Source organism: Eulemur rufifrons, chromosome 8 (genome assembly GCF_041146395.1).
Source record: "Eulemur rufifrons isolate Redbay chromosome 8, OSU_ERuf_1, whole genome shotgun sequence".
Classification (NCBI taxonomy): domain Eukaryota; kingdom Metazoa; phylum Chordata; class Mammalia; order Primates; family Lemuridae; genus Eulemur; species Eulemur rufifrons.
This window is the reverse complement of record NC_090990.1, coordinates 30,544,536-31,121,251: the sequence shown is the minus strand read 5'-3', so window position 1 is coordinate 31,121,251 and position 576,716 is coordinate 30,544,536. Positions and strand designations below refer to the sequence as shown.

The window sequence follows — 576,716 nt, the reverse complement described above, 5'->3', positions numbered from 1 at the left end:
ATTTCCCTTCCTCGTACTCTGTGTTTCTTCTTCTGGTATTCTTTTTGAGAAGTATGTTGGACTTTTATGTTCTATTCTACATACCTCTTAACCTTTCTCTTATAGTTTCCTTCTTTCATCTATTTGTGCTGTCTCTTGGCAATTCCCTTAGATGTTTTCTCTCTTTCCCTCCTCAATAGCTTCTAATGTCAGGTTTGTCCTGTTTGCTAAGGTATTATTATTATTTCAATGTTCATATTTTTCATTCTGATATTAGAAAGTTGTATCTAATTTAAAGTTTATCCTGTCCACTGAGTTTTTAATTTCAATTACCATATTTTTCATTTTAGAATTTTCTTTGCCATCTATTCATTGTGTTTTTTTTAGAATTTCAAGTCCTTATTTTACGCTTTTAATTACATAACCTTCTTAGTAGGGTATAAATCTGCTCTTTGTTGTATCTGCTGACAATTCCTCATGTAAACTGTTTGCTCAAGTGTTCTACAATTTTGTATTATGAGTTCATCTTCAGCGAGGCTTTCCTATGGGAAGTCCTGTGTTCTGGGGTATGGTAATGTTCCTCCAGAGTAATAAACTTTGTATTGTCCTAACGCTTCAGAGGTAACACTGACCTGGAACCAATGTTAATTCTTGGCTGTGTGTTTCCACACCATGTAGTCTGAATTTTGAACTCTTTTGAGTTAGGGTAAGAGATAGGGCCAAGGTTTCAGTTTCTTAGAAACTTTTTTTTTTTTTTAAAACCCAGATTCTAGTCAGAGTCCTTGCCATTTCTCTGTGATAATGGATAGATTTTTAGTTCCTTCTAGAGAGGCAGCAAAACTCATGCCCCTAGCAACTATCAAATTCAATAATTCACACCCACCTTCATCCTAGATTGCTGGAGTATCACCTCAAGTACTTAATTAATTTTTTTATTTGTGGATTTCCTTTTCTTATTCTATGATGTGTCTGCATCATAAATCTCTATTTATAAGTATTTAGATTGTTTCCAATTTTTTTTTTCTGAGACAAAGTCTCTCTCTCTCTTGCCCAGGCTAGAGTGCAGTGGCGTCATCATAGCTCACCGCAACTGCCAACCCCTGGGCTCAAGTGACCCTCCTGCCTCAGTCTCCTGAGTAGTTGGGACTACAGGCACATGCCATCACCCCTGGCTAATTTTTTTATTGTTTATTTTTGAAGAGACGGGTCTCACTATTGCCCAGGCTGGTCGCTCGCCTGTAGTCTCAGCTACTTGGAAGGCCGAGGCAGGAGGATCGCTTGAGCCCAGGAGTTTGAGGTTGCAGTGTGTTATGATGACACCACTGCACTCTAGCGTGGGCGACAGAGTGAGACTCTGCCTCAAAAAATAAATAAATAAATAAATAAATAAAATAAAAAATAAAACAAAATAAAATAAAAAGCAGTCTAAGGAATAGTGAAATTTGCTAATTTGTAGCTAGACCTGCACAGAGTATACTCAAAGTATTGCTAACTATGGGAGAAAACAAGTGTTGAGTCAAGGATAAAAAACTCAGAATATTATGGTTATAAGAGTATAGGGAAAAACAGGGGACCAAAGAGGCTTATAATTTAGATGGTTACAGAAAAACCAGGAATGTTAAGCAGAGAAGTTGCTACATCAGACAAAAGAAAGGGGGACAATGCAGTAGCCCCCTTAATCATTTCACATGGAATTAGTCATCTCAGGTAGTTAGCAAGAAAGCCCCAATCTAGTCATGAGGCCTTCAGGAGTGGGCAGTCACCCTGCCAGCCTTGGCCCTATGTTCTGCTCCCAGTGAAGAGCAAGGCATGAAAGCACGGGACCACAGGGACCAAGAAGTCAGCTCGCAAAAGGAAAGTCCCGCTCAGAAGCGTCGCCTACAAGACCCTGTCCAGAGGCCAGGCACGCTCAGAGTCGCATGGGGATAAAAACCCTGTCTAGAGGCATAGGGAGGTGAGGCCACTCTTCAGTGTGTTGTGGCCATATGTGGTCACTAAAGGAGGCCTTCCCCCTCCTTTAGTCCCAAGTTCCAGTCCCACCTGCTCTGTCACCTGCCTGCCTATGGTAGTGCCCTCTCTGGTCTCCAGGGTCCTCATTGGTGAAATGGACACAGCACCTCTTTGCTAATCACTCATATTCATGCAGTGATATAAAATGATGATATAAATGATGTGAAAGGGCCAGGAAAAATGTGGTAAGTTAACGAGACTGGGTCACTGTCTCCTCCCCATTTCCCAGTTCCTGCTCAGAACTGCTCTCCAAGGCCCCAAGCCCCTAACTCCATCCTAGCCCTTTCAACAATCCTGGCCTACTTTGGGGAAAAACGACATGGGATCCTAAGAACAGGGACTAATATTGCATCTCCATTTCTTCTCTTTGCTATTTCCACGATCACTCTTACATCTAGATACTGGGGCCATTTTCCTGGCTGCTGGGCCTACTCATGAGACCTGGGGGAGGGGCTCATGCATGTCATAAATGGCATTCAGTGATGGGGTATTCCGAGGGGTGGGCGTGACATAAATACCAGAGGAGGGCTGGGCACATTCCACTTACTCATTTTGATTCCTCTGGACTAGTGAGTACGTAGCAGTGTCTTTTGAAAATGACAAAAAAACTCCCTCCCGTTTCTCGCCCTCAGTTCCAGCCTCGACCTCCTCCTGTTCCTTCATGCTCTCGGCCCAAACCCGTCCTTCCTCCCCTTGTTCCTCAGCATCCCACCCCTCAACCTCCTCTTTCTGTTCATTGCCCCACCAAGTTCCCCTCTCTGACTAATCCCCCCAATTCCCACTACTCTACCCTGATGCGCTACACGCCCAGCTCCTCCTCTGTTCCTCCCCGACAACAGCCCCTCTGCAAACCCCCGGTCCGCCTGGCTCCCCTTGCCTGCTACTCCTATGTCCAGGCCCCCACCCCTCCTTCCAGCCCCTCTGCCTAGGCCCCTACACTCTCAGCCCTGCCTACTGTCCAGTCACCCCTGGCCAGACCTGCAGGTCCCAAATCTCCTCCTGGGGAGATGGTGTCCCTACGACTGGGACAGTTTGGATCAACCCAGAATTGCTGGGACAGCAGCCTGACATGGTGGCTGCCTGGCAGGCAAGAAAGACACTGGCAACCCGTGCTCAGCCTCGGTGAGTTACAGGACCCCTTGTGCATCACTGGCTCCTGGTCGTCTCACTCCTATCTGCGTTTGGCCTGCACCCCCATCTTGTTAATCCTCCTCACATGCCAGGGATGCCTTTAACAATTTCCTTTTCTAGACAGTCTGGTCCTTTCCTCTCCTGCCGCATCAGCCAGCCTGCATGCACCTCTGCTTGTGTGACTGGCCTCTCCATGGAACTTGGTCTGTAACCACACAGCAAACTGTGGGACCAGCGGCAGAGAGGGTAGAACAGAGTGAGGAGTGGAAAGCATCCCACCTGCTCTCAAGGAGACAGGTGCTGGGGTCTAGTGAGTGCAAGAAAGGGTGAGCCCTGAGCACGTGCTCACAGGGCACAAGGCCCTGCTATAGAGACATGGGGACTCAGGGCTGCTTTTGTTTGTATTTTTGGGTCTGCTTCCTCCCAGACTCCATTTTTCTTCACTCTAGGATTCTAGAACCCTGCCAGGGATTCTCTGCCTTTCAGAAATGTCTCCTACAAAAGAGGGCGTGGCCCTCCATTGTGTTCTTATCAAAGCTCTGAGAGCTGAGCCCCTGTCTCAGTCAGCTGCTCCTACCCCAGAATGGGACAGGAAGCAGAGTGTGGAAGACAAGAACATGTCCAGATCCTACCCACATGATAGGATCCGATGAACAGATGACATTTTCAAAAAGTGCTCTCCTCCAACTGATGTCTTGATTAAATAAAATCTCAATCAAAATCGCAGCAGATTATAAGAAACAATGGTGATATAGCACCTCTTGTATTTTCCTGGACAGAGCTGGAACCCATTCTACTAAGTGAAGTATCCCAAGAATGGAAAAATAAGCACCACATGTACTCACCATCAAATTGGTTTCACTGATCATAACCCAGGAGCACATTTAGGAATAACATTAATCGGGTGTTGGGCAGATGAGGGGATGGGTATATACATACATAATGAGTGCCATGCGCGCCATCTAGGGAATGGACAAACTTGAAGTTCTGACTCGGGGGCCAGGCAAAGGCAATATACGTAACCTAAACCTTTGTACCCCCACAATATGCTGAAATAAATTTAAAGTTATAAAAAATATCCCAGCAGATATTTTTAGGGAATTTGACAAGCTGATTATACTTTCTATGGAAATGCAAAGGGACAAGAGTAGCCAAGACTCTTCTAAGAGGAAATTCTCTCCTATCAGATATCAAATCTGCATACAAGAAATAGAGTAATTCAGAGAGTGCAGTACTCCTGCAAGCATAGAGAGAGAGACGAATCACACGGCAGAGTCCAGAAACAGTGTCACACGTGTGTGGACACTTTCTTTAAGACAAAAGTAGCAGAGCAGGACAGTGGGGACAGGACTGTCTTTTCAATAAATTGGTGCTGGGTCAATTGGATACCCATTTGGAAAATAAATTAGGCTGCAATCCTACTTCCCGCTACACCCAAAGACCAATTTCAGGTGAAACACAGATATAAATCTGAAAGGGTACAAACAAGAAATCTAGAACTGTACTGCCCATGTATAGCTAATGAGCACTTGAGATGTGCCATGAAGTGTTCTGTTCGCCCAAGATTAGAAATACTATGAAAAATCAATGTCTCAGTACTCCTTGTACTGAAACTTTGAAAGGATAATAATTGGGATATATTGAGTTCCATAAAACAAGCTTAAAGTTAGTTTTCCCTGATTCATTGTTCCCTTTTAATGTGCATCTGCTTTAAAGTGGGAGGGGTTTCTGAGTCCTTGCAAAATCCTTTTTTAGGAAATGATTGACCAAGGTGAGGTCCATCATATGTCCATGAGCTCCTGGGTCGGCCTCTTTCTTGCCAGCCCTTTCCTGGTCGTCTCCAGGGCCGGTTCTAGTAACCAGGCTGGACCCCGAGAAAGCCAGGCAGCTGAGTCGAGCACTGGAGTGAGGCGGGGAACGAAATACGGTCCCCAGAGGTGGGAGAAGGGTGGGATGGATCCAAGCCGAGGACTGGAGGCTCCCGGGTGATCTAACTCACAGGGTCCCATTGCAGGGGCTGTTGCCTGGAGACTTCGAAGCCGCCACCAGGCCAGCCAGCAGAGGGCGGGGGAAAGAATGGGACCACTCCGCCGGTACACGACACAGGACAGGCCGCCACCAGGCCAGCACAGGACACAGGAAAGGCTGCCACAAGACCAACCAGAAGACGGTGCGAGAAAGGACGGCACCAGTCCCCAAGCACAGACACAGGAGGGGTCGCCACCAGGCCAGCCAGCAGAGGGTGTGAGAAAGGATGGCACCAGTCTGCCAGCACAGGACACAGGAGAAGCCGCCACCAGGCTAGCCAGCAGAGGGCGTAAGAAAGGATGGCACCAGTCTGCAAGCACAAAATATAGGAGAAGCCGACCCCTGGCCAGCAGGGAGGGGGCGTGAGAAAGGACGGCACCAGTCCGCCACCACACGACACAGGACGGGCCGCCACCAGGCCAGCACAGGACACAGGAAAGGCCGCCACAAGACCAACCAGAACACGGTGAGAGAAAGGACGGCACCAGTCCGCCAGCACAGACACAGGACGGGCCGCCACCAGGCCAGCCAGCAGAGAGTGTGAGAAAGAACGGCACCAGTCCGCCAGCACAGGACACAGGAGAGGCTGCCACCAGGCCAGCCAGCAGAGGGCGTAAGAAAGGATGGCACCAGTCTGCAAGCACAAAATATAGGAGAAGCCGATGCCTGGCCACCAGGGAGAGGGCGTGAGAAAGGACAGCACCAGTCCACCACCACAGGACACAGGACGGGCCGCCACCAGGCCAGCCAGCAGAGGGCGTGAGAAAGGACGGCAATAGGCCACCAGCACAGGACACAGGAGAGGCCGCCACCAGGTCAGCACAGGACACAGGAAAGGCTGCCACAAGGCCAGCCAGCAGAGGGCATGAGAAAGAACGGCACCAGTCCCCAAGCACAGGACACAGGAGAGGCCGCCACCAGGGCAGGCAGCAGAGACCCTGAGAATGGACGGCACCAGTCCGCCAGCACAGGACACAGGAGAGGCCGCCGGCAGGCCAGCCGAAAGAGGGCGTGAGAAAGGACAGCACCAGTCCACCACCACAGGACACAGGAGGGGCCGCCACCAGGCCAGCCAGCAGGGGGCGTCAGAAAGGACGGCACCAGTCCACCAGCACAGGACACAGGAGACGCTGCCACCAGGCCAGCACAGGACACAGGAGAGGCTGCCACCAGGCCAGCCAGCAGGGGGCGTCAGAAAGGACGGCACCAGTCCACCAGCACAGGACACAGGAGAGGCCACCACCAGGCCAGCACAGGACACAGGATGGGCCGCCACCAGGCCAGCCAGCAAAGGGCGTTAGAAAGGGCGGCACAAGTCCACCAGCACAGGACACAGGAGAGGCCACCACCAGGCCAGCACAGGACACAGGATGGGCCGCCACCAGGCCAGCCAGAAGAGGGTGGGGCGGACACTAATACTGCACCAGGTGAGCCAGGAGAAGATGTGGGATAAAAATTATATTTTTCAGGGTTTTTATGTTTTGTTTTTTGTTGGTATTTTTGTTGCTTTTTAATGAGGTGAAGGTTTTTTTCATAATTCCCTCCACTCCAGCCGTGTTCCTTTAATAAGCATCTTGGTGCGGAGTCTGCATCAGCCACTGCTAATGATCGCACACACCCTCCTTCCTCCACTGCCTTTTCTAAATAAATGGATTTTTTAAATACATCGTGCCTTTTTGCAGCTTTACCTAAGGAAACATTGTTCCTTCTTCCTGAATTGAGTCTCCAACTCATGTGCCTAATTAACTGTACACTACAGTTCACTGCAGTCTGGCTATCTAGAGAATTTATACTGTCTTTAATTATAACTAACGTGGTTTCATCTGGAAATCTCAACCACTAATTTCAGTACAACAAATTTAAAATGTCCAATTCTCCTGAAATGTGTTCCATGGCAATGACATAAATAATCCCTTCAGGCAACAGTGAGGCTTTCTAGGAAAAGTGCTGCCTCTCAGCGCCAGTCTTTTGGGCACATGACTCATTGGGGTAAAGTGAGAAAATGTTAGAACTTGTATTGATGGTGACTTTTATCTATACAGAGAGAAATTATGCTTTGCTAATGTGCTGATAAGAGTACATGGAGACTATCTAAACATACATCTGTTAGGGGCGCATGCTCCAAAGCTACTTTACTGCTAGGAGTTTGAGATGATCAGTTTGGAGTCCACTGGTTTCTACTCACTCCTGCTCATTTCCTACCACTCTCCACCTAGCTCACTCCACTTGACCACTCAGGCCTTCCTGATGTTTCTCAAACCCTCCAAGCTCACGCTCATGTTCTCCCCACATGTACTCACACTGCCCATTCTCCCATGGCAGTCAGGGTTCTGCTCAAATGTGTCTCCCTGGACATGTATCACCCACACCCCCACCATCAATGCTCTATCCTCTCATCTTGCTCTACTGTCTCCTTCACACTTAAGTCACCTGATGCCATGTTTGTTTATCATCTGTCACCACAAATAGAATGAAAACTCAGGGAATGTGGGAAGCTTCTGTGTCGTGTTTACAGCTGCGTCTATGGTACAAGAGTAATTTTGAGCTGACTGTGGAATGTGGATTCTGCTCCTCTCTTATCACAGGCCCTCCTGGGTAGAGATCGGTACCTGGCTCCCCTCCCTTGGCTGCCTGGCACGTTTGCCTTCCCTGTAGACCAGCACTGTCCGAGAGAGCATTTGTCGATGATGCAAATGTTCTGTGTCTGTGCTGGACTCAGAACCGTAGCCAGTAGCCACATGTGGCTGTTGGGCACTTGAAATGTGCTGACTGGTGTGTCTGAGGAACTGAATTTTTCATTGCATTTAATTTTAGTTAATCAAACTCAAGTAGCCACATGTGATTGGTGCCCACCATACTGGATGGTGCCACTGTGGATTGTGAGGTTCTTGAGGCCTTTATTCAACTTTGTCCCCTGGCCCCAGCATAATACCTGGCATGTGCCAGACACTTGGTAGGTGCTAAATGGGTGTTCCCCTAAGGTAGGTCTTGGAGAGGGCAGGGAATTTGTGTCTTAGTGTGCACCTGCAATGCTGTTTTTCCCCAGTTCACTCTGCTCCTCACAGAGCTAATAAGGGAATGCCAAGTGGAAAAGGCCATACATAGAAGAATCCTTATGCCAGAAGATTTGGCAGATAAGGAAAGTAACTGAGGAACTGATCATGAAGATGTCATTGAGGCAGACACTGAGGCTTAGAAGAGAAGAAATGAAACCACACAGGTGTCTAAGAGACAGTGGAATAGGAAAATGAAAAGAAGTTTGCTGTCACTGAAACCCCAAATGATTAGTTCCAAAAAGTTAATGATTTGTTCCCAGTTCCCATCAAGCTAGATCCTTAGTTGGGCCCTGTATGTGCCAAGAAGCTGCAGTGTTTGTAAAACGGCCAACCTAGAAGGTATAGAAAAGAGACTAGTGACAGCATGTGACAGAACTAGGTTGTAGCAGAAAAATTATAAGGTGGATAAAATGATGAAGCATCTGAAATCAACTAAAGATACAGAAGGACACCAGCTGCCTGAATGTCTCAGTAAGAAGGAGCAGCTTTAGATGAAAGAGAAATAAACAGACAGACAAACATAGATCAGATGTGGGTCTGAAGGAAGGGTTCCAGAGCCTTCGGGAGACTCCATGGGAAGAAGTCTTAGTGCAGAATAAGAAGGAGCAAGGTATTGGCAAAGATCAACCCCTGAGAGGCTTGGAGTCCAGCGAAAAGGGAGGTTTCAACTCCTCAGGGTTTGTCCTCCTTGTTCCCACACAGACGTTTGCCAACTCTGGCCCAGACTGCAGGAGCCACAGGGGTCCAGTGGGTCCCAGGTGATCTGCATGACTCCATAGCCTGGACATGCTTGGCAGACTGCCACCCAGAGAGAGGGTTGGAGACAGAATGCTAGCATTTCTCCGGACAGACTCATTTCCTCCCCTTCTCCCCGCCCCCTACAGCTGCTGAGAGAGACAATTGAGTACTACAAGAGGCTTCCACAGAGAGTTGGGCTCAGGCCTTTCCTCTTGGGGTCTTGCAATGGACTGAGGGGTGCTCAGACTGTGAGCTCCCTGCTAACCAGCCCTCCCTGGTGCTGCTTCCCTAGTGGCTCCATCAGAGCAGCACACTCCCTGAGGCAGAAGGACATTGATCCTGCTCAGGCCCCCCGATGGTGACTCAGGACCAGTGCACATCTCCCTGGCATGGTCAGGGATTGATTTTCTTGGTCTCAGGAGGTGAGGGAGCCCATGTGGACAGATCTGCGGGGAGAGCACAGTGTGGGTCCTAGCTGTGGCATGTTCATGGGGCACCCCTTCTCCTGTGGGAGGCCCACGCTCTCAGTTCAGGATGGGATCCTGGATGGGGAACCTCCCAGCCCACAGCACAGTCATGTGGTATCTCGACTGGCTTGGGCTCCTGTTGCTGGCAGGTGCCAGAGCAAGATGGTGGAGCAGAGAAGAGGAGAGAGGAGCGAGGTCCACTGCACACTGCCACATTGTGATTCTCAGATGGACCTGCCTCCAGAAGCAGACTTTCTGATTGGGTGGGGTCACTTCAGCCCCTCCCTGGTGGCTCTGCCCAGAAGCTGGGAGCAGACCTTTGACCCTTGGCAAAATAGCTACCTTGCCAGCTTTTGTGGAACCTAAGGGCAAGCTCATACACCCCAGCTCCACCCAGCCACACTCCCCTACCTGCCTTTGCTGTGGCAGAGAACAAGGACTCATCTGGAAATTCCAGGGCCCCACCCACCACTTAGGGCATTTGAGTACTTCTCCTGAGGGACTAGAGCTGGTCACAGGACCCAAAAACAACATTGCAGCTTGTTCCTTGTGACAAGTGCCACCTATAGACAGTGAGGTCACTTTGTACACCCTTGACAGCATTTATTGATTTAATTTTACAGGGTGTGTGGGAGTCCAAGGAGTAGCCATTTGGGGGAGTGCCTAACTCTCCCCACAGAAAAACTGTGCTACTGGATAAGGGTGGAAAGATCCCAGCCCGGGGCCTTAGCATACAAGTGTTTATCCCCCTCGCCCAGGTACAGCTCTCCCAGCTGGGAGTGCTTGTCCTGACTCTCCTACCAGAAGCTCCACCTAGTGGCCAGAAAAGCAATGTCTGAGCCCCACTGAGACATTGAAAAGCCTTTCAAGCCCACACAACCTAACTATGTTCCTCGCCCCACCTCCATGGTAGTGAAGATCAAGAAACCCCCTGGGAGCTACAGGGTCCCTTCTGAAGCTTTGGTCACTCAAGTACTCCACCTAGGGGACCAGAGTTTACCACAGACACAAAAGGACATCTTGGTAGCTGTCTCTATCACACAAACATCCAATAATGACAGGGAGAACAAAGATATAGTTCATCATAGCATCTTCCAATTCAAGCAAACAGAGTGTGGCTGATTCACACTCACAAGTACCACCCACCATCACTGAGATTAAGCTCGGGGACCTAACTCACTACACACTATTGGGAAGAAGTGAAGATAGCAGGTCAGAGGTAACCCAAGAGGTAACCAAACCTGCTAGAACACCCCACAGGCAACTCAGGATCAGCACTCCTCTCCCTGGCTCAGTCAGAGATCAATCTTTAGGGACACAGAGACAGGCCATAAGCCAGGCCCAGCATTCCCAGCTCTCAAGCGAGAGGCCAGATGAGAAGGAATCAGAGAAAGAACTTTGGAAATATAAAATATCAGCTCAACATGAAAGGAAACCCACAAAAGAAAACAATAACTCCTTAACAATGGATACCAACAAAAATGAAAAGAATGAAATGACAGATGAAGAATTCCAAATATGGATTGTAAGGAAGTTCAATGAAATACAAGAGAAAATGAAACCCAACACAAAGAAACCACAAAAACAATGCAGGAAATGAATGAAAAATTTACTAAAGGAATTGAATTATTAAAAAAAATTAAACAGAACTCCTGGAAATGAAAAATTCATTCAGTCCCACCAGCAGTGTATGAGTGTTCCTGTCTCTCCACATCCACGCCAACATGTGTTGTTTTGGGTTTTTTTGATAAAGGCCATTCTCACTGGGGTTAAGTGATAACTAGTGCAACCCCTGTGGAAAGCATTATGGAGGTATCTTAAACAGATTCAAGTAGACCTGCCATTTGACCCAGCAATCCCATTATTGGGCACATACCCAAAGGAAAAAAGGTCATTCTGTAACAAAGACACATGTACCCAAATGTTTATAGCAGCACAATTCACAATAGCAAAGATGTGGAAACAACCCAAATGCCCATCAACACATGATTGGATTAGTAAGCTGTGGTATATGTATACCATGGATTATTACTCAGCTATAAGGAATAATGAAGATACGACATCTCTATGGTTCTCCTGGAGAGAGTTGGAACCCATTATATTAAGTGAAGTATCCCAAGAATGGAAAAACATGCATCACATGTACTCACCAGAAAATTGGTTTCCCTGATCATCACCTAAATACAAATCTGGGAACGACACCATTCGGATATCAGACTGAGGTGGGGAGTGGGGGAGGGGATGGGTGTATGCCTACACAATGAGTGCATTGCGCACCATTTGGGGAATGGTAATGCTTGAAGGTGCTGACTCGGGAAGGGGGGGTGGGGAAGGGAGGGATATATACCTACATGATGGGTGCACCGTGTACTATCTGGGGAACAGACATGCCTGGAGCTCTGACTTGGGGGGAAAGGCGGTACATGGGCAACGTATGTAACCTGCAAGTCTGTATCCCCCATAACAATAAGATGAAATAAAAAAAAAAAGAAAAATTCATTCAAGGAAATACAAAACACAGTAGAAAGCCTTAAGAGTAGGCTAGATCAGGCAGAAGAAAGAATCTCAGAGCTAGAAGACAACACCTTTGAAATAAACAAGTCAGTCAAAGAGAAAGAACAGAGAAGTAAGAGAAACAAACAAAGCCTACAAGAAATATGGGATTATGTGAAGAGGCCTAACATAAGAATCATAGGCATCCCTGAAGGCAAAGAAGAAAATATGCAAGGGTTGGAAAACCAATCTGAGGGAATAAATGAAGAAAATTTCCCTGGCCTTGCTAGAAATCTAGATATCCAGGTACCAGAAGCTAAAAGGACCCCTGGGAGATTCATCATAAAGAGGCAAACACCACGACACATAGTCATCAGACTGGCCAAAGTAAGCATGAAGGAGGCATTCCTACATGCCGTAAGGTGAAAGCAGCAGGTAACTTACAAAGGAAAACCCATCAGACTAACTGCAGACTTCTCAACTGAGACCTTACAAGCCAGAAAGGATTGGGGCCCCATTCTCAGTCTTCTCAAACAGAATAAAGGCCAGCCTAGAATTTTGTATGCTACAAAACTGAGTCTCTTATATGAGAAAGAAAGAAAGACTCTCTCAGACATGCAAACACCGAGGGAATTTTTCAAGACCAGACCTGCCCTGCACAAAGTATTCAGAACTGCATTATACACAGATGAGCACAATAGACACCCACCAGTGTAAAATCACCCAAAAGCTAAAGGTCAGAGCCTGGATACTGTAACCGGTTCTATAAGCAAGAAAATGTTTTCTCAATAACGTTTTTTGGTTCCCTCATATTTCAAATGAATCTTCAGTGTTCACATTATGGCTGGGGCTGGCAACTCTGAGTGGCCTTGAGCCTAGCTACAGTCTCAACCAAGGAGAAAATAGAGAACTCTTTAGCAAAATTTTTTGATCAGAACTTCATAACTTTCTGTGGTATCGATGCATTCTCTTCTGAGTTTTGTTCCCAGGAATGGCGGAACCTCCTACAAAGTCTCACACCACCTGTGTGTCCAGAGAAGACAAGATAAGTGATTCTTCACCATAGACTGTGTCCAAAGACCCAGTGAGCCTGCGAGCAAAGCTGAAAAAAATGACCAATATCAATCCCTAGTTCATTATAATACTAAAATCTCTGCCCTGGGAGGGACTTATCAGCCATATTTTGATCATGGGATGTATGTACTAGCATGATTTCTCACTGCACTTGCGTGCATTCCACTCCACCCCAAACACACAGTAATGCTCACACCCCTCATGCACTATTCATTTTGCCTGCAGAAAAATCCCCTGACCCTGTCGGTCAGGGAGGCAGATTTGAGGCAGTTCATAACATAGACTTCAAATCAACAAAAGTAAAAAACGACAAAGATGGTCATTATATAATGATGAAGGGGAAAATTCAACAAAAAGACATAACAATTTTATTTATGCACCTAACACAGGCGTGCCCAGATTTATAAAGCAAACCCTACTTGATCTAAACAAAATGATAAACAGAAGTATTGTAATAGCCAGGGGCTTCAACACTGCACTGACAGAATGGGACAGATCCCCCAAGCAGAAAATAAGCAAGGAAATGATGGACTGAAACAGAACTCTAGATCAAATAGAGGATATGTAAGGCCTCATGGAAATGGTTGAGACGGAGCAGCTCACCTTGTTGAGGGGAAAAAAGAAGAGAATTCAGAAAGCCTTCAGTGATCTCTTAGCTGGGAATTGAAGTTGCACTTAAAAGGCCAGGAGGGGAAATCCTGGGGACAAGTGCAGAGAAGGATTCCAAGACACAGAAATGTGAAAGAAAAAAATGTATCTGTAGGTGGTCATGTTGTCGAAAGTAGCTGGAGCCAAAGTGCGTGGGTTGAAGTATCAGAAGAAAAAAACAGGATAGATAAATTATAATATCATCAGATACAAAAAAACTGTAATACCAGGCTGTGGAGTATGGATTTTATCCTGCAAGTGACAGAAACCCACTATTGGAACCAAGACTTTACTCAGGTTTCCTAACTCTAATCACAAGTCTCTTTACTCTGTACCACATGATCTGTCTCCTTGGTTAGCAAAGCCCTGAATATAACTGGAAGCCTTCTACAGGCATGTCCCTACCCTCCCCTGCATACCACTTTTCTAATATACTGGGGTAATAATTCTCCCGTGAACATTCTGTTTTCTTCCATGCCTTAGTATGATCAGGGCTGGCTTGGTTGGGTGATTGCTAAAGCATTTAGGGTGGAGCTTCTTACCTTCAGCAACACAGATGCCAGGGACCTGGGAGGCAAATCAACTTTTACATCATAGGGAAAGGCCACAATGCCAGCACCAGAAAGGCTAAGCAGAAACATGAAGTCCAGAGAAGTAAACACAGATAGAAACCATATAGGCAAGTCCTGGAAGCTGGATGAAGATGGGATCTGAGCAATAGCAGGAGGGGAACGGGTTGGGAGGTGACTGGACACTATATGGGGCTGGTGGGCAAATGGTGTGTGATGAGGCTAGCAGGGTATACACCTCAGTTCTGCAGATGCTGCTTCAGCTAAATGAAATATGGTTTCTTCCTTTCTTCCTGTAGGCAAATCTTACTCTCCTTCAAGACCCAACTTAATACTTATTCTTCCAGAAAGCCCTTCCTGACCTTTCTCAGACACAATTCCTCCTTCTGGCTTCCTACACTACCTTGTGCCAGCCTCCATTAATGAATTATTATAATTATTTGCTTATGTGGCCACTTCCCCCTGTGAGCTCTCCAGGGCAGAAACTATGTCATTTATTTCTCTGTCCCTAGTACCTAGAGAAAGTGTGCATGTGGTAAGTAAGCAGGATTCCTGGGAGACCACAGAGTGCCAATGTTGGCTTTTTTGTTTTTTAAGTGCTTTCTTTTTTACTCTCAGTCTTTATTTATTTATGAGACAGAGTCTTGGTCTGTCACCCAGGCTAGAGTGCCGTGGTGTCAGCCTAGCTCACAGCAACCTTAAACTCCTGGGCTCAAGCAATACTCCTGCCTTAGCCTCCCAAGTAGCTGGGACTACAGGCGTGTGCCACCATGCCTGGCTAATTTTTCTATTTTTAGTAGAGACGAGGTCTCACTCTTGCTCAGGCTGGTCTCCAACTCCTGAGCTCAAGCCATCCTCCCTCTTCGGCCTCCCAGAGTGCTAGGATTACAGGCGTCAGCCACCATACCCAGCTCTGAAGTTGGTTTTCATCATGGGGTATCCACCAAATCTAGGATACCTTGAAATGCTTGTATAACTGCATGGAGTGCAGAGGACCGCAAATAACGTCAGAGCCTGGTAAAGATGGGGAATCCAATGGAAGACCCTGATGCAAAGCTCCTGTCCCAAATGACTACACTTAGAATTTAACAATGAACAAGAAACAAACTCTACTATACAGAAGGAGACAACAAAAAACTTTCCCATTTGAAACATGGCACTAGGACGACAAAAATTATCTCCTCTAAGATTTTTTTACCACAAGCTGAACCTTAAGAGGGTTGCAGCCCAAAGTTTTACTACCTGCATAGTTCAAAATAACCTCAATAAAATAATTTAATTTATAGTAGTAACACATTGGTAGAACCTACCTCCCTTCTATTCAAATAATTGGCCTATTTTAAAAATTGGGTTGTCTTGTTCTTGTTCCCCCCTCAGAGGGGTGGGGCAGGCAAGGGCAATATATGTAACCTAAACCTTTGTACCCCTACAAATTGCTGAAATAAATTTAAAGTTACAAAAAAAAAAAAAATCCCAGCAGATATTTTTAGGGAATTTGACAAGCTGATTATACTTTCTATGGAAATGCAAAGGGACAAGAGTAGCCAAGACTCTTCTAAGAGGAAATTCTCTCCTACCAGATATCAAATCTGCATACAAGAAATAGAGTAATTCAGATAGTGCAGTACTCCTGCAAGCATAGAGAGAGAGAGACGATGGCAGAGTCCAGAAACAGTGTCACATCACACGTGTGTGGACACTTTCTTTAAGACAAAAATAGCAGAGCAGAACAGTGGGGACAGGACTGTCTTTTCAATAAATTGGGGCTGGGTCAATTGGATATTCATTTGGAAAATAAATTAGGCTGCATTCCTACTTCCCGCTACACTCAAAGATCAATTTCAGGTGAAACGCAGATATAAATCTGAAAGGGTACAAACAAGAAATCTAGAACTGTACTGCCCGTGTATGGCTAATGAGCACTTGAGATGTGCCGTGAGGTGTTATGTTCGCCTAAGATTAGAAATACTATGAAAAATCAATGTCTCAGTACTTCTTGTACTGAAACTTTGAAATGATAATTGGGATATATTGAGTTCAATCAAACATGCTTAAAGTTAGTTTTCCCTGATTCATTGTTCCCTGTTAATGTGCGTCTGCTTTAAAGTGGGAGGGGTTTCTGAGTCCTTCCAAAATCCTTTTTAGGAAATGATTGACCAAGGTGAGGTCCATCAAATGTCCATGAGCTCCTGGGTCTGCCATTTGCTGGCCACCCCTTTTCTGGGGATCTCCAGGGCCGGTTCTAGTAACCAGGCTCGGTTCCGAGAAGGCCAGGCCGGTGAGTCGAGCACCGGAAGGAGGCGGGGAAGGAAATAAAGCCCCCAGAGGTGGGAGCAGGGCGGGATCAATCCAGGCCAGGGACTGGGGACACCTGGGTGATCTAACTCAAAGGGTCCCACCGCAGGAGCCGTTGCCTGGAGACCGCGTGGGACGCGGTTGCCTGGAGACCGCGAGGCCGGCACCAGGTCTACCATTAGAGGGCGCGGAGAGGCCGGCAGGACCTGCTAGCCAAGGCCATGGCCGCACGCCAGAGGGAGAAGTGGGTCAAGGATGAGGTCCATCAGAACCAGATTTTGCGAGAACTGTATCTTAAAGAGCTGCGCACCCAGAAACTCTACACGCAGTATCACGTGAATCCCCTGCGCAAGGGTGAGGGGTGGCGGGTTGGGGGAAGGGCGAGGTGGGGTGATGCGGGGTGGGGAGTCTCAGGAGGAGCCTTGGGGGGCTGCAGGATGGCGGTGCGGGTCCCAGGGAGGGAGAAGAGCTTCTCTCACTCCGCCCCTCCTAGACCTCAGACCCAGGATTTGGGAGGGCCTCGCACCGCTTCACATCAGATGTAATAGATATATTACAATGCAGCCACATGGCGATTATATATTTTCATTGCAGGATAAAACCAGCGTTTTATAATTTTGCTTTTGAAATAATTATATTTTTCAAGGTTTTTATGTTTTGCTTTTGTTTTTGTGTTGGTTGCTTTTTAATGAGGTGAAGGTTTTTTTCATACTTTCCTCCACTCCAGACATGTTCGTTTAATAAGCATCTTGGTGCGGAGTCTGCACAGCCACTGCTAGTGATCGCACACACGCTCCTTCCTCCACTGCCATTTCTAAATAAATGGATTTTCTAAATACATCATGCCATTTCTGCAGCTTTACCTACAGAAACATTGTTCTTTCTTCCTGAATTTAGTCCCCAACTCATGTGCCTAATTAACTGTACACTACGGTTCACTGCAGTCTGGCTATCTAGAGAATTTATACTGTCTTTAATTATAACTAACGTGGTTTCATCTGGAAATCTCAACCACTGATTTCAGGAAAACAGATTAATGTCCAATTCTCCTCAAACCTGTTCCATGGCAACAACATAAATAATCCCTTCAGGCAACAGTGAGGCTTTCTAGGAAAAAGTGCTGCCTCTCAGCTCAAGTCCTGTGGGCTCATGACCCATTGGGGTAAAGTGAGAAAATGTTAGAACTTGCACTGATGGTGACTTTTATCTATACTGATAGAAATCATGCTTTGCTAATGTGCTGATAATAGTACGTGGAGACTATCTAAACATACATCTGCTAGGGGTGCATGCTCCAAAGCTACTTTACTGCTAGGAGTTTGAGATGATCAGTTTGGAGTCCACTGGTTTCTACTCACCCCTGCTCATTTCCTACCACTCTCCACCTAGCTCACTCCACTTGACCACTCAGGCCTTCCTGATGTTTCTCAAACCCTCCAAGCTCACGCTCATGTTCTCCCCATATACTCACACTGCCCATCCCCCATGGCAGTCAGGGTTCTGCTCAAATGTGTCTCCCTGGACATGTATCACCCACACCCCCACCATCAATGCTCTATCCTGCTCTACTGTCTCCTTCACACTTAAGTCACCTGATGCCATGTTTGTTTATCATCTGTCACCACAAATAGAATGAAAACTCAGGGAATGTGGGAAGCTTCTGTGTCGTGTTTACAGCCGCGTCTACGGTACAAGAGTAATTTTGAGCTGACTGTGGAATGTGGATTCTGCTCTCTTATCACAGGCCCTCCTGGGTAGAGATCAGTACTTGGTTCCCCTCCCTTGGCTGCCTGGCACGTTTGCCTTCCCTGTAGACCAGCACTGTCCGAGAGAGCATTTGTTGATGATGCAAATGTTCTGTGTCTGTGCTGGACTCAGAACCATAGCCAGTAGCCACATGTGGCTGTTGGGCACTTGAAATGTGCTGACTGGTGTATCTGAGGAACTGAATTTTTCATTGCATTTAATTTTAGTTAATCAAACTCAAGTAGCCACATGTGATTGGTGCCCACCATACTGGATGGTGCCACTGTGGATTGTGAGGTTCTTGAGGCCTTTATTCAACTTTGTCCCCTGGCCCCAGCACAATACCTGGCATGTGCCAGACACTTGGTAGGTGCCAAATGGGTGTCCCGCCTAAGGTGGGTCTTGGAGAGGGCAGGGAATTTGTGTTTTAACGTGAACCTCTGATGCTGTTTTTCTCTAGTTCACACGATAACCAGAAAGCCCATGTCTTGGCATGATAACCTGGAGGAACCTGCAGATGGTAAGTCCCGGGGTTTGAGATGCCATAGAGTTAGAGCACAGAGAGGCTGACTGGCAGGAGAGAACTCAGTTTACTGTTACCTTGGGTCAAGCTTCAGTGTCCTCTGCTTTGATCCTGAAAATTTGATTCATACTGTTCAAACTCTCAAGTGACTGACATATTCAATTACAATTGTGAAACCAACAAAAATGTTCCTAGTGGCCTTAACATTGCACTCATTCATTCATGACACAAGCATAGGTCCTGGAGTCACACTAACTGATGTAACATCCTGGGACTGCCACTTATTCACTGCTTTACTTCTGGCATGTTGTTAACATTTCTGAGCATATTTCTTAGGGTCGGTGTAAGGATGAAACAGAATAATGCAAGTGCTTAGAACAGTATGTGGTACTTGGTACTCAGTAAACGTTAGTTATTATTATTATTCTTTTCATTGTTGAGTAGTCACTCTGCTGTGGCTGGGCTGGGGATCTCATAGCGCCATGACAGAGAAGACAAGTAGGGAGACGTGGAAATAAATAGACAAGTACAGAGGAGCCATGATTGGTGTGGCAACAGCATGGGACACAGGAGCCTCAGTGAGGCCAGGGACTTCTCAAAGTCCTCTTGGGGGAGCGACCACAGGGTGAAGCAGAGAAGAATGAGGATGGACATTCTGAGCTGTATGCAAAGGCACAGAAATGAGAAACACTCCTGCAGGTGGCTTGGCATGGCCACAAAATACAGGTGGAGAGGGGGCCACGTTTGGGAAGGAGGAAAGAGGCATTTGTGGAAAGTTGATCCCTCCGGTGAGCCCTGCTTCTTCCTCTTTGCTTTCGGTGCGGAATGTGCTGGAGGAAGGGTGTCTGAGGACAGCCTGGGAAGGGGGCAGTAGAGGATCTCAGGGCACTGTGACAGAGACTGACTAGTAGATAGGCTGATGGGGAGGGCAGGATCAGAGAGAGCAGGGCGCCATCTGTAATCACTCTCCCAACCAGAATAAAGGATGCCAGTGGGGGACTTGGAGCAGTAAGGAACATAACAGGTGATGAGTGTCTGGAAAGCCAGGCAGCAGGACTTGCTGTCTGCCTTATGTTAGGGATATGCCCAGCCCGGTTCCCGAACCCTGGGTCATCTTTCTTCTTTTCATTCTCAGTCATCCTGCTGAGGTAGACATTTTCCTCCCATTTTGCAGATGAGAACAATGAGGCCCAGAGAAGTGAGGCCACCAGACAGGCTAGTAGTGGCACCTACTCCAAAGCCCAGGTTCGTTCCATGGTGCATCTGCCTGTCTTGGGCAGAAGAGCTGTGCAGCTGCAGATACATTTGCTGTTGGCAGCCTCGCTCATTTCAGTCTAGGAGGATGGGACCTCCTTCCTTACCACCTTCCTTCTCACTCTCTCTGCTGGGCTCCGGTAGCCAAACTCTCACATGCCCCAGGGCCTTTGTTCTCACTGTGTGTGGTGTGCTTGTCCTCTGCCTCTACCCAGGGCTGGCCCTGCAGTAGCTGCCCTTCCTTCTCAGGCCCTTGCTCACCCCTTCCTTCATGGCATTTGTCCCTGCTTGCTATCATTGGGTCTATTTGTAACCCTGTATGTTGTGTCCTCTGCCCCCATCCAGACTTTGAGTTCTAGGAGAGAAGGGACCATGTCTGCCTCACTCAATGCTCTCCCCAACCCCAGGGCCCAGAACAGTGCCTGGCACAGCGTCAGTGCCCAACCCATAGTTGTTGAAAACAGAGCAGAGGGACCAGATGTCCCTGTCTCAAGGCCTTGGCAAGGCTCCGAGGCTGGATGCTTTGCTCTGAGGAATGATGTGGCCAGAGTAAAGAGCACTGGTCCCAGATCCTGACTCCTTCATAACTCTGACCTTGTCTCCCAGCCAGGTTTCTGAATCTCATTCACCATGCTGCCCAGGAACCAAAGATGAAGTACCCAGAGACACAGACCGAAAGCCAGGAGATTGGATGGGACCCTGAGCCCTTGGTAAGCATGGCTCCTGTCCTTAGTAACAGCAGAAGCACAGGGGCAGCATAAGTGGGGGCCAAGAGAACAGAGCAGAGAGCTGCAGGTGGCTCAGTATGAATTCTGCCTGCCACTTCCTAGCTGTGGGCCCTGGAAGTACTAAGTTCTTTGGTGCCTCAGCTTCCTGGTTGCCAATGGAGACCTTACCGTACTGTCTCATAAGGTTGTGATGAGGATTAATGGAGGGTGTATTTGTGTGGTTCTTAGAACAGTGCCTGGCACAGAGGAACACTATACGTGTTGATTAAAGATTGCTGATTGTGGATGCCTGAGTCTGCTCCACCAGTGACCACCCCCCTGGGTGGGCTTGGCATGTCGCCTAACATCTGTGAGTTTTGGTCCCTTGTCTGTACAATGGGAATGTTAGAAACAGCGATCTCCTCATTTGATTGAAGGACACAACTAGCTTCTAGGTGACCTGGGAAACATAGCTTTCTGTATATTATCACTCTAAGTAATACAGGGCTTCTGTTATAAGGAAAAAGCAGGATTTGGAGAAGACTGTAACCTAGCTAAGCCTCCATTCATCTGTCTTAAGATGAAGATACTCATATTATCTAAACACAAAGGTTTGTTGTGAGGATTAAATGAGACAATGAGAGAAACTACCCCCCAAATGTGGGCTACTATGATGCTGATGTTAAGAATAGGAAGGAGGACACCAAGCCCCACCTAGAACCAACCAGGGGCCTCTCCTGGCTCCTTCTCCGGGCTCCGTTACCTCCATCCACTGAGGAACTTTCCAGGGTGCTCCCTTCCCAAGGACGCTCCATGCCATGTTGCTTCTGATTCCTACTGCAGGAACCAGGCCCTCTCATCGGTTTAAGCAACTCCAGTGTAGGGCATGTGGCTCTCCTGCAGGGATGCTTCACACAGACGTGGACAAATGCCTCAGTATGTCCAGGTTTTACCAGTGAGGAGGAGAGTAAATCAGCTGTTCATTTGCAACAGCTCCTCTTCAGACACGGGGCATGGCGTGGAGAGAGGAGACTGGGGGAGACAGAAGATGCCAGCTGGAGCCCCTGCTACTTACACCAGGAAGGACGGAGTCCAGAGAGCAGGGATGTGGTTGGAGAGCTGGAGAAGAGGTCACCACTCAAAGGAAGGGAGGAGGCCTAACTAATCGTGAATGAGGTGAGAGTAGTACAGAAAAAAATGAAGGACAGTTATTAAATATGAAAATGAGTAATGAAAGGATTATTCAGTGATTTTTTCAAAAGGAAAAGGAAGACTCTCTCACATGGAGAAGCTATGGTTTCAGTGGGGTTCGTGGTGAGGGATTGTGCTCAACTCTGAACACAGCTGGGCAAGTGGGAATGTCCAGCCAGGAGCAAGTGGGGTCAGTGATGGAAAATGACCACGAGGAAACATCGGGGTGGAAGGAGGTGGCTTCTGTGTAAACCCCACCTGACAGGATTCTTGCTGAAGGGGGGCCAGGGTGATCAGACATCACCTGGGGGATGCTGGCAGATGAGGGACCCAACTAGGGTGGTCAGATATTGGGGGTGGAGGGTTCTGATGAAACTGACTTAGCAGGATTTCTGCTAAAATTGTACAATGCAGAGGTGAATGTGGACGTCCAAATGTCAGGCCTAGTTGAAAAAGACTTCAAGGAGCCTGAGTAGAATTTGCTCAAGGAGAGAACTTTCATCAGGGCAGAAGGAGGGTTGTGAGGGAAGGGAGGTTGGGGTGAACACAGAAATTACCCAAGCTAGATAATTAAGCAACTTACTAAAATACCATAAAGTACAACTAAATGAGGTCACCATTTTTCACTTTCTTAACCAGAGTGGGTGTGGAAATGCTGCATCTTTGACCCTGAAGGACATCTCATGGCAAGCTCACCATGACAGGAAGGGCAACTGTGGCTGGCCCAGCCAGGCGTGCCTTGCTCGGACCCTCCTAGGCTTTGCAGATAACAGACTGCATGTGCCCCCAGCTCAGTTACCACTCTAGAGTTGCAAAGGGTCTGCAAATACTCCATGCTTGTTTGTCACTATAAACCTGGGGCCAGTGCCACCAGATGGCGCTGTTGGCACAGTAAGAAAGTATACCCCCCCCACCTCCCCCACCCTCCACCCCCACGCCACAGATCCAGGTGTTGTGTAGCCTTAAGTGGTAATGAAGCTGGAGTTTTAGGGTGATGTGGTTGGCGGTAGAAGAGGCTTGATTAGTCCCACTTGGGGCTTGGAGCCACCTGGCAGGACCTCACCCTGGACAGGCAGAGTATCTGCAACCTCAACACTGGGATGGGGAAGCCACAGTCAGTGAGCACCTCTCAGCCTCATGTCTCGTGGTGACAATTGCAGTTAATTGCACAACATAGCTTCTATAAGATTTATGTGTCAGTGCTCACTTTTACTCAGTTCTCTGTGTGACTGTTTCAACACATTCATTCATTCCTTTAACAAGTGTGTGTTGAATGCCTAGTGTGCACAGGCAACTGTTCTAGGTGCTGGGGATTTACTGAGACAGATACAGCCCCTCCCCTCACAGAGCTCACATTCCACTTAGCAAGAGTCCACAGTGAGGCCTCCAGTGGAGGCAGTGGGATAGGCAGTGCAGCAAAGTGGCACAGGCTATTCTCCTTCAAACTCACAACCCTTTTCATATGAACGTTGTCAGCTCCGTTTCCCAATGCAGCCATACGTCAGCAGAGTGGGGACCTATTTAAGCCCAGGTCCATTTACTACAAATCCAGGTCTGCCTACTTCCCTACAGGGTTTTTTCTGATCCTGCATCTTCCTCTCTAGGTCAACCCAGAACGCCATGACCGCAGGCTGAACCACTTCAGGGTCTACAAGGACATCACTCTGTATAAGGCTAAAATGTGGAGCCTGGGAGAAGATGATCGCCACAAGTAGCATCCCAGCGGTGCTGTCAGTCTCTGTATTTGATGCCCAAAGTGTGCACTGCACAGAGAAATAAACATTACTTTCTAACTTTTCCTATCTGAAGTCTCACTGTTCTCATTTCTGCCCAAGTCTGCTGGTTGAAATCCTTATCTCATAAGCCAGTGTGAGGATTCCAGAGAATGGTGGCAGGCTGTGTACATGTAATTGTCTCCTTGGTCTTCCCAGACACTAATAAAGGATGATAAATTGATTAAAAATGGTGTGAACCCACAATAGAGAGAATGGGAGAGAAACATTTGTAATCAAGAAAACTGAGGACATATTTAGAAGATAGAAAACTAATATAGGAGGGCAGTGGAAACCATAAAATGCAAGCTTATGGGATAGCTGGGAAGAACGGGAAAAATAGCACATAGAGGGTTTAAAACAGGCTCTCACCCAGGTGCCTGCTTTAGGCCATCCCAACTACAGCCTTCCCTTTTGCCTTTTTGTACACAAAGTAATTGAAAATGCTCTAGGAATATTAACTCAAAAACACAGGGACAATCACAGGCCAATTTGTAATTTGAACCTGTAGTTAGACCCAGTAACAAGGGGACACCCCCATTGTATGAGGGCCATATCAGCTGCAGCCATTTTATGTAAGAAATGTCAAAGAATTTGTCCTGGGGTCCCTGCTGACCATTTGTGCCCCTCATTCTGTGGAATCTCTTGTAAACTCTCATCACACTCAACACTCTAATGTCAACTGCCTCACCTCTTATGAGGTGCTCTTGCTTTCTGTCCTGGATATCACTTGGAAGCGCTGTAATACCCTGCCACTCTCCTCCCTCTCCCAGGCGAACAACCAGAGGAAGACCACGACTGCAGTCTACTAACTAACATCTCACTCTCCCCTAGGGAAGATTTACAGGAAATTCCTATCAGGAATGCTGAATTAATTTGGTTCCCAGATGGTTCTTATTTAAGGGATGACCAGGGGCATTACTGGGCAGGATACACCATCATTTCTGTGGTGGGTATAATAGAAAGTGCCCTGCTCCAAGAAGTAAAATCAGACCAGGTGGCTGAATTAACAGCATTAACTAGGGCTTGCCAGTTGGCTGAAGGAAAGATAGGAAATATATACACTGATAGCTGATGTACTTTTGGAGTAGCCCATGATTTCCGCATGCTATGGAAACACAGCATGCGCAACCTATGACATGGCCACACTCATCTGGGCAACCTATACTACATGGGCACCAAGTCTCAGAGCCAGTAGAAGCAATCCACATGTCAAGGCAGGTCACAATCATAAAAGTTCCTGGGCATTCAAAGGATAACAACGGAGAAGCAAAAGGAAATAATCTAGCTGGTGCTGCAGCAAAGACTGCTGCCCTAAGAAAGATGGCCTGTCCTATACGAGAACGTGCGCTCCATCCTGCCAATATCCTCCCTAACGTTCTTTTACAACATCAACAGACATCAACCCCTGGAGAGAAACAAATCTGGCAGCAAGAAGCAGGTATAGAGAATTGTGACTAGGCCCTGACAGAAAACCCGCAGTTCCTGTAGGGGCACAATAACCTTTTCTTCAGTTTATTCATGAAATGACTCATTGGGCCCCCTAAAAAATGACGTCATGGGGAAAACAATATTTCTGGAAACCATCCCTCACAATAACCTAAAAGGTCTTTCTGGGTCTTTCCACGCTTTGGTCCTACTCCTGCCGTGCTGAGCCTGAGGGGGTGCCGGCAACGACCCCCTGCACAGGAAGGCCCGTGCTGGCTGGGGTGCCGTTGGCGGCGGTCCGAGGGCTGCCGTCCCCGCTACAGAACTGGGGAGGGACGGGGCGTTGGCGGGGAAGGCGGGAAAGGGGAGGGAGGAGCGAGCGCGGTGGGGGCCGGGCAGGCCTTACGGGGCGTGTGGGGCGTGCTGGTTCTGTGGCGTCGGCTTAAACTTAAACTCAGGGGGAGGGTACCCCGAGACCGGTCGCTGCGCAGGGTCTGACTGGAAAGAGCGTCTTTCTAAGTCCTGAGGTCGAAGGCCCCACCCATACCTGGCGGGGGCCGGGCTGCGGGCCCTGGGGGGCGGTTTCCCGCAGGTTGTGGTTGGCCGTTTCAGACAGGCGGACACGACAGCTAAGGTGTCTTGAGCGCCTAGTAAGTGCTGGGCACTGTCGGGACTGCTTTACAGCCACTGTGTCCTTGCCCGGCGCAGAAAGGGACGTAGTTTGGGCGGGACTTGCCCGAGGCAACGCGCGAAGTCGTGAGCGGTGGAGCGGGTTTGGACCGGGCCTCCTCCGTGGGCGTTCACCTCAACGCTGGGGTGTCTGTCAGCGGGAAAGCCAGCTCTGCCGCCTGTCGTGGTCTCCTCAGTGACTTCGGTAATCCGTCACACACCCCTCCTCTCCGTGGTCTACAGATACTGTCTTGCGAATCGAACTGGGCAGCAGCGAGGGAAGAAAACTGATGGGACAGCTTTCCGGAGGAAATAAAACCCCCAAAGCCCCAAACTCTCATTTTAAGTAACGGGAAAATATACTTGAGGTGGTGTCCTGTGGGTAACCAGCCCAGGGGTCCGACTCACGAAGGTGGAATCCCTGTTCCACCGCTGTGTTTGTCTGGGTATGGTACTTAGCTGGTTAAGCCTCAGTGTCCTCATTTGTAAAATAGAGTTTAAAACATCAGTTCAGGGTGGGTGTTAATACAAAGCCCGCCCTTAGTACAAAGCCTGCCGCCTGAAGTATTTCTTAAGTAAGTGTTAACAGAAAACTTTATTTCTTCTTTGCACTAAGCAGATAGTCCTGACCGAACCGTCTTCATTTTTCGGCTTCCCTCCAGCACTCGTCTGTGTGTCCACTTTTTGTGGCAGTTTTGCAAGCCCGTGCCATTAGCATTCCCCCCATTGCAATCCAGTGGTGGCCAGGATCTTACCAGATTCTCCTGTTGTTGGCTATTTAGGCTGTTTCTCACTTTAAATATTGTAGTATGGTGTAGTAAACAGATCTTTCTTGGTTTTGAGATATAATCAACATATTATAAAATTCAACCTTTAAAAAGTTAAAAAACAAAAAAACCCAAAAGATATACTCTTGATGTACTGTGTGTCCAAAACATAGCCCTGCCTAGCCCTTACGTGGCTCCCAAGGTCATTTTCCTTTGCCTACAGGACCATTTGAAGTAAGGCAATTGGATTTCATCCAGATGCTGCCATCTCAAAATTATAAATGTGTGTTGCTTTGGGTTTGTATGTTTTCTCATTGGGTAGAAGCATATCCTTGTCAGAGGGCTACTGCCTTAACAGTAGGCAAATTATTGTTAGAATCATTCCAACTTGGGGAATCCCTTCTGAGCTACACAGGCATCATGGGACTCATTTTAGTGGGCAAGTAATTCAATCCATTTGTGAAATGTGGCCCATAATACAATATTTCCATTGCGCTTATCATCCCCAATCTTCTGGGTTGGTGGAATGGAAAAATGGCACAACAAATACTCAATTAGCTAAGTTAATGGAGGTTTTTAAACTCCCTTGACTAAAAGCCCTCCCACTGGTCTTGCTTAACTGTAGGCCCACTCCTTTTGGAAAACACTTTATCACATTATGAAATAATAACAGGAAGATCTATGAGGGCTGGACGAAGCCTTATGTGAGCCCGCCTTTGTCAAGGGGGAAATACTGCATTAATGTCAAGGACTACTTAGCACTTTAACACATAACACAAGCTGGTAACAGAATCTTTCCACAGTGAGCTCCTGGGGACTAAAGACTCCAGGGATCATGGATTACATCCAGGTGACTGTTTATTGGAAAAAACACCAACTAAAGGACCCTCTACAATCCCATTGGAAAGGACCTTATCAGATACTTTTAACCAACTCTTGTCCTGCAAAATTAAAGGGGAGTCATTTCTTGGATTCACATCTCACATGTAAAATGAGCTCCTGGCTGTGTTCATGAGCACACCTGGGCCTCTGAATCAGTATCTGACACTTGCCTGTGATTTCAGAGACATCCTAGGCTCAGCCAGTCTCTAGAGCAACAACCAAAGTAGACATTCTTTCAGAGACATTGGATCAGACCAGTCCTCATGAACCCTGAGATAACTCTCATTCTTACTTTCTTGCTATAGAGCATATTGCTGGAAACCCTGAATACTTTAACCAAGCCCTCTAAGATATTGTTTGGGATCTGTGGGATCTCCCTTGGTATAATTTTCTAAATGGGTGGGGTTATGAATTTCCTTGTTAAAATCAGAAAAATGTCTTCCCTGCTCACCCTCCTTTCCACAATCTCCTCTATTTGTCTACCCCAAGCTCCTTCTCTCTTCAAACCTGAAAACCTTTTCTGGTTCCCTGCAAACCTCACCAATTTCCCTGCTGACAGAGCCCACATCATTTGTTATGACATAGATCAGAATGAAATGCAGGTCACTGAATGAAACTGATGGATACACTTATAACTTTGACTCAAACTCTACAAAAGTAATTCATATAACCAAAATGTTTGTACCCCCATAATATTCTGAAAGAAAAAAAGATATAAAAGGAAAATTTGGCAAGCAGAAAAATATGAGGTAATGATTAACTCAAGGAAAAACCAGAAGCTCTATCACAGAGGAACTGATTAAAGTTATTCCTAAATGTGCTCTTAGGTGATGATCAATGAAACCAATTTGATGGTGAGTACATGTGGTGCTTATTTTTCCATTCTTGGGGTGCTTCACTTAATAGAATGGGTTCCAGCTCTATCCAGGGAAATACAAGAGGTGTTATATCACCATTGTTTCTTATAGCTGAGTAGTAAGTACTCTATGGTGTACATATACCACATTTTATTAATCCACTCATGTATTGATGGGCACTTGGGTTGTTTCCACATCTTTGCAGTTGTGAATTGTGCTGCTATAAACATTCGAGTGCAGATGTCTTCTTTATGGAATGTCTTTTGTTCTTTTGGGTAGAAGCCCAATAATGGGATTGCTGGATCAAATGGTAGGTCTACTTATATATGTTTAAGGTATCTCCATATTGCTTTTCACAGAGGCTGCACTAGTTTACAGTCCCACCAGCAGTGTATGAGTGTTCCTGTCTCTCTGCATCCATGCCAACATTTATTGTTTTGGGACGTTTTGATAAAGGCCATTCTCAATGGAGATAAGTGATATCTCATTGTGGTTTTGATTTACATTTCCCTGATGATTAGAGATATTGAGCATTTTTTCATATGTTTTTGGCTATTCTGTCTTCTTTTGAAAAGTTTCTATTCATGTCCTTTGCCCACTTTTTGACAGGGTTGATTTTTCTTGCTGATTTTCCTGAGTTCTAAATAGATTCTAGTTATCAGCCCTTTATCAGATGTGTAGCATGTGAAAATTTTTTTCCCATTCTATAGGTTGTCTGTTTGCTCTCGTGACAGTTTCTTTGGCTGTGCAGAAGCTTTTTAATTTGATCAGGTCCCATTTATTTATTTTTGTTGTTGCTGTGATTGCCTTTGGGGTCTTATTCATAAATTCTTTGCCTAGGCCAATGTCTATAAGAGTCTTTCCCACATTTTCTTCTAGAATTCTAATAGTTTCACACCTTAGGTTTAAGTCTGTTATCCACTGTGATTTGATTTTTGTGAGAGGTCAAAGGTGTGGGTCCTATTTCAGTCTTCTACATGTGGCTATCCAGTTTTACCAGCACCATTTACTGAATAAGGATCTTTTCCCCAGAGTATGTGGTCCTATTTCAGTCTTCTACATGTGGCTATCCAGTTTTCCCAGCACCATTTATTGAATAAGGATTCTTTTCCCCAGAGTATGTTTTTTGTCTGCTTTGTCAAAGATTAGATGGCCATATAAGGATGGTTTTATGTCTGGATTCTCAGTTCTGTTCCACTGGTCTGTGTCCCTGTTCTTGTGCCAATACCAAGCTGTTTTAATAACCACAGCTGTGTAGTATAGTTTGAAGTCTGGTAAATTAATATCTCCCATTTTGTTCTTATTGCCTAAAATTGCTTTTGCTAAACAGGGTCTTCTCTGGTTCCACAAAGCGTAAAATTATTTTTTCTATATCTGTGAAAAATGATGTTGGTAATTTAATAGGGATTGCATTGAATCTGTAGATCACTTTGGGTAGTACAGACATTTTAACAATGTTGATTCTTCTGATCCACGAGCGTGGTATGGTTTTCCACCTGTTTACATGGTCTGTGTTTCCTTCCTCAGTGTTTCATAGTTCTCCTTGTAGAGGTCTTTTACCTCCTTAGTTAAATGTATTCCTAGGCACTTTATTTTCTTTGTTGCTATTGTGAAGGGTATTGAGTCTTTGATTTGGTTCTCAGTTTGACTGTTATTGGCATATATGAATGCCTCTGATTTGTGTGTATTGATTTTGTATCCTGAGACTCTACTGAATTCATTTATGAGTTCCAGGAGTCTCTTGGTTGAATCCTTGGAGTTTTCTAGATATAATATCATATTATCAGCAAAGATTGAGAGTTTGATCTCTTCTGTCCCCATTTGGACACTCTTGATTCTGCTCTCTTGCCTGATTGCTCTCGCAAGGACTTCCAGCACTATGTTGAATAGCAGTGGGGAAAGTGGGCAACTTTGTCTGGTTCCAGTTCTAAGTGGGAATGCTTTCAATTTTTCCCCATTCAGTATGATGTTGGCTGTGGTTTTGTCATATATTGGTTGTATGATTTTTAGGCAAGCCCTATCTATGCCTATTTTGTTAAGCATTCTTATCATAAAAGGGTGTTGAATTTTGTCAAATGCTTTTTTCTGCGTCTATTGAGAGGATCACGTGGTCTTTGTTTTTGGTTCTATTTATGTGGTGAATTACATTTATAGATTTGCGTATGTTGAACCATCCCTGCATCTCTGGGTTGAAGCCCACTTGGTCATGATGGATTATTTTCTTGATAAGCATCTGGATTCGGTTTGCTAGGATTTTGTTGAGAATTTTTGCATCTATATTCATAAGGGATATTGGTGTGTAGTTTTCTTTTTTTGTTGTGTCCTTTCCTGGTTTTGGTATCAGGGTTATGTTGGCTTCATAAAATGTGTTGGGGAGAATTACATCCTTCTCGATGTTGTAGAATAATTTTTGTAGGATGGGCACCAGTTCTTCTTTGTAGGTGTGGTAAAATTCGGGTGTAAACCATCTGGTCCGCAGCTTTTCTTTTTGGGAAGGTTTTTTATTGCTGTTTCGATTTCTGTTCTTGATTTTGGTCTGTTCAGGAATTCTATTTCTTCCTGGTTGAGCCTAGGGAGGCTGTGTGTTTCTAAAAATTTGTCCATTTCCTCCACATTTTCCAGTTTGTGTGCATAAAGGTTTTTGTAGAATTCATAGATGATATCTTGTATCTCCGTGACATCAATTGTAATTTCTCCTTTCATGTTCCTGATGGAGCTTATTAGAGATTTTTCTTTTCTGCTCTTAGTCTAGCCAAAGGCGTGTCAATTTTGTTTGTCTGTTCAAAGAACCAACTTTTTGTTTTATTAATCTTCCGTATAGTTTTCCTGTTGTCAATTTTATTTAGTTCTGATTTGATCTTATTAATTTCACTCCTTCTGTTGGGTTTGGGGTTGGTCTGTTCTTCTTTCTCCAGCTCTTTGAGTCTATTCATTAGGTTGTCTATTTGTGAATTTTCTGTCTTTTGGATTTAGGCATTTATGGAAATAAACTTTCCTCTCAGGACTGCTTTAGCTGTGTCCCACAGATTTTGATAACTTGTGTCTCTGTTGTCATTTAGTTCAAAGAATCTTTTGATTTCCATCTTGATTTCCTCATTTATAAAATAATCATTCCGGAGAAGGTTGTTTAGCTTCCATGATTTTGAGTAGAAATGAGAATTTCCATTAGGGTTGATTTCTACTTTTATTCTACTGTGATCTGAGAAGACGCATGGTGTAATTTCTATTTTTTTAAATTTTTTAAGACATGCTTTGTGTCCTAGGATATGGTCAATCTTAGAGAATGTCCCATGAGCTGGTGAGAAGAATGTATATTCAGTGGATTTTGGATAGAATGTCCTGTAAATGTCAGTCAGGCCCATTTGTTCTAGCGTTCTGTTTAAGTCCATTATTTCTTTGTTTATTTTCTGTTTAGAGGATCTGTCCTGTGCTGTCAGTGGGGTGTTGAAGTCTCTGGCTACTATGGTGTTGCTGTTTATCATTTGGTTTAGATCAAGTAGGGTTTGTTTTATGAATCTGGGTACGCCTAAGTTGGGTACATACATATTTAGTATAGTTATGTCTTCTTGTTGAACTGTACCCTTCACCATTATATAGTGACCATCTTTGTCTTTCATTACTTTTGTTGATTTGAAAACTAAGTTATCTGAAATCAAAACTGCCATGCCAGCCTTCTTTTGGCTTCCATTTGCTTGAAATATCAGTTTCTACCCCTTTATTTTCAGTCTAAATGCATCCTTGCAGGTTAGATGAGTTTCCTGGAGACAGCAGATACTTGGCTTATATTTTTTTTATCCATTGGGCCAGCCTATGTCTCCTGAGTGGGGAGTTCAAGCCATTCACATTTATTGAGAGAACTGATAGGTGGGGCATGTTTCTTTTCATCCTATTGGGTAGAACTTCATTGCTATGTTTTCTCTCTTAAGCCATTGTGGTATCTGGCCTTTGATCTTTAGCTTTGGAGTGGTTTTACATTCGTGAGTGTTTATTGTGCTGGTCCACGTGCAACTCTGTTTTTAGTACATCTTGGAGGGCTGGTCTTGTCTTGGTGAATTCCATCAGTCTTTGTTTATCTGAGAATGTCTTAATTTCTCCTTCATATACAAAACTTAGCTTTTCTGGGTACAAGATTCTAGGCTGGGCATTATTCTGTTTCAGAAGAGTGAGAAATCTGGTGTTATTGGGATGGGCTTTCCTTTGTATGTTACTTGTTTCTTTCGCCTTACAGCTTGAAGAAAGGCCTCTTTAGTGGATATTTTGGTCAATATGATGACTGCATGATGTGGTGTCTTCCTATTTGCAATGAATCTCCCATGGGTCCTTTGGGCTTCTTGTACCTGTATATCTAGATTTTTAGCAAGGCCTAGGAAATTTTCCTCAATTATATCTTTAAATAGCTTATCCAACCCTTGCGTATTATCTTCTTCACCCTCAGGAATGCCCATAACTCTCACGTTAGGCTTCTTCACATAATTCCACATTTCTTGCAGGCTTTGCTCTTTTCTCTTATTTCTTTGCTCTATCTCTGTGACTGACTTATTTAATTGGAAGGTGTTGTCTTCAATCTCTGAGATTCTTTCTTCTGTTTGATCTACCCTGCTCTTGAGGCTTTCCACTGTGTTTTATAGTTCCCTGAATAAATTCTTCATTTCCAGGAGTTTGGTTTGATTTTTCTTTAATATTTTGATTTCTTTAGTGAATTTTTCTTCAAAGTCCTGGATTTTCTTTGTGGTTTCTTTGTGTTGGTTATCCATTTTTTCTTGCATATTATTGAGTTTTCTTACGATCCATGTTCGAAATTCTTCTTCTGTAATTTTAGTGTTCTGAATTTGGTTAATGTCCATTGCTAGAGAGGTGGTGTTCCTCTTTGGGGGTGTGTTTTCCATTTGATTCTTCATACTTCCAGAGTTCTTTCACTGAGTCCTTCCCATCTGGATCAGTCGTTGCTTCCCACCTTTCAGTTTTCATTTGGAAAGTAACATGCCGTTTGTAGGCTCTGTTCCAGGGGATGCTGTAGGGGCAAGGCAGTTCATAGCTGCTGCCTAACAGCCTGGATGTGTACACTTCTATGCTTGCTTGCTCTGTCACTAGGGGGAGCCGCTTATGTGTTATTCAGGGTTCTTCTACCACAGCTGGGAGGCTGCTCCTGGTGGGAGAGGTTACTTGGGGAGCCTGTTTTGGCCTCTTGCCAGGGCTTTTGTTTCCTCCCCGAGGATCCCACTGTTGGCAGCTAACTGGAGGCAAGAGTCCAGCCCCAGGATTTTGATCCGACCGGATGACCAAATCCAGTCTGATGAGTAAAGTCACTGGGCTGTCAACTTTTAATCTGTGCCAGGGCCCCGTGGATTCACACTAGTGGCAGAGAGTGGCTTTTCTTGTCTCTCGCTACCTCCAGAGGTGGCACTTACCACTTTCACGTTAAAGATGCTGGCTAGGGGGAGGGGGTGGTGCCACAGTCCGCCCATCGCCCCAGCGCCTGAAAGTGCCACAGTCGATAGCTTCACCCGCCCCAGCTCCTGCAAGTCCTGGGGGCGCTAGTCTCTCATGACTGGGGAAGCACTCTGATTTCACACATCAGTATGGGTCCAGCTAGTTGACCGTAGGTTGTGTAAGGGTGGAGCTTGTTGCGAGGGTCCCCAGGCTGGGGGAAGGGAGCCGCCTGACACTGTATCACAGCACAGCGGCTGGGTTGTGGAACCCGAAAATGGTGACCGCCCGCCCACAGAGCGCTAGCACTGGGGGCGACTCTTCAGGGGTTGGCAGGTGCCAGGTAGGGGGCTGAGTCATCAGGGTGCCCCCTTTGTCTCTTTTATGTCGCCCTCCCACAATCTCATGCCTGTTCAGCAGGAGCTCTTGCTCTTTCTGATCCACCCTGAGCGCTGCGGTTTCCAGGTTAGAGTCCCGTATTCAGTGTTCACCTCCATCGATCTGGACCCCCTGAGTGGTAGAGGCAATTTACCTGTCTCCTAATCGTCTCCAGTGGTAGCCCAGACCAGCCCCTCCCCCGCCTGGCACAGTCCTGGCACAGAGCTCAGGAAGTTCAAGATGCTTCCCGCTAATGTCTCCTCTCCACGGAGCCCCACATCTCCCGTGGTGATTTTGCACCAACTTCAGGCAGATCCCTGTCTGGTGGGTGTGGAGGTCAGTGGGGAAGCAAGGCTTTCTCCTGTGGGACTGATCCCACCTCCCTTGCTGCCGAGGCAGGCACAGCCCTTCCAGGCTCTACTCTCTACTTGTCTTTCACTCTCCACAATTCGTGATCTTATCTCCCGTTCACCTTTTCTTTTTCCTGCTTTTTGTATCCCATGCTGATTCTCCATCAATCTACAACACTGTTCTTGCAGGGGACCGATCCACTCATGTGTAGCAGACCGAGATATATGCCTCCCTCTCTGTGAGCAGGAATCCAGGAGGTTACCTCCACTCTGCCATTTTTTTCCCTCTAATTCTGTCTTGTGTTATGGAAAGAAACTACTTTTAGGATTTCCAGGACAGCAGTGATTTGGGTAATTGTATTGTTTTATAAGGAATAAGATATTTCATTACATGCACACTAGAATGAATTTAATTTGTATACTTTTGTAAAGTATTCCTTTTTTCTTTTTCTTCCCCTCGCTCTGCCTTCTTTCAGAAAGGACTTGAAGCAGCTATTTTTCCATATAAATAAATTTGCTGATCAGAAATACAAATCCTTTGTCCAACCATTTCTGGTCTATCTGGCCTTTAGCTAGGAAATTATGTTTGCCACCTTTCTGGGATGGGAAGGGTGCAGCCCTTGGGGAGCAAGCTGCAAGGCTGGGAACGGGCTGAGGACATGAACCAGCCGCCAGCGCCCCCAGGGGCCAGTGCACAGCTCCAGGGAGCTTTCAGGGACAGAGATCTAGCTAGGAGTCCCCGACCCAGCCAAACCAAAAATTCGAAACCTGTTTTCTTTGAATCCTGCCCTCCTCCCAGGATACCACATGCCCCACAGATAACTTCTCTCAAGCCCTGTTCACACTGAACTTTGTTCTGTCCTCTAGAGGGCAGGGCCTGAGGCCCTCGGGGGAGTGGGGCCCACAGTGGGAGCCCAGGGCTTCCTCCCTGAGCTCATGTCTACAGGAACTGTCCTGGAGGGGCCCTGGGGCCATGTGCCCCTCAGGAGTGGCCCCCTGAGGCTGAGAGGGCTCTGCCCACACCCCCTGCCCTGCAGGTTATTAAGTTCAGGACAGCAGTGTCCCCAGGCATCCTGGGGAGAAGTGAGGCTGTTGTGCCTCTGTCCCCAACCTTGCTGGCTGAGCTGTGGGAAGGAGCCCTTCCTGGTCTGCTCTTTCCACTGGCCATGCTGGTCTCTCTGCCTGTCGCTTCCCGTGTCTATGTGAGTGTGCACCAGGCTCCCTGTGTTGCCTTCTCTTCCTTTCTCTCTGTCCACCTGTTCCTTCCTCTTTCTCTGGGCCTGGGAGACTCTCTCTGTATTGCTTTCCACCTCCCTCACTTGTCCTCTCTGCCTCTGTCTCTGTTGCTATCTCTGTCTCCAAAGCTTATGTTCCACCTCCCCCTCCGCTTTCTGTCCAGCTCTAATGGTCTCCGACTGGGCCTTCAGCTCACTCTTTTTGCCTTTCTTTCTCTTGCTCTCTGTCTCTCTGCCTCTGGATTTGCCCTCAGTGCAGCCCTCTCTAGCTGTCCTTGTCACCCCTCACCCTCTCTAACTCACGAGCCTTCCCCTTCTGGCACTGCCCCGGGCCTCTCACTGGAGCCTCCCCACTGCCTGGCCCAGTCTCCCATCGCCTGCTCCTGGGCTCTTCCAGCTGGCTCTGGGGGACCGGACTGGCCTGCCCCTCCCACCTCCCCCGTCAGACCACTTGGCTTTCTCTGACCCCAGCTGGGCTGTGCCTGCTCCTTGCTGGTCACCAGCCCTTTGCACGACCCCACCCCATGTCCTTCTCGTAGGCCTCACACCTGCTTCTCAGCATCTGTTGTGGACACGCTGCCCTGGCCCCTCTCCCTGCCCCTCTCCCTCTTGTTTCCTCGCTCTGCTGGGTCCCTCTGGCAGTCGCCCATGTGGTCTCAGGGTCTCACGCCTCTTTCCTTTAGCCTTTCCCTCCGCTAACGTGAAGGGAAGAATAAATATTCCTCCACCTGCCTCCCCTCCTGAGCTGCCCCTTCTCTCCCTGTAGCTGCAGACTGTGTTCCCAGCACCTTCCCCTGCTCCCGTCTGTGCCCTCAGGTTCTGCTTCTCTGCGCCTTTGTCTACCCCATTGTGTCCCTGTGTGTCTCTCCCTTCTGAGGCCTCGCCACCTCGTTTCCATCAGTGTCCACTTTCGTCCTTGCTTTCCAGTTGTACCTGTTTCTCTGGGCCATTCTTGGCCCTGCAGGATGGTGCTGAAGTGGGGAGGGTGCGTGGGCGTGTGGGGGGGGGGAGGGGAAGGGAGAGAAAACGTGTGTCTTCCGAACCTGACAGAACCAAGTGTTATTGCCGTCAGCCTCCCCTTTCTACAGGTAAGGAACAATCACCTGCTCAGTGTCATGGCCGGTAAATGGCAAAAGTGAAAATTCAGCACTACCTGTCTTGCGTCATTTATCTCCTGGTCTCTGCTGCAGGAGAAGAGATATGAGAGGGGGAGAGAAATATAAGAGTCTAAAGCAAAAAACCAAACTCTTTTTCTCTGATTTTCACTACAGCCTGACAAAGGACCAAGGCTGCCAACCCCAGCCCCAGTCAACCTGGGGAGCAGAGGCTCTACCAGGACCTTGTGATCACATGTCGATCTCTGTCTTCTCGTTAGCAACAGGTCTTCATCAAACCTGGCTGTGACCGGGTTAGAACCTGAGGTCAGAGAGGTCAAGCAACTGTCCCTGAGACACACAGCAAGCGCACCAAGGAAAGTGAAAGTAGAAACCAGTCCCCAGGCTCCACTCTGGACAAAGACACAAACTCATCAAAGGGCAAGGAGTCCTGGGGGACAGGGACCTGTCCCCCACATCTTCTCCGCTTCCTCTGCCCTCAGCCTGCAGGCATAAGCTGGAGGTAAGAAGTGGGCAGCCGCTCATCACCACTGCCCTTGCTCAAGGCCCCCTATCTCAGGAGCTGTTGTGGTCTGCAGCATCAGACTCTTCTGTCCCAGGTCCCATGCCCTGCCTCGTGGCTCATCTGGAAGCAGCACTTGGCACTCCAAGAGCCTGGACTGGAGGTCAACCCCCTTGGGTGCTCACCCTACTCAGACATTGTCAGGCTGTGTGACCTTAGGCCAGCTGCTTCCCCTCTCTGGCCTTTGGTAAAATGAGAGGATTGTACTAATGGTTACCAATTTTAGTTTTTCTCTCATAAGAAGAGCCGCAGGGAACCACGTGCATCTGGGTGAAGGTCAGTGAGGTCGGTTCTGAGCTCCTGCCAGAATCCACCTTTATGAAAAGAAATTCAAAGGCTTTAAAAAGGTTGAAAATGTATAACTCTGAAATAGTAAGACTCCAGGCCCCACTCCGGTACCCACTGTCCTCCACCCCTTCCAGTTCTGTTCTCAGCGAGTAGCCAGTCTCCAGGACAGGGTCCCCTCTGCTGTGCACACCTCCCCGCCTGTTTCAGCCTCCTGTGGCGTCCCCCCAGTGCAGCTGAAGCACCTAGGGAGGATGGGATTGTGGGGTGCCGGGCCCTCTGTTCCATCTCTACAGCCCCACATCTGAGCATTAATAGAAACATGTGGAATACCTGTCTTAGAGGAGCCGTTACTGATGATCCATCACCCTCATTTACAGATAAGTTCATGACAGCCAAGGACATTAGGTGACTTGCCCAAAGTCAAGTGATCCAACGGGAGGGAGAGCCCAGCTCGCACAGGACATATTGGGTGCAACAGCCAGGAACGCTGGTTGGGCTCAAATGTAAAGACCTGACGTGCAGATGCAGAATGCTGGTCTCTTTGACTATGTGTAATGATCAAGGACCTTCCCGCCCTAGCTGGATGGCAGGCAGGGCAGGGGAGAGGGCGGGATGCCAGCTGGGGGTAGAGTGCAGTCTCATTCTGGTCCTGCGTCCCCCTGATCTCAGACCTGCTACTGGGCTGGGGGCCTCTTATGAGGAGCCTGCAGGAACCTTCGAGAGCAGGCCTGGGCCTTTCTCGGCCTTTCTCTCCACTCACCCCAGTGCCCGTCTGCTTCCTCCTCTCCTCAGCCGGAGCCCTGTGTGCTCTCACCGCGGTTTAGGAGACAGAGAAGCATCTGTGCGTGTTATGTTTCCCCCTCCTGGGCTGGCTCAGCAGACACACCAACAGTCCCTCACGTGTCTCTGCCATTTCTTCACCACCCACTTTATTCATGGGCATGAACCCAGGACTCTTTATCATCCAACCCGAACCACACTTAGAGTCCCACATTACAGATGAGGCTGCTAAGGCTCAGAGAGGGGAAGTAATGTGCACAGGTTACACAGCAAAAATGGCAAAGCTGCTCTCAGAGCCCAAGCCGACTTGACACCAAGACCAGACTCTCTTCTACCCCACGACACTGCCTAGTGCCACAGCGGCCTGAGCTCGGGCCCAGTGTGTCCTTAGTTTTCTAGCCCTAGAGCTCTGCCAGCCTCAGGAATGCAGAATCTAAGTTTATCTCTGTCTTCTCTTTACCATCACTGTCTTCCCCTCCGTGGGCTTCTCTAGTTCCTCCTGGGTTGAGTCGCGCTAACCTGGGTTACCAGTCTGCCTCCCCACCTAACTTCTCTACATACACGCAGTCAGCATAGGCTTGCACCCTCGGTCTGTTCCCTCCCAGATAATCTCCGGACCCAAATACTTGTGCATGAATCAGTAAATGGAGGCACATTAAACTGCACAAGAAAAGCTGGGTGGGGGGAGACCAGGACAGCAGAGAAGCTCCCCATCCCAGGGGTCCACTGTGTGCTCCATCTCTGAGCTTCCTCTCTCACACCCACCCTTCTATCCGATTACTGTGAATAAAGAAACCAAGTTCCTATCTAACTGGAACTGTATTCCTTATTATAAAAGTAGCTCATGTTTATTGTGACAAATTCAGAAAGTTCAGAGAAATTTAATGCACAAATATCACCTATAAACCAGAAATGACTACTGTCAAAAATTTGACATATTCCTTTCTAATTTTTTATCGATGAATATAAATCTTTATTCTCTTAGGATTGAGCATATATAGTTTTTATATTCTAATTTTTTTAACTTAACAATCTATTGAAGCACTTCCCCCCAGCATGAGATAGTCTCCAAAGTATGACTTTACATGCTGCAGGTATTCAATCCTGTCAATATGCCATAATTTATTTAGCCAATCCCCTGTTGTAGGAGGACATGTATGTTGTTTCCCATTTTCCCTCTTATAAATAATTCTACAATAAATATCCTTGTTGAAATCTCTCCTCACATCTCAGAATGGTTTCCCCTATCCAAAGTTCTTAACAGTGCCAAATTTTCTGCAGAAAGATTATAGCAATTTTATTTCCCACAGCAATATATCAGAATTCCTGTTTTACTGTAAACCCCAGGCATTACTATTTCAAAAGAATTTTGCTAATTTTATCTGTTAAGAACTATTATTTCTTTGATGTTTTTACTTCAAATTTTTAATTATTAGTAATGTGAAACTTTTTTTGTGCGTTCATTGGCTATTTGAATCTCTTTCCTGGTAAATCCAATTATTCATATCTCATTCTCAATTACAAGTTTTTTCTTAACATTTTAGAGTCTTTATAATCTAATAACATTAATCATTTGTCTTCCACATATGCCACAAATATTAATTTTTTTACTTAGAGAAAATTTTCTTCTTTTCATTTATTGTATCTTACTTTGTTTTTATGCTTATGAAGAAGGAAGAAAATATTGGCTTTTAGGCAGGGGAAAAGAGGGTACCTTGAGCATAATATGGACACAGCGAAATTGAGAGGAAGAGAGTTAACTTTCTCTGCACAGTTAAGTAGATCAGTGATTCTCAAAGTGTGATTCCAGACCAGGACATCAACATCACTTGGGAACTTGTTAGAAATGCAGATTCTTGGGCTCCAACCCAGACTTACTGAATCAGAAACTGTGCAGTAGATATTTTAACAAGCCCTCCAGGTGATTCCCATGCAAGGTGAAATCTGAGAACACCGAGATAAAGGAATTGGGGTTTGTACCTGGCTGCTCAGGTGGCAGTGAGTAAGGAAGACCAGAGAAGATGGGAGGAGGAGGTCCCAGGAAGGAGATCAGACCCCAATAACCTGAGAGCTGACTGGGGATAAAAGAGGAAAATGCCAGAAAAAAAAATCCCACTCTGCTGCAGAGATAGCTTAGAGACTTTACAATATTAAGTATTGAAGTTTAAATGGTTTTCTACGCTGCTTCGTAAGTCATGTCCATTTTACCTATGTCTCGGGAAAAGTTATAGAAGTGACTGCCTGGTGTTAGTGAGGTTTGGGGCCATAAAGGAGAAAGAGAATAGGGAGGCACTATTGAAGAGGTCAGTAGCCACACAAAGGAAGGCAGCAAAGTGTGGATCAAGACTTCAATGACAGCAAGAATGTTTAGAGCAAAGTAACCTCAAGGAACCCTCAAAAATATTGGGGAAAGTATTAGATTCTTACAGCAGGTCAGAGGAGGACCTATGTTCCTTCATTTGCATAGGAAAGGGACAAAGGTTATCACCAGGAGGCAGAAGGACCTGGAAACATTTAGCTTATGCTTAACAGGTCTGTGTCCCACCATAAAATAAACATTCACCTATATTTTCTCCTAGGTTACTTGATCGTTTCATTTTTTGTATATAATCTTTTAAAGTGTTTAGAATTTATCTTGATACACAGCATGAAGTAACCCAAATTATAAATTAATTGAGCAACATTTGTTGAATAACTAACTCTTCCTTGTCCTTCATTATATGGGAAGGTCTATTTCTGGGTCTTCTGTCCCATCAGTCTGTCTGTCTAGCTCTGAGCTCACACTATATTTTTATTTTTTGGTATTACAGTATTAGTATGTTTAAACCTTTAGGAGGCTGTCTTACACTTAGGCTTACCAGATAAAACACAGATGCCCAATTAAATTGAATTCACACTTATTTTTATATGCTAAATCTGACAATTTTATTCTACTTCTTTATTTTCTTTTTCTTCAATATTTCCTTGGCTAAGCGCACCCCGTTATTCTTGCATGAGCTTTTGAACCCCATTATCAAGGTCCCACAGAAACATCCCATTGAGTTTTAATTGGGTTTGCATTCAATATATAATTAAGTTTAGAGATAAATGCTTTTTCTTTTCAATTTTTAGTCTTTCTACCCAGAAACATGGTATATCTATGAACTTGATCAAAGCTTCCTTTATCTTTCTTGGTGAAGTTCTATGGAATTCCTATTTGTTTTGTTCATTTTTCTCACATAGGTCCAGAATAGTTCTTGTTAGGTTTATTCCTAGTCATTTGTGTATTTTGGGGTATTTACTGCTTTTGTAAATCCTTTTTCCAACACACTTCTAACTTTTTGATTGGCGTATGCAGATTCATCTTCATATTTATTAGTTTTTTAATTACATAAAAAAATACATGCCCATGGTTGAAACATGTAAACAGGAAAGAAATGTAAAAAGAGAAAGAAAACTCATTTGTTCCTATCTACCCACCCACCTCCATTGCAAATCCCTCAACAGTAATAAGTGCTAACAGCTCTGCATGTATACTTCCACCCATTTGCTATGCATTTAAAGTGTGATTATAAAACACATTGCACAGATTTGTGCATACACAGTTCTATACACATGGAATCTTACTTTGCATATTGTTCCTAGAATCTTTTATATTAAGCCATCTTACCAAACTCTTTTATTTGTTTTAAAACCTTATTAGTTGATTCTCTTAGATTTCTAGATAAGGCCATTATGGCATTTGAAAATCATGATAATTGATCTTATACTTATATTTAATATTTTTTTGCTTTAAACAATGTCTTTGGCTAAAATTTTCTGAAGAATATTATATAACAGTGATTATAGTAGCATATAATACTGTAATAGTACACCAGTAGAGCAGGGATCATAACTTCAAACGCCCCAGGGGCCAAGCAGGCAATGTAAATGCATAAAACTAGTCTAGGAAAAATAAGAAGGAATAACAAAGAGTATTTTGAACGGAGGAGTTCTCACTCCATTCATAAGGGAATCACACATTCACCTCCTAGCTGTTGCCAGGAACAGGAACATAAGCCCATTATGGCCAAATCTAGTTTGTGGTTCTCAAGCTCGAGTTTTTTTTATGTGTAAGCTCGATTTCTTAAAATATTATCAGTTAATTCAACTTTTAAAAACTATACAATCCAAGCAAAATATATCAGTGGGTTCTACTTGCCTTGTAGGCTCCCATTAAGTGACCTCTGCTCTATGGTTTTAGCATTAAGCATGATGTTGGCTGTTTGTGACAGACATTTGTTAGGGTCAAGGAAGTTTCTGAAGATGTAATATTAAATATCTCTGTGAGAGCTCACAAAATAGAAAGTTGAGATAACTAGGAAGACAGGGTACCCAAGTGGGTACACATCAGAAATGGATAAAAAGGTAGCTAAGATACTCCACCCCAGAAGAGTACATGTGATTAGCTATGCATTGTAGGCCTTTCCCAACAAATTGCTTTTTCACAAAACTCTAGTTTGTGGATTTACTTTTGCATAGTTTCCTACAATCTCTTAAATTCTGAATATGTTAGAATATAAATTTCTCTGAGTCATAAAACCAGAAAAACAATGAATAGTGAAAGGTACATCCAACTATGAGGAAAATTTTAAAATCTCAGTATGTTCATTGTCTCCAACAAAGCAAAAATAATTTATTGGCACCATATCAACAGTGTGAAGGAGAGAGCCTTTGAAGCATTTCTAATTAAGAAGGTATGAGAGTGAAAATTAGTCCTACAATAGATGCATTATTAATTTAAGACTTTATCTTCTTTGTATGGTGCACTGGGATCATTTTTATTTTAGTAATTCTAAAAATTGCTTATAGGACTATACTCAGCTTATCCAAGATCTTTCTTTGACTATAAAATATCCTGCCCCAACATTGTAGAAAAATTATCTTCACAATTGAGGAGACAATACTATAGTGATCATTTTGATAAAAATTGTTGAATAAATGCCATTCCTTCATTCATGAACACTCTTGAAGTGTAAAATATAAATCTTGAACATTAACTCTAGGCTTTATTCTACATAGCACTGACCTTAATGCCCAATGTGATCCGTAGCCCTAATCCTAACAGTGACAGAAACCTTCACCTGAATAATGAATGTAATAATCCCAATCCTGATCCTAATCTTAATTCACACAAGGCTTAGCAACCTCTAAGTCCCAAGAGAAAGCAGAATATGGAGCAAATAGTAGAGAGAAAACAAGGCTGTGTCAGGAAGAGGAAAGAGAGACCTACAGGCCAGACTGGAGCACAGCCTCCGGTGCTGCCCTGACCTGGCTCTCCCCATTTTCACCAGCACGACCCTCAACCAAATCCTGAGCCAAATCCCAACATCACTCAAACTGCAATTGGGACGTGGCTCTTGGTGCCTCCATCTGCCAATCCAAAGCTTCCTGATACTGTTAGGAAATGCAAATGAAACAATGAGTGTGAAAATTCCTCCCACACCCTTGGCACAGACACTCAGTGAATTATGTATCATAAATAATCTTTAAACAGGCATATCACAATGCAGGAACTCAACCAGTCCACTGTGACAGAGTTCATCCTGCTGGGCTTTGCCCCCAGCGCCAGGACCAATCCTCTGCTCTTCACCTTTTTTCTGGCCTTTTACCTGCTGATCCTCATGAGCAACAGCCTCCTCATCACCCTCATCCACCAGGACTCACGCCTGCACACGCCCATGTACTTCTTCATCAGCGTCCTCTCCATGCTGGATATATGTTTCACCAGTACCACCGTGCCCCAGATGCTCATGCACATTCTCAGCAAGAAGAGGGCCATCTCTTTTGCTAGATGTGTGGCCCAGATGTACATCTTCCTCCTCTTTGGGATCACTGAGTCCTGGCTTTTCTCCATCATGTCCGTAGACAGGTATGTGGCCATCTGCCACCCTCTCAGGTACAAGGTCATCATGAGCCGCTGGGTGTGTCTCCTCATGGTGGGTATCTGCGCAGCCTATGGTGTGCTGGGAAGCCTGTGCGATACTTTCTTTGCTATGCACCTGCCCTACTGCGGTCCCAATGAAATTGACCACTACTTCTGTGAGGTCCCTGCGGTTCTGAAGCTGGCCTGTGCAGACACATCCCTCAATGACTTGGTGGACTTCATCATAGGCTTCAATGTCATCGTGGTCCCACTGTCCCTGGTTGTCCTTGTCTATGCCAACATCTTTGCCACCATCATACAGATCCCCTCAGCCCAGGGGCGGATAAAGGCCTTTTCCACCTGTGCCTCCCACATCACCGTGGTCACCATGTTTGCCATTCCGTGCATCATCATGTACATGGGCCCTGGCTCTGGCTCCTTATCAAACAGTGGCAAGAGAATGGCCCTTTTCTATAACATTGCCACAGCCTTCCTCAACCCTGTCATCTACAGTCTAAGGAACAAGGATGTGAAAAAGGCCTTTTTCAAATTGATGGGGTGGAGCAGGGCCCCAGAGTAAGGTTTTAAAGCTGAAGACCTGGGAAGCCGAACAAAGCAAGACTGGCAATCAACAACTCCTTGAGGACTCTTCCATGAGACCTAGAAGAGCTGGACTCTATAAAGATATAGTAACTCTTCACCTTTGCCCAGGTGGGAGAGGAAAAGGGTGCTCAGACATCTGAGTATCTATGGTGATGCTGTTTGAAACTGAGACATTTGTAAAGGTAGAGTGCTGTGCTTAAGAGCCTGGACTCTAGTGCCAGACAGACCAGGATGAGAGGCTCAATTTTGCCACTTAGTAAGTTCGTGAATTTTTGCAAGTTATTTAACTACTCTAGGTTTGTATTTCTTTCTTACAGGGAAGTCATGATGATTAAATGAGACAGTATATAAATATATGCTTAGTACAGAGTCTGGCATATAGTAACCTTTCAACAAATGTTAGTTTTAATTTTTTAAATTCATTACTCAGGGATGAACCACTAATTAGTCATCAGACATGATCCTCCTCAGCTGTGGAAGTGACTGGAGCTCTAGAGAGTAAAGGACAAAGAGGGGAAAGTGGAAGAAGTAGAAACTCAAGAACTGAAAAGTAGAGAACCTTAGGGTGAGAAAGAAACTTGAGAAGGAAGAAATGAGCCTATATCTACCCACCTACAAACTTTGCCAGTTAGAGCACCTGAGGTTGATTGAAATTATCTTGGGGGGAGGGCTGCTTTGTAACAGTGTTTTTTTTCTGTGCTTTAAAAAAATTTTTTTTATACCTCTTGATTTTCATTTTCCCCTTGTTTTTAGTAAAGTCCATTTTGGAACACTACAGCCTGTTTTGGGTGATTTCAAGGAAAAGGGACCTTGTCCGTCTAAGGATGAAAAAAATGAGGAAAATCAGAAGGGGAAGAGTGGGCATAGTGTTACCCCCCAGATGCAAAACTTAAGGAGTCTGGAGACAGGTAAAAACTCAATGGAAAGGTTGAGCTCTATTTTCTCTTGCTTATTAATAGAAGGACCTCCCCCACCAAACTCTGATTATTGCTGTTAGAATGTTTACAAACTCCATGAGAAGCCAAGGTCTATGCCAAGGGTATGAGTTCTGAAAGTTCTCGAAAGTACTACCCTACCCACACACCTGGGGGCCACAATGTTGCATAAATAATAAAGCAAAATTAAAAGATGGGTGGCAAAACAAGGCATATAATTCCAACATACTTACAGGCATATGGTTAACATCATTGTCACAGAAAAAGCTCTTTCCAATTGGTAAGAAAGATAAAAAGACTTCAGAAAATTGGCAACACATATGAACAGTTCATAAAAAAAAAAAATCCAAATCACTAATAAGTTTGTAGGAAAATCCTGCCACAGTAGGCATCAAGAAATGCAAATTAAAATATCAATGTCCTTTTTTCACCTTAGAAATTGCTAAAGAGTTTTTAAACATAAGTTTCAGAGGCAACCAGAATACACTGAAAATTGGACTTTTATAGATTGCTAGTGGGAAAATAAATTGATTTTTTGCAAAATGATTTGGCTTTATATATCAAGAACATTAAATATTTTCATGCCATTGAATCCAATAATTCCACTTTTAGGACAACTTTGGAAATAGGATATCAGAAGCTTGGGAAAAGAAACACAATGATTTTTATTGTGTTACTTATGATAAGGAAAAATTGGAACCAATTGAAAACACTTCTATAATAGTGAGTCATTTAAATATATCATGATATGGCCACATAATGGTATACTATGTAGCCCTTGAAAATGTATTTTTAGAATGTTTGATAATGTAAATGCTCACAACTTGATTTTAAGTGAATAAAGGCAGGAAATAGCTGGTGAGCAGCAGGGTGTGATCACACCATTAACAGTTGTAAATACCTTTTCACCCTTGAATTCAGACATCAAAGTTTATAGCAGGAGGAGGAAGTCACTAAGTCAACACTTCCCTGTCAAGACACATACACATATTCCCTCCAACTGTGAACCTTAGTTAATAATAATGAATCAATATTGCTTCATCAATTATAAGAAACTTACTATACTAGTGCAAGAGGTTAATAATAGGGGAAACTCTGTGTGAGAAGAGGGAAAAGAGATATATTAGAACTCTGTAACTTGTATGCAGTTTTTCTGCAAACCTAACACTTCTCTAAAAATAATTAATTTAAAGGAGATAAAATGAAAATGCTGGAAAGAAAAAGCATGATATCAGAAGTGAATAATTTATTTTATTGGCTTATCAGTGGAAGACTACAGCAGAGGAAAGAATCAATGCACTCCAAGACAGGTCAACAGAAATCTTCCACTGAAACACTAGGAGGAAAAAAGGGTGGACAAAGAGAACAGAACATTCAAGATATATGGGAAAATGCCAATGGTCTAACATGTGTAACTGGAATCAGAGAAGGAAAAGTGAGAAATAACAGGTCGGAAAAAAGTATTTGAAGAAGTGAGAACCAGGAATGTTCCAAAATTAATAAAATAATAAAACCACAGATCCAAGAAGCCCAGAGAACCCTAAGCAGAATAAACAGATGACAAGCACACTTAGGTTCATTATGGTCAAAATGGTGAAAACCTCAGATAAAAAGTATCTTGACGGTAGCCAAAGAAAAAAGAAACATTATCTACAGAGCAGTGAAGAATGACAGCAGACAGCTCATCAAAATTATGCAAGCCAGAAGACAATAGAGCTTCATATTTAAAGTCATGTAAAAGAGAAAAATGAAAACAAAACTCCAAACCTTGGTAATCCAGAATCCTATACACAACAAAAATATCTTTCCAAAATGAAGTTAAAATAACTTTTTCAGAAAAAAAACAGCTGAGCCCTTCTGTCAGCAGAATTGCACTATGAGAAATGTTACTCGAAGTTCTTCAGTAGAAGGCATATGTATGGCACAAGATGGAGGTTTGAATCTGCACAGGAAATGAAGATCCTTGGAAATATAAATATTTCTTATTTTTAATCTTTCAGATGAAACTACATGACTGCCTGAAGCAAAAATTGTAACAAATGTTGTATAATATGTAGAAGTAAAATCTATGACCCAATGCATGACAGAGGATAAGAAGGAAAAAATAAAAGTATACTGTGTAAGAATCTGACTCTGTACATGAAATGGTGTGACATTATTTGAGGGAGACAGTGATGAACTAAAAGTGTACATTGTAAACCTTAGCATAACCACTAAAAGAAAAAAGGTGTAGCTAATATAGGAGATAAAATGGAGTCATGAATATGCTCAATATAAAAGTATGCAGAATAGCTTCTCAGCTTTTTGGCTAAGATCAAGTGTAACAGGAAGCAGAAAAAGAGGCAATAAAGGAAAGAGAACCGTTGCAACAAATAGAAAATAATTAGCAAGATGGTGAATTTAAACCAAATTATATCAATAATAGCACTGTAGGAGAATGAAACAAGCACTCCAATTAAAGGCAGAAATTGTTAGATTGGATTTTTTTAAAAGCAAGGTATATAAAATAAACACACTTACAACATAATTGGCTAAAAGTAAAAGAATGGGCAATGAAACATCACATAAACACTAATCAAAAGAAAACTGGAGTTGCTTTATAAATATTAGATATAGCTGACTTCAGGGACCATTAGCAGGAATGAGAAAGGACATTGTGTCATGATGAAGAGGTCAGTTTATCAAGAAGACATAGCAGTCCTAAATTTTCATGTACCTGAAAAGAGAGCTTCGGAATGCATAAAGCAAAAAATTGATACAATTAAAAGGAGAAATAGAAAATTTCCACAATTATTGCAGAAGATGCTAACACTCCTCTCTTAGGAATCAGTAAAACAAGGAGGCAAAGATTCTGTAAGGACATAGAAGAACTGAACGAGAATCTAACTGGCATTTATAGAACACCCAACAATAGAACACACATTTATCCTCTGGTCGCTCACTAGTAAATGACAGAGCTGGGACCTCAACCTGGGATTCTGATTCCTGGCCCAATGCCCTTCAACTGTCCCTTGAATATTAGCAATGTGCAGAGTTTATGGTGGGAAATACCAGCTCAGAGGGCCTCTGACTCAAGCTACCTGTGATTAATGGCTGTAAAACAGAACGGAGTGCTGGGGAGAAGGGTAGGGTGGGGACCATAATGGAGAGGGATGCCACAGATTTGGAATTTCCTCCAGTCCCTTCAGTGACATCAGGTCCTGAATAGAACAATATTTAGATCCAGCTGCCCCATCCAGGATGTGGAAGGTTTTGTCCCCAAGCCATCCTGAGCTCCCCTTTGTCAGCCACCTTAGCAGTCAGTTGGAGCTTCTGGGAGGCAGCATTCTCAGGCCACCTGCTTGGTTCAAAAGATGAGTTGGAGAATAAAACTTTCACTTTGCCTGAGTTACTAACCCTGTGCCCTCGTCAGGCCCCATGACACTGTCCAATGAGGAAGAAAGGTTTACCAGAGAGAACATGTCAGCCAATCTCAGAAGCAAAAAAGAGTCTGTTACCATAGGGCCTTAGGAGACTTCAGCCCTTGAGGCAAGGAGGCAAGCCTTGGGCTTGGGATCCATTGTTCCCAGTGGCCTGGATATTTCTCCTTACACAATGTGAGGAGTTAGGGGCTAAGCCTAGAAGCATCTGTGCAAACTCCCTGAACCTGACTCAGAACATGGGAATGCTGGAAACATACCCCTCCCCCTCATATATCCAGAGTGGTTGTGTGAGATGGGACAATGGCCCACTATCAGAGCAGAGCAGGATTTGGGGCCACATTTCCAGCGGGCCACTTGCAAAAGGAAGCTGGATCTGAGGCCTGCTGCTGCTGGGCAGAAGATAGTAACAGGTAGTGCTGTATCTAGTGTTTTGTGTAGTGTTCTCACGTATAGAAACTCATTTCCTCCTCAAGTCAGTCCTATGAAGTGAACAGGAATGATGACTCTTGCCTCTCTTAGATTTAATTAATGACATTCAATTTTTCATGTGCCTGGAATTTATTCTGCTTTAGTGTTTTCCACTCTGACTTTTCAAGACTCAATTCAGTTGTCATCTCCTCTCAACTTGCTTAGAACCTCTTCCTCTGTGCCAACTGCCCTGAGCAATTTTTACATTTGTGTTCCCCAAGGTCTTTGGTGACCTCCAGTTTTCTAAACTTGTTGAACACATTCCAATAAATGTTTGTCGTATTTGACCTCTCGGCATTGTTCCTTTCTCATAAGTCCTTACTCCCTCGGCTTCAGTGGCTTTACTCTTTATTTGCTTTCTTCATACATTTAGACATTTCTCTTCATTTGTCCATCCTTTAAATGTTGGCGCATCCCAGAATTCCAACTTGGTTCATTCTTCCTAACAAACTCCAACCACACCAATGGTTTTAATTGCCACCAATGTGCTGCTGATTCACAAAGCCATGTCTACAAGTGAGACCTCTCTTCTGAGCTCCATGACAATACCATGGACTGTTCAGTACATGCCAAGGAGATCCAAAGGCATCTGAAACTTGATACATACAAGGTAAATTTACATCTCCTCACCACTGAAAATCTTGTCATACTCTACTATTTTCTATCTCAATGAGTAAAATTATCATCTGCCCAGTTATCCAAGTCAGAAAAATAAAAGTCAGGTACCTAAGTCTCCTCTTTTTCTCTTACCTTCCAAAACCAAATAATATATATATTATTTATATATATTAATACAGATATACATAGTCATGCATTGCTTAATAACAGGGATATGCATCGTTAAGAATGTGTCATTAGGGAATTTGTTATTGTGCAAACATTATAGAGTGTACTTACACAAATGGATCAAGACCTAATATAAGACCCAAAACTATAAAACTCTTTAAAGAAAACATAGTGTATATATTCATGACTTTTGATGACGGATAAACCCCAATCAACAAATTAAAAAACACATAAAGTATACGTCAAAATTAAACATTTTTGTGCTTCAAAAGGATGCTATCAAGAAAATGACAAGGCAATCCATAGAATGGAAGAAAATATTTGCAAATTATATGTCTGATAAGGACTTGCATCTAGAATATTTAAGAACAATTACAATGCAACAAGAAAAAGACAACCCAATTTTTAAAATAGGCCAATTATTTGAATAGAAGGGAGGTAGGTTCTACCAATGTGTTACTACTACAAATTAAATTATTTTATTGAGGTTTTTTTGAACTATGCAGGTAGTAAAAATTTGGGCTGCAACCCTCTTAAGGTTGAGCTTGTGGTAAAAAAAAATCTTAGAGGAGATATTTTTTGTATTCCTAGTGCCATGTTTCAAATGGGAAAGTTTTTTGTTGTCTCCTTCTGTATAGTAGAATTTGTTTCTTGTTCACTGTTAAATTCTAAGTGTAGTCATTTGGGACAGGAGCTTTGCATCAGGGTCTTCCATTGGATTCCCCATCTTTACCAGGCTCTGACATTATTTACGGTCCTCTGCACTCCAAGCAGTTATACAAGCAGCATTTCAAAGTCTCCTAGATTTGGTGGATACCCCATGATGAAAACCAACTTCGGAGCTGGGTACGGTGGCTGACGCCTGTAATCCTAGCACTCTGGGAGGCCGAAGAGGGAGGATGGCTTGAGCTCAGGAGTTGGAGACCACCCTGAGCAAGAGTGAGACCTCGTCTCTACTAAAAATAGAAAAATTAGCCAGGCGTGGTGGCACACGCCTGTAGTCCCAACTACTCGGGAGGCTAAGGCAGGAGTATTGCTTGAGCCCAGGAGTTTAAGGTTGCTGTGAGCTAGGCTGATGCCACAGCACTCTAGCCTGGGTGACAGACCAAGACTCTGTCTCATAAATAAATAAATAAAGGCTGAGAGTAAAAAAGAAAGCACTTAAAAAACAAAAAAGCCAACATTGGCACTCTGTGGTCTCCCAGGAATCCTGCTTACTTACCACATACACACTCTCTCTAGGCACTAGGGATAGAGAAATAAATGACATAGTTTCTGCCCTGGAGAGCTCACAGGGGAAAGTGGCCACATAAGCAAATAATTATAATAATTCATTAATGGAGGCTGGCACAAGGTAGTGTAGGAAGCCAGAAGGAGGAATTTTGTCTGAGAAAGGTCAGGAAGGGCTTTCTGGAAGAATAAGTATTAAGTTGGGTCTTGAAGGAGAGTAAGATTTGCCTACAGGAAGAAAGGAAGAGACCATATTTCATTTAGAAGAAGCAGCATCTGCAGAACTGAGGTGTATGCCCTGCTAGCCTCATCACACACCATTTGCCCACCAGCCCCATATAGTGTCCAGTCACCTCCCAACCCGTTCCCCTCCTGCTATTGCTCAGATCCCATCTTCATCCAGCTTCCAGGACTTGCCTGTATGGTTTCTATCTGTGTTTACTCCTCTGGACTTCATGTTTCTGCTTAGCCTTTCTGGTGCTGGAATTGTGGCCTTTTCCTATGATGTAAAAGTTGGTTTGCCTCCCAGGTCCCTGGCATCTGTGTTGCTGAAGGTAAGAAGCTCCACCCTAAATGCATTAGCAATCACCCAACCAAGCCGGCCCTGATTGTACTAAGGCATGGAAGAAAACAGAACGTTCAGGGGAGAATTATTACCCCAGTATATTAGAAAAGTGGTATGCAGGGGAGGGTAGGGACATGCCTGTAGAAGGCTTCCAGTTACATTCAGGGCTTTGCTAACCAAGGAGACAGATCATGTGGTACAGAGTAAAGACACCTGTGATTAGAGTTAGGAAACCTGAGTAAAGTCTTGGTTCCAATAGTGGGTTTCTGTCACTTGCAGGATAAAATCCATACTCCACAGCCTGGTATTACAGTTTTTTTGTATCTGATGATATTATAATTTGTCTATCCTGTTTTTTTCTTCTGATACTTCAACCCACGCACTTTGGCTCCAGCTACTTTCGACAACACGACCACCTACAGATACATTTTTTTCTTTCACATTTCTGTGTCTTGGAATCCTTCTCTGCACTTGTCCCCAGGATTTCCCCTCCTGGCCTTTTAAGTGCAACTTCAATTCCCAGCTAAGAGATCACTGAAGGCTTTCTGAATTCTCTTCTTTTTTCCCCTCAACAAGGTGAGCTGTCCGTCTCAACCATTTCCATGAGGCCTTACATATCCTCTATTTGATCTAGAGTTCTGTTTCAGTCCATCATTTCCTTGCTTATTTTCTGCTTGGGGGATCTGTCCCATTCTGTCAGTGCAGTGTTGAAGCCCCTGGCTATTACAATACTTCTGTTTATCATTTTGTTTAGATCAAGTAGGGTTTGCTTTATAAATCTGGGCACGCCTGTGTTAGGTGCATAAATACAATTGTTATGTCTTTTTGTTGAATTTTTCCCTTCCTCATTATATAATGACCATCTTTGTCGTTCTTTACTTTTGTTGATTTGAAGTCTATGTTATGAACTGTGTCAAATCTGCCTCCCTGACCAACAGGGTCAGGGGATTTTTCTGCAGGCAAAATGAATAGTGCATGAGGGGTGTGATCATTACTGTATGTTTGGGGTGGAGTGGAATGCACACAAGTGCAGTGAGAAATCATGCTAGTACATACATTCCAGGATCAAAATATGGCTGAGATTTTAGTATTATAATGAACTAGGGATTGATATTGGTCATTTTTTCAGCTTTGCTCGCAGGCTCACTGGGTCTTTGGACACAGTCTATGGTGAAGAATCACTTATCTTGTCTTCTCTGGACACACAGGTGGTGTGAGACTTTGTAGGAGGTTCTGCCATTCCTGGGAACAAAACTCAGAAGAGAATGCATCGATACCACAGAAAGTTACGAAGTTCTGGTCAGAAAATTTTGCTAAAGAGTTCTCTATTTTCTCCTTGATTGAGACTGTAGCTAGGCTCAAGGCCACTCAGAGTTGCCAGCCCCAGCCATAATGTGAACACTGAAGATTCATTTGAAATATGAGGGAACCAAAAACATTATTGAGAAAACATTTTCTTGCTTATAGAACCGGTTACAGTATCCAGGCTCTGACCTTTAGCTTTTGGGTGATTTTACACTGGTGGGTGTCTATTGTGCTCATCTGTGTATAATGCAGTTCTGAATACTGTGTGCAGGGCAGGTCTGGCCTTGAAAAATTCCCTCAGTTTTTGCATGTCTGAGAGAGTCTTTATTTCTTTCTCATATAAGAGACTCAGTTTTGTAGGATACAAAATTCTAGGCTGGCCTTTATTCTGTTTGAGAAGACTGAGAATGGGGCCCCAATCCTTTCTGGCTTGTAAGGTCTCAGTTGAGAAGTCTGCAGTTAGTCTGATGGGTTTTCCTTTGTAAGTTACCTGCTGCTTTCACCTTACGGCATGTAGGAATGCCTCCTTCGTGCTTACTTTGGCCAGTCTGATGACTACGTGTCGTGGTGTTTGCCTCTTTATGATGAATCTCCCAGGGGTCCTTTTAGCTTCTGGTACCTGGATATCTAGATTTCTAGCAAGGCCAGGGAAATTTTCTTCAATTATTCCCTCAGATTGGTTTTCCAACCCTTGCATATTTTCTTCTTTGCCTTCAGGGATGCCTATGATTCTTATGTTAGGCCTCTTCACATAATCCCATATTTCTTGTAGGCTTTGTTTGTTTCTCTTACTTCTCTGTTCTTTCTCTTTGACTGACATGTTTATTTCAAAGGTGTTGTCTTCTAGCTCTGAGATTCTTTCTTCTGCCTGATCTAGCCTACTCTTAAGGCTTTCTACTGTGTTTTGTATTTCCTTGAATGAATGTTTCATTTCCAGAAGTTCTGTTTAATTTTTTTTTTAATAATTCAATTCCTTTAGTAAATTTTTCATTCATTTCCTGCATTGTTTTTGTGGTTTCTTTGTATTGGGTTTAATTTTCTCTTGTATTTCATTGAGCTTCCTTATAATCCATATTTGGAATTCTTTATCTGTCATTTCAATCCTTTCGTTTTGTTTGGTATCCATTGTTAAGGAGTTATTGTTTTCTTTTGTGAGTTTCCTTTCACGTTGAGCTGATTTTTTATGTTTCCAGAGTTCTTTCTCTGATTCCTCTCGCTTGAGAGCTGGGAATGCTGGGCCTGGCTTATGGCCTGTCTCTGTGTCCCCAAAGATTGATCCCTGACTGAGCCAGGGAGAGGAGTGCTGATCCTGAGTTGCCTGTGGGGTGTTCTAGCAGGTTTGGTTACCTCTTGGGTTCCCTCTGACCTGCTATCTTCACTTCTTCCCAATAGTGTGTAGTGAGTTAGGTCCCCGAGCTTAATCTCAGTGATGGTGGGTGGTACTTGTGAGTGTGAATCAGCCACACTCTGTTTGCTTGAATTGGAAGATGCTATGATGAACTATATCTTTGTTCTCCCCGTCATTATTGGATGTTTGTGTGATAGAGACAGCTGCCAAGATGTCCTTTTGTGTCTGTGGTAGACTCTGGTCCCCTAGGTGGAGTACTTGAGTGACCAAAGCTTCAGAAGGGACCCTGTAACTCCCAGGGGTGTTCTTGATCTTCACTAGCATGGAGGTGGGGCGAGGAACATGGTTAGGTTGTGGGAGGTTGAAAGGCTTTTCTATGCCTCAGTGGGGCTCAGACATTGCTTTTCTGGCCACTAGGTGGAGCTTCTGGTAGGAGAGTCAGGACAAGCACTCCCAGCTGGGAGAGCTGTACCTGGGCGAGGGGGATAAACACTTGTATGCTAAGGCCCCGGGCTGGGATCTTTCCACCCTTATCCAAGTAGCACAGTTTTTCTGTGGAGAGAGTTAGGCACTCCCCCAAATGGCTACTCCTTGGACTCCCACAAACCCTGTAAAATTGAATCAATAAATGCTGTCAAGGGTGTGCAAAGTGATCTCACTATCTGTAGGTGGCACTTGTCACAAGGAACAAGCTGCAATGCTGTTTTTGGGTCCTGTGACCAGCTCTAGTCCTTCAGGAGAAGTACTCAAATGCCCTAAGTGGTGGGTGAGGCACTGGAATTTCCAGATGAGTCCTTGTTCTCTGCCACAGCAAAGGCAGGTAGGGGAGTGTGGCTGGGTAGGGCTCGGGTGTATGAGCTTGCCCTTAGGCTCTACAAAAGCTGGCAAGGTAGCTATTTTGCCAAGGGTCAAAGGTCTGCTCCCAGCTTCTGGGCAGAGCCACCAGGGAGGGGCTGAAGTGACCCCACCCAATCAGAAAGTCTGCTTCTGGAGGCAGGTCCATCTGAGAGTCACAATGTGGCAGTGTGCAGTGGACCTCGCTCCTCTCTCCTCTTCTCTGCTCCACAATCTTGCTCTGGCACCTGCCAGCAACAGGAGCCTAAGCCAGTGGAGATACCACATGACTGTGCTGTGGGCTGGGAGGTTCCCCATCCAGGATCCCATCCTGAACTGAGAGCGTGGGCCTCCCACGGGAGAAGGGGTGCCCCATGAACATGCCACAGCTAGGACCCACACTGTGCTCTCCCCGCAGATCTGTCCACATGGGCTCCCTCACCTCCTGAGACCAAGAAAATTAATCCCTGACCATGCCAGGGAGATGTGCACTGGTCCTGAGTCACCATCCGGGGGCCTGAGCAGGATCAATGTCCTTCTGCCTCAGGGAGTGTGCTGCTCTGATGGAGCCACTAGGGAAGCAGCACCAGGGAGGGCTGGTTAGCAGGGAGCTCACAGTCTGAGCACCCCTCAGTCCATTGCAAGACCCCAAGAGGAAAGGCCTGAGCCCAACTCTCTGTGGAAGCCTCTTGTGGTACTCAATTGTCTCTCTCAGCAGCTGTAGGGGGCGGGGAGAAGGGGAGGAAATGAGTCTGTCTGGAGGAGTGCTAGCACTCCGTCTCCAACCCTCTCTCTGGGTGGCAGTCTGCCAAGCATGTCCAGGCTATGGAGTCATGCAGATCACCTGGGACCCACTGGACCCCTGTGGCTCCTGCAGTCTGGGCCAGAGTTGGGAAACGTCTGTGTGGGAACAAGGAGGACAAACCCTGAGGAGTTGAAACCTCCCTTTTCGCTGGACTCCAAGCCTCTCAGGGGTTGATCTTTGCCAATACCTTGCTCCTTCTTGTTCTGCACTAAGACTTCTTCCCATGGAGTCTCCCGAAGGCTCTGGAACCCTTCCTTCAGACCCACATCTGATCTATGTTTGTCTGTCTGTTTATTTCTTTCTCTTTCATCTAAAGCTGCTCCTTCTTACTGAGACATTCGGGCAGCTGGTGTCCTTCTGTATCTTTAGTTGATTTCAGACGCTTCATCATTTTATCCACCTTATAATTTTTCTGCTACAACCTAGTTCTGTCACATGCTGTCACTAGTCTCTTTTCTATACCTTCTAGGTTGGCCGTTTTACAAACACTGCAGCTTCTTGGCACATACAGGGCCCAACTGAGGATCTAGCTTGATGGGAACTGGGAACAAATCATTAACTTTTTGGAACTCATCATTTGGGGTTTCAGTGACAGCAAACTTCTTTTCATTTTCCTGTTCCACTGTCTCTTAGACACCTGTATGGTTTCATTTCTTCTCTTCTAAGCCTCAGTGTCTGCCTCAATGACATCTTCATGATCAGTTCTTCAGTTACTTTCCTTATCTGCCAAATCTTCTGGCATAAGGATTCTTCTATGTATGGCCTTTTCCACTTGGCATTCCCTTATTAGCTCTGTGAGGAGCTAATAGAGTGAACTAGGGAAAAACAGCATTGCAGGTGCACACTAAGACACAAATTCCCTGCCCTCTCCAAGACCTACCTTAGGCGGAACACCCATTTGGCACCTACCAAGTGTCTGGCACATGCCAGGTATTATGCTGGGGCCAGGGGACAAAGTTGAATAAAGGCCTCAAGAACCTCACAATCCACGGTGGCACCATCCAGTATGGTGGGCACCAATCACATGTGGCTACTTGAGTTTGATTAACTAAAATTAAATGCAATGAAAAATTCAGTTCCTCAGATACACCAGTCAGCACATTTCAAGTGCCCAACAGCCACATGTGGCTACTGGCTATGGTTTTGAGTCCAGCACAGACACAGAACATTGGCATCATCGACAAATGCTCTCTCAGACAGTGCTGGTCTACAGGGAAAGCAAACGTGCCAGGCAGCCAAGGGAGGGGAGCCAGGTACCGATCTCTACCCAGGAGGGCCTGTGATAAGAGAGGAGCAGAATCCACATTCCACAGTCAGCTCAAAATTACTCTTGTACCATAGACGCAGCTGTAAACACGACACAGAAGCTTCCCACATTCCCTGAGTTTTCATTCTATTTGTGGTGACAGATGATAAACAAACATGGCATCAGGTGACTTAAGTGTGAAGGAGACAGTAGAGCAAGATGAGAGGATAGAGCATTGATGGTGGGGGTGTGGGTGATACATGTCCAGGGAGACACATTTGAGCAGAACCCTGACTGCCATAGGGGAATGGGCGGTGTGAGTACATGTGGGGAGAACATGAGCGTGAGCTTGGAGGGTTTGAGAAACATCAGGAAGGCCTGAGTGGTCAAGTGGAGTGAGCTAGGTGGAGAGTGGTAGGAAATGAGCAGGGTTGAGTAGAAACCAGTGGACTCCAAACTGATCATCTCAAACTCCTAGCAGTAAAGTAGCTTTGGAGCATGCGCCCCTAACAGATGTATGTTTAGATAGTCTCCATGTACTCTTATCAGCACATTAGCAAAGCATAATTTCTCTCTGTATAGATAAAAGTCACCATCAATACAATTTCTAACATTTTCTCACTTTACCCCAATGAGTGATGTGCCCAAAGGACTGTCGCTGAGAGGCAGCACTTTTCCTAGAAAGCCTCACTGTTGCCTGAGAGGATTATTTATGTCATTGCCATGGAACACATTTCAGAGAATTGGACATTTTAAATTTGTTGTACTGAAATTAGTGGTTGAGATTTCCAGATGAAACCACGTTAGTTATAATTAAAGACAGTATAAATTCTCTAGATAGCCAGACTGCAGTGAACTGTAGTGTACAGTTTATTAGGCACAGGAGTTGGAGACTGAATTCAGGAAGAAGGAACAACGTTTCCTTAGGTAAAGCTGCAGAAATGGCATGATGTATTTAGAAAATCCATTTATTTAGAAAAGGCAGTGGAGGAAGGAGGGCGTGTGCGATCATTAGCAGTGGCTGGTGCAGACTCCGCACCAAGATGCTTGTTAAAGGAACACGGCTGTAGTGGAGGAAAAGTATGAAAAAAAACCCTCTACCTCATTAAAAAGCAACAAAAATACCAACAAAGAACAAAACATAAAAACCCTGAAAAATATAATGTTTTTCCTACATCTTCTCCTGGCTCACCTGGTGCAGTATTAGTGTCCCCCACACCCTCTTCCGGCTGGCCTGGTGGCAGCCCCTCCTGTGTCCTGTGCTGGCCTGGTGGCGACCTCTCCTGTGTCCTGTGCTGGCGGACTGGTGCCGTCCTTTCTCACTCTGCCGGCTGGCTTGGTTGCGGCTTCTCCTATGTCCTGTGCTGGGGGACTGGTCCCAAACTTTATTAAGCCCTCTGCTGGCTGGCCTGGTGGCAGCCTGTCCTGTGTCCTGTGCTGGCCTGGTGGCAGCCTCTCCTGTGTCCTGTGCTGGCCTGGTGGCGACCTCTCCTGTGTCCTGTGCTGGCAGACTGGTGCCATCCTTTGTCACTCCGTCTGTCGGCTGGCCTGGTCGAGGGTTTTCCTATGTCTTGTGCTGGGGGACTGGTCCCATCCTTTATTAAGCCCTCTGCTGGTTCCCCTGGTGGCGGCTTCTCCTGTGTCCTGTGCTGGCGGACTGGTGCCATCCTTTGTCACTCCGTCTGTCGGCTGGCCTGGTCGAGGGTTTTCCTATGTCCTGTGCTGGGGGACTGGTCCCATCCTTTATTAAGCCCTCTGCTGGCTCCCCTGGTGGCGGCTTCTCCTGTGTCCTGTGCTGGTGGACTGGTGCCGTCCTTTCTCACGCCCTCTGCTGGCTGGCCTGGTGGCGGCCCGTCCTGTGTCCTGTGCTGGCGGACTGATGCCATCCTTTGTCACTCCGTCTGTCGGCTGGCCTGGTCGCGGCTTTTCCTATGTCCTGTGCTGGGGAACTGGTCCCATCATTTATTAAGCCCTCTGCCGGCTGGCTTGGTAGCGGCTTCTCCGGTGTCCTGTGCTGGCAGACTGGTGCCGTCCTTTCTCAAGCCCTGTGCAGACTGGCCTGGTGACAACCCCTCCTGTGTCCTGTGCTGGCAGACTGGTCCCATCCTTTCTCACGCCTTTTGCCAGCTGGCCTGGTGGCGGCCCGTCCTGTGTCGTGTGGTGGCGGACTGGTGCTGTCCTTTCTTGCACCGTCTTCTGGTTGGTCTTGTGGCGGCCTTTCCTGTGTCCTGTGCTGGCCTGGTGGCAGCCTGTCCTGTGTCGTGTACCGGCGGACTGGTCCCGTTCTTTCCCCCGCCCTCTGCTGGCTGGCCTGGTGGCGGCTTCGAAGTCTCCAGGCAACAGCCCCTGCAATGGGACCCTGTGAGTTAGATCACCTGGAAGCCCCCAGTCTTCCGCTTGGATCCGTCCCACCCTTCTCCCACCTCTGGGGACAGTATTTCCTTCCCCTCCTCACTCCGGTGCTCGACTCAGCTGCCTGGGCTTCTCGGCACCATCTTGGTTACTAGAACCGGCCCTGGAGATGCCCAGGAAAGGGCTGGCAAGAAAGAGGCCGACCCAGGAGCTCATGGACATATGATGGACCTCACCTTGGTCAATCATTTCCTAAAAAAAGATTTTGCAAGGACTCAGAAACCCCTCCCACTTTAAAGCAGATGCACATTAAAAGGGAACAATGAATCAGGGAAAACTAGCTTTAAGCCTGTTTTATGGAACTCAATATATCCCAGTTATTTTCATTTCAACGTTTCGATACAAGAAGTACTGAGACATTGATTTTTCATAGTATTTCTAATCTTGGGTGAACAGGACACTTCAAGGCACATCTCAAGTGCTCATTAGCCATACATGGGCAGTACAGTTCTAGATTTCTTGTTTGTACCCTTTCAGATTTATATCTGCGTTTAACCTGAATTGGTCTTCGAGTGTAGCGGGAAGTAGGAATGCAGCCTAATTTATTTTCCAAATGGGTATCCAATTGACCCAGCACCAATTTATTGAAAAGACAGTCCTGTCCCCACTGTTCTGCTCTGCTACTTTTGTCTTAAAGAAAGTGTCCACACACGTGTGACACTGTTTCTGGACTCCGCTGTGTCATTCGTCTCTCTCTCTCTCTATGCTTGCAGGAGTACTGCACTCTCTGACTTACTCTATTTCTTGTTTGCTGATTTGATATGTGGTAGGAGAGAATTTCCTCTATTCTTGTCCCTTTGCATTTCCATAGAAAGTATAATCAGCTTGTCAAATTCCCTGAAAATATATGCTGGTATTTTTTTTTACAACTTTAAATTTATTTCAGCATATTGTGGGGGCACAAAGGTTTAGGTTACGTATGTTGCCCTTGCCTGGCCCCCGAGTCAGAACTTCAAGTTTGTCCATCCCCGAGATGGTGCGCATGGCACTCATTATCTATGTATATACCCACCCCCCCATCTGCCCAACACCTGATTAATGTTATTCCTAAATGTGCTCTTGGGTGATGATCAGTGAACCCAATTTGATGGTGAGTACATGTGGTGCTTATTTTTCCATTCTTGGGAAACTTCACTTAGTAGAATGGGTTCCAGCTTTGTCCAGGAAAATACAAGAGGTGCTATATCACCATTGTTTCTTATAATCTGCTGCGATTTTGATTGAGATTTTATTTAATCAAGACATCAGTTGGCGGAGAGCACTTTTTAAAAATGTCATCTGTTCATCAGATCCTATCACGTGGGTAGGATCTGGACATGTTCTTGTCTTCCACACTCTGCTTTCTATCCCATTCTGGGGTAGGAGCAGCTGACTGAGACAGGGGCTCAGTCCTCAGAGCTTTGATGAGAACACAATGGAGGGCCACGCCCTCTTTTGTAGGAGACATTTCTGAAAGGCAGAGAGTCCCTGGCAGGGTTCTAGAATCCTAGGGTGAGGAAAAATGGAATCTGGGAGGAAGCAGACCCAAAAATACAAACAAAAGCAGCCCTGAGTCCCCATGTCTCTATAGCAGGGCCTTGTGCCCTGTGAGCACGTGCTCAGGGCTCACCCTTTCTTGCACTCACTAGACCCCGGCACCTGTCTCCTTGAGAGCAGGTGGGATGCTTTCCACTCCTCACTCTGTTCTACCCTCTCTGCCGCTGGTCCCACAGTTTGCTGTGTGGTTACAGACCAAGTTCCATGGAGAGGCCAGTCACACAAGCAGAGGCGCATGCAGGCTGGCTGATGCGGCAGGAGAGGAAAGGACCAGACTGTCTAGAAAAGGGAATTGTTAAAGGCATCCCTGGCATGTGAGGAGGATTAACAAGATGGGGGTGCAGGCCAAACGCAGATAGGAGTGAGACGACCAGGAGCCAGTGATGCACATGGGGTCCTGTAAACTCACCGAGGCTGAGCACGGGTTGCCGGTGTCTTGCCTGCCAGGTGGCCACCATGTTAGGCTGCTGTCCCAGCAATTCTGGGCTGCTCCAAACTGTCCCAGTCATAGGGACACCATCTCCCCAGGAGGAGATTTGGGACCTGCAGGTCTGGCCAGGGGTGACTGGACAGTCGGCAGGGCTGAGAGTGTAGGGGCCTAGGCAGAGGGGCTGGAAGGAGGGGTGGGGGGCTGGATGTAGGAGTAGCAGGCAAGGGGAGCCAGGCGGACCGGGGGTTTGCAGAGGGGCTGTTGTCGGGGAGGAACAGAGGAGGAGCTGGGCGTGTAGCACATGGGGGTAGAGTAGTGGGAATTCGGGGGATTATTCAGAGAGGGGAACTTGGTGGGGCAATGAACAGAAAGAGCTGGGTGGTTCTGGGGAGGAGGTTGAGGGGTGGGATGCTGAGGAACAAGGGGAGGAAGGACGGGTTTCGGCCGAGAGCATGAAGGAACAGGAGGAGGTCGAGGCTGGAACTGAGGGCGAGAAACGGGAGGGAGTTTTTTCGTCATTTTCAAAAGACACTGGTACGTACTCACTAGTCCAGAGGAATCAAAATGAGTAAGTGAAATGTGCCCAGCCCTCCTCTGGTATTTATGTCACGCCCACCCCTCGGAATACCCCATCAATGAATGCCATTTATGACATGCACAAGCCCCTCCCCCAGGTCTCATGAGTAGGCCCAGCAGCCAGGAAAATGGCCCCAGTATTTAGATGTAAGAGTGATCGTGGAAATAGCAAAGAGAAGAAATGGAGATGCAATATTCATCCCTGTTCTTAGGATCCCATGTCATTTTTCCCCAAAGTAGGCCAGGATTGTTGAAAGGGCTAGGATGGAGTTAGGGGCTTGGGGCCTTGGAGAGCAGTTCTGAGCAGGAACTGGGAAATGGGGAAGAGACAGTGACCCAGTCTCGTTAACCTACCACATTTTTCCTGGCCCTTTCACATCATTTATATCATCATTTTATATCACTGCATGAATATGAGTGATTAGCAAAGAGGTGCTGTGTCCATTTCACCAATGAGGACCCTGGAGACCAGAGAGGGCACTACCATAGGCAGGCAGGTGACAGAGCAGGTGGTGTCAGCAAACCCACAAGGGGTGTTCAATGTTGCCTGCTGCATGGAAAGCTAATTACTGAGACAGTGAGGATTGTTAAGGAGGAAAGGATATATTTCAGTGGAGGCGTCAACTGGGAGTGGGAGGTTATGAATTAACTGAAATCTGCCTCTCTGAGAGATTAGAGCAGGGGGGTTTTCTGTAGGAGAAATGAATGATGCATGAGGGCTGTGAGCATCATTGTGTGTTTGGGATGAAGTGCAGGGCATGCAAGAACGGTGAGAAACCATGTTAGTACATATGTCTCATGATCAAAAAATGGTGATGTCCCTCCCATGGTGGGGATTTTAGTATTATATTGAGCTAATGTTATTACTGATCATTCTTTTAGCCTGTTTTTCTTTTCTTTTCTTTTGAGACAGAGTCTCACTCTGTTACCCAGGCTAGACTGCCATGGTGTTGGCCTAGCTCACAGCAACCTCAAACTCCTCGGATCAAGTGATCCTCCTGCCTCAGCCTTCCAAGTAGCTGGGACTATAGGCACACTCCACCATGCCTGGCTAGTTTTTTCTATTTTGAGTGGAGACAGGATCTCAGGCTGGTCTTGAACTCCTGAGCTGAAGTGATCCTCCTGCATTGGCTTCCCAGAGTGCTAGTTCTTTCAGCTTTGTGTGCAGGCTCAGTGGTTCTTTGGGCACAGTCTGTGGTCGAGAATCGCTTCTCTTGTCTTCTCTGGACAAAGAGGTGATGTGAGGCTTTGTAGGAGGTTCTGCTGTTCCTGGGAAAGAAACTCAAAAGAGAATGCATCAGTGCAACAGATAGTTACAAAGTTCTGGTCAGCAAATCTTACTGAGAGTTCTGTCTGTTTTCTGTCCATTTTGGGACTGTAGCTGCTAAGCTACAAGGGCTGAGATAAATCTCACTGTCAAGGTCACTTAGAGCTGCCAGCCCCAGGTATAATTTGAACATTGAAAACTCATTTGAAATATGAGTTTAATAAAAATAATAATAAATATAATAAATAATAAAAAATATTATTTAGAAAACATTTTGATGCTTATGGAGCCAATTACAGTGGAACGGGAACCCGTAACACAAGAAGTGGGGTGAGCACAGATTGGCACACTTCTCCCTATGCCTCTGGACAGGGTCCTGTAGGTGGCACTTCTGAGCGGGACTTTCCTTTTGCTAGCTGACTTCTTGGTCCCTGTGCTCCCGTGCTTTCATGCCTTACTCTTCACTGGGAGCAGAACATAGGGCCAAGGCTGGCAGGATGACTGCCCACTTCTGAGGTCCTGATGACTAGATTTGGGCTTTCTTGCTCACTACCTAAGATGCCTAATTCCAAGTGAGATGATTAAGGAGGCTACTGCACTCTACCCCTTTCTTTTGTCTGATGTAGCAACCTCTCTGCTTAACATTCCTGATTTCTTTGATTACCATCTAAATAATAAGCCACATTGGTCCCCTGTTCTTCCCTGTACTCTTATCACCATAATCTTCTTTTTTCTCCTTAACTCAACACTTCTTTTCTCCCATAGTTAGCAACACTTTGAGTTGTACTCTCTGGAAGTCCAGCTACATGATTAGCAAACTTACTATTCCTTAGATGACTCCTTCTCCTTTTCCTTCTCCTTCCTTCTTCTTTATTTTCTTCTTCCTTCTTCTTCTTTCTTCTGGAAAAAGTTTATTAATTTGCCAGCAAATGAGGTGGTTGGCAGACTCCTATCTCAAAGTACCAACGTCCTGTTTCTGAGCAGAAATAGAGCTTTTCAAGGTTCTGATTCATCCCATCTTCAGCTAAGACAATCTTGTGACTTCCATCTGGACAATTCCCTTGCACCATCTCCTGTGGCACAAAGAACAAAGGACACTGCCCTGCCCCTCCCAACCCTTGGACTGAGGCAGGCATATAGGTTTTAGTTCTCAAAAAGGGTAAAGGGGTTTTGAAGAGACAGAAAACATTTCTACCCTTTTCCAGGCCATATGCTCTGTTCCCCACTATCAATTTTACCCTTCCATATCTATAGGAGGAGGGGTGATGTAGTCATCAAGCTACTTCCTGTTGTTCTGTTGCACAGTAGGGTGACTATAGGTAACAATAGTGGAAGGTACAGATTATCAGGTGAAAAAGGGCATAAGCAATAACTATAACTGTGAGGATTGACAAGGTGAAATGAACTTACACTGCATCTTTATTGACAGTTTATTGCACCTCCTGACTTAACTATTAATAATATTGCGTAGATTTTCCTTGAGGACATTGCTTCTCATGTGTCTCAAGTAGAGACTACTCATTCTCTCAAACTCTAAAGCTCTTCAGGACACAAACATGGTGCCTAGATTCTCTTTGGTCCTTCCAAGTCATTTCAAACCAATTCCTCTCCACCTAATAAAAATCGCTTGCTCCTTAGAAGTTTGTGCTACCCACCACCATTTCCCTGTACTGCCACATTGTGATCTCTTGGACATTGTCTTTATAACATGAAAACTTCAAGACTTGTCTCAAAGTCTTATTTTTGAGTCCATCACCTTGAGTCACTTTGGTGTCTGTTCACATGACCTGATTGAGTTCTTTGGTCTTTCCTTTCCTTGATTTTTTTTTTTTACTTTTAATAAGTCTTTTGTATTTTTAAAACATCTTATTTTATTTTTGACACTTAATTGTACATATTTGTGTGGTACAGTATGATTTTTCAATACATGTGTACATTGTGTAATTGTCCAATCAGAGTATTTAGCATATCCATCACCCCAAACACATACCATTTCCTAGGGGTGAGAACAATAAAAATACTCTCTTCTAGTTATTTTAAAATATCCAATACATATTGTTATCTATAGTCACCCTACTGTGCAACAGAACACCAGAACTTACTCCTTCTCTCTAACTATAATTTTGTGCTCATTAATGAATCTCTCCCCATCTCCCCTTCCCCACCCCTCACACTCCATTGTCTCCAGTAACTGCTGTTCTACTCTGCACTACTATGAGATCAACTTTTTAGATTCCACAAATGAGTGAGATCATGTGGTGTTTGCTTTTCTATGCCTGGATTAGTTCACTTAACATAATGTTAGGTTCATCCATGTTACTGCATATGACAGGATTTCATTCTTTTGTATGATAGACTAATATTCCATTGTGTATATAACACATTTTATTTATTCATTCATACATTGATGAACACTTGGGCTGATTCTATTTCTTGACTATCATGAATAATGCTGCAATAAGCATGGGACTGCTGATATCTCCTTGACATATTGATTTGATTTTCTTTGGTTAAGTACCCAGTAGTGGGATTGCTGGATCATATGGTGGTTCTATTTTAGTTTTTTGAGGAACCACCATGCTGTTTTCCATAATGTACTAGTTTACATTCCCACCAACACTATAAAGGTAAGGGGGCAACCAGCAACCAGCAGTTGCCATTTTTTTGTCTTTTTTTTTTTTTTTTTTTGACAGAATCTCGCTTTGTTGCCCAGGGTAGAGTGAGTGCCGTGGCGTCAGCCTAGCTCACAGCAACCTCAAACTCCTGGGCTCAAGCGATTCTTCTGCCTCAGCCTCCCGAGTAGCTGGGACTACAGGCATGCGCCACCATGCCCGGCTAATTTTTTTCTATATATATTTTAGTTGGCCAGATAATTTCTTTCTATTTTTAGTAGAGACGGGGTCTCGCTCTTGCTCAGGTGGGTTTTTGTCTTTTTGATGATAGCCATTCCAATTGGACTGAAGTGATATTTCATTGTGGTTTTGATCTGCATTTGCCTGAAGATTAGTGATGTTCAGCAATTTTTACATACCTGTTGGCCATGTGTATGTCTTCTTTTGGGAAATGTCTATTCAGGTCATTTGCCCATATTGAAATGGGATTATTCAGGTTTTTTTCTATTGAGTTGTTTGAATATTCTGGATATTAACCCCTTGTCAGATGGATAGTTTGCAATTTATCACCAAAGTCCATTACCTACATTATACTTCAGCTACCTATGGCCATATCCTGTCCTTTTCAACAAAATTTCCTACAGCTTAGATGATTGGTATTAGTGGTCTCATCTCAACTCTATATGCTATCCTAAACAATACCTAGTGTACTTAATACTTGAAAATGTTCATACAAATATTGTTTATATGAGTAAAAAAATTAAAAATGACCTAAATGCTTTAAATAAAAGTGTAGGTAAATTATGATGCACCTACACCATAGAATATAAAAAGAAAATCCGTAAATACAAAGAATAAATAGCAGTATGTATGTGAGGTGATACTGTGGAAATCTAGGATGGGGTAGGGGTGAATTATTGAATTTGATAATTTCTAGGGGCTTGGGTTTTGCTGTCTCTCTAGATGTACCTGAAAAATTGTCCATTATCACAGAGAAATGATAAGAACTCTGACTAGAATATGAGTTTTAAAAAAGTTTTTCTTCTGAAATTGAAATGCTGGGCCTACCTCTTGCCCTGGTTTTCAGTCCAAAATTTAAACCACAGGGTCTGGAAACAACCCACAGCCAATTGGTTGCAGATCAGTGTTACCCCTGAGATATAAGGAGGTTGCAAAATGTATCACACTGTAGGAATAGTACCATAACCTAGGTCACAGGACATCCCATTGGAAAGCCCCACTGAAAATGAGCTCGCAATCCAAAATTACAAAACACATAAGCAAACAGTTCATATGAAGAATTGTCAGCAGATACAACAGAAAGCAGATTTAACATACCTCACCCAGAATTTCATACAATTAAATACATAAAAAGCCTTGAAATTCTAAAAAAACAAGATGCTAGTGAATAGGTAGCAAAAATAATTCTGGAATGAAAAATATGGTAATTAAAAAAACTTTAGTGGTCAGGATAAACTTCAGACTAGGCTCAACTTTATAATACGAGAATTAAAAATATGATCATTGAAATGATACTAGAAATACCCTACTGAACAGTATAAACTTGACATTAGAGGTCACTGAAGTGAGAAAAAGATAATAGATCTGAAGGAATTACCAAGAGATAGAACAAAGAGATAAAAAGAAGGAAATTACAAAAGACAGGTTGAGAGGTGGTAGAATAGATTATAAAGGTCAAATATATTTCTAAAAAGAGTACCAGGAGGAGAAACTATAGACAATGAGGAAGAGACAAGATTTGAAGAGATAATGGTTGAGTTTGTTTGAGAAATAATAAAACTCATGTATCCTCATATTGAAGACACACAATGAAATCTTAGCAGAAAACAAGAAATCCACATCTAGACAAAACAGTGAAACTGTAGAGCATTAAAGACAGAGATCTCAGAAGCAGTAAAAGAGAATAGACAGAGTATCCATAAAGGAATAAAACTAGGAGCAAAATTCTTAAAAGAAACAATAAAGAAGAAAGTATAGTGATATTTTGTTAGTGCTAAGAAGAAATAACTGTTTATCTGGAATGTCATACCCATCTAAATGATCATTCAAAATTGAGTGCTGAATAAAGACATGTTGATCACTAGCGACTGAATGCTAAACAAGAATGAGAGAATTCACCACTAATAAAATCTAATTAAAACAGTAAAAAGGATGAGAAGAAGAAATTTGATTCCAAGAGAAAGGAAATGCAAGAAGCAAGGCAAAAGAGCAGGACACCATGAGCAGAGATTGGTTGAGTAGGAAGTTTCCCAGCAGAGTGCCAGCAAAACTTGTTGCAGGGTGTGTGGACACTGCTGGCAGTCCCCTTGCTGTAACAGTAAGAAAATAAGAATAAAAACACTGTGGAGCGCGCGCGCGGGAAAGAGAGAGAGATCCTTCTTCCAGCATTGAACCTCTGGTGACTTCTACTGATATAGATTAACATTACATTGTGCCAGCTGATAAAGGAGAAATAATTTTTCAAAGGATCCAGCTCCACTATCAGAAAACGAGCCAACAAAGGGAGGATTTGGAACTGAGAAGTGATAGATTAATAACTGGCATGGCAATGGGTGAATAAAGAAACTAATACACATAAGTAAATCGAAATAAGCACTTTTGTGACCTAAAATAATAATGATGACTAATTTTGGGGACAGAAAAACTGAGGTGAAAAAATGCTGGCCAATAGTAGCAGGCAGATAAATAGGTAATTGGAGTTAAATTATTCTAAGGTCCTCATAACATATAATTTTAAAATGAAAAATTTTAACATTTGCTGCCAGTGCATCAACTTTCAGGATGCCCTATTACATGGCACTTGGTGAGGATCTCAGTTCCTTGTTGGTTGTTTGAAAAGGGTTTCAATTATTTGTCATGTGGAGATTTTTTCTTTCTTTTTTTTTTTAAATTTATTTCTTTTCTTTTTTTTTTAATTTCAGAATATTATGGGGCTACAAACATTTTGTTTACATATATTGCCTTTGCATCACCCAAGCCAGAGCTACAAGCATGGCCATCATCCAGACTGTGCCATAGTAACCTTGATACCAAAATCTAAAAAGGATATTATAAAAAGGGTACATTTTAGGCCAACATTAATCATAAACACAGATACAAACATCTAAACAAGATATTAGCTAATCCAAGCCAGTAGTATCATAAAAAGATTAATATTATCAGGACAATGATGGCTTACTGCAAGACTTTAAGGTTGATCTAACATTGGAGAATCAATTAATGTAATTTATATTATGTCTTAGTCTGTTCTGGCTTCTATAGAAAAATGCCATAAACTAGGCTCCTAATATATATAAAATATAAATATAAATATATTCATAAAATATAAATATATTTATAAAATTATATTTGTTACATATAAGTATAAAATATGTATATATATACATATTTTTTTTTGAGACAGATCTCGCTCTGTCACCTGGGCTAGAGTGCCCTGGCGTCAGCCTAGCTCACAGCAACCTCAAACTCCTGGGCTCAAGCAAATCTCCTGCCTCAGCCTCCCAAGTATCTGGGACTACAGGCGCATGCCAGCACTCTGGGCTAATTTTTTCTATTTTTAGTACAGACGGGGGTCTCACTCTTGCTCAGGCTGGTCTTGAACTCCTGAGCTCAAGCAATCCTCCCGCCTCGGCCTCCCAGAGTGCTAGGATTACAGGCATGAGCCACTGCATCCAGCCTGGGCTCCGTCTAAACAACAGAAATTTATTTTTCACAGTTTCAGAGGTAGGGAGTCCAAGGTCCAGGTGCTGGCAGAACCCACTTTATGGTTCATAGAGGTGCCTTCTTGGTGTGTCCTCACACAGTGGAAGGGTCAAGGGATTTCTCTCATGAATCTTTTTTATGGGCACTACTTCCATTCATGAGGGCTCTGCCTCTGTGACCTAATCACCTCCTGAGGGGCATACCTCCTAATACCATTACACTGGGAGCTAGGATTTCAACACATGGATTTAGGGGGATACAATCAGACCATAGCACATTATTAACAGAAACAGGTGAAAAGTCATATTACCATCTCAATAGATGCAGAAAAATCATATGATAAAGTTCAAGTATTCATCCATTCATGATAAGAAACCCTAGAATATTAGGACTAGAAGAGAACTTCTTTAATCTGAACAGTATAAATTTTAAAAAATACTTTTTAAAAATTTCTATAGGCCGGGCACGGTGGCTCACGCCTGTAATCCTAGCACTCTGGGAGGCCGAGGTGGGCGGATTGTTTGAGCTCAGAAGTTCGAGACCAGCCTGAGCAAGAGCGAGACCCCATCTCTACTAAAAATAGAAAGAAATTATACGGACAGCTAAAAATATATATAGAAAAAATTAGCCGGGCATGGTGGCACATGCCTGTAGTCCCAGCTACTCGGGAGGCTGAGACAGGAGGATCGCTTGAGCTCAGGAGTTTGAGGTTGCTGTGAGCTAGGCTGACGCCACGGCACTCACTCTAGCCTGGGCAACAGACTGAGACTCTGTCTCAAAAAAAAAAAAATAAAAAATAAAAAATAAAAAATAAATTTCTATAGAAATCCTATGCATAGCCATATTAAAATGTTGAAAATTTTCCTTTTGACATTGGAAATTAGACAAAGAAGTCTATTATGTGCACTTCTTTTCCTCATAATACTGAATGTCCCAGGAGTGGAATAATGCAAGAAAAACAAATAAAAGGTATAAAGATTAGAAAAAAAGAAATAAAATTGATATGACTATATATGTAGAAAATTCAGAAGAATTTAGACATTAACTATTAGAAATAAGTAAATTTATTACTATCATTAGATGAAGGCCAAAATAAAAAATCAACTGTATTTCTTTCTTTTTCTTTTTTTGCTTTCAAGTCAGAGTCTCACTCTGTTGCCCAGGCTAGAGTGCCATGGCGTCATCATAGCTCACAGCTACCTCAAACTCCTGGGCTCAAGCAATTCTACTGCCTCAGCCTCCCGAGTGGCCGGGACTACAGGAATGTGCCACCAGGCCTGGCTAATTTTTCTGTATATTTTTAGTTGTCCATATAATTTCTTTTTATTTTTTAGTAGAGACAGGGTCTCGCTCTTGCTCAGGCTGGTCTCGAACTCCTGACCTCAAGCGATCCTCCCGCCTCGGCCTCCCAGAGTGCTAGGATTACAGGCGTGAGCCACCGCACCTGGCCTGAATTGTATTTCTTTCCATGAACAAAAACAAATTAGATTAACAATTGAATTGTTATTTATATTATTAAATTTTAATTATTAATTAAATTATTAATTGATAAATAATTAGAAAATAAAATTTTAAAGAAATCATGCTATTATGCTATTAACAATTGTATTAACTTATCAAGTGTTTCTGAAAAAATCAAGTGAAAAATGTGCAAAGCCTTTATACAGAAAATTGTTAAATATGAGAGAAATTAAAGAAACAAAAAATTGGAGAGATAAACCATGTTCATTGATTGGAAGACTCAATATTGTAAATATAACAATTCTCAATTTTCTCAAATTTAATAGATTTATTGCAATAAGAAACAAAATACTAGCAAATATGGTTTTATTTTTTTTAAATTGGGTGGTGGTTAGAAATGATATCTTGACTGTAGAATTTATATGAAAATGCAGAGAATTAAGAATAACAAAGAAAATTTTCAAGAAGAATATGTTTAGAGTCATTATTCTAGTAGATATCAAGACTTACCATAACACTATGATAATTAAGACAGCATGGTATTGGTGCAAGGATAGATAATGACAAACCAGTGAAAAAGAATGGAGTGTCCAGAAACAGAACTATGCATAAATGGACACTTGATTTATGATGGGGATGCCACTGCAGTAAATGGGGTACTGACGCAATTGGATATCCATATGGGAAAAAGGAAAATGGGACTCCTAACCTCACACTAGACATAAAAACTCATTCTGGGTGGATGGTAAATCTAAACATGAAAAGAAAAACAAAACAAAACAAAAATCTAAGAAATAATAGAGAAAATATTTTTAAGACCTGGGAATAGGGAAAGATTCACAAAAAGGATCCATATTCACTAAGCATAATGCAAAGGATTGATAAATTGGGCTATTTTAAAATCAGGAACTTCTGGTCATTAAGAGACACCTATGGGAGTTTACATTTCCAAAATGGAGGTGTAAAGGTAAATTGGCTTCTCTTCCCCCAACAACAAACCAGAAACAAATATACAGTGCCAAGATCTTCACCAGCAACAACCCAGAGCTCAAGTATGAAGACAAGACAGTTCCAGGGGCACAGAGAAACGGAAAAACTCCGAGCAGACAGTAGGAGAACCAGACTTCCACATCCATCATGCCCCTCCCCCCCATTCTGTGGGCACCCATCGTGCAGAAAATCTCCCTCAACTCATGGTTTCTATGTTGGAAAAAGGGAAATTAAAGTGATCAACCAGTTTCCCTACCTTCTTGGGTTCCCTGCCAGGAGATCGGTCATGATCTCCATGATACCCCTGGGTAGCTTTGTGACTATCTGAGGGGAGAAATATCCCTAAGGGTAGGCAGAGACAAATGAGGCGGGCAGGACTACCATCTCCAACCCAGAAACTCTGCTCTGTATCTTGGCCAAAGGAGATACCGTATAAGAATGGCTGTAGGAGGTATGTTCCCTGGGCCCCCTGGGCACTGACCCCTAACCAGCTTTCCCACACTGCCAGGATAATCCCTTTGGGACCTCTGCCATTTGGGACCATTGTTTACAAAACAAAGTGTTGTCAAACCAAGCCTGTTATTGTGCACTCATTTAAGATAATATATATATTCAATGTGGAGCAACTTGGAGCAATGCATACAATATAACACAAAGTGGAAAAAAGTATATAATGTGAAGTGGAAGAAAGCAGTCCACCAAATGACTAGTGTGCAAAGAGTGCAAGTTTACACAAAAATATGTACTTGATAAATTAGTGGAAGAAAATACACTGAAAAGAAAATGTCATTGATTTTAAAGAAGTGGCATATGGTTGATTCCCTTTTCATATTCCTTATCTTCCAGTCTTTCAGGAAAATACTCATAACAGAATGTTGACTGGGACTTTTCCTGTTATCTCCAAAGTTTGGCTAAAGTTTTACTTTTTAAAAGAGCCTTGATGAATTGCTAGACACAAACCCATCCTGTGACCATCACTCCATTATCTTACACCTGTAGACTACGTGAAAAGACTTGAAATGTGAAAGGGACAAGTAGGAGCATTTAGTGTAGTCTTTGTTCCAGAGGGAGAGCAGTGTGGCTCTTTCCCTCCCCTTTGAGTGTGGGAGGGAAATGGGAATGAGGTCAAGTGAGAGAGGCTCCAACAGAGTGGGTCAGAGAGGTTGTGGAGAGAGATTTGTGCTGAGCTGGTTTCCCCCAGAGTCTCTACGTCTCCTCCTTACCTTCACCCCATAATGCCATGGGACAGATGCACCAGAAAAGGCTGGGAGATTTTGATATGGGTCCCCTGGAGTTTGAGGGATGAATGAGACAGGTGCCTCCTTCGCACCTGGAGAATTCTGAAGGCAAGAGGCTGGCTGGAGAGGCCCTTAAAGGCAGGAAGAGGAGAAAGGGCAACAGTGGGGCAGCCTGCACTTCCCCACTTGGTGTTGCAAGATGGTTACCATGGGATGCGGCAGTGTCTACACTGCTTGGAAATGTGACTTGGCTCCTTTGTCCCTGCCCTCATGGAGGTTATACTCAGGGAGGGGGCAGTTACTAATCAAAGAATCATATAAATAAATATAAACTTACTTGGTGGAAGTGCTGAAGTAGAAAGATGTGTGGTGCTACATGAGCATATAATAGGGACATTGTAGCCTCGTTAGAGAGATCTGAAAAGCTTTCCTTGTGGAAGTGATGTATGAGATCCTAAAGTAGGAGTTAACCAGAGGAAACTGATGGGAGTGTTGAGAGCATTCCTGGGGAGTGGGCAGAGAACAACCTATGCCAACTTCCTGGTGCTGAAAGGAGCATGACCTGTGCAAGTAACAGAAAGAAGTCCAGCTAGGCAGAATGCAAGGGAGAAGCAGGTGCAGATGTGCAGGGCCAATCATGGACCTTGTGGGCCACATGGGAATTTTGTTCTTTATCTTAATAGTTCTTAAGAACTATTAAGTCCTTAATAATGCTTAAGTTATTAAAGTATTTAAACCTGGGGGTGATATTCTAAGACTCATAATTTGAATGGATCATTCTAGTCATAGTGTGGAGAAGAGATTGTCAAGTGAATATATGCAGATGTAGATCCCTTTATTAATTTTTCCTGGGATATAGTGGGACATTTCCATATTCAGAGTATTTCTTTTGAGATTCTGAAATTTTTCCTATATCATGCCTTTGGATATTGCCTCTGATATATTTACTGCTTTCTTCTTTAGAAATTCTTTAATATTTGATCTATGCAACTCAATATTCATTCTGTAATTTCAGAATTTTATTTCTTTTCTACTGCATTCTGGGAATATTTTCATTTTTATGCAAGATCAATTTTTCTGATTACTGTTTCCAGTTTGCAGTTATATTTTGACCAGTGTCAAATTTTATTTATTGTACTTAATGCATTCTTCTTATCTCAATTTATTACTTTCTTATCATCACCTGTTTTGTCCTCTTGCACCTGATTGAAATAACAAAACATCTATTTAAAAATTTTTTTGTCTGTCTTTTAAGTAAAGAGTTTTTCTCTGTGTCTTTAGTACATTTCTCTCTTCTCATGAACTGCTGAAATTTGTTATAGTGTTGGTCATGGGAGTGGTGGGACGATGAAGCTGAATGATGGTGTTTGCAATGATAATGGGGATGATGATAACACTGAGGATAATGATGATGGTTAGATGAATTGCATGATATTGAGAGTGATAATGCAACAGGGAAAGGATAACAGTTTTGGAGTGATGTTTGATGAAAGTGATGATGAAAATACTGATGGGGGCCGGGCGTGGTGGCTCGCGCCTGTAATCCTAGCACTCTGGGAGGCCGAGGCGGGTGGATCGCTGGAGGTCAGGAGTTCGAGACCAGCCTGAGCAAGAGCGAGACCCCGTCTCTACTAAAAATAGAAAGAAATTATATGGACAACTAAAATATATATATACAAAAAATTAGCCGGGCATGGTGGCGCATGCGTGTAGTCCCAGCTACTTGGGAGGCTGAGGCAGTAGGATCACTTAAGCCCAGGAGTTTGAGGTTGCTGTGAGCTAAGCTGATGCCACGGCACTCACTCTAGCCCGGGCAACAGAGTGAGACTCTGTTTCAAAAAAAAAAAAAAAAAAAAAAAGAAAATACTGATGGGATGATGAGGCTGTGATGATGTAATGCATGGTGACAATAACGAGGTGATGGCCGTGCAAGTGAAGGTGCCTTGAGTATGTGTTAAGTAGCTGGTGTACACACTTGGGATAGAGTTAGGTAAAAGTTAAAACAAGTTTCTTCAGATGCCTCTAAGGGACATTGAGTCACTTCTGCTTTTTCTGCTTAGCTGCAGGTGTTGGCCCAGCTGCCTAATAAGCTGAGGGTTCTTAATGATGTTCCTTCCATTTTCTTAAGCACTGAACTTAACAAGCCTCCCAGGAATTCTTACTTCAGAGCAACTCAATTGTGGTTTAATTGGGCCACAGCCAGGAAGGAAGACTCCTGGGGCAGAGGGACCCAGGAGTGGGCCCCCAATAACTGGAAATAAACTTGGAAACTCACAGCAGAAGGGTAAAAGAGGAAGAGTAGAGACTTTGAAGACATTAGCTTAATTGGGATTAGAAGAGTGTATAAATTGGCAGTTCTTATATTCTCCTGGGAAGTGTCAGCCTAATGCAGAGCTTGTGTGAGATTCTCAGTAGCTCCAAGGATGGGGCCTGTGATTGTGCCTGCAAAGCCACATACACAATCCTAAGGCAGGTCGCTGAACTTGGGGACTATATGTTCCTGTCTGAGAAGTTTTTTCCACCTTGAGCTAGCCTTGACATGCAAGCCAGTCACTGAAGATCAGTGCTGTTAGGAGTCTTAAAGTTTGGTTTTGCCAGTTCTTAAGTGACAGTTCAAGGACCACTGACACCCTGGCCACATCAGAAACTCCTGAAGTTTTTATTGCTATTATTTGTAATTTCTTTTCATTTTTCTTTAATTATACAAGTAAACATTAATATACACATTATAAACATTCAAACAATAGAGATAAGTAAAAGTTCTCTTTGATCCTCTCTTTAATACTAGTCCCCACAGCAGAGATTAAGTCTGCTTCCACACTTTTAAAAAATATGCTTTAACATTACTTATACGTGACAGGTAGAAATACAATTTTTTTTGTTTCTTTTTTCTAAGGTGGAGGGATATAATGACATCATAACATAACATACAGATAATACAAATGATATACTATTTTTACTGCTGGATCAAAGGTATATACACTAACTTTTAATAGGTACTTCCAAAAGGGCACTATTCAATGTAAAGCCCTATCAAGAATCTATGAAAGTATTCATTTCCTCCTATCACTGCCCAAATTGGAAAACTATTACTTTTTCATTTTGGCCAATCTAATGGGTAAATTAACAACTTCTTTAATTTGAATTTCACTGATTACTAATGAGGTTGGACATTTTTAAAAATGTTAGTTGGTCATAATTATTTTTATTTTTTGTGAGTTATATATTCATATAATTGGTCTAATTTTTCTATTTTGTCTTTTTAAATAGTTATTTATATGTTCTGAGTATATTCCTTTATATAGTATTTTTATTGTATATATTTTGTATATTGAGTGTATATATATCTCCTTTGTGTCTTATGTATGTTGCAGATATTTTCTCCCAGCTTATAATCTTTTCTTTGACATTTTTGTATTTCTCTGTTGTTAAATCAATCAGTCTTTTCCTTGTGGGTGTGTATGTAGTCTTAGGAATGCAATCCACATCCTAAAAGTCTAAAAACATTCTGCATATTTTTTCACATATATTTTTAGCTCTTTAACTCATCAAGAATTTATTTTTGTTGTGGTGTGAGAAAGGGATCTAACTATTCTTTTTCCCAAACGGAGAGCCGGATTGTCCCAATACCATTTGCTGAATAATCTATTCTTTACCCAACTGCTTTAAAATTCCATCATTACCATACACTAAAGATCCAGGTAATTATGAGCCTATTTTGGACTTTAGTGTTTTATTGATCTGTGCATCAGGATGTTTTACTATCTGGTGGGGCAATTTTTCTTTTGTCTTTTTTCTCTTTGGCCATTTTTATGTATTTTCTCTTCCAAATGAATTTTCAAATCAGCTTATCAAATTTCATAAATAAAAGTTTGAACTTAGATTGGGTTTGGAGTGAATACATTTGCAGAAGTTACATATTAATAAGCTTATTTCTATAAAATTTATAATTTTTGTAGCTATTGCAAATGGTAGTCTTTTTGCCCATTATATTGGTGATGATTGGAGAGTGTTTTTTCTTTATCTGTTCATCCTGTGTATGGTTTTATCCTTTAAACCTACTCTTTTTTTTTTTTTTTTTTTGAGACAGAGTCTCACTTTGTTGCCCAGGCTAGAGTGAGTGTCAGCCTAGCTCACAGCAACCTCAAACTCCTGGGCTTAAGCGATCCTACCGCCTCAGCCTCCTGAGTAGCTGGGACTACAGGCATGTGCCACCATGCCTGGCTAATTTTTTCTATATATATTTTAGTTGGCCAGATAATTTCTTTCTATTTTTAGTAGAGATGGGGTCTCGCTCTTGCTCAGGCTGGTCTTGAACTCCTGACCTTGAGCGATCCATCCACCTCGGCCTCCCAGAGTGCTAGGATTACAGGCGTGAGCCACCGCGCCTGGCCCCTTTAAACCTATTGATATAGTATATTAAATGAGTATATTTTCTAATTTGGAATAACTTTTGCATTCAGTGGATAAACCCTACTTGTTTATGATGTGTTATTATTTTAATATACTCCTACATTTCAGTTAATATTTTCAAAGGATATTTATATCTATTATTTGTAAAACAAAGTTGGCCCAAGGAATATATCAGAGCATTTCAAAAACCCTATAGACATTATTCCACAGATTTTTCTTTCAAGATTCTTGACTAGACTATTTGTCCCAATTGTTATTCACCACTTCAGGTTGCCATGAAGTTAATCGATTGCTTCTAATTTTTTTTCAACAAATGCCTCTGGAGAAAAGTTTTTCTATATTTCTTTCTTTCTCTCTCTCTTTTTTTTTTTTTAACCTTGCATGAGGTCCAAGTCTGATCAAATAACAGACAACTGTGCTAGTAGTAGGGTCTTCCAGGAAAACATCAAACAGGTAAAATAATGCAATTATCTTTAAAATATTTTTATATTAGTACTATAGATTAAATATATAGCCTCTATTAAATTAATTCTGTGCTTACAACCATAGTTCTTCTATTCATTATTCAATGAAAGACCATAAAACTATATTTCCTGAGTTCTTGCATATAAAAAATTTTGTTACTCATGTATGGGAATAAAGTTTGGCTAGATATAATATTCTTGGTTGATACTTTATTTTCCACTGAGAACTTTGGGTAAAGATTGTCCCACTGTCATCTGTCTTCTATCACTGAATGATGTTGTGGAAAAGTCTGACACCAACCTAGTATTTTTCCCTTATAAGAATTTTTTTCTTTGGACCTTCCAAAAGAGATTTTATTTATCAATGAAGCATACTGTACACTTCTTTGTTGATCTTCTGTATCAGTTTTTACTAGCACATTGCATTGTGTCACCTTTCAATCTATAGAGTCAAAGGTTATTTTTCTTTTTAAATGTTGTTTCATTAAACTTTGAATATTAATTTATTCACTTTAGTCTCCAAAGACACACATTATTTGCATATATTGGCCTTTATGTCTGTTACATATCTATCATTTCTTTATAATCCTTTCAAATTCTTTGTTCATTTCCATTTCACTTGCTTAAGTTTTCATTTTGACTTCTCCATCCCTTGATGTGGTTTTAGCAATGTCCAGCTGTGAACTAAAATCAAATCTTAAGCTCCGCCCCACCAGCTGACTGAATGGACCCCCTCTTGGCCAAGGGGATATCCTAAAACTAAATTGCCTTCCATGAGGAGGGAGGTCAGACATGCCTCATCATGCCCCCTCCCTTCTTGGAGACATCCTTTGTAACCCATTAACAGGCCCAAGGGTATGCCAGACAAACCTGCAGGTCCTCAATTTACATAACAAATGTATGTCCCCTGGCTTGTTTCTGATTAACAGACCTCCTTATCTTAAAACATTTCAAGCCTTTAGACAAAGCTTCATGTCTTTAACCAATTACAAGTCAAAGAATCTTTAACCCACCTATAACCTATAAGCCTCCGTTTGAGATGGCCCACCTTTTTGGACCAAACCAATGTATGACTTCCATGTATTGATTTATGACTTTACCTGTAATCCCTATCTCCCTGAAATGTATAAAACCAAACTGTAAGCCAACTACAACATGTCCACTTGCTCAAGGCTTCTTGGGTGTGGCTCTGGGTTATGGTCCTTAAATTTGACTCAGAATAAATTTCTTTAAAATTATTTTACAGAGTTTGGCTTCTTTTCTGTTAACAAGACTGGTGCCCAACTGGGGCTCAAAGACTCAGGATCACCAAAGGAGTAGTCCGAACTTGGCGCCAGGTACTGATATGGCCCTTTTGGGCCCCCTTGACTCCCTCCTTCTCCTTTGGTGGAACTGGTAAGTCCTCCTGAGCTCCAGACCTCCCATTTTTGGCTGATGGTCTTGGTTTACTCTGAGCTGGTTCTTTTCCTAGGAATTGTTGTTTGGGATCCTAATCTAGATTTGGGGTGCATTCTAAAGGGTCTTCTCCATTGTCTTTTTATCCAAAAATTAATCTTAATTGGCTTTTCTGTGCATTTTCAAAAGAGGAAACTGAACTGTCTTGTTTGTAGATAAATGAGAGACTGAGTTCCTCAGCTCCAAAGAGAAGGGGCATCTTAATCTCCTCCCAGCCTTGGCAGCCCTGGGTGACCGGGGTCCTGAGTGGGAGTTGCCTGGGCTGATTCCCTGAGGCAGGAATGGCCCCACAGGGAACTTCCCAACAAATTAATTAAAAGAAGGCTCATCCAGAAAACACATATAAGAGCTGATCACGTTCTGGGAGGTACTAGACCCCCCAAGAGAGAAACTGAGACACGTAAGAGGGTGGGACTGACTCAGTGGTGAAACATTGAGGAGCCCCACCCTTAATCAACACACTCTGATCCATAACACCAAACCCTAGACTATTTCTAGGGTTGCTTCTTTTAAGGAAAAATTGGAAACAAATCAGTTAAAAATGAGGAAAGACAATGAGAATGACCCCCTTTGGGCACCCCAGTTGGTTTGTGGTGCCTCTACTTCCAAGTATTTTGTAAATGAAAAGATTCAAAGGCATGCCAGGTTTTCTAGGGCTCCAGCTGGTTATAGCTAATTCTTGTGCACAGGTTTTTACAAAAGGGCAAATTACATCAAGGAAAATTCAGAGCTCAAATGGTCGACCTACCACTACAGAGTTAAAAATGTCTCAAGCTATTCCTCTCTTTTCTTTTCAGGCTACTCTAAAACCTGCTAACATTTTCTATTGATGTTAAGATAGCTCATTGTTTATGGTATTTACAATTGAAAGGGTACCTGGAGATCCTGCATCCAGTTCTAACTAAAATGCAAACATTGAAAACTCATTTTGAACTGAAGGGAAAAAAGAGTAAAGAGGTTTTTAAAAAATCAAACTGCCATGGAAATAGCTTTACCCAAAACTTTGAGCCACAGGCCTAATTAGGTTACCTATCAGGGCAACTAAAGTTTGCCATGTGAACAAGTTCCAGTTTCATCAGAGGAGATTTGGATCCAGCTGTGTTTTACGGACTGGTGAGTTTGTGTTACCATCTCATGGCTAGAGTTCTAGAGTAAAATCTATTAGAACTTTCTGTGCGTGTGTGTCTGCGTGTGTGTGTGTGTGCGTGTGTGTTTAGGTATGTTTTGTGTATGTCCATGTATTACATGTTTGTGCTTACATGGTTCAGGACTGGCTTAAAGATAAGGGAGTGCTCATAAATTAAAAAAAAAAAAACCCAGATGGTCCACGTGAGTTTAGTAATCTTTAGTAAATAAGCTGGGTTATTATTAGTATTTTTTTGAGACAGAGTCTTGCTCTGTTGCCCAGGCTAGAGTGCCATGGTGTTAGCCTTGCTCACAGCAACCTCAAACTCCTGGGCTTAAGCGATCCTTCTTCCTCAGCTTCCTGAGTAGCTGGGACTACAGGCATGTGCCACCATGCCGGGCTAATTTTTTTCTATACATATTTTTAGCTGTCCAGCTAATTTCTTTCTATTTTTAGTAGAGAAAGGGTCTTGCTCTTGCTCAGGCTGGTCTCAAACTCCTGACCTCGAGCTATCCTCCTGCCTCGGCCTCCCAGAGTGCTAGGATTACAGGTGTGAGCCACCGCTCCTGGCCTAAGCTGGGTTATTATTAAAAAATAAAAAAGTGTTATTAGTAAAGGAATAGTAAAATTTTTTTCAAATTGTCAGCATACATTTGCTTTTGCCTGGGTTTTACTGGACATTTTTATGTTCTTGAGATGTCAAGATTTGACATAAAGTTTACAAAACTATAAACTCAGCCAAACACAAAATGATCTGTGTTTGTATGATTTTTGATAAGCAAGGTAAATTTAATATTTGGTCTAATGATAATCACCAAATCTGAGTTACCAACAAAAAATACCTATGTGTTTAATTTTAAGGTAAAAATGCAAATGTGCCTAAGTGTCAGCAAATTAGAATAAATAAAACACCAAGTAGATAGAGCACAAAAACAAACTTATGGTCAAAGGTTTATGAAAATATTTTGGTTTTGGTCTTTTAATCCTAACTGCAGATATAGTTTACTTCCACTGATTTAATGTCTGTAGAAAGGTACACATAATGTGTTTCTAACTCACTGTCATCTGGTATTAACAGTACTGTTAGGGATTCAAAGTTGTCCTAAAAGTTGTAGTTACAAGAGCTTAAATTGAAAGCTTCAGTTTTCCCTTGGTCTTGTCCATTTTTGTCCTACTCTTTACAAGCTAGCCAGTTACCTGTATGTTATGTTGCTGTAAGAAAGTTTTTACCTAAAAAAAAATTTTCTAAACTGTTCATTTTTTTATAGTAATTTATTTAAGATAAAAAGTGAATGATTGGTAAAATCTGAAGAGAATCTCAAAACAGTCTTAACTTTTTAGAAATACTGCATGTACTCAAGTTTACACCCAAGGGAAAAAATGTTTTGAGACTATTCAGGTTGTTTTTTAAAACATCTTAATCTTGATCCTCATGTAAAAAGCATGTTACCACTTTGTTTCATTGTTTGAGGTGCCAAGGGTTGGTGCTGAAGGTTTTTTTTCAGTCTACAGTCAGGTGATTTTATGTTGATGGGATTCCGAAAACTAACCTAAAATGAAGGCTTCAGAAGCAAAGATTTTCTGAGCTTTCCTTGTCTGCCTGCCTCTTGTACCAATTCTTCCCCGAAGCTAGCTAGCCATGAAAACCAGAATCCCTCTTCCCCAAGGCAGGTCATAAAGGCCAGAACTCCTTTTTCTGAAAGCTAGTCATAAAACCTAAAATTATTCTATGTAAAATGGCCATAAAGTAATTATCTGACTTACTTTGTTTTACTGTAAAACTCCATTCCAGAAAGGGCCTTTGCCCTGCACCCAGAAGGAAGGGTGCATACTAAGAGGGACCAAACAGAATCTAAATATAAAAGCCTTGCTGAGTTCTGCCACACAGCCTGATTAGCTTATACCCTTTTTGTCCAATCATATTTCTACACGGCTGTCCATACTTTAAACATAAAAATGGACAATTTCCCCTGCATCTTTGAGTGTTCATTCTGAAGGCATCCATGTATAGCTTTTAATTCTTTCTCCTATTAATCTTCACGTCAGTAAATTTTCAGCAAGTCTTTATGGGAACAGTAGCCTTTGGGGGCCCAAACTTTGGGGGCCAGGGATGCCTTGATCCCTATGATGTCAATAGATTTTGTTTGGGATGTGGTGTTTTGGAAGGATCTAATTAACTAATACCTTTAAACAGGATATTCTAAAATGTCTACTATGTTTATAAAATTTAGAAGTGATGTTATATTTGTTTAAAATAACACATCTTATTGAAATACTTAGTTGTTTTTCTTGGTAAGATTTATGAGTTTAAAAGAAAAAAACTATAATTAAAACTATATTTTGATCCTTGTTCTATGTTATATATCTAATTTACAGGGTATAAAAATGGTTAACAGAAAAGTAACTTAAATGGATAGCTGGAATCTAAGTGAACTACTGAGATAAATAATATATATGGAATAAATACAAATGAAATTTTCATATAATTTAAAATCTTAAGGTCATCTTGTTAAGTTAAAAAAGATAATCATAAAATGTCTGAGTCATTTATAAGGTAAAATACTAGAACATTAATTCTTAAAAATAAGTTTAAGCTTATACCTTGATATCTTATTTTTATATTTGGGAATGCTAATAAAATTGGTGACTAACAGTTAAAAGTTACTTTAACTTCATAGGTTTTTCTAAGAGTTGACATTATGATTAATATATGTAATTGAAACTTCTAGATGGAAGGGAGACAATTATATATAAAAAATTTTTTTAATAAAAATGTTATAAGACATAGATATTAGTTTTGTTAAAAAGATAATTTTGTCTAATTTATTGGTTTTTGAAACTGCTTTGAAGTTCAGTACATAAATCATCATTAAAAATTAAGTGGATATACAAGTTAAAAGCTATAAAAGGTTTGTAAAAGTCTTAAGTTACAGTCAAATTGGTTAAAATTAAATAGATTTGTTTATAAGATTTTACTGAAATTAACTTTATCATTAATACACTAATACAATGAAAAATTTGACTTTCTCTTTTGACCTAGATTTTCATATGATATTAATAGTAATAATAAGGTTTTAGTAATAACAAAAGATTTTTTAAATTCACTTTTTAATAAACTGCAAAAAGGAAGGGAAGGAGAGAAAGATTCAGCCTGCCTCCTCATTAAATTGTACTTCAGTCTGTCTATTAGGTCTTATACTTGTTTGAGAAACATAGTCTCCTCTCTATCAAAGAATGGAATTTTTTTCATTTTAAAAATATTTGAATTATCAGTTTGGCTATAATTTTATAGTACCCTGCAATCTTGCTTCATGACAAGTGTCTTATGATGAAAAACTCATGACTTCCTGCTTTTTAAGCTTTCACTAAAATTTAAAGTTACTGAAAATAAGAATTCTAGTCAATGCATGTGATTCTATATATGAAGTATACCAAAGAATAATATATATATATATATATATTTTTTTTTTTTTTTTTTTTTTTTTTGAGACAGAGTCTCGCTTTTTTGCCTGGGCTAGAGTGAGTGCCATGGCATCAGCCTAGCTCACAGCAACCTCAAACTCCAGGGCTTAAGCGATCCTACTGCCTCAGTCTCCCAAGTAGCTGGGACTACAGGCATGCACCACCATGCCTGGCTAATTTTTTCTATATATATTTTTAGTTGGCCAGATAATTTCTTTCTATTTTTAGTAGAGATGGGGGTCTCGCTCTTGCTCAGGCTGGTCTCGAACTCCTGACCTCGAGCAATCCACCCACCTCGGCCTCCCAGAGTGCTAGGATTACAGGCGTGAGCCACTGCGCCTGGCCAAGATATGTTTTTAATAAGAAAAATTATAAAAAAAACAGAATGTGTTCTTATTGAAATATATATAACTTTGTCTAATTCAGAGGTTATTTAAGGTTGAATCAAATGGATTTACAGAGAAAATAAAAACAAAATAGAAAGTAACTTGTGAATAAGAGAAAGATGTAAAAAGGCAATGAATATAGAAATATATATATATATTTTTTGGTAAGAAAGGTTAAAAAGAAAATAATGTAAAGAAAGGATCTTATATTAAATTTTTGTCCTAAACTGACTGGTTATTTAGGAAAAGGGAATGTTAGGACAAAATAGAAAGTTTTTCGGCATGTTTTGTAGATAGTCTATGGTCCGTGTAGGTTGGGATAAAGTTTATAAAAGGGAATTTATTAAGAAATTTTATATGTGGTCCACTTGGCTATAATTAAAAAAGGAAATTTTGGGTAAAACAAACTTTTCTGTAGATATTAATTTGCTCTTTTTTTTTAACCAAAATGGACTTTTTATTTATTTATTTTTTTCAGCTCATTATGGGGGTACAAAAGTTCAAGTTATATATATTTCCCATTCCCCCCCATCCCCCCAAGTCTGAGCTTCAAGCGTGTCCATTCCCTAGACAGTGCACATCGCACTCATCATGTAGGTATGCACCCATCCCCTCCCCCCACCCCCATCCCCCCAGTCAGAACTTCAAGCGTGTCCATTCCCCAGTCAGTACGCATTGCACTCATCAAGTAGGTATACACCCATCCCTTGCCCCCAGCCCCCACCTCTGTCCGATACCCAACTGGTGTTATTCCCAAATGTGCATGAAATGACATTATGTACTCATTTTGATTCTATAACCTGTTTCCTTTTTAATATAAAAAAGTACCACAGTACAGAAGGTTTTTCTTTGCTTTCCAGTAACTGACCTAAAAGAAGCAACGATTTTATGCTTTATTAAGATAATCCCTGTGCTCTCTTTATTAGGTTTTGACTAACTAGAAAAACTCAACTTTAAAAGGGTTAAGGTTTACACCCATATAACCTACTTTATCACCCATAGACTCTTTTGATGACTATCTCTCTTGGTTAAATAAATGACCCTTATTTTATAGTGGTTTGTGATTGTATTTGAACAAATGTTTTAACCTTTGATATCTGACAAATTTTCCAAAACCCACATTCTAAATCCAGCCTTTTGGCCTTAAACTAACTTTTGATATATTCAGGCCACTGAAAGTCTAAGACAGACATTAGATTTATTTGGTGCATTAAAACCATACAGGGAACATTGTTAAGTATGAAGTGGCATTTAACTTTATTTGGGGTATATTTGTATAAGTATGTTATCAATATATGTTCCAGTATTATAAAATATTGACATGCCTTGGTGTATATTATCAGAAATAATTATGGTTATTATGGAAATTGCTGTATGCCACAAAAATAACCAGTTTTGTTTGTCAATTGTCTCTTTAACTATGGCTAGTCCAAGTTTTATCTCCCCTAGACAATTATTATTTTACTTTGATTCATCTCAGAAAGTGGTTCTTTCTGGCTAAGCCAAAGTTTGCTTCTTCAAGTCAAGTCACAGAAAGGACCTACAAGTTCACTTGAATACTGGTTTCTGATAACTTTGGAGATTATATGCCATTGGACTAAAACAAAACAAACTTCCAGGACTTTAATTAGAAAACTGATATGTCCATGAGTATAGCTAACTCAACCTCATGAGACTGAACTAAATTTTCATAAAAAGGCTCTTTATTTAAAACATTGCTGATTCTTTTGTTTTCCAGTTTTAAGTAAATAGCAAGCTTACCTCATACCTCCAGGACCTAGAACTATGAAATCTGCCAAAGCCCCGTTCAAATTTCCTCCCTCTAGGCGCAGGGGCTATCACGGAAGAGGAGGCGTGTAAGATTGTAAGGGCCGATTCTGAGGGATGAAATTAGTTTAGACCTGCCAGATCAAGGAGGGGCACACAGAAGCCTAAACCAATACTAACTGAAATACTTTGTCTTTTCAGGCCACATGCTGCAGATATCCATCCTAATCATAAAATTTTTTCCCCCTGCTTTCTATAGACTTAGAACTTCCTGAGTATGATTGTTCTCAGTTATGGGTTTATACAAAAGGAGATATAACAAGTAATTTATTAGCCACATTAGTATAAATTACTAAAGAGACTAAAACATTGTGATATAATAAAAGTCTCTAAATTCCCTTAGCTTAAATATTAACAATGCTTATGTTTGCCACAAGTCTACCACCAGACCCAAGAATATAGTAGCTCAACACTTATAGATAAATTACTTTTGTAGCCTTGCCTTTGACATTTTGGATTTTACTTTTATGTCGCCTAAAAGGTTTTTAAAGTGTTGATGAGTGCCTGTCTACCTCCAGTCCTGTTTGGCCTAAAATATTTAATTGGCTGTAAGCCCCCTTTTGGCTCTTCAGTCCTCTTGGTCACAAGGGTCCCACCAAGGGACTGGATGGACCAGGAGCAGGTAGCCACACCACCCTGACAACAGATGGGACAAAATAAGATTTTGGCCAGAGAGGCTGCCTCTGGCAGATCTTGGCCAAAATGGGGGAATTGTGAACTAAAATCAAATCTTAAGCTCCCCCCAATCCCCACTGACTGACTGAATGGACCCTCTCTTGGCCAAGGGGGTATCCTAAAACTAAATTACCTGCCATGAGGAGGGAGGTCAGACATGCCTCATCATGCCCCCTCCCTTCTTGAAGATATCATTTGTAACCATTAACAGGCATTACAATGCACATATCTAACTTTTAACCATGTTCTTAGAATTAATATTTTACTACTTTTAGTATAGGAAATTGATCACCATATAATTTATCCTGATCACCATATAAGCCCTTTACACAAATATTTATTGTGTTACAGTTGCTTACCGTATTCAGTACAGTAGCACACTGTACAGGTTTGTAGCCTAGGAGTACTGTCTAGCCTGGGTGTGTAGTGGGCTATACAACCTAGTTTGTGTAAGTACACTGTATGATGTTTGCACAATGACAAAATTGCCTAATGACACATTCTCGGTGATGCGTATTCCTGTCATTAAGCAATGCATGACTATGTGTATGTATGTATATATGTATTAAATATATACAAATTATATATATATTATTTGGTTTTGGAAGGTAAGAGAAAAAGAGGAGATTTGGATACCTGACTTATTTTTCTGACTTGGATAACTGGCTGGATGATAATTTTACTCATTGAGATAGAAAATAGTAGAGTATGACAAGATTTGCAATAGTGAGGAGATATAAATTTAGCTTGTATATATCAAGTTTCAGATGCCTATGGATATCCTTGAGGTGGTGCCTACTGAACAGTCCGTGGTATTGTCATGGAGCTCAGAAGAAAGGTCTCACTTGGAGACATGGCTTTGTGAATCAGCAGCACATGGTGGCATTTAAAACCATGGGTATGGTTGGAGTTTGTAAGGAAGAGTGAACCAAGTTGGAATTTTGAGGTGCAGCAACATTTATAGGATGGACAAATGAAGAGAAATGTCTAAATATATGAAGAAAGCAAAGAAAGAGTAGAGCCACTGAAGCTGAAGGAGTAAGGACTTAGAGAAAGGAACAATGCCGAGAGGTCAAATACCACAAACATTGGAATGTGTTCAACAAGTTTAGAAACCTGGAGGTCACCAAATACCTTGGGGAACAGTAATGTAAAATTGCTCGGGGAAATTGGCACAGAGGAAGAGGTTCTAAGCAAGTTGAGAGGAGATGACAACTGAATTGAGTCTTGAAAAGCCAAAGTGGAAAACACTAAAGCAGAATAAATTCCAGGCACATGAAAAATTGAATGTCACTAATTAAATCTAAGAGAGGCAAGAGTCATCATTCCTGTTCACTTCCTAGGACTGACTTGAAGAGGAAATGAGTTTCTATACATAAGAACAGTACACAAAACACTAGATACAGCACTACCTGTTACTATCTTCTTCTGCCCAGCAGCAGCAGGCCTCAGATCCAGCTTCCTTTTGCAAAAGTGGCCCGCTGGAAATGTGACCCCAAATCCTGCCCTGCTCTGATAGTGGGCCACTGGCCCATCTCACACAACCACTCTGGACAGACCAGGAGCAAGGCGTGTGTTTCCAGCATTCCCATGTTCTGAGTCAGGTCCAGGGAGTTTACACAGATGCTTCTAGGCTCAGCCCCTAACTCTTTACATTATGTAAGAAGAAATGTCCAGGGCACTGGGAACAATGGACATTGTTCAGTCTCCAACTCATCTTTTGAACTAAGCAGGTGGCCTGAGAATGCTGCCTCCCAGAAGCTCCAACTGACTGCTAGGGTGGCTGACAAAGGGGAACTCGGGATGGCTTGGGGACAAAGCCTTCCACATCCTGGATGGGGCAGCTGGACCTAAATATTGTTCTATTCAGGACCTGATGTCACTGAAGGGACTGGAGGAAATTCCAAATCTGTGGCATCCCTCCCCACTACAGTCCCCACCCTACCCTTCTCCCCAGCACTCCGTTCTGTTTTACAGCCATTAATCACAGGTAGCTTGAGTCAGAGGCCCTCTGAGCTGGTATTTCCCACCATAAACTCTGCACATTGCTAATATTCAAGGGACAGTAGAAGAGCATTGGGCCAGGAATCAGAATCCCCAGTGGAGGTCCCAGCTCTGCCATTTACCAGTGAGCGACCAGAGGATAAATGTGTGTTCTATTGTTGGGTGTTCTATAAATGCCAGTTAGATTCTCGTTCGGTTCTTCTATGTCCTTACAGAATCTTTGCCTCCTTGTTTTACTGATTCCTAAGAGAGGAGTGTTAGCATCTTCTGCAATAATTGTGGAAATTTTCTATTTCTCCTTTTAATTGTATCAATTTTTTGCTTTATGCATTCCGAAGCTCTCTTTTCAGGAACATGAAAATTTAGGACTGCTATGTCTTCTTGATAAACTGACCTCTTCATCATGACACAATGTCCTTTCTCATTCCTGCTAATGGTCCTTGTCCTGAAGTCGGCTATATCTAATATTTATAAAGCAACTCCAGTTTTCTTTTGATTAGTGTTTACGTGATGTTTCATTGCCCATTCTTTTACTTTGAGCCAATTATGTTGTAAGTGTGTTTATTTTAGATACCTTGCTTTTTAAGAAAAAACAATCTAACAATTTCTGCCTTTAATTGGAGTGTTTGGTTCATTCTCCTACAGTGCTATTATTGATATAATTTGTTTTAAATTCACCATCTTGCTAATTATTTTCTATTTGTCTCAACTGTTCTCTTTCCTTTATTGCCTCTTTTTCTGCTTCCTGTTACACTTGATCTTAGCCAAAAAGCTGAGAAGCTATTCTGCATACTTTCATGTTGAGCATTTTTATGACTCCATTTTATCTCCAATATTAGCTGCACCTTTTTTCGTTTAGTTGTTGTGCTAAGGTTTACAATGTACACCTTTATTTCATCACTGTCTCCCTCAAATAATGTCATACCACTTCATGTACAGAGTCAGATTCTTACACAGTATACTTTTATTTTTTGCTTCCTATCCTCTGTCATGCATTGGGTCATAGATTTTACTTCTACATATTATACAACACACTGTTACAATTTTTGCTTCAGTCAGTCACGTAGTTTCATCTGAAAGATTAAAAATAAGAAATATTTATATTTCCAGGGATCTTCATTTCTTGTGCAGATTCAAACCTCCATCTTGTGCCATACATATGCCTTCTACTGAAGAACTTCGAGTAACATTTCTCATAGTGCAAGTCTGCTGACAGAAGGGCTCAGCTGTTTTTTTTTTCTGAAAAAGTTTTATTTTACCTTCATCTTTGAAAGATATTTTTGTTGTGTATAGGATTCTGGATTATCAAGGTTTGGGGTTTTGTTTTCGTTTTTCTCTTTTACATCACTTTGAAGATGAAGCTCTGTTGTCTTCTGGCTTGCATAATTTTGATGAACTGTCTGCTGTCATTCTTCACTGTTCTGTAAGTAATGTTTCTTTTTTCTTTGGCTACCATCAAGATACCTTTTTAGCTGAGGTTTTCACCATTTTGACCATAATTCCCCTAAGCGTGTTTGTATCTGTTTATTCTGCTCAGGGTTCTCTGGGCTTCTTGGATCTGTGGTTCATATTATTTTATTAATTTTGGAACATTCCTGGTTTTCACTTCTTCAAATATTTTTTCTGACCTGTTTTTTTCCCCTTTTCCTTCTCTGACTCCAGTTATACATGTTAGACCATTGGCATTGTCCCACATGTCTTGAATGTTCTGTTCTCTTTGTCCACCCTTTTTTCCTCCTCGTGTTTCAGTGGAAGATTTTTGTTCACCTGTCTTGGAGTGCATTGATTCTTTCCTCTGCTGTAGTCTTCTGCTGATAAGCCAATAAAATAAATTATTCACTTCTGATATCATGCTTTTTCCTTCTAGCATTTTCATTTGATCTCCTTTCAATTAATTAATTATTATTTTTAGAGCAGTGTTAGGTTGGCAGAAAAACTGCATAGAAGTTACAGAGTTCTAATATATCTCTTTTCCCTCTTTTCACACATAGTTTCTCCTATTATTAACATTTTGCACTAGTATGGTAAGTTCCTTATATTTGATGTAGCAATATTGATTCATTATTATTAACTAGGGTTCACAGTTGGAGGGAATATGTGCATGTGTGTGACTCCCTCCTCCTGCTATAAACTTTGATGTCTGAATTCAAGGGTGCAAAGGTATTTACAACTGTCAATGGGGTGATCACACCCTGCTGCTCACCAGCTATTTCCTGCCTTTATTCACTTAAAATCAAGTTGTGAGCATTATATTATCAAATATTCTTATAAAATACATTTTTAATGGTTACATAGTATACCAATATGTGGCCATATCATAATATATTTAAATGACTCACTATTGTAGAAGTGTTTTCAATTGGTTCCAATTTTTCCTTATCATAAGTAATACAATAAAAATCATTGTGTTACTTTTCCCAAGCTTCTGATATCCTATTTCCAAAGTTGTCCTAAAAGTGGAATTATTGGATTCAATGGCATGAAAATATTTAATGTTCTTGATACATAAAGCCAAATCATTTTGCAAAAAATCAATTTATTTTCCCACTAGTAATCTATAAAAGCATCAGCAGCTAGATTGACATTACTATATTAGAGACAGAAATGATTTCAGGAATTTTGCAAGGCTTTGTCCTAAAGGAATATGTGAATGTGTTAGTTCACATATCAAAAGTTGCCTCACATCAAGAGGGCGTCCCAATGGTCAGTAGCAGCTGCTTTCCAGGGTGACTGCTGCAGTCTCAAGCCTGTGGTTCTCGCCTGCTTTGAAGGACAAAACAGGTTTGCATGGAACCACAGATGGGAGCTGATCAAAAAGACCTGCTGGAGAGACAGACACCTGTGGCTAGAGCAATTAGCCTAGGGGACAGCTCTTGCTTGACTTCTGAAGAATCTGTCTCATTCACAATAACTAGATAAAATATGGAGCCACTATGTCTCTATTTAACTTTTCTGCTAAAGTGATAGCTTTATGTTAAAACTTAGAAGTTTGTCCTAGAAAGATTTTGTAACCCTTTGTTCACATAGATAGAGTTAATTAAGGGCCCTATAGAAGTGTTTTGGGAGACTTTGAACCTAAAACGAACTACTTATTATTATGTAAATATGTTACCCCTGGCAATCTATCACTGTACCTATAAATACTGATGTAAAACTTCAGTCTTGACCTCAAAATTCACAGGAATATTTTGGGGACATTCGAGCACCCTCGCTTTTTCTATATTCATAAATCTATTCTTTATAAGCTATGTTTTTGCCTCTGTGTACTGTTTTATTTCTATTTTCTACTTTCTATTATTTTTTCATCCTTTGTGATGATCCCTGCCTGAGTGATCCAATTCTTTGCTGGAAGCGTAGCTAACTCCCAGCATAAAAGTCCATTTTCAGTGTATTCTGGTTGCCTCTGATACTTCTGTTTAAAAATTCTTTGACAATTTCTAAGGTGAAAAAGGGAAATTGATATTTTAATTTATATTTCTTGATGCTGACTGTAGCAGGATTTTCCTATATACTTATTAATGATTTGGATGTCTTTTTTTATGAACTGTTCATATCTGTTGCCAATTTTCTGAAGTATTTTTATCTTTCTTACCAATTGGAAAGGGCTTTTTCTGTGTTAATGACGTTAACCATATGCCTATTAAGTATGTTGCAATTATATGCCTTGTTTGGTCACCTACCTTTTAATTTTGTTTTGTTAGTTATGCAACACTGTGACTCCCAGGTGTGTGGGTAGGGTAGTATTTTCTAGAACTTTTAGAACTCATACCCTTGGCATGGACACTGGCTTCTCATGGAGTTTGTAAACATTCTAACAGCAATAATCAGAGTTTGGTGGGGGGATGCCCTTCTATTAATAAGCAAAAGAAAATAGAGCTAAACTTTCCCAATGAGTTTTTACCTGTCTCCAGACTCCTTAAGTTTTGCATCTGGGGGGTAACACTATGCCCACTCTTCCCCTTCTGATTTTCCTCATTTTTCTCATCCTTAGGTGGACAAGGTCCCTTTTCCTTGAAATCACCCAAAACAGGCTCTAGTGTTCCAAAATAGACTTTATTAAAAACAAGGGGAAAAGGAAAATCAAGAGGTATAAAAAAATTTTTTTAAAGCACAGAAACAAAACACTGTTACAAAAAGCACTCCCACCAAGATAATTTCAATCAACCTCAGGTGCTCTAACTGGCAAAGTTTGTAGGTGGGTAGATATAGGCTCATTTCTTCCTTCTCAAGTTTCTTTCTCACCCTAAGGTTCTCCATTTTTGAGTTCTTGAGTTTCTACTTCTTCCACTTTCCCCTCTTTGTCCTTTACTCTCTAGAGCTCCAGTCACTTCCACAGCTGAGGAGGATCATGTCTGATGACTAATTAGTGGTTCATCCCTGAGTAATGAATTTAAAAAATTAAAACTAACATTTGTTGAAAGGTTACTATATGCCAGACTCTGTACTAAGCATATATTTATATACTGTCTCATTTAATCATCATGACTTCCCTGTAAGAAAGAAATACAAACCTAGAGTAGTTAAATAACTTGCAAAAATTCACGAACTTACTAAGTAGCAAAATTGAGCCTCTCATCCTGGTCTGTCTGGCACTAGAGTCCAGGCTCTTAAGCACAGCACTCTACCTTTACAATTGTCTCAGTTTCAAACAGCATCACCATAGATACTCAGATGTCTGAGCACCCTTTTCCTCTCCCACCTGGGCAAAGGTGAAGAGTTACTATATCTTTATAGAGTCCAGCTCTTCTAGGTCTCATGGAAGAGTCCTCAAGGAGTTGTTGATTGCCAGTCTTGCTTTGTTCGGCTTCCCAGGTCTTCAGCTTTAAAACCTTACTCTGGGGCCCTGCTCCACCCCATCAATTTGAAAAAGGCCTTTTTCACATCCTTGTTCCTTAGACTGTAGATGACAGGGTTGAGGAAGGCTGTGGCAATGTTATAGAAAAGGGCCATTCTCTTGCCACTGTTTGATAAGGAGCCAGAGCCAGGGCCCATGTACATGATGATGCACGGAATGGCAAACATGGTGACCACGGTGATGTGGGAGGCACAGGTGGAAAAGGCCTTTATCCGCCCCTGGACCGAATGGATCTTCATGATGGTGGCAAAGATGTTGGCATAGACAAGGACAACCAGGGACAGTGGGACCACGATGACATTGAAGCCTATGATGAAGTCCACCAAGTCATTGAGGGATGTGTCTGCACAGGCCAGCTTCAGAACTGCAGGGACCTCACAGAAGTAGTGGTCAATTTCATTGGGACCGCAGTAGGGCAGGTGCATAGCAAAGAAAGTATAGCACAGGCTTCCCAGCACACCATAGGCTGCGCAGATACCCACCATGAGGAGACACACCCAGCGGCTCATGATGACCTTGTACCTGAGAGGGTGGCAGATGGCCACATACCTGTCTACGGACATGATGGAGAAAAGCCAGGACTCAGTGACCCCAAAGAGGAGGAAGATGTACATCTGGGCCACACATCTAGCAAAAGAGATGGCCCTCTTCTTGCTGAGAATGTGCACGAGCATCTGGGGCACAGTGGTGGTGGTGTAGCATATATCCAGCATGGAGAGGACGCTGATGAAGAAGTACATGGGCGTGTGCAGGCGCAAGTCCTGGTGGATGAGGGTGATGAGGAGGCTGTTGCTTGTGAGGATCAGCAGGTAAAAGACCAGAAAAAAGGTGAAGAGCAGAGGATTGGTCCTGGCGCTGGGGGCAAATCCCAGCAGGATGAACTCTGTCACAGTGGACTGGTTGAGTTCCTGCATTGTGATATGCCTGTTTAAAGATTATTTATGATACATAATTCACTGAGTGTCTGTGCCAAGGGTGTGGAAGGAATTTTCACACTCATTGTTTCATTTGCATTTCCTAACAGTATCAGGAAGCTTTGGATTGGCAGATGGAGGCACCAAGAGCCACGTCCCAATTGCAGTTTGAGTGATGTTGGAATTTGGCTCAGGATTTGGTTGAGGGTCGTGCTGGTGAAAATGGGGAGAGCCAGGTCAGGGCAGCTCCGGAGGCTGTGCTCCAGTCTGGCCTGTAGTTCTCTCTTTCCTCTTCCTGACACAGCCTTGTTTTCTCTCTACTATTTGCTCCATATTCTGCTTTCTCTTGGGACTTAGAGGTTGCTAAGCCTTGTGTGAATTAAGATTAGGATCAGGATTGGGACTATTACATTCATCATTCAGGTGAAGGTTTCTGTCACTGTTAGGATTAGGGCTAAGGATCACATTGGGCATTAAGGTCAGTGCTATGTAGAATAAAGCCTAGAGTTAATGTTCAAGATTTATATTTTACACTTCAAGAGTGTTCATGAATGAAGGAATGGCATTTATTCAACAATTTTTATCAAAATGATCACTATAGTATTGTCTCCTCAATTGTGAAGATAATTTTTCTACAATGTTGGGGCAGGATATTTTGTAGTCAAAGAAAGATCTTGGATAAGCTGAGTATAGTCCTATAAACAATTTTTAGAATTACTAAAATAAAAATGATCCCAGTGCACCATACAAAGAAGATAAAGTCTTAAATTAATAATACATCTATTGTATGATTAATTTTCATTTGCATACCTTCTTAATTAGAAATGCTTCAAAGGCTCTCTCCTTCACACTGTTGATATGGTGCCAATAAATTGTTTTTGCTTTGTTGGAGACAATGAACATACTGAGATTTTAAAATTTTCCTCATAGTTGGATGTACCTTTCACTATTCATTGTTTTTCTGGTTTTATGACTCAGAGAAATTTATATTCTGTGTTTAACATATTCAGAATTCCAGAGATTCTGGGAAACTATGCACAAGTAAATCCACAAACTAGAGTTTTGTGAAAAAGCAGTTTGTTGGGAAAGGCCTACAATGCATAGCTAATCACATGTACTCTGCTGGGGTGGAGTATCTTGGCTACCTTCTTACTCATTTCTGATGTGTACCCACTTGGGTACCCTGTCTTCCTAGTTATCTCAACTTTCTATTTTGTGAGCTCTCACAGAGATATTTAATATTACATCTTCAGAAACTTCCTTGACCCTAACAAATGTCTGTCACAAACAGCCAACATCATGCTTAATGCTAAAACCATAGAGCAGAGATCACTTAATGGGAAGCCTACAAGGCAAGTAGAACCCACTGACATATTTTGCTTGGATTGTATAGTTTTTAAAAGTTGAATTAACTGCTAATATTTTAAGAAATCAAGCTTACACATAAAAAAAAACTCGAGCTTGAGAACCACAAACTAGATTTGGCCATAATGGGCTTATGTTCCTGTTCCTGGCAACAGCTAGGAGGTGAATGTGTGATTCCCTTATGGATATAGTGGGAACTCCTCAGTTCAAAATATTCTTTATTATTCTTATTATTGTTCCTAGACTAGTTTTATGCATTTACATTGCCTGCTTGGCCCCTGGGGCATTTGAAGTTATGATCCCTGCTCTACTGGTGTACTATTATAATATTACATGCTACTATAACTACTATTATACAATATTATACAGAAAATTTTAGCCAAAGAAATTGTTTAAGTCAAAAAACTGTTAAATAAAATTATAAAGATCAATTATCATGATTTGCAAATGCCATAATGTCCTTATCTAGAAATCCAAGAGAATGAACTAATAAGGTTTTAGAAGTAATAAGAGTTTGGTAAGGTGGCTTACTATAAAAGATTCTAGGAACAATATGCAAAGTAAGATTCCATGTGTATAGAACTGTATATGCACAAATCTGTGCAATGTGTTTTATATCACACTTTAAATGCATAGCAAATGGGTGGAAGTATACATGCAGAGCTGTTAGCACTTACTACTGTTGAGGGATTTGCAATGGAGGTGGGTGGGTAGATAGGAACAAATGAGCTTCCTTTTTCTTTTTGCATTTCTTTCCTGTTTACATGTTTCAACCGTGGGCATGTATTTTTTTATGTAATTAAAAAACTAATAAATATGAAGATGAAACTGCATACACCAACCAAAAGTTAGAAGTGTGCTGGAAAAAGGATTTACAAAAGCAGCAAATACCCCAAAATACACAAATAACTAGGAATAAACCTAACAAGAACTATTCTGGACCTATGTGAGAAAAATGAACAAAACAAATAGGAATTCCAGAACTTCACCAAGAAAGATAAAGGAAGCTTTGAACAAGTTCAGAGATATACCATGTTTCTGGGTAGAAAGACTGAAAATTGAAAAAGAAAAGGCATTTATCTCCAAACTTAATTATATATTTAATGCAAATACAATTAAAACTCAATGGGATATTTTTGTGGGATCTTGATAATGTGGTTCAAAAGCTCGTGCAAGAATAACAGGGTGAGCTTAGCCAAGGAATTATTGAAGCAAAAGAAAGAATAAAGAAGTAGAATAAAATTGTCAGATTTAGCATATAAAAATAAGTGTGAATTCAATTTAATTGGGCATCTGTGTTTTATCTGGTAAGCCTAAGTGTAAGACAGCCTCCTAAAGGTTTAAACATATTAATACTGTAATACCAAAAAATAAAAATATAGTGCGATCTCAGAGCTAGACAGATTGATGGGACAGAATAGAAGACCCAGAAATAGACCTTCCCATATAATGAAGGACAAGGAAGAGTTAGTTATTCAACAAATGTTGCTCAATTAATTTATGATTTGGGTTACTTCATGCTGTGTATCAAGATAAATTCTAAACACTTTAAAAGATTATATACAAAAAATGAAACTATCAAGTAACCTAGGAGAAAATATAGGTGAATGTTTATTTTATGGTGGGACACAGACCTGTTAAACATAAGCTAAATGTTTCCAGGTCCTTCTGCCTCCTGGTGATAACCCTTGTCCCTTTCCTATGCAAATGAAGGAACATAGGTCCTCCTCTGACCTGCTGTAAGAATCTAATACTTTCCCCAATATTTTTGAGGGTTCCTTGTGGTTACTTTGCTCTAAACATTCTTGCTGTCATTGAAGTCTTGATCCACACTTTGCTGCCTTCCTTTGTGTGGCTACTGACCTCTTCAATAGTGCCTCCCTATTCTCTTTCTCCTTTATGGCCCCAAACCTCATTAACACCAGGCAGTCACTTCTATAACTTTTCCCAAGACGTAGATAAAATGGACATGACTTATGAAGCAGCATAGAAAACCATTTAAGCTTGAATATTTAATATTGTAAAGTCTCTAAACTATCTCTGCAGCAGAATGGGATTTTGGGGTTTTTTGTTTGTTTGTTTTTGGCATTTTCCTCTTTTATCCCCAGTCAGCTCTCAGGTTACTGGGGTCTGATCTCCTTCCTGGGACCTCCTCCCATCTTCCCTGGTCTTCCTTACTCCCTGACATCTGGGCAGCCAGCTGTAAACCCCCATCGCTTTATCTCGGTGTTCTCAGATTTCACCTTGCATGTGAATCACCTGGAGGGCTTGTTAAAATATCTACTGCAGAGTTTGTTAAAATATCTACTGCAGAGATTCTGATTCAGTAAGTCTAGGGTGGAGCCTAAGAATCTGCATTTCTAACAAGTTCCCGAGTGATGTTGATGCCCTGGTCTGAGATCACACTGTGAGAACCACTGATCTACTTAACTGTGCACAGAAATTATTTTAAAATAGTAACACCTGGGGTTTACAGTAAAACAGGAATTCTCATATATTGCTGTGGAAAATAAATTGCTATAATGTTTCTGTAGAAAATTTGACACTGTTAAGAACTTTGGAAAGGGGAAAGCAATTTGAAGTGTGAGGACAGATTTCAATAAGGATATTCATTGTAGAATTATTTATAAGAGGGAAAATGGGGAACAACCTAAATGTCCTCCTACAACAGGGGATTGGATAAATAAAATTATGGCATATTGACAGGATTGAATACCTGTAGCATGTAAAGTCATATTTTGGAGACTATCTCATGCTGTGGGGAAGTGCTTCAATAGATTGTTAAGTTAAAAAATTAGAATATAAAAACTATATATGGCTCAATCCTAAGAGAATAAAGATTTATATTCATTGACAAAAAATTAGAAATAAATATGTCAAATTTTGACAATAGTCATTTCTGGTTTATAGGTGATATTTGTTCATTAAATTTCTCTGAACTTTCTGAATTTGTCACAGTAAACATGAGCTACGTTTATAACAACGAATACAGTTCCAGTAGATAGGAACTTGGTTTCTTTATTCACAGTAATCAGATAGAAGGGTGGGTGTGAGAGAGGAAGCTCAGAGATGGAGCACACAGTGGACCCCTAGGATGGGGAGCTTCTCTGCTGTCCTGGTCTCCCCCTACCCAGCTTTTCTTGTGCAGTTTAATGTGCCTCCATTTACTGATTCATGTAAAAGTGTTTGGGTCCGGAGATTATCTGGGAGGAAAGAGATGGAGGGTGAAAGCCTATGCTGACTGCATGTATGTAGAGAAGTTAGGTGGGGAGGCAGACTGATAACCCAGGTTAGCGCGACTCAACCCAGGAGGAACTAGAGCAGCCCACGGAGGGGAAGAGAGTGATGGTAAAGAGAAGACAGAGATAAACTTAGATTCTGCATTCGTGAGGCTGGTAGAGCTCTAGGGCTAGAAAACTAAGGACACACTGGGCCCGAGCTCAGGCCGCTGTGGCACTAGGCAGTGTCGTGGGGTAGAAGAGAGCCTGGTCTTGGTGTCAAGTCGGCTTGGGCTCTGGGAGCGGCTTTGCCATTTTTGCTGTGTAACCTGTGCACATTACTTCCCCTCTCTGAGCCTTAGCAGCCTCATCTGTAATGTGGGACTCTACAGTGTGGTTGGGGTTGGATAATAAAGAGTCCTGGGTTCATGCCCATGAATAAAGTGGGTGGTGAAGAAATGGCAGAGACACGTGAGGGACTGTTGTTGTGTCTGCTGAGCCAGCCCAGGAGGTGGAAACATAACACGCACAGATGCTTCTCTGTCTCCTAAACCGCGGTGAGAGCACACAGGGCTCCGGCTGAGGAGAGGAGGAAGCAGACGGGCACTGGGGTGAGTGGAGAGAAAGGCCGAGAAAGGCCCAGGCCTGCTCTCGAAGGTTCCTGCAGGCTCCTCATAAGAGGCCCCCAGCCCAGTAGCAGGTCTGAGATCAGGGGGACGCAGGACCAGAATGAGACTGCACTCTACCCCCAGCTGGCATCCCGCCCTCTCCCCTGCCCTGCCTGCCATCCAGCTAGGGCGGGAAGGTCCTTGATCATTACACATATCAAAGAGACCAGCATTCTGCATCTGCATGTCAGATCTTTACATTTGAGCCCAACCAGCGTTCCTGGATGTTGTACCCAATATGTCCTGTGCGAGCTGGGCTCTCCCTCCCGTTGGATCACTCGACTTTGGGCAAGTCACCTAATGTCCTTGGCTGTCATGAACTTATCTGTAAATGAGGGTGATGGATCATCAGTAACGGCTCCTCTAAGACAGGTATTCCACGTGTTTCTATTAATGCTCAGATGTGGGGCTGTAGAGATAGAACAGAGAGCCCGGCACCCCACAATCTCATCCTCCCTAGGTGCTTCAGCTGCACTGGGGGAACATATCCTCTGGGGAAGCCACAGGAGGTTGAAACTGGTGGGGAGGTGTGCACAGCAGAGGGGACCCTGTCCTGGAGACTGGTACTCGCTGAGAACAGAACTGGAAGGGGTGGAGGACAGTGGGTACCGGAGTGGGGCCTGGAGTCTTACTATTTCAGAATTATACAGTTTCAACCTTTTCAAAGCCCTTGAATTTCTTTTGATAAAGGTGGATTCTGGCAGGAGCTCAGAACCGACCTCACTCACCTTCACCCAGATGCACGCGGTTCCCTGCGGCTCCTCTTATGAGAGAAAAACTAAAATTGGTAACCATTAGTACAATCCTCTCATTTTACCAAAGGCCATAGAGGGGAAGCAGCTGGCCTAAGGTCACACAGCCTGACAGTGTCTGAGTAGGGTGAGCACCCAAGGGGGTTGACCTCCAGTCCAGGCTCTTGGAGTGCCAAGTGCTGCTTCCAGATGAGCCACAAGGCATGGCATGGGACCTGGGACAGAGGAGTCTGATGCTGCAGACCACAACAGCTCCTGAGATAGGGGGCCTTGAGCAAGGGCAGTGGTGATGAGCGGCTGCCCACTTCTTACCTCCAGCTTATGCCTGCAGGCTGAGGGCAGAGGAAGCGGAGAAGATGTGGAGGACAGGTCCCTGTCCCCCAGGACTCCTTGCCCTTTGATGAGTTTGTGTCTTTGTCCAGAGTGGAGCCTGGGGACTGGTTTCTACTTTCACTTTCCTTGGTGCGCTTGCTGTGTGTCTCAGGGACAGTTGCTTGACCTCTCTGACCTCAGGTTCTAACCCTGTCACAGCCAGGTTTGATGATGACCTGTTGCCAACGAGAAGACAGAGATCGACATGTGATCACAAGGTCCTGGTAGAGCCTCTGCTCCCCACGTTGACTGGGGCTGGGGTTGGCAGCCTTGGTCCTTTGTCAGGCTGTAGTGAAAATCAGAGAAAAAGAGTTTCGTTTTTTGCTTTAGACTCTTATATTTCTCTCCTCCTCTCATATCTCTTCTCCTGCAGCAGAGACCAGGAGATAAATGACGCAAGACAGGTAGTGCTGAATTTTCACTTTTGCCATTTACCGGCCATGACACTGAGCAGGTGATTGTTCCTTACCTGTAGAAAGGGGAGGCTGACGGCAATAACACTTGGTTCTGTCAGGTTCGGAAGACACACGTTTTCTCTCCCTTCCCCTCCCCCCACACGCCCGCACACCCTCCCCACTGTCAGCACCATCCTGCAGGGCCAAGAATGGCCCAGAGAAACAGGTACAACTGGAAAGCAAGGACGAAAGTGGACACTGATGGAAACGAGGTGGCGAGGCCTCAGAAGGGAGAGACACACAGGGACACAATGGGGTAGACAAAGGCGCAGAGAAGCAGAACCTGAGGGCACAGACGGGAGCAGGGGAAGGTGCTGGGAACACAGTCCGCAGCTACAGGGAGAGAAGGGGCAGCTCAGGAGGGGAGGCAGGTGGAGGAATATTTATTCTTCCCTTCACGTTAGCGGAGGGAAAGGCTAAAGGAAAGAGGCGTGAGACCCTGAGACCACATGGGCGACTGCCAGAGGGACCCAGCAGAGCGAGGAAACAAGAGGGAGAGGGGTAGGGAGAGGGGCCAGGGCAGCGTGTCCACAACAGATGCTGAGAAGCAGGTGTGAGGCCTAGGAGAGGGACACAGGGTGGGGTCGTGCAAAGGGCTGGTGACCAGCAAGGAGCAGGCACAGCCCAGCCGGGGTCAGAGAAAGCCAAGTGGTCTGACAGGGGAGGTGGGAGGGGCAGGCCAGTCTGGTCCCCCAGAGCCAGCTGGAAGAGCCCAGGAGCAGGTGATGGGAGACTGGGCCAGGCAGTGGGGAGACTCCAGTGAGAGGCCCGGGGCAGTGCCAGAAGGGGAAGGCTCGTGAGTTAGAGAGGGTGAGGGGTGACAAGGACGGCTAGAGAGGGCTGCACTGAGGGCAAATCCAGAGGCAGAGAGACAGAGAGCAAGAGAAAGGAAGGCAAAAAGAGTGAGCTGAGGGCCCAGTCGGAGACCATTAGAGCTGGACAGAAAGCGGCGGGGGAGGTGGAACGTAAGCTTTGGAGACAGAGACAGCAACAGAGACAGAGGCAGAGAGGACAGGTGGAGGGAGGTGGAAAGCAATACAGAGAGAGTCTCCCAGGCCCAGAGAAAGAGGAAGGAACAGGTGGACAGAGAGAAAGGAAGAGAAGGCAACACAGGGAGCCTGGTGCACACTCACATAGACATGGGAAGCGACGGGCAGAGAGACCAGCATGGCCAGCGGGAAGAGCAGACCAGGCAGGGCTCCTTCCCACAGCTCAGCCAGCAAGGTTGGGGACAGGGGCACAGCAGCCTCACTTCTCCCCAAGATGCCTGGGGACACTGCTGTCCTGAACTTATAACCTGCAGGGCAGGGGGTGTGGGCAGAGCCCTCTTAGCCTCAGGGGGCCACTCCTGAGGGGCACGTGGCCCCAGGGCCTCTCCAGGACAGTTCCTGTAGACATGAGCTCAGGGAGGAAGCCCTGGGCTCCCACTGCGGGCCCCACTCCCCCGAGGGCCTCAGGCCCTGCCCTCTGCTGGAGCCAGGCTGGGCTGGGAGCTCGAGGCTCAGCTGCGGCGGGTGGGGATCTGTGCTGGGCTTACATGGGCCCAAGGGCAGGTCTTTCCTCAGCTGCTCCTCTGTCCCCAGGAAAGGGGAAAAAATGAGGCTCCTTGAGAGGTCTAGGGTGAGAAAGGCCAGGAGATTGTCCTTTCCCCCTGCCAGGTGGCGTCCCCAGGGCTGATTCACCCATGAGGCACTGCAGCCAGAGTGTCTGGGGTCCTCGAGCTTCATAGTCTACACACGTGTGGGGACCTGAGAGAAAAGATCATGGGCTCATACATGGGGATCCTCTGCTTGCCAGGAACAGATCATTAAGAAATAGGGATGCTCAAAATAAAAATTAGTGTTTAAATGACTATTAAATATACTATTTTATCATTTGGTCAACTACAACTCATTAAACTCTTACATAGTTATACAGTAATTGATATAGTAATTATATTTAGTGTGGAACATACGAACATTTTAATATGTATCTTATAAAGTCTGCTCTCCATGGAAGTCTTAAAGTTCCCAGCAGCCTCCTGGGTCTCGGCCCTTTTAGGGTGTGTTCTGGCATTTCAGATCACCTGGTGTTGGCCCCCCTTACCTGGAGAACAGAGCAGGGGAGATGGGGCCAGAGCTGCCGTGTGGAGGACGCCGAGTGAGGCCACAGGGAAGACCAAAGGGGAAGGAGGAGCCCAGTGTCGCAAAGGAATCTTTGGGCTCCGTCCTTTCTGGGCCTGAGGAGTCCACTGGCTCACAGATGGCCCAGGGACACCCCAGGGAGTCTGGAGGTATATTTGGAGCTTGGCCCAATGTGTCACCCCAGGAGCTAGGCTGGGCTTGGCAGGAAGTCTGGAGCCAAGGACAGGCACAGGGAGCTGCTGAGGGGAGCTGAGCCCACGAGCCTGGGCTCTGGGGCAGGAGGGTCCACAGGCTGGGCTGCCTGTCCCCTGGGTGGGTCGGGTGTCGGCAAGGCAGAGCTGGGAACCCTGAGCCTCACTGCTCCCTGCACTCTGGATGAAGTGCCCTCCTCCTCCTCCTCCTGCTTCCTTCGCCATTCCTGGGGCCACCCTGAGGGCCGGGCACGTCCTCCACGGTGACAGAGCCTTCCCTTGTTCCTTGCTTGCCTGGTCCTGACCCCAGCAGGGTCCACTGCAGCCCTGACTGGCCATGGAGGCCTCTTCCTCCAGCTGAGGGGACCTCACCATTCGGTGGTGTCCATGTCCAGTTCTGTCTGACTGAGGCTCTCTCAGGCCCTCAGGGCTGGAGGCCCCAACAGGGAAGCCCCCACTCCTGTTTCTTTTCCAGCATTCCCCTGGGACAGCCTGGAAGACTCTCCCTGGTGACCCAGCCCTGAGCACTCAGAGACTCTCGGTCTGTGACCCCTCTCCCTCCTCAGGTGGCAGGGCCTGAATTCAACAACCAAGCTCTGCGGCCAGAAGTGCCCACATGGCTGCCACAGTCGTCTTTCTGAACCACAGCTCTGACTTTGTTCCTCCCCTGCTCAAAAACCTTCACGTTTTCCACCTGCAAATGGGAATCTCAGGCTCTGTCTGGCAGCCCCAGCCCCTCCTGAGCTGACTCCTGCCCAGCTGTCCTGCCTCCCGCCTGCAGGTGCCTCATTGCATCCAGGCAGCCAGAACCGCCTGCAGGTGCCCCCCTCCCACGGCCTCCTCAGCCTCAGATGCCCTGTGCAGCGTGCTGCCTGGGAACCCCTGTGTGTCCTCAATCCTGGGCTCCAGTGCTCCCTCGTCTGCGAAGCCCTCCCTGCGGAACTTGGGCCTGTCTCCCTCTGCAGTCACCTGCTCTCATGCCCTGCCCAGCTCCTCCCTGACACTGTGCACCCACCCTCCGGCTCTTCCTCCTGACAGCCCCCCAGGATCGCTCGTCCTGTTCCTCTCTGTGCTGTGGTTTCTCTGACTGATGATTCTACAAACACTCGTAGGTGCTAATGGCATATCAGACATGACTGGTCACTGGACACAAAAGATGAACAAGACTGGGTCCCTGGCTCTGTCTGTGAGGAGCTTGAGGACTGCTTGTGGGGACTAACATGGGTCCAAGTGTCCCACAGGCCTGGGGAAGAACACACACAAGATTCTGTAGTGACACAGAGGATGGTCACTGACTCTTCTTCTCTGAGAGACGTGAGAGAGTTCACAGAAGAGGCAGTATTTGAGATGGGGCTTGAAAGAAGAAGAGGAGTTTGACAGATGAAGATGACAGGGAAGGGCAACCCAGGTACAGGGAACAGAATGTGCCAAGAAACAGAGAAGGGAAAGAAGATGGCCATGAATTTCCCCCTTCAGGCCATGCGAGGGGAGTGACGGCATCATTTACGTTGCTGTTTCTAGTTTCTATCACTAGGCTTGAGGAAGAGGAGGCATCAATAAGTATGGAGGGAATAAATGAATGAGTGGTGCATTTGGAGGACAGAACAAAGTTCAGTGTGAACAGGGCTTGAGAGAAGTTATCTGTGGGGCATGTGGTATCCTGGGAGGAGGGCAGGATTCAAAGAAAACAGGTTTCGAATTTTTGGTTTGGCTGGGTCGGGGACTCCTAGCCAGATCTCTGTCCCTGAAAGCTCCCTGGAGCTGTGCACTGGCCCCTGGGGACGCTGGCGGCTGGCTCACGTCCACAGCCCATTCCCAGCCTTGCAGCTTGCTCCCCAAGGGCTGCACCCTTCCCATCCCAGAAAGGTGGCAAACATAATTTCCTAGCTAAAGGCCAGATAGACCAGAAATGGTTGGACAAAGGATTTGTATTTCTGATCAGCAAATTTATTTATATGGAAAAATAGCTGCTTCAAGTCCTTTCTGGAAGAAGGCAGAGTGTGAAAAAAAAAGAAAAAAAGGAATACTTTACAAAAGTATACAAATTAAATTCATTCTAGTGTGCATGTAATAAAATATCTTATTCCTTATTTAAAAAAATACTTTTACCCAAATCACTGCTGTCCTGGAAATCCCAGGAGAAGTAGTTTCTGTCCATAACACAAGAGGGAACTAACAGCAGGTGACTGTCTACAATGTGCCTCAACATGTATTTTCTCATTAAACACAATCCTGAGCAGGCATTGTTATCCCTGTATACAGATGAGAACACTGAGAGCTGAGCCACAAACCTTGCCAGCCTTTCTGGCAGATATCAAACTTTGGAAGAGGAGAAGAAATGGGGTATCCAAGAAGAGCAATGACAAGCTATTGGTGAAGCACGTGGCACAGAAGAATGAGCACAAGCTTTGATGACAGACGCATTTGAATCTCTTTTTGCCACTTGCTGGCTGTGGGGCAAGTCGGTTCAGCTCTCTGTCCTGCCTCATTTACCAAGTGGAGATGCTGTAACTCCCAGACAGGGTTACCGTGCGAATGGGATAATGAACGCAGCGGTCGGGTAGCGTGTGCTTCCTTTAGGAAATCTCAGCACATACCATGGCTCATTTGTTTTTTTTTTTTTTTTTTTTTTTTAAGACAGAGTCTCACTCTGTTGCCCAGGCTAGAGTGAGTGCCGTGGCGTCAGCCTAGCTCACAGCAACCTCAAACTCCTGAGCTCAAGGGATCCTCCTGCCTCAGCCTCCCGAGTAGCTGGGACTACAGGCATGCACCACCATGCCCGGCTAATTTTTTCTATATATATATTTTAGCTGTCCATATAATTTCTTTCTATTTTTAGTAGAGATGGGGTCTCGCTCTTGCTCAGGCTGGTCTCGAACTCCTGAGCTCAAACGATCCGCCCACCTCGGCCTCCCAGAGTGCTAGGATTACAGGCGTGAGCCACCGCGCCCAGCCACCATGGCTCATTTGGAACAAAGATCTGGAAATTTGCACACTAGGGAGAAAACAGCAGCATGTTTAGTTCACACTGAAACAAGTGCACGCTGGGTATGAACCTATATGGGGTTCATAAATGGGTAAAGCCAATCTAAATAAAAGTCCGATTCGTGGTTAACGTTGGAGGGCTAGTAACTGGGAGGCAGCACAAGGCAGACTTATGCTCTTTGTGTTCTATGTCTCGATTTGGGTGGTGATTACATGGATGAGTTCACTCTGAACATTTAATCAAGCTGTACCCTTAAGATCTGTCCATGTTTGTTATGCACATTATACTTCAAAAAGAGGTGTTTCAAGGAAATTTTATGATTATGGATTAGCCCATTCTTGCAATTTGTCCTTTATCCATCTGGAGGCCAAGTAAATTTATAATATACACATGAATTGTATCTTACTGGTGAACTGAACTTTCTGTCGTGAAGTTATTGTCATTACCTCTAATAGTGCTTTTTTGCTTAAAATCTATTTTGTAAGTTATTCATATGGCCATACCAGCTTTCTTTTGGTTAGCATTTACATTATATCTTTTTTCTATCTTTTTACTTTCAATTCTGTGCATCCTTATGTTTTAGATGTTTTTTAAAAGTAGCATATAATTAGATTTTAGATCTTCAAACCAGTCTGATAATCTGGTGAATGTAATGACTTGTATATTTTATTTATTTATTTATTGAGGAGAAGGAAAGAGGAGTTTATTGATTTGCTGGCAAAGGAGGAGGTTGGCAGACTTATCCCCCATGCAGGTATGCTGATGGGTGCCGGCCCCCATTCCTGTCACATCTCCATTCTGAGCTTAATCCATGCACCTCCTGTGGCAGACAGTGCTCTAAGATGCTCACTTCTCTGCCCACTGGTATTCACACCTTAGTGTGATCCCCACCAAAGCTATGAGATACCACTTCTGAGGTTTGGTTATAAACGACTGTGACTTCCATCTTGCAAAAGTTCTCCCTGGCTCTCTCAGTGACTTGCTCTGATGAAGTCGGTTCCCATGTTGTAGCTACCCTGTGCGGAGGCCCATGTGAGGGCAACCTCTGGTCAACAGACAGGGAACTAAGACTGTTGGTCCAACAGCCAACAGCCTGTGAGAAACTGACGCCTGCCAACAATCATGTGAGTGAGCTTGGAAGCAGATCCTTCCCGAGTTGCATCTTGAGATGCCTGCGGCACCTTCTGATGCTCTGATTGCAGCCTTGGGAGAGACCTGGGGAAGAGAACCCAACCAAGTCCTGCCAGGGTTCCTGATTCAGAACTGTGAGATAATAAACATTTATTGTTTTAAGCCACTAAACTCTAGGGTAATTTTTAATGCAGCATCAGAATACTAATGCACCTCCTAATGTCTCTTTGCAGTTTCATTGGTATGTCATTTGTTGTTTACTCAGTCTCCAAATGTTCATTGAGAACCCACTGTGTAAGTTTTAGAGGAATCCAGTGTTGAACAAAGAAGACCCTGGAAATGTATGCCAGGGAGAAAACAGCATCACAGGTTCAGTTCACAATGAAACAAGTGTACACTGTATATTTGCCTGCATGAGGTTCATAAATGGACAAAATGAATCTAGGTGGAAGTCCGAATAGTGGTAAACTTTGGAGGAATAGTAACTGGGAGGCAGTATGAGGAAGGCTTACAGGGCACTGTTCGTGTTCTCTGTATGAGCATCCCTAATCTGAAAATCCAAAACCTGAAAGCTCCAAAATCTGAACTTTTTGAGCACTGATTTGACACTAAAAAGAAATGCTCATTGGATGTTCAGTAAGAATTTGCATTTTTCCAGTAAGAATAGTGCAGATTTTCCAAAATTCCAAAAAATTCAAATTCTGAAACACTTCTGGTCCCAAGCATATCAGATAAGAGATACTCAACCTATATTTGTATTGTCAAAATAAAAGTGAAATTTAAAATGTAAATTTTAAACTGACCAGGTAGGAGTCAGTTTCACAAGCTGAGCCCAGACTAGACCAATTGTTAGCCACATTGTTGTACAAATATGAGCTAAAATAGTTCTAGCTCTGATTTTATAGCACCCAGTGCAAAAAGCAATGCTTAATATTATTTGTAAGTGCTTGTCAGACAGTAACACAAGACTATCTCCCTCCATAATCTGCCTGCTGTTTATGTCATTTTTACCCCAAATTCCTCTACAGTGTAGAGAAACAATGTGCATGTTAAACATATATATTTCACAAAAGAAAAATATGTGTGTCTATCATGCACATCTATACCTACATATATCTATATGCACATACTGATTGATAGAGACAGAGATAAAAAGATAGAGATACAGCAACAGAGATTATATAAAATAATATAGTGTGCACATTAAACATTTGGCTGAGATCATGTTGAACTGACATAAACTTCCAGAGGTAAGGAGAGAACCCAGGAAAAACAATAAAGCAATAGCCATGAACCTCAAGGACATAGTCTTTGTAAAGAAATTCTTTGTCTTCACTACTCAACTGAGTCTTTGGGTTGTGGCAGCTGAAAATTTTCCAACAAATGGGTTGGGGGAAAACCTTCAGTTGGGGTGGCCAAACCCTCCTGGCTGCTCACAGCCCCAGGAAGACTCAGGTGGGTCAGAACTGTTGTACCTTTACGGTACCAAATGAGCCCCATCGATTCTGCCCATGACTGTGGACAACTCTGAAACATCCTGGGTCATTGAGCTGTCCCTCTGTCTCCAAGTACTTTCAGAAAGGCCACCTTTACATCTTTGTTCCTGAGGCTGTAGATAATGGGATTGAGGAAGGCCGAGACAACGTTGTAGAACAGCGCCAGCTTCTTGTCCTGCTCGGGGTCATACCAGGACCCAGGCCTCATGTACATGATCATGGCTGGTGCATAGAACATGGTGACCACAGTGATGTGGGAAGCACATGTGGAAAAGGACTTGAGCCTCCCCTGGGATGAGCGGATTCTGAAGATGGAGGCAAAGATGCGCAGGTAAGAGGCCAGGATGAGGGAGAGTGGGACCAAAAGCAGGATGAAACCCAAGATGAAGTCTAATCGGTCATTGAAGGATGTGTCTGCACAGGCTAACTTCAGAACAGCAGGGACCTCACAGAAGAAGTGGTTTATCTTGTGGGGGCCACAGTAAGGCAGACGCATGGTGAAGACAGTGTAGACCAGAGCCCCAGCTATGCTAATGGACCAACACACTGTGACCATCTTGATACAAATCGGACGGCTCATGAGTAGGGTGTAGTGAAGGGGGAAGCAAATGGCCACATACCTGTCATAGGCCATAATGGCATAGAGGACACACTCAGCAATGCCCAGGACCAAAAAGATGAACATCTGGGCAATGCAAGCTCCCCAGGAGATGGTCCACTTTGGATACACCATATTAACCAACATCTGAGGCACAGTGGTGGTGACATAGCTCATGTCCACCAAGGAGAGGATACTGAGAAAGAAGTACATGGGTGTGTGGAGGCGTAAGTCCAGGTAGATCAGGGTGGTGATGAGTCCGTTGCCCAGAAGAGTGATGAGGTAGAGGAGGAGAAAGAAGGTGAAGAGGGCCATTCTGACCTGTGACTCACTGGATAAGCCAAGGAGGATGAACTCGGACACAGAGCTGTGGTTTTCCTTGCCAAGGCTCTGCATGGTGATCTGCCTTTAAGTAGAGACAAGGACTTTCCTGTTCTGTCCTTGGCCCTGAGTAAGGGAGGATGGGATTGACAGAACCTGAACCACACACACAACAGCATTCACAGTAACTTGCAGATTAGATCCAACCTTTTTTGAGTTGGACAAAAAGGTCAAGGAAGCTAGGGCAGCCGTGGCACTGGGCAATAGGTCAGAACATCTGGATTCATGCCTATAATGCAGCATAGGATGCCTGAATGCTCACGGGGCCTTCTCTGGAGACCACCCTCACCATAGAAGATAAGGCATTAGGTAGCCACGTTTGTAGAAGGGAACCCAGCCAACCCCTCACCACTGCCAAATTTTATCAGGGCTGCACATTGTCCCAATCTGGAGTGAGCAGATGCCTCTGCTGAGAACTTAAAATGATGACACTGAAAGTCTGTGTCAGTGGGCTGTGGGCTCTGTCAACTCAGAGCTACTGTGGTGGCAACCCAAAGTCACAGGGAGCTGCAACTATAGAGGGGAGGAAGGAGGTCTTACAGAGATCATGAAAGACATGCTATGGACAGAGGGGACAGGCCTCACAGCCCTGAGCACCCAAGAGATGGGCCCCTGGCTCCTGGCTTGCTCCCCCCCCGTCCCCCTGAGGCCTGTCTGGGCCTTGTTTCCTGTACCAGGTGTAAGTGGAATTTTCTGTTGAATCCTTACAATTACCACCCCATGACCACATTGTTCCATTGTTCCCTGAGTGTTCCATGGTTGTCACTTACCCAACTGTGTGACCTTGGGCGAATCCCTTCACCTCCCTTGGCCTCAGTCTCCCCATCTGTTAAATATAGATAGAACATCTATGGCAAGGAGCATATGAGATGCTATATATCAAGACATCTTGCAAAATATAAAACACCAGGCAAATAAAAAGGGTTAGTATAAGTGGAATGAGTTGGGAAAAGAAGGGCTGGGAGCTAGTCTTGGCTTGATCTTGGGTAACTCCACATCCCTCTCTGAGCTTCATAGCCCCATTTGTGATATGAGGCTGTTGAACTCAATGGCCCCAAAGGGCTCTTCCAGCTCTGATGTTCTTTGGTACCAGGAGCACCAGGCTGCTGACCTGTGATTGCATCAGTGCCTGAGCGCGACAGGGCAGGCTGAGCAGAGCAGCCAGTTGAGCAGGATTGTGTTGGCAGGAGATTCATCCCAGGAGCTGCAGACACACACCCAGAGCCTTGGAGAATGTACAGAGCACAGACTCGGGTATGAACACACCTGAGCCTGGTAACCTCTTTACCTACTCCTGAGTCACTTAGCCTCTCAGAGTCCCAGGGTCATTTGTAAAATGGGGGTGATATCTCCATAGTGGAGATTGCATGAAATATGCCTGGTTTCTAGAAAGTGCAATAAATGGAAGCAATTTAGATCATGGGAGGCTAGGTAGAAGGAGGCATGGAGAGAGGAGAGAGCAGGTGCACTAGCATTCTTGAGCATCTGAGGTTCCAGAGGACAAGGCTGAAAACCTGATCATGAGGACCGAGTGTCAGGAGATGATGGTGGAGGAGAGGGAGATGGAAAAGCTGTCCAAGGCTGAATGGGCAAAAGAATATAGTGTTAGGTATGTGTTCTATGCTTTCAGAAACAACAATAATTGGATGAAGGAGAAAATGTCCCAGAGAAGGAAGGTTTGTGAAAGTAAGAGGAGGCTGGGGCAGCTCAATCTTGGACATTGAGAGAGGAAACCTTCAAGACAGAAGATCTGGTGAGCAGTGCACAGGTCAAACCCTGGCACCAAGACGACAGGGCTGAGAAAGAGGAGGTGCCCACATACTCCTGTCCCCAAATCCCACATCCTCCTTTGCCCCAATCCACACCCCAGACCTGCACTGCTGCACAGGACTCCTCTCAGTCTCCCCTGCCCATCTCCCACTAGCAGATACTGTCTCAGCAATCACGCCCCCTGTGACTGGAATTCAAGGTCTTTCTCAATCTGGTTCTAACCATTTTTTTCAAATTTCCAAAATTAAAATGGGTACAAATGTTTTAGGTTAAATGAATCTCTTTTGTAATGCTTGAGTCCCAGCTATAGGTGTGCCCATCACCCAAATAGTGTTCACCAGACCCATTGGGTAGGGTTTTGCCCCCACTCCAGCCTCTCCCCCAGCTTGATTTCTACTGAATTTTACCTGCCTCTAGGTAAAAATGTGTGCTCATCAGTTAGTTCCAATTTAAGAGTGAGTACATGTAGCGTTTGTTCTAGCCATAAAAAAAAAGATGAATTCATACCTTTTGCAACAATCTGGATGGAACTGGAGAACGTTCTCCTCAGTGGTTCTAACCAGTTTTCATGTCTGTGTGATTCTCTAGTTATCTCAGTGAGACTTCTGAGCCATGATACTAACACACAACCACCAAAGGGATCCTAGTCTGGGCCTCTGGGGTCTCCCGCCGCGGAGCCATAGATCTTCCAGGCTAACTGGCTTCCTCAGTGACTGCCACACGTGCCACTACCTTCTGCTCCAGCTGGGCCTCTGCTGAGAATGACTTCCCTAATCCATTCTGCCTCCTACGTTGCTCTCTTCCTCCTCCTCACCTGAACGGTCCAGCCTTGTTTATTTTATGTGTTTATTGTCTTCCCCACCAGGCTGAAGGCAGAAGTGTCTCTCTTTTACATCTCTCCATTGTATGTAGCACAAAGATGGCACATGTTCAGGGCTTGACAAAACCCTGGGCTCCTGATTGTGTCAGTGCTTGGGGAAAGACAGTGAGCGTCCACCCAGCCAGGAGAAAGCAGGGATGGGCAGGCTGCTTTTTCTAGTTTTCTATGCTTTAAGATCAGAGTCTGCTCTACCTTCCACCAAGCTAATAAGGGGCAGGACCAGGACTAAAACCTGGGGCTCTGGCTGCATAGCCTGCCAGGCTCTTGACCGTGGCGCCTCCTGCCTCTGGCAAAGGCATGGTAAGGACGCAATTACATCCAGCCCTCAGGCCGGCTAAGCTCCTATTCTTACCCATCCTCCTCTCTCCATCTGACAATGTTCCCCTGCCCCCTCCTGGCCTCTGGGCTTCTGGTAGAGAGGAAGGGAGAAGATGCCTCATCAGGGTTCCCACTAGGGAGCCCCAGGACACTGTTTGGTGCGGAGGTGGGAAGGTGCTCCTGAGAGGGACGAGTGCAAGTTTGGAAATGGCCGGGAGGGTGCCCTGGACATCGACGGACACCCACTCAGTAAGGGCAGTTCTCCCTCCTCTCCTCCCCGGTGAGTGGGGAGAGAAGACTAGAGTGGGGCTCCTTTGTCCATGGCTGGGGATGCCCAGGGAAGCAAACTTGCCCAGTCTCCCTCAGTGCCACCTACACATGCTTGTCCTTCTGCTTAAGTGGCCTCCTTCCCTCCTGTGGCAGCATCGGCCTGTTTTCTCTCACTTACATGCAGTGCAGGAGAAAGTAGTTCCTCCTCTTCTTAGCTCTGCAGGAGGGACACGGTACCTCTCTTATGTGTACTGGACCCGGAGCAGCCCTGGAAGGAGGGGCTTCCAGTTGGTGGATCCAAGGGTCCTGTTTGTGTCAGAACAGGGCTGGAGAGTTTCCAACCCCTGAAAAGCCCTGAGGATTCCCTGTCTGTGCTGGCAAATGCAGCACTATAAGCCTCTGGGCGGGATGAAAGATACAGCCAGAAAGTTTAATGCCTCCGAGATGTTTTGGGCTTGGATCTGGAGAGCTGGATATCCTTCTGAAGGTTCCATTGGGGACTGAAATTTCTTCCCACTGAGACATGGGGCAGGGGTGGGGGGGTCCTGTGGCTGAGCTGCCACATCCCTGTGTGACACAGTGATGACACTAATAAGATGTGCTGTGTTTCCTTCCCAAACACGTTTGTGTGTCTTTTGCATCCTCAGGCATCTTATCCAGGATGCACACCTAATGGGGGGAAAGTAGGGCTTGGATACAATACTCCCCCTTTACCCATGAGGGATCAGGGAGAAATACAGGTTCCCCACCACATAACAAACACTGTGCCAGCCTGCAGTGATCAGCAAAATTGTTACAAAGTAGCCTAAACAGGTACCAGGCTAACTGCTGGTGGGGGCGGAGTGCCCAGAACTTTCTTGGATGCCTCAGCACTTTCTTGCCCTGAAATGGCCGGCTCAAACTGGCCCTGACTGTTTTAGAGCTGCTTCAGTTGTCCTTAGTTAATTATAATACTAAAAGTCCCACCTAGTGGGAAATTGTAATATCATTAATGTCACATGGGTTGCATGACAGCCTATGATGATGGTACTGCGCCTGCTGATTTGTTTCACTGTGAACAAGCAAAATTACAATGTAAAAAGTTTGCATTACTCATTGGGAAGAGATTTAAAGCAACACCAGCGTGGGCAGATGCCGATTTTGCATGCACGAGGCTCCAGTGGACGACATTCCTGGGCCGCCCAGCAGCAAGCGCCCTAGTAAGTAAGCTCTAATAAACGCACCTAACTCTCAAGATGGTCTTGTCTGAGTCATTCTTTGGCCTCTTGGTTCCCTCTTAGTTTGGGGGGTGGTTTTTCTATCCTGTCCCGGGATTTTCCAGGGACAGGGATTTTCCAGGGATAGGGATATGTTCCAAGACCCCCAGTGGATGCCTGAAACCACAGATAGTACTGAACCCTGTATGCATTGTTTTTCCCTATACATACATGCTGATGAAAAAGTTTAATTTATAAATTAGGTGCGGTAAGAGCTTAAAAACAATAAGAATAAAATAGAACAATTAGAACAACGTAGTGTATTAAAAGTTATGTGAATGTGGTCTCTCTCTCAAAATATCTTGTACTATACTCGTCCTTCTTGTGACGATGTGAGATGATAAAATGCCTACAGGATGAGAGGCAGTCAGGTGAATGACGGAGATTTTGTGTTGTAGCCTTAGGCTACTATTGACCTTGAGCAAAAGCATCCGGATGCCACGACGGAATCTGATAACCAAGATGACTGCTCAGCTAACAAGTGGTGGCACATGCTTTGTGCCCCTGGTGGGACGGAGCGAGGTGGAGAGAGATTTCATCACACTGCTCAGAACAGCACACAATTCAAAACTTAGGAATTATTTATTTCTGACATTTTTCATTTAATGTTTTTGGACCCACAGTTGACTGCAGGTAACTGAAACCATGGATGAGGGTAACTGTCATATAAATGCTCCTAATATTTATCAGTGTCTCCATAGCTACCATATATTGAAGACCTACTGATTTCCTCAGGTACCTACTCAAGGCCACATACCTTACTGTGGTATAAATGCTACCAAATCTATTACCATAACGATGCCTACTAGTATTGAACACCTTCTCTGATCAGATGCTACCCTGGTCATTACACCTAATATAATTAGCACATTGACTGCCACACTAGAAAATAATTTTTTTTCCCCTGGGGCCATGGTGTTTTATTATGAAAATAGAATAAAAACTTAAAGAAAATGATCCTTTCTAATTTAATGAAAAATTTGATATTTTTTATTGTTTTCTGTGGTTCTGCCCAGAGGGCCACCCATCACATAACATGTATGCTACAGCACGGCAGCGTGAGTTGCCTTCGCACCACGTGGCTCCCAAGGTAAAGAGACATGTGAGTTACATATGCTTCTCGGGCTCAGAACTAGCGTAAGTTAACTACAACTCACATGGCAGTTAATGTGGTAATCATCACAACAAGGTCGATATGCCATCTGATAGACTAAGAGGTTCAGAATTTAAAAGAACTAAGTGGTTTGTTCCCACCACACAGCAGGTATAGCCCAAATCTAAACTTAGACCTGTCAGATTACAAATCATTGTGCCGCAGCATTTCTATGGCTGAGCAGCAGCGCTGGTTTACAGGGTGTGTATAGTCCGGCTGTGAAATGCTTCTAAGGCTGGGTGCAGGAGCCAGAGGGTCGAAGGGACAGATGTGCAGCTTTCCTCTGATCCACTTTGGGGACACTCTCCCCAACTAAGTTCTCTCTTGAGTCTTTCTAGAATTCCAAGAGAGAAAGGCAAGAGACTCGCTTGGCCTCATTAACAGCTGCAGGTCAGGGATTACTGGAAAGGAAGCTGCACCATGGTGAGAGCCATTGACCAACTGTGAGACATGGTCCAGTCTCGTAAGGTAGAATTCAGACTCTTTTTTTGTGTATATTTCTTTCTGGTCACTTACTCAGGTAAGTTACTTAACCTCCCCAAGGCTCAGTTTTTTAAACCGTAAAATTTGGATAACAACATGAACTTCTTATGATCTGAGGGTTAAGTGAGATGTGGTTTTTAAGCATTGGACACCATGAACATAGTATGTGCTAAAGAAATGGGAGAAATTATCATCATCGTCATGATCATCATGATTCATCTGAGGTAAGACAGCTAGGAAATGGTCCAGATGGGCTGAGCCCACACCTGTGCCCTTTTGAAGTCTGTCTCCATTGCAGCGTACATCTCTGTCTCTCTTCACCTCACACTTGGCCATGACATAATAGGATTCAATTTGTTAAAATTCTGTTAAGAATTTTTGCATCTGTGTTCGTGAGGGATATGGGCTTACAGTTTTCTTTTCTTATAATATCTTTTGTTGGTTTTGGTATCAGAGTGCTGCTGGCCTCACAGAATGAGTTGAGAACTGTTCCCACCTCTGAAAGTTTCTAGAAGAGTTTGTGCAGACTTTTAATTATTTCTTCCTTAAATGATTGAATTTCTTCCTTAAATGGTAGAATTCACAAGTTAATCCATTTGACTCTAGAGTTTTTACTGTGGAAGGATTTTAACTACACATTCAATTTTTTTTTTTAATTTCAGCTCATTATGGGGGTACAAAAGTTCAGGTTATATATATTGCCCATGCCCCCCCCATCCCCCCGAGTCTGAGCTTCAAGCGTGTCCATTCCCTAGACAGTGCACATCACACTCATCATGTAGGTGTGCACCCATCCCCTCCCGCCACCCCATCCCCCCCAGTACACATTCAATTTTTAAAACAGATATGTGTCTAGTCAGATTATATATTTCTTTACAAAGGAGATTTGTGAGTTATTGTCTTTCAATGAATTTGTCCATTTTATCTGTTATCTAATTTATTGAAATAAATTATTTATAATATTCCCCTATTATTCTTTTAATGTCTATATAATCAATAGTGATGTTACCCTTCTTATTTCTGAAATTGGAAATTTCTCTCTTACCTTTTTTCCTGATCAGTTGGGCTATAACATTGTCAATATTATTTGTCGTCTGAAAAAACAAAACAATACATTAGCTTTTGGTTTCATGGATTTTTCTCTATTGTTTACCTATGTTCCATTTCACTGATTTCCTAATCTTTATTGTTTCCTTTTTTATTTGTACTTTGAGTTTAATTTGCTCTTATTTATCTAGTTCTTAAGATGGAAGCAGAGGTCATTGATATGAGATCTTTTTTCTTTTTTAATATAGACACTTTAGTGCTATAAGTTTCTCACTAAGTACTGTTTATCTCTAGCCCAGGCAACAGAGCGAGAGACTCTGTCTCAAAAAAAAAAAGAAAAAAGAAAGAAAAAGTACTGTTTAGCTACATCTCACAAATTTTGATATATCATGTCTTCATTTTCATTGTTTCCAAATACATTCTAAATTTTTATTTTCCTCTTTGATTGATAGGGGTGTTTTTTTAGAAGTGTGTTTTTAGTTTCCAAATTTTGGACCTTTTCTAGATATATTTTTGTCATTGTCTTTCAGATTTTGATATCTGAAAAATTTTTTATTTCACCTTGATTTTTTAAAGATATTTTCTTTGACTAAAATGTTTTACTTTGACAGATTTTCCCCCTTCCTTTCAGAACCTTCAAGATATTGCTTCATGGTCTCTTGGCTTCCATTATCATTGATAAGAAGTCACCTGTCATTCTTATCTTTGGTGCTCTGTATGTTATGTGTCTTTGTTTGGCTTCTTTTAAGGCCAGCACTGGTTTTAAGGAATTTGATTATGGGGTCCTGTTATAATTTTCTTTTTTTTTTTTTTTTTTTTTTTGAGACAGAGTCTCACTCTGTTGCCCAGGCTAGAGTGAGTGCCGTGGTGTCAGCCTAGCTCACAGCAACCTCAAACTCCCGGGCTCAAGCGATCCTCCTGTCTCAGCCTCCCGAGTAGCTGGGACTACAGGCATGCACCACCATGCCCGGCTAATTTTTTTTTCTATATATATTTTTAGCTGTCCATATAATTTCTTTCTATTTTTAGTAGAGATGGGGTCTCGCTCTTGCTCAGGCTGGTCTCGAACTCCTGAGCTCAAACGATCCGCCCACCTCGGCCTCCCAGAGTGCTAGGATTACAGGCGTGAGCCACCGCGCCCGGCCAATATAGTTTTCTTCATATTTATTTTTAATTTAGCTTGCCTTAGGACTGTGGGCTTTTATTTTTAATCACATTTAGGAAATTTTATAATTAATATGTGATAATATTAATATATAATTAATAATTATCCATTATTTTTTCAAATATTTTTCTGTTTCCCCTATATTCTCTTTTGGGAACTTTTATTAAACGTGTATTAGGCCACATGAAATTGTACCACAGTTCACTGATACTCTGTTCACTTTTAAAGTCTTTTTTTCTGCATTTTGGTTAGTTTTTGTTATAATGTTTTTATGATGATTAATCTTTTCTCCTGTAATCTCTAATCTAATGTTAATCTCACCCAGTGCATTTTTCATCTAACACATTGTAGTTTTCATCTACATATGGTTTTACAATTACATGTAAATCTTAGATTTATATTCTTCATGTTTCTTCATAATAAGTTCAGTCTTTCTTGCAGCTTTTTAAACATAAGGAATATAGATATATTGACTCTTTAATGTCCTTATCAACTTATTCTATCATATCTGTAATTTCTCAGTCAGTTTTAACTGAATTATTTCCCCCCTCATTATGGGTGGTATCATTTTGTTTCATTATACTCCTGGTAATTTTTTATTGGGTGTCAGACATTTGAATCTTACCTTGTTGATTCAACATGTTGGATACTTTTTGGATTCTTAATAAATATTCTTGAGGGTTTTCCGGAATGAAGTTAGGTTACTTGTAAACATTTTGACTCTTTGGAATTTTGCTTTTAAGTTTTGTGAGGTGAGACCAGAGCAGCATTTAGTCTGGCTAGCAGGGATAGGAAATACCTCTGGTCCTGTCTGAGCTCTGAGAATTGTTCCCACTAATCCTTCCACTTGTTTTCCCCACCTCCTTTCCTCCCTTCCCCATCCTCCAGTAGTTTCCTCACACACATGCATTGATCAGTACTCAACTGAACACTTGAGTGGGATTCTCTGCAGATCTCTGGAGCTCTTTTTTTTTTTTTTTTTTTTTTGTTGAGACAGAGTCTCACTTTGTTGCCCAGGCTAGAGTGAGTGCCGTGGCGTCAGCTTAGCTCACAGCAACCTCAGACTCCTCGGCTTAAGCGATCCTACTGCCTCAGCCTCCCGAGTAGCTGGGACTACAGGCATGCGCCACTATGCCCGGCTAATTTTTTTTTTTTCTATATAGATTTTTAGTTGTCCATATAATGTCTTTCTATTTTTAGTAGAGACGGGGTCTCACTCTTGCTCAGGCTGGTCTCGAACTCCTGACCTCAGAGCGATCCACCCGCTTCGGCCTCCCAGAGTGCTAGGATTACAGGCGTGAGCCACCGTGCCTGGCCTGGAGCTCTTTTTTTCTAGAAGCTTTCATTTTCCCAGTACCCTGCTCCATGAACTCTAGACACCTTGACGTCTCTGAACTCCCAACTCTATCTCCTTAACCCAGGGAGACCACTAATCTCCTCTGTGTTCTCAATCCCCATGGCACAAATGGGTTACTCTTTCTAAGCAGCAACTTGGGGAAATTGTAGGGCTCACTGCATTGGTTTCCCTTATCTCATAGACCACCGTCTTTGTTGCTTGATGTTCAGTGTCTTGGAGAACATTATTTCGCGTATTTTGTTTGGATTTTTAGTTATTACAAATGGGAAGATAATTTTGATTCCTGTTACTTTGTCCTGGCTGGGAACAAAGTCTATAACTGGCATCTCTATATTTTATAATTCTCACTCAACTCAGTAATTATTTTGGGCCAGGATATTTTAGTACATTGCAGTGATATCCAGTTTGGTTTCATTTCTAATAGGAAAAAAATGGAATCAAAACTATATGTTTGACAATAGGTGAAGAATTCCTTGAAAATAATAAAGTATATGCAAGTGGATAGTAAGTTGCTTATCATATAATATTAAATCTTTTAAAAAGGCAGAATAATTGATCCATTAGGATTTGCCTGCAAAAAACAAAAAACCTAACTTATAGTGGCTCAGAGATATACAGGAATTTTTTTTCACATAACAAAATGTCTTGAGGTAAGCAGCTATGTACATTAGTGCACAGCTGAATAATGTTAGCAGGAGACCACTGTGATTCTCTGAGTCTTTTCCTTATGGTCTCAAGAGAGTTTGCCCAACTCCAAATATTACATTTGTATTCATGGTGAGGGAAAGAGGGTTTGAGGGATGGGCTTTTTTTTTTTTTTTTCTTTTTCGTAGTCACTATCTCTTTTGTTAAGAAAAAAAATATTTTCACAAAAATTCCCTAGTGGAATTTGCCTTAAGTCTCATTGGACGGGACCAGGTTCCGTATCTGCTCTTGCTGAAAGGGATTCTGGGAAAGGGAGAAACACGGTTATCATTTGTGCTCGGACTGCTCATGACATATTGATTACTCCAAACAAATGTCATAAGTAAAGATGGTTCCACTGTCAAAAAAGGGGGAAATTGATAGTCAACCAACTAGTGTCCGTCTCAGTAAAATTGAATCTAAAGTGTGATATCAACCAGGCGAGAGAGAGAAAAAAAACCACTATCATTTCAGCATAGAAGAAAATTAGAAACAAACATCAAGAAGTCACAACGGAAATTTTCTTTGCTATGTGGAACTAAAGGGTAATTTTTTCTTCTTTCTACCTTTCAGTGTTTATTAATTTTCTCAATGAGCATGGACTACTTTTGTAATTCAGGAACAGGGAAGAATCTAGTGGAGATTATCCTAGGTATAAGGAGTCCACAGTGGAATAATGTCTGGACCGAGAACGAGGACTCCCTATTTTCTCCTCAGCCTCTGTCACCTTGCAGCTCAGGTAGAGATCTCAGGAACAGCTCGGACTCTGGAAGGCTCTCAGCCTCTGGTCTGGCTTGTCCTGGGTCATGACGCTGGGTTGGGTATTGGTTAGGAGTACAGTCGGTGTGTTCAGACAAAACTGTGTTCATAATCCCAGCTTTGCGTAGGCTACTTAATGCTCCAGGCTTCCATTTCTGTCTCTGTAAAATGGGGTTAATAATGCTGCTAGGATTTATTAATAGTACATATCACATGCCTGGCCCATAATAATCACTCAAAAAAAAAAACCCAATTAAATGCTAGTGCAATTACGGTCTATGGAACATAGCTCCATTTTATAGAGGAAAGGCCAGCTCTGGGAAGCTACGTGACTTGCTGAGGTCACAGTGACCAAGTCTGTCTGACTACAAATCCCTTGGTCTTCTGCTGCACCAGTCTCTTCCCCAGAGATTGTTCTTTGGGGCTCTCGGCTGCTGAGCAGAAGGGCGGGGTGATCCGTGGCTGGCAGTGGGGAGTGTCTGCTGGGGCTACTGTCTGGTATTGGAGATCTTGAGAAAAGGCAGGAGGCCAGCTTGGGAATTATGGGCGGGATCAGACAAGAACGGAGTATTAGAGGAGAACAGGGACGCTAGCAGCCCCACATCCCCTCCTAAGGAGAGGTGAGGGTAGGTAAGGGCCCCTGCAGTGTAACATAGGCTGGGACTCTGGAGCAGAGGGGAGTGTGGTTAGAGGGGGCAGGAAGAGGAGCAGAGCATGGAGCACAAGGTGCTTTAGAAAACTCATCATCGACCTCAAAAGGGACCAGCACTTGCTTTTAGCTAGTACAGGAAAGGATTTTATGGAGGGCAAAGTCACAGCCACCTAAGCTGTCTCGAGAGCGTGAGCCTCCTGGGCTATGTGAGCAGCACTGGCGCATCCTTGCCAGGGAGGCTGCAGAGAAGCTGGGTGTCCTAGTCACCAACTTCAGGACAGCCTCCAGACCCAGGTTTGGTGAATCTCTGAAGTTGTCCAGAACAGACTGTGAGATCGTGCGTGTTGCTGAGGGCTCAGGGAGGGCCCTGCAGCCCAGAGCACATGAGAGCATGATTCGGAGCCTGCTGGTTCAGGACTCCTGCCCAGCCCCGTCCACCCTGGGTGCAGGCCCCGCCCAGGCACAGAGGCTCTGTAGAGGACTGGGCATGCTCTTCTCACCCTGGAGTGGAGCACCAGGTCTGGAGGGCCATGTGTTGGGGCAGCATTATTCCTTGAAGATGCTCCGGGAGGCTGCAGGGTGCATCAGCTGCCTTAGGAACAAGGCTGGCTTTGTCTCCTCCCTCCCATCTGCTGGGCTCTATCAGCTGCCTGCCCCAGCTTCACTCGTCCTTCATTTGGGCCATGACTCCTGCTCCTCCTGCGCCCTGTCACTCAGCTCTGTCCTGGAGGAGGCGGGGAGTGAGTGAGTACGTGCTGTGGGGTGGAGAGGACCTGTCTGCAAGCCGGTCAGCCCAACCACACCCTTGCCACAGATGCTCAGAGAATCTGTGCTGCCTGGTGGTGATGAGTACGGGCTCTGCGTCAGCCACAGCTGTGGCCCTTGGCTGGGTGTGTCACTTTCCTTATCTGTAAAGTGAATATAGTAACAATCTGAACTCACAGGGTGGCTACACGCAGGCTCCTAGTACAGCTTTACCTGTTTCCTGCGGCAGGTGTCTGATCTGATTGGACAGTGCCCGTATTTGCTGTTAAATCTTTCCCCATCACCCCAGTTTTTGGGATAAAATAAAATACTGAATGTAAGGCACACAGTACGATGCCTGGCACATAATAAGCTGTTATTGTGGAGATTATTATTATCAGCTGGGGCGGGGACATGATGGAAAGACTCTTCACATTCAGTGCCAATTCTTCCAACCCTCCCCCTACCTGACTTGTGCCCTGGTTTCTCCTGAGGGACCTGTGACCTGCAGACCCAGGCAATTCTTTCCTGACCTCTGTGAACGAGAGATAAAAGCATAGGGAGAAAGACAATGTAATCGTTCCTCTCTCTTTGCTTCTGGCTTGCAGGGTCTCCCAGTACGTGGACAGCTTGGTCAGCATTTGTGGGTCTTACCAGGTGCCAGGCTCTGTATCGAGTAAGGAGGTTACGATGGGAAACAGCAAGGTCGTGTGCAGTGGAACCCGGCTGCTCAGTGGGGACGTGTCCGACCTGCAGAATTTCCGAGTTATCTGGGGCTTGCCTTGGGCTGGGACAGAGCCCGAGGAGCTGACCAGCTGGGAGCCAGGCACTCTGAGCCCTGGTCTCAACCCTGCCACAGACTCCCATTGTGACCTGGAACAGATCTTCTCTCTCAAGCATTGAGCCCACTAACCTGCCTTGAAGCCTGGGGACCACAACCCGGTCTGGCTTTAAGGAGTAAAGCCAGGGTATCGGTCTAACTCCCTTAGACTTTTCCCTGTAGACAAGGGAGCCATGGAGGAGGGCCCGGTCAGGTTTTTGTCTTAGAAAGAGCACTCTGAAGGCCGGTGCAGAGACGGGCTGGGCAGGGGGTCCAGGGCCAGGACTGACATGGGACCAGGACATTGCAGTGGGAATGGAGAGGGCTGGACGGGAGGGAGAGGCATTTTGGATGTGGCAGCAATGGAACCCGGGGACAGATAGGATGTATGGGCATAAGACAGAGCTGAAGGGGTTTCCCCAGGTTTCTGACTGGATGGATACGACAGGTTACTGTGTGCATGTCTGTGTGCACACACGTGTGTGTGTGCACTTATCTATATGCATATATACATATAATTAAACTGAACCCAAAACAAGATCCGTTGCCCTAATGACTTGCCTTTTTCTCCTAAGAATCAAGGACAGAACATGTCAGTAACCTGATGGCTCGGACTGCTTGAGCTCTGGCTTTGCTGCACAGGAGAAGCCCTGTTTGTGCTGAAGAATGTGCGAGATTCGGTTTCTCCCGCACATTCCCTCGGCCTCGGCTTCCCCATCTGTGAGGTGGAGAAGATGGTCCCTACCCTGTCCTTCTCACAGAGTCACCATGAGGCTTAATGGGAAAGGGGTGTCAAGGCATTTTGTAAGGCACAGCCCAAAAGCTGACTTCTATGTTTTTGGCCCAAATGCAGGCACTGAGGCCTGGCTCGTCGTAGTAGATAGTGACATTTCTCCTGTCCCCTCACATGGGGTTTCCGCTTCCAGTGCCTGAGAGTCAGGCAGTGTTTCCCCAAGGACTTCGCAGGGGCTGCTGTGCACTCTCAGGAGAGTCAGGGCGGGGTGCAGGGGCCCAGGGGCTCTGGGAGCCTGAGTCCTGGCTGTGGAGCAGCATCTGAAGATGCACTGCACTGGCTGGCAAACCTCTTGTCCCTGACCACAGCCTGCCCTCGCAGTTCAGCCGGGCTGCACACTCTTAAACACCAGACCCTAAAGAAAAATCCCACTCGTTGGCTCTGTGTAAAAAATTAAAAGTGAGAAACAGCAGCACATTTTCTCACTCTAGGCCCCAATGTCGAATATTCTGATATGTTTGGGTTGCTTCTTCATAGGAAGAATGTGGGTGGCAAAGTAGGTAGTTGTATTCCTTTTTTACAGCTGAGGAAACAAAGGCACTGAGCTAACAGCCCAAGTCACACAGCAGGCAGAGGGAGAACCGGGTTCAAGCAGAACCAGCTGTCTCTGAACCCATCCCCTTCCCACCCTGCCATGCGGCTTCTCTGCCTTCAAGACCACTGACCGCAGCACCATTATCTGTTGTGCAGATGAGGAAACTGAGGCAAACCTAGAGAGATAACATGAGCTACAAAGGCTCTTTGGTGAAAGGCAGGAATTTAATAAAGATAACTGACAGCCACCTGACACCTGTCAGGCAACATCTGTGAAGGTCCTGGGAAGGTGCCCGGCACATAGGAAAGTCAAACCATGTGCTGTCGTTTTGGCCAAAGTCAGGAAACCATGTCAGGCACAGACTGTAGATGCAGGTTCTTGTGAAGACTCATTCATGGAGCTCCGAGGGAGAACAAGCAGACTGGGGGACACGTAGGCTGGGGTCAGACACATTGGTGCCAAGAGGGAGAGTAATGCTGAGAGCATCAGGACTGCTCCATTCCCTAAGTACTCATGATGCATGTGACATCTCTTCAGAGACAAGGTCCTTTCCCTGTTCCTGTGAAGAAACTGTGGTTCAGAGAGGTTGGGCTGAGATAGAGCTAAGGGCCAGTAAGAAGCTAAAAGAGTGGATGTGATGCTGGCTTTCGTGGGGACAAGGAACAGAGGGCGGGATCTGGGGCAGTGAAACTGCTGATGGGCATGACTTCTCAGGGTGTTTGCTCGCACAGCTGCGACCTGGACCCCAGTCTTGTGTCTGGAGGACCACGAAGAAATGTAGTTAATGTTTACTGAGCATCTACCATGTATTAGACCTTCTGTGGGATGATTATCATGCCAAAATGTCATTCACTCCTTGCAGCAGACCTGTAATGAAGAGACAATTGCTCTCATTTTGTACTTGTGGAAGCAATCTCCACAAGGCCGGGCAGAGGGAATGCCTTGCTCAAGGTCATTCGCCAGTAAATTACACAGCCTAGATGGGGTAGGTAGGTAGTCAGAGTGGCCTGTGGACAGACTGAGGGTAAAATTAATGTGGGAAAATAAATTGATGTTTTCAAAAGGACCAAGTGGGCTCTCTCTCTGTCCCAGGCCTCTGAAATCTGCCAACTTGCATAGAGTGTGCACACCAATGTTTACCTGTAAAAAACCTGGCCACAGGAAGGACACTGAGGTGTCTCACTAAGAGTAGGATGCCAAGGAGAATTGAGATCAGCCAGCCCAATGCTCCATTTCACAGCTGAGGACACCAAGGCTGTCATGGTGAATGGCTGGTGGTTTATAGGCACAGCCAGTACTAGATGTGACGCTCTCCTCTTCATAATGTCCTGGGAGTGATGGCATTGGACAAGAGCAGACAAGATGGACTGTCTTGTTGGGAGGTATCATGGTGTTTCATCATGACTGGACACTGACCACTACCCAACCCCACCAGTAGTCCCAGCTCCAGCGCATACCTTAGCCAGTCCCTTGTCTGAATCCATGCCTTTCTTTTTCTTTGAAAGGTAGAACATGATGCAAGAGCCCAACCAGTCCTTTATGACTGAATTCATCCTTCTGGGCTTCTCTGTGGGCCCCAGGACCACTCCTCTGCTCTTCTTGGCCTTCCTGATGCTCTACCTGTTGATTATTCTGGGCAATGGCTTGATCACCACCCTCATCTGCCTGGATTCACACCTCCACACTCCCATGTACTTCTTTATTGGCGTCCTTTCCATGTTGGACCTGGGCTACACCACTACCACTGTGCCCCAGATGTTGGCACATCTGGCCAGCCAGAGGAAGACAATCTCTTTTGCTAGCTGCGTGGCCCAAATGTACATTTTCTTGGTACTGGGCATCACCGAGTCCTGGCTCTTTGCCATGATGTCTATAGACAGGTATGCGGCCATCTGCCACCCACTAAGGTACAAGGTCATCATGAGCCCGTGGCTATGTGGGATAATGGTCATTTTCTGTGGACTCTGGGGTGTTGCCTCTGCCCTTGTCTACACCATTTTTGCCATGCGTCTGCCCTACTGTGGTCCCAACAAGATCAACCATTTCTTCTGTGAAGTCCCTGCGGTCTTAAAGCTGGCTTGTGCGGACACCTCAGTCAATGACCGAGTAGACTTCATTCTTGGTTTTAGTGTCATCCTGATCCCACTGTCCCTCATCCTTGTAATTTATGTTAACATTTTTGTTGTCATCTTGAAGATCCGTTCAGCACAGGGACAGCTGAAGGCCTTCTCCACCTGTGCCTCCCACATCACTGTGGTCACGATGTTCTGTGTGCCAGCCATGGTCATGTACATGAAGCCAGGCTCTAAGGCCTCCCCAGAAGAGGACAAGAAGCTGGCTCTGTTCTACAATATCATCTCTGCCTTCCTCAATCCCATGATCTACAGCCTCCGGAACAAGGACGTGAAAAGGGCTTTCCTCAAGGTGACGGGCTGGGGCAGGACCCCAGATTGAGTACCTGGAAGGATAGTGAGGGTCAGAGGAACAAGACTCATGGTGCACAGTCACTGCCCTAAAGACTCATTCACATGACCCAGCAGCACCAGCCCACGCCACCCCTCAGCCCCCATCTCAACTCTACGCAGGTGCTTGAGGGACAGCCCACTATCTGGCTAGCAGAACCAGAAGTTATGAAATGTCTTCCAGGCACATCCGTCATTCAGTTCCCTTTTGTACTAGGGTCTCAGGGTTTAACAAAAGAGGGCGTGTTTGAGCCATTAAAATCTTTTATGGAGACAAAGGGAATGTGCTTGGGGCCATGTCCTGTGGCTGCATCTTAAGAAAGGCTCATGACCCTCTAGAAACCACACAGACAGTATCAGGTGACGTAGAGAGAAGCGCAAGGGTGCTGACATTGGGGGATTCCTGGCCCAAGAGGAGCAAAAAGTTTCAGAGATGCAGATTGGAGACAAGTCAGGATGGCTGGAGCCCAAGTATGACCTGTCCCACTGACCTTCGCAGACTCATGCCATGTCAGTCTGCTCCTCATTCCCTCTCTCCACGTAAACTGGATGTCTGCCATTGCCTTGACTGTCTTTTGCACCTCAGGGCTTCCTTGTATGCCATTCCTTCTCTCCTCACCCCCCCCTTTTTTTTTTTTAGATAGAGTCTCACTCTGTTGCCCGGGCTAGAATGAGTGCTGTGGTGTCAGCCTAGCTCACAGCAACCTCAAACTCTTGGGCTTAAGCGATCCTACTGTCTCAGCCTCCCGAGTAGCTGGGACTACAGGCATGCGCCACCATGCCCGGCTAATTTTTTTCTATATATATTTTTAGTTGGCCAGATAATTTCTTTCTATTTTTTTAGTAGAGACGGGGTCTCACTCTTGCTCAGGCTGGTCTCGAACTCCTGAGCTCAAGCGATCCACCTGCCTCGGCCTCCCAGAGTGCTAGGATTACAGGCGTGAGCCACCACGCCCGGCCCTCTCCTCACTCTTAACCCCAACCCATCTCCAGCCACCCCTACAGGCTGTTAACTTCTGTTTGTCCACCAGGTCTTGGCTAAATTGCAGCTTCTTAAAGAGGACTTTGCTTGAGACCCAAAGAGTTAAGAGTGAGTGAGCCTTCCAAACCATCCTGCACTTCCCTCTCAGGAGAATGAAGGCACATAGCTCAACATTTTAGTTCTCTGCCAGATACCAAGTTCCACAAGGCAGGGACCGTGACTGTCTGGTTTACTGCTGTATCCTCAGGGTCTAGCACTGTGCCTCCCACAAACTGGCCTTTACCAAATATGTTATGGGTGAAGGAATGAGCAGCTCACGGGAAAAGCCAGAGAGGGAATATGGTGCCGGGGGAGTGGCAAGTTGATGAATGAGCAACGTAGCAAAATGCTACAAATGGTGGCACGTTTTAAAGAGGGGAGAAGATAAAAAAGGATTCAATGTTGTTACTTAACCTTAATCATATGGCAAAAATTGTTTGTTTTGTTATTGATAAACATGAATTCAATCAGTAGAATACCATTTTTCACTGATCAAACTAACAAAATTATTAATAGAAAATGGTGACACTCAATGCAGATAAGGATGCAGTGAAATTGACACCCCCATTCACTGCTGAAAAGAAGACAATTGTTTCTACCTTCCTAGAGCAGTGCCTTCCACATAGTAGGGACTCAGCATACTTGTTAAATAGCAATGATGTTAATTTTTATGGCTGTATTTATTGAATATTTATATACCAAATATAGTTTTAAGAATATTACATATATTAATTCGTTTAACAAAAATATCAACAAATGGAAAGCATATAAAAATATATATCATAAATGTTTACAATGTTCATATATTTGTGTCTAAAAATTTCAACTGTAGGACTCTGTCCTAAGGAAAAAATAAGAAATGTAGACCAAGTTTTATGCACAAGATTTTCCTTAAAGAATTACTGGAAATATCTATAAATATGATTTTTTAACCTCATGAAATACTATGCAACCAATATTATACATGTTTCAAGTAATATTAAATATCACTGAAAAGTGTAATGTTAAGTAGAAAAAAACAAGATAAAGATTGTATAAAAATTAATCTAAGTTTTTTAAAATATGCATATATTCATTTTAAAACCCTGAAAGGATATATATATACACACACATATGGAAATCACATAGTAGTAATACATGATTTTTGTTCTCAGTTGTACTTTCGTCTAGTCTCTAAAATTTTTTCAATCAGCACATACTGTTTTGACAGCAGAAAGCAATAAACATTGCTCCAAAAGTATGTGCTGTCCTGTCAGAGAAAAGACAGCCATGATATTGGCCCCATTCATTTATCTGTCAAACGTTCACTGATGCCCATTCTGTGACGAGTCCGGTGCTCAGTCCATGGATACAGACGTGAATAATTCAAGTCCCAGTCTGGTGGGGAAGAGACAAGTACTGAGACAAAGATGCCCTGAGGTGCTAAGTCTGGTGCAGGGGGCATGCTCAAAGCTCTGAGGGGGTGAGGAGGAGACAAGGGCAGGGGAGCAGGGGTGGGTGTTCCAAACAGAAGACATAGGATGTTAAAAGCATAGAGACATGGAGAATATGCAAAATAGGCAGGATAGCTCAGGCGAGAGAGATCAGATGTGACTGATAGAGCCTGGCATGCCCTGTTGGAGAACTTAGGGTTTCTTCCCTGCTAGACCAGCATTTTCCACGACCTGTTGCCTGGAACTCTGGTCCTCTGAAGTATTCTGTGATGAAGAGATTCTTGCCCGGACAGGATCAGAAACACTTATCTCTTCTTAATGCTTCACGATGCACAACAGTGTGTTAAAGACTCTGAGGGGTTTGATAATAAATAAATAATTAAAAACAGGAAAAATACTTATGCTAATTCTATTTAATCAGTTTTTACCAAATTTGTTGGATAACAATCCTTTTTTCTTGGAATACTTATTAGCCAAAGAAACTAGTATTTTCTAAAAATGTACTCTGAGGAATGCTAAGGTACACATGGAGAGAGTAGAAGGGGGAGGAGAAATCAAACCTTTTCCTCATTATAAACATAATATATACTCATTTTAGAAAATTTGGAAGATATAAAAAACATGAAATGATTAAAATATACCTCAAATGTCACCCCTCAGAATTAACCATTTTTAATATCTTTGTGTATTGCTTTTTATGTCTGCATGTCTTTTACATGGATGAGATCCTATGTAAATACTGTTCTACAGCCTTTCACCATGACCTGACCTGTATTGCTGTGATGCTTTTATGTCACTCTGCTTCAGTTTCTATAATTTCTTTTGACTTGGTTTCCAGTTTACTAGTTTTTCTATTCAGTTATGTCTACACTGCTGTTAAATCAGTAATTATTCTTTTTTTAAAAAAATGTTTAAACTATTTTAATTAATATAGTCTCTTGAGATCAATAACAAATTGGCAAATTTTCTGCCATAGAAGTGTATTCCTAAATAAGTAAAACCCAAGGCAACATTGACAAAAAGGTAAAAAAATATAATAAGTAGATTTATTTTAAAATACAGTTGTTCCTTGGCATCTGCAGCAGATTGGTTCTAGGAACCCCTGTGGATACAAAAATTCTTGAATGTTCAAGTCTCTTTCACCAAATGGTATAGTGTTTGCATATAACCTACTCACTTTCCACTGTATATTTTAAATCACCCCAAGATTACTTAAAATACCTATACATTGTAAGTGCTAAGCAAATAGTTTTTAGGCTGTATTGGCTTTTTTATTTGTATTTTTTTTTATTGCTGTATGGTTATTTTTTTATTGTTTTTTTCCTCTGAATATTTTCGAACCGTGGTTGGTTGACTCTATGGATGCAGAACCCAAGGATATGGAGGGCCAACTGTAAATGCCAAAAACTCAACTTTACAAAATAACTTTATCAATGTGATTTATTTTTAAATACAACTAGGGACTGGACACATATGCATCAAATTGTACTCTCATTCACTGACATAAACACAAATCCAAACATGTTAATCCACAAATAAAGACACACACTCAAGTAACAAGCCACAGAGCTCCCATCATTTTCCAAGACCAAAATTTTCACACAATTATACTGGCAAATAAAGCAAAATATCAGTGTACATTAACACATGTACATATACATATATACCAGAATCCAAAGTGACATGTAGACATATAACATAGGTACTTATATACATACGTATAAACACAGAACTCAACCAGAAACAGCCCAGACAGAAATCGTGATCTATGAAACACACAGTAATGTCATGACCTTTTTGCTAGCAATGAAAATTCAACAGTTAATGATGAAACTGAGATTATTAAAATGTTCATGCTTTAAATAACAGAAAAAAGGAAACCAGACTCTAAAGTCCCTCCTCATTGCCACTTAGTTTCTTGTAAGTTCATGATGTGAAGACAACTTCAAAGACTTAAAAACACAAAGAGGTTGATGACTCCTATCTAGAATAAAGATCATTTGCTAGATGAAATTACTGAAAGTGAACAGAGAAACATTCTGTAAAATTAGCTAAATTCTTTTTACTTTGAAGGCCCTGCTAGAGACTTGCTCCTGCTGTGTTTCATGACTTGGAGAGGCAAAACTAAAAAAGCTGTTGCTGGGTTCAGGTGCTGTGGGAGAACCCACAAAAAACAGTCTGAACTGAAAATCTCCATCTCCAATTTCGAATTGGTTTATCATCCAAAGAAAACTTTGAGTTGTTCCCACATGGAAGTCAAAAACACCAGACTGTGTGATCACGGATGGTCCTACTGTGCCTTCTTGGATAGCAATAGTTAGATTTCATAGCCGAAGACCATCACAGAGGCCTTGGAGCGGTTGATACTGGTGATTGCACTCCACAGGTTTCTCAGAGATGTCATTGAACTTTTTCTTGTATTCTTTTAGCTCTTTCTTCATGGAGGTGACCTCCCTTTGCACAAAGGTCAATTCTACATCCTTGCTCTGTATTTGCTGAACATATGTCTTCTCCATCTGTTTCAGATGGCCCTCAGCCTTGCTAAAATTATATTCTTGATAGAGACACTCCCAATGTACCCGATATGTCCAGAAGGCCAGTGCTCGAGAGCTAATGTCCAACACAGTCACTGGTCACAGTACTGCTAATACCATACCTTCATATTCCTCTGAGGGACTGAGTTCTGTGCAGACAATATCTAGCTTTCCAGAAAGGGCACTGTGCAGGCAGGGCAAATTGACTAAACTCACCACTACCATGCTGATCACAGAAGATGTGAGAGCAGGTGGTGACCCAAGCATAACCAGAAAGTTTGATGTGACACTTTCAGTAATTACAGAGCAACATGTCTTCACACAAAGACATTATGGGATAGTGAGATCTCCAGATGCTGCAAAGAGTCATTTTTGCAAGTTGATTGTATAAAACCATTTCTGGTAAGAAAAGTCAGCTTCCATCTTTAATTTGAAGAATCATCTGCCTTCACGTGTAAAAGAAAAATTCAGTCATCATCTTTGGTATATCCAGGATTTATAGCACTGAAGCGGTCCAGACTAGAAAAGTGAGATTCAGGTCTGGTTTTGGTCTCTTGAAATTTTACTTCTTTGTTATCAGATGAATCCAGCTTCTATCCAGGAATCAAGTAAAACTGCAGAATCTATCAACTACCTAAAAATCTCTGCCTTTATGCTCCCATCAGCCTCTAACCCTTTCTATTGAGAATGTCCAAATCCAAGCCCACTTGATTTTCAGGGGGTCGATAGATATTATAGAGGCTTTTCCAGAGCCACTTCTGGGCTGGCACAAGGGTGCTAAAGACTCAGGCCTTCCCTCCTCAGTAGATTTCATCTTCAACCTGAAGCACAGTATATTGTTCCTGGGTCACCAGGTCTTGGGGAAGGAAGTTAACCCCAGTACTGCAGAGGCCCCCATGGAAACAAGCCAGGCAGAGCATTTCACTGCCTTCCCCCGACCACCACTCAGCCAAAATTAATCACCTGCAACTCACACACATTCCAATGCTGGCTTGAAATGAAGGCCTACCACATGGGTACATGGCTCAAATGGAAGAGAAACTCAAGGCAGCTGGAAAGCAAAATTAAGTGCACACTCACCAGCCCACCAAAATGGAGAGGGAGAGTAAACCCCGTAATAATTCTTAATTTCATTTATTATACTTTTAGTTTCAAAATTTCAATTTTATTCCTTTTTAGTTTCTAAGTCTCTGCTGAAATTCTCCATCTTATTTAATCACAGTTACTTGAAATGTTGTCTGATAGCCCCAATATCTGGATTTTCTGTAGGTCTATTTCTATTTTTTTTTTTTTATTTATTTTATTTTATTTTATTTTATTTTTGACAGAGTCTCACTCTGTTGCCCAGGCTAGAGTGAGTGCCGTGGCGTCAGCCTAGCTCACAGCAACCTCAAACTCCTGAGCTCAAGCGATCCTCCTGTCTTAGCCTCCCGAGTAGCTGGGACTACAGGCATGCGCCACCATGCCCGGCTAATTTTTTCTATATATATTTTTAGCTGTCCATATAATTTCTTTCTATTTTTAGTAGAGATGGGGTCTCGCTCTTGCTCAGGCTGGTCTCGAACTCCTGAGCTCAAACGATCCGCCCACCTCGGCCTCCCAGAGTGCTAGGATTACAGGCGTGAGCCACCGCGCCCGGCCGCGTCTTTTCATTTTCTTAATGGTGTTTTTGGATGAGTGAAGGTTTTTAATTTTAATGAGATCAGTTTAATAGTTTCTTCTTTTATGGTTTGTGCTTTTCTTGTGCCAAGGTTATGAAGATATTCTCTTATATTTTCTTCTAGGAGATTTATAGTTTTACCTTTTAAGTTCATGTCTATGCCCTATTTTAAATTAGTTTTGTGTGTGTGTGGTGTGGGGTTGGAATCAAGGTCATTTGCACTGCAAACAACTATGTATTTGTCTAGCATTATAAGTTGAAAAACTTTCCTTTCCCCATTAAAGGGATTTGGCATATATATTGAAAATCAAATGACTGTATCAATCAAATATACATGTTTAGAGAGAGAGAGATCATGTCTATATCAATCAAATATATGTATCTATTTAGATTGGTCTATCTACCTATCTATGTATCTATCTGGAGAGAGAGAGAGAGGGAGAGAGATTTCACTAATTTATTCATCTAACCTATTGTGAAAAGAATTATTTTATTTTACAATTGATTGCTGCCAGTATATAAATATAGTATTTTATGTTACTTTTGTATCATATTACCTTGCTAATTACTATTACTAGTTTTTGTAATTTTTTGTATATTCTTTAAGAATTTTATACACAGCAATCATGTTGTCTGTGAATGGAGACAGTTTTACATCTTTTCCGATCTGCATGTGTCTTGTCCAATTTATTCTGCTATAACAGGATATGACAGACTAGACAATTTATAATGAACAGATACTTATTTGGCTCACAGTTCTGGAGGTTGAGAAGTTCTAGGGGCCACATCTTGTGAGGACCTTATTGCTGTGTCATAACATGGTGGAAGCAATCAAGAATCATGTGGACAAGAGAGAGCACACAAGAGAGCAAGATGTTGAACTCACAGCCTTGAACCCTTTTATAATCAGCATTAATCCATTCACTGCCCATTAGGCACCACCTCCCAGTACTGTTGAATTCCCATTGGGGATTAAGTTTCCAACACAGGCTTTTTGGAGGACACATTTGAACCATAGAAATATGTGTTTTATTTTATTTTATTGACTCGTTGCACTGGCTAGGACCTCCAGCATGATGTTAACAGAGGTTGTGAGAGCAGATATTTTGTCTTGTTCTTGAGGGGGAATACATTCCCAATTTTACCTCTAGTATTATTTTATCTATAGGATTTTCATGGTTGTCCTTTATCAGGTTGAAGAAGTTCACTTGTGTTCCTTGTTTGTTGGGAGATTTGTTTAAAATTATGAATATGTGTTTGATTTTGACAAATACTTGCTCTACACTTACTGGAGTAGTTATTCTATTTTTGCCCTTTATTCTATCAGTGTGAAAAATTACACTGATTGATTTTTCAATGTTTTTTCCTCACATTTTCTTCATGATGATTTTTAAATGTTAATTCAGTCTTTCCTTTTTGGGGAAAATACTAATTGGTTATGACATAAAATCTTTTTTATACATTGATGGATTCAAACTGCTAATATTTTGTTAAGGATTTTTGTGTCTATGCTCATGAGGCATATTGGTCTGTAATGTTCCTTTGTTTTAATGTGTTTGTCAGGTTTTGGAATCAAGGCTATACATTCCTCATACAATGAATTGGGAAGTCTCCACTCCCTCTGATTTTTGAAGGTTTTTTTTTTTAAGATCAGTATTATTTCATTCTTAAATTTTGATAAAATTTATCATCAAAATCATCTGGGCCTGGAGTTTTCTTTGTGGAAAGGTATTTTGTTATAAATTTAATTTCTTTAATACACCGTGATGATTAATTTTATGTGTCAACTTGACTGGGTTAAGGGATGCCCAGGTAGCTGGTAAAGCGTTATTCCTGGGTGTGTCTGCAAGACTGTTTCCAGAAGAGATTAGTATTTGAATCAGTAGACTGAGTAAAGAACAGCTACCATCACCAATGTGAGTGGGAATCATCCAATCCACCGAGGACCCCAGTAGAATAAAAAGTCAGAGGAAGGGTGAATTTCTTCTCTCTCTTCTTAAGTTAGGGCATCCTTCTTCTCTCGCCCCTGTACCTTAGAGTTCCTCGTTCTTGGGCCTTTTGACTCCAGACTTATATCAATGTCCCCTCACCCCTTCTGGTTCTCAGGCCTTCACCCTCAGAGTGAGAGTTAGGTACTATCCGTTTCCCTAGTTCTCAGGTCTTCATACTCCAGCTGAATTATACCACCAACTTTCCTGGATCTTCAGCTTTCAAATGACATATTGTAATACTTCTCAGCTTCCATAATTACATGAGCCAATTCCCACACTAAGTCCCCTCTTATATGTATATACCTATATCTATATAATATCCTGTCAGTTCCATTTGTCTGGAGAACTATTCAGATTTTCTGTTTCTTCTCATGTCCATTCTGAGTTGTGTTTTTCAAGGCATTTATCCATTTAATCTATTTTTTTCTTTTTCTTTTTTTGTTTTGCAGGGGGCAGGGGAGGAAGGGGTGAGGTCTCCCATTTTATCTAGTTGTTGACTTCGTCAGCATGAAGTTGGTCATGATATATTCTCATTATTTGTTAAGCATCTTTAAGGCCTGTGTGATGCCTCCTCTTTATTCCTGATATTGGTAATTTCTGTTTTTCTTTCTTCATCATCTGGCTAGCAAATTTCAATATTATTGAACCTTTCAAAAAAACTAGCTTTTGGTTTCATTGATTTCCTTTATTGTTCGTCCATTTCTATTTAATCAATTTTTTAAAAGTTATTTAGGTGGAAACATAGATTTTTTTAAAAAAGATCTTTCTTCTTTTCTAATATAAGTACTTAAAGCTATATATTTTCTTCTAAGCACCAATTTTGCTGCATCCACAGATTTTAATATATGTTGTCTTTTCATTATCGATCAGTTCAAAATATTTTCTAATTTCCTTTGTAATTTCTTCTTTAATACATGAGTTACTGAGAAATGTGTTATTGAACTTCCAATATTTGAAACTTTTCTATATATTTTCTTTTTTTGATTTCTAATTTAATTCCATTGCATTCAATAATATTTCAATCTTTTGAAATTTTATGGCCCAATATGTGGTATGTATTGGTAAGCATTCCATATGCACTTGAAATAAATGCTATTGTAGGCTATAATGATTAATAAATGTCAGTTGTATTGAAAGAGTTGACATTGTGCAGATCTTGTATATCCTGATTTTTATCGAATTGTTCTATAAATTGCCATGATGATTATAAATTTTCTCAATTTTCACTTTAATTCTGTCATTTTTTCCTTCATGTATTAGACATTTGGACATTTATAATCATATATTTCAGATTTGTGAATTTCACTGTATGAAAATTTTATCTCACTAATAATATTTAAAATAAGCTGAATGGGACTCAGGGCCAAAAAGAGTGGCATATAGAAAAGGATCTATGAAAAAACAGTTTTGGTTAAGATGGAAATATAAATAAAATTACCCATAAACTTGATCCATTTGGTTTTGACCATTAGAAAACTAAAATGAAGATCTTGCAAGAACAGTGTCTATTAGGGAGAAAACCCAGAAAACTAATATGAAGGTCTAAGAATGACTGCATTGATGTGAGTTGGTATGGAAGCAAATCTCTGACATCAAATATTTTCAATGGATGTGAAGCATTGCTTTCTGGTGTGGCATGATCTGCTTCAGCTCAAAAGTCTTTACTCTAAATTATCTTCTCTCTAGTATTCAGCTCTATTTAATGCCTGTTGCCTAAATTTTATCTTCTCCTTGACTCCCTGGGAAATGTTATGGAACTGGATCTCTTAGACTGTGGAAAGATTTTTCCCCAACTGTATCTGCCCCAGATATGAGTGCTTCCTTAATAGAGAACATCCTGCACTTGGGGAGATAAACTGAGGTTTCTTCTTGGAGAGGAGAATAGAAGGTATGAATAGCTCTGAATAATGAATTGTCTAAGAGAACAAAGCTGTTCACCTTTATGTCTAAGTATAAATAACAATTACTCCCTACTGAGCAATTGAAAAGGGATTTCCTGATTGATATGCATTCAATATCACAGAAACAAGAAATATGGATGATGGGGGAGATAAGATGGAGAGAAATTCTAAAGTCTGATATGCCATTAAGCAAAGTTAATTCCAATTCCATTTGAATATCAAGATTCAATATAGAAAACCTTAGTCCTCCATAATGTTAAAATTAATGAGCATACATCTGTGTCCATCTGCTTGACCGATATCTCAATTTAATGTCTCAGAGGCAGCTCAAACTCAACATGTCTCAAAGGAAGCTCATTGCCATTCACTTCCAATCTGCTCCCCTCATGGGCTTTTCTCTCCAATAAATGGCACCACAATCCACCCAATAGCCCAAAACAATGAATGCCCCACATCCAGGTAGTCACCATTCAACCTCTTTCATTCTTTCCAGTCTGTCCCCTTCTTTTCATCCACACTATACCTGGCCAATAAAGCCTAATAATCTCTCACTTTTTAAAAATAACCTATTTTAAAAGCTTCCAATTGGCCTTCCTCCTTCCAGTCTTATTAGCTATCTGTCTGCTAATCTTTTGAAAACATTCATCTGACCAACCAATGGTGTGCTGGTAAACATTTAACAATCATCTCTCTGGGGAAAATAAGAAGCCTTGATTTGTAGTTTTTGTACTCCATGATTGCTTTGGAATAAATATCCTCATCAAGGCCAATTCCAGGCTACCAATGTGATGCCACTGAACACAGAGTTGGGAAGACATGAGCACGGTTTGTCTCTCGTGAGCCACTGTGAGCAGCCCCAGCACACCAGTGCACCACGTCATTCTTGAATCATAAACTCTGATGGCTCCTCAATGCCCTTGATATGTAATATGAACTCTTCAGGCTGGCCTACAAGACCTGCCGTGACCTGGCCCTGATGATTTCTCCAGCGTCATCTCCCATCATTTGCTGACCCCACTCCTACCTAACACCCACCTTGCTCAAACACTCACTTGGTGCTTTAGTCAGTGGGGACAAAGATGGGAAGAAATTTTCCTGGGCTACATAAAAAAAGCTAAAAATGGACTTGGAAGGCATGGAAATGGGAAGAGACCAACACAGATTTGAAACCATCTCAACCCATAGTGGGATACACCAGTAACCAGGAGAGGTGAGAAAACATTACAGAGTGGGATCAGGATACCTTACTCCCAGTTCTAGTCCTGCCTGTGTGACTCTCCATAATTATTTCCAGACACTGGGCCTCAGTTTCCCCATCTCTAAAATGTGAGTTTGGGAAGGCAGTATCTAAGGGATTTACAGTTCTGACATTATTTTTCTATAGAGGACCTAGGTAAAGTTCAAATAAGTCCAGGAGAACAGCTAAAACTTGGATCCTGGTGTTGGGCTACTTTCTGCTCTCACCTAGAGTTGCCAAAATGGAGGCCTTAGTTAAAGGACCAATTTCTACATACCTCCTGGAGTTCTAGTTCCCAAAATCTTTAGGGCACACACAGCCCTTATCACTATCCTGATTGCTTGCTTGTTGCTGAAACTTCCTGAGTAATGAAATCCCTCAGCACTGAAAGGCTCCTGAGATTACACTGGGATCCTATCTGGCTACACCCTTAGGGACTGTTTGATCCTCCATACCCATGGGCCTTATTAATACACCAATCAGGGTATCTTCTGGGGAGCTGCTGAGATGCAGTTGAAATAGGTCCAGTATATGGATGTCAGAGCTGCCTAAGGCAGTTGAGGGATGTGGGTATGGAGGAAGGGTGTGCGTGAGACCTTGGATCAGAGTGGGAGGATAGGTAAGGGACATGAAGGACAAGACTAGGAGTCTGGGAACGCTAATCCCACCAGTTTACTGGCAGCCGTGACTCTGGCACAGTGTCACCTGTGGATGGTGCAGAAGCAGTAGAGTGCAGTGAAAAGAGGTCTTTGGATAAAGACAGATGTGGATTGAAAAAGATTTGATGTGTGGATAAAATAACACAGCAATAATAACTACTCTTTTTTTGAACACTACTCTACAGGGACAGTGTTAAGAACATTACATGTAATATTTCAATTAATCATCAGGGCAATCCTTTGACTTAAGTACTATTATTATCACTGGTTTCTAGAAGATGTAGACACACAAAGTTTGGATAACTTGCCCAGTGTCACTCTTCTAATTAGCAGTGGATTCAGGACTAGAATCCAGGTCTGATGCTAGTGCCCATGCTCTTAGCCATTATCCTGTCTTTGATGTAAAGTAACTGTGCATGGTAAGTGCTCAATGAAAATGAATTCTATCCCTGTCCCATGTCCCACCTTAATGTCATTTTAAGTGACACATACTAAGACTGGAAGAGAAGCACATTTCAGGAAGATAATATAAGGACTGTTCATATGTTCTTGATTTCATCAGTCCTGCTTTCCACTTAACTTGTTCAGTTCAGTTAAAAGAAATTGCCAAGGAGAGAATTTTAGTTGTGGGAGTAGATAACCTTGGTAGAAGTCCTCAAGGAGGAAGATCTCGAGAGTAGTTTTGAAAGAGAAAATGATGGAAAAACCATTGAGCTAAAAATTCATTCTTGCAACTGACTCACCTTGTATCATTGGTACAACTTCATAGAGTCATTAATCTAATATTTATTAGTCCCTACACATATCCTGTTCTAAGAACTGGCAATACAAAGGTAAGACATGGTTCTTCATCTTTAAGGAATTCCATAGATCAGTGTGTGTACCAGTCTAAGTATGGGCAGTAATAAAAGTACATTCAAGGTGCTATGAGAATCCAGAGGAGGGAGAAGTATGGTGAGAATAATAGAAGACTTCCATGATTTGGATTTTACCAAATGGAGAAAACAAGAGAAGGGCATTTCAATTAGAGGAGTAATTTAACAATAGTAGTAGTAACCACTGATAATTATTGCTATAGTGTTGCATATATCTAAGATCTCATTTAAACTTCCCAAAAGCTTCCAAAGTCTGTGTTATTCTCCTCCTTTTACAGATGATAAAATGGAGGTTTAGTGAGGTTAATGGCTTTCTCTAGTTTGTGCTGTTGGTAAGTGGCAGGGCTGGACTCAAACCTAATTCTCATTGACCCCAGAGCCTCTACTGCCTCCCTGACACATACTGCCTCATGGGCCACAGCTCTGTGAATGTATCTGGAGAATTTGGAGGGTGGAGAATGAGTTGGTTTGCCTTGAGCTGCAGTCAACAACTCTTTCTTATAAAAGGCCAGATAGGAAATATTTTAGGCTTTGTGGGACACATACAGAGACTCCTATGGTCTCTGTCACAACCTGTCAACTCTTTTTGGAGGACAAAAGCAGCCACAGACATAAATGAATAATTTTTTTCAGCCATATTATAATAAAATTCAAAAGCCATTCCTAGCTAGCAAGCTATATGAAAACATAAGCATTGAGCAAAAATACAGGAAGTAAAGTTGAAATGCCAAATAGATAAGTGCCATGAGTGCCATGTTAGGAAGTTTCGGTATTAGTAATAGATAATGAGAGTTCTGTAAGGAGTTTTTAACAGGGAAATGGCATGGTCTGCTCTGCTTTTTGAACAGTCACTCTGGCGGTGTGTAGGATGGGTTAGATGGAAGAGAGATTAGAGCAGGAAGATCAAGGAAGAAGCTTTCGTCCTCCTTTAGTAAAAATAAGCTTCTTGTCCCTACTCTGTCTTGGATCTTGTTATGTCCTCCTGTGGTTTAAGTACAGTTGCGACTTGACAAAATTTTTATAGTCCATATTTCCCTAATTCGGTTCTTAGAACATTCTCTCAAAAGGGACAAGAATAAAGAATTTTAAACAGGAAAACATACCAAAAATTTAAAGCAGGTTTATAACCGTGTTTTTCCTTTAGCCTCTAGCCTGTTCCTTTTCTTAATATCTCTCTTCTCCTTCCAGGGTCGATCCCACGTGGGGCCTGCTCAGGAGGCAGAAGAGTAACCCCTTCTAGGCACCAAGAATAGCCCTGAGGGAGCTCTATATCTGCAAAAACAAGACAGCAGAAAGTTTAAATTATCTTTTTAAAGTTCATGTAACAGTTGACCAATATTGTATTCCTACTTTCAGGCTTACTTTGTTCCCATTATTACACTATTACTTTGTTTTGGTTCTAGATGCTGCTATGGGATTGGGTGCCTACTGAGGAGTCACCCCTCAAATTATATATTCCCTGAATCTTTATGTCATTGAGCTTTAGAAATTTAGGATAGTTATGATAAAAGAGACTTTTAAAGTTGTCTAGCCTAACTTCACATCCAAAGCAGTGATAGTACTTCTGAATAATATGGCCTTATAGCTTATGCTTGAACACTTCTAAATGTGGAAAGCTTACTATTTCACTCTCCCCTCAATAGCAAAATATTCCATCATTTGGCAGTGTAAATCACCAGAGGTATTTTTTCTGTTTTGTAAATTGAGCTTAAGATTTGCCCTCCCTGTAACTTTCACAAATAATTTATAATTTTTCCCTCTGAACATACATTACACCTTTCTACCTTTTTCTGCATGACAACCTTGGAAAATTTCATGAGATCTCTCAAGTCCCTTATAAGTCTGCAAGCTCAACTTTCTCGTCTCTTCTACTCTTCTTTAAATAACATGGTTTCACAGGTTCTTTATGATAAAGTCTCTTCTTCAGGTAGATAAACTCAAAGAGATAACTCTTTGTTATTTTTTCCTTTTAAATGTCAGGTCCAAGAATTGAAAATGGTGCTCTGGGCAGTCACTGGGCTCTTTGCTTAACTCTGATAAATTTCAATTTCCACAGTTGTAAGATGCAGTTAATACTGAGTATTGACTTTGAAATATTGTGGGATGACTTTGGAAAATGTATGTAAATGGCCTGGACAAGTCCCTGTTTAGAAATCTGGTAAAAGTTGTGTAAATTCAAGGGAAAGACCCAAAATGAGGTCGGCACAACTGCTAGCTGCATATGAAGTAAGATTCCGCACCAAGGATAGATAGTTCCACCATGAGCAACCCTGGTTGCTTGTGCCTTGGAGGCCCAGCTCAGATTCAGTTGGGTCATTTACCCAACATTTATAAATACCTGCTATTAATATATTCAGGACACTGTTCTAGAATCTGGCAATACACAATGAATTAAGAAGACAGAAACTCCTCCATTCTTGTGAGGGAAACTGACAAAAAGTTATATTTCATTAGAATATGCTAAATGCTATCTTTAGGAAAGATAAAACAGGAAGTAGGGATAAGGATTGTGGGGTGTTTCCATTTTAAACAGGGTGGTCAGGAGAGACTCAAGTCTTCCCTGAGATGACATTTGAGCAAATACTTGAAGGAGGTGGGAATGTGAACCATAAACATATCTGGGAAAAGATAATTTCCAGCAGTGGAAATAGTTAAGTACAAAAGCTCTGAAACAGCAGATGCCTTGTGTGAGGGGCAACAAAAAACTGTATACCTGGAGCAGAGGGAATGAGAGGTGAGAGGTAGGAAGTGAGGACAGAGACGTTATGGGGGACCCTGGAACGGTTATCAGGACTTTGGCTTTTGCTCTGAGTGACACAAGGAGATACTGGAGGGTTTTGATGAGAGAATTTACCTGGTCTGGCCTACATTTTAACAGGATCACTCTAGTAACTGTGCTAAGAATAGGCTGTGGGGGAAGACAGTGGAAGCCATGGGACCAGTTAGGGGATACTGCAATATTCCTGGCAAGAGAAGATGATGATCTGGACTGGTAGCAATGGTGGAGATGATGAGAAGTGATCTTTTCTGTGATATATCTTTGGAAGGGAACCAAGAATATTTGAGGATGTATTGCATGGGGGGTGTGGGATAAGGAAAAGTGTGAAAGACTTTGAGGTTTTTTTTTGTTGTTGTTTGTTTGTTTTTTCATTTTAGCCACTTCAAAGGATGAAACTGCCATTATGTGAGTTGAGGAAGACTGTGTAAGGAGCAGGTTTACAGGGGAAGATTGGAAGTTTGATTTTAGAAGATGTTAAGCTTAACTTGCTGATTGGACTTCCCAATGAAGATAGATATCAAGTAGGCAGTTGGACAGATACATTCAAGGGAGGGATCCAGGTTGGAGATATATTTCAGATTTCTCAGCACGTAGTTAGCACTTACTAGGTTGTGTTCACAATTAAAGCAAGGAATCCCGCTAACTCCTATGTTATTGCATATTGCATCTAACATTTCCTCATCCATCTGAGCCTGAGTCCTGTCCATGGCTTTGTGGAGCGTTATTTTAACCCAAATTGTTAGCTACCAGCCTTTCACTTTCTGTGCAATTCAGATATTGAAATTTTGGCCAAGGATTGGGGGTTTTCTATGAGAAAAACTAGACAATTCACAATGCTGTGCAACATGTACTTTCTGCCCTCTAAATCTGTGAATAAGAAGTCAATTTTCTCTCACAATGTCAGCAATAGTTGGCCTATTTTGTGTTTGGTGCATGCTAAACTCTGCATAAAATTTGATGGTGTGAGAGACACGGTTCAGCTTAATGTGGTGGTAAGAACATAGGTCTTGGAGTTTGAGTCCTGGCTCCATCACTTACTATCTATCAGACCTTGGATGGCTGATTTTATGAAAACTAAAATGGTTATACTGCCTCCATGGGTCGTGTTGACAATCTAGTGGGATCACATTTACTGAAGCATTTTACAGTGCCATTTTATAAATGGCCCTTTCCTTCTTTGGGGTCTGAAAATAGTGGTATATCCAGGTGATAGCATTCTGTTGCAGTCATTTAAGGACTGGCAAAAGGGTAAAGAGTAAAGGACTAGTCGATAACATGTCCTGTTGCCCAGGCATCCCACCTGGGATCAAGGGTCGAGTCCAGACCAAACTGAACATTCATTCCCACCCACCACTCAGCTCTCGCCTGTGAACAGCGTGGCTGTGGGACATTCTTTGCTGGTTTTCAAGCAAAGCTTCCAGACACATAGGTTTCTCGTTCCTAGCTAACTGTGATTCATCTTTTTGAGAAATGCCAAGGGCACAGAAGTTTTATCTACATTTTCATTCTTGAGTCTCAGAGTCTCAGAGGCCACCTTTATGACTCAATTTGTCTTTACACTTGTAATCACTGCAGGTGGGGCTGGGAAAGCGGGGTGAGGGGAGAGAGGTTGTAGGGGAAAGATTCTCTTCTCATCCCAAAGAAGTGTATTTGAAATCTCCTTTTTCCTGAAAATGTATGGCATGTGGGTTTTCAAAGGTATAGCATCAGAGAGGAAGAAGGCAAAGAAAAGAAACTGGGTTTTTTCTTTGTTTGTTTTACATTTACACTGTTCTTCGCAGCACCTGTTGGTCTTGTTATTTGAAAGAATGACTTTAGGAACTACAGACAGGTTTAGAACTTTTTGGTTTACTGCAAAACATTTTGTATTTTCCTGGCCTCCCACTTTGACTGATATATGCTCTGTGTGTGTGTGTGTGTGTGTGTGTGCATTCTTCAAAATAAGACTTTTTGTCTGTACAATTCCCATAACAAGGCCCTTGGAATTTTATAAGGGCTAGTTAATTCGACAAAGGAGCAAGTATTTATAGAATTCCTATTAAATACCTAGAGCTATGCTAGGCCAATTTGGATGGAATGTTCTCTGGGTATTGTAGTTTCAGTCACTGCTTCTGTGGATCTCACACAATGTCCTCCCACTGAGACTGCAAAGGATTCAGGAATGTGTCCTCTTCTTTCCTCAGCAGGTAGGCCATGCACAGTCGAGGCTGGAAAAATCACAGCTCTGTAACTGAGTTTATCCTCTTGGGCTTCTCCAGAAATCCCAGAACCAACTGGATCCTTTTCTTCGTCTTCCTTTTCCTCTACTTATTTACAGTCCTGGGCAATGGGCTCATTGTCACCCTGATCAGAGTAGATGCACGCCTCCACACCCCCATGTACTTCTTCCTCAGCATCCTCTCTCTCCTGGACCTCAGTTATGCCACAACCACAGTGCCCCAGCTGTTGGTCCATCTTATAAGCAAGGAGAAGACCATCTCCTATGTTGGATGTGTGGTCCAGATGTACATTTTCCTGACTTTGGGCATCACTGAGACCTGGATTTTTGCAGCCATGGCCTATGACAGATGTGTTGCTATATGCCATCCACTCCACTATGGGATCCAGATGAGTCAAACCCTGTGTGTACTCCTGGCAGTCAGCTCTGCCCTCTGTGGTCTCACCTGTGCCCTTGTCTACACAGTCTTTGCAATGAATCTGCCTTACTGTGGCCCTAATGAGATCAACCACTTCTTTTGTGAAATTCCTGCTGTCTTGAAGTTGGCCTGTGCAGACACATCCCTCAATGACCAAGTGGACTTTATCTTGGGTTTCATTTTGCTCCTGATCCCATTATCTCTCATCTTGGCCTCATATATTCACATCTTCACAGCTATTCTAAGGATTCGCTCCACCCAAGGGCAGATCAAGGCCTTCTCCACCTGTGCCTCCCATATCACTGTGGTCACCATGTTCTGTATTCCATGCATGGTCATGTACATGAGGCCTGGCTCTGAAGCCTCCCCAGAGGATGACAAGAAATTGGCTCTGTTCTACAATGTCATTTCTGCCTTTCTTAACCCCATCATCTATAGCCTCCGGAACAAGGATGTGAAGAGGGCTTTCCTCAAGTTAATCCGAATGAGTGAGGACACTCAATAGGTCATGGATTAGGACTATCTGTGGTGCTTCCATCTCTTCTCTGCACCATCTACACCTTTGCCTAAGTCACCGGAGTAAATGAGGACTCCCAAGATGAGCAAGATACTTAGAAAAAAACACTTTCACGTTAATTTGCCCATAGAAACATTAGAAAAGAACTCAGAGAGAACTTTGTTCAAGGTCATTGACCTTCTGTGTCTCTGGAAAAATCATCTAATTTCTCTGGGATTTAATTTCCATATCTGTAAAATGTGTTTTATGGTAGTCATTGTGCCTAAATAAGAATAGTCAACTTTATGGCTCTATTTCTGTGTGACAGTCACTGTCTAAGTGCTTTATATGTACTTATTTTAATTCTTAAAATAACTCTAGAGGTAGGTATTTTATCTCCTTTATACAAATAAAGAAACTGAGGCACAAAAAGACTAAATAACTTGCCAAATGTCACCCAGCTAGAAAGTTATGCAGCTGAGATTTAAATCTCAGTAGCATAGATCCAAAGCCCAGGCTCTCATCTATTATATTATGACACATCTCAAGGAGCCAATCAAGATTTTTGAGGCTTAGCTGAGATAATGGATGGGATGCTATTGGGGAAAGTTGAAAAGACTTGAAAAGTTGAAAATAGAGGGTCAAGATTATTATTATAAGTCACAACTACAGGTTGAGATCCCTGATGTCTAGAGCTCTGTTGGGTATTTTAGATCTTCCTCTCCAGCTCTGTAGCCCAACATGATAGCATTGTACAATGGAATGTTAACTTCTCAATAAATGTTTTTTGAGTAATTTTTCCAAGCTCTACCCCCATTCATGGCCTGCAGTCTCCCCAAATCTTCTTTCAGATCTACTTCACTTTCATGGGCTTCCCTTTTATTTCCATTGTGTCTACCCCAACTGTGGTTTCCAATAACTCAGACTCTTATTTACAAGGAGAGTGTCTTGGTTTCCACAACTGACTTACCCTTAAACTTCTTCCGCCACCAGAGAGACCATATGAGGACAGTGGGAAGTGCCCCAGACCTTAGACCTGACTTAAATTTTTGAGAACCTGGAAAAAACACCTAATCTCTCTGGAGCTCTGTCCTCCCATACATAAAGTGGAGATAATGACCAAGTCTGACTTTGGCTATACCATAAAATTATTGTTAAATTCAAATGGGAACAGGATTTAAAACTTAAATAATTGTATATATTATCGTTAGAGAGTCATTACTTTCAAAATAAATACCCTACAAAATGTTCATTAAATTATTAGGAGTAGCTTGTATTTGTCAACTTCAAATGTTAAGATTAGGCTTATTGTGAGATCAGAAGGTGTGGGTGGTATACTACTGGTGGCAATTGACTACATATCCAGACAGACATGTTTTCAACACACACACACGCACACACACACCCCAAAATTAGACACAATCACAACATCAGATGCCACATTAACCAAGAACTAAACTACTTCTAGTGCTATTAAAGCAAATCAATTTTCCAACACTCTAGCTTTAGACAAATATTAAATTGCTTTGCAAAAGGTGACACAAAATGAACCTTTTAAGTTAGTTACTCTTTACATGTTTTCTGATAGGAGACAATTAACAAAATATTCCACTTTCTCTTAACTGCTCTGAAGGAAGTATTACCTGAAAATGAAGGATTATCTGAATAAGACAACCCAAAAGACTAATAAATGCTAAGAGTGTGTTTGTTCATTAGCCACTTTCTCCAGAAGATACATTTATGAGAATTGCCAGCCTAGAGAATTCTTAACATTCCCCAAGCATTAAATGAATACAAGTTCTAAGAGTGACATGGAACTTTGAGAAGGGCAGAGTCTCCAGTGCAAGGCTTTACAGCCTGAAGGCCACAGCCCCTAAGGAGACAAGCCCTAGAGAAAGAGCAGCCTTGATTTTCTGGAGACAGAAATAGAATTGTCGACAAGATATGCTGATTGTGTTTCTTGGGGGTTTGTTGAAAAAATTGCTCTGGGGTCATTACAGAGGGCATGTGAGGATCATTTATCTGCTGGAACTAATGAGCCTTCTTCATTTTCGTTTTCTGTCTGTCTGTCTTTCTTTCTTTCTTTCTTGAGACCAAGTCTTGCTCTGTAGCCCCAGCTACAGTGCAGTTGCATCATCCTAGCTCACAGCTACCTCAAACTCCTGAGCTCAAGTGATCCTCCTGAGCTCAAGTGATCCTCCTGCTTCAGCCTCCCCAGTAGCTGGGATTACAGGGACGTGCTGCCATGCCTGGCTAATTTTTCTATTTTTTGTAGAGATAGGGTCTTGCTCTTGCTCAGGCTGGTCTAGAACTCCTGAGCTCAAGTGATCCTCCCACCTCAGCCCTCTAGAGTGCTAGGATTACAGGCATGAGCCACCGTGCCTGGCCATGGGCCTTCTTTCTTGGAGCTCTCAAAGCAATAGAAACCCACAGCAGGCCCACCCAATTTCCCCATCTCTCAGTGTGATCCCTCTACTCTGGCCCATCCTGACTTCTCAGGTCTTTGCATAGGTTATTCCACCTGAAATGCCCTGTCTTCCTGCTCCCCAACTTTCTCCTTACTCATTAATAAAGGGCCCATACAGATCTCTTCAGGAAATTTCTTAACTACTTTTAAACCAGATGAAATTTTTTTTTTATTTCAGCTTATTATGGGGGTACAAAAGTTCAGGTTATATATATTGCCCATGTCCCGCCCATCCCCCCAAGTCAGAGCTTCAAGCGTGTCCATTCCCCAGACAGTGCGCATCGCACTCATCATGTAGGTATACACCCATCTCCTCCCCCCTCCCCCCACCTCAGTCTGAAACCCAATTGGTATTATTCCCAAATGTGCACTTAGGTGATGATCAGGGAAACCAATTTGCTGGTGAGTATATATGGTGCTTGGTGCCCATCCTACATAAACTATTCTCCAACATTGAGAAGGATGGAATTCTCCCCAACACATTTTACCAAGCCAATATAACATTGATACCAAAACCAGGAAAGGATGCAACGAAAAAAGAAAACTACAGACCAATATCTCTTATGAATATAGATGCAAAAATTCTCAATAAAATCCTAGCAAATCGAGTCCAAGTGCTTATCAAAAAAATAATCCATCACGACTAAGTGGGCTTCATCCCAGAGATGCAGGGATGGTTTAACATACACAAATCTATAAATGTAATTCACCACATAAATAGAAGCAAAAATAAAGACCATATGATCCTCTCAATAGATGCAGAAAAAGCATTTGACAGATGAAAATTTTTGCTTCTCCATGAACTCTCAGCACTGCCAACTAAGCACTTAACTCTGACCTCAGAAACAAATAGAAAATCAGGCTGGAAGACATCTTATATAGGATCCAGCCCACATCTTTGCCTTATATCTTTTTGATAAAAAGAGCTGCTAACATGTCATTCAAATATATTTGCATAAGACTATTTCAAATGTATGCATCTTGGACTGTCCTTTCTCTCATTCCTGATGCGCACGCACACACACACACACACACACACACACAAACACTCTCTTTCTCTCTCTCTCTCTCCCTCAGCAAACTGGGCAAAGAAGAAAACTTCCTCACTCTGATAAAGACCACCTACAAAAAACCTCAGTAACATCACACATAGTGATGAATGACTAAGTGCACTCTTCCTAAAATCAGTACTAAAATAAGAACGTTTGCTCTTACTACTCCTATTTAAGACAGTACTGGAAATCCTATCCAGTGCAATAAGGCAAGAAAAGAGACTGGAAAGGAAGAAGTAAAATTGTCCCTATTTGCAGGTAACCTAGTTGTCTATGTAAAACAAAACTAATAACAAAGCACAAAGATTCTACGTAAAAAATTCTGGAACTGGAGATTCAGCAATGGGACATACCAAAACTTATGGGATGCAGCAAAAGTGATGCTTAGAGGGAAATTTATATGTGTGAGTGCCTATATTTAAAAAAGAAGAAAGATCTCAAATCAATACCCTCACCTTTCACCTTAAGAAAGGTAGAAAAGCAAACTAATCTGAAAGCAAGCAGAAAGAAAGGAAATAACAAAGATTTAAGTGGAAATAAATAAAATAGAGAATAGAAAAATTTTTGAGAAAATGAGCAAAATCAAAAGTTGGTTACTTTAAAAGATCAACAATATTAACAAACCTTTAGCTAGACTGACTAAGAAAAGAAAAGAGAAGACTTAATGGCCCTTACAGAAATAAGAACTATAAGGGAATATTATAGAAAATTGCAAGGCAACAAATCAACCTAGAAGATATGGGCACATTTCTAGAAAGACATAAAGTACCAGAACTGACTCAAAAAGAAACAGAAGCTCTGAATATACCTATTCATGTAAAGATATTTAATTAGTAATTTATAAACTTCCTAAAAGAAAAGCCCAGGACCAGATGGCTTTACTGGTGAATTCTACAAACATTTAAAGAATCAACACCAATCCTTTCAAATTCTAAAAAAAAAAAAAAAAAAAAAAAAAAAAGGAGATAGTACTCAATTTATTGTTTGAGGCCAAAATTATTCTCATACCAAAACCACACCAAGACATTACAAGAAAAGACAACCACAGACTGATATCTCTTATAAACATAGACACAAATATCCTCAACAAAATGCTAGAAAATGAAATCTAGCAACACATAAAATTATTATACACCACAACCAATGGTGATTCATACAAGAAATAGAAGGCTGATTCAATATTTTAAAATTAATCAGTGTAAATACCTTGGTTTTTTGTTTTGTTTTGTTTTTCAGCTCATTAAGGGGGTACAAAAGATCAGGCTATATACATTGCCCATGCCTCCCCATCCCCCCGAGTCTGAGCTTTAGTTGTGTCCATTCCCTAGACAGTGCACACCACTCTCATCATGTAGGTGTGCACTCCTCCCCTCCCCCCACCCCATCCCCCCCAGTCAGAACTTCAATCGTGTCCATTCCCCAGGCAGTGCGCATCGCACTCATCAAGTAGGTATACACCCATCCCTTCCACCCAGCCCCGACCTCTGTCCGATACCCAATTGGTGTTAATCCCAAATGTGCACTCAGGGAAACCAGTGTGCTGGTGAGAACATGTGGTGCTTGTTTTTCCATTCTTAGGATACTTCACTTAATAGAATGGGTTCCAGCTCTCTCCAGGAGAACCAAAGAGATGCCATATCGCCATTATTTCTAATAGCTGAGTAATATTCCATGGTATACATATACCACATTTTGCTAATCCATTCATGAATCGATGGGCATTTGGGTTGTTTCCACATCTTTGCGATTGTGAATTGTGCTGCTATAAACATTCGGGTGCAGGTGTCTTTTTTATAGAATGACTTTTGTTCCTCTGGGTAGATACCCAGTAATGGGACCTTATGATTATGGAAAAGGATATAGAAAAACCATTTCACTGAATCAAACACTTTCACAATAAAAGCTTTCAACAATTTAGGAATAAAAATGAATTTCCTCAACCTAATGAAGGGTATAAATGAAAAACTTACAGCTAACATCATATTTATTGATGAAAGACTTTTCCCCTAAGTCCTGAAATCAGCAAGAATATCCACTCTCATGTCTGCTATTCAACATTGTACTAGAGGTTTTAATGAAGGCATAAAAATATCTCTGTTTGAACTGTATAAAAATCCTAAGGAATCCATACACACAAAAAAACTATTAGAGCTGATAAACAAGTTCATCAAGGTTTCAGAATAAAAGATCGATCCATATACAAATATCAACTGTATTTCTTCTATACACTACAATAAACAATTCAAAATTAAGAAAATAATTCCATTTACTCTAATAGCGTCAAAGAGAATAAAATACCTAGGAATAAATTCAACAAAAGTAGTGCAAGGCTTGAACATTGAAAACTATTAAACATCACTAAATGAAATTAAAGATAACATAAAAGAATACAAAGATATCCCATGTCTATTAATCAGCAGACTTAAAATTGTTAAGATGGCAACAGTCTCCAAAAATATCTATAGATTCAGCACATCCCTATCAAAATTCTGGTTACCTTTTTGGAAGAAGCTGACAAGCTGTTTTTAAAATTCACATCAGAATTCAAGAAATCCAGAATAGCCAACACAATCTTGAAAAAGAAAAAGTTAGAGGACTCACTCTTCCCAATTTCAAAACTTACTCCAAAGCTATGTTAATCAATACTGTGGTATTGACACAAGCATAGACATATAGATAAATGAAATAGAATTGTAAGTCCAGGAACAAACATCTATAGCTATGGCAGAGTTGCAAAACTAATACAGTGAGATCAATAGAATAGATTTGAAAGTCTAGAAATAAGCCCTTAAATATAACACCTAAATCAAAAACAACTACAGAAAAAAATAGATAAATTGAACTTCATTGAAATTAAAATAATTTTGTGCTCCAAAAGTTGCTCCAAAGAATGAGAGAGAATATTACAAATCATATGTCTGGCAAGGGTCTAGTATCCAGAATACATGAGCAACCCTTATAACTCAATAATAAAAAGATAATTCAATTTAAAAATGGGCAAAGGATTTGAATAGTCATTTCTCTAAAGAAGAAAAACAAATGGTCAATAAGCACATGAAAAGATGCTCAATATCATTATCCACCAAAGAAATGCAAATCAAAACTGTAATGAGATACCACATCACAAGCACTAGAATGACTACCATCAAAGAGATGGACAATACCAACCATTGGCAAGGATGTGGAGAAACTGGAACCCTCATTCATTACAGGGAATAGAAAATGGTGCAACCACTTGGAAAACAATTGGCATCGTCTCAAAAAGTTGAACATAGAGTTACCACGTGAGCCAGCAATTGCACTCTTAGGTATATACCCAAGAGAAATGAAAACATATGTTCGCACAGTTTCGGAGGGCACATGGCCCTGATGACACTTTCATATCAGTCTTCTACCCTCCAGAACTGTGAGAGAATACATTCCTGTTGTTTTAAGCCCGTTTGTAGTACTTTGTTATGACAGCCCTCAGAACCAATATGGCCAGATGCAGGCCATCTCTGAAAGCCCATGTGAGGAAGGCACCACAGGGAGAACTACATTCAAATATTTATTCCTTTCTCAGGTTTTTCAAAGAATTGCTGAACTTCAAAATACCAAAAGGTCTATTTTTAATGGAAGTCAAATTTTATCAAATGGAATGTATGCTAAGTTATCAAATGCTTTTTGAATATCCATAACATATCAAGGTGTGTAGGCTCTTTGATATGTTTAAAACAGCAGAAGGGAATCCCTGCTTGCCTCTTCCTAGCTCCTAGTGGTGGGTGGCGACCCTTGGTGGTCCTTCATCTGCAGCTGTATCTCTCCAGTCTCTGTCTTTGTCGTCACATGGTGTTCCCCTTGTGCACCTGTCTTCACATCATCTTCCCTCTCCTTATAAAGACATCAGTCGTTTTGGGTTAAGGGCCCACTCCACTCCACTATGACCTAATCTTAATCGATTACACCTGCAACAACCTTATTTCCAAATAAGGTCACTTCTGAAGTACCAGGGGTTAGGACTCCAACCAATCTTTTCGGGAGACACAATTCAACCCGTAATACTGGCTTTAGTCTGAATTTGCCATCCATCTCAACCCTGGTGGCCAATCTAGTCATTTGGCCTTTAGGGTCTTAGTGTTGATGCCCTTCCTTTAGAAGGTCTGCCTCAGTACCCCCATGAGAATTTTCTTCTTTGTGTTCCCACAGCACTCCCTGTGCCTTTGTACATTCTGTTCTGTTTGAAATACACTTCCATCCTTTTTTCTGCCTGGAAAATTCCTAGTCATTATCCAGAGTTAAAGGCAAGAGTCCCTCTGTGTGAAAACTTCATGTTCCCTAACCTCACGCAGAAATAATCACTGCTCCCACCTCTGTACCACGGACATGTCCCAGGACAGGCCTCATCACAATACACTGGTGTGTATTGACCATTTCTCCTCACTAGACCACAAGCTTCTGGAGGACACAGACTACGTAGCATTTATGCATAAAATGCAATACAGAGTGGATGTCAGTAGGTGATGGTTGAATTGATTCAACCATGCTAATAAGAGAGAGAATGATGAAACATTGATGCAGACTTTTGGAGCACCATACTGATATCTACATCATGTTCCATTAATTTCCCTCCAGTGATCATGGGCGACATTGCTGATCAATTCTGGCAGACTTTCTCAGGAAGCTCTGATATGGCTCAGAATCTATCACAGCCCAGTGCTCTAGGCAATTGCCACCAACCAGAGCTTGAAAACAAGATGTTTTCCATCTCTGAGTGGCACTAGTATTTGACTTCAGTGACAGGGATTTCAAATCAAAGAAGGCTAATTCAGATATCTCACATCATGTCATCCAAGAGGCATGTCCCCCAGTTATGCTTGGGATGGATTCTGACCACATTATGAAGTACCTGCTGTGTGTCCTGCCCCATCCAAGGAGCAGAGGGGCATGGCTGAGACGGAGAAGCTGTGGTCCTTGGTCACTCTGAGTCTAATTATGAAAACACATTTGAAAGACAAACAGAAGATCAACTATTTGACATACACTGGGGAGTCAGGCCGAGTATAAACTATAAAATATGCATATTTACCATATCTCTTTCATACCTGATCATATTTAACCCCCCAGCCACTCTATACTGTTATTGCCCCATTTTACTGATGAGGAAACTGAGGTACAGGGAGGTTATTATCTCGTCCAATATTCCACCATGAGTAAGTGGAGGAGCCAGGATGTGATCTCAGGTCTTTGGCTGTCTTGGGCTTTGCTCCCATGTGGAGTATTTATCAGCTGTTTCATCTTCAGCCAGATTCCGTGAAGGATCCCACCATTGTTTGGGGAATATCCCTTTCCCTGCAGGAAGTCACAGTCTTTTGTGGCCACAAGATGTCAGGACACAATGCCAGAACCCAGGAGGGCATGGCAGGGAGGGTGGAGTGTCCCTGGCGGCTGAAGCAGAGAGGAGCCCTACCCTGACTGCTGCCCCTGGGAAACCCCTACTCGTCCTTCACGGTGTGTGGACGGCTTCCCGACACGCCTGGCCAGCCCTGGCCCCTTGCACTTACTCCAACTGGTGCTCGCACGTCTGTCCCCCGTGAACTGCAAGGCAGAACAGAGAGGCTGTGGGGAGCAGGGGCCACTGGGTTGGGAGAGTCGGGGGCCTGGGCTTGGAGGCGTGAGTGCCAGGCTGAGGAGGCGAAACGTGTGCTCAGGGCCTGGGAGGGCCACTGTGGGGCTGGCGGGTCTCAAGGCACACGTGGCTCATTAGGAAGCTGCCTGCTTTGTCCTCCCAGAGGACCAGGAGCAGACTGTTAAAGGAGGGCCCCGCAGCCCCCTGGCTTATCCCTCACAGAGCCCGCGCCAGGTGAGGAGGGCAGGGGCAGGGGCCTGGGCCTGTGGCATGCAGTCCCCGCACCCGGGCGCCCCTCCTGCTGCTCCCCATCTGTCAGTCCCCGTCTGAAGGCGCTGCCTGCCTCCCCCTCCTTTCCACCACATCAAGCGCTTTGGACCTGGGCTCTTCTCCCTGACTTCTGTACTGCTCAGTTGTTGATTTCTCTCTGTGCAGCTGCCTGTCTTTTTGTCTCTCTTTCTCCCTTTTTATTTGTCTTGTGGGCGTGTTCCTCAGTTGGGGGAGAGAAGTGGAAGGCGGCGAAGGCTGTTGCTGTGCAGCTGAAGCAGCTGGCTCTCCTCTGCGCTTTGCACCTTTGGATGGAGGATACAGGGACTGGTAGGAGATATAAAAGCAGGGATGACTAGTTATGGGATTTGGGAAAAGGACTGTTGGAGGGTTCAGGGAAGCTGGGAAGAGATATTAGATCTGGGAAGAGCATGATGCTCTCATTGGAGAAGGAGAGAGAAGTAACCAACAGGATACCGACATCCTGGCATTCCTCCAAAGCACAGCCCTGGCCAGGTCTTAGCATGGCTGGAAAGGAGGTCACAGTGGGCTTGGAGCCCCTGGTCCATCTATTCCTAGCTCTTCTACCTCTCTCCTCCTCTACACTCTCCTCTCCTCATTCTCTCCATTCTGCACCACCTTCTGGTCACTTTGTAGCAGGATGGCAGTGGGATACCGATGGAGAGTCTACTGCAATAGTCCAGGCCTCAACTCCAGGTGACACTGGAAGATGAGAGGACAGAGGGATGGCAAAATCCTCCACTCTTCCAGCTGGAGTGGACCAGAAGCCCTTACAGAAAACAAACAGACAAAACAGACAAACAAAAAGAAACACTCTCTCCACCTATGCCCTGATATAGACATCTCCTCATCTCACGCTTTCTCTACACAGTTCACTCCTCAGAACACACGGCAGTCTGACTTTGGCCTCCATCACAGAAACTTCTCACATCCCAGCCACTTATTAGTTTCATTATGTATTTATTATTTTATGGTTTTGGACAATGTTTATTCCTTTTGCCCCTTGCCCTCTGTGCCCTCCTCCTACCATGTGCAGCACTGGTCGCAATGCATCCTTGTCATGTGGTTCCCAGTTTTTTCTTGATTTTCTCATAGGGTCAGGAAGCTCACTACCTTCTCAGACAGTTGATCCTATTTGTGAACTTCCCTCACTAGCGTAGGCTGGTTAGATTAGGCCAAAACCTGCCTTCTTGGTGTAACTCCCAACCGAACCTCTTGGGACCACCTGGAACAAGGCTCATCTGTCCTCCACTTGAAAGACTTTCAGAGAGTTGGTTCTCACCTTCCAGAATGTCCCTTTCCATTCAATTCTACAGGGGACACATCCCTATTTCCTTCAACCCTTACTCATATGATGTGGTGACCAGACCCTTCTTCATAGCCTGTTTCAAGTTTTTCACCTTCTCCTTAAAACATGGCTCCAGAAGTGAGACCGATGCCCCAAACATGCTCTGGCTACTGCAGACAGTTCCATCCCACCACCTGTGCCTTTCTCAAGGACGTAGCCTCACATTGACTTTTTAAAAGTTTCTTTACACTGACCCAGTTTAAGTTCTCAATTATTTCCCAACAGACTGCTGCCCCATCTGAGCTTGGTACAGCTGGCTTTTTGAGCCAAGAGATGAGACAGATTTTATGTTTGTCCTGTAACACTTTTTGTTGTGGGCATCAGCCTCTTGTTCTACCCAGCTGAGATCTGAAATCTGATCTTCAACCTCTGAATCAGATCTTCACTGTGTTCACAGCTGTTGTAGAGAGAGAACCCATGAGACTGTCTGGTCCGGGGGGATGAGATCTTGAATTTTCTGGTGGTCACAGGTAAACGGTCAATATCCACCCTGTTCTTACTGCTCCCCTGCCATCTTGCTCTTGCAGCAGTGCCTCTCATGGCTGGTACTTAGTCCTGTTGCAACATGGTTCCTTAGGGGGCTTGCTCCTTTCCCTCAGTGTATATACATTCTAGGAAAAACAAAACCAAAGCAAAAAACACTCTCCACCCATGTCCCGATCATGACATCTCCCCATCTCACTCCTCTGTACACTTCACTCCCCAGAACCCACTGTAATCTGACTTCTGCCTTCATTCAGAAACTTCTCACATCCAAGCCACTTATTATTTTTATTATTATTTATTTATTATTATATTTTTTGACAGTTTTTATTCCTCTTTCCCCTGGCCCTGTCTGCAGTGCTTGGCACCATGGGCAGCCCCCTCGGGGAGACTCCAGCACTCTGGGTTTGTGCGTCATGTGCTCCTGCCTCCCTGGATGCTCTTTCTCAAGCCCCACCTCTTCCTCTGGGGATCTCTGCAATGTTCATGTTCCTGAGCTGCATCGTTATACCTTCTGTTCTCTCCTAGAGAGTTCTCATCCATTCTCTGCCTTAATTACTCTCCAAATGCTTGTGCTGCCTAAGTTTTGATCTTCCACTTAGTTTCCTTCCTGAGCACCAAAGCTATCTGTCCAACTCTCTGACAGGCAGATCCTTAAGAGGATGCCCCCTGTTTCAAACTCTGTATGTCTGTAACAATTAATCTTTACCTCCCTACCATTTCCTGCCCTACCTGTCTCTCCCTCCTCTACCTCCACCTAGGCTCTATCTTGTTTGGTTTTGTTTTTGTTTTTGACTTTGTTTTTGAGACAGAGTCTTACTCTGTCACCCCAAGTAGAGTGGTGCAGTGGTGTCATCATAGCTCACTGCAACCTCAAACTCCTGAGATCAAGTGATCCTCCTGCCTCAGCCTCCTGAGTAGCTGGGACTACAGGTGCACGCTACCATGCCCAGCTAATTTTCCTATTTTTAGTAGAGATAGGGTCTTGCTCTTGCTCAGGCTGGTCTTGAACTCCTGAGCTCAAGCAATCCTCCTGCCTCAGCCTCCTAAAGTGCTAGGATTACAGGTGTGAGCCACTGCACCTGGCCCAGTTCTATCTTGTAGAATGGCGCTAATGCAACCTAGGCTCCCAAGCCTGAAACCTCAAGCTCATCCTTGTTTCCTCCCTTTCTCACCTACTATACCCCTGTTACCATGTATTATTGATTCAATTTCCCACACCTCTCTCTAATTTCTCTTCTCTTCTTCATGCAAAAGAACACTAGCTGCCTTATGCCTTTTCCCCACATCCCTTAACTGGTCTTCTAATACCTTCTCCTAACTTCCACCCAAATAGTATGTTTCTAAAACCTAAGCCTGACAAATTAAAACTCATCTGCTTGAAACTCATTGATGTCTTGCCACAGCCTAAAGGATCAAGTTCATGCTCCTTTGAAAGGTATACAATACTCTTTTTAAATAAATATATATTATTTTTATAAATTTACAGAGTACAAGTACATATTTGTCACATGGATATAATGCGTAACAGTGAAGTCTGGATTTTTATTGTACTCATCACCCAAATAGTGTATATTGTACGCAACAGATAACCCTTCATCCCTCACCCACCTCCCACCATTCCACCTTTTGGTGTTACCAGTGTCTATTATTCAACTCTATATATCCATGTGTGCCCATGGTTTAGCTTATAAGTGAGAACATGCAGTATTTCACTTTCTGTTTCTGAATTATGAGAATAATGGCTTCCAGTTCCATCCATGTTGCTGCATAAGACACGATTTCATTCTTTTTTATGGCTGCAGAGTATTCCATGGTGTGTGTGTGTGTGTATGTGTGTGTGTATCACATTTTCTTTATCCAATCATCTGTTGATGGATATGTAGTTTGATTCCATGACTTGGCTATTGTGAATAGTGTTGCAATAAACATACATGTGCAGGTGTCTTTTTGATATAATGATTTGTTTTCCTTTCAGTCGTGGGATTGCTGGATCAAATGGTAGATCTATTGTTAGCTCTTTGAGAAATCTCCATACTGTTTTCCATAGAGCTCATATTCATTTATATTCTCACCAGCAGTGAATAAGCATTCCCTTCTTTCCACATCCTCATCAACATCTGTTGTTTTTTTGATTTTTTAATAGCCATTCTGACTGATGTAAGATAGTTATTTCATTATGGTTTTAATTTGAATTTCCCTGATGATTAGTGATGTTGAGCATTTTTTCATATGTTTCTTGGCCACTTATATGTCTTCTTTTGAAAATGTCTGTTTATGTCCTTTGCCCACTTTTTGATGGGGTTATTTGTTGAGCTGTTTGAGTTTCTTGTAGGTTCTGGATATTACTCCTTTGTTGAATGCAGCTTATAAATATTTTTATCTCATTCTATAAGTTGTCTGTTTACTCTGTTGATTATTTCTTTTGCTGTGCAGAACTTTTTAGTTTGATTAATTCCCATTTATCTATTTTTGCTTTTGTTGTATTTGTTTTTGACCTCTTAGTCATAAATTCTTTGCCTAGGTCAATGTTCAGAAGAGTTATTCCTAGGTTTTCTACTAGTATTTTTATTGTTTCAAGTCTAAATGTAAGTCTTTAATCCATCTTGAGTTAATTTTTATATGTGGTAAGAGACATGAGTCAAGTTTCATTCTTCTACATGTGGCTATCCAATTTTCCTAGCACCATTTATTGAATAGGGTGTCTTTCCCCACTGTATATTTTTGTTGACTTTGTCAAAGATCAGTTGGTTATAGGTATGTGGCTTTATTTCTGGGTTCTCTATTCTGCTCCAAGGATCTGTTTATCTATTTTTATACCAGTACCATGCTATTTTGGTCACTATAGCCTTGTGGTATAGTTTAAAGTTGAGTAATATTATGCCTCTTTGCTTTATTCTTTTTGCTTAGGATTGCTTTGGCTACTTGGGCTCTTTTTTTGGTTCTTTTTTGGTGAATTTTAGGATTGTTTTTTCTAAATCTGGGAAAAATGACATTGGTAATTTGATAGAAATTGCATTGAATCTGTAGATTGTGGTGGGCAGTATGGTCATTTTAAGAATATTGATTCTTCTAATACATGAGCATGGGGTGTTTTTCCATTTGTTTGTGTCATCTGTGATTTCTTTAATCAGCATTTTGTAGTTTTCCTTGTAGATATCTCTCAGTTTCTTGATTAAATGTATTCCTTGGTGTTTGTTTTTTTAGAGCTATTGTAAATGGAATTGAGTTCTTGATTTGGTTCTCTGCTTGATTGTTATTGGTGTATAGAAATGCTACTGATTTATATATGTTGATTTTATATCCTGAAACTTTACTGAAGTCACTTATCAAATCTAGGAGTCTTTTGGAAGAGTCTTTAGGGTTTTTTAGGCATAAGATCATATCATCAGCAAACAGATAATTTGACTTCACTTTTTCCAATTTGGATGCCTTTTATGTCTTTCTATTGTCTGATTGCTCTAGCTAAGACTTTTTAGCTAGGACTTCTAGTTGAATAGGAGTGGTTAAAAAGGGCATCCTTGTCTTGTTCCAGTTCTTAGGTGGAATGCTTTCAACTTTTCCCCATTTAGTATGATGTTGGCTGTGAGTTTATCATATATGGCTTTTATTATTTTGAAGTATGTTTCTTCTATGCCTAGTTTTTTGAGGCTTTTTATCATGAAGCGATGCTGGACTTTGTCAAATGCTTCTTCTGCATCTATTAATATGATCAAATTGTTTTTGTTTTTAATTCTGTTTATGTGGTGAATCACATTTATTAATTTGGGTATATTGAACCATCCTTGCATTCCTAGAATAAAACCCACTTGATCACACTGTCTTATCTTTTTTAAGTGCTGTTGGATTTGCTTTGTTAGTATTTTATTGATGCTTTTGCTTCTATGTTCATCAGGGATACTGGCCTGTAGTTTTCTATTTTTTTGTGTGTGTCTTTGCCTGGCTTTGGTATCAGGGTGATACTGGCTTTGTAGAATGTGTTAGTGAGGATTCCGTCCTCCCTGATTTTTTTTAACAGTTTCAACAGGATTGGTACCAGTTCTTCTTTGTGTATCTGACATAATTTGGCTGTGAATCTGTCTGGCTCCCCATGTACACAGTAGAAGTACTGAGACTCCAACTCAGATGTTCTGATTCCAAATCCTATGCTTCTCCACTGGAAAACACTACTCCTATGGCACCATGAACAAGGGAATCAGCCTTCATCTTTGAAGGTATAAACTAAACCCAGGCACAATCTTTATCCTGGGCTCCCTGACAGTCATAAGTCTCAAAGAGAGAAAAAGACTCTAAAGGTATAGGGATATTACTGGAAGAGATAGCCCTACCAGGCTGGAGGGATTCAGAGATATCCCAGGTGTGTTTAAGTAAAGAAGACAGCTGGTATTCTGCCTTAAATAGTCAACTTTTAGAGTCAAGCAGGAAGACTCTTCCCTTTAGGCGTGAGTAAGACCAGGAAGAGGCAGAGTTGGCAAACAACTTCATCTAAAATGAAATCAGATATGAGAAAGCTTCCAATGGCTCAAGAGTCAAGAAATATAGACCTAGGTGAAATTTTCTAAGAGCTTTTCATGTTTATGGAGCCATATATCTTTTCCACATTTCTAACTTACCCTGTCTATTTCTCTGTAGTGATGAAATGTTTGAGGCACCAGAGGAGAGGGTTCCATATACTTATTTTCAGAGAAGAGAGAGGGAAGAGCTTCAAATCTTCATCATCCTACTCTGCAGCCAGGGCTGGGAAGAAGAGCCCCAAGCAATGCACTATATGATTGAGCTTCTGAAGGAGAGAGAAGCAGATGGCCTTGCTGAGGCTGATGGAAGAGAAGGAAATGAGACGTTGGGGGTTCTGAGAGATTTTGGCCTGAGAAACTGAATATTCCATGAATATTTTCCTCCCTCTCCCAAACTTAGCTTCACTCCAGGTAGAGCTCAGTCTCTGAACTGACATTAATCCCAAGTAGGACCTAAATAATCACTGGCTTTTCTAGCAATGGAATGGCCATGGTAACTGGATATGCATTCTAAGCTAGGCCACTAATAGGTCCTGTTCTTGCTTTGCAGCTGAAGAAGAATGCAGGACTTGCTGTGGGAGAACCACAGCTCTGTGTCTGAGTTCATCCTTTTGGGCTTCTCCAGAGATTCTCAAATTAATGCAATTCTCTTCACCATTTTCCTTTTCCTCTACCTCTTGACACTTGTGGGCAATGGGCTCATTGTCACCTTGATCCACCTGGACTCCAGCCTCCACACACCCATGTACTTCTTCCTCAGTGTCCTTTCCATGCTGGACATGAGCTATGTCACCACCACTGTGCCCCAGATGTTGGTGCATCTGGTCTGCCAAAAGAAAACTATCTCCTATGTTGGGTGTGTGGCCCAAATGTTCATCTTTCTGGTGTTGGGCATCACCGAGGGCTGGTTGTTCTCTGTCATGGCTTATGATAGATATGTGGCCATCTGCTACCCACTCAGATACAAGGTTATCATGAGCCCATGGCTGTGTGGGGCAATGGTAGTCTTTTGTGGACTGTGGGGTGTCAGCTGTTCCCTAGTCTACACTTTCTTCACAATGCGCCTGCCCTATTGTGGCCCCAATGAGATCAACCATTTCTTCTGTGAGGTCCCTGCTGTTCTGAAGCTGGCCTGTGCAGACACATCCCTCAATGACCAAGTAGACTTCATCCTTGGCTTCGTCCTTCTCCTGGTACCTCTTTCCTTCATTCTGGCCTCTTACGTTCTCATCTTTGCCACCATCTTGAGAATCCGCTCAGCCCACGGTCGACTCAAAGCCTTCTCTACCTGTGCATCCCACATCACTGTGGTCACCATGTTCTGTGGACCTGCCATGTTTATGTACATGAACCCTGGGGCCAATGCCTCCCCAGAGCGGGACAAGAAACTGGCTTTGTTCTACAATGTCATCTCTGCCTTTCTCAACCCCATAATCTACAGCCTCAGAAACAAAGATGTCAAAAGGGCTTTCTTCAAAGTAACAGGCTGGGACAGGGCCCCTGAGTAAGACCACAGAAGCAAAGAAAGCCACAGCCAGACTTGAAGCCATGGGGTATGTGGCTCTTTTACCCTATTCTTTTCCGTCACCCAATAAACAGGCACAAATCATTGGCTGATGGTTAAGGGAGATGATGTATGGATGTAGTTACCTGGTGTAGACTTGCTGATGGATCCAGCAGCTAGCCTATCCTCCAACATCAACAGACACAACTGTGGACAGAGTGCCAAGTAGGACATGTGTCTGATTAATTTTTGTTTCCCCAGGGCCTAGCCAAGGGTCTGCCACAAAGCATCATTAACATTTTCTAATTGAGTGACTGATTACATGAAGATTGGACACATTGAGTCAACTCAGGATGGCTGGGACAAGATGACTCACAGGACTCCAGATCAGTGACCTTATTTTAACTCAATCAAAAGCATGAGCATGTCTAAAGAAACGTAGTCTTAGGAGAATGGAAAGTGATCTTAGGAATAGGGCTCAAGATAGGTCATTGTCCATTCAGCACTGTCCAGGGGAGTGTGGGTCCCAGGGGACACAATCTATCTGGTCCTGGAGAGGTGAGCTCCTGCTCCGGTGAAGAGATGTTTTGAGGGGTCTCTCAATATGCAGATAAAACATTACCCACACCATACTGTAGAGGTTAAGAGATCATACTTTGTAGCCAGACTGTTTCCTTATCTGTAAAATTGGTATAATAATAATAAAAGTAAAACACTACTTTGTAGTATTGTTGTGAGAAATGAACTTTGGTAAAGTTCTTAAAGCAGAGCTTGACACAATGAATGCTCTGTATAAACACTGCTATTCTTCTTATATTTTACTTCTCTTCCCTACCACCACAGTTCCCAGGCAGACACAAGATATTATTTCAGCTTAGAGAAAGGGGTCATTCTGTTCTCTGGAAAAGGATAACTAATATTACAAATGAAAAGTTTGGCACGTGCTTACACTTCAGTCTGCTATGGATTTAGTTAGCTTGGGTCTGTCACCAAGAAGCTCATGAGCACAGAGTCAGCAAAACCTTAAAAAATTATGATAACCCCCTCAAGATGCTACATGAAGAGGCCCTGATTTCAATGAGCCAGTACCCTTCAAAGATACCTTCACTGATATTCCCACATGGTAGAGCTTTTAATAAACCTTTCTTCAAATCTGAATTGAGGAATAATGGTGCTAATAGAGTACTTGATTCAACAAGTTGCTGTCAGGAATGGAAGAATATGATGGGCATAATGGTACTGGCTTCTGTTACCAGTGCCAAAACACTTCACCCATGGCTTTGGCCTCTTATGGGCCCTGGCACCTTGGAGGAGGCATAGACAAGTTGCTCCACAGAATCTTAGGAAATTATACAACACAGTGTCTATCATACCAAGAAAGGCAGGCAACACTCCAGTGAGGGTTGATTCAGAGGGGAGCTTTCCTGGGGAGCCTTTACCCACATTTACAGAACCTCCTCCAAGTATTGCCCTCACCCTTGCCAGCACCAGGGGAACAAGAGAAAAAGAGGCAGCAGTTCCTATCATTTGCTTAATGCTTGTCAACATTCTGTCATCTCACAGTCCATAGAAACATCCCAGACTTTCTTGCTCTGAATTTGGCTTGACTTTTCAGAGTCCAAATTACCCAATGGATACAAGTGACCAGTTATTCAAGGAAATGCTGCCGTGATGAAATAGTATCGGATTCTTGCTTTAAAAATAAAGTAAATTTAAAACTATTTATAGTCTCTTTAAGATCAGCTTAATTGAACTTTCATTAACTAACAGTCCTCAATAAAACAGTGTTTGTTCTAAGGAAGGTGAGACAGATTCAATTGAACCTGATGTCCATGAGTGTACTTTGAGATCAATAGGAAAGTAGTGATGATTGTGGTATTGATAACAGTTATGATCATGATAACTGGTATAAAGAAGAATAATATTTGGCTTCACATTTCACAGCTGGTTACCGGGCATTTGCTGAGCATGTTTGGGAAAGTGTTAAGGAGGGGGGCTTGAAGAGAAGTGCTGAGGGCAATGGGAGAGAGAGCTGGCAGGAGCCATATAGAAGGATTGGCAGATACAGCAAGCCTCCAGACCACCAGGACAAAGTCAAAAATTGCAGAGACATTACAGGGGTTGAGCGTGGTATCCAGCCTACATCAAGATAACGTTGGCACATTGGGAAGAGATGGAAGGACGACAGGTCAGAGAACAGATGTGGTGGGAATAAGGATGGGAGAGAACTGGGAGAGTTGTTGACAGAGAGTAGGATACAGGAAACTAAGATTTCAGAGTGGAAAATGGTCCAGGTGATTAAAAGCCCACCCAAGAGGGCTGCCACTGGGGAAAATTCAGGTTTTGGTAAAGAAGTGAAGGGAACATTCCGTGAAGAAATTCTAGATGTGCTTCAATTTTAGAAGGGGAAGCTGCAAGAAGAGGAGGTGAAGCTCAGCGTGGGAAGAATATTTGGGATGGATGGATGCCCTGGGGTGAACATTTTGGGTAGTAATGGCCAGAGATGGAGCAGACAGAACAGGGTTGAAATCCCGCCTCCTTCAAACTAGCTGAAGGACTTTGGGTATGGTCCCCAACCACTGTGAGCATTAGTTTTCTGAGCTTCAGTTTTTTTTCTTCAGTAAAATAGAGATAATGATACTTACTTTGAAAAGTTAGAGAAACTGTAGCCCTCAGATCCAATCAGGAGATAGAAACTACCCAGTAGGATAAACAGTGGAAATTTAATATAAATCAGTATTAACTATGAATAGTGCCCTGGAGCTGAGGGATAGTGGCTAAAGAAGGACATACTCAGGCCCCTTTGGAGAAGGTATGATTCCGGTACTGAATTGCAGAGGAATTGCTGATTAGCCAGGCCAGAGCTGCTTTGAAGGTGATAGGCAAACTACAGGCCACCCTCCAAAGTGCAGGTAAGGGAGCAGGCGGTCAGCAACAGTGGCGTGGGCATGCAGTTGGGCACTGGGCGCCACTGGGAACAGCAGGCCTTTGCAGTGCATGGGGTTTGGAGAAAGAACTGCTTCTCTGCATGTGACCCTGGAGACTACAGGTGCCACGTAGAAGCCTGCTGAACGAACCCACCAGGTGGCTGCGTGCAGGCCATTGCAGGGCTTGCTGAAGGAGTCAGGCAGTTGACTGGCTGTGCGGGGGTCTGCTTTTCACGTTGAGAGGGTGGTCGGGCCCAAGGTTGCAAGGTCACGGTGCATTCTGAGCCCGTGGCCCTGGTAGGGGATTGCAGAAAACCTCATTCTCCCGCAGTGCTCCTCTGGTGCCCTCTACTGAGAAAGCTTAAAATCACACTCGCCTCAAAGGAGAAATGCTTAAAGGGATTCTGTTGTTTATTACAGAGTATATGTTAATGGCTGCATTGGACACTGAGAGCCAGAAATGGACAACTGACATAGTCCACGCCTTTGGCTGCATTGGACACTGAGAGCCAGAAATGGACAACTGACATAGTCCACGCCTTTGGCTGTCATACGTCCCTGTTTATGAACATTTAAACTCCCTTACAACAAACAAAACAACTTCATATTTACACATAACATGATACATCAGTCACTCTTCCTGTGAGAAGGTGCACATTCCCAACAGTCACTGCATCCATTGCAGGATGTATTAATTACCCCTCAAACTCAGTCATGGTCACACTGAATATTCTGTTACCTAACAACAAAATTGAAAGTTAACTTCCAATAACTTGTGTATAAAATAATTTTTAATGAGAATGAAAAAGATAAGCAGAATGATTATTATATACAAATGAACACATAGAAATTACAAAGAGAACATATGCAAAGCAACCACAGTCCTTGTTTGTGCAGTTGGTCATGACATAATCAATATCTATGGCTCCCTTCTCCCACTGCTCATTCCATATTTCCCTTGCCCTCAGCCAGAAACTCAGTGCTCCAGGTTATTTTTCTTGATGGAGTGACCCAAATTTTCAGTCCTGAAGGGTCTGAGTCCTCAATCATCTAATCATCCTGTGGGGTTTGTTTTTTTTTCCCTTGGATGCCTTTACTTTCCCATTAACTTTTACTGTTGGGCATGGAAGTATAGCCAAAGCAATCTTAAGCAAAAAGAACAAATTGGGAGGCATTAGTCTACCAGATTTCAAGCTTTATTATATGGCTATAGTAACCAAAACATCATGGTACTGGCACAAGTACAAAGATACAGACCTTTGGAACAGCACTGAGAACCCAGATATAAAACCATTCTTATATTTTCATCTAATCTTCAACAAAGCAGACAAAAATATACATTAGAGAAAAGAATCTTGATTCAATAAATGGTGCTGGGAAAACTGGATATCCACACGCAGAAAATTGAAACTCGATCCCCACCTCTCATCTCTCACAAAAATCAACTCACAATGGATAACAGACTTAAACCTAAGGAGTGAAACCTTAAGAATTCTGGAAGAAAATGTTGGGAAGACTCTTTTAGACATCAGCCTAGGCAAACAATTTATGAACAAGACCCCAAAGCAATCACAGAAGCAACAAAAATAAACAAATGGGACATGATCAAATTAAAAAGCTTCTTCACAGCCAAGGAAACTATCATTAGAGCAAATAGACAACCTACAGAATGGGAGAAAATATTTGCATTCTACACATTTGATAAAGGGCTAATAACAAGAATCTATATAGAACTTAAGAAAATCAATAAGAAAAAATCAAACAACCCCATGGGCAAAGGACATGAACACAAACTTTTCAAAAGAAGATAGAATAATGTCCAGAAAACATATAAAAGAGTGCTCAACATCTCTAATTATTAGGTAAATGCACATCAAAACCACAATGAGATATCACCTAACTCCAGTGAGAATGGCCTTTATCAAAAAGTCACAAAACAACAAATGCTGGGGGAAAAAATGCTGGGGTAGATGTGCAGAGATTGGAACACTCTTACATTGCTGGTGTGACTGCAAATTAGTACAACCCCTGTGAAAATTAATTTGGAGATACCTCAAAGAGCTAAAAATAAAAATACCATTTGATCCAGCAATCCCACTACTAGGCATCTACCCAAAAGAAAAAAAGACATTCTATAATAAAGACATGTGCACTCAAATGGTTATGGCAGTACAATTTGCAATTGCAAAGATGTGGAAACAACCCAAGTGCTCATCAATACATGAGTGGATTAATAAAATGTGGTATATGTATACCACGGAATACTACTCAACTATAAAAAACAACGGTGATCTAGCACCTATTATCTTAGAGCCCATCCTTCGAAGTGAAGTATCACAAGGATGGAAAAACAAGCACCAAGTGTACTCACCATCAAATTGGTACTAAGTGATGACCACTAAGGTGTTCACATGGTAGTAACACTCATTAGGTGCCGGTCAGGTGGTCGGGGGAGGGGGGCTGTAAACCCACAACTAATGGAAGTGGAGCACACTGTATGGGGGAAGGACACACTTGTAGCCCTGGCTTGGGCAAGGCAAACACATTACATGTAACCAAAATGTTTGTACCCCCATAATATCCTGAATTAATAAAAAAAAGAAAAGAAAAGAAAAGACATGAAAATATTCTGTGAGTTATCAGGTGTAATAGGGGGAGGGCCCACTCAAACTTTTACCTCTTGATTCTGGGACCCACGTATTCTGGCTATCTGAGAAACAACACTAACAATGGTCTCTGATTCAAAGCATAAGCTACATCCTATAAGATAAAGCTCTGTTCCCTGAGCCTTTCATAAGTCATTCCACCTTTTGATTAGGCCAGCTGCTTCTGGATGGTGGAATATGTGGTAAGACCAGTCGATTCCATGGGCATGAGACCATAGCTGCAGCTCTTTCCCTGTGAAATGAGTTCCTTGATCCAACGTAATGCTGTGTGGAGTGCTATGACAGTGGGTAATACACCATGTGAGTCTCCAGAACGTGATGCTAGTAAAAGCTTTTTAGGCAGGGAAAGAAAATCCATATCTAGAATATGTATCCATTCCAGTGAGGACAAATCTTTGTCCCCTCCATGAAGAAAAAGGTCCAACATAAACAGCCACAGGTGGCAGGCTGGTTTCCCTGGGGCATGTTGTCATATTGGAAACTCAATGTTGATCTCGGCTGTTTGCAGATTAGATACGCAACAGTAGCAGTAGCCGGCTCAGCCTTGGTAAGGGGAAGTCCAAGATGTGCACCTGTGTATCCTCCATCCCTGCCACCATGGCCATTTTGCTCACAAAATGTGCAAAATGCCATTTGCACAGCCCACTGAGCAACTTGAGTGGCTGGGATAGGGGCTGACTGACATGCACAGAGTGCATCATGTTATCCATCTGCTATGGTTTACACATAGTTTATTTGTCCCAGCCAAGTCTCATGTTGAAATTTGATCCCAATGTTGGGGGTGGGGCCTGGTGGGAGATATTTGGATTGTGGGGGCAGATCCCTCATGAATAGCTTGGTGCCAGTCATGGGAGTGCGTGAGTTCTCACTCTTAGTTCCCCAGAGAACTGGTTGTTGAAAAGAACCCAGCACACCCCACCTCACTTCCTCTCTCACCATATGATCTCTGCACATGCCAGCTCCCCTTCACCTTCTGTCATGAGTAGAAGCTTCCTGAAGCCCTCACCAGAAGTAGATGCTGGTGCCATGCTTCTTGTTCAGCCTGCAGAACCGTGAGTCAAATAACCCTCTTTTCTTTAGAAATTGCTCAGCCTCAGTTATTCCTTTATAATAACGCAAATGGACTAAGACACCACCGATCTGAATCTCCTCTGCAGTGGATGTCCTTTTGTGGACACTTACATGGGACACAGTCTGTGCCCCTTCTGAGAGGTCCATCCACGTACTTCCCTCACTCCCCAAACTTCCTTGTACCAACCTTCCAATCTTGTTGTGAGGTAGTTATTGTCTTAGTCTGTTCAGGCTGCTATAACAAAATACAGTAAACTGGGTGACTTATAAACAACATAAATGTACTTCTCACCGTTCTGTAGGCTGGAAAGATCAGGGTGCCAGTATGCTCGGTTCTGGTGAGGGCCTGCTTTCTTCACAGATGGATGTCTTCTCACTGTAACCTCGCACAGTGGTAAGGGACACCAAGCTCCCTTGGGCCTCTTTTATAAGGGCACCAATGACTCCCAAAGGGCCCCATCTTCTAACATCATCACCTTGGGGAATAGGATTTCAACACATAAATTTTGAGGGTGACACAAACATTCAAACCATAGCAGTTACTTAATAACTTTGTCTATTTCTCTTAGTCTCCTGTAAAAATTAATCTGTTTAAACTTTCCATCTTTTTATTATGAATATTGCTTTTGATTGGCAAATCATAATTAGGTACATTTATGAATTACAGTGTGATGTTTTGATATACGTTTACCATGTTACATGGTTAAATCCAACTAATTAACATAGCCATCACCTCACTTACTGACATTTGTATGCAAATTTCTCATCATTATGATGATGAGACATTTGAAATTTACTGCCTTAGTTATTTTGAAATATATAATAAATTTTTATTGACTACAGTTTTCTCCTGTCTATCTGAAACTTTGCACCTTTTGATCACCAACTCCCTAGTTCCTCCCTCCCCCCCTACCTTCTAGCCTCTGGGAACCATTGTGCTACTCTCTACTCCTATGAGTTCAACTTTATTAGATTCCACAGATAAGGGAGATCATGTGGTGTTTGCCTTTCTGTGTCTGGCTTATCTAACTTAGCAAAATGTCTTCCAGATTTTGGTAATCTGTATATACCAGGAAGTTATACATTTCATCTAAGATTTCAAATTTGTTTGCATAGAGCACTGCAGAGTAGTCAACTGTGAGTTTTTTAGATTTCTTATATTTCAATGGTGTCTTAGTCCATTCAGGCTGCTATAGCAGAATATTATCAACTGGGTGGTTTATCAATAACAGAAATTTATTTCTCAAAATTCTAGAGGCTGGGAAGTCCAAGAACAAGTTGCTGGCAGGTTTAGTGTCTGATGAGGGCCCACTTCTTGATTCACAGATGGCCATTGTCACATGTAATCTCATATGAAGTCAGATGAGGGAGCTCTCTGGGGTCTCTTTTATAAGGCCACTAAACCCATTCATAGGGGCTCTGCCCTCATGACCTAATCACTTCCCAAAGGCCTCATTTCAAATGCCATCACATTGGGGATTTGGTTTCCACATAAGAATTTTGGGAGGACACAAATATTCAGCCTATAGCAAATGGTTTACAACATAACCCATTCTTGAGAAAACTGAGGCTTGCAGAAGTTTCTTGCAAAAAGACAAACAGCTAAAAAATGGTAGGGTACTCTTACCAATCTGCTATTTATGAGACTTTGAGATCATTAGTGATTAAATGGGACCAAAAGGAACAGAATTTGAAGAGGCAGGCATTTTGGTTTAGTACCAGACTGCTTCCCTCTAGTGTCCCACCAGACTTAGGCAGCTGGAACCTATTCTGCACCCATTTTTTTTGTGCAAGGAAACACGGGGGGAGAAAGAAAAAAAAAAGTCACAGAGCCCCAATTAAACAAAGAATTTATTTAATAGCAATAATTTTTAAAACTCATGCCTAAGTACATATTTGCTTCCTGTGAGCTGGGCTGGTTTGGCCATTGCAAATTCTACAGAAACAGAGCTGTGTCTTCCTTCAGCAGTGCTGGGCATCACTGGGTGACAAGTGACAGTCATTGTGCCATCAGTGAACTGTAGGGAAGCAGAGGCAATGGCAGAGCTGGCTTAAAACCTTGATACCTCCCTCAATTCCTCCCTTCCCCCAGCACAGCCATGCCCTCCAGTGCTATTGCTTCTTTCCTCCTCGTGTATTTCTGTGTCTCCCCACTCAATGCCACCTTCCAAGTCTACCCCTTCACTTATTAGGCCAGGTATCCCCACTAAGTGCTTGTGTTCCATCCAACCCCCATCAGGTCCCAGAGCCATTCTTCTAAAAATATTGTATAACCATCTCTCTTCTACCTCACCTCTTACCCTTGGTGCTCAACAAAACAGGTCATTCTTGATCTTCAAGATAAAATTTCATATCCTCCTGAATTTCAAACTCTTCTACAGTCTGACCTAGGAGAGAGACAGATAAAACCCCATCACACTTCAGCCACAATATTCACCTCTCCTGCACCCTGTTCTGTGATTCTCTAGTTGTAAAAGGATGGCCAGGTAGACACTCCACCTTCCAGACAGAACTTCACAAGCCAGGAAGGCCCCTTCCCGATTATCCAAGCAGCCCTCTTGCCCACTAAGCCAGAAGTAGGAAACTCTCATCGGTTGGCAAGGCCCCTCCTCCACCCCCAAAGCCCAATACCTTCTCCCCAGGTGGAGGAGGGACCACCCCAACAGCCATGGGACCCCTCACCATATGATTGAAGCCCTCTGAAGGGTTCTGAGCTGCTGAGCAGGGAAGGTGGAGATAGTATTAGAGAGAGGTGAAGGCCGGGTCTTGAAGAGCCCAGAACCAAAGCTCTGGAAGGACTGAACTTTCACATAGCAGTGCCTGGAGCTCACTGGTGCAGCCGCACGCACCCACCCAAGTTGCTGGCCCAGCCCAGCCTTCTTATGTCTCTCCATAAATGTTTCAGGACCACACCACCAAGGACACATTTGCACACAATAGTAGAGATGAATGCAGAAGTCCCTAGTCATTCATCATCCTAGACCTCCATTTCTTACTGATCACTCTATTCGTGGCCTCGGCCTAGCCCCCACTGCTTCCTTTCCCCAGTCCTCCCTCTTTGTCATCTAAACTCCAGCAGCATGAACAGCAAACACCATCTCCCAGCACCCTAACCCAGAACTCTCCCTGGGGGCTCCACATCCCCTGCAGCTCCCTAAAAGGGAGGTTCTTATTCTCACTCCCCACCCTGACTCCCTGACACTCTCACTCCTTTCTCCTGCCCCTTCCCAGGCACTCCCTCCTGAAATCACCCACACTGGAGGTTATCATCCCTAAACTGCACCACTTTCCCAGTCAGGATCTAAGCATTTGCATCGTACTAGGCATAAAGTAAACACTTCTTATAAGGCTCTTAGGGACCTGGCCTTGGCCTAACTCTCTGACATTATCTCGCCCTCTGCTGCTCATGTTATTGTGACCACATGAACGTTCCTCCAGCTCTCAAACAAGGCACAGTCCTTTCATAACTTGAGGCCTTTGTACCTGGTGCACCCCTTGGACTGAAATTCAGTTCTCCTGGCTCTTTCCATGCCTGGATCCTTCCCATTCTCAGGTATAAGCTAAATCTGAAGTCCTTGATTCTAAGACTTTTCTCCTCCACTGTTGCTAGGTAAGTTTCCATCCTCCATTTTTTTTTTTTTTTTTTTTTCCTGTCACAGGACTCTGTTTGTTCCTTAGGAGTTCTGTGACTTCATTTTGCAGTAACTGAACTTGATTTCTATTTTAAGCTCTAATTCCACTTCTGGGAGAAATAATACTAATCTTCTTGGGGTTGCCATTGGTATTATCATCTCAGACTGCCATAACAAAATACCATAAGTAGACGGCTTCAACACCACAAATTTCTCATAGTCCTGGAGGCTTAAAGTCTGAGATCAGGGCGCCAGCAGGGTCGCTGTCTGGTGAGGGCTCTCCTTGGAGGTCACAGACTGCTGCCTTCTTGCTGTGAGAGAAAAAGTTCCCTGGTGCCTCTTTTTATGAGGACACGAATACTTTTGGATTAGGGTCCCACCCTTATGACCTCATTTAATGTGAATTACGTCCTTAGTCCAGATATAGCCAAGTTGGGGGTTAGGGTTTCAGCATATTAACTCTGGGGAGACACAATTAGGGGTCACACAGCCTACATCATATTCTCTCTCCCCCTGACTTCAAGCTCTGGAGGCTTACAAAGTTCAAGTTCACAGCAGTGGATGGAAATGGGGTCAGGTGTAACCTGGTCCTTCATGGCTGCTCCCCTCTCAGAGAACCTCACTCCCATGAAGTCACTGGTCCCCACAGGTCACTGTAGCACCGCTTTGAGTGGGGTATTATAATTTGACGACTGTAAATCTCTCTATATGTCTCTCTTGGATTCCAGAGGGCCTGATCCTAGTGGGACCACAGTGGATAATCAGGAAATAGTGGAGCTGAACTGACTCATCCCTAAGACCTCTGGGCCACCAACGACACCTGGAAGAAAACTCTGTGTCCATGCTGAGTCTGAGGCCCATGCTAGGATTGCTAGAAAGCCCCATATATCGTCTCAGTCCCTAGAAAGAATAAGAGTCACTGCTAGGTGTGCTCCCCACTATGGTTGACAGACAGCAGCAGCTCTCTTCTGCTCTGGCTTCCGTATCCTGCGATGGTCCACAGAGGACGGTCACAAATTCATTGCGTTGGAGTTTTGTACACACCCACTCCACCTACTGTGAAATAGAATTTTAGAGTCACAAGAGGCTTTGGAGACCATTAAATTCAAGGTGCTAATTTTATATATGAATAAAGTGAGATGCAGAGGGAGGAGACAAATTGCCCAAAATCACACACACAGCAGGTAATCACGGTTGGGACTAGAACCCAGGTCACTTGACATCAAGTCCTGTGTCCTTCCACAGCACACGCCGAGGACACCACCTGAGCCCCATGTGCCATGTTGATTCCAGGAACCAAGTAAGGTTCATAGGCCGTATGGGTTCCACAAACAATTGGCTTAATTTCCAATGCTGGCAACAGATATTATTTACATGTAGTGCTTTGTTTACATCACTTTGGACCTCTGCTATTCCCATATACCAGGTAACTTAGAATTACCATGCTTCATGTTGGTTACATGTATTCTAATGGGTTCTGTGACACTATGGTAGATTATATTTATTCTCATTGCTTGCTCCCTCCCCGTAGAGGAATTACACATGCCTGCCCATTGCCACGTGACTTGCATTACTTCTCTATGGGAGAAAATACTTCCTGTCTCTTGGCCCTTGGCTTGACCATGTAGCTTGCTTTGGCCAACAGGATGTGAGCAAAGAGATGTGTGTCACCTCTGAGAAGCTATTGGGAGTCATCTGTGTTTTAGCCATGGGTTATTTCTTCTGTCATAAGAACGGCATGTTCCAAGTAAGGACTCCTCCTTCAGAGTGTTTCTGAGACTGCACAAGGCCACAGCCAGCCTACCACTAATAGGGAATATGAGCAATAAATGAACTTTTGCTGTTGTGAGTTGCTGATATTATGGACTTGTCACTGTACCACAAGGTAGCAAGCTGATCAAGACAGCCATGTTGGTTTGGCATACATTTGTGTCACCAACGAAGTACTACCTTGGTCCAAATGCACAATGTAGGCTGCATACAGATGCTGTCTCCTTCTTCAACATTGAACACTGTATCCCAGGCTTATCCTGGCTCCCAGTTCACCGGGCAACCCTACCATGACCCATCACCTTCAGAAACGCCTCCTTAATGTCCTTGTTCCTCAGACTGTAGACCACAGGGTTGAGCAGGGCAGTGAAGACATTGTAAAACAGTGAGATCAGCTTGTCTCGCTCAGGGGAATAGCTGGAGCTCGGCCTCATGTAGATGTAAATGGCTGGAGCATAGAAGAATGTGACCACGGTCAGGTGGGAGGCACAGGTGGAGAAAGCCTTGCAGCGGCCCCGAATGGACTTGATCTTGAGAATGGCCAGGGCAATATGAACATAGGAGGCCAGAATGACACACAGTGGGGTGACAATCAAAAAGACACTGATGACCAGGTCGACCACCTCAATCAGGTGGGTGTCCATGCAAGCCAAGTTCCATAATGAGGGGCTTTCACAGAAGTAGTGGTTGACCACGTTTGGCCCACAATAGGGCAGCCTCATGGTGAGGAAGGTGTGGATCAGAGAGAAGAAGAAACCACAGGCCAATGTGCCAGCTGCCAGCCGTGTGCACAGGCTCCAACTGAGTATGACAGTATAACGCAGTGGGTGGCAAATGGCCACGTATCGGTCATAAGCCATGACTACAAAGAAGGTGCACTCGGTCAGGCCCAGGGCACTAAACACGTACATCTGCAGCCAGCAGCCAGCAAAGGTGATGGTCTGAGAGGGAGTAAGAAGATGTACCAGCATTTGGGGCACGGTCGTGGTGACGTAGGCCATGTCGATCAGGGACAGGATACACAGGAAGAAGTACATGGGGGTGTGGAGATGTGTGTCCAGGCGGATCAAGATGACAATGAGCCCATTTCCCAGGACTGAGCTCAGGTAGAGGAGAAGGAAGGCAATGAAGAGGGTCCTGTTGGTCGTGGGGTCCCTGGAGAAGCCAAGCAGTATAAATTCAGAAACCCAGCTTTGGTTCTGCCCTGGAGGCATCCACATGGCGGGGCCTGTGGGAAAAAATCACACTTGAGTAAAGTTCTTCTAACGTGTAGTAGCCTGGCACAATGCCAGCTGTGAAAGCAGACGGGCTAAGATTATCATTGTGGTCCCATTACTTATTTGCTGTGTTATCTTAAACAACTTACTTAAACTCTCTCAGCCTCAGTCTTCTGATCTGTAAAATGTGGCTAATAATACTCACCTCTCGGGATCCTTATGAGGAGCAGAAGCAATGTATGTGACGCATCTGATGCAATGCCTCAAAAACCAGTACGGGACACATAAAATGCTCGTGTGCAATCTCCCACTCTCACTCCCCACGCCTCGGTAGAAACCTGCTCACTCACAAGTCTAGCAACAATGGATTCAACCACATCAGCCCCAGCCCCCAAACCTCTCAGAGATGGAGTTTCCCTCCCCCTTAGAAAACATTTGTCTGGATGTGCTACCTGCCTCTCCTGGCACCCTGGAAGCAATGCTCCTTTGCCAGCCTGTGCACCAGGAGGCTTGGTTCACACAGAGCAGTGGAGGGCACTTCCTGTGAGAGCAGCAGGAGGGGACTGCTGTTGCTGCCTTCACTTCTTCTTCCTCATTCAGCCTGCGGGGAGCGGGCTGGTGTGTGGAAGGGCAGCAGCACTCACCGCAGCTGAGCCCAGTGCGCCCACACCAGCCACACACTCGGGCCACACTCTCCCCACCTGGCCGCTGCGTTCCTGGCAGCTCTAGTGGCTGCTTCCATGGCAGCTCTGGCCCTGCACTCAGGCACCTGCTCCCACCTGGCAGCCCGTTTCCAGAGACCACCCTGGCCAGGCTCTCAGGCAGCAGTGTCCCCGCACAGTGGCAGCTTCAGTGAGGACTCCGGCCTGTGCCCAGTGGTGGGCTGTGCTCGCTGTGAGTCACGGCCTCCTTGGAAATGTCTGAATCTCACACTAACTTCCACTAACTTCTCTTACTTTTATTTTTTTATTGTTTTTTTGTTTGTTTGTTTGTTTTACTCCCTACTTCTGCATCTCTTAAAGTTCTTTTTTAACCTTTTGGTATTCACCTTTTACTAATTAACAGTTTGTGTAGAACTCCTGGCCTCAAGCGATCCTCCCACCTCAGCCTGCCAAAGTGCTGAGATTATAGCTGTGAGCCACTGTGCCTGGCCAATTAACAATATGTTAGGCTGAATTTTTCCTATTCAAATTACTACTATGTTCTGTCTACTTACTGGATCCTGACTCATACAGATGCTGAATCTAAGGAGAGTGAGTTCCATAAGGAACAGAATATCTACATGTTTTAAGCTATCTATGCACAAAGTACTTATTAATTATAAAAATTAATAATGGTAAAATACAGTAGAGAAACTGGACAACATCTTAACTATCACAATTAACATCACCAATAAGGAGTAAATAGACAAAATGTATCTCCAGATATGAAATACTAAGAAGAATGCACCATTTATATATTATTTCAGCCAAAAACGTAAAACCTGAATCTAATGATAAAGAAATATAAAGAAATCCAAATTGAGGAATGGTGCATAAAATAACTAGTTTCTAATATTAAAAAATATCAGTCATGACAAACAAATAAATGCTGGGAAATTTACAGCCTTAAATGTATATATTGGCATAGAGAAAGGGCTGAAAATTCATTAGCTAAACTTCCATCTCAACAAGCTAAAAAAAAAAAAAACAACTACATCAAACTCAAATAGAGGTTAAAGGAAGGAAATAATAAATATAAGAGCAGAAAACAATGAAATGACAATTAAACTAACAACAGAGAAAACTCAACAAATCTAAAAACTGTTCTTTGAAACAACTATTAATAATAAATTGATTAGTTTTTAGCAAGAGTGATAACAGAAACAAATTGGCAACATCAAGAATGAAAAAGAGAACATTACTGAAGGTCCTACAGTCATATAAAAGATAATTTAAATAATCAGAAAAAACTTCATGCTGGTAAATTTGACAATTTAAATAAAATGAACAAATGTCTTAAAAAATATAAATTATCAAAACTGACATAAGAAGAAATAAAATTCAGAGGACTCCAATATCTTTTTTAAAAATGAATCTATCATTTAAAACTGTTATGGGAAGAAAACTCCCAGATCGCTTAACTGGTAAATTCTTCCAATATTTAAGAAAAGAAAAATATTAACTCTTCTAAAGAATGAAAAAAGAGTGAAAACATCTCAATGCATTTTATAAGACCTGCATAAACTTGATACCAGAAAATAACAAGGACATTACAAGAAGGAAAACTTACAGACCAATCACTCTCATAGGCATTGTTGCAAAACTACTAAACAAGATATTAGCAATTGAATTCAGCAACGTTTAAAAAAGAGAATACATCACAATCAGATAGGGTTTGTTATGGTGATTCAAGGTTGGTTTACCACTTGATAATCAATGTAATTCACCTTATAGTAGAAGTCAGAGAGAAAAATTATATGACTATCTCAGTAGATGCAGAAAGAGTATTTGATAAAATTCAACAGTTATTTATGATTAGAAATTAACCTCCTTCTTTGAAGATGGATACTTTGAAAAAGGAAAAAGCAATAAACTTCTCAGTAAACTAGGAATAGACAAGAACCTTCTTGGTGTAATAAAAATTATTTCCAGTAAAGGAAGAAAGAAACAACCTATAGCAAATGTCACACTAAATGGTGCAATATTGATAACTTACTCCCAAACAATGGGTATGAAACAAAATGTTTCCTATTACCATTTCTATTAACCATTGTATAGGTGGTCTAGCTAGTGAAATAAGGCAACAGAAAGAAATAAAAGTTTAAAAGAAATAAAACTTTCATTTTCTGCTGACTACATGATTGTGTAGGTAGACAATATAAAAGAAACCAAAAACAAACAAATTATTAAGCAAGTGGACACAAAAAAATGTATCATCACATTTTAAACAATAAAATATGTAGAAATAAATCTAACAAAATATGTGTAAAAATGATTATTTAGAGAAATCTAGGAAGACCTAAGTAAATAGAAGGATATGCCATGTTCATGGGCTGAACAAGTATACATTATAAAGATGTTGAGTTGATTTACAGATTCATTGTGATCCTAGTCAAAGCCCCAGAAGTTTTGTTTAATGTTTTTGAAGAAATTCACACCATAGTTATAAAATATATATGGAAATCTTGAAGAATCTTGAACAAAAAAACAATGTTGGAGGACTTAACAGATAGCAGACTTACTAGAAAACCAAAATAAGCGAGTGTGAGATTGGCACAAGAATAAACAAAGAGACCGATGGAATAGAATAAACCTCAGAGACACACCCATGCATATACAGTCACCTGATTTATAACACAGTTGATCCTACAATGCAATGGGGAAAAGGTGATCTTTTCAATAAATGTTGCAGGATCATGGGGATATTCAGACAGAAAAATAAATATTTTTCTTCCTACCTCAAACATTACACAAAAATAAATTTCAGATGTATTGTAGATTTAAATGGTAAATGTAAAGCAATCAAATATTTAGAATCAAACACAGAAAAATATCTTTATCCTCTCAAAGTAAACAAAAAATACCTTAAATACAACACCAAAATTCTGACCATAGAGAGAAACATGATAAACCAGAATGTATCACAAAGAAGAACCCAAAAGATTTATATCCAGAATAACTAGAGAACTCCTACAACATCAACAAGTAAACTGACTACCAAATAGAATGACAGGCAAAAGATTTAAAAACACACTTCTCAGAGAGGCTATCTAAATAACCATTCCTCAAGTGAAAAAGTCATCTCATAATTGCAAATGAAGACCACAGCCCAGCCCCACTACATGTCCACCAGAAGACTAAAACGAATAACACCTGGTGTTGGCCAGAACAACTAGAGCTTTCTTACACTGTGATGGGAGTGTAAATTTGAACAATCTCTTTAGAAAATGTTTAGCACTATCCTCTAAAGTTGAACATGCATAGACCACATTACCCAGCAATACTATTCCTACCTAGATTCACACATACTCACACATATGTACGTACATGTGTTCAAGAAAAGATGCATGAAAAATGTTCAAAACACTCGTCAGAATAGTCCATAACAGGGTACCTACCCCCCAAGTGTCACTCAACAGTACAATGGATAAAAACATGGAGGTGTATTCAGGCAGAGGTTCCTTCGGTGGGGATAGAGGACAGAGGACAGGTCCAGCCATTCTGGGGGTTCACTTGCCCTGCGTCACCCCTTCCCCTGCCCAGTCCACCACCTACCCCTCCACACTCCACACGGGCATAGTGTCCACACAGGTGCTCCCAGTCTCCTGTGTGTCGCTACCTCTCTCACACCCTCGGGCCCTGGGCTCGTCCTCAGCATGGTGGTGCCACCACCCAGACCCCTCCTGCCCCACACTCCGTTGCATGTCCAGTCCTAAGCCCACATTAGGGCTCAGCTCATCCCGGCAGCCTCCCCTGACCTGCCCCGCCCCCTGCCACCCCCAAACTTCTGTTTCTCGCAGACACCTGTGCTCACTGGCAAGTTACAATCCGGGAATCCGAGAGGGCTCTGATATTGATGTTCAGTTCTAAGAACCTGGAAAAACTTTCTCCCTCTCCTGTTAATTGAGTTACACTATCTGTAACAAAGTATGGACACACGGGGGAGTTTATAGCCTCCTTTTTAATGATATTAATAGCTAATATCTAATGAGCAGTGTGTGTTTGCCAGGCTCTGCTACACTAACTTTACCTCACCCACAAAACCCATTGAGTAAATCTTACGACTTCTATTCTAAAGAGGCAACACTAAGGGACAGCAAGGAGTTTGTTCTCGATATGGTGGGAGGGGGGACGTGGGATGGGAATGGAGGGAATCTGACTTAGAGACCACTCTTAACCATGACCTTCTCCTGCTTCCATCAATTAGGGTCTGAGGGGGAGGGGGCAGGAATGTGCGTTTCCCCACCTGCACATCAGTCTCAGCTGCCTGAGCTTTGCCAGGGAGACCACAGAGTCACACCTATGTGGAGTTCAGAGGCAGCGGTAAGGATCAGAGTCCTCTGAGGACAAGGGCTCTAGTGGCGCCACAAACTATTTCTCATCATACAGTTTCCTCCCTCTGTTCCCATGCTGGGATGTGGGAGGCCACGGGGGTGTGTTGGAAGACAGACGGGATTCATGCAGGAGAGGTAGGAAATTATCACCACGCTAGAGCTTAGTGAATCTTCATAAAAGCCGCTTTCTCGAAGTGGAACTTGATTTCCAGGGGATGGGGGATATCATTGGGTCACACCGAGTCTTCTAAATCCTGTCCCCTCCCCCTGCAGTCTCTGTGTTTATTTATGATGCCCCAGACCTGGAGAGCAGGGCGTGGGTCCCTGTGATTGCTGAACGCATCTCTGGCATGTGGAACACCCTTGTCCTTGAATGGATGTGACGCTCAGCGTCTGCTGGAGATCTGGGAGCTCAGGAAATTGTGTTATTCGTTTCTCTGTTTCTAGTGTCTAGAACACGGCCTAACACAGAGGAGCTGTCAGGAAACATGTATAAATGAAGGAAGCAGGGAGGGACCAGGAAGGAGGAAGCCATCAGGGGGGATTGAGAGGAGACGTGGTGAAGAAAGAACCTCAGGAAATGAGGGGAAGGGGCTCCAGGGATGTCGGGAAGCAGGCACAGAGAGGACCTGGGGACTAGGTGTCCCGGCTAACTTGGACCTCCAGCCCCCACAGGAGTCTGGGATCCCACCCGCAGCCTCAAGCCCAGCAGTTACCTTATCCTTCTCCGCATCTGCAGAAACAGGTCACTGAGAGGTTGTCACTTGCTCACAACAGAATGTACTAAACAGGAAGCCCCTCAGGCAACTGAGTCCTGAGAGCCAGGATTCCAGGCAGCCTGGACTCCAGAACAGCCATGGGTTTCTGAGAGGACAGGGGCTGAACCGCCTTCCTTGTCTCCCTGTGACTGTCTGCACCAGGCCAGGCCAGCCTGGGTCCTGAAGGCCTTGCCCGTCCACTCCTGGGAAACAGAACAAGGGAGACTCAAACACCCTAGGCTCCTCCCAGTGGGCCAAGATGCTCAGGTTTCTTGGTCCTGCCTCTACGCCACGCTTTCCTGCAAGACCTGGGGAAGGGGTATCCCTCTGCCTCCTGCCACCACCCTCCCTGTCCCCAGTGCGAATGCCAAGATGGAATTCCCCTGATGTTTTCAACAACAGCCCACAAGGAAGAGGCCTTTGGGGAAGAAGAGCAAAGGACCCCCTGAGGGAAGGGCAAGGCCCTATTTCTTGTTCCAGCCTTCTCAGGGGATACAAGCCTGGTGGGGAGGGGAGGACGACTCAGTCACCTTGCAGAAAGGTCAAGAACTGAGGGGGGAACCCATTTAGGTTCCCCTCTTACTTCCCAAACCCCTGTGTCCTGACTTGTCAGTTAGACCATGTTTGAGTCACACTTGAGCAAGTCATAATCCCCCTCCATTCTGCACCAGGACAGTACCTTGGGCAGGTTACTCAGCCTCTCTGATGATAACTGAGAGTTGACCATGGAGCACCCACGCTATACCAGGTCTTCAACTAGGTCCTGGCAAACAGCATCCAGAAGTGAGTAGTATCGTCCCCAGGCCACACACAAGGACGCTCAGGCCCAGTAGACTGAGGGCACTTCTCCAAGGGCTTAGGCTTCTAAGTGCAGAACCAGAATTTGGATCCAGACTTATCAAGCTCTAGTGCCTGTTCTCTTACTTTGCCTCAGTTTTTTCCTATCTAAAATGCTAATAATAACCCCTTCCCTTCGGGGGTTGCTGAGAGAATCAAATGACCTCATGTGTTGAGAACCCTGGTAGGAGTCCTGGCCATGACTTCCAGAACTCTGAGTCCCCGGTCCTGCCAACTCTATAGAACAAGAGTGTTGGACTCTGAGGTCCCTTCCAGTCAGCCAGATACCAGCAGAGCCACTGGAATGTTTTCAGACGTATTGTGAGCTGGCTGTTTAACACAGCCATTATTAAAAGTTAATTCATATCAGTGTAATTAAATAAATTGCATTAAAAATGAAGGTGCCGAATGCTCAAAACACATCACATCCTAACTATTTATTACATTTTACTGTTATCTATGTTCTAGGGCTCATTTCCATGCATGGTCTTTGTATGGTGGAAACACCATAGAATGTAACACTACTGCCCACCTCTTCCCAGCCCAAGCTCAGTGAGCTCACATGCATGTATTTAAAGCATGGAAATCAGCAAACTGTACAAATCAGAGGGCTGATGACAAAACACTGATGGCACTCGACTGCTCCTGTCCTGAGTCCCGAGACCCTGGTCCTCTCGGGACAATCGAACGTGGAGGCCATGGCTCTGCTGCTCGCAGGAATTGGCGCAGCCTCAGTGAGCAGCCCCCAGGCAGGACAGGCCCAGCCCATGGGCTCAGTCCCCAGCCCAGAGCTCCCTGCCAGGCCCCCACCACGTCCTCCCCTTTCCTCTGGGCCTTTGCAGCCTCCTCCCACACCGGCAGGGCAGGCCTGGCTGAGGGCTCCTGATGCGGACCACGGGGCAAACCAGCTCTGTCCCCCTGGCTGTTCAGACAGCAGGACAAGCTCCCAGGCCCACTGGCTCTGGCCCTTAGGGGCAAAGGCCAAGGGCACTCGTGGATACCCCTGCAGCCTTGGGAGATAAGGCTCTGACATGAGAAATAGCTTTACGAAGGGTGAGGGACTTGCCCATGATCACATGACTGATACATGGAACAGCCCAGACACACACTGAGTCCATAATTCCCCACATGGCTGTGTCTTCTCAGGCAGCTTCCATTTCCACGTCTCTAAAATGGGGAGGACTTTTATCCCTCCCACAGTGCTATGACACAGATCTAGACGTGACATTCTTGGGGGCTTGAGCAAGGCCCTAACACTTCTCACACATGTCACTGACCCTCACTACATCTCCGGAGAGCTAGTCCAGGCAGGATGTATCTCTCCACTGTACAAACAAGGAAACTGAGGCCAGGGAGGTGCAGTGACTTCCTAGGTCAGAAGCAACCTAGGATCATAGACAGAAACTTGGATCACCCTCATTTTTTTTTTTTTTTTGTTGAGACAGAGTCTCACTTTGTTGCCCAGGCTAGAGTGAGTGCCGTGGCGTCAGCTTAGCTCACAGCAACCTCAGACTCCTCGGCTTAAGCGATCCTACTGCCTCAGCCTCCCGAGTAGCTGGGACTACAGGCATGCGCCACTATGCCCGGCTAATTTTTTCTATATAGATTTTTAGTTGTCCATATAATGTCTTTCTATTTTTAGTAGAGACGGGGTCTCGCTCAGGCTGGTCTCGAACTCCTGACCTTGAGCAATCCACCCGCCTCGGCCTCCCAGAGTGCTAGGATTACAGGCGTGAGCCACCGCGCCCGGCCCACCCTCATTTTTTAAATTACAGAATTACATAACACTGCCAAGAATCGTCCTACCCACAGATTTCCCCAAGAAGTGAACTGTGACCAGGAAGATATGAGGGACTTGGCCAAGGTCATGCAGCTAGAGTATGGTAGAGCCACCCCCAGAACCTGGGAACTGGTCTCCTGGGCCAGGGCTGAATCTGCAGTGTCCCACAGCTAAGTGCCTGAGTCTAAACGAATGGCTGCACCTGAGCTCTGAAATCCCTCCTGCTGGCCCCAGAGCTGGTCATGGTCACCAGTGCAGCTGGGGCCACCGCAGGGGACAGCACAAGGGAGAAGACCAGGTACTGGATGCTTAATTCTGAACCGAGTGGGCCCTCAGGCCTCAAGGAGCAGGCGGCAGGCCAGAGAAGCAGATTGCTAGGGTTGGACGCAGGCCAGGCCACCTGGGACCCCCTAATTGGCCCCAGGCTGAGGATGCCTCTGGGGAGGAACTTTGTGGGAATCTGCTCCCAGTTGCGGAGATAGGTACCCCAGAAAGTTTTCTGGGTTTGTGGGTAGGGAGAAAACTGACGGAACATCAGGAGGTGGTGATGATATCTGTGACTAAGATCATTTTAATGGTCCTCTGGGACATTCTCATAGAACTTTGCAGTTTCCAAGACACTTTCACGTGTGCTTTCCCAGGAGGTCCTCCCAGCACTCCTGTGAGGGAGGTGTCATGGTCCGCACTTCACAACTGATGAGGGTGGTGACAACAGTAATAGTGATGACAGATGCTTACTGAGCACTTACCATGGGCCAAGCCCAAGGGAGTCACTGATATTGTTTTAGTCACTTCACTGCTCTCTCAGTCCAAAGAGGCCTTCACGGTCAACATGCCCAGGTTCCTAGTCTTACAGACATGCAAATTAGAGCACAGGGAAGGAAAGTGGCTCTGAACCAGGTGGGCTAGTGTGGGAGACTAGAGCCTAGGTGTCTTGCCTCCCGGCCCTGGGCTCTTTCCATGGTCCACAGGCTCCCTTTTCTGCTTTGTTCTCAGGGAGGGTGAAGAAAGAGCTGACCAGGCTGGACAAGGTGGCTCACAGCTACAGTCACAGCACTTGAGGAGGCCAAGGCTAGAGGATCACTGGAGCCCAGGAGTTCAAGGCTATGGTGAGATATGATCATGCCACTGCTATGCAACCTGGGTGACAGAGTGAGACCCCATCTCCCCATCTCCAAAAATAGAAGAAAAGAAAGAAAGAAAGAAAAAGAGAGAAATTTCACATTAATAAAATCAGTTTGTAACTGGGGACATTAGGACCAACCTTGCAGAAATATAATATATTTATTCAAAAACATTTTTAAAAGGATTGTAAAGGCCTATTAGAAACAATTATTAGCCAGCAAATTATATAACCTAGATGAAATGGACAAATTCCTAAAAACACACAAAACACCAACCTGACTCAAGAAGAAATACAAAATGTGAATAGACATGTAACAGGTAAAGAGAACGAATCAGTAATGAAAAATCTCCCAACACATAAAAGTCTAGGATTACATAGTTTCACAGATGAATTATACCAATCACTTTTAAAAAGGAATCAATACTAGTAATTTTCAAACTCTTGCAAGAAAATAGAAGAGGACTGAACAATTCCTAATTCATCCCAGGGATCAGCACAACCCTGAAACCACAGCCAGACATCTGCATCAAAAAAAAAAAAAAAAGAAAGAAAGAAAGAAAAAGAAAATAATAGGCCAATATTTTTTGTGAACATAGATGAAAAAATCCTCAAAAAAACACTAGCAAACCAAATCTGACATATGAAAAGGATTACATACGATGACCAAGTCGTATTTATCTCAGATATTCAAACATGGTTCATCAAACAAAAATCAATCCACGTAACAGACCACATTGATATAGTGAACTGAAAAATCATACGATCATCTCAACTGATGAAGAAAAAGCATCTGACAAACTCCAAACACTTCAATGATAAAGATATTAACAAACTAGGAATAGATGAGAACTTCCCCAAACCAATAAGACATTTATTTGGTCGGGCACGGTGGCTCACACCTGTAATCCCCAAACTTTGGGAGCCTAGGTGGGAGGATTGCTTGAGGCCAGGAGTTCGAGGCCAGCCTGGGCAACATAGAAAGACCCCATCTCTACAAAAATTAAGAAAAATTGGCCAGGCATAGTGGTGTGCACCTGTGCTCCCAGATACTCGGGAGGTGGAGGCAGGAAGATCACTTGAGCCCAGGTGTTCGAGGTTGCAGTGAGCTATGATCCCAGTACCATACTCCAGCCTGGGTCACGGAGCAAGACCTTGTATCTCAAAAAAAAAAAAAAAAAGTTTTTATGAAGCACTCACAGCTAATATCATACTCAACACCCGAAATTTCTCATATTCTGGAGGCTTAAATCTGAGATCAGGGAACCAGCAGGGTCATGTTCTGCCCAGGGCTCTCCTTGGAGGTCACAGACGGCTGCTTTCTTGCTGTTTGAGAAAAAGTTCTCTGGTGACTCCTTCTATAGGACATGAATGCTTTTGGATTAGGGCCTCACCCTTATGCCCTCATTTAACCTCAATTACTTCTTTAGTCCAGATATAGTCAAGTTGGGGGTTCGGGTTTTGCATATTAACTCTGGGGAGACACAATTAGGGGTCACACAGCCTATATCATATTCTCTCTCTCCCTGACTCCAAGCTCTGGAGGCTTACAAAGTTCAAGTTCACAGCGGTGGATGGAAATGGGGTCAGGCGTAACCTGGTCCTTCATGTCTGCTGCCCTCTCAGAGAACCTCACTCCCATGATGTCACTGGTCCCCACAGGTCACTGTAGCACCCCCTTGAGTTGGGATATTATAATTTGACGACTGTAAATCTCTCCATATGTCTCTCTTGGATTCCAGAGGGCCTGATCCTAGCGGGACCACAGTGGATACTCAGGAAACAGTGGAGCTGAACTGACTCATCCCTAAGACCTCTGGGCCACCAACGAGGCCTGGAAGAAAGCTGTGTGTCCATGCTGAGTCTGAGGCCCATGCTAGGATTGCTAGAAAGCCCCATATGTCGTCTCAGTCCCTAGAAAGAATAAGAGGTGTGCTCCCCGCTATGGTTGACAGACAGCAGCAGCTCTCTTTCTGCTCTGGCTTCCTTATCCTGCTATGGCCCACAGAGGATGGTCACAGATTCATTGCGTTGGAGTTTTGTACACACCTGCTCCACCTGCTGTGAAAGAGAATTTTAGAGTCACAAGAGGCTTTGGAGACCATTAAATTCAAGCTGTGAATTTTATAGATGAATAAAGTGAGAACAGAGAGAGGAGACAAATAGCCCAAAGTCGCACATGCACTGTAGATAATCACAGTTGGGACTAGAACTCTGGTGTCTTGACATCAAGTCCTGTGTCCTTCCACAGCACACGCAGAGGACATCACCTGAGCCCCATACGCCATGTTGATTCCAGGCACCAAGTCAGGTCCATGGGCTGTATGGGATCCACATATCATTGGCTTAATTTCCAATGTTGGCAACAGATATTATTTACATGCAGTGCTTTGTTTACATCACTTTGGACCTCTGCTGCTCCCATAAACCAAGTCACTGAGAATTACCATGCTTCATGTTGGTTACATATATTCTAGTGGGTTCTGTGACACTATGGTAGATTACATTTATTCTCCTTACTTGATCCCTCCGCGTAGAGGAATTACACATGCCTGTCCATTGCCACGTGACTTGCATTAGTTCTCTGTGGGAGAAAATACTCCCTGTCTCTTGGCCCTTGGCTTGACCATGTAGCTGGCTTTGGCCAACAGGATGTGAACAGAGAGATGTGTGTCACCTCTGAGAAACTATTAGGATCATCTTGTGTTTTACTCGTTGGTCCTTTCCTCTGTCATGAGAACGGCACGTTCCAGGCAAGGACTCCTCCTTCAGGGTGTTTCTGAGACTGCACAAGACAACAGCCAGCCTACAGCCAACGGGGAACATGAGCAATAAGTGAACTTTTGCTGTTGTGAGTTACTGATACTATGCACTTATTACTGCACCACAATGTAGCAAGCTGATCAAGACAGCCATGTTGGTTTCATGTACATTTGTGTCACCAATGAAGTACTACCTTGGTCCAAATGCACAATGTAGGCTGCATACAGATGCTGTCTCCTTCTTCAACATTGAACACTGTACCCCAGGCCTATCCTGGCTCCCAGTTCACCGGGCAACCCTACCATGACACATCACCTTCAGAAACGCCTCCTTAATGTCCTTGTTCCTCAGACTGTAGACCACAGGGTTGAGCAGGGCAGTGAAGACATTGTAAAACAGTGAGATCAGCTTGTCTCGCTCAGGGGAATAGCTGGAGCTCGGCCTCATGTAGATGTAAATGGCCGGAGCATAGAAGAATGTGACCACAGTCAAGTGGGAGGCACAGGTGGAGAAAGCCTTGCAGCGGCCCCGAATGGACTTGATCTTGAGGATGGCCAGGGCAATATGAACATAGGAGGCCAGAATGACACACAGTGGGGTGACAATCAAAAAGACACTGATGACCAGGTCGACCACCTCAATCAGGTGGGTGTCCATGCAAGCCAAGTTCCATAATGAGGGGCTTTCACAGAAGTAGTGGTTGACCACGTTTGGCCCACAATAGGGCAGCCTCATGGTGAGGAAGGTGTGGATCAGAGAGATGAAGAAACCACAGGCCAATGTGCCAGCTGCCAGCCGTGTGCACAGGCCCCAACTGAGGATGACAGTATAACGCAGTGGGTGGCAAATGGCCACATATCGGTCATAAGCCATGACTACAAAGAAGGTGCACTCGGTCAGGCCCAGGGCACCAAACACGTACATCTGCAGCCAGCAGCCAGCAAAGGTGATGGTCTGAGAGGGAGTGAGAAGGTGTACCAGCATCTGGGGCACGGTCGTGGTGACGTAGGCCATGTCGATGAGGGACAGGATACACAGGAAGAAGTACATAGGGGTGTGGAGATGTGTGTCCAGGTGGATCAAGATGACAATGAGCCCATTTCCCAGGACTGAGCTCAGGTAGAGGAGAAGGAAGGCAATGAAGAGGGTCCTGTTGGTCGTGGGGTCCCTGGAGAAGCCAAGCAGTATAAATTCAGAAACCCAGCTTTGGTTCTGCCCTGGAGGCATCCACATGGCGGGGCCTGTGGGAAAATCACACTTAAGTAAAGTTCTTCTAACGTGTAGTAGCCTGGCAAGAATGCCAGCTGTGAAAGCAGACGGGCTAAGATTCTCATTGTGGCCCCATTAATCATTTGCTGTGTTATCTTAAACAAGTTACTTGACCTCTCTCATCCTCAGTCTTCTCATCTGTAAAATGTGGCTAATAATACTCACCTCTCGGGATCCTTATGAGGAGCAGAAGCAATGTATGTGACGCATCTGATGCAATGCCTCAAAAACCAGTACAGGACACATAAAATGCTCCTGTGCAATCTCCCACTCTCACTCCCCACGCCTCGGTAGAAACCTGCTCACTCACAAGTCTAGCAACAATGGATTCAACCACATCAGCCCCAGCCCCCAAACCTCTCAGAGATGGAGTTTCCCTCCCCCTTAGAAAACATTTGTCTGGATGTGCTACCTGCCTCTCCTGGCACCCTGGAAGCAATGCTCCTTTGCCAGCCTGTGCACCAGGAGGCTTGGTTCACACAGAGCAGTGGAGGGCACCTCCTGTGAGAGCAGCAGGAGGGGACTGCTGTTGCTGCCTTCACTTCTTCTTCCTCATTCAGCCTGCGGGGAGCGGGCTGGTGTGTGGAAGGGCAGCAGCACTCACCGCAGCTGAGCCCAGTGCGCCCACACCAGCCGCACACTCGGGCCACACTCTCCCCACCTGGCGGCTGCGTTCCTGGCAGCTCTAGTGGCTGCTTCCATGGCAGCTCTGGCCCTGCACTCAGGCACTTGCTCCCACCTGGCAGCCCGTTTCCAGAGACCACCCTGGCCACACTCTCAGGCAGCAGTGTCCCCGCACAGTGGCAGCTTCAGTGAGGACTCCGGCCTGTGCCCAGTGGTGGGCTGTGCTCGCTGTGAGTCACTGCCTCCTTGAAAATGTCTGAGTCTCACACTAACTTCCACTAACTTCTTTTGCTTTTATTTTTTTATTTTTATTTTTTTGTTTGTTTGTTTGTTTGTTTTACTCCCTACTTCTGCATCTCTTAAAGTTCTTTTTTAACCTTTTGGTATTCACCTTTTACTAATTAACAATTTTTCTAGAAGTCCTGGCCTCAAGCGATCCTCCCACCTCAGCCTGCCAAAGTGCTGAGATTACAGCTGTGAGCCACTGTGCCTGGCCAATTAACAATATGTTAGGCTGAATTTTTCCTATTCAAATTACTACTATGTTCTGTCTACTTACTGGATCCTGACTCATACAGATGCTGAATCTGAGGAGAGTGAGTTCCATAAGGAACAGAATATCTACATGTTTTAAGCTATCTATGCACAAAGTACTTATTAATTATAAAAATTAATAATGGTAAAATACAGTAGAGAAACTGGACATCTTAACTATCACAATTAAAATCACCAATAAGGAGTAAATAGACAAAATGTATCTCCAGATATGAAATACTAAGAAGAATGCACCATTTATATATTATTTCAGCCAAAAACGTAAAACCTGAATCTAATGATAAAGAAATATAAAGAAATCCAAATTGAGGAATGGTGCATAAAATAACTAGTTTCTAATATTAAAAAATATCAGTCATGACAAATAAATAAATTCTGGGAAATTTATAGCCTTAAATGTATATATTGGCATAGAGAAAGGGCTGAAAATTCATTAGCTAAACTTCCATCTCAACAAGCTAAAAAAAAAAAAACAACTACATCAAACTCAAATAGAGGTTAAAGGAAGGAAATAATAAATATAAGAGCAGAAAACAATGAAATGACAATTAAACTAACAACAGAGAAAACTCAACAAATCTAAAAACTGTTCTTTGAAACAACTATTAATAATAAATTGATTAGTTTTTAGCAAGAGTGATAACAGAAACAAATTGGCAACATCAAGAATGAAAAAGAGAACATTACTGAAGGTCCTACAGTCATATAAAAGATAATTTAAATAATCAGAAAAAACTTCATGCTGGTAAATTTGACAATTTAAATAAAATGAACAAATGTCTTAAAAAATATAAATTATCAAAACTGACATAAGAAGAAATAAAATTCAGAGGACTCCAATATCTTTTTTAAAAATGAATCTATCATTTAAAACTGTTATGGGAAGAAAACTCCCAGATCGCTTAACTGGTAAATTCTTCCAATATTTAAGAAAAGAAAAACATTAACTCTTCCAAAGAATGAAAAGAGAGTGAAAACATCTCAATGCATTTTATAAGACCTGCATAAACTTGATACCAGAAAATAACAAAGACATTACAAGAAGGAAAACTTACAGACCAATCACTCTCATAAGCATTGTTGCAAAACTACTAAACAAGATATTAGCAATTGAATTCAGCAGCTTATAAAAGAGAGAATACATCACAATCAGATAGGGTTTGTTATGGCGATTCAAGGTTGGTTTACCACTTGATAATCAATGTAATTCACCTTATAGTAGAAGTCAGAGAGAAAAATTATATGACTATCTCAGTAGATGCAGAAAGAGTATTTGATAAAATTCAACAGTTATTTATGATTAGAAATTAACCTCCTTCTTTGAAGATGGATACTTTGAAAAAGGAAAAAGCAATAAACTTCTCAGTAAACTAGGAATAGACAAGAATCTTCCTGGTATAATAAAAATTATTTCCAGTAAAGGAAGAAAGAAACAACCTATAGCAAATGTCACACTAAATGGTGCAATATTGATAACTTACTCCCAAACAATGGGTATGAAACAAAATGTTTCCTATTACCATTTCTATTAACCATTGCATAGGTGGTCTAGCTAGTGAAATAAGGCAACAGAAAGAAATAAAAGTTTAAATGAAATGAAACTGTCATTTTCTGCTGACTACATGATTGTGTAGGTAAACAATATAAAAGAAACCAAAAACAAACAAATTATTAAGCAAGTGGACACAAAAAAAAGTGTCATCACATTTTAAACAATAAAATATGTAGAAATAAATCTAACAAAATATGTGTAAAAAACATTATTTAGAGAAATCTAGGAAGACCTAAGTAAATAGAGGGATATGCCATGATCATGGGCTGAACAAGTATACATTATAAAGATGTTGAGTTGATTTACAGATTCATTGTAATCCTAGTCAAAGCCCCAGAAGTTTTGTTTTATGTTTTTGCAGAAATTCACACCATAGTTATAAAATATATATGGAAATCTTGAAGAATCTTGAACAAAAAAACAATGTTGGAGGACTTAACAGATAGCAGACTTACTAGAAAACCAAAATAAGCGAGTGTGAGATTGGCACAAGAATAAACAAAGAGACCGATGGAATAGAATAAACCTCAGAGACACACCCATGCATATACAGTCACCTGATTTATAACACAATTGATCCTACAATGCAATGGAGAAAAGGTGATCTTTTCAATAAATGTTGCAGGATCATGGGGATATTCAGACAGAAAAATAAATATTTTTCTTCCTACCTCAAACATTACACAAAAATAAATTTCAGATGTACTGTAGATTTAAATGGTAAATGTAAAGCAATCAAATATTTAGAATCAAACACAGAAAAATATCTTTATCCTCTCAAAGTAAACAAAAAATACCTTAAATACAACACCAAAATTCTGACCATAGAGAGAAACATGATAAACCAGAATGTATTACAAAGAAGAACCCAGAAGATTTATATCCAGAATAACTAGAGAACTCCTACAACATCAACAAGTAAACTGACTACCAAATAGAATGACAGGCAAAAGATTTAAAAACACACTTCTCAGAGAGGCTATCTAAATAACCATTCCTCAAGTGAAAAAGTCATCTCATAATTGCAAATGAAGACCACAGCCCAGCCCCGCTACGTGTCCACCAGAAAGACTAAAACGAATAACACCTTGTGTTGGCCAGAACAACTAGAGCTTTCTTACACTGTGATGGGAGTGTAAATTTGAACAATCTCTTTAGAAAATGTTCAGCACTATCCTCTAAAGTTGAACATGCATAGACCACATTACCCAGCAATACTATTCCTACCTAGATTCACACATACTCACACATATGTACGTACATGTGTTCAAGAAAAGATGCATGAAAAATGTTCAAAACACTCGTCAAAATAGTCCATAACAGGGTACCCCCCAAGTGTTGCTGAACAGTAAAATGGATAAAAACATGGAGGTGTATTCAGGCAGAGGTTCCTTCGGTGGGGATAGAGGACAGAGGACAGGTCCAGCCATCCTGGGGGTTCACTTGCCCTGCGCCACCCCTTCCCCTGCCCAGTCCACCACCTATCCCTCCACACTCCACATGAGCATAATGTCCACACAGGTGCTCCCAGTCTCCTGTGTGTCGCTACCTCTCTCACACCCTCGGACCCTGGGCTCTTCCTCAGCATGGTGGTGCCACCACCCGGACCCCTGCTGCCCCCACACTCCGTTGCATGTCCAGTCCTAAGCCCACATTAGGGCTCAGCTCATCCCGGCAGCCTCCCCTGACCTGCCCCACCCCCTGCCACCCCCAAACTTCTGTTTCTCGCAGACACCTGTGCTCACTGGGAAGTTACAATCCGGGAATCCGAGAGGGCTCTGATATTGATGTTCAGTTCTAAGAACCTGGAAAAACTTTCTCCCTCTCCTGTTAATTGAGTTACACTATCTGTAACAAAGTATGGACACACGGGGGAGTTTATAGCCTCCTTTTTAATGATATTAATAGCTAATATCTAATGAGCACTGTGTGTTTGCCAGGCTCTGCTACACTAACATTACCTCATCCACAAAACCCATTGAGTAAATCTTACGACTTCTATTCTAGAGGGGCAACACTAAGGGACAGTAAGGAGTTTGTTCTCGATATGGTGGGAGGGGGGACGTGGGATGGGAATGGAGGGAATCTGACTTAGAGACCACTCTTAACCATGACCTTCTCCTGCTTCCATCAATTAGGGTCTGAGGGGGAGGGGGCAGGAATGTGTATTTCCCCACCTGCACATCAGTCTCAGCTGCCTGAGCTTTGGCAGGGAGACCACAGAGTCACACCTATGTGGAGTTCAGAGGCAGCGGTAAGGATCAGAGTCCTCTGAGGACAAGGGCTCTAGTGGCGCCACAAACTATTTCTCATCGTACAGTTTCCTCCGTCTGCTCCCACGCTGGGATGTGGGAGGCCACGGGGGTGCGTTGGAAGACAGACAGGATCCATGCAGGAGAGGTAGGAAATTATCACCACGCTAGAGCTTAGTGAATCTTTGTAAAAGCCGCTTTCTCCAAGTGGAACTTGATTTCCAGGGGATGGGGGATATCATTGGGTCACACCGAGTCTTCTAAATCCTGTCCCCTCCCCCTGCAGTCTCTGTGTTTATTTATGATGCCCCAGACCTGGAGAGCAGGGCGTGGGTCCCTGTGATTGCTGAACGCATCTCTGGGATGTGGAACAACCTTGTCCTTGCATGGATGTGACGCTCAGTGTCTGCTGGAGATCTGGGAGCTCAGGAAATTGTGTTATTCATTTCCCTGTTTCTAGCGTCTAGAACACGGCTTAACACAGAGGAGCTGTCAGTAAACATGTATAAATGAAGGAAGCAGGGAGGGACCAGGAAGGAGGAAGCCATCAGGGGGGACTGAGAGGAGACATGGTGAAAAAGAACCTTAGGAAGTGAGGGGAAGGGCCTCCAAGGATGTCGGGTGCAGGCACAGAGAGGACCTGGGGACTAGGTGTCCCAGCTAACTTGGACCTCCAGCCCCCACAGGTGTCTGGGATCCCACTCACAGCCTCAAGCCCAGCAGTTACCTTATCCTTCTCCGCATTTGCAGAAACACGTCACTGAGACATTGTCACTTGATCACAACAGAATGGACTAAACAGGAAGCCCCACAGGCAACTGAGTCCTGAGAGCCAGGATTCCAGGCAGCCCAGACTCCAGAAAAGCCCTGGGTTTCTGAGAGGACAGAGGCTGAACCGCCTGCCTTGTCTCCCTGTGACTCTTTGCACCTGGCCAGGCCAGCCTGGGTCCTGAAGGCCTTGCCCGTCTGCCCCTGGGACGCAAACAAGAGAGCCTCAGCCATCCCAGGCTCCTCCCAGTGGGCCAAGATGCGCAGGATTCTTGGTCCTGCCTCCACGCCACGCTTTCCTGCAAGACCTGGGGAAGGGGTATCCCTCTGCCTCCTGCAACCACCCTCCCTGTCCCCAGTGGGAATGCCAAGATGGAATTCCCCCAATGTTTTCAACAACCGCCCTACAAGGAAGAGGCCCTTGGGGAAGAAGAGCAAAGGACCCCCTGAGGGAAGGGCAAGGCCCTATTTCTTGTTCCAGCCTTCTCAGGGGATACAAGCCTGGCGGGGAAGGGAGGAGGACGCAGTCACCTTGCAGAAAGGTCAAGAACTGAGGTCCCCATTTAGGTTCCCCTCTTACTTCCCAAACCCCTGTGTCCTGACTTGTCAGTTAGACCATGTTTGAGTCACACTTGAGCAAGTCATAATCCTCCTCCATTCTGCACCAGGACAGTACCTTGGGCAGGTTGCTCAGCCTCTCTGATGCTAACTGAGAGTTGACCATGGAGCACCCACGCTATACCAGGTCTTCAACTAGGTCCTGGCAAACAGCATCCAGAAGTGAGTAGTATCATACCCAGGGAACACACAAGGACGCTCAGGCCCAGTGGACTGAGGGCACTTCTCCAAGGGCTTAGGCTTGTAAGGCAGAACCAGAATTTGGATCCAGACCTATCAAGCTCTAGCGCCTGTTCTCTTACTTTGCCTCAGTTTTCTCCTCTCTAAAATGCTAAAAATAACCTCTTCCCTTCGGGGGTTGCTGGGAGAATCAAATGAGCTCATGTGTTGAGAACCCTGGCAAGAGTCCTGGCCATGCCTTCCAGGACTCTGGGTCCCTGCTCCTGCCAACTGTATAGAATGAGAGTGTTGGACTGTGAGGGCCCTTCTAGTCAGCCACAGGCGAGGTGAGCCACTGCAAAGTTTTCAGACGTATAGTGAGCTGCCTGTTTAACACAGCCATTATTAAAAGTTAATTCATATCAGTGTAATTAAATAAATTGCATTAAAAATGAAGGTGCCGAATGCTCAAAACACATCACATCCTAACTATTTATTACATTTTACTGTTATCTATGTTCTAGGGCTCATTTCCATGCATGGTCTTTGTATGGTGGAAACACCATAGAATGTAACACTACTGCCCACCTCTTCCCAGCCCAAGCTCAGTGAGCTCACATGCATGTATTTAAAGCATGGAAATCAGCAAACTTTACAAATCAGAGGGCTGATGACAAAACACTGATGGCACTCGACTGCTCCTGTCCTGAGTCCTGAGAATCTGGGCCTCTTGGGACAATCCAATGTGGAGGCCATGGCTCTGCTGCTCGCAGGAATTGGCAGAGCCTCAGTGAGCAGCCCCCAGGCAGGACAGGCCCAGCCCATGGGCTCAGTCCCCAGCCCAGAGCTCCCTGCCAGGCCCCCACCACGTCCTCCCCTTTCCTCTAGGCCTTTGCAGCCTCCTCCCACACTCGGCAGGGCAGGCCTGGCTGAGGGCTCCTGATGCGGACCACGGGGCAAACCAGCTCTGTCCCCCTGGCTGTTCAGACAGCAGGACAAGCTCCCAGGCTCACTGTCTCTTGCCCTTAGAGGCAAAGGCCAAGGGGACTCATGGATACCCCTGCAGCCTTGGGAGACAAGGCTCTGACATGAAAAACAGCTTTGCAAAGGGTGAGGGACTTGCCCATGATCACATGACTGATACATGGAACAGCCCAGACACACACTGAGTCCATAATTGCCCACATGGCCGTGTCTTCTCAGGCAGCTTCCATTTCCACGTCTCTAAAATGGGGAGGACTTTTATCCCTCCCACTGTGCTATGACACAGATCTAGATGTGGCATTCTTGGGGGCTTGAGCAAGGCCCTAACACTTCTCACACATGTCACTGACCCTCACTACATCTCCGGAGAGCTAGTCCAGGCAGGATGTATCTCTCCACTGTACAAACAAGGAAACTGAGGCCAGGGAGGTGCAGTGACTTCCTAGATCAGAAGCAACCTAGGATCATAGACAGAAACTTGGACCAATCTCATTTTTTAAATTACAGAATTACTTAAAACTGTCAGGCATGGTCCTACCCACAGATTTCCCCAAGAAGTGAACTGTGACCAGGAAGATGTGAGGGACTTGGCCAAGGTCATGCAGCTAGAGCATGGTAGAGCCACCCCCAGAACCTGGGAACCAGTCTCCTGGGCCAGGGCTGAATCTGCAGTGTCCCACAGCTAAGTGCCTGAGTCTAAACGAATGGCTGCACCTGAGCTCTGAAATCCCTCCTGCTGGCCCCGGAGCTGGTCATGGTCACCAGTGCAGCTGGGGCCAGCGCAGGGGACGGCACAAGGGAGAAGACCAGGTACTGGATGCTTAATTCTGAACCGAGTGGGCCCTCAGGCCTCAAGGAGCAGGCGGCAGGCCAGAGAAGCGGATTGCTAGGGTTGGATGCAGGTCAGGCCAGCTGGGATCCGCTAATTAGCCCCATGCTGAGGATGCCTCTGGGGAGGAATCTTGTGGGAAGCAGCTCCCAGTTGCAGAGATGGGTACCCCAGAAAGTTTTCTGGGTTTGTGGGTAGGGAGAGAAACTGATGGAACATCAGGAGGTGGTGATGATACCTGTGACTAAGATCATTTTAATGGTCCTCTGGGACATTCTCATAGAACTTTGCAGTTTCCAAGACACTTTCACGTGTGCTTTCTCAGGAGGTCCTCCCAGCACTCCTGTGAGGGAGGTGTCATGGTCCGCACTTCACAAATGATGGGGGTGGTGACAAGGTTAACAGTGATGACAGATGCTTACTGAGCACCTGTCATCGGCCAAGCCCAAGGGAGTCATTGATATTGTTTTTAGTCACTTCACTGCTCTCTGACTCCAAAGAGGCCTTCATGGTCAACATGCCCAGGTTCCTAGTCTCACAGACATGCAAATTAGAGTACAGGGAAGGAAAGTGGCTCTGAACCAGGTGGGCTAGTGTGGGAGACTAGAGCCTAGGTGTCTTGCCTCCCGGCCCTGGGCTCTTTCCATGGTCCACAGGCTCCCTTTTCTGCTTTGTTCTCAGGGAGGGTGAAGAAAGAGCTGACCAGGCTGGACAAGGTGGCTCACAGCTACAGTCACAGCACTTGAGGAGGCCAAGGCTAGAGGATCACTGGAGCCCAGGAGTTCAAGGCTATGGTGAGATATGATCATGCCACTGCTATGCAACCTGGGTGACAGAGTGAGACCCCATCTCCCCATCTCCAAAAATAGAAGAAAAGAAAGAAAGAAAGAAAAAGAGAGAAATTTCACATTAATAAAATCAGTTTGTAACTGGGGACATTAGGACCAACCTTGCAGAAATATATTTATTCAAAAACATTTTTAAAAGGATTGTAAAGCACTACTAGAAACAATTATTAGCCAGCAAATTATATAACCTAGATGAAATGGACAAATTCCTAAAAACACACAAAACACCAACCTGACTCAAGAAGAAATACAAAATCTGAATAGACATGTAACAGGTAAAGAGAACGAATCAGTAATGAAAAATCTCCCAACACATAAAAGTCTAGGATTACATAGTTTCACAGATGAATTATACCAATCACTTTTAAAAAGGAATCAATACTAGTAATTTTCAAACTCTTGCAAGAAAATAGAAGAGGACGGAACAATTCCTAATTCATCCCAGGAGGTCAGCACAACCCTGAAACCACAGCCAGACATCTGCATCAAAAAAAAAAAAAAAAGAAAGAAAGAAAGAAAAAGAAAATAATAGGCCAATATTTTTTGTGAACATAGATGAAAAAATCCTCAACAAAACACTAGCAAACCAAATCTGACATATGAAAAGGATTACATACGATGACCAAGTTGTATTTATCTCAGATATTCAAACATAGTTCATCAAACAAAAATCAATCCACGTAACAGACCACATTAATATAGTGAACTGAAAAATCATACGATCATCTCAACTGATGAAGAAAAAGCATCTGACAAACTCCAACACACTTGAATGATAAAGATATTCACAAACTAGGAATAGATGAGAACTTCCCCAAACCAATAAGACATTTATTTGGTCGGGCACGGTGGCTCACACCTGTAATCCCCAAACTTTGGGAGCCCAGGTGGGAGGATTGCTAGAGGCCAGTAGTTCGAGGCCAGCCTGGGCAACATAGAAAGACCCAATCTCTACAAAAATTAAGAAAAATTGGCCAGGCATAGTGGTGTGCACCTGTGCTCCCAGATACTCGGGAGGTGGAGGCAGGAAGATCACTTAAGCCCAGGTGTTTGAGGTTGCAGTGAGCTATGATCCCAGTACCATACTCCAGCCTGGGTCACGGAGCAAGACCTTGTATTTAAAAAAAAAAAAATGTTTTTATGAAGCACTCACAGCTAATATCATACTCAACACCCGAAATTTCTCATATTCTGGAGGCTTCAATCAGAGATCAGGGCACCAGCCGGTTCGTGTTCTGGTGAAGGCTCTCCTTGGAGGTCACAGACGGCTGCCTTCTTGCTGTTTGAGAAAAAGTTCTCTGGTGACTCTTTCTATAAGGACATGAATGCTTTTGGATTAGGGCCTCACCCTTATGCCCTCATTTAACCTAAATTACTTCTTTAGTCCAGATATAGTCAAGTTGGGGGTTAGGGTTTCAGCATATTAACTCTGGGGAGACACAATTAGGGGTCACACAGCCTATATCATATTCTCTCCCTGACTCCAAGCTCTGGAGGCTTACAAAGTTCAAGTTCACAGCGGTGGATGGAAATGGGGTCAGGCGTAACCTGGTCCTTCATGTCTGCTGCCCTCTCAGAGACCTCACTCCCATGATGTCACTGGTCCCCACAGGTCACTGTAGCACCCCCTTGAGTTGGGGTATTATAATTTGACGACTGTAAATCTCTCCATATGTCTCTCTTGGATTCCAGAGGGCCTGATCCTAGTGGGACCACAGTGGATACTCAGGAAATAGTGGAACTGAACTGACTCATCCCTAAGACCTCTGGGCCACCAACGAGGCCTGGAAGAAAGCTGTGTGTCCATGCTGACTCTGAGGCCCATGCTAGGATTGCTAGAAAGTCCCATATGTTGTCTAAGTCCCTAGAAAGAATAAGAGTCACTGCTAGGTGTGCTGCCCGCTATGGTTGACAGACAGCAGCAGCTCTCTTTCTGCTCTGGCTTCCTTATCCTGCTATGGTCCACAGAGGATGGTCACAGATTCATTGCGTTGGAGTTTTGTACACACCCGCTCCACCTGCTGTGAAAGAGAATTTTAGAGTCACAAGATGCTTTGGAGACCATTAAATTCAAGCTGTGAATTTTATAGATGAATAAAGTGAGAACAGAGAGAGGAGACAAATAGCCCAAAGTCGCACATGCACTGTAGATAATCACAGTTGGGACTAGAACTCTGGTGTCTTGACATCAAGTCCTGTGTCCTTCCACAGCACACGCAGAGGACACCACCTGAGCCCCATACGCCATGTTGATTCCAGGCACCAAGTCAGGTCCATGGGCTGTATGGGATCCACATATCATTGGCTTAATTTCCAATGTTGGCAACAGATATTATTTACATGTAGTGCTTTGTTTACATCACTTTGGACCTCTGCTGTCCCCATAAACCAAGTCACTGAGAATTACCATGCTTCATGTTGGTTACATATATTCTAGTGGGTTCTGTGACACTATGGTAGATTATATTTATTCTCCTTGATCCCTCCCCGTAGAGGAATTACACATGCCTGCCCATTGCCATGTGACTTGCATTACTTCTCTATGGGTGAAAATACTTGCTGTCCCTTGGCCCTTGGCTTGACCATGTAGCTGGCTTTGGCCAACAGGATGTGAACAGAGAGATGTGTGTCACCTCTGAGAAACTATTAGGATCATCTTGTGTTTTACTCGTTGGTCCTTTCCTCTGTCATGAGAACGGCACGTTCCAGGCAAGGACTCCTCCTTCAGGGTGTTTCTGAGACTGCACAAGGCCACAGCCAGCCTACAACCAACAGGGAACATGAGCAATAAATGAACTTTTGCTGCTGTGAGTTACTGATACTATGCACTTATTACTGCAATGTAGCAAGCTGATCAAGACAGCCATGTTGGTTTCACGTACATTTGTGTCACCAACGAAGTACTACCTTGGTCCAAATGCACAACATAGGCTGCATACAGATGCTATCCCCTTCTTGAACATTGGACACTGTACCACAAGCCTCGCCTGGATCCCAGTTCACCGGGCCACCCTACCATGACCCATCACCTTCAGAAACGCCTCCTTAATGTCCTTGTTCCTCAGACTGTAGACCACAGGGTTGAGCAGGGCAGTGAAGACATTGTAAAACAGTGAGATCAGCTTGTCTCGCTCAGGGGAATAGCTGGAGCTCGGCCTCATGTAGATGTAAATGGCCGGAGCATAGAAGAATGTGACCACAGTCAAGTGGGAGGCACAGGTGGAGAAAGCCTTGAAGCGGCCCCGAATGGACTTGATCTTGAGAATGGCCAGGGCAATATGAACATAGGAGGCCAGAATGACACACAATGGGGTGACAATCAAAAAGACACTGATGACCAGGTCCACCGTCTCAATCACGTAAGTATCCTTGCAAGCCAAGCTCCGTACCGAGGGGCCTTCACAGAAGTAGTGGTTGACCACATTTGGCCCACAATAGGGCAGCCTCATGGTGAGGAAGGTGTGGATCAGAGAGATGAAGAAACCACAGGCCAATGTGCCAGCTGCCAGCCGTGTGCACAGGCCCCAACTGAGGATGACAGTATAACGCAGTGGGTGGCAAATGGCCACGTATCGGTCATAAGCCATGACTACAAAGAAGGTGCACTCGGTCACGCCAAAGGCACCAAACACGTACATCTGCAGCCAGCAGCCAGCAAAGGTGATGGTCTGAGAGGGAGTGAGAAGGTGTACCAGCATCTGGGGCACGGTCGTGGTGAGGTAGGCCATGTCGATCAGGGACAGGATACACAGGAAGAAATACATGGGGGTGTGGAGATGTGTGTCCAGGCGGATCAAGATGACAATGAGCACGTTGCCCAGGACTGAGCTGAGGTAGAGGAAAAGGAAGGCAACGAAGAGGGTCCTATTGGTAGTGGGGTCCCTGGAGAAGCCAAGCAGTATAAATTCAGAAACCCAGCTTTGGTTCTGCCCTGGAAGCATCCACATGGCGGGGCCTGTAGGAAAATCACACTTGAGTAAAGTTCTTCTAATGTGTAGTAGCCCAGCAAGAATGCCAGCTGTGCAAGCAGACGGGCTAAGATTCTCATTGTGGCCCCATTAATCATTTGCTGTGTTATCTTAAACAAGTTACTTGACCTCTCTCATCCTCAGTCTTCTCATCTGTAAAATGTGGCTAATAATACTCACCTCTCGGGATCCTTATGAGGAGCAGAAGCAATGTATGTGACGCATCTGATGCAATGCCTCAAAAACCAGTACAGGACACATAAAATGCTCCTGTGCAATCTCCCACTCTCACTCCCCACGCCTCGGTAGAAACCTGCTCACTCACAAGTCTAGCAACAATGGATTCAACCACATCAGCCCCAGCCCCCAAACCTCTCAGAGATGGAGTTTCCCTCCCCCTTAGAAAACATTTGTCTGGATGTGCTACCTGCCTCTCCTGGCACCCTGGAAGCAATGCTCCTTTGCCAGCCTGTGCACCAGGAGGCTTGGTTCACACAGAGCAGTGGAGGGCACTTCCTGTGAGAGCAGCAGGAGGGGACTGCTGTTGCTGCCTTCACTTCTCCTTCCTCATTCAGCCTGCAGGGAGCGGGCTGGTGTGTGGAAGGGCAGCAGCACTCACTGCAGCTGAGCCCAGTGCGCCCACACCAGCCACACACTCGGGCCACACTCTCCCCACCTGGCCGCTGCGTTCCTGGCAGCTCTAGTGGCTGCTTCCATGGCAGCTCTGGCCCTGCGCTCAGGCACCTGCTCCCACCTGGCAGCCCGTTTCCAGAGACCACCCTGGCCAGGCTCTCAGGCAGCAGTGTCCCCGCACAGTGGCAGCTTCAGTGAGGACTCCGGCCTGTGCCCAGGGGTGGGCTGTGCTCGCTGTGAGTCACGGCCTCCTTGGAAATGTCTGAGTCTCACATTAACTTCCACTAACTTCTTTTTCTTTTCTTTTCTTTCTTTCTTTCTTTTTTTTTTTTTTTTGTTTATTTGTTTTATTTCCTACTTCTGCATCTCTTAAAGTTCTTTTTCAACCTTTTGGTACTCACCTTTTACTAACTAACAATTTGTCTAGAAGTCCTGGCCTCAAGCGATCCTTCCACCTCCACCTGCCAAAGTGCTGAGATTACAGCTGTGAGCCACTGTGCCTGGCCAATTAACAATATGTTAGGCTGAATTTTTCCTATTCAAATTACTACTACCTTCTGTCTCCTGACTGGATCCTGACTGATACAGATGCTAAATTAATGGAGAGTGTGTTTCACACAGAACAGAATATCTACATAGTTTTAAGCTATCTATGCACAAAGTACTTATTATTTACACAAATAAATAATCGTAAATATACAGTAGAGAAACTGGACAACATCTTAACTCAGTGATCACAATTAATATCACCAATCAGGAATAAATAGACACAGTATATCTCCAGATATGAAATACTAAGAAGAATGCACCATCTGTATTTCAGCCAAAGATGTAAAACCTGAATCTAATGATGAAGAAATATTAAAGAAATGCAAATTGAGGAATGGTGCCTAAAATAACTAGTTCCTAATCTTAAAAAATATCCATCATGACAAAGAAATGCTGGGAAATTTATAGCCTTACATGTATATATTGGCATAGAAGAAGGGCTGAAAATTCATTAGCTAAACTTCTATCTCAAGAAGCTAAAAAAAAAAGCCCAATAAATCAAACCCAAAAAGAAGTTAAAAGAAGAAAACAAAAAAGATAAGAGCAGAAAAAAATGAAATGGCAATTAAGTTAGCAACAGAGAATACTGAACAAATCTAAAAATTCGTTCTTTGAAACAACTATTAATAATAAATTGATTAGTTTTTATCAAGAGTGATAAAAGAAACAACTTGACAACATCAAGAATGAAACAGGGAACATTACTGAATGTCCTACAATCATTGAAAAGGTAACTTAGATAATTAGAAACAACTTTATGCTGGTAAATTTGACAATTTAAATAAAATGAACAAATGTCTTAAAAAATACAAATTACCAAAACTGACACAAGAAGAAATAAAATTCAGAGGACTCCAATATCTTTTCAAAAAATGAATCTATCATTTAAAACTGTTATGGGAAGAAAACTCCCAGATCGCTTAATTGGTGAATCCTTCCAATATTTAAGAAAGGAAAAATACTAACTCTTCCAAAGAATGAAAAAAGAGTGAAAACATCTCAATGCATTTTATAAGACCTGCATAAACTTGATACCAGAAAATAACAAAGACATTACAAGAAGGAAAACTTACAGACCAATCACTCTCATAAGCATTGTTGCAAAACTACTAAACAAGATATTAGCAATTGAATTCAGCAACGTATAAAAGAGAGAATACATCAAAGTCAGATAGGGTTTCTTACGGTGATTCAAGGTTGGTTTAGCGCCTGATAATCAATGTAATTCACCATATAGTAGAAGTCAGAGAGAAAAATTATATGACTATCTCAGTAGATGCAGAAAGAGAATTTGATAAAATTCAATAATTATTTATGATTAGAAATTAACCTCCTTCTTTGAAGATGGATATTTTGAAAAAGGAAAAAGAAATAAACTTCTCAGTAAACTAGGAATAGACAAGAACCTTCTTGGTGTGATAAAAATTATTTCCAGTAAAGGAGGAAAGAAACAAGCTATAGCAAACATCATACCAAATGGTGAAATATTGATAACTTACTCCCTAACAATGGGACTGAAACAAAATGTTTCCTAATACCATTTCTATTAACCATTGTATAGTTGGTCCTAGCTAGAAATAAGGCAACAGAAAGAAATAAAAGTTAAAATGATTGGAAAGGAAGAAATAAAACTGTCATTTTCTGCTGACTACATGATTGTGTAGGTAAACAATATAAAAAACCAAGAACAAATTATTACGCAAGTAGACACAAAAAACGTATAATCACATTTTAAACAATAAAATATGTAGAAATAAATCTAACAAAATATGTGTAAAAACATTATTTAGAGAAATCTAGGAAGACCTAAGTAAATAGAGGGATATGCCATGTTCATGGGCTGAACAAGTATACATTATAAAGATGTTAAATTGATTTATAGATTCATTGTAATCCTAGTCAAAGCCTCAGAAGTTTTGTTTAATGTTTTTGCAGAAATTCACACCATAGTTATAAAATTTATATGGAAATCTTGAAGAGTCTTGAACAAGAAAACAATGTTGGAGGACTTAACAGATAGCAGACTTACTAGAAAACCAAAATAAGCGAGTGTGAGATTGGCACAAGAATAAACAAAGAGACCGATGGAATAGAATAAACCTCAGAGACACACCCATGCATATACAGTCACCTGATTTATAACACAGTTGATCCTACAATGCAATGGAGAAAAGGTGATCTTTTCAATAAATGTTGCAGGATCATGGGGATATTCAGACAGAAAAATAAATATTTTTCTTCCTACTTCAAACATTACACAAAAATATATTTCAGATGTACTGTAGATTTAAATGGTAAATGTAGAGCAATCAAATGTTAAGAATCAAACACAGAAAAATATCTTTATCCTCTCAAAGTAAACAAAAAATTCCTTAAATAGAACACCTAAATTCTGACCATAGGGAGAAACATGATAAACCAGAATGTATACAAAGAAGAACTCAGAAGATTTATATCCAGCATAACTAGAGAACTCCTACAACATCAACAAGTAAACTGACTACCCAATAGAATGACAGGCAAGAGATTTAAAAACACACTTCTCAGAGAGGCTATCTAAATAACCTTTCCTCAAGTGAAAAAGTCATCTCATAATTGCACATGAAGACCACAGCTCAGCCCCACTACATGTCCACCAGAAAGACTAAAACGAATAACACCTGGTGTTGGCCAGATCAACTAGAACTTTCTTACACTGTGATGGGAGTGTAAATTTGAACAATCTCTTTAGAAAATATTCAGCAGTATCTCCTAAAGTTAAACATGCATAGACCACATTACCCAGCAATTCTATTCCTACCTAGATTCCCATATACTCACACACAAGTACATACATATGTTCAAGAAAAGATGCATGAAAAATGTTCAAAACACTCGTCAGAATAGTCCATAACAGGGTACCCCCCAAGTGTCGCTCAACAGTACAATGGATAAAAACATGGAGGTGTATTCAGGCAGAGGTTCCTTTGGTGGGGATAGAGGACAGAGGACAGGTCCAGCCATTCTGGGGGTTCACTTGCCCTGCGCCACCCCTTCCCCTGGCCAGTCCACCACCTACCCCTCCACACTCCACACGGGCATAGTGTCCACACAGGTGCTCCCAGTCTCCTGTGTGTCGCTACCTCTCTCACACCCTCGGGCCCTGGGCTCGTCCTCAGCATGGTGGTGCCACCACCCGGACCCCTCCTGCCCCACACTCCGTTGCATGTCCAGTCCTAAACCCACGTTAGGGCTCAGCTCATCCCGGCAGCCTCCCCTGACCTGCCCCCCCCTCCCACCCCCAAACTTCTGTTTCTCGCAGACACCTGTGCTCACTGGCAAGTTATAATCCTGGGAATCCGAGAGGGCTCCTATATTCATTTTCAGATCTAAGAACCTGGAAAAACTTTCTCCCTCTCTTGTTAATAGAGTTAGAATGTCTGTTACAAAGTATGGACACATGGGGGAGTTTATAACCTCCTTTTTAGTGATGTTAATAGCTAATATCTAACGAGCAGTGTGTGTTTGCCAGGCTCTGCTACACTAACTTTACCTCATCCACAAAACCCATTGAGTAAATCTTACAACTTCTATTCTAGAGAGGCAACACTAAGGGACAGCAAGCAGTTCGTTCCAGACGACACAGGGTGGGAGGGGGGACGTGGGATGGGAATGGAGGGAATCTGACTCCAGCCACCACTCCTAACCATGACCTTCTCCTGCTTCCAGCAAGCAGGGTCTGAAGAGGAGGGGGAGGCAGAAATGTGCGTTTCCCCACCTGCACATCAGTCTCAGCTCCTGAGCTTTGGCAGGGAGACCACAGAGTCACACCTATGTGGAGTTTAGGGGCAGCGGTAAGGATCAGAGTCCTCTGAGGACAAGGGCTCTAGTGGCGCCACAAACTATTTCTCATCATACAGTTTCCTCCGTCTGCTCCCACGCTGGGATGTGGGAGGCCACAGGGGTGTGTTGGAAGACAGACGGGATCCATGCAGGAGAGGTAGGAAATTATCACCACGCTAGAGCTTAGTGAATCTTTGTAAAAGCTGCTCTCTCCACGTCGAAGTTGATTTCCAGGGGATGGGGGACATCATTTAGTCACACAGAGTCTTCTAAATTCTATTCCCTCCCCCTTGCAGTCTCTATCTTCATTTATGAAGCCCCAGATCTGGAGAGCAGGGGGTGGGTCCCTGTGATTGCTGAACGCATCTCTGGCATGTGGAACACCCTTGTCCTTGCATGGATGTGACGCTCAGTGTCTGCTGGAGATCTGGGAGCTCAGGAAATTGTGTTATTCGTTTCTCTGTTTCTAGTGTCTAGAACACGGCCTAACACAGAGGAGCTGTCAGGAAACATGTATAAATGAAGGAAGCAGGGAGGGACCAGGAAGGAGGAAGCCATGAGGGGGAATTGAGAGGAGACGTGGTGAGGAAAGAACATTAGGAAATGAGGGGAAGGGGCTATGTCAGGGTGCAGACACAGAGAGAACCGGGGGACTGGGTGTCCCGACAACTTTTGACCTCCAGAGCCCACAGGTGCCTGGGATCCCACCCACAGCCCAAGCCCAGCAGTTACCTTATCCTTCTCTGCATCTGCAGAAACACATCAAGGAAAGGATTAAACAGGAAGCCCCTCAGGCAACTGAGTCCTGAGAGCCAGGATTCCAGGCAGCCCAGACTCCAGAAAAGTCCTGGGTTTCTGAGAGGACAGAGGCTGAACCGCCTTCCTTGTCTCCCTGTGACTCTTTGCACCTGGCCGGGCCAGCCTGGGTCCTGAAGGCCTTGCCCGTCTGCCCCTGGGATGCAAACAAGAGAGCCTCAGCCATCCCAGGCTCCTCCCAGTGGGCCAAGATGCGCAGGTTTCTTGGTCCTGCCTCCACGCCACGCTTTCCTGCAAGACCTAGGGAAACGGTATCCCTCGGCCTACTGCCACCACCCTCCCTGTCCCCAGTGGGAATGCCAAGATGGAATTCCCCCAATGTTTTCAACAACCACCCTACAAGGAAGAGGCCCTTGGGGAAGAAGAGCAAAGGACCCCCTGAGGGAAGGGCAAGGCCCTATTTCTTGTTCCAGCCTTCTCAGGGGATACAAGCCTGGCAGGGAAGGGAGGACGATGCAGTCACCTTGCAGAAAGGTCAAGAACTGAGGTCCCCATTTGGGTTCCCCTCTTACTTCCCAAACCCCTGTGTCCTGACTTGTCAGTTAGACCATGTTTGAGTCACACTTGAGCAAGTCATATCCCCCTCCATTCTGCACCAGGATGGTACCTTGGGCAGGTTCCTCAGCCTCTCTGATGCTAACTGAGAGTTGACCATGGAGCACCCACGCTATACCAGGTCTTCAACTAGGTCCTGGCAAACAGCATCCAGAAGTGAGTAGTATCGTCCCCAGGCCACACACAAGGACGCTCAGGCCCAGTGGACTAAGGGGACTTCTCCAAGGGCTTAGACTTATAAGTGCAGAACTAGAATTTGGATCCAGACCTATCAAGCTCTAGCGCCTGTTCTCTTACATTACCTCAGTTTTCCCCTCTCTAAAATGCTAATAATAACCTCTTCCCTTCGGGGGTTGCTGGGAGAACTAAATGAGCTCATGTGTTGAGAACCCTGGCAGGAGTCCTGGCCATGCCTTCCAGGACTCTGAGTCCCTGTTCCTGCCAACTATATAGACCGGAACTGTTGGACTCTGAGGGCCCTTCTAGTCAGCCACAGGCCAGCAGAGCCATTGGAATGTTTTCAGATGTATTGTGAGCTGGCTGTTAAACACAGCCATTATTAAAAGTTAATTCATATCACTGCAATTAAATAAATTGCATTAAAAATCAGGTGCTGAATGCTCAAAACACGTCACATCCTAACTATTTATTACATTTTACGGTTATCTATGTTCTAGGCCTCATTTCCATGCATGGTGTTTGCATGGTGGAAACACCATAGACTGTTCCACTACTGCCCACCTCTTCCTAGCCCGAGCTCAGTGAGCTCATGGGTGTATTTACAGCACGGAAATCAGCAAAATGTACAAACCAGAGGGCTGATGGCTAAACACTGATGGCACACGACTGCTCCTGTTCTGAGTCCTGAGAATCTGGGCCTCTAAGGATAATCGAATGTGGAGGCCCCGGCTCCGCTGCTCGCAGGAATTTGCAGAGCCTCAGTGAGCAACTCCCAGGCAGGACAGGCCTAGCCCATGGGCTCAGACTTCAGCCCAGAGCTCCCTGCCAGGCCCCCACCACTTCCTCCCCTTTCCTCTGGAACTTTGCAGCCTCCTCCCACAGGGCCGGCCTGGCTGAGGGCTCCTGATGCGGACCACGCAGCAAACCAGCTCTGGCCCCTGGCTGTTCAGACAGCAGGACAAGCTCCCAGACGCACTGGCTCTCGACCTTCGGGGCAAAGGCTAAGGGCACTCATGGGCACCCCTGAAACCTTGGGAGACAAGGCTCTGACATGAGAAACAGCTTTGCACAGGGTGAGGGACTTGACCAAGATCACATGGCTGATACATGGATCCACCCAGACACACACTGAGTCCATAATTCCCCACATGGCTGTGTCTTCTCAGGCAGCTTCCATTTCCACGTCTCTAAAATGGGGAGGACTCTTATCCCACCCACAGTGCTATGACACAGATCTAGATGTGGCATTTTGGGGGACTTGAGCAAGGCCCTAACACTTCTCACACATGTCACTGACCCTCACGACATCTCCAGAGAGCTAGTCCAGGCAGGATGTATCTCCCCACTGTACGGACGAGGAAACTGAGGCCCAAGGAGATGCAGTGACTTCCTAGGTCAGAAGCAACCTAGGATCATAGACAGAAACTTGGACCAATCTCATTTTTTAAATTACAGAATTACTTAAAACTGTCAGGCATGGTCCTACCCACAGATTTCCCCAAGAAGTGAACTGTGACCAGGAAGATGTGAGGGACTTGGCCAAGGTCATGCAGCTAGAGTATGGTAGAGCCACCCCCAGAACCTGGGAACCAGTCTCCTGGGCCAGGGCTGAATCTGCAGTATCCCACATCTAAGTGTCTGAGTCTAAACAAATGGCTGCACCTGAGCTCTGAAATCCCTCCTGCTGGCCCCAGAGCTGGTCATGGTCACCAGAGGCTGGGGCCAGGACAGGGGACAGCACAAGGGAGAAGACCAGGGACTGGATGCTTAATTCTGAACCGGGTGGGCCCTCAGGCCTCAAGGAGCAGGCGGCAGGCCAGAGAAGCGGATTGCTAGGGGCGGATGCAGGCCAGGCCACCTGGGACCCCCTCATTGGTCCCAGGCTGAGGATGCCTCTAGGGGAGAACCTTGTGGAAATCAGCTCCCATTTGGGGAGATGAGTACCCCAGAAAACCGAGTTTGTGTCTATTGAGAGAAACTGACAGAACTTCAGGAGGTGGTGATGATACCTATGATTAAGATCATTATAATGGTCCTCTGAGACATTCTCATAGAACTTCGCAGTTTCCAAGGCACTTTCATGTGTGCTTTCTCGGGAGGTCTTCCCAGCACTCCTGTGAGGGAGGTGCTTTGATCCTCATTTCACAAATGATGATGGTGGTGACAAGGGTAACAATCATGACAGACGCTTACTGAGCACTTGTCATGGGCCAAGCCCGAGGGAGTCACTGATAATGTTTTTAGTCACTTCATTGCTCTCTGAGTCCAAAGAGGCCTTCACGGTCAACATGCCCAGCTGCCTAGTCTCACAGACATGCAAATTAGAGCACAGGGAAGGAAAGTGGCTCTGAACCAGGTGGGCTAGTGTGGGAGACTAGAACCTAGGTGTCCGCCCTCCTGGCCCTGGGCTCTTTCCATGGTCCACAGACTTCCTTTTCTGCTTTGTTCTCTGGGAAGGTGAAGAAAGAGCTGACCAGGCTGGACAAAGTGGCTCACATCTGGAGTCACAGCACTTTAGGAAGCCAAGGCTAGAGGATCACTGGAGCCCAGGAGTTAGAGGCTACGGTGAGCTATGATCATGCCACTGCTCTCCAGCCTGCATGACAGAGTGAGACCCCATCTCCCCATCTCCAAAAATAGAAGAAAAGAAAGAAAGAAAGAAAAAGAGAGAAATCTCACATTAATAAAATCAGTTTCAAACTGGGGACATTAAGACCAACCTTGCAGAAATATAATATATTTATTCAAAAACATTTTTAAAAGGATTGTAAAGGCCTATTAGAAACAATTATTAGCCAGCAAATTATATAACCTAGATGAAATGGACAAATTCCTAAAAACACACAAAACACCAACCTGACTCAAGAAGAAATACAAAATCTGAATAGACATGTAACAAGTAAAGTGAACGAATCAGTAATGAAAAATCTCCCAATAAATAAAAGTCTAGGATTACATAGTTTCACAAATGACTTGTACCAATCACTTTTAAAAAGGAATCAATACTAGTGTTTCTCAAACTCTTGCAAGAAAATAGAAGAGGACTGAACAATTCCTAATTCATCCCACGAGACCAGCATAACCCTGAAACCACAACCAGACATCTACAAAAAAAAAAAAAAAAGAAAGAAAGAAAGAAAAAGAAAACAATAGGCCAATATTTTTGGGGAACATAGATGAAAAAATCCTTAACAAAACACTAGCAAACCAAATCTGACATATGAAAAGGATTACATACGATGACCAAGTTGTATTTATCTCAGATATTCAAACATGGTTCATCAAACAAAACTCATTCCATGTAACAGACCACATTAATATAGTGAACTAAAAAAACATACAATCATCTCAACTGATGAAGAAAAAGCATCTGAAAAACTCCAACACACTTGAATGATAAAAATATTAACAAACTAGGAATAGATGAGAACTTGCCCAAACCAATAAGACATTTATTTGGTCGGGCACAATGGCTTACACCTGTAATCCCCAAACTTTGGGAGCCCAGGTGGGAGGATTGCTAGAGGCCAGTAGTTCGAGGCCAGCCTGGGCAACATAGAAAGACCCAATCTCTACAAAAATTAAGAAAAATTGGCCAGACATAGTGGTGTGCACCTGTGGTCCCAGATACTTGGGAGGCGGAGGCAGGAAGATCACTTGAGCCCAGGTGTTTGAGGTTGCAGTGAGCTATGATCCCAGTACCATACTCCAGCCTAGGTCACGGAGCAAGACCTTGTATCTCAAAAAAAAAAAAAAAAAGTTTTTATGAAGCACTCACAACTAATATCATACTCAACACCCGAAATTTCTCATATTCTGGAGGCTTAAATCTGAGATCAGGGAACCAGCAGGGTCATGTTCTGGTGAAGGCTCTCCTTGGAGGTCACAGACGGCTGCCTTCTTGCTGTTTGAGAAAAAGTTCTCTGGTGACTCTTTCTATAAGGACATGAATGCTTTTGGATTAGGGCCTCACCCTTATGCCCTCATTTAACCTGAATTACTTCTTTAGTCCAGATATAGTCAAGTTGGGGGTTAGGGTTTCAGCATATTAACTCTGGGAAGACACAATTAGGGGTCACAGAGCCTACATCACATTCTCTCTCTCCCTGACTCCAAGCTCTGCAGGCTTACAAAGATCAAGTTCACAGCGGTGGATGGAAATGGGGTCAGGCGTAACCTGGTCCTTCATGTCTGCTGCCCTCTCAGAGAACCTCACTCCCATGAAGTCATTGGTCCCCAGAGGTCACTGTAGCACCCCCTTGAGTTGGGGTATTATAATTTCACAACTAAATGTCTGCATATGGCTCCTTGGATTCCAGAGGGCCTGATCCTAGCGGGACCACAGTGGATACTCAGGAAACAGTGGAGCTGAACTGACTCATCCCTAAGACCTCTGGGCCACCAACAACACCTGGAAGAAAGCTGTGTGTCCATGCTGAGTCTGAGGCCCATGCTAGGATTGCTAGAAAGCCCAATATGTCGTCTCAGTCCCTAGAAAGAATAAGAGTCACTGCTAGGTGTGCTCCCCGCTATGGTTGACAGACAGCAGCAGCTCTCTTTCTGCTCTGGCTTCCTTATCCTGCGATGGGCCACAGAGGACAGTCACAGAATTATTGCGTTGGAGTTTTGTACACACCCGCTCCACCTGCTGTGAAAGAGAATTTTAGAGTCACAAGATGCTTTGGAGACCATTAAATTCAAGCTGTGAATTTTATAGATGAATAAAGTGAGAACAGAGAGAGGAGACAAATAGCCCAAAGTCGCATGCACTGTAGATAATCACAGTTGGGACTAGAACTCTGGTGTCTTGACATCAAGTCCTGTGTCCTTCCACAGCACACGCAGAGGACATCACCTGAGCCCCATACGCCATGTTGATTCCAGGCACCAAGTCAGGTCCATGGGCTGTATGGGATCCACATATCATTGCCTTAATTTCCAATGTTGGCAACAGATATTATTTACATGTAGTGCTTTGTTTACATCACTTTGGACCTCTGTGCTCCCATATACCAAGTCACTGAGAATTACCATGCTTCATGTTGGTTACATATATTCTAGTGGGTTCTGTGACACTATGGTAGATTACATTTATTCTCCTTACTTGATCCCTCCCAGTGGAGGAATTACACAGGCCTGCCTGTTGCCACGTGACTTGCATTACTTCTCTGTGGGAGAAAATACTTGCTGTCTCTTGGCCCTTGGCTTGACCATGTAGCTGGCTTTGGCCAACAGGATGTGAGCAGAGAGATCTGTGACACCTCTGAGAAGCTTTAGGAGTCATCTTGTGTTTTAGTTGTTGGTCCTTTCCTCTTTCATGAGAACCGCATGTTCCAGGCAACGACTCCTCCTTCAGGGAGTTTCTGAGACTGCACAAGGCCACAGCCAGCCTACAACTGACAGGGAACATGAGCAATAAATGAACTTTTTCTGTTGTGAGTTGCTGATATTATGGACTTGTCACTGTACCACAAGGTAGCAAGTTGATCAAGACAGCCATGTTGGTTTCACGTACATTTGTGTCACCAACAAAGTGGTGACACAAATGCACCTTGGTCCAAATGCACAACATAGGCTGCATACAGATGCTGTCCCCTTCTTCAACATTGGACATTGTACCCCAGGCCTCTTCTGGCTCCCATTCACCGGGCCACCCTACCATGACCCATCACCTTCAGAAACGCCTCCTTAATGTCCTTGTTCCTCAGACTGTAGACCACAGGGTTGAGCAGGGCAGTGAAGACATTGTAAAACAGTGAGATCAGCTTGTCTCGCTCAGGGGAATAGCTGGAGCTCGGCCTCATGTAGATATAAATGGCCGGACCATAGAAGAATGTGACCACAGTCAAGTGGGAGGCACAGGTGGAGAAAGCCTTGCAGCGGCCCCGAATGGACTTGATCTTGAGGATGGCCATGGCAATATGAACATAGGAGGCCAGAATGACACACAGTGGGGTGACAATCAAAAAGACACTGAAGACCAGGTCCACCGTCTCAATCAGGTGGGTGTCCTTGCAAGCCAAGCTCCGTACCGAGGGGCCTTCACAGAAGTAGTGGTTGACCACGTTTGGCCCACAATAGGGCAGCCTCATGGTGAGGAAGGTGTGGATCAAAGAGAAGAAGAAACCACAGGACAATGTCCCAGCTGCCAGCCGTGTGCACAGGCCCCAACTGAGGATGACAGTATAATGCAGTGGGTGGCAAATGGCCACGTATCGGTCATAAGCCATGACTACAAAGAAGGTGCACTCGGTCACGCCAAAGGCACCAAACACGTACATCTGCAGCCAGCAGCCAGCAAAGGTGATGGTCTGAGAGGGAGTGAGAAGGTGTACCAGCATCTGGGGCACGGTCGTGGTGACGTAGGCCATGTCGATGAGGGACAGGATACACAGGAAGAAGTACATGGGGGTGTGGAGATGTGTGTCCAGGCAGATCAAGATGACAATGAGCCCATTTCCCAGGACTGAGCTCAGGTAGAGGAGAAGGAAGGCAATGAAGAGAGTCCTGTTGGTCGTGGGGTCCCTGGAGAAGCCAAGCAGTATAAATTCAGAAACCCAGCTTTGGTTCTGCCCTGGAAGCATCCACATTGCGGGGCCTGTGGGAAAATCACACTTGAGTAAAGTTCTTCTAACGTGTAGTAGCCTGGCAAGAATGCCAGCTGTGCAAGCAGATGGGCTAGGATTTTCATTGTGCCCCCATTACTCATTTGCTGTGTTATCTTAAACAAGTTACTTGACCTCTCTCATCCTCAGTCTTCTCATCTTAAAATGTGGCTAAGAATACTCACCTGTCGGGATCCTTACGAGGAGCAGAAGCAATGTATGTGACGCATCTGATGCAATGCCTCAAAAACCAGTACGGGACACATAAAATGCTCCTGTGCAATCTCCCACTCTCACTCCCCACGCCTCGGTAGAAACCTGCTCACTCACAAGTCTAGCAACAATGGACTCACAAACATCAGCCCCAGCCCCCAAACCTCTCAGAGATGGAGTTTCCCTCCCCCTTAGAAAACATTTGTCTGGATGTGCTACCTGCCTCTCCTGGCACCCTGGAAGTAATGCTCCTTTGCCAGCCTGTGCACCGGGAGGCTTGGTTCCCACAGAGCAGTGGAGGGCACTTCCTGTGAGAGCAGCAGGAGGGGACTGCAGTTGCTGCCTTCACTTCTCCTTCCTCATTCAGCCTGCAGGGAGCGGGCTGGTGTGTGGAAGGGCAGCAGCACTCACTGCAGCTGAGCCCAGTGCGCCCACACCAGCCGCACACTCGGGCCACACTCTCCCCACCTGGCCGCTGCGTTCCTGGCAGCTCTAGTGGCTGCTTCCATGGCAGCTCTGGCCCTGCGCTCAGGCACCTGCTCCCACCTGGCAGCCCGTTTCCAGAGACCACCCTGGCCAGGCTCTCAGGCAGCAGTGTCCCCGCACAGTGGCAGCTTCAGTGAGGACTCCGGCCTGTGCCCAGTGGTGGGCTGTGCTCGCTGTGAGTCACGGCCTCCTTGGAAATGTCTGAGTCTCACACTAACTTCCACTAACTTCTTTTTCTTTTCTTTTTTTTTTCTCTTCTTTTTTTTTTTTGTTTTTTTTTTTGTTTGTTTATTTGTTTTACTTCCTACTTCTGCATCTCTTAAAATTCTTTTTCAACCTTTTGGTACTCACCTTTTACTAATTAACAATTTGTCCAGAAGTCCTGGCCTCAAGCGATTCTCCCACCTCCACCTGCCAAAGTGCTGAGATTACAGCTGTGAGCCTCTGTGCCTGGCCAATTAACAATATGTTAGGCTGAATTTTTCCTATGCAAATTTCTACTATGTTCTGTCTACTTACTGGATCCTGACTCATACAGATGCTAAATTTATGGAGAGTGAGTTCTATAAGTAACAGAATATCTACATAGTTTTAAGCTACCTGTCCACATAGTACTTATCAATTGACAAATAAATAATAGTAAATATACAGTAGAGAAACTGGACAACATCTTAACTTAGTGATCACAATTAATATCACCAATAAGGAATAAATAGACACAATATATCTCCAGATATGAAATACTAAGAAGAATGCACCATCTGTATTTCAGCCGAAAATCTAAAACCTGAATCTAATGATGAAGAAATATTAAAATAATACAAATTGAGGAATGGTGCATAAAATATCTAGTTCCTAATCTTAAAAAATATCAATCATAACAAACAAATAAACGGTGGGAAATTTCTAGCCTTAAATGTATATATTGTCATAGAGGAAGGGCTGAAAATTCATTAGCTAAACTTCCATCTCAGTAAGCCTAAAAAACAAAAAACACCTATAAATCAAACCCAAAAAGAGGTTAAAGGAAGTAAATAATAAAGACAACAACAGAAAACAATGAGATGGCAATTAAACTAGCAACAGAGAAAACTCACCAAATCTAAAAATTGATTCTTTGAAACAACTATTGACAATAAATTGATTACTTTTTGCAAGAGTGATAAAAGAAACAAATAGACAATATCAAGAATGAAAAAGAGAACATTACTGAAGGTCCTACAATCATTGAAAAGATAATTTAGATAATTAGAAACAACTTTATGCTGGTAAATTTGACAATTTAAATAAAATGAACAAATGTCTTAAAAAATACAAATTATGAAAACTGATACAAGAAGAAATAAAATTGAGAGGAGTCCAATATCTTTTCAAAAAAATAATCTATCATTTAAAACTGTTATGGGAAGAAAACTCCCAGATTGCTTAACTGGTAAATTCTTCCAATATTTAAGAAAGGAAAAATACCAACTCTTTCAAAGAATGAAAAAAGAGTGAAAACATTTCAATGCATTTTATAAGACCTGCATAAACTTGATACCAGAAAATAACAAGGACATTACAAGAAGGAAAACTTACAGACCAATCACTCTCATAGGCATTGTTGCAAAACTACTAAACAAGATATTAGCAATTGAATTCAGCAGCTTATAAAAGAGAGAGTATATCACAATCAGATAGGATTTGTTACGGCGATTTAAGGTTGGTTTAGCATCTGATAATCAATGTAATTCACCATATAGTAGAAGTCAGAGAGAAAAATTATATGACTATCTCAGTAGATGCAGAAAAAGTATTTGATAAAATTCAACTGTTATTCATGATTAGAAATTAACCTCCTTCTTTGAAGATGGATACTTTGAAAAAGGAAAAAGAAATAAACTTCTCAGTAAAGTAGGAATAGACAAGAAGTGTGTGATAAAAATTATTTCCAGTAAAAGAAGAAAGAAACAACCTATAGCAAAAGTCATACCAAATGGTGCAATATTGATAACTTACTCCCTAACAATGGGAATGAAACAAAAGGTTTCCTATTACCATTTCTATTAACCATTGTATTGGTGGTCCTAGCTAGTGAAATAAGGCAACAGAAAGAAATAAAAGTTCAAATGATTGGAAAGGAAGAAATAAAACTGTCATTATCTGCTAACTACATGATTGTGTAGGTAGACAGTACTAAAAAAAACAAAAGCAAACAAATTATTAAGCAAGTGGACACAAAAAAATGTATCATCACATTTAAATAATAAAATATGTAGAAATAAATCTAATAAAATGTGTAAAAAACATTATTTAGAGCAATTTAGGAATACCTAAGTAAATAGAAGGATATGCCATGTTCATGGGCTGAACAAGTATACATTATAAGGATGTTAAGTTGATTTATAGATTCATTGTAATCCTAGTCAAAGCCCCAGACGTTTTGTTTAATGTTTTTGCAGAAATTCACACCAGAGTTATAAAATTTATATAGAAATCTTGAAGAATCTTTTTTTTCTTTTTTTTTTTTTTTTTTGAGACAGAGCCTCGCTTTGTTGCCCGGGCTAGAGTGAGTGCCGTGGCGTCAGCCTAGCTCACAGCAACCTCAAACTCCTGGACTCAAGCAATCCTTCTGCCTCAGCCTCTCGAGTAGCTGGGACTACAGGCATGCGCCACCATGCCCGGCTAATTTTTTCTATATATATATTTTAGTTGGCCAGATAATTTCTTTCTTTTTTTTTAGTAGAGACAGGGTCTCGCTCTTGCTCAGGCTGGTCTCGAACTCCTGAGCTCAAACAATCCACCTGCCTCGGCCTCCCAGAGTGCTAGGATTACAGGCGTGAGTCACCGCGCCCGGCCTAAAGAATCTTGAAGAAAAAAACAATGTTGGAGGACTTAACAGATAGCAGACTTACTAGAAAACCAAAATAAGCGAGTGAGATTGGCACAAGAACAAACAAAGAGACCGATGGAATAGAATAAACCTCAGAGACACACCCATGCATATATAGTCACCTGATTTATAACACAGTTGATCCTACAATGCAATGGGGAAAAGGTGATCTTTTCAATAAATGTTGCAGGATCATGGGGATATTCAGACAGAAAAATAAATATTTTTCCTCCTACCTCAAATATTACACAAAAATAAATTTCAGATGTACTGTAGATTTAAATGGTAAATGTAAAACAATCAAATGTTTAGAATCAAACACAGAAAAATATCTTTATCCTCTCAAAGAAAGCAAAAAAAATTCCTTAAATAGAACACCAAAATTCTGACCATAGAGACAAACATGATAAACCAGAATGTCTTACAAAGAAGAACTCAGAAGATTTATGTCCAGAATAACTAGAGAACTCCTACAATATCAACAAGTAAACTGACTACCCAATAGAATGACAGGCAAGAGATTTAAAAGCACGGTTTTCAGAGAGGCTATCTAAATAACCATTCCTCAAGTGAAAAAGTCATCTCATAATTGCAAATGAAGACCACAGCCCAGCCCCACTACATGTCCACCAGAAAGACGAAAACAAATAACACCTGGTGTTAGCCAGAGCAACTAGAACTTTCTTACACTGTGGTGGGAATGTAAACTTGAACAATCTCTTTAGAAAATGTTTAGCAGCATCCTCTAAACATACATAGACCACATTACCCAGCAATTCTATTCCTACCTAGAGTCCTACATACAAACACATATGTATATATATATATGTTCAAGAAAACATGCATGAAAAATGTTCAAAACACTAGTCAAAATAGTCCATAACAGGGTACCCCCCAAGTGTCACTCAACAGTACAATGGATAAAAACATGGAGGTGTATTGAGGCAGAGGTTCCTTCGGTGGGGATAGAGGACAGAGGACAGGTCCAGCCATCCTGGGGGTTCACTTGCCCTCCGCCACCCCTTCCCCTGGCCAGTCCACCACCTATCCCTCCACACTCCACACGGGCATAGTGTCCACACAGGTGCTCCCAGTCTCCTGCGTGTCGCTACCTCTCTCACACCCTGGGGCCCTGGGCTCGTCCTCAGCATGGTGGTGCCACCACCCGGACCCCTCCTGCCCCCACACTCCATCGCATGTCCAGTCCTAAGCCCACATTAGGGCTCAGCTCATCCCGGCAGCCTCCCCTGACCTGCCCCGCCCCCTGCCACCCCCAAACTTCTGTTTCTCGCAGACACCTGTGCTCACTGGCAAGTTACAATCCTGGGAATCCGAGAGGGCTCTGGTATTGATTTTCAGATCCAAGAACTTGGAAAAACTTTCTCCCTCTCCTGTTAAATTGAGATAAAATATCTGTAACAATGTATGGACAGAAGGGGGGGTTTATAACTTTATTTTCAATGATATTAATAGCTAATATCTGATGAGCAGTGTCTGTTTGCCAGGCTCTGCTACACTAACTTTACCTCATCCACAAAACCATGAGTAAATCTTATGACTTCTACAGACGCAACACTAAGGCAGACAGCAAGCGGTTAGTTCCAGATGGGTGGGGGGACCCGGGACGGGAATGGAGGGAATCAGACTCCAGAGACCACTCTTAACCATGACCTAACAGGGTCTGAGGGAGAGGGGGTAGGAATGCGTGTTTTCCCACCTGCACATCCGTCTCAGCTGCCTGAGCTTTGGCAGGGAGACCACAGAGTCACACCCATGTTCAGTTCAGAGGTAGCGGTAAGGTCATCAGACCAGACAGGATGAGAGCCCTCTGAGGACAAAGGGCTCCAGTGGCGCCACAAACTATATCTCATCATACAGTTTCCTCCATCTGCTCCCACGCTGGGTTGTGGGAGGCCACGGGGGTGCGTTGGAAGACAGAGGGCTTCCATGCAGGACAGGTAGGAAATTATCACCATGCTAGAGCTCAGTAAATCTTTGTAAAGGCCGCTCTCTCCAAGTCGAACTTGATTTCCAGGGGATGGGGGACATCAGGTAGTCACACAAAGTCTTCTAAATCCTGCCCCCTCCCCCCACAGTCTCTGTCTTCATTTATGACGCCCCAGACCTGGAGAGCAGGGGGTGGGTCCCTGTGATTGCTGAACGCATCTCTGGGATGTGGAACACCCTTGTCCTTGCACGGACATGACACTCAGCGTCTGCTGGAGATCTGGGTGCTCAGGAAATTGTGTTATTCATTTCCCTGTTTCTAGTGTCTAGAACACGGCTTAACACAGAGGAGTTGTCAGTAAATATGTATAAATGAAGGAAGCAGGGAGGGACCAAGAAGGATGAAGGCATGAGAGGGGATTGAGAGGAGACGTGGTGAGGAAAGAACATTAGGAAATGAAGGGAAGGGGCTCCAGGGATGTCGGGGTGCAGGCACACAGGACTTAGGGACTGGGTGTCCCGGCTACTTTTGACCTCCAGCCCCCACAGGTGTCTGGGATCCCACCCACAGCCCCAAGACCAGCAGTTACCTTATCCTTCTCCGCATCTACAGAAACACGTCACTGAGAGGTTGTCACTTGCTCACAAGGGAAGGGACTAAACAGGAAGCCCCTCAGGAAACTGAGTCATATGAGCCAAGATTCCAGGCAGCCCAGACTCCAGAACAGCCCTGGGTTTCTGAGAGGACAGGGGCTGAATCCCCTGCCTTGTCTCCCTATGACTCTCTGCACCTGGCCGGGCCAGCCTGGGTCCTGAAGGCCTTGCCCGTCTGCCCCTGGGATGCAGAACAAGGGAGCCACAGCCATCCCAGACTCCTCCCAGTGGGCCAAGATGCGGAGGATTCTTGGTCCTGCCTCCACGCCACGCTTTCCTGCAAGACCTGGGGAAGGGGTATTCCTCTGCCTCCTGCCACCACCCTCCCTGTCCCCAGGGGGAATGCCAAGATGGAATTCCCCTGATGTTTTCAACAACAGCCCTACAAGCAAGAGGCCCTTGGGGAAAAGCAAAGGACCCCCTGAGGGAAGGGCAAGGCCCTATTTCTTGTTCCAGCCTTCTCAAGGGATACAAGCCTGGCGGGGAGGGGATGAGGATGCAGTCACCTTGCAGAAAGGTCAAGAACTGAGGTCCCCATTTGGGTTTCTCTCTTTCTTCCCAAACCCCTGTGCTCTGACGCGTCAGTTAGACCATGTTTGAGTCACACTTGAGCAAGTCATAATCCCCCTCCATTCTGCACCAGGACGGTACCTTGGGCAGGTTGCTCAGCCTCTCTGATGCTAACTGAGAGTTGACCATGGAGCACCCACGCTATACCAGGTCTTCAACTAGGTCCTGGCAAACAGCATCCAGAAGTGAGTAGTATCGTCCCCAGGCCACACACAAGGACGCTCAGGCCCAATGGACTGAGGGGACTTCTCCAAGGGCTTAGGCTTGTAAGTGCAGAACCAGAATTTGGATCCAGACCTATCAAGCTCTAGCGCCTGTTCTCTTACTTTGCCTCAGTTTTCTCCTCTCTAAAATGCTAATAATAACCTCTTCCCTTCGGGGGTTGCTGGGAGAACTAAATGAGCTCATGTGTTGAGAACCCTGGCAGGAGTCCTGGCCATGCCTTCCAGGACTCTGAGTCCCTGTTCCTGCCAACTATATAGAACGGGAGTGTTGGACTCTGAGGTACCTTCCAGTCAGCCAGAGGCCAACAGATCCGCTGGAATGTTTTCAGACGTATTGTGAGCTAGCTGTTAAACACAGCCATTATTAAAAGTTAATTCATATCAGTGTAATTAAATGAATTGCATTAAAAATGAAGGTGCTGAATACTGAAAACACGTCACATCCTATTTATTACATTTTACGGTTATCTATGTTCTAGGGCTCATTTCCATGCACGCTCTTTGCATGGTGGAAACACCATAGAATGTTCCACTACTGCCCACCTCTTCCCAGCCCGAGCTCAGTGAGCTCACATGGGTGTATTTACACCACAGAAATCAGCAAAATGTACAAATCAGAGGGCTGATGGCTAAACACTGATGGCACACGACTGCTCCTGTCCTGAGTCCTGAGAATCTGGGCCTCTAAGGACAATCGAATGGGGAGGCCCCGGCTCCGCTGCTCCCAGGAATTGGCGCAGCCTCAGTGAGCAACTCCCAGGCAGGACAGGCCCAGCCCATGGGCTCAGTCCTCAGCCCAGAGCCCCCTGCCTGGCCCCCACCATGTCCTCCCCTTTCCTCTGGGCCTTTGCAGCCTCCTCCCACACTCGGCAGGGCAGGCCTGGCTGAGGGCTCCTGATGCGGAACACGCAGCTGACCAGCTCTGGCCCCTGGCTGTTCAGACAGCAGGACAAGCTCCCAGACCCACTGGCTCTCGACCTTCGGGGCAAAGGCTAAGGGCGCTCAGGGGCACCCCTGAAACCTTGGGAGGCTTGGCTCTAACATGAGAAACAGCATTGCAAAGGGTGAAGGACTTGCCCAAGGTCACATGGCTGATACATGGATCCACCCAGACACACACTGAGTCCATAATTCCCCACATGGCTGTGTCTTCTCAGGCAGCTTCCATTTCCACGTCTCTAAAATGGGGAGGACTCTTATCCCTCCCACAGTGCTATGACACAGATCTAGATGTGGCATTTTGGGGGACTTGAGCAAGGCCCTAACACTTCTCACACACGTCACTGACCCTCACGACATCTCCAGAGAGCTAGTCCAGGCAGGATGTATCTCTCCACTGTATGGATGGGAAAACTGAGGCCCAAGAAGATGCAGTGACTTCCTAGGTCAGAAGCAACCTAGGATCATAGACAGAAACTTGGACCAACCTCATTTTTTAAATTACAGAATTACTTAAAACTGTCAGGCATGGTCCTACCCACAGATTTCCCCAAGAAGTGAACTGTGACCAGGAAGATGTGAGGGACTTGGCCAAGGTCATGTAGCTAGAGTATGGTAGAGCCGCCCCCAGAACCTGGGAACCGGTCTCCTGGGCCAGGGCTGAATCTGCAGTGTCCCACACCTAAGTGCCTGAGTCTAAACGAATGGCTGCACCTGAGCTCTGAAATCCCTCCTGCTGGCCCCGGAGCTGGTCATGGTCACCAGTGCAGCTGGGGCCACTGCAGGGGACGGCACAAGGGAGAAGACCAGGGACTGGATGCTTAATTCTGAACCGAGTGGGCCCTCAGGCCTCAAGGAGCAGGCGGCAGGCCAGAGAAGCAGATTGCTAGGGTTGGATGCAGGCCAGGCCACCTGGGACCCCCTAATTGGCCCCAGGCTGAGGATGCCTCTGGGGAGGAATCTTGTGGGAATCAGCTCCCAGTTGGGGAGATGGGTACCCCAGAAAGTTTTCTGGGTTTGTGCATAGGGAGAGAAACTGATGGAACATCCGGACATGATGATGATACCTGTGATTAAGATCATTTTAATGGTCTTCTGGGACATCCTTATACAACTTTAAGTTTCCAAGACACTTTCACATGTGCTTTCTCAGGAGGTCCTCCCAGCACTCCTGTGAGGGAGGTGTCATGGTCCCCACTTCACAAATGATGGGGGTGGTAACAACGGTAACAGTGATGACAGATGCTTACTGAGCACTTGTCATGGGCCAAGCCCTAGGGAGTCACTGATACAGTTTTTAGTGACTTCACTGCTCTCTGAGTCCAAAGAGGCCTTCACGGTCAACATGCCCAGGTTCCTAGTCTCACAGACATGCAAATTAAAGCACAGGGAAGGAAAGTGGCTCTGAACCAGGTGGGCTAGTGTGGGAGACTAGAACCTAGGTGTCTTGCCTCCCGGCCCTGGGCTCTTTCCATGGTCCACAAGCTCCCTTTTCTGCTTTGTTCTCAGGGAGGGTGAAGAAAGAGCTGACCAGGCTGGACAAGGTGGCTCACAGCTACAGTCACAGCACTTGAGGAGGCCAAGGCTAGAGGATCACTGGAGCCCAGGAGTTCATGGCTATGGTGAGATATGATCATGCCACTGCTCTCCAACCTGCGTGACAGAGTGAGACCCCATCTCCCCATCTCCAAAAATAAAAGGAAAGAAAGAAAGAAAGAAAAAGAGAGAAATCTCAAATTAATAAAATCAGTTTGAAACTGGGGACATTAGGACCAACCTTGCAGAAATATATTTATTCAAAAATATTTTTAAAAAGATTGTAAAGGACTACTAGAAACAATTATATGGCGCCAAATTATATAACCTAGATGAAATGGACAAATTCCTAAGAACACACAAAACACCAACCTGACTCAAGAAGAAATACAAAATCTGAATAGACATGTAACAAGTAAAGTGATTCAATCAGTAATGAAAAATCTCCCAACACGTAAAAATCTAGGATTACATAGTTTCACAGAGGAATTGTACCAATCATTGTAATAAAGGAATCAATACTACAGTTTCTCAAACTCTTGCAAGGAACTAGAAGAGGATGGAACAATTCCTAATTCATCCCAGGAGACCAGCACAACCCTGAAACCACAGCCAGACATCTTCATCGGAAAAAAAAAAGAAAGAAAAAGAAAACAATAAGCCAATATTTTTTTGTGAACGTAGATGAAAAAATCATCAACAAAATACTAGCAAACCAAATCTGGCATATAAAAAGGGTTACATACCATGACCAAGTCATATTTATCTCAGATATTCAAAGATGGTTCATCAAACAAAAAGCAATCTATGTAATACACCACATTAATAGAGTGAAGGAAAAAACATATGATCATCGCAACTGATACAGAAAAAGAATCTGAAAAACTCCAACACACTGGAATAATAAAAACATTAACAAACTAGGAATAGATGAGAACTTCCTCAACCCAATTAGACATTTATGTGGTTGGGCACGGTGGCTCACACCTGTATTCCCAAATTCAGAGGCCAAGGTGGGAGGATTTCTTGAGGCCAGGAGTATGAGGACAGCCTGGGCCACATAGAAAGACCCCATATGTACAAAAAATAAGAAAAAATAGCCAGGCATAGTGGTGTTCACCTGTAGTCCCAGCTACTTAAGAGGCAGAGGCTGAGCCCAGGTGTTTGAGGTGCAGTGAGCTATGATCCCACTAATATACTGCAGTCTGGTTGATGGAGCAAGACATTGTATCTCAAAAAAAAAAAAAGGTTTTATGAAAAAGTCACAGCTAATATCATACTCAACACCAGAAATTTCTCACACACGGCTGCCTTCTTGCTGTTTGAGAAAAAGTTCTCTGGTGTCTCTTTTTATAAGGACACGAATTCTTTTGGATTAGGGTCCCACCCTTATGACCTCATTTAATGTGAATTACTTTTTTTAGTCAAGATATAGTCAAGTTGGGCGTTAGGGTTTCAGCATATTAAATCTGGGGAGACACAATTAGGGGTCACACAGCCTACATGACATTCTCTCTCCCCCTGACTTCAAGCTCTGGAGGCTTACAAAGTTCAGGTTCACTGCGGTGGATGGAAATGGGGTCAGGCGTAACCTGGTCGTTCATGTCTGCTGCCCTCTCAGAGACCTCACTCCAATGAAGTCATTGGTCCCCACAGGTCACTGTAGCACCCCCTTGAGTTGGGATATTATAATTTGACGACTGTAAATCTCTCCATATGTCTCTCTTGGATTCCAGAGGGCCTGATCCTAGCGGGACCACAGCGGATACTCAGGAAATAGTGGAGCTGAATTGACTCATCCCTAAGACCTCTGGGCCACCAACGAGGCCTGGAAGAAAGCTGTGTGTCCATGCTGAGTCTGAGGCCCATGCTAGGATTGCTAGAAAGCCCCATATGTCGTCTCAGTCCCTAGAAAGAATAAGAGTCACTGCTAGGTGTGCTCTCCGCTATGGTTGACAGACAGCAGCAGCTCTCATTCTGCTCTGGATTCCTTATCCTGCGATGGGCCTCAGAGGACAGTCACAGATTCATTGCGTTGGAGTTTTGTACACACCCGCTCCACCTGCTGTGAAAGAGAATTTTAGAGTCACAAGAGGCTTTGGAGACCATTAAATTCAAGGTGTGAATTTTATAGATGAATAAAGTGAGATCCAGAGAGAGGAGACTAATTGCCCAAAATCATACACACACAGCAGGTAATCACGGTTGGGACTACAGCCCAGGTCACTTGACATCAAGTCCTGTGTCCTTCCACAGCACACGCAGAGGACAGCACCTGAACGCCATGTGCCATGTTGATTCCAGGCACCAAGTCAGGTCCATGGGCTGTATGGGTTCCACAAACCTTTGGCTTAAATTCCAATGTTGGCAACAGGCAGTATTTACATGTAGTGCCTTTTTATGTCACCTTGGACCTCTGCTGTGCCCGTATACCAGGTCACTTAGAATTACCATTCTTCATATTGGTTACATGTATTCTACTGGGTTCTGTGACACTATGGTAGATTACATTTATTCTCCTTACTTGATCCCTCCCCGTAGAGGAATTACACAGGCCTGCCTGTTGCCACATGACTTGCATTACTTCTCCGTCGGAGAAAATACGTCCTGTCTCTTGGCCCTTGGCTTGACCATGTAGCTTGCTTTGGCCAACAGGATGTGAGCAGAGAGATCTGTGTCACCTCTGAGAAGCTTTAGGAGTCATCTTGTGTTTTAGTTGTTGGTCCTTTCCTCTGTCATGAGAACCGCATGTTCCAGGCAACGACTCCTCCCTCAGGGTGTTTCGGAGACTGCACAAGGCCACAGCCAGCCTACAACTGACAGGGAACATGAGCAATAAGTGAACTTTTGCTGTTGTGACTTGCTGATATTATGGACTTGTCACTGTACCACAAGGTAGCAAGTTGATCAAGACAGCCATGTTGGTTTGGCATACATTTGTGTCACCGACCAAGTACCACCTTGGTCCAAATGCACAATGTAGGCTGCATACAAATGCTGTCCCCTTCTTCAACATTGGACATTGTACCCCACGCCTCTTCTGGCTCCCAGTTCACCAGGCCACCCTACTATGACCCATCACCTTCAGAAATGCCTCCTTAATGTCCTTGTTCCTCAGACTGTAGACCACAGGGTTGAGCAGGGCAGTGAAGACATTGTAAAACAGTGAGATCAGCTTGTCTCACTCAGGGGAATAGCTGGAGCTCGGCCTCATGTAGATGTAAATGGCTGGAGCATAGAAGAATGTGACCACGGTCAGGTGGGAGGCACAGGTGGAGAAAGCCTTGCAGCGGCCCCGAATGGACTTGATCTTGAGGATGGCCAGGGCAATATGAACATAGGAGGCCAGAATGACACACAGTGGGGTGACAATCAAAAAGACACTGAAGACCAGGACCACTATCTCAATCAGGTGGGTGTCCATGCAAGCTAAGCTCCGTACCGAGGGGCTTTCACAGAAGTAGTGGTTGACCACGTTTGGCCCACAATAGGGCAGCCTCATGGTGAGGAAGGTGTGGATCAGAGAGAAGAAGAAACCACAGGCCAATGTCCCAGCTGCCAGCCGTGTGCACAGGCCCCAACTGAGGATGACAGTATAACGCAGTGGGTGGCAAATGGCCACGTATCGGTCATAAGCCATGACTACAAAGAAGGTGCACTCGGTAATGCCCAGGGCACAAAACATGTACATCTGCAGCCAGCAGCCAGCAAAGGTGATGGTCTGAGAGGGAGTGAGAAGGTGTACCAGCATCTGGGGCACGGTCGTGGTGACATAGGCCATGTCGATCAGGGACAGGATACACAGGAAGAAGTACATGGGGGTGTGGAGATGTGTGTCCAGGCGGATCAAGATGACAATGAGCACGTTGCCGAGTACTGAGCTCATGTAGAGGAGAAGGAAGGCAATGAAGAGAGTCCTGTTGGTCGTGGGGTCCCTGGAGAAGCCAAGCAGTATAAATTCAGAAACCCAGCTTTGGTTCTGCCCTGGAGGCATCCACATGGTGGGGCCTGTGGGAAAATCACACTTGAGTAAAGTTCTTCTAAACTGTAGTAGCCCGGCAAGAATGCCAGCTGTGCAAGCAGACAGGCAGGGATTTTCACTGTGGCCCCATTACTCATTTGCTGTGTTATCTTAAACAAGTTACTTGACTTCTCTCATCCTCAGTCTTGTCATCTGTAAAATGTGGCTAAGAATACTCACCTCTCGGGATCCTTACGAGGAGCAGAAGCAATGTATGTGACGCATCTGATGCAATGCCTCAAAAACCAGTACAGGACACATCAAATGCTCCTGTGCAATCTCCCACTCTCACTCCCCACGCCTCGGTAGAAACCTGCTCACTCACAAGTCTAGCAACAATGGATTCACAAACATCAACCCCAGCCCCCAAACCTCTCAGAGATGGAGTTTCCCTCCCCCTTAGAAAACATTTCTCTGGATGTGCTACCTGCCTCTCCTGGCACCCTGGAAGTAATGCTCCTTTGCCAGCCTGTTCACTGGGAGGCTTGGTTCCCACAGAGCAGTGGAGGGCACTTCCTGTGAGAGCAGCAGGAGGGGACTGCTGTTGCTGCCTTCACTTCTCCTTCCTCATTCAGCCTGCAGGGAGTGGGCTGGTGTGTGGAAGGGCAGCAGCACTCACTGCAGCTGAGCCCAGTGCGCCCACACCAGCCGCACACTCGGGCCACACTCTCCCCACCTGGCCGCTGCGTTCCTGGCAGCTCTAGTGGCTGCTTCCATGGCAGCTCTGGCCCTGCGCTCAGGCACCTGCTCCCACCTGGCAGCCCGTTTCCAGAGACCACCCTGGCCAGGCTCTTAGGCAACACTGTCCTGGCTTGGTGGCCGCTTCATTGAGGGTTCCGGCCTGTGCCCAGTGGTGGGCTGTGCTCACTATAAGTCACAGCCTCCTTGAAAATGTCTGAATCTCACAGTAACTTCCACTAACTTCTTTTTCTTTAGTTTTATTGTTTGTTTGTTTGTTGTTTGTTTGTTTTAGTTCCTACTTCTGCATCTCTTAAAGTTCTTCTTCAACCTTTTGGTACTCACCTTTTACTAATTAACAATTTGTCTAGAAGTCCTGGCCTCAAAGGATCCTCCCACCTCCACCTGCCAAAGTGCTGAGATTACAGCTGTGAGCCACTCTGCCTGGCCAATTAACAATATGTTATGCTGAATTTTTCCTATTCAAATTACTACTACGTTCTGTCTGCTGACTGGATCCTGACTCATACAGATGCTAAATTTATGGACAGTGAGTTCCATAAGGAACAGAATACTTACATACTTTTAAGGTACCTATCCACAAAGTACTTATTAATTACACAAAAAAATAATGGTAAATATACAGTAGAGAAAATGGACAACATCTTAACTCAGTGATCACAATTAATATCACCAATAAGGAGTAAATAGACACAATATATCTCCAGATATGAAATACTAAGAAGAATGCACCATCTGTATTTCAACCAAAACTGTAAAACCTGAATCTAATGATGAAGATATATTAAAGAAATACAAATTGAGGAATGGTGCATAAAATAACTTGTTCCTAATCTTAAAAAATATCAGTCATGACAAACAAAGAAATGCTGGGAAATTTATAGCCCTAAATGTATATATTGGCATAGAAGAAGGGCTGAAAATTCATTAGCTAAACTTCCATCTCAAGAACCAAAAACAAACAAACACAAAAAAACACCTATAAATCAAACCCAAAAAGAAGTTAAAGGAAGGAAACAAAAAAGATAAGAGCAGAAAAAAATGAAATGGCATTTAAGCTAGCAACAGAGAAAACTCAACAAATCTAAAAATTCGTTTTTTGAAAGAACTATTAATAAATTGATTAGTTTTTTGCAAGAGTGATAAAAGAAACAAATTGCCAACATCAAGAATGAAAAAGGGAACATTACTGAAGGTCCTACAATCATTGAAAAGATAATTTAGATAATTAGAAACAACTTTATGCTGGTAAATTTGACAATTTAAATAAAATGAACAAATGTCTTAAAAAATACAAATTACCAAAACTGACACAAGAAGAAATAAAATTCAGAGGACTCCAATATCTTTTCAAAAAATGAATCTACCAGCCTGAGCAAGAGCGAGACCCCACCTCTACTAAAAATAGAAAGAAATTATATGGACAGCTAAAAATATATATAGAAAAAATTAGCCGGGCATGGTGGCACATGCCTGTAGTCCCAGCTACTCGGGAGGCTGAGACAGGAGGATCACTTGAGCTCAGGAGCCTGAGGTTGCTGTGAGCTAGGCTGACGCCATGGCACTCACTCTAGCCTGGGCAACAGAGTGAGACTCTGTCTCAAAAAAAAAATAAATAAATAAATAAAAACAAAAAATGAATCTATCATTTAAAACTGTTATGGGAAGGAAACTCCCAGATCGCTTAACTGGTGAATTCTTCCAATATTTAAGAAAGGAAAAACACTAACTCTTCCAAAAAATGAAAAAAGAGTGAAAACATCTCAATGCATTTTATAAGACCTGAATAACCCTGATACCAGAAAATAACAAGGATATTACAAGAAGGAAAACTTACAGACCAATCACTCTCATAAGCCTTGTTGCAAAGCTACTAAAGAAGATATTAGCAATTGAATTCCTCAACCTTTAAAAGGGAGAATACATCACAATCACATAGGGTTTGTTAAGGTGATTCAAGGTTGGTTTAGCACCTGATAATCAATGTAATTCACCATATAGTAGAAGTCAGAGAGAAAAATTTTATGACTATCTCAGTAGATGCAGAAAGAATATTTGATAAAATTCAACAATTATTTATGAATAGAAATCAACCTCCTTCTTTGAAGATGGATACTTTGAAAAAGGAAAAAGAAATAAACTTCTCAGTAAACTAGCAATAGACAAGAACCTTCTTGGTGTGATAAATTTATTTCCAGTAAAGGAAGAAAGAAACAAGCCATAGCAAACGTCATACCAAATGGTGCAATATTGATAACTTACTCCCTAACAATGGGAATGAAACAAAAGGTTTCCTATTACCATTTCTATTAACCATTGTATTGGTGGTCCTAGCTAGTGAAATAAGGCAAGAGAAAAAATAAAAGTTCAAATGATTGGAAAGGAAGAAATAAAACTGTCATTTTCTGCTGACTACATGATTGTGTAGGTAAACAATATAAAAAAACAAGAACAAACAAATTATTAAGCAAGCAGACACACAAAAATGTATCATCACATTTTAAACAATAAAATATGTAGAAATAAATCTAACAAAATATGTGTAAAAAACATTATTTAGAGAAATCTAGGAAGACCTAAGTAAATAGAGGGATATGCCATGTTCATGGGCTGAACAAGTATACATTATAAAGATGTTAAGTTGATTTATAGATTCATTGTAATCCTAGTTAAGCCCCAGAAGTTTTTTTTAATGTTTTTGCAGAAATTCACAACATAGTTATAAAATTTATATGGAAATCTTGAAGAATCATGAAGAAAAAACAATGTTGGAGGACTTAACAGATAGCAGACTTACTAGAAAACCAAAATAAGCGAGTGTGAGATTGGCACAAGAACAAACAAAAAGACCGATGGAATAGAATAAACCTCAGAGACACATCCAGCATATACAGCAACCTGATTTATAACACAGTTGATCCTACAATGCAATGGGGAAAAGGTGATCTTTTCAATAAATGTTGAAGGATCATGGGGATATTCAGACAGAAAAATAAATATTTTTCTTCCTACCTCAAACATTACACAAAAATAAATTTCAGGTGTACTGTAGATTTAAATGGTAAATGTAAAGCAATCAAATGTTTAGAATCAAACACAGAAAAATACCTTTATCCTCTCAAAGTAAGCAAAAAATTCCTTAAATAGAACACCAAAATTCTGACCATAGAGAGAAACATGATATACCAGAATGTATTACAAAGAACTCAGAAGATTTATATTCAGAATAAAGAACTCCTACAACATCAACAAGTAAACTGACTACCCAATAGAATGACAGGCAAAAAATTTAAAAACACACTTCTCAGAGAGGCTATCTAAATAACCATCCTCAAGTGAAAAAATCATCTCATAATTGCAAATGAAGACCACAGCCCAGCCCCACTACGTGTCCACCAGAAAGACTAAAATGAATAACACCTGGTGTTGGCCAGAACAACTAGAACTTTCTTACACTGTGATGGGAGTGTGAATTTAAACAATCTCTTTAGAAAATGTTCAGCAGTATCTCCTAAAGTTGAACATGCATAGACCACATTACCCAGCAATATTATTCCTACCTAGATTCCCACATACTCACACATATGTACGTACATATGTTCAAGAAAAGATGCATGAGAAATGTTCAAAACACTCGTCAGAATAGTCCATAACAGGGTACCCCCCAAGTGTCGCTCAACAGTACAATGGATAAAAACATGGAGGTGTATTCAGGCAGAGGTTCCTTTGGTGGGGATAGAGGACAGAGGACAGGTCCAGCCATCCTGGGGGTTCACTTGCCCTGCGCTACCCCTTCCCCTGGCCAGTCCACCACCTATCCCTCCACACTCCACACGGGCATAGTGTCCACACAGGTGCTCCCAGTCTCCTGTGTGTCGCTACCTCTCTCACACCCTCGGGCCCTGGGCTTGTCCTCAGCATGGCAGTGCCACCACCCGGACCCCTCCTGCCCCACACTCCGTCGCATGTCCAGTCCTAAACCCACATTAGGGCTCAGCTCATCCCGGCAGCCTCCCCTGACCTGCCCCCCCCACCCCCAAACTTCTGTTTCTCGCAGACACCTGTGCTCACTGGCAAGTTACAATTCTGGGAATCCGAGAGGGCTCTGGTATTGATTTTCAAATCTAAGAACCTGGAAAAACTTTCCCTCTCCTGTTAATTGAGTTAGACTATCTGTAACAAAGTATGGACACATGAGGGAGTTTATAACCTCCTTTTCAATGATATTAATAGCTAATATCTAATGAGCACTGTGTGTTTGCCAGGCTCTGCTACACTAACTTTACCTCATCCACAAAACCCATTGAGTAAATCTTACGACTTCTATTCTAGAGGGGCAGCACTAAGGGACAGCAAGGAGTTTGTTCTGGATGATATCGTGGGAGGGGGGACGTGGGATGGGAATGGAGGGAATCTGACTTAGAGACCACTCTTAACCATGACCTTCTCCTGCTTCCAGCAAACAGGGACTGAGGGGGAAGGGGCAAGAATTTGCATTTTCCCCACCTGCACATCAGTCTCAGCTGCCTGAGCTTTGGCAGGGAGACCACAGAGTCACACCTATGTGGAGTTCAGAGGCAGCGATAAGGATCAGAATCCTCTGAGGACAAGGGCTCTAGTGGCGCCACAAACTATATCTTATCTCATGATAAAGTTTCCTCCATCTGCTCCCACGCTGGGCTGTGGGACGCCACGGGGGTGCGTTGGAAGACAGAGGGCTTCCATGCAGAACAGCTAGGAAATTATCACCACGCTAGAGCTTAGTAAATCTTTGTAAAGGCCGCTCTCTCCAAGTCGAACTTGATTTCCAGGGGATGGGGGATATCATTTGGTCACACAGAGTCTTCTAAATCCTGCCCCCTCCCCGTTCGTCTGTGCCTTTGGTTATGACGCCTCAGACCTGGAGAGCAGCGGGTGGGTCCCCGTGATTGCTGAACGCATCTCTGGGATGTGGAACACCCTTGTCCTTACATGGATATGACGCTCAGCATATGCTGGAGACCTGGGTGCTCAGGAAATTGTGTTATTCATTTCCCTGTTTCTAGTGTCTAGAACACAGCTTAACACACAGGAGCTGTCAGTAAACATGTATAAATGAAGGAAGCAGGGAGGGACCAGGAAGGAGGAAGCCACCAGGGGCGCTTGAGAGGAGACGTGGTGAGGAAAGAACATTAGGAAATGAGGGGAAGGGGCTCCAGGGATGTCAGGCACAGAGAGGACATGGGTGTCCCGGCTACTTTTGACCTCCAGCCCCCACAGGTGTCTGGGATCCCACCCACAGCCCCAAGACCAGCAGTTACCTTATCCTTCTCTGTATCTGCAGAAACACGTCACTGAGAGGTTGTCACTTGCTCTTAAGGGAAGGGACTAAACAGGAAGCCCCTCAGGAAACTAAGTCCTGAGAACCAGGATTCCAGGCAGCCCAGACTCCAGAAAAGCCCTGGGTTTCTGAGAGGACAGGGGCTGAATCCCCTGCCTTGTCTCCCTGTGGCTCTCTGCACCTGGACGGGCCAGCCTGGGTCCTGAAAGCCTTGCCCGTCTGCTCCTGCCACGCAGAACAAGGGAGCCTCAGCCATCCCAGACTCCACCCAGTGGGCCAAGATGCGCAGGTTTCTTGGTCCTGCCTCCATGCCACACTTTCCTGCAAGACTTGGGGAAGGGGCATCCCTCTGCCTCCTGCCATCACCCTCCCTGTCCCCAGGGGGAATGCCAAGATGGAATTCCCCTGATGTTTTCAGCAACAGCCCTACAAGGAAGAGGCCCTCGGGGAAGAGCAAAGGACCCCCTGAGGGAAGGGCAAGGCCCTATTTCTTGTTCCAGCCTTCTCAGGGGATACAAGCCTGGCGGGGAGGGGAGGAGGATGCAGTCACCTTGCAGAAAGGTCAAGAACTGAGGTCCCCATTTGGGTTCCCCTCTTACTTCCCAAACCCCTGTGCTCTGACGTGTCAGTTAGACCATGTTTGAGTCACACTTGAGCAAGTCATATCCCCCTCCATTCTGCACCAGGACGGTACCTTGGGCAGGTTGCTCAGCCTCTCTGATGCTAACTGAGAGTTGACCATGGAGCACCCACGCTATACCAGGTCTTCAACTAGGTCCTGACAAACAGCATCCAGAAGTGAGTAGTATCGTCCCCAGACCACACACAAGGACGCTCAGGCCCAGTGGACTGAGGGCACTTCTCCAAGGGCTTAGGCTTGTAAGTGCAGAACCAGAATTTGGATCCAGACCTATCAAGCTCTAGCTCCTGTTCTCTTACTTTGCCTCAGTTTTCTCCTCTCTAAAATGCTAATAATAACCTCTTCCCTTCGGGGGTTGCTGAGAGAATCAAATGAGTTCATGTGTTGAGAACCCTGGCAGGAGTCCTGGCCATGCCTTCCAGGACTCTGAGTCCCTGTTCCTGCCAACTATATAGAACGGGAGTGTTGGACTCTGAGGTACCTTCCAGTCAGCCAGAGACCAGCAGAGCCATGGGAATGTTTTCAGATGTATTGTGAGCTAGGCTGAGGCTCCCTTGTTCTGCGTGGCAGGAGCAGACGGGCAAGGCTTTCAGGACCCAGGCTGGCCCGTCCAGGTGCAGAGAGCCACAGGGAGACAAGGCAGGGGATTCAGCCCCTGTCCTCTCAGAAACCCAGGGCTTTTCTGGAGTCTGGGCTGCCTGGAATCCTGGTTCTCAGGACTTAGTTGTCTGAGGGGCTTCCTGTTTAGTCCCTTCCCTTAAGAGCAAGTGACAAGCCATCACTAAAACTTATTTCATATCAGTGTAATTACATAAATTGCATTAAAAATGAAGGTGTTGAATACTGAAAACACCACTAATCATAACTATTTTACTGTTATCTATGTTCTAGGGCTCATTTCCTTGCATGGTCTTCGTATGGTGGAAACACCATGGAATGTTCCACTACTGCCCACCTCTTCCTAGCCCGAGTTCAGTGAGCTCACATGGGTGTATTTACAGCATGGAAATCAGAAAAATGTACAAATCAGAGGGCTGATGGCTAAACACTGATGGCACACGACTGCTCCAGTCCCGAGTCCTGAGAACCTGGGCCTCTCAGGACAATCCAATGTGGATTCTCGGCTCTGCTGCTCACAGGAATTGGCGCAGCCTCAGTGAGCACCCCCCAGGCAGGACAGGCCCAGCCCATGGGCTCAGTCCCCAGCCCAGAGCTCCCTGCCAGGCCCCCACCACGTCCTCTCCTTTCCTCTGGGCCTTTGCAGCCTCCTCACACACTCGGCAGGGCAGGCCTGGCCCAGGTCTCCTGATGGAGGCCATGCAGCTGACCAGCTCTGGCCCCGGTGTTCAAACAGCAGGACAAGCTCCCAGAACCACTGGCTCTCACCCTTCGGGGCAAAGGCTAAGGGCGCTCAGGGACACCCCTGCAGCCTTGGGAGACAAGGCTCTGACATGAGAAACAGCATTGCACAGGGTGAGGGACTTGCCCAAGGTCACATGGCTGATACGTGGAACCACCCAGACACACACTGAGTCCATAATTGCCCACATGGCTGTGTTTTCTCAGGCAGCTTCCATTTCCATGTCTCTAAAATGGGGAGGACGCCTATCCCTCCCACAGTGCTATGACACAGATCTAGATGTGGCATTATTTGGGGCTTGAGCAAGGCTCCAACACTTCTCACTTGTCACTGACCCTCACTACATCTCCAGAGAGCTAGTCCAGGCAGGATGTATCTCTCCACTGTATGAACCAAGAAACTGAGGCCAGGGAGGTGCAGTGACTTCCTAGGTCAGAAGCAACCTAGGATCATAGACAGAAACTTGGACCAACCTCATTTTTTAAATTACAGAATTACTTAAAACTGTCAGACAGGGTCCTACCCACAGATTTCCCCAAGAAGTGAACTGTGACCAGGAAGATGTGAGGGACTTGGCCAAGGTCATGCAGCTAGAGTATGGTAGAGCCGCCCCCAGAACCTGGGAACTGGTCTCCTGGGCCAGGGTGAATCTGCAGTGTCCCACACCTAAGTGCCTGAGTCTAAACAAATGGCTGCACCTGAGCTCTGAAGTCCCTCTGCTGGCCTGGGAGCTGGTCCTGGTCACCAGAGGCTGGGGCCAGCGCAGGGGACAGCACAAGTGAGAAGACCAGGGACTGGATGCTTAATTCTGAACCAAGTGGGCCCTCAGGCCTCAAGGAGCAGACCGCAGGCCAGAGAAGCAGATTGCTAGGGTTGGACGCAGGCCAGGCCACCTGGGACCCCCTAATTGGTCCCAGGCTGAGGATGCCTCTGGGGAGGAATCTTGTGGGAATCAGCTCCCAGTTGGGGAGATGGGTACCCCAGAAAGTTTTCTGGGTTTGTGCATAGGGAGAGAAACTGATGGAACATCCGGACATGATGATGATACCTGTGATTAAGATCATTTTAATGGTCTTCTGGGACATCCTTATACAACTTTACAGTTTCCAAGACACTTTCACATGTGCTTTCTCGGGAGGTCCTCCCAGCACTCCTGTGAGGAGATGTCATGGTCCCCACTTCACAAATGATGGGGGTGGTGATGACGGTAACAGTGATGACAGATGCTTACTGAGCACTTGTCATGGGCCAACCAGGAGGGAGTCACTGATACTGTTTTAGTCACTTCATTGCTCTCTGAGTCCAAAGAGGCCTTCACGGTCAACATGCCCAGGTTCCTAGTCTCACAGACATGCAAATTAGAGCACAGAGAGGGAAAATGGCTCTGAACCAGGTGGGCTAGTGTGGGAGACTAGAACCTAGGTGTCTTGCCTCCCGGCCCTGGGCTCTTTCCATGGTCCACAAGCTCCCTTTTCTGCTTTGTTCTCAGGGAGGGTGAAGAAAGAGCTGACCAGGCTGGACAAGGTGGCTCACAGCTACAGTCACAGCACTTGAGGAGGCCAAGGCTAGAGGATCACTGGAGCCCAGGAGTTCGTGGCTATGGTGAGATATGATCATGCCACTGCTATGCAACCTGGGTGACAGAGTGAGACCCCATCTCCCCATCTCCAAAAATAAAAGGAAAGAAAGAAAGAAAGAAAAAGAGAGAAATCTCACATTAATAAAATCAGTTTGAAACTGGGGACATTAGGACCAACCTTGCAGAAATATATTTATTCAAAAATATTTTTAAAAAGATTGTAAAAAGGCCGGGCGTGGTGGCTCACGCCTGTAATCCTAGCACTCTGGGAGGCCGAGGTGGGCGGATCATTTGAGCTCAGGAGTTCGAGACCAGCCTGAGCAAGAGTGAGACCCCATCTCTACTAAAAATAGAAAGAAATTATATGGACAACTAAAATATATATATACAAAAAATTAGCCGGGCATGGTGGCGCATGCCTGTAGTCCCAGCCACTCGGGAGGCTGAGGCAGTAGGATCGCTTAAGCCCAGGAGTTTGAGGTTGCTGTGAGCTAGACTGACGCCACGGCACTCACTCTAGCCCGGGCAACAGAGTGAGACTCTGTCTCAAAAAAAAAAAGAAAAGAAAAGAAAAAAAAAAAAGATTGTAAAGGACTACTAGAAACAATTATATGGCACCAAATTATATAACCCAGATGAAATGGACAAATTCCTAAGAACACACAAAACACCAACCTGACTCAAGAAGAAATACAAAATCTGAATAGACATGTAACAAGTAAAGTGATTCAATCAGTAATGAAAAATCTCCCAACACGTAAAAATCTAGGATTACATAGTTTCACAGAGGAATTGTGCCAATCATTGTAATAAAGGAATCAATACTACAGTTTCTCAAACTCTTGCAAGGAACTAGAAGAGGATGGAACAATTCCTAATTCACCCAAGGAGACCAGCACAACCCTGAAACCACAGCCAGACATCTTCATCGGAAAAAAAAAAGAAAGAAAACGAAAACAATAGGCCAATGCTTTTTTGTGAACGTAGATGAAAAAATCATCAACAAAATACTAGCAAACCAAATCTGGCATATGAAAAGGGTTACATACCATGACCAAGTCATATTTATCTCAGATATTCAAAGATGGTTCATCAAACAAAAAGCAATCCATGTAATACACCACATTAATAGAGTGAAGGAAAAAAACATATGATCATCGCAATTGATACAGAAAAAGAATCTGAAAAACTCCAACACACTGGAATAATAAAAACATTAACAAACTAGGAATAGATGAGAACTTCCTCAACCCAATAAGACATTTATGTGGTTGGGCACGGTGGCTCACACCTGTATCCCCAAATTCAGAGGCCGAGGTGGGAGGATTGCTTTAGGCCGGGAGTACGAGGACAGCCTAGGCCACATAGAAAGACCCCATCTGTACAAAAAATAAGAAAAAATAGCCAGGCATAGTGGTGTTCACCTGTAGTCCCAGCTACTTAGGAGGCAGAGGCTGAGCCCAGGTGTTTGGGGTGCAGTGAGCTATGATCCCACTAATATACTGCAGTCTGGTTGATGGAGCAAGACATTGTATCTCAAAAAAAAAAAAAGGTTTTATGAAAAAGTCACAGCTAATATCATACTCAACACCAGAAATTTCTCACACACGGCTGCCTTCTTGCTGTTTGAGAAAAAGTTCTCTGGTGTCTCTTTTTATAAGGACACGAATTCTTTTGGATTAGGGTCCCACCCTTATGACCTCATTTAATGTGAATTACTTTTTTTAGTCAAGATATAGTCAAGTTGGGCGTTAGGGTTTCAGCATATTAAATCTGGGGAGACACAATTAGGGGTCACACAGCCTACATCACATTCTCTCTCCCCCTGATTTCAAGCTCTGGAGGCTTACAAAGTTAAAGATCACTGCGGTGGATGGAAATGGGGTCAGGCGTAACCTGGTCCTTCATGGCTGCTGCCCTCTCAGAGAACCTCACTCCAATGAAGTCATTGGTCCCCACAGGTCACTGTAGCACCCCCCTGAGTTGGGGTATTATAATTTGACGACTGTAAATCTCTCCATATGTCTCTCTTGGATTCCAGAGGGCCTGATCCTAGTGGGACCACAGTGGATACTCAGGAAATAGTGGAGCTGAACTGACTCATCCCTAAGACCTCTGGGCCACCAACGAGGCCTGGAAGAAAGCTGTGTGTCCATGGTGAGTCTGAGGCCCATGCTAGGATTGCTAGAAAGCCCCATATGTCGTCTCAGTCCCTAGAAAGAATAAGAGTCACTGCTAGGTGTGCTCCCTGCTATGGTTGACAGACAGCAGCAGCTCTCATTCTGCTCTGGCTTCCTTATCCTGCGATGGTCCACAGAGGACGGTCACAGATTCATTGCGTTGGAGTTTTGTACACGCCCGCTCCACCTGCTGTGAAAGAGAATTTTAGAGTCACAAGATGCTTTGGAGACCATTAAATTCAAGCTGTGAATTTTATAGATGAATAAAGTGAGAACAGAGAGAGGAGACAAATAGCCCAAAGTCGCACATGCACTGTAGATAATCACAGTTGGGACTAGAACTCTGGTGTCTTGACATCAAGTCCTGTGTCCTTCCACAGCACACGCAGAGGACACCACCTGAGCCACATGTGCCATGTTGATTCCAGGCACCAAGTGAGGTCCATGGGCTGTATGGGATCCACAAACCATTGGCTTAATTTCCAGTGTTGGCAACAGAAAGCATTTACATGTAGTGCCTTTTTATATCACCTTGGACCTCTGCTGTGCCCATATACCAGGTCACTTAAAATTACCATGCTTCATATTGGTTACATATATTCTACTGGGTTCTGTGACACTATGATAGATTATATTTATTCTCGTTGTTTGATCCCTCCCCGTAGAGGAATTACACATGCCTGCCGGTTGCCACGTGACTTGCATTACTTCTCTGTGGGAGAAAATACTTCCTGTCTCTTGGCCTTTGGCTTGACCATGTAGCTTACTTTGGCCAACAGGATGTCAGCAAAGAGATGTGTGTCACTACTGAGACGCTATTAGGATCATCTTGTGTTTTACTCATTGGTCCTTTCCTCTGTCATGAAAATGGCATGTTCCAGGCAAAGACTCCTCCTTCAGGGAGTTTCTGAGACTGCACAAGGCCACAGCCAGCCTACAACTGACAGGGAACATGAGCAATAAGTGAACTTTGCTGTTGTGAGTTACTGATATTATGGACTTGTCACTGTACCACAAGGTAGCAAGCTGATCAAGACAGTCATGTTGGTTTGGCATACATTTGTGTCACCAACCAAGTACCACCTTGGTCCAAATGCACAATGTAGGCTGCATACAAATGCTGTCCCCTTCTTCAACATTGGACACTGTACCACAAGCCTCGCCAGGATCCCAGTTCACCGGGCAACTCTACCATGACCCATCACCTTCAGAAACGCCTCCTTAATGTCCTTGTTCCTCAGACTGTAGACCACAGGGTTGAGCAGGGCAGTGAAGACATTGTAAAACAGTGAGATCAGCTTGTCTCGCTCAGGGGAATAGCTGGAGCTCGGCCTCATGTAGATGTAAATGGCCGGAGCATAGAAGAATGTGACCACGGTCAGGTGAGAGGCACAGGTGGAGAAAGCCTTGCAGCGGCCCCGAATGGACTTGATCTTGAGGATGGCCATGGCAATATGAACATAGGAGGCCAGAATGACACACAGTGGGGTGACAATCAAAAAGACACTGAAGACCAGGTCTACCGTCTCAATCAGGTGGGTGTCCATGCAAGCTAAGCTCCGTACCGAGGGGCCTTCACAGAAGTAGTGGTTGACCACGTTTGGCCCACAATAGGGCAGCCTCATGGTGAGGAAGGTGTGGATCAGAGAGAAGAAGAAACCACAGGCCAATGGGCCAGCTGCCAGCCGTGTGCACAGGCCCCAACTGAGGATGACAGTATAACGCAGTGGGTGGCAAATGGCCACATATCGGTCATAAGCCATGACTACAAAGAAGGTGCACTCGGTAATGCCCAGGGCACAAAACACGTACATCTGCAGCCAGCAGCCAGCAAAGGTGATGGTCTGAGAGGGAGTGAGAAGGTGTACCAGCATCTGGGGAACGGTCGTGGTGACGTAGGCCATGTCGATCAGGGACAGGATACACAGGAAGAAGTACATGGGGGTGTGGAGATGTGTGTCCAGGTGGATCAAGATGACAATGAGCACGTTGCCCAGGACTGAGCTCAGGTAGAGGAGAAGGAAGGCAATGAAGAGAGTCCTGTTGGTCGTGGGGTCCCTGGAGAAGCCAAGCAGTATAAATTCAGAAACCCAGCTTTGGTTCTGCCCTGGAGGCATCCACATGGCGGCGCCTGTGGGAAAATCACACTTGAGTAAAGTTCTTCTAACGTGTAGTAGCCCGGCAAGAATGCCAGCTGTACAAACAGATGGGCTAAAATTTTCATTGTGGCCCCATTACTCATTTGCTGTGTTATCTTAAACAAGTTACTTGACCTCTCTCATCCTCAGTCCTGTCATCTGTAAAATGTGTCTAATAATACTCACCTCTCAGGATCCTTATGAGGAGCAGAAGCAATGTATGTGACGCATCTGATGCAATGCCTCAAAAACCAGTACAGGACACATAAAATGCTCCTGTGCAATCTCCCACTCTCACTCCCCACGCCTCGGTAGAAACCTGCTCACTCACAAGTCTAGCAACAATGGATTCACAAACATCAGCCCCAGCCCCCAAACCTCTCAGAGATGGAGTTTCCCTCCCCCTTAGAAAACATTTGTCTGGATGTGCTACCTGCCTCTCCTGGCACCCTGGAAGCAATGCTCCTTTGCCAGCCTGTTCACCAGGAGGCTTGGTTCACACAGAGCAGTGGAGGGCACTTCCTGTGAGAGCAGCAGGAGGGGACTGCTGTTGCTGCCTTCACTTCTCCTTCCTCATTCAGCCTGCAGGGAGCGGGCTGGTGTGTGGAAGGGCAGCAGCACTCACTTCAGCTGAGCCCAGTGCGCCCACACCGGCCGCACACTCGGGCCACACTCTCCCCACCTGGCCGCTGCGTTCCTGGCAGCTCTAGTGGCTGCTTCCATGGCAGCTCTGGCCCTGCGCTCAGGCACCTGCTCCCACCTGGCAGCCCGTTTCCAGAGACCACCCTGGCCACACTCTCAGGCAGCAGTGTCCCCGCACAGTGGCAGCTTCAGTGAGGACTCCGGCCTGTGCCCCGTGGTGGGCTGTGCTCGCTGTGAGTCACGGCCTCCTTGGAAATGTCTGAGTCTCACACTAACTTCTTTTTCTTTACCTTTTTTTGGTTTGTTTGTTTGTTTTACTCCCTACTTCTGCATCTCTTAAAGTTCTTTTTCAACCTTTTGGTACTCACCTTTTACTAATTAACAATTTGCCTGGAAGTCCTGGCCTCAAGGGATCCTCCGGCCTCCACCTGCCAGAGTGCTGAGATTATAGCTGTGAGCCACTGTGCCTGGCCAATTAACAATATGTTATGCTGAATTTTTTCCATTCAAATTACTACTATGTTCTGTCTACTGACTGGATCCTGACTGATATAGATGCTAAATTTATGGAGAGTGAGTTCCATAAGGAACAGAATATTTACATAGTTTTAAGCTACCTATCCACAAAGTACTTATTAATTACACAAATAAATAATGGTAAATATACAGTAGAGAAAATGGACAATATCTTAACTCAGTGATCACAATTAATATCACCAATAAGGAGTAAATAGACACAATATATCTCCAGATATGAAATACTAAGAAGAATGCACCATCTGTATTTCAGCCAAAACTGTAAAACCTGAATCTAATGATGAAGATATATTAAAGAAATACAAATTGAGGAATGGTGCATAAAATAACTTGTTCCTAATCTTAAAAAATATCAGTCATGACAAACAAAGAAATGCTGGGAAATTTATAGCCCTAAATGTATATATTGGCATAGAGGAAGGGCTGAAAATTCATTAGCTAAACTTCCATCTCAAGAACCAAAAACAAACAAACACACACAAAAAAAAAACCTATAAATCAAACCCAAAAAGAAGTTAAAGGAAGGAAACAAAAAAGATAAGAGCAGAAAAAAATGAAATGGCATTTAAGCTAGCAACAGAGAAAACTCAACAAATCTAAAAATTCGTTTTTTGAAAGAACTATTAATAATAAATTGATTAGTTTTTTGCAAGAGTGATAAAAGAAACAAATTGCCAACATCAAGAATGAAAAAGGGAACATTACTGAAGGTCCTACAATCATTGAAAAGAAAATTTAGATAATTAGAAACAACTTTATGCTGGTAAATTTGACAATTTAAATAAAATGAACAAATGTCTTAAAAAATACAAATTACCAAAACTGACACAAGAAGAAATAAAATTCAAGGGACTCCAATATCTTTTCAAAAAATGAATCTATCATTTAAAACTGTCATGGGAAGGAAACTCCCAGATCGCTTAACTGGTGAATTCTTCCAATATTTAAGAAAGGAAAAATACTAACTCTTCCAAAAAATGAAAAAAGAGTGAAAGCATCTCAATGCATTTTATAAGACCTGAATAACCCTGATACCAGAAAATAACAAGGACATTACAAGTAGGAAAACTTACAGACCAATCACTCTCATAAGCCTTGTTGCAAAGCTACTAAACAAGATATTAGCAATTGAATTCAGCAATATAAAAGAGAGAATACATCACAATCACATAGGGTTTGTTAAGGTGATTCAAGTTTGGTTTACCACTTGATAATCAATGTGATTCACCATATAGTAGAAGTCAGAGAGAAAAATTTTATGACTATCTCAGTAGATGCAGAAAGAATATTTGATAAAATTCAACAATTATTTATGAATAGAAATTAACCTCCTTCTTTGAAGATGGATACTTTGAAAAAGGAAAAAGAAATAAACTTCTCAGTAAACTAGCAATAGACAAGAACATTCTTGGTGTGATAAATTTATTTCCAGTAAAGGAAGAAAAAAACAAACTATAGCAAACATCATACCAAATGGTGCAATATTGATAACTTACTCCCTAACAATGGGAATGAAACAAAAGGTTTCCTATTACCATTTCTATTAACCATTGTATTGGTGGTCCTAGCTAGTGAAATAAGGCAAGAGAAAGAATAAAAGTTCAAATGATTGGAAAGGAAGAAATAAAACTGTCATTTTCTGCTGATTACAGGATTGTGTAGGTAAACAATATAAAAAACAAGAACAAACAAACTATTAAGCAAGCAGACACACAAAAATGTATCATCACATTTTAAACAATAAAATATGTAGAAATAAATCTAACAAAATATGTGTAAAAAACATTATTTAGAGAAATCTAGGAAGACCTAAGTAAATAGAGGGATTTGCCATGTTCATGGGCTGAACAAGTATACATTATAAAGATGTTGAGTTGATTTACAGATTCTTTGTAATGCTAGTTATGCCCCCAGAAGTTTTTTTTAATGTTTTTGCAGAAATTCACAACATAGTTATAAAATTTATATGGAAATCTTGAAGAATCTTGAATAAAAAAACAATGTTGGAGGACTTAACAGATAGCAGACTTACTAGAAAACCAAAATAAGCGAGTGTGAGATTGGCACAAGAACAAACAAAGAGACCGATGGAATAGAATAAACCTCAGAGACACACCCATGCATATAAAGTCACCTGATTTATAACACAGTTGATCCTACAATGCAATGGGGAAAAGGTGATCTTTTCAATAAATGTTGCAGGATCATGGGGATATTCAGACAGAAAAATAAATATTTTTCCTCCTACTCAAATATTACACAAAAATAAATTTCAGATGTACTGTAGATTTAAATAGTAAATGTAAAGCAATCAAATGTTTAGAATCAAACACAGAAAAATACCTTTATCCTCTCAAAGTAAGCAAAAAATTCCTTAAATAGAACACCAAAATTCTGACCATAGAGAGAAACATGATAAACCAGAATGTATTACAAAGAAGAACTCAGAAGATTTATATCCAGAATAAATAGAGAACTCCTACAACATCAACAAGTAAACTGACTACCCAATAGAATGACAGGCAAAAGATTTAAAAACACACTTCTCAGAGAGGCTATCTAAATAACCTTTCCTCAAGTGAAAAAGTCATCTCATAATTGCAAATGAAGACCACAGCTCAGCCCCACTACATGTCCACCAGAAAGACTAAAATGAATAACACCTGGTGTTGGCCAGAACAACTAGAACTTTCTTACACTGTGATGGGAGTGTGAATTTAAACAATCTCTTTAGAAAATGTTCAGCAGTATCTCCTAAAGTTAAACATGCATAGACCACATTACCCAGCAATATTATTCCTACCTAGATTCCCACATACTCACACACAAGTACATACATATGTTCAAGAAAAGATGCATGAGAAATGTTCAAAACACTCGTCAGAATAGTCCATAACAGGGTACCCCCCAAGTGTCGCTCAACAGTACAATGGATAAAAACATGGAGGTATATTCAGGCAGAGGTTCCTTTGGTGGGGATAGAGGACAGAGGACAGGTCCAGCCATTCTGGGGGTTCACTTGCCCTGCGCCACCCCTTCCCCTGGCCAGTCCACCACCTACCCCTCCACACTCCACACGGGCATAGTGTCCACACAGGTGCTCCCAGTCTCCTGCGTGTCGCTACCTCTCTCACACCCTGGGGCCCTGGGCTTGTCCTCAGCATGTCAGTGCCACCACCCGGACCCCTGCTGCCCCCACACTCCGTCGCATGTCCAGTCCTAAACCCACGTTAGGGCTCAGCTCATCCCGGCAGCCTCCCCTGACCTGCCCCACCCCCTTCCACCCCCAAACTTCTGTTGCTCGCAGACACCTGTGCTCACTGGAAAGTTACAATCCTGGGATTCCGAGAGGGCTCTGGTATTGATTTTCAGACCTAAGAACCTGGAAAATCTTTCCCTCTCCTGTTAATAGAGTTACACTATCTGTTACAAAGTAGGGACACACAGGGGAGTTTATAGCCTCCTTTTTAATGATATTAATAGCTAATATCTAATGAGCAGTGTGTGTTTGCCAGGCTCTGCTACACTAACTTTACCTCATCCACAAAAGCCATTGAGTAAATCTTACGACTTCTACTCTAGAGAGGCAACACTAAGGGACAGCAAGGAGTTTGTTCTCGATATGGTGGGAGGGGGGACGTGGGATGGGAATGGAGGGAATCTGACTTAGAGACCACTCTTAACCATGACCTTCCCCTGCTTCCATCAATCAGTGTCTGAGGGGGAGGGGGCAGGAATGTGTATTTCCCCACCTGCACATCAGTCTCAGCTGCCTGAGCTTTGGCAGGGAGACCACAGAGTCACACCTATGTGGAGTTCAGAGGCAGCGATAAGGATCAGAGTCCTCAGGACAAGGGCTCTAGTGGCGCCACAAACTATATCTCATGATAGAGTTTCCTCCATCTGCTCCCACGCTGGGCTGTGGGACGCCACGGGGGTGCGTTGGGAGACAGAGGGCTTCCATGCAGGACAGGTAGGAAATTATCACCACGCTAGAGCTCAGTATATTTTGTAAAAGCCTCTCTCTCCAAGTCGAACTTGATTTCCAGGGGATGGGGGACATCATTGGGTCACACAGAGTCTTCTAAATCCTGTCCTCTCCCCCTGCAGTCTCTGTGTTTATTTATGATGCCCAGACCTGGAGAGCAGGGGGTGGGTCCCCGTGATTGCTGAACGCACCTCTGGGATGTGGAACACCCTTGTCCTTGTATGGATGTGACGCTCAGCGTCTGCTGGAGATCTGGGAGCTCAGGAAATTGTGTTATTCATTTCCCTGTTTCTAGTGTCTAGAACACAGCTTAACACAGAGGAGCTGTCAGTAAACATGTATAAATGAAGGAAGCAGGGAGGGACCAGGAAGGAGGAAGCCATCAGGGGCGCTTGAGAGGAGACGTGGTGAGGAAAGAATATTAGGAAATGAGGGGAAGGGGCTCCAGGGATGTCAGGGTGCAGGCACAGAGAGGACATGGGTGTCCCAGCTACTTTTGACCTCCAGCCCCCACAGGTGTCTGGGATCCCACCCACAGCCCCAAGACCAGCAGTTACCTTATCCTTCTCCGTATCTGCAGAAACACGTCACTGAGAGGTTGTCACTTGCTCACAAGGGAAGGGACTAAACAGGAAGCCCCTCAGGAAACTAAGTCCTGAGAACCAGGATTCCAGGCAGCCCAGACTCCAGAACAGCCCTGGGTTTCTGAGAGGACAGGGGCTGAATCCCCTGCCTTGTCTCCCTGTGACTCTCTGCACCTGGCCAGGCCAGCCTGGGTCCTGAAGGCCTTGCCCACCTGCTCCTGCGACGCAGAACAAGGGAGCCTCAGCCATCCCAGGCTCCTCCCAGTGGGCCAAGATGCGCAGGTTTCTTGGTCCTGCCTCCACGCCACGCTTTCCTGCAAGACCTGGGGAAGGGGCATCCTTCTGCCTCCTGCCACCACCCTCCCTGTCCCCAGGGGGAATGCCAAGATGGAATTCCCCTGATGTTTTCAACAACAGCCCTACAAGGAAGAGGCCCTTGGGGAAGAGCAAAGGACCCCCTGAGGGAAGGGCAAGGCCCTATTTCTTGTTCCAGCCTTCTCAGGGGATACAAGCCTGGCGGGGAGGGGAGGACGACGCAGTCACCTTGCAGAAAGGTCAAGAACTGAGGTCCCCATTTGGGTTCCCCTCTTACTTCCCAAACCGCTGTGCCCTGACTTGTCAGTTAGACCATGTTTGAGTCACACTTGAGCAAGTCATAATCCCCCTCCATTCTGCACCAGGACGGTACCGTGGGCAGGTTGCTCAGCCTCTCTGATGCTAACTGAGAGTTGACCATGGAGCACCCACGCTATACCAGGTCTTCAACTAGGTCCTGGCAAACAGCATCCAGAAGTGAGTAGTATCGTCCCCAGGCCACACACAAGGACGCTCAGGCCCAATGGACTGAGGGGACTTCCCCAAGGGCTTAGGCTTGTAAGTGCAGAACCAGAATTTGGATCCAGACCTATCAAGCTCTAGCTCCTGTTCTCTTACTTTGCCTCAGTTTTCTCCTCTCTAAAATGCTAATAATAACCTCTTCCCTTCGGGGGTTGCTGAGAGAATCAAATGAGTTCATGTGTTGAGAACCCTGGCAGGAGTCCTGGCCATGCCTTCCAGAATTCTCAGTCCCCAGTCCTGCCAACTATATAGAACAAGAGTGTTGGACTCTGAGGTCCCTTGTAGTCAGCCAGAGGCCAACAGATCCGCTGGAATGTTTTCAGACGGATTGTGAGCTAGCAGTTAAACACAGCCATCACTAAAACTTAATTCATATCACTGCAATTAAATAAATTTCATTAAAAATGAAGATGTCGAATACTAAAAACACATCTCATCCTAACTATTTTACTGTTATCTATGTTCTAGGGCTCATTTCCATGCATGGTCTTTGTATGGTGGAAACACCATAGAATGTTCCACTACTGCCCACCTCTTCCCAGCCCAAGCTCAGTGAGCTCATGGGTGTATTTACAGCATGGAAATCAGCAAAATGTACAAATCAGAGGGCTGATGACAAAACACTGATGGCACACGACTGCTCCTGTCCCGAGTCCTGGGAACCTGGACCTCTCGGGACAATCAAATGTGGAGGCCACGGCTCTGCTGCTCGCAGGAATTGGTGCAGCCTCAGTGAGCAGCCCCCAGGCAGGACAGGCCCAGCCCATGGGCTCAGTCCTCAGCCCAGAGCTCCCTGCCAGGCCCCCACCACTTCCTCCCCTTTCCTCTGGGGCTTTGTAGCCTCCTCACACACTCAGCAGGGCAGGCCTGGCCCAGGTCTCCTGATGGAGGCCACGCAGCTGACCAGCTCTGGCCCCGGTGTTCAGACAGCAGGACAAGCTCCCAGACCCACTGGCTCTCACCCTTCGGGGCAAAGGCTAAGGGCGCTCAGGGGCACCCCTGCAGCCTTGGGAGACAAGGCTCTGACATGAGAAACAGCATTGCACAGGGTGAGGGACTTGCCCAAGGTCACATGGCTGATACGTGGAACCACCCAGACACACACTGAGTCCATAATTGCCCACATGGCTGTGTCTTCTCAGGCAGCTTCCATTTCCATGTCTCTAAAATGAGGAGGACTCTTATTCCTCCCACAGTGCTATGACACAGATCTAGATGTGGCATTCTTGGGGGCTTGAGCAAGGCCCTAACACTTCTCACACACGTCACTGACCCTCACTACGTCTCCGGAGAGCTAGTCCAGGCAGGATGTATCTCTCCACTGTATGAACCAGGAAACTGAGGCCAGGGAGGTGCAGTGACTTCCTAGGTCAGAAGCAAGCTAGGATCATAGACAGAAACTTGGACCACCCTCATTTTTTAAATTACAGAATTACTTAAAACTGTCAGACATGGTCCTACCGACAGATTTCCCCAAGAAGTGAACTGTGACCAGGAAGATGTGAGGGACTTGGCCAAGGTCATGTAGCTAGAGTATGGTAGAGCTGCCCCCAGAACCTGGGAACCGGTCTCCTGGGCCAGGGTGAATCTGCAGTGTCCCACACCTAAGTGTCTGAGTTTAAACGAATGGCTGTACCTGAGCTCTGAAGTCCCTCCTGCTGGCCTGGGAGCTGGTCCTGGTCACCAGTGCATCTGGGGCCAGCGCAGGTGTCGTCACGAGGGAGAAGACCAGGGAATGGATGCTTAATTCTGAACCGGGTGGGCCCACAGGCCTCAAGGAGCAGACGGCAGGCCAGAGAAGCAGATTGCTAGGGTTGGACGCAGGCCAGGCCACCTGGGACCCCCTAATTGGCCCCAGGCTGAGGATGCCTCTAGCGGGGAACCTTGTGGGAATCAGCTCCCATTTGGGGAGATGGGTATCCCAGAAAACTGGGTTTGTGTCTAGGGAGAGAAATTGACGGAACTTCAGGAGGTGGTGATGATACCTATGATTAAGATCATTTTAATGGTCCTCTAGGTCATTGTCATAGAACTTTGCAGTTTCCAAGGCACTTTCCTGTGTGCTTTCTCAGGAGGTCTTCCCAGAACTCCTGTGAGGGAGGTGCTTTGATCCTCATTTCACAAATGATGATGGTGGTGAAGATGGTAACAATGATGACAGAGGCTTACTGAGCACTTGTCATGGGCCAAGCCCGAGGGAGTCACTGATACTGTTTTTAGTCACTTCACTGCTCTCTGAGTCAGAAGAGGACTTCACGGTCAACATGCCCAGCTTCCTAGTCTTACAGCCATGAAAATTAAAGACCAGAGAAGGAAAGTGGCTCTGAACTAGGTGGGCCAGTATAGGATACTTGAACCTAGGTGTCCGCCCTCCTAGCCCTGGGTTCTTTCTATGGCCTGCAGGCTCCTTTTTCAGCTTTGTTCTCTGGGCAGGTGAAGAAAGAGCTGACCAGGCCGGATAAGGTGGCTCACACCTGTAGTCACTGCCATTTAGGAGGCCAAGGTGGGAGGATCAATAGAGTCCAGCAGTTCCAGGCTACGATGAGCTATGATCATGCCACTGCTCTCCAGCCTGTGTGACAGAGTGAGACCCCATCTCCCCATCTCTAAAAAAAAAAGGAAAGAAGTAACAAAAGAAAAAGAGAGAAAAAATCTCAAGTTAATAAAATCAGTTTGAAACTGGGAACATTAGTACCAACCTTGAAGAATGTAATATATTTATTCAGAAATATTTAAAAAGAATTGTAGAGGACTACTGTAAATAATTGCATGCCAGCAAATTATATAAGCTAGAGGAAATGGACAAATTCCTAAAAACACACAAACCAACAAACTGACTGAGGAAGAAATACAAAATCTGAATAGACATATAACAAGTAAAGTGATTGAATCAGTAACAAAAAACCTCCCAACAAATTAAAGTCTACGATCACATAGTTTCACAGGTGAACGCTACCAATCACTTTTAAAAAGGAAACAGTACTACTCTTTCTCAAACCCTTCCAAGAAAATATAAGAGGAAGGAACAATTCCCAATTCATTCCACGAGACCAGTGTAACCCTGATACCAAAGCTGAACACCTTCATCAAAACAATAAAAGAAAAAGAAAACAATAGGCCAATATTCCTTGTGAATATAGATTTAAAAAAATCCTCAACAAAAGCAAACCGAATCTGGTATATGAAAGGATTATATACCATGACCAAGTTGTATTTATCTCAGAAATAAAAAGATAATTCATTCAAAAATCAATCAATGGAATATACCACATTAATAGAGTGAAGGAAAAAAATATACAATCATCTCAACTGATGCAGAAAAAGCAACTGACAAACTCCAACACACTTTAATAATAAAAATATTAACGAACTAGGAAGAGATGAGAACTTCCCCAATCCAATAAGAGCATTTATATAGTCGGGCATGGTGGTTTACGTCTGTAATCCCCAAATTTTGGGAGGCCAAAGTGAGAGGATTGCTTGAGCCCAGGAGTTTGAGGCCAGCCTGGGCAACATAGAAGGACCCCATCTCTACAAAAAACAAGAAAAATTAGTTGGGCATGGTGGCATGCACATGCCAACTACTCAGGAGGCTGAGGCAGGAGGATCACTTGAGCCCAGGTGTTTGAGGTTGCTGTGAGCTATGATGATGCCACTGTGCTCAAGCCTGGGTGACAGGACAAGACCTTGTCTCTTAAAAAAATAAAAAAGTTTTTATGAAAAAGTCACAGCTAATATCATACTCCATGGTGAGAGACTGAAGCCCTTCTTCATAAGAGTGGAAAAAGACAAGACTGCCCATTTTTACCATTTCTATTCAGCACTGTAGAAAAGGTACTAGTCAGAGCAGTTAGGCATAAAAAAAATAAATAAATAAAAGCCATCCAAACTGAAAAGGAAAAATAGAGATAAAGCTATTTCTATTTTCAGATGACATGTTCTTACAGATAGAAAGCCCTGGAGAATCCCCCAAAAACAAACAAAAAAAACTATTGGAACTAACAGATGAATTCAGCAAAGTTGTAGGATGCAAAACTAACACACACAAAAAAATCAGTTGTATTTCCATACAGTACAATAAAAAATCCAAAAGGGAAATTAAGAAGTCAATACCATTGATTACAGTACCCAAGAAGATAAAATACCTAGAAGTAAATTTGACCAAGGAGATGAAAGACTTGTACACTGAAATCTATAAAACATTGCTGAAAGAAATTAAAGAAGAGCTAAATAAATAGAAAGACATTTCATGTTCATGACTGGAGGACTTAATGCTGTTAAGATGACAATACAACCCAAAGTGATCTACGGATTCAATGCAACCCCTATCAAAATTGCTGCCTTTTTTGCAGAAATGCAAAAAATAAAAAATAAAAAGAATCTGAGCTGATCATCAGATTCATATGAAATTTTAAGGGGCTCTGTATAGCTGAGACCATCTTGAAAAAGAACAAAGTAGGAGACCTCACACTTCCTAATTTCAAATTTTACTACAAAACTACAATAATTAAAACAGAGTGTTGTGGGCATAAGGATAGACATACAGACCAGTGGAATAGAACTGAGAGTTCAGAATTAAATGCATACATCTACAGCCAATTGACTTTTCGATATAGGTGCCAAGACTATTCAATGGAAAAACAAATGTCTCTTCAACAAATGGTGCTGGGACAACTGGATAGCCACACACAAAAGAATAAGTTAGATCCATACCTCACACTATATACAAAAATTAACTCAAAATGGACCGATGACCGAAATATATGAATTAAGACGATAAAACTCCAAGAAGAGAACATAGGGGTAAGTTTTCATCACATTGAATTTGGCAATATATTCTTAAATATAACACCAAAAGCACAAGCAACAAAAGAAAAAAAAAAGATAAACTGAAGAAGCAACCGTTAAGCCAAAAGGAACCAGTACTTGATGATTTTCCTGATTGCAAAGAATGCTAAAATCAGAAAATTAATTTGGGGGAAAATCATGCTCTGGAGAGAAGTTTGTGACTGGACAATCTTTTGCTAAAGTGATTAAGTGTGTGACTCATAGATAAAAATCAACCATCTCGGCAGACACCAAGAATAGATATAGAATTATCTAGGAGAGATTTGTGGAGTACCCTCTCGCCTAAGGGCATGGGCTCCCCTGCCCCATGACGTACACAGAAGAACCACAAGATTTTTGAGAATGTTGTATCAGCAGAAACGCTGCCAGCATGACCGAAAGAAACAGACAGGACAAAAGAAGGGAAGGCTGTTGGACATCTGCAATCAGAAAATGGGCTGCTAGAGATGCTCGGCTGCAAACGTGTGCTACCCTTAAAGATAATGAAAGGATGACTCTGAGGACAGCGCCAGAGGCAGAGACAGAAGGCGGAGCTTCAGACCTAGAGGGCAGAGCCATGGCTCCAGGGGGATGGAGCTGTGGGTCAAGTTGGCATAGAAACTACAGAAGTTTATTCCCAGGCCTTGAAACCTAATGGAATCTGCCGTGTTTCATTTCAACCTCACTTGGCACCTGTGACCCCTTTATTTCTTCCAATTTCTCCCTTTTTGAATGAGAATGTCTACCTTATGCGTATTCCACCATTTTAGTGATGATTTCACAACTCTGTGAATATATGAAAAACCATTGAATTGTTTACTTTAAATGGATTGTTTGATATGTGAATTGTATCTTAATAAATATGTCACCATAAAACCCAACTAAATGTATTGCATATAAAATATATCTAAAACACAAGAACACAGAAAGGTTGAATATCAAAGAATGGGAAAGAATCACCATGCAAACCTGACCAAAGAAAGCTGGATTGTCTTTGATGATATAAAATAGAATATACTTTAAGGAAAAAAGCATTACTAGAGGTGAAGAGGGACGTTTCATAGTGACAAAAGTTTCAATTTACCAAGAAGATACAGTAGTTCTATTGTAATACATCAAAACATGGCTGCAAAAATATATAAAGCAGAAACTGTCATAACTACAGGGAGAAATAGATAAATCCACAACCATAACGGGAGATCTCAACAAATTTCTCTTAGTAACTGATACAAAAAGCAGACCAAAAAATTCAATGAATATACAAAATGTTTAAAAAGAACAATTGACAACCCTGTCTAATGGAACATAGATAGACATTGCCTTCCTAAAACTGCAGAATACACATTCTTTCTCAGAATTCTTGTAAAACTGATCAAATACAGAGCCAGAAAGCAAGTCCCAAATGTCTAAGGGCTGAAAACATTTGGAGTATTTTCTTTTACCATAACACAATTAGTCCAGAAATTGATTTTATTTATTTTTTTGATAAATAGTAATTTTAATTACTCAAATGTACTTGTTATATACAAAGTTCGTTCATTTATTTTATAAGGAGAACTTTCTTCTCCTTATATTACTTCATTTTTTTTTCTTTTTTTTAAATTTAATTTAATTTTTTTTTCAGCTTATTATGGGGGTACAAAAGTTCAGGTTATATATATTGTCCATGCCTCCCCATCCCCCCAAGTCTGAGCTTCAAGTATGTCCATTCCCTAGACAGTGCACATCGCACTCATCATGTAGGTATGCATCCATCCCCCCCCACCCCCATGCCCCCCAGTCAGAACTTCAAGCGTGTCCATTCCCCAGGCAGTGCGCATCACACTCATCAAGTAGGTATACACCCATCCCTTCCCCCCAGCCCCCACCTCTGTCCGATACCCAATTGGTGTTAATCCCAAATGTGCACTCAGGGAAACCAAAAAAGACACCTGCACCCGAATGTTTATAGCAGCACAATTCACAATCGCAAAGATGTGGAAACAACCCAAATGCCCATCAATTCATGAATGGATTAGCAAAATGTGATATATGTATACCAAGGAATATTACTCAGCTATTAGAAATAATGGTGATATGGCATCTCTTTGGTTCTCCTGGAGAGAGTTGGAACCCATTCTATTAAGCGAAGTATCCCAAGAACAGAAATTGATTTTTTAAAAAGAAAACTAGCAAATCCTTATGTGTTTGAAAATTAAGAAATACATAATAGAAAAAGAAGACATTTGTAAATTACCCATTGGTCAAAGAAGAAAAACCACAGACAAAAATGAATGTATGGTGAATTCTATGATAATGAAAATTCTATAACCCAAAAGTTGTGAGATACAAAGCTAAAGTGGTGCTTAAAGGAAAATTCATGGTTTTAAATATAGCTATTTAAAAATAATGATTGAAAATTTCATGAAATATTCATCTCAAGAAATCAGAAAAGGAATAAAATATAAATTCATGGAAAGTAAAGAATAAAAATTAGAAATTCATTTTTTAAATTTTTTTTATTTCAACATATTATGGGGGTACAAATGTTTAGCTTACGTATATTGCCCTTGCCCCACCCCAGTCAGAGCTTCAAGCGTGTCCATTCCCCAGACGGTGCACACTGCACCCATAACATGTGTATACACCCATCCCCTCACCCCCTCCCATCTGTCCGCCACCCAATGAATGTTATTACTATATGTGCACTTAAGTGTTGATCAGTTAAAACCAATTTGATGGTGAGTACATGTGGTGCTTGTTTTTCCATTCTTGGGACACTTCACTTAGTAGAATGGGTTCCAGCTCTATCCAGAAAAATACAAGAGGTGCTATATCACCATTGTTTTCTGTGGCTGAGTAGAACTCCATGGTATACATATACCACACTTTATTAATCCACTCATGTATTGATGGGCACTTGGGTTATTTCCACATCTTTGCAATTGTGAATTGTGCTGCTATAAACATTCTAGTGCAGATGTCTTTATTATAGAATGTCTTTTGTTCTTTTGGGTAGATGCCCAGTAATGGCATTGCTGGATTGAATGGTAGGTTTACTTGTATCTCTTGGAGGTCTCTCCATATTGCTTTCCACAGAAGTTGTACTAGTTTGCAGTCCCACCAGCAGTGTATGAGTGTTCCTATCTCTCCACAACCATGCCAACATTGTTTTGGGACTTTTTGATAAAGGCCATTCTCACTGGAGATAAGTGATATGTCATTGTGGTTTTGATTTGCATTTCCCTGATGATTAGAGATGTTGAGCATTTTTTCATTTGTTTGTTAGCCATTAGTCTATCTTCTTTCTGAAAAGTTTCTGTTCATGTCCTTTGCCCACTTTTTGATAGGGTTGTTTGATTTTTTTCTTGATGATTTTTCTGAGTTCTATATAGATTCTAGTTATCAGCCCTTTATCAGATGTGTAACATGCAAATATTTTCTCCCATTCTGTAGGTTGTCTGTTTGCTCTCATGATAGTTTCCTTGGCTGTGCAGAAGCTTTTTAATTTAATCTGTTCCCATTTATTTATTTTTCTTGTTGCTGTGATTGCCTTTGGAGTCTTTTCATAAATTCTTTGCCTAGCCCAATGTCTATAAGAGTTTTTCCAATATTTTCTTCTAAAATTCTTACAGTTTCATGCCTTAGGTTTAAGTCTGTTATGCAGCGTGGATTGATTTTTGTGAGAGTTGAAAGGTGTGGATCCTGTTTCAGTCTTCTACATGTGGCTATCCAGTTTTCCCAGCACCATTTATTGAATAAGGATTCTTTTCCCCAGTGTATGTTTTTGTCTGCTTTGTCAAAGATTAGATGGCTATATGGGGATGGTTTTATATCTGGGTTCTCAGTTCTGTTTCATTGGTCTATGTCTCTGTTCTTGTGCCAGTACCATGCTATTTTAATTACTGTAGCCTTATAGTATAGCTTGAAGTCTGATAAATTGATCCCTCTCAATTTGTTCTTTTTGCTTAAGATTGCTTTTGCTATATGAGGTCTTCTCTGTTTCCATACGAAGTGTAGAATTATTTTTTTCTGTATCTGTGAAAAGTGATGTCGGTATTTTAATCGAGATTGCATTGAATCTGTAGATCACTTTGGGTAGTATAGACATTTTAACAACGTTGATTCTGCCAACCCATGAACATGGTATGGTTTTCCATCTGTTTGCGTCCTCTGCTATTTCCTTCCTCAGTGTTTTGTAGTTCACCTTGTAGAGGTCTTTTACCTCCTTAGTTAAATATATTCCTAGGTACTTTATTTTCTTTGTTGCTATTGTGAAAGGTATTGAGTCTTTGATTTGGTTTTCAGTTTGACTGTTGTTGGCGTATATGAATGCTACTGATTTCTGTACATTGATTTTATAACCTAAGACTTTGCTGAATTTCATAAACTAAAAAACAAACATACAATAAAAAGGATGAACAAAGCCAAAAGACTAATTGGTGAACTTCTTGGGAGAGTAATGAAGGAAAAATAGGGAAGGCAAAAAACAAAGTGATTTTAAAAGGACCTCTATTAAAAAGGAGAAGAAGACATCGCTATATAAATTAAAAAGGTATAAATTTGAAAATTTTGGTGAAATGGACAAATTCCTTAAAAATATACAAAAACTGACACAAAAGGAAATTTCAAATGTGAATGACCCTATAATTATAAAATAAATCAAATCTATAATTTAATAATTTTTGCACAAAGAAAACTCCAAGTATAAATGTCTTCATTAGTGAATTCTACCCAATATTTAAGGAAGATATATATTAATCTTATATAAACTCTTCCAGAAAAGGATAAAAGATGAAACACTTCCCAATTAATTTTATATGGTTTGAATGTTACTAATACTAAAACTTAAGGATATAATGAGAAAGATAAATTATAGATTAACATCGATGCAACAACCCCCTAAACAGGATATTAATAAACCAAATACAGCAATATTTATTAAAAAATATAACCAAGTTGTGTTTATTCAGGAATGCATTAATAAATATAGTTTAACACTAGAAAATCAATGTATTTTACCACATTAACAGAATAAAGGAAAAAAAATCAAAGCATCTTAAAAGTGTAGAAAATGTATTTAAAACTCAACATCATTTACAATGTTATAAATCTTAGCAAAGTAGAATCAGAAAGGAATTTTCTTTTTTTAATTTTATTTATTTATTTATTTATTTTTTATTTCAACTTATTATGAGGGGTACAAAAGTTCAGGTTACATACGTTGCCCATGTACCGCCTGGCCCCCCAAGTCAAAGCTCCAGGCGTGTCCATTCCCCAGACAGTGCTCATTGCACTCATCATGTAGGTATATACCCATCCCCTCCTCACATCCCCCCCTCCCCAAGTCAGCACCTTCAAGCGTGACCATTCCCCAGACGGTGCGCAACGCACTCTTCATGTAGGCATACACCCATCCCCTCCCCCCACCCCCCACCTCAATCTGATATTCGATTGGTATCATTCCCAGATGTGAATTTAGGTGATGATCAGGGAAACTAATTTTCTGGTGAGTACATGTGATGCTTGTTTTTCCATTCTTGGGATACTTCACTTAATATAATGGGTTCCAACTCTCTCCAGGAGAACCAAAGATGTCGTATCACTGTTATTTCTTATAGCTGAGTAATACTCCATGGTATACATATACCATAATTTACTAATCCAATCATGAATTGATGGTCATTTGGGTTGTTTCCACATCTTTGCGATTGTGAATTGTGCTGCTATAAACATTCGGGTACAGGTGTCTTTGTCATAGAATGACTTATGTTCTTTTGGGTAGATGCCCAATAATGGGATTGCTGGATTGAATGATAGGTCTATTTGAATCTGTTTAAGGTATCTCCATAAAGCTTTCCACAGGGGTTGCACTAGTTTGCAGTCCCACCAGCAGTGTATGAGTGTTCCAGTCTCTCCACATCCATGCCAACATGCGTTGTTTTGGGACTTTTTGATAAAGGCCATTCTCACTGGGGTTAAGTGATATCTCATTGTGGTTTTGATTTGCATTTCTCTGATGATTAGGGATGTTGAGCATTTTTTCATATGTTTCTTAGCCATTCTTATATCTTCTTTTGAAAAAATTTCTATTCATGTCGTTTGCCCACTTCTTGATAGGGTTGTTTGATTTTTTCTTGCTGATTTTCCTGAGTTCTAAATAGATTCTTGTTATCAGTCCTTTATCTGATGTGTAGTATGCGAAAATTTTTTCCCATTCTGTAGGTGGTCTGTTTATTCTTGTGACTGTTTCTTTGGCTGTGCAGAAGCTTTTTAATTTAATCAGGTCCCATTCATTTATTTTTGTTGTTGCTGTGGTTGCCTTAGGGGTCTTCTTCATAAATTCTTTGCCTAGGCCAATGTCCATAAGAGTCTTTCCTACATTTTCTTCTAGAATTCTAATCGTTTCACACCTAAGGTTTAAGTCTGTTATCTACCGTGATTTGATTTTTGTGAGAGGTGAAAGCTGTGGGTCCTGTTTCAGTCTTCTACATGTGGCTATCCAATTTTCCCAGCACCATTTATTGAATAGGGATTCTTGTCCCCAGAGTATGTTTTTGTCTGCTTTGTCAAAGATTAGGTGTCTATATAAGGATGGTTTTATATTTGGATTTTCTGTTCTGTTCCACTGGTCTGTGTCCCTGCACTTGTGCCAATACCAGGCAGTTTTAAGAACCACAACCTTATAGTATTGTTATATCTGGAAAACCCCAAGGATTCAACCAAGAGACTCCTGGAATTGATTAACGAATACAGCAAAGTCTCAGGTTACAAAATCAATACACACAAATCAGAGGCATTCATATATGCCAATAACAGTCAATCGGAGAACCAAATTAAAGACTCAATACCCTTCAAAATAGCAACAAAAAAAATAAAATATCTAGGAATATATTTAACTAAAGAGGTAAAGGACCTCTATAGGGAAAACTATGAAACACTGAGGAAGGAAATAGCAGAACTTGTAAATAGGTGGAAAACCATACCATGCTCTTGGATCGGAAGAATCAACATTGTTAAAATGTCTATACTACCCAAAGTGATCTACAGATTCAATGCAATCCCTATTAAATTACCAACATCAGTTTTCACAGATATAGAGAAAATAATTATACACTTTGTATGGAATCAGAGAAGACCCCGTATAGCAAAAGCAATTTTAAGCAATAAAAACAAAATGGGAGGTATTAATTTGCCAGACTTCAAACTATACTACAAGGCTGTGGTTCTATTTTTTTTTTTTATTTCAGCTTCTTATGGGGGTACAAAAGTTCAGGTTATGTATATTACCCATGCTCCCCATCCCCATTTTCTTAATATGATAATGAATATCTACAACATAGCTACAGTAAACATCACACCTAGTGAGGAAATGTTGAGATTGACCCCTTTGAGATAAAGAACAAGTACCTCATGTTCTGCAGCATTATTCACAATAGCCAAGGTATGAAGCAACCTAAGCATCTGCTGACAGATAAATAGATAAAGAAAATGTCACACACACACATACACACACACACAAACATTATCCAATCATAAAAAAGAAGGAAATCCTGCAATTTGCAACAACATGGATGAACGTATAGGACATTATGTTTAGCGAAATAAGCCAGAAAGACAAATACTATATGATCTCACTGATATGTGGAATCTAAAAATGTAAAACTCTTAGAAGCAGAAACTAGAACAGTGGTTTCCAGGGGCTGGGGTATGGGTGAGGTAATGGGGAAATGCTGGTCAAAGGGGACAAACTTTCAGTCATCAGAGGAATAAGTTTTGGGGATCTAATATACGGCATGGTGACTATAGTTCATAATACTGTATTGTTTACATGAAATTTGATGACAGAGCTGATTTTAAGGTCCCCTCTCAAAGTACAGGTTGTGATAGATGTGTTAATTAATTTGATTATGGTAATCATTGCCCAGTATGTATAAACATTAATGTCAAATCATCACATTTCAAACCTTGAATAAATATGTGTGTGTGTGTGTGTGTGTGTGTGTGTGTATCTGTCAGCCGTATCTCAACAGAGCTGGTACAAAAACTGAACAAAGAACAAGGCAAATACCCACTACTATCACTGCTCCTATCCACATCATACTGGAGATCCCAGCCAGTGCAAAAAGGCAACAAGAAGAAATAAAAACAAAGATTGGAAAGAAAAAAATAACATTATCAATATTCATGCATATGATTGTGTACATAAAAATGGGCATGGTTTGAGTATGAACAGAGATAGCAAAACAGTTGCCATATGAGAATTATATATAACTCAACTATTTCTAAGGCTCCAAAGACCATTATTTGGTTATATTCTATGAAGAAATAGAAAATACAGAACTATACTCAAGGATTATCTAGACAGTTCACTTCCAAATATTCAGCCGTGTGTCAGACTATGCATATCAATATTTGGTTTATAAAATAAGTAGCCTGAGGACTAAAGAAATACATTTTCCTCTAGCAAAGAGAGATGCAGTAGACTGACTGAATGGATGGGGGAAAAAAAAAACCCAAGAATCTGCTGTCTCTAGGAAACACATCTAACCCACAAGGACTCACACAGACTCAAGATGAAAGGATAGGAAAAAATTTTCCACACAAAAGGAAATCAAAAGAGAGCAGGTGTAGCAATTCTCATATAAGATAAAATTGACTTTAAATCAACAATAGTAAAAAAAAAAGTCAAATATGGTCATTATATGATGGTAAAGGGAGTAATTCAACAAGAAGACATAATAATCCTAAATATATATTCACCTAACACAGGAGCTCCCAGATTCATAAAGCAAATCCTATTAGATCAAACCAAAGAGATAAAAAGTAGCATCATAATTTCCAGGGACTTCAACACCTCAGTGACAGAGCTATACAGATGTTCAAAGCAGAAAATCAATAAAGAAACACAGACTTAAATGGGACTCTAGAACAAATGAACGTAACAGACATTCACAGAACATTCTACCCCAGAAGTACTGAATATACATTCTCCTCATCAGCACACGGGACATTCTCCAAGAGTGATCATATCTTAGGCCAAAAAACATGTCTCAACAAATTCAAAAAAATTGAAATCATACCATGTATCTTCTTAGACCATAGTAGAACAAAACTAGAAATCAATTATAAGAGAAAAACTCAAATCTACACAAAGTCATGGAAACTAAATAACCTACTGCTGAATGATCCTTGGGTCAATATTGAAATTAAGATGGAAATCAAAAGATTCCTCAAACTGAACAACAAAGGGGACACAAGCTATTGAAATCTATGGAATACAGAAAACACAGTGCTAAGGGGAAAATTCATAGCCTTAAATGCCTACATCAAAGAGACAGAAAGGTCACAAATTAACAACCTAATGTCACATCTCAAGGAACTAGAAAAGGAAGAGCAAGCCAAACCCAAAGCCAGCAGAAGAAAAAAAATAACAAAGCTCAGAGCAGAACTAAACAAAATGGAAAATAAAAAGTGATACAAAGGATCAACGAAACAAAAAGTTGGTTCTTTGAAAGATAAACAAAATTGATAGACCTCTAGCTAGATTAACCAGAATAGAACAGAAAGGACTCAAATAAGCTCAATCACAAATGAAAAAGTAGATATTACAAATGATATCACCGAAATACAAAATATCATCCATAAATACTATAAAAATTTCTACATGCATAAACTAAAAAATGTAGAGGAAATGGATATATTCCTGGAAACACATGACCTCTCAAGACTCAATCAGGAAGAAATAGAAATCCTGAACAGACCAAGAATGAGCAGTAAAACTGAAGAAGTAATAAAAAAAACCTCCCAAAAAAAAAGCTCCAGACCAGAGGGGATTCACAGCTGAATTTCACCAGACCTACAAAGAAGAACTGGTACCTATCCTACAGAAATTATTCCATGACTTTGAGAAGGAAGGAATCCTCCCTAACTCATTCTTTGGAGCCAGTATCATCGTGATCCCAAAGCCATGAAAGTACACAACAAAAATAAAAGGAAACTATAGACCAATATCCCTTATGAATATAGATGTAAAAATCCTCAATAAAATACAAGCAAACAAAATTCAACAACACATCAAAAAAATAATTCACCATGATCAAGTGGGTTTCATCCCAGGGATGCAAGGATGGTTCAACATACACAAATCATGTGACTCACCACATAACCAGAAGCAAAACCAAATACCATATGATCAACTCAGTAGATGCAGAAAAAGCATTTGATAAAATCTAGCACCCTTTCATGATAAAAACCCTCAACAACTGGGCATAGAAGGAACATACCTCAAAATTATAAAAATCATATATGACAAAGCCACAGTCAACATCATACTGAAAGCATTCTGCCTAAGAACTAGAACAAGACAAGGGGACCCACTGTCACCACTTCTACTCAACATAGTACTGGAAGTCCTAGCCAGAACAGTCAGGCAAGAAAAAGAAATAAAGGGTATCCAAATCGAGAAAGAGGAGGTCAAACTATCACTTTTTGCTGACAATATAATCTTGTATCTAGAAAATCCCAAAGACTCCACCAAAAGATCCCTAGAATTGATAAATAGTCTCAGGTTACAAAATCAATGTACATAAATCAGTAGCATTTCTATATAATAAGAGTCAAGCTGAGAGTCAAATAAAAGACTCACTACCATTCACAATAGCTACAAAGAAAATAAAATACTTAGGAACATACTTAAGCAAGGAGTTGAATGATCTCTACAAGGAGAACTATGAAACACTGATTAAAGAAACTGCAGATGACAAAAACAAATAGAAAAACATCTCATGCTCATGGATTGGTAGAATCAACATTGTTAAAATGTCCACACTGCCCAAAGTGATTTACAAATTCAACTCAATCCCCATCAAAATACCAATGTCATATTTCAAAGATCTAGAAAAATTAATTCTATGCTTCATTTGGAACCCAAAAAGGAGCCCTAATAGCCAAATCAATCTTAAGCAAAAAGAACAAATCTGGAGGCATCACATTACCAGACTTCAAATTATACTATAAGGCTATAGTAACCAAAATAGCATGGTACTGGTATAAAATTAGAGACATAGACCAATGCAACAAATAGATAACCCAGATATAAAACTATCCACCTATAATCAACTGATCTTCAACAAAGCAGAAAACAACATATACTAGGGAAAGGAAGCCCTATTCAATAAATGATGCTGGGAAAACTGGATAGCCACTCACAGAAGAATGAAAACAGGACCCATATCTCTCGCCATATATAAAAATTAATTCAAGATGGATAAAAGACTTAAATGTAAGACATAAAACCATAAAAATTCTAGAATAAAATGTAGGAAAAACTCTTTGAGACATCAGCCTAGGCAAAGAATTTATGACTAAGACCCCAAAGGCAAATACAATAACAACAAAAACAAATAAATGGGACTTAATTAAATTTAAAAAGCTCTGAACAGCGAAGGAAATAATCAAGACTGAACAGACAACCTACAGAATGAGAGAAAACATTCACAAACTGTACATCCGATAAAGGGCTAATATCCAGAATCTACAAAGAACTCAAACAAATGGGCTACAAAAAAACAAACAACCCCATTAAAAAGTGAGCAAAAGACATGAACAGAAATTTTTCAAAAGAAAACAGACAAATGACCAACAAACATATGAATAAATGCTCAACATCACTAATCATCAGGGAAATGCAAATGAAAACCACAATGTGATATCACCTTACCCCTGTCAGAATGGCTATTACTAAGAAGTCAAAAAACAAAAGATGCGGGCATGGATGAAAAGAGAAAGGAGCACTTACACACTGTTGGTGGGACTGTAAATTAGTACAACTTCTATGGAAAAAAATATAGAGATTCCTCAAAGAAATAAATGTAGACCTATCATTCAATCCAGCAATCCCACTACTGGGCATCTACCCAAAGGAAAAGAAGTCATTTTATCAAAAAGACAGTTGCACCCAAATGTTTATTGAGCACAATTCACAATCACAAAGATATAGAATCAACCTAAGTGCCCATCAATTCATGAGTGGATTAAGAAAATGTGGTGTATATATACACACATACACACATACCATGGAATACTACACAGCCATAAAAAGGAATGAGAGAATGTCTTGTAACTTGAATGGAACTGTTCACTTAGACCAGTTTCCTAAGTGAAGTATCTCAAGAATGGAAAAACAAATACCACATGTACTTTCTAATAATTGGGAGTTAATCGTTGGACACACATGGGCACAGAGAAATGTAAAGGTCATTGGAAATCAAGAAAAGGCAGAGGAAGAGAGCGGTAAAAACATACCCTATCAGGTACAATGAACACTATTAGGGTGATGGGCACACTAAAAGCCCTGACTTAAGCTTTATACAAGGTATCCATGTAACAAAAACATTTGTAGTCCTTTAATATTTTGAAATTTAAAATAATTTTTAAAATGACAAATAAATAAAATAGGTAACATATTTAATCCTTACAACAACCCTATGACATAGGTGCTATTCATCACTATCTTCATGTTATAAATGAACTAAAGCACTGAGAAGGTAAGTAACTTGCCCAGGATCCCAGAGTTAACCAGTGATGGACTGGTTCAAGACCAGGAGTCTTGCCAGCCACCCTGTCTCCACCCCCACTGCACACAGAGAATAAGGATCTAGTCTTGGCACCACAGCCAGCTGGCCCCATTCCTCTGGGCAAGGAATCCCTGGGCCAGAGAAGCTTGCTTGTGCCTCAGGAAGCCCCAGGGGCCCAGAAAAAGAAGGGAGAAACATTCTCAATAATTAAGAGAGAAACAGGCTGGGCCAGAGACCACTGCCCTACCTGCCAGGGAGCCCCCTGAGAGGGGCAGTGAGGGCACAGTTCTCCCACAGGAGCTCCTGGCCAGAATCCCCACCCTGGACAGACTTCCAGCAGAGCGGAAGACTCCCCAATAGGACAGCAGTGGGAACAATGACATAGTCTGGGACAGCTGTCAGGGGCTTTGGCCTGTGCTGGCAGCCCGGACACTGCATATCTAAACCAGCCCAGATGTTCAGCCCCAACCTGCACTCCTTCCTGGGAGGCGATCCTAGCAGGTTTGGGATGGCCCACCTGGCTCCCACAACCCTTCTCCCCATTGGCACCAGGTGTTAGGGTCTGATCTAGGAGAAGGGGTGTTCCCTGGGAGGGGAGACGGTCAGGACGAAGGGAGGGATTCAGAAGATGAGGCTGAGGATGGGATCAGTCACTGTGATCACCTCACCCGCTGAGCCAGGCCTTGAGGGCAGGGCTTCCTTGCTTGGCCCAGCCAATAGGGCTGGGCACAGACTGGTGGGACGAAAGCCAGTTGCTGCTGGGGTGGAGCTGGCTCCTCATAAAGGGAGGGGTCTGCCTAGGGTTCAGCGTGAGCTGCAGGGCCAAGGCCAAGATGAGCGGTAAGCAGCGTGCCTCTTAGGGACTGAGAGATCTGAGGAAGCCTGAGGAAGGAGGTGGGGACATTGAGATAGAAGAGGAACATGACCGGGCAGTGGGAATGGCCAAGGGGCCTGAGATGGGTCTGAGGGGGAGGTTGCAAAGGGGCCATGCAAGGGGAAGGAGGATGGGGCCTGAGACAGGGACAGGAGCCCCATGGAGGGCTCTGGAGGGGTCGAGGTGTTGAAAGCTGGTCAGTAGAATAGAGATAGGTCTGGAGAATGAGTCTGGGGGTTGAGTCCATTCAAGGGGGAAGGACATGGGGAGAGAAGCAGGCCCCTGTGTCTGAGGCTTCCAAAGGAGAAAAGATCTCCAGCCTGGTATCTCATGTGCCTCCACATATGAATTCTTTTTTGCCTTAAAAGTAAAGTAAACCCAAGATTTCCCTCCATACACCACCCAAAACAAAAACCAACTAAACTAGCCCAAACTAAGAATCTTTAGATATGCCTTCAAACTTACTCAGAAATGGAAAACGAAATTTCAAATGCTGTCTAAAACAAAAGATTTCTACCTCTTGGAGTTCTATAAGGTGGTTTTTCCTAAAGAGCCTTAATTCGGTGATGGGTGAACTCCCCACTCCCATAGGCCCAGGGTGTAAGAGAAGGAAAAGAACTAATGCCCGAAGCAAGTGGGAAACAGGATTAGAGTTGAGGCAGCAGTTAGTCTGAAGCTTCCTGGGCACAGGAAAAAACTGGTTTTCCTGGAAACGGTTTCTACTGTGAGGCCAGCAGGAACAAGGAGCCACTGGGATGGGGGCCATATTGCACCTGTCTCTGCTCCAGGCTGGTCCACACCTGTGTCAGGAAGCTTGTCCTGAAGCTGAACAAGTTCATCCAGTACAATGGCAACACCTGGTGTCCCATCAAAGGACAGCACTATCGTACCTGGGAGGTCAAGGCCAACCCAGAGCTCCTGGGCTATTCCATGAACCTCACAGAGAAGGGCAAGAGTGCTGTGAATCTCTTCCATCAGTCCATTGACAAGGTACCTCCTGCCCCACCCCAGCCAGGGTCAGGAAGGAAGAGGGTCTGGCCCAAGGTCACCTGGCAAATTAGTGGACTCACCCAGGTCACCTGATTCCTATCCAGTGCTCTTGTGATTGAGCTGCCTTCCTTATGATACCCCCTAAGAATGTTGCCACCGATGCCAGTGCCCAGGCCCTCTTCTCCTGCCCCTCGGTGGTCATATAGCTTGTTGCATGAGCAGTGGCATCAGGAGGAAAGGGAACCACTAGATGTTACCGAAAGCTCAGCCACTTGTCCACGAGGCCCAATCAGAAGGAGGATAAGAGGTGTGGGGCGGAGGAAAGAGAAGTTTTATTACTTTGCCGGCAAAGGAGGAAAAATGGTAGACCTCCTCTCAAAATCCAAATTTCCTGAACATTCGCAGAAATGCAGAACTTTTAAAGGATGGGTTCTTAGCTTCAGGCAATTACTGCTCAATTACAATTGATGATTCTGATCATCCCGTCTCAGCTGAAAACAATCTAGTGACCACTGCCCAGAACTTCCCTTAACCAGGCCTGGGCTGGGCCATCTCCTGTTGCACAAATAAACAAAAGACTTACCCCTGCCCCTCCTAACCACTGGCCTGAGGCAGGGATACAGGCTTTACTTCTCAAAAAGGAGTGGAGGATGTTTTAAAGATACGAAATATTTTTGCCGTTTTTTCCAGGCCATTCCCTGTTACACTAGATAACCCAATTCTCGGTAATGAATTAATCCTTCTGGGTCATCATGAATGTCTTTGCCCTGAATTTTAGTCTCTGGAAGGTCTTTAACTGAAGGTGAGCCCCTTAGGGCAAGTGGAGCACTTAGGAGCTCCTGGAGCCACCTTCCGCTGCTTCTTCCATCCCCTCCCCTCCTCGTGCCCACCCAGGAGCCTTGCCTCTAATCTAAAGCTCCTTCTCCTGCCCTCCCGCAGCTCAAACAAAGTCTGAAAATGTTCAACTGCAGCCACCTGATGCCTTTTTGGATTCTTACTCCACCAGGGTGAGGGAGGCAAAGTCCCAGATAGGGTTGGGGTGTTGGGGGTCTGGGCTCAGCCTACCCCCCAGGGTTATCCCCTGCCTACCCAGATGCTGTCTTCCTACTGCCAAAGCCGTCACCTCCCTGGGAGCCGAGGCCCCTGCTGAAGCCCCTTCCTACATAATGGGCGCTCCACCCCACGTTTCCACCTCTGGTGACCCCTCCCCACAGGCTTACCTGCTGAAGGAAGGGAAGTTGAACCAAGCAGCAGTATGTATGATCCGGGACGTGATGAAGGAAGGTGCTGGATACCGTAAGTCCCTCAGGGAGTCCCTGTGGGCTGCTCTCATCTTCTCCGGAGGTGAAGAGTAAGGCTGATCTGGGGCAGGACAGTTGGGCCCTCCTCCTCCGACACTCAAAGCAGAGAAAGGGAACTGGGATTGACTGAGTGTTTAGTATGTGCCAGGCACTGTGCTAACTAAGCACTTTCCAAGAATTGTCACATTTAATCCTCGTGGCCCCTTTAAGATAGGTGCTCTTATTCAAAGCCACTTCTCAGGTGAAGATGCTGAGCGGCTCAGAAGCTTACCCAGGTTCACACAGCTTGGGCAAGGGCTGGAGCCAGACTCCAAACCGTGGCCTGCAGTGCTCCTCCTGGGAAGCAGAATTGCAGGGCGGCTGAATCCACAAGAGCTAGGCTGCCTGTGTCATCCTGGGAAAGTCACTTCTCTCCGGGTATCAGTCCTCCAGACTATCAAATTAAACACCCAAGAATCCGTCCTTGACCGAGGGCTGTATATTAATGAAGGTGATGTATATTAGGCGTCCGGCACACGGTGCAGGGAGCTAGTCCGTGCCTTGTCAGGCCAGGAGCACTTCTGGTAGCTGGCCACGCGGGCCACGGTGCTCCCCACCCTCACATGCCCCCCTTCACCCCTGCAGCTTTTCCGAGATCACCGGTGGCTTTGACCAACTCCTCAACTCCCTCAGCGCCAGCCTGAAGCCTGGCATCATCCGTCTGAGGTCCAAGGTGGAGGTGGTGGCGAGGGACAGGCCCGAGGTGCGGGTGTCGTACCGCGCTGGCAGCCTCGGTGCTGCGCACCCACAGCCGACTCCGTCGTGGTCTCCGCCTCCGCCAAGGCCACGCGCCTCATCGTCTTCCAGCCGCCCCTGTCCCCAGACAAGACGGACGCCCTGCGCTTGGTGCACTACACCAGCGCTACCAAGGTGGTTTTGGCTTGTGGTGAGCGCTTCTGGGAACAGGATGGCATCTGGGGCGGAGAGCCCATCACCGACCGGCCCTCGCGCTACATCCTCTACCCCAGCCATAGCTTCCCCAGCGGCAAGGGCGTCCTGCTGGCCTCTGACACCAGGGACGACGACTCCCTCTTCTGCACGGGCTTGGAGCACGACCAGGTGGTAGATATCGTCCTGGGTGACCTGGCGGCTGTGCACCAGATACCCAAGGAGGAGCTGCAGCGCATGTGCCCCTCCTCTGTGGTCAAGCAATGGTCTCGGGACCCCCTCACCATCGGCGCCTTTGCTGAGTTCACACCCTACCAACCTGTGGACCACACGCAACAGCTTTCCCAGCCAGAGGGTCGCATCCACTTTGCTGGCGAGCATACCTGCCTGCCCCTTAGCTGGATGGACACCGCCATCAAGTCTGGCCCCCGGGCAGCCAGGAACATCCAGGCTGCCATGCACAGGAGGTCACGGTGGGACAGAAATAGAAGACCCTCACCAACATCCAGAAGGGTTTCTCCCCAGAGAGCAATCCCTGAGGGAGTCTGGCAGGGGCAGGCTGGGAGGTGGGAGGAGGAGGCAGAGGCCCAGGAGAGAGGTCACCGTTAGTCCCCCTGGCCCACAAGCAGGAACCCAAAAATGACAGACAAAGAACCCAGCTGGCAAGTGCACAAGAAACATCACCCCCTTTCCTGATTCTCCACTGGCCAGCCCTTGCAGGAAGGAAGCAGCAGAGTCAGGGTATATGGCGGGGTAAGGAAAATCATCAAGGATGAAGAATGCTACAGTCAGCCGTAGCTTGGAGGAAATTGTCTCCTGCTGCACAATAATATGAAGCAAAAAAGAAATGGTTCAACAACACCTAATTTCTGTCACCTACAACTAGAAGTCCCTAAAGGAACAGAAAACCCCAAACCACAGTAACATTAACCACAGACGATGCCACACACACCCACAGCAGACACAAGCCCCATCATTGCGTGTCTGAGCCCAGGGCCTCGCATCTTGGCCCAACATGGAGTCTAGGTGAATATGGGAGACATAAGGATTCCTTTTTGCTCTTTTTTAGTGTGCAAGAGCAGGGTCTTGGCTTCCTAGAGATGCCTCTTGCCTACAGACTTTTCCTCTCCACCCTCACCCCTGCATCACCAACCAGAACCTGCCACCTTTGCCTGCCCAGTCCACCCATCCCTTGGGGGGACAGCAAGTTCATTCTACACGCTCCTTCCCCAATCTTCTCCTCTCCAAAAACCAGCCTGTCCTTCTAGGCCCAACTGAAGTTATCCCCTTCCCCAAATCCTCCCTGAACATTCCCATCCAAACCCCAGGGATCTCTCTCCTTTGAACCACAGCCCTTCCCCTCTAGCACTCAAACATCTGGACTGTAGATCTCATTATGCTGCTATGTACTTTACTTCATGAGGTTATATTATCTCCCCAGCTAGGCCGAGAGCCCACAAGGACTGGGATCATACCTTGTGTGCCTTTTTGTGTTTTCTTCAGCAGCCACAAAACACATGTTATTTCCCTCAGCCTATCGGTGAATATTTATTATACACCTACTATGTGTCAGACACTGAGCACCAGAAACACAAAGAATGAGCTGCATTATTAAATTGAATCAAACCTCCACTCCCACCTGTCTCCCCATATCTCCAAGGATCGATCGGCTCCCAAATCTGGCTCACTTTCGATCCCAAATCCTTGGAGACCAAAGGCCATGCCTAGGTATTTGGGTCTGATATAGTTTGGATACTTGTCTCCTCCAAATCTCATGTTGAAATTCTATCCCCAGTGCTGGAGGTGGGGCCTGGTGGGAGGTATTTGGGTGTGGGGGGGGGTGAATATCCTTCGTGAATGGCTTAGTGCCCGGCGAGTTCTCATTAAAGGAGCCTGGCACCCCCTCCTCCCTCTCTCGCTTCCTCTGTCACCTTGTGACACACCTGCTCCCCCTTCCCCTTCCGCCTTGGTTGGAAGCTCCCTGAAGCCCTCACCAGAAGCAGATGCTGGTGCCACACTTCTTGTACAGCCTGCAGGACTGTGAGCCAAATAAACCTCTTTTCTTGATAAATTACCCAGCCTCAGGGTAGCAACGCAAAATGGACTAACACAGGGTCCAACTAGGCAAAAAGAAGTAAATAAAGTCATACACGCTCTTCCTGGAGAACATCCGCAGATGTTCTCTGCAGAGCCCCTGGCAGACTGTGGAGAATGACACAGTGTAGTACTGGGGGGGAGTGCTGTGAATTAAGACTGGTGTATTGTGTGGGAGGAGGGGAACAGAATTGAAGACTGTCCCTCAAAATCCATGTCCACCCAGAAACTGTTAATGGAAAAAATCTTTCAATTCATGCTTCAGTGCTATATAAACTGTATCACAGTGGAGAAAAAAACAATAAATAAATGGGACTAAAAAAGAAATAATACCAACACAATAGGGTTTTGAAGTTATAAGAGAATACTACAGATAACTTTTTGCTAACAAATTTGACATTGGGTAATTTTCAAACTGATGAAAAGGAAAATTTTATAAAAATTATAACTTAGATGAAATGGGCAGTCACATATAAGAATATGATTTACCAAGACTGTTTTAAAAACTGCATTGATTTATAACCTTTAAATAGAATTTATAGTCTATTATAAACTGTCCCCCCATCCCCCTCAAAAAAAGATCCCTGGAAGTTTTACAAACAAACAAACAAGCAAAGAGAAATCTAACAGAAATTCTACCCTTAAACTCTATCCCATCCTCCACTTTTTAACTTTTTATTGTTTCCGTCCATATCTTTTTACACTGTCTCTCAAAAAGTTGTTATTTTTGATAGGTTTGTCTTTTAGTCTTCCTACTCAAGATATAAGTAGTTTATACACTGCAATTACAGCAATAGAATATTCTGTATTTGTGTCCTTACTGTTACCAGTGAGTTGTATACCTTCAGAAGATTTCTTATTATTCATTAATATCCTTGTCTTTCAGATTAAAGAACTCCTTTTAGCATTTCTTGTAGGACATGTCTGGTGTTGATGAAATCCCTCATCTTTTATTTGTCGGGGAGAGTCTTTATTTCTCCTTCATGTTTGAAGGATATTTTTGCAGGCTATAACATTCTAGGGTTAAGGGCTTTTTCCTTCAGCACTTTGAATATGGCATGCCACTCTTTCTTGGCTTGTAAGGTTTCCACTGAGAAGTCTGCTGCCAGACGTATCAGAGCTCCTTTGTATGTTATTATTTCTTCTTTCTTGCTTCCCTGAGGATTTTTTCTGTATCTGTGACCTTTGGAAACTTGATCATTAAATCCTTTGAGGTAGCCTTGTTTGGGTTAAATCTGCTTGGTGTTCTATGACCTTCTTGTACCTGAATATTGATACCTTTCTCTAGATTTCGAAAGTTCTCTCATTATTTTTTTAAATGAACTTGCTACTCCAGTCTCTCTACCTCCTCTTTAAGGCCAATAACTCTTAGATTTACTCTTTTGAGGCTATTGTTAGATCTTGTAGATGTACTTCATTATTATTTTTTCTTTTTTCTCTTCTGACTGTGTGTTTACAAATAGTCTGTCTTCAAGCTCACTAATTCTTTCTTCTGCTTGGTCAATTTTTTTTTTAACCATAGGTAAATTAGTTTATTGATTTTGTTTTATTTCAGGATATTATGGAGGTACAAACATTTTGGTTACAAGTTATGACTTTGCCTCACCTAAGCCGGGATTAGAGGCGTGCCCTTGGTCAATTCTGCTATTGAGAGACTCTGATGCATTTCTCAGTTTGTCAATTGAATTGTTAAGCTCTAGAATTTCTGCTTGATTTTTTTTATTATTTCAATCTCTTTGCTAAATTTCTCTAATAAATTCTGACTTCCTTCTCTGTGTTGTCTTGAACTTCATTGAGTTTCTTCAGGACAGCTATTTTGAATTCTTTGTCTGAAAGGTCACATATCACCATCATTCCAGGGTTGATCGCCAGTACATTATATAGTTGGTTTGGTGAGGTCATGTCTTCCTGGGTGTTCCTGACACTTACAGATATTTGTCAATGTCTGGGCGTTGAAGAGTTAGGTATTTATTTTAATCTTCAAAGTCTGAGAGCTCTAGAAGTTTTAAAGACAAGTTCTGCCAAATGTTCAAGTGATACATGATCCTAATTTTATATGAAGTGTTCCAAATAATCAAAAAAATGGAATGCCATCAAGTTCATTTAAGATTGCTAGTATTATTTGATAATAATGCCAGGGAGAGAAGGTTGAAGAAAGAAAAGATATAGACTGATTTCACTTATGAAGAGAGATATAAAGAGCCTTGGTACATTGGCAAAGCATATCCCATGTGTACCAAAAAACAAACAAACAAACAAAAACTCTTAGCAAATAAGGTTTTAAAAATACTTCCTTGGCCGGGTGCGGTGGCTCACGCCTGTAATCCTAGCACTCTGGGAGGCCGAGGCGGGTGGATCACTCGAGGTCAGGAGTTCAAGACCAGCCTGAGCAAGAGCGAGACCCCGTCTCTACTAAAAATAGAAAGAAATTATCTGACCAACTAAAATATATATAGAAAAAATTAGCCGGGCATGGTGGCGCATGCCTGTCGTCCCAGCTACTTGGGAGGCTGAAGCAGTAGGATCACTTAAGCCCAGGAGTTTGAGGTTGCTGTGAGCTAGGCTGACGCCATGGCACTCATTGTAGCCTGGGCAACAAAGCAAGACTCTGTCTCAAAACAAACAAACAAAAAAAACTTCCTTAATTCAATAAAGGATATCTTCTAAAAATCTATAGCAAACATCAAACTTCATGGTGAAACAGTAGATGTAATCTCCCTAAAATGAAAAATAAGGTAACGATGCCCACAATTACCACTTCTCTTCACATGGTACTAGGTGTCCTAGCTAGTATTATACAATAAGATAAGAAAAACGAATATAAAGTTTAAAAATTGGTAAGGACTAAACAAAGCTGCTAGCATTCATAGATAATATAATATTACTGTCTACATAGAAACTCCAAAAGAAAGTACAAAGTATGATGTAAATTCATATAAGAGTTTATCAATTTTGTGAAATAGCAAAAAGGTCAAAAAGAACTAAAGCAATTTTTAAAGATATTAAGACTTATTTTTAAATTATGGGGAGGAAAACAGTGTAGTATTAGACCAATGAAGCAAATAAAGAGCACAGAAACAGACTTCCACATAGGGAATATTAATGTGACAACAGTCAGCACTGCAAGTCAAAGTAGGAAAGGACAGTCTGTTCAATATTTGATCTTGGGACGATTGTTACCCGTATGAGAAAATGGAGTCCTATTTATCCCGCCATAACAACAGACCAATTCAGGTGGACTAACAGTTTGATGTGAAAGCAAAACTTTAAACTTTTAAAAGAAATTATACTATCTTCATGAGCTTGGGGTAGGAAAGTATTACCTATACAGAACACATAAAATACAGATTATGCAGGATGACAGATCTGACTACAAATAAAATATATCTGTAAGGTTTCTTTGAAGTGGCCAGTGCCAGAGAAAGAAAGACGAGCAGAGTTGAAAGTGATAAGTAAAGAGGCTTTATTGGGGCGCTCCTGGGTGGGGGTAAAAAGTCCCCGAGAGAGGGACCCGGGCGAGCCTCATGGGAACCACGGGACCCAGAGAAGCCGTGCCGCCCAGAAGTCTGAGTGGGTTTATATAGGTTTTTAGGGCTGGGGGATGGGAGTTTCTTCGGCCAGGAGATGTCGGTGTGAGGAGTGAGGAATTTCTTTGTTTCAGCTTTGGGGTGGGTATTGAGGGATAGAAGGGGCTTCTTCTTTTTTCATTAGGGAAGGGAGGGGCACCTGCCACCAGCCTTACAATATCTATGCATCGAAAGTTACTACAAACAAATTGAAAAGTTATGGCACAGCCTGGGAGAAAATATTTGCGGTACCCTCATCTAACAACTGAAACAGCGTTTCACTTAATCCTCACAGCAACCCCGCGAGGTAGGTGTTTTATGTCTATCTTATAAATGTGGAAACTGAGGCTCAGTGAAGGTGATAAATTTGCTCAGAATTGTGATAGACTGAGATTCAACCTAGGTCTTTCGTCTTCTGAAGCTCCTTTTAATCCCTCCCTTACAGCTCCTTGCATGAACACGGAGCATGGCTGGGTGGGCACAGAGGCGAGGGACAAGGACAGAGCATCTGGAACTATAGAGGAGCAAAGAGAGAACCCTCACTGTGAAAGAGAAGTGAGATTTCAGGATGATGACAGTGTAACCAGATCAGGTGAAAACAGCTCAGACGGCTCCAGGAACAATGTCTTCAACAAGATGAAATTTTAAAGTCTGCTGTGTTTGAATTTGAGAGGAAATTCAGACAATAGTGTAGAAAGGATGAAGATGAATTAGTAATAATCACATAAAAAACTAAGGGACTAAGGTAGGTGGAAATTATATTCCGTCTCTACACTGTGTGTCCATCAGTAAGGGATTGAATAAATAAACTGTGGTGTATCTAGGGAATGAAATTCTATATAACAGTTAAAAATGAAAGAGCTACAATGATTCGTGTATCATCATAGATAAATCTTTTTTTTTTTTTTTTTTTGGTGACAGAGTCTCACTCTGTTGCCCAGGCTAGAGTGCCACGGCGTCAGCCTAGCTCACAGCAACCTCAAACTCCTGTGCTCAAGCAATCCTTCTGCCTTAGCCTCCCGAGTAGCTGGGACTACAGGCATGTGCCACTATGCCTGGCTAATTTTTTCTATATATTTTTAGTTGTCCAGATAATTTCTTTCTATTTTTTAGTAGAGATGGGGTCTCACTCTTGCTCAGGCTGGTCTCAAACTCCTGACCTTGAGCGATCCTCCTGCCTCAGCCTCCCAGAGTGCTAGGATTACAGGCGTGAGCCACCTCGCCCAGCCCCATCATAGATAAATCTTTAAAAGTAATGTTGAGTGAAAAAAACCAAATTGAAAAAATTGAAACATACATTAATATATATTATATATAAGAACAACATAATACTATATATTATTTTCCAATAGACACATATTTGATAAAAGAACATAAACATGGACAGAAGAATACACACTAACTTCAAAAGAGTGTCTACTGGGGAAGAATGGGTTGACACAAATATAGCAAAAACTTAAAATTTGTTAAATCTGGCTGATGGCTATAAGGATGATTGTTATATTCTTGTTGCATTAATTTCTATTTTTTTATTTTAAAATATTCCAGAAATTTTTAAAAATTACACACACACACACACACAAAAGAAGAACTGCCTGATTAAAGTATATCAACTCTCCTTCAAACTACTTTCAGCCTCTACCCTTCCCAAATTTAATCCCAAAGCCTGGTTCGTGTTTTGATCAAAATTCTTGGGGCAACTAAGTACAGAGGATCATTTAGGTTCTAGGAAATATTAAACAAGACAATGAGCCTTGCCCCCAGGAAACACATAAACAAGGAAGACTCTGAAAGTTTATGTATATATATTGAGCTGATGATTAGATCGATAAAAATACTGCCATGAACACTGTGTACTCACACTGATATACTGGGACAAATAAGGAAATGGAAGAGAGAGAAAACTCACATTTATTTAGCACAATAGAGTCCACTGTGCAAGGACAATAGAGTCCTGCTCTTCCCAGTACTCCCACCAGGACATCAGGACATTCAAATTATGCTGAGTGATAAAGCCACACCTTTTCTCAGACTTAATTAGTCCAGTCCCCTCTGCGCTTCCAGGGCACAAGTAAATGAAAAGGACATAAAAGTATTTATGGCAAGTAATATTTATTGAGCATCCCAGAGTAGTCCTTCCTTATTTGTGGTTTTGCTTTTTGCAGTTTCAGTTACCCGAGGTCAACCGCAGTGTGAAAATAGGCGAGTACCATACAGCAAGATATTCTGAGACCCTAGCACTCTGGGAGGCCAAGGTGGGAGGATCGCTTGAGCTCAGGAGTTTGAGACCAGCCTCAGCAAGAATGAGACCCTGCCTCTCTGAAAAAAAAAAAAAAAAAAAGAAAGAAATTAGCCAGGCAACTACAAATATAGAAAAAAATTAGCTGGGTGCCGTGGCACATGCCCGTAGTCCCAGCTATTTGGGAAGCTGAGGCAGGAGGATTGCTAGAGCCCAGGAGTTTCAGGTTGCTGTGAGCTAGGCTGACACCACAGCCCTCTAGCCCAGGCAACAGAGCGAGACTCTGTCTCAAAATATATATATTATATACATATATATATAGAGAGAGAGAGAGAGAGACCACATTCACATAACTTTTATTACAGTGTATTCTTACAATTTTTCTATTTTATTTCTAGCCATTATTGTTAATATCTTACTGTGCCTAATTTATAAATTAAACTTTATCATAGGTATATATGCACATGAAAAAACATAATATATAGAGAGTTTGGTAGCATCTCCCCCACACGTGTCCTCTGGTGGGTGGTGAGGTTGAAGCTCAGGGTGACGCTCTTGCCACATTCCCCACAGGGGTCTGGCTTTTCACCAATGCATGTCTCTTATGAGTGACGAGGGCTGAGCTCTGGCTGCAGCGCCACTCACAGTCAGGGCATTAACAGGGCTTCTCTCCAGCGCGAGTTCACTGGTGACTAAGAAAGTCTGGGCTGTTACTGAAACTTTTCCCACAGTCTGGGCAATGATAGTGTTTCTCTCCTGTGTGGACCAGCTGACGTTTAATAAGGCCTGAGCTCAGAGTAAAACTCCTTCCGCATTTAGAACTCACATGCACCTCTGCACCGGACCCCTCGTGACTTGCAGATAATCTTAAACTGTCCCCTTCAGGGGTGGACTCTCCCTGTTGATGTTCCAAGGGTATTATTTTACATTCAATAGCAAAATCTTTTCTTCCTTAATACTGTGTGGAAGCTAAAAATGCATGGTCCGGCGACGGTTCTTCAAAAACGTTCTCGTCATGTTTTTGTCATCCTTCTCACCTCTATCTCAAAACCTGAAAGAATGAAGAGAAAAATGCAATTATCTTACTTTTCATTATCTGGGGAAGATCAGGATTAGAATTAAGGGGGCCCAACAGTTTTGTTTTGTTTTTAAGGATTATTTACCCTTGGGTCTGCCCACATGAGACTTTAAGATTTAGACATTTGTTTTCAAAAATGAAATAGTGGAGTTTTTTTCTGTTGATAATTAAAAGATGCAGACAGTACTAATATAGACTCATTCTGTATATGCTATTTGATAATCTGCTTTGCCCACAACGTGTAATAGGCATCTTTCCATATAAAATTTAAGTGTGTATCATTATTTTTATTTGCTTCCTGGTATGCTAGTGCATGGATTAAAATGAAATGGCTGTGAGCATCTCCTCTGGTATCAAACAGTCATGAGTTAGATCCTGACTCCCTCATATACTAGCAGTGGAACCTTGAGCAAATTATTTAATCTCTCTCAGCCTTAGTTCCATTAATTGAGAAGGGGAGTTGATAATATCTACCATAAATGTTGTGAAAATTAAATAATGCTTAAAAAGAATTTTCAGAATGCCCAATACATAATAATACCTTAATAGATGATATGTGCTATCTTTGGAAAGATATTTTACTTTAAATAATCACCTACCAATGGGCACATAGATCACTTCTAATTTTTCCTTTAAAAACAATGGCACTCTGATCCAGCAATCCCATTATTGGGCATATACCCAAAGGAAAAAAGGTCATTCTATAACAAAGACACATGTACCCGAATGTTTATAGCAGCACAATTCACAATAGCAAAGATGTGGAAACAACCCAAATGCCCATCAATTCATGATTGGATTAGTAAGCTGTGGTATATGTATATCATGGAATATTACTCAGCTATAAGAAATAATGAAGATACGACATCTCTATGGTTCTCCTGGAGAGAGTTGGAGCCCATTATATTAAGTGAAATATCCCAAGAATGGAAAAACAAGCATCACATGTACTCACCAGAAAATTGGTTTCCCTGATCATCACCTAAATACACATCTGGGAATGATACCAATTGGATATCAGACTGAGGTGGGGGGTGGGGGGAGGGGATGGGTGTATGCCTACATAATGAGTGCATTGCGCACCGTTTGGGGAATGGTCACGCTTGAAGGTGCTGACTCGGGAAGGGGGGGGTGGGGAAGGGAGGGATATATACCTACATGATGGGTGCAACACGCACTGTCTGGGGAATGGACATGCCTGGAGCTTTGACTTGGGGGGACAGGCGGTACATGGGCAACGTAAGTAACCTGAAATTCTGTATCCCCCATAATAATAAGATGAAATAAAAAAATGGCACAATACATCCCCTTTTATATACAAAAATTTCTTATTTGTGAAACTTGTATTTTTAGGTTTAATCCATAAATGAAATTCCTGGGTCAAACAAAGGATATGGACATGTGTTTCTAATTCCACCAAACATTTTATAAAATTAAAACTAAGGGAACAGAGGCAATGTAAAGAGAAGAGCTGGAGCAGAGTGGTCAGGAAATGGAGAAAACAGGAAAAAGGGCAACTGCCTTGTGGAACCTTTATTGTACAAGGGAGGTAGAGGGAAGACAGTTTAGTAGAGAAGTTAAGAGGATTTACAAGCTCTGAAGTGAGATAGCTTAGGATTCACACCCTTAGCTATCCACATTAGCTATGTAAACTTGGATAAATGACTTAACCTTGTTTTGTAAAAAGATCTAATAAATAAGAAATATGTATGTATATATTTATTAATTGTGAGAAATAACCTAATGTATATGAAGGGTTTTATATAGTGCCTAACCCAGTAAGTACTTAGCAAATGGGTGTTATTAATAAATATAATACTAGCTAAATTAGAAAATGAAGTGAGAAATGAGAGAGCAGAGAAACAGAAAGAACCCTTTCAAACCAATGCTTCAAAGAAACACATAACCCCTTTATTAAAACCGGATGCTAGCTCATAAAAACAGAAAACCGTAGACCAATTTCACTTACGAATATAATTGTAAATTTTCTGAATAAAATAACAGCAGGAAAATTCAAACCAGCAGAGTTCTAGAGTAATAATGATATCATGCCCAAGAAGTGGCTAGGCAACTTAGAAACAAGTTTTTTCACTTTTCAGTGTCTCATTTTCCTCCTCCATAAAACAGTATACTACAGTAGTAGCTATCTTATGGGGTTATGATGGTGAGTTGAACATAGAGAACAAAGAACACTAAATGGTATATAATAAAAGCTTAATAAATATCAAGTATCAATATTATCATCACCACTGCTATCACCACTGTAATACAAGAATGGTTTGAATTTAGGAAAAGAGAAAAACCATGACCACCTTAATTGCTGCTGAAAAGACTTTCCATAAAATTCAACACTCGTTTCTTTTAAAAACACTTAGTCATCTAGAAATATAAGTAAACCTTAGATGTACCAAAAACAAAAACCAGGAAATATCATTCTTGAAGGATGTCTACCATCACTGTTTTTATTCAGTATTTTTCTGGATGTCCTACCCAATACAATAAGTCAAAAGCAAGAAACAAGACATATGCCTTGTTTTATACCTCCATATTTCTATATATAAAATATATTCTATATTTTAGAATATAAGAGACAATACTGTCTGTTATTTATAGATTGCTTACAGATAATCTGAATAGCAGAAAATCTGAGGCAGGGTAATTGATTGGAAAAACTATTAGAATTAACATCCAAAATTCACGATAAGCATTGAAACTGAGGGTTTATTCAGGTGGCTTGATACAAAAATAACATATGGAAGTGAATAGTTCTGCTATATTTACCAGCCATAATTGTATCAGGGGTCTGGGTTACAAGGACCCAATTCTAGTTTGTTTAAGCAAAAAGGGAAATTACTGGGGTTCACAGAAATAATTAAAGGCTGGAAAATGAAGGTTGGAAAAGAATTAGTGGTGCTGGCAGCAGGAATCATAAATAATGACATAGCAAGACAAACCAATCAATAAATAATAAATAAAAGCATAACTATAAGAAGACAAAATAGAATAGCCTAACCTACGCAATGACGTTGTTTGCTGCAATGAATTCACTTCCAATCACCTCCAAATCTTTACTTAGTATCAAAGGTCCTCAGAACATCTGATTAGCCAAAGCTAAGGCAAGTGCTAATCCCCTGGTGAGCCACACTCAGGCGGGCGAGGAGGGACCCTTTGGACAGTCCTGGAGAGAGGCAGACACTATTTCCACATTTAAGGGAGGAATTTCCCAAAAGTAAACTCAGAATGCTCTTGGGAAGGAAGTAAAAGCTGATGTTGGGCAACTAAAGCAAAAATGACAAATTTGAACACAGACTTCTTATTAGATATATTGTTGTCATCAGTGTGAAAGTTGTTAGATGTGATAAGAGCAATATCAGTACATAGGAGAATATTCTTGTTCTTAGGAAATACATGACAAAATATTTAGGGCTAAATGTCATCATTTCTGCAACTTACTTTCGATTGGTCTAACAAAATAGACAAGGCAACATATTAACAGTTGTTAAATCCAATTCACCATGCCCAGGTCAAAGGCATGGGGCACGCAGGTGTCCATTGTATTATTCATTCAACTTTCTCATTGGTTTGAAAATTTTCAAAGTCAAAAGTTCTGAAAAACCTTAACATACAACAAATTAGTCGGACCTATAAAAACAAAAAGGAGATGTAAATTCTGATATATTAGCTTCCTAAAGAAACGGTGCATCAAGATTGGCAGGTGTCAGTCATTAAGTCAGACATGAGGTTGCAAAAACTGGCAGGGCCTGAGTGGCTTCCAGCAACCCGCTCAGCATTGTTTTAAAAAATTGTTTAATCAATTGCCAACATTTATAAATCAGGAGACTTTATGAAGAAAAATACTGTGATTTCTACCCTCTCTTCAAAACTTAGAAGATCTGGCAGCACCAGGCCTGCTTCCCTGGGTCCACGCCTGGCCAGCGTCATCTTTCACATGAGACCGTTGTGCTCAGCTTCTGTGGGTACTGAGATTATGATCTGTGGTTTCAAATCATAAATATTTGCTAAAAACACAACCTGGTACCCATGAAATCAACTACTGTATGTACAAGCAAATGATCTTCCTGGTGAGAAAAACCAGAAATGTTTCCCCCCCCCCCCAAAAAAATAAGTAGTCATAAATAAACTTCCAAATTCTAGTGAACCTAGTCCTCAGCGGTTTTTTTCTTACTCTGTAACAATTTTAACTCTCTTTGCCTGCTTCTACCACAAGGAAGATACAAAAGTCTTACAGGAACAGAAACATCTCCTTTTGCATAAGGTTAGAAGGCTCTGGAGTCTACGGAGAATTACTCTCAGGGGCCTAATATCAGGTGAAGTCCCCAAATCAGGAGTTATGATCAAGATAAACTTTGGAAATTTTATAAGATAAATAAGCAAAAAAAGGCAATGTTTTACCCATCCTGAAGTCACAACTCTTACATTAGGAAATTCAGTTGCCAATTAAAGATAAAAATTGGAGAGGGAGAGCAGGGGAAAAAAAAAAAAAAAAGATAAAAATTGGAGAGCCAAACATACCAAACAACAAGAGAAAACACTTAAAGGAAAAATCACCTATCTTTGCTCCTGCTAAGCTACCATTTCCAAAACCTTAGCCTGATGAAGACTCGCTACGAGTTCATCCAGGAAAAGGCAGGATTATTCTTGGGGACAAAATGGGAGAAAAGGACGTGAGGGGTCGGGAGAATGTGGATGAAGCAGGCTTTGTGATGTATAAAAAGTGTGGGCTCTGGAGCTGGAACACCTGGATTTGATTCCTAGCATCATCGTTACTCACCATCCACGCGACTGACCCAAAGCAGGTTTCTGATCCTCAGTCTATTTTCTTACCTGTAAAATGTGAATAGCGCCTATTTGGCAAGGTTACTAGGGGACAATGTGATGTTCCGGATGTTCTGCTCTAAAGCATGTGCCTGTAACTCCAATTAGCCCCATGTGACTAGCATATAGAGGAACGAAGCCATTATCACATGGAAGTTACACTGGGTCATATGTAATTTTTTAATGCTTTGTGCCACCAACTAACAGCATCTGAATTTAAGCACACTAATGTGACCAAATGCAGCAAGCTAAGGAGCAATTGTATGTGACGCATCGGGTCCGTCATACTCACTCACTCCACGTTCTTCCTTTTGGCCACAGCTGTGTCATGGAAGTAGCTGACGTGACTTTTCCCCCGCTATGTGAGCATCTTGCCCGTATCTCCGTAAGTCAACACCCACATCCCTTCTTTACCTCCTTTGCATCAAGCTACCTTCACCTTTTTGAGCTAAAGTCCTAAATTCACAGTTATCTCTTTATTCGTTAGGAAGTTTAGCATTTTTTTTTAGTGTGTGAGTTTTTTCATTAGGATCGTTTTGCATTTGTTATTGCTGTGCTTACAGAGCTGCAATGGTTTTCAGAGGTCTTCCCCAACCCCATTTTCCCCATACATTGCTATTTTCAGTGCCTGATTTTATACAATGCAAGGTTTCCCAGGATGTGGCGTTACAGCAGAAGCACCTGCACTTTGCTGACACAAAATGTGGGAGTTCTCTTCCCTCCTCCTCCAGAAACAGAACTAAAATGATGCAATAATAATAATAGCTAATTTTTTTGTGTATACTAGGTAGAGGATATCATTTTAAGTGCTGTATTTTTTAAATATAAGACATCATCAGTTTTTAAGAGCATCATTATTATATGAACCACTAAGAAAGAAAAAATTCTACCAATTGAATTATAACATAATGTTTTCTTATCACATTGAATTTTTATTAAATAGATATTGAAAAAGCTTTCTCAGATTTTTGTTATTTATCACTTCTGCATTTACATTAAAAGGAAGTAAATTTGTGAAGTAAATTAGTAGGTGAAATAGACGTGTAAAAGTAACCCTAAAACATCTCCACATACAGAGTCTGACTCTTCTAAACTACATTTTGACTCAGAGTTGCCAATTTAACAATCTTGCCCTCTCTGCCATCATGAACACTGGGATATAGCATTTCTTAAAAGAAACTGTAAAAATTGCCGGTACCAAAACGAAGTCACCTATGTCAAACTCTAACAAAATGGAATTGGGGGAGGCCATTAAAAAGAAGCCCTCGTGCACACATGCCCGTACCAAGACTTATCACAAGACATTCCTGCACACAGAGCAGCAATGGGACTGATCACAAGAACTTCCTCAAGATTGCAGTATTCCTGGTAAGACACCTGCACAAGAACACTTACCTGAGCAATAAGTGTCGCCACCAATGAACTGATGCTAGCTCCTACAGCAAGCCCCTGTAACCAATGGTCTTTGTCTTAAAAACAGATTACATGAACTTCTTTTTTTGTCTTTAAGATTTCCTTTGCCTCACCCTCCCCAGATATGCATATGGTTACCATAGCATGCATATCCCAGATTGCAACCCTTTTGCTATTCCCAAATAAACTCTTTGTTTTGAAGAGTTGGTCTTTCTGTCACTCATTTTAGGTTGACATAATCTGGTGTCAGAAGTGAGATTGAAGCGAGCTCACCATGAACAGATTGGTGGCCCCCTGGAACAGCGTGTCGTACCCACCCAAGCCCCCGTGCCCTTCACTTTCATGAGTCTCTTCTCAGATTTTGTGCTGCCTCCTTTTGGCTGAGCTCTGACTTTATTCAGGATCTGGTTTTATAAAGGTCTGGAGGACATCATCCTTCTGGTGAGTACTCTTTTGGTTTCTGTGCACCTAATTTAAAATTTTGATGAGTTAGATTTTTCTTGTTTCCAAATACCTTCCAAGAGCAAAATAACATTCTAACAGGCACTGGTCAACACTGTTTTGACTTTTGGTCTGTCGGGGGCACACAGGTTATCAGGCCTACGTGTGCAGGCACACAACCAAAAGGTTGGGAGCACTCAAAAACGTGGCCAGATAGAAACGTGGGTTGCACCCCATTTGCAGCTAGTAAATTTATAGGATTTTTCCTTTTGCTCTCAAGAGATTCATAAGAAATGGAATTGGATCCCCAAATTCAAAGGCATACAAAGATTGCACCCCTTCAGGAACTCCAGCCAACTATATGTTCAAACATTATAGCCCATTATTGTGCACATTTTTAAACTTATGGGCAAATTGCACCAAAGATAATTTAAAATTACAATGGCCGTTATGTGGACCATTCCATATGAACAACATTGCACTTTAAGAAGGGTATTTTAAAATGAAGCCTCCCAAATTAGGCTCACCCAGGGATACCTATTGATGTGCAGAAGCTTCTAAAAAGATTTAAAATTTTTTTATTGCCTCTTTTAAAAGACTCTTCACAGAAGGCAAACAAAAAGCTTCATCAACTGACTGATAAAAAAAGAAAAAGAAAAGGACACAAGGAGTCTAACAGCCTTACAGACTCCTTAACATGATCAAAAAGCAAAAATCAGAACAAAGTTCAAATCCTTTAAACTCACCATAAATTCTTTTTTCAGTAAATTCATTTAGCTCAGGAAAGAAATATTGGCAAGAATTAGTTTGAATTATTCACATATTCAGAGCATGATAGGAACTTCCTTTTTGTTCATTCATTCGGCCTTCTCGCCTAAGCTCAGATGGAACCACCTGTGTGTTCAGTACTGCGGGAATATCTGCTGTTTATCTTGGCTGAAACCTGATCATAAGATATTTAAAAAGGATTTTTTTAAAAAAACTCTGTGGTCAGAAGTCAGTATAACTGGGAGCTGATATTCAGGCTATGGTGTTTTGGCCGCTCTGTTCTCTCTGTTGGATCCTGCTTCTCTCCGTGGGAACTTCTCAGTCCACTGAACCCCTCTTCTCAAATCCCTGCTAATTATATGCTGTGCCCCCTTCTGGGCATGATTTTTGGCTATTTAAAAATCGAGCAAATGAAAAATCTTTAAGTCTTTTCTACTAATATTAGGAAAAGGTTGTATTCAAATTGGCTTAGAGATAAATGAGCATCCCTAAAATTGCTAGAAATATCATAACTAACCCAAAATGTTTGCCAAGTTCATATGACTAGGGTAAATCTTTGGTAAATAAGACTAGCTTAGTATTATTGGTTTAATGAAAACAGCTGCGTCTTCTGGGTTATTAGCAAAATGCCCATGTGTTTAGCTTTAGGATTCTTGCTTGGCAATGACTGCCTGATACGCGCATGCTCTAATAATAGTTAATGGGGAAATAATTTAGGATGATGGCTAACTTTATCTAATGTCTCACTTAATTTTCATAAGTATTCTAGGCACAATTGTTAAGAACAAATGAATTAAATAGGTGTAACTGGGATAAAGTTTATAACTGAACATTTTAAGAATAATTATGTTTTGGGGCAAAGGCAATATATGTAACCTAAACATTTATACTCTCACAATATGCTGAAATAAAAAAATTAAAAATTAAAAAAAGAATAATTGTGTTTTATAATATGTCTACTTAAAAATGTTTCCCAAATCTCTTTAGTTCCTATACCCTTAGAGTTTTGCTAAGTTAGATTAAATGATGGATATTCATGGAATATCTGGATCATTTCCAATTAAGATAAAATACTAAAACATAAATTTTTTTTTTTTTTTTTTTTTGAGACAGAGTCTCACTTTGTTGCCCAGGCTAGAGTGAGTGCCGTGGCGTCAGCTTAGCTCACAGCAACCTCAGACTCCTCGGCTTAAGCGATCCTACTGCCTCAGCCTCCCGAGTAGCTGGGACTACAGGCATGCGCCACTATGCCCGGCTAATTTTTTCTATATAGATTTTTAGTTGTCCATATAATGTCTTTCCATTTTTAGTAGAGACGAGGTCTCGCTCAGGCTGGTCTCGAACTCCTGACCTTGAGCAATCCACCCGCCTCGGCCTCCCAGAGTGCTAGGATTACAGGCGTGAGCCACCGCGCCCGGCCTAAAACATAAATTTTTAAACATAAGTTTAATTTTATTTTTGGCTTTTAAAATTTTATAAAAAGACTAAATATATTTGTGTCTGTTAGTAAACATCAAAAAAGTATTCTATGATGAAGCCCATGTTTCTAGGAATTATAAAATGATGAATGCTAATATAAGACAGTTCACAATGCTTGCTAGTTTTTATTGGAAATTAAGGTTACTAAGAGTTAAAAAAAAAAATTCTATCTGGGAGGCCGAGGCGGGTGGATTGCTCAAGGTCAGGAGTTCGAGACCAGCCTGAGCGAGACCCCGTCTCTACTAAAAATAGAAAGACATTATATGGACAACTAAAAATCTATATAGAAAAAAAAAAAAATTAGCCGGGCATAGTGGCGCATGCCTGTAGTCCCAGCTACTCGGGAGGCTGAGGCAGTAGGATCGCTTAAGCCGAGGAGTCTGAGGTTGCTGTGAGCTAAGCTGATGCCACGGCACTCACTCTAGCCTGGGCAACAAAGTGAGACTCTGTCTCAACAAAAAAAAAAAAAAAAAAAAAAATTCTATCAAGCTGGCCACGGTGGCTCAAGCCTGTAATCATAGCACTTTGGGAAGCGGGAGGGTCACTTGAGCCCAGGAGTTCAAGACCAGCTTGCTCAACGTAGCAAGATCCTGTCTATACAAAAAATTTAAAAAATTAGCCAGGCATGGTGGTGCACACCTGTAGTCCCAGCTATCAGGAGGCTGAGGCAGGAGGATCTCTTGAGCCCAGGAGTTTGAGGTTGCAGTGAGCTACAATGATACCACTGCACTGTAGCTAGGGTGACAGAATGAGACTGTCTCTCAAAAAAAAAAAAAAAAAAAAAAAAAAAACTCTATTGGAACAATTGGCAAAATCTAAATAAGGTCTGTATATTAGAAAACAGTATTGTATCAGTGTTAATTTACTGGTTTTGATCATTATATTGAGGTTATTAAGACAACCTCAAGATTTGGGGGATGTATATATATATATATATATACACACACACTGAAATATTTAGGAGTAAAGGAGCATCATTTCTGCAACTTAGTCTTGAAAATTCAAAAAATATATATGTATGTACATAGAGAAGAAATGTGTAAAGAGTTTATCGGTTCTTTGTGTTATTGTTGCAACTTTGTTGCAACTTTTCTGTGAGTCTGAAATCATGGCAAAATAAAGTTAAAAGTAAAACTTTTAGTTCCAGTTGTAACAAAACAATCAGAAAACCCCAGAATATTCAGATTTACAGACGCCTTGATTTTAGGTACATTTCTAATGACTGGAGGAATGCCCTCTTTTGGTGGGAGAATTCCAAAGTTTTATTGCATACATAAGCCTTTTATGATAAATACTGACACTGGTGATCCAAGCTCAGTTAACATTTAGGGGTCAAGTTGTTCATACAAACATTTCCAGATATCAGTGGTATATTTGACTTTCTTTTTTTGAAGGGATGCGGGGTTGTGAGGAGGGGTGCTCAGTTTCCTTGTTTGTTTTTGTTGAGACAGAGTCTCTCTCACTCTGCCACCCTGGGTAGAGTGCAGTGGCATTATTGTAGCTCACTGCAACCTCCAACTCCTGGACTCTAAGCGATCCTTCTGCCTCAGCCTCCAGAGTAGCTGGGACTACAGGTGCGAGCCACAATGCCCAGCTAATTTTTCTATTTTTTCTAGAGAGGGGATCTCGCTCTTCCTCAGACTGGTCTCGAACTCCTGACCTCAAGCAATCCTCCTGCATCAGTCTCACAAAGTGCTAGAATTACAGGCATGAGCCATCATGCCCAGCCAAGCAAAAAGTTTTATAAACAAAACTAAAACTAACAATACACACTGAGGAAATATTTGTAGTATATGTCAGAAAATGAATAGATGCCATAAGCACAAACATAATTCATATAAATCAGTAAGAATAACCCTAAGTCTCACTTTTTAGATGAGTTTCCCTTAATTCACAAAACAGGAAGTGCAAATGGCCAATAAAAACGTGGAAACATGTCCAACTTCATGAGTAAAGAAATGCGGACATAAGCAACCGTGAGATATTATTTTCAACCCATTAAACTGGCTTTTTCTGTCTTTTTCAGGACAACAGCAATGTTGGCAAAGGTATAGTGAGAAGGATGCTGTCATATGCTGTTAGCAGGAGCACAGATTGGTACGACATTTTTGGAAAGCAATTAGGCTTTATATATTAAAAGCCTTACAGGTATGTACACCCTTGGTAGTGGGCATTGTTTCTGCCTGCCTTGCAGCCATTGTCCCTTAATCTGGCAAGAGCGTCTTAATTTCCTCTGAGGAAATAGAAATTTGGTAGGGTTTCCAATTAGAGTGCCCAGTTCTCCCTTACCCGAGAGGAGGGAACATGGCCCAAGATAAGTTAATCATATTCTCTTTCCTTGGCATTTGAATCTTGAGATTACAGAGTGAGAATTCAATAGATATTAATAGTAGTACTAGTGTGCCACTACGACCATCACTAAGATCTACTGAATTCTCTCTGTTCTAGGCACTATTTTGAGCATTGTATATCCTTATAAACAGCTCTGTGAGTGAGGTACTACAGTGCCCTATTTTGCAGATGGGGCTAATAATACTGACACAAAGATCAATAATCATTGAGGATACTTTAAAGACACTGCATTAGTCATCTGCTGCTTCAAAACAAATTACACCAAAACTTAGTGGCTTAAAATGACAAACATTTATTAGCTCATAATTTCTGTGGGTCTCCAATTCTGGAGCTTCTGAGCTGGTGGCTCTGGCTCCAGGTCTCTCATGAGGTTGTAGTGAAGATGTCGGCCAAGCCGTGGTCATCTCAGCCCCAGCTTGACGAGGACTCGAGGACTGTCTCTGAGATGGTCCACTCCTGTGGCTGGTGGCGGGAGGACTCGGTTCCCCACCACCTAGGCCTCTCCATGGGTCCGCTTGACTGTCACACACCATCATTTCTGGTACATTTTATTCATTGGAAGTAAGTCACTACCTAGCACTCTGGGAGGCTGAGGCAGGAGGATCGCTCAAGGTCAGGAGTTCGAGACCAGCCTGAGCAAGACCGAGACCCTGTCTCTACTAATTGGACAGCTAAAAATATATAGAAAAAAATTAGCCAGGCATGGTGGCACATGCCACAAGCCCAGGAGTTTGAGGTTGCTGTGAGCTAGGCTGACGCCACGGCACTCTAGCCCGGGCAACAGAGTGAGACTGTCTCAAAAAAAAAAAGGAAGTCAGTCACTAAATACAGCCCAGACTCAACCAGAGGGGAATTAGGCTCCAACTCTTAAAAGAAGGAGCATAAAAAAAATTGTGGGGTATCCCTTATCTGAAATGCCTGAGACCAGAAGTGTTTCAGATTTCAGATTTTTTTAGATTTTAGAATATTTGCATATACATAATGAGATATCTTGGGGATAGAACCCAAGTCTAAATATGAATTTCATTTATGTTTTATATATACCTTAAATACACAGCCTGAAGGTAATTTTACATAATATTTTTAATAATTTTATGACCCATCACATGAGGTCAGGTGTGAAATTTTCCACTTATTGCGTCATGTCAGCGCTCAAAAAGTTTGGGATTTTGGAGTATTTTGGATTTCAGATTTTCAGATTAGAGACGCCCAACCTGTACCACAGATACCATCCAGCAGTTCTATTACGCAGACCAGCAGATTGCCCCTGGTTCCTATCTGTTCTATGGGCTTGCTCTGTGTTTTCATGGATTCTTTGAATTATATTCCTCTAAAAAATCTTCTCTCTCCTTTTTATCTTAAACCATTCCTGTGGCTTTCAACAACAATAACCAAAAACAAAAACAAAAAATCACCTTTGGCCCAGTCGCTGCATTTCTGGAATTCTCCTGTCCTGGCCCAGGTCCCCCGTAGCACAGAACCTGAGGCGAAGTTTCCATGTTAAATCTTTCTGGGAAGGTTCAATCCCAGGGCAGCAAGACTGAGGGCAAAAGAGAAGTGGAGAAGGGGAGAAAGAAAGCAAATACAGGATGGTGCGTCACCAAATGGGCCGCGATTTCACAAGACAGCAGGGGCAGCCACCTGGTTATGCAGAGCAATGGCGCCAACAGTGTGTCCAGAACACCAGACCCTGAAACGTGGCCTGGTAGTGCCGGGAGGTGAGGTGAGGCGTGGCAGTGGGGGACAGGGCTGTCCATCGGACAAGAGCGTGGGGCCTGGAGCAGGGAACATGAGCAAATCTAGGGAGGCACATCAGCTGGGTTGGATGCAATCCAGACTTTGCGTCACTCAGATCTGTTCATACCGTCGCATGATAAGTGGCACTTATATCCATGTTGGAAAAGGGGACTCGCTAGCCCATGCATGCAGTGGCAACGCAGTTACTTAAATTATTACCTACAGTTGGCTATAATCACAGGCCTATAGCAGGCAAGGCTTTGGAAGACCAAGTAGCTACAGTAGAAATTAAAACTGCAGGCACTGTGGGACGGGCTGGCTGCTTCCGAGTGTGCTGGAGAACTTGGGGAAAGAATACGGCACGGTCAGAGCTTTAATTTCTCAGCTGACGACGTGGGTAGAAAGCCAGGAAGCATGACTGCCTTGTGGGAACCCCTTATTTCTTATAGTACAAAGTTTGAATTTCTGAAAACCAGAATCTCTTTCTGTGGTTGACCAAATTACATATAAGTTAAATTCATAGCCTTGCATTTTGAATATAATTCAAGTTATAATGCTGATTTTTAAAACAAATACTTGGACTCTGAAGATTGGGGCATTTGGGTAGATTACAATCCCCAAATTATACCAGCACTATATTGTACCCGCTTCTCTTGGGCAGGCAGATGGCTCACTGGCCTGCCTTCCAGGACATGTCACACATAGAACACCAGAGGGCGGCAACTCCCCACAGATGACAATATGTGGGCCAATAACAACTGAGCCAAGAGTGAAAGGGTCCCCTCCTGATCCTCCCCTGTCCCTTTCCCTCTCCTCTCCAGGCATGACACATCAGTGCAAAGATTCACGGCTTTGGTAGCAGGGAGACCTGGGCTTGAATCCCAGCTCTACCACTTACTACTTATGACCTTGAACAAGTGACTTCATCTCTGCAAGCCATGGCTTCTTTATCTGCAAAATAGGGAACAGGAATAGTACATACCCCATAGAACGAATAATGAAGTGAGATAGTAAGAATAAGCACAACAGTGTCCAAATATTAGTTGTCCTTAGGCATCATAATAATTAATCTACTTTGATTCTCACCCGTCCTGGCAGGCGGGCAGGCATTTCTCGGAGGAATCGTGGTGGCAATGCAGTTTCATTTTCTGAGACTCTTCCTGAACCATCTTACAGTGATGGCAGCTGGCCTTAAGAGACTCATGCATAACCCTTTTGCGATTCAGGGGTTCTGAGACTCACAGAGGGCAAATGTCTTGCCCAAGGCCACGCAGCAAATCAGTGGCCATTTCGGGAGCCACAGAGCCAGCGCACTGTGCCCCCAGTCCAGGCATCCAGCCACTGTCCCCGCCGCCTCATTATCCTACTCTTGACTGCGTGCCGCAGGGTCCCGTCTGTGCACCTTGCCTCCCTGCCTAGGCTGTGAGCTAAAAGAGAAAGAAAATTCTCAAGAAATATGTATTACCATGGAAAAGTATTCGTGATATGTTGCTAAATGAAACAAGGGATTTACAAAACAATAGGTACCGCATGATGCCAGTATGTACTTACATATATCGGCAGAGGGAAAAAGTGGAAGGTCATGACACGCAGTGGGAAAAATTCTCCTCTCTGTGTAGTGGAATTCCGGGTGACTTTTGTATATTCCCCTTACACTTTTGTGCGTGTTTCTAGATTTCTCCAATGAACATGTTTTACTTCTATGATCAGAACAAATATCTGTGTGTGCATGTGTGTGTAGTACACTATTTCAATTGTTTGTTTAGAAAATCACATTAAGAGTCAGGGACCTTGGGCTATGCTCCCCCAATAATTTACTGTGATTTTGCACAAGCTACTTAACCCCCCTGAGCTCACCGCAAAGCTCAGAATCACCCCTGTCTGGCTGCCTCAAGTCGTTGACCCTCCTCCCCAGCCAAGTTTCTGGGCAATCGTGGAATGCCTGCCTCTAGCTCCACTTCCCTGGCCCTGTTAATTAATCCCTCACCTAGCCACAGCCTGGGTTTTGTCCCCTCTTCTGCAAACTGGATTCCACAGAGGTGGCCTCCTCGTTGCCATAGCCAGTGGCCTCTGTGCTGTCTTTCCCGTCTTCCTTCCTCCCCTCTCTCTAAGTCCCTGCTGTTTCTCCAGCGTGCACTCTCTGGATTGTTCCCTCCTTCTGGAAGCACACTCTTCCCTCACCCCTCTGACCGTAGCTCACCCGGGCTCTCTCAGCCCCTGTGGCCTTCTCAGGAGGGGCTCCCAGGTTGCGGGCCCCTCTGCCCCATCTTTAGTCTTGCTTGGATGACCTCACCCAAACTGCCCACCTCCAGCACCACGAGCAGGAGTGGCCCACACTCCTCAGTCCAACCCAGACCTCTCCCCTGAGCCCCAACCTGATGATACACCCCGCTCGTCAGGAGCTGAGCCCCTTCTCTATGTCTCCTCGCCCAGCCCACCAATACTCCTTCTTGGTCCCCTCCGGAAATGGCTTCCCAGGAGTCGGGCATCCAGGGCCCAAACCCACAGCCACTCAGTGGGAGGTGTCTGCCCCCTTCCTGCAGAGCCCAGGCCCTTCTGAGGACTCCATTCAGATCCCTGTTCATGCAGGGGACGTCCTCAGGGACCTCCACCCCTGTCACCCGCATGATTCTCATGATTCCCACTGGTCTCCCCACCAGCGTGCTTCCCCTCCAGGTTAGCCTAAAATGTGGGTTGAGGATCATCCCAACTATCACTGGGCACTGACCGTGTGTCAGGCATCGAGGGCTTTACCTGAATTCTCATCTATTCATTTATTCCCCACAACAACCCTGTGAGGGAATTTCTATTATTACCTCCATTTCAAAGAGCAGAAAAGTGAGGTAGAGAGAGTTTGAGTAACCTGCTCAGGGTTACATGGTTAATGATACAGTTAGCAAAGTCTTGGAGCCAGGATTTGAATACAGACAGTCTCATCTGCCTGCAAAGCACCTGCCCTTAACCACTCTGCTACATCACAGTTCTGCGTCTTTACCACAGTCACCAACAGGATAAAGCCCAAACCCTTCCACCTGGCTTCTCAGGACCCTGCTGTATGCATAGTGCGGGCATACCTTTTCGTTCTTATCACCCAAGATGCCTAACTGGTCCCCTCCCCCCCTCCACGCTGACTGCACACCTCACCTGCCCACTTCCAGACCTTAACCCAGGTCTTCTTGCCACTTGGAGCACCTGTCGGCTCAACCCCACCTCCACGTGTCCAAATGCTCCCATCTTTCAAGGCATCACAAATGCCTCTTGCTCCACGCAGAGCAGGGCACTCAGCCATGATGGGGGACAGGCCTGTGGCCACTGGGAGATGGCAGAGCTGAGAACACAGTCCTTGCTCTTCCAGAAGGTCACTGGGGGATGTGAACCCCTCAACTCTGGGCCTCAGGTTTCCCATCTGTAAGATGGACAGATCATCTTTAGGAACACTTCTTGCTCTAACAGCCCAAGACCCTATAATTTCATAATGCCCCAAATGGAGGTGAAATTGCCTATTTTTGGAATCCCTTTAAACATTCACAGAATGGAAAAAATGTCAGGGCTGGGAAGGACTTCAGAGAAAACATAATCCCACCCCCTCACTTTTCCCCCAGAGGACTGGCAAACCATCTGGGGAGTGGTGGCAGGGAGGCTGTGCTCTGTTTAATGGAGAACCCATCTCAGCAGGTCCCCGGCCCCGCAGAGAGGGGTGGGAGGAGCTTGCAGCACAAAAGCTGCAGAGCCTGCCCGGCCCCAGGAGGCCTCAGTAGTTTTCCATCACCGGCAGGCAGCAGCCCAGGACACGTGCTCCCCTCTCCCCTGGCCCCTTACATTCCTGTGCACAGTCAGGCAGCAAAATGGCATTCAGGGCCCTTTGAGGGTGGGAGGGGTTGAGGGAATAGGGGCAGAGGCCCAAACACACACAAAGACTCACAGATGCAGGTTCAGCCGCAATGCGCAGACCCAGAGAGAGAACACAGATCCGGATAAGGCCAAGGTGCTCGGACACAAACAGCACCCACAGATACAACACACTCACTCCACACCGCCAGAGACATCACAGACCCACACTCAGAGGCACACGCAAATCACAGACATAGTCATCCTGTGCACAGACACACACAGGCACATTCACACCTGGAGGTCACATGCACACTCAGCAGACCACCACCTCCCCAAGCCCCCGCCATCTCCCTCCTCCCGCACACCCTGTGTAGGTCAAACATTATCAAGTAATGGGAAAAGAGTCCTGAGCTGCCCCAATCCTGGGAGGCCCGACAGAAGCTAGAGAAAACCCAGGAGCCACTCAAGCTCCCTCTGCACTGAGAAGATGCCATTTTTTAATTCCAAAGAATTCACCGGACAATTCCCACCCAGTTCCCTGGGAAGCCAGGGTGAGGCTGAGCCCCAGATCACCCCACCTCCCACCCCCATGGCCCTTTCTCCAGCCTCTGGGGTTCCGGCTTCGACCCCAGCTGCAGGAGCAGAGCAGAGGGGCTTCTAGAAACTCATTTCCCTGACTCAGTACTCTTCCAGTCCCCTTTCCACACCACCTGACAGCTCCAACCTCATTTCATCTCCTCCATCCTCCAAGAGATGAACTGAACACATTCACTGAATCCACCACATTGAACAAACCAGACACAAGAGCAGAGGGACCCTGTGACTTATGTCTGCCGCAGAGCCTCCCGCTAGATGTTCAGTGGGTCACTAGGTCTGGCTAGGTGACTGTGAGTGCGTGACCCCCCATGTTTGGAGTGGGCAGCTGTGGGCTCCAGTCCCAGCCTCATTCCCTACTTGTCTTCGGACCTGGGGCAGGTGGCTTCAACTCTTTGAGCCCCAGATCCCTCATTTACAAGTTGGGAATATTAATGCCACCCACCTCTCAACAATTCATAGGACTAGTGTATTATGGACAGTATTTAGAATCCTGTCTTTCACCAAGAAAGGGGTTGTACAACTTGGGCTAATGATTCAACCTCTCCTAGCCTCAGTTTCCTGTCTGGGAAATGGTAACCCTTGCTACCTTGCGGTGTTGAAATGCCCCGCACAGAGCAGATGGCCTCTAGCGGGGAGAAGGACAGCCACCAGCCTGGGCTCCTCTCTTCCAGGCCCCCTGGCCCCCAGCCCCTCTGCAGGTTCCCAGCCGCCTAGCCCCAGCCATCACTGTCAGCCGGAAGGGATTTGCGCCCCACAGGAATCAGCTGGGTCGGCACAGAGGCCGCCTTGTCCCGGTGGGGACCCAGGCAGCGCGGTCACGTTGCACGGCAGGCAGCGCAGTGCCAGGGCCCAACCCTCCCCGCTGCCCCCGCCCGACCTGGGTCCGCTTCAAGGGCCAGCGCCGGATTTCCTGGCCCCGCGCCCAGTGCTCCGCGGGCTGTTTGGGGGTGAGTGACTGGGGACTGCAGGGCCTCTGAGGCTCACAGCTTCCCCCCCAGCTGCCCCGCCTGCCCGCGCCCACCCCGGCCCCAAGCTGGACCTCTTCCTCTTTCCTGTCCCCTTCCCCAATGCCAGGCATCAAAGATTTCTCCAGAAAAGCCCTGTAACTTGGGAGACCCCTCAGGGTGAGCGCAACTGAGGATGGGTGGGGATGAGTCCATCCCCAGCGGTGGCACCTGCAGCTCTGGGTGCTCTGGGTCTGGGTTGGAAGCCAATCCAGGTGTATCTGGTCCAGGTGTTAGGATCCTCTCTCAGTGTTCAGGATTTGGGCGTTGGGACCCTCCCTGGCTGTTCTCACCTGGACATTGGGCGCTACCCTGAGTTTCTGGGTGGAGCTGTAGGGGTCGCCCGCTAGTTTGCAATGGAAGCCTGTCTGGGTGTATCTGGTCCACGTGTTGGGGTCTTTTCTGTGTTGAGTCCAGGCGTTGTGTTCCTCTCTAGGTCAGGTTGTGGGTGGTTTCTCTAGTCTGGGTGTCGGAGCCCATCTGGCACTTAAGTCCACTGTTGGGTTCTTCTCTGGGCGTCCAGAGTCTGGGTTTGGGGCCTGCCCTGGTGGGTCAGGTCCAGGCGAGAGCAGCCTCTCCAGGCTTGTTTGGGACCCCTGGAGAGGGACAGAGTGTCCCGCCCCAGGCAGACATCACTGCTAAGCCCCTACCCTGGCTCATCAAGACCCCTATGGGGACAGCAAAGGGGAGGACCATGGCAGCTCAGCTTGACACTCCTCTCTAGGACCCAGGAATTGGAGACAGACCCTAGGCTTGAGCTGGGAATCAGTCATGACCTTGCTCTGGTTGGAGGCATGTCCCTTCCCTTCTCTAGCCCCAGTTTCCTCATCAGTAAAACACAAGAATTGGGTTTGATATTCTCCAAGGCCCCCATACCACCCTCTCCCTAGAACACACACATGCACGCCATTCATTTCAGCCTTTCCAATTTGCCCACATTGACCTTCCTACCTAGAAAGTCCTTGCCTCTTTTCCCTCCCCAGTCTCTACCAGTCCCTGGAGTCCCTCCCCTTCTAGAAAATCTTCCTTTCCCCTCCCTTTATCCAGGGCCAGAGTTTGAGCCATTCCTGCCCTGAGGCCGCAGGCAGCACAGATCCAGCCTTACTGTCTGGTTCTCCCCATCCCCTGGGCACTGCCTGAGGTCGGGGCCCTGTCTGCTCCCGGCTCCCACTCTGAATCCCCATCCTAGGTGGGCACGGGGCCCCCTGCTTGGCTCAGCCACCATCCCAGGCTCACAGTTGACCCTCTAAGAAGGAGAATCTCTTTAGTCTCTAATACCCCGGATGGCGGGTGGGCACTAATCGGATTTGAAAGCCTGTCTCCTGCCCACTCCAATCCTCCTTTCCAGGCTGCTGCACCCATGTGACGGCCAGTCTGGGGCAGCAGGGAGTCTTCAGGACCACCTGGGTCCAGGCAGGTAGCTGGGAAACTGTCTGCCCAATTCCACCTCTCCTGGGTGGCCGTGTCCCCAGCACAGACAGAAATCAGAAACCCCAGAGGACAGAAGTTATCCAGAGTAGTTATACTGTTCTCTAGACCAACCAGCAGTCAGACATGTGCACGAGTGCCCATGTATGTGCACATGGGTTCACGTGCACGCATGCGCACACACACCCCAAGCAGCAAGGGACGTGCCAGATTCTGGGACAGGCACTTGCAAACAATATTTCTTAGCCCTTAAAGCAGCCTTGTAGGAATCATTGGCCCCATCTGGCAGGGGAGGAAACTGAGGCTAGGAGAGGGAAGGGGCAAATCTGAGAGCACAGAGACGCTAGGTGTGCAATGGGAGTGCAGAGCCATGCGCTTTCCACAGCTCCACCCTGCTGCTCACACACAGGCGTGTGCACAGCTTTCACCCTTGTGCTCAGCCCCTAGAAAGGGACTTAAGAGATCGCCTCGTCCTGTCTATTCTATTTTACAGAAAAAGGGAGGGGAAGGGATTTGTTTGTATTTTCAACAGTTATGGAGTGGGTAAACCAGGACTAGAATTCACACCTTTGTTTCCACATAGAGTCATATGTATACACATGCACATGTCACAGTTTACCCACAGACTCTTACATACAAGCCTGTGAGCACACACATACACCTGCACCCACAGACATCCTCCCTTCATACACATACCCACTTGTGTTTGTGTGTCTGCACACATGTCATTGCACACATGCACTCATCACACACAGGCACAGACGCGGGCATCACATACACACACCATGCACATTTGTGTACACTCATTCACACACAATCCTTACGCTCACATAGCTACTCTCTCTCTCTCACAGACACACACACACACAGACACACACACCACCCATGTTCCCTCGCTCCTGCACTCACATGTACCCACCCTCCTAGTGCAGAGAGATAAGTTGACCCTAATTGGGGACCCTGCACAGCTAAGTCTGGACCCTGGGTGGGAACTACACACGGAGCCTTTAAGAGGGGGTGCCCTGGAACCAGCGTGGCATTGCGTGGGTGCACCCTGGCATTGCTGTCTGCAGCCCTGGGGAGCATGCTCTGCCAGCAGCTTCCCACAGGCCCAGGCAACTCGCCCCACATCGCCTTGGCCAAGCCCAGCAGGTAGCCCCGGAAAGTGCCAAGTCATGGGCCAAGGGTGTCTGGCCCAGGCTGGCAGCAGCGCTGGTCCCAGCTTGTTCCTAATATTTGTCTTCTGCCTGGAGACCTGTCGGGGACTCTCCTCCCTCAGTGGGCCAGACCCTGAGTCATGGGGCCTCTTCCTACACCCACTGAAAATGAGGATCAAGGTGCCAGATTTGGGGGCAGAGCACCTCGAGCTGCTAATGGGATTTACCAAAGTTGTGCGCCCACTAACTCAGGGTGGATGACACTTTGAGCCATGTCAATTGAGTCTTTCTCAGTGACCGAAACACTATGTACATACCAAATGCAAACTAACCTCAAAACCTAGTCCATGAACAGTGAAAGCTGTCAGTGTCTTCCAACAGATGAGCACCGGGCAGGGAGCGGCAAGTTGGACCAGAGGTGGAGCCGCTTGAGCTGGGTCCTGGGTGGAGCGGTGCGTAGGAGTTCACCCAAAGGCCCTCCAGGCAGAGGGAACATTGTTTCAGGGAACAGAGAACAGCTTAAGTGTGGACTGAAGTGCAGGGTAGGCTGAAGGCACAGGAGACGAGGCCAGTTAGAGCCAGCCACTGAACAAACATTTATCACTCACCTACCATGTGCTAGATTATGGTATGTAAGATAAGTGAGCCTGGTCTCTCCAGGAGCTCAGGCTCAGGGGTCCCAAATTCAAGTGCTTTCAGGTGCCAGTAGATGATGTAGATGAGAGAAAAGGTCTAGTGGGAGGCAATAGGGAGTAGTGGGGCTTGTGTCTAACAGGAGAGTTCATGCTCTGTCTAATGCTTTTACGTTCAAAAATATTCGCCAATCCTGTGGCAGCCAAAAACACTGAATTATGGACTGTGTTCAGCAGTAGACCCTGAATTTGCAACTGCAGGTTCTGGACTCCAAACCCTAGACCTTGGACTCCAGAGGAAGCCTCACTTCCTAAGGAGCTTGAACCTGACTCTGTAGGTGAGCCCAAGAGCATGGAAGGTTCTTGACACAAATGGGCATTTGTCATGGGAGACTCCCAGGACAAAGCTTTCACACTGTCACTTTTGGACATGACAGGACTGTGTGTGTGCTGCCCAAGACACTGAGGACCAGGACAACATTTTGTTGTGCCCCCTCAGAACTGCTTCCTGTCACTCTGTCCTCACACGACTCTTCACCCTCACCCCCTTCTCCCACCTGTGATCAAAAATCCTCCTTTTTCTACCCACGTCTTAGAAACACAGACTAGATCAGTCCCCCCACATTTCTCTCTCTGACCTGAGGCCCCCACACAAGGACACACACTCTCTCCCTCTCTCTCTCTCTCTCTCTCTCTCTCTCTGTCTAGGGGGAGAATGAGGGACACTCTGTCAGTCCTGTCCCTGGCTGGCCTCACAAAGCCGCTCTGGCCATGGGCTCTAAGGGAGCAGCCTCCATTCTGCAGGGCTGGGTGACCTGGGAGGAGGGGAGTGGCCAGGTCATAGAGGCGGAGCTGCCAAATCCACAGCCTTGCACCTTGCTAGTTTATGTGTGGGTTGGTCCTGGGGTAAAGGTGTGGAAAAGTCACTGGACTTGGACTCAGAAGTTCCTGATTCTAAGGCTGGTCCAGCCTCAATTTTGCTGGGTGACCTTAGGGAATTCCCTGCTCCACTCTGGTCTCAGTCTCTCCTCTGTAAGGCGAGGGGTTGGACTAGTTGATCTAGGAATGATTGTCTGTGTGCTCCATCTCATGGAAATGCCAGGATGGCTTTAGGGATGAAAGTGCCTGGCTTTCTGTCTTGATTCCTTTGAAGTTCCCTGGGACACCTGGGGACTAGATTGGTGTCCAGGCAGGGGTGGGGCATCCCTGGGTCCAGATGCAACTCTCCCATTGCGTGGAGCAGGAAGGAGTCATGGCCAGGCACCCAACACAGGTTTCCCCCCTCCCCAACACACATGCGGATCCCAGATGCTGGCTGGGGAGCCTGGGAGCTGCCCTGGGCAGGAACGGGCACACTTCTTGCCCCGACCAGCAGCAGCCTCCCTCTGGAGCCTCATTAAATTATTCTGCCCCACTGGCCCCAGCTCAGCTGCCTTTGATGTGTGTCCATCTAGCTTCTGAAGCCAAGACCAGGCCTCTCACACCAGGCCGGGCTGATGGGCTCTGACAGCTTCCCTGGAACCCCGTGGTGGCAGGAACACCAAGGCCCACACTCACCCCCACAGGGACATACGCTCGGGCCTGTGCACAGCCAAAGAGTCTCTCATTCACACACACACTCACCCAGTCTCACAAAGACACATGGGTCCTACCCAGTGACACAGACACGTGCACCCTGCACACTCACATGCACTCAAGCACGCCCACGCACGCACCCACACACGACACTTGCAGCACATGCATGCTCGTGGTCTTGCACTCTGTCACTCAGTGGCACCCAGGCTCTTATTCAGGGCCTCCTGTTGCTTTCTTCCTTGCCACTCAGCTGGCATTTAAGGTCTTCTGCAATCTCACCTCTAACCTCACCTTCCTCCTCTTTTGGAGGTCTTGTTATCATGATGAGGAACTCAAGCAGCCTGATGCAGTTCTGGGCACCTCATTTCTGCGCTGTGTGACTGTGAAGAAGTTTCTAACCTCTGTGGGCCTCTGTTTCCTTTCCTGTGGAATGGGAATAATGACAGCGCCCTGCTAGGGTTGTCAGGTGGCTTAAAAGAGGTTCAGTACTTAATCACTTAGAACAGCGCCTGGCACATGATAAGAACTCAACCAATGCTGGCTGTCGTCTCTTGCCCCTTTGCTTTCATACCTTTTGCTTCAGCCATAACAAAATCATTACATTTCCTAAGCATGCTAAGCTGCTATATGCTACTTTTTTTTTTCTTTTTTTCTTTTTTTTTAATAGAGATGGGATCTCACTATGTTGCCCAGGCTGATCTCGAACTCCTGGACTCAAGGGATCCTCCCACCTCAGCTTCCCAAAGTCCTGGGATTGCAGGCGTGAGCCACTGCGCCCAGCCCACTATGTGCTTCTGACGCTTTGCATATGGTGCTCCCTCTATGTGGAGCATCTCCACCCCACTCCTTCCTCCCTGCTGTCCACCCGGTGAGCTCCTGTTCATCTGTTAAAGTCCTGCTCAGGTGGCTCTGCCCTTGGAAAGCCCCTGCTGCCCCCCATCAGGAAGAGTCAGTTGAGTCACTGACTCCTTTGTGACCCAACCCTGTCCTGAACTAGTTCCCTAGACTGTGGGTTCCTCCAGGACGTGGGGCCTTGTAATACCCGTCTCTTGAATCCTGTACCCAACTTTTGACATGGGTCACAATGAACATTGGTGGTGTGTGGGGAGGAAATTGTGCTACGTCACAATGAGGTACAAACAAGAAGCACTTGTGCAACCAATTACCAACTGTTCCGGAAACGATGTAGCTTACAGTACTAATATATAGAATACTAACGTGCTGGTCACCACAGCTGACTTCACTGAGTCGGGACTTTGGGCAGGGTCAGAGTGGAGGGCTGTGGTGGGGATGTGGCTGTTACCCGGGGAGGAAGGGATGACGCACACTGGATGCTCACGATCCAGCACCATGCAGCAGCAAGGGGAACAGCTCAGTCCTCTTACAGTCACACAGAAGGGTCTGAAAATCATGAGCAAGAAAAGAGGGACAAGAAAGATTTACAGCACAATGCCATTTTTGTAAATTAAACCCCTCCAAATGCATATTTTATGAAGACAAACACATTTTGCAGACATTTTAAAACATGTTGGCGTGGATTCCTAGAGTGAGCAAAGGAGTAAGGAATGGGAATGAGAATCTGGGAAGAAGGGGAAAAATTACACTAGCAAAGGGGCATGTGAGCAACTCAACTCTGCACCTCAAGTCCAAACAGAAACGAAACCATCAAGCCTGTGAAAGGGTACAGTTTTGATCTCTTTTACAGTTGAGGGGATCAACTAGTTATACAGTCATGCTTTCATTTAAATGCTGATTTTATGGTATGAAATAGCATCATCGTTGATAGTTTTCCTTAAAACAAAGAAAAGTAGAATTTTCATTTGATGTGCCACTGTCCCCACCTGTCGCATGCAGGCACAGAATGTCTCCGTGAAACCCCGATTGGGGGCTGAACCATATTCTGGAGCTTCTCCGAGGCAGACCCCATGACTTCCGTGTCCTGTAAATGAATGAATAAATGAATGTGAAAACAGGAGAGGGAAAGTCTATGCCATACCACCCTGAGCACACCTGACCTCATCTGATATTGGAAGCTAAGCAGTGTCAGGCCTGGTTAGTATTTGGATGGGAGACCATCTGGGAATACTGGGTGCTGTATAGGCTTTTTTAAAAAAGAAAAAAAAATTATAAAAAGGAAAGGGAAAGAGGAGAGAAAAAGTGGAAGCTAGAGATGAAGGAATGGAAAAAAGGATTCCACGGAAGTCTCGGTATGGGAGGTTTCTCCCAGAACATTCTCGGCCTTTCTCTACCCCTATCCAGGCCATCAGTCCTGGGGTGGGACAGGGGAAGCGAGCAAGGGGCTAAACACTGGACTGCTGTTCTCCTTTGATCTTTCACTCATGAGGAGTTGCTTCCATTGTCAAGAGGCAGCTGGGGGCCTGTCACAAGACCTTGGAATCATACGGTGACAGCACTCTAAGAATCCACACCCCTAAATGGCCCTCAAGCTCCTGCTCCAGGAAGGATACTGAGGGTGGCCCCTCTGCTGACAGCAACAAGGACAGTAACAACTGATGCATTACTCTGTACAGGGGGCTTTTATCCATTTAATCCCTTTCAATTCTCGTACCAAGTATGCACATTAAGAATTATCCCCATTTTACTGGTGAGAAAACTGAGGCTCAGAGAGTTTTAGAGTCTTGCTTAAAGTTATTCAACACTCCATAGTAACAATAATAGCAAACACCTGTGAACGCCAGGCCCTCGTCAAGCACTTGGTGTGCCTGAACTCGTCTACTCTCGCAATGGCCTATGAACAGCAGTCACTGTCCCCATCTCACAAATGAGGGACCAAGATGCAGATCCGCACGGTGGGAGACCTGGAAATTGCTGTGAGACAGACTGACTCGCGTTTACTCCCTTCTCCCCCGGGCTGTGCTGCCTTCTGTGAAGCAGAGCTGGCCAGGGTAAACCAGCCAGGTGGAACGGCTCGGCTCGGTGGGGGTAGGGCAGCTGGATCCCCTGATACTTGGGGAGCCTGGTTCCCTGCCAGCAAAATGGGGACCCACTGAGAATGAGATCGAGGATACATGGGGTCAGCCACTGGCCCTGCTGGGGCCCCGTGGTCTGCTTGATCCTTCCCCACCGTGGGCCCCTAAGCCTGGGGAGGTGGGAGCGGCCGCCTCCCTCCCCCTTTCCCAGCCAGAGCTGTGTGAGCTAATCCCGGGGAGAAGACACATTAGTACAAGAGAATCAGTTCCCGCCTGCTCTGCTGAGTCAGCAGGAAGTACAGCCCTTGCTCTGCCAGCTACGTGAGCCCCTGCACGCCGGCCACCACTGCCTCCCTGCCAACCCAGCCCAGCGCGCCCCCCCATCGGCATGCCCTCACGTGCCTCATTCCCGCTGACCTGCCCCCAGAGCACCCTCCAGCTCAGCAGTCCGGAGCCTCGCTCAGTCCACTCTCCCGGCAACAGACCTGTTTCTCAGCACCAGCCCCACTGGCCCCCAGATAACAGGCATCTCCTCCTGCCCCGAGAACTGACCCTCACCAGGAATGCAGCAAGTAGGAAGGAGGGCTTTGCGGGGATGTGGTGAGCCGTTTTCCCCACGTCCAGCACACTGTCAGCTCGAGAGGAGAGCCTGTGCTCAGCTCATGTAATCTAGGGGTCACTGCCAGAACTGAGAGTGGGGGTCCCACTCTCAGTGTCACCCTCACCATCCTGGTCATCATCTCTGTCTCCACCACTGCCACCACCATGGACTTCCCACCGTCCCTGTTACTGCCATTATCGCTGTGACCACCGCCATGGTGCCACTACTGTCAGCCATGATAGCAAGGCAACTTCCATCAATGCCACCAACTAAGACAGGCAGGTGTCACCAATACCATGAGAAACATTACTGTCACTAGTACTGGCATCAATACTGCCATCATCACTGCCAAGACAAAGCATCATTAAGATCATTTTGACCAAAAACACCTACATCGTCCTTATACCAACCCCACCATCATTGTCACCATCTCGAGAAACAGCTGTCATTTTACCACCCAAACTATGACCATCATTTGCAACACCAACACCACCATCACTCCTGCCAATTGCATCATGTCCCCACCATCACTACCACCATGTCCACTACCATAGTCAATATACCACCACCATTGTCACTGTCCATCACCACCAGCATGGCTTCCATCCTTACCATGGCTACCGCCAACACACTAAGCATCGCCATCAGCGTCACTACCACCATAGCTGCAACCAAGACCAACATCACCATAACTACAAGCAACACCACCATCACTCTAACCACCACGTAGTTGCTACCAATACCTCCACCACCCTCAACACTGTCACCACTACCATTCCTCTTCATTACAGTGAGAAACTTTCTACTGCTTCCCTGTGCCTGTTTCTGTGCCAGGCAGAATGTGAAAACAACACTTCTAACTCACTGTTCTGACGGTATGATGATATGCCCTCTCGAGTTCTATTAAGTCCCCTTTTGAACAGACACGATAGTTTCACTATATTGATCCATTTATCGATTCACAGAGGAACAGCCGTGCATGCCTGAAAAACACGGGAGTGGTTACGGGAGTCACCCCCTGCTGCCTGTGACACCAACGAGCCCAGCTCCCAACACCATACTCCCTTCTCCTTCCCACCTCCTTCCAGACACCGTGGGCCCTTGTGGATTTGCCTGCTTCTCCAACCTTCTTCTCGTAGCTCCCCAAACTTTAACCTCCTCTAGAGCAAAAGAGCATGTGGAAAAAACATATGCTCCTTTAGAGATGCACTGTGTGTTGCTTTATTACAGCGCACTGAGCTGTTTCCAAACAGAGAACTCTGCAAGCACGTGCTTAGAACATGCTTTTGAAGGATGTTTCTTACCATTGTGTTTGTGGCCTCATTGTAAGTGGTTTACACCTACATGTTTAAAAGCTGGGAGTCAGAGCCCTGGATCCTGGCCATGGTTCCACAACGAACTCTATGTGTGGCCTTGAGAAGCTCACTTTTTCTTTCTCCACCTTAATTTTCCCACCCAGAAAAGTCTGACCTTCTGACTCCGGTGCATTACAGATTTTTTTGAACTGAGACACTCCCAGGATAGATCTGAGCCGTTTTTCCAGAAGATCCTTTCAAATGGAAAAACAGAATGTCAGGTCTGATTGGTTCCCCCGTCCCATCAGCCTTGACTGCCCTGGCCAGCACGTCCTGGGGTCTCCAGGGAACTCTTCATGTGCCACTTCTGCTTGGGCAGGGTGGGGCCCAAAGGGTTAAGCCAGTCAGGGCTGTGCGTGAGCAAGTATCTCAGATGAAAGGTTGGCCCAAGAGAGAACGCCATGTGGCTGTTGTGGTTGGCAGGTCTGGGGCAGTGGGACCAGGCTAGGTCCCGAAGGAAACCCCCTCCTGGTCTCACCAGAACAAAGTGGTGTTTTGCAAAAACGCCATTGTTCTTGGGCAAGTCTTTCCCATCTCAACATAAACCAGGAAGCAGGGCTTCCTTTCTTTGGGCGAGACCCCAAGGTCCCCTCACCGGTGAGAGTGGGGGGAGAAGAACAGAGTTTTTCCTGGCTTGAATGATCTGCCACAAAGCTTGAGCTGAAGAACAGCAGCCCCTACCTGGCTATATCCAAGGCTCCCAACGAGAGTGTGTGTGTGTGTGTTTGTGTGTGTGTGTGTGCATGCATGTGTGTGTGTCTTCTCTACACAAGGAGGAAGAAACAGAGGGTCACCTAGTCCGGTCTCTTGCCTCCAAACAGGACCCTGCGCCTAAGCCAGACTGTGAACCCGGTATCACTGCTCATCCTGCTCCTCTCCCTGTTGGGCCACACAGGCTTCCTCTGTCCCTCAAACACAGCAGTCTTGCTCCTACCAATGGCCTTTGTGCTGTTCCCTCTGCCTGGAACTCTCTTCTGCCCTTCCCATGGGGCTCCTTCTCATCATCTCGGTCTGCTCTAACCTCAGTGAAGAATTAACTGTGCAATCAATCACTTGTTCGGTGTCTGCCCTTCCTGACACCATGTCAGCTCCAGGAGAGCAAGGACTAAGACCCATGTCTGTGCCACTCATGGCTGTATCTCCAGCCCCCAGCACGGGATGGCCCCCCGATGCGTGTGCTTGTACACATGTCCTCCCCACTCCACACCCCATAAAGAAAACAGGTCGCAGCCTCTAAGGCAACGAAGCCATTTCCCTTCTCGACCTCAGAAGGTCAGAGCACCTTGAGAGCACCCTGTCCAACCACACCATTCTCCTGATGGGTAAACTGAGGCTTAGAGCCTGGAAGGTTCTGGTCAGAAGCCCATAGTTGGAAGAGCGGAGCCAGGCTCCGGGACTCCTGACGCCAATGTTACTACCCAAGACTTCTCACCCGGTCTCCAGCCCTCGGCACAGCCTCCTCTAAATCTCTCACCTCTTCACATACAAGACCCGGCACATTCAGTCTCTTGCCACTGACGAAATCCCGGGACTCACCCAACCCCTTGTACCCACCTTGCAGAGAACTGATTCACTGAAGACCTGAGGAAAGACATTCCTCCAGCGGCTCCACCCAGCCAAGTCAGGAGCTGTCTCCCCACCACCAGCTCCCCACACAGCCCGGGGACATCCCACGGGCCCAGGAAGCCAGAATTTCAGCTCTCTATCCCTTCAGACTTCACTTTTCCTTTCTCACAATCAGCATGCCCACTTTTGTTTCTGTAGTTTTTGCTTAACCCAGGAAGGCTCATTTGCTTAAATATTTGTGGATGAATAAATAGAAAAAGGGTAGTTGTGCCTCCTCCTAGGGGGCGTTGGGAGGATTGAATGAGATGCTGCCCCTGGCATAATAGATGCTTAATGAATGCTAGATCCCTTTGAAAAGTATAAAGTGTTTTGCAAATATAAGATACTGTTACTTTCTAAGCAAGGAGGATTTACAAATGTGATTTTAGGTATTCTGGGGAGGAAGGTGAAGTTCCTTTTAAGAATGGTTTTCTGAGGTTGGCTGTACCTACCAGGAGGGCTAGCCTGGGAATGGTTACCTTTCGTGTATTCTTTACAAAATTGCATGCCCGGGTAGAACGTTAAGCAAGCAAAGACATTACAGATGAAGAGGTAAACAAGCAGGGTTGACTCTACTCCACTCAGTAAAAGAGAAAGCCCAGCAGAGAGGAGAGCTCCCTGTGTTCTCATAACTCCTTGGTTTATTTCTTATCCTAGGCTAGGGTGGGGGTCAAGATGGGGGTACAGAAAGGTGGATTTTGTGTACCCAGGCAAAGATAAGATAAGGAACAGATAAAATTCCTGGCAAAGAAATTGAGATAAGCAGCTAGTCCAGGGATTTAAGCCACTGCCCCTCCTCCCCGGCCAGGGGTGGGAAGCAGGGACTGGAGATGAGGCCGCTAAGTCCCCCAGCGCCCCCCCATCCCTCCTGCTTTGCTTCTCACAAAATCCCAAACAATGGACACAAAGCCCAGAGCATTTCTCACCCTGGGCAGGAGAGCAGATGGATTCCACCTAGTAAATCCAACCCTGGAGCAAGAGGGGGTTAATAACCCTCAAATTCCCGTAAAGATGCCACTTAACCTGGGCAGCAGCTATGTGGTAATAATGACAAACTCAAATGTGCATGTTCTTTCAAATAAAATTAAAACTGATGGTGCTTTCCTTTATGCTGTGCTGATGGGAAATTTCAGTTCTGCTATTATTGGAAGGACCCTCCCTGCTCTATGAATGCCAGAGTCTGGAAGGTTTGTGTTGTGTTGTGCCCAAAAAGTGTGGAACTGACCCTTCTAGCTCCTTGCTACTCAGAGTGTGGTCTAAGGACCAGAAATATCAGAGTCCCTGGGAGTTTGTTAGAAATGCAGAATCTCGGGACCCCACCCCAGGCCTGTTGAATCAGACTCAGTATTTTATCGAGATTCCCGGGTGACTCGTGTGCACATTAATGTTTGAGAAACACTGTAGACGTCGGTCCATAATGGTCCTCTCTAAAGCCCAAATACACCAGGAGGCTGACAGCTGTGGCTTCCTGATCAAATGCACCTGGGTGCCAGGGGTCTGGCCCCCCCTAAGTGGAACTATTCAGCCACGACCCTCTGGGATCCTTCCCAGAACGCACCCACCCACCCATCTCATTCCTCCTTTCCTTTGTCCCAGCACAATCCCCTCAATAAACTCAGCCTTTCAATCATCAAAAGCCTGAAAGACCAGTTGTCTACAGGGGCCCTGTGATTTCAGCCAGCTTCAGCAATACCCCGGAGGCGGAGGCAAGGGAGCACAAAGGTACTGCCCCTGGCTTGGAATGGAGGACAAAAACCACCAACACTAAATAATAGCTCAAACACTTTCCTGCCACACGTGTAATTCTGTGACTCTTGCTCTCAATTATATCTGGATTTGAGAGTGCAAAACAAAGGCTTATGCAGTCATATTAATGCACTTGTTTTTATAGGAAAAAAATGAGTCCCAGAATCCTGGAAATGATTGCTTCTGAGACTCACAGGGATTTAATGAGCTCCTAGTTTAAGGATTAAAAAAATTTTTCAGCAGCAGTGGAATGTTTTTTGGGTTTTTTTTTTTTCACCCTCCAAAATAAACTATGTGGAGAATCCCATTGTATGAAACAGAAATGGAGCTGCTTTGGTTGTAAGGTGGGCGCTCGGAACCCCACTGCCTGGTCTGCTCTCCACCGCCGTAGCAAGGTGGAGCTTGGGGTGAAGGACCAGCCTTAGCCGTTGCTCCAACCAACACTGAAAACCTCTCCACCGCCTCCCTCTCCCACCCCTCATCACATGCTCCAGCCTCCCTCTCCCACCCCTCATCACATGCTCCAGGGGCCAGCGCAGGAAAGCCCCAGCGTGCTCCGCTGGAAAGCACCTCCTCTGTGGTGACCCCGCTGCCCCTGCCTGGCACTTTTACCCACAGATCCGGTGTCTCTGCTCAGAGGACTGCAGGGTCAGATCTGTTTCTTCTTTCCCATGATTTACAGAGCAGATCCTTCCCTGGAATCTCTTTTCCAAGTGAAAGAGGAACTTAAATCTATGATAAATGGATAAATAATGAATAAGTGCGTAAAGAAACAATCATTGAACGAGTGGATAGGTGGGGGGAAGGGAAAGAAAAGAAAAAAACAACTGAATGAAATATGGTGGCCATTCTCTTCCGGACACCTTCTACCTCGAAACTGGTTCTTTTTCCAGCCTCGGCAACAAAGCAACACCCTGTCTCTACCAAAAATAAAATAAAGAAAAAATTAGCCGAGCTTGGTGGTGAGTGCCTGTGGTCCCAGCTACTCAGGAGGCTGAGGCAGGAGGATCACTTGAGCCCAGGAGTTTGGGGCTGCAGTGAGCTGTGATCACGCACTTCAGCCTGAGTGACAGAGTGAGACCCTGTCTCGAAAAGAAAAGAAAACAAAACAAAACAAAACAAAAGGGTTCTCTTTAAATGTGATGTGTAAGAAAATGATAGCATTTGGAACTGAGCGTGTTACTCCAGCTAGGCCTTCACCCATTTGGAGATGACCCATGTGTGTAGCAAAATCAATAATGGCCCTCAGCCAGCAATTTGCTTAATTAAAGAAAAAAAGAAAAGAATACAACAGAGCAGAACAAAATAGATCATAGTTCGTCAACCAGCGCTAAGGTTAGGGATTATTTGGAAAACTGTTTTCAGTTCTACATACACATGTATGTTTATACATGTAGGAATGCGTGCACCAGGTCTTGATGTAAAATGTATTTCTTACTGAGGGTCACAGGTCAAAAAACAAAAGCCAATGTTCTAATCTTATGAATTAGGCACCACTATTAACCCCATTTTCAGATGAAGAAAATAAGGCAGAGTTAAACTAACTTGTCCCAAGGTCACCCGACTAGTAAATGGTACAGCTGAGCCCGGAGCAGGGAGCAGTGTGACTCCAGAGCCTGCACCTTGAACCCCTCTACTCCTCGGCCTCCAATAGAAGTGCCCGTGCCCTGCAGGCGGGTCAGGGGTCATGCAAGACCAATCCTGGGACTGGGGAACATCCAAGCAAAATTTCCCCTTCACACGTTAGACACACATTCCCTTCCTCTGCACCCAGCCACCCACATAGGCGCCCCCAGAGCAGACACCGGCCAGGGGAAGGGCCACACTGCCTGAAGCTCTGGGGCATAAAGAAGGCAAAGCTCCATCCAACAGAACCCATCAATTCCTTGAGGGGCGCAAACAGGCACGCACAGGCTGAGCCTCCCTGAGATTTGGTCCATATTCCTTCATTTACCCTCAAAGAGATGTGTGAGAGGCATTTCCAACGCCTCAACAGCAAAATTGACTGCGATGCTGGTGGCATCTGCAAGGAAACCAGCCCCTCCTTAACCCGCACAGCTTCGTGTCATGTATTCTCTTCCCACGGGCAAATTCTGCAACCCCTTTCTAGCTCCTAAATGCTTTGCGGGTGGTCCCCAAACTTTTTGGCACCAGGGACCAGTTTCACGGAAGACAATTTTTCCACGGACTGGGGTTGGAGTGTGGGGTGCTGTGGGGGTGTGGTGCGCTGATGCGAGGCCCACTTCCTAACAGGCTACTGACCAGTAATGGGCCTCAGCCCGGGGGTTGGGGACCGCAGCTTTATTGGACAAATGCCGCCACCCCTCTCAAATGTACGTTATTAGTATCCATCACCTCTGGACTCCTCATCTTCCTCTTTGGAGTGTCCTGAGGCCCCTCCTCCACTGCTGAAACCGTGAGACAAATTCTGGCCACGCACGCGAGTCTACCCTGCTATGAAGTGAAGCCTGCAGCGTTGATGTATCCAGAGCCGGGGTGGAGTGGATCTCAGACCCTGCCTGGTGGGCTCTGTCTCTTCTCCCTCCATGCAGCCCTTAAACCAGCACAGTCCTATTTTTAAATCCCGAGTCTATGGGTGCTTTTCCCAGACACATTCTGATTACCCTTCCTACAAGAGTAATCTGGGGAGTTAGTCATGCCTTGACCTAAGTGAACCCATCTTGGCTCCCAATAATCCCTGCTTAGAAAAGGAACTTCTGGAATTTTGCCTGGGATTGTCATAAGCTCCCTGCACCATATTTTTCCCATGCTTAAATTGAGACAGTATTTTTCTGGCTTTGTCTCCTGGCACCTCTCACCTCCCCAGAAGGGCCCCTGGAAAGGCCCCATCTCTGCCCGGAGGGGCCTCACATGGAGCAAAGGCAGCTGGGGCAGCCAGGTTCCAGCCCAGTCTGGCCTTGGCGTCCTGTGAGCCAGCCTTGTCCTACTTCTCTGGTTTGAGGCACTTTCTCCTTGAGAGAGGGCCAGGGGCTCCTGGGTTATGTTCTGTTGTCTGTATAAACGTTCAGCCTCTACCCCTCGTTTTTTTCTCTCTTGATCTGAGTAGGTTCAGAAAGCCTCTTCCATCCTCTGTAGGTCTCACTGTTTCAGGGAGGAGGGACTCAGCCACACTCGGGAAGGGCTTATCCTTTCCACGCTCAACCCACAACCCAGGGCTTGGGGGCAGAGTCCTGAGGAGCTAGAACAAGAGAGGGCTGGTGGGCAGGCCCGGGAAGAGAGGCCCAACGCAGAGCCCTCCGGGACATGCAGGTGAGCTTTGGAGTCACACAGACGTGAGCGGGGGACTCTGACAACAATTCCTCCCACTCAGGGTTGCTGGGAGGATTAACTGAGGTCTGGCACGTAGTAAGGATTTAAGAAATCACAGCTGATGTTGTTATCATGACTTTGCTGCTATCCAAAGAGCTCCGGTAATCCCAGACTCTCCAAGGAGCCTCTAGGGCCTGCCCAAGACTTCCCCGACTCCACGAGCTCCTCCAGATGCCTAACCCAGCACACAGCACAGGCCAGAGCAGGCTGGGTTCACTGTGGCCCCGGCCTCCCAGCCTCCCAGTTATGGGTCGTTCTCTGATCACCGTCCCCACAGATCTGGCAGTGACCACACCCAGCTGTGCCTGCGTGGAGGAGACCCGGGCCCAATCCCAGCTGCACCTCCTGACTTCTGCTGAGCCTCAGTTTGCTCACTTGTCAACTGGGTATAATAACAAGACCTGCCTCATGGGGTTGTCGTGGAGGTTACTGTGGGAAAGTGCCTAGCTGGGGAGCAGGTGCAAAGTAGGGACTCCAGAAGGTTTGCTGAATTTTACATCAAGTGCCCAAATGCCTGGCCTCCTTCTGAGAACAGAAGGGGGCAGACGTCCTGGAGAGGCAGTGAGCGGCCAGGGGGAGGGTGGGTGGTCTTGGAAATGGAGACTTTTCCTTAATAGCTCATTGGCAACTCCTGGCAGAGAATCTGCCCCTGCAGGATTCTGGCTGGGCCTGTGGTATGGATGGGAAGGGGAAGAGGAAGAGAAAGAGAGAAAAATCAGAGAAATGATAAAGATGAGGCCTTTTCAGGAAGTGCAGAGACCAAAGCTCCGTGACCAGGCAGTGAAGAAGCTGAGATTTGAACCCAGGTGTGTCTGACCCTAAAGCCTGTGCCCTTTCAACTTCCAGAGGCTGTCCATGGGGCAGGAGTGGCCTTTCCAGTGGGGCCTGTGAATGACCCTCTCCCTTCCCAGATCCATCAAACAGGACACTGAAAGCCCAGGGTTACCTGGGGTGACCCCAGACCCTAAAAGCTGCTATGCTGCTGTCGGGATATCCACCAGTCGTCTGCTCTGTGTGTCCATGTATCGAAGAAACAGGAAGCCACCGAGCAGCGAGAATTTAGGAATACCCCGCATCTTCCCCTACCACGTACGGAGGCCTAATAGCTCCAGAAAGCTGCCTGGTACAGAGTAAGGGTTCAGAGGCGATTGGGTCTGGGTTCAAGTCCCAGCTCCACTACTTGAGAATTGCTCTGTGACCTTGGACAAATCACTTCACCTCTCTGAGCCTCAAGTTCTTCGTTTGTGAAGTATGGATCATTATGTCTACTTCCCAGCTTCGTGAGTGAGCTGTATTTTTCTCTTTGTGATCCAAGTTCACAGCAGAGGGCCAGACGGGAGCAGCTGCTCAGGAAATGTACTGGGTGAGCAAATGAAAGACTCTAGCTGCCATTTACCGTGTGCTTCCTAGGTGCCAGGCACTGCGGCAAGCACTTTGCACGCGTCATTTCATTCAGTTATCACAGTAACCCTTAGCAGTGGCAGACCTAGTAATGACTCACTGTACACATAAAGAAACTGAGGCACAGACAGGTGAAGTCACTTACTCAAGGCGCTACAGACAGAAAGCGGTAGAATGAGGATTCAAGTCCAAGTCCCTGTAACTTCAGAGCTGGAGCTGTGAGTGGAACCCAGAGGACAAGAAGCCCCGTCTTTCTCCAGGGCCCCCTGCCTGGGCAGACGGAGCCCCAGTGGGTGTGGGAGTCCGATCGGCAGCCCAGCGGACCTGGCTACCGCGGGCAGGCCTGCCAAGGTTGTCACCTCCGTTGGTGGAGTGGCCACAAGTGCCAGCCACTTTGCAGGCAGCATCTCACTTAACCCTCTCATAACGCTGTGAGGAGGCATCAGCGCTTCTGTTTTCCAGCGAGGCGACAGAGGCTCAAAGAAGTGAAGACACTCGTCCAGGTTCACACAACTAGGAAGCAGCAGCGCTGGAATTTACACCCTTTCTCCCTGAAGCAAGCACCGAGACATGATCGGGAATGTGAAAGATTGACTGCGAGTAACACATGCAAGACAAAGGGGAGGAGACGGGATCTGGCAGGCAGAAGCCTTCAGACCGTGATGAAAGACAGAAAAAGTCCTACCAATCAATGGGGAACTCCCCAGCACAGACTGCACACTGGCAGAGTCCCACACCGGGCAGAAATGGCCAGGTCCTAGTGCCCTGGTCCTGCTCATTGGCTGGGAGCTGCCCAGAGAGACGACCTTGGCCTGCAGGCCCCGCAGCTGGAGGCCGTCACCTTGCTGCACCCTCACAGCTGAATGGCGAGTTCTTCATTGAAGGAGGTCCAAGGAATGCCCCTCTGTGCCCCCACAGATCACCTACGCACCGCAAGGATGCATCTCTCCAGGCCTCCAGTGGACCTCACTTCCCGCGGTGGGGAGAGACTTAGCAGGGAAAGGTCAGTGGGACAAACCACAGTCCCCATCATCTCCCTCCTCCATCCGTTCTGCATTCCTCTCACCCTCCCCTGTCATCTTGGCAGGTCAGACAGTGTGACCCAAATCCTCGTTCCTGATAATCACATCCTTGGGGTTGGCTGCACGTCTCCATTCACAGCCACAGTTGGACAAGGGAGAACTAAGAGGTCCCAAATGGATCATCTTGGTTCCCTACATATTCCCTCATTTTATTTTTGTAAATTTTATTGTGTATCCCCCCATTTTGCAAAAGCAGCTACCTCCTCCTGAAGCTCAGGGCCAATTACGTCTGTGGAGGTGGCAGCTCCTCTTTTCCCCTGATGATTTCTGGACACAAGAAGTCTAAAGTGCCCTGGCAGTAGCCGTAGCTCATAGTTCAGTGAGACCCTTGCCATTCTCTCGCAAGAATGCACCAGTACTGGGACCAGGACCTCTAACCTTGCGGAGCACAGACTGCAGGGATGGGAAGTACAAAGTCCCCCCGGGGGGTCACTGGAAACGAGAATGGATGGGACCATCCTTGCTTCCTTCCTTTGGTTCCCAGATCCATGTATTTTTCTGATTCAATGAAACCATGCAGAGGTTTCTGATTCATGTGTGTACTGTATCTGGAGGATGGTCCCATCTTTGCAGAGTCTTGCCACAAACCAGGCTCAGGTTTTTTCCTCCTCTTTCAAGTGGTCCAAGAGCCCCCAGAGAGCCACAGGTGTGAGCTGAGGGAGGGGCGCTGGTGCAGCTGCGGCATGGGGTGGCATGGGGTCTGGGCTACTTGTTCATGCAGCAAGTGTGCCCTAAGGTCCCACTAGGGATAGATCCCAACTGCACTGTTTCTATCTTACAGAGCATTGCAGCTGGACCTGCTGGACTGTAGGGCTTGGTGAGTTCAACAGAACCCAGCACACTGGGCAATTCCAGGCACGTGGTCATTTGGCGTTCCTCAGTCAACAGTTTTGTCTCTAGCATGTCTAACATATAGGAGCTGTTTTTCAAAAGGTGTATAATTCGTTCTTGTGGATGGCATGGCCTGGCCCGGGACCCCAGGGCCTACATTGCAATTCTCCCTCCGGGCTTACCAGGAACTCCACATCACGTCTGTTTCCACACTGGCATCTCTAACACCAAGGGCTGCTGGGTCGCACGGCCTGCCCTGCACCTGGACCTACTCCAGAGCCCTTTCCTGCTGCAGGCCCCACTCAGAGCTGGGGCTGGGTCCAGAGCTCAAAGAGGCCTACCTGGCACTGCGCTTCTTTCTTTATGGCGGCAGAAGCAAAAGGCAGCCATTTGTCTTTTGCTTTGGATTGGATGTCCCAACATGCCCTGACTCCTAGATCTCTAAAACCTTTACTGATGTGGCGGGCTTGTGAGTCTTCATAAGGCTTCTCTCCCACCCTGGAGCACATGTCTTTGTAAGGCCCCAGGGTGCCGGTTGCCTCTGGCTCATCAGCATGATGACGCCGATGCAGTGGATCCGTGTGATGTTCCGTGGGTGTCCAGGTGATAAACAGCTCCTTGCCTATATTGTGACAATTCACAAGAGAATTAACAAGCCCTGGGATAAAACTATGAATGTAGATGTTGTTCATTCTGTATGAATATGAATTGGTTTTTTATCTTCTTTCCTGGCTGGGATAGAAACTAACACACCGGCCGGGCATGGTGGCTCACGCCTGTAATCCTAGCACTCGGGGAGGCCGAGGTGGGCAGATTGTTTGAGCTCAGGAGTTCCAGACCAGCCTGAGCAAGAGCGAGACCCTGTCTCTACTAAAAATAGAAAGAAATTATATGAACAGCTAAATATATATATAGAAAAATTAGCTGGGCGTGGTGGCACATGCCTATAGTCCCAGCTACTCGGGAGGCTGAGGCAGTAGGATTGCTTGAGCCCAGGAGTTTGAGGTTGCTGTGAGCTAGGTTGACGCCACAGCACTCTAGCCCGGGCAACAGAGTGAGACTCTGTCTCCAAAAAAAAAAAAAAGAAAGAAAGAAAATAACACATTTACTAAATCAATAGTTGCATACTATGTACCTAAAACCATAGTAATCTGTTCTAGCAGAGAGTGGAGACCAGCACAGCAGATGTCTCTGGAGCTGCTATTTGGTGGAGCTTTCAATTGCCTACAGTCACACTCTAGGGTCCACCTGGTTAAATTTATCAGTCTGTCCCCTGCAGAAACCAGATGGACCACCACTCCTGCATCTTGGGTCTTTAAGGATAGCATTACAATAGTCCCTCCTTAACTGCAGAGGATATGTTCCAAGACCTCCAGGGAATGCCTGAAACTGCAGTTAGTACCAAACCCTGTACACACTGTGTTTTCTCCTGTATGGTAACAGACAGATGGCATGGACAGGATCGATGCCCTGGGCAAAGGGATGATTCACATCCTGGGCTGGACAGAGCAAGACAACACAAGATTTCATCATGCTCCTCAGATTGGTGCACAATTTAAAACTTATGAATTGTTTCTTTCTGGAATTTTCCATTTAATATCTTCAGACTGCTATTGACTGTGGGTAATTGAAACTGCTGAAAGTGAAACTGCAGATAAGGGGGACTGCTGTCATATCTGTCTGTCTCCCCTTCCCCAGGTTGTAGTGTTGTTTTGACTTAATATCTTGGTGGAGGGTGGGAGGCGGAGAGCAGAGGGTGGGGAGGGAAGGCATGGAGGACAGTTTCAGAAGCTTCCACTTGGCCTTCCCCACTGTGACAGCTCTTACCTCATGGGTTAAGGACCCAACGTGGGGAATACTTCATCTGCCAAGTATGTCGACCCAATTATACATCCAGAGCCCAGAGAAATGACTGCTGAGTGGTCTCACATGCCCGATGTGTCCACTGTAAGCTGGACTCTGGACAAGACCACACTTATCATTACCTGGACCTCACATATCTCCATGTTAACAGGAGGGCCATAAGGACACCTCGGGTCTCTAGGTATCAGCGCCAACTCAGACCCTGGGTCCAGCAGTCATGGACATGTCTCACTCTTGCCATTTCTGCAGACACTGAGCAAATGGCCATCAGTCTCCTTTAGCGAAGGACTGAGAAGATCCGCACAGCATGTACTGGCCCTCACGGTTCTTTCTCCTAGACACCCAGCCTCCTCTTCAGTCAACAGGTTCTCCCTTCTACTTACACAAAGATCAAAAAACTGGATCAGGCCCAGGAACCAGGCGAGGGATTATGACATTTTATTGGGGCAACCACCCTAAACCTCCTGCTGAAACATTCTTGCTTCCTTTGATGATACCCTCACTGGTTGCCCATCTATTTTGCTTGTAGTGATGCTTTTTCCTATTAACCATCTCCACAACTCTCTGTAGGTCAAGCTCCCTTAACTGGGCCTCCAACTCTGATGGTTGTTACAATAATCATGACCTCCTGACTTTTATAGGCAGTCCCATCACCCCCAAGCTTTGGGGCCATCTCTTTTACCATCATCTCTGGCTTGCAAGGAGAGAGTCACCATTGAACTTCTTTTTTGTTTGTTTGTTGGTTGGTTTGTATTTTTTGGAGACAGAGTCTCACTCTGCATCATCATAGCTCACTGCAACCTAAAACTCCTGGGCTCAAGCGATCCTCCTGCCTCAGCCTCCAGAGTAGCTGAGACTACAGGCACGCACCTTCATGCCTGGCTAATTTTTCTATTTTTAGTAGAGACGGGGTCTCACTCTTGCTCAGGCTGATCTCGAACTCCCAACCTCAAGCCATCCTCCCACCCCGGCCTCTCAGAGTACCACCAAACTTCTTTTTTTTTTTTTTTTTTTTTTTTGAGACAGAGTCTCACTCTGTTGCCCAGGCTAGAGTGAGTGCCGTGGCGTCAGCCTAGCTCACAGCAACCTCAAACTCCTGAGCTCAAGCGATCCTCCTGTCTCAGCCTCCCGAGTAGCTGGGACTACAGGCATGCGCCACCATGCCCGGCTAATTTTTTTCTATATATATTTTTAGCTGTCCATATAATTCCTTTCTATTTTTTTTTTTTAGTAGAGGTGGGGTCTCGCTCTTGCTCAGGCTGGTCTCGAACTCCTGAGCTCAAACGATCCGCCCACCTCGGCCTCCCAGAGTGCTAGGATTACAGGCGTGAGCCACCACGCCCGGCCACCAAACTTCTTAATGACACTGATGCCCTTCTCACAAACTCACTCCTGATGAATTGGTGAATGATGTCTCTTTTGGGTTTTCCCAAGGACTATAATATTCTAATGGGTCTTCTGGCCTTACATAATATATCCACTCTAGCATGTCCACTTCCCCAAAACTTTTAATCCCTTTCTCCACTATTTACCACGGCAATTCAGGCATTGCAGCATGCTGGGCATGGGTCATCACTTTCTCCAGGCTTCTAGGAGCCTCCTGAGTGGCAAGTTTGCACCACGCCCCGGATCTCCAATGGAGAGTTAAATCCAGTCTTAGGTTCTTGGCCTCTTGATCTAGCAACCTTAAAATACAGTCTGCTGCATATACATGCTGCTTAATTCTTACATTTCCTTTGGGGTTTAGTCTCTTTCCTCCCAGGTAAGACTCTGATGGGGTCATGATGCAACTTTTGTAATCGGTCTGGTAGCCAGGAAGGGACATGGGGGTGGGCTCTTGAAGGGGGCTCTTGTCTGGTCAGGGAGAAGGATCTACAGTGTCTCCTGCTCGGGGCTGGTGGGGTGGGGCTGCAATCTGATGTTAGGGCAGGGTGGGCCACCCCTGCATGCTCTAATAGTGCAGAGGAGTCTGAGGAGCCAAAATATATGGGTGTCTCCATGCCATGTGTCCCCATCTTATGTGTCAGGTCTCAGGTTGTCCCAACCTGGCCCTAACTTTGACATAACAGACCTGCCTCAGCCAAGCATTCTATCATCTTTGAGGCTCCATACTCTTAAGCTTTTTGATCTTAAGCTTTTTCTGCTCACCCTCTGCAGGAGATAAGGGCTTATTTTAAACCACCTAGGAGCCCCTTCTCACTGAGTTTTTGTTTTTTAAATGCCCTCAGCTTTTCATTATCTCTATGTAGAATCAATGTCACTTAACACAGCCAGCTAATTCCATTGTCCTGTGTACATCATCCCCGTACTGACTGTCCCGACACCTGGATCATTGAATGGCCAGGGCGTTCCCTCTATTGAAGCCCTCTTCCAAGTCGTTACCAATGTAAGTTTAGTAACTGAGCTGCCACCTTATGTGGGGCTCTATCCGTGCCCCCCACACCCCTGGGGATGGAGTCTTCATTGATAGCTGGGTGGCAAGTGATCCAGTAAATAAATCCATCTTACTTCCTGTGTCAGTTTTGGTGCTTTAGAAAGCAGACACAGTGATGGAGTTAGGAGTACAAAATACTCATTGGGAGACAATGCTGTGAAAGATGGAGGAGGAATGGGATGAGGCAGACTCTAATGTAGATCTGATAAAGCTTTGGGGGACCCCACAGGGGTGCTCCAGGACAAGGACTGCCTATTGGAGGAGTCCACAATGGACAGAAATGACTGGGCCCCAATACCCCTGTTGTGCTCAGCCACTGGTTGAGAGCTGCCTGGGGAGAGTGTGGCCACTCGAAGGTGCTGCAGCTGGAGAGGGTCTGCTACCTGCACTCCTGGTAGCTTGCTATGGGTTGAATTACGTCCCCTGCAAAAAGATATGTTGAGGCCCTAACCCTCAGTACCTCTGAATGTGACTTTATTTGGAAATGGAGTCATTGCAGATGTAATTAGTTATGATGAAGTCATACTGGAGTAGGGTGGGCCCCTAATCCAATATGCCTGGTGTCCTTACGTGAAGACAGCCACGTGAAGACAAAGACGCAGGAAGAATACCATGTGAAGGTGGAGGGTTGGAGTGATGCACCAGAAGCTAGGAAAGAGGCATGGAATGAAGCCTACCCTGGCACCTTCAGAGGGAGCATGGCCTTGCTCTCACCTTGATTTCAGGCTTCCAGCCTCCACAACTATAAGACAATAAATTTCTGTTATTTTAAGCTGCCCAGTTTGTACTACTTTTTTATGGCAGCCCTAGCACACAAATACACAGCTGAATAACAAGTTCTTTTGTGAAGGGAAAGCTGAATAGTACAGTTCCACGGCTGACACAAATCCCAAACTGGCTCCAAAGTGCACATTCTTTACCTTCTCCAAGAGTCCCTGTGAGCTGGACAGAAAGAGTGTCAAAGCCCCGTGCCTTTCCTTTGGAAGTCCTACCACCACCACCTGCCCCATACTGGCCCTCTGATGTATGGAACTCAAAGACTGGGGAGATGGAGATTTAGGGTCACCCCACCACCACCAAGCAAGACAGGCAAGGTTCTAAGGGGCCTGCGTCCCATCTAAGCCATAGCAGCACACCTGGCCCCATCCCTTAAGCTAAGAAGACCCTTTCCCTTTGTCTACCACCTCTCATTTCCCCTATGATGCTGGCCCCAATTCCTATGAAGCTAGAGACACTCACTGAAGGGAAGAGGCTGCGGAGGGTACCCCATATCAAGCCCAGCACCTCTAGAAAAAGCTCAGGTACAGCCACTACTGGCCTATACCCATATAATTTTCTGGGGAGTAGGTGTAGTGTTTTCATCAGATTTACAAAGATGACCATCCCTCCGACAGTAGGAACTCCTGGCTTATTCCAAATCTTCCTCTCAACCAAATCTCTTCTCAGCTCTGCACTGGGCCCATTGACTTCCTCCCCTTGCTCAATCCCAAAGACCTGCACTTGGTGACACTGTGGGGCCAGGCTCCATTTTCCTCCAAAGAAGACTTTGGCCACTTTTCCCACTTGGCTTGTTCTGTGTCTCTGAAGCTCTACACAAATAAAACTCCATCCACCTGAGTTCAGGTCTCAGTGGGACAGAAGCACCAGTAGCTGAAATGGGCAGCCTTTGCTACTGGAGAGGGCTGACATGCCTGAGGAAGGCTTGGGAATAGTTTCAAGAAGAGAGGAAGAAAACTGCTGTATCCTGAGTTCCCATTCTGTGCCAGACCTGGTGTGAGGTGATTCCCCCATAATGTCATTGCTATTGGCCCCAATTTGTAAGTCAGAGTCATGGGCTCAGAGAGAAGTGACTGGCCCAAGGCCCCCAACTACAGAGCAGTGAGGTTGAACCCAAACCCAGTCTCCTAGCTGAAGAGCACACTGCCCTCTTTTGAATCCTCCATACGGAAAAAGAAGATGGAAATCTGCAATGATTCAGCTCCCATTTTGACTCAAATAGAATCAAGTTTTTCATAAAGAACTTTGAGTGTATTAAGCAAACTTATATTTCTAGTGTCAGAAAAAATTGTGAGAAAGACTTTGTGAGAGCATAAAAAATTACTAGGTATCCTGTCTAGAGTTCTCTTCCAGTTTATCTTCACATTTTATTATCCTTGAGATATTTTACAACTCTCTAGGTTGTGGAAAGTTGATTATAATGCAAATTATTCTTTTCCATAGAAATGCAAGTAAATTGTGTCCAGTGGAATGCAACTGCTCCACAGATAGACCAGTTTTGTTTTTTAATATTTTTAATATTAAATTCATAACATTTTAAAATTCATCAGCATTCTTATAGCCTATACATCTGTGGTTCTTTTAATTCTCCTTTGAACCCGTTGTAACATCTTACAGGTTCCCTCATAAATTAATGAGTTTAACGACACACGTGTTCGGTATGTATTTGTACATGACTAAGAAATTCATATTATCGGTGACTGTGGCTCTGACGGAAATCCCCTACGCATGACAAGGTTTGAGAGGCAGGACTTTGCATTACCCAGAACTAGCATTTTTAGGACCTCTTTCAGAGTTCGTAAACATTCTTTTCCTTTTTGTTCTTTTCTTTATTTTTATTACTATTTCCTGTGATGGAAATGTAATGTACAAATGTAATGTTTATTCTTGTGTGTGTCATAGGAAGGGCCACGACCACAAGTTACCTGTGTCTCCCAGTGGAAAGGCATATGTGCTAGCCAAGGCTGCACGGGAGACATTTATTGACTCTGTCACCTCCTCTGTTTACTCTCTCTCCAAGGACAGACTGTAACCCAGCAGGATGGGAAGGGGCAGGAGGTTCAGGCTCCTTCTCAGACACTTGGGCTCTGATAACAGGAAGGCTGTTGGAGGCTCCAAGACTGATAACCTCCTAGGCCAGCGTGAGCCAGACGATCTGGGAGCTGGGGAAGGTGACCTCTGACAAGGCTGAGGACCCACAAATGCTGAAAGATGATGCTGTTGGTCCCTGCTGGCCCCCTGCAGGGACCCAGCCTGAGCTGAGCCCCAGAGAAGGAAGGAAGTCATCCTGAAAGCTGAAGTTCAGGATGGTCCCCTAGAGCTGTGGTCTCTAAATCTCTTTGATCTCATACCATCGTTGGTTAAAAATAATCTGCGCATACAGCTTCTACATAGGTACATTTTCTTTCTAAATTTTAGATTTTTTATCTCTGTATTAAATAGTAATAAAACTAATTACTTATTGTTATAAAAATAAATCTAAGGAGACACTTTTCCTGCAGCCTAGAGGACCGTCTTGTACACCCACTTTGGAGACCACACTGTCCCGCAGCGAGCCCGTCTTCACAGCACAGGGGACAGTGCGACGTGTAGGGAGGGTACAGCCTGGCCCTACCACCGATGACAACTTCAGACAAGCCGTGCCTCCTCCCTAGGCCTGAGTCTCCATCCATTTAAAATCAGGATTAGAGAACCTGTCACTGGCACACCTCCCTTAGGGTTTTAGCATAAACACCAGTTTATGTGAAAAATGCAAAGTATTATAATTATCTGCTGTGGGATGTCATTTCCAGGAGCCTGAATGGTGGCATGTTTTGGTTTTGTGTTTTTTTTAACTGGCCCTTTGGGCCAGAATTACAGCTCAGATCTAAACAAGGAACATCCCCCAGAGGGTAACACCTGGATGGTATGAATTCCACACAGGGAAGCCACACTAAATGACTGCAATCAAATCCTCTTTCAGGGGTCCTGTTAAGGGTGAGAGAATCCTGGAGGGGACAAAGGAATGTAATAAAGGACCCAAAATAAATGTTGCTGCCTTCTCTTCTTTGCCTGCAGGAATACCCAGAACTTGGTAGTGACATTATTTGCTGAAAGTAATAATCCTAACTGCTACCATGTATTGAGCACTCAGGATTCAAAGTACTTTACATGGATTATCTCATTTAGTTTCATAAATAATCCAGGGTAAAGCATTGTTGTCCCTTTGCATCCTGAGAGTCAGAGGCATTAAATAAGTTGACGAAGTCACCTGGCCACTAAGTGGCAGAGCCAAGATTGACACCCAGGTCTGCTGGCCGCAAGACCATCCTTGCCACCACACCCCAGCGCACCTTGCTCCTTCCTGCCTGCCTTCCGGCAGTCTCTCTTAGAGATGGGGGCCAGGTGTGTCACCAGCCATCTGTGCAGAAACCCTGAGTCCAAGAAAGTCACCAGCAGCCCTGAGACATGCCTTAGATGAAGGGAGCCCAGGCTGGCACAGCCATTTTCCTGCCAGCCTCAGAGCTTACGGCTGGGAAGCATTTAGACTTGTCCACATTTCCAGCTATTATGTCGTTGACTTCTCAAACTGAGGCCCACAAAGGTGACATGCTATGCTTAGGGACCCCAGGGTTGGTTAATTAAAGAAGGCAGATGCCCATCTGTATTTTAGAAGTCAGCCTGAAGTTTGAATACCAGCTCTACCCCTAATTCGCTGCGCTTTTTTTGGCAAGTCGCTTCTCTGAGCCTTGGTTTCCTTATCGGTAAGATGACATCTACCTCGTGATTGCTTTGCAGTTCATTCGTTTATTCATTCTACAAATATTAGGTTGCACCATATGAAATTGCCAATATTCAACCACTTTTTACTCACAGAAAAAGCAATTTCATATGGTTCAACTCTGGTATTCTTTGAATGCTTTATTAACCAAGGTTCTCTGGAGAAATAGAATCAATAAGAGAGATGTGTGTGTGTGTGTGTGTGTGTTTATGAAATTGGCTCCTATGATTGTCAGGGCCAGCAAATGTGAAGTGTGAAGGGCGGGCCTGCAGGCTGGACGTTAGTCTTGAGTCTAAAATCTACAGGGCAGGCCAGCAGCTGGGAAACTCAGACAGGGTTTCTACAATACGTTGCAGTCTTAAGCCAGAATTACTGCTTTCAGGAAACCTCCGTCTTTGTTCTTAAGACCTTCAACTGATTGGATGAGGCCCACCTGCTTCTGGAGGGCAATTTGCTTTATTTAAACTTAATTGATTTTAAATGTTAATCATACCCACAAATACCTTCACAGAAAAATCTAGACTAGTGTTTGACCAAACAGCTGAGCATCGTCACCTAACCACGATAACATAGAATCAATATTGCAAGTGCTAGGCACTGTTCTAGATGCTTGGGGGATGTGAGTGAATAAAATTAGCGAAGCTGCCTGACCTAGTGGACCTTCCATTCTAGCCGAGAGAGAGGGCAGTGAGCAGCATCATGGATAAGTACATGTATACTGCGCTAGGAGGTGACAGGCACTGCCGGCCAAGGGGGAGTGAAGTCCAGGGGCTCAGGGTACCCTGAAGCAGGAGAGGAGTGAGCCGCGCCAGAGCCTCTGGGCAGAGGGAACAGCCAGCGTGGAGACGTCAAGGCCTGATGTGTTCTGGACCTGCAGGGGGGCCAGGGCGACTGAGCGCCGTGAGCAAAGGGGAGAGAGAGAAGAGATGAGTTCAGAGAGGTCCTGCAGGGCCTTGCAGACCATTGTTAAGTGGAAAAGGAGGGTTAAATTAGAGCCACATGTGTGTTAAGTGACCAGCATGGTATTTGGCAGAAAGGAGGAGCCATCATTCCGCTTAGTGACCTCAGCCCCAGAGCACAGGCCAGTGGACTCTGGGTTCAGGCCTCTTTCCTCCTGCGCCTTAAATTCCAAGTCCTGGACTCCAGTTTCACTCGCTTCATTTCCAAACAGGGATTTTTGGAGCCTGCAGACTGTCATGATGGCCCAGAAGCCCAACAGTACCTACTGTATACGTGCGAGAGGCAGGACCCACTGTGAGATGAGCCCAGGACCGCCCTGGGGGGGGCCAGACCGAGGAGGGGGTAGCCCGAGACACACAGACCCTGCCCCCACTGGCATCTCAGCCCTGCCCCGCCTGCCCACGCCGGCCTACAGCCCTGTCCAGCTCTGTCCCACGCTTTGTTCTGAGTCTCCAAGGCCCCCCTTCCTGCCAAACAAAGCCCCCAGCCCCCGCCTGCCGCCCAACAGGCACCTGGGGCCTCTGGGCCTGGGAATCAAAGCCTGTTTTGCAAAGGAGGCCCTGTGTTTGGAGAAACACCCATCCCCTGCTGCCCAGCCCTTCAAAGAGTCGGCATTGTTCTGCGCTGAGAAGGCGCCTCCTGACGCGGGCAGGGCCCGGGCTGACGCGGGTGGACCTCTGATCTCAGGCCAGGCCCCCACGCCACTTGTTGGTGGGGGGAGGACCTAGGGGCCAAGGCAGGAGCAGTCTGTCCTTGTGGCACTGTGCCCCTTTCCCATCCTCTGCCCACCTGGGCCTCCATCCCTTGGGTCTCCATGAAGGCCTGGACCTGGCAACCCAGACAGCAAGGCGGGCCCAGGGGCACCAGGACAAGAACCGAGGTAGAGACAGGGTTTTAGTGGCCGTAAGGGGCATGCCAGGGCTAGTGCGTCAGGAAGACTATGTGAAAAATACCCTCATTTTACAGATTACAAGACTGAGGCCAGCGAAGAAATGGAACTGGGCCCGGAGCCCAGCTCAAGCTGGGGCAGACTGAGCCTTGGCGACCGCAGGCCCAGACCAAAACCCAGACCTTCTCACCTGAAGTTGACGCTCTTTTTCTTTCTTAAAGAAATATTTCATATATACTTTCCCCCCTCAGTGTTGTTTCCATTGCAACTTAACTTTGTTGGAGACAAACTTCACTTTAGATAAGTCTTCTTAACAGAGAGTTGAGGCCACAGAACCCTTGGCACTGGGGCCCACTGGGGTCCTTAGAGCTCACTCGGTGCTCAGAGGTCCTCCCCTGGTGCCTGTTTTCCTTCTCCTGCCACCCTCACACGGCCCGGAGTTGGCTGTGGGCCCTCTTAGCCTCACTCCTGTTGTACAAACCAAGCCTCTCAAGGCACAGAGAGGTTAAGTGACCTGTCCAAAGTCAGACAGGAGGCCGGGGACAAGGCAAGGGTCAGAATCACATCTCAGATGCTACTTCGACACTCTTTGTCCTCTAGCCACCCTCCGCCCACACTTGTGTCGTTCCAGGTCCCTCCTTTCACGGTGTCCCCGGTACCAACATTGACGTTGCTGTCTCTAATCCGACAGAATGGGGTCCACCCCAGGGCCCCGTCACTGCAGGACTTTAAGCAAACTACTCATCCATTCTGACCCTCAGTTTCTTCCTCTGTCAAACAAGAGCCATGACAGCCACTGACCTCAGAGGCTGTCACGAAGATTAACTTGAGGGGCAACATATGAAAAGTGCTTAGCACGTATTAGTAAACACTCAATAAGTATTATCATGATCATTATTATTACTCCTACTTTCACTACTTGGAGGGGAGCGGAGAGGAGGGGCTGAGGTGAGGTGTGGAGCTGTCTCTTTGTGTGAGCTGCTTCCTGAAGCAAACAGCAACAAGTCCTTCCTGTGGGCTGAAGAGAGAAGGAAGGGCAGGGAGGGAAGTGGGGGCGGGGTGAGCACAGAGGCACTTCTGAGCCCCAGCCTGGGATTCTTGCATTTTACCTACTTGGCTTGTGGGCACCTAGTTGATCTTTTGGCAATCAGGATGTTGCTGTCCTGGTCATCTTCGTCGAACATCTAATGACCATAGAGGTCACTTCCAGCCCCAGAATCCTGGAAAATTCCACAAGACTATTTAGGGAAGTAGCTTAGCAGGGTAGAAACTGTAGTGACCCTTCGAACAGCCACTTAACTTCTCTGTGAAGTTAATCAAGAAGGATTTTTATTTTTTTTAATTTTTTTTTTTTTTCAAACAGTCTCACTCTGTCACCTGGGCTAGAGTGCAGTGGCATCATCATAGCTCACAGCAACCTCAAACTCCCGGGCTCAAGCAATCTTCTTGCCTCAGTCTCCCGAGTAGCTGGGACTACAGACACACACCACCACACCCGGCTAATTTTTCTGTTTTTAGTAGAGACAGGGTCTCACTCCTGCTCAGGCTGGTTTCAAACTCCTGGGCTCACGGGATCCTCCCACCTCGGCCTCTCAGAGTGCTAGGATTACAGGCGTGAGCCACCATGCCTGGCCAAGAAAGTTTTTTAAATGTTTACTTTTCCTAAGTATAAAAATAATAATAAAGTTATAGGAAAAGTGGGAAGGGGAAAGAATCACTCCTATTTCCTCTCCCTAAGTTGACAGTGAGCACTCTGGGGTAAGAGGGTCAGAAATATCTGGCTACAAATTGGGCACGGCCATGAGGGAGAAGACAGGCAGCCGCCAGAAGTCCTGTTGCAAAAGAGCGCGTAACTGTCCAGGCCAACGTGCCTGCCGTCTTGCGTGACAAAGCAGGCTGAGTGAGATTTGCAGTAGGACAGCGTTTTTAAAAGCTGGGGAAGATGTCCCTCAAAATGTTTCTATGGTTATTAAGGAGTGCTTGAATTGTGTGTGTTTTATTTCCTTTGGGCTTTTTTTATATTTTCCAATTTTTTTATAAGAAAGATGGTGGAACCTAGGTGCTAGAGGAGGAATAAAAGTAGTGCTCCTAAATAGACTCACTCATTCAGTAAATGCCTATTTGTGCACGCTACCAAATGATATTTTTGAGCGCCCATTGTGGGCCAGGTGCTATGTGGGATGTTAGGGATAAAACAGTGGCCTGGATATGTCTATAACTGTTCCAATGTCAGATGTTTTGTACCAGTTGTCCTCACATGTGCACTCCACTTACGGCCCCGTTGGTGTATGCAACAGAGATGGGGGGACACCGCCGCCATGCCACGCCAGGTCCCACACTAGGTGCTGAGTATACAGATGCCTTGGTCACAGGCCCCGCCTCCAGGAGCTCACAGAACCAGACACACACAGTCCAGCATGGTCAGGGTCATAGCAGGGGACATGAGCACCAACGAGAGAGGTCAGGAATGCTTCCTGGAGGAGAGGACAGACAGGCAGGCCAGGGTGCAGGAGGAGCTCTTGGAGACTTTTTGCACATACCCAGATTCTTGGACCAGGACATTGAAGATAGGAGACAGTGGTAGATGAGAGAGTCGGAGAGTTCAAAATCCAGAAACACAGTTTGGAACAGTTTGCATTAAAAACTTTAAAATATGCATGTCCTTTGACCCAGTTATTCCACATCTAGGCACCTATAGCAATGAAATGACTAAGGAAGTACACGAAGATTTAGCTGGTTTGTGTACTAAGCAGGAGAGACAGAAGAGTGTAGGGCTTAAGCCCATAGCCCTGGGGTCCCTGTCTGCCTGGATTGTAATCAGGCCCCACCACTTAACTCAGTAGCTATGTGACTTTAGACAAGTCGCTTACTCCTTCTGTGCTTAAATTTCCCAATTTATAAAATGGGGACAGCAATAGTACCTAATTCATAAGGTTGTAGTAGAGATTAAATGAGTTGACATATGTTAAAGCACTTAGCACAGTATAATGGTACACACCATACAAACACTTGAAAAATACTAGAAACAACCAAAACATCCAACATTAGGGATTTGCTCATGGAACAGTCATATCACAGAATACCACGCAAATATTACACATCTAAAAACATTTTAGAAGACTATTCAGTGACACAGAGAGCCATCCAGAATATGATTGAGTGAAAAGAAAAATAAAGGCAGTTACCAAACAATATGCCTTGATTGATATTTGAGTGTATTTGCTTCGGAGAATGCCTGGAAGGGTCAATATAGCAAATCATTAACAGTAGCAGTTTTGGCTAGATGGTAGCATTGCATGGAATTGTTGTTATTTTTTTCTTTTTGATCAACTGTATTTTCTAATTATTTTTCTAGAATCCACATGTATTTATTTTGTAATTTTAAAAATATTCACTTCACAAGTTTAAAAAGAAACCCTGAGTTTTATTCTGTAACATTCATTTATCTACTTGGTAAATACTCCGGTATCTGTTATGCCAGGCACTAGGCACCCGTGTAAGAGCCTTTCAGCAGCAAGTGCTGTAGGGGCAGAACAGCGTCACCACGAAGGAGGAAAAGGAGGGGTGGAGAAGGAGGCATTTTGAACAGAGGGGTCAGATCACACCTGGGGACTGGCCTCAGGCTTTAAAGCACGTGGGCCTTCTTTCCACACGTCGTCCTCCTCGGTGATGGAGCCATGAGTCTATGCAAAGTAATCAGCCTGTCCTTCCCGAGGACGCACGGAGAGGGAGACACGGGCGCACATGCCACATGTGAAGGGACAGACAACAAACATCTGCTGGGGGAATCGGTTACCATGCTGAGGACTTTTGTGCCACCGGCTCAGTGAATTGTGAGGAGCATGTCATCACCTCCATCTCTGCAGCTCAGAGAAGTGAACTTACTCGTCCATGGTGACCCAGCCAGTCAGCGGGCGAGCTAGGATTTGAACCCAGCTCCTCCTGGGTGAAGATGCCTTCACTCTTCTACAGGAGGACCCACTGCCTCCCTCCGTCTCCTTCACTGTCATCGCTCCCCAGAGCACTCTGTGCCCGGCCCACTGCGAGGGGCAGTGTCTCAGGGATTCTCTCGTTCACTCTTCACCCATGAAGTGGAGGTGTGAGGTCGGTGTTGACTGGTGAGCAGGGCAACAGACTAGCTCACCTGAGAGAGCCCTTCTGTACCTGCCCCTGCGCTTCTGTGGAGTCGGGGACCATGCGGACCCTGCTGCGGAGGGTCGGGGTGACTCAGGCAGCTGAACTTGAGCAGGGTGAGGAGTTGGGAACAGACAGAACGACTGGGAGGTTCCTCTGTGCTCTGGGATTAGGGATGCCAAGACGCGCAGAACTTGGTTATGTGACTCAGGGCAAGTCATTTACCTTCTTGTAGTCTTAACTTCTTCATCTGCAAAAGGGGACTTGACGGTCCCAGCCATCCTCCCCAGTGAGAATGACATGGGGACATGTATGTGACGGCACAGACACATGCTGAGCGCTCGGTGGACGAGGGCTGCCACTGGCGATTTCTAATAATAATTTCACCAAGTGCCTGCGTGGGCTCCAACCGGGGCGGGGAGCGCGCAGGAACCCTGACGGGGAGAAGGCGGAGCGCGGGCGCAGCAGTGGCCGCTGCTGGTGCAGGGATTGCTGCCCCAGAGGAGGCTGGATTCTCACAAGGAGCCCTCCTGGCATGGCGTTCAGGAAAAGCTTCTTAGAAAAAGGGACATTTTGAGCTGAAACGTGAAACAAGACTGAGAAAAGCCAAGAGATCGGGGGCAAGGTTGTTGTGAATCAAAGGATGACAAGAAGACAGGCTGCTGGGCTAATTGGTGAAAGAAAACGGCGCGGGTGACCCTGTAAACAGATTCACTCATTCCCCCGTTCACTCACTGACCACCTCCCACAGCAGCACCGCGGGCCGTGTTGGCAACCAGAACTCCAGCTCCAAAACCACCCTCTGCTCTCAGCCAGCTCATCACCCCTCTTCTTCCTCGTGTCCTTCCTATTACAGCTCAGAGTGGGGGGCCGGTGTCTTGATAGCAGTCTTGTCACTGCCATGAGTTCTCTCGCCCTGTGTCTTTTCATCTCACTGGTCAATCAAACCTCTCCCTGTCCTCTTCCTCCATGTCTGTGCCCAGCAAGCCCATCACTGCTGAGACCGCCGTGTCACGGGCAGAGAGCTTCCCAGTGACTCTGGGACCCTCGCCTCGAGTGGGCCCTGGACGTGGCTCAGTAATCAGCCACTCTCCCGTGGCCACTTTAAACCCTCACCCCCCTCCTCAAACCTGTGCTCCTCTGCCCGTATGCTCAGCAGCGACTCCCCCTTCCACTGGACAGAGAAAGAAGATGCCATCCCTCACCTTCTCCCATTGGCACAGGCATGCACACACCCACACACACACGCACACACATACGCACCCCTACGTCCACCCGCCTCTCTTTCCCTCTGTTTCAACATTGGAGCTGTCATTCTCATCCAAGGCCAACCCTCCACCTGGATTTTGGCATTCTCTCTTCCCCCTTTATTGGGAACCTTGTATTTCTCATTATCCCTTCTTCCCCTCGGATTTTCCATCTCTACTTCTCAATCACATCCTTCCCGCTAGCCTTTATACATGGTGCAATCACTTTCTTAATCCAAAACAAATGGCAGCTCTGTCAAGCTCACATCCCCCCAGCAACCACTCTCTGTTCCTCACCTGCACTGCCCACCTCCTCCCAGAGGCTGTCTCGGTGTCCTCAGCTCCCACTCACCTTCTCTGACAGCTTCAGGGAGGCATAACTGATGGGCAATAACCTGCACACATTTAAAGTGTACCATTGGTGGGCCGGGCGCTGTGGCTCACACCTGTAATCCTAGCACTCTGGGAGGCCGAGGCGGGGCGGATCGCTCAAGGTCAGGAGTTCGAGACCAGCCTGAGCAAGAGTGACACCCTGTCTCTACTAAAAATAGGAAGAAATTATCTGGCCAACTAAAAATATATATAGAAAAAATTAGCTGGGCATGGTGGCGCATGCCTGTAGTCCCAGCTACTCAGGAAGCTGAGGCAGTAGGATCGCTTAAGCCCAGGAGTTTGAGGTTGCTGTGAGCTAGGCTGATGCCACGGCACTCACTCCATCCCAGGCAACAGAGTGAGACTCTGTCTCAAAAAATAAATAAAATAAAATAAAGTATACCATTTTTGCTGTATGTATACGACTGGGAAACCTCAGCACAATGAAGGTGATGAACGTCCCCATCACCCCCACAAGTGTCCTTGTGCCCACAAGCTTCATGCTCCATTGCTCACTGAAAACGCTCTTGTTAAACTCACCATTGAGCTGCATCTCACTAAATCTGGTGGGAAATGGTAATTGCCTCCTCGATGTCTCAGAAACATCTCAAATCCAATCTGTCCAAAACCAGACTCCTGGGCTTGTCCCCAATTCTGCTCCTTTTGCAGTGGTATCACTACCCAAGAGCCAGTGTAAGCCAGAGGCCCAGGAATTGTTGCCAACATGCTCAGGCAATGCTGCACACAGCACTATCCATGTCACCCCTTCAGCTGTCTCCATCCCCTCCCCTCCATCTCCAGCATCACCGCCTCAGCCCCAGGATCCCTCATTACTCACTGCACCATAGCAGCGGTCTCCCAACAGCCAACCACACCAGGCTGGCCCACACACTTCCCTCCAAGCTGCAGCCAGAGGGGTCTTTTTGGAAAGCAAGTATGATCATGTTATCCCAACCTCATGTAAAATACAAACACTAAAAGCCATAGCACGGCCTACCGGGTCTGCAAGGTCTGGCCTCTCCTCTCCTCTCCTCTCCAGCCCCCTAACCCCTTGCCCCCTTGCTCTCTGGGCTCTCACCACACTGGCCTTTTTTCAGTCCCTTTAACTAACTGGGATCCCCCCATCACAGGGCTTTGCACATGTTGTTCCTTATCCAGAATGCTCTTCCCACTCTTGCTTCAGATCTTGGCTCAATCATCACTTCCTCCGGGAAGCCCTCCCTGACTTCTCTAAGTTGATGGAATTATCTTGTCCCATCTTTACTTAGTACTTTGTACCTCTCCTTTGTAGTAAGTGCCACAGTTGTGATTTGATTATCTGTATGCCTGCCTGTTTCCCTCACGATCCATTTCCCTTACTAAATTACTAAGGAAGGGACGGGTCCATTTTTGCTCACCATGGTATCCTCAATGCCTGACCCAGTCAACATAGCCCCTAGCACTAGTATTAATAATAAATATGTGTTAAATTAATGAGCATGTGGTGAGTATCTGCTATATGTCATGCTCTTCTGCATATTTGGTTGCATTTACTCCTCACAACCAACCTTGGGTAATTTGCTCTTTGTAGGCACTCACTGAGGCTCAGAGAAGCTAAGACACCTACCCATGGTCACACAGCTGGAAGTGGCTGAGTGAGCCTGAGCAAGAACCGAGCCAGAGTTCTTGTCAGCCTCCCCAGCTTCCTGCAATGGGGATTCACCCTCAGGATCCACCTGCGAGGTGGGTGCTCTATCCTTTTCCAGATGCAGTAATTGAAACACAGAAAGGTCATGTGAACAGCCCAAAGTTACTCAGCAAGGTAGCAGAACTGGGCTCCTAACCCAGAGCATCAGGGATCCTTCTACTGCACCAGGCAGTGAATCGTTAACACCCCAACAAAGGACTGAACTGGCTGCTGGGCCTCTTCTCTGGGTCACTTGCCTCCTGAGTCATCTGGGCTTTGCGAAATGCTCATGCCTGGAACTGCTCTGTTGGCCCACGACCCTGGCATCAGGGAGTGTCCAACTAAAGAGGAAGCAAGGCAGGAGCCATGCCATGTCCCTGGTGCCCAACTCCAAGAGGCCCAGCCTCAAGATGGAGGTGGCAGCATGTTCCTGGAGCTGACTGTCCACCTCAGCTTAAAAGTAAACTGTCTGGGCCGGGCATGTCGGCTCACACAGAAAATCCTAGCACTCTGGGAGGCTGAGACACGAGGATTGCTTGAGGTCAGGAGTTGGAGACCAGCCTGAGCAAGAGCGAAACCCCGTCTCTACTAAAAATAGAAAATTAGCTGGGTGCCGTGGCACATGCCTATAGTCCCAGCAACTTGGGAACCTGAGGCAGGAGGATCACTTGAGCCCAGGAGATTGAGGCTACAGTGAGCTACAATGATGCCACTGCACTCTACCCAGGGTGACAGAGTGAGACCCTGTCTCAAAAAAAAAAAAAAAAAAACCAGAAAAAGGAAATTTAACCCCCCTCCTAACTCCCCCACTTCATAAAATAAATAGATAAAAATAAACGGTCTGGTTTTGGGTTGGTTTTTCGAGGACGGCCTGTGTCAGCCATCATCTTCCCTCTAGGGCACAGTGTGCAAGCACGGGGTGGGTGGGGCCCTGGCTGTCGACACCAGGTGCCCATAGGCTCTGGGAAGAACCAGCCCAAATCCAGCTGGAGCAGCACCAAGAGCCCTTGGGCGCTCGCTGGAGCTGCTTGGGCCTGAGCCTCCCTGCCTGCCTTCCTTGTAGGTGGGAGAGGCACATCAGCTGCAGAGGCTCATGCTGAGGGTGGGGCTCTAGGAAGGCTTCTCTTGGCTGGCCAAGCAACAGAGCCACCGTCTGACTGGTCAGATGGACACTTTGCCCACCTGGGCCTTCCTGTGGAGGACCCACTAGAGCTACCACGGTTCCCTTTGCAGGAAACCACAGCTCATGCCTTCCTTCCAGATAAAACCAAATAGAACAGTGTTTCTCAAATTACTTACAATCCATCTCAGACGTGTCTTAGCACTTGGATGTCATGGCAATGCCAAATTAGTATAAAATGTTTCTACGTGCTTACTCAGAATTTTGGTACTTAACTCACTGTGGACCAGCAACAAAGAGTTTGCAGGTCAGCATGGCCCACGGACCACACTTTGAGTAGCACTGGAATAGAGAACCCTTTATGTGCTAAGATTTGAGGGGTGAGGGGGGAGACCTAGGAATAGGGAAGACCCCCTCTGCCGCCCTGGAGAAACACAGGCTGCACAGAAAGGCACCTGGATCCCAATCCTGCCGTACCCCTACTAGCCTGTAACATTTGGCCGGGCACTTCTGCTCACCGAGCCTCAGCTACTGTATCTGGAAAACAGGATACCTATTACAGAAGGAATCTATCGTTTCTTCTGCCCAGTGTCTGGACAAAGATAGCATCTGATTTCCTTTAAGTCTGGGTGGGCTGACCCCTCCCCTTGGCTTCAGAGATGGATATTTAACCTGAGCATGGCTAGTTAGCAAGTTTGATCGTCCTGGCCACATAATTGGTGCAGAGATGGGCACATGCCCCAGCTGACCCACTGAAAGTCTGTCTTGGGTCCCTTGCAGGATATGTTAGGGAAGAGGTTGCTAAGCACAAGGTGAACCTTTCTGAAAACAAAGACAATGCAGAAGAAAGCCGAGCCAAAAGTGAGAGAGAACAGCTCGTGGTAACAGAGTTTGAGTGCCTGGATCCAGATGAGCCTGAAGCCGGACTGACCCGTGGAGCTTTCAGGTAGGCACCTACTATACATCCCTTTTTCTTAAGTCAGTTCCAGTTTAATTGTGTTACCTGCAACCAAAAAAGTTTTAATATACCTATGATGAGATGAGGTAACATATGAAAAGGGCTCACTAGTATCTGACACAGACTAAACACCCAATGAATGGAAGCTATCATCACTATCATCATCGCGTATTTATGGAGTATGTATTACACACACTGGGGATGTGGAAATAAATCAGATATAATCTCTACCCTCAAGAAGTTCCCAGTCTCAGCCGGTCGTGGTGGCTCATGCCTGTAATCCTAGCACTCTGGGAGGCCGAAGCAGGTGGATCGTTTGAGCTCAGGAGTTCGAGACCAGCCTGAGCAAGAGCGAGACCCCATCTCTACTAAAAATAGAAAGAAATTATATGGACAACTAAAAATATATACAGAAAACATTAGCCAGGCATGGTGGCGCATGCCTGTAGTCCCAGCTACTCGGGAAGCTGAGACAGGAGGATCGCTTGAGCTCAGGAGTTTGAGGTTGCTGTGAGCTAGGCTGACGCCATGGCAGCAGTCTAGCCTGGGCAGCAGAGCGAGACTCTGTCTCAAAAAAAATAAGTTCCTAGTCTATGGGGGATATGCATCAAAGAGACTCAAGTCCTGGAGTAACGAAGGAAAAGCCATCAAGGTCAGCAGAACAGGACTAACCAAGGGTCATGTAACTGCAAGAAGAGAGGCCATGCCAGTTGTGACCACAGTCAGAGCTTCCACCATCGCCTCCTTTCCCCTCCAGTCACTGTCCTTGGCCACACCCCTTTAGCTCCCCTCCTCCTCTCGGACCTCCCTGCTGACATAGACATCCATGATGGGTAAGATCAGAGAATGCTATTTGAGGTCAAGAGGCAGGGACCAGCTTTGGGACTTCGAACAAGCCATTTCATGACTTTGGACCTCAGTCTTCTCATCTGTCAAATGGGGGTGCTGACTGTCTCTGACTCTCCAAGTTCTCTCAAAGACTCAGCACAGTCATGAGCAAACATGATTTTAGAAGCTTCCAGTGCTGGGCATTTATCCAGGCTTTTTGCTGGCACTTTACTGAGGCCACATGATGTGGGCAGGTAGATAAAGTAAAGAGAAAGGGCTTTGTCCAAAAGATCTGCACTCCACTTACCAGCTGCGTGACATTGCCCCTGGCTCAGCCTGGCTCAGTCCTTATGCCCGAATGTATGAAATGGGGACAATAATAATACCTACCAGCTGTGTGGCTGTGAGAGAGTAGTGATAATATAGATAAAGCACATGGCACATAGTAGGTGCTTTAAAAATGGACTTTATTGTTACTTTTAAGGAGGCCAAAGGTAGGGGAAACGCAGCTGAGTGATGCTCAGGAAAGGTTTCTGGTCTGTTCAGCATGTGGGGTTCCACGCTAGCTTCACCCTTTTGATGCCACCTGTCCTGAAGATGTTAATATCTCCCACAGAAGATCCAGGGTCCTCATGGTATTCTCCACTCTTTCCCCTCTTCATTCCCCCGACCCCTCCAGATCCAGTCAGTTGCCAAATCTTGTCCACTGGAACTCTGCAATGCCCTTTCGCCAGGCCGTCCCCAGCCATCTGTTCTCCCACTCCCTCTGCCCTGCTGCACGGCCTCCACCCTGAGTCCGCTGTGTCCCATCTCACCGCCTCTCCCCAGAGGACATTCTGGAGCTGGTGGGAGCTTTCCTTTGCCTGAAAAATATTAACAAATAGCAGATCTCTTCTAGGGACTGCAGGGCTCCCACGAACCCTTCTCAGCTTTCCTTTCTATAACAGGTGCTATTCATACCCCACCTGTAACCCCTTAGCCCATCGTGAAAGTCACCTACAGAGTTGGTAGAGAGTTCCTGTACACACTGGTGGTTTCCCACCTCAAGTGCCCCACACCTCTCTGCCCAAGGGCTTCCTCTGGCGGCAGGAGCCCACTCACCCACCTGGGCAACGTTGAACAGTCAGGGAGTCAACGTCCCTGGGAGCAACCCTCAACCACGTGGGACCGACCGGAGTCAGCAGACAAAAACTCCAACTTCCCTTCTGCGGAACAATTCTACAGTGTGTTCTACACAGTCCCTCAGCGCGTCCCCAGCAGGGCTGGGCCCCGGTCACCAAAAGGGTAACTTGCTCATCTTTCATTGGCTTTCTTCCCTTCTTTCTCTCTCTTCCCACTCCTTCGCTGTGCTTCCTTGAACATCCTCTCAAATAAAGTACTTGCACCCGAATCCTTGATTCAGCATGGGCTTTGCGAGGCACCCGTACACCCTATCCCGCTCCCTTACCTGCAGCCAACTGAAAACCACATGCCCCGCCTTCCACCCTGCCATGTCTTCGTCCTTGCTGTGCCCTTCACCTTCACATCCATCCTCTCCTATCTATTTTTCAAGAATCAGCTCAGGTTTCATGCTTTTTGTGATAAGCCCAAGGACTGATCACTCAACCCTTTGAACTCCCAGGGCAGTCTACAGTGTCCTTCAGCATGACCTTGTCCACTAGGTTTCTTGGCCTGGTGGAGTCTAGACGAACCCCGTCCACTTTTGTTCAAGTGTTTACTCCCATGGCCACAGCTAGACCTATCGTTACCCAGAACTGCTCCAGCTCTGGGATCTTAGACTCCAGTGTCCCCCGGGTGAGCACAGACACCTTTGGCTCTCTTGCTCCAGGGACATCTGCTCTACGAGGTCATCAAGGTCCCCAATCTCCTCCTCCCTATCTCTCAGCCCCTTCAGGCCTGACCCACCCTACCAATCCCATACTGGTGAATCTTTCCCTCAAACTGACCAGTCCCTTGGCCTCTTTCATCCTTCCAATTGCATAAAACGCAGGTCTTGGTCAGTTCACCATGGGCCTCATTGGTTCCCTCTCCACCAGTTGCGCTAGAAGAAGTGCGAAGTGGTTAAGAACAGGCACAGGCATCGCTGGGGTTGGAATCCTGGCTCCACCATGTACTGTATTCACTGTATGACCTTGGGCATGTTTTTGGTCTGCAGGCTCCTCATCTGTAAAAGAGAAAAATAATAAAACATTATTATGTTACACTCGGGTAAAATTCAATATTATCATTGAACCTGATAGCGGAAGGTTCAATTTTCAAATGCCAAAGACACAGCAAACCCTCAGTGACTGGCAGCTGGTTATGTTGATACTGCTTTTATTGCTGCGTGTCTACTTCGCTGGGTTGGTGGGTGGGTTATATAAAATACCGCACGTAAGGCACTTAGAATCACGCCTGGCACTCCGTAAATGTTAGCTGCTTTTATTATTACTACATTAGCCTCCTAGGGCTGCCATAACAAATTACTACAAACTGAGTGGCTTAAAACAATAGAAATGGATTGTCTCACAGTTCTGGAGGTCAGAAGTCTGAAATCAAGGTGTCAGCGGGGTTGGCTCCTCTGAGGCTCTGAGGGAGTGTAGACGCGCACCTCTCTCCTAGCTTCTGGTGGCCACCGCCAACCCCTGGTGTTCCTTGGTGTGTAGCTGCATAACTCCACTCTCTGCCTCTGTATCATATGACCTTCCCGCTCCATATCTCTGTCTCTGATATCCCCTGACTTGCTCTTATAAGCTCACCTGTCATTGTATTTAGGGCCCACCCTAAATCCCGGATGATCTCATCTTGAGATTCTTAACTTAATGACATCTACAGAGACCTTTGTTCCATAGAAGGTCAGATTCACAGGTTCCAGGGGTCAGGACTTGGACATGTCATTTTGGGGGCCACTATCCAACCCACTACAATTTTCATTCCAGTGGAGAGGTGGGAGTAGAAGCCAGATCTCAGAGGACGAAGAAATAAAGGGAGATAAAGAAATGTAGACAGTTATTTGAGACGCTTGCTTAAGAAGGAATGAGGTGGACAGGGTGCTGGAGGAGGACCAGGAGCAGATAAGGGATTTTTGTTCCTGTTTTAAAATACAGTAAACCCTTGAATCTCTTTGACCAAAAAAGAAAAGATGGTAGAGATGGAAGAAGACCTTAAACATCAGGAAAGTGAAGAGGAAAAATGAAGGGAGGAGCTGGCCCAGCACAGAGTCACCCTCAATAAAGCAGGGTGACTCAGTGAACGCCAGGATGGGCCAGCCACAGAACGACAGCAGGCCACCGCTGAGCAAGCCAGAGCAGGGATATGGCCCGGGGAGAGAAGCGTGAGCCAAGGAGCCACCAGAGACAAGAGGAAACATAACCCACCAAGCGTCTGGTGGGAGAGCCTGAGAATTAAAAGGGCTGAGTCAGAGACCGTTCACTGGGCAGTTTGGAAACCACTTTCGTCAGTCGGTTTCTCTTTTGAAGACCCAACTAGTGCCGCAGGGCAGGCAAAATTATGATGCTCCCAGGACGGAGGAAGAAACTGAGACCCAGGAAGGCCTTGGGGTTACCAAAAGACAACAGGCAGCTGGGGTGTTCCTCAGAGCCCCAGCTGAGGATGTCCTGGGGGTCCCCTGTCTGGCAGCAAGAAGAGACAGTCATTGAGTCCCCTACCCAGAGATGGGTGCTGTCTATACACTGTTGGTCTCGTCCCCCTTTGTCACTCTTCTCTCTGGACTTCTGCGACATGGCTTCTCCCTGGTTTTCTGCCCTTGGCTCTTCCTCAAGACCCTTTCCAGAGTGCCTGCCCTTTCCCGCGGGTGCTGCCCAGGTCCTGCTCCCAGGGTGGGCTCCAGCAGTCCCGGCCTCCAATTCAGCTTCCTGCAGCTTCCTAACCTCACCTTCCGCCCAGGGCTCTCTGCTGAGCTCCAGACTCCCATGCCAGCTGCCTGTGGCACTGTCCATCTGCCTGTCCCACGGTCACTTTGAACCCACCAGACCCAAAACTGGATTCATCTTGTTCCCCCCAAACTGGCTCCTCCAGCCATGCTTCCCACTCCGTGTTTGGCACCACCAGCCACCAACCTGCGTCTGCTCCTCCCTCCACATTCAGGCAGTCACCGGGAGCTGTCTGTCCCTTCTGCTTCCGAAAAGCCTCTGTCTCTCCATCCCCAGGCCTTGTCACTATGTCTCACCTGGACCCTGCAACAGGCTCCCACCAGGTGTTCCTGCCTGCTGGCCTCCCAGGCCACCCTCCAAACGGGGACACCGGGATATTCCTGAGTCACAAAGATGATCCTCTTGCTCACCTCTTTAAGGATCTTTGTTGGCTTCCCCAGCTCTGCCAGATAAAGCACAAACTGGCATTCAAGGCCCTTTCTGATCTGGCCTCTGCCCTTGTTCTCTGTCCTTATCCATCCCGCACAGACTCCATCCTCCAGCCACACCTCGGGTTTGCCGTTCCCCGAAAGCTCCCCACTTGGGTCTAGGTTGTTCCTTCTTCTTCCCAACACCGTCTGCCTAAAGCCAGCTCAGCATCTACTCCTACCAGAAGCTCTCCTGACCCTCCTTCCCAAGGAGTCAACCCCTCCACATGGGCTGTCTCCACTCCTCTTGTCACCTTGTCACACTGCTCACACTATGGTGACTACTCACCCGCCTGTCCACCTACTAGACGGTGTAGAGTCCTGTCTGGGTTCCCAGGATGGAGTCCAGGAGCCCACACATGTTCTCTACTCAGTTAGTGTTTCCTGGACTGTGTCAAATTGTCACAGTGTGTACCGATCTGCAGTAGTTTGCACTTTACTTATTCATCGCTCTGTTGCTATTTTTACTCTTCTTCGTGACACACAGCTCAAAATATCTTTATACAAATAAGCCTTTGCATTATTTACATGGAATATATTCCTCAAACAGGTTTCATCTGGTCAAAGGTTATACTTAAGCGTGTGGCTTCTGTTAGGCATTGCTAAACAGTTCTCTAGAAAGACTGTTGATTCGCATCACTACCATGTGTGCACGTGATTCCCTGCGTAGCAGCAGAAAAGCTGGGATCCCTTTCCTCACCCATCATAAAGGTGACTGGTCCTCCTATAACAAAAGACAGCTTAACGAGAGAAAAGCATAACAAATTTATTTAATCAAAGTTTTACATGATTCGGGAGCCTTCAGAAACAAAGACCCAAAGACCCAGGGAACATGGTTTTTTACGCTCAGGTTCGATAAAGAATGGACAGCCATGCAGAAATGAAAGTAGACAAACGCCTGTGACCTAATGGTAATGGATTGAGGAGGAAACCTGGCAAGGCCTGTCTGATCAGATTCTTCTGATTTCTGTGCAGCATTCCTTCCTCCCGGCTATGGGGCAGGGCCCTTCTGGAATGAGGGTCTTCAAGGGAGAGGAGAGAGAATAACCTTTCTAGATTTTATGGCTTGCTTTGGGTTTTAGCTTCTATGACCTGCCTTGAGAAAGCAGGAATTTTGCATTCTCTGACTTCTAGTTTTGGGGGAGAAAGAGGAATAGGAGACAGGAGAGCAGGAGAAGATCAGAGACTTTGCTTCTGAAGCCTTCCGAACTCTGAACTCCTTTAGTTCAAAGTGTTCAGCACACCAAAGCACCACGCAGTGGGCTGTCATGTCCTGGGCCCCGACTCCTGCGACACTGCCAGTGCTGGGTGGTACTACTTTTGTTCATATTTGCTACTTTAACAGGCACGCAAAGGTCACAGTCTCTTCCTTCAGGGAGCCTTCTGTACCCCGAGAGAGGCAGCTATGGGAGGGTGTTGTAAGTGCTATAACAGAACATAGCAGAGGGGACTGTGAGAGCCCAGGTTGGGGTGGGGAGGATGAGGTCTAATCGAGGCTGTGGGGTTCAGGGAAAACTCCCTACAGGAGAGGACAGCCAACTCACACTCATCAAGTTGATGTTTTCAGTGGCCTCATGTCTTCTGGAACATCCCTACCTGCACTGGCTTTCCTAGTCTGATCTCCACCTTCTAGCTAGTCTCGTCCATCTCCTGCTGTGACGCTCCCAAGTCCCAGGGGCAGCAGACCGCAACAGCGCACTGGGATAGATATTTTCCCATCTCACAAACAAGGAAATTGAGGCCCATGGGACCACACAGCTAGGAACAGGGTTCGAACTTCTTACACCCAGCTGCATGTGATTGTTCCTGGGCCATGCTGTCCCCGCTGTCCCTGTTGAGAAGGGACAAGAGAGGAATAAGACACTTCCTGAGAAGGCCATGTGCCAGGCCCCATGGAAGGCACTGGTCACCTATCATCTTCTTCATTATGGCTCTGGAAAGTCGGTACTACCAGCCCCAGTGTACAAAGGAGGAAAGTATAACCTAAAGGGTCTAAACAACCTGCTGGGTCACACAGTGGAGCATGTCCAGGGGGACCCAGAATGTCCAGCAATATAGACTCTCATCCCCATGGAGGACCTCCCTGCCACGGTCATCTCAGAGGGATCACAGCAGTTTAATAATGTTAGGGGTTCAACTATGCCCCCTCCCCAGTGGATATATTATAGAAGTCCTAACCCCTTGTACCCCAGATTGTGACTTTACTTGGAGACAGGGTCTTTGCAGAGGTAATCAAGTTAAAATGAGGTCATTAGGGTGGATTCGAAACCAGTACAACAAATTTCCCTTTATAAAAAGGGGAAATTTGGACACAGAGACAAAAAAGCATGGAGGAAGTATGTGAAAAGACAGGAGAAGAAATAAGACAAAGAACACAGGAGGCCACCCAGAGCTAGGAGACAGGCCAGGAGCAGACCCTTCCCTCACAGCCCTCAGAAGGAGCCCACCCTGCCAACACCTTGATCTCAGACTTCCAGCCTCCAGGGCTAGCAGACAACAAATTGTGTTGTTTAAGCTACCCGGTTTGTGGTACTTTGTCACAGCAGCCCCAGAAAATTAATACGAAGAGAGAACTGCCACCCACCCCAAAAACAGAGGCTCCTGAAGATATTTTTGAGCAAATGATTTTTGTGATCTCAAAAATTTTTAATGTTTTTATTATATTTTTAATTGAAGAAAAATGGGAAAAGATTAGAAGGTATAAAGAAGAAAAGTACTATGAAACACATGCCTTCTCACTTTGCTGTTAACAATTTGGTGAGTTTCTTGCAGTGTGTGTGTATGTGTGTGTGTGTTTCCCATGCAGTTACTAGAATCTTCCTCACAGGGCTGCTGTGATGCTTGCATGGGAGGTGGGGAAGAGTTCCCAGCTCCCGGTCCAACACCCAGTTCAGCACTCTACGTGGTAGGTATTATGCATATTTATACAGACACTGTATAAAACTGGAGTCACACCGTTTTATCACTTCCTCTTTTCCCCTACTAGCTTATCTTCAGTGTTTCCCTGTATCTTTAATATTCTTAGAGAGCAGGACATATTTCTGCACAGTCTTCCATCTGTGAATGTGGCATCATGTATCTACCCAATTCCCTGTCTTTAAACATTTGGAGAATCTCCAATTTTTCCCAGTTATAAATAAGGCTGGGATAAATAATCTTTGATTTTAGGATATACCCCAGACATAGAACTGCCAATTCCAAGTATAACTCTTTTCAATGCTTTTGTACAGACTGTGAAATGGTCTTGCAGAAAAGTTGTACAATTTGCCTCCTCAGCAGTGAAAAAGGCGCTCACTTTCCCACACCTTAACAACATCTGGTGTTTTCACTTTTATTATCTCGACCAATTCTATAGCAAGGAAAAACCAAACTCTCCTTTTCATGCGTACTCCGGGATTTCGCGCGTTTTCACAGGTTTTTGTGTTTCTTCAGTGAACTAAATTAATCGTCCTTTGCGTTGTGTCCACTGGTCAGTTCCTCTCATTGTTAAGGGTTTAGCAGGACTTGAAAGGGCCGCTGCAGATGGGAGCCCAGGGGCAGCTTCCTCCCCACCCTTCTGACCCTCCTCCTCCCACATTCCCACCCTCTGGAGCTTTCCTTTGCTCTCCAGGGAACCTTTGTCATTCAAACTGGCCCCTGCGGCCCAGGGCCCTGGGAAAGCCATCTCTCGAGGCCTGCTCCACCTTCAACAGCTTTCCCTCCCGCAGCCCCACATTCCTCCTCACCTCTCCCCACCCCTGCGCATCCTCCCTAGAAATTCTTCTAAGAGGCCCAAAGCCACAGGGGACCCAGACTGACCTAGCCCCAGCGCTGGAATCCCAGCCCCACCCTGCTCCAGCCAGAAGGGGGGAAGGAGCAGGGAGATGGGGGTAGGTTCAGAGGAACAGTTGTCCTTAGGGGAAGGTGTGGGAGAGAAAGGCAACACTGTGGGGTGGAAAAAAGAATCTGTCGTTGATGTTCTGAACATCCTAGAACAGAGCTGAAACCCGGGTCTGCCGCTTAAAGGCCCAACCACCTCACTACCTTGCAGGGTTGCAGTGGGAGGTGGGAGGGGGTAACGCAACTCTGTGTGTAAAGCATCTGGCACAAAAAGTTGCACAGGTCACCACAAAGCCCCAGGGTTCAGGAATGGCTTCTCCAGGAGAGATGGGCCTTGGAAAGGTCAGGTTTGTACTTGTGGCTGGAGAGTGTATTGGGCAGAAGGAATGGCTTGAGCGAAGGCGGGGAGGCCAGAGGTCCCGGGTGTGCAGCGAGGCTGAGCACAGCCATGTAAGGGAAGGGTAGCCGCGGGGCACGCGGGAGTGAAGGCCTCAGCAGGGCAGTGGACAGGACTCCACAGCTGGGCTCTGGAGACATGGTCTCCAACTTCGCTAATTCACATTAGTCTGGCGGCCTGGCAATGTGCTGGCCCCGCCCTGGACCTGGAGGGGAGATTAGCCTAAAAAAGTGATCGGGGCAAACAGGGCGCCCTGAGGAGAGTGACTAAGGCTGGGAGTCAGAGGAGGCTTCCCAGAGCAGCTTTTGACCTGGGCCTTGGGGTGCGAGTTTATCAGGCGACAGAGAGTCGGCAGACCGGGCATAGCATGCCGAGGGGTCGCCTGAACTCGGGCGGCAAAGGGAAGTCTGGAGTCTTTGAGGGTGGCCGAGCAGGGGGAGGGGCCAGGGGCTCAACCCCAAAAGCCCCCGCGGGCAAGGCGCACGGGGGACAGGTGTCACAAAACCCAGGCTGCAGACGCAGCGGCCCCAGGCCCGGAATGTGGGGCGGGGGCGAGGCGGGGCGGGGGAGGGGCCAGCTCCCCCAGCCCGCCGGCCGCCCGCACGTAGCGCTCGTAGGCGGCGCGCCAGGCAGGTAACAAAGCGGCCACTGTGCGCCGCGGAGGGGCGGGGCCCGCCCGCTACCTGCTGGGTGGGGGCTGGGGCGGGGGGCCCAGGGCCTGCCGGGGACTCGGGGTGGGGGCGGGGGCTGAAGGGCCTCGGGACGGGCCTGCCCCCGCCTCGGCCTCCCCCGCTGCCCCACTGCCCCAGCAAGGCGGCGCGGTGCGTTTCACCGGCGGGATGGCGGAAGCCCAGACACAGAAAGGGACTGGTCCGGGGTCGCGCAGGGAGTCGTGAAATGCACCGCCCGGTGCTGGGGGGGTGGGGGCGAAGGGAGGGCTCCGCTCTGTACTGTCACTTGCCCCAGCCGCACCCCTGCCGCAGGGGGAAGCCAGGGACTCTGCCCCTGGCCTCTGAGCGAAATTGGAATTCGATGTACATGAACATTCACGTGCACAAGTCTGTGCTCTGGAATATCTTCTCTAGGAGGTGAGAGGAGGCAACCTAGACGGACTCGTCTCCAGGCGGCTCTTTACACAAGACTAAAAAGCAGTCTTGTCCGTGCCAAAGAAACGGGCAAGGGTGGCGCCGATAGAGGTTAGGGGGCCACCAAAGCCTCTGCAAGGCACCACCATTGTGTGTTCCCATGCCCACAGGATGCCTTCATAGGTGCTCACAGCACCCCCCAAACACGGGCATGCACCCATGCGCGTGCACGTATGTGTAGTCCCAAGTCCGTGTCCACACGGACCGCACACGCGTGCACAGGTCGACTTGTGCTTCCCACACCCGAGAGATCCTGCCTGTCCTGGAGTGCTGGAGAATGAGCATCATCTGGCTCTTCCCCCACCCCTTTCATCCGGGCCCTTTGTCCTCTGTGCAGGGCAATCCAGGGGCAGATGGGAGAGAGAATTGGGCCAGATTCCTGGAGAACAAAGGCACTTTTGGAGGGAAAAGTCCATTCTACTGGGAGCGGCTGCCCTCCCTCTAGGCCCTCACGGCCCAGCCCATTGCTGGGACCTCCCATCCCCCACCAAAGCTGCCAAATGCGAGCCAGAGGACCACCCGGGATAGGTTTGCAGGCCCAGGGGGAACAGGAAGCTAAGAGTCCAGGCTCCAGCCCCAGCTGTGGGGGGAAGGGCATAGTGGCTGTCTCATTAGTGCAGTGGGCACAGGGCTGGCTGATGGCTGTGCTCTGTGCTCTTCCACTTCTGCTCTCCTAGACTGCTTGGTTGCTATGAGCAGATCTGGGGAGAGGGGCCCAAATGCCCACACCTTCTCCCCTACCCTTGCAGCCTAGAGCCCCCATTCCTGGAAGGGGAGCCCTGAGAGCAGCAGAGAGAAGCTCTGAGGCCCGAGTGGTCTGCAGTCTCCTCTAAGTCAGCTGGAGAGGAGTGAGACCAGGCTCCTGCCCTGGGGGTATCCAGGCTGCTGAGAAACAGGCATGTACACAGATGCAGACAGGGACTGCAGCCCCAGGTGCTTCAGATTCAGCACTGGTTTTCAGAGAGACAGAAAGCTCCCTGCACAGACACAGGGCTGAGGAAGAACACATAAGTACATGAGTAAGTGGATGAGTGAATGGTTGCCCAAGGCCATGGATTCATTTGGACAGAAAACCCTCTGCATGTCCAGGCTGGGGCTTCTTGCAGACTGTCACTGCTCAGACCCTAGTGTGGTCAGGCTGCAGCTCCCCAGGACCCAGGAAGCCTTCTGATTCAGCCCCCAGTCCAAGGCCTGACACCCAGGGGGTGGCCAAGCTGTGCTTGCTGAAAATCCAGAGTAGAGCGTTGATGTGGCCACCTCCCCACCAAACAGAACTCTCCACACGTGTCTTCAGTGTCTGGCTCAGGTTCTTTCCCAGGTCCTCCATCCCAGTGTCCCCTATAGTGTAGGCAAACTGTGCTAAAAGACCAAACATGAAGGAGGCCTGGCCGCTCCTGGCTGGGTGCCCTTGGGCAGTCATTTTTCTCTCTGAGCCTTAGTTTCCTTGTCCGTAAAATGGAGACAAAGATGCCTTTTTCGCTTTACAGGATCGGGGTCACATGCAGCACTACCCCTCCCTGTACAACCCTCTGCATTCATGCTGCGTATCTGCATTCACACCTGCACTAGCAGTTCCCCAAGGGCAGGAACTGGTCTCCATCTCTCTGTGCCACTATGGCCCAGCGTTGCCCAACACATGGCCAACACATGGCCAACACCTGGCAGTGGAAGTCAATGTCGGTGGAATGGTAAGTGATGACTGAAAACATCTTGTTAACCAGAGAGGGCTGTGCAAATATAAGATCTTGTGTCATTATGACGATATTTTAAATCACAGAGGCTCAGGACTTGAACATTACCTTTCAGATTAACTGAATCCCTCCCATTTGACAGATGAGGAAACTGAGACTCAGAATGTGAAACAGACTACCAGAGATCACTCATAGAGACTGTCCTGCTTGGGCCTCAACCGAAGTCTCCAAACTGCCAGGGCAGAAAGGCCTCCCCACACCCGCTCCTCAGGCCATTCTTGTCAGACCATCCCCTCCCGGCATGGCTCCAGCCAGTGCAGACAGGATTCTGCAAACTCAGCACTTGGGGCCCCATCTTCCGCCCTCCAGCAACTGCTTCCCAAGAGACCCAAGAGCCATGAGTGCATCTCGGGTTCTTGAGGGCCAAAGACAGGGTGCTGCTGCAAAGAGGCCGTGAACCCTGAGTGTGCACTCACGGTGCAAGGTGGAGGCAGTGATAGCGCCTGCAGCCACCAGAAGCTGGAAGGAGCAAGGAACAGATTCTCCCTGGGTGTTGGGAGGGAGTGGAGCCCTGCTGACACCTTGCTTTCAGACTTCTGGCTCCAGAACTATGACACAATACATTTCTGTTGTTTTATGTCACCCAGTTTGTGATAACTTGTTACAGCAGCCCTAGGAAACGAATACAGGTGTATTGGTTCTGGCTCCAGATCAACCAGCCAGCCCCAGCCTCCGTACATCTCATCTCCTAGCCACACCTGGGCCAAGGCCCCCAGACATTCACCCACTAAACCCTGAAGCCTGACCCTGGGTAGGCTGGGACCCCTGCTACCCACAACCTAGTGTGGGTCATAGGCACACCTGCCCCTCAGCCCTGGCTGCCTCCATCCGACTGCAAGACAGCTTCTCTGCCCCGTCAGGCCCCAGTGGGAGAGGGAGGGGCAGTGCCTACTGGGGCCAAGTACTGGTTCGTCGGGAAAAACACTAACAGGAAAATCAGGAGGCTGATATTTAAACTCTGCCTCTGCATGCATTAACTCACTGTATTAATGTGAGTCACTTGGACAAGTCAATTCACCTCCCTGGATCACAGTTTCCTCCTTTGTCAAGTGCCCAGATTGGAGTGCAAGATTTTTCTGGCCCTTTCTGGGCCTTTCAGTTCTGATTGTCAATGAGCAGAGGAAAAAGTGGGAGGGTTTTTGAGAGAGGAGGAAGATAGATTATCAATGCCTGGGGTAAAAACGTGCAAGCTACAAATGGGGTCTAGATTTCTCCCACAGATTGGATGAGGAGCAGTGTTAGTAACAGAGTGAACTTCAAGGCTTGGGAGCAGTGAGGGCTTAGGGGCAGAGGTCTGCATGAGAGGTGTCCATCACAGGACCTGCCCCATCTCGCTCCTTCCTAGGGAGATGGCTCTGTCCACAACCCTCACAGCCCAAATGGGTACATTTGGACCATGGAAACTTTTCCTCTGCTATGGTTTGAATGTTCATGTCCTCCCAAGATTCATGTGTTGAAATCCTACCCCACAGATGATGGTGATAATGTTAGGAGTTGCAGCTTTTGGAAGTAATTAGGTCATGGGGTCAGAGCCCTCATGCATGGGATTAGTGCCCTTATAAAAGGGGGTCCAAGCCAGGCACAGTGGTATGTGCCTATAGGCCCAGCTACTTGGGAGGCTGAGGCAGGAGGATTGCTTGAAGCCAGAGTTAAAGACCAGCCTGATTCTGGAAAATGTAAATATAGTTAAAAAAAAAAAGAAAAGGAAAGGAAAAGACTAGCCTGGGCAATATAGTGAGAGCCCATCTAAAAAAATTAAAATTTCAAAATTAAAAAAAAAATTAAACTAAAAAATAAAGATGGTCTGGGTGTTGTGGCTCAAGACTATAATCCCAGCACTTTGGGAGGCCAAGGTGGGAGGATCTCTTGAGGCCAGGAGTTCGAGACCAGCCTGGACAATGTGGCGAAATACCATCTCTACAAAAAATAAAAAAATTATCCAGGTGGGGTGGCACATGCCTGTAGTCTGAGTTACCTCCAGTGGCTGAGATAGGAGGATTGCTTGAGCCCAGGAGTTTGAAGCTGTAGTGAGCTATGATCACACCACTGCACTCCAGTTTGGGCAACAGAGCTAGACCCTGTCTCTAAATAAATAAATAAATAAATGGGGCCCAGAGAGCTGCCTTGCCCCTTCCACCATGTGAGGACACAGTGAGAAGCTGTCATCTATGAGCCAGGAAGAGGGCCCTCACCAGACACCATATCTTCCAGTGCATTGATCTTGATCTTCCCAGCTTCCAGAGCTATGAGAAATAAATTTCTGTTGTTTATAAGCCACGTAGTCTATGGCATTCTGTTATAGCATCCTGGATGGACTAAGGCATCCTCTGTGGACAGAACCAACTGGAAGAAGGGGGAACCTAATCCAAGGGCTGCCTGACAACCAATGACATAGAAGGAAAAGATGAGATGGGCCAAACCAGATTATCACCCTTGGGGGCTTAAGTTGGGAAAACATGGTAGAAAATGGAGGCAAAGAAGTCATGACATGGAGAGGTCCAGAGATCTGAGCCTGGTGTAGCCAACGACTGAGCAGGGAAATTAAAGTGAGTTAGTAGCCAATAAAACGAGGTGAAACAAACGTGAGTGGTAGTCGAGTTGGGCTAACATTGAAAGTAAAAGTCCATGCACTCCTGCTGCTGGTGGTTCCTAGTGTTGGAGAGGAAAGACCACAGACTTAGAATTTGTAAGAACTTTGTTTCTAAAAGTACATTGCAGGGAAGAAGGAGGAGAATACTCAGCAGCCAGGGGTTGGGACCATCATGCTAGTTTCTTAATTTCTCAGAATTACAGATTTCTTAACTACTAGAACTAATAATGAGTGAGAACTAATAAGTGAGTTTAGCCAGGTCACAGAACACAAAGTCAACTATATATTATACTAGCAATAAAAAATTGGAAACTGGAATCTTAAAAACGCTTTTTAAAATCACATAAAAAAACAAATACTTAGTGATACAGTTAACAAAATATGTGTGAGATATATGTATTAGTTATCTATTGCTGTGTAACAAATCATCCCAAACTTAGTGGCAATAAACAATTGGAAACTGGAATCTTAAAAACACTTTTTAAAATCACATAAAAAACAAATACTTATTGATATATTTAACAAACTATGTGTGATATATGTATGTTAGTTACCTATTACTGTGTAACAAATTATCCCAAACTTAGTGGTTTTATTTTTATTTTAGTGGCTTTATTTTTATTTTTATTTTATTTTTTGAGACAGAGTCTCAGCGCCTGGCTAAATTTTTTTGTTTCTATTTTTAGTTGCCTAGATAATTTTTTCTATTTTTAGTAGAGACAGGGGTCTCGTTCTTGCCCAGGCTGGTCTCCAACGCCTGACCTCAAGTGATCCTCCTGCCTCAGCCTCCCAAAGTGCCAGGGTTACAGGTGTGAGCCACTGCACCCAGCCAAATTATCCCACGCTTAGTGGTTTAAAACGAGCACTTAATATCTCAGTGTCACGAGCAGCTCAGCTGGGTGGCTCTGGCTCAGGGTCTCTCATGAGGTGGCGATCCAGATGTTGGCCAGAGCTGCAGTCATCTGAGGGTTTGACAAGGTTGGTACAGAGTCCTCAGTTAGTTCCCCATCCCGTGGAACTCTCCACAGGCTGCTTACAACATAGCAGCGGGTTTCTCCCCGCTGGGATACCGCTACACATTCTACAATACACAGAACCTATAATTCTCTCGCAACAAAGAATTATCCAGGCCAACATCCCGATAGTGTTGAGGGTGACAAACCCCAGGCTGAGCAAAGACTTAGTCTTAGAGAGGACACAAAAGACAGAAATCAGAAAAGAAAAGAATTGATAAATTAGACTTAATCAAAATGAAAAACTTCTGCTTTTATAAGACACCATTAAAAAAGAAAGGCAAGCCACAGAAGGGTAAAACATTTGCAAAATATTTATCAGATAAAGGCCTTTTATCGAGAATAGATAAAGAACTCTTACAACTCAAGAATTAGAAAACAACCCATTTTTTAACTGGGCAAAGGATTTGAACAAATTACTTCTCCAGAGAAGATATATGGATGGCCAATGAGTACACAAAAAGGTTCATCATTGTCATTTGAGAAATGCAAATGTCAACCACAATGAAATACCACATCCACTAGAATGACTAAAAAAATAAAATGAACAACCTTGAGAAGTTCAGTCAGGAAATGGAAAATATACTTAGCATTTTAAATTAGCAAATTTAAATTTTTTTAAACGCGTTCTAATACTATACATTTGAAAGAGTTTATTGTATTTGTCCAGTCAGATATTTAGGATTACATACAGGTTATAACATTCGTCCAGTGGAGATTACCTAGTAAAGATGTATAAAGGTGGTCACAGAGTTTGTTCAGGGAATAAATCATTTAAAGATCTCTTTGTTAGTTGGGATTTTTGACATTTAGAACCTGTGAGGTCACAGACTCATTAGACATCTGCTGATTAGGGAGGGACTGAATTCCTCACCATTAGGTCCCCACCTCTATCTAGACCTCACAAGGCCCATTTCCGGTAGGATCTTTGTGATGCTCCAGGGATTTCACTCAGCGCTCCCTGCGTACTCTTATACCCACACCCCTTTGAGCCAGCGTGAGCGGCCCAGCCCTTTGTTTCTTACCACTAAAAGCTCTTCACTAGAAAAGGGTTAGAGTTCTAGTTTATGACCAACGGTTAGTCATAAAGATTAAACTTAATCTAAATTAAAGATTAAATTAGAATTAAAAATTAAATTTAGAATTATGCTTCCTATTTGTCTGTAAGCTCCTGGAAGACACAGGCTTTCTCCTCTTTCACCCTTGTACACCCAGGGACTATCATTGTGCCTGCCATCCGTCCATCCCTCCCTCCCTGCATTCATCCATTCCTTCAAAAACTTTGCTAGACAACTTCCAGGGCCTGGTGGATCCACGGTGAACAAAGGATCCTGCTTTCCTAGAGCTTTTATGTTGTGGGAGACAAAACATAAAAGTTACAACATCCTGGGAGTTGTGCTCGGTATGGGGTGTCATGGGACTTTGAAGAAATGTCACTAATTCAGACAGGTAGTCTGGAAAGGTTTCCAAAAGCTGAGCCCTAAGGGAGGTAGATGAATTGGCTCAGGGAAGCAAGTAGGGTTCAAATTAGAATTAAAGATTAAATTTAGGCCAAGCAGGGTGGCTCATGCCTGTAATCCTAACACTCTGGGAGGCCGAGGTGGGAGGATCGCTCGAGGTCAAGAGTTGGAGACCAGCAAGAGTGAGACCCTGTCTCTACTAAAAAAAAAAAAAAAGAAAGAAAGAAAGAAATTAGCTGGACAACTAAAAATATATAGAAAAAATTAGCCAGTCATGGTGGCGCATGCCTGTAGTCCCAGTTACTTGGGAGGCTGAGACAGAAGAATTGCTTGAGCCCAGGAGTTTGAGGTTGCTGTGAGCTAGGCTGACGCCACGGCACTCACTCTAGCCCGGGCAACAGAGTGACGAGACTTTGCCTCAAAAAAAAAAAAAAAAAAAGAACAGCAAGAGTGTGTGTCCCTCAGCCTGCTCTGACCTCTGCAGTGTTATGCTCAGACTTCCCGCCACCCACCAGCATTCTGCTAAAGGACTCCTTGTCCCTCCTTGTACCGCCCCCAAAAGGGAGTCTCCCTGGTAGCACCAATGGATAAAAGAGGCCACTTCTCTTTCTCAGGAATGCGAGGAAAAGTCTCCTGCTTTTCCTTGGCTCTGATTTGGTTCAGGGCCAAGCCTGGACAAATGGCTATAGACAGACGGTGAGACGTGTGGATTGGCTAAGACCAATCAGAACCTATCCTTGGTGCTGGGGCATGAGCTGCTTCCTATAGGCACAGGTACAATGGGTGCTTGGTGGCCAAAAATGACAAATGTCACAAGAATCTCAGGGTCTGGATTAGCGTGCGAGGAACCCCCCAGCCTAGACTAAGCAGTAAAAAGGTCGAGTTGTGGTTTTTTGGTTTGGAAAAAAAATGCATAACATTTTGAGGCCTGCATCGCACTCCTGGGGCTTTTCCTAAAAACAAAAAAGTCACCTTCTTAAAAGCTTTTCTTCATGTAAAAGTGTATAAGGCCACATGTAAGGATATAAAGTTGGGGCAGGGAGGGGGAAAATAAAGTTTTATGTACATTATTGAATTATGGTGGTAAAAACACTGCCTATAAAAATTGTTAGATTGTATTAGGACATTCAGTGATGTATAGGGGTTGATTGGAGACAATAGAAACATTTTTTATTTTGTTTTCACAGCTATTACAATAATCATAAAAACAGACTGGAACAAATACAGCTTGGAGTAAGTCAGGGGTAATGCCGGGCTGGGATTCAGTCACATGGTATTTCCTTGGAGAAGTGATTTAACCTTTCTGAGCCTCAGTTTTCTCCTATGTAAAACAGAGACAATGACACTAATAGTGCCATATCAAAAGTCTATTGTGGCTGGTGTGGTGGCTCACATCTGTAATCCTAGCACTCTGGGAGGCTGAGGTGGGAGGATGGCTGAGCTCAGGAGTTCGAGACCAGCCTGAGCAAGAGTGAGACCCCTGCCTCTACTAAAATAGAAAAAAATTAGCTGGGCAACTAAAAATACAAAGAAAAATTAGCTGGGTGTGGTGGTGCACACCTGTAGTCCCAGCCTCCCGGAAGGCTGAGGCAGGAGGATCGCTAGAGCCCAGGAGTTTAAGGTTGCTGTGTGCTAGGCTGACACCACAGCACTCTAGCCCGGGCAACATAGCAAGACTTTGTCTCAAAAAAATAAATACATAAAATAAGGCTGTTGTGAGCATTAAGCGAAAAATTCTCTACGAAGTGTTCCGTACACAGGACCTCATGCGCAGGAATCACTCAGCCCTTTCTAGGGGTTGTCACTGGCTGTGGATGCACAGAACTGACGTCAGATTTTTATAACAGCTTTATTGAGGTATAATTGACATACAATAAACAGCACACATTTAAATTACACAATTTGATAAGTTTTGACATCCCTGGAACTTTCACCCCGAACAAGATACTGAACATATCCATCACCCCCAAATCTTCCTTATCTCGCTCTGTAATCCCTCCCTCTAATCCACCACCACCATCCTGGGTAACCACCGATCTGCTTTCTGTCACTGTAGATTAATTTGCATTTCCTAGAATTTCATACATTAAATGAAGTTCAGCTGGTTTTGAGATTCACCCATGCTGTTGCACCCATCAAGAGTTCATGCCTTTTCATTGCTGAGTAGTCTTCCATTTATTTTCCCATTCACCTGTTGCTAAACACTTGGATTGTTTCTAATTTTTGGCTATTACATTATAGTGTTGCTATGAGCATTCACTTATAAGTCTTTGGGTGGACACATGCTTTCATATGTCTTAGGTAAATACCGACTTGTGAGATTGCTGGGTTGTAATGTAAGTATAGATCTTTATAAGAAACTGCCTGGCATTAAATGTGGCCATCAGAGTGTGGACTTCTCCTGGAGAGGAGTGGAAGGGTGGCAGTCAGAGTCAGGGGACTTCTACACCCACTCCTCCCCTTCTCAAGCTCTCTGCTGAATTCTTGGAGGTCTGGGGTTGGCATCTCAATGGACTCTATTCCTGCTTAAAGACATCCCCACCCCGGTCCCATGGCAGAGTTTCCCATTCCTGGGTGGACGTCAGAATTTCCTGAGAAGCTTTAAACAATGAAGATTCCTGGGTCCCACCTGAGACCTACTGACTCAGAATATTGCTGGGTAGGACCACAGAATCTGTGTTTTTTTTAATGCCCTGGGTGATTCTGCCATATTCCAGGAAGGAACTACCTTCAAGATACCCACCTACAAGATCAAGTTTAAAGCCCCAGGCAAGGAATTCCCAGCCCTTTGGGATCTGGCCCCGATGCCCCATGCAGTCTCACGCCTTGCCCCGCACCCTAAACACGCAGCCTCGTGAAACCGCCCCGTGTTTCTCTGACATGATCAGGCTCTCTCACAGCCAAGTCTCCACACACTTCATCTTTCTATTTCCCCCCCAACCCAGAGACCTTCTACACATCCTGCGAGGTCCAGCTAAAATGCCACTTCCTCTGGGAAGCCTTCCACACCCTTCCTCCATCAGCCAGACGGAACTCTTTTCCCTTTCTCGTGTGTCTCCCAGCACCTCCCACCTCCTTCTGTCACAGCACTCGTCACTGTACTGCATAACTATTTAATAACACCAGTGCCTGACAATTTGCACAACCTGCCTCGTTTATGCCTCCCCAGAATCCTTTGAGGTAGATGGTGATTATGATGATGATAGCAAAGACTTAGCAAGTAAAAAGCCTGCTCTAAGCCTCTACATATGCTGCTAGACCCTTTCCTCCTCACCACAGCCCTGTGAGGTAGGTTCTATTATTATCAGACCCTTTTACAGATGGGGACACCGAGGCTCATGGAAATCACTTGCTCAAACTCACCATTTTCATAAGTAGTAGAGTCACAATTTGCGCCCAAGAGTCTCTGACCACATGTGGCCGCTGTTCAAATCTTCTGCTAAGTAATCCCTGGGCCAAGCCATTATTCTTTTTCCTTAGCCCTGGGATCTGAACTGTTTCCAGTTTTTAGCTGTTACAAATAAAGTTGCTATGAATATTCATGTACAAGTATTTATAGTGCTTTCATTGCCCTTGGGTAAATAATTAGGAATAGAATAGCTGGGTCATATAGTAGGTGTATGTTTAACTTTTTAGGAAACTACCAAACTATTTTTCTCAAGTGGTTCTACCATTTCACTCCCATCAGCATGTGTGAGAATTCCAGTTGCTCCACATCTTCCCCAATAAGTGGTATGATCAGTCTGTTTAATCTTAGACATCCTAATAGATGTGTAGTGATAGCACATTGTGGTTTTAATTTGCTTTCCCTAATGACTATGATATTAAGCTTCTTTTAATGTCCTTACTAGCATCTATCTATTTTCTTTGGCGAAATACCTGTTCAAATCTTTGCCTATATTTTAAGTGGTTTTCTTTTTAATACTGAGTTATAAGAGTTCTTTATATAATCTGGAAACAAGTACCTTGCCAGATAAAGATTTTTTTTTCTCCCAGTCTGTGGCTTATCTTTTCATTTTCTTGACAATGTCTTCTCTAAGAACAGTAAGTTTTAATTTTGATGAAGTCAAATTTATCAATTTTTTCTTTTATGAACAGTGCTAATTCATCTCCAGCAATATTTTATCATATCATTTTAGTGTATAGGTCTTGCCTATATTTTATCAGATATATCCTTAAATATTTCATATTTTGTGCCATTGAAATTTTTTAAATTTCAATTTCAGATTGTTTGTTGCTAGTGTGTAGAAACATAATTGAGTTTTATATATTGATCTTGTAGTCTATATCCCTGCTAAACTCATTCATTAGTTCTAGTAGATATTTTTTTGTAGATTCCATAGGATTTTCTACATAAATAATCATGTTGTCTGTGAATAAGAGTTTTACTTCTTCTTTCCAATCTTAGCTGCCTTTTATTTCTTTTTTTTTCTTTATTGCAGTATCGATTTGACTGTTTGAAGTCATCCTGCAATTCACTAAAATATTGGGGTTTATTTGAAGTCTTTTTTCTCTGGGTGTTTCATTTTGCACAGTTTCTATAACTATGCCTTCAAGTTCACTAATATTCTCTTCTGAAATATCTAATCTTCCATTATTTCTATCCATTGTATTTTTCATCTCAGACATTATTGCTTCTATCCCTAAAAGTTTTCTTTGGATCTTTTAAAAATTTTTTCATGTCTCTACATAGAAGTCAATCTTTCTTATATTACAGCTTAACATATGCAATACATTCATAATAACCATTTTAATGTTATTGTCTCCTAATTTTACCATCAGTGTCATTTCTAGGTCAGTGTTTATTCTTATTTCTTTGCATGCCTGGTAACCATTGATTGGAATTTGTGAATTTTACCTTGTTGTGTGCGATGTATATTTTATTTCTATGAATAACCTTAATGTGTGTGTGTGTGTGTGTGTGTGTAAATAATCTTGAGTTTCATTCTGAGAAGTAATTTTTACCTGGAAACAATTTGATTTTGGTTAGGTGGGACCAGAGATATATTTAGTTTAGGGTTACTTTTCCCCCAATGTTTAGCCCTTTAATGTCCCTTGAATTATGAGGCTTTCTACTCTGGCTATTGGGAACAGGCTCTACTTCCCAGCCTTGTGTGAGCTCCGAGCACTAGTCCCTCTTATCCTTTAGAGGGGTTCTTACCCCAGTTCAGCACTTGCTGGTTGATTAATACTCAGCTGAAATGTTGAGGGGGACCCTCTACATGTCTCCAGTGTTCTTTCTCTGCAGTTCTCCCCTCTCCAGGATGCTGCCCCACAAACTCCAGCTTCTTTGGCTTCCCCCAAACCCTCAGCTGTGTTTTGTTAACTCAGGGAGACAGCTCTGTCTGAGTCCCCCTATCCCTGTGCCACGCACGGCCTGGGAACTTTCCTCAAGTGGTAAGTCTGTCATAGAACTCACCTTGTTTGCCCTTCTCTCACCCATCACTGTTCATCATTGCCTAGTGTGCGCCGTCTTGAGTGTCACTTTTTTGTCTGTTTTGTTTCGTTTGTTATGATGTTTCAGAAGGGAGGGTAGATCTAGTTCCTGTTACTCCATGCTGGCCAGAAGCAGAAGTTCTTAGCATCAGAGTTGGCATTGGTCAGGAAGTGTGAGGGCTGGCTCTGTGCTGGAGCTGGAGTTTCCTTCTTTATCCTAGCTGGCACACCTGGCCCCAGGGAGGACCGATCCTACTGTGCTCTCGAGCTCTCAGGCACTTGGTACCATCCAGGTCAGTAGCCAGGGAGAGAAGGTAACCAGTGTGCAACGTGGGAAGCCAGAGCTGGTGTATCTCATTATAACTTTGGCAACAGAATGATTCCTCCCTGTCCCCACCTCCTCAGCCATCCCAGCTGGGGCCAAGATGCCTTCCTCTGACAGCTCTGACCTTGTCTCCAGTTACTGACCTCACCTGGCCAGAGCTGGAAGGGGATTAGCACCTACCGCTTCCCAGAGGGCAACATTAACCACTACCTAGCAACAGCAATTTAAAAATTCCATTTTTTGAGCAGTCACCATTTGCCAGGCCCTGGGCTACCTACTGAGAATCTGAGGCTAGGGGAGGTAAAGCGGCTTACCCAAGGTGACACAGCTGGAAAGGGGAAGAATGGGTGGCCTGCCAAAAATAAGTCCTGGGAACTTGGCCTGGGTTCCCGTCTCTATTTCTGGCTTCTGTCTGCCTCTGGGCCTGAAGCCCTACCCTGAATCTGCTTGGTTCTGGCAGGTGGCATGGTGGGTGGGACACACACAGACAGACCCAAGTTCAAATCATACGTTCTAACTGTATGACCGTCAGGGAGTCTCTTAATTCTTGTGGAGCCACAAGAATCGCTTCTACCAAATGGGGCAACCGTATTTACTTCACAGGGTTGATATAAGGATTAAATAATATCTAAAAAGTGTTTACTTCCACATGTGTGTTCAATACATGGTTCCGAGACTAACAGTTGCTGGTCAGGCATATACCAAAGTTGTTGCTCTGTCCTAACAAGTCAAAAGTTGAACAAACTGAAAAATCAACAACTCTTCTTAGATCCATGAGAGAAGTGAGATCACAGGGCAAACTGCTGCCCTAAAACTTGGAGAGAGAGTTGGCGGACACAGAGAATTACAACTTAGCGCAGCTTCTGCAGAAACCCACCAGCAGAAACCTCCGCAAGAACCCGCACCAGGCTGGGAGAGCCTAAGCTGCAATTGAACAACTGCTGGAGGCGCAGCCTGGGAATGGAAATCTGGAAGATAAAAATTCCAAGAAGATCCAGTCATAGGGGCGCCTCCACATGTTTGTGAGTTTTGTCTCCAGGATCTCTCCCAGGTCCTCCCAACGAAGATCGAAGATCGAAGATCGGAGAAAAAGCCCTTCATTCTTCCAGCAGGGGGATGGGCAAGGGAACCATTTTTAAACAAGCCAGGGCACTCTGTCCTTCTTAACAAGACCTGCTCTCGAGAAAAACTGTTTTGCCAGAGCCCAATCTTCTGGGGTTTTCTCAAAGCCTGATTGACCTGGGGAAAGGAAATACCCAACTCCACTTCCCTCGAGCCATCCTGTCCCCCGCAAAGGGGAGGAAAAAACTGAGCAGCACTGGTGAATTTCGCAGCCCAGGAGCATGAGTTCTTTAAAAGACCGAGACCTAATCATACATAGGACTATAGCTCCCTCCTCCCCACACCTTAACACCACATTGCTAAAGGCCTATTTTACTGGAATGCCTTTTACCCAGTGTAGGGACCACGGGAAAACTTCCCCTTCACCCTCTGAAGCTTTGCTGAAAAATCAACCCACAAAAGGCATATTAACAGGAGAAATGGCACACGAATTTGTTAGCGTGCCTGGAGGAGAATCACAGAGTGATTGCCCAGTATCCCAATGGGGTACAGATGGTTCTAAATCTTCTTAAGGGAAAGGGAGATGGGCAAGTGTGGATAATTTTAGGGGGGTAGTAAATGATTTGTAGGGGAATTCAGTGGGCTTGAAGAACATACAATGGCCTGGGACAAAGTCTGTTGGGCCCATGGAAAAGACAATGGTTTGTGACAAAAGTATGTCCAGGTTTGTTGACAGACTTCAGTCTTTCTTCCTGTGATAGGAGTTCAGTTAATGAAAACTCAGGGAAGGGACCAGAGGTCATTGTTTTCTTCTTTGGCGGATCCAGACTTGAAGTAGATAAGGGAACTTCAGAGAACAACTTCATCCTGTGCACTGGGAGGGACAGAGGAGGAGAGACAGGAAGGGGGGGAGGTCAGAGAGACCTTGAGGCTTCTTCTCCAACTCAGCTTCATCAAGGCGCTGAGAGGGTGAAGGGGAAGTTTTCCTTTGGCCCCTACAATAGGATGGGGCCAGTATCAAACCGATTCCCAATGCCGTAGCTAATCACATTATAGTGAAATTGTGATGCAATGGAAAATTGAAATGCATCTTCCACATGTCCCATCTTGGAAGACTTTGAAGATGTTTTTCGATATTTTATCAGAGAATGTGAGAAATAGCTTGCCAGACCCAGAACCCCGAAGCTTTCTCCATTAGCACTTTAAATCCAGTCAAATGGAATGTACACACTGGTGCTGGAAGGTCTGGGCATCTGAGAAAGATGAGCCTAGTAATACACTAACAGAGGACAAATATCTAGCCAGCTATAAAGCTTAAGGCTTTAGAAGGAAGCAGTCTTTTCCAGGTTTTGTTGTCATCATTTTGCATTTAGATTTATCAATAAAACATGCTATTTTTAATGCTTTAGTTTAGACGTTATTTCCCTTCTTGGAGACAAGACTCTAATAAAGAGATTATTCAAGTCTATGCATAGTTCATATAATAAATAAGCCATCCTCCAATTCTTCTCAAAAGTATTCTTTTCTTTTTTGCATAATGTTCTCCCCAAGTAAAGACATGTTATTTCAAAATGTCCCATATCACAACCAGAAAAAAAAAAAAAAGCCTGTTAAGTTTCCTAGTATGGAAGCTCCACATAGTGAACTGAATTCGGAACGCTTCATTTATTTATTTCTCTTGATCCTCTCAATTTTCCTCGTGACAGTGATTCCTAAGTAACATAGAAGAGCATGGTTGTCCTTGTCATAACTTTCAGAAGTTAAGGTGTCCTAGTTTTTATTTGGAGCCAGTTGTGAATGTCATACATGAATTTATCTTAACCTTTTTCTTTTTATTAAGCTGTTTGTTTATATTTTTAGCTTGTGATACCTCTTGAGATAATGAGTTCCATGTCCCATATGAGAGAAAAATCATTTGTCTTTTATAGATAGAGTAAATAGGCAGGGAAAGAAGAGATCCAGCACATAGTTTTCTGTCCTGGGAATCCAGACATGGACCTGGCCATTGAAACTAAGGACTCTGGCAGCTGAGGAATGTTCTGCAATTTTTGGTTCACTTACCTTCCCCCTCCAGGACAGAATCTCTGTATTTGAACTTACAGCACCAAAACAGTACCTGGCATATACGAGGCCCACCAAAAAGAAGAAAAGAAAAAAAAGCAAGGCGTGGTGGTGTGCACCTGTAGTCCCAGCTGCTAGGGAGGCTGAGCTGGGAGGATCACTTGAGAGTCACATGACTGTACCTATGAATAGCCACTGCACTCCAGGCTGGGCAACATAGCAAGACCCCATCTCTAATATAAAAGAAAAAGATAGCAATAACAGAAAGATAGCTGGAAAAATCCCAAAATACTTGGAGATTCTTCTAAATAACAGCTGGGTCAAAGAAGAAATCTCAAGAGAAATTTAAAAATATTTGGAACTAAAGGAAATGAAAATACAGCTTATTATCACATGGTAGCCACCACCATCATTTTTGTTATTATTATACCTTCCCTCTGGCCACAGCCCTGCCCCAGTCATGGCTGGACTCAGCATGATTCTCATGTACTGGACCACCCAGGCCCTGGCCCTCGGCTCTAGCTACTTTACTGTATCTTGGTCTTCCCAACTGTCATTGCTCTAAAATCTTTCCCACACCTTGGGCCAGAGTCTTTCCGAGTTGTCACAGGTACAGAAGACAGTTAAGGGCCTCCTTATCTCAAGCACTTCTGCAGGCAGCTGCTGCGGCAATCCCAGGGTGGAACAGATGGCCTGGTGAGAGGGTGAGAGCCACGCTCAAGCAGAGGCAAGAGGAGCAGCTGCCAGCGATGCTGTGGAGCAGATGCTGGTGTGGAATAAGGTGTGGACTCAGTGACCCCTTAAGGCCTCTTCCAATTGTTAAGATTTTTGAGATTCTAAAATTCTCCACGATGCCTAGAACTTGTGATCCTTAATAGGCTAGATTATTCCAAAGATTTTTTTTTTTCTAAGATTATTTGATTTTAATGTTCTGTGAGTCTCAGGTTTTATAGGTACTGAATGTGACTAGGTAGACAAAAATTACTACCTAAACATATGTTCCAGAATTTCTCTTAGGAAGAGAAGGAACTACCTTTGTTGGGGAAAATGCTTTGAGGAGAGACCCCACCAAAAGCCTGGGAGAGCTAAAGCCTGGGCTCCTGAGGAGCAAACTGGGAGGGAGGGAGCGAGCTGAGAAGAGAGCAAGGTGGGAGGGAGAGCACACGTCCCAGGGCACCATCTGATGGCAGTGAGCTATGCCCCACGAGAAGCGATCCTCCTTGGGAACATTCTGAAACCGCCGTCCAGTCTACTCTCAGGAATGCTTGGAGGAAGTGCTTTTATTTTTATATGAAATCCAAGTAAAAGTCAGTTTCATCACATCCAGGCCAGTGTGGCTCAGGACAAAGCCAGCGTGTTTTGCTGGAGGCAGAGATTTATGGCAGTAAGCATGAACCCCCGAGATTTGAGCAGTCTTCTCTGGGTGAAAGTGGGGCTTCCTCATGTGGGGGTGTAGGTCATCCTGCAGCTAGGGAACTCCATTCACATCAAAGTCTGTGTGAATGGCCTTCTCTGCAGGACTACAGTGTACAGCCTGAGCAACTGAACGTGGCAGCCCTGGATCTGAGGTTAGAGGAAATTTCATCTCCACTTGGAGGGACAGGGAGATCTCCCTTCCCGACTCCCCTAGCTAATATTCGGGCTCTATTTAGATTCTGTGTTAAGGTTCTAAGATCCTGGAGTTCTATGATCCTACAGTTCTCTGACTCCAAGAATCTAAGAGTATAAATGCTTTATAATTCTAAGGCAATGGCAACCCCACGGCTAAGGCTATTGTGCTTGCCACAGTCTAGGCACGGTGCCAGCTGTGTTACATGTATTATCTCAATCAACCCTTGTGCCTATGACATGCCCACTGTTATTCTCTTCATTTTGCAGATGTGGAAACTGAGGCACAGAGAATTAAGTCATCCATCCAAGATTACAGTGGCAGGATCGAAGCCAGTTAGTCTGACATAGAGCCTCTTCACCTCTGCCCCCTACTGCTGACATGCCAATGAGCATCTCTCCCCCACCACTTCACGCCTTCGCCTGGGAGCTGCCCTTTTTCCAACTGAGACCTCAGAAGCTAGAAAACAGACCCAAGATCTGGTATCTCATGTTGGGGTGTGCTGTGTTACGTTGTCATGTTGAGTTGTGCTGCACTAGGTTGTGTTGAATGCGTTTGTCCCCATTGCACTGTGAACTCTTCCGGCACAGGGACTGAATCGGATTCAACCTTGTAAATCCAGCTCTCAGTCCAGCGACTGGCACACTTTGGGAGCTTAAAGAAATGTTGTGTGAGTGACTGATTGGCCAGATGGGCTCTGGGGAGCGAGCTCTGGTGTCTGTGCACTCCCAGATCATCACCGTAGGGGAGGAAGACTTCACCCTCGAGGGTTCAACGACTGGGTCTATGAAACAAACTGACAGCAGGCAGATTATCAAAAGACAAGGTATACAAACGTGTTGTGTTTATGGGAGCCTCGCATGAAAGAAAAGTGAATGCCCCAAAACTCAGTGAGAGCTTATACACCCTCTTTATAGGGGAGAGGGGAGGGGACACGTAGGCAACTTAGGGGAGAGGCAATGGTTTGCGGGAAGGACAAATGGGCCCTGAGGAGAAGAGGAGACATGTGACAAAGTCTGTCTGGGCACAGGGTGGACCCCCAGTTCTGTCCTGTGATCCCAGTTTCATCTTCCCTGGTTGATGAGATTCTCGGCTTCTCCTGCCTGGACTCTGTCCCCTCCTTTTTACTGAACACTCGCCCTGACCTCTCCCTCCCCAGCCCATTCCCCAAAACCCACTTCCATGGGTTTGTTCTAAGATGCAAATTTGAGCATGTCCCTGCCTTCCCTACAATCCTCCAGTGGCTGCCCATTGCCTACAGCAGAAAGTTCCATTTCCTGAGCTCTGGGTTCAAGGCCACTGGTGGACTGCCCTACTAACCTCCCCAGCCTCCACTCCCTCTGCTCCGTGTTCCACACCTTTGCACTTGCAGTTCTGACTGCGTGGCGTGCCATCCTTAATTTCCTACTCATTCTTCGAGAATCAGCCTTCCCGCAGTTACTCCCTGGTTTTATAACACCCTGTGCCCAACTGCACGGTGGCAATAATCACATTGTTTCAGAGCTGTCTGATTGTGCTGATGTCCCCACCCACCTGGGAACTCTTAGAGCATATCTCGCCTTCACACAGGACCTGTGTGTTGAAGGAAGGAAGGAAGAAATGAAGGAAGGGCAAGAGTGAGTGAGACGGTGACATCTGGTGATGGAAGGGGTGGGGCTGGAGGGGGCCAGGGGTCCGGAAGAGCAGAACAAAGTGTGAAGACACAAAGGACGGCGCCAAGAGGGAGGTGAGGAAGCTGCCCCAAGAGGTTCCCCCCATCTCTCTGTGGGGGTCCATCCTGGACCTGAGCTGTGTGCTCTGAAATCCCAGGCATCCCTGTCATTTCCTCATGTTTGTTGTTTCTGCTACCCCTGTGAGGAAATGCTCCCTCCCCCGCCTTTGGGAAGAGTGGCCCAGGCTCTCCCCAAGGCTGTTGTCCCCTACACAGTCTGCAGGCAGGAAGGCGGCTGCCCAGCGCATTCCTACCCAGGCCCCAGGACCCTCGGGCAGGCAAGGCCTGAGCCAGCACAGGGGAGGAGATTGGGCCTGCGAGACGAGACGGGGACCAGGAGGCCACAGGGCCTGGAGGCTGCACTGCTGCTGCTGCTCCAGCCCCCGGTGGACTTCCTGTCCCCGCCCTCTCCCTTAGCCACATTCCTGATGGCCTTAGCAACGCTCCTCATGGCAAAGCGCTTGGTGCTCAGCGGAGCCCAGGGAGCCGGGACGCCCTGAAAGCTGTGTGGGCAGGCGAGGCACCGTCTACTTTATTCAGCACAGTCCCTCCAGGACCCTACATGCCTGGCACGTGGGGGAGGAGCTCAAACACTACTGGAAGGAAGGAAGGAGTAAGGAAGGGAGGGAGGAAGGAAGGGAGGGAGGAAGGGAGGGAGGCTGTACTTCCTGCAGCCAGAGGACAACACGGAAGAGGCATCTGGGGGGGGGGGGGGGGGCCTGGTGGTAAATGTGGCCACCAGAGTATGGGACTCCTTCGCAGAGGAGTGGGAGGCTGGGGGTCAGAGTCTTCCACCCCCACGCAACACCTTCTCAAGCTCTCTGTCCAATTCTTGGAGGCCTGGGGTTGGTATCTCAATAGACCCTATTCCTGCTTAAAGACATCCCCACCCCCGTCCATGGCGGGGTTCCCATTCCTGGGTGGCCACCAAAATTTCCTGAGAAGCTTCAACCAGTGAAGATTCCTGGGTCCCCCGTGAGACCTACTGACTCAGAATATTGTTCAGTGGGACCATCAAATGGTATTTTTTTTTTTTTTTCTGTGCCTGGGTGACTCTGCCATATTAACATGTAGGAAGTCCCCACCTACCAGGTCAAGTTTAAACCCTCAGGCAGGCATTCCCAGCCCTCTGGGATCTGGCCCCGCTGCCCCATGCAGCCTCACGCCTTGCCCCTCACCCTAAACACGCAGCCTCGTGAAACCGCCCCGTGTTTCTCTCACGCGCTCAGGCTCTCTCCGACCACGTCTCCACACGCTTCATCTTTCTATCCCCCTCCCCCCCACCCGGAGACCTTCTACACATCCTGTGAGGCCCAGCTAAAATGCCACTTCCTCTGGGAAGCCTTTGAAGAAAATCAAAATATTCCACCCCAAATATACTTCTCTTTGACATACTCTGAGATGGCTGCTCAGAGGGCCGCAGAAGTAGCCCTGCCAAGCTGTCTTCCGTGGAGGAGATTCGCATCTGCAGGAAAACTTGCATGGACGCGGTCTGGCTGTCTCCGAGGACCTTCCCTTATCCAGTCTAGGCAAGATTAACTGAGAGTCTGACGCCTTAAAGGTCTGAAGGAAACATTCAGGCCTACAACAAAAAAAAAAAAAAAAAAAAAGAAAGAAAGAGAGAGAGAGAGAGAGAAAGAAAAGAAAAGAAACATCCACCACCTATCCTCTCCGAGGGCTGCTGCCTGTGAGGTTCACCTGGGCAATGAGACCACCTTTGCTGCCCAGGCCTCCTCTCTCCCCCTCGCATAACTCGTTTTGCACCATAACCTGCTTTGCCACAGTCCCAGCTCCCGTTCTTTCCGTAACCTCACAATGGCACATACGCTTCTGAGCCCCTTGGGGGTTTGGGCATAATCACTCTGTGGTTCCCCCGACATGCATGTTTGTCAGTTTGTATGTCATTTCTCCTACTAATCTGCCTTTTGTCAGTTGATGTTTCAGTGAACCTTCAGAGGGCAGAGGAGTTTTCCCCTGGCCCCTGTGCCTGCCAGGCCCGTCTTCCACCCCGCCCGACAGAGCTCCTTTCTCCCGCCTGGGAGTGTCCCAGCAGCTCCCACCTCCCTGTATCGCAGCACCTGTCACTCTGCCTTGTGATTATTTAATGATGCCAATGTCAGGCAATTGGCACAACCTGCCTCCCCAGAATCTTTGAGGTAGATGGTGATGATGATGATGATGACAACAGATTTAGCGGCGAAAAGCCTGCTCTAAGTCTCTACATATGCTGCTAGACCCTTCCATCCTCACCACAGCCTGGTGAGATAGGTTCAATTATTATCAGGCCCATCATACAGATGAGGACGTTGAGGCCCAGAGAGGTGAATTCACTTGTCCTAGGTCACACTGGTAAGTGGTGGAGCCAGGATCTAAACCAGGCAGTGCTCTGGGTACCCACGGGGCTTCAGCCCTTTTGCAGGTGGGGACACTGAGGCTCAGGGAAATCATTTGCCCAAACTCACCATTCTCCTAAGTGTCAAAATCACAATTTGCATCCAGGAACCTCTGACCCCGAAGCTCCACACTCCCACATGGCCCCTGTTTAAACTTTCTGCTAAGGAATCCCCTGGCCAAGCCCCCATTCCTGGCCTGTTTGATGTTCCCTTCCTCTCTCCCGAAGGCCCCCAGGGTTTATTTGCCTTCCCGTCTTCCCTCGCCTCTGCTCTGATCTCACTCCCTACCCATCCTGCCCCACCTCCAGTTCCCTGGAAGAACACCCAGGCCTTGCTGAGGTCACAGCTTCCCTGGTAGGCAGAGATCCAGCAACACTTACTAGCTTTTCCCATCCCTTCTCTATCCAGCAATCCAGACGGGGCAGGCCGAGGCGATGGAAGGAGCAAGCCCCCTCCTCTCCCTGGTTCCTCCATCAGGAAGGTGGAGAACAGCCCTGCCCTGCTGTCTGCCAGGGCTGGGGGCGGCTGTGATGGGAGAACGGGGCACAGGCTCTGTTAACGCTGGTGGTCCAGCCCTCATGGCCGCACTCCTGGGCCAGGATTAGGAGGAGGGTAGGCTCCCAAGTCAGCCGGGAACCCAGCCCCACCACCCTGGCAGGTTACCTAAATGTCCTGTGCCCCAGCAGCCCCACCCAAGGAACAGAGTCACAGCAGACAACAGCTCCTTCTGCAGAGAACAGCTGTGAGGACCGACCACAGTGGGGACCATAGGCATGGAAGGGTGCCCGGCACAGAGCTCCAGAAAGCCAGGGTAGCCAGCAGGTGAAGGGCCCTGCCTCCCCCTGCAGAACCGCAGCTGTGAAATCAGGCACCTTTTCAGAGGACTCCAGTGGGAAGCCAGGCTCCCCCAGGTGGGTTCCTGGTCCAGCCACCCCACCCACTGAGAGTGACTCTAATCAACCATCCAGCTGGGTAACAGCAGGTTTCCCAAATTACCTTGTAATCATAGATATTCTTTAAGGCATGTAACTTGCAGAGCTCATCTCCTTTTCTCATCCAGCCTTTACAAAGCCTTTGGTTCCACGCCAACCAGAGCTCATTTCCAGCTCTGCTACTTAGTTGCTGGGAGATCTTGGGCAAGTTATGTCCCTTCTCTGGGCCTCACTTTGCCTCATCTGTAGAGTGGGCAGGGTACTCCCAACCTTTGTGGGTTCCTGTGAGGACCACAAGTAACAGGCATAGAGGAAGTACTGAACAATCCTAGTTCCCTCATTATCTAGATTCAGAACAGCGTTTTGCTTGTTCTACAGCTAGGAAGAAGCAGGGCCAGCTCTGAGTCCAGAAGCTCTGCCTGCTTCCATGCAGGCAGACGTCTCCCAGTTTGTGAATTTTTGAGGCCATGAGGAATGGCTCCGGCTGCTCAAGGACAAAGACCAATCTCAGGGGCCCACTTTATATGCCTCTTGTTACAACTCCCCTTGGTCATGGCCGGCCCAGGTCCTCCAGATGGGTCAGAGGGAACAGGGTGAGAGCCGAGATGGGGGTGGCGGGCGTGGGGTGTGAGGCCGTAAGCCCCGTGCCCCCCGGAAGGCCCACAGACACAGGACAGGAAAGCAGTGGCTGGCCCCATCGACTGCACAGCAAGGACACAGTGACCTCATCCCCACAGCCAGGAGCACGGCTGTCAGCACCACACTCGGCTTTTACAGCCTGAGTCAGCGGGCAGAGACATTGTGCATTTTACAGCCTGACACTGTGCAGAAAGACACTTCACATTGCACCGCCCTCGGCCCTGCTGATTTATTAGGGCTACCTCTGAGTAAAAGACAAAAACTCTTCTCGAGCATCTGGCTCTGGGCAGCTTACTTTTAATCTTCTCGCTTTTAAAGACAATAAGATATCATTTTTCACTGATCCAATTGACAAAAGACCGAAAAGACAAACCACACTCAGTATTGACCAGAGGATTTCAAAAAGGGCAGGTCCCTTCATAGCTGGCAGAACTGCAAAATGTACCTTTTTTATTTTTTTGAAGAATAATTGGGCAAAGCCTTTAAAATGCACCTGTTCGCCGGGCGTGGTGGCTCATGCCTATAATCCTAGCACTCTGGGAGTCCGAGGCAGGAGGATCGCTTGAGCCCAGGAGTTGGAGGTTGCAGTGAGGTATGATTGCACCACTGCTCTCTAGCCCAGTCAACAGAGCAAGACTGTCTCAAAAAAATAAATAAAATAAAATAAAAAATAAAATGCACCTTTTCTTTGACCCTGTAATCCCTCTCCTACAAGGATTTGTACTGAGTTCTTGGCACAAAATTGTCCCTCACAGAGTTGTTTATAACTGCCCCCCAGTGAAAACCACCTATAGGGGATTGGTTCAGTCAACAATGGGCTAGCAGTCAGCCATTAAAAATCATTTGGGAAGACTATTCACTCACAGAGCAATGTTCTTTATAGGTTAAAAGACAAAGCAATTTACATCCAGAATGATTTGCATTGATACAACCAGGCGTGATAAGCTTTGCCACACTGGGGCTTGTCCTCTTAGAACTCCCTCTTGGAGCCCAGCCCCCAGGCCATAAGGAAGTCCAGGTTATCCTGCAGGAGACAGAGGAGGATGTGACACCACAGGGAGAGGACGGCTCCAGCCATATGTCCGGCTGAATGCAGCTGCAGGAGTGACCCCAGCTGATGTCATGTGCAGCAGAACTGCCCAGTCAATCCACAAAACCACAAGAAATAAGAAACTGTTGCTGTTTAAAGGCACTAAGTTTGGGGGCGGTTATTCTACAGCAATAGATAGCTGAGACACCCGGTTGTTTTCATTCCTAGATTCTCAGAATGCACGTAGACCGTAAGAGCAGAAGCACCTGTTAGGGCACCCGGCCTCACCGTGTGCTCCTGGAAACAGAGCCCGGAGTGATCCCAACTTACTGAGCCTCTACCACTGGCCAGTCATCATGCAATTTGCGCAAATACCATCACGCATGGGGTGCTTAATGAATAAGGGAATAAATGTCTCAGTGAACACACACTGTAGCCCTGTGAGGTAGGAGTTATTGTTTTATTATTACTTAATGGACACCCTCTCATTACAGAAAAATCAAAGAAATGCAGATATTACAAAAGAAGAAAATAATAATCAGCCATAATTCTGCTACCCACAGATAATTTCAGTTAATATTTAGCATATATCTAGACAAATCTAAGTATATTACATATGCATATTTACTTTTAAAACTATGATAAACATGCTGTTTTGTAACGTGTTTTTTCCACTCCAAAAATACCTTTTGACTTTCTTTCCTTGTCAACGAATGAATATCTCCATTCAACAACATTTTTAATGGACGCACGTCTGCCTGTGTGACAGCACCGGGAGGCACACGCCTTCCTCCGCCCGTCCCCACACAGAGGGGCTCTGCCAGCCTCATTTGCACGCTACGATCCTATCACCCGACCACAGCCAACTAGACCCAGGACAAACACCTCACCCGAACTGTACCTCTCAGCTTCTCTCTTCCGGAACATTTGGAATCAGGACCAGCAGACACAGTTGAGTCAGCTTCCGAGGGTTGTAGAAATGGTCCCATGTCAACTCTGGTATTGTGTGGTGGTCATTTTCTGCCATGTGGAGCAGAACAGGTCTGCCTGTGGACAAAGAGAAGAATGCAACAGAGACGAGAAGTGTGCCAAGCTGGTGGCAGTCTACTCCCTGAGGCCAGATCTCCATCAGCACCTGACTGCATCCCTGACCCTGGGCTATGAGACAGCTCTGCATCCTTTAATAACATCTCCCTTTCTGGCTGAAGTTGGCTTAAATGTGTTGATACTTGCAACAACAACAACAACAAAAAAATCCTAATAATCATTGCTTTAAGGAAATAGGGAAGATAGGACTCTCAGCCAAGGCCAGGCCTCTGGGAACCAGTAAAGAATTTCCTAGGAGAGAAGACTATCACCTGAGCACCTTTAGTAAGTAGAGACTGTACCAGCCGCTTTGCAAAACCAGGTGCACAGGCTGGAATGGAGGCTCCTTCGGGGGAGGGCTCCACAGCCAAGCAGTCAGGGCCCCTCCCTCCTTGATGTGGCCTCTGCCTCCCAGCCTCAGCAGCGAACGTCTGTTGGGCACCTGCCACGTGCAGGCACTGTGTCCAGGGCAGAGATGTACAAAGATGCATAAAGTTCCATGTGTGACTTGGGACAAGTCACTTCTACTTCTCTAGGCCTCCATCTGTAAATGGGTCGAAATGCGCAATCCTAAAGCCTTTCCAGCTCTCAGACCTATAAATCTAAGCCAGGGTCCCAGCCCTCCAGGAAGACGGTATGACAAGTTCTAGAAGTGGCACTGGGCTTCCCAAGCATCTTCATCCCCCTTGTCTCCTGGGATCCTCCCAACAGCCCTGCCAGGCAGGGTTCATTAGCCCCATTTTAGGGATGTGGAAGTGAGAGAGGCAGAGAGGTTAAGCAACCTTCCCGAGGGCACACAGCTGGTGAATGGAAGAACTAGAGCTTAAGTCCAAGTCTGAGCCAACTGTACCACTGGGAGAAGAATAAATAACACTTGCCCTTTATTATCATAGTTTTAAAGATAAGGAAACTTTCCATGAGATACCTAGAATGGTCAAATTCATAGAGACAAAGTAGAATGGTGGTTGTCAGGGATTGGAGGGAGAGGGGAATGGGGATTTGTGTTTAAAGGGTATAGAGTTTCATTTTAGGAAGATGAAAAAGTTCTGGAAATGGATGGTGGTGATGGTTGTACAAAAATGCAAATGTTCCTGCCACGAAACTGTATACTTAAATGGTTAAAATGGTAAATTTTATGTTATGTAGGTTTTACCACAATTTTTTAAAATGAGCAAACAGGTCTAGCAGGATAAAGGTGTAGATCAGAGTTTATATAGTCTGGGCACAGACGGGGTTTAATTCTCTGCCACTTGCTTATCTACTTGACCTTGCACAAATTACTCTGAAACTGTGCCTCAGTTTCCTCCTTTGTGAAATGGGATAACAATAGTACCTCTAGAATTTATTATGAGAATTAAAAGAGGTAACTCCATACCAATCACTTAGCTCCATACAAGGCACGTTGTAAACTATCAATACGTACAACATTATTATGATGAGGTTTCTCAACCCAGAGCTAGAGCAGCCTTGGAGATACTGGCAGAATCTCGGAGGTTACCTGATGCAACCTCTGCTTTACAAAGCTAAAGAGGAGGGACAACGACTTGCCTGAAATCACCCAGCCAACCAGTTCAACAGAGCCCAGGGTTGAGCCAAACCTCCGTTTTCTGAGTACAGAGATCCCAGCCCCAGCCAGCCACAGTGCTTTCCCTTTCTTAAGAGCTAAACTGCCGTGGATTTGGGGCATTAATTGCGAGTTTCAATATGGAAAGGAAGGGCTCCTCGGGGCTCTCTACTGGTTCTCACTCTCCCTCTTATAAAGCGTGAGTCAGCTGTGGTTGGTATAACCTGTGAGTCAGCCAGCTCCTCTGTTGATGAATGTGCATGTGACTGCCAGGTGGCATCCAGGTGGGGGCTGGGTGGGGAATTGGGCAGGGCCAGATGCCGGCTGGGGGGTAAGCTATGTGCTTTCTTTCAGATCCAAATTGCTTAGAGGTGGTATCTAGAAGTCAAGAGGTCCAGGTTTCATACTTTCAATTTGCTAACAAATTCCTCCTCCCCTGTGGTCTCAAGCAAGTGACTTCTCTGTGCCTCTGTATCCTAGCTGCGGATATGTGACTCATTCTGGTCTTGCCTTCAGCGTAAGGTGTGAAGAGGATCCAAGGAATGACTTGTGAGAAGGAATTTTGCACAGTTAAAAGTTACATCAAAGCCAGGAGCAGTGGCACACACCTGCCGTCCCAGCTACTCTGGAGACCGAGGCAGGTCCTTGGAGCCTAGGAGTTCAAGGCAACCTGGGTGAAATAGTGAGACGAAAGAAGAAAGAAAGGAAAGAAGGAAAGATAGAAAGAAAGAAAGAGAGGGAGGGAGGGGAGAGAGGGAGGGAAGGAAGGAAACAAGGAAGGAAGGGGAGAGAGAAAGAAAGAAAAAGTTGCCTCAGCACCAAGGGCATTGTCATTTCACTTCTCCAGAGAAATGCAGTTCTAAGAACAAAGCAGTTTGCTTTTCCAGACAGCCTTTGGATTTCCTAGGGTCTCTTTGCTGGACCCCTACCCTGAGGGTGCCAGGTTAATTCCTCACACTCAAACTTTGTGAATGGCCTACTGTGCACTAGGCCAGGGCCAAGCCATTGAATCCTCCCCAGAGCTCCCCAAGGTCAAGATTCTTCTGGGCCCCATTTTACAGAGAGAAAACTGAGGCTCACAGGGAATAAGCAACTTGCCGAAGATGGCACCACGGGCAGGTGGAGCTGGGCCATAAAGCCAGACTCTTGGGCTGTTCCAGCATCCTGCCCTCCCCGTGGGCTTAGAGAAGACAGTTCCTCAGGGCTGCATCGGGTCCTCTCCTGCCAACCTCACAGACTTCTAGAAAACAATACGTGGAAATTGAGAGAGGCAGATCCCTGCAACCCGAAAGTAAATCAGGCTTTGATTTTTTTCTAGTTTTTGTTAAAAACTAGAAATAATAATTAGCATTTTAAAGTATTTACTATTGTATTTTTGTTTGTTTTTGTTTTTAGAGACAAGTTTTCAATCTGTCGCCCAGGCTGGAGAGCAGTGGAGTCATCATCGTTCACTGCAACCTCAAACGCCTGGGCTCAAGCGATCCTCCTGCCTCAGCCTCCCGAGTAGCTGGGACCACAGGTGTATGCCACCATGCCCGGCTATTTTTTGTTTGTTTGTTTGTAGAGATGGGGTCTTGCTATGTTGCCCAGGCTGGTCTCAAACTCCTGGCCTCAAGCGATCCTCCCACCTTCGCCTCCCAAAGTGTTAAGACTACAGGTGTGAGCCACTGCATCCGGCCTTTCAAGTATTTACTCTATGCCAGTCTCTGACAGTCATTTTCTCACTTCATATTCATGATCAATCTTGGAGGTGTGTACTGATGGTATTCCCATCTTACAGTTGGGGAAACTGAGACTCAGGTACCATGCCCAAAGACACATAGCTAGCAGGTCTGTCTCCAAAACCTCTGGTCCACCCACTACAGTCACAGTCGGCCTCCTTCTTCATTCGTTCTTTGATTCACTCATTTATTAAACATTTATAGCTTCTTTCTTGTGCCAAATAACTTGCTGGACAGAGGGAAGACAGGAATGCCTGAACCCCTGTCCTGGAGGAGATTGTCGGCAATGGGAAGAACAAGCTCAAATAAACGCTCAAGTAAACTACTCGTGCGGGTGCCAGGTCAGAACAAGCAATGCTGGTTGGAGTTTGTGTTTGTTTGGGTTTTTTTTTCTTTAAAGGCAAAAGATCTGGCAGCATTTGACTTGAGAAGTTTCCCTGGAGTCAAGTCATTTCATTTAATTAATTAACTTATTTATTTACTTACTTACCTATTGAGATAGGGTCTTGCTATGTTGCACAGGCTGGCCTTGAACTCCTGGGCTCAAGTGATCCTCCTACCTCAGCCTCCCAAGTAGCTGGGACTACAGGCCGGTGCCACCAGGCCCAGCTCTGTTTATTTTTTTAATTGAGGTGCTAGAACTCACTACCTGTGTGATTTTGGACAAATTACTTCCCTGAGCCTCAATTTTCTCCTTTAGAAAATGGAGAGAAAAATATTCATCTCATAGAGTTCCTGTGGGAATTAAATTACTGAAATGTTGGATTCATTCATTCAACAAGTATGTACTGAGACCCAGTGTGTGCTGCTTTTGCTGCCGGGACACTGGATGTAGCAGACTGGAGACATTCCCTTGGAATCGTGGAAAGATTTTAAGTAAAAAAAAAAAAGAGTTTGTAATTGAAGTATGCATATGGAAAAGTGCAAAAATTGGAAAATTGGATATGTACACAGCTCGATGAATCTTCACAAACTGAACACACCTGTGTAACCAGCACCCTGATTAAGAAACATTACCAGCAGGGTCAGATATAGGGTGTGGCAAGAAAGGCTCACACACCTCCCCTGTAAAATTTAAGGGGGCGGGGAGATGCCAAAAAAACTCAGTCATCAAGCAAATAAATAATACTTTTATTGCAATATTTTCCAGAAAAATCAGATTTAATGCAAAAAATCCACGATGACAAAATATCAAAGTTTTAAATTAAAGACAGGATTAGTAACAGTGCTGTGCTGAGTCATATTAAAGCTTGGGGCAAAAAGAAAAAAATCAGTATTGCTGATCTGGTTTCCATCTGCCTCACCCTGATTACCAGCCTGCCCTCGTAGTCCCAGCCCTCCCTTCCAAGGGTAATTATTCTCCACTGCTAATCCTGTCGATAAGATTTGCCTGTTTTTGAACTTTATGTACATGAAGTCACACTTTTGCATATCGCTGCTGTCATTCAACATGATGTCTGTGAGAGTTAGTCATGTTGCTGCATGCCGGGGGAAGATGTTTAGAGAAGGGAGCGATGTGGTCAGCTGCGCATTTTAGAGAGACCAGTGTAGGGGCAGGAAGGAGGATGAATGAAGAGTGGTCTTAGCCTGCCCTGGAGGAGGGGCTGTGCGGATGGAGAGGACTGGCAGAGTCCATAGGATTGACTGGATATTGGGGAGGAGGGAGAGAGAGGAGTCAAGGAATATGCCAGATCTCCCAGGAATGTGCCAAGGAATACGGCAATTGGAAGGAGCCATCTCTGGGGTGGGGACTAAGAGAGATGGCGGATGGTGATGAGTTTAGATTTAAGCACGGTGAGTGTGAGCTACCTGTGGGATATCCAGAGGGCAGCTCTGGAGGCAGCTGGACAGACAAGCCTTGGTGCTCAGAAGAAAACAGAGGAGGGGTAGGTACATCCCTTCCCCCGACCATGGGATGGGGATTTGACTGAATTTCTGACATCAAGAATTAGTACAGTTTGGCCGGGCGCGGTGGCTCACGCCTGTAATCCTAGCACTCTGGGAGGCCGAGGCGGGTGGATCGCTCAAGGTCAGGAGTTCGAGACCAGCCTGAGCAAGAGTGAGACCCCGTCTCTACTAAAAATAGAAAGAAATTATCTGGCCAACTAAAATATATATAGAAAAAATTAGCCGGGCATAGTGGCGCATGCCTGTAGTCCCAGCTACTCAGGAGGCTGAGGCAGTAGGATCACTTGAGCCCAGGAGTTTGAGGTTGCTGTGAGCTAGGCTGACGCCATGGCACTCACTCTAGCCCGGGCAACAAAGCGAGACTCTGTCTCAAAAAAAAAAAAAAAAAAAAAAAAAAGAATTAGTACAGTTTATGTGGATAAATTTCTATAAACATCCCTTTTTCCAGAGTCAGCGAGCAGGTGGTGGTACCAATGAGAACATTTGCGAGGGCTGACAAGGGGCACACAAAAGGATAAAGAAGGGACAACGAAAAGCTCTCTGGGAGCAGGTGGTTCAAGCAGGTGTGCAAATCAGAATGAAAACATTAAACACACAAAACTGTCCCGTCTGGCCCATCAGGCCTTCCTGGAGTACAGCACCGTGTTTACCTGCAGTTCAGGAGGATGAGTTGCAAAACATCCTTTGGGATGGGGGCTCTCCCTTCCCAGCCCCTGCCAGCCCCCCTTGCATCAGCTGCAGCTGATTCAGCAAAGCCTTCTTTCCTGGTGCCAGGGACACTTGCCTTTAAAGGCAAAAGAGCCTTTTCCCAGCCGCCTTACTCACTCTTAGCTCTGGAGCGCTAGGACCCGCCTTGCACAGCACCGACACCACCGCCCTCCCCCCCCCCCCCGCCCCCAGCCACATGCGTGCTCCCAGGCACGCACCAGGCGCCAGCATCCGCCCCGTCCACCTGGCACCTCTCCGCCAGTCCCAGAGAGCTCTTTTCCTCACGACTGGCTGAGGCTGGAACTGCCTGGAATCAGACCCAGAAAAGCCCAAGTTCTGCCCAGGCCTAAAGGCAGCTTCCAGGGAACAAAGCTGCCAGGGTGGACACAGACTGCCAAGGGGGACTCTAGGTCGCTCCATGCCGAATGCTGGGACTCCACAGCCTCCTCACGTCCCCTGTAGAGCCCCAAGTAGGGTAGTCTTGTGGGGAGGCTGAGGTTTCCTCAGGTCCTTCCTCTGCTCAAAAACTCTCCATGGCCCCCGACTGCCCACTGAATAAAGCCCTAACTCATACCTGGCATTTGGGGGGTTTTGTGATCCCACCTCTTCAGCCTCTTCACCGACTCTCTCCAGCCACAAGGGGGCTACTCAGCTGCCCCTTCATGCCTCCCCTCCAGGCGTTTGCCCCTGTTCCCTCGCTTCCTGCACCCAAACCTTCCCAGCTCAGACGCTACTTCCTCAGGCCATCTCCGGCCCTCCCTCCCTACTTGGAGTTAAATTCAGTCTCCAGGGACTCAGCCACCCAAATAATAAACCAGTCCACCCGAGACTCTAATCTCTAATCTCTGATCCCGTCAATAGCTCTTCTGATGAATTTGCCCCAGACCAGTGGCCTCTAAGAGTCATAAAACATTTACAAAGAGAGAACACCAAGTGGAATTTCAAGCAGGGAAAGGGGGTCTGTGTTTGAGCAGGTGTGTGTGTGGGGGGGGTAAAGATAAAGCGGTTTTTCTGGCCACGCTGCTTTGTCCTCAAGCACCTCCCCACTCCAACCATAGGAGGGGGATTTGACTGAACTTTTGACATCAAGAATTAGTACAGTTTATATGGATAAAGTTTTAGAAACAACCGTTTTTCCTCAGGCCTACCCAGGAGGGGATTGTTATACCCATTTTACAGATGTGGGTCTTGAGGCTCAGAGAAGAGAAGGGATTTGCTCAGGGATGTTTGGTAAGTAAACAGCAGAGCTGACATCAGGAGTCTGAATCTGGGGCTCTACCATCAGTCTCTAAGAGTGGCCCAGAGATTCTTTTGTCCCTTCAGCAATCACTGTCTGCTGCCTTTGCACATGCTCCTCCCTCTACCAACTATGGCCTTCCCTACGATCCACCTGGTGAACTCATACTCAGCCTTCTAAACCCTGGTTGGCATACCCTCCCGCTTCCCTGAAGCTCTCTCTGCTCCCTCCCCTTCCACTGTGGTACAAGTTCTGCTCCTGCACATGTTCTTATCCCACCACACCCGACTTGGTACCGTTGCTGCTCATCTCCCCTCTTGCTTCCCCTCTAGTCTGGGGGCTCCGTGAGGCTAGCAATGGGCTTACATGTCTCTGTCCCTGGGAAAGTGGAAAGTGCCTGCTTGGTGATTGTGCCCCATGGGCGGAGCGAGGCATACCCACAGCTGGGAAGGGGCATACACAGTAGACTGGATGTGCTGGGAAACAGGGAGTTTTGGAGAAACTTTGAGCAAGGAGGTGGCAAAACCCAAAAGGTTCTTAAGGAAAGACTGGAAGTGTTGGCAGATGGACTGGAGTGGAAGGAAAACTAGAGACAGGTAGAGTAGCTGCTCACACATTCATTGATGTGCCTCGGCTGCAGAAGCTGTCCCCAAGGTGCTACCAGGCTGGTGGCAGACAGACAAAGGACAAGCAGAAAACTAAGAAACACCAAATGGTAAAGAGAGAAAGATTTCCACTTGGGGGAATCGGGGACACATCCCCAAGGAAGACCCATGGGTGCTTTCTGGCATGTTGACATAGAGCATTCTGGCATGCTGAGGTGGAGGGGGACTTCCTAGGCAGAGGACACAGCCTGAGCAAAGGTATGGCTCTGAGGTGCTGGTGTGAGGGGCAGGGGGAGCTTGTAAACTGGCGCCCTGAAGAAGGGCATTGGCCTTGCTCTCTCCATGACAATGTCAGACATATGAGCAGGAGGGTGACAAGGTCTAGGATTGGAAGAGGCAAAACCAGAGGAGACAGAGGCCCTGCAGACAGCAGGGGAGGGAAGGCGGATGAGGTGGTGGAGAAGGTGGAGTCAGCAGGACTTTGCAGCCTCTGGTCCCTGGGTGAGGTGAAAGGAGAGAGGTGGCCCCAAGCTTCCAGGCTGAGCATGGAGAGATCATAGAAATTGGAGCCATGGGCAAGGTGTGCCCAGCATGGGCCTGCCTTCCCTTCCAGGGCTTTCTGCCTAACCAGGGTGACCCCTCAGCAAGCACTGAACACATTGCCCAGAGAACTCCAGGGGTCATCTGGTCAGCTCGGCCTCCCAGTTTCCAACAGACAATAAGCCCATCATGACCCTCCATCATGGGGAAAGGGGTCCTCAGCCTAACTTTAGGACTTTCGCCAGAACTTTGGGCTGGGGGTCTTTCCCTTCACTGCATCTGAAGGAAGGCACTGGTCTAAAAGAAGAAATAAGGTGGAGTCAGATTTTAACAACACCATTACTAGTAAATGAGGACTTACGTACTAAGCACTTCATGAGCTTATCTGGAAATTGTAACTCTCATGATAGCATGTGAGACTGGTGTTATGAATTCCATTTTACCCATAAGAAAACTGTGGCTCATTGACCAGGAACTCGCCAGGATCACACTAGGGATAGAATACAGTTGAGCTGGGTCCAATCCCATGTCGCTTGTGTCCTTAACCATTCAGTTAAACTGCCTCCCATATTTTTCACACTTCCATATCACCACAGATTGACTTGAACTGTCAGAAGTAGAGGAAGGCGTCACAGAGGAGGAGATTTCAAAGCCCAGGGGAGAGGTGGGTACGATTTCCAGACAGGGGGCCCAGCCAGTGCAAAAGCCAAGGCTCCCGCTTGCAAACAGGCTTGCAAACGAATGCGAGGGGTGGAGAGGGGAAAGGGAGAACTCAATCACGGAGCAAGACCTCCCGTAGGCTAACAAATACTTAAATACCACTTTCTCCGTAACAGACGCTGTTCTAAACACTTTACAAAGGTTAACTCACTTAATCCTCATAACAACCCTATCAGGTAGTAGTACTATTATTACTCCTAGTTTACCAAAGTTATCCAGCGGCAGAGGACTCCAGAGTCCTAGCTCTTAAGCGATTCTCAGTGGTGCTCCCAGCTCTCCTAACAGCCGGGTACCAGCTCCACCATTTTGCTAGAGGAGGCCACCGAGGCTCAGAGAGGTGTGCACACTTGCCCAGGTCACACAGCAGGCGCCCTCCCCGGTCCCGGCACACCGAGAGCTGAGAGACTGGCAACAGGAGCAAGGCCGTGGCCACCAGCCATCCCGCCCCCTCCTCCGCCTCTCGCCCCCTCCCCGGGAGCCCCGCCCCGGACGTTCGCCGCCCCAGGCCCCGCCCCGAATCGAAGCTCTACCCACACACCCCCGGCACACCGGCGGCGCCAGCTAAAGGCTGGGGTCTTATAAACGCTACCGTCCGCGCGCTCTCGAGCAGAAGGTAGCACGGGCGAGCTTGCAGATCGCTGGCCGCGGGTCCCGGAGTGAGCGCGCCGGGGAGTGGGAGGCCAAGCGACCGAGCGACAGGAGTCAGAATCAGAGTCAGAGTCATAGTCGGAGTCTCGGGACCGGAGCAGGAGCCTGAGCCGTAGAGCGCCGCCCGCCCGCCCGCGCACCCGGCGCTGCCAGAGCCACCAGCGTAGCGCGGCCATGGAGCCCAGCAGCAAGGTGAGTCGCGCGCCCGCGGGCCCTCCCCGCCCGGAACAAAGGCGCGGGCCCCTGCGGTCCCCTCCGCCGGCCTGGGCCTCCCCAGCCGCCCGGCCGCGCTGTGCGCCCAGGGCAGGCTTCGCGCCTCTCTGAGCCTGGCTCGGCGCGGGTCCCGAGGGGGCTCGATGGGTGTGGGTGAGGATCTAGCGGACGGGAGGGTCCTGCGTGCGTAGTTGGCGCCCGCACTGAGTACCCGGCTTCCTTCCGGGGGCGCCGCGCCGTCCACGCGGCCCTGCGGGGGCTGGGGACACAGGCCCCGAGCGCTGCACGTCGCACACGACCTCGCTGGCGGCAGCCCTGCGCCGGCTCCTCCCGACGCGGAGGAGGGGGACCGAGCGCGGCGCCCATTGGCTGAGCAGGCCGAGCCCCCAGCCGGGCCCCAGCCCGGGAGAGCCGAGCAGGCAGGACCTACTCGCCCCCGCTGCCCGCCTGCTGGGACCCGCTGCTCCCCTCGCCCCGGCGACCCTCTAGGTGCGCGGCCTGGCGCGAGGAGTCCTGCTGGCTTCGGCACCAGCATCCCTAGATGCCGGGGCCCGAGCGCGGGCGTGAGACGAACAGCCGGCCTCCGAGGCCTTCCCTTCCGACCCTTGCAGGCCCCAAAGCTTTTGCCAAGCCCGAGGGAGCTGTGTTCCCAGGAGGCGCGTTTCCCCGCTCGAAAGCAGCTGGGGAGAGCACCCTGGAGGGCCGCCGCCGCGAGCCCGGGGAGCCCGGGGAGCCAAGAGCTAAGAGGGGGAGCCCAGGCTGGAGTTGAGCGGGAAGAGCGCACCTCAGGGGGCTGGGGGCCGGGGACGGGGACTCCGGTCTCTGAGTAGATGAAGACTCTATCTGCGGGCAAATAACTGTTATTTGCCTAGATGCGCGCGCTCTCTCTCCCTTTTAAAATCGGTAAACGGGCTTGTCCTGCGGGGAACAAGCCCCAAAGCGGTTCCTTTACAAATATGTATTGAGCCCCTCCTGTGTGTAGGGCATTATTTCTCTCTTCGCTTCCTTCCTTCTTCCTCCTAGTCTAGAATATTTTCAAGCCACTTTGTTCTTTTGAAACGCTCCCTATTATCTACTTGGATTTTCTCATCTCTTTAGCTGGGAAGACACAAAGATGACTTTTTTTTTTTTTTTTTTTTACCTGGGACTCGGGGGTAGGACTGAATTCTGAACTGCCTTTCTATGGGCTGTGGAGGTGCCCAGTGGGACTGAGCGGGGTGACGCCAGGCTGTACCCTCGGCGGGAAAAGGCCCCTCCACACCTGTTGAATCCAGATGACTTGGTTCACCCTGCCTTGTCCCTGGCTTGAGGTGAGGCCCCGGGAGTAGTTTCCCCGGAAGACTCCTGGTCAATCATGGAAGACTCCTGGTCAATCATAGCTGAGCCCTAACGGCGGGATCTAACTAAATAAAAATAGGGCAGGAAGCTATTTTAGTTAGTGGCAAGGGCTGAGACCCTGAAAGTCCAAATACTGTGTTATCTCAGGGCTCCTGCAGGCCACTTCACTTCTCTGGGCCTCAGTTCCTCTACCTGCAAGATAGAGATCACTTTTTTCACTTCCTCAAGGGAAAGAACTCTCTATTCAACATGTGATGCCAGATATGAGTGTTTATTTGTTGAGCGGTAAGTGAATATTCTGAGTGGAGACAGAAAAGTGGAGGAAAAAATCAGCAGGCTCTTGGCTAAAATGCCTTTCAGTGTCATCAACCATGCAGTCCTGCTGGTTGCTCACCAGCCTGGCGCTCAGGGAAGGAAGTAACTTTACTGAAGCCACACAACTAGTCAGTGGCTTTTAAAGCCAGGCCAGCCAGAAAAGACTTTCGTTTCTGTCTCCACCATCTCTTTTTCACTATAGCATTTCTTGAATTTTGGGCAGAGGGGAGAGAGGGTGCGGTGCCTATCTTCAAGGGTGGCGCTTGTACTAGCTGGTTCTAAATGCAGTAGTAGGTGGGTGCTTTTCATGCAGTGTTTTCCAAATTTTCCACTGTTCACCTTGTCAATAATTTTGGAGCACCTCCTTCCCAGTGGTTTATCTGTATTTATAAATTCATGTACATGTACTGTGATACTAGTAGATTCCATGCCTACATAAAATAGAAATTTTGAAAGACAAATATGTACAAGAAAAGTTATAGTAAATATTTTTTTTCCTAAATCCCCTACAGATCATCTCATATACATTCTGGAATAAAGCCCTCTCCTTTGGAGCCTGCTGATTTAATCAGCAAGCACAGCCAGTTGTGCAGGATATTAAACTGAGGTCTGGAGAGGTGGTTTCATTTGCCTAAGTTCTTAAAACCAGGTGTGTCTGGCCCTGAAGCCTTGGTTCTGCTGTGTTCTTCCTCTCCTAGGAACTGGGAATTGACTCAACTGACTTCCCTGTGTTCCGCTGTGCTGCTCTGTAGCTTGTAGTAATGAGCTTAACTGAATGGGAAGTAGCAAGCAGACAGGTGAACTCGCCTCACCTCCTGTCCCAGCCAGGGCTTCACCCACGATCCCTCCTGGGCAGCAGGCGAGGGTGAACCCTGCCCCAGATATCTCACCCCACCCTTTGTGAAGAACTTGTGACTAGTCTTGGCTGTGCCCTCCAGGGAAGGAAACATCAGAAGTCTGCAGGGTTCCTAAGCCCCTTGGTGGTATAAAGAGCACAGGCTTTTGAAATCCTGCAGATGTAGTTTTAAATCCCAACGTAGCTCAGTTGCCTCATCTGGAAATGATACCATTTTTCATCATTAGGATGTCTGTAGAAATTCAGGAAAAAAAGTAGGTATCTGTCCCCATAGACGCTCCCTAAATGTTCCTTGCTTCCTTGGACTCCTATGATGCATTGCACTCACCTGGGCCCAGGTGACCTGTACCTGGGCCTCGGCCTCCATCCAGAAGTCTGGCATTCTGGCAGTGTAAGCTTTGGGGGAGTCAGGATCCTGGCCTGTGAGTATTACTTAGGTAAATCATTAAAGCTTCCATTGAGCTGTTCTTCCCCAGCAAAGGCTAGTCAGGAAGTGAGTAGGGACGGTGCATGGGAGAGTGCCTGGCCCAGGGAGGGTCAGCTAATGTGGCTGCCCTGCCCTGCCCCAGGCTTCTTTGCTTTGCTCTTTTGCCTTAGGCTTCCCACCTACCTGCCTGCGACTTTTTTATTTTATTTATTTATTTTTTTTGAGACAGAGTCTCACTCTGTTGCCCGGGCTAGAGTGCTGTGGCGTCAGCCTCGCTCACAGCAACCTCAAACTCCTGGGCTCAAGCAATCCTCCTGCCTCAGCCTCCCGAGTAGCTGGGACTACAGGTATGCGCCACCATGCCCGGCTGCTTTTTTCTATATATTTTTAGTTGTCCAGCTAATTTCCTTCTATTTTTTAGTAGAGACGGGGTCTCGCTCTTGCTCAGGCTGGTCTTGAACTCCTGAGCTCAAAGGATCTGCCCGCCTCGGCCTCCCACAGTGCGAGGATTACAGGGGTGAGCCACGGCGCCCAGCCAGCCTGCGACTTTCATGTCCATTATCTCCTGCCATCCTCACGGCTGCCCTGTGAGGAAGACATGAGTCATGATGACTTCACAGTCCAGTGAAAAATGACTTTGCCAACGTTGAGCCTCTCACCCCAAAACACGCTGCCAGTCTTTCCAAGATGACATGAGGGGATAAAGGAAACCCAGACCAGGAAGGGACCGTCCAGTCCATGGCCAGCCCTTCACTTAACAGATGGGGAAACTGAGGCCAGAGAAGGGAAGAGACTTGTCCAAGATAAGTCTATCACAAAAGATTTGAGGTGTTCTATAGTGTTGTTGTTGTTTTTTTTTTTAAAAGATGCTTCCTCTCCACACCGCTGTCCTGTGTGTCATTCTCCACCCACACCAAGGGAGCAGGAACCCCCAGACTTAAGGACCTTCCAAGCTCTTTTTGGCTGCAGGAGTCTAGAAGCTGGACTGGGTATAACTTGACAACTGAAACTCTTCTGGGAATGGAAACAAAACAGTAGATGTTCCCACGAAGCTATGACCTTGGAGAAGTGGCTTTCCTCAGAGTTTCCTTCTCTGTAAAATGGAGTCCCTACCCTTGGTGGTGAGACTGGCACAGTGCCCTAAATCAGGGTGGTGGCTATTTTAAGTGGAAAGACCCTTTACGTGGCCAGTTTGGGTGTACAAACCATGTAAACAGACCCAAGACGATCCTTGTCCAGTGCTGAGCCACCCAGGGACTCGGCCTCACTTGCCTCAGAGCTGGGTCAGCCCCAAATCCCCATAATCAGCTTGTGACTTCAAGGAGCTCAGCTTTGCCGAGTGCCTCCTGGTCACGGGGTGTCAGGGCCCAGAGCTCTACTCCAGTACCGAGGGTGTAGGCATCCAGCTCTCCCCTCCCCCCAGACTGGCAGAGCTGGGAGGCCTGGAACGAAGAGGAAAGTGTGCAGCATTGGCTTGGGGCCTGTAACCTCACCCCTTCCCCCCCCTTACTCCTGGGCATAGAGGTGACAAAGCCACTCAGTCTGGTAACCAGTGTCCCCAGGATGGCGGAGGCTGGGAAGTCTCCTGACCGAATCATGGGCTCAGAGAAGCTGTGTCCAAGCCGGCAGGCCCAGCCCTGGCCACCCAAACAAGCCTCCAATTGTTAACTTCTCTCCAAGGGAGGGGTAGAGTGGAGCCTGAGGCTCTGTTGTCCAGCCACAAGGCCTGGCAGTAGCTGATGTACAAACATTGGGGTTTTGCAGTGACGGGCAGGGCTTCCAGCCCTCGAACCCAGGCAGAAAGAAGGCAGCGTCCACCCTTCATGACCTCGCTGGCTTTTGCCTCCCCGGGGCCTCTGCACCCTGGAAGGGGAGAGAGTTCTTGCCAGATCCCAGCTGATGGAGCCTTTGGCTACCAAGGACACAACTGGACAGAACATCTGCCCAAATTGCCTAGCCCAGAGCTCGGCTTCCCCTGCTCTGGCAATTGGGTGCAGGGAGGAAAGGGCTCCATCAGAAACAGCTCTGCCATTTGACCTCCTCTTGTTGGAGCTTGTGTCCTCAGCTATCTTGGGGATAACACCTACCTCTGTGGGTCACCTGCACTAAGGCTCCCCAGCAGGATAGGATTTCGCAGCATGGCAGGAGCCCCAGGTGGGCCGGACGTCCATAAGGGCCTCTGCTGGATGAAGAGTAGACTGTCTTGGGATGGGGGCGCCCAGCTAGAGGAAAGAAAGAAACAGCTATCCTAGACTCCTTGAGTGCCAGCTGTGGCCATTGTCCCTGAGGCCCTCCTGCCCCTGGCTAGGTGACTTCTTTGGCTTCCTGTTGTGTGTGATAACTTGGGGTGGCCCTCACAGCTGTGCCAAAGCTACCCCTACAGGGTCCTGGCCCCAGGTGTCCAGTGTGCTGCTCTGGGCTCATCTTGCCTCCGCCCCACAGCCCTGGGTGCTGCCCATGGCACAGCCAAGAGCGCCACTGCATCAAGACCATGTCCGTCAATTGGTCGGAGCTGACCATGAAGTCCAGCGTCCCAGCAGTCATGGCTGGCATCATGGCCATCTATGACCTGGTGGTGGAAGTCCTCATCACCAACTCCCTGAATGGTGATATCAGCTTCTCCAGGAGTTTTTTCCAGCTGGGCAGTGGCCTGAATGTGGGACTAAGTGGCCAGCAGCCGGCTTTGCCGTCAGCATTGTGGGGAACTCTGGAGTGCAGGGCACTGCCTGGAAGCCTGGCTGTTTGTGGGCACGTTCCTGATCCTCACCGTCGTGGCAGGGTCTCATTGTTGCCCTCACTCTCCCCACAAAGTAGCCCCTTTTTGAGCCCACCAGCCACAGAATCTGATATAAAGATCACGCCCCCTCGTCATTCCAGAATGAGCAGCCTGACGCACACGCACGGGCAGCTGCCCCTCCGTAGTTGGTCTTGTGAATGCACAGTGTCCTAGTCCGTCATCTGTTGGCCCTGTCCTTGCCTCTGCCTGCCCCGTGCTGTGGACATCTGGGCCCACTCATCACCCACCCTGCCCCTGAGCAGTGAAAATGCTCACACCCATGTGGAGTGCTCTGTGTACAAGGATGAGCTAGACTGTCATTTTCCTCTTCACTGTATGTTCATTTGTAAAAGATTTGACCTATTCATATGTCTGCGGGGCAGCCCTCCATCTCCCAGCTATATACAATCTTTAACTAGAGCGTTGCCTTGTGGGGTTACCATTTGCTCCAAAACTTCCTTCGATGGAACCACCTCCCTCCAGCCCTGGGCTGCCCGGGCACTGGAAGGCAGTGTACTTACTGGGCCTGCCAGGCCCTGGTGCCCAAGCTGTGTCCAATAAAGTTCTTAGATGTGACTGGAAAAAAAATGTGGGATTTTTTTTTTTTTTTTTTAATTTCAGAAGTTATAGAGCCAACTATAGAGAAGCATAAAAAAATGAAAGAATAAATGTCTTCCAGTTGTGAAGCTTTGGTATTTACCCTCACTGACCTCTTTTGTGCATGTGTAGATGCATGCCTATAAATGTAATGTTTGTGTAATTGGATCACACTTTCTACATAGTTCTGTGTGGCCCTTCCTGTTCACCAACCCAACCCTTAGAGGTAAATACTTGCAGTGTTTCTGCGCATACAAGTTCATTAACTTCCCCTTCCTTACAGAAAATGTACATCCTATACCTTGTACTTCGCTTTTTTCCCCTTAACAATCTACCCTGGGGTTCTTCATAACAAGTGCATACAGATGTGTTGCATTCTTTCCAGCAGCTGCATGATATTCCATTACAGGCACGTCCCACCATGATTAAGAAGTAGTACCCCATCACCTTCTTTCCTCATACCACTCACCACCTGATAACACAACACGTATTTATTTTCTGTCCCAGCCCACAGCTAAAATATCAAGGATTTGGTTTGGTTGATCACTGAATCCTCATTGACTAGGGTCTTGTCGGGAACATGCATTCAGGCATCGTCTTTGCTTAGGAATACGATTTATTCTTAGAAAATCTTCCCTTATGGAGAACTGAAGCTTTAGGGGAAGGGACTTTTTTAAGGTCATACAAGTAGTGGAGCCAGGACTTAAATGTGTCTGCTTAGAGTGACAGTGACTGATGCATATGCCCAGTCTTACCAATTAATTTTATGTTCGTTTCAGTCGTGCCCATCTCGTGTCCAAATGCCCGCACCTTCTTAGGGGTGTCAGTTTCTCCAGGGTCCAGATCCTGATTCAAGGCCCTAACACAGCCCGCGGAGCCACTCTTTTACATCGAGTATCCCCTTTGGTTTTGCCTGGAAGGCTTTGGAAATCCAGCGCAGCTCATGCATTGGGTCTGCACATGGCAGCTCAGGGCACCTGGGGCTCAAAGCAGAGATTGACCAACTTTTTCTGTCAAGGGCCAGATAGTAAATATGGTCAGCTTTGTGGGCCATATGGTGTCTGTCTGCCCCAGCCACTCAGCTTTGCCGTTGCAACACAAAAGCATCTATAAACAATAAATAAACAAACGAATGTGACCGTGTTCCAATAAAATTGTATTAATGGTCACTGAAATTTGAATTTAATATAATTTTTATTTCTCTCAAAATATTAGATGACGTCTTTTTTTTTTTCCCCCCCCAAAACACTTAAAAATTTAAAACTCATCCTGGCAGGTTGATTTTGGCCCATGGGGCATAGCTGGCCAGCCTTGGCTTGGGGCAAAATGCAGCAAAGTGGCCCAGAGGACGCTGAGCTCGAGCTTGGGCTGTCCCGGTTCAGAGTGGGCAAGGCTCCAACAGTTGCTGGAACAGAGTTTGACCTACACGGAAACCACCAGGTAGAAACCTTGTTTCCTTCAGGGACCAGAACCTGGAAGCATGGGGGAGGACATGAGCAGGAAGGGCACAGAATTTGGCTTCAGAGACCCTCAGCTCAAAGCCGAGAGCCCTCTGGTTATGCGCTTTTTCCTGTCTGAGCTTCCCATGTTCTCATCTGTGAAGTGGGAGCGATCTCTCTCCCAGAGCGTGTTCATGGCGGTTAAATCAGGATGCGTGAGCAGCCCTGGCAGGGTGCCTAGCGCCTAGCGGTGCTGCTGATAAATGCCTCAGGGCCGCCGTGGGGTACCAGGAGGCTCGTCAAGCAAGAGTCTTGACATCATTGGAAGGCTCGAAGGAAATGGCTTCCAGGGTCGTCAGTGCCTGAGGTCACCCGAAGGTCAGGCTTCCGACCGTCAGCCCATCATTCTTCTTTTTGAAAAGACTTGGCAGGATGGAAGGGGTCAGAGGGTAAAACGCCAGGCTAGGAAAGCAAGGAACTCAAGTCCTAGCCCTGGCTTTGGTTTGCTGAGTGTCCAGGGCACCTGCCGTCTGCCCTCAGGCGGCCCATCTGTCAGAGGAGCGTGTGTGAGCAATCTGCAGTTCCTGAGCTTCTTTCTTTGTTCAAATGAAATCTTAGAAAAGAAGCATACACAAAATAAATAAAAAAGGGAGCTGTCTTGGATCAGGCAAACCCCTGCCCTGCCCTCCTGAAGCCCTCGTCCCATGCTCCAGGGCACCTCAGGAAACGGGTGAGCAGTGGGGGGGAGGACAAGATGGAGTGACATCAGGACTCTGCCGGCTGGGTCCCTCCTCTTACCAGGAACACTCTGAGTGGCAGTGGCCATGTGCCCTCCCTCTGCCAATATTGACCAGAGTGCTAAAGTGCCATGCTGTGCACACGGTCAAAAGGCCATGGTGTGTGGCAAATTATGCGATGTGGCCAGGGCCATCTGGCATCCCAGTGTGTGGGAGTAGAGGTCCCTGAAGCCAACACCTTGTTGATAGCTTCCTGGAAGGGAGAGCTCTTGGTGGGCCTCAGGAGCCCCAGAATTGGGATAGGAAGGGGAGAAGTAGGGGTGTGAGATAGCATCCTCTCTGCTGGACCCTGAACCCAGGCGTTTGCTGAACCGAGAGGCCCGTGGCACTCCTGGGAGAGTCCGAATTTGAGCTCAGGCTGCCTGACTTCAGAGATCTTTCCTCGACAAACAGCCCTGTGGGCTTGGAGTGGAGGGTTTTGGGGAGTACTGTTACCCTGTTTCCACCTCCCAGAGCTCTGATGTTCCAGCTCTCATCAGGGGTTGGATAAATGGCTGAGTCAGGGTGAACACCAGTCTGGCAAAACTGATACACACACACACACACACACACACACACACACACACACACGGGACCAGTTTCGCCCAGAAGCTAAGTTGAGAAATGATGGGTTTTGTTTTGCAATGAGTCTGCGCTGTCCCCTCCCTGGGCACTCTGGCTGCAGGAATGGTAAGACCCAGGTCCCATTCTTGAGGAGTTCCCAGTCAGAGTGGCAGATGGGTTTTAAGCTGGAGACTGACGAGGACATAGCACAGGAAGGCCTGGAAGAGCATGGAATGTTCTAGAAGATAGCCCCATCCTCAGGGGAGGGAAGATTGGGGAGATTCCCAAATTCTGGGCCCTACATTGCTCCCCACCCCTAAAAAAAGGCTTCCACAAGAAAGGCACAAGCTGTGGGGTTTGTACTTCTCTAAATTGTTACCAACTAGTCCATCAGCTTCACACCTAAATAAATAACCTGTCGAATGAATGGACCTCGTTCCTGTGGGTCAGTTCCAGCCACGGGCTGGAGAGGGCAGATGGCACTGTGGTGGCCTGATCCAGGGTGGCCTGCTATCCTTCCCGGATTCAGCGAACACTTGTCACAGGAACTCTGTCAGGCTCCACGATGGGCACTGATACAGACCTTGACAGCAGCCCCTTCAGGAAGGAACTTTCATCCCCATTTTCTAGGTGAGGAAACCAAGGCCCAGAGGTTGCCACGTGTCCCAGCTCCAAGGTGAAAGGAAGTAGCTCGCTGCGTTTAAACCTGGGTCTCCTGATTGCAAGTCCAGCAACGGTCAAGCTGGCTGTGGTGGGTGCAGGGGTGGGAGGCGGGGGCAGGGCTATGTGACTGGCCTTGCACCGTGAGCCTGCAGAGAAGCTGGGGCTGTCCCCCTCCCCCCGCACCTCGCGCTGAGCCACACTGAGCACCCTGTTTCTTAACCTGGCCGATCAGCCCTGTTTCTTCCCCCTGCACATACTGTTCTGTCTACCTGGAATGTAGCCTCACCGCTGCTTTCCCACTTGGCAGTCTCTCTGCATGTCCTTCAAGGCCCAACTCCAATGTCACCTCCTAGGAACCCATCTTTGATTGTCCCCAGGCAGTCAGAAGTCTCTCCCTCCAGGGCACCCACCATGCCTCATCCACCCCCCTTTTGAAGTCCAGACCACACTAGCCTTCCCACTGGCCCCCGACAAGCCCCTTCCTTAATGTCAGGACTGGGGCCTGTTTCCACCAGGGCCCCAGCTCAAGCTTGGGGCCTGGGGCGTGGGTCACTGAGTACGTTAGTGAGTCCTACTGCAGCAGCCTGCCCGGGTGGCTGTGCATGTAACTCAGGGCATGGGAGGGCAGGTTCTCTACAGTGCAGTTTGACCTTGACCTGACAGTGGCAAAGTCCAGCCGAGGGGTTTGTCCTTGGCTCCTGGCAGCCTGCACTGCCAGAGGCTACCCTTGAACAGCTGCTCAGCGAGGCCCCCGGAGTGACTTCAGAAGCCCAAGACCCTGGAACATCAGAGCTGGACTCAGATAACACGGGGCTGTAATAATAGTACTCGCCTCACGAGGCCACTGCCTTGGTGTCATCCGCTCATGCGCTGCCAGAGTCATTTTTGCCAGATCCATGGGGCATCTGTATTATTTTTCGCTTAACATTTTATTTAAATTGTTTTGTTCTGAGTAATATGAAACCATAGGGCTTATAAAAAATTTACTTTGAATAGATCTAGTCACATGGTTCAGTATTCAAAAACAGTGCAAAAGGGCATAAAATGAAGTCTCCTTTTCCCCCTGCCGCTAGCCACCCAAGTCCCCCGAGACACAATGTTATCTTTCCTGTGCATTCTTCTAAGTAGATGTATATGTTCTCCCCCATCCCCCAGTCAGCTTTTTTTCTTACATAAAAGGTAGCATATCTTTACTTAACGCTATAATTTGGAGAGTGTCTCAAATCAATACATACATACAGAGCTTTATTCTGATGTATTCCATTATATAACTGTGCTACATTTTGTAAAATCATGGGTTTGCGTTGCTCATTTTTTGTCTGTTCTAATGTGTACTAGAGAAATACAGTATATGTTTTGCATAATGTAACTGTCAAGCTCTGGACAACCCCAGGCTAATGGTGCAACTCCCCAGACAGAAAGCCTAGCACATGTTGGGGTCCCACAGTCACTGTCTCTTGAGCCCTCTTGGTAATGCCCAGTGCCTTACCAGCCTCTTATTTCATCCCAGTGTTCACCCTGTGCGTTAGGCTTGGCGCAGTGCATGGCCGGCGCCCACCAGAGGTTTGTCGCGTGCTCACAGCCCTGGGCCCGAGGGCTCCCCAGAGAGTTGAGAGCAGGGAGACTTTCAGGGCAGCACCAGGGCATGGCGGAGGGGGGGATGTCTTTTGAGTTGGGCAGTAAAGGGCAGCATTTAGAAGGAACGCAGCCCCTTGTGGCACAAGGAAAGCCCCAGTGTACAACTGGGCAGAAGCTGGCCAAGGAGGGGCCCAGTAGACAGAGCAGTGGGAAGGAAGGACCCAGCACTGACGTGTGGCTTTCAGAGAACAAAAAGGCCATACCAGGAATATGTCTGACAAACAGCTACGCCCAGTGCTATCTGTGGTGATCTTGAAGTCAGGGCTGCTTCCTGGTTCCACTTTCTGGGTAGGGAAACCAAGGCTCAGGGACCCGGGGCCAGGACGCGGGCAAGCTGAGACTTCCCTCCCCACCTGCAGTGCCCAGCCTGGTGCGGTGCACTTGGGAATGCCAGTCGTTTCCTTGGTGTGCCTACCCCAGCTCCACTCTGCCACAGCCAGTTAAGGGCCTGTCTAATGTCACATTTCTTGGCTTCCTTGTGTTAAAAGCTGGAAAGAGTCCAACAAGGCAGACACCTGGCTGGCCTGTCACTCACCTGTGGGTAAGCAGGGCCCTCGGCCTACTGGCCCCTTCCCTTCCGCTGCCTCACGCCCTCAGCCTCCAGGTGACAGAAGCAAACCATCCTTTTTCTCCCCAGCCCTTTGCCTGTTGGAAGCACCTTGGCCCGACACTCTTCCTCACCTTGTGTCATGTACTTTTCCAAAGCACATTCCTACCTGGTATGTCATCTGTGTCCAAATAACCTTGGGAAGCTCATGGCTTGGGGATTGCTGCCATGAGGGGTGCTGGGTTGGGAGTCCCGAGCCCTGAGTTCTAGCCATGGCCCTGCTGCAAACCCCTGAGGGAACTGGAACCTGGCTCTCCCTCTCAGGGCTCAGTCCCCTGCCCTGTGAACAGCGGGAAGGGAAGGGCAAAGTGGGACCACATCTCCAATGCTGACAAGTGTGGCTGTTCCCGTTTTGCAGACGAGCAAATAGAGGATGGGGGGAGGAGGGTGCAAGGGTGACCATAGCCTGCTGGGATTCACAGAGCAAACGGGCAAACGGGCTGGAATCAGAAGCCAGCACCTTCTGCTCCAAATCCTGGGCACTTCCCCACCCCCATCCCACCCCCCACTCCCCACCGGCTGCGCTGCTCCTGCCATGTAATTTGGCTCCCTGTGCATAGGAAGGTTTGTTCCTGGGCCTCCCAGTTACAATGTCTGGAGTCACATGGAGCCCAGGCATGGCTCCAGCAGTGTAATGAGACCCCAGGGAATCCAAGACATTTCCCTCTCTAGCCAGGACCTGGCTACAGAGAGAGAAGACCCTACTTCCCTTCTCTCCCCAGGAAAAGGTCTGGCCAGCCCAGTGTCAAGAAGTCAGCTGGGCTGGTTTGGGCACCTAAGGTCAGGACGTAGCCAAGTTTCCTGGGAGGACTGGTGCAGTGCATTAGCCAGACAAGATATCTGAACATCAGAAGCTGCCAGCCCAGCCCTGCCCTGTAGCCACCTGGGCCCAGACACGCCTGTAACACTGTGGTGTGTTTCTTTGCAGAAGCTGACGGGTCGCCTCATGCTGGCCGTGGGAGGGGCAGTGCTTGGCTCCCTGCAGTTTGGCTACAACACTGGAGTCATCAATGCCCCCCAGAAGGTGAGTACCGTGCCATCCTTGGCTTATGCACACCAGCTTGGTCTGCTGCACACCACACACGCCCACACGCTCATGCTGCCACCTGGGTGTCAGAGTCACTTACATCAGCTCACCGTCTGCCCCCGCAGCCAGTTTTCTGGCCCAAACCATATCAGAGACTCTGGGCTTTGGCCTTGGAATCTTGGAGCTGCAGAATTCTAGAATCTCAGGGCCCACAGAATTTTGGAGTCTTTATAGGTCCTCTTGACCAACTTCTCACCCAACACAGACATTTATACTAATCAAAGCAATGCTTAGTATGATGAGGCTGCATCTCTAGGGCATTCTGGGGCTACAGCGGGCTCTCGTGGTGCTCATCTCACTTGACGCTCCCCGCAGCACTGCCCAGCAGGTGGGCAGGAGGGCAGGTGGGTGACAGTCACCACTCCCAGCCTGCAGGTCAGGAAAATGGCCAGAGAGAAGAAAGCTGCCCAGCATCACCCAGCTAGTCAGAGACAGAGCTGGAAACCAACACCTGCCCCCAGGTGGTCCTTGAGCCTGTGCTCCCCACCCCCAGTACAGTACACTCCCTTGTAAGGCATCCAATTCTAGTTGAAACTGCGTCCTCTCCCCAAGGCCCTGTGCCAGTCACAGTGAAAATGGCGTCTTGCCCCAGGGAACCTCAGGGGGTGGAGGTCTGTGCTGACTTCCTTCTCCCCACAGTGCATCCCTGGTCTGTCCTCACGTGTTTACTTGAACTCTGGGACTGGAAGGGACCCAGGCAGTGCCCTCCAGCCCGGCCTACTTGCTTTAGGGAGGAGAGAAGAGGAATAGGGGATGGGGGCAGCAGAAAAGGAAACTGTGACAGAGTCCCTCCTCTGTACCAGGCATTTTGCATGTGCTTATGAGGTTAGGCAGTGATTTCCATTTTATAGACCAGGAAACTGAGACCCAAGCAGATGAAATGACCAAAAGGCCCAAGGTCATATAGCTACTGAATAGTGGAGTCAGAAGCCAAGCTCTGTTGTTTCCACAGCCTCAGGCAGTCTTCCTAGCCAACTGCCTCATCTGTGTAAAAGTCTGTACCCTCCCAGGGAGGCCAAAATGAGGGGGCAGCCCTCCTGGCAGGACCACATTCACTGTCCAGACAGGCGAGGCTAGAAAGGGAGTGTGCCTGGCTCCTGGGGGTCAGGGGCCTGTTGCGGGGAGCCAGGCAGTGTCTGCGGTCAGATCTGGGCTTCTTCCAAACAGGCAGAGGGTGGCTGTGGGGGCCACGCCCAACAATGAGGAGCAGGTCACCAGGAAGGCTTGGCCTGCTGAGTCATGGTCAGCTGCAGCGGAGGTGATGGGACTTTTCCAAGTTTGCCTGGCATGGCGACCGTGGGCCCATGCTTGGAACAACCCCAAGCCCTGCTTTGCTAAGGGCTCTGGACAGCTCTTGCCAAAGTGTGTGCTTCGGAGCTGGTCCCCTTTGGGAATCCATACAGGTGGAAAGTCTGCAAGACAGACTGGGAGGAAACAGGGCGGTTGAGCTCTCCGCCTTGGTTGCACATTGGGGTCCCATGGACACCCTCGGATTCTGATTTAATTGGTCTGGGATGCTGTTTGGGTATTGAATTTAAAAGCTTCCCCACTAAGTCTAATGTGCAGCCGAAGCTGAGAGCTACTGAGTTCAGTGATATCCCGACTGTGATCGCATAGTGAGTTCATGACAGAACTAGGACTCCAAGGTCAGGATAGAGGAGGTGTTTTCAGAAACAGAGCAGGGTTCGGGTGAGCAGGGGGCCTGCAAAGGTGGGAGGGAAATGCCCCGAGGAAAGAAAGCCTGGCACGCAGTGAAGGGTGAAGAGTTTGTCACTAGGGTGGACAGGAGGGGAGTCCAGCAAGGTCAGCCAGAGCCGGACCACAAAGGGCCTTGTGGGTGTGGCGTGGTGCAGTCAGCAGGGGCATATGGGCACCAGCACGCGGGCGGAGCTAGGGAGTGTGGACTTCAGCGTGAGGACACTGGGGCCCCACTGGAGAAGACAGGCATGATGAGACCTGCATTTTAGGAAAGTGATTCATGCGTCTGGTACGGTGGGATGGACCGGAGAGTGTGAGACTAGAGACAGGGAAACCAGTGAGAAAGCTGCTGTTGCACTAGTGACATAAAACAAACGCTCAGTGGGAGGAATGGCCAGGGTTTGGTCATCAGTTCAGTGTGAGGACGAAAAAGAGGGGTTCAAAAATGGCTCCTAGGTTTCTGGCATTGGTGATGTGTGGCATCAAGGAGGAGCAGATAGGTGGCCGTGGGATGTGCAGGAACTGAGGTTTGGGCAGCACAGCTGGGGATGTGCGTGTGGGTCTGTTTCTCAGACGCAGGCCGGAGAAAAGTCGAGAGCTGGTCACTGGTGTCCAAACAGGAATGGAGGGAGAGTCCTCAGGAGACTATGAGGAATAAAAAGAGAAATAAAGATCAAGCCCCAGAAAACATCCCCACTGGTACAAGAGGACTCCAGGTAGAAGAAGAAGATCTGGTATCTCCAAAACCAGGAGATGAGACCCTCGCAAGACAAAGGGAGAATGGAAGCTCTTGGAGGGCCTGGGTATTTGATTCCTGTACTGCTGTGTCCTTCGTGCCTGGAACGGTGCGTGTCACAGTAACAGGCGTGCAGGACGGTGAGTGGATGAATGAAGGGAAGGAAGCTGCCAGGTGCCCCAGAGCTGCACTGGACCGGTGCCCTCCGCATTGCCGAGTGCAGAGAGGGGTTGGTGGGCTTGCAGCCGCTCAGACCAACCGCATGGCGCCATGTGGGCAGAAGCCTCGCTGCGGTGGGTTGAAGAGTGAGCGGTGGACGGGAAGCTTAGAGACAGCCCTTCCTCAGAGGTGGATAGAGAAGGGAGAAGAGGTAGGGGGAGCTGGGAGGGTTGTATAGGATTTTTTTTTTTTTAAATGAAGACTTTGTTTTTAAACATGTTGGGAGGAACTAGCAGAGAAGGACAAGGTGAGGATAAGGAAGTAGGGGTGGGTCCTCGAGGCAGGTGGAACTGGGGAGACGCTGCCTTTGGCCTGGTGGAACTAAGATTCCTGAAGATGTGGGAAAATCTGAGATGATGTTCTCGGGACCCTGGGGCCTCCCATCTAATCAGAAATAGGCAAGAGGTTAGACCTGCAGGGAAGATGGGCGGAACTGCTGACCAGGACGTCACAGAAGCCCAGCTGAGGCTGCCACCTGCATTTATAGGAGCATTGGTGGCACCTGTCCAAAGGTCACTTCAGAAACCAGTCTCTGCAGACCGAAGCTAGCGACGTGAGCAGCCAGAAGCGAGAGCACAAGCTGAAATCTAGCGGCGTTTCCGGGGCGAGGACTCGGGCACTCAGTCTGTTTACTTTTGCACTTTACAAACACTTCTCACGAGCCTGGCTATAGTTTTTCCAACCAGGAGCAGATTAGAAATGATAAATTTAACATGTAAAGAGAGGACAGAAGGGCTTAAGAGTAAGAAACGCAAGTGCAGCTCAGCCAGCATGTAGGAACAGGGCATAGCGACCGCGGTGCCAGACAGGTGCTGAAGGCATGTCCCAGGACGCACAGGGAATTGACTCAGCCAACACTGTCATTCGACCAGCACTCACTGGGGCGTCCACTCTGTGCCAGACACTGGCCTAGACAGTCGGGAGCAGTATCGCTGGCTCCCAGGGAGCCGTCTCAGACTTAGTCTAAGCCAGGCCCTGGCCCTGCCCTCAAGGACTCACCATCCAGATGTGGGGGAGAGACCCCTGGGATCTCTTGGGAAAAGCCAGAGTGTAATTAATGGGGGCTTCAAGGTGCTGTGAGAGCAAATGGGGAACAACCGTTGGTGGGATGGGGGTGATGGGAGAGACAGGAAGGGCTTCGTCAAGGACTTGGCAGCTGAACTAGACCTTGAGGGCTGAGTTGGCCTCACGGGAAAGGAGGGGCAGATGTCCAGGCAGTGGGAACGGCTTGTGCAAAGATGCAGTGGCCTGAAGTGTTCCGCCGATGCAGAATTGCCAACTGCCTGCCCTGGGCACGCCAACTTCCCTGTCTTTTGGGGAGAACTTCTCTTAGAAAACAGCATTGTGTTGCCTACTCTGGAGAAGAGACTTTGCCCCACGAATGGTAAGGATGCCAGTTCTGCTGTTAATTACCAGAAGTGCGTTCTCTTCCATAAAACAGACCCCAAAGGGCTTCCTCCTGGAAGTGGTTAATTAATCATAATATTATCTTAGATGTTTACAGAGCACCTCCCCATAAATTACCTCCTCACAGTAGCCCTACCAGATGGGTGGAGCTGAGATTACCTTCCCCCGCTCATAAATGAGAGAACTGAGGCCAGATGAGGTCACCTGGAGAGTGAGGCTGAGCTAGAGGCAGGCTCCGGGTCTCACGCCTTCCCTACCTCACCTCGAATGCCGAATGCCGCCCCTGCCCCTGCCCCTGCCCCACACTGTGAGCAATGAAGACCTCCCTCTCCCCAGCGGAGGGGGAAGGAGGCGGGAGAGGCGAGCCCAGCCACAGAGGGTGCGAATTCACCAACAAGGGCGTCCTGACTGCCATACTTGGCTGGTCCGAACCCTGCCACTCCCCTCCCCAAATGGCTGAGCTGCCAACAGAGATGACTAACGGCCATTGAGAAACAGTGAAGTCGTGGCCAAGGGACAGTGTCAGGCGTGTCTGAGAATAAGGAATCCTCAGAACCCAGAGAATGTGGGCTTGAAAGGGCCTGATGGCCCATTGGCTCAACCCTCCTTGTTTGCTGAAGAAGGAACCTTGTCCGCAGAGGAGGTGCGGTCTGGTCTACCCAAGACGACCCAGCCTGGTGAGCCAAAGAACTGAAAGGGCTGGAGGCGAGGCCCGTCTCCCAACCCAAGCCCTCTGCCCCCTCGGGCTGAGCTGGGTTCCGGGCTCCAGGCAGCCTTTCCTTATCTCTCCTACATCCAGAGAGTTCTGGGTCCCCTCTCCCCTTCACCCACCACCACTCCCACAAACCCTTACAGCTTACTGCGTGGCCCGCATCGTTATACCTGCTTTAGAAATCGTAATTCAGTTGTTCCTCTTAATAGCCCCATTAGGTAGACACCATAATCTCTGTTATATAAAACACTGGGGCACAGAGATGTTAAGCAATTAAGCCGAGGGCACACAGCTAGTAAGTGACAAAACTAGAATTTGAATCCAAGGAGTGTGGCTCCAGTCTGTGCCCTCAACCCCTTTGGAAGATGGGCACAGTCAGAGAGGGGGACCTAAACACCCTTTCACACACCTACAGCTGCCACCCAGGTGGCCCCTTGTGCTCCAACTTCAGCGCTGAGTCAAGCTCAGTCATGTACAGACATCTCAAGAGTTTCCCACACACAGTTGCACAACTCTTGCACCATCACACCCTGTCACAGTCATGTCATCCCTGAGCCCCTCGTGGCTTGTTAGTTAATGTCGACTGTACCTCCAGCCTGGTGCTGGACACCGGGGACACAGGTGAGTCAGAGCGTCTCCACGCTGAAGTTTAGTCGAGAGGGAGCACGTGGTGCCTCCTCGTCAGCTTTTGCAGGGCAGTGCTGGAAATGTGGACAGGAACAGTGGGGCAGAGAAGGAGGAGGGAGAAGGTAGTTGGCCCACAGAACAGGGTTTCTCAACCTTGGCACCATTGACATTTTTGCCAGATAATTCTTTGGTGTCGTAGGGGGCTGTCCTGGGCATTGGATGGTGTTTAGCAACACCCTTGGCGTCTACCCACGAGATGCCAGTAGCCAATATGACAACCAAAAATGTCTCTGTATGTTGGCAAATGTCCTCTGGGGGCCCAGATCGCCTCCGTTTGGAACCACTGTGCTGGAGAACGAGGGGTGGTTATGGGGAGGAAGGCTTTTGAGGAGTCTCTGCATTCTCTGAGAGGTGAATAAGCATAAGCGAAGCTGTGGGATGTGCAGGTTGTATGGGGGAGTCGCTGTGTCTGCCAGAGGAAGGGCACGTGAGTCACAGTGTGGGAAGAGGAGACACTTCCTCTTGAGGGCCTAGAAAGGCTTTGGACATGGCTGCCGCAGCAAGATGAACATCCCTCTGTCTGCAGGGGACCCTCAAGGCCAGGGGCCAGAGAGGAGGCCTGGCCTGGCCTTGGTTTGGAGGCCAGCCATGTCAGGACTCTTCTGGAGAGGCAGCCTGGGTGGTCCGGTCCTCTGCTGTGGGGCCCCAGGGTCCTGGCTTCTAGCTCCAACCTGGGCCTCTTCCCCCAGGCCCCAGAGAGAGGCCCCAGGGGACCCAGTGGGCAGGGCTATCTGTCCTGCTCCACCTGGAGCATCTGGCTCTGAACTCCCGGCTGACCCTGGGGTGTGGCTGAGAGTTGCTGTGGAGACACAAGCCGGGGCTGAGAGCTGGGGGAAGTTGGGGAACAGGGGTCAAGGGCAGACTAAGGCACTAAGCTGGACATTCCCTCCTTCTAACTGGAGCTGAAAGCTTGGTGGCTGTTTAACCGCTTCATCCCCACAGTAACATCTAGGAGAGGAGAGGGGAGGGAGGTTTGAGAAGGAGCTTTAATTCCCTGACCTGGCCCAGGGATGCTCTAGAAGACCCAGGCCTCCTGGGGCAGAGGAATGTCTACAGGGAAGGAGGATGAGACCAGACTGAGGTTCCAAACACATACCCCTTTTCCCAGACGGGCCACTTGGCAATAGCCTGTTTTTCCGTGGCCCACGAGCTAAGAATGGCTTTTACATTTTAAAATGGTTGGAAAAAAAGAAAGAATAAAATTAAGCAACAAAGGCCATATGTGGCCCACAGACCCTTCCTAATACGTTCTATCTAGCCTTTTATGTAAAATGTGTGCCAGTCCCTGCTCTAGATCACTTTGACTTGCATGCTCCCCACTGACAGAGAACTCACCACCTGTAAGGTGGGCAAGCTCATCCTCTGAAGCCTAGAAAGTTCTTCCTTCCCCTCAGCTGAAGTCTGGCCCTGGGGCCTCTCCTCTCTGAGGCTACAGACCCCCTCTGCGGGGGCAGGGTGGAGGGACAGACAGAGCCTTACCCCCGAGGCAGGCCTCTACTTCCCTCAGGTTCTTCCCCACCCCATATATTCCATCGGGTAATGACCCTTTTCTCCTGGCAATTTAAAAATGGAAAACTCTGTCCCTAATGCTCCTCTGAAGGTGGTGGCTTCTCTCCTTGAGAGGACAACAGCGACGGTACGAACGGCTTTTCCATGTGCCGGGCGGCATGCTCCGCCTCATGGCTCTACACGGAGAGGAAGTGAGAACTTCCCCTGTAGACGGCAGACATGTGGTCTTCACCCACAGTCGCCCGGGCCGGCAGAGAGGGGCATGGGGATCCCCCAGGTGTCCTGAGGCACATGTGGCCCCTCACCCCGGGAGAGCTGCTTGGGAAGGAACAGCTGTGAAATGGAAGCCGTCCAGTCTAAGGGACCTTGGCTGCCCAGAGTCACCCTCCTTCTCCAGGCCGGCCCGCACTGTGCACTAGCTTCAGTAGGGGCCTAGACAGAGATCTCCAATGGGCCCTCAGCTCCAGGCAGGCTGATGCCACTGCAATGCCCCCTGGAACTGACCGGGACCCTCCCTCCCTCCCCAGCATGCATACCCTGGCCCAGACCCCCAGCAGGGTAAAAAGGCTGTGAATGGGTAGGGGGTGGGTGGGGCAGAGAGGCAGGTGGTTGGCTGAGTTGACGCGTTTAACCTCGTTCCGAGGGGTAGTTCACTGTGGAAGATGGGGTTGGCTTTGGCGGATGGGAAGAGTCAGGAGCAGGACCGAGTTGTGACCTAGGGCAGGTGCTGCGTGGGGAGAGAAGTAGGGTAGATTACGGGGTGGGGGGCGATGGCAGGATCAAGGGTAACTCTCAAGCTGGGGAAGGGCAGCGAGGGGGGAGCGTTCAGGACAGGCACGTGGCAGGCCTCACCTGAAACATGAGCCAGGGCCGAGGAGGCTGCCAGTAGCCTGTGGAGACTGGGTCTGTGCCACCCTGTTAGGGGAGTGACAAGTAGGCTCTTATTCCCCGAGGGGCACCCAGGCACTTCTAGGGTGGATGCTGGGGGCAGTGACTGGGTGGAAAATGTGACCCCAGAACTTTTCCCCATCTAGGGGTCTTCTGATTCTCCAGGGACCCCCTGTCTTTTCTGGTCCAAGGGCCAGCTTGGAGCCCCCCATGGACCCCCAGGGAGGAGAGGACACAGAGCCCTCAAACCAGCAGCAGAAATGGAAAGCTAGGCATAGCTTCTTTCCAGAAATGTCAAGCACCTGCTTAAGAGGTAGAAACCCACTACCCTGCCTCGGCTTGGCCAGGAAATGCTGCTGGGGGGTGGAGAGGATGGGCCTGGGGCCAAGGTTAAAGCAGAAGAGGCTGGCTGCTCACCCCCACCCCCACCCAATAAAGAGGTCTGAGCAGCAGAGGGGCTGGGGGGCCATAGAGGAGCCAGCCCTGGACGCGGCTTGGGCCCTGACTGTGTTACCAACTGAGGAGGGAGCTCCGGTAACACCTCATTTACACAAGGTCCCCTTATCAGCTGAGCGGCCAAAACAGAAACCTCCATGTCCCATCCTTAAGCTCATTTAGTTTAAGCTCTTATTCAGCACCTATTTACTCTTTCTTTGTACACAATTCTAGCAAGTTCCATTAGCTAGCTTCCTGGCAAATTTTAAGAGGGGTATGGAGAGTTATAGGAAACAAGCCTCTGAACCACAGAGGGGAGGGAAGACCCTGAGAACTATGGGATGCAGAAATCGTAAGCCATCAGGAGCCAGTCGGCACAGGGATAAACACCTCTCCTGGCCCCTATGGAGAGCCCCAAAGACACCGTTGCCCCAGAGCCTTGCTTGTAAGTCTAGTTGCTCAGGGCAGCAAAGTGAAATCTTTCCAGATTTCTACCCCGATTATGATGGGTCAGGAAAGTTTGGACCCTCGGAGGGGTGAGCGTCATTTATGTGGGCAGTTCCCTTATCCAGAACAGCTTGTTCTCTGCAGAGCCTGATAAATGGGGCATTACTGTTCCCAGCCTGTCCTCCTCTGGGGTTGGTTTTGTCCCTGGAAGAGCACAAGTACTTGGTGTTTTGTTTTGTTTTGTTTTGTTCAAATCTGCCTTCTCTCTGCAAAATCAAGGGGTTCTAGGAGGAGAGCCCAAGACTCTTCCCTCACTGATTCTCCACCACTCACCAGGTATTCCTGGCACTGGCCCTGGGAGGGGCCCTGGTGTAAATCAACTGAGGTCCCTGTCCTCAGGGAAGACAAAGTCCCATGAGTCAGGGAAGTGTTTTAGCTGGATCTCAGGAGGTCCCAGCAGTAAGACGAGGTGCCCCCTCCAGGCAGGAGTCACAGCATCTCAAAGGCATGGGGGGTGGGGAGATGGCTGTAGAGCGAAGGTATGGTCGACGCATGTGGTAGGCAGGGAGGTAGCAAAGGCCTCGATTTCGAATTGTGGGAGGAAGGCTTGGTTAGACTTTGTCAGTGGTCCGCACGGCCTTCGGGCCAGTCCCAGTGTGTGATGGGCTGGTTTTAGGGGTGACGGTGCCAGGCACTGTAGAAGCACAGTATGTCCCTAAATCCCTGTGGCACTGTGGAGTAGGCATTGCTAATGTCTGTTTCAGAGATGAAACCACTGAAACTCAGAGATGAAATAACTTGCCATGGTCACTCTAGAAATATGGAGTAGAGCTGGGGTCTGAATTTGGCTGTGTCCAGATTCAGAGCCCAGGTTCCTAATCACTACACCGCCTGGCTTCCCCAGGACAGAAAAGTGGATCTTTACGACTGACTCTCTTCTGTCAACCTGTCCTAAGCCCCTGGAGCCTGGTTTCTGTCAGGTGACTCCAGACTTGGGAGAGGTCATGGCAGGGCAGGGGAAAAGATGGCTAGAGGCCAAGGACTCACCTGGAAGGAAAGCACCAGGGGGCAGGCCCATCATACTCAGTGGACATTTCTGGGACTGTGGGCCTTGATTTCCCCTTTGGCAAGTGTGGCTGTCCATAGCTTCCTCTTCTGCTAGAACTCTGTGGCTTGGGAGGGCTAGGGAGGCCCAAGAGCCGTGATGACGGAGGTTGAAGAGGCTGCCCACTGCTGCGTGTGCGTGAATTTGCAGCATGCAGCTGGGGGCGGCATTGGGGTGGGGTGGGTTCACGTGGAATTGAGTTTGAGCTGCAAGTGGTGAAGGCTGGAGGGGCATGCGGATTGGTGACTGGCTGAAGCCAGTAATATTCAGGTTATACGAGCACGGTCTGTGTGCGATGGTATGTGTGCACAGGAAGCTGTTTCTGGGTAGTTGGACCTGCGCCCAGCCCGGCTACATGTGCGGGTGGGTGGGTCTAGCTAGTCCTGTGGCATTGGGTGTGTGTCTGCATTGCCTGAGAGTGTGCTGAGTGTCCTCAGGCAGAACCGGTGCTACCCACCTGCCACATCCCTGGGAGCCGGCCAGGCCCTCCCCCCAGTGGGGGCAGGGCTAGTGGGCAGGCCTGTCCTAGGACAGGTGTCCCTAGTTCCTGGAACTGCTTCCTTGTCCAGAGCCTTTCCCCACACCTCCCAGCTGCACCCTGGGAGAGGGGAGGAGGCTACAGGTCCCTCAAGGTGGTGCTCCCAGGCCACTGTGAGACAGCTGGGCCTGGGGACAGAGTAGCAGCGTGAGTCTCAAGAGCACTTCTGAAAGGTGGTGTTGTGTGAGTTTGTCACCCCAGACCCTGAGTGCAAAGTCAGGGAGTCTGCACTTCCTGGAGGGCAGAACCCGTCCATCCAGCCGTGCTTCCTCTACAGCAGGAGTGTGGGGGAAGGGCCTGGTGGCTTGGCAGAGCTGGGCCCCACCTGGGGCCGTGGGACACAGTGAGGAAAAGAGAAAAGGAGCAGGTGGAAAGAAGCCTTTTCTCGGCCAGGTGCAGTGGCTCACACCTGTAATCCTACCACTCTGGGAGGCTGAGGCGGGAGGATCGCTTGAGGTCAGGAGTTCGAGACCAGCCTGAACAAGAGCAAGACCCCATCTCTACTAAAAATGGAAAGAAATGATTTGGACAGCTAAAAATATATATATATATATATATATATATATATAAAAAATTAGCCGGGCATGGTGGCACATGCCTGTAGTCCCAGCTACTCAGGAGGATGAGGCAGAAGGATTGCTTGAGCCCAGGAGTTTGAGGTTGCTGTGAGCTAGGCTGATGCCACGGCACTCTAGCCCAGGCGACAGAGCGAGACTGTCAAATAAATAAATAAATATAAAGGAAGCCTTTTCTCTCTGTACCCCTCTCCGTTCTGTGCATGAACTTCCACTGTTGGTCACTTGCCACCATCCCCAGCAAGTCATGTGTAGCCTATGAAATCACACCCTGGGGAGTGGGAAAGCTGGTGGGCTCTCGGAGGCGCAGCCCAACCCCTCGTTTCTCACCTTGGGAAACTGGGGCTTGCAAAAAGGGAGGGGCTTGGCTCAAGAACATGGCCAGGCATGGTGGTGCCTTGGGGAGCTGAGGCAGGAGGATTGTTTGATGGCAGGAGTTCAATACCAGCCTGAGCAACATAGCAAGACCCTGACTCTACTAAAAATAGAAAAATAACCAGGCATGGTGGCACACACCTGTAGTCCCAGCCACTTGGGAGGCTAAGGCAGGAAGATTGCTTGAGCCCGGGAGTTCAAGGTTGCAGTGAGCTCTCAACGATCATCATGCCACTGCACTCTAGCCTGGGTGACAGAGTGAGACTCCATCTCTTAAAAAAAAAAGGAAAAAGAAGAACATGCGGTGAGATGCCGTGAGTCTGTGGCAGAGCCAGGCCTGGGTCCTCTCCAGCATCTTGTGGTGAAACGGCCCCCTGAGGGAGGGGTGAAGGGGAAGAGGAAGACGGCCCCAGGGGCTTGCTCACCCAGACTGCTTCTCCCCTGCAGGTGATCGAGGAGTTCTACAACCAGACGTGGATCCAACGATATGGGGAGCGCATCCTGCCCACCACGCTCACCACACTCTGGTCCCTCTCGGTGGCCATCTTCTCCGTCGGGGGCATGATTGGCTCCTTCTCTGTGGGCCTGTTTGTTAATCGCTTTGGCCGGTGAGCAGGAAGGGCGCTGGCCCTGCCCAGGGCATCCCAGATGCGGGTGGGAGGTGGGGGAGACTCCCCTGCCTGCTCCAGGGTTTCACCTGTGACCCAGCCCCTGGGGAGTCTGAGGGGCACCCGCCTGACCTGCGACCCCTCCCCAGGCGGAACTCGATGCTGATGATGAACCTGCTGGCCTTCCTGTCTGCTGTGCTCATGGGCTTCTCCAAGCTGGGCAAGTCCTTTGAGATGCTGATCCTGGGCCGCTTCATTATCGGGGTGTACTGCGGCCTGACCACAGGCTTTGTGCCCATGTACGTGGGGGAGGTGTCCCCCACGGCCCTTCGTGGGGCCCTGGGCACCCTGCACCAGCTGGGCATCGTCATCGGCATCCTCATCGCCCAGGTGAGCTGCGGCTGCTTGCCTGGCACCGCCACACCCCCGGCTTCCACAGCTGTCAGGCCTGTCCTGCAGGGCAGAGCTTCTCTGACTAGACTTGCAGCCGGCTTCCACAGCCCTGTGAGCCCCAGGTACACAGGTCCAGGAACACACCACCACCCCCAGATCTCCCAGGCCTCCCCAGCAGAAGAGCAAGATTCCCCCACCCTCCTTATCCCCTCTCTTCTCACTCTGGGCATCCGACCACAGGGACCCCACCGTTCCCTACACGTGCCAGCTTTCCCTTGCCTCGTGCTGCTGTGCCTGGATGCACACTGTGCCCTTTTTGCAAAAGGCTTCCTCGTCCCCATCCTTGTGGCAGCGTAGCAGCCCCACTCTCTGTGCTAGACACATTCACAGCCTTGCCACTTGCCCTCCTAGTAGTGCTGTGAGGCAGGTCCTGCTTTCCCCAAACAATGGACGAGGAAACTGGGACTCAGAGAGGTTAGTGGAGGAGCCTCCAGAAGCAGCAGCCGACACAAAGCAGGACAGCCCCTCTGGCGGGACGCTCACAGCCCCTGCCTCCCCCAGGTGTTCGGCCTGGACTCCATCATGGGCAACGAGGACCTGTGGCCCCTGCTGCTGAGCATCATTTTCATCCCAGCCCTGCTGCAGTGCATCGTGCTGCCCTTCTGCCCCGAGAGCCCCCGCTTCCTGCTCATCAACCGCAACGAAGAGAACCGGGCCAAGAGTGGTACGGGCAGAGCCCTGCCCTCCTCCCTGCTGCCCGAGCCCCGGCCTGCTTCCCACTCTGAGCACCCCCCTCCTTCCCTCCGGTCCCCCCAGTGCTGAAGAAGCTGCGCGGGACAGCCGACGTGACCCATGACCTGCAGGAGATGAAGGAGGAGAGCCGGCAGATGATGCGGGAGAAGAAGGTCACCATCCTGGAGCTGTTCCGCTCGCCCGCCTACCGCCAGCCCATCCTCATCGCCGTGGTGCTGCAGCTGTCCCAGCAGCTGTCGGGCATCAACGCTGTGAGTCCCAGCCAAGCCCTGTGGTCAAGTGTGGGCTACGAACAAATCCCAAACTTAAAACAACATATATGTGTCCGCCAAAGGAGAAGCTTCCCTTTAGAACCAGAACTGCAGGTCACTGCAGGGCAGCGTCCCTCGGCCTGAGAAGTGCTTGTCCCCTGTACTCCTTACTCACCCTGGGCCCCAGGCCCACTGGGGCAGAGGCAGGGAAGGGCCACAGTGCCCAGCTGAGCCCCAACAGTCTCTCTACCTGGCAGGTCTTCTATTACTCCACCAGCATCTTCGAGAAGGCAGGGGTGCAACAGCCTGTGTACGCCACCATCGGCTCTGGCATCTTCAACACGGCCTTCACCGTCGTGTCGGTGAGTCTTTGCTTGCTGTCAGGCAGCGGCCAGGGTCGGGCTCAGGGCCTCAGGGCAGAATGGCAGCATTTGCTGGGAGCCAGGCATTTGTCACGTCTCCATACATGCCTTCTCCTTTCATTCTCAACGACCTGTGAGGTTCACTTCTCACGTCACACAGCTGGCATGAATGCTCAGAGAAGTGAAATGGAAAAGGCTTGCCCAAGCTCACAGCCAGCATGCTCAGCTCTCTGGCTCTCTAGGGCCACCTCTTGCCCCCGTACTGCTGTCAGGCTCTGGGGCCAACTCTGTGCCCCTTGCCCTCTATCTGGCCCCCAAGCCGAGCCCCAGGGAGAAGGTGATACTACTGTCTTCTCCACTGGTCTCTGCAGTGCAAGTGGCTTTCCCGGCCACTGGGGCGGGCCTCTGCGTGGGTGGGTTCAGAGGGGCACCAGGCAGGGGTGGTGGTACTGACTCTTTCTCTGCCCACAGCTGTTTGTGGTGGAGCGAGCTGGCCGGCGGACCCTGCACCTCATAGGCCTGGCTGGCATGGCGGGCTGTGCCGTGCTCATGACCATCGCGCTGGCACTGCTGGTGAGTTGCCACGCTCTAGGGGGCAAGGTGGGGGTGCGGTGGGGGGCAGCGGCCGCTCACCTGGGCTTCAGATCCCAAAGCAGGCCAGGTGGGGGTTGCACTCACCCTGGTTCTGCTTTGACCTGACTTTCTGGCTCCCAAGGTTGTCTCCTTCCATCCCACTCACATCCTGTCTTGAACTTGCTCTGCCCTGCTTGGTGGTTTCTCAACAGGGAACCTTTGGCCCTAGACCCCAAACTCTCATCTCCCCAGGGAATTGCCTTGCCCAATATTAAACCTTCCAAAGTCTTTATCTGTAGCCTCAATTCACCATGGCAACAGTCCTGGAAAGCATTACCATCCTCACCACAGAGGTGCAGAAACATGCCTTGTGTCACTCAATTCTCACGACCGGAGGTGGAGTTATTATTCTCATTTTATGAGTGAGGAAACCTAAGTCCCAGGGAGGTTAGTGACATGTCAGATAAGGGATGAAGCCAGGAATCAACTTCAGGTCTGCTGGCTCCAAGCCTGTGACCGTCACCACTGTGTTAACCCTGTGCCAGGCGCTCACAAGCACAAACACTCATTTGTCCTTTCTTTTTCTTATACGTCAGATGGGTAACATGCTGACATTGTAACATGCTGATGTTGTGACAAGGTTTGAGGGAGGCAAATCTCGCACATGCACGTGAAAACTCGGTCACCACGCTTATGAACTAAATTTCTTTCTTGGCAAGGAAAGCACCATTAATCATTTTATAGATGAACCTAGGCTTGGAAAGTCTGGCGGTTGCCGAGAGGTCCGGCATGTAGCAAGTGATGAGCAGCAGATCTGAGATCTGAGCCAGAGTCCATAACTTTTCTCCTGTGGCCTCCTCAAGGAGAACGATTATATACAGAACCATAAATCATAAATCTAGTGCCTACTCCGTGCCACACCTTACAAGCCTTGAAATATGAATCTACCCCTCACTAAGGAACGTTCTTCTACATCCTCCTACCACAAGCAGACTGCTCTGTAGCCAGACCCAGGGGACTATGGGGGCCTCTTAGCACCTCCTGCATGCACAACACATTACTTCTCTCAAGCTTGCAACCACCCTGCTGGACTTAAATCATTCTGTTCAGAGGAGGACAGTGAGACCCAACACAGGGTAACCAGGGAACACAGCAAGTCCAGGATCTGCCCCAGGCCTACTGCTTTCCAGCCTAGAGCGTGTACATAGCCTTGCTCCATGCTGCCTGTGCACTTGGTTCCTCTGAGGATCCATCACAACCCCATCTGACTTTCCCCCCTCTCCATCCTTAACAGGAGCAGCTTCCCTGGATGTCCTATCTGAGCATCGTGGCCATCTTCGGCTTTGTGGCCTTCTTTGAAGTGGGCCCTGGCCCCATCCCATGGTTCATTGTGGCTGAACTCTTCAGCCAGGGTCCTCGTCCAGCTGCCATTGCTGTCGCTGGCTTCTCCAACTGGACCTCAAATTTCATTGTGGGCATGTGCTTCCAGTATTTGGAGGTGAGAACCCCCCTTGTCTCTGAACTCACCATTTCTCACCTGCATCCATGCCCCCGAGTGCTGTGAAAAGTGCTCTCCCAGCATTCTCATTAGGAATCATCCTAAGGGGGGAATTGAGGCTCAGAAGCCCAGGTTACAGGCTAAGAACACTGAGCTCAACTCCGGGGTTCTCTCCTTAGCTTTGAATGGTGCTCCTGAAACCTGTTCCATGCCAGGTGCAAGCACAGCCTCATTTAATGATCATAGCATCCCTGGGGATTATGTGGGTATTCCCTATTTCAGATCAAAGGCCCAGACATAAGGTAACCTATCCTGAGTCCAACAGCCAGGATGTAGGGTCGTGATTCCAACCGAATGTGTCCGTGTGTCTTTCAGCAACTGTGTGGTCCCTACGTCTTCATCATCTTCACTGTCCTCTTGGTTCTGTTCTTCATCTTCACCTACTTCAAAGTTCCTGAGACTAAAGGCCGGACCTTCGACGAGATTGCTTCTGGCTTCCGGCAGGGGGGAGCCAGCCACAGTGACAAGACACCCGAGGAGCTGTTCCACCCCCTGGGAGCTGATTCCCAAGTGTGAGGCGCCCCCCACCACCAGCCCGGCCTGTTCTCAGCAGCCCCAAGGAGCTCTTGGGAGCACAGGCAGCTGGATGAGACTTTCAAACTGACAGATCTCAGCCGAGCCGGGCCTGGGGCTCTTTTCTTCAGCCAGCAATGATGTCCCGAAGAATATTCAGGACTTTAATGGCTCCAGGATTTTAACAAAAGCAAGACTGTTGCTCAGATCTATTCAGACAAGCAACAGATTTTATAATTTTTTTATTACTGATTTTGTTACTATTTTTTTATCAGCCTGAGTCTCCTGTACCCACACCCCAGGCTTCACCCTGAATGGCTCAGAACCGGAGGGTGGGGACCAAGCCCTGTCCAGACACTTGCCTTCTTCACCAAGCTAATATGTAGGGCTGGACCTATGACCCAAGGACACACTAATAGAACTACGAACTACAAGGCTTCTACCCCAGGAAGTGGCTGTGGCCACCGCTTCTGCAGGCCTGGATCTCCCTGCCCTGGGGGTTAGGCTCCATTAGGATTCGCCCATTCCCATCTCTTCCTACCCAGCCACTCAAATTAATCTTTCCTTGCCTGAGACCAGTTGGGAGCACTGGAGTGCGAGGAGGAGAGGGGAAGGGCCAGACTGGGCCGCCAGGTTCTAGTCTCCTTTGCACTGAGGGCCAGACTATCGCCATGAGAGGAGGGCCTATAGGAGGCTGAGAACTCACTACTCAAGAAGACATGGACACTCCTGCCCTGCTGTGTATAGATGGAAGATATTTATATATTTTTTTGGTTGTCAATATTAAATACAGACACTAAGTTATAGTATATCTGGACAAACTTGTAAATACACCACCTCACTCCTGTAACTTACCTAAACAGATATAAATGGCTGGTTTTTAGAAATATGGTTTTGAAATGCTTGTGGATTGAGGGCAGGGAGGTTTGGATGGGACTGAGGGAAGAAGGGGTTGCAACCACTGCAGAGGCTTTAGACTTTGGCAGGATCCAGTCCCTTCCAAGCACCTCTGATCCGTGCCTTCTATTGCTTAAAAATGTTTGATTCCTATTGCCCAGAGAATATCTCAATTCTTTATCTTGGCATCGCAAGTATTTCTATCACATAATATTTGATAGTGTTCAAAAAATGGTAGCTGTGTGCCAACCTTGATCCTCAGGCTTGATATGTACTATTTTGAATGTGAAGTAGGTACTGTATTTGACAGGCTCAAAGAGGTTATGTGCCTGAAGTCTCACAGCAAATACGCTAAAACTCCTGCTTTTAACAATTATACTATACCACCCCTTACCCATTAACTGCCCCCCGACACACACACACACACACAAACAAAATGAACCATGTTCCTTGTATATGCCCACTGAGCTGTCAAGCTGCTTTGTATCCATTTCATTTGGAATTGCCCTCTCTGGTTCCAGCTTATATACTACTGCCTCCTCTCTAAAGACATCAGCTGCTCCTCCTTGAATTTCAAGAACACTTCATCTGTTCCTTTCCTGTGGCACTTTACCCTTCCACTGTTTATTGCAAGCCAAATTTTCCCACTAGTCTGAATTTCAAGGAAAGACAGTTTAGTTCATAAGGTTCCTTAGCACTATTCAATACAGTGTTTGGTATACAGCAGGCACTCAGAAAATACTTGATGAAATAAAACACCAAGGATATTTGTCTCTAGAGGCTCAGCTGACAAAATCCGGGGGAAATCTGCCTTCATAATTGGACCAACAAAACTAGAAAATCTTGGCGTGAAGAGGGGTTGTAAGGAGAGGGTGATAAGGGAAAATAAGTAGTTAGTAAATGGAAACGCCTATGCATACTAACTTCAGGAACAAAGACACTATGAGGACATCCATCTTCATCTCAGATAAAGAAGGTTGTCTGAGCCTGGGGACAAGGCGGTTAACCTATGGAGGACTGGGGCCAGGTGAGAGGAAGCCTTATCTTGTGTTCCCAAAAGGCTTCTGTTGAAAGGAGTTATCTCCTTAAGCTTCACAGACTGAGTCAGAGGCCCAGGCTGCCAAGGGTGCAGTCTGGGCCCTTAATCCTATGGCGCTACTTAGCGGCTGTTCCCACTGGGTCGGAGAGGAAACCGACGCCCGAGGGGTGCGGGGATGGGTGGGGGCAGCGCGCGGGAGGCCGCAACCTAAGGACCACAAAGCAGATGGTGCGCGGAGCTCCCTTCGCGCTCGAGGACCCAAAGGCCGGCAGAGCCGGGCGGAACCCAGGCCCCGCCCCCGGCGCCCCGCCCGTGCCCAGGGGGCCAGACCCAGTCCGACAAGGCCCGAGAACCCACTCGCGGCTCCCTGCCGCCCTGAGCCGTACCCACATCCCCGAGCGCCGCCATTTCCCAAACTGTGAAGTGATGCGTAGGCGCAGGCCCCAGCCCGCCCCAGCCGTGTTCCAGGGCGCTTTGGCGGCACAGCGCCCAGTCCCCGAACTCCTTTTCTCTAGGAGCCGCAGTCCACCCCGGGGTGGAGGATCTGGGGTACAGTTAGACCCGAAATCCTTTCCAGGGCCCGCAGCGGCGCCTCCAGCAGGGCCGGCTGTGGCGCGCGGCTACGCCAGCAGAGAGGCGGGGCTAGGCCGGGTCTGCACCAATCAGGGATGCGCTGTTGGGGGCGAGGGGCGGGCCCACGCCTCCAGCGCCCAAGCCTGGCGGCCCCTGGCGAGCCCTTAGGGACCACCAACCACCGCTCCTGGGAGGTGCAGTTTACTCCGGGAAGCGGGGGCGGCGACTCGCCTAGTGCCAGACATCCTGGGGGCTGTAGCTCGCCCGGATCCCTATCCCCCCATAGGGTGATGTCTACGGTTTCTGACGAAAAGGGGTAAATAGGTATCGGGGCTGCTCTCCAGGCCGCCTTCTTTCCCCACCAGTGCTTAGGTCGCTCACTGACAGTTTTGTGAGATCTTTTATCTGAAGTCTTAGGCTCAAAAGTCTCCTCTCCCTGCAAGCCTTCTGGATCAGGTTCCCCGCTGGGCTCCACAGCGTCTTGTATTTCCTCCATCAAAGGGCTCTGCAAACCGTACTGGAACTGACTGTCCTTCCACCCGACTGGGGAGGCAACTGCTGGAGGAACAGGGCTAAGCCATTCCCTGGTCTCCAGCTCCAACCACAGGCTCCGGTCAGGATTATGGAATGAATGACCTAGAATTGAGGCTCAAAGAAGTTCTGAAAACTGAGTTCTTCCAGTGCGGATTCAGCAGAAAAATCCAACAGTTTGGAAGACAAATTTAATAATTGGGAAAGAATATTCATTCTCTTCTGTCCCAACTGGATTTTTAATGACCTCTTACTCATTCTATGATTTTTATTTCTTAAGCTTCCTAAAAACCTGACCCCTCTGTCCATTGCAATTGTTGGCCCTGGTTCTGGTCACTCATAGTCTTTTCTGGAATCACTGCAACAGCCGTGTCACTGTTCTCTCTGCTTCCTGTGTCCTTCCCCTCGTTCTCCACAGTGCAATCTTGGTGATATTTCTAAAACGCAAATCTATTCAGGTCTCTTTCCTACTCAAAAACCTTCCCTGGGTCCTCGTGTCCCTCGGAATAACGTCCATGTTTCTTAGCCTGAAAATGCAAGGTCATTCATAATCAGTCTCTATCTCTCACCACTGCCCCCAGCCGACCCGCTCCAACCATATCCTGCCATCGATCCACGCTGTCCTCTGATCTCCGCACTCTCCTTCCCGCCTGGGTCTTTGGCGTTCCCTCCACACAAATGCCCTCCCAGCTACTCCAGTTTTCCACCAGGTGATCATACCCCATCACAGCCCAAGGAATGAGAGACGGGGGAAGCTGCGAGAAGGGGGCCTGCTTCATCCATTCCTTGGCACACTGCTGCCAACTAGCGGCGGTTGTGTGAACATTTGGGTGAGGACAAGTTTTAACGGCAACCTCTTAGGGGTTCAGAGAGAATAGATTACTTTGGAGGGAACCCTTGACTGAGACTACTACAACAAATCCATCTGGTAATCCTGTCCCTGGCACCCCGAATGACCTTCCTAAAGCAGTATTCTGACCATACTGCTCTGTGACTTGATGCTCCCCACTGTCTCTCGATAAAGCCCAAATTCCTTAACCACATTCTGGCCCTTGCAGACCTTATCTCCCAATATGCTCTTCCAACACCCTTAGCTCCAGCCAAGCTGGTGCACTCAGTGGTCCCTGGACAGCTCCTCATCCTAACTGTCTTACACTAAAACTTTTTCTTCAAGCTCCTTTCTCCTTGTCTGCCTTTGGTCTCTCCATGAGATTGATCTCAAAAGACCAAATTAACTATCATTTCTCTATGAAGCATTTGTTCGCTCTTTGAACTGTTCCCTAACTGAGCACATCCTTTTTGCCAAGCTGTCTCCTAAGCTATGCAGTGTCTTGGAAAGAATATGGTTTCTAGAGTAAGAAAGGGCTGATGTTAGATTCCTGTTCTGCTACCTAGCTGGAAAATGTTGGGCGAGTCACTTTGCCTTTCTCATCTGCGGCTTCTTCATCTCTTGTGATATTAAAATGAAATAATATATGTATAATGCAGATGTCCGCTGGAGCTACATGGTCTTCTCCCTTCCACATGTTTCAGAAAGCCTGGTATTCACTCCCAAGGTTTCTGTGAATTGCCACGGATCTCTTCCATTCTTAAGGTCATCTCTGGCTCTGATGGTTGGTGTCCCCTAAACCCCCAGGCGCAGAGTTCCCAGCACAAGCTGTTTCCTGTCATGGAACTCACATCTTTTCTTTAGTTTTACTTCATTCGTTTACTGAGCACCTCCTGGATGCTGGGGATATAGCAGTAAGAAAACAAAGATTTTCCTTCGTGGAGCTTCCAATCTACTGGGGAAAAAACAATAAGCAATCAACAAATATGTAGTAAATCAGATGGTGATTTGTGGTACAAGGAAAAAAGGCAATCTAAGAGGAGAGAGGATGATGGATTGTGAAGGTGGCTGTGGGGCAGTTTTAGATGAGCGCATTTGGAGGCCTCCCTGAGAAAGTGATGTTTGAACACAGATCTGAATGAGGTAAGGGGGTCTTCTAGGCAAGTTCAAAAGTACTAAGTTCACAAGGACCATGTTTGGTGTGTTGGAGGACCAGCAGGGAGACCAAGGCACCTGGACCAGGGTGACAGGTAGATGAAATCAGAGAGGTGGCAAGATCTTGTAGGGTCTCATATGTCACATGAAAACTTTGGGTTTTATTTCAATGGTGATGGGAAGCCACTGGAGGATATTGGCCAGAGAGGTGACACGATCTGATTAACATTTTTAAAGGATCAACTGGCTGCTGTAAACTGTAGGGGAGCAAGAGTGGAAGTGAGAAGACCAATCAAGAGGCAGTTGTGGTTGTCCAGGTGAGAGGTGACAGGGGCTTACCTCAGGTGTAGTAGCAGCAAGTAGATGTGGTCAGAGTGGGGATGTATTTTGATGTTTCAGCCTACAGGATTTGCCGATGGGGTTGCCTGTCAGGTTCAAGAAACAGAGAAATAAAGGATAGCTGAATTAACCAGATAACTGCTAGTGCCATTAACTGAAAAGGAGAGCATTGAGGAAGTTAGAATGAAGAGTTCAGTTTTGGATGTGTTGAGTTAGGTCCTGTTAGACATTTGAGTAAAGACATTGAGTAGGCAGTTGGATATACTAGTCTGAGGTTCACATAAACCTTTATAGAAAGTTTGGAGGAGGGATTTAAATCATAGCAACATAAACTAGACTTAAATTTGAGACACCTAAGTCCCTTGGCCTCTTCCCATCCCCACACCCTGCTTATCAAAGGCCCTGGCTGATGTTTTGAAATGACAGCTGGTAAGGACCTGTCCATTTAAATTCTTGGGCTATCCTTTACCCAGTTTTTATCAGGAAGCAGGGGAGTCACAGTTTTCCCCTTGATAAATTTTGCAATCTCTTGCAAAAGTTATCCCCCATGTTTTTGCATTAAGTAATGGGTGAAGAAAAGATTTAAGAGTATTTCAGTAGCAGTGGATTTCTTTCCTTCTTGGACTCACTGGTTTTGTTCCATTCTTCTCCTAAAGGATTGGCCTCCAGTGTCTCACGAGCTTCATGGACAAAGAGCCTGATTTTGAATTAAGGCTCAAGAGGAGAGTGGTGTTGGCCGCAGCCTCGTATATCAGTTGTTCTATCTTCCTCCACTGTCTCAGACAGATTCATCATCTTTCTCCTACAGTAGTTGTCTTCAAACTTTTTTGCTCACATACTCCCTAAACGAATTTTGAAAAATTGTGTCTCTTTGTACACTTTTAGGTTGACATTAAAATTTTTTCATCCTAAATTCAAATATTTGTAGGGGATTTAATTTCTGGTATGTGGTATTGTCATTTTAAAATAAAACTGTTACATTACTCTTCTAAATATATTCAACAAAATACCACAGTGGTATGATATCCATAGCCACAATATATGAGATATTGTACATATTTTGTTAGATTTATACCTAAGTATTTCAGTTCTGGTGGTGCTAACATAAATGGTAGTGTGTTTTAATTTTAGCTTCTACTTGTTTATTGCTGGCATATATTTGTATATTAATCTTATATCCTGTAACCTTGCTGTGATCACTTATTAGTTCTAGGAGTTATTTTGTAGAGTCTTTTAGATTTTCTGCATAGACAATCATGTCATCTGCAAACAAAGACAGTTTAATTTCATCCTTCCTAATCAGTCCACTTTTTATTTCATTTTCTTATCTTACTACATAAGGTAGGACTTCCAATACGATGTTGAAAAGCAGTGTGTTAAGGGGACATCCTTGCCTTGTTCCTGATCTTAGCGATAAAGCTTCACATTTCTCACCATTAAGTATGATATTAGCTGTAGGTTTTTTGTAAATGTTCTTTATCAAGTTGAGGAAGTTCCTCTCTATTTCTACTTTATTGAGAGTTTTTATCATGAATAAATATTGGATTTTGTGAAATACTTTTCTGCATTCATTGATATGATTATGTGATTTTTCTTTTTTAGCCTATTGATGTGACAGATTACATTAATTAATTTTTTGAATACTGAAACAGTCTTGTATACCTGGGATAAATCCCACTTGATCATGGTATATAATTCTTTTTATACATCATTGGGTTTGGTTTGCTGATACTTTTGTTGAGGATTTTTGCATCTGTGTTCATGAGAGATATTAGTCTGTAGTTTTCTTTTTAATTTTATTTATTATTTATTTATTTTTAATTGACAAATTGGAGAGACAGACAGGTGAATATAGAGAATCACAAGTTACCAGAAATGAAATCCTTGAGCAGAAACCTCTGCAGGAACCAATGCCAGAATAGGAAAACCTAAATTGTAATTGACCAATTTCTGGAGAAGCTGTATGGACAATTCTGAGAGTTAAAAACTCCAGGGGACTGAGTTATATGGGTCTCCCACATTTTTGTGACCTTTACCTCCCAGAGCTCTACCAGGTCCTCACAGTGAATATCAGAGAAAAATCCCTTCATGCTTCCAGCAGAGGGAGGGGAAAGAAACCATTTGGTAATATGCGAGCATTCTTTTATTCTTATAAAGACCTACCCTCAGGAGAAACAATTTTTCCAGAGCTCTGAATCAGCATCCAATATTTGGTACTATTTCTCGCATAACCTATAGGATTCATGGGTCCAGTAATCAAGCAATGGGAGTGGGAGTGGCATCACTCACCATTACCCTGGTGACCTGCTAACAAAATTTTTGCTTCCTGATCCTGCAAATTTATGCTCTGCTGGCCTAGAGATTTTAGTTCCACAGGGAGGAATGCTTCATCCAGGAGACACAACAATGATTACACTGAACTAGAAGTTAAGACTGCCACCCAGCCACTTTGGGATCCTCATGCCTCTGAGTCAACAGGCCAAGAAGGAAAATATGATGTTGGCTAGGGTGATCTGGACTACCAAGGGAAATTGGACTACTTCTCCACAATGGAGATAAGGAAGAGTATGTCTGGAATACAGATTCCTTAAGGTATCTCTTAGTGTTATCATGCCTTGTGATTAAGATCCATGGAAAACTACCACAACCTTGTCCAGGCAGGACTCTGAATGGCCCAAACCCTTCCAGAATGAAGATTTGGGTAAACGACCTCCCCTCCACCCCAGGTTAAGAACCATGACCAGCTAAGGTTCTTGCTGAAGGCAAAGGGAATACAGAATGGGTAGTTGAAGAAAGTAAATAACAGCTACAACCATGTGATCAGTTACAGAAAAGAAGACTAATTGCCATGAGTATTTTCTCCCTATTTTGTTAAGAATGTTTGTGTGGATGTACACACATATTAAGCAAATATCTTTGTTATCTTTCCTTTCTTGTTCCCTTATCATGTAACATAGGATGTATTAGCTTTATATCAGTATTTAAGTATTGGTAATTTTACATTTTAGTATTTAAAGTACAGGATGTCAGAAGAGTACACATCACTCAAGGACTTTACTTCCTCTTCTGGAGAAGGGATTAGTGTGTTTTTGGTTGTATGCAAGATAGTTGTGTCATGTTAGGTGGAATTACGACCTTGTTATTGTCTTTATTTGGAGATTAAGTGTGGTTAAAGGAGATGTGTATGGGTGCCAAGTTGACAAGGGGTAGACCTGTGATGGTTAATTTTATTTGACAATTTGACTGAGTTAAGGGATACCCAGATAGCTGGTGAGACATTATTTCTGGGTGTGTGTGTGCAGGTGTTCCCAGAGAAGTTACCATTTGGATCAGCAGACTGAGTAAAGAAGATCCACCCACACTAGTGTGGGAAAGACATCATCCAATCCGTTGAGGGCCCAGCTGAATGAAACAAAAAGGCAGAGGAAGACAGAATTCTCTCTCTCCTTTCTTGAGTTAGGACATCCATCTTCTCTTCCCTCAGACATTGGAGCTCCTGGTTCTTAGGCCTTCAGACTCCAGGATTTACACCAGCATTCCCCCATCCCCACCCACTCCCTGCTCTAAGCCCTTCAGCCTTGGACAGGAGTTTTACCATCGCCTCCTCTGGTTCTCAGGCTTTGAACTTCGACTGAATTACACCACTGGCTTTTCTGGCTCACCAGCTTGCAGATAGCATATTGTAGGACTTCTGGGCCTTTACAAACACACAAGCCAATTTCCATAATAAACCTCCTTTTATCTATCTATCTATCTATCCTATTTGTTCTGTTTCTCTGGAGAAGCCTGACTAATACAAGTGGTCAGGGATGGGCAGCTACCCTGAGCCCAGATATAGCAGCATCACAGTTTGTGTTTGGCCAAGAGGGTAAGGTCTTCCCTCTTCACCCTTCGAAGATGACCCCTGCCTTTATCTCAGACCCACATACACTGAGAAAGGAGTGTCATGGTGGCTGTCTTCCCTCACCAGCCCCTCCCTGAAAGGAGGTAGGAGGGAAACGGAACGTGAGCTGTTCTCTCCTGGGTCTGCATGGCTCCTCTTCTAGCTCTGCTCTTGTTTTCCTGCACTTCCTAAGCAAGCCCTGGCTTCTAAATGCCCACAGTCAGATTCTCAGAGTGAGTGCAGTTTGTTAAAGATGCCTTTCCTCTGCACAGCCAAAGTGAAAAGTGCAAGCAACTCTATTAAACAGTCTCAAGCCCAGGCACCCTACACACCCCCACTCTGGACCTGAGCAGTAACCTTTCCATGTCTGGGAGACAATGTTCTGTTTCACTGAGTGCCTGCCAGGATGCATCTCTGCCTTGTCCCAGTCTGTCCCCCTATGCCTGTGGCTTGGTGCCTATCTCAATGTGTATTTGTGGCAAGCTTTCTTACACTATTAACAGAGTAATGGGTGTAACCCTAAGCCAGGACCTGGGCCTATCCTGGGAGTCTTCTTACCTTCCTATCCTCATGTCCCCGACCTCAGGTGCCAGAAACTTGATAGAGATGCTCAAGAAATGAAAAATAAAAACACAACCAACATCATAGATGGTAACTCCATAGGACTCAATCTATCACCAAGCACTCTATGGTGATCCATAATAACCTGGATCTGGGCCAAAACCAAATCATAGTAACCAATACCTTCCACCCAGTGTCTTCCTCTAGATGGTTGCTCTTTGAAGGCCACTGGAACACTGTCCCCAGCAGGGATCGGCCTAACACAAAGAAGTCATCAGTAAGTGTTTTGTGCATTTGACTTGCCCTCCTTACCCTACATAGCGACCACCTATTAAAAACACTTTCCCATTTCATTTTCCATGGTTTCTTCTCTGATGTAAAAATACCAGGCTCCTGTAATCTAGGTTTTATTCATGTAAACAAGTACCCTAAAAAACTTTTATGTAGGTCACTGAAGAAAAGCAAGACCGATATTCCTGCCTTCAAAATACAGTCATGGGAGGAATAAAGGACACAGGATTAAGTTATAGTATGGTATTATGATTCTTGGCCAAAAGAAAGAGTCTATGTCAGCAGTAAATGTGAATGATATGATGAGGTATGCCCAAGAACTTTGGAGTAAGAGAGGTAAGGCTGCCCACATAATAGACATCTGTGTTTGCTGCCTGTCATCCAATCACCCTTTTCAATGAGGACCACTCCTTCCCTACTCTCAGTACATATGTTTGTTGTATAGTTGCCTCCACCCTGAACTCCAGGGCTCAACCTTCGGCCCCAGGCATGGCTATGAAAGCACCACTTTACCCTGGCCACAGTGATTAGTTCCAGAATGAACCCGTGACCTAATCAGATCAATGATTCTTTTGTGGGAACAACTGGGAGAGAGGCAGTCACACTTTTTAGCTGTCCTTTGGCCTGGCGGGTGAAGGGGAGCTCCAGCCATCTTGTACCCCAAGGGGAAAGAAAACCTGTCTCTGAATGGAGCCAACACAGGCAGAGGGACAGAAGGCAGGCTTGCGTCTGTAGCTCTCATGCCTGAAGCCAGATTTTTCAGTTATATGAGCCAGTAAATTCTCTTTCCTTAAGCTGAAATTGATTGCTTAGCTATAGAATTAACCTATAATGCATACAATCAGACCTTGATATTTTTTAAAGTTACTTAAAAAAATTTTATTTAATTGTCCCCACGTCACCTGACTTTTCGGGGGGTTGGTCAGTCACGGAAGCCACATGCACAGTGGTTAAGGGCACAAGCTTTAGAGCCAGACATGCATGGCGTTGACTCAGCTTTCTTAACCTTTCTGAGCTTCCGTTTCTTCATCTGTTAAATGCAGATAACAATAGTGTCAATGTGATTTTTTTTTTTTCATGTTTGAGGGCAGATTCTGTGAGCACAAAAGATTATTTACAGCATCTTGGGTTTTAAAGTTATTAATTTAAAACCCAAAACCTTAGTTTTATTTAAGCCTTAAAAGTTCAATTTACAAGTATATTATTCTTTTCATAAATTGATTATAGTTATATAAAAATAATAATTAAGTTTGAGGGGATCTTTTATTATTGTTCAAGTAACTCAGGTAGAACTCCATTAGCATTTTAACTGAATTTGTTTCACATATTCTCTTTTTATTTTATACCCTTTGTTTACCTGACCAATCAAGTTTCCGTCCCTGATATGCAAATCCTTCCCAAGTACTCAACAAAAAGTTGTTAGTTGTTATATATATTAAACATATAAATCTATTAGGTCTAGTTGTCAAATATTCCAATACCATTTATAAACTTAATTAAATTTTCATACACCTCACAGGTCCAATTTATTCTTCAATATGCCAAATTATTTTAAAATTACACTTTAAGTATCAAACATACACACAAGCACACACAAACTTATTTTGAACATAGAATTATTTACACAATAGGTTTGATTTTTTATCATCTCTACACTTAATTCTAAGCCTTTCTAAGTTTGAAAAGCCATTTACTCACTGAGAAAGAAGTCTGCGTCTCCAGGGAGTTCATATTACTAGGTCAACAATTCACAACCACGATAGAATAACCCTCCCAGGGGGACCATGGTAAGGTGACTGGCTCAACAATTCATGGCTGTGATATAGTTACCTTCTCAGGAAGGCTGAGGTTGACATCTAAAACAAGCTGAGGCTGTTGAGTAGACAATTTATTAATATAATAAAATCATCAGTCAGAAATTTGACATTAGGGAGCAGGACCTAACCCTTGCAGGCTTCCAGGATGATTCTGCCTGAGCCACATGTGGATATAGTGAGCTCTTTTTGTAGTGACCATGACAACAAAGGACTTCTAGTCCACATCCTTCTCCTGGATTCAAATTACACTCTTCTGTAATTCATCTGATTGAAGTTTGCAACCTCACCCAGGGTGCAAGAACAGAAACTTCTATCAATATTGAGTGGATTCTTGAGCCTCTTAAGATATTTAAATGTAGTTGTTGTTTAAAAACTACTGAGGCCTTTCCACCCATCTTCTAAAATTCTGGTGTAATTGCTCTGGGTGCAGCCTGGGCATCAGGATTTTTCAAAGCTCCTCAGATGATTCTAATATGCAGCCTAGGCTGAGAACCACTGTTATGCCTTCTCTCCTGGCTCTACAGACATTAGTTTTATTCCATCAGATCTTGAATATTTCTCATACCTTTCTTTGTCTGCTGCTAAATTGTGTTGATGATAGTAAGTTATCATATAGAATAGTGGTTAAAACTTCAGGCCCTAGAATCAGACTTCTCAGGTTTGATTTTGAGTGAATTTCTTACTTTCTCTGTGCCTTAATGTCACTGTCGGTAAGATGGGGATAATAACTGTTCCTATCTTCTAAAGTTTTTTAAAAAATAGGATTAAATGGCATTATATATGTACTGTTTACTAAATAGCATCTGCACATATTAAGTGCTCAATAGATTTTAGCTATTCTTATCATTATTTTCTATATAAATTATCATATAATCTGTGAATAAATATCTTCTTTTCCAACCCTTGTACTTCTTCTTTCTTTTTTTCTGGTCTTACTGTATTGTTCAGGACAGAGCAATACACAAATGGTGACAAAAGTACCCCATCTTTTTGGCCTGCTTAGTTTTGAGTCTTGAAGGAAATGCTTCTAACGTTCAGAAGCACACCTCATACAATAAAGTATGAGGTTTGAAGGAAGGTTTGCTACAGACATCTTTTTTCATATTAAGGAATTTCTCATTTTTTATTTTATTTATTTATTTTTGTTTTGAGACAGAGTCTCACTCTGTTGCCCAGGCTAGAGTGCCATGGCGTCAGCCTAGCTCACAGCAACCTCAGACTCCTGAGTTCAAGCAATCCTCCTGCCTCAGCCTCCCGAGTAGCTGGGACTACAGGCATGCACCACCATGCCTGGCTAATTTTTTCTATATAGGAAGTTCTTATTTTTTAAGAGGCACTGAATTTTATTGCTAGCTTTTCTCACATCAAGGGAGATGGTCACAGTTTTTCTCCTATGATCTATTAAAGTGAATTCCATTTGTTGAAAAGTCATCATGGATCAAAGGGTGAGACTGAGAAGGGGAATTTATCATATAAGAAGAGGGAAAGGTATCAAGATTAACTAAAAGAAATAAAATTAGTTAAGTCAGCAAATTCAGGAGAAACTATACAGACCAGTCAGGCCTTTATAAAGTGAAAGGAGAGAAACAAGCAAAAGTTATGGAACATTTCCATTTCTGTGACCATCAATGTGAGAGTTTCAAGAACACAGGGGGTGATTAACCAAATAGGATTAAAGGCTCAGAAATGACTGCACTGCACATGATCTACTGCTTGCTGCTCTTGCTCTTTCCAATTACAATAAGATGTATTTTTTAGTTTTTAGTTTTTAGTTTATGTTTTTTCCTAAATTTTTATGTTGAAAAATAATCTCCAAAAAAGTGAAGTTATAGTATAATAAATTAATAGTTTGTCACCTAGATTCACCAATTGTTAACATTTTCCCATTTTTTATCTGTCTGTATAATTTTTCCTTTGTTGGTGAGCCATTTGAAAGTTGCAGACATCATAATATTTTATGCATAAATACTTCATCATGAATCTCTTTAAGAACAAGAGCGTTCTCTGACATACCCATAATACCATTCTCGGGAGCAGGTGAGAGGCGGAGGCAGGCCTAGCAGCGGCCATGGACCACTTCATGTGAACCAGCGGCCTCCTGGACATCAACAAGACTCTGGGGATCCAGCAGCATGGGGTGTGCATCTACAACGGCAAGGAGAAGATAAAATTTGATGCTGGGACACTCCTTAGTACACATTGACTGATTTGGAGAGATCATAAAAATCATGAGTGCTGCATGGTCATTCCTCTTTCCCAAATCATGTTCATTGAAGAGCAGGCAGCTGGCATTGGGAAGAATGCCAAAATAGTGGTTCATCTTGCACAGCTCCCCCTAACAAAGAACCTGGCCCATTCCAGAGGAGCAAGAACTCCTGCATCAAACTCTCCTTCAAATAACATGGCCAGATTGAGTTTTACAGGTGTTTAGCAGAGGGAACAACACAGAGAAGATGGGAGAATGTGCCAGTTTCCCAGTCATTACAAACAAATAGAGAACCTCAGCCAGGAAGAATAAGGGCTGAAGGAATTGTAGGTATTGAAAGGAAACTGGAAGAAAAAAGAAAAGAAACTGACAAAAACATTGCTGAGGGCTTTGAAGACGTCAGCAAGCTAATGATCAAGGATAAGGAAATGGTGGAGTTATCAAAATCAATTGCTAATAAAATTAAAGGCAAACAAGGTGACATCACAGAAGATGAGACCATCAGGTTTAAATCCTACTTGCTGAGCATGGGAATAGCTACCCCAGTTACCAGGGAAACCTATGGCTCAGGCACACGACACCCCATGCGGCTGGCCAAACAGCTGGCTGGAATATCGTAGATGCCTTTAGAGAAACAAGGGGGAATAATGTCAGTGATGGAAGTGTACTGTTTAGTAAACCGAGCTTGAAGGATGAAATTGCTCTGACCAGAAGATTTAGTGAATGCATGCAAGATGCTGGAAGCACTGAAATTACCTCTTAGGCTCTGAGTTTTTGACAGTGGCATCATGGTAAGCAAGCTTCAATCCCACAAGAAGAGGAAATGGTTTCAGAAAAGGGATCCTGGACGTCAGAAACTTTTGCTAAGCTTGTGGGAACGTCTGTCCTCTTGGCCAAAGAAAGGTTGCAGCTTGCAGAGAAGATGGGCCATCTTTGTCAAGATGACTCACTGGAAGGCTTGTGTTTTTACCCAAATTTATTTATGACACAGAGCTAAGGGTTTTGTATTTGAAATCCTTTTTGTCCATGTGCTTGTGTCATGTAAAGGTTGTATGACATTGAACTAAGAGACAAACCCTGATCACCTGAGAATTTATTGGAACTACATAGTAGAATATAAAACTTTCTTAATTTCCTCCCTAAATATTATGATTCAAGAAGCTTATGTAGGGTACATACAGGAAAATACAGAAAAATGAATGCCAATATGAATTTAAAATCATGCTATCATTATGCAGAACCCTCAGAGTTTAACTTGAAATATGGTGGATTTTAACTTGATCCTTAAATCTAACCATTCTATAAAGAGGGGACTTTGGTTTTGCAGGGAAGAAAAAGAGAAGTGGCATGTTGGGACAGGTTAGCTTATTATTTTGGTGGGACTAAAATTCACTGGATTATAAATGAGATTTTTCTCTGGGCCTGTAATGCCCATTTCTGGGGGTTTTCATAAGGGAAGTCATACCCTGCGGGGTAGTTTAAGAACCTGACAACACTGGAACAAAATGTCGAGCTGCAGTATGCCATATGAGGCTCCTCCTGAGGGCTTTCAGAAACCGTCATGGGCATGTCTTCAACAGACCAAATAAAACACATTTGTGAAAGGAGCGAATTGTATTTGACTTATTATGTACTCCAACTCGCTTCTTTTCATTTTTTTAAGTGATGATTTCATGGCTAGCATTTAAAGAATGCAACTGCGTCATTTTGTTTAAAAAATGCTGTGGATTTTGGAACTGAATTAGAAAGCTGGCTAGACATGCCCAGAGTTACGATTACGGATGCGGGAGGTGAGCAGCTCGGGAATTCCCTGGGATTGCTGTGCGGGTGGAAGGTCAGAGGGAACCTTTGAATAGCTTCACAGGAACCTCGGTGCTATTTTACCTCAAAGCCACAGACGGGAAATAGAAAGTGGCAAAGTAATTATGTCTCCTTTTCTTTCCTTTAAGAAGTTTCAACACTGAACTTTAAAACTCTTTCTATCACATTCCAGCAATGTTTTTTTCTTTGCCTCATACGTTATAAGTTGTGTGGAGAAAGTATTTCAGTATAAAGTGTTACTGAGATAACAAAAACTGGCTCGTATTGCACGTAGATGGCTTGAGTTTTAAAGTGGCCCGCCTGGCTTCACACGTCAACTGCTCCACTGCCTGCGGTAGGTTGGCCTTACCTCAAACTCAGGGACCCCACGGGACAGAAGGAGACTCCCTTCGTCAGACTGAGTTGGAAGCTGTCGAAGATCAGTTGGATATATTTATGTGGGTGTATTCTGGGGCTCTCTCTTCTGTTCCATTGAACTATTTGTCCATTCCTTGACTAAAGACACTGCCTTGATTACTGTAGCTTTACAGTAATTGGGTAGTGTCAGTCCTCCAACTGTATTCTTCTCCTTCAATATTATGATGACTATATCGAGTCTTTCACCTCCCCAAATAAACTTTAGAATCAATTTGTCAATATCTACAAAATAACCTGCTGGGATTTGAATTGGGATTGCGTTCTGCTTTGAGTTCTCTCAACAGAGTTTTGTAGCTTTCTTCATGTAGATCTTGCGCGTAGATCTTTGTTAGATTTATACATAAATATTTCAATTTGAGGGGATGTTGATGGAAATGGTATTTTGTTTTTAAATTCGAATTCTCCTCATTCATTGCTGGTATCTAGCAAAGTGATTAAGTTTTGCATGTTGACCTTGTATTCTGCAACCTTACTATAATTGCTTATTAGTTCTAGGAGTGTTTTTTGTCAATTCTTTCAGATTTTTTATATAGACAATGATGCCATCTGCAATTAAAGACAGTTTAATTTCTTCCTTCTCAATCAATATAAGTTGTATTTCATTTTCTTCTCTTGTTGCACTAGCTAGGACTTCCAGTATGATTTTGAAGAGTGGTGAGAGGGGAAATCCTTGCATGGTTCCTGATCTCAGTAGGGAATTTTCTAATAATTGTTTCTCACTATTAAGTCTGAATGGCATGACTTGGATATTTCCCTTTTCTCATGTGGAAGAATAGAGCTAGGTGGAGTTGGATTTTTCCCTTCCCCTGAGTTGGGCTCAGATAAAACCCCAGCAATTTGGGCTCTGGTTATATAGTTTCTCCTGAGGATGGACATTGTTAAGAAGAAAAGAGAGTTCTGGCATATTTTAAAATGGTTCTGTTTCACCTCCCTCCACTTGGAGAAAAGGGGATTTTTCTCCAATATTTACTGTAAGAACCAGTCAAGGCCCTGGAGGTTAAACACACACATATGTGGGGCCACCCATATTATCTGGAGTTTTTCCTTTTATTTGTAGTTGACAGATAATAATTGTACATATTTATGAAATGGCAGAGAGATATTTCAACACACATACACAATGTGTAATGTTCAAATCAGGGTAATTAGCATATCCCTTACCTCAAACATTTATCATTTCTTTGTATAGTAAACATTCAAAATCCTCTCTTCTAGCTTTTGGAAATATACAATAAATTATCATTAACCATATTTACCCTACAATGCTATAGAACATTAGCACCTATTCCTCCTATGTAGCTATAATTTTGTATCTGTTAGCCAGCCTCTCCCCTGTCTTCCCCTCTGTCCTACCCTTCCCAGCCTCTAATATTAATAATCACAATTCTACTCTCTACTTCCATGAGGTTAATTTTTCTTAGCTCTCACATGAGTGAGAATATATGGTATTTATCGTTCTATGTCTGACTTACTTCATTGAACATAATATACTGAAGTTCATCCATGTTGCCACAAATGACAGGATTTCGTTCCTTTATATAACTGAATAGTATTCCATTCTGTATATATACTTCATTTTCTTTATTCATACATCTGTTGATGGACATTTAGGTTGATTCCGTATCTTGGCTATTGTTAATAGTGCTGCAATAAACATGAGGGTGCAGTATCTCTTCAATATAATGATTTTCTTTCCTTTGGATAAATGCCCAGTGCTGGGATTGCAGGATCATATGGTAGTTCTGTTTTTCATTTTTTGAGAATCTTCCATACTGATTTCCATGATGGCTGAGCTCATTTACATTCCTACCAACATTACATTGAGTTCCCTTTTCTCCACATCCTCACCAGCATTTGTTATTTTTTGTCTTTTTGATAAGTCATTCTATTTTTTTCTTTTCTTTTCTTTTCCTTTCCTTTTCTTTCTTTCTTTCTTTCTTTCTTTCTTTTTTTTTTTTTTTTTTTTTTGAGTTAGAGTCTCACTCTGTTGCCTGGGCTAGAGTGCCAAGTCTTCTGCCTAGCTCACAGCAACCTCAAACTCCTGGGCTCAAGCGATCCTCCTGCCTCAGCCTCCTGAGTACCTGGGACTACAGGCACATGCCACCACACCCAGCTAATTTTTTCTATTTTTAATAGAGATGGGTCTCGCTCTGGCTGAGGCTAGTATCAAACTCCTGACCTCAAGCTATCCGCCCACCTCGGCCTCTCAGAGTTCTAGGATTACAGGTATGAGCCACCATGCCCAGCAGATAGTAGCCATTCTAAATGGGGTGAGATGATATCTCATTGTGATTTTGATTTGCATTTCTGTAATGATTAGAGATTTTGAACATTTTTTATATACATGTTGGCCGTGTGTATGCCTTCTTTTGAGAGATGTCTAGTCAGATCTTTTGCTGATTTTTTAATTGGATTATTTGTTTTTTGCTGTTGTTTGAGTTCTTTATATATTCTGGATTTTAGTCTCTTGTCAGATGAATAGTTTACAAATTTTCTCCCATTCTGAAAGTTGTCTCTTCATTCTGTTGATTGTTTGCTTTACTATACTGAAGTTTTTCAGTTTGATAGTCCCATTTGTCTCTTTTTCTTGTTGCCTGTGCTTTTGAAGTCTCACTCATAAAATATTTGCCTAGACCAATGTCTCTATTTCTTCTTCTAGTAATATTATAGTTTCAGGTCTTACATATATGTCTTTAATCCATTTTTAGTTGATTTTTGTACATGGTGAGATGGGATCTAGTTTCCTCTTCTGTATATGGATATCCAGTTTTCCCAGCAAAATTTATTGAAGAAGTGTCCTTTCCCCAATGTGTGTTCTTGGCGCTTCTGTCAAAAATCAGTTGGGGCTGGGTGCAGTGGCTCACGCCTGTAATCCCAGCACTTTGAGAAGCCGAGGCTGGAGGATCCCTTGAGCCCAGGAGTTCAAGACCAGCCTGGACAACATATTGAGACTTCACCTCTACAAAAATTTAACAAATTAGCCAGGAATAGTGGCATGTACCTGTAATCTCAGCTACTCAGGAGGCTAAGGCAAGAGGACTGCTTGAGCCCAGGAGTTCAAGACTGCACTGAGCTATGATCGTGCCACTGTACTCCACTCCAGCCTGGGCCACTCCAGCAAGACGCTCTTTCAAAAAAAAAAAAAAAAAAAAAAATTGGCTGTAACTACATGGATTTATTTCTGTGTTCCCTATTTTGTTCCATTGGTCTATGTGTCTGTTTTCATATCAATGCCATGCTTTTTTGGTTACTAGAGCTTTGTAGTATTTTGAAGTCAGAAGGCGTGATGCCTCCAGCTTTGTTCTTTTTGCTCAAGATTGCTTTAGCTAATCAAGGTCTTTTGCAGTTCCATATGAATTTTAGAATTGTTTTTTCTACTTCTGTGGAGAATGCCATTGATATTTTGATAGGGATTGCATTGCATCTGTGGTTTGCTTTGGGTAGTATGGTCATTGAAACAATGTTAATTCTTACAATCCATGGGATGTCGTTCCACTTTTCTGTTACCTCTTTGATTTCATCAGTGTTTTTATAGTTTTCACTGGAGAGATTAATGCTTGGTTAAATTTATTCTTGGGTATTTTTTGTAGCTATTGTCAATGGGATTGCTTTCTTGACTTCTTTTTCAGTTAGCTCATTATTGGTGTATAGAAATACTATTTATATTCGTATGTTGATTTTGTATCCTGCAACTTTACTGAATTTATCAGTTCTAAGAGTTGTTTTGTGGAGTCATTAGGTTTTTCTACATCTAAGATCATGTTGGCCGGGCGCAGTGGCTCACGCCTGTAATCCTAGCACTCTGGGAGGCCGAGGCGGGTGGATCGCTCAAGGTCAGGAGTTCAAGACCAGCCTGAGCAAGAGCGAGACCCCGTCTCTACTAAAAATAGAAAGAAATTATCTATATATTAAAAAAAAAAAAAGATCATGTCACCTGCAAACAGAGAAGATTTGACTTTTTTTTTCCAATCTGGATGTCCTTTATTTCTTTTTATTGCCTAATTGCTCTGGCTAGGACCTCCAGTACTGTGTTGAATAAGAGGGGTGAAAGTGGGTATCCTTGTCTTCTTCCAGTTCTTAGAGGAAAGGCTTTCAGCATGATGTTAGCTATGGGTTTTGTCATATATGGCCTTTATTGTGTTGAGGTATGTGCCTTCTATACCTAATTTGTTGAGTTTCTATCATGAAGCGATGTTGAATTTTATGAAGTGCTTTTTGTGCATCTATTGAGATGACCATATGGCTTTTGTCCTTCATTCTGTTGATGTAATGTATCATGTTTATTGATTTGTATATATTGTATCATCCATCCATGCATCACTGGAATAAATTCCTCTTGATCACGGTGTATTAATTTTTTCATGTGTTGTTGGATTTGATTTGCTAGTATTTTGTTGAGAATTTTTGCATCTATGCTCATCAGGGATAGTGACATGTAGTTTTCTTTTTTTGTTGTGTCTTTGTCTGATTTGAGTATCAGGGCAATAATGATGGCCTCATAGAATGAGTCAGGAAGAACTCTCTCTTTTTCAATTTTTTGGGATAGTTTCTGAAGAACTGGTGTATACTCCTTAAAAGTTTGGATTTTTCTTCATTGAGAGACTTATTACTGATTCAATCTTGTTACTTGTTATTGGTCTGTTCATGTTTTCTATTTGTTCCTGGTTCAATCTTAGTAGGTTATACATGTCCAGGAATTTATCCATTTCCTCTGTTTTCCAATTTGTTGCCATATAGTTATTCATAATGGTCCCTAATGATTCTTTGTATTTATGTGGTATTAGTTGTAATGTCTCCTTTTTCGTTTCTGATTTTATTTGGGTCTGTTCTCTGTTTTTCTTGGTCTACATAATGGCTTGGCAATTTTGTTTATCTTGGCAAAGAACCAACTCTTCATTTAATTAATCTCTTGTATTTTTTGGCTTTACTTTGTTTAGTTCTGTTCTAATCTTTATTATTTCTTTCCTTCTATTAATACTAATTTTGGGGGAGAGCGGTTTGTTCTTGTTTTTCTAGTTCCTTGAGGTACATAATTAGGCTGTTTATTTGAAATCCTTCTTTTTTGATATAGGCATTTATTGCTGTAAACTTCTCTCCTAGTACTGCTTTTCTGTATCCCATAAGTTTTGGTACATTGTATATCCATTTTTATTTGTTTCAAGTAATTTTTTTATTTTCTTCGTAATTTCTTCCTTGACCCAATGGTCATTCAGGAGCATATTGTTTACTCTCCATGTATTTGTGCACTTTCCAAAGCTCCTGTTTTTATTGATTTCTAGTTTTATTCCATTGTGTTCTAAGAAGATACTTGATATGATTTGATTTTTTAAAAAATTTTGAGACTTGTTTTGTGGCCCAACATATGGTCTATCCTGGAAAATGGTCCATGTGTTGAGAAGAATGTGTATTCTTTTTTTTTTTTTTTTTTTTTTTTTTTTGAGACAGAGTCTTGCTTTGTTGCTCGGGCTAGAGTGAGTGCCATGGTGGCAGCCTAGCTCACAGCAACCTCAAACTCCTGGGCTTAAGCAATCCTACCACCTCAGCCTCCCAAGTAGCTGGGACTACAGGCATGTGCCGCCATGCCCGGCTAATTTTTTCTATATATATTTTAGTTGGCCTGATAATTTCTTTCTATTTTTAGTAGAGACGAGGTCTCACTCTTGCTCAGGCTGGTCTGGAACTCCTGACCTTGAGCGATCCACCCGCCTCGGCCTCCCAGAGTGCTAGGATTACAGGTGTGAGCCACCGCGCCTGGCCAGAGAAGAATGTGTATTCTGCAGCTGTTGGATGAAATGTTTTTTAAACCTATTAGGTCTATTTGGCCTCTAATGTAGTTGAAGTCTGAGACTTCTTTTTGGCTTTCTGTCTAGATGGTCTGTCCAATGCTGAAAGTAGGGTGTTAAAGTCTCCAACTATTATATTATTGTATTGAGGTCTCTCTCTTTAGCTCCCGTAATATTTACTTTATATATCTGGGTGCTCCAGTGTTGGGTGCATATATATTCATAATTGTTTTATCCTTGTTCTGAATTGATCCCTTTATCATTATATAATGATCTTTTTGTCTCTTTTTATGTTTTTTGACTTAAAGCCTATTTTGTCTGATATCAGTATAGCTACTCTTGCACGCTTTGGGTTTCCATTTTGCATGGAATATCTTTTTCCATCCCTTCACTTTCAGTCTATTTTATGTTTAAAGGTGAAATGAGTTTCTTGTAGGCAGCATACAGTTAGGTTTTCTTCTTTTTTAAAAGATCCATTCAGCTGTTCTCTGTCTTTTAACTGGAGAATACAGTTTATATTCAAAGTTGTTTTGATAGGTGAGGACTGACTCCTGTCATTTTGCTGTTTTCTGATTATTTTGTATATCCTTTGTTACTTTCTTCCTTTCTTATTGTTTATCTTTGTGATTTGGTGGTTTTCTGTAGAAATAACCTTTTATTCCTTTCTTTCTCATTTGTGTATGTGCTCTACCAGTGAGTTTTATATCTTTGTGTGTTTTTATAATGGTAGATATTGTGCTTTCACTTGTAGATGTAAGACTTCCTTACTTTCTTATAGAGCCAGTCTAGGGGTGAAGAATTCCCTCAGTTTTTGCTTATCTTTGAAAGACTTTATTTCTCTTTCATTTCTGAAGGATAGCTTTCCTGGGTACACTATTCTTGGCTGGCAATTTTTTCTTTCAGCACTTTGAATATATTATCCCATTCTCTCTTGGTCTGTAAAGGTTTATGCTGAGAAATCTGTTGTTAGTCTAGTGGGCATTCCCTTATATATGACTTGATGCTTTCCTCTTGCTCTTTTTAAAATTCTCTCTTTATCTGTGACCACTGGCAGTTTGATTATAATGTGCCTCAGAGACCTTTTTGTGTTGAAGCTATTTGGAGATCTAAGAGATTCCCATATCTGGGTGTCCATTTCTCTTCCAAGACTTGGAAAGTTTCCAGCTGTTATTTTATTAAATAGGTTTTCTATGCCTTTTCCCATCTCTTCTCTTTCTGGAATTCCCAAAATGTGAATATTTATTCACTTGATGGTGTTCTATAGGTCACACAGGCTTTTTTATTCTTCTTTTCTTCTCTCTTTTGGTCTAACTGGGTTATTTCAAAAGACCTGTTTTCAAGTTCAGAAATTCTTTTTTCTGATTGATCTAGTCTATTGTTGAAGCTCCCAATTGTATTTTTCATTTCATTCATTGACTTCTTCACTTGCAAGATTTGTTTGGTTCTTTTTTTGTGATATCTATCTCTTTGCTGAATTTCTCATTTCAATCATGAATTGTTTTACTGATTTCTTTGTATTGTATATCTGTGTGCTCTCATGTCTCATTGAGTTTTCATAAGATCATTATTTTGAATTCCTTTCCAGGCACTTCATAGACTTCCTTTTTTGGGGGGTCTGTTACTGGAAAATTATTGTCCTCCTTGGAGATGTCACGTTTCCTTGCTTTTTCATGTTTCTCATGTCCCTACATTGATAACTATGCATCTGGTGTAACAGTCACTTCTTCCAATTTTATGGAGTAGTTTTCACAGGGATAGACTTTTCCTGTAGATGTATCTATAGTGTCAGTTGGATAGGGTGTTTTGGCTTTGGTTCTGGGTGGGCACAGAGGTGTAGTCGCTATATGATTTCCTCAGCTGTCACCAATGTCAGTGATGTCTGCAAGTTCCTCAGTGGCTTAAGCTGCAGTACTTTTGTGGAGGCTGTAGTGAGACTTTGCCAGAGACAGGGATGCTGAGTGGGTCAGTCCCTGGGTCCCTAGGGCACACAAACACTTGGTACAGTACAGACAGTGGCCCTGGGTGGGCCAGTCCTTGGGCCTCCAGACAACATGCACTGGTACTAATAGTGGCAGTGGTGGCGGTAGCCCTGGGCAATCTGGTCCTTGGGCCTCTGGCCAGTGTGCAGCCTCCTTGCTGGGCCATGGAGTTGCTAGTGGTGGCAGTGGCCCCAGGTAGGCAGCTCTCAAGCTTTGGGGAACACACACTTTGGCTCCCTGTGTCCTGGGAACAGACTCCCTGATATGCTGGATTCCCTGGTGCTGAGTGGGCTTGGGTGCCAGGGACATGACCACACCACTGGTTCTAGCTGGTGTCAGAACACTGCAGCCCTCTGGATGGATGTGGGGAGATGCCATCAGGGTCCCCTGAAGTTTTTAACTCTCAGACTTATCCACACCCAGCTTCGAGAAATTTAACAATTACAGTTTAGGTTTTCCTACTCTGGCACTGGTTCCCACAGGGGTTTCTGTTCTGGAATATTGTGATTCTCTGTAATCTGCCTGTCTCTCCAGTATGGGGGACAATGATCTTCCCTGAGACCTTACTTCTTTTATGGATCTTGAAGAGTTTATTTTTTTCAGTTTGTTCAAGCTTCTATTTGCTGTTAGAACAGAGTGGTGACTTCCAAGCTTCTTACATGTGGAACCAGAAACCATAATTCTTATTTTTTATCCATTTGGCCACACTATGTCTTTTGATCACAGAGATTAATCCATTTATATTTAAAGTAATTATGGATAGGGAATGACTTACTATTGTCATTTTGTTAATTATTTATGTGTTTCACAGTTATTTTGTCCCTCTTATTTTCTCTTGCTGCCTTCCTTTGTGTTTCATTAATTTTTTTAAACCATAAACTCAAGTAAGTGGTATCATTGATTTTTTTTGTGTGTTAACATGCTTTGATTCTTTTTTCATTTTTTTCTGTGTATCTGTTATAGGTATTTTCTTTGTGGTTACCATGAAGTTTACATAAAACATCTTATAGTTATAACAATCTATTTTAAGCTGGCAACAACTTCAACCACATTCAAAAACTCTACTTCTTTATCTCTCCCCCTTTATGTAATCAATATCACAAATTACATCTTTTTATATTTTGTATGTATTAATATAGTTTTATAAGTAGTTTTTATGCTTTCTTCTTTTAAATTCTACAAAATGATTAACATATCACCATTCTGTTTCAGTATTCTGTATTTATGTATATATTTACCTTTACTAGTCAGTTGTATATTTTTGTATGCTTCTGGTGTCTAGTGTCTAGCATCCTTTTGTTTCAACCTGAGAACTTCCTTTAGCATTTCTTTCTTTTTTTTATTTCAGAATATTATGGGGGTACAAATATTTTGATTACATGTAATGCCTTTGCCTCACCCACTCCAGGGCTAGAAGCATGACCTTCCCCCATACAGTGCACTCCGTCTCCATTAGTTGTGTTTAGCCCCATCCACCACCCTCCCCCACCTGACCAGCACCCGATGAATATAACTACCATGTGAGCTCCTTAGTGGTAATCAGAACCAATTTGATGGCAAGCACCTGTGGTACTTGTTTTTCCATTCTTGTGATACCTTACTTTGAAGGATTGGCTCAAGCTCTATTCAGGAAAATATAAGATATGCTAGATCACCACTGTTTTTGTGGTTGAGTAGTATTCCATGGTATACATATATATTTTCTTAATCCACTAATGTATTGATGGGACTTGGGTTGTTTCCACATCTTTGCGATTGTGAATTGTGCTGCCATAACATTCGAGTGCAGATGTCTTGATTATAGAATGTCTTTTTTCCCTTTGGGCAGGTGCCTTGTAGTGGGATTGCTGGATCAAATGGCATTTCTATTTTTAGTTCTTTGCGGTATCTCCAAACTACTTTCCACAGGGCTTATACTAATTTGCAGTCCCACCAGCAGTGTATGAGTGTTCCTATCTCTCCACATCCACACCAGCACTTGTTGTTTTGGGACTTTTTGATAAAGGCAATTCTCACTGGAGTTAGGTGATATCTCATTGTGGTTTTGATTTGCATTTCCTTAATGATTAGAGATGTTGAGCACTTTTTTATGTGTTTGCTGGCCATTATTCTGTCTTCTTTTGAAAAGTTTCTGTTCATGTCCTTTGCCCATTTAATGATGGGGTTGTTTGTTTTTTTATTGTTGATTTTCTTAAGTTTCTATATAGATTCTTGTTATCAGCCCTTTTATCAGATGTGTAGAAAGCAAATATTTTCTCCCATTCTGTAGGTTATTCGCTCTAATGATAGTTTCTTTGGCTGTGCAAAAGCTTTTTAATTTGATCAGGTTTTTTTTTGTTTGTTTTTTGTTTTTTGAGACAGTCTTGCTCTGTCATCCTGGCTAGAGTACAGTGGTGTCATTATAGCTCACTGCAACCTCAAACTCCAGGACTCAAGTGATTCTCCTGCCTCAGCCTCCTGAGTGGCTAGGACTGCAAGTGTGCAATTCTATGCTCGGTTAATTTTTTCTATTTTTTCTGTAGAGACAGGGTCTTACTCTTGCTAAGGGTGGTCTCCAACTCCTGACCTCAAGCAATCCTCCCACCTCAGCCTCCCAGCGTGCTCCCTTTAGCATTTCTTATAAAGCAAGTGTACTGGTGATGAATTCCCTAAGCTTTCACTTATCTTGAAAAGTATTTCTCCTTTATTTTATAAGGACAGTTTTGCTAGAAACAGTATTCTTGTTTGCCAGGTTTTTTTTTCCTTTCAGTACTTTGAATATATCATCACATTCCCCTCTGGTATGTAAGGTTTTTGCTGAGAAATTCCCTGATAATTTTATCATGCTCCCTTGTATGTGATGATTGTCTTTTTTCTTGCTGGTTTCAAGATTTTTGCTTTGTCTTAGCCGACAGTTTGATTGTAATGTGTTTCTCAGTGTGGGCTTCTTTGTTTCATCTTATTTGGATTTGGATATTCATTTCCTTCCTCTGATTTTGGAAGTTTTGGGCCATTATTTCTTCAAATAAGCTCTCAGTCCATTTCTCTCTCTGTTATCCTTCTGGAACTCCACCTGATGGTGTTCCATAAGTCCTTTAGGACTTTCTTCATTTTTCTTCATTCTTTTTTCTTTTTGTTCCTCTGACTCAGTAATTTCAAATGACCTGACTTCCAGTTGTCTGATTCTTTTTTCTACTTGATTATGCCTGATGTTGAACTCCTCTAGTGAATTTTTAAGTTCAGTTACTGTATTATTCTTCAGTTTCAGAATTTGTTTGGTTTTGTGTTTGTTTCCATCTCTGTTGACATTTTCATTTTGTTCATATGTCATTTTTCTGATTTTGAACAGACTGGCTGCATACAGGGGAAGACCTTCAATAAGCAGCCCAGCTGGATTCTGGAGGCCTCTGAATCTTTTTGGTTGAGGGGTGGTGGGGGTTGGATGTTACTTCTCTGGGTTTGTGTTCGTAGTTTCCCAATTAGAGAGGTTTGCTAGTTTCTTCTTTAGGAGCTCATAATCTCTTATTCCCTCTAGTGTCCATCTGAGGTACTGCAGGTTCTCTGGTACTACTGCAGCAAGTCTCCCTGTTCTCCTTTGTGTTCAGTGGCCCCCAGGCATTCAAATTATGTTGGCTCCCTATTAGCACCCAGAATTAGGCAACAATTACCAGTCCCTTGGACAGCTCTCCAAAAAGTCCAAATACTAAATACATGCTCTGTGCGCGCGCGCTCTCTCTCTCTCTCTCCCCCCCAAAGGAGGACCTACAAGTTGGGAGACTTCTCCCAATTGTGCTGAGTGTGCTGGCCTCTGTCTATGGCACTGCAGGCCCTCTCGTGCCTCAGCGAACTGCAATTCCCACCCCCAGACCTCCCACTCTTCCTTGCTTTCAGTGGCCCCCAGGCATCCAAAGTATTCTAGTTCCATTAGCATTCCAAGTTAGGCAAGAGAGGAACCAGACCTTTAGTAGCCCTCTGAAAACGCAAAACACTGGATGCATGTTCCACTCTTCTCATTTTCCCACACAAGGGGGAATCTGACCTGAGCTGAGCTTTGCTGGTTTGCGGAAGGGGCGATCGTGGATAAAGTAAAATGGCTCCTTATCCATTTCAATGTGGCTCTTTTTGGCTTCACACTTGCCTGGGGTACTATACTAAAACTTCTTAGTTGGTTTCTAGAGTTCTCAGAATGGTATTTTGGTCTGTATATTGTTTTGGTTTTTTTTTTTTTTTTTTTTTTGCTTGTTTGGTTGTTTTTTTTTTTAACCCCAGTGCTACTGCCAGAAATGTATATTGTTGTTAAGTGTCTCTGTGGGGAAACAGAGGCTGAGACTTTGTATTCCACCATCTTGCTGACATCACCACCTCCTCTCTCTTTCTTATAATGTGGTATTTCACTTAATGTAAAACATCATCAATTTTAAGACACATTTTAACGTTGGAGATGTTAAAATGTGTAGAAGAAGATGATCCATAGTGATAGTAGTAAGACACCATCTATAGGAAGATGCACCACAGTCTTGTTATGGCACTCCAGAAGGGAGGGGAGAAGGGCAGAGATGGGAGGAGAGAGGACAGGAAGCTAGCAACACGCCTTGATGTAACTCCTTCCTGAATCACGCAATCTCTAGAAGGAATTCTAAACTTACGAAATGCTTTATGTGACAGAATTTCTTGGGGAAGCTGATGAAGGAGCTGAGTTCTGTCACAGGGATAACGGAGACAAAACAGAGACGGGGTGTACAGATCATAGGAACCTTCGGCAGGAGGAGACCAGGAGGTCGTAAATCCCAGGAATCTGCAGAAATTGTGGAGAGTTTGGACTTTCCCATTCTGTGGAACTGGCAGGGCTCTGAGGCAATCATACAGAGCTCTCCACGGATCAGGAGGTTTCCAACTGACACTTGACGCTTACACATACAACTATTCCCAAATCACTTGTCCCCCTTTAGTTCATTCTCCACACTAGCCTAAGTGTTTTTCCTAAAGGGTGAATGTGATCATGTCAGTCCTCTGCTCTAAAATGCCCTATTATCCACAGTCCAAAATTTCTTATCCTGGCACCCAGCACCCTTCACAATCTGGCCCCCGTGTACCTTTACCACCCTCTTCTCCTCACACAGGGCACTCTGTATCAAACATTTCACTATTTGCTAACACACTAAGCTTCCCGTCCATCTGAAATAACCTTCCCCTTTTGTCTAGTAATCACCTACTCATTCAGACCAAATTCAACCATCCTTCAGCCTCCCCTCTCCCCTGAAGAGTTAGCCATTCCCACCTGTGTTCCCCCAGCAATTTGTCCAGAGGAGTTTCTCTTCCTCTGCATTCCTTGCAGGAAGGACTACTTCTCATTCTCTTCTGGGCTCCAGTGCCTAGTACAGGCCAGGTTAAGCGCCCCCACCCCCACCACGCTTCTACAGCACCCTGGGTACAACTGTAAAGACATCTATCATCCTGCATTGTAACTGGGTTTATGTGCCAAGCTCCTACACTGGAGAACACAGGGGCCACTTTGTCTTCAAAATCAGTATTCCTAGTTACTAGGCAAGGAAGAAAGGGAAGAAGAGGGAGAGGACGGGAAGAAAGGTCTGAAGAAGCGGGGAGAAAGGAAGGGAAAGAAAAAAGTGAATGAAGGAGCAAATAAAGGAATTTTAAACAGGAAGTCAGAGAGTAAATAAATGAACTAGTCAGGACTCAAAAGCATGAACCAAAATGGAAATCCTAGCCTAGGAATCAGGGTCAAAAAAGGGCAAATTAGATTAGCTGGGGATCATGTCCCAAGATCAAAGCAGGTGCCTGGTACATTGGTCCTGCACCTGTTTGGCAGCAGAGACTTCTATAGTCACAGCAGTCATCACTAAGGCTCCAGGTCTGGAAGGACAGTCATACCAAGCTTCTCAGACTGACAGGGGACCAGCAGGCCTACCTTGGTAGTGGGCATAATGAAGAGCTTGGCCTTGGGATCAGATATACCAAATCGAAATCCCAGCTCTGCCAATAGTTCAGGTCATTTAACCTCACAGAATTTTCTTACTTGGAAAATGGGAACACTACTACCTTACAAGATAGTATGGAGATTGGAGGTAATAGTGTACCATAACTGGCATTCAGTAGGTATTTAAAAGATGGGAACTTTTATTATTAGGGTATGTACCAATTCACACATGCAAGTTTGGGTGACTATATTTAAAATATTCTGTGGGGTGATTTTCAAGGAACAGGAAAATGTGTATGAAATAAAAGTGCTTTGTAAAGTGCCCTACAAATGTATTGTAAAAAATACAGGCTTTGATTTGGGCAGAAGTAGCTTCGTTTCCTGGCCCTACCATTTACTTGCTCTGTAATCTTAGGCCAAGTCACTTTCTCCCCGCCAGGCTGTTTCTACATATGGCAAATGCAAATAATTCTTACTTCACAGGGTTGTTGTGAGAATTCAGTAAGATGATGAGTGTAAAGTTCCTGGCACATCCCTTCCTGGACAGCAGCAGGAAGTTCTGTTAGGTAAGGTCATGGGTGATGTCAGTTCCAAGCCTGGCCCCAGAATCACATTGTGCCAACTGGCTACAAATGAAAAGGGCCCCTTAGAGAGCAGGGACCCAGATGGACAATAGAGGTAGAAAGGGGTCTTATGTATTTGTTAGAGGAAAGCTGGGTAAACGCTAAACTTCCATGCAGAAAACATTGAAATCTGCCATGTGGAGCCAGGCCTAAACCAGGACAGGAAGCCAGGCATTATCTGGCCAAGCTGTCCCAGGCTTGGGGACTAAACTATTGCTACTAAAGGTGAAGACTCTCATTACAGGTCTTAAGATTTCTCTCATTTTATCCTACCCTTCACCCCCTACTCCTTGCCATCGCCACTTTCCCAGGCACAGAATAAATGTTCAATTAATAAAGTTGGAAAGGTCCTTATGCTTGGTACTGACTTCCCACCTCCAGGCCAGCCTTCTAAGTGGCTTCTCCTTCAGAAGCCAACAAGGTGAATGTAGTGAAAAAGAGCACTGGCTGGGAGTCGGGAAGGCCCAAGTATGAGCTCTGGCTCTACCCTATACCTGCTGTGTGATTCAGGGCAAGTGACTTCACCTTTCCTCACTTCTGTTTCCTCATCTTATTCTCCTGAGGGTTGCTGTGACAACTAAATGAAATAAAGAATGTAAATGTGACTTGTGGAATCAATAGCATGGAGTGGATGCTCAATTAATGTTAGTTCCTTTCTTTTCCCCCTTTTCCTCAAAGGCCCCAGACACTCAGCCTGCTTTCCTTTGCTTGTCAGAGTGGCCACTCACCCATATGTCTTTCTTGGAATTCAACTCCCTTTCAGAGTGGCTGCAGGGGACCATCTCCACAGCTCCCTTCTTCCCCAAATAAGTACACAGGTCCGTTTCATAGAAGGGTTTTACTGCTAATCACTCTGGGGGAAACAGAGGCATGTCGGGGGAGGGAAAATAAGTAACAAATATGGGGGAGTGTGAAGGTCCCTGGATCATGGCTCCCTGAAAGCTTCCCTTTCATTCCTAAGGCAGGACCTCAGATTTCTTCTCCAGACCAAGGAGGCCCCTTCCATTGGGAAGGCAACTTCCTCCCAGCCCAGAGATCTAGTAGCAAAGCTGGGGCACAGCAGATGGGAACTAACTGGCCACTGCAGTGTGCCCTAAGCAGTTCATAGACAATTTGGAGGACTTTAGACAGTGACACTCATCTCACGGGTACTTCTTCAAAGGCCAGGGCACAGCTGCCCTAACAACATGAACATGTTCTAAGCCTACCCTATTTTTCTTTCACCCCAAGGAGGTGAAGCCAAAACTGGGTCCTCTGATTTTCCAAGGCAAGAAATTGGCCTGGAAAGAGGCAAGGATTTTTACTCAGAGTCCCTTCTTAGGAATTCCTGGAGATCCTGGCTTCAGAGGCAACAGGAAACCATTCTCCAAAGTGGGATGGAAGAGGTTGAGATCAAGGTGGCAGCAGCAGATCCAAAGATCTTCTTCCTCTACTAGATTGGGGTCTCTTGCTCTCTCCCCCTCACTCTCTACATGGGGCTCTCCTTCAGCTGGAATCTTTTCCAGTCTGCTCACCCAAGTGTGTTTTCTGGTGGCGAATGAGATTCGAGCTCCGGGAGAAGTGTTTCCCACACAGAGTGCACCGGTAGGGCTTCTCCCCTCTGTGGGTCCTTTGGTGTGCTCCAAAGTTGGAGATGTCACTGAAGGTCCGCCCACACTCGGCACACTCGTAAGGCCTCTCACCTGTGTGAGTGCGGTGGTGCACACCAAAGCTGGAGCTGTTGCTAAAGCTCTTTCCACACTCACAGCAAATGTAGGGTGCCGGCTCCAGGTGGGTCCGGTAATGTACAGCCAACGTGGCACTCTGGGTGAAGCTCTTGCCACAGATGTCGCAGCGGTACGGCCGCTTGCCCAGGTGATCTTGCTGGTGCGTGGTGAGGTCTGAGCGCCGCCGAAAGCTCTCCTGACACTTGGGACACTTGTAGTGCTTCTCTTCCAGGTGGATCCGCTCATGCCGGATGCGGTTGGAGCTTCTTGAGAAGCTCTTGCCACATTCAGAACACTTGTATGGCTTCTCGCCAGTATGGATCCTCTGGTGTGTTCTCAGGTTGGAGGTGTTATTGAAGGTTTTGCCACACTGGGCACATACAAAGGGCTTCTCCTCTGCCTCAGGCCTTGGATGAACAATGAGGTCCCCTGGCTTTCGAGCTGGGGCAGTAACTTTCTGCCATGGCTTTTTGGGATAGGTTTCTTGTGGCCTCTCCAACAGGCTCTCCTGTCCATGCTCCTTCTCCCCAGGTGGGGTACGAGAACCCTCTGAGTCATCCACTCTCCAAGGCTTACCCCCTTCCCCTTCCTCAGGCAGGTGTGGTTCTGGACTCTGCTCCTTCTCACTGCCCATCTCTGAACCCTGGGAATGAACACAAATGGCCAACACCTTTATTCCTCGGGTCAGTCCAGACCACAGGGAATCTTTTGTTCTGTTTAAAGGGGTGTACACCTTCTCCACGGAACCATCCGTCAGAAATAACCTCAATCAACTGGAATACCTGGATAGAATGCCTTTACTTACTAACTTTGAAGTGACAAACTTTCACAGATATTTAAAGCTACCCACCAGTGCAAAAAGAAGGCACCAGCTTTGTCTATCAGCATTAGATGATACTTGTGCAATTTGAATAATATCACTCCTTTTTTTTTTTGAGACAGAGTCTCACTCTGTTGCCCGGGCTAGAGTGCCATGGCATCAGCCTAGCTCACAGCAACCTCAAACTCCTGGGCTCGAGCAATCCTCCTGCCTCAGCCTCCTGAGTAGCTGGGACTAGAGGCACGTGCCACCATGCCCGGCTTTTTCTATATGTATATATTTAACTATCCATATAATTTCTTTCTATTTTTAGTAGAGAGGGGGTCTCACTCTTGCTCAGGCTGGTCTCGAACTCCTGAGCTCAAACAATCCGCCTGCCTCGGCCTCCCAGAGTGCTAGGATTATAGGCGTGAGCCATTGCGCCCAGCCTTCACTCTTCTTAATACCACTAAAAAAATCACAATCTAGACCTTAATTCATGTGCAAGTAATTTTGGGATGAGTTCAATTTTTCTGCCTAAATAAAAGTTAACTAAAACTCCTTTTATGTTTAATCTTTTTTGAAAAGATTAAACATAAAAACCTTCCTTAAAAGTATACATCTGAGGGGGAGGAAAAAAAAAAGTATACATCTATTTGCCTGCTTTCAAAATGAACTTAACAAAACCTCTAATTATTGAGGCTCCCCTAGTTGTTTACAAGATCTGCCTTTGACTCTTAAGATTTCTGTCACCTACACCTCTCTAGACCTCACCATGCTCTAACAACAAAACGGTTAACATCTAGGACCTCCAAGAGTGACTGGGGGGCCTGGGCTGTGTCTGTTCTGATTAGACTATGCTAACTTCTACCACACTAAGCCACACACACACACACACACACACACATGCACTCATACATGCAGGCTCACACATACACACACACAGCCATACACACCACCAAACACACTCAACCATACTCTCATACCACACACACACCAGTCACACATATACAGCCACACAAATACACACCACATACACAGCCACACATTCTCACACCACAGTCATACACACCACATACACCCCTAACCACATACACACAACCACATACAGATAGTCATATACATGGCTAGACATTCACATGCCACACACATATACAGCCATACTCTCAAACCCCATAGCCACACACTCACATACCAAATACACACAAAGATACATACAGACACAGATGTACAAACCACACTAACCATCCCCCACAAAAAACCAAACACATACAGTGCCCAGCACAGAGGTTGCTTTACAAAAACATCAGTAAATATTTGCTAAGCTGCATAGGCTCCTTCAGGTTCCTAGAGCCAAAGACAGGGAAGGAGGGGAAGAAAAAAGTACTTCTGATAAGACAAGAATGGTGGCATTTCCTCTGGGCCTTGAAGAAATAATAACATTTCAAAAGGCAGAGCGGACTGGTGGAGATGCTGTCCACACTGATATGAACAAAGGGATGAGGGAGAGAAGCACAAACTATGATAGGACACTGAGGACAGAAAATGAAAGACTGACAATTCCTTCAAGACAACAAGTCTTTCTGGAAAAAAGCAACACAGAATGAAGGAAGCAGTACTGACTACATTTAGGGTTGGATTACAATGGTGACACGTTATAACTCTCTGCAAATTATTCAGCCACTAGGAGCCTCAACTCCCTCATCACTAATTGTGATTCCTGCCCACACTGTGAGATGCTGTATGAGAGGAAAGGCCTGTAATCCTCAGCAGAGTGTGTGACACACACTGGCCATTCAGCAAATATTCAGCAAATGGCAGGTGCTATCACAACTGTGAAGTCACTATGTCCTGGCCCTGTGAAGAATACAAGAATGAAAAAGATCCTTTGAGTGATCTTGATAGGAAAGAAAAAAGTGTTTTAATTAAAAAATAGTACAAGACTGTATATAACTTTCTAAAACGTGAAATACGGACAGAACCTCAACTCTTTAAGGAGTGGAGGTCAGCGACTTTTTCCTGTAAAAGGCCAGATAATGAATATTTGGCAAATATTTAGGGCACAAAATCTCTGTTGTAACTATTCAAGCCTGCCATTGTCCCATGAAAGCAGCCATAAACAAGACATAAGGGAATGAATATGGCTGTGTTCCAATAAAACTTTATTTAAAACAAAAGGAGGTGAGCTGTAGATTGCTAGCCCTTGTTAGTGTTTCCTGAAGAATTCAAATAAGCAATATGAAAAATAGGCTTGCTTCACTTTCAAAAATGCAAGTAAACATCAGAAATTATTTATTCCTTCATACTTAAATTCACTCTTCCCAGACCATACTTTTAAAAATTACAAGCCCTTAACACACTCCCAGTCCCCCTGTCCCATAGCACATCTCACCTTCTGACAGTCTATTTATTTATGTCTACCTCCCCTGCTAAAACGTTAAGTTCTATGAAGGCTCAGATCTTTGTTGTTTTATTCACTAATGTAACCCAAACTCTCTAAAGTAGTGGCAGGCAGATACAGTAGATCCTTAGAAGTATTTGTTGAATGAGTTGAATAGGGGAAGGCCAGACCTATCTCCAGAACCCATTTCATGCTTATTTGTGTCTATTCTCACCCACTGTTCCTCAGCAATCTCCTGATTGCTGCCCACTTTCTTCTTTATGCACCCACAGAATTGTGTTTGCTTTTACAATGATTTGCAATTACCTGTTTGCATGTCTGTTTCCACTGGTAGTTTATATGCAACTTGAGAAAAGGGACTGGGTTATTTTAGTAATCTCCTTCTGCAGCACAACGCTGGGTGTTCAAATATCTTTTGAATGAATGAGTTAATGAATGTGATCTTAATTCACTCCCCACCACCACCTACCCCATGTAGGGCTGCAGTATCTCTCTCTATACAATGAGCTACACGGCCTCCACTCACTTTCAAAACTGCTATTCTGAGAACCTATAATTTATCAAGCTCTAGCTCTACCCAGGGCTGAATGCTGGGTCAATATAAGAGCAAAATGACTTAGGATTATGATTACCACCCTCAAACAGTTTATGAATGTAGTGAAATAGACTGTCATACAGTGCAGAAGGTTAAGTTCCAGGGGACCAGTGCCCCAGTCACCTTTGTACCCTCTCCTCAGTGCCTAGTACAGTATCTGGCACATTATACAGAAAGCAATAATAGTTAACATTTTTTGAAGCTCATATCAAGTGCTAGGCCATGGACTAAGAGCCACATAAGCATCTCATTTCATTTCATAGCATTCTTATTTTAGAGATGAGAAAACTGAGGCTCAGAGAATTTAAGTAACTTACCCAAGGGCACACAGCAAATAAGTGGCAGAGCTGACGCCTATGCCCATCACTCCAAAGCTTTTAACCATTACACTAGTATTGGAGCAAGAAAAGGAGGGAAGGAAGGAAAGAAAGAAATAAAAACAGTGCCATGGGAGTTCAGGTGACACAGGCATTATTTCCCTGACAAAATCAGGAATGAGCAGCTTCGTGGAAGAGATGGGTTTGAGCTAGGACTTGCAGGATGGGTGAGCAAGACTGGGACTTGCAGAGATAGGGAGCCCACAACCTCCTGAGAAGACAGTGCAGCTGAAGTACACCTTCAGGCCACATTTCAGAGATTTAAGGGTGAAAAGGGCCTATGGGGTTTGTCTTCCTAGGGGCTCAGCAGCACGGGTGGAAGCAATGGTGGAAGGGGTTGTTGAGACAGTGGAGAAGGGGCCAGGTCTAAGAAGTAAGAGCCAAGAAGATGGAGCTGGTGATTACAGATGATGAAGGCGAAGAGTCTGGGTTAGGAAAAGGCCAAACTGAAATGTCGTCTGAAGGGCCAAAGTTCAGGGTCAAGAATTCGGGAGAGAAAGGGAAGAGAGGAGCTTAGAAAGATCAAGGACAAGGTGCCCAAGAACAGGGACTCAGAGCGGAGCTAAGTAACGGGTCAGAGATAGAGAAGGACCAAAAGGAGTCAGAGGGTCCGAGGAGATGGTAGGGGAGAAGGGGCAAAGGCTGCCATCAGAGGTGTCAGAGAATCAGGGCCCCAGAGGCTGGGCTGTATGTTGTGGGGCGACAAGAAGCTAATGGCGGAGTCCAATGGTAGAGCGCTCTGGAGGGCAGGAGCTGGGTTCAGGGAGGCCAGTGGGCTTGGGGCCAAAGGGGTGGGAGAGGAGGAGGGGTGGGAGAGGAGGAGGGGCTGCTGACTCCAAACGTACGGTCAGTACCGGGGGGGGGGGGGGGCGGCGGGGCGAGGGGGTGGAGTACTCAAAGGCCAACAGGAGACTAGCCGGGACACGGGGTGGGGCGGGGGAGGAGGCTGGGGACAGCAGCCTGGCCGCGCGGGCCGGGGGACAGGGGTCAGAGCGGAGGGACCACAGGGCCCCTTTGCCTACCACTGGGTCTGGGGAGCAAAGCAGCAGCCTCCAACTCCTCGGTGAGAGGAAAGGGGCCGTGCTCGGAGTTCCCCGCGAAATCGAGTCCGCCTCCCCCAGCAACCTCAGGCCCAAAAAGGACCCACCTCGCTCCCGCCGCTCGGTCAGGTACAGCGCCGCCTCTGTCGGCGGGGGCAGGAGCCGGAGCCGGAACCCAAGAAAGATCCACCCTACTTCCCCAGGATTGGTTTCTGGGGATTATCCTTCCTTCCCATTGGCTATAGTGGCTGCCACAGCGCAAGAAACCCAGGTGGGACCTCCAATAAGCTTAGGCCCTGGGCGTAGCACGCTGGGAGTTGTAGTCCTGGGAGTTGTAGTCCTGGTAGACTCCGAGAAAACATTTGCGAAGTTTAGAACCCAGCTGTAGAGACTGGGTTCCCTCCTAAGGTTGTCGGATTTCCTTCCGCTCTCGGGTGTTCAAGCCCATGGTGCAGGGTCACCTGTCTGGGAAGTTGTAAAATTGGTATAGCTAACCTACATGACCTTCAGGGGTCACGAACTCAAAGGAAGTTTAGTGACCCTTGACACGTTCTGTAGACATTCAGCGAAGCCCAGTGTCTGGCACCTCACTCTAGTTTACAGTTTCAAATCAAAGGAGTGTAGAACTGGAAGGGAAATTTTATATCTATATCTATATCTTCTGCCCCCAGAAATGTAGTTCTCTTTCCAGTTGGTAAGGTTAAGTTTTCTCATTGCGTAGGGCCAGTGTGGACAATGTGAGTTAGTTTTAAGACTGGGATATTCAGAAAAGTGTGTTTGGAACTGAATATGGGTGAGTGAAATATAAACATCTGATGAACATTATTAGTTTATAAATTGATTTAAAATTAAGAAAAAAATACTACAGGGCAAACAGGAATAAAACTATGGCTTTTATGAGTTGTGGTTAAAGCTTGCTTGAATGGACTCAAAGCTATGTGGAAACCAATCCCATAATGTGTTTTTTCTCTTAGCAGCTCAAAGCCTTTCCCTGCAACTTCTCATTCACAATGAAAATAACAGCATACCAAACAATGAATATCAAACTTTTATTTTATTTTATTTTATTTGGTTTTGTTTTTGTTTTTGTTTTTCAAACTTTTATTTTAAAACTGTACAAAAGCAAACAAAAAATTCTACTCAGCCACTGTGATGGTTAATTTTATGTATCCACTTGACTGGACCACAAGAGCCCAGATATTTGGTCAAACATTATTCTCAGTGTGTCTGTGATGGGGTTTGTGGATGAGATTAACATTTCAATCAGTAAACTGAATGAATAAAGCGCAGTGCCCTCTCTAATGTGGAGGCCCTCATCCAATCAGTTGAAGGTCTGAATAGAACACAAACGCTGCCACTCCCCCAACTAAGAGAGAATTCTTCCTCCCGGCTAGACTTTGGATTGGTACATCAGCTATTTTCATGCCTTCAGGCTCAAACTGAAACATCAGCTCTTCCTAGGTCTCAAGCTTGCTGCCTTCTGACTAGAACTACACCATCAGCTCTCTTGGGATGTTGGCTTGCTGACTTACCCTGCAGATCTTGGGACCTGCCAACTCCATAATCATGTGAGCCAATTCCTTATAATAAATTAATATCTCTCTCTCTCTCTCTCTCTCTCTATATATATATATATAAATACACACACACACACACACACACACATCTCCTATTGGTTCTGTTTCTTTAGAGAACCCTAATACAGGTAATAACAGAGAGAACTTCTAACAACAGAAAGGTCCAGTTTCTGTTGGGTAGAACTGTATACCCATCTGCACACAGATAGCCAATATCTCCACAAATAGGCCAGATCACATATGTGGTGTAACTTGAAAGTGACTAGGCTTCTTTCTGCAATCCACACCCAAAAATCAGGTTCATTATTTTATCCTCACATGTGGTCTACCAACTTCTTATTTAAAATCAATACTCTCTAACCTAAGAGTCTGTCTGTTACACAAATCATCAAGTCTTGATACAATGGTCTTGTGGGGGAAAAAGCTTCTACACTAGTGGTGAAAAATGCCACTGTTTCTAGCTGGGCCTCTCCAAATCTCAGGAAGGTATTCAAACAGCACAACAGACTAACTCATCTGCGCTCTTTTCAAGGCCACACACAGCTGAGCTCTTTGCAGCTGCGCTTCTCAGCTCCCTGGGTGTGCTCCTGAGGCCTTTTAGAATTACAGCTACTGTGTTTTAAGTTCCTGTATCTGGTTATCATCAATAGGTAGATTAGCTTTTGAAAACATGTACAATTAGCTCTGGATGTCACCAAATTATGTTGTAAACAGCATCAAGAAAATAGAAAAGGGCCTTGGCACAGCAACTCATGCCTGTAATCCTAGCACACTGGGAGGCCAAAATGGGAGGATCACTTGAGGTCAGGAGTTCAAGACCAGCCTGAGCAAAAGTGAGACCCCCGATCTCTACTCAAAATAGAAAACTTAGCCGGGTGTGGTGGTGCATGCCTGTAGTCCCAGCTACTTGGGAGGCTGAGGCAGGAGGATCACTTGAGCCCAGGAATTTGAGGTTGCAGTGAGCTATGATCCCACCACTGCACTCCAGGCAGGGTGACAGCAAGACTCTGTTTCAAAAAAAAGGAAAGAAAATAGGAAAGGATGGCATATTTTACTCCTCTGCCTCTCCATCCCCATTCCTGAAGAATGAAGGGCATGTGATCCAGAAAGTGTTTACTTTTAGAAAGCTGATTTTGGGGGCCAGACGCCTGAACTGAGAGAGAGAAGAGAGAAAAGCAGTCTTTGAGGGGTTAAGTAAGAAGTCAGGGACTAGGGGCCATAACTCCCGGACAAAAAGGCTTGAGGGCAGGATGAGGCAGAGAGTTCTTCTAAATATCCCCTGGAGTGGAGAACCCTTTCCCCTGAAGCTGTGCTGTATCTCAGGGACACACATTTAGCATGTCCACCTGAGCCTAAACTGCTTGTATGGTTCTTAGGAATTCTCCCTCCAGATCGATGGGAACCTCAAGTCCCTTGAAGAAAGGCAGGGTTCAGAACTGAGCCCTGGGAGAAAAGTGGTACAAAGAGAAACCACAAAAGGGTCAGGATTTGGGTTAAAGAGAGGAGACATTCCAGAATCAGGCGTTGGGCCAGGATACTGAAATCCAGGGCACTGGGCTGGATGGTCATGGGAGCAGGTAACAAGGCACATCCCTAAAAAGAAGGAACCTTGAGCCCCTGAAGGGCTGGGCCAAGATCAGAGGGCAAGGACAGGGTCATGTCCCTGAGAGAGAAAAGCTCCGTGTCCGGAGCGTGTAGTAAGGAAGGGTTCACCTTCAGGGACACATCACCATTAGCGTGGCGTTTTTCTTCTGGCTTGGGGACAACCAATTCCTCGGATTTCTGTAGTTCTGAACAAATGACTAGAGGTGCTGTGTTTTTCCCTCCATCATGAAGACAAGGTTCAAAGAAAGGGCGAAGGGGGCCAGAGAAACTGTCGGTGAAAGTAAAGATGTGGGATTTGTCAGTCACGTTGTAGAAAGAGACGACTCCTGCTTCATAGTCCAGGAAAACCCCAACACACCGAGGAGGCTCTTTAAGGCTAAAGGAGACCTGCGGGGACGTGAGAGCTTCGTACTTATTCCCACCACTCTGTCGCACGAGCCAGTGTCCGTTGGCGGGCGAGGCAGTGACCTTCCCCTTCCTGCTCACTGACTCACTGCACACCCCAAGGATCCATTTGGTCTTGTCTCCCACGTACACCTCCCAGTAGTGACAGCCAGCCGTGAAGTACTCTGCGCCCAGGACACTGACGACGAAATCAAATCTCTCAGGGTTGTCAGGCACAGGCTGCCTTCTGTCTCCAAGCCTCACACATTTCCGGTCCTCAGACAGGATGAGTTTGGGATGTGCTGTGTCCGGGTCCAGGGTCACCACCACTGCAGAGAGCCACAGAGAGGTGAGTTTGGGGAAGGCTAGGTCTTACAGGATCTCTGAGTAGCTTTGGAGGGAAAAATGATCTTTAGGTCTGCAATCACTGTTATTGGCCCATTTTAGTTAATGGGTCTCCCCCCACATATCAACTGGAACCAAATAATACTGATTTTCAAAGAATAGGTCTCCTGGTAGGGTACTAAGTAAAAGAACAACTTCTTCATCTGTCTGTGAATCTGCCTTAATCTTTAGGCAATCCTACCTGCTATGGTTTGAGTGTGTCCCCCAAAAGGTCATGTGTTGGAAACGTAATTCCTCAGTGAGGTAGTGTTGGGAGGTAGGGCCTAGTGGGAGGTGTTTGGGTCACAGGGGCTCCGTCTTCACGAAGGGATTAATGCAATTCTCTCAGGACTGGGTTGTTCTGGGGGGAGTGACCGTACTAAAGCAGGTTCCCCTGCTCTGTCCTCTCTCTCTTCGCATGCACTCGCTTGCCCTTCCGCTTTTCATGAAGCAGCACGAGGCCCTCACCAGATATAGCCACCTGATCTTGGACCTCCTAGCCTCCAGAACTGTGAGCTAAATAAACCTCTTTCCTTTATAAATTGCACGGTCTTAGGTATTCTGTTATAGCAACAGAAAACGGACTAAGACATTACCTCTGTTTGCGTTGTTCCAAAGGAATCTGATATATGATAATAAATATGGGCTTTGATGTTAGACGCTGCAGCTATGTAGGATGTTCGAGTCCCAGCTCTGCCACATGCTAGTTACATAGCCATGGCCTTGTTATTCATCTCTAAGCCTTAGTTTCCTCATCTGTAAAATGGGGGTAATAACAACATACGTTGTAGAGCTATCGTGCAGACTTGATGAACTAATGCATGAAATAGTGCCTCGTTGCTACAGTGAGTGCATGATGCTCATTTTGTTACCTAAAATTATTGCTTAGAATTATCATTTTTAAATGTTGTCATAGAGAGGATTCTTCCTTAACACTGAGTGGACTATGGGTGTCACAGTGAGTCTCCCTCCTCCCCCAAATATGGGAAACAGGCTCTTCTTGGAGCATTAAGTGCATGAAACCATGCTTGGTTGAAGTGGTGGCAGTAAGCGAGGCTGCGAATGTGAGACGGGTTTGTGAGTTCTCAGAATGCCACCCAAGGTGACCTGGCGCTTTCTCAAGTGGCCACGTCATCGATTCTGTTGTGCTCTACCTGAAGGACAATAGTAAGAACGGTAGGAGGATAAAGAGCCTAGAAAATTGATAAGGTCTCAAAGCAGTGAAAACTATGGATCCCATTGGAACAGCAGCAAAAAATGCAAACTATTTAGGAATAAATGAAAAAGAGACATGTGCAAATCTTTTTACAATAAAATTATGAAACCTTTGTAGTCTATATTACTGGGGCACCTGCCCAACCCATGCCCTTCTCTGAGAATTTCAGTCACCATCCCCCAAGAAAATTCGTCTGTAGAGAAAGAAAAAAGTGGCATGTGTGTGGAAAGAGGCAGAAGCAGTGGCTATTTATCTGATTGTGGGACAGGAAGGACTTCCCAAACCTGAGAGCATGGAAGAGACTACACAGGAAAAGATTAATGAATTTGACTACATAAAAATGAAACACTCATGCATCAGAAAAATACTATAAAGAAATTAAAATGCAAATGAAAAATGAGTGGTGACAAAGATGATAAAGAGTTAATATACTTTATCCAGAAAGAATCCTCAAAAGTCAAAAAGTAGCCCAAATAGGACAGGAACAGAGCAGTCACAAAGAAATACAAATAACTGATAAACTTAAGAAAAATCTTAAAAATCATAGAAAAACCCATAAGAGAAAACCTAATATTTATCCGTGCTCTAAAAGAGAAAAGACTTGCTAAATCTGTGCCCAAAAGAAAGATCACGAAGATTTTTAAAAATTTGATCAACAGATAAACAGATTTGATAATAACAAAAGTAATTACAGTTTGCATTTCAAAGGAATGGAGCACAGTCCAAGGTTACAAAGGCTTAGGAGGATGGGCTCTGAGATGCGGATCTATTGGATTGGTGTAACTTACCAAAATGCAGCTGGGCTCTTCTCCAGCCTGAAAGACACAGAAGGGACTGATTGTTAAAGCACTGGAGAAATCAAGACCTCCCTGAGGGTGGGGGTCAAACACGGAGAAAGTGCATCTCACCTGAGTTTGCTGCAGCTCTTTTCAACTCTACGAAAGAAGAAAGAACGGGGATGAACTATCATTGGAAATATCAGGACAACAGGAGATAAGTTGGTATGGAAGTTATAAGAACATGGGAAACTTACTCAGTTCACTCTTGAGTTTCTCTAAAGAATAAGAAAGTTTGGCAGATCAGAACAAGGGCTTCTACATTCCCACAGTACTACAGTCTCATCCCAAATACGTTCCTAGAGCAGATCTTTAATTGCCATACCCCAGAACCTCCCCACAAGAGTGTCTGCAATGGCAATAGCTCCCAGCTGTGGGCCATGGTCCTCAGCGCTACTGCAGGGAATCAGCCAGCTCCTGTGTAAGCCCAGCCTTATGCAGACTGAATAAATGAGACATCTCACACCTGTGGGTAATGAATGTAAATGTATCTATGTGAGAGAAGAATAAAATATAAGTTCATTTAAAACTGAGTCTCCGGCTGGGCGCGGTGGCTCATGCCTCTCATCCTAGCACTCTGGGAGACTAAGGCAGGAGGATCACTTGAGATCAGAAGTTCGAGACTCAGCCTGAGCAAGAGCGAGACCATGTCTCTACTTAAAAAATAAAAATCAGTAAAAAAATTAAAACTGAATCTCTATTAGATTTTGTTACCATATGTATTTTCTCAATGTAAAATAAAATAGATATGTCAAATGTCTGCAGGGTTATTTTTTAACGTTTTCATGCAAGAAATGGTGGAGAAGCACGGCTACAGCATATTCAGTTTAATGAGGATCCATCCATCGTGGACCCCACCTAAGGAAATGTCATGCCTGGGTAATAAAAGGGACTTCCAGATGGCTTCACCTAAGGGAGGTACATCTCTGTTTGGTAAAACATCTCCCATTCAGAGACTAGACCACAGTCGTGCAGGAAAGAGGAGGAGGACTAACTTGAGAAAAGAGGCCATGGAGAGCCAAGAAATCCCCTTGAATTACCCTTGCCCCCTCCCTTGTGCCCTAGGAAGTGGAACTCAGACACTCATCCTAAAGCAAAGGTGTCAGCAGAAGGAAGTTTGTGCCACAGAGGAGGAGCAGAACTTACTGAGGGCTTTATGGAGTCTTCCTAAAAACCAGAGAGAGAAAGAGAGAGAAGTGAGTGATCAGACCCTGCCCCTTTATCCTGGGGCCCTAGAGGGCTCATCACTCCACCCCCCCACCCCCCAGGAGGAAAAGGATGGTGACATTTCTCTCAGCCCCTAATCCAGCACCATGTCCCAGGGGAATCTGATGGTCCTGGTAACACTTTCCCAATGACCCAGCTTGCCCAAGAGTGTGGTTCCTCCTTCCCCTTCCTTGTTGTCTGGTTTCATTTCCGCTGTCTGTGTTTCAGCGTGTTTGTAACTGCAGTGCATGAGTGTACGTCTTGCTGTCCTTTTATAGCCTACCGATGTGATAATCTAAGGTGTAAAACTAGCTAAAGGCCTCACATGAACTTGTTGATATCACTTCATTATTCTCTACAGTCGCTGCCCTGAAGTTACAAATTTCACAAAATTGGGGACATATGTGTATACTCCGTATGCTTTGGGGAAGGACTGTGGCTTCTCTGGAGGGCCATGTGGCCCACATTTTCCCCTACCTGGCACTGACCCTGCCAGAGAACTGAGGTTTTATGTCTGAGTGCACTGCCAGGCCCTGTCTAAGCCAGGCAAGTGTTAGGCATTCGACATTGGAGCAACGAAGCTGAATGTGACACGGCTCCAAGGGAGCGTACGGTTTAGTGTTATGATTTCCACTACTATGGCTCCAGCGACTATGTCCTGTTCTTAGACTGAGGCAGGCACTGAATCCTCTCAACAATGTGAGGTGCATGGAGTTGTTATTCCCGTTTTACAGAGGTATGGTCTGAGGCTCAGAGGGACATGAAATTTGCCCAAGGGCATCCAGTTAGTAAGTGGCCAGGAAGGCAGGATTCTAACCCAAGTTGGTCTGACCCCTGAGTGGGAAGTCCTTACCATCATTCCACTACACTGTTCCCCTCCGCTCGCGGGCAGAACAGCTGGAGTGCCTGCTGTGTGCACCCCATACTGGCCCCAGCTTGGAGGAGATGAAAGGGGGAAGGGAAATAATGTGTTATTTGTTTCCTACCCATTACTCTTTACACATAATTACCTTTCTCTCTTGCATGGTCCGAGAGGAGATTTTCTAGAGGAAGGAAAGGAAAACATCATGAGAGTCTTTGCCATCACCAGGAGGGTCCCTGATTCCTATTGGTCTACCTGCTGCTCTTGGTCCTGTCCACCTCTGTCTATCTGCACCGCCACTTCCCTGATCCAGTCCCTGATCATCTCTCTCTCCTCTGGACGGCAGAACTGGCAGCCCAAATTGTCCGCCACCTCCTGCTTACTGCCTCAGGTCTGTTCTCAACACTGCGGCCAGAGAAAACTTTTCAAAGCACAATTCTGATGGGATACCCCCGTGCATTGCTTTACCACCGCTCTCAGAAGGACTAAAATCCTCACGTGATCAACAAGGCCTCAGGTGACCTACCCCCTGCCTAACTCCCCAGCCTCGTCCCTGCCACCTCTGCCTTCGCTCCTGCACCTTTTCAGCTTCCCCAGTGAGTGCTGCTCTCCCCGACCGTGCCTCTTTCACGAGCTGTTCTTTTTGCGGTAGATGGTTTTCCATTCGTTCTTCACTCATGACTTCGTTCATGACTTCGCGTCAAACATCACGTCCCCAACCTCAAGCTTGGTTGGGTCCTCCTGGTCATAGCCTTCACAGAACTGGGAGCTTTCTTTTGTGGCATTTCTTTAGTACACATTTATTTGTGTAATTATTTAATTCACGTAATCTCCCTGACTAGACTGAAACTTCCTGGAGGGCACAGGCTGTGTCCACTCTTAGTCACCATTGCAGCCCCAGAATCTAGTGTAGTCCAGGGCATTTAGGAGATAATTATCAATTATTTATTGAGTGAATAAAAGCTTCCCCTACATTCAGTCTACGTGAATAAGGGGACACAGGGTGAGATCACACAATGAGCTCAAAGACAAAAATCACTGAACATACTGGAAGGCACACTATTACAAGTAAGAGTCAGTAAATGCTGGAAGCAACAGATTTAGACACCATCACCACCACCACCATCACCAAGGACAGCAGATGATGGAATTTTCAGGTATAGAATTTAGATTAGTGGGCACTGGGGGTATAGAAATTAACAAAACAAAGAAACATCTCCCCAACCCCATCCCAGGACACTTACCTACCTCCATCACCTGTTCATAGAGAAGCTTCTCTAAAAGGGAGAAAGAGATGTCAGCTCAGCTTAGGAAGGGCTTTTTCTAACAGGTACATTTGTCCAAAGATGGCCCAAGCTGCCTCAGTGGGACTGACTCCTTGTCACTAGGGGTGTGTGACCATTTGAAAGGATTAGAGGATCTTCAAACCGTCAGATAGGGGGAGGAGTGTTGTATTATGTGATTTTCAAAGTCTTTTATAACCCTTGGTCATTTTTCTGAGGATTTTATCCAATGAATATAATTGGATTTCCTGATTAGAAGGCTCTAATTAATGTCTTAATTAGAAGGCTCAAGTGGTTGGTTATTTTCTAATGTCTCAAAGAGTAAGAATTCACAGCTCTGCCCAGGGGCCTTTCTGAAGTTTATTGAATTCTCTCTGCAGTGTGCATCCCCAGGGCACAGCTCTACCAGTTTTCTCCCAGCCAACGTGTGGGCCCTCCACCCTATGGACAAGTGTCATGTCTACAACTGCGTCCATCTAGCATTTTCCCAGAGCAGCCGTAGCCCCATCTCCTGCCAGCCTGTGCTCCCTGACCACATAGTTACCTTTTGATCTTCTTTGCTTCCAGATAAGCCAAAGGCACACCATGATGAGGAGCCCCAGGACAGAAAGGGTCACAGCGAGAGCCACTTCTAAGGAAGAGACCCTCTTTGGAGACGGGGCTGAAACAGAAACCACCAATGACCACCTGAGGAGATGTCTGAGAGCTTCTGCCATGCCTCAGGTGGCAGACAGCTCAGGCACATCCCAATTGTCCCCATCACCTCTAGGGAGAGACCTCCAGCCAAGACTGGTGAGACTCTTTGCTTCTCTTGGTAACTCAAACCCTGGGTGCCATTAAAGATAACTGAGATGGTCATCTCTCAGGAATGGTTTAGATGGTCCTGCCTGAAGACAACAGTTTAAACAAGCTTTTTGACCACAATCTCATACTGCCCTATAATTCATGGAAAAATACTCCTGGGACTGCAGAGAACTGAAGGTGCTCTCCTCCCTAAACACCTATGGTCTCGGGAGCATCTGCTCACCGCCCCCTTCACATCCTCACTGTGCTCTGGAACGGCAGTCAGTGTGACCTCTCTGCCCTGCACTATCAGTAGGGCAAAAAAATTCCTATGATGCTGCAGCAGCAGGCCTAAAGCCTAGGCAGGAAAGAAAGGAGAAAGGAAAGAAGAAATAGAGAAGAAAAAAATGAGCGGAAGTGGTTAAGAGCCGAAGCTGGGTATGTCCTCACTCAACACTGCGTGACCCTAGGCAGGAGACTGAGCCTCTCCCAGGCTGGCTTGCCTCATCGGTAAAATGGGGGTGATGAGTCCCTGTCTTCTTGAGTTTTAGAGAGATTTAAAGAGACCAGTCATGTAAGGCACATGGCACTTAGTGAGGGGCAGTGGCAGTAGTAAGAGAAGAAAGGAGGGGCAGAGAGAGAAAAAAAAGGATGGGATTAGCAGAGGTCCATGACTCCTCTGGACCCCAGGCCCCAGGCCCCGGTCTATCTTTCTTGGCTCCACAACCACCCTTCTCTGCCATATGACTCCATGTTTCAAGGGTCTTTAAATGGTTCATACCCTTTGACCTATTAATTCTACTTCCAGAAACACCTTCTAAGAAAATAATCAGAATCACTTTGCAAAACATGTGCAAAGATGTTCGCTACACCATAAGTTATAATATAAAGAAATATCAGGAAACATCTGATGCCCAGGCATAGGGCTTTGATTAATTTTATTATTTTATAGCTACACAGTGAAATACTACACAGCCCTTAAAATCATGTTACTTGTGGACATGAGCAAAAAAAAAAAAAATGCTCATGACATTAATAAGTGGGAAAAAACCCAGAGTACATATATGTAAACATATACACACTCAGAGATACATACACACAAGAAGGTCTTCTTTTTTTTTTTTTTTTTGAGACAGAGTCTCACTCTGTTGCCTGGGCTAGAGTGCCGTGGCGTCAGCCTAGCTCACAGCAACCTCCAACTCCTGGGCTCAAGCAATCCTCCTGCCTCAGCCTCCCGAGTAGCTGGGCCTACAGGCATGCGCCACCATGCCTGGCTAATTTTTTTATATATATTTTTAGTTGTCCACCTAATTTCTTTCTATTTTTTTTGTTTGTTTGTTTGTTTTTTAGTAGAGACAGGGTCTCACTCTTGTTCAGGCTGGTCTCGAACTCCTGAGCTCAAGCCATCTGCCCACCTCGGCCTCCCAGAGTGCTAGGATTACAGGCGTGAGCCACCATGCGGCGCCACACAAGAAAGTCTTGAAGGAAATATACCAAAATGTTAGCAGTGGTTCTCTGGAATTTATGAGATTACAGGCCATTTTACAGTTTCTATAAAATATTCTGTATTTTTTCAAGTTTTCTATAATTGACATGCCTTATTCTTAGAATTTAAAAACTTTAAAAATTCTTTGTAAAATTTCCACTAGAGTAGGAGTTTCCTCTGGAACCACCAGGAGCTTCAATCTTGTTTTCTGCCCCACCTTTTTACCTGCTATGACCATGGCTGCGGTCTTCTCTTGGCCAAGGGCAATGTTGCGGAAGGTGCAGGACACATTCCCCAGCGTGCTGTCCCTGACTCTGCTGGACACTGCTGATTGGAAGAGCCCAACTTTGTCCAGAGAGTGTTCCTGGGACAGGGATGGAAGTACCCTGCCTTGAGGGTCTCGCCACTCGGCCCAAGGCTCTGGGAACCATCCCACCGACCTGCACACCAGCTGGATCCATCCAGCACCGTAGCCGTTCACGTGGATGTAAGGATCGGAGCCTAGAACTGGAGAGGAGAGACTGCCTGGCTGAATCAGCCCAGAAACAGATGGGCAGGGCCTCTGCAAAGGCGTGGTCCCCACCGGAGCCCTCTTCCTCCCACAGTCTCCTCTGATGAACAGGGGCAGCTGTTCATGGAACTGGAATGTCTGCCCTCCCCCACGCTCCTCCCAGTGGGATAAGCCAGTCTCTAGCTGTATCCTCAGACATTACAAAACCCACCCATAGCAGTAACTGCATCACGTGATTCAGATTCTTTTGGGCACCTCAGTTCCCTTTGAAAAAAATACGCGTTACCTCAAATGACTCCATGTTTGGAAAGGCTGTCTACCAACTACTATGGTGTTTTAAAGTAATTGATTCATTGCCTCTTTTTGGTGTGTGACTCATATATGACCATCAGCTTGTGACCACGTGGAGCTGGTATCAAGCAAATGCAAAGACAAGGGTTGGGTTGAGCTGGGTTGGGGTTATGATAGACTGTTTTTTCAAATATTGAAGCTAGTTGGAGAAACACTATCTCTACCTTCCTGGGCCTTTAAGTACTCGGAACCCCAGGAGAGGACCCAGTAAGTAAATCCTTGTCACCACTGGGAGGCTGGACCTTGAGGACATTTTCTTAGAGCCATGGTTATGAGTCCCTTGATAATAGAGCAAAGAAAGATGACCCAAACAGGAAAAGCTATTATCTGAGCCACCAAGCCCTACAGGCCACGGATTGTATTTAACCAGGACCTGCATTGTACAGAGTTTTCCAAAGCCGGGGTTCCTTCCTCATCAAAAATGCCAGGGCCAGCGTCACAGCCTGGACTGAGGTCAACGGCCCCAGCTGGGTATATCTGAGCCAGCCCCGCAAGTCAAATCTGCATTGCGGATGAAAGAAAAGTCTAGATATGGAGGGACAAAGTGGGTCCTAAGCTCTTCCAGTTGCCTCAGATGACCCTGGGCACCTCCAACCCATCCTAACCTGCAACCTGCAGGGTCACAGTGTCCTCCCTGCTCAGGTTTCCGATCTGGATCAGACATCGGTAGGGCCCTCGGTCCTCAAGGCGCACGTCGCGGATCTGCAGAGCGACACTTCCCTCTTGAGGGTCTCTCACCAGCGCCGTCCTCCCCTTATATTCCGGCATCAGATCTTCATCCCAGTCCTTCTTATCCCGGAACACGTGAACGACCTGGGAGCGCTGCGGGTGTGGGGACCGCAGCCACCTCACCTCCGTGGGCTCGGTCACCGGCCAGAGCGAGACGGGGCAGAGCAGCTCGGCTGTGCCCCCCAGCGGGGCCAGGTGGAACTTGCCGGCATCCCCTGTGCGGGGGACAGAGACACGGCGGCCTGGGTGGGAGGGTTGCCGGAGAAAGAGCGGGAAGGGACGAGGAAGGGCACGTCTTGGGGAAGGACAGAGAAAGGAGTGGCGGGGGGAGCGGGGGCGTTGGGACCCCACAAAAAATAAACAAACAAATAGAGAGGGGGTGGGGAGTGGGGGAAGAACGGAACCCAAAAAGAAATAAGGCCTCTGGCCGAGCCTCCTTACCCTGGGGATGCCATTGTCAGATGTCCCAGGCAGGGAAAGAGGTTCAGAAACTCCTACCTGACACGGGCACAGGCAGCTGGAGGAAGACGAGAGTGACGAGGCAGCTAGAGAGCCGGGAGCCACAGGAACTTGCCATCTCCATCCCAGCTAGGAGGACGACACAGGGAGACACCAGAAGGGGGCTGACGAGCTTGGCCCGAGGGAGGGCGAGACCCAGGAGCCAGGGCTGAGATGGAGGCTGCACGGCTCCTGCTCTGGAATCACACAGACCCGGGTTCCTCTCCAAGCTCTGCTACTTACCTCCTGTGACACCGTGACTGAACTTCTCTGAGACTCTGTTTCTTTATCTTTAAAATAGGTATAATAACCGTGCCTCCTTGCAGGGTTATGGTGAGGGTTGAAGGAGGTAAGTGCTCACACAGAGGCTGGCATCCTGGTTAAGTCCATAAATGCCGTGAGTGAGGATGGTGGTGAGGATGAGATGAATGAGGATCCCAGGGTGAGACACTAAGTGTGCTTTAGATGGCATAATGAAAAGTCTAGAAGAACGAGAACTTAAACCCAGAACTGAGTAAATACCAGAGTACTAGCCCTTTTTTGCATTTGGTGTCCAAGAACAGGCTTGGGAAGTGCCTGTTTCAAGCCAGTCTTCACCCATGATGTAGCCTGGAGCTCTTCCCTGACAGCCTTTCAAGTTTGGCTGGACAAATAACAAACCAAAGAACCAAAGCAATCAGATCCCTCCCTTTCATCCTGAAGGCACTAATCCTGCAAACTCAGGGTCTGGAGTTAGAAAGACGTGGTTCAAGTCTTAGCTCTGCCCATTTACTAGCTCTGTGTCCCTAGGAAAGTTGCATATCATCTCTGGGCCTCACCTTCTTAATCTATAAAGGGGAACTCTTCTTCACAGGTGAGTGTGAGGGTTCAAGGAAATAATGCATGTATAAGCGCTGGCCACAAATGCCTGGCAGAACAAGTGCTCAATAAATGTGTAGTTGTTGTTGACAGTTATCCCTGGGAAGTGGAGCCCAGTGTGTGCATTAACTACAGGGAGACCCTAAAGGATGTCCTATTGTAAAACTTTCCACACCTACTTGCTACTGCCTGAAATTCCTTTAGCAGGAAACAATCTTTAATGTCACAAATGAGGATAAAGTTTAAAATAGAAACATTCTAGGAAGAGATAACTGTCTCTTAAATTTTCTCCAAGGTTTCACATCCTTTTCAAATAGGAAACTTTTGTAGAAGTCAGCAGGTCCAGTCCCTGAAGGTCATGGAATAGGACAAAGATGGGACATGGAGGAGGTGTCAAAGGGAGGTTAGGAAACTGAAGATGAACTTAAGCATTGAACATCATTTTTCTTTTCTTTTCTTTCTTTCTTTTCTTTTTTAAAATAGAGATACGGTTTTGCTCTGTCACCCAGGCTGGAACTCCTGGGCTCAAGAGATCTGTCCACCTGCCTCCACCCAGCCTCCGGAGTAGCTGGGATTACAGGCGCACACTGCCAATTATCATTATTATTATTATTATTTGTAAAACAGGGTCTCACTGTCTGCCAGGCTGGTCTTGAACTCTTGGCCTCAAGTGATCCTTTCATCCCAGCCTCCCAAAATGCTGGAATTACAGGCTTGAGCCACCACACCCAGCCATTGAACACATTCTTGTTTTGAATACCTAATTCTGTTTTTCTCGTGACAAAAAGCACACTGGTTTAGGGTTGTTTCTGGTTTTGTTTTTTAATCATAATGAATACAACACACCACTCTAATCCCGCAGTGCTGCAAATGACAATGTAACACTGGGTCATTGTGAGGTTAGGATTACATTAGGACATTTTGCCTCTATCCCACCCACTTGCCCACAGGTTACCCGCTACTCAGAAACTGGATAAGAGAAGTTAATAAATGACAACAGCTATCTACTTTATCAATTATGGTTGAAGGTGGAAGTAGGCTGGGCCCAGGATCCCTTGGAGTTATCCCCAATCCCCAACCCCCTGAACTTTTTAGTGATTTTTATAACACACCCTGGGTAGACATGCCCAGAGTGACAGAGAGCTCCAAGCTGAACCAGGGCTGCCCAAAATCAAATAAAAGGAGAGCTCTATGGTCCCACATTCCTAGATTTGGGCAATTTGTGAAGTGTTGAGAGGGCAAGCTTTAGAGTCAGCCTGGGTTCAAGGCCTGGCTCTGCCATTTTCTAGTTGATGGGCTGAGGTTAGTTTACTTTTCCAAACTTCCTCTCTCTCACACATGAAATGAAGTTAATAATAATATCTACCTTGTAGATAAGGTTATAGTGAAGATCAAAGAAATTACATGTAAAATGATTTGCACCAGACACTGGAAATAAAAAGCAAATGAAGTCCTGCTATCATATTGCTACCCTGTGCAATGAGGGCAATTGAGGTGGCTTGAGGCGGGAGTTTCCCTGAAGCACATCAGCAAGCTACTGATTAATGGAAAGTGGCCACAGGAGCAGACTAACCCAGGAGAGGATGGCATCAGAACCCGAGCGTTCACAGAAATAAAGCCACATAGCTACGACCAACTGATCTTCGACAAAGCAGATAAAAACATACACTGGGGAAAGGAATCCCTATTCAATAAATGGTGCTGGGAATATTAGACAACCACATTGAGAAAAATGAAACAGGACCCATATCTCTCACCATATACAGAAATTAATTCAAGATGGATTAAAGATTTAAATGTAAGGCATGAAACTATAAAAATTCTAGAAGAAAATGTAGGAAAAACTCTTCTAGACATTGGCCCAGGCAAAGAATTTATGACTAAAACCCCAACAGCAAATACAGCAGCAACAAAAATAAATAAATGAGACTTTATTAAATTAAAAATCTTCTGCACAGCAAAGGAAATAATCAACAGAGTAAATAGACAACTACAGAATGGGAGAAAATATTTGGAAACTATACATCTGACAAAGGACTAATTTCCAGAATCTACAAAGAACTCAAACAAAACAGCAAGAAAAAAAAAAAAAAAACAAGCAACCCCATCAAAAAGTGGGCAAAAGACATGAACAGAGTTTTTTCAAAAGAAGATAGACAAATGGTTAAAAAACATGAAAAAATGTTCAATTTCACTGCTCATCAGAGAAATGCAAATTAAAACCACAATGAGATACCACCTTATCCCTGTCAGAATCGCCATTATTTATTTATTTATTTAGAGACAGAGTCTCACTCTGTCACCTAGGCTAGAGTACAGTGGCATCATCATAGCTCACTACAACCTCAAACTCCAGGGCTCCTGCCTTAGCCTCCTTAGTAGCTGGGACTATAAGCTTGTGCCACTACACCTGGCTAATTTTTCTCTTTTTTGTACAGACAGGGTCTCACTCTTGCTCAAGCTGGTCTCGAACTCCTGGCCTCAAGCCATCTTCCTGCCTCCGCCATGCAAAGTGCTATAGGTGTGAGCCACCATGCCCGACAGATTGGCCATTATTAAAAAGTCAAAAAACAACATGCTGCCGTGGATGCAGAGAAAAAGGTATGCTATACACTCTCGGTGCTACTGCAAACTAGTACAACCTCTATGGAAAACAATAGGGAGATTCTTCAAACAGCTAAAAATAAACCTACCATTTGACCCAGCAATCCTACTGCTGGGTATCTACCCAAAGGAAATGAAGTCACTTTATCAAAAAGACACTTGCACTCAAATGTTTATCATGCACAATTCACAATTGCAAAGATATGAAATCAACCTGAGTGCCCACCAGTTCATGAGTGGATAAACAAAATCTGACATATGTATATACCATGAATACTATTCAGGCATGAAAAGGAATGAAATAATGTCATTCACAGCAACTTAGATGGAACTGGAGACCATTATCCTAAATGAAGCACCTCAGGAATGGAAAAACAAACATCACATATTCTCACAAAATAAGTGGGAGCTAAACAGTGGGTATACACATGCACAAAAACACATAAAGGACATTGGAAACTAAGAACAAGGGAGAGTGAGAGGAGGGTGAGTGATTAAAAACTTAGCTATTGGGTACAATGAACACTGACCTGATAGGAATGGTTAACTATTTATGGCACATTCTCACAGTGGAATATTATGAGCATTTCATAATCACATAGTATTCGATAGAACAATCTTTAATAACACTAGGAAATTTTCACTATATCCAAAACAATAAGCTTTTAAAACCTATGTATAGGCCGGGCGCGGTGGCTCACACCTGTAATCCTAGCACTCTGGGAGGCCGAGGCGGGAGGATTGTTCCAGCTCAGGGGTTTGATACCAGCCTGAGCAAGAGTGAGACCCTGTCTCTACTAAAAATAGAAAGAAATTATCTGGCCAACTAAAAATATATATAGAAGAAAAAAAAAATAGCCTGGCATGGTGGCACATGCCTGTAGTCCCAGCTATTTGGGAGGCTGAGGCAAGAGGATAGCTTGAGCCCAGGAGTTTGAGGTTGCTGTGAGCTAGGCTGATGCCACAGCACTCTAGCCCAGGCAGCAGAGCGAGACTCTGTCTCAAAAAAAAAAACAAAAACAACTTTGTATAGTATGATACAATTTGGAGGGAAATGCTTAGAAAAAAATACAAGAATGCACATATCAAACAGTAACTACTTCTGAGAGTGGGAGTGGGGATTATGGGTGATCTTGACAGCTTTCCTTGTGTATTTTCCTTTATATTTTCCAAATTTCCTACCTCAAGCAGGTCACTTTGGTTGTCAGAAAAAGCAAATATATTTTTAAAAAGGAGAAGGATGACCAGGAAGAGAAGAAAAAGAAGAAACAGAGTTCACTTTGGGCAAAGACACCACAGCCAAAGAAGCAGAGCTGGAAATCCCCACGGGGTCTACTAAACAGAAGCTGCAGCCACAGCCTACCCAGCAGGGGCCTGGCTCCCTCTGAGCTTTGAGTGGAAGATCAACTGCTACCGGGTCTCTTTCTTTTGTATTTTCTTATGTGAATATAAGAACCACCTGGTCAATGATCTCCGGGATTTATTCTTCTGATCTAGGTGGCCAGGATGGCCCCTTCCTCCATCATCTTCTCGTTTAGCACATAACAATATTATAGTAGTCAACATTATATTGGCTGGGCGTGGTGGCTCACGCCTGTAATCCTAGCACTCTAGGAGGCCAAGACAGGAGGATCACTTGAGTTCAGGAGTTCGAGACCAGCCTGAGCAAGACTGAGACCCCATCTCTACTAAAAATAGAATAATTAGTCAGGCGTGGTGGCATGTGCTTGTAGACCCAGCTACTCGGGAGGCTGAGGCAGGAGGATCGCTTGAGCCCAGGAGTTTGAGGTTTCTGTGAGCTAGGCTGACGCCATGGCACTCTAGCCGGGGCAACACAGCAAGACTCTGTCTCAAAAAAAATCATATTAATGTATGATTAACACTAAGTCATAAATATATTTTAAGTTGTAATATTGTTCTATGTTAATAATAGGTCCCATTTATTGCCTTTGTAGATACGCTACATATATTGTCTTTAGTATTGACAACAACCCTGAAAAGTAGATATTCTTGTTATCTCTTACACTTAGAACAGGAAAGGCAATCATACACACATCAGGGTACAATTCGAGTGAATTACCAGGACCCTTTCTGGAAGCAGATAGGAGGTAAACCATGACTAAATAGATGAATGAATCAGTGAATGAATGCATAGCTCTGTATCATGCAAAATGGGCAAGTGGCGTCCTCACTTTACAGAGTGATTATCATAGAATTCCTTTGAATTTAAATATAAATATGATTTTACTTCCTAAAGTTCAATGAACATGCCACAATTTGGGGCTTTTTCTATCCTATTTATTGTAAGAAAATCTGGAGATTACCCAAAAAACAGACAAAAAATTTAAAATCATCTGTAATTCCTCCACCCAGAGATAATGTTTCTTCAGATCATTTTCTATGCATGTATTATATATAACATTTTTAAAAATAGAACCATACTGTATATGCTGTTTTGATACCTGATGTTTTCACTAAGCACTATATTATGCACATTTTCAAAGGCTATCAAATATTCTTTTAATGACTTCAGTGTTCCATCATGGATATTTTGAGAATTTTTAAAATAATTCTATATTGCAGGATATTTAGGTTGTTTTCCAATGCTCTGCTGTTAAGAACATTGCTATAAGTGATACTGAATTAAGGCCTAGAATCAGAGGGCTTAGTCATAGTCTTGGCTTGGTACCTAACTAGCTGTATGACTTTGTAACTTTAACCAAATCACTTACATTCAGACCTTGAATTTCCCATCTTTAAAATAGGAAGACTTTTAATCTGTACTGCCAAATTGCCCTCCGTAAAAGTCAATATACCAATTTGCCAAAGTATATGAAATTGTTTGTTTTCCCACAACCTTACAATCACTGGATATCATTTTTTAAATCTTTGTCAATTTGATGAGTAACAAAATGGTATCTCTCTTTTTTTAATTTGATGATATTTCACTTTAATTTGTATTTCTTTGATTACTAGCTTGTTATGTGGACTTTGCCAATTACCTGTCTGTGTACTTAGTTCATTTTTCTATTGGGACCTTTGTCTCTTAATGGCTTGCAAAATTGTTCAGATAGCAACCATTTTTTTCTACTACACATGGAAATATTTTCCCCCAGGCAGTTACTTACACTTTAATTTTTAAACAGTTTAATTTTTAAAACTTCTAAAATCAGAGACAATATTGCAACAGATGTTCCCTTGACAATCGCAAGCAGTTTAAGACGACCCTGCAAAACTACAAATGATCAGTCTGAAAGCACAGAATCCAGCAAATAGTAAATGCTAAATAAATAAATAGGAATCTTTCAACAAAACCCATCCAGGTCTCTTGTGACTTTCCCTCTTTTGTGTTTCTTAAGTGACAGCTAACAGTTGCCCCATTTTGTCCTTTAAAATGTCCTCGTGAGTAAAGAGAAAGGGAATTATTTCTCTACCAAACCTGAGGATCCCAAGAAAGTTAAATGACTGAAAAGAGTGAAGAGAGGGGAGAGGGAAGAGAACTCACCACCTTCTGTCCCTCACTGGCAGAAATGGAGCCTATGAGCTGGGAACACTTCCTTCCGCCATGCAGAGAGCTCAGGCATCAAGGCAGGAGCATCAGGAAGGGACAGGAATGTGGACTTGGGGAAAGTTCCTATTTTATTCTACAGCCCAAAGACTGAGAGCCAGGGCTCTCTCTGCCCCACAGGCTCCCTTCTAGCTGTCCCTATAAACCAACAAGCCACACCCTGCCTGTCTGCCTCTGATAAAGAGAGCAAAGAAGAGTCTCCCTAAACGTGCAGGAACCACTGAGTGCCGCCGGGTGTAAGGGACCTTTTCACCCTCGGCTCCCTTTTCCTCCAGTGCCAACTGCCAATAATTCCCTTTGATACAATTTGATCCTATCAGCCACTTTCTGAAAAGCTTGCTCCCTTTTTCTAAATCAGAGTAAACTAGAAGATGGGTTTCAAAGACACCTACCAATTAGCCACCTTCTTTAACTCGTTGCCTTTATCTCTAGCTACACCTTGACGTGTGCTTTCTGACAAGGAAACTTGCTTACTGTTCTCCAACATGTGAGAAACCCTTTCCCATCTGTCTTGCTTTCATAACATCCATAATTATACCTTTAACAAAGCATTATATACTTTTATGTCTTTTGAATTTCATAAAGATGCTGTCCATTGCAATAATCCCCCACAAATTCCTTTTCTCATTCAACATTAGTTTATTTATTTATTTATTTATTTTACAGAGTTTCGCTCTGTCTCCTGGGCTGGAGTGCAGTGGTATCGTCATAGTTCACAGCAACCTCAAACTCCTGGGCTCAAGAGATCCTCCTGCCTCAGCCTCCCGAGTAGCTGGGACTACAGATGCGTACTATCACACCCAGCTAATTTTTCTAATTTTTGTAGAGACGGGGACCCCGTTTTGCTCAGGCTGCTTTGGAACTAACTCCTGGCCTCAAGCAACCCACCTGCCTTGGGCTTCCAAAGTGCTAGGATTATAGGTGTGAGACACTGAACCCAGACCAACATTAGTTTCTGAGTCTAGCAGACACCTGTGGTGGTCCACACCAAGCCCTCTCAGCCTACCCAATTTTGGTGTAGCTGAGACTCGCACGCTGCCAGCATGCCACCTCACAGGCCACAGTGTCTCTTTGCTTACCTGTGTCAGGGCTCTCTACAAAGCCTTAGAAGGCTGTTCAGCCAGTGTGGAGCCCAGGAGTTCACCAAAGTTAATGCCCCAGGGATGCTGCAACCTTGCAGTGTCAGAGAGACAGTTCTGAGCTCTATGCTACATGATTCCTCGGGGAGTTTCCAGTGGGACTGAGCACCGCTCTTCACAGCCACAAGTAGCTCAATAATGCACATGTTATCGACTTTTCTTCCCTTTTTGCTCACTCCCCATTTCTGCTTCCTGGATTGTCTCCTAAACAAACTCTGGCACCAAAGGGCTTGTCTCACACTCTGCTTTGCGAGAATACAAATTAAGACCCTGAAATTCATCCAGGTTGTTTCACAGAGCTCTGGTGCATTCATTCACTGCTGAATAGTAGACCACTGTACAAACATACCCACTGTTTGTCTCGTCCCTTGTTGATAGAAAAGTGAGTTGTTTTGAGCTTTTGCTTTTATAAACAGTGCAGCTCTGAACATTCTTGATAGATGTTTCCTGATTCACATGTACAAGAGTGTCTTTTTTTTTTTTTTTTTTTTGAGAAAAGGTCTCACTCTGTTGCCTGGGCTAGAGTGCAGTGGTGTCATCATAGCAAACTGTAACCTCAAACTCCTGGACTCAAGCGATCCTCCTGCCTCAGCCTCCTGAGTAGCTGGGACTACAGATGCTCACCACCATGCCCAGCTAATTTTTCTGTTTCTTATAGAGACGGGGTCTCGCTCTTGCTCAGGTTGATCTTGACCTCCTGGCCTCAAGCGATCCTCCTGCCTCAGCCTCCCAAATGCAGGAGGATCGCTTGAGCTCAGGAGTGTGAGACCAGCCTAAGCAAGAGTGAGATCCCGTCTCTACTACAAATAGAAAAATTATCTGGGTATCATGGTGTATGCCTGTAGTCCCAGCAACTCAGGAGGCTGAGGCAAGAAAATCACTTGAGCCTAGGAATTTGAGGTTGCTGTGAGCTATGATGATGCCACTGTACTCTACCCAGGGAGACAAAGTGACTCTGTCTGAAAAAAAGAAAACAAAAACACAAAGAAGATAAAAATAACCCCTTTTCTTAGGATTAACATTCTGATGTGTTTTCATCTATTCTCTATTCTGTGTGTATATGATTTATTTTGAAACCATAAAACAAATACTGTGATTAGACTGTACATGCATACCTTTGTATCTTTTTCTTTTAGTATATTAGTTTATTATGTCAGTAAATATTCTTCTATGTCATTTTAATGGCCGCATGGAATTCCATGGTAACTATCCTATTATTTATTTAATCAACTCCAATTACAAAGATTTTGGTTGTTTCCAGTTTTTTCTTAGAAATATTTAAGGCTTGGCCAAGGTCTGTGGCTCACACCTGCAATCTTAGCACTCTGGGAGGCCGAGGCAGGAGGATTGCTTGAGCTCAGGAGTTCAAGACTAGCCTGAGCAAGAGTGGGACCCCATCTCTACTAAAAATAGAAAAATTAGCTGGGTGTTGTGGCGTATACCTGTAGTCCCAGCAACTCGGGAGACTGAGGCAGGAGGATACTTTGAGCCCAGGAGTTTGAGATTGCAGTGAGCTATGATAATGCCACTGCCCTCTAACCAGGGGTGCAGAGTAATACTGTGTCTCAAAAATAAATAAATTAAAAAAACAATAACATTTAAGGCTTCTGATATCTAGTGCTAAACTGGCCTCCAGAAAGGTTTTAACAATTTTTGGAAAAGGCACAACTTTTCAGTGCCTCTGTTCTCTTCTCTGTAAAATAGGGATAATAGTTTATTACTACACATTTATATATTATACATACTTACTATGAGGAATCAACGAGTTAATAAATGGGAAGCTGAGACAGGGAACTGGCAGGCACTGCTTTGGGAACTGCTTTGGCATTGCTTTAGGCATTGCTTTGGGCAGGGCTACCAGCATTGCTTAATTGTGCAAACTATTTAACTGAGTCAGGAAGTCTCAAAACAAAGTTTCAAACTACCCTGATCAAAACAAGGTGGAGACAGGACAAGTTCCAATTGGTTAGGACCAAGATGGTGGAGAAACTGACCACCTCTTGACCCTACCGCTTCATTGTACACTTCATTACCATAAAAATTTCTCAGAAAACCTCCCACTCTAATCCTGATGCCATGAAACTTCCTGTTTGACCATAGTCAAAAGGAGGGTGTCACCCTAATTCTAGGAAAACACTGCCCCTTTCCAAGAAATAACATGAATATTCCTCCCCTTGTTTAGCTTACAATTAAGCTATTGCTTAAATAGAGGGGCTAAAGGAACCACGTGGCAGGTTCTCCTCTGCAGGGAGAACTAGTTTCTACTTTTGTCTATGGAGTAAATTTTCTATACTTTCTAAGTAAAACTCGCTTTTACTTTATACTGTCAGCTCGCTCCTGAATTCTTCCTTGCGCGAAGCCAAGGACCGACTTGGACTTCAAGTGATTCCCAGCATTGGGAGTCACTTTGCTGTATCAAAGCTATAAAAACAGTGCCTGGAATAGAGTACGCCCAGAAGAGAGGTAGCTATTATTATTTTTTTTTTGTCAGTCCTTGTAATAAATGGAAAATGACAGCCATCTATTTTAATTTGTATCTCCTCAATAATCAGTGTAACTTGACTGTTTCTCTGTGCTTAAACTGGTTGTTTGTACTTGTGTCAAGATTCCCTTGTTCAAAGCACCGGCAAACAGGATCTCACTTAATCCTCCTAATAAACTCGTGAATCAAGAAGGTGACCATCACCAGTCCCCACTTCTTTGAGGCTCAGAATTCCAATTCTGAGCAATTCCAATCCCAGGACTCAGATGGCACCCTTCAAAGCCTAGCAGCTGGCCCGGAAAATATTCCCGAGAAAAGCTTTGTTAGTCGCACGCCCCCACGACCCCCGCCCCAGCGCCCCCCGCCCCAGCGCCCCAACCACGCCCGGCAGCCTCCGGCCCCGCCCCCGGCGCCGGCTTCCCAGACATGCTCTCTGCGCACGCGCGGCCGCTCCTGCGGCGGAAGCATGAAGGCGCGCGGCCCCCTGCCCCTCCCTCCGCCCCGCCCAGTCCGAGGGGCGGCGGGCTCGGAACTCTAGGTCCGGCAGCGGGGAAAGGCCGGGGTTGCCCCCGCGTGGGGCGTTGTCTGCGACGCGGTGGAAGCCCCAAAGTCCCGAGACCCGGTAGGCAAAGGCACCGACTCCCGACCCTCTCGGTCGGCGGCTCCGGCCCCCCGCTGCCATTTTGCTCCGAGAGAGGGAGGCGGGCGGGAGGCGGGAGCCGTCCCCTGGGGCCGGGGCGGGGTCGGGACGCGGGGGGCGGGCCCGGGCGAGCTGTGGGGCCCGGCGGCTGGCCCCAGGAGTGATGGCTGCGGGCGGAGTTGGGTGGGAAACCGTCAGGCCTGGCAGTGGTGGGAACGCCCTGGCCCGAAGACTGGAGACTGGTGTAAGACTTCGGCTGGCCTGTTCTTCTGGGCCTCTGTGTCCCAGTTATGACAGTCCCACGCTGGGTACAGCACGCTACCGTGTATGAGACTATTTGTCTTGGGTCTTCTCATTTGATCCTCACACAGCAGTTCTTGGAGGGGGAAGCCAGGGAAGGGACTATGGTCCCATTTTGCAGACAGAAAACTAAGGCTCAGGATGGAGAGGAGACTTGCCCAGGGACACCCAGCGAGGTTGTGGCAATGGGACTCAGGTCCTACTCCACCAAATCCAGTGCTCTTGCCGCCAGGCCACTCTGTCTGCCTCACCTGGCAAAGGAAGGGGCTGAGCTAAGGGATTAGTTAGGTGAGTGACTGGCAGGTTGGGGGGTTTTTTGTTTGTTTGTTTTGTTTTGTTTTTTATTTTGAAGGTCTGCCTCTTTCTGTATCATCCAGATCAGGCTTGACTAAGAAGTATCCAGAAGCCAAGCCATGGATCCACCTGCACGTAAAGAAAAACCCAAAGTTAAGGAACCTGTCAGCAGAGTTGAGAAGGCTAAGCAGAAATCAGCCCAGCAGGAGCTGAAACAAAGGCAGAGAGCAGAGGTGAGATCAAGGTGGAGGCTCTGTGTGTAGTCCACTGGACATGGTGCTGCAACAGAGAAATAGAGAGGAGAACTGTGACGGGGAGCCCTGCTTGCCTCCAGGCAAGACAGGTGTTCTCCCAGGTTTAGAGAGATCATTGAGGTCCAAAATGGTGAGGTGGCAGCCCAGAATCACATGCAAGTTAGTGTCAGAACCCCAGCTTGTGCCGGGCCTCCAGATGACTCTTGACGCAGTGCGTTTGTGTAGGGACCTGAGGGAAGGAAGAAAGGAGAAAAGAATCAATATGTAAGGGGAGAGAGGGTTCAGAATGAGAAAGAGAGCAAGCGTCAGACACCCCTTCTGGAGTTGGTGCAGAAAATAGCTACTCATAACCATGTAAAGTCCCAAGCTTTAGAACCACCAATGTGTTCTTTGTTCTCTCAACACATAAAATCAATTTAAGGATGAAAAGCTTTAAACTTTCCATTGCCAATGTTGAACCACATCCACACATAAACACTTTATTTTAGTATTTAAGATCAGGGAAAAGTTTGCTATTTGTTTTATTTGGTTGTTGAGAAATTTAAAAATACAGAAAACTGAACTATTAACAACAAACACCTGGTTACTCAGCATTCCTGCTTGGTAGCAGTTAGCATTTTGTCCTTTTTGTCTGGAGTCTTCTTAAATTAGGATAAATAAGAATTACATATCAATTTTAAGTCCCCTTTGTCCCTTTCCTGTCTTATAGCCTTTTTCCCCTCCCCATGGACAACTACTTTTTTTTACAGTCAAATATATTAATAAATATCCTTGAACAATATACAATATTCTTTTGTGTTCTAAATTTTTACATTAGTAAAAGTTCCATTTTCTTTTGCATTTTGCTTACATTATGTGTTTTAGAACCATTCATATTAATATAAGACTCTAGTTTATTCTCATTGCTCTTTACAGTAGTCTATTTTATGAATCCATTTTATATAGTATATTTACTCATTCTTCCAGAGATGGACATTTAAATTATTTATAGTTTTTTTTTTTTTTTTTTGCTATTACAGACATTGCTCTACTGAAAAACTTTTAGGTGTCTCTTTTGGCACCTGTGCTATAATTTCTGTAGGGTATTTAACTAGAAGAATTATTGGGTACGTTTTCAATGTTACTAGACATTGCCTTCAAAGGGATTGTACAAGTTTGCACTCCTACTAGTGGTGTGAGAGTTCTCGTTCCTCATTTCTTTTGTAACACTTGGTATTGTCAACTTTTAATCTTTGTTGTTCATCCGATCTATTCATTTAACAAATAGCTGCTACTACATGTCAAGCACTGTTCGAGGAATTTGAGACACACAACAAAACAGAGCAGAGAGGAATCCCTGCCTTCATGGAGCTTGCATGCCATGGGGAAGAGGGAAGAGGCAGACAGGAAATGTAATAAGTAAACTTAATGGTATGTTTGAAGTTAATCTGTAAACTGAAATCTACCTTTGGATTAAGGCAGACCACCTGAGAACTGTGAGCCTGGGTTCTAATAAATGGTTCTGCCCTTTCCTTTACCCCCCCATCCCCATCTGGATCCAGGCCCCCAGATGATTTTACTGCCTTGTGCTTTGGGGAACAATTTGAGGGTTGCTATAAGAAACAGCCGCATGAAAATGGCCTCTCTAAACTGTAAGAATAGATGTTGAGGACATTGTTTATATCCTTATTGACACCTTTCCGTGAGGTTTCCACACATTAAATTTATTTGTCTGACTTCAAATCCCAGTTCCTCCATAAATCCCAGTTCTTCCCATGTGACTTTGGACAAGATACTTAACCTCTCTGAACTTCAGTTCCTCCTTGGTAAAATAAGTACGATAATATCTATCTCACAAGACTGTTAAAAAGAATAGAAATATTATATGCAAAGCACTTAGCACTGGCACAGAGAAAGCATTCAATAAACAGCAGTGATCATGATCAGCAATCATTGTGCTTCCAAGCAGTTGGCTTGCTTTTATGGTGTGGGCTGTAAATTGAACAGTTGCTGGTGTTCATGTTGGCTTGCCGAAATGTGATGTTGGATTTGCATTCTATCAGCAGCTGGCACTTGTAGAGCTCTTGAGATGTGCCAGGCCCAGGCCAAGCTGCACATGCAGGACCACGTGTAGTCCTCACACCAGGGCTTCAAGCAGGTATTAGTGTTACTCCCATTGAACCTTGGTATTAATAAATCCTTCCTAGAATAAGGTAGGGATGTATAAAATATATGAGGCAGGAGGTGTTGTCCTCACTGGAAAGTGACATGACAAGAGTCCTGTAGTTAATGAGGGACGGGACTGCATCTAAACAGATCTTCTGACCTTCGTCTGCCGCTTTTTGCTTTGCCCTGCAGCTTCCTTGCCATTTTGTTTATCTCTATTGCCTAGAATATAGTCTACAAGAGGGATGTGACAAGACCCCTTGTGGGGAGGAGGAGACGGTTTCCATTCAGTTGTGCAAAGATTCCACATCCCAGAAAGTCGGACGTGATGGAGGTGAATGGGAGCAGACGGCACATTTGGCAATTGAAGCAGCATTCGACACTGCTGGGGACCATTTCCTTCTCCAGTGAAAGTCTTACATTCCTTGGCTTGGACACCCTGACCCATTTCAAGTCTCTTCTTTCTCTACATATTTTATACCTTCTCCTGCCATCTTTGCCTCCTTGGTCTGGAGGTCTCCAAGCAGCTATTTAATATTCCTCTCAGTCCCTGGCACAGTAGTATGCAGATTACGAGTGCTCTTCAAATAGTTATTAATGAAGCAGAGGTTTTAAATATATGTATGTTAAAAGTATGTATATAATGTGTGTGTGAGGTTAAAGAAGAAGGAAACAAACACCCTTGTATTTGCTGCACAACTAAAGAAATAGAACATGACCTGTAATTTGGAAGTTCTGTGTGTCCCATTCTGGTTGTGTTTCTGACCCTCCCCACTAGCAGTACCCTCTTGCTTAATTTTATGCTAGTCCTTCTCTTGCTGTTCTATATTAATTTACTGTGTCTCTGTGTACCCCTAAATGATATTTTGTAGCATAACAATAGGTTGTCTTAGTTTTGTGTGTTTCTTTTTTTTTTTTGAGACAGAGTCTTACTCTGTTGCCTGGGCTAGAGTGCCATGGTGTCATCACAGCTCACTGCAGCCTCGAACTCCTGGGCTCAAGCAATCCTGCCTCAGCCTCCCAAGTAGCTGGGACTACAGGCATGCACCACCATGCCTGGCTAATTTTTCTATATATATTTTTAGCTGTCCAGCTAATTTCTTTCTATTTTTAGTAGAGACAGGGTCTCGCTCTTGCTCAGGCTGGTCTCGAACTCCTGAGCTCAAACAATCTGCCTGCCTCGGCCTCCCAGAGTGCTAGGATTACAGGCATGAGCCACTGTGCCCAGCCAGTTTTGTGTGTTTCTAAACTTTTATATATGTTACTGTATTCAGCATTTTTTAATCGTTCAAATTTATTTATTTTTATTGTGGTAAAATACATATTACATAAAATTTACCTTTTTCATCATCAGAATCATGCTTTTTTTAAATGGTGAAAAGATATTTATTTAGAATTAGCTGGATTCAGTTTAGATGATTCCAGTGTTATTGGCAACATCCAAAGCATCATAGTCAGGAAGGAGCCAGTCGAACATATGCCTTCTTCTCTCCATCAGGCCTACTCAAGGTGTTGACCTTGGCCACATCAGTGTCATAGAGCTTTTTCATCGGCTGTTTGATCTGGTGCTTGTTGGCTTTGATATCCACAGTGGATGGTGTCCTCTGTCTTCTTCATGGCAGACTCAGTGGTCGGGGGAGCTTGATGATGGCATAGTGGTCAAGCTTGTTTCTCCTAGGGGCACTTTTCCAAGGATATTTGGGCTGCCTTGGGAGCCACATTGTCTTGGGCTGCCAGAAGGGGAATGACATGTCGATCATCTTTTTTTGGTGGCTGTGGATGCCTTTCAGCACTGAATTCTTGGCCCTCAAATCCTTGGCTTTGGCTGTGGGGAGGGCAGGAGCTTCCTCTTCATCTTTGGTGCCATCTTGTGAAAAGGTAGCATTATGTTTTTTGAGAATCATCTGTGGTGGTGTTTGTAACTATTTTTATCACTTTGTGGAATTCCATTTTCCTTAAAGATTATAGGATCATTCAAGCTTTCTAGTCAGTTTTGATCTTCCAGTTAGTTTTGATCATTTTACTTTTTTGAGTGGCTTGGCACAAAGTTCATGATGTTTGTTTTCATCTCTGTTATGACAGTAGTTATGTGTTCTTTTTAGTTCCTAATAACACTTGATTGTGCCCACTCCTTTTTTTATGTTGATTACATTAGAGGTTTGTAGGGGGTTTTTTTTAGTTATTTTGTATGTGTGTGTCTGTGTTTGTTTTTGAGACAGAGTCTCACTCTGTTGCCCAGACTAGAGTGCGGTGGCATCATCACAGCTCACTGCAGCCTCGAACTCCTGGGCTCAAGCCATCCTCCTGCCTCAGCCTCCCACAGTGGTGGGATTACAGGTGTGAGCCATCACACTCGGCCATTTTAGTATTTTTAAAGAACTATCTTGCAGTTTTGATGACCCTTTCTATTGTAGGTTTGGGTGCTTTTTCATTAATTTCTGCCCTTATTTTATATTTTCTATTTGTCCCACTTCTCAGTTTCATTTCTTTCCCTTCCTTGTCTCCTTTTCAATTAATCAAGTTGTATCTCCTATATACACACACGCCCGCTTCATTTTTTTTCTTCTACAAATTAGGAAGTTTTATGATCTGTTTCTGTTCTTAGTGGATAGATTACTGTAAGGATAAAGAAAGGTGAGGTGCCTTTCACCTTAGAATGTCTCCTGCCATCTTCTTTCCACCCCTACCGCCTGCCCTGCGCCACGTTCCCACTACCTCCTCCCTGGACTGTTGTATCAGATGCCTCCTGAGTGGTTTATAATCTCTCCTCCCCCCACTCCATCCCTCACACGGCCCCCAGTCATCTTTCCCAACGCACAGATCCGTTCAGGTTGCCCACACTTATCCTTGCTGGCTCTCCAGATTCTGCCAGATGAAGCCCAGATTCCTTGGCATGGCATTTAAGACCTCAACACGCTTTTCTTACCTTCTCCAGCTCCCCAATCACACTCTATAATATCCTTCATATTACCATACTTGAAGTTGCCAGAACTAATCCTATACTTTTCCATCATATTTATTTACACATAGTATCTTCCCCCATCACCTGTCATGTTCCATCCCTAGTCGCTACCTGTTCATCCTCTTAATCCCTTAGAGACCAAATCAAGCCACCTGCCTCACTGTTTCTTTTCTGATTCCCTGGATGGAATTAATACCTAAATTTCCTGTTCCCAATCACTGTCATCACTGGTGTAGTTCTGGCATTTTCGGATGACACAGCCTGTTGTGGGAGGAGATGCGTTGCCTCCATTGTTAACAGATACATCGGTTTTTCCCATTCAGATCTATGCCCTGAACAGAGTCATGACAGAACTGGAGCAGCAGCAGTTTGATGAGTTCTGTAAACAGATGCAGCCTCCTGGAGAGTGATCCCCCTGCTGTGTTCAAGCTAGATGGGACCCTGAAGGCTTTGAGCGTGTTGCCAGTTTTAAGCTGAGATGCCCGTTTGGAGCCTTACAGAACTAGACAAGAAGAAATTTATGGATAAGTCTGAACTTACGTTTGTAACTTCTGCTTCACTGGTTCCTCCAATCTGAATTGGCCCCGTGTTTGCTGAAGAGACTTGTTTTCTTCTTCTAAAACGGTAGATTCTTTTTTTAAAACCTTTTTCTATTGTTTGAGAAAAATCAGTGTTTCTCGTGAAACTGTGTATCTTCTCCAAAAATGCAAATAAAATGCTAATAAAATGTTCACTTCCTCATACTTTGGCAAGTGCCTGGCCATGGAAAGTGGAGTACAAAAGAATGGTAATAGGAAAGTTGAAGTGATTAGAAAGTACTGGATCTCCTTCAGGAGCAGGGTGGGAAGGAGAGGAGAGAAAGAACATGACTGCTTCCAGTTTTCATTCTTCCTGGGGCTAACGGTCTCCAGATCCTGCTGATCCCAAGTTTTTAGGCACACAAATATAAATATGTGACCCCTGTACTCCCAGATGAGCCTCTAGTCAGGGTCAGAGGCTTGAAGCTAGGATTCTTCTCACCTGTGATCGTGGAGCGCCGCGGGGCCGGCAGCGGGCTTACGCTAACGGAAGGGAGTGCAAGTGCTTTTGGTTTTTCATTCTTAGGGCTACTTTATCAGGCCTCCAAACAGGTTTGTGATGGGAGTATTCAGTCTGGTCCCTCAGAAACCAGTCACCCACCTATCCACCTACCATTTTTAGGTGTAGAAATGTAAAAGTTGTTTCTGCTTCAGACATTCGTGTCGGGAATGGTAGTTCATACCTGAATGTTAGCAGTGGAGTTATTTTAATGCCTAGCAAAAGGAGAGATTGTTTTTTCAGGATACTTTATTTCCAAATATTCCTCAGGAGTCAGGGGAGAAGGATTTTTCACAGGGCTGAATAAATATGGAAATGAGGCAGATCACTCAGATGAGGCAAAAGAGCCAAACACTGCCACCTCCTTCACTCTAAGCAGGAAATGCCTGTATTTTCCCTATTGGTGTTGGGAATATTTCAAGCTGTCCCCATGTCCTCTGTCTCCTGCTGCCTCTGAAGTCACTGAGAATACTGTTCCTATTGTGGCACATTTTAGGAGTAAACTGGGGAGTCAATGGGGTGTTAAGCACCGTGGAGAATGTGTTTTTGAGAGCCCAAGTTATAATTAAGGACAATCTTATATAGATTATCCCCATAAATGATAACTAGATTGTATAGCATCCTGCTAAATTTGGGTTGAATGGAGTTTTTTGTTTTGTTTTTTTTCGCAGGAGTAGGGGGTTGGAGGGAGCTATCCCTATAAACATAAGGAAATACTGTAATATGCTAGGAAGAGCAGTTTCGAAGCCAAATGACTTGGGGTCAAGTACCAGTTACCCTCTCTGAGCCTCACTTTTCCCATCTACATAATAGAATAATACTTTCTTCTTCTCAGGATTATTGTTAATAATGTAAGTAATAAGTAAATAATGTATATAATAGATAACTCAAAAGTCTTGGTTCATTTTGTGCTTCTATCACAGAATATCTCAAACTAGGTAATTTATAAAGAACAGAGATTTATGTCTTTTAGTTCTGGAGGCTAGGAAGTCCAAGGTCAAGGGGCCAGCATCTGGTGAGTGCCTTCTTGCTTTGTCATCCTGTGGCTGAAAGTGGAAGGGCAAGAGAGTGCATACATGAGAGAGAGGAGGGAGGCCAAACTCATCCTTTTATCTGAATCCAGCGATAACAGCATTAATCATTCATGAGGGCAGAGCACTCAAGACCTAATCACGTATTAAAGGTCTCAACACTATTGCATTGGGGCTTACCTTTCTAACATGAATTGGGGGGACACGTTCAAACCATAGTACTCAGTAAATGGTACTTCCCTTCCCAACCAACTTTCAGATCGTTTCATGGGAAATGTTCAGATTTCTAATAACCAAATAATACATGAGTGTCTGTCATCTAGAAAGATTCTCATGCTTAGTTGGGAACTGCTTATATTAATATGTCTTAGCCTTGTATATTCTTGTCCTGGAGAAGTGCTGTAGTAGAGCAGAGTTTTTCAAACTGCAGGTGGTTGTCAAATCAGTTTAATAAATTGTGACCAGCGTTTCTTTTTAATGAAATAATTAGAAAATATCACATATGGTAAGGATATTGTTTTGTGTGCTTTTGCTTCAAGTGTATATACACTTATGAATGTGTATGCTGCATTTGATGTAACAGTGATTTCTTACTGTGGGTTGTGGTTAAAAAAAAATTTTTTTTAAGTTTGAGATACACGAGGATGCCTGAATAAAGTCTTTTTCACCAAAATAAAAAAGATTCACCTACCTCTGAGAAATACCAGGATAAGGGCTTCAGAGGCCATTTTATCTATAGTCAGAATAACATTGAATAGTAAGTCTCTTTTAAGCATAATAAATGAAAATCAGAAACACATCATCTCTGCTTACCTGCCTGGAATTCCCTAATACTGATGTGGTCCATTCCCAGTTTCTCAGAGGTAAGATTAGACATTTTTGAAAGTCTGCATAAAAAAATCAATAAGGAGAGCTCTAACTTTGGAAGTCAGGCTGCCTGGATGTGACTTGTAGATCCACCACTTACTAATTATGTGGGCAAGTTTTAACCTCCCTAAGTCAATAATTCTCAAACTTTTTGGTCTCGGGACACTTTTTTTTTTTTTTTTTTTTTTGAGACAGAGTCTCAGTCTGTTGCCCAGGTTAGAGTGCTGTGGCGTCAGCCTAGCTCACAGCAACCTCAAACTCCTGGGCTCAAGCACTCCTACTGCCTCAGCTTCCCGAGTAGCTGGGACTACAGTCATGCGCCACCATGCCCGGCTAATTATTCTATATATATTTTTAGCTGTCCATATAATTTCTTTCTATTTTTAGTAGAGACGGGGTCTTGCTCTTGCTCAGGCTGGTCTTGAATTCCTGAGCTCAAACAATCGGCCTGCCTCGGCCTTCCAGAGTGCTAGGATTACAGGCATGAGCCACCACGCCCAGCCTCAGGACATTTTTATACTCTAAAAATTGAGGACCTGAACGAGCTTTTGTTAATGTGCATTTTATGTATCATATTTGCCATATTAAAAATCAAAGCACAAGTTTAAAAAATATCAATTCATTTTATTTTTAAATTTTTATTATTTTTTACGTGGGTCTTGTTCTTCCCAGGCTGGAGTGCAGTGGCACAATTATAGCTCACTGCAGCCTCAAACTCCTGGGTTCAAGTGATCCTCCCGTCACTGCCTCCTGAGTAGTGCATATCATCGTACCTGGTTGATTTTTTTCAGCTAATTTTCCTATTTTTTTTTTTTTCAGAGATAGGATCTTGCTATGTTGCCCAGGCTGGTCTCAAACTCCTGGTCTCAAGCCATCCTCCTGCCTTGGCCTCCCAAAGTGCTGGGATTATAGGTATGAGCCATCACACTCTGCCCACTAATTCCTATTAAAATAATAAAAATCCATTATAGGTTAACATAAATAACATTTTTGTGAAAAAACAATTCTAAAATAAAGACTCATTTAGTGAGAAGAGTAGCATTGTTTTACATTTTTGCAAATCTCATTGATATCCAGCTTAATGGAAAGCAGCTGGAGTCTCATGTTTTGGTTGAAGTATATAAAGAAAATCTGGCCTCATATTGATATATAATTAGAAAAGAGAGGGAGTATTTTAATGGCCTTTTTAGATCATTGTAGATATTCTTTGATACTATACCAAAAAGTTGTGACATAGAATCTGATACAATATCAATTCACTTTTTGTACTCTATTATAGTAAAATCCTTTGATCTTTGAATGGATCTTTCACCCATGCATGATTTTGTAACATCATGCATTGATCATTTAGAAAATATTGGTTCACAGAGTTATGCAGATCTTCCAAATGTCAACACATTGCATTATGTAACATCAAATACATATTTATTAACATCCCCACTGATCTCATCAAAAAAGTCTTTGAGTATTGGAAAAGTATCAAGATCACAGTGGTAGATACAAGTTTTCCAAAATTCCAATTTTCACTTAGAGGCTCAAATTTTATCCTTGGCAACAAAAACTTTTTCTTGAAGCAACAGGCTCATTTGGTTCATATTTCTAGAAAGCTAAGTCTGAGCAACCCTACTTTGTCATTCGTCCTTTGGTGTTTCATAAGAAAAGAAACTAGTTTGGCCAGGCAAGGTGTTTCAGGCCTGTAATCCCAGCACTTTGGAAGGCCGAGGAGGGAGGATCTCTTGAGCTCAGGAGTTCCAAGGTTGTGGTGAGCTAAGACTGAGCCACTGCACTCCAGCCTGGGCTACAGAGTGAAACCCTGTCTCAAATACAATGATAATAATAAAGAAAAAGAATAGAATCAGCTGGGGGGAAAAAAAGAAAAAGAATAATGAAATAAGTTAGTTCAGCTCAAACTCAAACCAGTGCTTTTCCTTGAGACAACCATCATAACTTCAGTGTGCAACAGGAGTACTTTATGTATGCTTTCCATTTTTTTGCACAAAATATTAAAAAGATGTGTACTCAAAGGTAAATAATAAAATTAATTCTTACTGCTTCATCAAGGACATTCTTAGGTTTTGTTTTTTTACTGAGAGCGTGGCAGTGAAAAGTACAATGACTGCCAGTACCATTTAGAGCCACTGCCTTGATTGACACCAAGGCACCATTAGTTTTACCCACCATTGTTTTGCTCTGTTAGCAAAAATGTCAAAAGAGTGACATTTTAGTCCCTGTTTTAGGATTATTAAGAAAATAGTTTTGACCTTGAAAGGGTCTCAGGACCCCCAGGAGTCTGCAGACCACACTAAGCCTGTGGTCACCTACCTCGCTGGATTATTTGGGGGATTAAGGGAAGTAATAAAACTCAGGGAACAGTTCCTGGCACAATAGTAAGTTATACAGTAATATAGTAAATGTTGATTATACGTTTACTCTAGCAAATATCAACTGTTATTATTGCTATTATTTTAAATTGAAAGATATATTCAAGAGGAAGATATACGAGAGGAAGGCTAGAGGGGAGAGAAAGAGTGAGCTAACATTTATTAAACATCTTCTACGTGCCATTCACTATTCTAGGTATTTTACGTGTCACTGTATTTAATCCTGAGAGGAAGTAAATCTAACAATTTACAGATAAGGAAATGGGCTTTGAGAGATTAAGTATTTTACTCAAGATCACAGAGCTAAAAAAAGAGGTCACAGAGTGGAATTCTGTCACGTGGTTCCACTCACCAGACACAAGAGTAGTACTTGAGGTTAGGAAGAGGGGACTAGACGTTGACAAGGAGGAAAATCTACACTCTATCCCAAGCCTAGGACTGGCAGAACTGCTCAGACCCCTCTGACTGCATTTGTTCATGTGAGAAGTGGCTTTTTAAAGTCTTGGCCTTCTCACTTGTTCCTAAGAGGAAGTCCAAGAAGAGTTGTTCTGTTTTAGGAAACCACTGTCTGAGGCAGCAAAGATATGGGCAGCATTAGCATCTGAGACCCCCACGCCCAGGCAGAAGTGTTGCCATACTTCTAGAGAATTGCATGGAAGCGTCCATCCCTCTGTTAAGAGGCTCTCAGCTGACCTGCAACTACCCTAGTATCACTAACCTACAGAACATTGGAGGCAATGAAGTATGAATTATTATTGTTACAAATAAACCACAATTTACACATCCAAATGGGTATTTTACTTTTCAAAGCAGTCCTCTTGGGTGTCTACATATTTATTCTAACTCTGCTGCTGTCACTTAAAATGGACATGAAAATCCTCTTTCAGAATTGCATCTTTAGGCCAGGCACGGTGGCTCACGCCTGTAATCCTAGCACTCTGGGAGGCCGAGGCGGGTGGATCGCTTGAGGTCAGGAGTTCGAGACCAGCCTGAGCAAGAGTGAGACCCCATCTCTACTAAAAAAATAGAAAGAAATTATCTGGCCAACTAAAATATATATAGAAAAAAATTAGCCAGGCATTGTGGCACATGCCTGTAGTCCCAGCTACTTGGGAGGCTGAGGCAGGAGGATCGCTTAAGCCCAGGAGTTTGAGGTTGCTGTGAGCTAGGCTGATGCCTCGGCACTCTAGCCCAGGCAACAGAGTGAGACTCTGTCTCATAAATAAATAAATAAATAAAAATAAAATAAGAATTGCATCTTTTTCCTTTGAACATAGTTTCAAATTTTAGAAATAGCCAAAAGTCATGTAAAAAGAAAAAGTCTTAGGGTCACCCCCACCCCCCAATTCCTCATGCAAAAGAGAAGGTAAAAGCCTCAGGTACCTGTGAAGAACTGGCCCCGAGGATCATTCACTAAGGGAATTTCTTGCTAACCTCCCATAAGCAAGGACATAAAAATTACACCAATTTCTAGCACCTAAAGCTAAAGCCTGTTTGATTCCACACTAATAATGGATTACAAGTTTATCTTACAGGTAACAGGAGACAAGACAGAATCAGACATTCTTCCACCTACCCAGGGACATCTACATAATTAATGCTTCCTTCACTCCCTTACTTTATGTAAAATGTAGATTTCTTGGGCCTCACAAGAATGTAACCACTACTTCATCAGCTCTTGTGTTGGCCAATGTTTCTAATCTCTAAACGAAGCAAAAGGCAGAAGTCTTGAACTGTTAAGATACAGGATTTTTAAATTATTATACAAAATTCTACACACATTCAAATTGGGCAACATGGTAGCCCCGTGATTAGCTCTGCTCTCAGAGCCAGAGTCTGCGAGTGTAAGAAACGCTTTAGGAAGCCCCCTCCCACCACTGGGTAAGGAAGATCAGGCAGGACTAAGGCGGAGGCCACGCCAATCCTGAAGGGTTTCACCCCTTTCCAAGGGTCCTCCGGCTAGTACCAGAGCTGGAACTCAACCCCAGCCCACATTTAGCTTGAGGGGAAAAGAATCTGTTCTACTTGACGTGCACAAGCATTGTGCCCAAGGGAGTCAGAACCCTGAATAAAGAGGAAGAAGTGAAAGCCGCTGGCCCTACAGTAGGCTACTCTGGTTCCAGGCAGCAGATACCACATATCCAGCATATGACAACACAGGTACAAGGAAGGCTTTAGTGAGCACAGGTGCTGACACAAACCCCGCAGAGGCCGGTGGGAGTTGTTTAGCTTCCTCAGTGCCATCGCCTCAGACAGGCTGCCTTGCCCCACAGAGCATCCGGGAAGAAGATGTAGGAGAGCGACCACGTCAGGCAGTAAACAGCAGTTACAGAGAGCGGGGAGAAAAACAGCATGAAGACACCTAGAAGAACAAATGCAGACACTCAAGTTTAGGAAGCTGGCTTGCAGGCTTTCCACCCGCTACTCTCCCACCCTTCATTTTTCATTCGCAGCACCTAAGAGACAGACAAAAAAAAGAAAGAGACAGAAGCCTGTCTCTAAGTTTATTTTAATAAATATGTGTAAAAGATTAGACAACTATAGCCTAATGAAATCTCAGCCTCCATTTTGTCGATTTCACATCAGAAATCAGTCCTAGCCAAGAATAAAATTTGAGTTGCCCAGATCCCTTGTTAGGAAAAAAAAAATCCACCTAAATGTTTTAATCATAACATGTGATAATGGCCAATATAATATTATATGTATGCAGAAAAGAGTTCCTGCAGCAGGCCTGAGATTGCTACCCTTAGGCCTGCTTGTGAGGCTGGCCCTTGCTGTTGGCTGGAAATTTGAATAGTAAACAGTTCCCTACACCAACATAAAACTTCCCCCAACTGGTAAGAGTGGCTGGCTGTGCCTAGACTGTTTGTACAAGCACAGCGGTAACACCTGCTTTCCTTCTGGGAGTCTGGAATTTTGGTATGTGTAAGGCAGGGGGTGCCCTGGAAGACACACTTCACATGTGTCACCACAATTCAGTGCTGGAGAAGTGAAGTGCATCCTGTGTGACTCCACTAGAGAGGCCTCTTGGAAGCTTGCGCCTGGTTCTCGGAACTTCCTCCCACGCACCTTTGCTGATTTTGCTTTCTTTCCTTTTGCTATCATCAACCTTAGCCAGCAGTACAACAATATGCTGAGTCCTGTAAGTCCTCCTAGCAAAGCACCAAACCTAGGGGCGGTCTTGGGGACTCCCAACACAATTGGAATCTCAGATTCACCACCAAAAGGCAAAAGGGCACCCACGTTAGTGGCATATCTGCTTTGCACTGGACATTCTGCTAGATATGTTATATAAGTTATTTCATTTACACTTTGCAATAATCCTGTGATTTAGAATTAAGTCTGTTCTTCAGATGAGGAAATGGGAAGTAACTTGCACGAGGTCCTGATTCAAACCCATGTCTGCCTGACTCTTAAAAACTAGACACTTATACTGCCTCGGAGAGCGCCAAAAGAGGGTGGGAGAGTATGGGCCGACAGCATGTCCACGGGAAAACCTCCCACCAGCTATTCTGGAACAGAAATCAGAACATAGCATCTGACAGAAGACCGCTCCCGGGAGTAAGAAGCGGTTAAGGGTGTGTATCGGAATTCTGGAATACTGCATTTCAGGAATAGTCATTGATCTGTTAGGGCAAGGAGACAACATTGAAAACCAGAGTTGTCCTAGAAAATACGTGATATAAGGTCTCAGAAGCTGATCACAGGCCAGCTTCAGATGTACGGAGATCGGTGGGGAGAAGGGACCTCCGTGTAAATAGGTGAGTGCCTGTGACTGTACTCCAGGTGGAAGGAGTAGCGACAGCAGCCAGTCTGAAACCAGCCCAGGAGGGCTCTGATAGTAACTGGTGTCAGAATCTGTGAGGTGCAGCTTCCTCCTTAACTCACACAGCAAAGGCGATCAGAGGAAGGCCAAGGGGGTCAGTAGTATCTACGGCAGCAAAGAACCCCGTGGGAAATGTTGCTGCGAGACAGGAGAAGGGGAGGAGATGGCTAGAAATGACCATTTACGGTACACAACTGTGCCAGAGAATTTACATTCATTATCTCGATGAATCTCAATAATTGTGCGGAGGGATTATTGGCTTCATTTTATAGATGGAGCAACTTGAGCTCAGGTGCTAGCCCAAGTTCACACAGCTGATGTGTGCTGGAGTTGGAACCTGAGCTCAGGTCTGATTAGCTCGAAACTCAGATGCTTCTCACCACCATTCTGCCTCTGCCATCGGGGAGTAGGCAGCCCGCGCCTAGAACTGGGATAGGGCTGTTGGTGCTGATGCAACAAAGGTGTGAACCGTAAGGGGAAGGTCAGGATGGAACCGAGGACCCTACAAACTGGAGTGGACTCACAACAAGGGAATGACAGAAGAAACTTAGTATCCTCATAGATGTCTGTCTTGTTTACAGGAGCACATTTTAATAGGAAAAAAATTGATATTCCTTGAAGGAAACCCTAAATCAGGGGAACTCTAGGGAGACACCCAGGGCTCCCGTGTGATGGGGACTTCAGGGCCTAGAGCCCAGTGCTTAGTTGCCTAAGCCCCAAACCTTTTTTCTTCATATCAATTCTACAGGGTGTCCCAAAAGTCGCCACACATAGGGAAAATGGGAAACTGTAGCTAAATGTACCTTTATTTAAAAAATATTCATTACAAAATGTTTCCTTTGTATGGAAACTTTTGGGACACCCTGTATTTCCAATAGTTATCTCAAATTCGATTACATCTGTTGGTCTCCACTGCCACAGTCACCTCTCATCTGAATCAAACGTTGGTTTTCCTACCCCCATTCTCAGTCCCCGGTGACAGATTCTCCGCATTGCAGTCGAAGTGATCATTGAGAACTGCCGCTCCAGTCCTGTCACTTCCCCGCCTCAATCCCTTCCGAGGCTTCTCACCTGCCTTTGGTATCACATCCCAGATCCTGCCCAGTCTGCCTACCTGGCTGGCCTTTCTCCCAGCAAGTTTCAGCCACACCACTGCAAGAAAGCGTCCAGAGCCTCTGGCCTCAGCGTCACGACATACCGTCTCCTCTTCCTGAACCTGTCCCTCTCACGCACCTGGCCACGCACCCTGTAGGTCTCACTTAAATGTCACCTCCTCAAGGATCCTTTCCCCCTTCAGACTATCCCAGCATAAATCAGGTCACCCTCTGACACCCTCTCAGAGCACCCTGTACTTTCACAATACAGACATCAAACGTATGTGTTTCTAGTTATTTCTGCCATGATTTGTTTGGTGTCTGTCTCCCCTGATAATAAACTGTAAGTTCTGGGGCAGGGACTGTTTGTGCAGTTTACCAATCTGAGTCCCAGTACCCAGGACATGGTAGGTGCTCCCTAAATTTCCGTTGAACTTATTAACAGACAACCAATACTAACTGAGCACCTACTATGTGATTGGCACAATTCTAGGCACTGGGGATTATAGTGTGAATAAAAAAGAGTCCTCTGTTGGGGGTAAGTTTAGTGTTTATAGACAATTTTTAAAAAATCCAGCAAATATATATTATGTCAGATGATGATCAATTCTATGGGGAAAAATAAAGCAGGATAAGGGCAATAGGGAGGGCTGAGGGGAGGTACAGGGTGGCTGTGCACGGCAGTGATGACCCACTAGTGACACTTCTACTCACCTCCCATAAAAATCACTTTTTTCCAGTTCTCAGACTCTAGGACTGCATCGTGCGGGTAGTAGCTCTGGTCTATCATGAACAGAATCATGAGCGAGGCCATGCAGCAGAGAATGAACGAGTTGCCTTTGGTCAGAAGGGAGGTGGAGGCCAAAACACAGGAAGCATAGGGGCAGGGTAGACCCTTATGTGCGAAGGGAACTCCTGCCAGGGGAAGAAAACTGGGGATTAGCTGCTTCCTCTGCCATAAGGGACCTAAGTGAAGCAAGCCCCTCTCTTTTCGGGTCTTCCCCTACCCAGCATACAAAATTCTCTTAAACCCAGGGGCAGTGGCAGGCTGTAAATCATTTATTCATAAACAGAGATGAAGCATGGGGTTTGCATTGGATTTCCAAGGGAAAGCAGGCAGCCAGCTAGGACCAGGGTGTGCCCTGGCTCGTAGGAAGTCTCTGCTGGAAGAATCCTGTGAGACCTGCTCATCTAAGCCCTGTGCTGCACACGCTCTCCCTCAGTTTGTGACATTAGGTAAGGCAACTGCCTTCCCCAGAGCATGGCTTCTCTGTCTGCTTTGGGGGGAACAGGAGAACCACCTCCAGTTCTCGAGTCCACATCTAGAATTGGTGTGTTCCATCCCAAGGTCACGGGTCATGCGGTGAGAAAGAGGTACAGCCGCTGCAAGGAACAAGAGCCCTTGCTTCCCAGACCAGGGCTCTGCAAGTGCAGCCTGCAGCCTCCGGTGGGCATGGGCATGGGGCATAGGAGGAGGGAAGGAAGAGGGACTCCAAAAAAGGAGTCAGTTACTACACCCCGGGCTCCTGCCATCTGACAGCCTCTCCCCCTTCGTGGTGGTCCCCTGCCCTCAGTCCTAAGGCTACCTGGGTTCCACTCACCAGCTGAATAAAAGCACAGGCGGAGAGAAGTAGCTGACACGTAGATGATTGTTAGGAACCTGTTCAGAAGTCCGTTCACACCTAGGAGCAGGGCTGAGGCCAGGCCAAAGGTGGTGAAGACAGCAAAGTCATTCAGCTCGGCTCCTGCCCCAGAGGGCCCAAGGTTAGAAGGACTTACACTCCTAAATCTTGCACCTTACCGCCCCGCCATGTTTGGGAGTGGCAGCAGTGACAAGTGGGTTTTTGAGGTCCCAGAGTGCAACAGCTGCTTCCCCCGGGGAGTCAATAGATCAAAGACCGGGGTCTCCTCCTGGCTCTGCCTCAGACCAACGTGTGGCCTTGAGCAAGTCCTTCTCTCTCCAGCTCTTCCTTTTCCCAGCCCTTCACATGCAAGGGTTGGATCACAGTCGGATACAGACTGATGAGCAGTGGAGCCCTTTTTTTCAAGCAAAATCTTACCTGGAAACATTTTACTATATTCTAAACCAGCTGCTCTGCTTGGGGTAGTTTTTCATCTCCTCCCCTCAACATTCTCACTGCAGTACCTGCATCAGCCCAGAAGAGGGGGTGGGGCAGGTAAGGAGACTGAGAGCAGGACAAGGGCTGGCCAAGTGTCAGTGAGAGAGCCAGCGGAGGAGCTGGGGCTGCGCGGTGGGGCTCTCTAACTCCTGCGCCAGGACTGGGTCTGCCGCTCTCAGAAGATGTGAACGGGGGAGGGTGACTGACGAAGGCAAGGCCTGCAGGATGTTGGAGGATGGAGGGGTGACCTGAGACAGATGCTCCTGGGCGCAGGGATGAGAGGCTGGGGCCTGGACTCACCCGACTTGGAACAGATGCTGACGTGTCTGGTCATTGCCCTGATGGCCGTGTCTAACAGGAAGCTGACCAGAATCATCCAGGAGGCACAGTGGGATTTCCTGCAGGGCAAACCAGCAGGCCCCAACAGGACAGCTCTTTCACGGTGCCCACTGGACAGCCACTCCACTCCCCCATCCATGCATACATTTCCTCCACCTGCACACATACACACAGCCCTGCACGGCCCCCATGCTCACATCCTTTCGGGTATATACTGCTTTACACACCAGACCACACACACACACACACACACACACACACAGAGACGCCTATAGCCCTCACATACTCTTAACCCACAGTCTTAAAGGGGTGTCCTGAACCCCCTAGGTAATCACTAAGGTCCCTTCCAACTCTAAATTCCAGGCACTTTTGACCGTACAGGGGTCCTACTTTCCAGCCCGGCCTCTGCCACCATCTCCCTGTGAATTCTCAGATAAATCACCACCTGCCTCTCCAGGCCTCTGTCGCTCCACATGTAAAATGAGGGGTTTGTGCTAAATGATTTCTTTAATACATAGAAACCTATTCAGATGATCTGTTTCTCCTTGTATGAGTGTTGGTAGCTTATGTCTTTTAAGGAATTGATCCTCTTCATTTAAGCTATTAAATTTGTGAGGAGAGAGCTGTTCATAGTATTCCTATATTATCCTTTTAATGTCCATAGGATCAGTAGTGATGGCTCTTCTTTCATTTCTGATGTTGATAATTTCTGTCCTCTCTCTTTTTTTCTTGGTTAGCCTGGCTAGGGGTATATCAATTCTATTGATCTTTTCAAAGAACCAGCTTTTGGTTTCACTGACTTTCTCTATGAATTTCCAATTTTCGATTTCTTTGATTGCCGATCTAATTTTTATTGTTTCTCTTTTTCTCCTTACTTTGGATTTAGTTTGCTCTTCTTTTTCTAGTTTCCTAAGGTGAAAGTCTACATTATTGATTTTAGATCTTTCTTCTTTTCTAATATACTACTGCTATAAAATTTCCCCCAAGCACTGCTTTCCCTGAATTCCATAAATTTTTTTTTTTTTTGAGACAGAGTCTTGCTCTGTCACCCCAGCTAGAGTACAGTGGTGTCGTCATAGCTCACTGCAGCCTCAAACTCCTGGGCCCAAGCAATCCTGCCTCAGCCTCCCGAGTAGCTGGGACTACAGATGCATGCTACCACACCTGGATCATTTTTTCTATTTTATTTTTTTAGTAGAGATGGGGTCTTGCTCTTGCTCAGGCTGGTCTCCAACTCCTGAGCTCAAGCAATCCTCCCTCCTGGGCCTCCCAGAGTGCTAGGATTGCAGGTGTGAGTCACCTGGCCCAGCCCATAAATTTTGAGAAGTTGTATTTTCATTTTCTTTTAGTTCAAAATATGTTTACTCTCTTGTGAGAATTCTTCTTTTTATCATGTATCATTTAGAAGTGTTTTGTTTAATCTCCAAATATTTAAGGATTTTCCTGCCATCTTTCTGTTATTGATTTCTAGTTTAATTCCATGTGGCCAGAGAGCACACTTTGTATGATTTCTATTCTTTTAAATTTGTTCAGGTGTGTTTTATGGCCCAGAATGTGGTCTGTCTTAGTGAATGCTCCAAATGAGCTTGAGAAGAATATGTATTCTGCTGCTATTGGACGTAGACTATGGACGTCAAATACCTCCAGCTGACTGATGGTGCTGTTGAGTTCAGCTGTGTCCCTGCTGATTTTCTGCCTGTTGGATCTGTCAATGACGGATAGAGGAGTGTTGAAATCTCCAACTGTGATAGTGGCATCATCAATTTCTCCTGGCAGTTCTACCAGTTTTTATCTCTCTCTTTTTTTTTTTTTTTTGAGATAGTGTCTCACTCTGTCGCCCAGGCTAGAGTGCAGTGGCATCATGATAGCTCCCTGCAACCTCAAACTCCTGGGCTCAAGTGATCCTCCTGCCTCAGCCTCCTGAGTAGCTGAGACTATGGGTGCATGCCACCAAGTCTGGCTAATATTTTTTCTATTTTTTGTAAAGCTGGGATCTTGCTATGTTGCCCAGGCTGGGCCCGAACTCCTGGCCTCAAGTGATCGTCCCACCTCAGCCTCCCAAGGTACTGGGATTCCAGGTGTGAGCCACTGCACCCAACCTGTCTCATGTGTTTTGATGCTCTAATTGATTTCCAAGAGCTCCTTCAGACCCCACATTCTTGATTCTGTGCCTCTGCCTAGCAGATGCTCGCAGGTCCCTCTGAAAGCAGCCACCACAGTCCCAAGCAAACTTGCCCTAGGACGGCCATTCCCAAGTCTACACCCTGACTGCAATGCTTAGGTGGCCCAGAAGAAGCAAACAGCCTGACCCTAAACCCCAGCTATCCCCAAACAACTACAGCATTTCCTCTGTTTAGACCCAGACCTGTGTATCTAAGGGAGACTGAGGCTAAATAATACTGAGCCCACCACCACAGCAGAAAATCTACATTCCCAGAAAATTAGGCTGAACTAAGAGGATAGAGATTTTCTGCTGCAGGTGTATCTTATTTTATTAGATCCTGAAAACCCATACTTAGAAAATCATAAAGATGTCAAGCTGGAAGGGAGCTTAAACATCGTCAGGTAAAGTCATCTTATTTTATGGATGAGAAACAGATCCAGAGAGAAGTCACTTGCTGATGGGCACACAGAATCAAGTAGATTAGGAGGATGTTATTTGCATTACAATGGATTTATGTTTAAAGGGCTGATTTCCCAAAGGCCCTTGATTGAAAACCATGATTGAAATATGGCTCAATTTATAGGAATATAATTTGCTTACAACTTTTGGGGGCACATACATGTATGTGTTTCAGACTTTCCAGAACAGTGCTGGTTTCAAATATTCTACCAAGCTATACGTTCTGATTTAAAAATTAGAAAATATGAACAGTAGCTACCCAAGGATTGCATAAATGCTATCGGAATAGAATTTCTTGATTTTCTAAAAAAAAAAAAAAACCATACTGCCATAGCTGGAAGGAACTATAGAGATCATAATGTAAGCTCCTCGTTTTACAAAAGGAGAAACTGAGGCTCGGGGATGTGACCTCGCCAAGGTTGCGTATCATTTGGTGGAACAACTGACTCCTAAGCCACTGCACTTTCCCCTGACCGCCCGCTGATCTGTGCCTCAGTGCCTGGCTCTCGAGACTCCCCCTCGCTCCCCCTCAGGTCACTGGCTCCAACTCCTGGCTCAGAGCTTGCCGGGCCCCAGACCTACCTGCTAAAGCTGCAGAAGATGGAGAAGAGCCCCAGGACCATGTTGACCAGGGACAAGGCATTGATAACATCTTTCCAGGAAAGTTCATTCCTCCGGGGGTGGCTCTGGGCATGGCTCAGGAAGGAACTGGGGCCCTGACCTGGGGGCCCAAGAGAGAGGAGCAAGGGGTTCTCAAGGTCAAGGAGTCCCACAAGAGGCTCCCAAGGACCTGGAAGCTCCTGTTCCCCTAGACCTCATTTCTCTCTCTCTCTCTCTCTCTCTCTCACACACACACACACACACACACACACACACACGCACATGTTCTGTTTCACCAGCAAGACCAAGGAAGACGGGGTAGACAAAGGAGATGCAGGAGTAAAGACAAAGGTGCTGAAGGCAGAGTGTCTTGGAATAGCTCAACAGCAAAGCGGGTGGACCGACACAAACACAGTTTCCACTCCCTCTCTGACCTCACCCTTGCCCCATAGCACAGACATGCCTCCAGGCTATATGTGGATCTGCCTGGCACCACCACCTGCCAGCCAGCAGAGGCCCAGAGTCTGCCAGGCATTGCCGCATCTGTGCTACTTCACAGCGGGTTCATTTGTAATTAATGATCAACTGTCTACTGTATTAGCTCTTTCATTATCTCCTCCATTCAGGAAACACTTTCAGATCTCAGATTTCCATTGGCCCTGTGAGCTGTGTCAGGCAAGGGTTCTCATCCCTACTTTCCAGGCAAGGCAAAGGAGACTCAGAGGTGGGAAGAACCCAGCTCTAGGTCACACTAGAAGTGGCAGAACAGTACTTAATTCGCCTTAAGTGCTCTCTCCTCTGTACTCTGCCGCCTACAAACCACCACGACGGAACACTGTATTGGTGGTATGCTCAGCCTGAGCGGGGCGCTGGGAGAACGCCTGGTCCCTGCCTTCCCAGAACTTACGGCCGATCTAGGAAGTGAGACTCATGCGTGCATGTGAAGACTCAGACTCTATTCATAGCGGCACCTCATCTTATAGATAGGGAAACTGAGGTTTCAGGATAGTTAAGTGACTTGTTCAGTAAGTGGTGGAGCCAGGATTTGAATTGGGTCTCCTCTTTCCCAAGTAAATGCTGTTTGCAGAATGCACAGGTGTCAGGTGTGAAAGGATTGCCAGTAAGGGCTATTGAAATCCACAGAAACGAGGAACAATCCACTCATTCAGCAAACACTGATCAGGAGCAAGATTTGGGACACAGAGAAGATGAAGATCAAGGAGCACAGCCTAGCAGGGGGATCCAACCCCGCACAGAAAAGAAGTGACCAGGCTACTAAGGGAGCACAGAAGAGGGGCTCGGCCTGCCAGCGGGTGGGGGCAGAGTTCTCAGAGGAGTGGTCAGAGCTGAGGCTTTGTGCAGCCCTGTCCCTCCCCAGCTTCTTGGACGCCCTCAGGATGGCAGATGGTAACCAGCCCTGCTCAGCTCTCCAGCTGGCTCTCTTGGTCCCCTTGCCCTCTTCTCGGGACCTCCCTTTGGTCTGGGGTTGGGCGGTGTTCCCCTGGGAAGCCTCGCTGACATTCCCCTGGAGCCTGTTAAGTGCTCCTTCTCTGCAAGGTCAGATCTCCTTGTGCTCACCATGTGACACTTGGGACTCTGTTTTGGCATCACCTACCTTGTCTTCCTCCTTTATTACAGGGGGTGCAACTTGAGTGCAGACGGAGGTCCCCTGTGCCCAGCATGAGGCCTGATGACAGAAGTAGTTCCATGTTTGTTAAATTAATACAGCACATCTCTCGGGTGCTTCCCCGCGGTCCTCTCGCTGCACCAAATTCCATCCACCCTGCATCTAACCGTCTTCAGTGTGGCCTCCAAGAAGCTTTATCAGATGAACGCTCAACAATCCATCCCCTTCAACACACCCAGCAGCTACCCAGTTCTTATGATCTTCCACTTACTCATTTAAAAAAAAATTTTTTTTTTTTTGATGGCTGGTCTGTGCCAGGTCTTATATGTTCTGGGGACAGAGAGAAGAACAAGACCTGGGCTGTACTCTAAAGAGGCTTGAGAGAGGCAGCTGTGTGTAGGGACAAGGGTTATGTATGTCCCAGCTGCTGTGGTGCACTTGGAAAGGAGAGACCAAGTCTAGGGCGGTGGCCTTCACCAGCGTCTCTAAGGATGAACAAAGGTGTGTGTGGGGGGGGGGGGGGAGCATTCTTGGCCAAGGGAACTGCAGGTGCAAAAGCACAATGAGGGGGCTGGGCTCCAGGGGAGAGAGGGGTAACTGGAAGTGACATTGGCAAGGAGGCCACAGGCGGTGGACGTGCAGATGTGACCTTGAGTTGCAGCCTGAGGGAGCGCAGTGTGGTGTTCACTAAGGCAGCAGTGTCTTGGTCAGATGTGGGTGGGAGTGGAAGGTGGTTTGAAGGGGACAGACTGGAGAAAAGACCAGCCATGAGACTGGTACTGGTGAGTGGGGAGAAAGATGTGAGCGAGAAAGGGCAGGCCAGGTGTTGTGACAGTGTGGCCTGCAGGCGGAGGGAGAGTTGTGACTCTGGCAAAGGAAATGAGTGGAAATGATCCAGCCGGCGCTGAAACGCAGCTCTCCCCGCAGTTGGAGACGCCTCCCCTCCTCCCCCGCCCCACCCCCGCCCCACCCCCACCCCACCCCGTTCCTAGAGGCCAGAGACCCGCCTCCGGCAAAGCCAGCCTGGACTGGCGACACCAGAGCTCCCCCCACGCCCCCGCCCCACCCCGGCTGTCTCGCCGCTGCCCAGACCCGACTTATGGAGCCGGGGCTGGTCGCCGACAGCACCTGGGAAGGGCATGTGTCGCCCTTCCGCGCCGCCGCGGACGCTCACCTGGGGACAAGACATGCCTAGGTGGAGGTGGAGGACCCGCACTGCTTCCCCGCTTCCTGTGCGGTGCTGGGGCCGGCCCAGGCGAGGGGGCGCCTCTCGGGACCCGGGTCTCTTACCCTGGCTCTTAGCTCACAATCCCCGAGAGCAGGGAGGGGCTGCGGGTCTTCAGTGTGGGCGAAGGGGGGCCTCAATTTCCAGGGGCGCCCAGGTCCTGAAACGGGGGCGGCGGGGGCAAGGGAGGGTCGGGGGGAGGGGACGACAGAGGAGAGGACAGAGCCATAGTGGCCATTTGCTCTGCGCAGAGTCCCCACTTCGGAGGGTCGGGCTGGAAGTGCCGTGGAGGAGGCTGTAGAGGGATGCGGGGGCGCAGACTGTGCAGGGCCCCTAGAGTGCAAGCTCCACGCGCGCAGGGCTGTCTGCACGTTTGCTTCACGGCTGTTCTTTGTGCCTGCAAGAACGGCTTAGGGGTATAGTGATGTTTGTTGGATGAATGACAAGCTAGGGAATTTGGACTCAATCCTTAAGATAAGAAGGGAAGTGATACGGTCAGGTTGTCTCACAAAGACTGTTCTGGCAGCCGCTGTGGAGGAAGGATCCGTGACACTGCAGGAGAGAGGAGGCCAGAGCAAGGAGGGACTGGGAAAGCAGGTGACACAGGGGCCAGTGTGACACGGAATCCCAGGGTGTGAGAGCAGGGAGAGGGAGGCGGGAAGAGCATCTCAGAGGTAACTGTACGTGGCGGTTGGATGGACAGGGTGCTACAGAAAGAAACTTTTTAGCACTAGGTAGGATTCCAGGCACCAGTTCTGACCCTGCGCCACATGCTCGGGCCCACCCTAGTGCTAACTGGAGCAGCCGTAGCCAGAGGAGAAAGGGCAGAGGGATGGCCTGGAGCTAGGTCGTCAAGTGACACTTTGCCCCCCTTAGCCACCAGCAGGGGAAAGAGGAGTATAGGACCTAGTGAGTTCGGAGTGGCTACAGCAGCAGGCACCACACTAGATGCTGTACAGACAAACCGCCATCTCACTTCCTGGACCGTCTCAACTTCCCTGAGGCCGGTGTGAGCATGCCCGTCCCACAGAAGATGAAACAGAGGGTCAGATCAGTACACCATTAATAATTAGTAGAGCTGAGACCTGAAAACAGCCTGACACTAAAGTCAGACCTAGGGTGTCTGAGAAACTCAGAGGGAGAACCAGGACAGAGGCAACAAAAGGTGTGCCACAAGTCCCAGCCCAAGAGTCACGCCAGCTTCTATCATCCATGTGCTTCTCTTCATTTCTCCCTGCCGTGAGGCCCAGTAAAGTGGCAAACTTAAAACTGTGGCATAATGGGCCGGGAGCAGTGGTGCACCCACTACTCCCAGCTACTCGGAGGCTCGGGTGGGAGGATCGCTCGAGGTTAGGAGTTCAAGGCTGCAGTGAATAGCCACTGCACCCAGCCTGGGCAACATAGCAAGACCCTGTCTCTAAAAACAAAACAAGCAAAACACAGCGGTAGCATAACTTTAAACCAAGTTTACATTCCATCTCTAACATTTACCAGATATTTAAATTTGAACACATTATTTTTCTGAGCCTGTTTCCTAATCTGTAAAATGGAATTGTTATGAGAATTAAATGAGATTATATGAAGTGCTTAGCACATTGTAGAAGCTTCATTGTTAGTCTTCTAAGGATATGATCATACATCTATTAGCCTAGACATACCCAAAGCTTCCTTCAGAAGAGGGAGAGGAAGCACAGTAGCTGAGAAAGACCTTCCTCCTCCTCTGCCACAAGTTTCTAGCTTCCTCCCATTCTAGATCTCACAGGAAGCAGAGAACAAGAACTGTAAGTTAGGCTACCTATGCTTGTGCTAACATGGTAGTCACTAGCCATAAGTGGGTGTTGAGCATTGAAACATGGCTGGTCTGAATTCAGATGTACTGTAAGTATAAAATACATACCAGCGTTTGAATTCTTAGTTTAAGAAAAAGAATGTAAAATAACTAATAATTTTTTAGTATTATTTGTTGAAATGCTAATAGTTTAGATATACTGGGTTAGATAAAATGTATTATTAAAGTTAATTTCACCTGTTTCTTTTTACATTTTTAATGTAGCTACTAGAAATTTTAAATCACACACGTGGCTCACATTATATTTCTGTGAGCTCCTTTGCAGGACGTAAGTGCAGAGCTACAGATGTCCATCCATTCATCTGTTCGCTATTAGAGTATTGGTGCTGCGCCAGGCACTATCTCAGGTGCCAGAGCCACAGCAGTAAACAAGACAGAGCCTCTGTCCTCACAGGACTTACACTTAAGTGTGGGAGGGAAGCAAGAAATAAATCATTCCTGGTTGTGGTAAGTGGTATGGAAAACAAAGCAGGATCAGAAGTTACTTTAGCGTGGGAAGAGTTGGCATTTCAGATAGGGTAATCAGGCAAGTGATATTTGAGTAGGGACCTAAATGATGACAAGACACAAACCATACAAAGATCTTGGGGGCAACGTTCCCAACAGATGGGACAGCAAACGTAAAGGCCCTGGTGCAGGAACGAGCTTGGTGTGTGGGAGGACAACAAGGTCAGCGTAGCAGGAACATGGTGAGTCCCGAGAGTGGAAGATCACGTAGAACCTTGGTGAGAAGTCTGGATTTATTCTAAGTGTAATGCGAAATCCTTGTAATGGTTTTAAACACAGGTGTTATGATCTGACGTGTAGTTTTAAAAGATGATGCTGACGGTCTCTGTGAAGGAGGCCGGAATGGAAGTGGGGAGGCAAGCTAGGAGGCTGCCGCACTCGTCCAGGCTAGAGGTGTTGGTGGCCTGGACTAGGCAGGAGGGGTGGAGGTGGTAGCAGCAGCCACGTTTGGGATGTGTTGAAGGCAGAGCCGAGAAGACTTGCTGACTGGTATGGGAAGAACACACGGAATCAAGGATGACTTAGGTTTCCAGCCTCACAACAGCATGAGACAGGCGGTGATGGAAACAGAGAGAACTGGTGGTGAAACAGGTTTTTGGGGTGAACCCGAGTTTAGGTTTGGACACATTAAATTTGTAATGACTACGGGGCAAGTGGACATGTCAAGTAAGGCTGTTAGACAAACAAGCGTGCGTGAAACTCGGGGGCAGATCAGGGCTGGAGACCCGCATGTGAGTCAGCAGCACACGGATGGAATTTAAGCCTTGGGAATGGATTAGATCACCTGGTGGAGAGAAGGAAGAGAGGGCCAAGGACGTGGCCCCAGAGTGGAGGTGTCAGGAAGACCAGGGTCACAAGATGGAGAAGGTTCAGTGAGTGAAGTAGGAGAAGGGCAGGAGATGATAATTCTTCAAATCAAAATGAAGAAGTAAGGAGTAGCTGATTGGACCAAATGCTGCTTAAGACTACAGAAATGCAATTTCTCCAGGCCTGTAGTAGCTCCTTCCACGTAAGCTCCAGCTCCTGAAGGGAAGGAATGAGCCCTAACCTTCTGCACTGTGGGGGTTTTGCCCCCAGGCTTTAATGCCAGAGGTGTGGGTTCAGTTGCTTATGAGTTGTGTGAACTTAGGTAAGTTACTTAACTTCTCCGGGTTTCAATACCCATCCTCTGCATGCCTATCACTACACACTCAAGTGAACTACTCCTACAGTATCTCAAATACTCATCTTATTCTATCACTCTTGTCGTTTAACTTATTTACAGTTCCACATTGGACTGCCTTAATTTGCCCAAACAGAATTAAGATTATGGTTAGACTTGAGTCAAACAGGACTGTGTGTGAATCTGACCTCCACCACTTTCTATGTGTATGACCATGGGCTTCTGAATCTCTGAGCTGTTCCTGTGCTGTAGAACAGGAATGTGATATACCTCACAGACGGTGGCTTATGTGCAGATTAAATGAGACCATGGATACACATGGCAGAATAAAAGCTCACTCATCTTTGTACCTACAACACCAACACCCTCAATGTGGACTGACTGAGAATAACTTGAGAAGGAAAGACACGAGCAAGCTCTCCTTCCCTCCTTCCAGACCCCCAGGGCAGAGAAAGGGAGCTACAGTCAGCTGTTACTCACACCCCGTGAAGCTGGGAAGGGCCAACAAGGTGGATTATTGACGCAAACAGAGATCACTAATTATTCTGGAAAATATCAGGCACGTCTTCCTCCTCCATACTTTTCACCGTTCACCATTCACGCAGACACTTAAGCTAGAAGCTCAAGCATTATCTAAGATTCTTTCCTCGCACGCACATGCCCACATTCTATTAACAATCTACTTACTTTCAAAATGCCACGCTCTTTCAAAATGCCATCACATCTAAGATGTTATCCCTTGTCAGACCATTATTTTATGTAGCTCTAAGAAAGATCTAATTCTTGTTTGTTTTTCAAAACCCAAGCAGGTGTCAGCTCCTCCAAGAAGTCTTCCCGAATTCGCCAAGCGAAGTAAGGCCCCTCTCCCTGGTGCTGCATGACAGTCCACGCATACCCATCACAGCCATTCTTACTGTAGTTGCTGGCTTGTTTCCCTGCTACCAGACTGAGTCTCGTTCAGCTGTGCTATCTGCCAGAACCTGGAGCCTAGAAGGCACTTAATATCTATGAGATTATTAGGTGGACAGATGGGTGGGTGAATGAAAAGTGATCACTATGGATAATCCCTTCTGAAGTGCTGCGTCCAAAATCACCTCACATTGTCACTAGCCTTCCCTAAGCGTGCTAAGTGGCTTGACCAGGAACGAGCAATGGCACCGCCCGGTGGCCAGTGTGGGGAATACATCTTATTGAAAAGAAAGGTTTCTCTCTGAATCACTGCTCTCCAGCTCCAGTGGTTAGGGAATGCCAGGAGCGAGGGGGATTTGAATTTTCAAATGATCGAGCTGATGACTGTATGCAGAATGGACTGGCGAGGGGATAGAGGGAGAAGCAGGGATGCCAACTGGGAGGCTGTTTTGTCAGAGCTGAGAGTAAAGTCCAGATCTGTAACTTCAACACCATGATACTGAATCACTTTGTAATACTGTCTCTTTTACCCAGGATTTCACTGTCTCCCTCTTAGCTGGGCACTGTGGCAGACAGATTCTAAGACCTGTCCAGTGATGCCATGATGCCTGCCTTCTGCTAGTTGTGCCTTTGTGGAACTCCCTTCTGTGTGTAGGGGCTGGTCCAGTGACTTGCTTCTAACCAACAGAATACGGCAAAGGGGATGAGATACCACGTTTGTGATTAGAGTACCTAAGACTGTAACTTCCATCCCACTGGCACTCTCATTCCTGTTCGCTTTGATGAAGAAAGTTGCCATGTTTCGGAGGCTCGTGTGGCAAGGAACTGAGGGCAACCTCCAGCTAACAGCTAATGAATGGAGCCCCTCAGGCCAACAGCCCTTGAGGAACCAAAATTCTGCCAAGAATGTAAGTGAGCCTGGAAGTAAATCCCTCCCCAGTCAGGCCTTCAGATGAGAACCCAGCCCTGGCCAAACATTTCCCTGCAGGCTTGCAGGGTTTCAAGTAAAGAACCCATGAAAATTGTGCCTGAACCCCTGACCTATAGAAACTATGAAATGTGTGTTGCTTTAAACCACTAAGTTTGCGATTTGTTTATTTGATAACTAATAAAACACCTACTCAAAATGTGTCATTACCATGTAGGTCAGAACTTTGTACAATCCTGGGAAATTTTCTGTATTCAGAATCAACTACTGTACCACTGTCTCTTTGCTACAGCTCCGCAGCACCCCAGCAAGACTTGAGGCTGATTCCACAAAACATCCCCATGTGAACTGAGTGGCCAGGTATCACCTGTGTGGCCCTGTTACATTCTAGCCCTGTTCTGTGCTAGGCCTTAGGTGGACAGTGTATAGCTCAAAGGAGCACAGCTTACAGGGAGAGGTCACGGGGTTAGGGCATGACCACCATCAGCATGAGGAAAATCCATCTCCCAAAACGAACTTGGGCAATTGTACCTTCAAGTTCACATCTCTCTCTCCTTTTACAGCACATTGTGATAGATTATATGGCACTGAGGAAGTAAAGCCATGCTGGATACGCTGCAAATTTAGTTAACTCTGCTGAACAAACAGGAAATAAGGTGGAGTCCTACAAAAGTCCAGACAGAATCAGAAGTAGGTAATTTAGCCAAAATCCCCCGTTAAGTTCTGGAATAATTCTGGTCCAAATGAGTTTCAATCCAAGTTAGCTCATAATCAATAGCTTGGCTGTTTTTCTTATTTCTCACTCCCACTGCCCTAAGCTCTTCTACAATACTTTAAAGTTACCATTTAAATGGGCTTGCTCTGCTGCAGGTGGCTGAGCTCGGGATCTCCTCCTCAGCGACCTACAGAGTGGATTCACACAACGGTTAGTGGCAGCTTCCAACATCTCTTCCAAGTCCTACGTTCTATGAGTTCTGAGACAGACCCTCCCCAAACCCGGCCTTTGCTGCAGTCTCAGATTCTCCACTCACTCTAGCGAGGCAGATAGACAGAAGGGGCAAGCCAGACCTTACCAATAGCACGGATTCCAGAATCACACACTGTCTGGGCCAGTCACACCAAGTTTGTTTTTTAATCATCCTCCACGATCCAACATTCTTGCTCCTAGATGAATTTGAAGCTGGAGTTGCACCAACTGTGAAACTGACTCACCCCCAACCCTAAATACCTCCAGTTATAAAAAGACTGAAAACAGTTCTCTCTGGAAAATGATCTACCATCCTTTTTGTGGGAAAAAGAAACTCTTCTTTCTCTAATGCTTTAACTTAAGGGAAGAACAGATGGAGATGAAGGAGGAAAGTACAAAGGCCAATACTCTGAAGCTGGGTGGGTATCTGGGGCCTAGAGAAGATCCCAAAAGAAAGTGACACGATTCATTACCACTCCAACTAAAAGTAGTAACAGCAGCAGTTACAGTCACACAGGGTCTCCTTCTAAGAAGTTTGTGATTCACTTATACGCCCTCAATTCTCAGAACACCTCCCAGCAAGGCAACAATGGGGGCAACAAGGAGGTGGCAGTCAGCTCCTTGTTGTGACAGCTGGCAGAGCCCACTCTCAGTGGGTCAGTCCCTGGAAGTTGGGTTCAGTGCATGAAGGCAGGGCTGCCGACTGGCTTAGCAACTTGTCCATTATGCTGATTTTAGCATCTTGCTTCTCAATGTCCTCATACGGAGTCCAGGATAAGTCATGCTGTAGCTTGTAGGCACCAAGGAAGTCATGTGGACAACTTGCCCCCCACTCCTAGAGGAGACAAAGGAGTCATCTCTGATCAGCATAGGTTGTAAACAAACGGAGCTCATTTCCTACTTATGCCACAATTTCTTTTCTGGCTTTTCACTTCATACTTGTCAGAACCATCCTTGGAAAGTAGTTGCATTACATATCAGATCCCTCCTTTAACAGAGATGATGAGTGAAATAATTTAAGCATATGTATATTTTTTTAGAATCATGTCTGGCTCACACCACCCCAACTTTCTAGGAAGCCATTTACCAATCCACATGTCTACATTTTCACACACACGTGCCAAGAGTTTCTCAAACGCTAAAGTGGAATTTTGGGCAAAGAATAAATATTCTTACCTTTGGAGAAATAATGGAAAAATATTGCTGACCACTCTCCCGTTTATAAAGGTAGTAAATGTTGCCAGGTTTTTTCACCATATTACAAGCTGCATGGTGTAAGTCGGCATCTCTGCGAGCATCTTCCAGTACCTACCAGCCACAGAGATGTAACAAATTAGGTATCAGAGGCAACAGGCGTCCATATTCAACAATCATCCTAAGCAAAATTTGGAAACTGTTCAATGCTGTGGGTTCTGCTCCCCCATGGCAATGAGATCCAGATCATTCTGAAGAAATAAAAATTAGACTATGCTACTATACTGTAAAAATTCCTTTAGAAGAATTATAGTTCAAAATGTTGGGCATTACTGGCTTTGAATGGTTTTTAACTTTCTTTCCTATTTTCCTGTGGTAAGTACATTTCTTTTATAAACGAGAACATTTTTCCCCCTTAAAATGCTTTACCTCACTGAACTTTCTGATAAAAAACACTTATACTTAACCTCTTAGGCTCATTTCTTTATTTTGCTCAACACCTCTACATTTCTGGGAGGTACTAAAGACAAATAAGTCACAATGATTATAAGCAAGTTCAGCCAATCCTGTGAACTAGACGAAAGACACAAAAGCCTGCCTAAAAACCACTCCTTACCTTCCTAGCTTGTTCCTGCAAATGCTGGATTTGCTCAGCTATGACCGTCAGCTTGTTGGTAGCATTTGCTCGGATGAATTCATCAGCCTACGGGGGAGAGAAAACCAAACTGTGGATTAAAAGATGAGAAGGCGTCTATGATCTTCTTATTTGGATCCCAATGTGGAGAGTTATGCCAACACCTGTGCTTATGCCTGAAGTATTCTCCCCATTCCCCCCACTGCCTCGTAGACTCCCCCTCACCCCGAGGCCCAGCTCAAATAGCCCTGCTTTTGAGAAGCTCATCCTGACGCGACCCCACACCACAGAATGAAGTGCTCCCTCTTTTCTACTTCCCATAGCTTTCTCCTCTTTCACTCTGAACTCTATGCACACTGAACTTCTTTGGTTCTCCAACATGCCCTGCTCTCTCGTGCTACCAAATATACTCAATATGCCCTCTCCTCCATTTAATACATTTTTCCCCTTGCTCTTTTTCTTTTTTTTTTTTCTTTGAGACAGGGTCTCGCTCTGTCACCCCAGTTAGAGTACAGTGGTGTGATCAGAGCTCACTGCAACCTCAAACTCCTGGGCTCAGGCGATCCCCCTGCCTCAGCCTCCCGAGTAGCTGGGATTAAGGGAACACGCCACCATGCCTGGCTAATTTTTTCTATTTTTAGTAGAGATGGGGTCTCGCTCTTGCTCTGGCTGGTCTCAAACTCCTGAGCTCAAGTAATCCTCCCGCCTTGGCCTCCCAGAGTGCTAGGATTACAGGTGTGAGCCACCGCGCCCGGCCTCCCCTTGCTGTATACCTGACTAACCCCATGCATTTCTCAGGTCTCTCACTTATTTTCTCATGCTTATCACTTCTCAGCCTTTTGGCTAAGGTCAAGTGTATCTTCTCATGCTTAAACATTTCTGAAATTAGGGATGGGTCTTACAACAAAAATCAAAAGACACCTGTGATGTGGCTCTGATCGTTTGCTAATGTAAGAACCTAACTATACATAGAAAGTATCTGTTCATTACCTCAGTTCAATTATTTACATCACAACTACTTACATTTTAACTTATATCCACATTCCTAATTGTTACTTAAAATGCATTTTAAAAGACTGCACTGTGATGTAGACCTGAAACAAAGTTACAATGTACACAGAAGACTGCCTGTCATGTGTCAGGAAATGCAACTGAAGACAATGGAAATTGCTTAAAATAGATTAAATAATTCTCAAAGCCAAAAGACCACTTCACGTGCTGGGAAACATTATCACTCAGGCATTAGAAATCTGTCAAAAACTTGCAGCTTTTTTTTTTTTTTTGAGACAGAGTCTCGCTCTCTTGCCCGGGCTAGAGTGCCGTGGCATCAGCCTAGCTCACAGCAACCTCAAACTCCTGGGCTCAAGCGATCCTCCTGCCTCAGCCTCCCAAGTAGCTGGGACTACAGGCATGTGCCACCATGCCTGGCTAATTTTTTCTATATATATATTTTTAGTTGTCCAGCTAATTTCTTTCTATTTTTAGTAAAGACATGGTCTCGCTCTTGCTCAGGCTGGTCTCGAACTCCTGACCTCAAGCGATCCTCCCACCTCGGCCTCCCAGAGTGCTAGGATTACAGGTGTGAGCCACCACGCCCGGCCTGCAGCTTATTTTTAAGAAAAGCTGATTAACTTCCAGGAGTACACAGTTAAGGAAAAGAAATTAGGAGATTAAACTCAAACTTGAACTAAGAAATATTAAGGGAATTTGCTGGTTAATTGATGAATCTTAAGGCAAAAGATATAAGCCAGTAAAGTTATGAGTAAACAGAAACCATACAAGTAAACTGAGTCAGTCATTTATCTGTTCCACAAATACATAGTAAGCAACTACTGTGTGTCAGACACCATGCTAGGCACTGGATGCACTGGCAAACAGGAAAGAGAAGTCCCTACCTTCGTCAAGATTACAGCCTAATACAGTCCAATAGAAATACGAACCAAGTATGGCAGTTGAAGGATCTGTCAGTCCGATTCCAAAATTCATGCCTTAATACCAGGCCTCCTGAGCTTTCTGAACACACACTAATACCTAAGTGGGATGTCAGATGTCAGTCCTGCCAAAAAGCACACAGGTGGTTATTGTGCTTGATTCCATTTGTTTGTCTCTAGAGTGCTTTTTTCTTCAGCTTCTTACAGACTGGTTATATTGGAGAAATGGAGGCAGCACAATAATGCATCTCTATATTTTACTAGATTATAAGATAAAAGTCGAAAACTGTGCTCCTTCTTTCTTTGGTTCAGGTCATTCTAATACATACCATGGTCACTCCATAACACATGAATATGTTGTATGCCCAAGATTTTGTCCCTGGCAGCCTCCCTCTCTCTCAGTAAGAGTAATCTATTAAATAGATACATGATATTCTCCTAATCCAAAAAAGTTGTATTTTCCTCCCCAGCTATCTAAAAAGGAAAAGGCACAAGGTTTGAATTAAAGGAGATTTCCCAAGTATTTGAATTTTTCTTAATTAGAAACAAAACAGATATGTATATGTGATGAAATTTGAGCACATTAATTATTTTTTTGAGCAAAACAAAAACCTTTGAACATAATCAAGCCCAAATCTAATAGTGCATACAAGGACAAGGGGACATCATAAGCGTTAAAGCAGCAGAGCCCTACATCTGTGCATACTGAAGAGGGTTCTGTAACTCGATGTCTTGAATGTCACAGCTTTAGATCTTGGAGCTCTCCTACTTCAAACCCTTCATTTACAGATATACAAGCTGAGGTTCAGAGAGAAGAAATCTGCCTGAAGTCACACTGCAAGTTAATATCAAAAGTGGGATTAATACTCATGTGTCCAAATTTCCAATGCTTTTTCTTTTATTTCCCATTTCCTCTTTATTTTACTTATTTTGGCAATCAATGTCTAAGCACCGGGCTTGGGAATACTGTGTCTAGTGGATGAGGATACAGGATAAAACTTAGAGTCCTTGCCCTCCTTGAAGATGTTAAGTTCTACAAGCTCTCAGGTAACAGATGATGATCTTATGGGAAACAGCTTAAAATAAGTGGTCTGTGCATCCCTGAAGAAATTGAGTTAAAGTGATCTTAAAACATCCCCAGAAACTTTTCTTCATGTATCAAATGGGAAGAATAATTTCTGTACAGCCTACCTCACAGTGTAGTCCTAAAGTGCAAATGATATAATGAGTATTAAAAATGTTGTGCAAACCTTCCCAGGAAGGGAGATTATGGACACTCAAGTTGCCGAAGGAGCCTTTAGCCTCAGAAGATCAGAGTTCGAGTCAGCCACCGGCTCGCTAGACAAGAACCAATGCTGCCCCCCCACACTTAGTAGGTTTTGAGGTCCGAGCCGAAAGACGCGGGACAAAAGGTGAACGAAGATGTACGTTATTCACTTCCCCAGCCACGCCTCTCACCTTCTGCACCTGCTCTGCGAGCGCCACGAGGTCTAAAGGGTCCCCGGCCCGGTGGGTGTGGTAGGGGCTCACCAGGGCCAGACCGCCGGGGGTCGGGGAGCGCTCCACCAGGGCTCCTGCGACACATACGCCGGAATACAGGCGTGAGCTCCCGCCCTTGGCCTCCCGCCCCGGAGACTACTGCCTCGCGAGGGCTTCTTTCCCCCAGCTCCCCTGCTGACTCCCGGCCCGCAAACCTGCCCGACCTGCCATCGACTGCGCTCCCCCACTTTCAGAGACCCCCTCCGTCTGCCCCGGGGCCGCAACGTCCTCCATGACAGCACCTTGTCCTTCCACTACCTGGACGGTGCGAGTCGGAAGAACATGCGCATAAAGGCGCGTGGGCGGAGCTTCCGTATTCCATGGCCATTGGGCATCGGAGCGACCGAGCCTGCCCCGAGCTCAGAGGCGGGGCTCAGGCTGGAGCACAGGGTTCCGCTGAGGGGCGGGGCCCGGGTTGGTTGAAAGCAAAAGAGGCGGTGCAAGCCTCTGAGCATGCGCCGTCCGGCTTGGAGGCCGGGCTCCCCGCGGGGCGGGGCTTCGCCGGGGGTGGGGCTCCGGATGCCGTGGCGGGTGGCTAGCGGTCCTGTTAGGGCTGAGGCTGCGATGGCGGCACGCGTGTTCAGGCTGCTGGCCGCACTGCTGGCTGTCGCCACCGCTGCCTCCCGGGCCGAGATCGAGTCCGAGGCGGGATGGGACACGGCAGCACCTGATTTGCTCTTCGCCGAGGGGACTGCGGCCTACGCGCGCGGGGACTGGACTGGGGTGGTCCTGAGCATGGAGCGGGCGCTGCGCTCGCGGGCCGCCCTGCGCGCCCTCCGCCTGCGCTGCCGCACCCGGTGTGCCGCCGACCTCCCGTGGCAGCTGGACCCCGACTCGCCCCCGAGCCTGGCGCAGGCCTCTGGCGCCGCCGCCCTGCACGACCTGCGCTTCTTCGGGAGCCTGCTGCGCCGCGCCGCCTGCCTGCGCCGCTGCCTCGGGCCGCTGGCCGCCCACTCGCTCAGCGAGGAGGTGGAGTTGGAGTTCCGCAAGCGGAGCCCCTACAACTACCTGCAGGTCGCCTACTTCAAGGTGCAGACCTGCCCGGAGCCGGGCGGCCTGGGTCCTTGGGGAGAGGAGTGTTTTCAGGGGCCTGGCGAGGTGTCCGCGTAGAGGGAGGGGGGCCAGGGCAGTGTCCGCAGAGAGGGACAGTGGCCTCCTGGCTGTGGAACTCTCCTCGGACCCTGGGAGAGCAGAGGCCCTGCCGGGAAATCTGCCTCGCCCGGCTCGCACGGGCAGATGCTAAGCCTAAAGGTCTAGCCTGGGATTAGGGCACAAGCCAAGCAAAACTCAGGGTCTTTTTATTCTCCGGGAGGGCTGCGAGGTCTCCCTGAAGGAATTAAAGCGGCAGCTTGGGTCTCCCATCCTAATTTCATTGTAAGTGTACAAATGAAGAGCTAGAAGCGGTCTACAATATCTTCCTTCCGGTTCGTTTCCAGTGGTGCTTTTCCTGCTGCCGGATCCAGCAGCTCTTTTTCAGGACGTAGGATTGCCACGTCGCCAGCAGGGGCTGCCTGGCCCTCCCTGTGGGGACCCTCTGGCTAATCTGTCAGGTTTCCAAAGAAAATGAGTATTTTTAGGAATGCCAGTATACCGTATTCCAAGTGTACAAATGGGCTTGGAGCGCTCCAGGCTTGTGTGGTGATGATGATGATGATAGCCAGCATGGACTTCCAGACACTAGTTTAAGCACTTTGCGTTTATTGAGTTCATTGACTCATTTGCCCTGATCCTCACAGTCTCTTGTGAGGTAGATGCTATTATTAGTCCTATTTTATTGAGGGTGGAAAAGAAGAATCTGTGCTGCATATCTGTTGTATCTATAGTTTAACAGACCTTGAGTTCAACCTAGGGACAGATTTAGAGGCTCTTGGGGACCTCAGATTTCCACACGCATTCTGCTTACACAGTTCCCTCCATTCCTCCCAGTTACTCGGAAGAGTGTTGGACTTGAAACCAAAATAATTGGGCTGTGTCTTTCATGTCACTTAACAGCACTTTCTAAAATTCTTTGACATTTATTGAATACCTACTACATCCAGTTCTTGTACAGATAATTAAAATGCTTGACTATTTCTTTGCTTTGTCTTGCTTTGCTGTTAAGAATAAATGCAGTAAGGGTTACTAACAGGGCACACACATAGCGCTTTGGTATCACAAAGGAAAGAAAATGTAGCTTTGTCTTGGAGAAATTAGACTAGAAAGAAAAGATGACAAGAGCCTTCCCTAAACATTGGTAGGGAGAAAAGGAGGATGACCATTCCAGATACAGGGAGAAGTAGAACCAAAGTATGATGTATTCAGGAAAAAGTCAGTTGTGATTGGGGCATCGGGGTGTGTGTGCAGAGCAGCAGGGGAGGAGGCTAGAAGGGTAAGTGAAGCCAGATTCAAAAGAGAATTCTCTGGGCCTCAGGGGCTGACCTCAGAATTGAGTTTTAGAATGCTCATTCTGGAAGCCACAGGGAATAAATCTTGCTCGACAGGGATAACAATTAGGAGACAGACATTTGTCCACAAGAGAGAAGGAGGTTAGGTGCCTCAGTGCTTAGGGAGTGAAGAAGGCTGGGGTGGAGAGGGACGTGAGGAGACGGCGGAGAGCAGAGAAAGGCAGGGCAGTGCTGAAAGACATGGGGAGAGAGTAAATCCGCACAAGCAACAGACCTGAGAGAATTTCTGATTTTACAGTTAAAAAAACTGAGGTACAGAGGTGGGTAATCATTTACCTTGGGTCATCTAACCAGGGCTGACTCCTGCAGTGTGCATTTACTGGTACCTATGATAAGAAAAATCTTTTTCTTAGCATATGGATAATACCAGCCAACATTTATTGAGCACTTACTATGTGCCAGCACCATGTGTTAGAAGCTGCATGTATATCATCTTGTTGACCATCCCAACAATCCTGTGTGGTAGCCAGTGAGTGCTATCTCCAGATGACAGATTAGAGAACTGAATTTAGAGAGTAAACTTTAACCTGTCTAAAGCCCAGCAAGTGAGTGATTAAACCTACATTTGCTGCTGGCCTGTCTGACACCAAAGCCCATGTAGTTAATCACTGGATCATCAGTGATTTATTTTCTTGGATTCCGTGTATGAACGTGTGTTACTGATATGCTGGAGTCCATTGCTGTGGGCATTATTGGGGCCTGTAGCACATTTTTCCCCCTCAAATTTCTTATAGCCATTTGTTTTATAATAACTTCATGACCCCTGGGCTTTAAGTCAAAGGACACCATGTCTATATTTAGTAAAGGACCTTGGGATTTTTCAGCAAGCCACCTTTTCCCTGGATATCTCAAAAACACTTGATTTTATTTTATGCAAAAAAAAAAAAGTATAGTCTTGGAAAATTCTTAGGCATAGTCTCATTGTTAACTGCTTTTTCTTCCCTACCTCTAAATCCTTGAAGCCTTAGACTTTCTTCAGCTCAGTCATTACATTTGAATCATGAAAACATTAATATATTACTTGGCTTCCATAGCACTCCCCCTACAATATGACCTTTGCTTTAACATAGAAGGTTTACACTGCTGAAGTGTTACCTCCTATAATTTGGGGAACCCTTAAGCCTGACTTGGGGAATAGGTGCAAATCTGCCTGGAGCACTGTGCTCCTATTCTCTGGTATGTAGTTCCTGTAATAGGTGTGTTTTCTGGGGCTGGCAAGGCTGGGCACACTGAATGGAAGGATCAGAAAGGCTTCAGGAGGCTGAGGTTTCCTGTTTATGTGGACTGCACATCTGGACACAAACCTTCAGAGTTGGGATTACATTCTCCTGCTTCATTCTTAGATAAACAAGTTGGAGAAAGCCGTAGCAGCAGCACACACCTTCTTCGTGGGCAATCCTGAGCACATAGAAATGCAGCAGAACCTAGACTATTACCAAACCATGTCTGGAGTGAAGGAGGCTGACTTCAAGGATCTTGAGGCCAAACCCCATATGGTGAAAAAATCTTAACCCCTTTTCTCTGTCTCTCTTTTTTAAAAGTGGCATTTACAAGGATTGTTTTCTGATTATAGAAATAATAAATGTTCATTGTACAATATTAGAAAAATGTAGATAAGTATAAAACAGAAAGTAAAGTAATCATTTGTAATATGGCCACCTTAAGAAAACCATTAGTTGATATTTTGCCCTATTTTTTAAGTCTTCCATATCTAATTTTTAAATCTAATTTGGTACCATATCATGAATGTGATTTTCATCATCCTTTTTGAACTAACGTTATATCATGAACCTTTTCTCATATATTCAAATTTTCTTTGAAAACACATTTTATTGGCTGCATAATTACCCGTCTTATGCAGAAATTGCCCGTCTTATGCTAGTTTACTAGTCATAGTTTTTTTGCTCAATGTAGGTTTTTGATTTACACTGTAAGTGGTACAGTATTCCTCAATGGTCTTATTCCATTTGTTAAGCTGGAAAAGTCTGTTCCATAAGAGATATTGTCTGTGATGATACAGCATTTTTATAAAGAGCTTATGTTTGCTCACATTTTAATAGTTTAGAAATTGGAGGCCGGGCGCGGTGGCTCACGCCTGTAATCCTAGCACTCTGGGAGGCCGAGGCGGGTGGATTGCTCAAGGTCAGGAGTTCGAGACCAGCCTGAGCGAGACCCCGTCTCTACTAAAAATGGAAAGACATTATATGGACAACTAAAAATCTATATAGAAAAAATTAGCCGGGCATAGTGGCGCATGCCTGTAGTCCCAGCTACTCGGGAGGCTGAGGCAGTAGGATCGCTTAAGCCGAGGAGTCTGAGGTTGCTGTGAGCTAAGCTGACGCCACGGCACTCACTCTAGCCTGGGCAACAAAGTGAGACTCTGTCTCAACAAAAAAAAAAAAAAGAAATTGGAATGTTAGAAACAATATCAGGGCAGGGCACAATGGCTCACGCCTGTAATCCTAACACTCTGGGAGGCAGAGCGGGAGGATTACTTAGCTCAGGAGTTCGAGACCAGCCTGAGAGTGTGACCCTGTCTCTACTGAAAAATAGAAAAAATTAGCCGGGTGTGGTGGTGCACCTATAGTCCTAGCTACTCCGAAGGCTGAGGCAGGAGGATCACTTGAGGCCAGGAGTTTGAGGTTGCTGTGAGCTAGGCTGATGCCACGGCACTCTAGCCCAGGCTAGACTCTGTCTCAAAAAAAAAAAAAAAGAAACAATAGCAGAATAACTTTTAAAAGCAAATTGTATATAGCTGAAAACTTTTAGCTCTACAGAAAAGTGCAAGAAAATCACAATGAACTCCCATATCTTTCATCCAGATTAAGAGTTAAGTGTTTTTAAATTTCCAAAGGAACATGTCAAGGCCATTTATTTACAAAAGGCCTTCGTTCGGTAGTGGCCACTTGGGTCGCCTCCTTCCATCCCATAAGCTGAGGAGCAGGGAATTGACCCATGTGGCAGTGGAGGAGGGCAGGAGAGAGGGTTCCTCTGTGGCCTGCATTTGACTGCTGCTTTTTCCCAGTAGCATGAATTTCGGCTGGGAGTGCGACTCTACTCAGAGGAGGAGCCACAGGAAGCCGTGCCCCACCTAGAGGCAGCGCTGCAAGAGTACTTTGTGGCAGATGAGGAGTGCCGTGCCCTCTGCGAGGGGCCTTATGACTATGATGGCTACAACTACCTCGAGTACAACGCTGACCTCTTCCAGGCCATCACAGGTGCACACAGCTCAGAGCCAGGCGCTCCGCCAGGCCTCCCAGGGCTCTAAGGCCAATGTCCTGGTAATAGAGACGCAATGTCTTTGGCCTCATTCCTCAATTTCTTAAATCTGAGAATCTGCCAAAAAAAAAAAAAAAAAAAAATTGCTTCCACTTGAATGTGTTCGTCTTAACCAGAATTGCAATCCTGACGATTGACCTTGTAGTTATTCTCCCTCTTTGATTCTTTTCAGATCACTACATCCAGGTCCTCAGCTGTAAGCAGAACTGTGTCACTGAGCTTGCTTCCCACCCAAGCCGAGAGAAGCCCTTTGAAGACTTCCTCCCATCACATTACAATTACCTGCAGTTTGCCTACTATAACAGTGAGCCCTACTTTCTTTCCTCTTTCTCTGCTGCCTTAACTGTTAGTAAGAAGCCAAAGGCAAGGCAGGCAGGAATTACGGCCACTGCACTTCTGCAGCGTGTTTGGCTACTTTCTGTGGCTGTGGCAGGCACCATGCCAGGGGATCCCTGGGTACTTCGTTGCAAGCCACTGGCCCAGGAAGCCACTACCAGCAACCCAAAACGCGGGTCCAGGGAGACTCAAGACCTCTCTCATCCCTTCTTTAACATTTGTAATCTAATTTTGCACTTGAATTAAAAGTAATAGCAAAAGTAAGGGTATGCTGCTGTTTAAAACAGCTCAAAGGACATTGCCCAGCCTTTCTCCCTAGTATGTGGCATTGAGCACTGATACTTTTGGGGGGGGTCTATCAAAATCCAGAAAACCAACAAGTCACTAGGACTTCACTGAGTTCCTACTGTGTGGTAAGCATCACAGCATGTTTACAAGCATATGATATTTATAGTTGAGTTGGGGAGACTAACACATATGAACAAGAACTGTTCTGCCAAGGAAGCAACCTGCTATTGTAATTTTCCCTCCTCTTCTGACAATCCAGAGGGAAAAAGAAGATAGGAAGATAGGAAAATATCCCTAAAATTGGTCTAATGATTGAGTGAGACAAGATATTAAGAAGTATTTGAATTATTTGTGAGATTTTAAAGATGCGGGCATGCAGAAGGTTCTGATTCTCCTCTGTTTCGATGTTAGGCAGCCCTGAGGACGCTGAACACCTTAAAATCAATTACTCATTCCGTGTGTACTCCATAACTTCTGCCCCCAAATCAGGCCATCCTGTTAAGTAGTTGGTGCCCCTTTCTCACGTCACCACTGCCTCAAGCGCTGCTGAGACTGAGCACTTAAGTGGCTGCTGGCATCAGACCCTTTCCTCCCAGCCATTTTTTTGTCCCCTTTGCAGTTGGGAATTACACACAGGCCATCGAATGTGCCAAGACCTATCTCCTCTTCTTCCCTGACGACGAAGTGATGAAGCAGAATCTGGCCTACTACGCAGCTGTGCTGGGAGAAGAAGAGGCCGGCTCCATCGGCCCCCGTGAGGTGAGAGACTTGCTGTGGCCAGGGGGGCTGCCGGCCGCGCGCAGACCAGAGGGCAGACGATGGGGTGGCAGAGGGGACTTGCGCCGTGTGTGCCGGACGGGGGCCAGGTGTCCGGGCCAGGTGTGAGTTCACTGACTCGGCGTGTCACTTGGAGAAGAAGGGGGCACAGGGATCGTGGCGAATACACGGGAGCCTTGATTACCATTACGAGGGCCCAGAGGTCTGTTCTCCGAGTCGCACAGAGAAGCAGAACTGCCCAGCGGGCGTGAGCTGTCCCCTCTCGCATCCCCCATTCGGACGCTTGATACCGTTTGGCCAAGATCTGTCATTATTCACTTCCTGCTATGTTGTTTCCTGCTCACCTGTTTTCTGTTTTCCTCCCCATCCCTTCTTCTTCCTGCCGCTGTTTGTCCTCTCCTTCGTCTTTCAGCGTTTTTCCCATCTCACTCCAAAGCAAGGAGAAAAATCTATATAACACAAAGACTCCTGCCCTGAGGGAAAAAACCCAGGTTCTTCCTTCGTAGCTCTGGAATCCTGAGAGTCTTGGTAGAAATAATCCTCTTGCCATCCCCTCCAGAGGGGGTTGTCCTTGTAGTTGTCCTTTGTGGCCACTAGATGGTGACCATCTGGCTTTAAGATGGCACTTCCAGTCTCTTTGTCTTGCTTAGTTAATACTGTTTTTTCCGTTTATGGTCATATAATGAGTCTGATGAGGGAGAGGGAGATAAAGCCATGTGGCCAGTCTAGCATTTTAACTAGAACTCCCCTTCTCCCATCCAGCCCAAGCACTGCGCCATCATCTCATTTAATCATCACAGCCGCCCTACAAGGCGGGCACTCTTCTTCCCGCTTTAGAGATGAAGACTCTCAGAATCTGAGAGATGAAGGCACTTGTGTAGTGGCCCCTGGCTGGCTGGTCAGTGGTGACGGAATCTCTGTTCCCGGCTCTGTCCCAGGGCAGGCACAGGTCCTGACACGTAGCTGACACTCAGGAAACCAGTGTTGAATGCGTAAAGGAGAGAAGTGGGATTTGCTTCCCAGCAGCCTCAGGGTCACCTGAGAAGGTTGCATTGGATCACACAGCACTTGGTCAAGGAGGCCAATAGTGTCAACTCCCTGGGAGAAAATCTCCATCTTCCCCTTGGGTAAATACAGCAGATGACATAGGACTCATTGACTCCTTTAACATTTTCCTCCTTGAAGTGCTTCATCTTTTATTTCAACTGACAATGTCTTCTTTTTCTCTTCCTTCCTTCTTCTGCTGCCTGGAGATTAGCAGGGCACCTAGGGAAAGATGTGACCCCGGAAGGTACTCACTTGCCCCGTCCTGGGCAAGCCCTGCCCGGGAGCCCATGCAGGAAGACCAGAGTGGCAGGCCCAGCTGCTCCCGCCACAGTGGCCCAGCCCCAGGGAGAGTGTGGTCTGGTCAGGGGAGGGGAGGCAGGCAGCAGAGCAGAAAGCACATGGGCTTTGGGGCTGGAAAGACCTGGGTTTGAATGTCAATCCCTGCTCTCGCTTTTCCTGTAGTGTCACCTTAGACAGGTGCACGTCCCCTCTGCACCCCACATCCTTCATGTGTAACACGAGAATGATAGGGTCAACCTCAGAGGTGGTTGTTTGTAAAGGTTAAATGAGTAACACCTGAGTTGCCTAACACCTAGGTTCCCTTCCCGAGTATTGGTCTCCTGCAGAAGTCAAGAAGGAGTTCTTCTCCTTTGAAGAATATTTCCACATCTCCAGAGAATCATTCAATTGTCAGTCCCAGAGATTAATGGGGGTTGGGGTTAGAGAGGAAGGGGGACTTTTCCCTCATGGGAAGCCTGGTTATGCCCCTCAGAGGTACTGCTTGTACCTGGCAGGAGGAACCCTGGGACACAGAAGTGAGACTTTTGTCCCATACTGGGGAACAGACATACAGCAATGGTGGGGAGAGCAGCAACTGTGTAGAGTACCAGGGAGGGGCACTCTCAGGGGCTAAGGGACAGGGCTGAGTCCTAGGGAATTCCTTCTCTCCTTTATGTCCTCAGAGTGCCCAGGAGTACCGACGACGAAGCCTGCTGGAGAAAGAACTGCTTTTCTTCGCTTACGATGTTTTTGGAATTCCATTTGTGGACCCGGTGAGCCGGATGCAAGAGCTAAACGGGAGGGGGTAGAGGAGGAGGGTGAGTGGCCCGCTACGCAACCCTGGGAGAAAACTGTTAGGGGCTGAGCCAAGCGTGGGATGTGTGAAGGGCAAGGGTGGGAGACAGGAAGATAAAAGGGGAACCCTGGGCAGCTAGAAGTGCCTTGGGTTCCTGAAAGGAGGCAGATGCAGTAGATTTCTCCTGTAGGCCCTATTCTATGCGTTGAGATCTGGAAGATTAAGTAGGTCACCTTACCTTGTTAATTTTTTCCTGACCTACTTAGGATTCATGGACTCCAGAAGAGGTGATTCCCAAGAGATTGCAAGAGAAACAGAAGTGAGGATCTTGAAGAAACTGCATGGTTGGATCAGTCTGATGAAGCACTTGAGGCTTCCTGAGCCCAGGCAGATGTGAATTCCTGGCCAGGGGTGGGCAGGTCCAGTCTGGGAAGTTGGGGTGGGACCCCAGGGCTGGCCCTCGAATTCAGTCCTCAGAGCAGCTGTGCTCATAGGTCGGAACGGGAAACAGCCGTACGCATCTCCCAGGAGATCGGGAACCTTATGAAGGAGATCGAGACCCTTGTGGAGGAGAAGACCAAAGAGTCATTGGATGTGAGCAGGCTGACCCGGGAAGGTGAGAGGATGGAGCTTGGGGCACGCCTGCAGCTGCTGTGGGGGAGCCAGGAGGTCACCCCACACTAGCCGTGCAGTGCCCCCCACAGCAATGAAAAGCTCACCGAGGGCCAGCCTCAGGGCCCGAGTCCAGCAGGTGTCCTTCCTAACTCACCTATGGGACTTCCATCTGGAAAGAGCACTGACAGTTGGCCTTTGGTTGAGAAGTAAGACTCCTTGTGTCACAGGAACCCTAGTGTAGTCCACTGCCACTAGCATTTGTAGGATGAAACTCATCCTGTCTCCCCACTCCCAAATTCTGTTCTCCTGACTTATCATTCATCCTGCTACCAAGACTCAAAACCTTCAGGCCTTCTTTGGCTCCTCCTCCTCCGTGTGTCCCCTCCAGGCTGCCCAAAAGGACCACCGACCACGATCACAGCTCCGCTCTGCTGCTTCTCATCTCTCTCCTCAGCCTCTGTCTCTTCCCGTTGCCCCAGGCCGCCCCTTCTGTCTGCAGCTGCCCCTCGCCCAGCCTGTCCTTGCCCTTCCCACACGTGGCTGCTGGGCCAGTCCTCCAGACCCTGGGCCTCTGACCCACCTTCCCCAGCTACCTGCTTAGCTGAGCGTTCTCCTCTTGCCATATCTGCACCTGGCTCTCTGAGCCTGCCCTCTGCCCGTGCTTGTCCCTCGTCCTAACACGCTTCCCACCATCTCTGTGCATGAGGCAGCTCAGATACACTCTGCAAAGCCTGTCTTAGCCTCCCAGCCGATTGGGGTCCCCTTCTTTTTTGTGAACTTCTTAGGGCATTTATGATCCGCCTTGTGCTGGTTATTTGTGTACTTGTTGGAGAACAGGTATTGTCTTCAAGTATTCATCCTCCCCTGTCTGGCACAGCACCTTGTACACACTGAGGGCTCAGTAAACAGATGGAGTTGGACCGAGTCTCTAGTGTGTCCCTGGCTCAGAGAGACAGCGTGAGAACTGTAAGAGAAAAATGTTGGCCTTTGCCCTCGAGTTGATTAAATTAACAGTGGTTAATTAATGAGATTAGCATGGGAAAAGAATTTGTCCAGATTGTAAGATCCTTATTTTAAATAAATGATAATGATGATACAATGGTAGCCAAAATTTTGAGCATTTACTGTGTACCAAATATTGTGCTAAGTTTTTAACTTGTCTTACATGTTCTTTTTTTTTTTTTTTTTTTTTGGTTGAGACAGAGTCTCACTTTGTTGCCCAGGCTAGAGTGAATGCCGTGGCGTCAGCTTAGCTCACAGCAACCTCAGACTCCTGGGCTTAAGCGATCTTACTGCCTCAGCCTCCCGAGTAGCTGGGACTACAGGCATGCGCCACTATGCCCGGCTAATTTTTTCTATATAGATTTTTAGTTGTCCATATAATGTCTTTCTATTTTTAGTAGAGACGGGGTCTCGCTCTTGCTCAGGCTGGTCTCGAACTCCTGACCTCGAGCAATCCACCCGCCTCAGCCTCCCAGAGTGCTAGGATTACAGGCGTGAGCCACCGCGCCCGGCCTGTCTTACATGTTCTTAACATCAAACTGGCATCAGACATATGAAGTATCTATGCTGTTTAACAGATGAGAACCTTTTAATTAATTAAAATTAACCTCAGGAGATAAGTAACTTGTCAAAGTCTCACAGCTAATAAGTAGAGGATCCCACAGTCAAACCCAGTTCATTCCGATTTGGGAGCTTGTGTTGTAGGAATGGGTTTATGATGTGTCCTCAATAATGTGTAAAGGCCCGAGAACCAGCAGTTACTTGGTCACAGAGGTAGGAGTAGGACTTGGATCTTGTCTGTCAGCTCCAAGTGCTGTCCTGTGCACCACCCTACTTCTAGAAGTGGCGGAGCAGGAGATTTCTCTAGTGAATTGGAAATAACTGGCATCTCTCTCCATTAGGAGACAATATTCCACAGAGAGTCTTTGGACTGAGCTGCTACTGGATTAGCTGGAGTCTTGTTTTTGCTTTGCAGGTGGCCCCCTGCTATATGAAGGCATCAGTCTCACCATGAACTCCAAACTCCTGAATGGCTCGCAGCGGGTGGTGATGGATGGCGTGATCTCTGACGATGAGTGTCGGGAGCTGCAGAGACTGACCAATGTAAGGGAAGCCCAGTGACTGCACCTGCCCCCTAAGGTCCAGCTTCCCCCCACCTTAGGTGGTGAGCATTTACCTGCCCCGTGCTGCCCACAGTTGGCCACCTCTTATCAAGCCCTTAGCTGCCCTGGCTAATGTCACCTTGGTTTTGGGGCCTTGTAGGCGGCAGCAACTTCAGGAGATGGCTACCGGGGCCACACATCCCCACATACGCCCAATGAGAAGTTCTATGGTGTCACTGTCTTCAAAGCCCTCAAGGTAGCACCAACCCTGGGCATTCTAGAGTGTGGAGAGGGGCCGGGGAAGGGGACGCTCGGGCTCTGGGGAGGAGTTGGGAATGGCAGCAGGAAAGGAAGATTGTCTGCCTGCTGGCGTCCCAGTGGCCATGGAGCGAGGATGAGTTATGTTGAATGAGGTTAACTTTTGAATCCTGGCTGTGAGACCGAGTGTAACAGAAGTGAGGCGAGCAAGGCAAGACCAATATTCAAAGCTATGAGATGCTTTCTGAAGAATGGCCCGTCCCAGAGGGCTGTAATTCTGAGCAGGTTATTCACGAAGAGAAGCATGAAGGAGAAGAGTATAGGGCGGCGGTGTCGGGTGTGGGAAACAGAGGGACTGCAGCTTCAGTGGGGGGCCTGGTGCCTCAGTGTCTCTGGCGGCCCGCAGAGGGCTGTTCAGGGCAGCTGACCACCTGTCTCCTTGGCAGCTGGGGCAGGAGGGGAAAGTCCCTCTGCAGAGCGCCCACCTGTACTACAACGTGACCGAGAAGGTGCGGCGCGTCATGGAGTCCTACTTCCGCCTGGACAGCCCCCTCTACTTCTCCTACTCCCACCTGGTGTGCCGCACTGCGATCGAAGGTAGGCCCCGTCAGCCCTGCCGCCCCCCGGGCGCCGTGCTGCACACTGAGGACGTGGAGAACAGGATGTGGCCCCCTTCCTCCCAGCTGGGGGACCAGCACAAACAAATAGGTGGCAGCCCGGTGTGATGACGGTAGCATGGAGGAAGTCACAGTCAGCCTACCTGGGGTCAGGAAGGCTTCCCAGAGAGGGGATGGCAGTTTGCAGGATCATATGATTGCAGAGTACACAGGTGGGGGAAAAGCGTTGAAGCCAGAGAGCAGTGTGTGCAAGGGGGTAGAGGCGTTGAGCAGCCTGGGAGTTGGAGGAACTAAGAAAGCTGCCAGATCACGGAGAACTACATTCAGGAGTTCATGTTTATCCTCTAGATCAATCGCGAGCTATGTGGCAAGTTCTCTGTTTAATTGTCAAACAAAAATTCGTGAGAGAACTACTTAGTTGACAGGTCAGAGCAGATTCGCGGTTGTTCCTGGTTCCCTCTCGCACGGTTCCCGTTGCTTTCCTGAGCAGGGTGAGGTACGGCCGGTGCTGCCAGCTCCCCAGTGGCCCGCAGCCGGCTCTGTCCAGGCACGGCCTTCAGAGGGCCCCTGGCATCGACGTGCCATTGACAGGTGGCGGAGGTCAGAGGCCTTTACTCTCCCGCAGGATGTTTGGGGTTCTATCAAAATCTGGGCACACCGGAGGACTGTCAGACATGCACCTGTGTGTGTCACAGCCTCGGGGGTGAGGAGCGGGGACTCAGGCCCAGGCGGCCAGAGAGGAGTTGTCATGGGGTGCAAGACGTAGTGAGGCCCTTGCTTTCAAAAGATTACTTTTGCTGCTGTGTATGGAGGGATCTCAAATCAGAAAGGGAAGCCGTACAACAGTGACCTAGGGGCACGAGAACAAAGGCCTGAACTGGGGAAGTGGCAGTGGAAAGAGAGAGAAACCGGGGGACGTGCAGGCGGTGGGTGGGCAGGACCTGGCGACTGGCTGGGCAAGTGGGGGTGGACAAGGAGGCGCCCGCCGGGACTTGGCAGTGCTGCTGGCCACGCGGGGCACTGGGATGGGTGGAGGGGAGGCGCGTTTAGCGCCCTGAGTGGTCTGCCTGGCATTTTACGGTAAGCCGCGTCTGGTCCCTGCGTGATTTCTCCGCTCATGCCCACCCGGAGTCCCCCAGGAGCTCACACCTGACTGTGCTCGCCATTTCCCTCTGCTCTGCTTCCTGCCACCTCCCTTGTCTCCTGCAGTCCTCACGGAGGGTTGGCTCACTCTGCCCTGCGTCCTGCCCACCTCCTGGCTCCTTGTTTTCGCTTCCCTGGCCTTCCCATTTTGTAAAGTCTAACCACAAACCAGGGTCGTGCCATTCTCTCTGGGATCTGCCCTCGGGTGGAGCCCCACAGTCCTGCCTGCCACACCTGCTCGCCCCTGCCAGGAACATCCCAGGAAGCCCACAGACTTGTCCTGGCCCCTGGGCTCCTGGCTCAGCCAGAGACATGCCTGGTGGTCATGTCCGTAGACCCAGACACCCCCCCCCCTCCCCCGCCACAAGGAGAGCTGTGCCACCTCCTGCAGTGCCCCTGTGCTAACATGTGACCTTGGCCCAGAGGCCCAGGCCGACAGGAAGGACAGTAGCCATCCAGTCCACGTGGACAACTGCATCCTCAACGCCGAGACCCTCGTGTGCGTGAAGGAGCCCCCTGCCTACACCTTCCGGGACTACAGGTGAATGCGGGGCAGGTGGTGCGAGAGGCCGGCACTCCCCTCTGAGGCCCCAGGACCCTGCAGTCCATCCCCCCCAGCACACGCACACTGGCTGGGGCTGGCTGTTCCCAGAGTCCAGTCCTTGGCCCCAGCCCTCTGGACAAGAGGAAGACAAAGAGGCCCCTCACAGCTGGCGTGATGAGTGCCTGACGGCACAGAAGCACCGAGAAGGGCAGGCGGGTTCTCTGAGATGAGGGTGGAGGGAGGGGGGGCTGGGGGCTGCGTTCGTGGGCTTCAGAGGACAAAAGGCCACCCCCCAGCTGCCGGGTGAGAGCACGTGGAGGTGGAGACCCTGGGCAGTGGGGGCAGAAGGGCCGTGTCGAGATGTCTTTGCCTCTCCCAGCGCCATCCTCTATCTGAACGGGGACTTCGATGGAGGAAACTTCTATTTCACTGAACTGGATGCCAAGACCGTGACGGTGAGCACCCCTTCATCCTCATCCCTGGGAGATGAAAACCCTGTTTTCTGGAGCTGATGTCCCCAAAGTGCAGGGGACACAGGAACCAACTGGGCTTCCCGGAGGGCAGCGCCCTCTTCCCCACGCCAGCCCCTCCTCTCATAGGTCAGCCTTTCTCTTCGTTCAGGCCTGGGGGAAGCCGAGCCTCAGAGCGGCCCTCAGTCCTGGCCCCAGTGGGTCCATGTCTTCTCTGACGGAGGGTGACAGCCCTTGTCCTCTGTGTCCCCCTTACTGTCCCCCTTAGGCAGAGGTGCAGCCCCAGTGTGGAAGGGCCGTGGGATTCTCTTCGGGCACTGAAAACCCGCACGGGGTGAAGGCTGTCACCAGAGGGCAACGCTGTGCCATCGCCCTGTGGTTCACTCTGGACCCTCGACACAGCGAGCGGGTGAGAGCGGTTGGTGCTGCCGTCACCTGTTCCTGGGGGGCCCTTGTTCTGTCTCCTCCTTCCCTAAATCCCATTGCCAGTGGCTTAGACATGAAAGGAACACTGGGCTCGGGACTCCCAGTCCCAGCGCCGTGTCACCGTGTCCACATTGCCTCATCCTCCCTGGCCTTCTTCCTTACCTGTGAATGGGGCTCCAGGTGGGGTGGCCAAGATGGGGAGTGATGCTGAGCTCTGGGCGCCTCCTTGGGCCTCGGCCGTTCTCATCCAGGACCTGCTGGGAAGGAGATGAGCCCGGAGCCATTAAGGAAGCACCTTCATGGTCCTCTGGGAAGCAGCTGCTGAGAGATGATGAGTGCCTGGGCCAGAGGCCTCTCTGAATGGGCAGGGGTTTGTCCTTGCAGGACAGGGTGCAGGCGGACGACCTGGTGAAGATGCTCTTCAGCCCAGAAGAGGTGGACCTCCCCCAGGAACAGCCCCTGGACACCCAGCAGGGCCCCCCCGAGCCTGCAGAAGAGTCTCTCCCAGGCATTGAGTCGACGCCCAAGGACGAGCTATGACAATGCCCAGGCCACGGGTGGATTGGTGCTAAGACCCCCAGGCAGGGAACGGCAGCCCCTCGGGGCCGTGGGGCAGTGGGCCTGCCCCCGCCGCCCAGCCACGGGGTGCCGTGCACAGCCCTCTGCACGGTGCTGCTGCCCCTGGGAGTGGGCGTGGCAGGATGCTGCTCCCCTCTGGACCTGGCTCAGGGCTCAGGACGCAGGCCCAGAGCCACCCCAGGGGCCTGCACAAGCAGCTGGTGACAGCAATACAGTATTTAAGTGACTGTGTAGACAACCAAAGAATAAATGATTCGTGTTTTTTTACTTGGTGGTTTGTTTGGAGAGCGGAAATATACCATTCTGCCGCAGAGGTCCCTCTTGATAGAAATCGCTCTAGGCGGGCGTGGGCGGGAAGGCCTGGCTCAGTACCCGCCGTGGCCACGTGCTGTGCAGCCTCGGGCCACTTAACCTCAGGGACCTCGGGTTGTCATCTGTATGATGGGGCTCATGGTCCCCCTCTGCCCACCTTCTGGGGCAGTGGTGTGGCCCAGATGCAATATTGGATGTGACAGCACTTTGTAAACTGTAAAGCTCTGGATGAATGGCCGGGATTATTGTTAATCTTCTTCTGGCCGGGAGCAGCGGTCAGCAGTGCTCTGGCGCGTTGCCCCCGCGTCAGCCACGTGCTTCCAGCCCTGCCGTCTGGCCTCAGAGTCTCGTACCTCAGGCCTCCGGGCGCAGGACGACCCACCTCTAGGAGACAGAGTGGAACTGGAGACTCAGCTCCTCTGGCCACGTCCCTGGTGCCAAGCCCAGCCCCTTGCTGTGCTTGAGATGCTGTAGGGCAGCCAGTGTGGGAACCTGCGCTCCGAGCGTACTGAGGGGGCACCAGCCACGGGCCTGGCGCTGGGAACATGGTAGCAAACCAAGCAAGTCCCCACCCTCGCAGAGCCTGTTTTGTGGGACACACAGATAATAAACACATAAATAAGTGTGTGTGTGTGTATATGTTTGTGTGCACATAATCCTTCCAGGTAGAAAATACAGCGAGTCAGAGCCCCAAGGTGGGAGGAGCAGCTAGGAGGCCAGCATGGCAGTGCAGAGCGGGTGACAAGGAGCATGGCAGGTGGGCAGGGGCCTCTGGGCTTCATCTGCCACTGCAAGCACATAGGCCTTTACGCAGCACCACAGGGGCCCTGGAGGGTTTTGAGCAGAGAGTGACAGCATCTGACTTACATTTTAAAAGCCACCGTGAACAATTTATGTGGCGACACGGAGAAGGGGCCCCTGCAATGATCCGGGAGAGGGTGGTGGTGGAGCCAGGCTGTGGGCAGTGAAGGGAGGGAAAGACATCAGGTTTCGGGGCTGTTTTTAAAGCAGGAGTTGCTGATGGATGGGGTGTGAGGGGCAAGAGAAAGCAGCAAGAAGAAGCCTGAGTAGTTAGGAAATGCAGCTGCCTCGTCCTTCCCAGTGGCTGGGGGGGACTGCGGGAGATGGGGCTGGCCGGTGAGGAAACGAGGAGTTCGGTCTCTGGGTGGGCGCAAAGGATGAGCTGCGGGGAGGTGTAAAGTCAAGAAACGATTACTGGCCCGTGGCTCACGCCTGTAATCCTAGCACTCTGGGAGGCCGAGGTGGGAGGATGGCTTGGGGCCAGGAGTTGGAGTTGCAGTGAGCTATGATGTCGCCACTGCTCTCTAGCCCAGGTGACACAGCAAGACCCCATCTCAAAACAAAAAAAGAAAAGAAAAGGAATGATTACTTTGCTAGCTGGGTGATAGAGCTGATGGGGTGGTCGTGTTGAGGCGGTCACTATCCGTTTGTCATCGTGGATCCCTTCTGTCCTATTTGGGTGACTCACTCGCCATACAGAGGGGACTGCATTAGTGGAGAGAACATGAACTTTACCCACGCGCTGAGCTGGGTAAGACCCTCACTTCACCACTTAGAGTCGCGTGACCTTCAGCAAGTTGGGATCCCTGAGCGTGTTTCCTCACCATTGAGGTGGGATTGCAATCCTTCCCTCCCAGGGCGGCTGAGAGTGTTAAAGCGGGAATGCTCACAGAGCCACTGGCATGACACTTAGCACACGCTAGGTACTCAACATTACAGAAAACGATCTCAGGCCTGATTCTGGTTTTCCAGAAGTTTCCACAACAAGGCAGATGACCTTTACAATTTCAGCGTATGCTAACCACATGCAGCCAGCAGACTCTCAGTGGAGCTCATGATAGGCCAGATGTTTCCAGTGGCAGCAAGAGCAAGATAAGTGTATATAATTAGGGTGGGGCGAGTCCTCCTGGAAGCAGGGGGGCTGGCAGGGTGCCAGCTGAGGCACGACTGTGATTGCAAGGTCACTGCTTGGTAGCACACGTGCACAGGAAGGACGTACGCTTGCGATGAAGGGAGAGAGCCCACGGGAGTGTTACAGGGGATGAGAGGCAACTTGCAACAGGGGGAAGATTCGAGCTGGGAAGAGGCTGGTCGCTGGTAGCCCAGGCAGCTGGCAGAGCTCTCAGCAGGACTGCCAAGAGATAGGCGCTGTGCTCAGCGTTGTTTGCAGAGGAGGGGGAAGGACCATGGGACTGCCACGGGTGCCACAGTGGCATCCTGGCCCTGGGTGAGACAGTCGGACAAAAACATGAGGCTGCGAGTGTGGCCTCAAGGTGCTCAAAGTCCTCAGGAAGGAGGCAAATGATGTGCCAAGTGCAGTGAGTGGAAACATGCAGAGTATTTTGGGATCCAGATCAGGATGCTTAGCCCTGCCTGGGCAGGCAGGACAGCTGGGCGTGGCCACATGCTGGCTGTGTGGCTTTCGAGCTGCTGTGCCCCAGGCAAGGTGTCCCGGGAGCCTGCCTGCACCCTGAGCCTCCGAAGTGTCAGCGGGTGTCTGCAGGGAATGTGCTGGATTGCAACCGACTGCATCAGACCCTCCTCACTGGCCATGGGGGAGGGTGCTGGGAAGGACTCCGATTTTCACTGGGAAGGAGGCGAAAACATCGAACGCTCACACTGATCAGTCAATGATCGACACATACCTGCCAAGGCCGGCTCTGGGCCTGGCACTGCTGGGAGGAAGTAGCAGCGCATCTTCTGCCCACACCCTGGATGGGAAGACTCGAGGGGGAGGCCTATCCAGGGGGGAGTCTTTTTGTGAACAGAGCTTTCATTAGCCGCAGTTCTTCAGGCATTTTATGCTTTCAAACAGCGTTTCTCTCCTACCATTTGATCCCTGTAAACTCTCTCATGAACTAGAGAGGCCAAGTCGTATTATCCCTATTTTTCAGTCCAGGACCCAGGCCCAGAGAAGCTGAGGAACTTGCCTGATGTCACACAGGTTTTCAATGGCAGAGGTAAAGCTAGAACCCTAGGCTTCGTGTAAGTGAAAGCACTTTTTCAACAGTGAAGTGTGCCACCCCAGGGCAGTCTCAGCACTGACTGGAGGCTTGGGGGTGGCGGGGTGCTGAGCCATCCTGCTCTCCACAAGTGCCTGGGAGTCAGGGGACTGCAGGGGGCCCCCCGGGAGTGGTGGATGCCCTGGGTGGAGAAGTTTTGCCAGGTTAGGGAATGCCACTCCAGAAACAGGATCTGAATTCCGGAAGGCTTCAGAACATTGGTGAGGGAAGGCCATAGGGTAGGAGAGGATATTTTGGTGGAACAGACTCAAACCTCAAATGACAAAGAGAAGGGATCAGCAGAAGAGCCTCAGGGGAGAATGTGAGCCTCATTCTGGATCAGGAAGAGGCTCTGGGAGGCCAGGGTGGACGAGCACGCAGGCATCCTGCTGCCCCTTTGGCCCCGGGAGCAGCGGCTCACTTCCCTCTTTGGCACCTGGCTCCCTCACTTGTCAACAGAAGGGGACTCAGGCTGTGGTCTCCGGGCCTGTGTGGCTCCAGAGCTCAGAGACCTGACCTGGGTCCTCCTGAGACCAGAATGACCCCTGGGTCTTCCTTACAGAGAGAGCCCCTGCAGAAGGCACGAAGAGGGGGCCGAGGCCCAGCTAGGAGCCAGGCCGCGCCTGGGGGACAGCACGTGCTGAGCAGGGCCCCCCTCCACCATGCTTTCCTTAACCCACTGTCACAGAGACCAGCTCAGGTCACTGCCAGGGAGCGTCTTGTGACTGCCCGCCCCTCCCAACCTGCACCCCGTGCCTCCCTCAAAACGGCAGGGGTGCGGGGACAGACTGTGGGAGCCAGCACCACACAGCCCAGCGTGGGAAGCACCCCTTCCCAGCTGGGGTGAATTACCTCCCCTGGTCTGCTGGCTGCGAAGAGGCCTGCCTGCCTGCGAGGGCTGCCTGGAGGCGGAGATGAATTAATGCATAAGAGGCACTTCACAGCCTGCCCACTGCATCCCTAGAAGTTGCCGCTGGACCCTACCCGCTTGTCATTGTGGCAGAAGAATTTGAGCTCAGGACTGACTTCTCTGCCACAGTTCTAGACCTGCAGAACAGTGGGTTTTTGCTTTTTGGGACCCGCAGGCCATCCCAGGAAACAGGTCTGTGTGTGCCCAGACCCACGTTCCCAACTGTCCCAGCATGGAGGGCCTCAGAGGGACCCAGTGTGTGGCACCGCAGGCCAAATAGTGCTCACTCTTGACCCTCAGAAGGCAGCTCACTCCCCCAGCTCAGGCCAGAGCTGCAGGCCATACCAGGGGCCTACGCCCTGGGCGGGCACACAGGGCTGCCATTGTCTGCTCAGCACCGGGCACCCTCTCGTTTGCATAGCCATGTGAAGAATGTAAGGGAGCAGGCTGGGGACTCATCCCTGGGGGTGGGGGGCGCTGGGGCCGTGGGGGAGGTAGCTGGCAGGGGTCGGCAGAGGGACCCTGCCTTCCCCCAGTGCGGCCCGGTGGGGATGCAGGGGCGGCTGGGGGGCTGGTGGAGTGGGAGCAGGGTGGTGACATTCCTCCTGCACCCACGCCGAGAACCCCTGGGGCCCAGCTGAACGTGAGGGGATTGCTAATGAGGTCGAGCAGAGTTAAACATTCCCCTGTTTCCGAGGGCTGAGCTCAGATGGGAGAGGGAAGGGGGAGGTGGAGGAGCCAGGAGGAGGTAGCCTGAACCCCAGGAATGTGCAGAGGCCGCTGCTCCACACCAGGCCATTCTGGAGCTGGGGGCCAGGGCCCGGTGTCCCAGGTCCCAGCAGGAGCTGCTAAGCCAGCCGGCAAGGGGATTAAAGGGCTGAGCAACCCGCCTTCCTTCAGGCTGATGCCAGAATGTCGGTGCTGTCTCCCCAGCTCCCCGCCAGGCCCCTTGCTGGCCGGCAGCCAGCTCCTGCCCAGCCCCGATGGGGCCCCTCCTCTGTCCCCCTCAGATCTCAAACAGACCCCACAGAACATATTCCCTGGCCTAGGCTCCCCTACATTTGACACACACGGCTCCCAGGTACCCAGGACCCCTCTCCCCAGCACCCCGTCCCTGGCCCAGTCTCTCCACATCTGGCCTCAGAGCCCGTGCCAAAAAGTTCTCCTTGACGTCTAACTCCAGTTTTACCTGCTGCAAACTGTAATTCCTTTTCCACTCTGTCCTAAAGTCAGAAGACAGAAAACCCCAAGGGTCAGATCAGCATTGCAAGAGCAAAGTCCATCATCCCAGGGCCAGTGCTTTGGGTAGGGATTAGAGAATTTCAGGGCACTTGAATCAGGTTCCTGGAGGGGTTTCCCTGGGTGGGAAGGCCCTGAGGGCAGCTGGGTCACTCCTCCCAGCCCCTCCTTTCTCCATCCCGGGGAGGGGGGGTGGGACAGGAAGACCCACCTGGGCCGTGGGCCCCGCCCTCCGCCCCCAGGAGGCTGGGCAGGAGCTTTGCTGGGGACCCTGCTCTGGCTTAGGCGGCTGCTGTGGGCGGGCCCTGGCCTTTTCCAGCCCCGGGCCTCCCCCTGCATTCTGGAGTCCAGAGCCACTGCTGCCGCTGCTGCCACCTCTCCTCCTCGCCTCTGACCCTCCCTCTGACTGCTCCCCCACCCAGCTGCTCCTCCCACCTGGCCATGACCGCAGCACCCCCTGGGACGCCGGCCCAGCTCTGAGTCCTGAGACCCTCGTCTCCTCCCTGGGCCATGGCCAACTCGGGCCTCCAGCTCCTGGGCTACTTCCTGGCCCTGGGTGGCTGGGTGGGCATCATCGCCAGCACGGCCCTGCCGCAGTGGAAGCAGTCCTCCTACGCCGGCGACGCCATCATCACCGCCGTGGGCCTCTACGAAGGGCTCTGGATGTCCTGTGCCTCCCAGAGCACTGGTCAGGTGCAGTGCAAGCTCTATGACTCGCTGCTCGCCCTGGACGGTAGGCCTCTGGCTGGTCGGGGGGAGGTGGGATGTGGGGACAGGGCTGGGGGGTCTGGAGCAAGCTTTCCCCACAGTCTGCCGTCAGCACTGGGCTCCACGCGCAGCGCCTACTACCACCCTGCGCACACTGGGAGTCCAGGCCAGCCTGCTGCCCTGCGGGAGGTGGGGGCTTTAGTGTCTGGCAGCTGTGGGTCCGGATCCCAGCTCTGCCATTGTAACCTTGAGCCAGTCACCAAACCTCTTTGCACTGGGATGTCCTCCTCTGTAAAGGGGGATACTTACACCTGTGCTGGGATGTGGGAGGGTGGAATGAGATCAGTGCCTGGCACTCGGAAAGGCTCAGTTAATAGCCTTCCCGCCACATCTCCTCATACTCGGTACACAGACACACACTGCCCAGGCCTATGTGCAGGCACACGCGCGCACGCACATGAGCACAAACACACACGTGCACATGCACACGCACGCGTGGGTGCTTTGGCTCGAGGTCCCCTCTTCCTGGAGCATGGAGTTGAGCTGCACCCCCACAGCTTTAACCCTGGGGCAGGGGCAACCCAAGGCCAAGGCCCCCCACGGGCAGCCTGAGCAGAGCTGCCGTCAACCTGGCCCCCCTGCACCGGTCCTGGCAGGCTGTCCAGCCGCCCTAAGGGCCCCAGGTGTCTGGAGTGCCCCCTGGGGCCCCAGACTGACCCGCGCACCCATGGAGAGGCAGGCTCCCCGCTGCCATGGTGATTCCCAGGGCACAGGAGGTGACCAGAGTCCAAATGGCTGGTGGGGAGAGGTCACTGCAGGGGACCAGGCAAGGCCAAGCTCAAACACCCTCAGCCCTTCCTTTTGCGCAACCTGCAAGGCCTGGCTGTTCAGGAGGGCTGGCCAAGCCCAAGAGGGAGGTGGGGCCAGAACGCAGCAGAACAGTGAATTCAAACTACCCTGTCACCACGCACCACCCACAAGAGTGGCAAGAGGGAGTGGAAAATAGCATTATTGGAAGTGGTGGGGTGGGGAGGGATGGAAAAAAAAATAGCATTATTGGTGAAGGGAAGGACACAACACCCCCATGCCCTGTCCTCACGTCCCACTGTCATCCCCACTATTCTGTACCTGGCGGCAGGTGGTCAGGACTCCAGGCCAACTCCTGCTCCTGCCACTCCCAAGCCAGGCTCCTCCCACTGTGGCCCTGCCCCCTGCCCCCCATCCCTGCTCAGTGCTGCCCACTGCCCCAGGTCACATCCAGTCCGCGAGGGCCCTGATGGTGGTGGCTGTGCTCCTGGGCTTCGTGGCCATGGTCTTAAGCGTCGTGGGCATGAAGTGCACGCGGGTCGGAGACAGCAACCCCATCGCCAAAAGCCGTGTGGCCATCGCCGGGGGTGCCCTCTTCCTCCTGGCTGGTGAGTGCCCCTGACTCCACCGTCTTGGCCATGGCAGGCAGCCCCAGCCCTGGCGGCAGGGACCAGAGCAGAGCTGAGCACTCCCTGCTTTGTCCTCAGGCCTCTGCACTTTGGCCGCTGTCTCCTGGTATGCCACCCTGGTGACCCAGGAGTTCTTCAACCCAAGCACACCTGTCAATGCCAGGTGAGTGTCAGGGCTTGAGCTTCCTACTTCACCTCCTCTGGGGCCACGTGCCTTTGTCCAGGTCACTTTGGAGGGGGACACGGGGAATGGGCCCCAGCTGCTGCCTGAGAAGCTCTGGAAGGCGGAGCCAGGAAGGATGCGGCCAGGCCCTCCCCAGCGGCAGGAGGCACGTGGAGGGCACCCAGGTGCAGCCAGGACTCTACAAAGAGCTAAGTGCCCTGGCTCTGGGCTTAAGTCCCAGCTCTGCACCTATTGACTGTGTGACCTGAGCAAGTTACTCAGTATTTCTGTGCCTGGTTTCTTCTCCTGTAAAATGGAGCTAGAACCTGAGGATGAGGTCACACATGTTTATTAGGGTTCAGCAGGATGTCGCAGGTGAGGGACTTGCCCAGTGCCTGGGCCCTGGAGAGTGCTCGGTGAACCTGAGCTGGTGGCTTCCTGCAGAAGACAGCAGTGGAAACTGGAGAATGGGGCCTTGCAGCCACAGAAGACTTTGTTCCCCACCCTGAGGTGGCAGGCAGGGCAGTCCCCAGGGCTGCAGGATGAGGGGGAGGCCAGTACGCAGCAATTGCAAAGGTCAGAGCAGAGGGCTTGGGACCACAGAGGAAGCTCTGGAAAGCAGGTTCAGAGACATTCAGCAGCCAGAATGGTCAGGGCTGGTAAGGCCGAGGGCATAGGGGCCAAAGAGGGGGCTCTCGGAAGGGCCTGGGCCCATCCTGGCTCCTCCCACACCTCTCAGCCCAGCCAGGAGCAGAGAATGGGACAATCTCAACCCCAGACATCCCAGTGGGCTTTGGCCCTGAGGTGGAGGGAAGATGAGCAAGGATGCCTGGGCTGTCACAGTCAGGAGGGCTCCCCGGAGGAGGCAGGGGTGTGGAGTGGGGAGGAAAAGGAGACCTGGCATGAGGCTTGTTCCCTGGGTGGGTGGCTACAGCCACAAAGACCTGCCAAGCAAGGTCTGGCTCAAGGATGCCAGGCTGGGACTCCGCCCTTCATCCCTCCAACAATCCCCAGGCTGCCTGGGCTGCCAGGCCCTGTGCTGGGCCCTGGGGACACGGATGAATCCCGTGCTCTGTCTGCCCTGCAGGTGCTCCCCAGGGGGCGGGTGAGCACAGAGGGGGTGGGTGTCAAGGCAAGCCCCCACAGGAGGTTACATTGAACTGAGCCCTGAAGGCAGGGAAGGAACTGGGAGGCGCGAGGGGCAGGGGGTGAGCTCCAGGAGGGGGTGCCCGGTAGAGGCAGGGAGACCCAGGAGGGGGACGGGCTGGCCAGCAGGGCTTGGGTGTGCAGAGCCGAGAGCGCCCGGTGAAGGGGTCTGGCCTTCTCCAGAGTGTAGCAGGGAGCAGCCCTGGCTGGGTGTTCCTGGTGGAAGGGCGCATGGATGGCGCCTCTGTCCAGGCCTCTCAGGCCCGCCCATGCCCCCTCCGCAAGCCGGAGGAGGAAATGAGCCCAGGATTGCTCGGGCAGGGGCCGGTGGCCAAGCCTCCAGCCTCCAGGCCCTCCCTGGGCCTGGGTCACCGTGTGTGGTGTTGATGTGCTGGGCTGGGGAAGGGAGGAAGGTGGCGTGCATCCCAGTACGTCCGGAGACATGGAGGAGGCCGGCGGGCTCCAGCCCCCACACTCTGCCCTTGCGCTGCCAGGGCAGGGGCTGGGGACACGGAAGCCATGCCGGATGCCATTCTCCCTAACCACACCCTCCGCCGTTTTTTTTTTTCTTAACTTAATGCATCACAAATTTATTCTCTTACTGTTCCGGAGATCAGAAATCCAAAATGAGTTTCACAGGGCTAACATGAAGAAGTCGGCAGGCCGGGTTCCTTCGGAGGCTGCATAGGACGAACGGTTCAGTTCCTTGCCTTTCCCGCTCCTAAAGCTCCGTTCTGCACCTTTGGTGGCTCCTGGCTCCTTTCTCCACTTTTGTATCTTCACTTTTCTCTCTGCTTCTGTCATCCCATTGTCTTCTCTTCCCCACCCCCACCCCCTGCAGGTATGAATTTGGCCCCGCCCTGTTCGTGGGCTGGGCCTCGGCTGGCCTGGCCATGCTGGGGGGCTCCTTCCTCTGCTGCACGTGCCCCGAGCCCGAGAGAGTCAACAACAGCCCGCAGCCCTACCGGCCCGGACCCTCCGCCGCTGCCCGCGAGTACGTCTGAGCTCCGCCTGCCGCCAGCCCTCCCGCCGGGCACCCAGCCAGCCCCTGCAGCCCCCAGGGCAGGGCCAGTAGGGCACAGCACGTCCCTGGAGCTCAGTCTGGGGCTCTGAGCAGCTTGTCTTCAACACAAGCACCCACCCTGCAATATGAGACCCAGACCCGGACCCCCAGAGAGAGACCAGAGGCCGGAACCAGACCAGGGCAAGACCCAGCCCCCACGTGCCCACACAGGTTCAGGTCTTACCACCGTCCTGTCTGCACGGCCTCCCGGGGGTCCATACCTGGGGACAGGCCCCACACATCGGCCCAGCCGCTGGCCCTGTCACCTGCCCGTTTATTTATTCACTGAAAGTCCATGTGGGTGTCTGCTACATGCTGGGCCCTGGGGGTACAGCGGTGACCAAAATGGACCTCAGTACCGAATGCCTTGGGGTGGGCAGAGCCCTTCACCCTCACCAGTCCCTGTGAAGGAGGCGGTGCTGGGATGTCGAAGGTACACACATTACACCTGAGGAAACTGAGGCTCAGAGAGACCATGAGGCTCAGCCCCGCTTTCTCTGGGTTCAGGCCTCAGCCTCCCCCACTGCGCCCAGTGCTCTTGGACCCCCACAAAAATGGCTGCGTTGGCCACGCCACCCCTGCCCCCGGGAATGGGCCCCAGGCAGGGCTGCTGTGAGGGCCAAGGTCTGGCCTCGAAGGCCAGTCCCGAGTCTGGGCCTGAATGCACAGCCCCTTCCCCCACCCCACGTTCACCCCACTAACCAGCTCTCTCTCTTTTGACTTTCAGACCAGTTGTTAAATTGCCCGCCTCCGCCAAGGGCCCCCTGGGTGTGTAATGTCCAGTCCCCAGCCAGGCTCTGTCCCTCGCTGCAGCTAGACTGTGTGTTTGGTATTTTTTGGAAAGAGAAGTGAACATTCAGCCCCAGTCGTGGTATCATTTGGTCTGTCCTTGGGGTGGCTTGGGTGAGACCCGGCTCATAGAGGTCAGAGCTGACCCCTGGGCTCTTGAGTATAAAGACAGGGAGACGGAGGTCCAGGGTGGGTTACACGGCACATGCAGGCTGAGCAGAAAAGAACTCAAAGCTCTTGCCCCCGTCTGGTGACCTCCCCCCCAGCCTTGGCACCAGGAACTCCATGATGGGAGATAAACCACCCTCCCCTGAAAACTGGCCCAGCGCTGGTATGAGGGAGCCCAGGGTGCGGAGGGAGGCCCACAGGTAACAAGCCCTGCCCCTGGGAGCCCTCCTGGGGAGTGGGCAGTCCCTGGGAGGCCCTCAGGTTCTGGGGATCGGAGCCAGGTGAGAGGGACACTGTAGGAGCTTGCCAAGAGGAGAAGGGAATGAGGGGAGGACATCAGGACTGTTCTGAGCAGGGTCTGAAGACCCCAGCTCCGCTCCTTGTTTCCATACCCACCCTTCCTCCTTCCAGGTCTGCTGTGGTCCCAGCTATGTCCCTGCTCTGAGACCACAATGGGGAGGGGGCAGCCTCACGGCTGTGGCAGGAATTCTGTCCTGCACCCAGAGGTGCAGTCAGAGTTGGACGGGCTTTGGGTCTTGCAGTCCAGGTACCACCCCCCGCTCCAGTATAGACGGGGGACAATGTAGGGAAAGCAGCCCAGATCAGTCCCAAGGCCAGGGTCCTTCATCCTCCACCTCCCCCATCCAGAGTGTGCCGGCCCCGCCCCTTGTGTGCAGCCCTCTTCCACCCCAAGCACTCTCCCTGGACTCTGAGGCTCTCTGGCCACTGCACTCAGCCTTCTGGAAGGAGCTGTCCATACCTGTCCCTCTTCCCTGCTCTCCATGCAGCTTCCTCAGCCAAGCCCCACTCTGGCTCCTTCCACCAACTGTCTTGTGACCACATCTCCCACCAAGTCCCCATGTCCCAAGGGCACAGTCCAGCTTCTCCTTCTAGCTTGACTCTGTGCATCGAGGTGACCAAAATCAAGTCAGACAAGGTGACGGTCCGCACACTGCAGCCTGGGGTAGGGATGGGAGGAGAGAAGCAAAGGGCAATTTGCTGGCCGGGCACGGTGGCTCACGCCTGTAATCCTAGCACTCTGGGAGGCCGAGGCGAGTGGATCGCTCGAGGTCAGGAGTTCGAGACCAGCCTGAGCAAGAGTGAGACCCCCGTCTCTACTAAAAAATTAGAAAGAAATTATATGGACAGCTAAAAATATATATAGAAAAATTAGCCGGGCACGGTGGTGCATGCCTGTAGTCCCAGCGACTCGGGAGGCTGAGGCAGGAGGATCACTTGAGCCCAGGAGTTTGAGGTTGCTGTGAGCTAGGCTGACGCCACAGCACTCTAGCCAGGGCAACAGAGCGAGACTCTGTCTCACAAATAAATAAATAAAGGGCGGTTTGCTGCTGCTGGGGGACTGCCCTCCCGGTGCCTGTCTGCTGCACGGCCACCAGGGTCCCTTAGGGGCTTGGCCGGCCTCTGGCCAGAGGGGGTGGGACCTGTGCCTAAATCGGTTTCCCAGAGTCCTGCTCCTCAAATTATGAATGAGAAGGACAAAAGAGTGCCTCTGGGTGCCTGAAGCTACGATGCAGTGATTCTGGACCCTGGACATTCAAGTCACCTGGCGGGGACTCTGCGCAGGCTCCACCCCCAGACATGCTGACTTAATTGGTCGGGGTGGACCTAGCTCTCTGGGACGGCAGTGTGTGGGCAGCACTGAGGGCTCAGAGGTGAGGGGTCTGCAGAGGGGGAAAGGAGCCTAGGAAAGACAGGCGGGGAGGGGGAACTGGGAGAGGAAGCCCGTCTCACTCCTGCCTTTCCCGCGCCCAGGCCGCTCTGTGGGACTCCCACATCTTTCCAATCGGTCCCCCTTTTGCTGAAACAACGTTGAGCGTCCTCCTGTCCCACACAGCCAAAAGCGCCCTGCCTAACACAGAGTCTGGAACCCGGGCGCTGAGCGTTGCCCTGAGGGATCCCGTGAAATGGTGCCGCTGAGCAGCGCTGGGACCGTCCTCCGGGCCGGGCGTTTGGCGACCCTTCCTAGTCGGTCACGAAGCAGCTGGCCAGGAACCCGTGTGTCGTCTGCTGACCTCCAGGGTCCCCCAGAGAATGTCGGGATAGAATGCGCTGGCTACTTGTTGTGGGTGTCAGGGACAGGGGGCAAGAGAGACGAGACCCGTGCAAGCGGGTGGTGCGCCTGACAGCAGGTGGGAACCAGCTCCAGGGTGCTCCTGCCCTGGGGGAAGCCCTTCCTGCCCGCAGCCAGGGATGGAGGGGCGGAGGGGCGGAGGGGCAGAGGACCACACACCTCGCTGAATTGCGCAACCAATGAATACGCCAATTTAAAACGTAGTGAGATCCTGGCAATGGGAAGGTGTCTGGGGAATACTAGAGGAGCTTGAATCTAAAAGAATTTGGGAAGCCTGATCCGACAGGCCTCTCCTAAAGCAACCCCACTCGAATGTCTACACCGAGGTCGGCTGGGCTGCCAGCCAGAGGCAGGGCCAACCTTCCAGGCCTCAAGGCCGGCTGCTGTTTACAGTTCTGGCCTCAAGGCTAAGGGATTGGGCAGAGACCCAAGAAGGTAGGGCTCAGGCTCTAAAGGTGTGATTGTAAAGCTTGCCCTTGTTTACTAGTAAACAGAGTCCCCAGAGAACGAAATGGGCAAGCCATAAAATATGACGTTAGGAGGAATATACCCACATGTTCAGCCCCTAAGGAAAGCCCCAAACCCGAGTAGCACAGCAACGGAAGGTGTTCAGCGACGGGAACTGAGCCCAGGCCCCTGGAGGAGCTGACCAGGAAAATCATCTATTGTCTGGGAAGAGGTATTAGAGGACTTCAAGGAATTATTGCTAATTTTGTGTTACATGTATTGTGAATTTTGTGTGATAATGACATTTTTTTTTATTATTATTCTCTGGTAGAGGTGCACACTGAAATCATGCGATGGATGGGTTTGCTTTAAAATAGCAAACACAAAGTTCAGGGGCAGCAAAAGTTGTAAAATAAGATTGGCCAATGCCAGTGGTACTTGGGGGTTCTCTGTGTGTATATTTGCAAAGGAAAAAGAAAATAAAAGGTTTAAAAATGCCTCTAAGGTTTGCTGGTCGTATCATTTAACACACTTTCCTGACTGGGGAGCAGGGATGAGGCACAGGCTAAAGACGCCACTACTCACATCGCAGTACCCAGCCGGCAGCAGTGTGGCACCGGGAGACTCGTTAGAAATGCAGAACCTTGGGCCCCACCCCAACCTCGTGACTCAGACGTGGCATTTTAGCAAGATCCTCAGGAGATCTACACACACATTGCAGTTTGAGAAACTGATGTAGGCTAAGGAGAGCTGCGTGGTGCTTTTTTTTTTTTTTTTTTTTTTTGAGACAGTGTCTTGCTCTGTTGCTCTGGCTAGAGTGCCGTGGCGTCATCATAGGTCACTACAACCTCAAACTCCTGGGCTCAGGTGATCCTCTTTTCTCAGCCTCCCAAGTAGCTGGGACTACAGGTGCGCATCACCACAGCTGGATAATTTTTCTATTTTTAGTAGAGATGGGGTCTCGCTCTTGCTCAGGCTGGTCTCGAACTCCTGAGCTCAAACAATCTGTCCTCCTCGGCCTCCCAGAGTGCTAGGATTACAGGTGAGAGCCACTGTACCCGGCCTGCTTCTCCTTTTTAAAATGAGAATTCCAGTAGAGCTTGTCCTATTTTCCTCCATCATTTGCATACTAGGTATATTGAAAGTGGTTCGCTTCATGATTTTGCCTAGAATTGGCAATTTACGAGGAACTTGACTAAACCTGATCCAGGCAAAACTTGAACTGAAGACAGAAAATACCCAAAGTAATGCTTTCCTACTATTTCTTTTCATCAAACACAAAAAAATGATATTTGGTTCACCTTATGAGATTAGTGCAGGCAGTTTTACTCTGGCCAGCCCTCCTGTTGAAAACAACTGAAAATGGTTGGGTAAGGTGTAAAAACATCCTCAGAGCATCAAAGGGCTGACATTTTACTATGGAATCACCAAGTCAAAGCCTGAGAAGCTTTCCCTCTCTTTCTCGGCCACACGGTGGCCCATGAGGTCACCACAAAGCTGAAGGGTCCTTGGCTGGCACGGCTGGAGATTTGTGACACAGAAGGGGACTGAACAAACCAGCAAATACACTGAAGATAATGGGAGCCAGGCTCCTCACTGTCAGAGAACATTAACAGATTTACAAAGATGGGAAGGGGGAGGACTAGAATAAATACTGTGACATTGGGATTGGAACTGGGGATATCTGGATGAACTGGTGGCTTTTAATATATGTAGATAAATATCAGAATAGATATGGGGGGTGTGTGTGCGTGTCTGTGTGTGAGCACGTGTTCTACACCCTAGGAAAGCCTAGCAGCAATGATACCCCAGCAGCAACGGGCACACCTAAACCCATATCTTGATTTCTGAATACCATTCCCCACTGACAGGGACCAGGGCTCCATGGAGAAATGACTGATTCCAGAACTGGGATGGAAACCTACAAAATAAACAAAATAAACTTGGAGTATCTTGGTGTTCCAGAAAGTAAGAAACTGCTCAGGGAATGATGGAGACATGTCTAAAGGATACAGAAGCTAGATTAAAGGTGCTCCCAATGGCTTTATCTGGGACAATTTGAGCATCAAAATAAATAATAATGAATAATGGGTCTTAACTCATTGAATAAAAATAAGAATGTATTAGTCTACACTGATAGGAATAATTAAATAAATAAGTGGGGGAGAAGCAAAAGCTCTATCTTTTGGTAAAATGACTGCATATGATTAACTTATTAACCTATAAGCACAAAATAACTTTACAGTGGTAAAATATATTAATAGTAGTCATATCTTAATCAAAGTGGTCAGAGTTACCACCAGTAATGGGACAAATCAAAATGCATGTCCTCCCTATAAGAAGACAACACAACATCACTTACATGATATTCCTGCTAAAGGTATATAACCTTTATGATGAGACAGAAAAACCCGATTGAGGACTATTCTAAATAACTGACCGGGACCGGGCACGGTGGCTCATGCCTGTAATCCTAGCACTCTGGGAGGCCGAGGCGGATGGATTGCTCAAGGTCAGGAGTTCAAGACCAGCCGGAGCAAGAGTGAGACCCCCATCTACTAAAAAATAGAAAGAAATTATGTGGACAGCTAAAAATATATATAGAAAAAAATTAGCCATGCATGGTGGCGCATGCCTGTAGTCCCAGCTACTCGGGAGGCTGAGGCAGGATTGCTTGAGCCCAGGAGTTTGAGGTTGCTGTGAGCTAGGCTGATGCCACGGCACTCTATCCCGGGCAACAGAGTGAGTGAGACTCTGTCTCAAAAAAAAAAAAAAAAAAAAAGAAAAGAAAATATAAATAACTGACCGGGACTCCTGAAAACTGTCAAAGTTAGGAAAGACAAGGAAAGATTGAGGAGCTGTTCCAGACTGAGGAGACTGAAAAGATCTTACAAGTAAGTGCAACGAATGACCCTGGATTAGATTCCAGACACATAAAGGACATTCTTGGGATGACCAGTGAAATCTGAATGGTGTCTGTGGTTAGATGGTAGCATCACATCAAAGTTAATTCCTGAGCCTGATAGTTATCCTGTAGTTTTGTAGGACAGTGTCATTGGTTTTTTTTTTTTTTTTAGGAAATATACACCGAAGTATTGAAAGTTTTGATTATTGGTTGCCCAAGTCTGGCAGGATGAGGGAGGGGGGACCTCAGGGAGGGAATGACTGCCAATGGGTATGGAGTATCTTTGTGGGGTGATAAAAATGTTCTAAACTTAGATTGTGGCAATGGTTTCACACCTCTGTAAACAGACTAAAAAACAATTAAATTGTATACCCATACTATTTATTTTATTTTTATTTTATCTATTTATGTATTTATTTTGAGACAGAGTCTCACTCTGTTGCCCGGGTTAGAGTGCTGTGGCGTCAGCCTAGCTCACAGCAACCTCAAACTCCTGGACTCAAGCGATCCTTCTGCCTCAGCCTCCCGAGTAGCTGGGACTACAGGCATGCACCACCATGCCCGGCTAATTTTTTCTATATATATATTTAGCTGTCCATATAATTTCTTTCTAATTTTTAGTAGAGATGGGGTCAGGTTGGTCTTGAACTCCTGACCTCAAGTGATCCTCCCACCTCGGTCTCCCAGAGTGCTAGGATTACAGGCATGAGCCACCATGCCCGGCCCCCATACTATTTAATAGGTGAATTTTATGGTATGTGCATTATATCTCAATACAGATATTATAAAAAGAAATGAATAATTTTAGTAGGCATAACATTGGGATAGGAAAGAAAAACAAAATGCAAACCTAAATGTATGAAACTATTTAATATGTGATTAAGGTGGCATTTCAAATTGGCAGGAGAGAAATTAAGTTATACAGTAAGGGATGATGAAAAAACAAAATATCTCAGTGGATTAGGTGTGAAGTGTCATTATGTTTGTAACTTATGTTTAAGTGGTCCAGAAAAAAAACTCCACTGTGTGTGTGTGTGTGTGTGTGTGTGTGTCGAGACAGATGCATAGGTATATAGATGACAGAGAGAGATGATAGGAATCAGATGTGACAAATGTTAACAGTTGGTGAATCTAGGTGAAGAATATACAAATGTGTCTTGAAATATTCTCTTAACTTTTCTGTAGGTTTATAATTTTTCACAATTAAAAGTGGAAGGTGGGAGATGGGAGGTGGCTCATGCCTATAATCCTAGCACTCTGGGAGGCCAAGGCTGGAGGATCGCTTGAGATCAGGAGTTCAAGACCAGGCTGAGCAAGAGTGAGACCCCGTCTCTACTAAAAATAGAAAAAATTAGCCAGGCGTGGTGGTGCATGCCTGTTGTCCCAGGTACATGGGAGGCTGAGTCAGGAAGGATTGCTTGAGCCAAGGATGTTGAGGTTGCTGTGAGGTAGGCTGATGCCATGGCACTCTAGCCTGGGCAACAGAGTGAGACTCTGTCTCAAAAAAAAAATTACTTACCACTGAGATAAAAAAAAAAAAAAAAAAAAAAGTGAAGGGTATAAGTGGGATGGGGAGAACCTTCAATGGGTATATTTAACAGCAGATTAAATTAACACCACCTGAAGGGAAGATTACTGAACAAGAGGAAAAGATTGAAAGAAAGTATCAAGACCTCATTGCAGCATCCAAACGATAAAAAAATATGCAAGAGAAGAGAAATAGAGAATAGAGTGAGGTCTAATACATTAATTAAAATCCAGGCGCTCTATATATCTGTGTGTAGATCCAAATCTTCCTTCTACCTGAAGAATTTCTTTTTACATTGCTTGTAGTCCAGATATGCTGGCAATACATTCTCTCAGATTTTTCCCCTGAAAGCAAAATAAAATAAAATCTTTATGTCATCTTCATTTTTTAAAGGTATTTTCACTGGTATAAATTTCCTCCCCCTTCTCCTTTCATTACTTTATAGATATCATTTTATTATCTTCTAGCTTACATAGTTTTGGATGAGAAGTCTGCTGTAATTCTTATTTTTGTTCATTTGTTTCTTTTCTGTCCAGCTGCTTTCAAGATTTTCTCCACTTTTGGTTTTCAGAAGTTTGACTATGAAGTGACTAATTGTGTTTTTCTTTGTGTTTATTCTGCTTGGGGTTTTATAAGCTTCCTGGATTTTTTGGTTTGTTATCTTTCATTGATTTTGGAAAACTTTTAGCCACTATTTTTTCAAATATTTCTTCTATCACATTTTCCATTTGCTTTTATCCCTCCTCAAAAGTAGGTAACCTTTGTTTGAGCCTGGGGGAGAAGAGGGTTTCCTGCCCTCTCCCCTAGTGGTAAATGGCTTTTGCATTGTATACTAAAGCATTCAGCAAGTAGGCAGGATTTTCTTTCTGTGCTCCACTGATAGGGGCTCTCTCAGTTTTCCTGCTGCGCTCCCAGTCCTTCTTATGAGTGTCCAATGGGAGTCCACAGAGAAGAGCTGGACAGTGCATATAGACTCCTTTTATAAATGAGCCTCCCAAGAACTCTAAACTGTCATGCTATCCCATAGTCTTTAAATATTAATTAAAATTTAAATTACTTTCTTCTTCACACATCATGGCTGCTGCCATTTCCTATTGTGCTCTGCTAAAAATGAAATAAATTGTGTGTCTCATCTTTTTCTAGAGGAGCTTGTCACCCTTTGGAATTTGGTTCACCTGGTTGCTTTGCAGTCTTGACTCTTTGTTGGGATTCTAAAACATTACACTTTTGTAGATTGTTCAGAGTGAGAACAATGTTCTGTTGCAGCTTTCTACATCCTTTTTTTCTTAAAATTCTTTTCTTTTCTTTTTGCTCCCCCATCCACCCCTCTCAGCTTTCTGCATCCTAAGCAGATGTGGAACCTTCTCAGAGTCTAATTTTAATTTATGTCTTTACCTCCCGGACCTTAAAATACATTAACTCCACTTTCCCCATCTGGTTGCTATGGTTTTGTGGTCATTTATGGTAAATTATAATTGTTATAAAGTTAATATTCATTTATATTTACTCATATATTTATTTCTTTCCTTTTTTCATTCATTCTGTATGTCTACGATTCCATATGGAATCATTTTGTTTTTCTCTTTAGTCAACAAGTCCGCTGTTTGCTGACTTTCCATTTTTATTTAAAAATGTCTTTTTTCACCTTTATATCCCAGTGTGCAGAATTCTAGGTTGATGATTATTTTCTTTCACATCACTAAAGATATCATTCCACCGTTTTCAGGCATCCATTATTTCTGTTGAGAGAAATCAAATATCAGTCTAAATGCCATTTATTTTAAAGTAATCTCTTTTTTTTCCTTGGTAAAGATAAAGTTATTAATAGTTAACTGAGAGAGAGCGTTTCCTTTGACAATCTCTAAGTTAAATAATTGTGCCTTCAGCTGTGTTTAATCAGCTTTTAAACCTGCCTATTGATTTCCTTTGGGTATCATACTTTTCTGTTCTCAGATTGCCATCTGGTTCATTGGTCTCCAAATACCACTGCAGTCAGAGTTACTGGGGTTTAAGTCTTCAATGTATGAATAAGGGTTGAGGGGTGGATACAATCCAGCCTATACATCTTCTAAAATGTACAAGTTTTATTTCCATGAACATAGTGAACATCATGGTGGCTGACATGTTTTTTTGTATCTGGGGTTCCTGAGAGTCTTTTTCTACTGTGTTTTGTTTTTTGCTTTTTTTTTTGTTGTGGTTTCTGTTCATGATGTCTTTTCCCTTTATGGAACTACTTATCTTTGAATATATATAGGATTTGGCATTTGAAAAAAATATTTGTAGAAATAATTTAGAGCTTAGAATTATATTAGTTTCCTTTTATAATATTTTATTTGCTTTAGCTAGGTGCCTCAGGGCACTAGCAGTCCAGGATCACTTTTACCTAAGTTCAGGACTTAAGATTTCTGGATCCCTAGATGACTCCAAGGCAGTTTGCAATCCATGTGTCAGCTTAAATTATTACCATGGTACATCCATTTATTATTATTATTATTATTATTAGAGATGGGTGTCTCCCTATGTTGCCCGGGTTAGTCTTGAACTCCTGGATTCAAGTGATCTTCCCACCTCAGCCTCTGAAGTAGCTGGAATACAGGTGTGCACCACCGTACGCGGCTTAGAGAAAAGCCTATTTAAGTCCTTTGCTCATTTTTAAATTGGTTTGTTTGTTTCTGTTTTTTGGGTTTTTTAATTGTTGTTGTTGAGTTTAAGTTCTCTATATATTTTGGACATTAACCCCTTATCAGAGATACGGTTTGCAAATATTTTCTTCCATTCTGTGAATTGTCTTTTCACTGTTTTGATAGTATCTTTTTTTTTTTTTTTTTTGAGACAGAGTCTCACTCTGTTGCCCAGGCTAGAGTGAGTGCCGTGGCATCAGCCTAGCTCACAGCAACCTCAAACTCCTGAGCTCAAGGGATCCTCTTGTCTCAGCCTCCCGAGTAGCTGGGACTACAGGCATGCACCACCATGCTCAGCTAATTTTTTCTATATATATTTTTAGCTGTCCATATAATTTCTTTTTATTTTTAGTAGAGATGGGGTCTCGCTCTTGCTCAAGCTGGTCTCGAACTCCTGAGCTCAAACGATCCGCCCACCTCGGCCTCCCAGAGTGCTAGGATTACAGGCGTGAGCCACCGCACCCGGCCGATAGTATCTTTTGATACACAAAAGTTTTAAATTTTCCCAAAGTACAGTCTCTTTTTTCTTGTTGCCTATCCCTTTGGTGTCATATTCAAAAAATCATTGCCAAATCCAATGTCATGGAGTTTTTGCCCTGTTTTTGTCTAAGAGTTTTATAATTTTAGGTCTTCCTTTTAAGTTTTTCATTCATTTTGAGTTAATTGTTGTATATGTGTAGGTAAGGGTCCAACTTTATTCTTTTGTGTGTGGATATCAGTTTTCCCAGCACCATTTGTTGAAAGGACTGTTTATTCCTCATTGAATGGTCTGAGTCTGCTTGTTGAAGACCATATATTTGAGGGTCTATTTTTGGGATCTCTGTTTTATTCTACTGGTCTATGTGACTGTTTTTAAACAAGTACCATACCATTTTGATTACTGTAGCTTTGTAGCAACTTTTGAAATTAGGAAGTAAGAGACTTCCAGTTTTGCTCTTTTTCAAGATTGTTTTAGCATTCAAGGTCTCTTGAGATTCCATATGAACTTTAGGATGGATTTTTCTGTTCCTGGGAAAAGGCCTTTAGGATTTTGATAGGAGTTGTGTTGAATCTATAGATTGCTCTGGGTAGTATTGACATCTTGACAATATTAAGTCTTCTAACCCATGAAATTAGATTGTGTTTCCATTTATTTATGTCTTCTTTAGTTTCTTTCAGCAATGTTTTGTAGTTTGTTTGTTAATGTGTTTGTTTTAGAGGCAGGGTCTCACTCTGTGTGGCATAATCATAGCTCACTGCAGCCTTGAACTCTTGGGTCTAGGTGATCCTCCCACCTCAGATTCCCAATCAGCTGGTACTATAGGCATGTGACACTATGCCTGGCTAATTTTTTAAAAAATTTTGTAGAGATGGGGTCTCTCTATGTTGCCCAGGCTGGTCTTGAACTCCTGGGCTCAAGTGATCCTCCTGCTTCAGCCTCTTTAGTGCTAGGATTACAGGTGTAATCCACCGTGCCCAGCCAGTTTTGTAGGTCTTTTTTTCTTTTTTTCTTTTTTTGAGGCAGAGTCTCATTTTGTTGCCCGGGCTAGAGTGCCATGGCGTCAGCCTAGCTCACAGCAACCTCACATTCTGGGACTCACACAATCCTCCTGACTCAGCCTTCCAAGTAGCTGGGACTATAGGCATGTTCCACCACCCCTGGCTAATTTTTTCTATTTTTAGTAGAGATGGGGTCTTGCTCTTGCTCAGGCTGGTCTTGAACTTGAGACCTCAAGCGATCCTCCCACCTTGGCCTCCCAGAATGCTAGGATTACAGGCGTGAGCCACCACATCCAGCCAGTTTTGTAGTTTTTGTTTTACAAGGCTTTCACTTCCTTGGTTAAATTAGTTCAAAAGTATTTCATTCTTTTTGATGCTATTATCAATGGAATTGTTTTCTTAATTTCTTTTTGGATTATTCATTGTTGTATAGAAACACAAGGTGATTTTTATATGTTGACTTTGTATCCTTCTACTTTGCTGATTTTGTTTATTAGTTCTACAACTTTTTGTGGAATCATTAGGGTTTTCTATCTATAACATACCGTCTGTGAACAGAAATAATTTACTTCTTTCTTACCAGTTTAGATGCCATTTATTTCTTTTTCTTGCCTAATTACTCTGGCCAGTAGTTCTAGTACTGATATGGCTTGGATATTTGGCCCCTCCATATCTCATGCTGAAATTTGATCCCTACCAAGGCTAAATAAAAAGTAAATTTGGTCCCCAATGATGGAAGTAGGAGGTGTTTCGGTCATGAGGGCGATCCCTCATGATTACCGTGGTGCCCTACATGTGGTAATGAGTGAGTGCTTGCTTTAGTAGTTCCATGAAAACTAGTTGTTTCAAAGAGTGTGGGCTCTCTCTTGCTCCCCCTCTCGCCATGTGACCTGCCCTCTCCCCTTTCACCTCCTGTTATGACTGGAGGTTCTTAGAAGCCCTCACCAGAAGCAGATGCCAGTGCTGTGCTTCTCATATAGCTTACAGAACCATGTGCCAAATAAACCTCTTTTCTTTATAAATTACCCAGTCTCAGTTATTCCTCTAATGCAATGCAAAATGGACTAACACAAGTATTATGTTGAATGGAAGTGGTGAAAGTGGGCATCCTTGCCTTGTTCCTGATCTTAGAGGAAAAGCTTTCCGTTGTTCACCACTGAGCATGATATGCACTGTGTGTTTATTATATATGACTTTCATTATGTTGAGGTAGTTTTGTTCCTAGACTGTTGTGTGGGTTATGTGTGTGTTTATCATGAAAGGGTGTCGAATTCTGTCAAATGCCTTTTTTGTATCAATTGAGATGATCATGTGGATTTTGTCCTTCATTCTGTTATTGGGTTGTATGACACTGACTGATTTTCATAGGTTGAATCATCCTTGCATTCCAGGAATAAATCCCACTTAGTCATGGAGTATCATCCTTTTGTTAATAATATATGCTGAATTAGGCTGGCTAGGTTCAATTGTTGAGAGTTTTTGCATCAGTGTTCATAAGGGACATTGACTGTAGTGCTCTTGCCTGGCTTTGGTATCAGGATAATGCTGGCTCACAGAACGAGTTAAGTGTTCCCTCCTCTTCAGTGTTTTAGGAAAGTTTGAGAAAGATTAGTGTTAGTTCTTCTTTCAATGTTTGGTTGAATTTACCAGTGAAACCATCAGGTCCAGTGCTTGCTTTGTCAGGAAATTTTTGTTAACTGATTCAATCTCCTTAGTGGTACAGGTTTATTCAGACTTTCTACTTCTTTATGATTCAGCCTTGGTAGGTTTTATGTTTCTAGGAATTTGTCCATTTCATCTAGATTATCCAGTTTGTTGGCACACAATTGTTCACAGTACTCTTTCATAATCCTTTCATTTCTGTAGAATTGGTAGTAATGTTCCCACTTTCATTTCTGATTTTAGTAATTTGAGTCTGCTCTCTTTTTTCTTAGTCCATCTGGCTAAAGATTTGTCAGTTCAGTTTATCTTTTTGAAAAACAAACTTTTTTTTTTTTGAGACAGAGTCTTACTCTGTCGCCCTGGGTAGAGTGCAGTGGCGTCATTGTAGGTCACTGAAACCTCAAACTAGGTCACTGCAACCTCAAATTCCTAGGCTCAAGTGATCCTCCTGCCTCAGCCTCTCAAGTAGCTGGGACTACCACCAAGCTCTGCTAATTTTTTCTATTTTTAGTAGAGATGGGATCTCTCTCTTGCTCAGGCTGGTCTCAAAGTCCTGACCTCAAGCGATCCTCCCACCTCAGCCTCCCAGAGTGCTAGGATTACAGGCATAAGCCACCGTACCCAGCCTGAAAAACAAACTTTTGGTTTCATTAATTTTCATTATTGTTTTTCTATTCTCCATTTCATTTATCTTTGCTCTAATGTTTGTGATTTCCTTCCTTCTACTAGCTTTGGGTTTAATTTGCCCTTTTTTTTTTCTAGTTCTCTAAGTTGTAAAATTAGGTAGTTATTTTGAGATCTTTCTTGCTGTTGTTTAATGTAAGCATTTATTTATAGCTATAAATTTCCCCTTTGCCACTGCTCACACTGGTTTCCATACGTTTTGGTATGTTGTGTTTTTGTTTTCATTTATCTCTAAGTCTTTTCTAATTTCTTGTGATTTCCTCTTTGATCCATTGGTTCTTAAAAGTATGTTGTTTAATTTCTACAAATTTGTGATTTTTCCAGTTTTCCTTTTATTATTTCTTTCTTTGTTTTTTTTTTTTTTTGAGACAGAGTCTTACTCTGTTGCCTGGGCTAGAGTGCCATGGCATCAGCCTAGCTCACAGCAACTTCAAACTCCTGGGCTTGAGAGATCCTCCTGCCTCAGCCTCCCAAGTAGCTGGGACTACAGGCATGTGCCACCATGCCCAGCTAATTTTTCTATATATTTTTAGCTGTCCATATAATTTCTTTCTATTTTTAATAGAGATGGGGTCTCGCTCTTGCTCAGGCTGGTCTCGAACTCCTGAGCTCAAACAATCCTCCCGCCTTGGCCTCCCAGAGTGCTAGGATTACAGGCGTGAGCAACCACGCCTGGCCACTTATTAGTTATTTCTAACTTCATAGCCTTGTGGTTGGAGAAGACACTTTGTATGATAACCATATTTTTAAACCTATTGAGACTTAATTTTTGTCCTAACATATGATCTATCCTGAATAATACCCCTATGTGCACTTGAGAAGAAGGTGTATTCTGTTGCCATTGGGTAGAGTGTTTGCATATGTCTGTTAGATCTCGTTGGCTGATGATGTTGTTCAAGTCCTCTGTTTCTTTACTTATCTTCTGGTTGTTCTAGTCATTATTGAGAGCGGAGTATTGAAGACTTTACCATTGTAGAAATGTCTATGTCTCCCTTCAATTTTGTCAATTTTTGCTTCATACATTTTGATGGTTTGTTATTAGGTTCACAAATATTTGTAATTATTATAACTTTTGCTATATTGAACATTTTATTAATATATGCCCTTTGTCTCTCATAACCTTTTTTGATTTAAAAGTCTATTTTGTCTGATGTTAATATAGTATAGCCACCTCTGCTTTCTCTTGGTTACTATTTCCATGAAATATCTTTTTTCCGTCCTGTCACTTTCAACCTATTTTTTCTTTGGATCTAAAATGAATATTCTGTAGATAGCACATAATCGGATCATGTTTTTTTTTTCTTTTCTATGTTGTTGTTTTTAATCCATTCTGCAATTCTCTGTCTTTTGATTGCAGAGATTAATCATTTACATTTAAAATAATTACTGATAAGGAAGGACTTCTGCCATTTTGATAGTTAGGCTTTTTTTTTTTTTTTGACAGAGTCTCACTCTGTTGGCCCAGCTAGAGTGCCGTGGCATCATCATAACTCACAGCAACCTCAAACTCCTGGGCTCAAGCAATCCTCCTGCCTCAGCCTCCAGGATAGCTGGGACTACAGGCACTTGCCATCGTGCCCAGTTAATTTTTTCTATTTTTGGTAGAGACGGGGGTTGAGGGGGAAGCATCCTAGACCTCCATGTAGCCCATGGAAAGCCTGGCAAGGCCGTCAGGGGAGTCCCTGATGCAAAGTCGGCTGTCTGGAGAGTCCCCTGTCTTCCAGGAGCAGGCCTGCTTCAGAGTCCCCGAGGAGCTCAGTCATCAGCTTGGGAGCACTTGGTAAGCAGGGCCCCAGCGCAAAGGTGGTGGTCCATGTCAGAGCAAAGCAGCTTGGGCGCTTGGTCAGTTAAGTTCCCTGTAGATGGAGGTCTAGAAGCCACCTTCTCATGGTGACCACACTTTACAGTTTGTACTTTTTACAGTTATTATCTCAGTTGATCCTTACCATATTCCTGTAATAATAACAGCCAACACTTATTGAGCACTAACAAAATGTCATCTCATCGATTCTCATTTAATCTTTACAACTTTAGGGAATGAGTACTGTTTATATCCCTATTTTTTTAAGTAAGTGTTTAATTTTCTCACATAACAAGAAGTTGGGAGGTCAGTGGTTTCTGGTGTTGGTGCAGGAGGTCAACAAGGTTAGGACTTGGTCTGTGTCCCTGCTGTGTTTCCGGTCTTCCCTTTGTCATTATCAGGTGGCCTGGCAGCCGCCCATCCTAAAAGAGTGGGCGGAGGATGATGCATGGACAGAGCATTATTCCACGTGTACCTCTGTTCAAGGTAAGAAAATCTTCCAGAAGCCCCATAGCAGAGTTCCTCCTTGTCTAGAACTCGGTCATATGGCCAGTGACCCTCCCTGCAAAGGAGACCAGTAAATGCTTTGCTTTTCCAGTTTTTTGGGGGACAGCAGGTGAGGGAGAAGTGGATTGAGAGTGGCTTTGAGTTGCCACCCAACAGTCTGTGACAGGGCTACCGATCTAGCCTTGGAGTTTAGATTTCATCTTGCTGTCTCTTTGGCAGAGTCTCTAACTTTGCTGGGGAACACAGCTCTTTCAAAGCTTATTAAAATGCTCATTCTGAGGCTCTTCCCCTGCATCGGAATTAGGCAGTTTGACAGTGGGATCCAGGAAGCTGTTGATCTTCCTATGGGTGGTCCACAGACCTCACTCTCAGAAACCCTTGCTGCTCAGCCCGACTTCCACATGGCAGCTCAGGTTATTCGCTCCATTTTATAAGTGAGGCTGCTGAGGCAGTCTTCTGACTCCAAGTTACTTTCCATCCTGGTTTTTCAAAGTGATTTATTTAAATTTTATGCACAGTGTAAAATGAGGCATTGGCTTGTGCCATAATCATAAAACTTTCTTCTTAAGACACTTTGGGGCCGGACGCACTCACGCCTGTAATCCTAGCACTCTGGGAGGCTGAGGTGGGAGGATAGCTCAAGGTCAGGAGTTCGAGACCAGCCTGAGCAAGAGCGAGATCCCCGTCTCTACTAAAAATAGAAAGAAGTGATCTGGACAGCTAAAAATATACAGAAAAAATTAGCCAGGCATGGTGTAGCATGCCTGTAGTCCCAGCTACTAGGGAGGCTGAGGCAGTAGGATTGCTTCAGCCCAGGAGTTTGAGGTTGCTGTGAGCTAGGCTGACGCCACGGCACTCACTCTAGCCTGGGCAACAGAGTGAGACTCTGTCTCAAAAAACAACAACAACAACAACAAAAAAAAAAACGACACTTTGGGCTGGATGATTAAAGAAAAACAAAAAAACTTTCTTCTTGATTTAATCCTTCTCCCTCCCTTTACAAACATGTCTCCTCATCGCAAAGAAGTCCCTCAACTTTACCTACCTCTAGGGTGACCAGAAGTCCTGGTTAGACCTTTCATTCCAGTGTTAATGATAACCACACGCCTCTCACTCCCAGGAGAATCCTACTTAGTTAATATGTAAATTATATGGTGCTATGGACTGAATTGTGTGCCCCGCACCCCCTAACTCCTACGTGGAAGTCCTAACCCCAATGTAATGGTATTTGGAGACGGGGGCCTTTGGCAGGTGATTAGGGTTAAATGAGGTCATGAGGGTGGGGCCCTGATGATGGGATTAGTTCCCTTGTAAGAAGTGGCACCAGAGTTTGCTTTCTCTCTCTCTGCCACGAGGACATAGCCAGAAGTGGCCTTCTGCATTCCATAAGACGGCCCTCACCAGGAACCGAATCTACTGGCACCTTGATCTGGGACCTCCCAGCCTCCAGAACCACGAGAAATAAATGTGTGTTGCTTTACCCACCCAGTGTGTGGTGTTCTGTCATAGCAGCCCCAGCAGGCTAGGACGTATGGTCACACCACCTATCTCCCCTTCCAGCAGCAGCCCCCACTGCCAAGCTTCTACACGGTTATCCAGAATTTATTAATTTCTGCATATTTACTGAGCTTCTGTTCTGTACTCTTTTAGCCCTGTCATAGACGCTGGAGTTATAGCAGCAGTGAACGAAACAGACAAAAGCCCCCACCCTCATGGGGCAGACTTCTATCGGAGACAGAGCAAGCACGTAAATGTCGGCTGGCAGTGGAAGCTGTGCTCACGGACACCAACCCACAGGCACGGAGGGGGAGGGCTGGGCGTGGGCGGCCGCTGCCACTTTAGACAGGAGGTCAGGGAGGGCCGTCTTGATCAGAGACCAAGGAACTGAGGGAGAAAGCCACTTAGGTATCTGGGGGAACCTTCTTCCAGGCGAGAGGGAGAAGCAAGTGTAAAGGCCTGGAGGTGGGAGGGAGCCTGGGCGTTCAAGAAGGCAGCCTGTGAGGCTGGGGTGACCCAGGGCAGGGCGTAGGGCAGGGGTGGGGCAGGTGGGGCACTCTGTGAAGGGTCCTGGGGATGCTGGCTGCACTCACAAGGGAGACTGGAAGCCTCCAGAGGATTTGGAGCAGGAGTGTCCGAAGGTCTGACCCAGGTGTTGAGGTGGGAAGGAGCCCGGAGCTCACCCTGATGTCAGGGAGGCTCCGGCACCAGCCAGGTGAGACATGACAGAGGCCTGACCCTACGTGGTCAGATTCTGGATGTTTCAAAGTCAGGATCAACAGAATTTGCAATCATTGGATGTGAAGCGTGAGAAAGCAAGGATGGCTCTGAGGGTTTGGGTGTGGGCCTGAGGACGGACGCGGTTGCTGAGATGGGAGAGGCTGTGGGAGCCGCAGCTGGGAGGCCCGGGCAGCAGCCCTCCGCACCCCTCCCCTGCTGTAGCCTGGGGCCCACCCCCACGTCCCCACAGGACTGCTCTCACCAGTCGTCTCCCTCCTTCTTGCTAAGCCCCGTGGACACTTTTCAACCCCATCTTCGTGGACCGCTTGACTTTGATGCTGACTGAACCATTCCCTACTTTGCTCTCTGGGATTCTGTGATGTCCCCATCCTGGACTTGCCACCTCCTTTACTGGTCACCACTTTTATGTCCTTGGCCTTGTTCTGAAAGTGTGAGTGCCCAACCTCATCTCTCCACAAGTGCTCCTTGAGTGATGGGATTTTATCCATGATCATCTAGGAGCCACTGGATGAGTAGATGAGGGTCAAACACTGGGCTTCAGCCCACAGCTCCCTCCTCGGTCCCATCTGCCTTCAGCAGTCCCCGGGGAGGCCCCAGGAACCTCAGACTCCACCCAGCGCTGACAAACAGCCGCCTCACCTTTGTGCATTCTTTATTCCAGCAAATGACACCATCTGCATCAAAATTCTGCAATCAGGCTGTCCTTCCTCATCCCTTCGTCCAGCTAGTTGCCTGCATCTGTCAACTCCATTTTTGAAAACATCTCAAATTTGACCCTCTTTCTTACCGCCATGTTTCCAGTCCAGGCCTCACTTACCTGGACTTTGGTAACGTCCCAGTGGGTCATTTCTTTTCTGATCAAATTGCCTCAAGTATTCAGAACAGGTTTGTAGCCTAGGAGAATAGGCTATACCATGTAGCCTAGGTGTGTAGCAGGCTATACCATCTAGGTTTGTGTACATGAAATCTAACAAATATATCTTCATCATACAACTATACTCCTACTCCACTGTCATTTGGGACACTTGCCTATCCTACACCAATTCTAGTCACCAGACAATGCCATGTTCTTGCTGGCTTTGGCAATTCAGGGTCCAATCCTGTACCCGGGGATAGGAAAGTTGATGCTGCGAAGGTTGAAGTGTCAACTACACTCTTGCATTCACTTTCATTGCCTTTGCTCTTTCCTTTGTTGAATTCATCGGGCAAAGCCCTGGTTAAACCCACCCCTCCACCTGTTGGCAATATTACTGTATTTTCCTAGTATGATTCATTTTTAACCCCTTTCTCCAAAACACTTTACTTCTTTGTCTTTAAACCTCCAACATCCCTTTCAAAGCCTGTTTCCTTTCCAAGACCCACTGAAAAAATTTGAGGATTTTTAAACTCAAACACATTGAATCAGTAGATGAAATGACCTTGAGTTATTGCACCCAATTCCTTGCCACTCTGCTCCAGCTACTTAGTCCTCACAAAAGAATGTGGGCCAGGTGTGGTGGCACATGCCTGTAGTCCTAGCTACTTTGGGAGGCTGAGGAGGGAGGATAACTTGAGGACAGGAATCCAAGACCAGCCTGGACAGCACATTGAGACCCTGTCTCTAAAAAACCCTTGAGTTATTTGAGTACTGAAAGTACCGGCCAACAGAAGACAAGAAAAATACATACACTGCATTTTAAAATGTGTATTGGTATTCTCTGCAACACTGGCAACATGACTATCCACACCCCCCCCCCACAAATTTCCTTCTCGGTGTGTTTTCAAAATCACATTTTGTTAGATACTTAACCAACATTGCCAGCCTTCCCATTTCCATATTCTCTATCCCAATAGAGATTTAGAATGGGGCTCAATTTAGAATAGGGATATGTCCCGATAAACTCATCACAGTTAAAAGTCACCAAGTTGAAATGCATTTCATGCTGGCAGCACAGTACAGTCTAACTTACTATGGCTCTATTTTTCCACTTTACAATGGTGTGAAAGTGATGTTCATTATTGTAAGCTGGTGGTCCCCACCCCCTGGGCCATACACTAGTGTTGTCCATGGCCTGCCAGAGACTGGGTGGGCAAGCAAGAATTCATCTGGGTTTGCCTCCACTCTCCATTGCTTGCATCACTGCGTGGCCTCCACCTATCATATCAAGTGGTATTAGGTTCTTATAGGAACATGAACCCTACTGTGGACTGTGCATGCAAGGGATGATCTTGGTTGTGCACTCCTTTGTCAGTCTGGTGCCTGACAACCTGGGGTGGAGCTGGTGATGGGGAATGGCCGTTAAGTGCAGATTGTCATAGGCAGAGAGGTTTGACTGCACAGGTACGCTTGGTCATCCCAGGACCACAACCACTACCCCTTGTCTGTGGAAGGATTATCTTCCAGGAAGCCAGCCCTGGTGCCAAAAGGGCTGGGGACTGCTGCCATAACCTCATCTTACAGTCACAAATCTAAGTCAAACCATTTTAATTCAGGGACCATCTGCAATTTATCACCAACAGTTTACCAGGCCTGGTGGCTCCAGCCTGTGATCCCAGCATTTCAGGAAGCTCAGACAGGAAAAGCACTTGAGGACAGGAGTTCAAGACCAGCCTGTGTGTAACACTGCAAGACCCTGTCTCTACCAAAATAAATAGAAATACACAAGCCTACATATCAACAGCAGTGTCACACTCTTGCCAACACTGGGTATTTTCATGAAGCAGCAGCAAGGAATGGGCTAACATTAATACACTTACTGTAAGATGAATATTTATACTAAGTAGGGCGAAAGACTTTCAAAGTTTCTTACTAAGCTCTATTGGAAACACTTGGTCCCAAATTTAAGTGAAGCCTTTTAAAAGAGGTACCACTGCCTGGACTTCCACAGTACTGCAGGACTCCCGAGGTGCCACTTCCATCTACTCCACACCCCTATAGTTGTCTTGTTTCCCCTGGGCCCTGAAAGCTGGCCCAGGATGATCCAGAACTGGTTTCTGGACAGTAGCCACTTTCAACTAAATGACTGATTATTCCACAAGTCAGGCTAAAGAACAACTAACAAAACATTAGAAGAGCTAGACCAGGCCTAGGCTGCAAGGTGTGGAGATCATAAAGTCCCAGTTCCACCAGCCTTCCTGTTGAGCTGCTTTCCCACGGGCATTACCTTATCTGTTATGATCTCTACCACATTAAGGACTTGAGCCAATGTTTGCCGAGCAAGCCAGGATCTATGGCAGCTTCTACGACACCCTAAGGTTTGCATCCTCACTTGGCAAAGTGAAATAATTCTCCCGAGGTGACAGAACTAAGTGGAGCAAGGACTAGAATTCTGTCAGTCTATTCTAGAACATGTGTTCTCTCCTTACAATGACTTACAGCAAAAGGAACCCATACTAAATGAAAAATGGCCAGATTGCCATAGTGCATCATTTTCTAAGTTTTACTATGAACCCACAGGCATGTGACTCAATAAAGGATTATAGGAGATCTTCCCAAGGGATAACACCAGTATCATCTATTTGCACACTAATTTAAGCTAAGGGTCCTAAACACCCAAGAACTAATAAACTAAAACTAAGTAGGCAGAAATATACACAAAGATAATTATTTAAGACCTTTATTAACAGGTGCTTGCAGTTTGTTGACTTTTTTGAAAAAATCAAGTTGTAAACTTTTATTACAAATTAAAAATGAAGTTCTTAAAAATCTCAACTTGACCAGATATGAAACAATTTAAAAACCTTTAAAGGCGCATTGAGAAAAACCAGGCTTTTTTAAAAAACACGTTTGTTATTACCAAAAAAGACATCTTTAGGTAAAAATAATAAAAACCCCATGCTGCATAGATAATGCAGATAGTTCTAGTTATCTGGTCAACGGGCAAAAAGCAAGCACTTAAGGTCTTCAGCTCCAATCTTGTTCATTTCTTATTGCTGGAATTTCATATTCATTTCTTCTTGTTGGATGACTAAACTATAAAGAAAAAAAGAAATTAAAGATTATCACAGAGAACTCATTGCAATCTTCATGTAGTGTATGCAAATGCTCCAGACCACATTAACCATGTATAAGAAGACATCAACAAATCTACTGGTCTCACCTAAGAGAGTGATTTACAACGGTAGTGGACATCGCACTGTGACATGAATAGCTACATGTGGGTTCTTGCTTGCCACCCAGAAACTAGTATAGGAGATAAAACCCCAAAAGTACCACCCGCTGCAACAATTCAGGTGTGTCAGACACAATTACTTGCCTCTCAGTATCATGTATAAAGCTGAATGCAAAGGAATCTCTTAATTTTGGAATTTATGGGCAAAAATAAGTGAGCAAATAATAAGCTAGAGTAACAGGAATATACATGTATCATTTGATCTGCCAGAGAACTGTAACCTACAGGTACTTTTAACACGTTTCTCAAAGGAAAGCTATCCTCAGCTTATTGGTGAAATCACAGAATTCAATCAGAAAAGTTGACAAAAAGTCCTAATATTTGTAACTCTCCAGGTGTCAGAATTGAGAATTGGCTGAAGGACCACATTTGGCTCTGATAGTCAACATTCCTAAAATGGAATAGAGGTAATTTTAAGACTAAAGTGTAAGACACTGTGAGTAAAATGTCTTACCTTACCTGATGAACTACCCCCCCTTACATTAATGAGATGCCCACCACTCAGGAATGCCAGGCTACGATGTGGAGGCCATCTACGCGTGCTTACCCGGACGATGGTGGAGATGGTAAGCCGGCATTTACTCAGCCCCGCCCTGCTCAGCCTCGGGAGCGGACGAATTCTCAGCTGGTGGATCGGCTGCTTTTGTGTCTTTGCCGTCTTGTGGTTTAGGGTTTTCTGGGCGTCTGCGTCGGTAATTGAAGTTACGGCGGTACCGACGTTGAGGCGGCTGCTGACCTTGGGTCTCATCTCCTTGATTCTCTTTATCCTCTTCATTGCCGTCCTCTCTGGGCTGTCTTTGGCGAGGAGGGCCCCTAGAATGAACATTGTATAAACTGAAGAATGAGAAAACCTTTTTGTTCAACACATCCAGTGTTAACATTCGGTTCATTCAACTATATTACTCTACCTGGCCATTCTCCACATCAAATGCTCTGCAGGCAATTTAGCAAAAACAAACCTTGGTCCATATTTCACAAACAGCAAGATGATTTTATATAAGGAGATGGAAGTGTAAACCGGAAAATAAGTACTTAAGACTGGTTTTAACAAACTAGCAAACTCCTGCCCATAGCATAATACAAAAGTAATCACGAAATATCTAATAGTGGGACAACATTTTGATGTCATTTAAGATTTTTAAACGGGCTTAATGGCAACCAGCTTTGAGAACAGTACTACTAACCTTTACTACAGATGATGCTTGCTAAAAATGCAGGAAATCAAAAAAGAAAAGATGCCCCCATACAAATAAAGGCACACAGCCATGATTTTATCATTAAGGAAATGCAATTTAAAACCACAATGATACACCTCTTCACTCCTACTTGAATGGTTATATATAAAAAGACAAAATAACCAGGGTTGGCCAGGATGTGGAAAAACTGGAACATTGCTGGGGGAATGTAAAATGGCGCAGCTGCTTTGGAAAACAGTTTAGTAATTCCTCAAAAGGTTAAATAGTTACCAGGATCCAGCAATTCCATTCCTTGATCTATACCCAAGAGATTATTCACAAAAACTTACAAATGTTATGTGGATTATTATTATTATTCACAATAGCCAAAAAGCATGAACAACCCAAATGTCCATCAACTGAGGAATAAGCAAAATGTGCAGCCATACCATGGAAAGTAATTTGGCTATGAAAAGGAACCAAGAACTGCTAATATGGTATGGTATGAAAAATCTTGAAAACATCATGCACCAAGTGCAAGAAGCCAGACACAAAAGGCCATATATTATATGATTCCCTTTATATGAAATATCCAGAATAAGTAAATTTATAAAGACAGAAAGATTAATGGTGGCTAGGGACTGTGGTAGAGAGGAATGGGCAGTGATGACTAATAGAGTTTTGATGGGCTGATGAAAATATTCTGGAATTACAGAGTGGTGGTGGTTGTACAACTCTGTGAATATTATAAAAGCCACTGAAGTATACACTTTTTAAAAAGTTTAAGTGATAGATTCTACCAAAGTATTACCAATGAATGGCCTGAGATTAAAGATACCAAGACTTTTAATCACCAAGATACTAGGACTTTTTCTTGCTGGTGCTTAGAATTGTCAGAATAATAACAATGTATTCTTGGCCTTTCCTCCACTCATTCTCAGAGCACCCTAGAAAGCCCAGGAACAAGATTAATATCAGGGGTGGGGCAAAGGCAATTCTGTAACTTAAACATTTGTATCCCCGTAATATGCTGAAATAAAAGATTAACATCAGGCCTTCTACATCTACTGGTTATGGGCTCTTATTCACATTTACCTTTGTACATTCCATTTTTTACCTCCACACCCCTCAAAACTGCCATCCAGCCATCTCAACTCCCTCTTCCCGTGACACTTTCCCCACATCTTTGGAACTCATAGTCAATCTTTAGCAAAACTGCTCTGGCTCTCCTCTGTAGTCCTCAAGTGTCCTAACCTCATCACTGTGATTTCTAAGTCAATGATCTCCATGTTTTTCTAAAAACCGCAGACTTTCAATTGTATGTTAGATTCTGTTCCATTTCTATCCTCTTCTGTTGCAGTTATGAGATCCCAGCTTAACAGTCTCTAACAACCTAGGCTTTAAGATTGTTGCCCTCCTGTCCAGTTGTTTTCTACTTGGGTTTTCTCAATTGTAAGCATCACTCTCCAAGTACACCTCTTCCTATTTTCCTAGATTATTCCTTCTTGTTCTCCCATTCTCAATTTCCTCTAGGACCAATAGTCCAGTAATCTATCACCTATTAATCTCATTCCCCTTAATATTTTTCTCCCTTCTTTATCTAAATGTATAAAGTCCATCCTTAACAATATGATCAATCCCTACCCCAGTGTCTTCATTTGGATAAAAAATGCCACACAAACCGAACTCTGCTCAACTTGAGCCTGCTGCTCAAATGTCTGAAAAGAGAGCTAAGCCAGGTAAACTCACTTCAAATGAGATAATTTCTCATCTTTGCCCCAAACTTCACAACCCCCCTCCCCCCTTTTCCTCGCCTTGACACAACTGAGCAACCAAAGACTTCTGGAAATTCCCAGTAACACATCTGTGCCCAGATACTCTGGATACTTGCACATGGAAGTGCCCTCATTCCTAAAGGCCAACACTTCCACTTGTGGACCATACTCCATCTCAGCTGAAGAATCAAGATACTTCCAACAGTCACTTTCCTGCCATCAACTGTCCTCTTCTATTACATTTTTTTTAGCCTACAAATGTTTCTCATCAAAAATCTTTTGACCCCAGTTTTCTCTTACTACCATCTGTCTCCTTTTCAGCAAAACTCCCTACTGATATCATCCCTGTCTTAATTAAGATTTCTTTTAATTTGCTGTTAAACCCACAATCAGGATTTCACCCACCATTCCATGCAAGAGGGGGTAGCATGCTTCATCTATTATTCATGTGGACAAAAGATTCCTGGCCAGTCTGGAAAGCCCTGCATTCATTAATTGAAAACTTCACTGCCAACTTCAAAGCAATTATGAGTTACTGCAGTAATTATTTTGCACTGTCAACTATTGCATACATTGGAAAATGAGACTATTAATCTGTAACTTAAACCAAAATGCAAAAACCTTTACACTGAATGAGATGAGGTTTGGTATTTCTACCTACCTAGAACACAACATGACCTCAGCCTTGTCAATATAAAGACAAACTATACTTTATTAAACAGTAAAAGTGGAACCACTCAACACCAAAAAAATTTGTGTTTATTTTTAAGGACATCAATGAAACTACACAGAAAATTTAAGAAGCTTTTCAGTACAACAAAAAGGTAAGCCAAAGATTCTGCTGTTGGCACCCACAGACTTAAATGGATAGACTACTGTTTGAGAGCCTTTTCTTAAAAAATGGTATCGTGGGCCAGGTACAGTGGCTCAAGCCTCTAGTTGCAGCTACTTGGGAGGTGGAGGCAGGAGGATCGCTTCAGCCCACGCATTCAAGGCTGCAGTATGCTATGGCTGGGCAGTGTGAGAATTAAGACCCTACCTCAAAAACAAAAAAGGAATCTATGTCTAAGTGTAAAACAGTCTGAGCCACAGTCCAAGGTCAATAAAATCCAACAATTTGTCAGCAAAAATTATCTTCTCCACTGGTCATGGAAGAACCCATCAACCTCCAACATCCAGTACCTGGCTAACATCTACTGGTGGTGAGTTAGAAACCTTCAATTGTATCGTACTAGCTAGAACCCCAGCTCTATTTTTTAAATCAATTAAAAAGTTAGGATAGGACACACATCAATACAAGAAAAAGTACAAAGACACTGGCAGTTCTTGCAAAATTCTCAAAATATATACGTACACACACACACCCACATATATATACACACATACACACACACCCCGATCTATATCGTAGTATAACCTCAACTAGGTTTCCTAGTTCTTAAAGCTTCAATGAGTGCTCCAACTTTGGTGAACTATATAAAAACTGTACGCAGAACCCCTCTATCTTTGTGGAGTCACAATCTATTTGAGGTTCTGAGCAACAAACTTGTTTCTTAAAAATTATTTGGGCATATGAAGCTTGCTATGTAAGTGGTCATCAGTTAAGTACTACATCAGTTTGATTCTTGAGTGCTACCTGTCAAGTTTGAGGATAACATAGGGAGAGACTCAATGCTTTGATCTACGTCTCTTAAAGAAATAACTATTACACCATTTTATCGTACCACTGTGGTACTGAGAACATTGCCTCAAACGTAACACATAGCGCACTAAAATATGCTTGGTTCATGGAGCCTTTTCTCAAGTACTCTAGTAATTATCTTAATAGGTAGATTAGTTTTATGATATCCTAGGATTGGGTCTATTTTTCTAAAGAGAATTCTTAACGGCATGATTTAATTCTGCAACTTTAGGGTGACCAAAAAACCAAAAAGTACATATCTAAACTCAGAAGTAATAATGGAAAATTATGCCATCTCAGAGAGAAAACTTACTATTGATTCTTTACTTATGCCATGGTTGAGTTCAGATACTCCTAATAAAAGATTATCTTTAACTTTCTCTCTCCCAAGGAAGCAAGTTTAAAAGATACATAGTATAAACTATTCTTTTACCCTGTTTATGGACAGAAATTTTGAAATTCCATACCCTCATTAAAAAGAAACACACAAAGCAGACCTCATCTATACAAGCTGTTTTAAACCAGAGCCAAAGATGCAAAGAACACATCCTCAAAGATAACTGACTTCAGGTTCACCTCTTAGGTATCTGATGAAGAATCAAGTGTTAAAAGATAAATGACTCAAAGACTGCAGGGGAAGCATGATGCCACTGAGTCCTAACATACACTTGAGGAATTTATAGAAACAGGTTACTATGGACCATACCTGCGGAATCGTGGTCTATAACCCCGATACATATTCTGTCTTACTGGTGGTCTACCTTGTTCTCCTGCACCCTGGTTGTCAGCACCCTGAAAAGACAATGGAAAGAAATCAAGCTTGTTGGACCAGTAACATAAGAATGAAAACTCAAACTGGACAAATTCAAAGTCTGAATACTAGAGTTAAAAAACAAACAACAACAACCAAAAAACCCAAAAACAACCCACACTAAAACTCCCCACAAAAGCCCAATCATCTAGTCATTGTGCCTACACTATAAATTATTAATCATTTTGTTAGTTCTTATTAAGAATCAAGGTGTTTTTCATGATTTTAGTAAGTAGCTTCATTGTAGGGGAAGAATTCCAGGAGATGGTTTAAACACAGTCCTACCAAAAGTTATCAGCTATTGTTGATCGTTTTTCTTTTGGTGAAACTTACCTCCATCACTTCTCCCTGTACAGGAGGGTTGGAATACTGTGGTCGACGCCCATAGGGTCTCCGCATGTAGTAAGGTGGGAACCTTCGCCTGCGGTAGGGCCGGCGTTGTTGGGCCTGGCCTTCAGGAGCACTCTCCGATCCCTCATTCTTTTCCCCACTCTCACTATTCTGGTAACTCTGCTGGTAATTGCGTGGAGGACCCCTGCGACGTGGATAGCGTCTATAATGGTTACGGTCTGCTGCATATTTACTGCCTTGAACTGGAATTCCACCAGGGCCTGTAACATTTGCTGCCTCCGCACCCTACAAAAGCCATTATATATTGACAGTGACAAAGGAAATCAGAACACATTCCACAAATTTCACACAATGCCACAGGAAAAAAAAAAAAAAAGACAAGAAAAAGAAAAATGGCGGGGGCAGGGGAGGGCGTGTCTGCATAGCCAGGGGTGCATAGGAATGACTAAGTATCACCTCCTCACTGTTCTGAAGAGATTGCTCTCTAACTGCAGCCAACACATTAAGCATGATGCACCAGTGTTCATGTGGTCACCTGAACACATCCATTCACATTAGAGCCACCATCCTAACGGATGAGATCTCCAAAATATTTCCATACTGTAGTCAAACCTTTACACAAAAAGCATCCTCACCTTTTCTCCTTCAACAACATCAAACTCCACAGTTTCTCCATCTCCTACACTGCGAAGGTACTTCCTGGGGTTATTCTTCTTTATGGCAGTCTAGTAATATCACATTCCAAAAATAGATTAACAGGGGAGAATAATGTGCTTTTGCATTTAAAATGTACTAGAGTCAATATTATTTTAGCTTGGATATACACTTAAATCTTAAGATTTACTTTAAATAAGACCAAACTGTCAAATATAGGAATGCAGGGACCATGCTACCCCATCCTTAACCAAAATACTCCATTATTACAAGGCCCCAGCATTTTACTGCTATTTACAAAACTACAAAATGTAACTTAACACCCAAGAGAGACACAACATTTTTTAAAATGCTTTTCGCAAAAGCATCATATGACTTTGAACAAAATGAGGATATCCACCTATCCCCCAAAGACTGCACTTAATAGAAGCTAGCCCCACACAGGGCCAGTTTAGATGACAGGCGAGTTTGGTTTATATGCTTCAAAGGTGACCAACTTTGTCCCTGTTACCATATCAAACTCAATTACAAATGTCAACCAAAATTCCTTCCGTTCTGTGATAATACTTCAAATCAAATGCAATTCACATGTGTTAACTATGTCACTCTTTAAATTATCTGACTGCACGAGACTGTTGGTTATTACCTCCCCAGAAATACAGTACATCTTGGAGATCTGTTAACTTCTACTTCTCCAGACTATTGAGGGCATAGTAAAAGGCGAAGAATAACACCTCACATTTTTACATAATACTTACAAAGTTCTTTCACATATTACCTACTCAATCTCCTTATGATAAAAGATGAGGTATCATTACTCCTTTTTTACAGATACAGGCTTTTTTAAAAAGTATGTGACTTCCTGAAAAGTCACACAGATAGTAATTAGCACAGAAGGGACTTTTTCTAAACCCAGGTCTTGGGACTCCTAGTCCCATGTTCATTCCACATCCACAGCGATATCCGTTACAGGATCACTCATGCATTTCCATTCCAGAGGCAGGAAAACCGACAAATCTGAGGCCAAATAAGCTAAGTTGCCCAGAACTGCAGTCTCCTTGATACATATGCCACTAAGACCTGAGCAGCCAAAATCCCAAGAAACAACTACTTGTTGAAACCACTTACAAAATAAAGAGGAAAGCATATTGGTGACACCTTGTGAATCAGTACAACTGGGTGAGTCAAATAATTGATCTCACCTGTCATCTAAACTGTCACATAGTTTTCATACCTTTCATATATATAGCCAACTATCAATTACCTGCAGTCATAGGGGATCGCAGAAGTATGGATAATTAACAACCCAAAACTCTTATTTCAGTTAACACCGCCAACTCCCTCACCCCCCACCACCCTTGAGGGTTGCCAACAGGCAGCAAGACAAGCCTTGCTGTCTCTTGTTCCTGTGTCTACATGTTTGTTTTATTTCTTTTTTTTCTTTTTTTTTTTTTTTGAGACAGAGTCTCACTTTGTTGCCCAGGCTAGAGTGAGTGCCGTGGCGTCAGCCTAGCTCACAGCAACCTCAAACTCCTGGGCTCAAGCGATCCTCCTGCCTCAGCCTCCTGAGTAGCTGGGACTACAGGCATGCGCCACTATGCCCGGCTAATTTTTCTATATATATATTTTTAGTTGTCCATATAATTTCTTTTTATTTTTAGTAGAGACGGGGTCTCGCTCTTGCTCAGACTGGTCTCGAACTCCTGACCTTGAGCGATCCACCCGCCTCGGCCTCCCAGAGTGCTAGGATTACAGGCGTGAGCCACAGCGCCCGGCCTACATGTTCGTTTAAACATGAGAAGGAAAGTAAGGAACAGGTGAATTGTCTTTACCCAAACAAGAATACCAACTTTATATAGCAAACATTTGCTTCAAAATATTTTGTCTCAGTAGTCTTGCATTTATTTACATTTAGAATTTAAATGTTTTCATACTTACATTTGACCCTGGGATTATCTGATAGGGTTTTGGATGTACTAGAAATTGATCTGGCTTCCCCCTTGATAGTCACTGAATGCTGAGTAAGACACTTCAGAGAGCTACAAAGCACCAACCTAAGACAGCCCTTCCTAGGAAGCGTGCTGTCATCCAAGCTCATCGGCCTGAATAAACATGTGAGTACAGAAATTGACTTTAGGTCTTTTGATTTCTGGATACTATAAAAAAAGTGGTTAAAAAGTTCTTAACATAATTTAACACAAGCTAACGATATTTTAGTCTTACTGGGAAAAAAAAAACCAAAAACCAAAACCAAACAAAAAAACCCAAAAAACTGCATAGCAGAGAAGTACATACATATAAATGTGTTTTTCCTACCCATTTCATACCTTTGAGGATGAGTAAGTCCAATGGAGCCTCTAACATACTTAAGTTTCAGATATTAGTGTTCACTTGGCAGTGGCCTGCTTTAACAATCTCAATTCCTTATTGTTCATGCATTTAAAAACATTTCCCTTAAATGACACTTGAGGAGAAAGGTCAGTATGTAGCTCTTATCCTATGTTATACTTTTCTCCTCCCAAAACACTGGAAGCCAATCTAAAAATTATCTCATGAGCAATTACCAACTTTGCTGCACTCACTAGTGAGGATTCTTTTCATATTTCAAGACAGTCAAAACTCTCCAAGGGGTGGCCCCCCCCCCCCCCCCCCCGAGAAGCACCACCCATTCAAAGTGCTTTAGAATAAATAGCAAGACTGACATGCTCTTTTGGTAGTTCTCTAGTATCCACTTCAATTACTGTTTTACAGCTCTGTCCTATTTCCCACGATTATGGTGATTTGCCCCTACAGGTAGCCCTAACAGCATCTGAAAACTTCTTGCCAAAGTTAGCATTTATGCAACATCAGTTCAAGTTTAGAATCATGGAGGTTATTTGCTTATCTGAAATTACGTATGAAAATTTAGTGAAATGAGTTCAACAAATTCAACATTTTACAAAGCTATAGCTATTAAGAAAATACCAATTTGAAACAGCTATTTTAAGTGAGCTCCAATACAATTATTTCAATGTATGCACTTCAAGTATGCTTTTCCTGTAAGAACTAAACTAACTAGTGGTTGGACTTAATAACCTTTTGCAAGGACAACAGTTGAAAAGACACATCCTTTTTGTTCTCACAAAGCTTGAGTATGAAGTGCAAATATCTACATAAGCACTCACCTGGTGTACAAATACATCTTCTTTGGTGTCATTCCTGCAAGACAGAACCAAGTGGAACAAGTTAGAAAATGGAACACATTTTATGTTGCCAAAGATTAAGAATACACCTGATTACTGGCACATCATTTTCCCTCCATTTCCCCAGACTTTCTGATTGCAGACTAGCTACTAGGAAATCTGGAAAATAAACACACAAAACAAGCTACCACGAGCTCTCCTTTAAAGACTAAGCAGTTGCAAACAGCAGTAACCTCACTATCTGTAGGATACACAAAAAAGAAAAAAAAAAAAAAGACAGACAAAGAAATCAAAGTGCGACTTATTGAGCCATAATTAAGAGGGCAGCAGTGACTCGTGATACATATTCTGCTACTCCTCCTATTAAACATTAACAGTGTTCCAGCACACCCCACTCTTGCCTCTAGAGAGCATGGTTACCAACAGGTAGGAATTGCTTTCTCATTTCACTCTTAACCACTGCCTCTTCACCGTTTCCAATTCCCAACTTTCCTTAAGGTCATTAACAAATCTCCCTTGGAATATGAAGCACAAAGTGAACCCTAATGTAAACTACAGACATTGGGTGATAAGGTAAATTTGAATGTGACAAGAGCCTAGAGCCAGTTAGTTATAAAAGGTACTCCAGAATCCAAGACCAGGGGCCATGTAAGAAGGGAGATATTTGAGATATCCTTCTTGAGGCATAATGGCAAAAACTTGTGGATATAACTGGATGTTAAAAGCAAGGAGAATAATCTGAGGCTTTTTTTTTTAGCTTGAAGACTGGGATTAAGGTGATGTTACTAGGAGAAAAACTTCCAGGCCTTTAGTGACTTGCCTGACAATGAACTAGACCGACGGGCTTACTATTAGTGTCTTGCTGATCTATGGAACAATGTACACACTAAAGGATCCACACAAAATTAACTGTAATTCTGACTTAAAAGTTATAGCTTGGACTATCACAACTTAACATTTAATTTTTGTGAACAGGATAATTTTGAATCTTTTGTTTTTTTGAGAAAGGGTCTTGCTGTGTTTGCCTGGGTTATAATGCAGTGGCATCTTTATAGCTCACTACAACTTCAAACTCCTGGCCTCAAGTGATCCTCCTGCCTCAGCCTCCTGAGTAGCTGGGACTATGTGCATGCATCACCATGCTCTGCTAATTTTTCTATTTTTTTGTAGAGATGGGGTGTTGCTATGTTGCTCACACTGCTCTCGAACTCATGGCCTCAAGCAATCCTCCCGCCTTGGCCTCCCTTCCAAAGCGTTAGGATTACAGTTGTGAGCCACTGTGCCAGCCTGGATTTTGAATCTTAAAACAGGAACATTGCAAAAGCTACTCAAAAGCAATTGAGTGAAAACTCATCTTTCGAGCTAGATGAATATTAGGAATACCTAGAGAATTGATGGCTGGTCATAACGCTCATCTATCTGTCCATAGTTTCATAGGCACCACAGAAACAAATTAGAGCCATCATTAATTAGTTCTAATAGTGATTTTCAACAGGGGTATAAGGGCATTTAATGTTCCAAAGATGGGGAGTACTATTTGTATTAATGGGGAGGAGGACTTGCTGGACAAGTAAATTTATTATTTGAGTTCTGAATGTAGTATTTTTGTACTGTATTAATATGCATTTTCTTTAGGGTTGTAAAACGAATATTAGAAAATTTACCAAAACAATTTAGCCGAAACAATCTTTTTAAAAAGTAGTACAGGGTTGGCAATACACACAAAGGTAATGTCAATCCCTCAAAAACAGCTTAGGGAGGTATTTTGTGGGTACAAAGACATGTGGAAACCAACACAGGCTCACTAATGTCATGCTAGACGACCAAATACTCATTTTGTTGACACTAAACCAGCCCAATAGAGTTACCATGACCAAAGTGTATCTGGATTTCAGGAGGAAACTTGACAGCTCCAAAAATGCAGTTTCCACCAAGATAGACTATATTATGGTTTGGGCAGATTAAATCAATCTAGTTGCAACTTGTTAAATGACTACCCAGAAATACAAGGCACCCCTAACAGGCCACCTGAGTTTTAGTCTTGATTCTACTATTAACAGCTGTGTAACACAGAAAATCTGCCTCATCTTTTTCATCATCTGCAAGAAGACTAGACATAACAGCTTACATTACTACAAATTCCAAATATTATGCTAACTGCTTCAAATATATTACTCAATCCTTAGGTACGTACTACCACTAACCCCACATTCCACAAATTAGGGAACTGAAATATAATTTGCTTACAACGGTAGACTTTGATTCTATACGCTCTGGTCTTTCATTATGCTGAAATCTCAAAAAGTACCAGTTCTGAAATCTGTACATTTTAGCTTTAGAGAGAGACTACAGCATATGGTTTCTCCAATTTTAGGAGAGGGCAAGAAGTAACAACCATCCTTACTTCCTTGCAGTACTCAAAATTACTACATGTAATTAGACTAGGGTTCTGCAAACACTTCTGGTAAGGGAGCAAATAGTAAATATTTAAGACTTTATGGGCCAATACAAGGTCTGTTGAATATTCTTTCTTCCCCTACTCAATAACCCTTAAAAAAAAAAAAAAGTAAAATCTAGGCCAGGCACAGTGGCTGGCGAAGTGTAATCCTAGCACTTCTAGAGAGGTTGGAAGGCCAAGGTGGGAGGATTGCTTGAGGCCAGGTGTTGAAGACCAGCTTGGGAAAGAGTTAAGACCACAACTACTAAAAATAGAAAAATTAGCTGGATGCGGTGGTGCACAGTTGAACCAGCTACTCAGGAGGCTGAAGCAAGAGGATCACCTGAGCCCAGGACTCTGAGGTTGCAGTGAGCTATGATCCTGCCACTGCACACCAGCCTGGGCAACAGAGCAAGACCCTGTCTCTTAAAAGAATCACACATTGCTTTAGGCTTTGTGTGGTCACATATTCTGCTGCCTATGCCTTCCCCCAACCCTAAACAATGGTTTAAAAAGGTAATACCCATTCTTACCCTGCAGGCCACATATAAACAAAATAAAAAGATTCAGAAGTGAATAAAGTCCAATGAGCAAGTCTTTTAATTTGTAAAGCTGACCTGCATGCTAAAAACTAGAACTTTTAGCAATCCCAAACTTCAAAGATTAGAATATAAAAAGTAGGAAGCTTTTCACATCTAC

The 576,716-nt window shown here is 45.5% G+C and overlaps 21 protein-coding genes and 4 pseudogenes across 25 annotated transcripts in view; 10 read left to right on the top strand and 15 right to left on the bottom strand.

The window, feature by feature from the left end:
- Window positions 1-16,701: 16,701 nt before the first annotated feature.
- Window positions 16,702-23,703, top strand: CFAP144 (cilia and flagella associated protein 144). Its single transcript, XM_069477821.1, has 4 exons — window positions 16,702-16,842; window positions 18,695-18,754; window positions 20,618-20,721; window positions 23,514-23,703. The coding sequence occupies exons 1-4, from the start codon at window positions 16,710-16,712 to the stop codon at window positions 23,622-23,624; spliced, it is 408 nt and encodes a 135-aa protein (XP_069333922.1). The 5' UTR covers window positions 16,702-16,709; the 3' UTR covers window positions 23,625-23,703.
- A 20,241-nt stretch (window positions 23,704-43,944) lies between these two features.
- On the top strand, window positions 43,945-44,883 carry LOC138390230 (olfactory receptor 2D2-like). Its single transcript, XM_069479132.1, has one exon. It carries the CDS (start codon window positions 43,945-43,947, stop codon window positions 44,881-44,883), a length of 939 nt encoding a protein of 312 aa, XP_069335233.1.
- Window positions 44,884-94,737: 49,854 nt separating this feature from the next.
- LOC138390231 (olfactory receptor 2D2-like) lies at window positions 94,738-95,676 on the bottom strand. Its single transcript, XM_069479133.1, has one exon. It carries the CDS (start codon window positions 95,674-95,676, stop codon window positions 94,738-94,740), a length of 939 nt encoding a protein of 312 aa, XP_069335234.1.
- Window positions 95,677-110,479: 14,803 nt separating this feature from the next.
- Window positions 110,480-111,427, bottom strand: LOC138389456 (olfactory receptor 2A12-like). Its single transcript, XM_069477820.1, has one exon. The coding sequence runs from the start codon at window positions 111,425-111,427 to the stop codon at window positions 110,480-110,482; it is 948 nt and encodes a 315-aa protein (XP_069333921.1).
- A 16,186-nt stretch (window positions 111,428-127,613) lies between these two features.
- Window positions 127,614-128,552, top strand: LOC138389455 (olfactory receptor 2A12-like). The gene has a single exon (XM_069477818.1). It carries the CDS (start codon window positions 127,614-127,616, stop codon window positions 128,550-128,552), a length of 939 nt encoding a protein of 312 aa, XP_069333919.1.
- Window positions 128,553-133,065: 4,513 nt separating this feature from the next.
- LOC138389454 (E3 ubiquitin-protein ligase CCNB1IP1 pseudogene) lies at window positions 133,066-133,879 on the bottom strand (annotated as a pseudogene).
- Window positions 133,880-146,843: 12,964 nt separating this feature from the next.
- On the top strand, window positions 146,844-147,791 carry LOC138389453 (olfactory receptor 2A5-like). The gene has a single exon (XM_069477817.1). It carries the CDS (start codon window positions 146,844-146,846, stop codon window positions 147,789-147,791), a length of 948 nt encoding a protein of 315 aa, XP_069333918.1.
- Window positions 147,792-164,099: 16,308 nt separating this feature from the next.
- On the top strand, window positions 164,100-165,047 carry LOC138389452 (putative olfactory receptor 2B3). Its single transcript, XM_069477816.1, has one exon. It carries the CDS (start codon window positions 164,100-164,102, stop codon window positions 165,045-165,047), a length of 948 nt encoding a protein of 315 aa, XP_069333917.1.
- Window positions 165,048-177,381: 12,334 nt separating this feature from the next.
- Window positions 177,382-178,329, bottom strand: LOC138389451 (olfactory receptor 2A12-like). Its single transcript, XM_069477815.1, has one exon. The coding sequence runs from the start codon at window positions 178,327-178,329 to the stop codon at window positions 177,382-177,384; it is 948 nt and encodes a 315-aa protein (XP_069333916.1).
- Window positions 178,330-190,907: 12,578 nt separating this feature from the next.
- On the bottom strand, window positions 190,908-191,855 carry LOC138389450 (olfactory receptor 2A12-like). Its single transcript, XM_069477814.1, has one exon. It carries the CDS (start codon window positions 191,853-191,855, stop codon window positions 190,908-190,910), a length of 948 nt encoding a protein of 315 aa, XP_069333915.1.
- A 12,224-nt stretch (window positions 191,856-204,079) lies between these two features.
- Window positions 204,080-205,027, bottom strand: LOC138389449 (olfactory receptor 2A12-like). The gene has a single exon (XM_069477813.1). The coding sequence runs from the start codon at window positions 205,025-205,027 to the stop codon at window positions 204,080-204,082; it is 948 nt and encodes a 315-aa protein (XP_069333914.1).
- Window positions 205,028-217,245: 12,218 nt separating this feature from the next.
- On the bottom strand, window positions 217,246-218,193 carry LOC138389448 (olfactory receptor 2A12-like). Its single transcript, XM_069477811.1, has one exon. It carries the CDS (start codon window positions 218,191-218,193, stop codon window positions 217,246-217,248), a length of 948 nt encoding a protein of 315 aa, XP_069333912.1.
- A 12,508-nt stretch (window positions 218,194-230,701) lies between these two features.
- On the bottom strand, window positions 230,702-231,649 carry LOC138389447 (olfactory receptor 2A12-like; annotated as a pseudogene).
- Window positions 231,650-244,623: 12,974 nt separating this feature from the next.
- Window positions 244,624-245,571, bottom strand: LOC138389446 (olfactory receptor 2A12-like). Its single transcript, XM_069477810.1, has one exon. The coding sequence runs from the start codon at window positions 245,569-245,571 to the stop codon at window positions 244,624-244,626; it is 948 nt and encodes a 315-aa protein (XP_069333911.1).
- Window positions 245,572-257,171: 11,600 nt separating this feature from the next.
- Window positions 257,172-515,063, bottom strand: C8H1orf50 (chromosome 8 C1orf50 homolog). Of its 3 annotated transcripts, XR_011234501.1 has the most exons (6): window positions 514,981-515,063; window positions 514,736-514,851; window positions 511,329-511,415; window positions 510,695-510,826; window positions 510,071-510,353; window positions 257,172-257,183 (listed from the first exon to the last, which is right to left on the bottom strand). XR_011234501.1 is itself a non-coding variant. In XM_069477809.1 (5 exons), exons 1-5 carry the CDS (start codon window positions 515,048-515,050, stop codon window positions 510,168-510,170), a joined length of 600 nt encoding a protein of 199 aa, XP_069333910.1. In that variant the 5' UTR covers window positions 515,051-515,063; the 3' UTR covers window positions 508,751-510,167. The 3 variants fall into 3 exon arrangements, 2 of the variants coding, with proteins under 2 accessions (XP_069333910.1, XP_069333909.1); XM_069477809.1 differs by lacking the exon at window positions 257,172-257,183 and having other exon boundaries at window positions 508,751-510,353; window positions 514,972-515,063; XM_069477808.1 differs by lacking the exon at window positions 257,172-257,183 and having other exon boundaries at window positions 508,751-510,353.
- SLC2A1 (solute carrier family 2 member 1) lies at window positions 386,128-416,226 on the top strand. Of its 2 annotated transcripts, none has more exons than XM_069477804.1 (10): window positions 386,128-386,407; window positions 399,353-399,448; window positions 411,290-411,450; window positions 411,600-411,840; window positions 412,405-412,567; window positions 412,660-412,847; window positions 413,105-413,209; window positions 413,681-413,782; window positions 415,077-415,280; window positions 415,656-416,226. In XM_069477804.1, exons 1-10 carry the CDS (start codon window positions 386,390-386,392, stop codon window positions 415,854-415,856), a joined length of 1,479 nt encoding a protein of 492 aa, XP_069333905.1. In that variant the 5' UTR covers window positions 386,128-386,389; the 3' UTR covers window positions 415,857-416,226. The 2 variants fall into 2 exon arrangements, with proteins under 2 accessions (XP_069333905.1, XP_069333904.1); XM_069477803.1 differs by lacking the exon at window positions 386,128-386,407 and adding an exon at window positions 398,489-398,536.
- Window positions 414,373-414,486, bottom strand: LOC138391230 (small nucleolar RNA U13; annotated as a pseudogene).
- On the top strand, window positions 429,837-430,971 carry LOC138389441 (vacuolar protein-sorting-associated protein 36 pseudogene; annotated as a pseudogene).
- On the bottom strand, window positions 447,347-453,569 carry ZNF691 (zinc finger protein 691). 2 transcript variants are annotated; one of them, XM_069477806.1, is made up of 2 exons: window positions 453,537-453,569; window positions 447,347-448,860 (listed from the first exon to the last, which is right to left on the bottom strand). In XM_069477806.1, the coding sequence occupies exon 2, from the start codon at window positions 448,849-448,851 to the stop codon at window positions 447,997-447,999; it is 855 nt and encodes a 284-aa protein (XP_069333907.1). In that variant the 5' UTR covers window positions 448,852-448,860; window positions 453,537-453,569; the 3' UTR covers window positions 447,347-447,996. The 2 variants fall into 2 exon arrangements, with proteins under 2 accessions (XP_069333907.1, XP_069333908.1); XM_069477807.1 differs by lacking the exon at window positions 453,537-453,569 and adding an exon at window positions 453,412-453,495.
- ERMAP (erythroblast membrane associated protein (Scianna blood group)) lies at window positions 456,600-467,225 on the bottom strand. The gene is made up of 10 exons (XM_069477801.1): window positions 467,141-467,225; window positions 466,519-466,884; window positions 463,327-463,443; window positions 462,744-462,776; window positions 461,648-461,680; window positions 460,578-460,598; window positions 459,629-459,649; window positions 459,504-459,530; window positions 459,384-459,410; window positions 456,600-457,324 (listed from the first exon to the last, which is right to left on the bottom strand). Exons 1-10 carry the CDS (start codon window positions 467,223-467,225, stop codon window positions 456,600-456,602), a joined length of 1,455 nt encoding a protein of 484 aa, XP_069333902.1.
- Window positions 478,275-485,184, top strand: SVBP (small vasohibin binding protein). The gene is made up of 3 exons (XM_069477802.1): window positions 478,275-478,413; window positions 479,109-479,258; window positions 484,710-485,184. Exons 2-3 carry the CDS (start codon window positions 479,145-479,147, stop codon window positions 484,794-484,796), a joined length of 201 nt encoding a protein of 66 aa, XP_069333903.1. The 5' UTR covers window positions 478,275-478,413; window positions 479,109-479,144; the 3' UTR covers window positions 484,797-485,184.
- Window positions 491,977-500,367, bottom strand: TMEM269 (transmembrane protein 269). Its single transcript, XM_069479134.1, has 5 exons — window positions 500,327-500,367; window positions 497,083-497,180; window positions 496,264-496,407; window positions 495,377-495,577; window positions 491,977-492,104 (listed from the first exon to the last, which is right to left on the bottom strand). Exons 1-5 carry the CDS (start codon window positions 500,365-500,367, stop codon window positions 491,977-491,979), a joined length of 612 nt encoding a protein of 203 aa, XP_069335235.1.
- Window positions 515,064-515,323: 260 nt separating the features above from the next.
- On the top strand, window positions 515,324-531,085 carry P3H1 (prolyl 3-hydroxylase 1). Its single transcript, XM_069477800.1, has 15 exons — window positions 515,324-515,845; window positions 518,604-518,756; window positions 520,289-520,478; window positions 520,712-520,843; window positions 521,783-521,922; window positions 523,950-524,039; window positions 524,329-524,381; window positions 524,557-524,678; window positions 526,656-526,783; window positions 526,943-527,038; window positions 527,487-527,637; window positions 529,224-529,341; window positions 529,724-529,799; window positions 530,083-530,223; window positions 530,625-531,085. Exons 1-15 carry the CDS (start codon window positions 515,336-515,338, stop codon window positions 530,778-530,780), a joined length of 2,256 nt encoding a protein of 751 aa, XP_069333901.1. The 5' UTR covers window positions 515,324-515,335; the 3' UTR covers window positions 530,781-531,085.
- A 5,728-nt stretch (window positions 531,086-536,813) lies between these two features.
- CLDN19 (claudin 19) lies at window positions 536,814-541,672 on the top strand. The gene is made up of 5 exons (XM_069477799.1): window positions 536,814-537,036; window positions 538,262-538,426; window positions 538,526-538,610; window positions 540,598-540,750; window positions 541,547-541,672. The coding sequence occupies exons 1-5, from the start codon at window positions 536,814-536,816 to the stop codon at window positions 541,593-541,595; spliced, it is 675 nt and encodes a 224-aa protein (XP_069333900.1). The 3' UTR covers window positions 541,596-541,672.
- Window positions 541,673-563,402: 21,730 nt separating this feature from the next.
- YBX1 (Y-box binding protein 1) overlaps window positions 563,403-576,716 on the bottom strand; it is an 18,222-nt gene continuing 4,908 nt past the window's right edge. The window contains exons 3-8 of the mRNA XM_069477797.1: window positions 573,563-573,596; window positions 570,380-570,469; window positions 569,727-570,029; window positions 569,289-569,374; window positions 564,499-564,764; window positions 563,403-563,752 (exon numbers count right to left, since the gene is read on the bottom strand). Coding sequence (XP_069333898.1) covers window positions 564,530-564,764; window positions 569,289-569,374; window positions 569,727-570,029; window positions 570,380-570,469; window positions 573,563-573,596 — 748 coding nt within the window. The 3' untranslated portion in view covers window positions 563,403-563,752; window positions 564,499-564,529. The remainder of the gene's footprint in view (window positions 563,753-564,498; window positions 564,765-569,288; window positions 569,375-569,726; window positions 570,030-570,379; window positions 570,470-573,562; window positions 573,597-576,716) is intronic.

Excerpts from the sequence above, each read along its gene's own strand:
- CFAP144 (XM_069477821.1), top strand. The coding sequence starts at position 16,710 with ATGGCCGCACGCCAGAGGGAGAAGTGGGTCAAGGATGAGGTCCATCAG. Across the intron at positions 16,843-18,694 it reads CGTGAATCCCCTGCGCAAGG|TTCACACGATAACCAGAAAG; the intron begins GTGAGGGGTGGC and ends GTTTTTCTCTAG. Across the intron at positions 18,755-20,617 it reads CCTGGAGGAACCTGCAGATG|CCAGGTTTCTGAATCTCATT; the intron begins GTAAGTCCCGGG and ends CTTGTCTCCCAG.
- LOC138389453 (XM_069477817.1), top strand. The coding sequence starts at position 146,844 with ATGCACAGTCGAGGCTGGAAAAATCACAGCTCTGTAACTGAGTTTATC.
- ZNF691 (XM_069477806.1), bottom strand. The coding sequence starts at position 448,851 with ATGGGCAGTGAGAAGGAGCAGAGTCCAGAACCACACCTGCCTGAGGAA.
- LOC138390230 (XM_069479132.1), top strand. The coding sequence starts at position 43,945 with ATGCAGGAACTCAACCAGTCCACTGTGACAGAGTTCATCCTGCTGGGC.
- P3H1 (XM_069477800.1), top strand. The coding sequence starts at position 515,336 with ATGCCGTGGCGGGTGGCTAGCGGTCCTGTTAGGGCTGAGGCTGCGATG. Across the intron at positions 520,844-521,782 it reads GCAGTTTGCCTACTATAACA|TTGGGAATTACACACAGGCC; the intron begins GTGAGCCCTACT and ends TCCCCTTTGCAG. Across the intron at positions 526,784-526,942 it reads AGCTGCAGAGACTGACCAAT|GCGGCAGCAACTTCAGGAGA; the intron begins GTAAGGGAAGCC and ends GGGGCCTTGTAG.
- LOC138390231 (XM_069479133.1), bottom strand. The coding sequence starts at position 95,676 with ATGCAGGAACTCAACCAGTCCACTGTGACAGAGTTCATCCTGCTGGGA.
- LOC138389452 (XM_069477816.1), top strand. The coding sequence starts at position 164,100 with ATGCAGGACTTGCTGTGGGAGAACCACAGCTCTGTGTCTGAGTTCATC.
- LOC138389446 (XM_069477810.1), bottom strand. The coding sequence starts at position 245,571 with ATGTGGATGCCTCCAGGGCAGAACCAAAGCTGGGTTTCTGAATTTATA.
- TMEM269 (XM_069479134.1), bottom strand. The coding sequence starts at position 500,367 with ATGGTCCTGGGGCTCTTCTCCATCTTCTGCAGCTTTAGCAG. Across the intron at positions 496,408-497,082 it reads CAGCATCTGTTCCAAGTCGG|GAGCCGAGCTGAATGACTTT; the intron begins GTGAGTCCAGGC and ends CCTCTGGGGCAG. Across the intron at positions 495,578-496,263 it reads CCTGTGCTTTTATTCAGCTG|GAGTTCCCTTCGCACATAAG; the intron begins GTGAGTGGAACC and ends TTCCCCTGGCAG.
- SVBP (XM_069477802.1), top strand. The coding sequence starts at position 479,145 with ATGGATCCACCTGCACGTAAAGAAAAACCCAAAGTTAAGGAACCTGTC. Across the intron at positions 479,259-484,709 it reads AACAAAGGCAGAGAGCAGAG|ATCTATGCCCTGAACAGAGT; the intron begins GTGAGATCAAGG and ends TTTCCCATTCAG.
- LOC138389456 (XM_069477820.1), bottom strand. The coding sequence starts at position 111,427 with ATGCAGAGCCTTGGCAAGGAAAACCACAGCTCTGTGTCCGAGTTCATC.
- CLDN19 (XM_069477799.1), top strand. The coding sequence starts at position 536,814 with ATGGCCAACTCGGGCCTCCAGCTCCTGGGCTACTTCCTGGCCCTGGGT. Across the intron at positions 538,427-538,525 it reads TGCCCTCTTCCTCCTGGCTG|GCCTCTGCACTTTGGCCGCT; the intron begins GTGAGTGCCCCT and ends CTTTGTCCTCAG. Across the intron at positions 540,751-541,546 it reads CCCTCCGCCGCTGCCCGCGA|ACCAGTTGTTAAATTGCCCG; the intron begins GTACGTCTGAGC and ends TTTGACTTTCAG.
- C8H1orf50 (XM_069477809.1), bottom strand. The coding sequence starts at position 515,050 with ATGGAGGACGTTGCGGCCCCGGGGCAGACGGAGGGGGTCTCTGAAAGT. Across the intron at positions 514,852-514,971 it reads GTCGATGGCAGGTCGGGCAG|GAGCCCTGGTGGAGCGCTCC; the intron begins GTTTGCGGGCCG and ends TATGTGTCGCAG. Across the intron at positions 510,827-511,328 it reads TGCAGGAACAAGCTAGGAAG|GTACTGGAAGATGCTCGCAG; the intron begins GTAAGGAGTGGT and ends TGTGGCTGGTAG.
- LOC138389455 (XM_069477818.1), top strand. The coding sequence starts at position 127,614 with ATGCAAGAGCCCAACCAGTCCTTTATGACTGAATTCATCCTTCTGGGC.
- LOC138389449 (XM_069477813.1), bottom strand. The coding sequence starts at position 205,027 with ATGTGGATGCTTCCAGGGCAGAACCAAAGCTGGGTTTCTGAATTTATA.
- LOC138389451 (XM_069477815.1), bottom strand. The coding sequence starts at position 178,329 with ATGTGGATGCCTCCAGGGCAGAACCAAAGCTGGGTTTCTGAATTTATA.
- SLC2A1 (XM_069477803.1), top strand. The coding sequence starts at position 398,507 with ATGTACTTTTCCAAAGCACATTCCTACCTG. Across the intron at positions 412,848-413,104 it reads AGCTGTCGGGCATCAACGCT|GTCTTCTATTACTCCACCAG; the intron begins GTGAGTCCCAGC and ends TCTACCTGGCAG. Across the intron at positions 413,210-413,680 it reads CGGCCTTCACCGTCGTGTCG|CTGTTTGTGGTGGAGCGAGC; the intron begins GTGAGTCTTTGC and ends CTCTGCCCACAG.
- LOC138389450 (XM_069477814.1), bottom strand. The coding sequence starts at position 191,855 with ATGTGGATGCCTCCAGGGCAGAACCAAAGCTGGGTTTCTGAATTTATA.
- ERMAP (XM_069477801.1), bottom strand. The coding sequence starts at position 467,225 with ATGGAGATGGCAAGTTCCTGTGGCTCCCGGCTCTCTAGCTGCCTCGTC. Across the intron at positions 466,885-467,140 it reads GCTGCCTGTGCCCGTGTCAG|GCCGCCGTGTCTCTGTCCCC; the intron begins GTAGGAGTTTCT and ends CCTCCCACCCAG. Across the intron at positions 457,325-459,383 it reads AAGAGCCCAGCTGCATTTTG|TGGTGGTGACCCTGGACCCG; the intron begins GTAAGTTACACC and ends GGCTCTCTGCAG.
- LOC138389448 (XM_069477811.1), bottom strand. The coding sequence starts at position 218,193 with ATGTGGATGCTTCCAGGGCAGAACCAAAGCTGGGTTTCTGAATTTATA.